Below are 557403 nucleotides of genomic sequence, written 5' to 3'. Positions count from 1 at the left end.
TTAACTCTGGGGCGCCTGGCTGGATCATTCAGTGGAGTGTGTGACTTTTGATCTCAGGATCATGAGTTCAAGCCCCATGTTGGGTGGAGAACTTGCTTCAAAAAAATAATAAAATACAATTTCTAAAAAAAAAAAAAAAGAAAGAGAAGAAAAAACTTAACACTGGCTTTGTCTAGTACAGGCCCTCTTAGCCCACACAGTTTCTACTTTAATTGGGACAGAAAGAGGAGGCACTTGAAATGGAGCAGGAGACACATTCTTTCATTGATCTAGGGGAGAGGAAAGCATGTCTCTTGACCATTGGTCTTTCTCCACCTAGGCCTGACCCAGACTTTCATGGCCTGGATAAATGCTGTTTCTCTTTTGTCCTTTGTCCAAATCTTGTTCTTGATCCTGAAGGCCCTAGGTTTGAAGTAGGAAGGCATGGTTTTGAATCCTCCTTTCTGCCACTTGTAATATACATCTGTGGCCTTGGCTGCGACAGGGAACCCCTCAGACCCTCATTTTATAAATCCGTAAAATGAGGATAATGATATTACCTCCCTCCTTGGGTTATTATTCATTGAGATAGCCTCCAAACCATGGGCACAGGGAAAGTATTCCAAAAATGAGAGAGTGCAGGATTCCCTCCCCATTGTACCTGACAGATTCTGTAATCCAAAATTCACGCCTCCTCCATCCCTTCACCAAATCCTTGATGCTGATCTCATGCCTGGAGCCCAGGCTCTTTTTCTTTTAACTGGTCCAACCTGCTGCTTCTATATCCATCCTTCTTGAACCTGTGACTTGGGTCACATTGAGGAGGTTGGCACTGCCATTTTTCCCTCCCAAACTCATCCCGCACTGCCTGGTCCCTTCCTCCCCACGAAGAATTTCCATCCATTTCTTCAACTCACCACGTCTCCCTGAATATGAAGACAGGACAACCTCCCAGGCTTTATTCACTAAGTCACCTTTCTTCATTCAAATCCCACTCACTTCAAAAGGCTTGCTTAAAACACAGACAAAACTAGTAATCAAACTCCAGGGGGATAAAGATGTTCCTCTCGCTGTAAATCATGCTGTCATGGTTACCCTGGAAGGAAAAAAATCAACCAACATTTTTACAGAGGTGAGAGCCCGCGCCAGGACCCCAGGGGCTGAGAGGATGCTCACCCACCATTAGGTAAGAGCCTACATTGGTTCAACCCCTAGGAATGCATCCAGGCAAGAGTGATGGAACCATGAACACATTCATACTCATTAACCTTATATTTCAATTTCTATGAGGTGACTTTAAGGAAATGTTAAGACATTTGGGTGAAGGGACGCCTGGGTGGCCCAGTGGGTTCAGTGTCTGCCTTCAGCTCAGGTCATGATGGGGGGGTGGTCCTAGGATCCAGTCCTGCATCCAGCTTCTTGCTCAGCAGGGTGCCTGCTTCTCCCTCTCCTTTTGCCACTCCTCCTACTCCTGCTCTCTCTGACAAATAAATAAGTAATATCTTTTTTTTTTATTTTATTTTTTATAAACATATAATATATTTTTATCCCCAGGGGTACAGAAATAAATAAAATCTTAACCAAAAAAAAAAAAAGAAAAAGAAAAGAAAAGAAAAGAAATTTGGGTGAAAAGACAAGATGTTATGTATGCTAATACGCATTCCTGGTTGTGTTAGTTACAATAGAAGAACGTCAGCGACCACCCAAAGGGCCAACAACAACAAAACTGTAACATACATACATCCTACTGAATCCCTTAGGTGTAGTCTGCAGTTACTAAAATAATAAGGACCATGATGCATCTAGGTAGAAAAGTTTACAGTGTGAAAAACAAGGCGCATAAAGTATGTGTGTGTGTGTGTGTGTGTGTGTGTGTGTGTGTGTGTGTGTGTGTATGTGAGAATATAGAGCTAAGAAAATGAAAGCTTTGAGAAAGGACTCAAAGAACAAAACAGAACTAACACACAGTAAAATACTACCAGCCTCTGCATTTGGGAGTTGTAATTATAAATGGGGAAGGGTTTTTCTTTTTCTCTGCTTTTCAAAGTTTCTCTAATGTGGTTACAATCCTGTTATAAATATATGTAAATTATATATGTTACTTTTATAAATATGTATCTGAAGCCTCCCTGGAATTAAGGAATTCCGAGCAAGGAGTTCCCGTCCCAAAGAAGGACCACCAGGCAGCAGCCCTCTCCCCGGGCCACGTCAGTCAAACCGCCAACAGACCAACCCCCAAGGGACCCTATTTTGGGATTTGCTAATCCCAAGGCCTGTGCCCGGAAGATGGGCCGGGTCTGCGCCCTCCGGACGTGGGAAACACTCGCCCCATCCCGAGCCGGCCCCGAAACACCTGGAGGGGCGGAAATGGGTGGCCGAACTCGGTCCCCGGCCCTGTCCCAGGCGCCCTCCGCCGCGCTCCGCCACTGCCTGGGGGAAGAGAAGTGAAAGCGGAGTCCGGGAAGCAAGAAAGTGTGGCGACGCACTTCAGGGGATGCCCAGTTGGGGCAAATACTTCGCGGGAAGCAAGTTTTAGTGGCAATTTGGAAAACTGAAAGCAGCAGTTCAGGTGCGTGTGCCCCTGCAGTGATTGCGAATGAGGGCTGTTGCTAAGCCACGGACCGGAGTTTGGAGACAGTGGAACTGGATGGGGGCCCGCGGTGTTTGAGCGCTGGAAGGGAATTCTAGAGGAAGCCAGAGTGCTGCCTACTGTGGGCCAGACGCTTTGAAAACATTATCCCGTTAATACCCAGCGTACCTCAGTCAGGAAAGTTTATTGTCCTTGATTTTACAGGGACGAGGGGGGAACTGAGGCTCAGAGACGTCTGTCTGTCCAGGGTTCCACACTGGCCAGTGGCAGAACCAGGGGGCGGCCTCCAGCTGTGCTGGGCTGGGGTGTGGGGGGGGGGCTTTCCTCTAGGTCCAGGCCAACCCCTTCCTTTTGGAGATGAGAAAACTGAAAGCCATCGAGGGTAAGTGATTATACACGTTGTTGCAGAGCTCATCAGAAAGAGGCCAGCACCTGGAAGTCCCGTCCTGTGATCCGGGCCCAGCTCTCTTTCCGCCCCGCCCCGCCCCCCAAGGCCTCTGACCTACCTGCTTCTAGCAGGTTCCCCTGATAGGGAAGCCCCGGTCTGGGTGCCTCTCTGGGTTCTTTGCGATTTGGGACTCACTGTTATTAACGGCACGGTTATTTTTATTTCATTGGATTGTTCACTTCTGTATCTCCTCCCAGGCCGGGAGTATTTGTGGAAAAACATTATCGGTAAAGTAAAGAACATGTAACTGAATACGTAAAAGCTGTTTGCCCTGGGGGCTTTATGTTTGAAACTGAAGTCTGCACGACCATTGAGCGTATTATCTGGATGATATCTAATACCACCACTTTAGAGTGTGAGAATGAACTCTTCTTAAAAGAAAAAAAATCCGAAAAGAATATTGACCTTCCTAATGTTTCCCAGCACAAAGAAATCCATCTACTGTAGATTCCAAGACAGACCAGACCAATATGTTGACATGCTGGGCTCAGATTTCATTCCTGAAAATCTGGAACCTTATGCTGTATAAATAACATGATCTTTTCCTTCATTCAAATCAAGAGAGAAAACAATTGCTGGCAGATCTCAGAGTTTGCCCTCCCCCTAACTGTCCCCACAAGTCCTAGCTTGCTACCCACAAGTCATGACTCGCATATTTTCATTTGAAGAGTTTTGAAATGTTCTGGAAATCATAGGGGGAAAGAGAACCAAATCCTCCTGAGAAATAGAGTAAGGGGAATTTTTTGGTTAAAGAAAAAACAGAAAGGCGAAATGTTTTGCGTATATGAGTGTATATGGAAATAGTTAATGGGACTCGATAGTAAACTTTCTAGCATAGCCTTGTCAGATATAGAAGTGCTATTAGATCTGTCCTCATTTCTCAGAGGAAGGAATACGTCCAAGACCAGAGAAGGAACTGGCTAGCTTGGATTTCTGGTTATGGGCTCACTTCTCCGGGCAAATCAGAAAATATAAATACCTAAAGGTGTTTGTATTACCAAAGTTATTGTTAGAAGTCATTATAATTCTGAACATGTTTAGAGGTCTTAGAGCAGTGTCACACTCACTGCTGTTGAAATTACAGTCAAACCCTCTGATATATTTCTCCATTATTTAAGTCATGTTTTTGGGGTTTTGTTTGTTTGTTTAGAGAAAGAGTGTGCGATGTGCATGTGGAGAGGGGATGGGGCGGAGGGGGAAAGAGAAAGAATCTAAAGCAGGCTCCATGCCCAATGCCCACTCCATCTCACAGGCCAGAGATCATGACCAGAGCTGAAATCAAGAGGTGCTTAAGCAGCTGAGCCACCCAGGTGCCCCTCTGGGTTTTGTTTTCGTTTTTGCTTTTAAATTTAAAAAGCAGGAGAGTTAAAGGCAGTGGCCATGCCTTATTCTTCTATAGTTCTGTGCCTGGCACCTTGTGCCAATTGTATAAACCAGTTAAATAAATGGAAATGAGCCTATTGGCTAATTCCTAGGCTATTTCCTGCCGTACATGCTCAGAGACAAGGGAATGGGCTATAGAGACAGATAGAACTGGGTTGGAAGCTGAGAGACCTTGAGTGAGTGATTCCAGTAAGTATCTTGGGAGGAGAAGCAGAGCCTGACACTCCACTAGCATTTTCTGTCCAGACTTACTCCCCTCTGGTCCATTCTGGTCAGTATGACTTTCAGTACATTCTTGTTCTCATCAGGATCAAGTCCAAAGTCCACATAGGGTCCTCTGTGGCCTGTCATGCCTACCCCATCACCCAAGTGTCCCCCCACTCCTACCCACCTCTGCCCTGTGCTGAAGCCATGGGCTTTCCATCTTTGCTCCCCTCTCCCCAAGGTCAAAAGTTAGATGGCTCCGGGCCTCTCCCTTGAATACCCACCTCTAACCCTTTCTTGGCTAGTTAACTTCTACTCATCTGTTTTTTTTTTTTTTTAAAGATTTTATTTATTTATTTGACAGAGAGATCACAAGTAGGCAGAGAGGCAGGCAGAGAGAGAGTGGGGAGCAGGTTCCCTGCTGACCAGAGAGCCTGATGTGGGGCTCAATCCCAGGACCCTGAGATCGTGACCTGAGCCAAATGCAGAGGCTTTAACCCACTGAGCCACCCAGGCGCCCCTACTCATCTGGTTTTTTAAGGATTTATTTATCTATTTTAGAGGGAGAGGGAGAGAAAGTGAGAGCGAGTGAGCACACACACATATGGGAGGGGGGCAGATAGAGAGGGAGAGAGGGTCCCAAGCAGACTCTGCACTGAGCTTGGAGCCTGATGCAGCGCTCTGTCCCATGACCCAAAGATCACGACCAGAGCTGAAAACCCAGAGTCTGACGCTTAACCAACTGCGCCACCCAGGTGCCCCCTTCTACTCATCTTTTATGTAGTTCTCAAGGCATCTCCTCTAGGAACCTTTTCTCATTTTGGCATGCCGAGTGCGGCATTCCCTCCTCTCTGCTCCCCTGCACTCTGTCGGTGTCTATATGTAGCACCTAGCATACTGGATGCAGTAGGAGAAGTCTGTGCCCCCTGCTCAAGAGGGATCTCCTTGGGGGTGACGACTGAGTTTTGATCATTTCTGAGTCCTGGTGCCTGGCACAGCGCCTGGCCACAGTAGCCTAGTCCAGCTACTGACATTTAACCTACTCCGAGGAGGAGTTTTTAATGGGTGAGACCCCAGCATCTTATTTGCAGGAGGAGCCAGAGGGAAAGACTAGGATCTCTAGGGACTCCAGATCTCCATAGAAGGAAGATTTTTTTTTTTTCATTTTCTAGAAACATTCGGCTAATAGTCAAAATGTCAAATAGTCAATAGTCAAAATAGGCAAAATGTGTTGCCTGGGCTTCTCCCCCTACCCATCCCATCCCTCCTGTCTACCTCCATTCTGCCCCCCACCTCCACCCCCACGGTAAGGCCTAGTTTTCTGTGAGTAAGTTGTGGAGGCAACAGTTTGCTTTGGAATCCTATCAGGCATTACAGGATCTCTCAGGAGATCTCACCCATCCTGCAAAAGAGCAGCTTCTGGAACGGACTGATTGTCTTCTAGAATGAGAGCAAAAGCTGGGAATCCAGAAGGATGTGCCAAGGCTAGCTACTATCTGAAAAGCAGTAAGAGCATGCTTTCAGCAATGAATGTTTTACCACTTCCGATCATACAGTGACAACAAACAAAGTGTTGCCCAAAGAGGTTGAGTTCCCCTCTTTGAATAAATACGAGAAAATAAAGTGGAACAATCCATTACTATAAGCAAAGCATTCCAAGTGCTTTATTTTGTTCAGAGTTTATTTTATTTTGTTTTGTTTTTTAAAGATTTTATTTCTTTGACAGAGAGAGATACAGCAAGAGGGAATACAAGCAGGGGGAGTGGCAGAGAGAGAAGGAGAGGGAGAAGCAGGCTCCCAGGACCCTGGAATCATGACCTCAGCCGCAGGCAGACACTTCACGGACTGAGCCACACAGGCGCCCCTTACGATTTTATTTTTAAGTAACCTCCACACCTAACATGGGGCTCAAACTCACCACCCCAAGATCTAGGAACACCTGCTCCAATGGCTGATCCAGCCAGGCTCCCCTAAAGTAGACGCTTTAAAGACATATGGTCTCTGGAGGTGCCTGGGGGCTCAGTGGGTTAAGCCTCTGCCTTTGACTCAGTCATGATCTCAGGGTCCTGGGATCGAGCCCTGCATTGGGCTTTCTGCTCAGCAGGGAGCCTGCTTCTCCCTCTCTGCCTGCCTCTCTGCCTACTTGTGATCTCTCTCTCTCTGTCAAGTAAATAAAATCTTAAAAATTTTTTTTTTTCTGTCTCTGTAGTAACGTCAGACCCATTCCATTCAAACCCATTTCCATAGATGATCCAAGGCAACACTATCCAGTGGAACTTTCTCAGATGCTGGAAATATTTTATATTTGTGCTATCCAGTACAGGAGCCACTAGCACAGCTGGCTCCTAGGCCCCCACAGTGTGGCTAGTACAACAGAGCAGCTGAATTTTAAATTTTGCTGCACTTCAATTAATTTACATTTAACTAGATATGCGCAGCTAGTGATTACTACAATTCCAAATTAAAGGTCAGCCTGTCAAGGCCCCGGTCACCTTGCCACATAGATCATGGCCTCTGGCCAGCTTTCTTTGAGCAAAGCAGTTTTTGAGAAAAACTGACATGGGCACTTTCCTGAAAAAGCTGGAAAGGTAAGGAAAAATGGAAAACTTCTTTATCCCCCATCCCAAGATTGTTATGACCACTGATGCATTTTGGTGCATTTTTTCCCCACTCTGCCCAGCTTGCTCATGAAGATCTCGACCTGCCCCCTTTTTAGAAGTAATCTCTACACCCAACATGGGGCTCAAACCCATAACCCCAAGACCAAGAGTCCAACGCTCTACGGACTAAGCCAGCCAGGCACCCCCAGAGTTAAGATTTCAAAGGCACTTGTCTCTTGTTAATCAGAAGGTCCTTACAGGGCAACAATAGGCTTGTGTTCTTCAGCGGCCCCCAGGGACCCTCAGGAGCAGCCTGGGCTGGTCCTCTATGACCGGACACAAGTGTGTCCGTGGGGGTGAGGCTGCTCACCACCTCAAGCCCAACCATCATGGCGCTCCTAGTTTTGAGGTGAGGCGGGGAGGATGGGGGTGGGGAGAGTCCTCTGTGTGCTCTAGTTTCATGTCCTGTCCTGTTTTTTAACTTCTAAAGACTCTCCTCAAGAGGTAAACTCTGGAATAGTGGAGCTGCGAAGTTCCCTAGCAGAGGGCCAGGGACTGAAAGAGATGGGATCCCTGCCTTTTGACTCCCAGGCCAGGGCTCCTTCCCCTCAATCACTGGTCCTTTCAGAAGCTTTCCAGGCCCAGTGAAGAGGGCCACTGCCTCCTTCCCCACTCCCCGACCCGCTGAGGGGGGTGGGGGGCGAATGCCATGTACTTATCCTCTCCCAGATAGTCTCCTCTGTTTTGTTTGTTGAGCAAAGTAGGAGCAAGTGCCCATTGCCCGTCACTGTACCTGGCCTGTGTCACTTGGAAGCCCCAGCCAGCGAGTAAGGGAAGTCACCGTCACCATCACTCCGAAAAGCCTGCTTGCCTGTTCCCACCATTCCCTTCTTTCTGAGCCTTCTTTCTCCCAGGCCTTCTCAGAATGGCCTGCTTGAAACCCGAGCCCAGTTCTTTCCCACAGAGGCAGGAAAGGTTCCCACAATGCAGGCAACCTTTTTACAGGCTCCCATGGCACTCCAGACGGAGGACCACAGTCCTCCGGGAGGCCAGCTGTGGCCCCAGCTAGGCAGTAGGGTAATTTGCCCAAGCTCCCCTGCCCCTTCAGGGGATCTTGCTGGCGAGGCCACACAGTCACGACTCTCCTGTGTCCCCTTAGTTTCCCTGACCGCTCTGGCCATCTCTTGGTCTCCAGTAACTTGGAAGTCAGGACCCTGTTGCTACCTTCCAAATCCCCTAGCCCTGTTTGCTCCCAGTAAATTTAAACAACTGCATGAGTGGGTCTAAACTCCCCTTTGTGCTATAATTAGGCTGGAACAAGGCTCACCCCAGGACAGAAATACTGTATGGGGCGGGTTATACACCACTGCTGGTCCCCACAGTAGGGAAGTAGCGACCTTTTGAATAGGAGGATTAACACATTAGCACATAGATTCCTGCTTCCGGGGAGGGTTGAATTCTAGGATAAGAGCTCCAGCTTGTCCCAGATGGGGGAGGGGGAGGAGGGAGCCATGCAAACTAAAGACTGGTGTTCCTGGGGTACCTGGGGGGCAGTCAATGCAGGAAGAGGCGACGGGTATGAGGCGGGGGTGGGGGGTGCAGAGCCGCTGCAGACAGTCCCTGGCTCAGTGTCGTGCATGGGAACCGCAGACGATCCGGAAGGGAAAGCATCTCTTGTCATCTGTCTCCTCCTTCTTCCCTGTCAGGTGGTGCTGGGACAGCTGGCGAGCCGCAGCAAAGCCCCAGGAACAGAAAGGTCTGGAGAGCAAGGGGCTGTGTGACCCCTGGCAGGTGCCTGTGCCTCTCAGGGCCTGTTTCTTATCTGTCCGTGTACTAGGGATAGTAACATCAACCTCACGGGGCTGGCGGGAGGATGAAAGGGGATAACTTCCTCAGTAGATTCTCCCTGATTCTCGTCTTTGAGTCTGTTTCCAGTTACGCCCCAAGACAGTTGTCCCACTTCTGTCCCCTCCCCTTGCCCATTAGCATCTGGGGCCCGAGTCGAGGTGAGTGGGGTCCCTCTCAGCTCCCCTCGCAAAGGGCTCAGTCCTGAATGGCCACCTTAGCCCTGATACTCTCAGACAATCTCATGGAAAGGGCACTCTTGATGTTCTCAATGACCAAACGGGAGATGGGTGGTGGCCGGGAGGGGACCCACAGGGTCTTTGTACCCATTCATGGAAGTGCATTGAAATGGGTCCTGAGCCAGCAAGAGAGGATATAAACAATCAAGGGACCTCAGTGAGTTATCGGTTGTGATCTTCAGATTCATGGAGCACGTATGTTCCAGTGGTGGCCTGAGTCTTTGCTCCTTTCATTAATAAGTCCAGGTTCTTGAAAATTCTTTGTAAATTGTCAATGGAGTTGGATACTCCCTCCCAAGTGTAAAGCATTATTATTGAAAGTAGCACCCAAAAATCTTTAATGTTTTCTTTAAAATAAATAGTCATTTAGGGGCTGAATGCATTTACAACTTGATGGCACTCCAGATAGAGCTCCAAATCTGCCTTTCAAAGCCCACATCTCCAGATGGAGTCTATCTGGCCCGAGTGGCTGAATTCCGCTTTGTGAATAGCCACTCTTTTAGGGAATGATGATTTGTGTAGGGTCAAAGGTCAAGAATGCTAATTTCACATCCTTTAGGGGACCGGTGAGCTAGTGAAAAATGGTAGGGAGTTTATAAATGTCTTGTACGTACTTGTCAAGCTTGCTCGGTGGCAGCTCTTCCTTGGGGCCGAAGAATGCAAGTCCAAACCACTCTCCACGAGCATGCCCACCTGGCACCCAGAAAGTCCAACATCAGAAGGAAGGCCCCGCACCTGGAGTGCCCAGCTCCCCCAGGGTCAAAGCAGGACCATCCTAACTCACCCCAGGACATGATCGGTCTGAGCCTCGCCTCCTCCAGGATCCCTGCTTAGGAGACCCAGCCTCGGTTTCTAGGGGGGAGAAATCCCCACCCTCTGGGCCAGGACTTGCAGCGGACCCGTGGGCCACCGAGGTGAGGATGCCACGGTCTCATGCTTAGTCCCTTTGAATCGTGGGCGGTTAGGGCCTCGGTTTTGCAAATTTGGGCAAAGCAGCAGGATATGTGGTTACGAAGACAAAATCAGAAACTTAAACACTCACCCACATGGAGAACTCATTACCTTAGCAGGCAACCCATTTAGGTTTGAACAGCTCTCGTGGGTTAGAAAGCTCTTCCTTATATAGAGTGGAAATCTGCCTCCTTGTAGCTTCCACCGTCCCTCCTTCAGGAACCACGGGGATGAAATTTGTGTTCTGCCCCCACCCCCAACAGGACTGAGGAGCATTGTTCCCTGGCCCCGGAGAGAAGACGCGACAGTCCCTAAATCATATGCCATCTCAGGGGTTCCACTGGGAGTCCTTTCTGACCCCGGGTGAGCTCTCCTTCACCCCAAGACGAAAAGGCGGCCCTGAATTTGCAGTGTCAACCAAATATTGTGCTTTGGCTCGTATGGTTGATGACTCTTCAGCCACCAGAAGCAGATGTTACACCAAGTCCCAGAGAGTGAGTGCCTTTACTGCGTTGGTGGTAGGAGCACACAGAAGATACCAGCTGGTTACAGTCTTAAGCACACCTGAAAAGGTCAGGCTTTGAAAGGCTCCACGTGTGCTGGCGTGTGAACAGACCCCTCCCCCCTCCTCCTGCCCCCTCCCTTCGGCTTCTATCACTTTTAACAGGCATTTTGCTGTCAAAGACTCAATGCCACAGAAGGTAATCTGGGCACGTGTTGTAGAGGTAATTATCTCCCATCTACTCCCGGAGATGACTGAGCCTTCCCCCCCACCCCCGGACCCCCTCCCCCACCCCCATCTGCTCCAGCCTGGCTAGCCAGCCCCAGTCACCAGTGAATGCCACTTAACACAACTTAAGCTGAGGCTTCTAACTAGCCTGCTGACCAGGTCCCCAAGGTCAGACAGTCCGCTGCTTCAATGGAGGCTATGCCCTGTGTTGAGGACTGTTCTAGCTGCTGTGAGAGCCACAGGGAACAAAAGAAGTAAAAGCCAGGGGCCCTTGTCCCCGCCCGGTTTACAGGCCTAATTAGGGATCTCCAAGTGACTCTCTTGAGAAAAGATTTAAGGACACTTACAAAACAACATACAAGTGGGTATAATAGGGAGAGAAGTGAGCCAAGGGGAGAGTCTAAGTTCCTTGAGGGGAGGGCCTTGCCTTTGTGTCCCTCCCGGAAGGGCCTCCCCACTTCCTTATTAACCTTTTGTCTGGAGCCTTTAAAAGGAACTTTAGGCTGGCCAGCCTCCTCTTTCTCTCTGGCTCCGGGATCAAGTTGACAACTGTGCGGACTTCATTGACTTTAGATGGGGATATCTCAATATCTTGCTGAGATGACTGAATAGGCCTTTGAGGTCCACCCATCTGGAGCCCAGCATTCCGGAGGGGACAGGAATGATAAAGCTTTCCTCTTAAGGGTCTTCCCCTATCCTTTCCTGCTTTATAATAATAATAATAATAATAAAAGTAATAATAATCATAACCGCAGCTGCTCACTATCAAAGCCCTGGTCTATGCTGGGCGATTTACATATGTTATTTCGTACTCTCTCTCTCTCTCTTTTTTTTTTTAAAGATTTTGTTTATTTATTTGACAGAGAGAGATCACAAGTAGGCAGAGAGGCAGGCAGAGAGAGAGAAGGGGGGAAGCAGGCTCCCTGCTGAGCAGAGAGCCCGATATGGGACTCGATCCCAGGACCCTGAGATCATGACCTGAGCCGAAGGCAGAGGCTTAATGCACTGAGCCACCCAGGGGCCCTCGTACTCTCTTTTATTCGTCCAGAAACATCTGTCTGCTGAAACAAGTAAGCATTCATCCGCTCTGCTTAGCAGTGATGAAAACTTACCCAGAGGCCTGGGTCCAGCCTGGGGTTCTGTAGGAAGGTGAAAAACAAATCTGAAGAGGACACAGGAAAAAAAAAAAAAAAGCCCACCAAAGGAATAAAAGGTTTTGAATGGATAGGTGAGAGCCTATTATATAAATCATGACATCACAGCCACATGGCCCTATAGCAAAATACTGGCAAAAACGCTGGGCGGTGGGACATTTACTGAAAGCTGTGTTTAGAGCAATTGAGAAAATGAGATCCACCCTTCATATGTTTTGACATGGATTTTTGAAAGTCGGTATGGCTCATCAAGGTAAAGAAGAAAGGGAGTTGGGACACCTGGCTGGCTCAGTCGCTGGAACATGGGACTCTTTGACCTCAGGGGTTGTGAGTTTGAGCCCCATGTTGGGAGTAGAGTTTACTTAAAAAAATAAACCTCCCCCAAATTGAAGGGTGCTAATATTTGTCATCTGTATGTTGTGTTCAAGATACTTTTAATCTTGGGGCACCTGGGTGGTACAGGCAGTAGAGCATCCGACTCTTGGTTTTGGCTCAGATCATGATCTCAGGGGCGTGAGATCTAGCCCTGCATCGGGCTCTGCGCTCAGTATGGAGTCTGCTTGAGTTTCTCTCTCTCCCTCTGCCTCTGCCTCTCCTGCTCCTGCTCTCTCTAAAATAAATAAATTTTTTAAAAAAATTATTTTTTTTAAAGATTTTATTTATTTATTTGACAGAGAGATCACAAGTAAGCAGAGAGGCAGGCAGAGAGAGAGGGGAAAGCAGGCTCCCCACTGAGCAGAGAGCCCAATGCGGAGCTCCATTTCAGGACCCGGAGATCATGACCTGAGCTGAAGGCAGAGGCTTAACCCACTGAGCCACCCAGGCGCCCCCCCCAAATTTTTTTAAAAGATATTTTTAATCTTTACAACCACCCTTTGAGGAAGACACTATTTTTATTCCCATTTTCCAGATTAGGAAACAAGCCTGGAAAAATCAAATAACTTTCCCGAGATCACATATGAACCAAGTGGCAGAAGATGCAAACACAAGTTTCTTTCTACTATATCATATTGCCCTCTAGCAATGAATGAGTTAAGCTAGACCATGGGACAGCGGAGGACAAACCCCAGTTGTGTCTGTCCAGCCCCAGGCGGAGTGCTGAGCTGCTCTTCATCTCCCCACGGGCCAGAGGAAGAGCCCCCAACCCTGAGCAGCAGAGGGAGGGGCCTCCCTTCTCTGAGCCTCATCTCAGTGAAAGGGCAAGGGGTTGTCCAGGCTCGAGTTGGGGCTGGAAAGGCAGCCCTGTCCCAGCAGAGACGCCCAGGCTCCCCTTGGCCCACACGTGGACCAGACCGGCGTCTCCAGCCCCTCCGCAGCATGCTGCCATGGCCACCAGGCCACACACAAGGGTAAAGGAGGCCGCCTCCTCCCTGGGGCCCTCCCTGGTGCATCTGGGGCGGCACCTGTTGGGCCGCTTCAGCTCTGTGCCCGGTGCCTGGCGGGGCAGCTGGCCTCTGCCTTGACATCTTCAGCCCCCGCCTGGGTGGGTGGTCGGGTCCCGGACCCGCCTGACCGCAGGGCACAGGCCCTGGCCACTCTCTGAGGCCCCTTCTCGCACCGTGACCCAATTTTCCCGAGGGTCCACCGAGCCCTGGGCGACAGGCAGGCGGCCTTGCTGGGACCCCAGGGGAAGCCGATGCTGGAGGGCCACGGGCCCAGGAGGCGGCTAGACAAGAGGGTGCCGCCAGAAGAGAGGGGCACCGTCTAGCTTGCTTCTCCTGATGCAGAACCGATCGTAATTATAATACTTGGAAAGGGTGGGAGGCCTGCCTTCCAGAAGCTCCAAGGCCAATAGAATATTGAGTACTCTTTCCGCTAGTTTGACAGTCATCCATGACATTGTTTCTATGGGAAATGTTTTCTAGTTCCCAGACTGCCCAATTGCATGCTGGGAACTGGCTGCACAGACAGAAGAGAGGGAGCAAAAGGTAGACGCCACTAAGAGTCAGAGGACCTGTTCAGAGAATGTGTTTTAGAAGTTCAGAGGAAGGAGGGAGGACACTGGCCTGAGCATTGCAAGACCTCCTGGAGCAGGGGAGCGTGAGCTGTGCTTTCAGGAGGAGTAGGATTTTGGTGTGTGGGGGGTGGGTGGAAAGAGGGTGCCTTCTCCCAAGACAAGAACAGGGTGCTCACTCCACAAGCCGGGAGAAATGGTTCATGCATTCTGGCTGGGGTTAAGGATGTCAGAGCAGATGGGATTGCCTATGGAGCTCACAAAGGAGAGAAGGAGGGGTTGGGGGGAGAAGAGGCACAATTTATCATTAGTACTGTAGGCCAGGCACGTGACCTACATGATGTCTCTTCCTCATAGGGCCCCTCATTGCTTAGATGAAGAAATAGCCTTATGGAGGTTGAGTGAGGCTCTTACGCTCTCCACGACCTCCCTGCCAGGAGAGTTAGAGTAAGTGCTAGAGTCAGGATTTGAATCCAGGTCTGTGTGGGTGTTTCCATGATGTTGTGCCTTCTTACTCTTGCACATGTCCCTGACTCCTGTGTTGGACATAAAAATGCCCATGGAAGGAGGCCCTGGGTTGCTCAGTTGGTTAAGTGTCTGACTTCAGCTCTGGTCATGATCTCAGGGCCCTGGGATCGAGCCCCCACATGGGGCTCCCTGCTCAGCTGGGAGCCTACTTCTTCCTCTCCCTGTGTCCCTCCCCCCTGCTCGTGTGCTCACTTTCTCTACTAAATAAAATCTTAAAAGAAAAATTAAAATACCCATGGAAGTCCTTGTTTCTGAACATGGTCCAAAGGCCACTTGGCCCAGATCCTTGAAAAGTCAGAGGCCATGGGGACTCTCTGAGATTCTTAGGGCTACCATAAGAAACCACCACCGAGTGGAAGGCTCAAGACAATGTGAGTGCATTCTCTCAGTTCCAGAAGCCAGGAGTCTGAAATCAAGGTGTCAGCCAAGGTATCCCCCTCTGGAGCCTTTAGAGGACTATCCTTGTGTGTTAGTCAGGCTTCTCCAGAGAAACAGAACTGATAGGATACGTATATTCAATGGAGCGCGAGAGAGATTTATCATAAGGAACATGAGGGCTCAAAAGTCCAAAACCTGCAGGGTGGGCTGGCAGGCTGGAGACCCAGGAGAGCCAGTGTTCCAGTTGGAGGCTGGAGGCCTGAGCTAATATCTCCGATCAAGTTGAAAGTCAGTTTGCTGGGGGTGAGAGTCGGGTCATCTTTTTGTTTTACTCTGGCTTGGCTTTCAACTGCTTGGATGAAGCCTGTCTCCCTTATGGAGGGCAATCTGCTTTCCCCAAAGCCCTCTGATTTGATATTAATGTCATCAGAAACACACCCTCACAGAAAAGCTCAGAGTAATCATGTTTGAGCAAGCATCTGGGTATCCTGTGGTCCGGCCAAGTTGACACTTAGAACTAACCATCATAGCTTCCTTGCCTCTTCCAGGTCCTGGGGGCTCTAGGCATTCCTCATCTTCCCGCTACATGATTCCATCTTCACACAGCTTTCTTTCTATGTGTCCTGGCCCAGTTCTTCCTCTGTCTCTTAGACCCATCCTAAATCTCGGATGATCTCATTTCAAGATCGTTAGCTTAATTACATTATCCAAGACCCTTTTTCCAAGTCAGGTCATAATCACAGTTTCTGGAGGTTAGGACACGGATGCATCTTTTTGTGGGGCAAACGTTCAACCCACGAAACTGGTATTGCCCCCTGGAAATCTGAGGGGTTCTGCTGGAATGGCTACTTCCTAGCTTCAGGTACAAAACAAAATAAGACCCTCCGAACTGAAGACGCCGGACTATTAATAATCCTAGTGATGGAGGTAAGTTGGCCACCATTTGGGGTAGACGTTGTGTTAGCGTCATGTGCAAGGGGCCAGGAAATGTCGTTGCCCCCTCTGGAGAGCTGCCTGGCCCATCGTGGTGTGAAGTGAGGAGGAGAAAGATGCCCAGAGAATCCTCACATTTTCTTTCAAAATGTATTTTCTTTATTTTTACAATATATTTGTGCATTATTTTGCACACAGCTTTTCCACAGTGGCCAGATATAAAAGGTTTTATTTTTACAGCTTCCAGGTTTTTTTTTTTATTATGAACACATCTAATATTATAAAGAATTTGAGAGTGGAAAAGTAAATGACTCCTAACCATTCCATCCCGATACAGGCGATCTCTGTTCTTTATATTCCATTTCATTCTTGTCCATCTGTGTCTTAGCTCCTTTGTGAAGACTTCCCTTATTTTTCAGCAGGCTTTGATGTTCCTTCTGCCATACAAAAGCAGTTTGTGGATTATAACACTTTTCACTTTTTTTTAAAGGTTTTATTTGTGAGGAATCTCTACACTCAATGTGGGGCTCGAACCCACATCCCCGAGATAGAGTCGCATGCTCTGCTGACTGAGCCAGCCACGTGCCCCACACTTTGCTTTGACTGTATGACTTGCACTCAGACCACATCTCCTGCAGAGCAGGGACCATATTTTTTCACCTTTGTGTCTCCTACACACAGTACAATACCTGGTACAAAGTAAATGGTCAATAAAGTTTTTCAAATGAATTCATATGTCTATGTGTACTGTCATGATCGTGATAAGCATGTGCTTTTGTTAGTGAGTATCAGAGTGCACACATTTTTATATGCTATTATTTGTTTTTCACATAATGTATTTCAAGAGTTTCCTAATATGGTTTTTAAGGGGGCGGGGAAGGGGAAGAACAGAGGGAGAGAGAGAGAGAAAGAATCTTAAGCAGGCTCCATGCCCAGTACAGAGCCTGATGCAGGGCTTGATCCCACAATGCTGAGATCATGACCTGAGCCCAGATCAAGAGTGCGACACTTAACTGACTGAGCCACCCAGGTGCCCCAATTTTCCCCAATATTCTATCCTATTAATGGACAGTTGTTTGCTGAGTCATCTTCCTCCTCTTGGGAATGGTTGTTTTCAGCCTCACACTATTTGCCATTAAATTCAATTGAACACTTTCATCGGCAGAGCTGCTCCTGCTGCTTCTCCTTTTTTCAAAGTAGGCTCCTTGTCCAGTGTGGAGCCCACCACAGGGCCTGAACCCATGACCCTGAGATCAAGATCTGAGCTGAGCTCAAGGGTCAGACACTTAACCAACTGAGCCAGCCAGGTATCCGTTTCTTGTTTTTTTTAGTGAATGAAATTTCCAAAAGTGGGATGAACATTTTTAAGAGTTCTTGTTAACATTTTGCTTCTCAAGAAGATCATGCTAGTTTGCATTAACAGTGTATAGAAGTAACATTATAACCACAATTCTTTGAATATTGTGTTCAAAAATTATTTTTTTCTTTTTCAAAAGTGTTCATGTAAAACCTCAATTTTATTGTGTCATTATATGTTTTCCAAGTTATCCATTGTGCATTTTATGAAATACCATTGAAAACACTGGTTACTCTTTCTCTAGATCTGTTTCCTCCCTAGCCAACAATAAAAGAAGTGATACGAATTTTTGGCTTTTGGTTTAGACAGCCCCTCACTTTCAGTATCAGTTTCACTATTTGTCAAGTGAGCTAAAATTACAAGAGGGACTTACTACATTAAATACTTATTTCTTGTTCATATTGTGTAAGAGTTGGTAATTAGCTGAAGCTCTATATCAGCTATGGTTCCATTTCATGCATTGTTCATTTGATCAAAACTAAAGAAGTAGTCCTAATATGGCACGTACTCATTTCAGTATCTTGTACTCTCCATCTTTGTTAAGAACAGTTTCCAAAATCTCCTTACTTTTAGAGCTCTATGTTAGAGTTGGCCAGAAGAAGAGTTTGCTTGATATCTGCACCACCGCTCATCCAAGGTAGCACAGCCAAGTGCCAAAAAAGACCTTAGCCCATGATTTCCCAACTCTGCCCCGAAGCTCAGAGTCCTGGTGTAAAGACTCAAAGCCCCACATTTGGGCACCAAATGATGAAGTTTTAGAATATAAGTGAGGTTCAGTGGGGTGAGGTCGGGAGCTGATGACCCAAGAAAGAATTCTTGAGACATCTTTGGTGCAAAATGGTGGCTTATTAAAGCATGGGGACAGGACCTGTGGGCAGCTGAAAATAATTTGTGTAATTGTTTTCAAACACTATTTCATCATAATTTTTAGTTTTGAATCCAATAAAACTTAACAAACACGTTTCGTTGCAGTTGTATATGTAAATCACACTTCTAGATAAAACTGGAAGTTTCCAGGTATCCAGCAGTGCACGTGTATCCCCTGTGGACAAGTAGAAAAGCAATGCATTTTGTTAAAAATGGCGGAGAGAGAAGAGAAAAGTCACTACTCCAGTCCAGACCAGCCATTGGGAAACAAAGACCTCCTTGAGAAGCATACGAAGTGATCCATTTTTGATCAGCTCTGAGACACTTCCTTCAGCCACACTGGTTAAAGCCTTCACATATTTATAGCGAAGACGGGAGACTACCGAGGTCTTTAATAGTAGGAAGCTGCGTATGGCTTTACTGATACTATGTGAATCCTGTCTTTTCAGTAAATTTTTTGGATATCTTTTGTAAGTCCTTAAGCCCCCTGCAGTATTTTATACCTAGACATTTAGCTAAATAAATACTTTGATTACTGAGTTTATATTTGGTCACTATTGCTTTTGTTCTCCATTCTTTCCTGAGTTTCTGAGTTTCCCTCTGGTATGATTTCCCATTTGTCTGAAGAACTTATTTCCTATAGCACAGGCCTCCTGACAATTAGTTCTCCTAGTTTTCTTTCATTTGAAATGTCTTTGTTTCATCTTTACTTTGTTTTTTATTTTTATTTTTATTTTATTTTATTTTTTAAAGATTTTATTTATTTGTCAGAGAGAGAGGGAGAGCGAGCGAGCACAGGCAGACAGAATGGCAGGCAGAGGCAGAGGGAGAAGCAGGCTCCCTGCCAAGCAAGGAGCTCGATGTGGGACTCGATCTCAGGACGCTGGGATCATGACCTGAGCCGAAGGCAGCTGCTTAACCAACTGAGCCACCCAGGCGTCCCTTTACTTTGTTTTTTAAAAGATTTTTTATTTGAAGTCCTCTCCGCACCCATGGTGGGACTCGAACCCCTGACCTTGAGATCAAGTGTCACACACTGTAGTGACTGAGCCAGCCAGATGCCCTTCATCTGTATTCTTGAAGGATTCTTCCACTGGTTGTAGAGTTCCTGGGTTGACAGCTTTTCTTTTAGCACTTTAAAGATGTTCCAACTATATTCGTCCTTCATGGTTTCTGGAAAGCAGATTACAGTCATTTGAATGTTCATTCCTCTCTATATACAATATTTTGTTTCTCTCTGGCTACATGCAAGATTTACCTTTTTTCAGGGTGCCTGGGTGGCTCAGTGGGTTAAAGCCTCTGCCTTCGGCTCAGGTCGTGATCTCAGGGTCCTGGGATGGAGCCCTGCATCGGGCTGTCTGCTCAGCGGGGAGCCTGCTTCCTCCTCTCTCTCTGCCTGCTTCTCTGCCTACTTGTGATCTCTGTCAAATAAATAAATAAAATCTTTAAAAAAAAAAGATTTACCTTTTATCCTTGACTTTCATCTACTTGATCATGATGCATTAGGTATGGTTTTCTTCGTATTTATCCGGTCTGGTGTTCACCAAATTTTGGGATGTTTTTGCCATTATTAATTTTTTTTTCTTCCTTCTTGGACAATTCCCTTATGTTGGGTCTTTTGACACTGTCTCACAGATGCCTGTGGCTCTGGTCATTTTATTTTCTGATCTTCGTTCTCTCTCCTTTAGACCGGAATATTTCTAGTGATCTCTTCGTGTTTGCTCACTTTTTCTCTGTCTTTTCCCACTCTGCTCTTGAGTCCATTCAGGGTTTTTTTCCCCCAAATACTATGCTTTTTGGTTTTAAAAATTCATTCATTTTTATAGTTTCTAGTCCCCCCCCCTTTTTTTGAGATTTCCTTCTTTTTTTTTTTTAAGATTTTATTTATTTATTTGACAGACAGAGATCACAAGTAGGCAGAGAGGCAGCCAGAGAGAGAGGAGGAAGCAGGCTCCCCGCTGAGCAGAGAGCCCGATGGATGCGGGGCTCAATCCCAGGACCCTGAGACCATGACCTGAGCCGAAGGCAGAGGTTTAACCCACTGAGCCACCCAGGCGCCCCAAGATTTCCTTCTTCTTTACATTCATTACAAGCATATTTTTCTTCTACTCATTGACCATCATTAGAATACCTCCTTCAAAATCTTTGCTTGATCATTCCAACTTCAGGTCATCTCTGTGTTGAGCTCAACTGATTGTCTTTTGCCTTAGAATGGGTGGGTCACATTTTCCTATTTTTTGTTTTGTTTTTGGAATTTTATTTGACACAGAGAGAGAGAGCACAAGCAGGGGGAGTGGGAGAGGGAGAAGCAGGCTCCCCACTGAGCAGGTAATCCAATGCCTGGCTCTATCCCACAACCCTGTGATCACAACCTGAGCCGAAGGCAGGCATGCAACCAACTGAGCCATCCAGGTGCCCCGTTTTTGTTTTTTGTTTGTTTATTTTTGTTTTGTATATTTGGTAATTCTGATCACATACAGGACATTGTAATTGTCAGGTTGTATAGAGTCTCTGGATTTTCATATAGTCCTCCAAAAGTGTTCATGTTTTTTGTTTTAGTGAGGAATTAACTTGGTTAGGCTCAGACTGCAAACTCTATCTGACCAGCTCAGCTCAGTTATCAGTTCAGATCTTTTAGCCCTAGCCGTAATGTGATTTGAGTCTGCCCTAGGCATGTGTGGTTCAAGGGTCCTGGGGTCAGCCAGAGACCTTGGCTACGTATAAGTTTATGCACAGAATATGGAGCTTTTCTGTTCTGCTTCCCTCCTTTGAATTCTCCTGGCATTTTCAAGTGGCTGTAGTTACCCTGAGTTCTGACATCTGGTTCTTCAGGCCAGAAAAGTTTTTTTTCCCCCCCAAAGATTTTATTTATTTATTTGACAGAGAGACACAGCGAGAGAGGGAACACAAGCAGAGGGAGTGGGAGAGGGAGAGGCAGGCTTCCCACCGAGCAGGGAGCCTGACATGGGGCTCGATCCCAAGACCTTGGGATCATGACCTGAGCCAAAGGCAGACGCTGAACAACTGAGCCACCCAGACACCCCCAGAAAGGTTTTCTATTGGAGTTTTAGCTGTAACAGTAGTGTGGGCTCTGGCTATAAGCTAGAAAAATGGAAACTTACCCCATACCAGTCTTTTCTTCCCCATTTCAGTTCCCATCCAAAATCTTCCTGTTTTTTTTTTTAAAAATATTTTATTTAGTTATTTTTTGAGTAATCTCTATACGTAACATGGGTCTCACACTCACAACCCTGAGACCAAGAGTCACATGCTCTATTAACTGAGCCAGCCAGGCGCCCCTTGTTTTGTTTTTTACTTGGCAGAATCTCTAGGTTTCTTTCTTTTCTCTTTGAGTAATTTGTAATTGTTATTTTCAGGGAGGTTGTGCTGTTAACAGCTTTTTCCGCCATCCTGGAAGTGGAAATGCTTTTTAATTTTTTAAAAAGATTTTTATTTATTTATTTGACAGAGATCACAAGTAAGCATAGAGGCAGGCAGAGAGAAAGGGGGGAAGCAGGGTCCCCGTTTAAGCAGAGAGCCCGATGCGGGGCTTGATCCCAGGACCCCAAGATCATGACCTGAGTTGAAGGCAGATGCTTAACCCACTGAGCCACCCAGGTGACCCCTTTAATTTTTGAGTAAAAGAAGATGTTGGGGGATTTTCCCCTTGTTAAAAAAATAATGTATGTGCATTTAAAAATGATAGGACATAGAGAAACACAAAGAAGAAAATAAAACTACCCATAATTTCATTTCTAAAAGACCCTTACAATTAACATTTTGGTATATTTCCTTCCATTTTTCATATTTTATATATATTAAAAAATATATATGTGTGTATGTATATATACACACATATATATATATTTTTTTTTTTTTTTTAATAAGGGGGACCTGGGTGACTCAGTTAAGCATCTGCCTTCAGCTCGGGTCTTGATCTCAGGGTCCTGGGATTGAGCCCCATGTCAGGAATCCCTGCTCAGCGGGGGACCTGCCTCTCCCTCTGCCTGCTGCTCTGGCTGCTTCTGCTCTCTCTCTGTCTCTCTGACAAATAAATACATACATACATACATACATAAAATCTTGAAAAAAATATATATGTTAAGTAGACTCCACATCCAATGTGGGGTTTGAACTCACAACTCAGATCAAGAGTTTCATGCTCAGGGCGCCTGGGTGGCTCAGTGGGTTAAAGCCTCTGCCTTCAGCTCAGGTCACGATCCCAGGGTCGTGGGATCAAGCCCCACATCGGGCTCTCTGCTCAGCAGGGAGCCTGCTTCCTCCTCTCTCTCTGCCTGCCTCTCTGCCTACTAGTAATCTCTGTCTGTCAAATAAATAAATAAAATCTTAAAAAAAAAAAAGAGTTTCATGCTCTACAAGCTGAGCTAGCCAGGTGCCCCATATTTTTCATATATATACATATATATATATTTGAATTACATTGGATTATATATATACATTGGATTATATATATATATATATAATATATATGTATACACATACATACTTTCATGTGTATATATCCAAATGTGTTTATATAACCACTGAAATACATATATATGTATATATACATATATATGTATATGTATATATCATATAAAACAGGAGCATTCTATGGGTGTATGATCACCTGCTTCTCCACCGAACTCATCTGGGCAATGTATAGTAAACACCAAGAAACAGTTGTTGTGGGCTCAAGAGTAAAGGGTTGGTGAACTTACTAAAGACAGATTGAAAAATGAGAGTTTTGCTCGAAAAGGGGTCGGCAGGAGGCGGTACCTCTTCTGGGTTAAGGTCCATAGAAGGGCGTCAGCCCCACGCCTTTGCTGCCACAACGGAGTAGAGGGGACAGTGTCTCTGTCTCAGCCCTATGCACTTGGGGAGGAGCTGAGATCTGGGGTAGGGCTGTGGTTTCTTCTGCGGGCTCCTGGCTCTCAGCGGCTCTGATGGAAGGAAGTCCCAGCCCTGGAGTGTGCGGGGGGGGGGGGGTGGGGCGGGCCGCACAGAGAGCTCTGCGGGACACCGGGAGTCCCTGCAGCTTTTGGGTGGCCCTCGCAGCCGTGCGTCCTGACCAGAGCTAAACGCCCGTGGAGCGGGTGAGCAGTGAGCACCGAGTTAGTGGGGCGCGGCCACGGTTCGCTGCACAGACTGGAGTCTTCCGGTGTGATCGACTCCAGCGGAGAACGTCCTCCGGGGCCGGATCGCCCGGTGGGAAGTCACCCGTTGTTCTTTCAAACCTGTCTCTGTTCTTGTAGGTCTGACCTGAGCTGTCGATTCCCTGCTCTTCCCTCCTTACCCCACTTGTCTTTCTCTTAGACATCTGTCTTCCCGTCCGTGGCTATGTTTCCGGGCCTTTTGTTCCACGAAGAGGCTCCCCTAAAGGATTTCGAGTAGAGGAGGAGGGTGTGAGCAGATGTGGTGGGTGTTAGTGGAGAGGACGAAGCGGGGTGGAGAGGAGGAGAGATGACCAGCGCAGAGCCGCATCTGGAGAACAGCAACAGACCATGCGAGAGATGAAAGCCGTCCTCGAAACGGAGGAGAGGATTTCAAGAGATGACTCGGATGTGAAATACCTTAAAAATTTCGAAGCCCAAGAATGCTTGAAAAGTTTCAAAGATGAGGCTACTATGGTTCAAGACACGCGTTTTTTTAAAGTGAACTTTTCAACGAAGTATAACAGATGCATAAAAAAGCACACATGACTCCTAAGTGGCAGCTTGATGAATTTTCATAGTCGGAATGTAGCGACGTGGCCGTTACCCAGTTCAGAACCAGAGCATTACCAGCTTCATAGAAGCCCCTTGGGTCCCCGCCCAGTCATGCAGTCCCCTCCAGGGGTGGTCACTAACTGGACAACTGATGTCATAGAGGAATTGTGCCCACCTTCTAACTCTGTGGATGGAACTCCGCAGTGTGCATTCCTTGGTTTGGCTTCTTTCGCACAACATTGTGCAATTTCTCCAAGCACTTTTTAAAATGATTTTATTTATTTATTTGACAGAGAGAGACACACACAGCAAGAGAGGGAGCACAAGCAAGCAGAGCAGGAGAGGAAGAAGCAAGCTTCCCGCCGAGCAAGGAGCCTGACGTGGGGCTTGATCCCAGGACCCTGGGATCATGACCTGAGCTAAAAGCAGACGCTTAACGACTGAGCCACCCAGCTGCTCCTTCTCCATGTTTTTAATAGAAATCATTCCTTCCTTCTCAATGCCATATTGTATTTTTTTGTTAACAGACATTTGTGTTGTGTCCATCTGGGAACTACTATGAATAGTGCTGTGTGAATGCCCTTGTTTACGTCTTTTGAGTACACATATGTAGACATTTATGTTGGGAATATACCTAAAAGTGAATCTGGCTTATTCATAGACTATCTCTCTCTCCCCATCTACCTACCTAGCTGTCTTAGGGCCACATCGGTTTTCCAATGTGTTTGTACTGATTTATACTCAGCCTGGCAATGTAAGCAAGTTCAAGTTGTTCCAACACTTGGTATTATCTGCCTTTTTAAAAACAAGCCATTCTGGTAGGTATGGCGACAATGTCTTTTATTGGATGCAGCTAAACAGAATCACATTTACTTACTCTGAATTAAAGGTGGGTCAGAGTAAAGAGTGTGCCCGCCCTCAAGCAGCTCTAGATCCAGTGGGAGGCTCACTGACAGGTGAACAGATGATCACAGCATGTAATATGTGCTATTCTGAGGACTGACTTAGAGTAGAGGGAAGATAACGTGCCGGGTTTGTTCAGAGGAAGGGCTGGTCTTCTCTTTCTACATTAGGGGGGACAGATTGGAGACCAGTCACATGACTGCAGAAATAGCGCAGGGACACCTCTCAGGCTCAGTCAGGAGAGCCTGTGACTCTTGATCTCAGGGTCATGAGTGAGTCCCGTGTTGGGTGTAGAGCCTACTTAAAAAATAAATAAATAAAAATCAGTAATTTGGGAGGCGAATAAAGAACAAAGCCACTGGAATTGTTAAGCATGTAGAATTGACATGACATGACTACCTGACTACTACAATATGGACAGAGGGAATGGAATTCCCAGACAGCGATATTAAGGAAGTAGAATGGACATGTAAATATTCGATGTAATGTACAAAATCAGGGAGCCATCGCTGGTGACTTCCATGTTTTGGACCCAGGTGTCTGGTGACTGTTATCAACCGAGAGAGGGGAAACAGGTAAAGGACCCAGTTGAGAGTGGGAGGCAGGGAAGGTGTTTTCACTTTGGACAGGTGTTGAAAGGCCTATGGGCCTTCTCAGAACCTTTCTAGGTGGAGCTCTCTGTCATCGGAAGGCATTTGGAAACACGGGCCTGGAGCTCATAAGAAAATGAAGGGAGAGAGCTGTGAGTCTTATTGGAAGGAAATGTGGTGTTTTGGAGGTGTTTGAACAATGGGAGTACATCAGATCAGCAGGGAGACTGTGAGCCAGCTGAGGACAGAGCTCTGCGGAACCTAATCTTTTAAGGGCAAGCGAAAGAAGATGACTCCTCCAAATTGAGACTTAAGCACAATTATGGATTGGGGGCAGGAAGTGAGCAGAGAGGGAAAGTTTGAAGACATAGAAATTGGACATCATGAGCCACGTATCAAGGACTCCAAGCCAGGAGGGATTGACATCAAGACACTGGAGATGAGGTAGGACACCCTCATCTTGGGAAGCACATACCTATATTTAAATCGGAAGACAGGGGAGGGAAGAAGAAAGTTCCTATTCCGAAGCGTGTATGTCTGTTAGGGCATCTGCAAGGCATGCTGTTAAGAGTGGGGGAAGCAGAGGGGGGCCAGAGATTTGAAGAGTGACAAGTCTTAGATTCGTCATCGTCATCATCATCTTAGATCACTAAGGACCAAAATACGATTGCAGTGTAGCATTGAAGACTCTACCAAGGTCAGTTGCCAAGTAAGTCAAGCTTCCCCCAAGGGACAGGGAGCCATGGTAAAAACAAACCAGCAAGTGAATCACTCCCCTGGGGCCAACACCCTAGAAATCCACTTCATGTTGAACTTCCTGAGCCTGGCCTTCCTATAAAAGCGTGTCAGGGAACTTTAGGTGGACCAGAAGATGTCTTCATGTATCATAAATTGAATGAGGAAATGAGCCCGCCCCTTCCTGTGGTCACATCGTCCTTCTCTCTTTTTCTAAATTAAGTCACCTCTACTCCCAACATGGGGCTTAAACTCATGACCTCGAGATCAAGAGATGCACTGATTGAGCCGGCCGGGAAGATCCACAGCTTCCTTCTTACACCGAGTAGCTGGATTCCCGTACCAGCCACATCCCTTTTTTTCCCAGGCCAGTGATGGCGGTGGTAGAGTAGAACTCCCACGTCTCTTAGTTATAAGTTCTGGAGAATTTTTAGCAGTCAAGTCAGAATGAATTCGGCCAGCCTTTGCCTCCACTTCCCATTTGCTTTTTGCTCTGGCTAGGATCTTCACCCAACCATCGGCACATCCTGTTCTTGCATTTCAAGCCAGCCCCTGCAAAAGCGAAGGTACCTTATAGCCCATGGGTTACATTTGAGAAACACAGGCCTGGAAGCATCACCTTTCCAATTAGATGGGGGGCGGGGGGGGGGGCGGGCGGCGCCGAGGGAGATCTTGATCCAATGGGACCTCCAATGAAGATCTCATTACGGCGTTAGCAACTTTTTGGATGTTAACCAAAAACGGTCTGTCAACTTGCAACTCTAGCAATTATAGATTCCACATGGGGATTTTATTCTAGATAGGACTACATTTCATCCAGGGAGAACTAGCTGGATGGCCCAGATTCAAGATGCAGGTGTCGGGGGAGATTTAAGTAGTTAACATTCGTGAAACACGCTGTGCTCTTTCAATGAAAGGTGTTTTGAGAAGAGTCTACTATTGTTAACTCATCTTCCTTTTGAGACACTCCAGGAGTCAAAGTGCTTGTTTTCACACTAGTTTCAGGAAACAAAGGTGTTGGACTACACAGAGTTAATCCATTTCTGCAAAATGCCTAAGGAACCAGCGTGAATTGGAAAGCGAGTGAGGAAAGGGACCATCTGAAGATTCAAAGACCTCTCAGCACCCATTATGCCAAGAAACGCTAAGCAAATTAGCACTTTGGCTAATTAAAAAATAAATACTCAGTGAAAATGGCCCATCATCCTGATAAACAGTCAATCTGTTTGAGTAGCATTTCCAGTGTTAATTGAGGTCTGGGTGACTCAGTGTCCTGGTGGCCAAAAATCAATCCCCAAAAAATAAAATAAAAATAAAATAAAATAAATAACATAAAATAAAGAGAAGGTACTCAGAGGCCAGGCCCCAGAGCCTGTGGCTTCTCACATCTGTACGCAGCCCCCAGGCCAGCCTTCTAGAACATGAGATGTTTATGCTTCACTTCCTGACCTCCCTTCCAAATAGCAGCCCTTGGAGTCCCACTGAAGGGCTTTGCAGGCTGTTTGTTATTTGTGTAGAGTGCCATGGATTTGATTTTTGCCTGAAATGACTTCCTGACAGACTCATTTCCCAAAATGACGATATTTCACTAGGAAATGGTTTTGAAAACAAGGACCCAGACGTGGACATGGACTGCATCATTCTCTGCAGGCCTGAGAACCCAGATGGCATCGTGGGCAGGTGGGTGGGGGTAGGGACAGAGATGCCTATGAACCAAGGAAGAGCTGGAGTTTAAGGCAAGGTATTTTTTGGAGTCCCTAGGGAGTTGCGAGCCTGGGAGAATTCTGCCTTCCCGAGCGCGGAAACCACGCCAAGGGTAACAAGAGCAGTAAACGAAAATGTTGAGCCCGCAGTGTGAGAGATTGAGTAAACCCATAATTCAGGCATTGCAAAGTAGCTGGAGAACTCATCTTCTCGCTGGCGGAGCCGTCCCCTGTAGGCGATGACATGTTGGTACTAAAGTGCCTGTCATTCCTACTTGTGCCAGCAGGCCTTTGGTTCTGGATGCCACAAGGAAGAAAGGCACTGCTTGACTTCAGGACGCGAACAGACCAGTCACTTGGTGGAAAGGCCTGACCCAGTGCTTTTCAGCTCCCTGGACAGCCGGCTCGGGTGTGGAGACGGCTGCAGGGCTGTGAACTAAGTGGTGGCTTCCTGAAGGGTTCCTTCGCTCCTCTGCGGCACTCTGCTTTGGGGAAACCCCAGTAGTCCAGGACTCAGTAGCATCACGTCAAACCAGCCTGAAACCATGGGGCACCTGCTCTGTGCCCGGATATGGTGCCCAGACCATACACCAGAGGAGGAGTAGGTCAGCGTGTTGTGGGCAGAAGAGAGTCACATGAGAAAATTTGAAGCTGAAATGGAGGGTAGACTCAAGAAGTGGACCTGACCGTGAGAGAGGGCTCGCCTCTTCGCAGAGTCCTTGGTGAAGGCTTGGGCAGGAGCTGAAGCCAGGGTTGGGGGGGTTGGGGAGAAGGCAATTGCGGTGGAGGGTGACAGCATCAGTAGAGACACTGAAGCTGGAATGACCAGGGTCTGCAAGGGTGTCCGCGATGGGGAGGCGAGGGAGGGTAACTGGTGGAGAGAAGCTGGAGAGAAAGGGGTGCTCAGGGAGGGTGTTCGGGGCCAGGATGAGGATTCTGGAATAAGATTCCCAGGGAATCCACAGGACCCTAGGAAAGCGCGGAGGTAGAGAAAGAAGAATCTGTGGCCTGGGCTGTGCCTCCGTGTCCTGGTGTCGGGGCGGCTGGGTAGGGGGCGATGGCAGCGAGGTGGCCCTGGGGTGGGAAGCACCTCGCCCAGCCTGGCAGCCAGTACGCTGGAGCCACAGCACGGCCTAGGGCGTGGGCAAGGGCTTCAGAGCCAGACATACCTGGGTTCAAATCCTCCATCCACCACTAATAAGCCCCCTAACCTGGAGTGGGAAACCTTTGTCTCCTTCTCTGTAAACTGGGCCGATCCCCGTGCTTGGCTCATGGGGAAGTGGAGTAGATGAAAGGTGATGTGTCCACAGCACATAGGCGGCCCCATGAAGCAGTAGCCCCTTGTTTGTTCCCAGCAGAAGAGGCTTCTCAGGAAAGAACCAGCAGGACCTGGTACCAGGTAGGACTAGAGAGGGAAGGTGGGGGAGTCACTGGTGTTTCCCACCGTTCCAGAGGGGCTGCGCCCCAGCCCAAAGGCCTGAGGATTCAGCTGGAGTGGGGCCTGGGTGGGGGCGGGTCCAAGCCAAGTTCTAGGGCGGCCACACAGCCCCGGGGGTTCCTGAGGGCCAGGGGAGGTAGTCATTTGTTTCCCGTGTATATTCATCTTCGCCTGTGTTCAGGCTCCAAGAGGGCCTTGTTTAGAGATTGGCTGCTGCAAAGCAGGAGAAGGTATATTTTAAAGTGACGGGTCTAAAAATACGGCTCTCCCCCTGCCCTGTCACAGCTGCAGCCTCTCAATCCCCATCCTCACTGGGAGAAATAATAAAATGCATATGTTTATAATAAAAATCATATTTCCCCCTTCCTGTGATATCTCCCAGTTGTAGGTTCCCATCCGTTTGCTGTTTTACCTATCATTTAACAAATGTATTTTAAGAAAAGTAATCTTTTCCACTGACAGGTCCTATAAACGTCACATCTTCGGCTTTGGTTCTCATTGAGGAACAGAGATGCATGTTTTGAATATTTCCAAAAATGCTTTTCACTCCATTCCCAGGCACAGATTTTTAAATCTTTGGTTAGAGACAAAACATACAGAGAATGCACTCCACAGTGATGTGGGTCCCTTGGGCTGGATTGTCAGAGGACAAGATGGGAACGGGGACTCTGGGAGAATTCGCTACAACTGGCAGCTGAAATCCAGGCCTCAGTCCTCCTGGGGGTCATCCCCGAGGTGGGCTCGGGGTAAGGTGTCCTGAAGAGTCAGAACTTGGGCCTTACAATGAATGGGGTGAGTTAGACTCTGGGAGATTTCTCTTGAAGGCACTTGGATGGGATCGTGGGAAGCAAAGCCAAGTAAGGATAGTTGGGCGGGTCACCAGTCAGGGTGCCAAGGGCAGAAAAAGCACCCCTTTCCCTTGGTCGGAGGGAGGAGGCCTGATCTGAGGGCACGTGGAGGGTAGCTGGCTTTGGTTGGAGATGTCATCCACATATCGTTCTTGGGCTCAAACAGAATGTGCTCGATGCCCTGAGTATGACACGTGTCCTGCAGTAGGCGCTCCAGTGAACAGGACAGGATGGCCATTGTTGAGGTCCCCACCAACCACACTGGTGGTCCAGGCAGTGCTTGGGCTGTGGACTGGGAACGGGGAGGAGATGTGGAAAAGTTATAGTAAGAGGTGGAACACAGAAAGAATTGAGGAAGTCAAGCCAGGGAGAGCCAACAGGTTGGGAGAGAAGAATGCAGAAAGAGCTGTGATGCAGATACAGGCAGGAGGCAAGGTCTCTCTGGTACTGGCTCATATCATGGAGTCATTCGTTCATTATCCTACAAAGACTTACTGAGCATCTACTCTGTCCTAAGCGCTGATAGAAGTGTTAGGAAAACAGCAGTGAACCAAACAGAGGAGGACCCTAATCCAGCAGCATTTACAGACTCATGGTGATAGGCAACAGAGGAGACTGGGGGTGAGCCAGTGGTATTGGAGCCCAGAGCCGGCCCACCTGAACTGCAGAACCCACTGAATGGGGGCCCAGCAGCTGTTCAGCTCAGTTGCCTCAGTTGTGATCTGTCTCAAGTCATAGGGCCAACCCCTATGCCACTCTAAGCTTCTCGATGGTTCTGGCTTTGCAAGGAGGAACAGGAGACATTGGACACCGAGGAATATTTCTGGAGAAAAGTGTAGGTTTCCCTGCCCCTACCTCCTGCAGAGAAGAAAGTCTAACTTTTCCCATCTCAAGACCCAAATATACTAGAGGGATCAAAGCTAAACTAGCTACGTGGTAAGTGGTAATTGCAGGTAAAGGGAAAAGGAGCCTGAAGAAAAGAGTTGTGAATTTCCAGAGGGGGGCTGGGGAGTCATTTAAATAAAGTACCATTTGAGAGGAGAACTGAAGCAGGAAAAGGATCTGGGATGGAGGAGAGAATTCCAGAAAGGGGGAAGAGTCTGAACAAAGACTCTAAAGTAAGAGTGTGCTTGGCATTTTCAAGGAACAATGTGAAAGTTGTGGCTGGGATGGAATGCATGAGGGGAAGCAGTAGAAGAAGGTGCAATGGAAGGGCAGATCAAGTATAGTCTCATGGACCATAATTAGAACTTCGGCTTTGACTGTGAATGGAATGGGGAGCCATGACAGGGTGCTGAGCAGGAGTGACATGGTCTGAGTACAGTTAAAGTGAATGAGTCTGGCCGCCATGTTTAGAACAGGGTATAGGAGAACAAAAGTAGAAACATGGAGGGGGGCATCGCCGTCATCCAGGGCAGAGACAATGGTGGCCCCACCATGGAGGTGGTGGAGATGAGAAGTGATCAGATTCCAGATACAGTTTGAAGATGGAGCCAACAGTATTTGCTAATAGATTGGATGTAGGGTTTGAGAGAAAATGAGGAGTCAAGAAGGGGGCCCAGGTCTTCAATCCAAGTAACTGGAAGCACAGAGTTGCATTCAGAGAGGTTGAGAGCACTGTGGGTGGGTTTGAAGAAGGCAGACAAAGACCTGGAATCTGGGGTTTGGCGCGGTCAGTTGGAGAAACTTATCCAACATCTACGTGGAAGAGCTGAGCAGACAGTTGGATATAGGAACTTGGACTCTATGTGAGAGGCCTGAGTGGACCTTTGATTGGCCGAGGGAAGGCACTCAGATAGCTATGTGGAGGCAGGGCCCTACCTAGCTTGGTTCTCTCCTCCTTCATCTCTGTTCTCAGGGCCGGAGCTGGACCTGGAGAATAGGATCCATCCTTCCTGAGTGAAATGGTGCTTCTTCCTCCTGCTACTGTCCCCTCGGCCTGTCTTGGTCTGTCTGTTTTCCTCAGGTCCTGATCTCCCTGCGCTGCTCTGGCTCCTCGGAGTTAGGGAGGCCCTTTTCCTTTTCCTTGAGGAGGCCCTTGGAGACGAGGAGCTGGCTAAGCTCCAAAGCTGGGTGGAGGGTGGCTGAAGTCAGCCGAGAGCTTCCTAGGGGTCACCGGCCATTGGCATCACCTTCAGAAACAATTTGTAAGAATAAGACGCTGGAGATATTGCAATGCATGTGTTCTTTGAACCTTTATGTGCAACTGACATCTTCTTTGGAGGTAACCTTTCTCATGTTTGCAGAAAGGATTTTTTTTTTCCCTGTGATGCTGTGGTAACATGTAGAAGTCAAGTAAGCTAGTGGGTAAATATTAGAGTCTTTCTTGGACATTTGCCTGAGTCTTCTTTTCTGATCTTGTATTTTCTATCTCAGTGCTGGGAGGTCCCAGGGGGCTCTCCCTGTTCTCAGCTATTCCTGGTGTAGGGGGTCACTGGCTTTTCCACACCTGGGAACCCCCCACATGGCTTACCTCCATAATTTCTTAGCAGCCCAACTTAGGACCTACCTAGGGGTTGGAGAATGAGCTGCTGTTTCTCACAAATGCTCTTGCCATGTGGCAAAGTCAAATCTGGCCGCCCTGGTGCACGTGAAGATGCTCTCGTTACTAACCAGAGGGGGTCCCCTTCTTTCCTTGACAAGTAACACCGTTTCCTTAACCCTGCTCTCATGAAGTGCATACCGTATTCACAGACACACTCATAGGAAGCATGGGATTATTGATTTTCTCAGCAAGTCATTCTGACATAATTGCATAGAAGCCTTATGGAGCTTTGGAGATCTTCTGTTTATGAGTCACAGAAATTAACTTTCTTTTCATAAGAGCTCTTTATAAAAAGAAAAAAAAATAGAGCCAAATGCCTGTTCTTTGAACTTCAGTTGCCTTTCTGTGACTCGCTGAAACCTGAACCTGGACGTCTGTTAGTCTTAGCCTTGCTTTAGCTTTGAATTTCAATTATTCAGCTTCTGCACCCAAGAGATGGCCTGAAGCAAATGTGCCAACCTAGACCTCACCCATTTTGGAACTTGATCACTTTTATCCCTTGAGATTATGGGGAATCCACATATCTCTGTCACAAGGTGGCCATCCGGGGTTTTATAAAAAACCTTTAGAGACCCTAGGTGTGGAGAAATTCTGATGCCTGCTGATATATGTAAATCAACTAAAAACAATATTCAGCAAAAAATAAGTATAAGGAAACCCAACAAATTCTGGGTTTTCCACAATGACTCCTTCAATTCTATTTGTGAAATACCAAATCTCAAATGATTTCAACTATTTTGGGTGGGGGGTGCCTTACTTCATAGGAGCACTAAGCACAGGTTGAATTTGTCTATTGGGTAAGCTGTTGTTGTTGCCAGCGCATGTTTAGTGACCGTATTTAGCTCCAAAAGTAACTGGGAGTAAAATGTGTTCTTGGGATGTTCGTCATCACTTTATAATTTTAGGCTTCTTGGAACAACATTTAAGAGATCTATATTCTATTTAAAAGGGCTGGGCTTACACCTTGGTTTCATTGCCACCAGGAGCAAGAAGGGTATTATCCATCAGAGCTAAGACTCTAGGCAAAGGTAATCACAGAGTGGGTTGGGAGAGAGGAAACTTGCAGTCAGATTAGAGCTGGTGTTCTGAAGCAGGTGGACAGACCCGGAGTAAAGACCCCCGGGGCGACATGCCTACATAAAGCAGGGGGGCAAAGCCCAGGGAGCCCAGATCAGGAACCACAGCAGCCTGGTGGTGAAGGTAAGTGGTGAGACTAAGAGCAGGTGGGAAGACCGTTCCCAAAACTGAAAAGAAGGAAATGGGGGTGGGACCCTAGGGTGGTACAGGGAAGAAGGTAAGAAGCTGGTAAGCATTTGGCTCCACAAACACAAGACTCAAACCAGAAGACCTAGAGAATATAGACCAGTTTTGTGAGAAAGTGTGTTCCATTCCCTGGCATTGCAAGACCTGGTCCTGGGATGTGGGCCACCCCAAACAGGCAGGTGCGAGTAGTTAAGTGGCAGCGTCACCAGTAGGGAAACTGAGGGGCTGGGAAACGAGAAGATAAGGACACGGACTCCCTTGGTCTCATGAACCACACGGAAACAGACGCGTTTCATCCGAAATACAGATGAGAATGAATACTGTAGCTCTCGGTTGTCCAAGCCACCTGAGACCATGGGACAGTCGAGGGCCGGAGGGGTAACCCGGTGCTGGACACGGTCATGAGAACCCCACTGCCAGTGGCGCTGGCTCATCTGGTACACAGACTCGGTTCATGGCCTTTGACTGGTCTGGCCTCCCACATCTCTTTGGGGCTGAATGGTAGCTGTGACTTGTAAGCTTTGCAGCACCCCTCTGTCAAAAGATTGGAGGATGGGTGTTCCCTAGACAGTGGACCAGAAGCAGTTGAGGAACCTGTGCTGTGTTTGGTGGACCTGAACTACTTCCTCCAGACTGATGGTCAGCAGGGGTCCCAGACTCGCCAGGAGTCTTCTGTTCTCTGCTTCTGGCCAGGATGCTTGTTTACCTGATGTATACACCTCATTGTGAGGGTTACCTTCCTTTTTGTTTGTTTGGACATTCTTTTTTTTTTTTTTAAGATTTTATTTATTTATTTGACAGACAGAGATCACAAGTAGGCAGAGAGGCAGGCAGAGAGAAGAGGAAGCAGGCTCCCCGCTGAGCAGACAGCCCGATGCTGGGCTCCATCCCAGGAACCTGGGATCATGACCTGAGCCGAAGGCAGAGGCTTTAACCCACTGAGCCACCCAGGCGCCCCTGTTTGGACATTCTTAATCCAATTTAACCCAGGGACTTGCTCATTAACCCCTCAGACCCTCTTCACCATTACAACTCACTATGTGGGGGCTAAAAAGAATGCCTCTTTTTACTGTTTTTTTTTTAATTGGTAAGAAAAAACAACCATTTTAGCCATTTTAAGTATATAATTCGGTAGCATGAATTAATTCCACAGTGTAAAACTAACACCACTATTATTTCCAAAATATTTTATCACCCCAGACAAAAGCTTTGTACCCATGAAGCAATAACTCCCTGTTCCCCTGCTCCTGCCAGACCCTGGTCATCCTAATCTCTTCTCTGTCTTTACGAATTTGCCCATCCTGGATATTTAGTATGAGTGGAATCCTCCAAGCCTTTTCTGTCTGCCTTATATCATTTAGCATAATGTTTTTTCCCCTTAAGATTATATTTATTTATTTGAGAGAGGGAAAGAGCCAACACAAGTGGGGGGGCGGGTAGGCCAGAGGGAGAAGGAGAAGCAGACTCCCCACTGAGCAGGGAGCCCTACTCGGGGCTCGATCCCGGGACTCCAGGATCGTGACCTGAGCCAAAGGCAGACGCTTGACCGACTGAGCCACCAAGGCACCCTATAGTACAATGATTTCAGAGTCCATCCAAGGTTGTGGCGTATGTAGGGACTTCATTTCTTTTTAAGGCTGAACAATGTCCCATTGTATGGGTTCCATTTATGCACTCCCTGTTGATGGACACTTGGCTTGTTTCCACCTTTGTAAATAAGGATGCCATGGGTATGGGGGTACAGATAGCTGTTTGAATCCCTGTTTCCAGTTCCTTGGGGGCGTATACCTAGCCGTGGTGTCGCTGGATCCAATGGTCATGCAAGGTTTCACATTTGAGGAGCCACCAAATTATTTTCCGCCGAGGCTGTACCATTTCACCTTCCCACAAGAGATATATGAGGATTCCAATTTCTCCACATCTGTGCCAACACTTATTACCCCCCTTTTTATTGTCGTCACTCTGATGGGTATGATTTGGTATCTCCTGGGGTTCTGAATCCCATTTCCCTGATGACTCATGATGTTGAGCATCATTTCATGTACTCATAAGCCATTCGTGTATCTTCTTTGGAGGAATGTCTCTTCATGTCCTTTGCCCATTTTAACTGGGAGGTTTGCCTTTTTGTTTTGGGGTTTTTTTTTTAAGATTTTATTTATTTATTAGACAGACAGAGATCACAAGTAGGCAGAGGGGCAGGCAAAGAGGGAGAGAGGAGGAAGCAGGCTCCCCGCAGAGCAGAGAGCCTGATGCAGGGCTCGATCCTGGGACCCTGAGATTATGACCTGAGCCGAAGGCAGAGCCTTAAACCACTGAGCCACCCAGGCGCCCCTGCCGTTTTGTTTTTGAGTTATAGGAATTCTTAGATCCTCCTGGAGGTTTATAATCATCAGCTGTAGGATTTACAAATCTCTTCTCCCATGTCTGGGTTGTTTTTCGCTCTCTTGAAAGTGTTGTTTGATGCACAAAAGTTTTCCATTTTGATGAAGTTCAATTTATTTATTTTTTTCTTTTGCTGCCTGTGATTTTGGTGTCATTTCAAAGAACCCTCTGGGATTTCTTCAGAGAGTTTTGTAGTTTAAGCTCTTAAATTTGGGTCTCTGATCTATTTACTTATTTATTTGTTTTTGTATGTGATGGAAGGTAAGGGTACAACTTTATTCTTTTGGACGCACATGTGCAAAATGTTAAGTGTCTGCCTTCAGCTTGGGTCATCATCCCAGGGTCCTGGGATTGAGTCCCACGTCCGACTCCTTGCTCAGCAAATGGTTTGCTTCTCTCTCTACCCCTCCCCTCTGCTCCTGATCTCTTATTCTCTCATGCTCTCTCTCTCTCTCAAATAAATAAAATATTTAAAAAAAATCAATTGGCTATATGGGGTGCGTAGGTGGCTCAGTAGGTTAAGCATCTGGGTCTTGATTTTGGCTCAAGTCATGATCTCGGGGTCATGGAATTGAGCCCCATGTCAGGATCCCCACTTGGTAAGGAGTCTGCTTGTCCCTCTCCCATCGCTCCTTGCTCTGAATGCACACACACACACTCTCAAGTAAATAAATAAATCTTTAAAAAGATGAATTGATGGGCGCCTGGGTGGCTCAGTGGGTTAAGCCGCTGCCTTCGGCTCAGGTCATGATCTCAGGGTCCTGGGATCGAGTCCCGCATCGGGTTCTCTGCTCGGCGGAGATCCTGCTTCCCTCTCTCTCTCTGCCTGCCTCTCCATCTACTTGTGATCTCTCTCTGTCAAATAAATAAATAAAATCTTAAAAAAAAAAGATGAATTGACTATAGATGTGAGGGTTTATTTCTGGGCAAACATGATACTTCTATGGAATGGTCAGTAGAGAGAAAGAAAACTCAAGGTATAGCATGGAGGGTTTTTTCACCATTAACAAGGACTATTTCGGATAGCTTACCTTTTCCTTTATTCTGCTCTAAAGAAAAATCCTTGGGGCACCTGGATAGCTCAGTCAGTCAAGCCTCTGCCTTCAGCTCAGGTCATGATCCCAGGGTCCTGGGATCGAGCCCCGCATCAGGCTCCCTGCTCAGTAGGGAGTCTGCTTCTCCCTCTGCCTACTGTTCCCCTGCTCATGCTTTCTCTCTCAAATGAATAAAAATCTTTAAAGAAAGAAAAAAAGGAAAAATATTTAGCTCGTACTCTTATTTACTAATTTTTTTTTTTTTTTAAGTAGGCTCCATGCCCAGTGTGGGGCCTGAACTCATGACCCTGAGATCAAGAATCGCATGCTTCACAGACTGAACCAACCAGGTGCCTTGAGTAGTTTTTACGTTTATTTACTTATTTTTAAAGAGGTATTTATTTATTTCAGAGAGAGAGAATGCAGGAGTGTGTGGCGGGGAGGGACAGAGGGAGAGAGAAATTCCAGCAGACTCTGTGCTGAGCACGGATCCCCATGTGGGGCTTGATCCCACAACCCTGAGATCACAACCTGAGCAGAAACCAAGAGTTGGACATTCAACCGACTGTGCCACCCAGGCGCCCCGGTTTTTACATTAAAAAATTTTTTTAAACCCAAAGAATGGTATAAAATATTTGCAAATAATGTTTGAGAAGGGATTTGTATCTAGAATATGTATGAACCTACTTACAACTCAACAATAAAAATACAAGTAACCCAGTTTAAAAATGGACAAAGGGTATGAACAGACATTTCTCCAGAGAAGATCTACAAATGGCCAATAAGCATGTGGAAAGGCACTCAGCATCATGAGTCTTTAGGGAAATGCAAATCAAAACCATAGCGAGATACTACTTTACACTCGGGATGGTTACAATCGGAAAGACAAATAATTAAGTGTCAGTGAGAATTTGGAGACATTGGAACTCTCGTAGGTTGCCTGTGGGATGGGTGAATGGTGCTGGCAATTTGTAATACGGTCTGGCCATTCCTCAAAAGATTAAACATACAGTTACCATATGGGCCAGCAATTCTTCTCCTAGGGTATATCCTCAAGGGAACTGAGCACACAGGTCTGCACAAACCTTGTGCGTGGAGGTTCACAGCAGCATTATTCAGAATAGTGCAAAGGTGCAAACAACCCATACGTCCATCAGTGGATGGAAGGATCACGAAGTATGGTCCATCCATACAATAGAGTATCATGTGGTCATTAAATGGAATTAAGTACTGATACAGCCTGCCCCAACGATGAATTGGGATACACTATGCTAAGTAAAAGAAGCCATTTACCAAACACCACATATTTTGTGATTCCATTTATAATCAGGCAAACATACAGGGATGGAAAGTAGATTAGTGGTTGCCTAGAGCTGGGGGTGATGGGGGAAATGGGAGTGGCTACTAATGTGTACAGGTTTGTTATGTTTTGTAGTGATAAAACTTTAAGAGAGAGAGAGAGGCAAACCAAGAAACAGACTCTTAACCATAGAGAACACGCTGCTGGTTACCATGGGGACGGTGGGTTGGGGGATAGGCGGAATAGGGGATAGAGGTTAAGGAAGGCACTTGTCATGAGGAGCAATATATGGAAATGTTGCATCGCTCTATTGTACACTGGAAACTAATTCAATACTGTATATTAACAATACTGGAATTAAAATAAAATAAAACTTGATAACAATTGATTAGGGTGCTGGTTGTACCACAGTGAATGCCCAGAAAAGCCACTAAATTATATACTTAAGTGAAGAAACCATATGATCTCCGTGCATATTTGATCTCAATAAATTTGTTATAAAAGGACAAGAAAGAATATGCTAGAGACCGTAGTTCCTAAATAATTTACTAGTGGGTCCTTCCCAGAAAACGTACACTGGCTCCTGCTTTAGTCCTACCCTCTGCGCTCGTACTGAAGGTGGCTGTGACCCAGAAAGGGCAGAGTGTGATGACCGGCCCACGCTCCCCCAAGTTCAGGAGTCCACCTCTCATCCTCTAGCTCACCCCTGGTTGACACAAAAGAACTCCAAAGTGGATGGTCTGTTCCCTTGAGTATTTTGAGTTGAAACCCCAAAGCCCCATTGCTAAGAGTTTCCCAATCTGAATTCACAGTCTTGGTTAGCCTTGAGGAAGTGAGAAATTTTCTCTTCCCATCACATGTTTTCAGCGGTACTAGTTGTGTGCTACTTGGGGTTTAACAGCACAATTGATGGGGCGCCTGCGTGGCTCAGTCCATTGGGGGTCTGCCTTCCGCTTGGGTTGTGATCTTGGGGACCTGGGATCCAGCCCTGCATCAGGCTCTCTGCTCAGTGGGGAGCCTCTCTCTCTCTGTCAAATAAATGAATAAAATCTTTTGGGGAAAAAAACCCAGCATAATTGTTTTGCTTTGCTAAAGCCTAGACATCTAACATTTACAAATTGCTTCAGTAGAAGAAATCCTTGGAAACTGCCCTAAATAAGACTGTAGCCTTTATCATAAAACATTTAAAGTAAATTTTAAGCTCAGATTTGGAGGAGAGATCGAAGGATATTTCATCTTGCTCCTTCAGGATTAAAGGTGCACAAGAGCCTCTTTCCATGAAAATAGCCCCATGGTGATGCTTCACTTTGGTCTTGGGAATGCTGGCAAGCAGACCATGTGTGCCCACACCTCCGTTTCTAGTCTTCCATTAGCTGCTTCAGGGGTTGTGCTCCCCGACAAGAAACTGTGATCTCTTTCTGGGGGGCAGGAGTACATACTTCAGCCTATACCACATGTAATAATATGCCTGTGATGTTATTGTCCTAACCAAGACTGTATCCTTCAGGGCACAATTTTATCTACAGATTGGAGGATGACCCCATGAGTGGGGCCATGCCTGGAGGCACCAGTATCTTCGGGGTCTCTTACACTTTTTTCTCGTACACCTTCTAGCCTCTATGCTGGCTCACGGCGGGGGTCCAGACCTGTCCTTGTTCCTGGACCCACTTCTTTGTCCGCCTCTTTGTGCCAATCCCGGGCTATTCCCTGTGCTCTTCTCAGCCCTTGGCTCACAGCTCCTTGGTCCCTGAATTCTGGAAGGACACTTCAATAGCCATGGGGTGACCCCAGGGCAAACTAGAAAGTGTGATCTGGACACTTTTTCTAGCTTTGGTGTAAATTCAGTCTAACTGAACGTTGACTATGCTGGTCCCTCTCCCCCTTTCGTCACGAGGTTTCTGTTGGAAAATTGGTCAAATGCCACTTGGGTTCATTTCGGTAGGTTTTTGTTTTTTGTTTTTTGTTTTTGAGGCAAAGGAGATCCCTGACTCAAACCCACTCCCTCACCACGACAGAAGCTGGGACAGAAGGTAGGTCCAGGTGGGGCTGGTGAAAACCACTTGTGGGATGTCACCGGGCAAACGGGGTCAGAAGTGCCCCAAACCATAGTAGAAAGCCCCAGACACCAGACTTGAAATAGTCATTCCACAACCTTCAGTCCCGTTTTCCAGCCCATTTCTGGAGACAGTTGAGCTATTTGTTTGGAGATTCTTCCGTGAAGTTGATGAGCCACTCTCTTTCCAGGAGTGCTGGAAAATGCCAAGAAACTTCATGGATCATTTCACTGCTCCCCATTCTCTCTCGGGTCATTGTTGGCCTTCGTCCCAGGCCTCCTCTGGTAGCCAACTCCCTCATTCCAGCAATCATTTCTTTGCAGGAGTTTGCTTCTAACCTTTCAGCGTGTGTCCCAAATATTTAGTGATGGACTCAATCCAGTAGGATGATTTTTTTTCTCTTTAACTCATTTAGATTACTTAGGAAAAATGAACGCTGCATGTTGAATAAACAGTGTCGTTGTCTCCCTTAGTCCCTCCTGGCTGGGAAGCTCCCTGATCTAGCCCTTCCCAGGGCCCCTTCCGTTCCCCCTCTCACCTTCCTCGCTGATCCAAGGACACTTGCGATTTAACCATCCGGTCCCCCAGGCAGGGCTTCTTCGTAGCGTGCCAGCCAACGCTGCCCCTTGAGCAATCGAACCTTGAGGGTTGTGTATGCTCCTCTTTGTTTCCTACAGGTTTATTCTGGGGTGTGACACCTGCCATTGATTATCTGACCCTGTCTCCTGGCTTAGCTGTACGGGGCTGGAAAGAGCTGTCTTCCCTCTGGAGAGGAGCAGGGCTGAGGGCTGGCACCGGGCAAAGCTGTATCCGGCTCCCTGACGCTGTTTACTACTTGCTATTTTGAGACCTTCCTCCCATGGAAATGTCGCATGTCTCCAGTGCTAGAAAGAAGTGTGAGAGGAGAGCCATGCGAGGGAAACATTTTGAATGTGTTGACATGTTATGTTTATCTTCCAAGTCTCTCTTGCTGGTGTCTGCCTATGCAAACAGGGGGGGGAATGGAGGTCTGCAGGGGTGACATTACCTGACTCCTTCAAGGCCACAGACAAAGATAGAAGGAAAAAGAACAGAAGGAGGGAGGGAAGGAAAGAAGGATGAGAAAAACGAATACCACTTGGTACTCCTCCTCTTTTTCTAAGATTTTAGTTTATTTAAAGATTTATTTATTTGAGAGAGAGAGCACTCACACACGCAGAGGGAGAGGGAGAAGCCAACTCCCTGCCAGGACCCTGGGATCATGACCTGAGCCAAAGGTAGACGGGTAACCGACTGAGCCAGCCAGGTGCCCCGAAGATTTTATTTTTTTTAGGCAACCTCCACACCCAGTGTGGGGCTTGAACCCACAACCCTGACATCAAGAGTTGCACGCTCTACTGAACGAGCCAGGCACTCCGTGGTCCCCTTTTTCTCCACAGTCCAAGGGAACCTGTGTATTTCACCTAAATTAGACCGGGAGTCGACTCTGGGATCACATTCAGGTTTCTGAGACATACACGATTTGTTCACACGACCCCGACTGCTGTCAAAGGGGAAACCAACATCCAGGATTTGCTGACGAAAGACCCACTCCGGCGGGGGCTGGAGGCCGGATGGGGTGCCACGGGCGGTGAGCAAGTCACCCCGCGTGCCCACACGACCTCCAGGAAAAACCAGAAAGTGCATTAAGAGCAGGAAGAAGACGGTTAGTCTAACTCTCCCATCTTTGGGGGATTTACTCCAACCACGTCTCCTTTGGCGCTTTCGGATTCCCAAGGCTTCCTGGCTTCTCTCTGAGCAGATATAGGTGTCTCCCTGGAGCCTTGGCTGTTCCCACGCGGGCTCGGCTGCCCTCCCTCCCCTAAGCTATTCCATATGCTGTGCCCTTTGTTCTCACGGTGCTGGGTTTTACAACTTCCCATTGACTCGGAATGTTTCTTTCTTTCTTTCTTTCTTTTTTTTTTTCTTTCCCATTGGGCTCTCTGGGGATTTGCACCTCCTACTAATATACAAATTATTTTCTTAGTTGCATCATGTCTATTCCTAATTCTGAAAACCCTTGATCAGGAGCTCTCCCCTGGAAGGACCAGCCCGAGGAAGACCGGAAGGATGACACACAGAGTCTCCGTCCCCGCAAGCCGACCTCCCAGAGGGAACCCAAACCCCGGGACGTTGGTTCTGATCTGTCAAAGAAACAACGCCCCCACCGCAGCAAAGAATGTGGAGGACCCACCTGCAGGCTGGTCACGCAGAAGATGGGCCAGGCCTGTCTTCTGGAGCTGACGACAGTCAGGAGAAGGCAGCTCAGAGGAATGAACCGCAGAAGCTTCGAGAGGTCCAGGTTAGACTGGAGTTTCCGAGGCAGCCCTCATCTCCTCCATCAGCACAGGAAGCCCCAGGCTTAGGCCCTCCGCAGCCCTGTGAAGATGCTATCACCTTCCACGACTTCATCCTTGTTCCTCGAAACAGCCAATGCTAAAAATGCGGAGAGCTTCACCAGTGCACTCCAGGCCACGCCAGACCAATGTACGGTGGTGGAAAATGCGCTGTTATGGCTCCATTGGAATCACCTGGGGAGGCTTTACAACCCATTCAGGCCCAGACCCCGCCTCTGCCTCCGCCTCCGGGGACTCGGCTTTAATTGGCCTGGGGTGGGGCCTGGGTGTTGGGAGGCGTCAGAGTTCCCCAGGTGATTTCAATGTACGGCCAAGGTTAAGAACCCCTAGTGTAAATGAAAAAAACATGGCCTTTGAAGTTCATCAGGACTAGGCTCTAATCCTAGCTCTTCCCCTTGATGACAGTCGACTCTCCTGAGCCTCATTTTCCTTTTCTGTAAACCAGAGAGAACAATCCCACCTCTATCAGAACAAATGCAGTAGTATCCATAAAGCACTTAACAGTGCCTGGCACAGAGTAGTCACTTAATAAATGCCAATCTTCCCAAAAAGGTTTAACACTCACTGCTAAACCATTAAGTGCCAGCGGTTTGCAGAAATTAGCCCGATTTTCTGAAAGATCAAAATATAGTTGGTAGGAAAAAAGCCAATATGGAAGATCACTGAGCTCAAGGATCCACACTGAGCCCTAAGCCTTCCAGCCCAGAGGAATTTAATGGCATCTTCCTTTGGCGATCGCAACTTGGATAGTGGGCCACACACACGAAGTGCTGGGCCGAGTTTACAAAGATTCAGTTGTACAAAGAAGATGAGGGAGACACGGTTTGACAACAGTTCTATGAAAAAGACCTTCGGGGGAAGTGGTTGAGGTGACCACACGTTAAGTAAGGGCGGACGGTGCCACGTGACCGCTGGAACAGCCAACACTGTCTGATAATGTCCGAAGGACTTTGATGAACCAGAGGAGGGTTATGGGGATGGTGAGAGTGGAGAACGCTTGAAGGATCCGCGGCTTGGGAGAGGCTGTGTTGACCCGCATCGAATCTTTCTCAACTTAGGAGCACGTGGCTTCATCCGGGTTGAGCCAGGGGGCGGGACTAACACTAGTGGGCGGTAATCGCGAGCACTTTCAGCCTATCACTGGGGGCCAGATCCAAGGAGATGGCTCTGGCAATCCTAGGAGATCGTGATTCTAGAAGCATCCTTATTTTTGAAAAATTCCCCTTTCGTACGGACGACGCATGACCTAGTGGAAGCCGTGCCACCAATCAGCTGATTGATCCTGGACCAGTCACTGCATCTCTCTGTGCTGTAACAAAATGAGGTTGGGTTGACTGATAGCAACATTTGTTATGTGCTAGTCACTCTACTCAGCTTTTCCGGCCACCTAGGACATTTCAGCCCTTACTCGCAGCACTGACTCTTTGTCATGTCCCCCACGCCCTCCCCGGATCATATGACTCGAAGCCTGGGAGTGATCTGAAGGAAGACTCCGTAGGGTTTTGAGAGCAGAATAGGCGGGTGAGGATCTTTGCCTGTATGCTTGGATGAGGCTGAGCGGGAATTAAATCCAGATTTACTCCTGAAAAAGATAAGTGCCTCTTAGATGAGGGCTTTTTAAGCAACTTCACTATAAGCAGCTTTTCTATATAAGATTTGGGGATCAAAAGCATTTTCTGCACATGCGTGTGGGTATATATGTAGGCATATGGCAGGCTTCAGGAATCTCTGGTTCTGTGCCTAATTATATCCAGCCCTGGGAAAGTTCAGTAAAAAGTTTGCGAAGCTGCGGGAGGGAGACAGGTTAGACTGGGCTTCCTCGTGAATTGCCAGGTACTTCGGGGCCACTACGGAGTACTTGCTGGGGTACTGGGGTACTTGCTTGAGGGGCCCTGACGGAAAGACAAATCCGGGGTTGGCCTGGATCTCTCTCTTGCCCTGGATCAACAGAGCCAAGAGGCCAACCCAGAGAGAGCCCAGGGGCAGCTTGCTGTTGGTGAGGCTTCACCCCTTCTGTGTCTGATGTCCCGGGAGCCCCCGCTGCTGTCCTGTCTCCACCTCTGCACCGGGAGCTGGCAGTGGGCGAGCAGCTGAGCTCCCAGCAGGAACTGCTCAATGGCCCTGGGCTCCAGCTCTCTCCTCCCAGCAAAGGGAATCCATCCACGGGCCCCTGTTGGCCCTGGGACCCCAGCAAGCCCTTGCTGGGCACCCCCTCGCTCAGCAGTGCCCGTGGGCCAGAGGCTTCCGGCTCTGACCACACCGTGGCTCTCAGTTGCCTGGACTTGGTCAGGTGGGATCTGGGGCTTCTGCTCTCCTCCTTGAATTCAGATTCAGCATGTAACTTCTTGCCCGAATAAATGATGTCAGGGCTCTCCAAGAAAGACTGTAACGTAGGCTGCCTATGCTGGGACAGACAAGCTCCTGACCCAGGAGTCAGCTCAAGCATTAACCATCGTGGGGCTCGAACTCATGACCCCATGATCAAGAGTCGCACGGTCCACTGACTGAGCCAGCCAGTTGCCCCTCCAACTTTATCTTTTTCAATAATTTTTTTAAAAGATTTTCATTTATTTATTTTATTGGAGAGAGAGATCAAGAGCAGGGGGAGGGACAGAGGAAGAGAGAGCATCTCAGACAGACTCTGCGCCTAGTGTGGAAGCTGGTGAGGGGCTCTATCTCACCACCCTGAAATCATGTCCTGAACCAACACTAAGAGTCAGACACCTAACCAACTGAGCCACCCAGGTGCCCCATGTTTCTAACCATTTTCTTCCTTCCTTTCTTTCTTTTCTTTCTTTCTTTCTTTCTAAGATTTTATTTATTTTGACACAGAGAGAGAGAGTGAGCACAAGCAGGACAGAGGCAGAGGGGGAGGGGGAAGCAGGCTTCCTGCTGAGCAGGGAGCCCGATGGGGGGCTTGATCCCAGGACCCTGGGATCATGACCTGAGCTGAAGGCAGAGGCTTAACCAACTGAGCCACCCAGGTGCCCCTCCAATTATTTTCTATCTTCCTTTCCCTCCCAACCATTTTCCTTTTGGCACTCTCTTCCGTACCCTTCCTCGTTCGAGCCACCAGAAGGAAGGAAGCCTATCCGTAAAATAGAACACGTGTGGAATCAAGTGTTAGGTCCACTTTCTTAATTACCTGATGTGGGTGGCTTGACGGTAAAAACAGGGCCCCAACACCTTCTCCTTCCCCTTAAGAAGCAGTCACTGGCAACAGAAGTCTCTTTTGATAATTGTGTGTGACCTACAATCGACACTTGTTTTGTGGGTCAGTAGTCACCACGGTGGAGAGGCTCCTTGCCCTTGGCTGTGGCATCTGACCCACTTGGTTAGCTCAGGCCGTCAGCAGGGCACGGCTAAAGATAGCCGGCCCAGGTGGGGGCATCTTATGTGTAGCTTGAGATTTGAGTCTGTGAGGAGAGAAGGAAGTGCCTTGCCAGCTATATAAAGCCTTGACCTTAACCACATTTCAGCCTTCAGTTTTCTCCAGGACAGAATTCCTTCTGTAATGAACAAGACATCAGACTGCCCTGAATCACCAAAACTAGGAAGGAAGGGTACTCGGACTTGGCGAAAAATTCAACTTTCAAATACTTTTTAAAAGATCTTTATCAGGGACGCCTGGGTGGCTCAGTTGATTGGGCGTCTGCCTTTGGCTTGGGTCATGATCCCAGGGTCCTGGGATCAAGTCCCACATTGAGCTCCTTGCTCGGGGAGCCTGCTTCTCCCTCTCCCTCTGCCTGTGCTCTCCCTCCTTGTGCTCTCTTGTGTGGTCTCTCTCTGGCATATAAATAAATAAAATCTTTTTTTTTTAAGATTTTATTTATTTGACAGACCGAGATCACAAGTAGGCAGAGAGAGAGAGAGAGGAGGAAGCAGGCTCCCCGCTAAGCAGAGAGCCCAATGTGGGGCTCAATCCCAGGACCGTGGGATCATGACCTGAGCTGAAGGCAGAGGCTTTAACCCACTGAGCCACCCAGGCGCCCCTAAATAAAATCTTTTAAAAAAATAAAAGATCTTCATCAGCCTGAGCATGACAGGAGTGGTTGTCCTGAGAGCCGGGAGCACATCCTGGCTAAACACCAAGTCCTGGGTGTCTCCAGGCTGGAGACCTGCCTTCTGAGACCCCTCCAGATGTCTAGACATTGCCTTGCTGGTCCATCCCTGCTTTTTCCGCAGAGAGTTTAAAGGTCAATCTTCACCGGTCTGGTTGAAGCTACTGCTGACTCCAGATTTAGTGAGGTGGGAGGGAAAAAATCTCAACTCTTTACACTTGAATTTCAACCTGATGACTTCCTCACCGTTTTCTCTCCTCCCATTCCCCACTCTGAGGTTTGCCGCCGAGGGCCAGCAAGGGGAGGGGCATAGGGAGAAGCAGACTCCCCGCTGAGCAGGGAGCCTGCCAGACGCTGGGCTGGATCTCAGGACCCGGAGATCATGACCTGAGCCAAAATCAAGAGTTGTTTGTTTGAAACTGAGCCATCCAGGCGCCCGAGAATTGTGCCCTCTCTAGCATTTGTTGTACTCAGTAAAGCTCACCAGCTCTTTCCACACTAGTGTCCACTTCACCTACAAGGATCACCGTAGCTTCTGCTGCAAAAGCATTAGCTCCTCGGTCAGATGACCTCAGAACGCAGTCGACAATGGGGTCTGCCACGGGCTGCATGGGTAACTCAGGTTTCACGTTCCGATAGGACCCTGGGAGATACAGGTGTATAATCATCAAAATAAAATTTGTCACAGGTATACGGAAGCTTTGTGCAATTCTTGTGTGTAAATTTTCCCTCAAAGGAAGAAGACCAAATGCTAGTTAATTGTGTGAATGCAAGCGTTCGGGAGGAGGTGTACTCATGTCCGCAGCTTATGTGGAAGTAAACCCCCAAAATATGATGGACTGATGGCTGGATTGAGGGATGGGTTAGTGGATATGATGCGATATAAAGCAAATAGAGGAAAACGTTGACTGAAAATCAAACTGTTACTCGGGCGGGTTGATGCTTAAGCCCACGGCACTTGGCATCACCAGTCCGATCCGGTCCTGAGTGATGAGTTCCCCAAACCAAGTGAGAAGACATTTGGTCCTCGTTAACCTTTCTCAGCCAGCTGGCAGAGGACCTCTTTGCTTCCTGGTGTCCGTATTTGTCAAAGCCCATGGTCCAGTGCACTGGACACAAGTTGAGAGGCTCTGGGGCAAAGTGGGGTTCTCTTTCTCCCTATATATTTCTCGTGACCCAGTAGCCAAAAGTGCAATGGAGGCCTGGCTCCCCTGGAGCTCATTCCCTATTGCCTGCCTCACCTCAGCACACTTGGGGCTAGGAGCAAAACAAACCTGCGATTTCCTGAATCTGATTTTGTCCTGCTTTTCCAGAAACACGCTACCTTTAGCCTTGATCTGTTTGTGCCACAGCTGATCCCAACACGAGGTGGTTTTGACCTTGTTCATTTGAAAGCTTTTTGAGGAGGACATCCACTTGTTTCTTGATGCCCTCTTCTCTCAGTTGAGCCCTTTCCCTAACCTCTTCTGGATCCCATCCCAAAGGCTCTGAGATCCTTGATAGCATCCCTCAACACAACCACGAACGTTACGGTCCCTCACAGCTACAGTCCCTCGACATCCACCCCTCATCTCAGTGACTGCTGTTCGAGCAGTTATGGGGCACCTACTGTATGCCAGGCAGTAGAGAACGCGCTGGGGGAGAAGCAGAAATGCTGACATGGGCAAGCCTCAACCTCTACCCTTGAGTTGCGCTCAAACTCGTAGTTGTGCTACGCAGAGCGCATGTGAGATGCAACCCCTGTGGAAAAGGGGTTATGTGTGCAGTAGCCTCCCTCCCAGTCTGACCTCCCATCCCTGCCCCCGCCCCAGGGCTCCCACTACCACCAACGCTGCCATCTCTTGAATCTGCATCAGCTGCTCACAAGTGTCTCCTGAGCTCCAGACCCCTAGTGTTTCCACCTGCCTTCTCAGTGTCTTTGGGAGGTTCCACAGGTACCCCAGACTCAACCAAACTCAGCATTTTCTTTCTCAAGCTCACTCCTTCTTCTGCATCCTCTAGCTCACCTCACAACCTCGTTTGAGACACAGCTCACGATTCACATCTTCACGATACCTTTCCCTGCCTCATAGGTGTTTCCATTGCTTTTGTAGAACCCTCTCTCCACAGCACTGCCCACGCTGTCTGGTCATTTTTTCTTAACATGCCCTCCCCACCCCACAGTACTATGAGTTCCTTCATGGCCAGACCTGGACATGTCATTATTATTGTACCCTTGTGCCTAATATCGCATGACGTGTAATAGGGGCTGAGCGTGTGCTAGCTGAACTAAGTGGAACTGAGTGACTAACTCTGTCAGGGAAAGTTCAGTAAAGCTTCACAGAGGAGATTATATTTATACTGGATCTTGGAGAATAAAAGTTTGTCAGTTGTTGTGGGAATGGGACAGGAAGGGTACAAAGGAGACAGAACAAGAACATGACCAAAGGGGCAGAGGGCAATGAAGAAGAGTGTGTTCTTGACGTGCCCCTGAAGGAACAATAAATGAGTCTGGAAGAATCAGTATGGGCCAAATCACAAAGGATCTTCAACACTTGCCTATGAGTTTACTTATTCATTTTTTAAAACAGTTTATTTTTAAGTCATCTCTACACCCAACGTGGGGCTCGACCTCAAAGCCCTGAGATCAAGAGTCACATGCTCTGCTGACTGAGCCCACCAGGCACTCTAATACTTGCCCACGAGTTTAGATTTTTAGCTTATATGTGTAATTAAAGGAGAACCACTGAAGAGTTTTTTTTTTTGTTTTGTTTTTTTAATAGGTGCAACATAATCAGAGCTGTGCTTCTGGAAGTTTACCCCGCTGTCAGTGTAGAGAATAGATTTCAGAACTAGGGGAGACTGGAGGCAGGGAGACCCACTAGGAGACTCTCGTCATGGTCTAGGTGAGAGATAACAAGGTCATGGGCAAGGGAAGAGGTAGTAGGCATGGAAAGAAGTGAATGGATCCCAGAAATAGGGCTCTACCTCTCATACTTAACCTAGGAAGTATATTTCAGACAGGTCAAGTACTCAGGCGAGTTGAAAAAAATTTTTTTAAGATTTTATTTATTTATTTGGCAGAGAGATAGAGATCACAAGCAGGCAGAGAGGCAGGCCGAGGGAGAAGGAGAAGCAGGTTCCCCGCTGATCAGGGAGCCTGATGCGGGGCTCGATCCAGGACCCTGAGATCATGACCTGAGCCAAAGGCAGAGGCTTAACCCACTGAGCCACCCAGGTGCCCCCAAGTTGAAAATATTTTATGAGCATGCTCTATTTGAGCAGTTTATTACCTAGAGTGCTTGGCCAGAAAGTAATTCAGGTTCAAAGTCTTTGTTGGGCATATGGTCTATTTGGAGACATCCACAAAGTAGGATATGTAGGCTGTTGTTACCGATTAGAAATTTGGAACGAGGAGCCCAAGAAGACTCCAGGGATTTGGGCTCGTGTGACCGAGCAGAGGAGGAGTAGTTCTGGAATGATGGGAGAAGGGTGAGTGCTGTCTCGGCATGTTGAGTGTGTGAGGTCCACACCCAAGTGGAACCACAGGGGAGGCAGGTGGATATATGGGTTGGGAACCCAGGAAAGAGATCTGGGAGACAGAGGTGAAACCATGGGGGCAGATGAGATCACCCAAAGACAGTGTGTGGAGTGAGAACAAAGCCCTTTGGATAGAACCCTAGGGAAGAGGCAATCTGAGGGGTGGGCAGACAGAACAGAAGGAGCTAACGAAGGAGTCTAAGAAGATGAGGACTGAGAAGCAGGCGGGGAGGATGTGCAAGAGATCCAAAGGAGCAACACCGCAAAACAAGGGAGGAGACTCACAAAGACATTTTATCTCCAAAAAAGATACAAATGGCGAACATGCACATGTAAAGAAGCTTGACATCATGAGTCATTAGGGAAAAGCAAATCCAAACCACAATGAGGTACCCCTTCATACCCACTAGGACAGCTACAATTTTATAAAAAACCAAACTAAAGGGGCACCTGGGTGGCTCAGTCGTTAAGCGTCTGCCTCCGGCTCAGGTCATGATCCCGGGGTTCTGGGATCGAGCCCCGCATCGGGCTCCTGGCTTGGTGGGAAGCCTGCTTCTCCCTCTCTCACTCCCCCTGCTTGTGTTCCCTCTCTCGCTGTGTCTCTCTGTCAAATAAATAAATATTAAAAAAAAAAAAAAAACCAAACTAAAGGGGCACCTGGCAGGCTCAGTTGGTAGAGCACGTGACTCTTGATCTTGGGGTTGTGAGTTCGAGCCCTGTGTTGGGAGGTTGATGATACCTAAAATTTGAAAAAAAAAAAAAAAACTTTATAAAAAAGGAAAATAACAACTATTGACAAGGATGTGGAGAAATTGGAACCCTCACATGTTGCTGGTAGGATGCAAAATGGCACAGCCACTATAGAAAACAGTTTGGTGGTTTCCCAATAAGTTAAACATAGAATTAACCATGTAACCTACAATGTAACCTACAATTCCTCTCCTAGACGTATACCCAAGAGAATTGAAAATAGGTATTCGAAGAAACACTTGCATTCAAATGTTTATCTCAGTAGCATTCACAATCACCAAAAGATGAAAACAAGTCAAATGCTCATCAACTGATGAATGGTTAAGCAAAATTTTATACCTATATGATGGACTATTATTCAGTCATAAATACGGATCCATTCTACCCCATGGGTTAACTTTGAAAACATTATGGCTAAGTTAAAGAGGCCACACCCCAAAGGCCACATGTAATGACTGCCTGTACAAGGAATTCCCAGAATAGGCAAAATTATGGAGACAGGAAGCAGACTCCTGTGTCGGCCAAGTGAGGGTGGTGGGGCCCGATGAAGAGTGACCACTGATAGGTATGTGGCTTCTTTTCAGGTCAATGAAAGTGTTCTGGAATTAGATCATGCTGATTGTTGGGCAACACGGTTAATATGCTAAAACCACTGAACTATATGCTTGAAAAGTTTAAATTTTATGACTTATGGATGATGCCTGTTATAAATAAAGCTGTTAACTGAAAAAAGAATGGTGCCTTGGTTGGATTATGTGAGTGGGGGGATGGTGGTCTTATTTACTGGGATGGAACAGACGGTGGGGCCGGTGGAAGTAAATGTATCCATTCAACAGGTTAATTTTGAGGGGCCTCTAAGACCGAAGTGAAGGAAAAAAGAAATACGTCTAAGATCTTTCTTCTGAGGTGCTAGGGAGAAGCGGGTGGGGACCCTGACTGCTTAGCATCGAACAGGGAGATGAATGGGATCAGCTAGTGTTTGTCCAGAGTGCCTGGAGTCCGAAGTGGTTAGGCGGGGGGTGAGGTTATGAAGTAGGGGGCCTTGGCATGAGTCCTCTTGGACCCAAGACCATTTCCACAGGTCTACATACACACTTGGTCCTCTGGTCATTCTAGGGGCATTCAAAACAGTCTCTGGCTTTTGGCAGGGCTCAGGACAGGTCAGATGGGGAGGGCTGGGACTAGATGTGGTTTTCTTGCTGCCCACCACCCATAGGTGATGGCATTACTCAGTCATGGATGCAGAATTTTCCTTAACACAAGCACGCTTATGCTTCTTGAATGATCGACCTTCCCCAGCACTGCAGACGTCACTCTGCCCTCTGCGTAACCGAGACTAAAGTCTCCATCTGTAACGGCCAGGTGCATAGCTCTAAGACATAGTCAAGGTGTTGACTAGTGTCCCTCATACCTCTTCTGGAAGGCCGGTGGTGGTGGCCCATCTCAGCAGGGCCTGCGACCTCGGCAAGAGTGCCTCTCTCCCAATCACGGAGCCGGGGCAAAAGGGAAAAGAACACCGTGCCTATCTGCGGGTGTCAGGCACCTGGGTTGGTTCGGACCCATGAGGCACCTGGTATAACGGGGCTCATTCAAGGCAATGCGGGGGCTGCCAGGACAGCAGTGTCCTTGGGAGAGTGAGGTCTGAATCAGGGTGAGAGACAGGAATTCGGGAAGGTGGGGACATTTTGGAACCAGAGTGGTGACAGGATAAAGTGGCAGGAGAAACCAGATCGGGGTTGAAGACAGTGGCAGGAGGCTCCGGGCTCACTTGGGTGGAGCAAGAGTCACGGCCAAGGACAGAGTTTACTTAGAAAACTAAATAGTTAATTAAATAAATAAAGGGGCACCTGGCTGGCTCTATCGGTAGAGCGTGTGACTTGATCTTGGGATCATGGCTCCAAGCCCCTTGTTGGGAGTAGAGATGACTTAAAACCAAAGTTCACGTCCAGGTGCTGGCCAGGGGTGCCTTACATGGGAGACGGAGAAGAACAAGGGCGTATGAAGCCTGGGTGCCTTTGTATATCCAGGAGGGGATGACCAGGCGAGGTGCTCAGAAGGAGTCTGAGGCCTGAGGAAGGGACCAGAACTGGAGGTAGAGTGCCGGCAAGCCCTGGTGTGGAGCCGGTCACGGGAGCCTTGGGAGGGGTTTAGCTCCCAGGTCCCACCATGGGCGCCATGGATGTTTCAGAGACGACGGAGCAAGAGAAGCAGTGGCTGGAATGGCCGGAGGAGGGAGGGGGATAGTCAGCGGTGACAAAGTGGTCTAGGATGAGGGGGAAAAGGTTTTTTCATGGGTAAAATGGGAAGTCGGCTGTGCTCTTGAGTCAGAGGCTGGCAGGAGCCACAGAGGGAAGGCCTGCCTGCCCGCCTGCCTGCCTTCGTTTCTTTCTCTTTTTCTTTTTCTTTCCTTCCTTTCAAGACAAATATTTGTTGCCCTTTATCTATAGTCATCTTTTTATTGGGAACTAAAACTCAGATACAGAACGACACATAGAACGAACCCACGGCTCAGCGATTTGCTGCAATGTATTAGTGCCCTCGTGATCGCCACCCTGGTCACAGTGTGGGACTCTGCCAGTCCCCCGAGAAGTCCTTCCACATGCCCCATCACAGCTCCTCCCGTCCCCTACGTGCAACCCCTGGAATCTTCCCTTGTCCACAGAGCTAGAGTGGCCCCCGTGCCGAGTACTCACGTCCTGCCAGGACTGTGCTAACTAACCTCACTTCGTGCCGATCCTCTCACGGAACCCTCAGGACAAGACTTTGTCTTACGCACCATTACCCCCTTGTAGAGAGGCACATATTGAACTTCGGACAAGAGTGGGTGCGCGTCCAAGGTCACATGGTGACCGAAGCCGGGACCGTAACGCTAGTGCCTATGATTTCTAATCCTGTGCTTACTTCCTCCACCCCACCGGGTGCTGCACCCCACCCCCCCGCCCCCCAGCTGAGGGCCCAGGAATGCCCTGTGTTGCCGGCTTTGTCGGGTGAGCGCTCCTCCCAGCATTAAAGCCAGTGGCTGCACATCGGGAAGCAGGAAAGCTGGAGCAGCCCATCCTCCCTGGCCAAGAGGCTCTCTGATATTGATTCTTGCCCTGGGGTCTGCAGCAAGCCTTTCCCGGACCCCTTAGAGAGAGGGAAAGCAACTTGTCATACACGTGCGCGCGCACACACACACACATACACACACCCACACCCCCCCCCCAAGGCCTGGGGAGCGGATCGTCCCCACATTTGCAACTGTCTTTATTCTCTCCTCATCACCTGATGCTAACATCCTTCCATTACCCAATGGGAAAATAAACAGTGAATGGCCACACCAGTTAAACTGTTTAATTACGTAGGTTGGGAAGAATGACATTTGTGTACATTCCCCAAAGACATGGATTAAAGAAATGACCTTTCCCTTGGTGCAAAACTAATTTGTTGTGTATTGGATGTCTGATTGGGTCAGGCGGCTTGTAGCCCCCACTGTTTATGTCTAAGACTGCCAATGAGGCTCAGCGAAGCTCTATCCTAGGCTGGGCTGATTTGTATATTAGTGTTTTCTAAAACAACCCCATCTGAAATATATTTCCCAAGACGTGTGTCTTTCTGTAGCCGGTCCTGGTACTTTGTGGATTTGTGTGAATGTAAATGCATCTGCGAACATCAAAGGAATACGAAAAATGACCTTTCCTGTGAGTCACTGAGAGAAAAAAATGTCCACGGATCAACAGAGGCTATTGGAAAGATGGAAGAGCATCATTTTATGGGGCTGGTGCTCTTTTTATAATTAAAAAACATCTGGAACCAGAAAAAGAAATGTTGGAACTAAATGTCAGGTGTCACATTGGGAGAGCTTTATTAATTACTAATTAGTAAACTTCATTAATTCTTAATTAACTTCATTAGAATGTTTCTCTCGGGTAGTGTTAGGACTCTGTTAGTTAAAACATGAGCAGGCTGAGATTGTACTCTTCTCCTTCAGTGGTATTTTGAAATGGATTGTGGATATTTCCATAGGAGCTGAAATGCTTGAAACGTTTTAAAAAAAAATGCATGTAGCAGCTCAACTTCTATTTATTTCGACTCTGGGGAACTTTGGGCTGATGGCGCTTCCTTGAGTACAGAAAAATCTCTTTAAATTGGTGATGTCCACGAATAAAACATTATTGCCAGTGCGCATCCCCCTTGAATTTCAAAGGTGTTATAGGCTCTCCGACCCTCAAGTTGCAGGAGGAGAGAGCTAAGGGTCATCCAAAGTAACATGTCTCTGAAGCCCCACCAGCTGCCACCACCAGAGCAGACACGAAGGCCACAATTTTCAGTGGTCTCGTGCGGGGGCCGCCGTTTGGATTTTTTGTGGGTGGTGAACCACCAACATACAATTTATTTCCTGTGTCATTTAAAGAGTGAACAGCTCTGATAGCTTCGAAGTAGGCTCCAGCAGTGGGTTTCTAGTGAAATCAAATCAGATGTTTATTTTCAAAAGGATCTGACTCTGAACAAAATATGCTCCGTTTGATTAACGGCAACTTTCTTAGACAACAAAATCACTAGCTGTGTAAACATGCCAGGAGCCGTTCATCCGCTTCTAACGGGAACCCCCTTACCTCAGCTGAGGGGAATGCCATTAAGTTGTTACCGAAAGATTCCAACTGGTTCTTCGGCCCCACCCCTCCCCCTCTCACCCCTACAGGAGCCCTTCTCCTCACCCATCTCCCCCCAGGATGCGGCAACGGCCGGTGGCTGCACTTGCCCTGTCTAGTCAGGAGCTGGACGGAGCCAGGCCTCATCCCATTTCTTCCCTCCGTCTTCAAAGCTCTGACGTTCCCTCTTGGACAGTGTCTTCAGAGCAAATCTGTGGGCCTGCCATGAGTTCCTTGGGAGAGTCTCGGAACTCGACCTTCTTGACACTCTTTCTTCTCCCATGCCGAGCTGAGGCGGCCCAGAGTGGTTTTGTTTTCCCACACATTCCTGGCCGAGCCCTTTCCCTCTCTGAGGGCTGCTTCAGCTTCATTATTTTTGGCCGGCTGCAGCAAACACAAATCCACCTTTTCGTTATATTGGTTCCCAGCTGCTTTGCTGCATTTGTAATTTCCACGAGAACCCAGCACCCTGGGGACCATGAATTTGGTAGCTATAAAAACATGCAAGGAAGGTGCAAATTTGGTCCCGTTTTAGTCCAACAGTCCTGCTCTGAGGGCCCCCCTTTCTCATCTCTGAGGCCCAGTTGGCATTTTTCAAAGTTACAAGTTTCTCAGACACAGAACTCTGCTTTGTGTGTTGGTGGCTTAACAGACGGCATCCCCTACTCAAGAGTGCCAAGAACCGGGAAGAAATGTTCCCTCTAATATCGGAGGATGCGGGACTTCTGACAGCACTGTGAGAGTGAGTAGCGATTGAAGGATGCTAAACAGAGTTTCATGTTGAAATTAAGGCTCACACACAGTTCATTAGACTCGCATGACGGTTTTTCCACTTGGTTCTACGGGCCATGATAACCAAACATAAATGATCCATAGTTCATGGAAATGACAGTGACTAGTCAGATTTCTATACAGACATCCTAATTATTCCGGGAAGAAAACTCTGGAAGGGGAGGAGAAAGGAGAGTTGGTTGTCTTTTGTCCTTTCCTGCTGGAGGAGGAGGTCAGTCACTGCTCTGATGATATCCCACACGAGTTTTCTCTCAGGGAACTGGAATCCAGGGATGCCCCTGTCAGCTCGAGGACTTTTGCCATTTTAAACCAAGTAATCCCAGGACCCCAGGGTCATTTCCGATCCAAGGGGACCAGGAGCCTGTCAATACATGATTCTTGGGGCTGTTGTGACAAATGACTATAAACTTGGTGCCTTAAAAACCACAGAAATTTCTCCTTTCACAGTTGTGGAGGCCGGAAGTCCAAAATCAGGGCTACTTGTCCTAAATCACAGTGTTGTCAGGGCGGCACTACCCCTCGAGGCTCTCGGGAAGAGTCACTTCTTAGCCTTGCGGCATCTAGTGGGGGCCAGCATTCCTTGGCTTGTGGCCCCAACCCTCCACTCTCTGCCCCCGTGGCAGGTCTCATTGCCTCCTCCTCTTCTGCCTGTTGAATCTCAGTGAGCTCCCTCTTTTAGGGACACTCATCATTGCATTTAGAGCCCACCCAGATAATCTGGGGTAACCTCCCTATGTTAAGATCCTTCACTTCCGTATGAGACCCTGGCTTCATATGAGGAATATCTATAGGCTCTGGCAATTAGGATGGCATCGATTTCAAGAGGCCTTATTTCATTCAGCCCACCATACCTCCGAAGAGCAAGAATGGGCACCACTGAGAGCCCGAGCTGGTCCTGCCAGAGGAGCAAATCCCGAAGAGTTTGTTAAAGCCTGGGTAAGGAACGAGGGTACCCAGCTAGAGGGAGGTGTGAGGGCCGGAGTCTGGAGTGAAGACCGACAAGGGTTTTGTCTGGACGATTCTGCAGAGTTGGGAGATGGGGAGACAGGGGTCGTGGGGGCCAAGCAATGCCTACAACTGGGTTGGTGCCTATTTCTGGCAGGAGGGCCCTGAGCAGAAGCAGCCTCTCAGGAGCAGATCTGGTACCCGCAGCCCCTGTCCCTGAGCACGCCCAGGCCTCTAGTGCAGCCTTTCCAAGGTCAGTCAATGGCAGGGAGGAAGGAAAGACTTTGGCTATGACAACTAAGAGCTGTCTTGGACCCCGACCCTTTAGTTTTTACTGAAAGGTTTCTCTCTTCGTAGCAAAGAAGATGGACTCAATATCAAGCATTCTGGGGAAGGGGGGGCGCCTGGGTGGCTCAGTCAGTTAGGCATCTGCCTTAGGCTCAAGTCATGTCTCAGGGTCCTGGGATTGAGGCCCTTATCAGGCACTGTGTTTGGTCGGGAGCCTGCTTCTCCCTTTCCCTCTGCCCCGCTCCCCACTTGTACTCTCTCAAATAAATAAAACCTTAAAAAACAACATTCTGTGAAAACATTTTACATGTTTGGACTTTATCATGCTTCCAGTGACCCCTCTAATGCCCTGGGGAATTGTTGGCCAAAATGAACTTTTCTTTCATTTTACCTTTCCGTTAGCCATTGAATGTATGTTTCTAAAAGCCAAATATTAATATCACATTTAATTCATCATCCCTTCCAAACCACCAGAAGGATAAGGTAGTCACAAAATTCACGACAGCATCCACCACGAAAACTTAACAATCCAAAGAGAGCTCCTTGTCCACAGCCCTAGCTCTGGCCTAGTCTCTGGAGAAAGCGAAGAGTGGGTGCTTCAAAAAGCCGCCTTCTTAACGCAATGGGTGCGACTCCGTAGGAGACATTCAACCGGGCCCTCTTATTTTGAAAACTTGGAGTCCCAGACACCACTTGCCATCCACGCAGCTCACAGCTCGCCCACGTGTTTACCCACCAGCCCACTTTGCCCGGGGAAGAGTGCGAGGACAAGTCACGCCCACGTCGGGAAGGAAAAGTGTCTTCCATATTCGGCTGTTGTTCCCGCAGGGGAACAGGAGCCAGGGCCCATAGAGGCTGCTCTCTGTGGTCTGATTTCCCACAGGGATAATGCCACGGGGCCTCCAGAAAACCAGTGTTTGAACCCTGCCTTGACCGGAGCTCGCAGGATCAAGTCTGCGGCCAAGAGACTGAAACGATGCAAAAGCCAGAACGAGCAGAGATGATCTAGTTCAGACCTGCCAACTGGTGGGCCTTTGGATGATTGCTTTGCCCCAGAGACGGTTTTAAAAACTCTGGATCGGTTGCCAGCATTTAGCATCCATAGGTTTGGTTTCTTGTGAAAAATCAGGATCTGGCCATCGCCGGTCCTGGGGACCCTTTGGCAACAGCGAGCTGGGGCCGGCACCCACCTTTCTCCGGAGAGGAGCGGCGTCGTCTCCAATTCCCCACAGCCGTTCCTGAGCCCGGCCTCCATCGTGACCGGCCAAGCCCCAGGGGGTGTTTGAGTTTTCAACCACTGCCAAGGTTCAAACCGCCCACCCGTGAGTCCCACCCGCCATGGAGCTGAGACTCACGCGGCACCAGCAATACTGACTAAGGCAACCTGTCCTTAGGGGCAATGCTTGTTTCCCAACGGGGCATGGGAGAGCAGAAAGAACGTGAACTTGGAGATGGAGGGCTTCTGTTTCGATCCTGGCTCCACCCCTTACCTCGTGGTATGGCTTTGACCCAACCGATTCCCCCGTGTGTAAAATGAGCAAAACCAGAGCACAGATTACAGGAGATGAGGTATGTGACGGCACGCGGACAGGCGTTTAGCAGGGGCTCATAACTCTGTTTTCACCCCTCCCTCTCTCCACTGCACTGTGCAGCCTCTCCAGATGGCCCTGAAAAAGAATGGAGGCAATGCAGTGTCACCAAGGACACTTGGCACAGCCACTAGAGCTTTGTTTATAGCTTTATTGAGATACACTTGACATTTGGTAAATTTTACCCATTTCAGTAAAGTAACTTAGCATGTAAAGTAACTTAGCATGTTCAGTGGTGTGCAACCATCGCCTCTGTCTAATTTTATAACATTTGGGGGGCGCCTGGGTGGCTCAGTCAGCTGAGCATCTGACTCTTGGTTTCAGCTCAGGTCATGATCTCGGGGTCCTGGGATCGAGCCCTGCATCAGGCTTTGCACTCAGCATGGAGTCTGCTTGGGGATTCTCTCTCCCTCACCCTCTCCCTCTGTCCCTCCCTCTGCTCTCTCTGTCTCTAAAATAAAGTCAATAAATCTTTAAATATTTTCAACATCCCCCAAAGAAACCTGTACCCATCAGCCATCAATCCCCACTCTCCCCACTGCCCCGCAGTCCAAGGTAAACACTGATTTGCTTTCAGTCTCTACTGATGTCCCTCGTTCTGGGCATTTCATTAAAATGGAATCACATAATACAATGGCCTTTTGTGAGTGGTTTCCTTCGCACAGCATCATGTTTTCAAGGTTCATCCAAGTTAGAGTATGTGTTACCATGTCTCCATTTTCATGGCTGCATACTATTCCATCACATGGCCAGAACACTTTGGTTAGCCATTTATCCATTGTCATTTATCCACTGATGGGCCTTTGGGCTGTTTCCACCTTTTGGTTATGGTGAACAATGCTGCAGTGACCATGGGTGTACAAGTATCTGTTTGAGTCCCTACTTCTAATTATTCTTTATATATACACAGGTGTGGAATGGTTGGATTATAGATTAACATCTTAAGGAACTGCCAGACTGTTTTCAAAAATAGGTGCACAACTTCCCACTCGCATCAGCAACGTAGAGGAGTTTTCATTTCTTTACAACCTTTCTGCCACTTGCTGTTTTCCTTTCTTAAAAAATTATATTCATCCCAGTGGGTGTGAAGTGGTATCTCAGTGTGGTTTTGGGGTATATTTCCCTAATGGCTCATGGTCATGTTAAGCATCTTTTTAAGCACTTAGTGGCTATTTGTCCACCTTTGGAGAAATGTCTGTTAGATCCTTTGCCCAATTTTTAAACTGGGTTGCCTTTTTATTGAGTTTTAAGAATTTTTAAAAAAAGATTTTATTTATTTATTTATTTATTTGAGAAAGAGAGAAAAAACATGAGAGAGAGAGAGAATGACAGGAAAGGGAGAGGGAGAAGCAGACTCCCTGCTCAATCCCGGGACCCCTGGGTCATGACTTGAGCCCAAGGCAGACGTTTAACCAACTGAGCCACCCAGGCACCCCTAAGAATTCTTTATATATTTCAGATACATGACCCTTATCAGACTTATGGATTGAAAATATATTTTCTCATTCTGTGGGTTGTCTTTTCATTCTCTTGATAGTGTCCTTTGAAACACAAACTTGTAAATTTTTATGATATCCAATCTTTCTTTCTTTCTTTTTTCTTTCTTTCTTCCTTCCTTCCTTCCTTCCTTCCTTCCTTTCTTTCTTTCGTGTACTTTTGGTGCTGTATCTAAGTAAGCATTGTCAAATTTGATATCACAAAGATTTACCCTTTTTTTTTTCTAGGAACTTTAGAGTTCTAGCACTCACATTTAAGTTCTTGATCCATTTTGAGTCAATTTTTGTATATAGTGTGAGGTAGGGGGTCAACTTCACCCTTTTGCCTGTGCACATCCAGTTGTCCCAGCACCATTTGTTGACGAGACTGTTCTTTCCCCATGGAATGGTCTTGACACCCTGGGGTTCCTGGGTAGCTCAGTTCCTACTGAGTTGCTTAAGCATTTGACTCTTAGTCTTGCACCTGATTTCAGAGTTGTGGGATCAAGCCCCACATTGGGCTCTGGGCTCAGCCAGGAGTCTGCTTGAGATTCTCTCTCTTCCTCTCCCTCTGCCCTTCCACCTGCTCATGCTCTCTTTCCCTCTCTCTCTCTTTCAAATAAATAAATAAAATCTTTTAAAAAAATCAACTGACCATAGATGTATAGGTTCATTTTGGACTCTCAGTTTTGTCCCATTGATCTATATGTCAATCCAGTTCTGGTACCACATTCTCTCTCCCTCTCTCTCTTTTTTTTTTTAAGATTTTATTTATTCACCTGACAGAGAGGGATCACAAGCAGGCAGAGAGGCAGGCAGAGGGGGAGGGGGAAGCAGGATCCCAGGCCCCTGAGATCACAACCCCAGCTGAAGGCAGACTCTCAACCCACCGAGCTACCCAAGTGCCCCAGTACCACACTCTCTTAAATACCATTGCTTTGTAGTAAGTTTTGAAATGGGATGTGTCATTCATCCAACTTTGTTCTTCTTTTTCAATATTGTTTTAGTAATTATGTGTCCTTTGCATTTCCATATGAATTTTAAGATCAGCTTGTCAATTTCTGCCAAAAAAAAAAAAAAACCCTACTTAGGATTTTGATAGGAATTGTGTTGGATCTGTAGATCAGTGTGGTGAGTATTACCATCTTTACCCCCTCGTGTTTTTTCAATAGCAATGGTCCCTGCTTGCCTACCTATCAGGTAGCAGGTACTATGGTAGCTGGAGTGTGTTGAAGTCAAAGTTTGTTCGTTACTTGAATATCATATTAGTCCCGGGCTGCATTGTCCACTACAGAGGCCACTGGCCACCTGTGGCCATTGAGCACTTGAAATACTGCTAGTCTAAATGAGATGTGCTGTAAATTGAAAGATATGACTGATTTCAAAGATTTATAACAAAAATGGACTGATTTCAAAGATTTATAACAAAAATGGGAAATAGTTCATAAATAATACTAATATTGATTACACATTGAAATGATATTTTAGGTCTGTTAGCTTAAATAAAATATCATTAGCTTAAATAAGATATCAAAATTATTTTTACCTGTTTCTTTCTACTTCTTTAATGTGGCTACTAGAAATTTTAAAATATCTGTGTGGTTTGTATTATATTTCTATTGGCCATCACTGGTCTAGGGATTTATTTATTTATTTAAAAGATTTAATTAATTTATTTGTCAGAGAGAACATAAGCAGGGGATGCGGCAGGCAGAGGGAGAAGCAGGCAGAAGAAGAAGCAGGCTTCCCGCTGAGCAGGGAGCCTGATGCGGGACTCGATCCCAGGACCCTGGGATCGTGACCTGAGCCAAAGGCAGACACTTAACCAACTGAGCCATCCAGATGCCCCAAGGGATTTTTTAAAAAGTTTTTATTTATTTAAGTAGTCTTTATTTATTAAGTGAGTCTCTCGAACTCACAACCCTGAGATCAAGAGTCACACACTCTTCTGACTGCGCCAGCCAGGTGCCCCAGTCTAGGGATTTTTAACATGGAGTTAATGTGGCAGGGCCACGGAGTGAGATTTAGGATCTCCTGGAATCCCCGGAACCTCTGTGCAAAATCTTGTATGCATGGATGTGCATGAGTTAGTTATTGCTGTGTAACAAATGATCCCCAAATGTGACAGCTTTAAAAACCAGATGTTAGGGCGCCTGGGTGGCTCAGGGGGTTAAAGCCTCTGCCTTCGGCTCAGGTCATGATCCCAGGGTCCTGGGATCGAGCCCCACATCAGGATCTCTGCTCAGCAGGGAGCCTGCTTCCCCCTCTCTCTCTGCCTGCCTCTCTGCCTACTTGTGATCTCTGTCAAATAAATAAATAAAATCTTAAAAAAAAAAAAACAGATGTTATCACAAGGTTTGTGTGTCAGGAATCCAGGTGTGGCTTAGCTGGGGCTGCATTCATCCAAGAAGTTTTTGAACATGCATCTCTTCCTACTCACATGGCTGTTAGCAGGTCTCAGTGCCTTGCTAGTGATTGCCCAGAGACATTAGATTTTGCTTCCACAGTGCAGCTTACAAGATGGCAGCTGGCTTCCTCAGAGTGAGTGAGCAAGAGAGCAAAAGACCCAACAAGCAAGATGGAGGCCACAGTCTTTTATTATCATTATTATTATTATTATTATTATGGGGAAATATACATAAGGAAGACCCTCAATGTCTCTTTCCAAAACGGTTCAAGAACTAGTTTGGAAAGAACTAAAATGGAGGTTTTGACTAAGGAAGAGATTTTCTTCCAAAATTTCAGTGCTAAATACAAGATATAAACACTTTGTCATGTTAGGTTCTATAGTGTCTTGAGCCTTCTCTAGGGGAGCTCAGTTCCTCCCCACAATCTCACAGGCAGTGTTCCTTATACTCAAAGAGACACCAGGGCCTCTAGAATGGCTCACTGAGGCCCGGGCTGAGCCAAGTCCTTGTGGCCCCATCACTTAGCATTGTTGGGCTTATGGTTCCAATCTTTTTTTTTTTTAAGATTTTATTTATTTATTTGTCAGAGAGAGAGAGCGAGCGAGCGCACAGGCAGAGTGGCAGGCAGAGGCAGAGGGAGAAGCAGGTTCCCTGCCGAGCAAGGAGCCCGATGTGGGACTCGATCTCAGGACGCTGGGATCACGACCTGAGCCGAAAGCAGCTGCTTAACCAACTGAGCCACCCAGGCGTCCCTATGGTTCTAATCTTATTAGCTCCTACTGTAGGGAGGGTATTAGTTTCTCTTCACTTATACCTACTTGCCTTTGTCAACATCTCACTTGGCTTTAAAAACCAAGTGTGTGAACCTCTTCTTGAGCTGAGGTTTCCAGAGAAGGGTCTTAGCCAAACCTCAGTGATGGGGGTGGATAAAAGGGAATGCCCAGCCTCTTTATTTTGCCAGCAAGTGGAAGTGAAAGCATTAAATTGGGCCAGATATGTTGTTATTCTTGGAAAATGGTTTCTGGAAGCAGCAATTGAATTCTCCCTCCCTGTAATGAAGGACTGAGCAGACATGTGAGAAGCAGGTCTCCAGATAGGTGCATTACTAAGCTCCCAGGGGCAAAGGCAAGAGCCTGTCCCTGAGTCACTGAAGAAGAAAGAGACCATATGCCATTTAAGTAAATGTGCTTTTTTCTTCTCCTTGGCCCTTGAAATGAATCTCCATCTGTTTCTCTAAGGAAAATTCAAGCCCTGAAAGCAGGACTCATAGGAAAGGCCTATTCTAATAGGTTCCCTGTAGACTGCTCTAGTACTTGTCTTCCAGTCTTCAGGCAATTTAAAGGTTCTGCAGTTATTTATTGGTCTGATTTTTGTCACAAGCCCTGGTGACAGGAGGGGTTAGAGATAAGAAACCAGGGACTCTGATATGGAGTAAGTTCCAAATTCTGGCCTGCCAGATGCTGTCTTGTTTCTGATCCTGCTCATGGGCTAGGACCAGATGAGTCTTGGACTGAAAGCCAGGAGGCCCTAGGCTCTAGAACCATCCCATTGTCCCTCCTTTACCCGGGGGCCTTACTTTCTCCATCTGTTGGCTGAGGGGATTGGGCTAGTTGACCTCGAGGGCCTGTTTGCTCTGCCCCTGGATGATTTCCATCTCTTTCTGGATGCAGCACGCAGAACAACCCGTGCCAAGAGTGAGGAAACCCACCCTCTGGGCCTTGGGCTAGCAGCAGCAGCAAGTTCTGCCAGTGCCCTTGTGCGAGAGGTTTAAGCTCAGCTACCCCCAGACCCTGGCCAGCCTTGCCAGATCCCAGCGCCCCTCCCCCCACCCACAACCCCAAATCCTACACCTCCACCATCTAAAGCAGCCACCCTGATTAACAAGAGAAAAGCTGTGTGGGGGCTCAGGCAGGAAATCAACCCCCCTGAGAGCTCAAATCCATTTCCCTTTGAAAATCAGCACCTAGGAGTAAGTGTGCCCTTAATCATCTAACTGATTCTTTTTTTCCACCCTCTCTCCCCAATCTCAGTTGTTATAAGAATGTTCGGTGGGTTTGGAATTATTACAAATAAAAAATGCCAGAAGATTTTTGGATAAGAAACACTAAGCTCTGCAGCTTCCGGAGAACTCAGAGAGGAAGAATGTGGACGGCAGTGGAAACCAGTCCTGGCCGACTGCCTGCTCGGAAGCTCCCGGTTGCTTCTGGACTCCCAGGGAACATTACGGATGGCCCTTCTGGGGCCATCCTCAGCAGTGGGGGAGGTTGGGCCCAGCCGCTCTGCGTGCCCTCGAGAGCCCAAGGCCAAAAAGGAAGGCGGGATCCTCAGAGGACCTCCAGGCTGAAACGCATCTGCTTGCTGGCTCCCTCCCGCTTGGGAATCCAGACTTCTGGAAGGGCTGGGGCCAGATCGTGTGAGAAGGCCTGTGACTCACTGAGCTTCAGAGCACAGACCAGGCTGAAAGGTGTTTTCTCAAGCAACAAGAGCAAGGCCTGTGGCTTAGAGATGAGGAGGGGGAGCCGGCTGCACAGCCAAGCCCAAACACACGTGGGCAGGAATCACTGGGAAGCTTCCCCCCTGCAAGAAGCTTCCCCCCTGCAAGCCGTAGGCTCCTGCTGGGAAGGGGGTGTCAGATGTGGGTACATGAGCGGGTGGACTTCCTGCCTCACTGCTGGGAAAAGTCACCCTGTAACTCAAGCTCTCGTTAGGATTAATTGGGTGGACAGGCCTGGCAGGGCCTTGGAGAACATGAGTACCTTTTTCCTTAGGTCTGTGGCCGGCTCAAAGCACAGCCTTCAGCTGTTCTGGTCAACTCTTGGGAAGCCTGAGCTCCCCTCACGGTTTGGCTATATATAACCTGATCTTTAGACAATCCGCGTTCCGCTCCCCGGTCCCTGCTGGGCTGTAAGTGATACTCATCTTTGTACTGAGCACAGGCCCTCTCAGAAACCTCGGTTGTGACTAACAGTTGATTGGTGACTTCAGCTGGATTTCGATATCTCCTGGGGGTGACTGTCATGGGTGGGATCCCACTGGGCCTCACGTCCCGCCCTAACAAAGGGATGAAACATGAACGACCAGCAAGAGAGGTGTTGGAAGACAACCGAAAACGAATCATGAGTGTCTAGATACAAAAGACAGGGGGACTGGATTCCTACCGCCTTGACAAGGCTGTAAAAGGGCTATTTCAGAAGAAATAAGGGACGAGATAAGACAGATTAACAACCGTTTTTTCGCAGTGGTCATGTGGGCTGTTGGCCCCGGCCGACCATTTTCAGTGACACTCCCTTCCAAGGAACATTGATTCTTGGCTTCCAGGGAAGCCAGTGTTCAACTCTTAGTATCCACCTTCAACTCTTTCTTCAAGGTGACGTTCCAGGTTTAAGCATGAAATGCTTGGAAGAGGGTGACCAGGGAGGGGGTTTGGAAGTCATAAGCCTTTTCTTGTGATGTCTCAGAGAGATTCTTTTGATGCGAGGACCACTGCCCATTTGAGGCTGAGGAGACACCTCACCCAGACAGGAGGGTCTTTTATGAGGTCAGGGGGTCCTGGGCAGGTGCAAAGGCCCCACACAGCTGAGGCTTCCTACTCTGCGGACCTAGCGTTCATCACATCGAAAATCTGATACTTGTTCTTTTGAATCCTCTAGTGGATAGATCCAAACATTCCAAATGCTGTCCTGTCCATCCCTTCACGTAAGCCTCAGGACAAGCCTTGACTAGGCAGTACAGGACTTAAGAACATAATACATAATGGTTTCTCCCAGTTTTATGGAGATGCAATTGACCTCTAACACTGCATAAGTTTAAGGTGCACAACATGATGGTTTGATTTATGTGAAGCCCATGAAATGATTATCATGAGAAATTTAGTTAACATCCATCATCTCATATAGTTAAGAACATTTTTTTCCCTGTGATGAGAATGTACTATAATGCTCTTTTTCTTAAAGATTTATTTATTTATTTTAGAAAGAGAGAAAGTGCAAATGGGGGGACGGACAGAGAGAGAGAGGGACTCCTTAAGCAGGCGCCAGCCTGGAGCCCCATGTGGGCTGTATCCTAGGACCCTGGGATCATGACTTGAGCCAAAATCAGGAGTGGGATGCATGACCGACGGAGCCACGCAGGCGCCCTTATAATGTTCTTATTGATATGTTGGCTGACCCGATGATGGGCAATGACAGGATACTGACTAAAACTTCTACACTTTTCTAAGGTTTTCTCAGAGCTCACATGAGGGGTCCATGCCAGGGAACCATGGATTTTCTGTGGTTAGGGGTCACAGGACTAAATGGTTGTCTGAAATCACAGGAACTGAGACCACTGACATTAGAAAGAACCATTTTGATGAGAGAGAAACTACCAAAGTTTATCAGCACTTCAAGAGCTGAGGGAAGGCAAACCTACCCTTGGAAAGGAGACTTTGGGTTGATCAATTTGGACAGATTCTAATTTGTTAGGGCCCCAAAACTGAGTTATAAATATTCATGATAATAGAAGGACAGCCTTTAAAGAGGAGCTTCCAGGCTGAAAATGTAATGTGGCAAACTCTTTATAGTCCAACAAATTTGGAAAAAAAAAATGCCCTTGGCTTTCTGTATGAAGACATATACAGTTTACTAATATTCCCAGAATTCAAATCCAGCCAGATACACTCAACAAAACATATTGGAAAAGCACCAAATCTTTTCTTGGACAGTTTGGGACTCTGATTGTTCTAAATAAGGGGTTAGAAAGGACATTCACTTGGAAGTTTAGACAGTCCGTGGCTGCTTGCAAAGAACCCTGTTTTTGCTGTTGTTCCTAGATAACATTTTTGCCCTGTTGCATTTTTGCAACCGTAGCCGTATACAAGTTCTAGAAATTGTGAGAGACTAAACTTTCTTGTTGGTAAAAAATGGCAGGAAACACTATGATACCAGTCCAAATGAAACAAGCCAAAGTAAGGTTACTAATGGGCACTCTATTGGCAGTCGGTCCTCAGGTCAGACCTGAGGATTATGGTCAGATTTCCCATTTGGCTGGTGCTTGGTGGCCACTGACATTTCATTCCACGAGCTTCGGCGGCACTGCCTTGTGTAAGACGTGGAGCTCGGGGCCATGCGAGATCCTGGGCTGAATGGTTTCACTGACGGCAAGCTAAAGACGCATTCTTCTTTTAGAATTTAAAAAAAAATTTTTTTAAAGACAACGTGGGGCTTGAACTCATGACCCTGAGATCAAGACCTGAGCTGAGATCAAGAATTGGATGCTTCACGGAATGAGCCACCCAGGTCCCCCATGAAGAGGCATTCTTATTCGAAATTGCCTGTGTTCCAGAAGCTTCTCCTGTCACAGAGATGGTGTCAGGGAGGCTCTGAGGGAAGGATGAACGTTTTTAGATTTTCCAGAAGGGTGAAACAGCATTACTATCCATTGACAATGAAGTAAATGTAATCAGCCCTGTGAACTGTGAAACATAAGTCAGGCCTCTATTTGTTCTGCGACAAGAAAAAAAATTAAAAAACAATTTGCATAAAGAGGGCAGGGGAAACCCACTTCTGTTAAATCAAGGTAACCTGTGCTCTATTGCCCTCCTGGTTTGTTGTCTTGGTATATGTACCTTTGCTTACTCAGGGTAAAGTCAAGTCTACAAATCCTCAGTCGCGGAAGCTCGCAAGTAAGCAGTCGCTCTGACCCCCGCAGAGAGAGACTTTTCATTTGCACCGAGACACCATGTAGACAACCAAGTGGGCAGCCGACTCATCTCAGGTACAGAATGAAGATTACCGTGGGACTGGGAGTATGTTCAGAGACCGAACACGTCCTCCCAGCTTCATTAGCGAATTCAGTGCATTCCCTAGTCGTTTTCCTGAACATTCTGGCTTGGGGGCTGGCTGAGGGGAGCTGCTGCTCTGCCCTCCCCCGAGAAAACAGCACGAAGGGGGTTACCTCATCCCACTGTGGGAGTTTTATCTGCCTCCTGGATGGGTCGGTGTAGGCCCATGTCTAGACTGATTACAAAAGCCCCAGCAAAACAAAATAAATACCTAACATCTTACAGAAAAGGCACGAAACCAAACGGCATGAGGAAGGAGAACAATGCCTCTGTTGTGACACGGAGCCTTCAGGAGGGTGATGGAATTCCTGCACCCCGGGTTCCAATTTGTAAGGGCAACGTTCAACGTCTCGAAGCAGGCCCTGGCTTGAACGCATTCATTTGGAAAGGCAATGTGTTTTGTTAGATAAGAGATTTTTTTTTTTTTAACTGCCACGAGAATCAAAATGTAGATCAGTACAACTAAGTCTGTTCGTATGCACGCAGATTTCCGAAGACGGTCTTGACTCTGGCTCCCCAGTGTCACCGTTTCTGAATTCCGCTCTCAAGGGGATGCCGTTGTATATAATGTGACGGCCAAGGCTCTGAGTCCGTCCTGACTTGGCACCCACCTTGCTTTGTGACTTTAGTTGGATCTCTCAGCCTCTCTGGGCCTCAGTTTCTCTCTGTAAAATGAAGGTGTTGGCGTATCATGGTGAGTTTAGGACTCCAACGAAGCAGAAGAAGTGTAACAATTTCATTGTCTAATGGTGCTGGGAATTGGGGGTTTTCACCCCAAAAGAAAGCCATCTAATTATCATCTGCCCCAAAGAGCTCTTAAACACGTTGTCTCTTCCTTCAACTTTGGTCGCTATTCCTTTTTATGCCCAAAACCCACTCACGCCAAGGCAACCAGTTTAATGTGGCCCATGTATATCCCTCGGCGTGCGTGTATTTTTGGGAAATGTGTGCTGTCCTCTGTGACTATATCTTAATTCGTTTCTATGGTGAGATGCTATATAGTCCATTCTGTTTCTTGCCTTTTTTTTTTACTCATACTATATATGACTTTAAGAAATAGCCACACTGCTGGGTGTACATATTGTCATTGCTTCAAGGTACTAGGTAAAACCCCATGCACCCCGCACAGTCTCCCTCTCCCCTCTCTGAGGACAGGCACCCTGGTGTATTGCATGGCTCACCAAGGAAGGGCCTTGGGTGTGGTCCACTATGGAACCCAGGTCCTGCTGCTCTGCCTGAGACACTCTGCCCCTTTGGTAATCTTGACAACTTTGACACTTTCTTCAAGTTATCTTCTATGCTTTCTGCAAACACTGGACATAAAAGATTGTATTTTATTTTTTTTAAGATTTTATTTATTTATTTGACACACAGAGCACAAGCAGGGGGAGTAGCAGGCAGAGAGAGAGGGAGAAGCAGACTCCCTGCTGAGCAGGGAGCCCAATGCATGATTTGATCCCAGGACTCTGAGATCATGACCTGAGCCGAAGGCAGTCACTTAACTAACTGAGCCACCCCGATGCCCCTAAGATTTTATTTTTAAGTCATCTCTACACCTAGAGTGGGGCTCAAACTCACAACCCCCAGATCAAGAGTCTCACACTCCACCAACAGAGCCAGCCGGGCGCCCCCTGTACCATGATTTCTTGCCTGTCTCCTTCAATAGATGTGAATGAAACCCACATGACACGGGGTCTGGCACAAAGCTTTGCTAAATAAATGCTTATATAATGAATACTGTGTTCATCAAACACTAAACACCAACGGCATGCCAGCCTTGTATTCGAATTTTTAAAAAAAGATTTTATTTATTTGACAGAGAGAGACACACACACAGTGAGAGGGAACACAGGCGGAGTGGGGAAGGGAGAAGCAGGTTTCCCACTGAGCAGGGAGCCCAATGTGGGGCTCGATCCCAGGACCCTGGGATCACGACCTGAGCCGAAGCCAGCCGCTTAATGACTGAGCCACCCAAGGGCCCCTTGTATTCTATTTTTACCGTGAATCAAAGTCAATATATTCATTTCTAAATATAGAAAAGTGAATGACAAGTATTGAGCATATTTTGTTGGTTCCTTAGCAGACCTGTATCCAGACCAGTGAGACATTGTCTTCAAATTCTCTAGAACTTTTCTTTGGGAAAAAAACCCTCCATAGCCCATAGCACATTCTTTGGAATCTTCTCAGGAAGGCCTTTGTTTCCTGGAGGCAGATTTGATTTTTGGAAACAGCTAAAAGCCACTTGGCAGCAAATCTCGTGAATGAGGTGGGTGACGAAGCTGAAGAACATTATTTTTGGTTCCAAACAAGGTGTGACTATAAAGAAACGAGGCTAATTTTTGTATATGGTACATAAACTGGCTCGAAAGCAACTTCAAAAGAGGACTTTCAAACATGTGGCCTTGGCAAGAAGAAGGTGTCTCCACCCTAGTACGCACGCACACTTACACTGCACACACATACTCTCTCTCTCTCTCACACACACATACACACACTCTCTCTCGCGCTCTCTTTCTCTCTCACAAACACACACACACACACACACGGTGTATAGTGTCTGCCCCAATACACAGACAAGTAAAATCAAAAGTTAAAAAATCAGTGACACAGGGGCACCTGGGTGGCTCAGTGGGTTAAGCCGCTGCCTTCGGCTCAGGTCATGATCCCAGGTCCTGGGTTCAGGCCCCGCGTCGGGCTCTCTGCTCAGCAGGGAGCCTGCTTCCTCCTCTCTCTCTGCCTGCCTCTCTGCCTGCTTGTGATCTCTCTCTGTCAAATAAATAAATAAAATCTTTAAAAAAAAAATCAGTGACACAAGTAGGGGATAGAAGAGACTCACAAACCTCTGGGGGGGTCCAGGTGGCCCCCAGTTCACCCTCCAGACAGTGTGTACCGCGGCTTCCAAGCAAGTGTCCGAGTTCTAGGACTGCTCTGGGGGAGGACTTGGGCTTCTGTGGAAACATAAACCCCCAGGCTCCACTGTGCTCGGGCTCCAGCGGCCCCGTGGGCTCAGCGACCAGCAGGACAGCACAGGAGCACCACACCCGCCGGAGCGCAGAGCAGGCCTGACTGGGCCGAAGGAGCTGTTTGGAACGACACCAAGAAAATCCAGAAAGGGGCAAGAGTCAGTGATTGAAAACTAGCGTTGAAGATCAGCTTCCTCTCCTGCTGGCCTTCCTGGGGAAGCCAGGAATTGTGGGTGAGAATTCAAGGAAGGCAGATTTAGGCTTAACCTAATGAGGCCAAATTCACGTTACAAAATTGTATGTTTGGTATAAGCTCATGGGTGTGAATATACGTACGCAGAGAAAGAAAGCCTAGAAGGATATAGATGAAATCTTTAATAATACATATCTATGGGGGTTGGAATTATGGAATATATGTGGTTTTTTAAGACGTTATATAATGCTTTATTATTTGAATTCTTATTGTCTATATGTATTCCTTTTGAAAAAAATAAATCTGCTAAAAATTGGAGGTGTCCAGCAACAGGGGCTGGACAATGGGCTGGACAATGTTGCTGGACAGCAACGATGGCCTGCTCGGTGAGCCTGTGAGAGCCCTGCCTCAGGCAGTCATCAAACCAAGATGGCGGGACGAGCCAGCAGGAGCCTCCCTTCTCCAGGCTAGGGAGTCCAAGGGTTATGCCCTGATTTAATCTTGTTCAAGTGCCATAGTTGAGCTGCTGGAGGTTCACACGTGCATTCAGATGAGAAGGAAGCCTGGAAACTTCCAACACGATGGGACAACTTTCCAGCTGCCAGGGCTATTCTAAGGACAAAATAGTCGTCTTCCCCAAATTCACACGTAGGAAGTTGAAATCAGGGGGTAGAATAAACAGTTCAAAAATGAAAAGCCACTAACTGGCTGTGAAACTGGATTCTGAACTAGAGGAAGAAAAAATATGGAAGGGCAGGGAACGGCATGCATGGAAAGTGAAACAAGACCGGCTATTGGGTAAAATGAAATGTTGGTAAAAGATAGCGGAGTGGTCCATGGTTTGTAATGGGGTATGGTTATCCATTTTCATCCCAACCATTTAGCTGTACCAACACTGGCTGGCTCGGGCCATGTTCTGGGCACTGAAGTATGTCAAATATGACCGCAGGCCAGAGAGGTCCTGAGAAGCCTATGGGAACAGCACGTACGTGTTACCAGTGCTGGGCGAGACAATGATGCTACAGAATTGGAACAATAAAGAGCTTCGCTTCTGGTCCTGACTTTCTGATTTACCAGGGGGAGCCTGCTCAGGAGTCTTTCTCTCCCTCCACTTCTGCCCCTCCCCTTCCCTCTTGAAAAAGAAAATAATAAAAGAAAATAAAATCTCAAAAATAAACATATTAAAAAAATGAAAGCTTATAATCCCTCTTGCCTCCAGAGAGGAAGAATGGACATTATAACAGTCCTCTCCTCCCTGCAGGCCTAAAACCTGGTCTCAGAAACATTAATTATTTTTGCCATATTAAATAAAAACCTTCCTGCAGAATGACAGGGACGATTATTAGGGGAGAAATCAGCTCTAGCTCTTTCTTCGGGCCCCCATGCTGTTGTAATACCAGACTCTGGGGCCCAAGAGCAAACCTGGCCCATATTTAGGTCTCCTGATTCCGAGAACCAAGATTCGCACAAATCCCACTGAAACATAGAAGCGATGACGGTTTGAAAAACAAAGATAATTCCTTTTCCAGTCTTACCAAGCGCTACAAGTCACTGAAATCACATTAACAGATACAACTGATTGTAGTTGTCAATGAAAGCGATGGAAGGAAACACTAAACCAAATGTTTCCAATTTGTGTTTGTGAGAATTTCTGCAGAGGATGAAAATAAATATCGAAGCCCTGTGGTCTGCATGGGACCGTGCCAGAAGTGTCTTGGTGACAGCAGGAGGGGGGATCGATAAGTTATAAGTAATGACACCTCCCGCATCTGGCATGGTGACCTCTGGCCATCGGACGGAAATTGGAGATCCTGGCTGGGACCACCTTCTAGAATCAAAGGAGACTCTCCGGTCCCTTCCTTGACCTTTGTTCACACTCCTTCACTGTGGCTCACCCTCTCTTTCTCATACTCATTCAGCTTCTCCCATCCTTGTCCTCAGGTAGGAGTTGAGTTCCTGCTCATTGGGAAGAATCAATAACATTTCTGTTGGAAAACAACAACAACAAAAACCAAAAAACAACGTTTCTGTTGACCTGACCTGGCAAATGAGCCATATGCTAGCCATTGTAACAGTAGCAAGTTGGTTATTCCTCAGGTTCTTTGGCAGCAGCATGTCCAGAGATCAACATCAGCGCCACTATGGTTTGTAATGTTGGGTGTATAAACCCTGATTTCAATGGGAATACCAGCCTCCAATTGGCAAAGAGCTGGTATGGCGTGTTGGTGCCAGACTGTCCGCTCCAGGAGAACGGGGATCAAATCTTTGTTTTCTCCTGCTTCCAGCATCTGGTACAGTACCAAATGGGCAACAGTACACAAAACCTCGTTGTTGAGGATACACGTGTCGAAGAAACCCACCTGTAGCTAAGAGTGGATGCGGTTGCTTCCTCTAAATCATGGCTTTCCCGATGCCCACCTTTGCAATCTGACCCAGGGCGACTGCTGGTCCTGCCATGGCCTTGTCCCTGGAGAAGGGTGACAGACGACAAGCCACATGGAGGGTTTCTCTTTGGGGGAAGTATTTTCAGCCCAATAAAGAGGAGGCAACGGAACTTTTCGAGATACCTTTTGTTCATTGGCAAGAACACACTAACTCAAGATTTCCACATGAAGATTAGGCATTGGGAGTGTGTTGTGGGGGGGTTTGTCTGGGGCTCCAGTGAGGATTGATCCCCCACTGACAGGCAGGCCGGGAAGTAGGATTGAAGGACCTTATCGACGCCCGATGGGATTTTTCCCATACTGAACAGAAAGCTAGGCAAGAGGAGGGAAAAGCACTGCATGGTCACCATACACGAGGGCTTACAAAAAAAGACCCAATGCGTTTTATTTGAACATTTATTTATTTTTTTTTCCAAAGAAATCCATGCAAAGGGAAAGAGAGAAAGAGAAAGGGAGACATGGTAACCATGGTCTAGCAACCAAACATAGGAAAATAATTTGGCACAACTTGAGTTTTTTTCTTTGCAAAAAGACGATCTATGCTACCACTAAAATTTACCTCCCTCAAAGACACCACTGATTTTCGAAAACACAACACACAGCTGGTCTTCTACTTGATGGCTGGAGGTATACAAGATAAAAAAAAAAAAGAAAAAAATAAGAAGGTGGCTCCCTTTACAGAGGAAGGCCACGGGGTGCCGCCGGGCAACACGGGTGCCGACAGGCAGAACGGGCGCCGTGCACTAGGAAGTCAGTGCACCAGCAGAAAGAAGCCCACCACGTAGATGGCCAAGCTGGTGAGAACCTTCAGCGGGGAGTGGCCGTTCCCCAGGTTGTGAGAGGCTGCTATCTCGTTGTCCTTCTGATTCACATGCTGCTTGCTTCCAGGCGCCTCGTCCACATCCAGATCATAAGCCAGTTCTGCCAAAAAGAAAAGAAGCAATTGAAATTCGGGATGCCCCACAGCCTCGGGGGTCCGCTAGTCATAGCTTAAGTGGTCTGGACCGCTGGGGTGCCCCAGCTTTCATGGAAAGGAAGGGCTCTGGCTGAGAAGGAGCTAGGGCTGGGTGTGTGGGGTGTCCGTTAGAGGAAGGAGATGGCTAGAGGGGCTCCTTCCAGAGGAGGCACCAATGGCAAGAGGCTGGCTGCTCCCCTCTGTCCTTCAGCTCTGCCCACCCACACCCCACGGTGCAGGTCAGGAGTTCTCTGCAGTCTCCCCCCAGGCAAGGCTGTGCCTGAAGGTCACTTTCACCAAATCTCACTGGTATGGAAATGTAAGGTGTTGGGTGGATGCACTCTGTGTGTGCCTTTGTGTGTCTGTGTGTCAGTGGGGATGTGGCGGTGGGGGGGGGGGGATGGTGTAGACTCCCAGTGTGCCTCTCCTGGGCCCTGTGCCCCCAGATTTTCTCCTTGAAACCTCGCTTGAATTAGAATCGAGGATAGGGTAGTTTGCCATTGAAAGTGGTTTCATTTTTCCCAAATATTTCTTTTTTGATTTATGTTGTCTTTTCGTCCCCCCTTCTTCAACACACACATGTACACACACACACACACACAGCAAAACTGACCTAATGCATAGGATTTAAACTGATATCAAGCAAAGACCAAGGAGAGGCCAATGGGTAAGGGCTTTCCTTCTTTGACCACCTTCCATTTATGAAATATGTTCAAGATTCTGAAAAGAAATTCGGATGTTGGTGCTGGCCTAAGGCAAATGTCTCTCAGAAGGCACATCTGAGTAGATGGTGGTTTCTCAGGAAATCCAAGATGGCCAGCCCTGGCCCAGAGGTCAGCTTCCTTCAGCTTTGTTTGTCCAGATTTAGAACTCAGATCAACTCCCTTGGCTTTTCTAGACTCAGTTGCCAGTGTTTCTATTTCAATAGCTTGGGAAGGGGGTGTGATGTGAGTGCCCTCACCAGCCAACTGTCCTGTGGCCAGCGGAGCCGGAAGGATCCCTCGGGGACACTGAGATACAGAGCAACAGGCCCAGAGGAATGACTGGGATGCTGCAGAGGGAAGGAAGGAAGGGGAAGGAAGGGCTCCTCTTACAAGGGATGAAACACGCAGTAAGTCACAGGAAGAAAGTGTGAGGACTCAGCTGGGCCAGGACGCACACAGAGCAGGGCCTGGGACCAGGGCTGTTGGGAGGCTGGCAACGGTTAGAGCAGGCTGCAAGGTCCAAAAAGGGCTACCATAGTTTTGGCGGCCCCCAGCAATGATGAGGGAAAGAAATTTCCGGCCTCAACTGGAACAAGATTTTACGGTCAGCCTAAGATAATATATCAAGGTTTCTTTAATTGCACGTGTTTGATACCTATCAAAAGATCAACTTTTTCTCTTAGTTTACTAACTATATTTCTTAATGCATGACAGTTCATAGCTGATGGGTATTTTTTTTTAAAAGATTTTATTTATTTATTTGACAGAGATCGCAAGTAGGCAGAGAGGCAGGCAGAGAGAGAGAGAGAGGAGGAAGCAGGCTCCCTGGACCCTGGGATCATGACCTGAGCTGAAGGGAGAAGCTTTAACCCACTGAGCCACCCAGGAGCCCCTGTAGCTGATGGGTATTAAGGTTTTCCCTCTTTTGTCATATTTAGTACAAATTAGGTTTCTATTTTGTGGTTAACTCTAGTTTTCATTGCTGTACAAAGAAACCGTGTCCTACCTTTTAATATATACGAATCTGACTACATTTTGCTTTTCTACAGCTGAGAAAGTTGTTCTCCCGGAGTGCCAAGAAGAATTCAAATCAGATTTTCCAGAGAACGCTCTTACTCAGGGAAAAGCGACTCGGCTGACTCTAATCTGGGTTTCCTCTCCCCACAAAATAAATACACAAGAAGAAAAGAAAAAGAAGAGGAGAACAAAGAGCTGCTCTCTATTTGGAAGTCAGACCTCGCTCTCGGAAAGGTGAACTGCGCGCAGCGCACAAGTGAAGGCCAAGGTCAGCACAGGCTCAGGTCACGATCGGGTTTCACCCAAGTTGAGAACACATATGGCGCTAGCTGTTGAAAGCCCAGCCTTGAGTCTCGAGGCGACTTCTCAACTTCAATGCAGAGTATTTTTAGGGTTGACCTGAATGAGCGAACTCTTAGCCTTGCTTTCAGATTCCTTTTCTGGATATGCCCCTTGTCCAACGTCAAGATGAAACAACATCTATTCACGTGACCACTCAGCCCTTGTGCTATTTATCTTGCTCCTCAAATAATCCGTGGACACTGGACAGCTTCACATCCTAGAGCAGTTATGGTAAACCTAGCAGAAGCTAAGCCCAGAAGTTTCGAATCTTCTTTGCCACCAAAGACCTTGCTTTCTATTTCTGTCTCTTGGACCCTATGTTTTGGAGTTATAAAAATGACGACCAGGGGCGCCTGGGTGGCTCGGTGGGTTAAGGCCTCTGCCTTCGGCTCGGGTCGTGATCCCAGGGTCCTGGGATCGAGCCCCACATCGGGCTCTCTGCTCTGCAGAGGGCCTGCTTCCTCCTCTCTCTCTGCCTGCCTCCCTGCCTGCTTGTGATCTCTCTGTCAAATGAATAAATAAAATCTTTAAAAAAAAATGACGACCAGAAAAAAAAAAAAATATATATATATATATAAATAAATAATGACCAGAAAAAGAAAAATGGCGACCAGTTACTGAGTCCTCATCGTGGGCCGGGCACTGTGCTAAGCTATTTATATACATTATCTCATTTAATTCAACCTTCTCAGCAATGTTGCGAGGTAGGCATTATAATTCCCATTTTACCGACGAGGAAGCTCCAGCTCAGGTTCCTTTTTTGGCCCATATTTACACAGCTGGTAAGTGACAGAGGGGCTGTTTGAATGCGGGTCAGACTCGGAAGCTCACATGAAGCTATACTGTCTTTTGAACAATTTTGCATATCAAATAAACTGTAATGATTAAGTAGTAATGGATACTTTTCTTGAAAAAAAAAGTCACCTGGATTAGTAAAATATATATTGCCAAAGAGAACTCAAGAGCATGAGAAAAGTCAGTGTTTCCACATAAAAGTGATCACGTACTTGACTGAGTATCCTTATTCAGCTTTGTGCAATCCCGAAAAGAGCTCTGGGTTTGGGGACTGAGAAGGAAAATTATGTCCCTTCAATTTCCCTGAAGAAATCAGCAGTGGGCCACCATCATGGAGATTCGAGACGAAGGGGACAGCCTAGCATGACAATGAAGCATTATGACAGACAGAGGAAATAGGGTTTGGGTCAAAAATAAATGTGGATATATTCCTGGACAAGGAAAATATGACCCAATTTAATTCAACAAACTTAATGGTAGCCTACAGTGTACCAAGTGTGGAGCCGGAAGGCTAGAGAAAGACTCAGGGCCTGCCTTCAGGAACCCCACATTCTGACAAGGAAAATGGACCGATAGACAAACCAACTAGATACTTGGCAGAAGGTAGTAAGGGCTCAGACAAAGGCACAAGCAAAACACCGTGGGGAGAGAAAAATTCCAACTAACAGGATCTGGGAAGACTTCTCAGAACAACTGGGATACAGTCAACACCACGAAGGTTGGGTGGGACCATGGCGGAACCCAATGAGCTGAGGGTTGAGCTGGGCAAAACCATTAATATCAGAGAGTGGAGGCAGGGCCTGGTCAGTAAAAGAAAGTAGCTTCTAGATGGGGGGAACATTGGGTGTATGCTGTTGTGTGTGTGTGTGTGTGTGTGTGTGTGTGTATTGCATGGTGGGTGATAAGAGGTAAGGCAGGAAGGACAAGTAAGGGCTAAATGATGGTAGATTGGGAATGCCAAGACTTTACTCTGTGGGCAACAGGGATCCATTGAAGGTTTTTAAGCACGAAATCTACTGATTGGTGTTTTTTAGAAAGATCGTTGTTAACAGTTTGGAGGACAGCCCTAGGTGGGAGAGACTTGTCAGACATCTTGTCTTGGAAAAAAACAAGCCTGTGGGAACAGTATCTGGGGATCAGCCAGTAGCAAATATGAATTTAAAAAAAAAAACCTACAAAGGAGCTAAATCTACACCAAATCAAAACTTTCTCATTTTGCTACAAACAAGATCTATTATGGGAATCATCTTAAACCATTCTAAGTCATTCATATTTTTATGTTTATCAGTGATATTCCAGAACCTATCTTTGCTGTATTATGTACATACTGTAAAAGGCACATAAATTGTTTCTACCTTACAGCTGATTGTCTGTGAAAGCTTTTGGGGCCAGCAAGGAGATTTTCACACAAAATCCGAAAATTGGTTTCTATTTGTTATCAGTTTGCCTATACCCAGGCACCATGGATAGCTGCAGTTAAGGCAGGTATCTTGGAAGGACAGATGTCAAGGAGGGTCACATAATCCACTTCATAAAGCCCATTTCCTTAGCGTACCGATGGACACACTGTTGGACGTACTGACAGACACAGTGATGGCGCATAGGGAGGCCATACTTCTGGATCAGATGGTACCGGTTCAAGGAGACATGGCAAGAACAAGAACCCTGGGGCGCTGGGTGGCTCAGCAGGTTAAGCCTCTGCCTTCGGTTCAGGTCATGATCCCAGGGTCCTGAGATCGAGTACCTCATTGGGCTTTCTGCTTAGCAGGGAGCCTGCTTTCCACTCTCTCTCTATCTGCCTCTCTGCCTACTTGTGATCTCTCTTTCTCTGTGTCAAATAAATAAATAAATAAACCTTTAAAAAAAAAACTGTTTTAAAAAAAAAAAAAAAGAACAAGAACCCTGGCCGAATTTCCCTAGGGCGGAGTCCAGCAGAGCTGCTGGTGACCCGTGTTGCTCACACAGAGACGCAGAGGCAAAAAAGGCTATTTTTAAAAAATATATGCATTTTTAAGTAAACTCTATACCTGAGGTGGGGCTTGAACTCACAGCATCAAGATCAGGAGTTGCACACTCCACAGACTAAGTCAGCCAGGTGCTCCTAGATAATCCCTTTAAAATAATCATCAGTCGTCAAGGTCCACACTTTGTGTTGAAAAGTTTTTTTGAGGGATGCCTGGGAGGCTCTGTCGGTGAAGCATCTGCTTTCAGCTCAGGTCATGATCCCAAGGTCCTGGGATCATGCCCTGTGTCTGGCTCCCTGCTCAGTGGGGAGTCTGCTTTTCCCTCTCCCTCTCCCTCTGTGTGTGTTCTCTCTCTCTCTAGCTCTCACTCTCTCTCAAATAAATAAAATCTTCGTAAAAATTTTAAAAAAAAGAAAAGTTTTTCTGAGCTGGGCAAAGCACTCTGTGGGGAACCCTCCAACCTTAGTGGAGTTCCCAGGGCAGGCTGTCCCATCCGGAGAGTCTGGAGCCCTGGACTCCAGGCCTGGCTCAGCCACTGTCTGACTAATTCACCCTGGGCAAGTCATTTCCCTCTACTCTGGCTGCCGGTCATCCCATCTGCCCCCATTAGGGACTACATGTCCTTCTAGTGTGAGTTCTCTCAGATTCCCAGGCTCTCGGGGCCCAGGGAGGGACGCGGTCTGCGGCAGGCTGCAATCTTCCCTTCGCCCACAGTAGCGCAGGGACTGTCCCCAGTAAAACCTCCCGAAGCAAGTAGGGGCAATGAGTTGCTTCCCTTGGGCTGTTCCTCAGCTACCGAATTCTTGAACCCTCTTTCTTCTTGCGCTGCACTAGGCTCAGATAAAAGACACTGGCGATCAATAAATCTGCCCTGGACTGTCTGGCTTTTCTTTAAACCTTGGCAGAAAAAGTTGCACCGAGGCCCGCGCCAGCAGAGCTTTGGGGAGAAGTTACTGGACCCAGTGCACATCAAGCCGGCAGGCACAGGCAGCCAGCGAGAAGAGCCCGCGGGCCCTCCGAAGCCACTGGGGTCTTGGGCGCGTAACAGGATGCACGTGCTTGTCCTCTGACGGCGGGGGCATCAAGGAGAGCGGGGCATGGCCATGGGGGCCTCGCCCACAGCGGCAGGCAGACCTGGAGGGCGAGCCTGCAAGGAGAGCTGGTATCACGGTACCAGGGGAGAGAAGGCTGCTGCAGAGCCAAGCATGGGGGTTTCTACCTGCTAAGCCTGCGCCGGCGGCTGGCTTCAGTCGGCCCCCAATACAGCAACAGGGCAACACCGCTCGCCCTGTGTTTCCCGCTTGCTGGGCACACAGTTGGCTCCCAGGACGAGGATGTGTGAAACCTTCAGTACATGGCTTGGTAGGCCCCAGGGGCCAAAAGCGGGCAAGCCTCTGGAAGAATCACGTGCCTTGATCTCCACGGCTCACTCTGCCGCCCTCAGGCGCTGCCATTCACTTCGGAGTCCCATGCAGATGGCGGTTTCCGGGCCAGCCGTGTCCACACCACCGTCAGCCTGCCCCGTCAACCCTGCTCCTCTGTGAACTTTCAGGTGTGAAATGACTCCTTGGACTTGAAAGCAGAAGAGGGTGACTTTGCTAATGACCCTGGGGTCTCTGGGAGTCTCGATTTTCTTCTTCATCAATCAGATGAGGGGAGGCTGGCTGCCGGGGTAGGGTGGGGGGGCGCTCTGAGTTTTAATTGGTCTAATGGGACTCCTCTCCAAATGGACCCATTGCACAATGTACCTTCTTTGTCTTTCTTTCTTTTTTTGTTTATTTATTTGATTTTGTTTTATTTATTTTTTAAGATTTTGTTTATTTATTTGACAGAGAGACACAGTGAGAAAGGGAACACAAACGGGGAGGGGGAGAGGGAGAAGCAGGCTTCCCACTGAGCAGGGAGCCCGAACTGGGGCTCCAGCCCAGGACCCGGAGATCATGACCTGAGCCGAAGGCAGACGCTTAATGACTGAGCCACCCAGGCGCCCCAACAATGTGCCTTCTTGACAAACAAGGGGAGCTGCCGATCTTGCAGACTGTAGATTCGGGGAAGAATCCGCCAGCCTCTTCCGGAAGAGGGCCAGGCAATGAGATGTCCACTTCACCGCCTACAGCTGGTTCCAGCCTATAAAACACCCTCTGGGCTGTAGAGCAATCACGGTGGGTTTCCCCTGGAGTATAGACATGGCCTCTCCCCCTACAGGCGTCTGTCGCCCAGGCCGGGCCGTGTGTGTCAGCAGGGTACACCGCAGCAGGCTAGGGCTGCCTAAAGCCATGGTATGCTTTTTCCTAAAGACAAAGAGGGGAGAGCCCCCCTCCCCGCCCCCATCTTATACTAAAACATGCAAGGCTGTGTGATGGAGGACAAATGCACTCTTGGCGAACTCATGGTATATACACCGCATAATGTCTCACTTTTACGAGGACCATCGGGTTCTGGCCCAGATTCTGAGAAACAGGGGCTCACTCTCACCCCTCACCGATGTCCAGGGTCCTTGGGGAGGAAGGTCTTAAAAGCACTGGAAGCATCCTTGGGTCATCTACGCTTTGTACGCTACTCAACACTGGAAACCGTGACTCACGTGTTCCTCGTGAATGACTTAAGGTAGGCTTTTCTATGACAACTGCCTTGCTGAGAGGGGAGACCACCACAGTAACTGCCCTTACGTGGTGTTCCAATCGCTCAGTTTACGGATACAAAATGGTGGGGTGCCTGGGTGGCTCCAGAGGTTAAATGTCTGACTTCAGCTCTGGTCACAAGCTTGGGGTCCTGGGGTTAAGCCCCGCCTGGGGCTCTGTGCTCAGCGGGGAGTCTGCTTCTCCCTCTCCCTCTGCCCCTCCCCCCTCCCCTGCTTGTGCTCTCCCTCTCTCTCTCTCTCCCTCCCTCTGACATAAATAAATCTTTTTTTTTTTTACATAAATAAATCTTAAAAGAAAAAAGAAAAAGAAAATGAATACAAAATGGTTTCCAGGGATCTGACTACGACTAATGCTTCATTATTGCATTTAGCCATTAAGAAAGGAACAAGCAAAAATATCACCTAATCCCTTTAGAAATTAAACCATTTTACTATAGAATCTTATTATAACGTGGGCCACTACTATACTTATTTAGATACATCATGAGTCAAGCCATATTCCCAGAAACAGAACAACTGTGTCCTAGAAACCCTGACAGGGGGAGTGGGTGGTGTGGGTGTCGGCCCTCCTCCACCGGCCCCAGAATTATCGCCACCTTCCACAGGAGTGTCCTGACTCCTCTCATGTTGGCAGATCCTTCTCACTCAGGGCTGCCTGGTGGCTCCACGGGAATCACACCTCACCACAGCCTTCACTTCCCACGGGAGAAATGACTTCACCCCGTGGGATGGAGACACTGTGCTCCAAGCCCCAGGGGAGAAGATTCGAGAACAGGCTTAGAGAAGGCGAGGGAAGAGAACATTGTCAAGAGGGGAGGGCTCGCGTGGTCCGACGTTTATGGAGAGGTAGAGCAATGTAAGGAACCAAGAAGCTGCTACTGAAAGTGTCAACTAGATCATTACAGGAGACTCTGTAGAGAAGCTCAGTCGGGCTGCTGGGTGAGAGAACAGAGCGTCTGGAGTTGAGGACAGAGCGGGAGCTCATATGGGTTCACGGAGTCCTGATCAGCCTTTGGAGAAACTTGAATGAGTGAAACAAAGCACTGTCACCTGGACTGTGCCCCAGAGACCACGTCACGTTACGTCACTAGTCTGTACAACCACACCTGGTTAGAAGGTGCTTCCAGAGTGCCGACTCAAGACAGCCTTTGGAAATGCTGAATTCTTGTGATCCTTGATACACTGACAACCTCAACTAGACTCTCAGAGACTTGTGTACCCATGTCCACAGCCAATTACTCACCATGGCCAAACGGTGGAAGCAACCCAAGTGTTCATCAATGTAAGAACGGATAAACAGAATGTGGTACATCTGTACAATGGAGTATCATTCAGCCACAGAAAGGAACACAGGACTGACACATGCCACAGCATGTGTAAAACTTGAGAACATGAGGCTCGGGGGCACCCGGGTGGCTCAGTCAGTTAAGCGTCTGCCTTCAGCTCGGATCGTGATCCCGGGGTCCTGGGATTGAGCCCTGCATCGGGCTCTCTGCTCAGTGGGGAATCTGTTTCTCCCTCTACCCTTCCTCCCTGCTTCTGATTTCTCTCTCTCTCTCTCAAATAAATAAATAAAATCTTTAAAAACAAACAAATAAACAAACGTGATGTTCAGCGAAAGAAACCAGTCACAAAATACCACATGGCATATGACTCCATTATATGAAATGTGCAGAAAAGGTAACTTTTGGAAAGAGGGGTAATGGTTGGGTAACATTCTGAAACATAATTGATGTCCCCAAATTGTATACTTAGTGGTTTAAATGGCAGGTTTTATGTTATATACGTTTTACCGTGATTAAAAAAAAAAACCTATAGAAACCAAACATAATGTCCTCTGGGGCAAATCCCAGTTCCTAAAAAAAAATATTCCAGTATTTTACTTTGCAGAGAGCTGTGTGAACGTACCCCAGACCAAAGCATCCACCCCCATGTGGCACTCCTTCGGCGCTTTGAAAGTCAAGTTGTCCAAAAGAATTAAAATGGATGGATACTTAGACACTAGCCCAGAACTGCAAATGTGACTTCTCAGTTGGGAATGGTGGAAAGAGGGCAGTTTAGGTCAAGGATTTTAATCAGAGGCTATTTTAAGAGAAATTTTTATACAAGCTCGGGAAACGTCCGTGTATTTCTGGGGCTCACACAGATGATGCTAAGCTGAAACCATATTTAAAAAACATCAGCGAACGGATACACTCTGTCTTCATTTCTTTAACAAAAACTTAATGGTTTAGATTCACGGAGCTCTGTTTACGATATAAATTTCAGGCATGACACCACTACAGAGCTATGCATCCCTGGGCTTTGAGGATATAGAAGGAAAACACAACATGTCACTCATTGTAGTCAAATCTGATTGCTGGTGAGATGTCAGGAGAGCGAGGGAGGGCCTATGGTCCTTCAGAGCCCAGCCTCCAAGATCCTCAATGAAAAGCACCGTGAGAGCATGTGGGGCAAGGTTTTAGATCCCCTTGGATGGGAAGCCCCAGAGTGTGGTAATCTTCCATTTTTAATAAGCCATGGTGGATCTTACCAAAAAATACACATAAGAATCAACATGTTTGCAATGTCCTGGCAATGCCCAACAGCAGAGAAAATTGTAATTAGAATAATGAATGGGTCCAAATGGCTCGAGTCCCTGAAAAACACTCGGCCCGGCTGTGGGAACACTGCAGGCCAGAAATTGACAGCAGGCAGGTGTCCTCATAAATGAAAGAGGAAAAAAAGCCTCCTTAAGTTGTTCCATCTGAATTTCTTCCTCAAAAACTCTCCAATGGTGAAACACCTCCATCATCATCGGTGGGATTTGGGGAATTGAGATTACTTTCACCTCAATTTACTTGGAAGAACACATCATCAGGTTGGCTCCGTCTTCCTACCTTCCCATCTTTGGGTCTGGATTGCCAGTACGCCCCCGTTCTCACATTCACCCAGGCGATCCCGACTAGTTCTCGCTTCCCTTCAGCCCCTCTCGCCTCCCAACCCCGCCCTCCCCCATAGTCCTCAGCTTCCCAGCGGAAGAAGATACTCTCTCCTCTCCAATGACCCACCGCTGTCCAGGAAGCAGGACTGTTCTAGACTGTGACAGCAGGAACAAGACAACGCCTCTTCCTAAATCACAGGTTGGATCACATCCGCCTCTTCCTCAGAATCCTTTGATGGCTCCCTACTGGATGTGAGATCAAGTCCTATGTCCTTAGAATGGCTTTCACCAGCTATTCCTCATATTCTCTTGCTTTCTAGTTTCCACTGCCCATATATTTCTCCAGGCACCATATACCAGAGTCATACCATCCCATTCATTGTTTGCTGTAAAAGGCAAGTTCTTGGAAGTTCCCACGTCTTTCTCCATACTGTTCCCTCAGTCTGGGGTGGTCTTATATGATACCTCTTCCAGGAAGCCTTCCCATCTTGCCCCTGCCAAAAAAAATCCCTTCTGTCTCTGGCTCTTAGCTGGATTGTACTTCTTGTATAGCATGTCTCAGTCTGTCTCATAGGAGACTTAGTATTTCTACATTCCTGTCCTCAGCTAGACTGTGAGCCCCATCAAAGTAAGAAATAAGTCTTATTCATCCCTGTGGCTGCCACACAGAACCTGGCAAGCACGGATGCTTACAGACATGTTTGTTGACTGACTGACTGACTGAGCCAACACATTATCTCATTCTCCTGAGAGTACAGGCAGGGGCAGGGCCACTCCCTTAGCAGATACCCTTCCCAAAGGGTCTCTCCTCCCGACCTGATGATTTTGCAAGGGGAAAAGAGTCCTGCGGAGCTATGATGAAGACAAGACAAGGGCAGGGCGGTGGTGGGGAGGGGTGGCCCAGGCAGCAAATGGCAGGGCTCTGATCCTGACCTCTAGATTCCGAAGCCCTGCTGACAACAGCCACTTCTCCTTACCCCCAGCGTCAGTTCCCTGCACTTGGGGTGCATGGGATCTACAAAGATTACTTTCTTATTCCCTTTTGCTGCCTGGAATTTGATGCCTTGCTATGTAACCAGCTGACACAAGCCGGCATTCCGCGGGCCATGCTGGGCAGGAAACAGGTTTTCTGGGGAGCAGGTTCCATTTATTTCTTACTTGGAAACTTCGCGATCGGGTTCCCATACCTTTGACCTCTGCCTTTGCACTGCCATCTACCCGCCCTGACCACGCCCTGCCCTTTTCCTTGCCACTGATTCCTAAGCCTTGGGGACTGCTGGTGATTAGAATTTCAGTGCCCAGCTGTGTGACATCAAAGTAGAGCTTCGTTCGGGAAGTCCTTTGCTTGGCCGTAATAGGACAAAGTAATGAGCCTTGCGTCCCCGCCCCGACGCAGGCTGGGACCCTCACCCCTCGCAGAGCTCTGTGGGATGGCTGCCAGGAAAATACAGTTACATGCTGGCCTGGGGAATAAATACACTGCCTTCACCTAAAAGTTCTGTGTTTTCATTTCCCCCTCTTTCCACTTCTCTATTCACTCCTTTTTCTCTTCCCATTGCTCCTTAAACTCATTTCCTGTGTCCAATTATTCTCTCCTCTTCTGTCTAGTCCGCGCTGCACTAAGCATTCTCTGCTGTCTCCACTGTGATGTTTCCCATACCCCCAGGCAAGGGGCAAGGCTGGAATCTTCTGGTGGATTTTGAATCTTAAAGATGCTTTTCTGTTCCTTCCCACTTTGAACTGAAACCTCTCACCAGGTTTCTGTTTACTTTAAAAGTGGTTCTAGTGTCCTCTTCCTTATTCTTATACTGTTTACCACTCTGTGCCATTTCCCTGGTCCTGCCTGATCCACCCTCCCTCCTCCCCTGCACCCACCCACGGCCCCTCTGTAATCTCCCTTCTTCGCACTCCATACCCATGCGATTTTATTTTTATTTTAAGTCATCTCTATACCCAGTGTGGGGCTCAAACTCCTGACCCGAGGATCAAGAGTCGCTCGCTCCACGGACTGAGCTGGCCAGGCGCCCACCATGCTAGTGTAGTCACTATTTCATGGCTTTGTCTTTTTCTTAAGGAAAAAAATGCCTTGGACTTAAATAAAGAACATTCTAACAATTTGTGCAACCTGAAAATTGCATAGCCTGCCCTGAAACAGTGAGCTCTATCTCTGGAGGTGGTCTCAGAATGTGTGGACAGCCATTTGGTAGTGATATCAGTAAGGGGGTTCAAACATAGAATGACGGTGAGGTAAATAGTATCTGATGATCGTTAGGGGCGCCTGGGTGGCTCAGTGGGTTAAGCCGCTGCCTTCGGCTCAGGTCATGATCTCAGGGTCCTGGGATCGAGTCCCGCATCGGGCTCTCTGCTCAGCAGGGAGCCTGCTTCCCTCTCTCTCTCTCTGCCTGCCTTTCTGTCTACTTGTGATCTCTCTCTGTCAAATAAATAAATAAAATCTTTAAAAAAAATAGTATCTGATGATCGTCCAACCCTGAGATTCTAAGATTTCCGCTCTTTAGAGGTCTTATGGCACGGATAAAGGGGGAAGGGACTGGGTTCAAGTGACCTTTGCATTCCTCCCTTTGACACAGATACTGTGTGCAGAGGAATCTAAAGGGACGACTTTCTCTCAGTGAAAGGGATGCTGTCTTTTGGAGACCACGACTGGCTTAGAGAGGAGGGCTTTAAGTTTTCCAAGGAGCTGATCAACCAAGACATCATTTTAAGGGAGTAACTCTTGACCTGCCTAAAATGGGGAGAGAGAACCACATCAGCATCGTCTGTCCAGCTTACAAATGTAGGGCCTAAGTGTCCGAAATGATGTGAATATTTATCAGGCAATACAGAATGTACAGAATGGGATGGGGTGGTCAATAAAGGACACTGCCTAGGCAGAGATGGAGCGCTGAACTCAGGAACTGTTTCTACTGAATCTTTTCCCTACCACTCTTGAACAGTTAGTGGTAACTTGCAAGTGGTAGACATCTTGCTCAAAGCCGCCATAGGATGGGATCACTCAGGATCCACAGGAAGAAAAGAAGAGGCATCAGATGGAGAAAATTCATTTTGGGAACATGATCAGGACATAAGTTGGAAGAACCCGGCGGGGAGGGAAGGCAACTGAGGACAGAAAGCTGGATAATCATCATACAAATAGCTCTGTGGGCCTTAGAACAAAGAAGGCAAGTCCAGAGGGAGGCCAGGAAAGGTAAAAAGATGCCAAGTGGCCCAAACCCACAGCTATAAAGATGTAAGAAGGAAAAGGGAAAATTCTCCTACAAAGGGTGGCAGCCAGGTCACTAAGCAGGAGTAGAGGAAGAAGCAAGAAGATATTAAGCCAAAATAAAAAGAAGATGCACCGAGCAAGAAATGAGTATTTTTAAAAAAGATATTTATTTATTTGACAGACAGAAATCACAAGTAGGCAGAGAGGCAGGCAGAGAGAGAGGGGAGGAAGCAGGCTCCCTGCCGAGCAGAGAGCCCGATGCGGGGCTCGATCCCAAGATCCTGAGACCATGACCTGAGCCAAAGGCAGAGGCTTTAACCCACTGAGCCATCCAGGTGCCCCAAGAAATGAGTATTTTAATGAAGTAGAGTCAAGGGTGGACCCAGTTCTTTATAACTGAGAAGGGGGCAGGAATTTGGGGTAATGTCTTTACCTACCTACGGGATACACCGAATGTGCTGGTCAACCAAGACAAACGCATCCTGCTGTTGGCCAAGTGGAATGAAGGAGGGAAGCAGGAAAGCATCTGAGAAGAACCAGGTGTCGGCATAATAGAGGCATCCGAAGATGAACAATGGGTGAAAAGAGGAATGGGGATTAAGGAGGGTGCTTGTCATGATGAGCACTGGGAGAGTGTGGAAGCGTGGAATGGCTCTGTGGGACACCCGAAGCTCATATTACCCTGGACATGAACTATACTGGAAGTAAAACCAAGATTAAAAAAGAAAAGAAAAGAAAATGAATGATAGCATGTCAGAGTGAACAGGCCTTGCATGGCCAATAAAGATGCCATGTTTAAACACATCAAAATGCAATCAACAACAACAAAAGGTGGAAACTGGGGCCATAGAGCCTGGTACCCTAAACTTCTGCAAACAGATGCTAAAAAAAAATGATGGAAATAAACACAGCAGGTCCTCTGCAATTATCCAAAGGGAAACAGGGACTAGGGTGGTAATATTCATTGCTCGGTGAAAAGCAAATCAAATGCAAGGTAGTTTCTGGCACTGCGAGAGGGTGGCAGAGAATCAGGATGTGGCATCAGTAGTCTCTTGTGACTCCTGTTATTTTATCTCATGGGGGCTTTCCCAGCCAGTTAGGAAGAGGAGAGTAGACTGGAAAGTTCTCCCTTGGAGTCATAGGCTGCTCCAAACTAAATTCCCATGCACTGTTTTGTGTTCTCTCTCTCTCTCTTTTTTCTTTTTCAACAACTTTATTGAGGTACGGTTTAAATACTATAACATTCACCCATTTCAAATTCATTTCCAGAGAACAATTCAATGATTTTCAGTGAAATTTAGCAAGGTGTGCAACCGACATCCTAATTCCACTTCTGAGCATTTTCATCAGCCCAATAAGATTCCTCATGCCAGGTTATAGCTGAACTTTCCATGGAGTCTTTTTCCTTTGAGCTCTCTTCCAGCATCCAATACTGCTGGCCACTCTCTATTTTGAAGCTTGGCTTCCCCTTAGTTTCGGATTCCCCTCCCTGCAGGCTGTCCTCTGCCTCTCGGGACCATTCTTAAATTCCTCTGAGAATCCCTGAAGCTGTTTTTCTTAAAGATGGGTGTTCTCTCTCATCTCTTCCTTGGCCCTTCGCTCTTCTTGCTTTATGCGTCTTCCCGAATGTTCTCTTCAGTGCCCCTGGCTTTAGGTTTCACTGAGGAGGATTCCCAAATCTCTCTCTTTCTCCGACATCTCTCTGGAGAGCTAACTGCTCCCAGGCCATTTCTACCTAGACGGCTCTCCGGCAACTCAGACCCAACAAGCCACCAATTATGTGGCATTTCTAGTCTCTCAAGTGCCCAACTCCTGTCCTCCCCACCCCACCCTCGCCCCCCTTCCCCTCCTGGTTTGGTGATTTCCTCTTACTGGCCATCCAGTTGCCTAAGCCCAAAACAGGCAAGGCTCCCTAATTCCTCCTCCTTTTTCACCCCCTGGGTCTAATTAATGATGCACCTGTTACGTTCTGTGTCCTCAGGACTTAGTGAATTCTCTCCCTTTCCATTGCCATTGGGACTGCTTAGATTAGGCTTGCGTTATCTCTCACCTGGACCAGCAGCCTCCCTGTTTTGTCCCCATGCAAACCACGCTCTTGCACTGTTGATAGGGTCCTTTTATTTTGTTAATTTTTAAGCTACTCAACACATGAATGCATTCTTGAAGCTAAAGGTTCAAACAACACCTGAGTCTATAGAGCAACAAAGAAAGCCCTCCATCCTTTCCACCTCCCCCCAGGGGCAGTGACTGGTAAATAATGAAATACTGGTACTTTCCATGCATATGCATATGCTTCAATCTCTCGGAAATCTTTGTATATTAATACACATAGAATGGTCCCATTCTTTTAACCACTGCAAGAAATTCCATAGCATGAATTATCACCATTAGCTGTTTCCCCACTGAAAGGCATTCTGTTTGCACCTCACTCCTTTCCGGTCCAAACAGCGCTGCAGTGGGCATCCTCTGACACACACTTGGATACATGGTGTATTTCCAGAAGGTCTATTCCTAGGAGAAAGCTGGCATGTAGGCATGGAGACTGCATGGGAGCGAGCTTGCAGGGCAGTACGACAGAAGGTGGGAAAGACTGGCTGGAGAAGATTTGAGAGAAAGGAGATGAATGAATTTTTCTTAAAAAGATAACGTGGAGGGGTGCCTGGGTGGCTCTGTTCATGATCCCGGGGTCCTGGTATGGAGCCCCATGTCGGGCTCTTTGCTCCACGGGGAGCCTGCTTCCTTCTCTCTGCCTGCCTCTCTGCCTACTTGTGATCTCTGTCTGTCAAATGAATAAATAAAATCTTAAAAAAAAAAAAAGATAACTTAGAGGCTATTGAGATATAGGACGGTATTAGGAAATCTTTGGGGAAAAAAATCATCTTGGAATGTGATCACCCGAATGCAACAGCTATTAAAAAAAAAAAAAAAAAGACCTGATTCATTTAAAACAAACTATGCCTTTCCAAGCTAGGACAAATCTGGCTGGGCACGAGGGCCATAAAGACAAGCTAGAAGTCCAGTGACCCATGGGTGAATGAGAGTTGGCAATGACCGGTTATGACCCTGAACTACAGAAACTGGGTTGTGGAGCACGTCCTCATACACACACTTCCCTACGGTCCTTGGTTGTACCCATCTTCCTGTTGCTTTTCATTTTGCTTTTCCCGATTTTAAGTGGATGTTGAGAAAACGTCTCAGAGAAGGGAATCCAGAGAAAATAGGTCTTTTGATGAATTGCTACAGAAAAGATATTTATCTGTTGGTGATGTGGGAAACAGAGGCAGAAAAAAAGTTATTAAATTTCCTTACTACCTAGAGCCCGCTGACAAGTCCTTGAAACAGGCAGAGTGACATTCCTTGAGGGACTCAACCCCCTCCACCTTAATACTCTGCTAAGGGCAAAAGGCGATCCTAGCCTGACCACCCCCCCCCCCCCCACCAGGATCCTGTAAGTCTGCTTTAACATATAAACATTCCTTTGGAAAGTTCCTTTATCTCTAAACCCTCCAAGATACATGCTGGCAATCGTTCCCCAAGCATACGGCCCACTGATATACATCTGAAGGGTCTCATGACTAAGGTTTTATTCGATGATAATAAATGACCTTTTCCCAACAACAGCTAGCCCCCTCAAGGTGCTGGAAACCTTGCTTCCAAAATTCCTTAGAGACTTAAGCTATCCCTGAACCCTCCCAACTTGGAAGTACATAATGGACCACCCCTCACGACCCCGGGGGAGCAGCAGCAGCAACCCCTGCCCAGGGGTCCTGTCCTCGCTTTAATAAACCACCATTTGCACCAAAGATCTCTCGAGAATTCTTTCTTGGTCATTGGCTCCGGACTCCACCCCACTGAACCTCACTTATATTCTAAAACTTCAGCAGTGACATGTGATTCACTTCCAAAAGTAGTGACATTTCGGTCCCAAGATCCAGTTGGCGGAGAATTTTTAATGACGCAGTAAGTTTATCGCTCAGCCAGGCAAGCCCACAACCACGTAAGCAGCAAAGCAACAACGGAAAGGGAAAATCAAAATGAGCAAACTGTAATTAGGTATGCAATGTCCCCAGAGAAAGCAATTTGCTAAAGGGATTAGCACCATTAAAGATGCATTCTCCTTAAATAGAGCTTGTTTTCTTCAATTGATTTGTCCCAATCAGGTCTCCCCGTGTTCCTGCAGAAATTCTGTTGTCTGCTTCATTTCTCTGCTGAGAGATTAGAGGAAGTAAATTGAGCTTCTCCCGTCACTATGATTTCCTCCCAAATGGAAGAAGTATTAACAGAGGGCCATAGAGACAGATTACAGTTTAGGTCACCCCGGGGAGAGATCCAAAGCCCCCTTTTGACTAACAACAAGGTAAATTAATCCTCAAATCTTTCTCCTTCGCATTAAGCCCAAGACCAAGTTTAGGAGGCCTCCTTTTCAACCTGATTTTTGTTGGTTTCATCTTTCTCATGCCCCAGCTGCCAGGCGGGCGGGCGGGCAGATGGACAAGCAGCACTCAGAGAGTGAGGGGCCTGGACCACAGACTCCAGCAGCGTTCAACACCAGCCAGTCTCCCTCTGCCTCCCTCCTTCACCTCCCTTTGTTCTCTTTTCTCTATAGCTTCCTTCCCTGAGACCTCCTGGAACCTTGCCCTTTCCAGGGTAGCTTTGTGTGTGTGGTGGAGGGAAAGAGCGTTGAAATGGATCTGATTCTGGGTCCTCGTCTTTGCGACCACGACCTGAGTCCTTCTGAGGCTGTTCGGTTTAACTGTGTTCTCACATGTAAGGCCTGGAAGCAGAGGTGGCCGCCACGGGAGTGGGGAATGGGAGGGTCTGGGTTAAGTCTGGTGGGGTCAATGTCATGCATCAGTGAAACACTCGGGCGAGGGCTAGGAACATTTATTGATGTCCTAGGCCCCAGGCAGGCCAGTGGAGACAGGAGAAGACCCCAAGTCTGCCCTCGATGAGCTCTCTGTGCTATTGGGAGGATGAGATGGTTGTACCAAAAAACCAAAAAAACAGAAAAAACTTGTATCCAGGTTGGAACGGGAGGAGCGAGGAGCGCCCCAAGAGAGCCGTGAACCAAGTGCAGGGGCAACTCAGAGCAGGAGGGGAGGGTGTTGAGGGCTGTGAGCAGGGGAATCCGGGGAAGCGGGATCCACAGTCCTTTCCTGCTGGGCCTGTAAGCGGAGAACACTGTTGTCACTGCTTCTCCAGTGCGTTAAGAGGTATGATGTGACTTATAAACCATCATGGGCTCCACAAGCATGGCATTTTTGTTCTTTGGGAAAACCATGACTGCTAGACCTTTCTCAGAAGAAACGTTGCTCAGGAACCCAAGTAAACCTCTCGTGCCTTCACACGGCCCCCCAACTCCCTTTTTACGTCCATGCTCCCATGCTCTGTCTCTCATCTTTATTGTCTGGCGACCCAAAGCTTTCAAGGAAGGATTCTAGTCGGTGACTGACAGGAAATCCAAGTCAGTCACCTGGACCCTCCCGTGCAGAAGGAGTGGGTCGCCGGCCATGTCCCCTTACGTGCGGGTTGGGGTTCCCAGCGCGGCACTGGGGCGACCGCAGCCACGCCTGCCTGGCCCGTGTTCCGTGTATCTGAGCACGGGCCTGGTAGGGTGCAGCTGCTCTTCAAATGAAACCCTAAACCCTTTCAAACCCTCGACAATCTTTCTACTTTCCCAGCTTGCAAGGCTCTGAAGATTTCCCTCTGTACATTTTTTTCAGCATGACGTGAGATGCTGGTTAGTCAAGAGCGATTTAGGAGAATGTCTTTTCAGTGGAGACTCCTTCAAAACAGAGTTCCTTTTCCCCCTAGGGTTTTTGCCATTAACTATCTCTCAGGTTATTTGCACATTTTATGAACTGCAGAGTGACTGTATTCCCACTTAAAAACACACAAACAAACTTGGATAGGTACTTTGCCAGTCCCGATAATTGAAAGGAACACAATTAAAAGCCAGACAGAGATAGGGAAGGAGGTCAGGTGCCACGTGATAAGAAACTAACAAACCTTGTGTCTCACATCCTTATCCCTGCTTAAAGAAAGATAGGAGAATTTACTTTGACAACGCCGTACAGGTCTGACTGAGGAAGTAAATACACTACTTTCCAGAGTTTTTGAGCGAGAGGCCCTACTGAGCTAGCTGTGATTGCCCTTTACCTCCCCCCACCCACCCCCCCAGCGCCTATTCTAAAATATCCACTCACCTTGGGTGAGAAGCACGTCCACTCCCGGTACTGGAGTTATGGGAAGGTTTCTCATCTAGTAGCTTGGTAAGCAGAGGCTATCAGCTTGAATTACTGAAATTAGCAAGGCTAATGCCATGTCACTATTCAAAACTCTGCCAATTTGGAATTTCTTAATGGCCTCAGGAGAGGGAGTCTTTCTACATCCTACAATCTCTCTCCATTCTTACCTAAATTCCTTCTCATAGATGTTATGAATGGCCTGTTTTGTAGCCAACACAAACTTTGTCCAGTAAAATAATGTAAGGAACTCAGAATGAAAAGAGATTAGCTGTTCCTGGCTCCTGTGATTTTAAAGCAGAAATAACTTTGGCTTCTACTGATTCATAGACAAAGCTTGAAATGCAAAGCATGCTCAACTCTAGATTCAGCATGAAAAGGACCTTAAAATATGCCCAAGTGCAAGTAATGGACTTATTAAAGGGAAGAAAAGAGCTACTTTCACACACTCCCAAGCTCTTTAGTTCTGTCATATCAGTAATCTTGCTTAAGAATTTCATTCTATTTACATTTCTTCTCCCTTGAAATATCCTCAGAACTCATATGGCGTCAAATATTGAAGCTTGTAAGACGTTAATTTCTTTATGTTAATTAAGGGGAAGGCATGTAAAGTGGACGAGAGCTGGAACTCTGAGCCCTTGCAACCATTTCAATAGGAATTAAAAATCAGTTCAGGGGTTTTAATTGAACACCTGATCATTTGTCATCAAAGATATTTGGGGAAGCCAAGTTCAAGTGTCTTCTTTGGACTCTTTTTGGCAGTGTTCCAGAGCAAGTGCATTTCCCATTAGGGAATTCAGGGTTTATAGCTGATGACAGGACTCATGTGGCATCAAATACTGAAGTCTGTAAGACCTTAGCCTGGGAGGTTTTCAAGCCTCAGTACATAAAGCACAGAGCTCTAAAATACACACATGCACCCACACAGAGGCTTTCTGTTTCAACTTTCAGAGAACTCAAAAAGAATGAAAATTGTGCCTGAAAAACTTTGGGGCATCTTGGGATATTTGTAGGATATCAAACAGGCACGGGAGTCCCGAGAACCTTCCCCAGCAGCATTCAAGAGAGTAGAGAGTGTCATTCAGTTCCTCGGAGAGATAGGAAATTCTAGTCTCGATTGTCCCAAGATGCAGAATAAATTCACTCATGCCTGTGCCTCAGTGTCCACCTGCGGTGTCGTTAATGTAGTAAAGTAGGACTTAGATGGAATTTGCACAGGCAGATCCATTTTGATTAGACACCAGTCTGTTTCCATAGGCTTAGTTAGAACCCCAGAACCACCATGCGGGTATCAGGATCCCCGAAAAGGCAGAGGGAGTGACTGAGTGTCCTAGGTTTCTAACCCTCTTTCTCTCACCTCCATCGGACCAGCCCCGCATGTGGCCACACTCCTTTAAATCTGAGCTCTTGTTTGCTAATCTGCAAAATGGGCACAGTACCACCACCTTCGCAGGACTGTAGAGGGAATGAAGAGATACTGCATGTGTCCCAGTTTGTGGACCAAAGAGAGGGAAAGGGTTGGGAACGAGAAGGAAGAAAAGGGACAACGGTCTCTGTCTCTGTCTCTGAAAAGGCGTAGGGGAGAATAATGCAAGGCTGAGTTTGGGTGTATTTAAACTTTGTTCAGGAACCATTACATGAAGGTGGGCTACAAGATTCCAAAACCCCTGTAGGGACAAAAAGCAAGGGGACCATCTAATGCTATGGACAGAAGACAAAAGATCTGTTTTTGTTGAACTTAACTTCCTTTTTTAGAAAGTCAGTCCTATTGTTTTGTGTCTAGATAGCCTGAGTTTGAATATGCACAGTTGCTTGTAGTTAACGTGAAAAAGGTTAAAAACATTCTGGCGGTGGCAGCCTGGGAGACCCAGTCGGTTGAGAACCCAACTCTTGGTTTCCGCTCAGGTTGTGATCTCGAGGTTGTGAGACACTGAGCCTCGCGTTGGGCTCCACACTCGGTGAGGAGTCCGCTTGAATTTCTCTCTCCCTCTCCCTCTGTTCCTCCCCCCACCCCCCCCATGCTTGCTCTCTCTTTCTCTGGAATAAATAAATCTTTTTTTTTAAAAAAAGCCATTCTTACAAATTCTGCTCAAATGGGAAAATAAAGAGCCAGTTACAGATCATAGTTAAAACTAAAGATATGAAATTTCTTTAAGTTTATTTATTTAAGTCATCTCTACACCCCAGGTGGGGCTCAAACTCATGACCCCGAGATCAAGAGTCACATACTCTACCTACCAGGCCAGTCAGGTGCCCCAAAACAAAATGTTTCCTTATATAAAGTTCCAGGAAGTATTTTTAAATGCCAGATCCTAGATTTTCAGATCTAAATCAAGTTGCTACTCCTTACAGCTTCATTATTCATAATAAATGACAACTAGACCATTGGTCATATTTGAAATAACAAAGTTTAAATACTTGCATTTTCTTTTTGAGGCAGTTCAGTCTCCTTGGCTCTTCATTCTCTGATAAAGTTTCCCTAAATTTGGTTCCTCCATAGCCAGGACTCCAGGGTCCAGGCATCAGGGAGGATTTCATTCACACTCAACCCAGCTTTCTATTTCCACTGTGTACACCCAGACCATTTCCAGAGATGAGGTGTTCCTCTGCCTTGGCCCTCTATCAAGGGACTGGGAGGGCTCTGGCCAACCATTTCCCACTCCCAGGCTGCTTCTTGGAGAAGAGTGTGCTAGAGAGATTAGGCCAACTCCAGATTATGGATTCTTTTTCTTTAAAAAAAAAAAAAGATTTTATTTATTTATTTGACAGAGAGATAGAGAGAGAGAGAAAGAGAGAGCAAGAGAGGGAACACAAGCAGAGGGAGTAGGAGTGGGAGAGGGAGAAGCAGGCTTCCCGCTGAGCAGGGAGCCTGATGTGGGGCTCCATCCCAGGACACTGGGATTATGACCCAAGCCAAAGGCAGACGCTTAACCACTGAGCCACCCAGGTGCCCCCCAGTTAAGGAGATGAGAGGGATGGTAGGATCAAGTCCGGGATTTGGGCCTACCCTCTGGTGACCTGCCCCTGTTACTTTGGTCTGTTCCCATTTATCAACCTTGAACTCTGCTCTCAGCCCATCAGCTTCTTAGGAGAGATGGGTCCACAGAAATAACTAGGATCTGTACACACCGAGAATTTTGATAGCCGCATTGCTATTAATGCCTCCTTCCACCTGGGGCAAAATTGAGAAGACAAGTGTATCTTTGCTCCCGTCTTTACCTGACTGGCCCTGTGCCCTTCTTCATCCTCTGAAGAGATTGGATGACTTCATGCTATTGCTAGCTGATTGGGGCAACCTTCCTGGTCTGGCGCTGCCTAACCAGTACCCGCTTCTCTCAACATGGCCTTCCCAAAGCCCTGGGTTTTGTTGAAGTGGCAACAGAAAGCCATGGGCAAACCAGAGAATCTCATGCCTTTCCAGGGCTTCATATCATACAGTGCACAGTCCAAGAGTACAAAATAGACCTGAGAAGGAAGTAGAGTGTTTACCAATAAAGATCCCAGCCCAGGAGCTGGATGACATAGCAGCCGATACTGGCTTTACTACATCTCAACTCTGGTTTCTGGCAAGTGACATAACTTCTCTGAGCCCTAGTTACCTCACCTATAAAACAGGGTTGCTCTGAGGAGATGCAAAAGCTTTCAGCATGGTATCTGGCATGCAGTAGGCGTCTAATAAATGTAAGCATTCCATGAAAAGGTGGACAGGGATGGAAGAGTCCCAACCTCCCTAGGCCCTCAAGGTGTAAAAGGCCTTTCAAAATCATAGGTCCTTAACTGTGCATGTCAGTGGGTTCAAGCTCTAGGGACCTTTAATTCTGGTACCGATTTTCATCTTTCTAAGGTAACAATTTACGAACTCTTTTTCCTCTTGGTGCTTCGTTTGGCAGATCCAACACAAATATGCTAATAACACAAACCGCAAGAAGAATGGAAGATGAACAATCAATAGAACCACTATGAAAATATCAGGCAGATGCTCTTCTTTCAACTGGTTCAAAGTTGCTAAGTCTTCATGCTGATGTCTCCTTTTTCAACAAATATGTTGCCGCAGATGGTTTATATCCTTTCCATTAAACTGTGGGATTTCACATGTATGGGAGGTGCTAGGCAAAGATGCAGAAACTGTCCCATCTTTAATACCCCGCTATAGAATAGTCAGGCTTTCCAGCACCCACTGCCCCACGTTCTTCCCAGCTAGACCCCATGTTCCACTCCTGACCCCCCACAGTAGCCTTGTAGGGACAAATAAAAGCAGACCTTGGGAGCTGTCAGATCACTGCTCTGAAGTCCCTAGTGCCTCACTGCTCTTTGTAGGATTAAATCCAAACTCTTAGATTCTTTTGGGCCTTCCTTCCCCCTAAAGAGCAGGCACTGCCATACCTAGCTTCTTTATCCTCACTGTGCTAGTCGCAAAGAAGGTGCTCAGTATAAATCTGAGAGTTGAGCTGAAATGCCAGGCTGAACGGAATTCCCTCCCTCCGAACACCTTCTCTTCATGCCTTGCACCTTCCCAAGTTAATGGTGATGAGGGAAGCCTCCCGCACCATCAGTAGGGCTTTGACACTCACACCCTCCGGATGCAATGAACCAGGGAGGAACTTGGGAAACTTGGAAGGTCACCATGAATGCTGGTTAAATAGCTCATCCCCAAGGGACTTGTAACTCTGGAGCCCTTAACAGATTTATGCTTTTTGGTTGAGCTGAGCCATGAAATGATTTGAGGTAAGAAGGAAAAAGAATTCCTGAGAGTGTAAGGAAGATAGCGATCTCAATGCAAATCCAAGCTCTACCCCTCGCTGACAGTAAGATGCTGGGAAAGTTGCTTTACTTCTGTTAGCCCTGGTTTTGTCATCTCTCAAGTGAGCATGATGACCTGCCCCTCAAGGCTGCTGAGGGCGTTAAATGACAGCACTGATGCTAAGACCCTCACGGAAGACCTGCTATCAGCAGCATCTCAATAAATACTTGTTGATCAAAACTGGAAGTGTTTAATTTTTCCAAACAAAGCAGGCCCAGAACTGGACCAGCCACAAAGCTTCCTTTTTAGTCACAAAAGAGCTTACCAGACTCTGTCAGAACACTCCCAATGTGCAATGCTGGCCCAGTGGATTCTTCTGAAGGCTGCTGACTTTTCGGATAACATTGTGTCTTCTAGTAAGATGGATGGGCCATTTGTCTAGAGTATAGATGCCAGGAGAGGGAGTGATGGATTCAGGTGTATAGTTCTGGAATTGTTACCTACTTCCAGACCCCAGCAGAGTGACCCTTCTACGGAGAGGACACATGAAGCCTGACCTACACGCAGGCACTTCTGTTCACAGCACGTGGCACTGGGGCTTGTTTGGGCTTTCCAATTTTTAATGATAATGATAATAATAATAATTAATAATAATACTCCCAACATGGTGGTGATACAGAAATTATACATGGACTGGTACCACTACTTTCGAAATCCTCAGCTGTGCTGCAACTAACCGAAGAAACCTACCAAGACCACGTGGAGTATCAGATTGAATGTAACATACAATTTAACATACACTGTAACATAGCTACAGGTATCCCGTGCAAGTCAAATATTCATCAGTTGATTTATGCTGGGGAAGGTGAGCTGACTCTAGGCCAAAACATGGTCTCAGATCTCTTCCTCCTACAGAGTGGGCCGCATCTCCTCAACTTCACCTCCCCTCCCACCACCAGACACACAGAGTCCAAGGAAGCAATTCCACTGTACCCTGTGATCTGGCTCAACCCTGGCTTCCAAGCCAGAGAAAAAGATTTGTTCAAGCTAATGAATGATTAACAAACCCCAAAACCTTAAAGTCTGCCCAGATGCCAATTGCTCCCAAGTAGAGACAGGAAAGATAGAATAAAACTAAAAAGGGAATCTTCCCCTTGCCTTCACCTCCTTTACAACCTTAGTGACTCCTAAGGAGGAATTGTCTTGAGTCAGAAAGGCAGAGGAAGGCCAATGAGTATGTCCCCAACACTTCTCCTACACTGATGTCAACAGAAGGATGTAAGGAAAGCTTCCTTGTCTGGCAAGTACTTTCCATTTGGTCAAATACTTTGTGAATGCTTACTGCACACAAGGCCATGGGCAGAACTCTGAGTTTCCCTCTTCTTTCTCTCTTTCTTTCTTTCCTCCTTCCCTCCCTGCTTACTTTCCTCCTTATTTCCTTTCTCTCTTTCTTTCTTAAGATTTTATTTATTTGACAGAGAGAGAGAGAGAGAGAGCGAGAGCTCTGCCCCCACAAACAGGGGGAGCTGCAGGCAGAGGGAGAAGCAGGCTCCCTGCAGAGCAGGGACTCTGACTCGGGACTTGATCCCAGGACCCAGGGATCATGACCTGAGCTGAAGACAGACGCTTAACCGACTGAGCCACCCAGGCACCCCAAAAGGCTGAGTTTCCCAGGTGAACCCTGTTTCTTCCATCTCGGTGTGATCGTGAGCGAGGGGGATGCATATGGCACTGAGACACAGTGTTGCATGCCTAGTCTGTCTCACCCACTAGACCTTTCCCACGGCTCCAAGAAAAGTGAAACAACACAGACTAAATGCCCTGAACACTTAAAAATTACAGCCAAATGTCTGGGTGTGCTCAAATCACACCCTACTGGGACAGCATCCTGCAATTCTGAGGGCACAGTAGAGAGTTGCACATTTTGCCTGGGAAGGACCAGACTCACATTCTCCTTGGTAGTCAGACCAATGGTCTATAGCAGAGACCTTCTAGTTAGTTGAGTTCTCTGACTTATGTTTGAATTAATCCTTGCCTTTATCTCCTGAAAATGTAGTCAAAAGGTATTGACCAGTGTCAATTGCCCTAAAGATTCTTTCTCCTTTCCCCAAGTAGGTACTCTTCTAAAGGAAATATAGAAATGCAGTTTAGTTGAAAGTCCACTTGGAATTCAACCTACTCCATGTATCTGCCAAAAAGGGATTGCAGAGAGGCCCAAATCCAACAAATAAAAACTAGGGCCCATTTATAACACATGTTTTCCTCTTGACTTTACCAGAGGGGCAGTCTGGGAAAAATCAAAGCAGTTCTTATTTATTTACACATAAAACAACTCAGGATCCTTTGAAGGTACCAAAAACTTTATGGAATCTTTCAAAGAGATTGTGAGAGAAAACGAAGTCACATTGGCCAAAGATAAACTACCAATCCAGTTGAAATTGGTGCAAAGTATAACAATGCAAACTCTGAATGAATTCAGGCTTTAGGTAAAGGATGAGCTCCAAGCCCTACACAGAAGAAAGAATGCTCCGACAATAACCAGGAGGCTAAAATGAAGCACTAAGTACCCAGTTTTCGTTGCTCAACCTGAACCCCAATTTAGGAAGAGAGAAAGTTGCTACAATCCACAACGGGCAGCTCCCTTTTATAGGCTAAAAAGGAAGCCACTGGAAGGCAAGTGATAGACATGGCAGATCACCTCCCAGATGGCTGGAAAGCCTGTGCTTCCTCTCCACCACATTACCATTACTAAATGGGTGACTATTCACTGCACAAACATTGACACAGTACCCACTCTGGGCCAGGCACAATGCTCAATGCTGACAGGACATGGTCCCTGCTCTCGAGGACAGCTACACTGATGGACCATCTCCTAAGGGGGTTCTTAGATATACTATCTCCTTGAATCCTTCTAAGAATCCTATGAGGCAGGTATTATTATGTCCATTTTACCAACAGAGAGCCTGAGATTACGAGACTCTTCTTGTTCAAAGCTACAAAATTCGTCAGTGGCTATGCTCTTATCTACTGTCACACTGCCTCAACTAGGTACAGCAAAACAGGAAGTTTTGAGGAGGGAGTGATCACTTTCACACCGGTAGGAGTGTTTTAAGATCATGGAAGACTTCATGGAGCAAGAAGCATTTAAACTGGGGCTGGAAAGCACAGGTAGTTTTGGATATATGGAGGCTAAGGGGAAGGAGTAAGTGGAAGGAAAGAAAAGTATTCCAGCTAGGGAAAAAAATGGCATATATACGAGCATAGGGGCATGGAAAAATGGAAAATACTCAGGAAACAGCTTGGCTGGACTGTGTGAGAAGCGAGAGATGAGACTGAAAAAGTTGAGTGGGTGAAATTGTAGAAGGCACGCAAAAATGAGTAACAGATGAAGAAATGAATGAACAAGCTAGAGCGGTGGTTAGGTACAGATGAGCTTTTAACCTCAGAGTCACAGTCATTTCAAAGCTGCTATGTCTCTGCTCTTTTTCTGTCTCCAGCCAATAAGGAAGATTTCAGAGTCAACAATAGGATGCTGGTGTGTACCTGTGTGTGTGCGTGTGTGTGTGTGCATGCACGCATGTGTGATACTCAGAAACCATGATCACAGTAGTTCCTGGAAGCTGGGGACAAGAGCTCTCTTTTCTTATAGGGCAGTCCATGGCTGTGTACCTTGTTCATCATCATCACTGTTGTTGGGAGCTTTAATTGAACTGAAGATCAATTTTAATTACAATAGCCTTAAAACATCATTTGGTAAATTCTTCTCCAACCAAAAACATCTTATATTTTTCTGATCAAAACTAACATTTGGGAATTAAATGTTGTATTTCAAATCACTCTGTGCCGGATGGATGCTGGTATCCATTTTATGGTTAAATGTGAGACACATGTGGCCATAAACATCTATCCATATAGTGTCCCTATAGATATCGACAATAAGCTCTTAAAAGCCATCTCCATATTGCATAATAAGTATTAGCAGATGGAAGTTATTTCTAGATTATATACATCTCGGTTATGCTAGAAACATCATTTGTACAAAAAAAAGAACACTTTAAAACAGAGGTATTAATGAATATAATATGAAATGGGCACATCTGCAGATGACTCATCCCAGGTTGAACAAAACAATTCCCTCAAAGGCATCCGTTCTCCAAACTCCCAGTGGAATTAGGCCCCATTGAGTTTGGGATTCTATCTTTTCTCAGCATGAGATTTACTGCCTTTACTAGCTTGATTTACTGAAAGATAATTAGATGTACAGTCTAGGTCCGAGAGCCTGGTCTTTGGCACCATGACCAAATGCCTAAAGTGATTCACCATTCCATGTTGGTCCTTGGCCATCTTTATATTGCTGCAGCCAGTGCACCCAATTTTATTACTTAGAGACAGGATATTCCATGGCTGGATTTTAAGAGCGTTCATATAAGAACTCAAAAAATCTCATAAGAAATGGTTCTCCTGTGTTTCAATCTTACACTTACCTACTGTGAAAGTCTGTGATTTTATTATTGTACAGCTTTATAAACTTATACATATGTGTATGGCACAAGTACGAGAATCTAAATCATGAAAATAGATCAAGTCTTTTTTCCCTTTTGTCTTGAAACTCACATCCTAGTGGATCATAATATTTTTATTTCTTTGATGTTTATTTGCAATACCTTATAAATCTACTAGTGAGAATGGTTTCGCTGACAAAAGGCAATATCGAACACCATTTAAGATAGGAAATTAGTTCCAGAACTTATTTTTTGAGGAATAGCCAGCTTTAAAAAAAACTGGCATAAATGATACCAATGGACAATTTAAGCATCACATTTGACTTTATCCAGCCCCTCATACTCAGCCATTGTGCTCTACACATTTAGACTGGCTACTTTTTTTAGGTGTCCTGATAGCCATTTTCTATAGCTGATTTGATTTGGCCATCAAGGAGGCTGAGAACATTGGTTGAATGTAGGTTTCATACTTACTGGAGTCCCTACAGCTTTGGTAACAGGCTAATAAACCACCATGTTCAGATATTCAAAATCCCCTTTCTTCTGTCCTGGCTTACAACAGCAGCCTCAGTCTGGAAGGGATGGCAGAAGGACTGAAAGTTATAGACTACTTTGGATAGACCACAAAATGAAAAATCTCCTTGTGGATAATTAAGTGCTGTCTCTATGCTCCTAAAAAGGCAGAAAAATTGAAGTGGAAAGAAGACTTCCTGGAGGTTTGTTTTCAATCCCGAAATCAAATGGTAATGGTGAATCACATGCCCTCTTTCAGAAGGACATGGAGGAAGGATTAGTGATTGAATGTTGTTTTAAACTAAGAACTTGGAGCTGAGAAAGTACTTTACATCTCCATATCAACCCTGTAGTTAAAATGGACCAGTTCACAGCAGAATATACAATCTTTTTAAGTGTATATGGGACATTCTCCAATATAGACTATATACGAGGCCATAAAATAAGCCTCAATAAATTTAAAAGGATGGACTTCATGCAGAGTATGTTTGCCAATCATAGTGGAGTGAAATTAGAAATCAATAGCAGGAAGTTATTTGGGAAATTCACCAATATATTGAAGATACACAACACAATCCTAATAAACCTAGATCAAAGAAGAAATCACAAGGAAAATTAGAAACTACTTTGAGATAAATGAAAATGAAAATACAGCATACAGAAACTTATGGCATTCAGGGAAAAGTAGTGCTTAGAGGGAAATTAATGGCCATAATCATCTATATTAAACAAGAAGAAAAAAGACTTCAAATCAATAACCCAGTCTTCTACTTCAAGACATGGGAAAAGGAAAAGCAAATTAAACTCAAAGCAACCGGAAGGAAGGAAATAATAAAGGTTAGAAGTAAAATGAATGAAACAGAGAACAAGAAAACAACAGAGAAAATCAACAAAACTGAAAGTTTGTTCTTGGAAAAGATCAACAAAACTGACCAACATTAAGCTAGACTGAACAAGGAAAACATAGGGAAGACCCAAATTACCAAAATCAGGAATGAAACAGAGTAAGACACAGCAAGAGAAGGAACACAAGCAGGGGGAGTGGGAGAGGGAGAAGCAGGCTTCCTGCTGAGCAGGGAGCCTGATACAGGGGCTCAATCCCAGGACTCTGGAATCATGACCTGAGCCAAAGGCAGACATTTAATGACTGAGCCACCCAGGCACCCTGAAAAAAGGACATTACAACTGACCTTACAGAAACAATGCTTTTAAATGATTATAAAGGGAATATTATGAACAGCTGTAAATCAACAAATTAGATGACCTAGATGAAATGAATACATTCACAGAAATACATAAACTACCAAAACTGACTTAAGAAGAAATAGAAAATCTGAATAGACCAAGCCAGCTCCAGATGGCTTCATTCTCCCAAGCTTTAAAATAAGAATTAACAGCAATCCTTCATAACTCTTTCAAAAACTAGAAGAGGAGGAAACACTTCCAACTTATTCTTAGAGAGCTGCATTGCTAAGGTACCAAAGCTAGGCAAAGGTCTCACACTAAAAAAAAAAAAAAACAAAAAACAAAAAACTACAGACCAGTATCTCTTATGAGTGTAAAAGTTATCAATAAAATAGAAGCAAAACAAATCCAGCAACATGTATAAAGGACTATATACTATGACTCAGTGGAACTTATCCCAGGAATACAAGGTTGGTTTACCATACAAAATGCAAACAATATAAAATACCACGTTAATAGAATAAAGAAAAAACTCACATGATTATTTCAATACATACAGAAAAAGCATTTGACAAAATTCAACATCATTTCATGATAAAAACACTTAGTGATCTAGAAATAGAGGGGAACTTACTCAAAATGTTAAAAGGCATTCACAACAAACCCAGAGCAAACCTCATACTTAAAGGTGAATGCATGAAAGCTTTTCCTGTAAGATCAGAGAAAAGAAGGATGCCAGTACTTGCCTCTTCCATTCAGCTTTGAGCTAGAAGTTGTAGCTAGTGCAATCAGGTCAGAAAAAATAAAAGGCATCTAGACTGAAAAGGAAGAAGTGAAATTGTTTTTATTTATAGATAACATAATCCAATGTGAATAAACTTATGAGGCAATCATTAAAAAACTACTAGAACTAATAAATGAGTTCAACAAGGAAGCAGAAATATGAAAACCAATTGTATTTCTTTTTTTTTTTTTAAAGATTTTATTTATTTATTTGACAGAGAGAGGGAGAGAGCAGAAGCAGGGTGAGCAGCAGGCAGAGACAGAGGGAGAAGGAGAAGCAGGCTCCCCATTGAGCGGGAAGACTTGGGCTTGATCCCAGGACCCTGGGATCATGACCTGAGCCGAAGGCAGACGCTTAACCAACTGAGCCACCAGGGGCCCATCAACTGTATTTCTATACAAGAACTTATGAAGAACAATCTGAAAATTAAATTAGGAAAATAATTTTTTATAATAATATCAAAAAGATATCAATAATACATGAAAATAAACTTAAGAGAATTACAAAACCTATTCTCTGAATACTATAAAACATTGTGAAAGAAATTAAAGAAGACGTAAATTAATGGAAACCCACCCTATTGGACTGGAAGACTTAATATCGTTAAAATGTCAACACTCCCAAATTGAACTACAATTTACAGGAATTGACAAGCTGGTCTTAAAATTCCTGTGAAAATTCAAAGGACCCATAATAGTCAAAGCAGTCTTGAAGAAGAACAAAGTTGGAGGCCTCACACTTACCCATTTAAAAACTTACCACACACCTACAGTAATCAAGACAGTGTGGAAATGGCATAAGTATATATAAATAGAATAGAATCGTGAGTCTAGAAATAAACTCTCACATTTGCAATCAATTGATTTTTGACAGGGTACAAAGACCATCAAATAGAGAAAAAGAAGTCTTTTTAACAAACGGTGTTGGCATAACAGGGAATGCACAAAAATGAATTTGGACCCTTACCTCACACCATATGCAAAAATTAACTAAAACAGATCAAAGACGTAAATATAAGAACCAAAACTATAGAACTCCTAGAATAAGACATAAATGTAAATCTTCCTGAACCTGGATTAAGCAATGGTTTCCTAGGATGCAAAATGTACAGATAACAAAAGAAAAATAGATAAATTGGACATTATGAAAATTAAAACTTTTTGTGCTTCAAAGGATACCCATCAAGAAAGTGAAAAGACAACTCATGAGTGGGAGAATACATTTGCAAGTCATACATCTGATAAAGGTATTGTATCCAGAATATAACAAAACACTTAAAACTCACAGTGAAAAGGAAAAGAACTCCATTATAAATGGCAAAGGACCCAGACCAGTTCTCCCAAGAAATATACAAATGGCCAACCAGTTCTCCCAAGAAATATACAAATGGCCAATGAACACATGAAAAGATGCTCAACATCATTAGTTATCAGGGAAATGCAAATCCAAACCACAAGGTAGAAACTATGTCATACCCACTAGGTGGGCTGTATTCAAAAAAGGCAGGTAATGACAAATGTTGAAAAGGATCTGGATGTGGAAAAACTGGAACACTCGCTGCTGGTGACAACGTAAAATAGTGTAGCCACTTTGAAAAGAAATCTGGCAGTTCTCAAACTATTAAACACAGTTACCTTGGGACTCAGCCATTCCACTCCTAGTTACGTATCCAAGAGTGATGAAAACATGTCCACACAAAATCATATTCATAGCAGCATTATTTACAATAGTCAAAATGTGGGAATGACCCGAATCTCTATCAACTGATGAATGGTTAAGTAAAATGTGAGCTATTTGTACACCAAAATATTCTTTTTTTTTTAAGATTTTATTTATTTATTTATTTGACAGCCAGAGATCACAAGTAGGCAGAGAGGCAGACAGAGAGATAAAGTGGGGAAGCAGGCCCCCCACTGAGCAGAGAGCCCGATGCGGGACTCGATCCCAGGATCCTGAGATCATGACCTGAGCCGAAGACAGAGGCTTAACCCACTGAGCCACCCAGGCGCCCACACCAAAATATTCTTTGGCAATCAGAAGCAACCATCAGAACCACTGATAATGGGCTTCAACAGGAATGGATCTAGAAAGTGTTATACTGAGTGAAAGAAGCTAGTCACAAAGGACCACATATGATTCAATTTATATGAAATTTCAAGAATAAGCAAATTCACAGAGACAGCAAGTAGATTAGTGTTTACCTAGAGTTAGGGGGTGGTGAGGGGTAGAATAATGGTGAAGGAATATGGGTTGCCTTTTTTTTTTTTAAAGATTTTGTTTATTTATTTGACAGAGAAAGACACAGAGAGAGAGGGAACATGAGCAGGGGGAGCGGGAGAGGGAGAAGCAGGCTTCCCTCTGAGCAGGGAGCCCAATGTGAGCCTCAGTCCCAGGACCCTGGGATCAAGACCTGAGCTTTGCAAAGGTAGATGCTTAACCACTGAGCCACCCAGGTGCCCCTGCGTTGCTTTTTAAAGCACTGAACACAAGTCTGTGAATATACTAAAAGTCTATACTTAAAATGGCTGAAATGTCTATACTTAAGATGGCTGAAATGTAGCATTAGGTGAATTATGTTTTAATAAAGCTGTTACTAGACAAAAGGACCAGTTCATCAGCTCATATTTAAAATGAGATTCTAGGGACGCCTGACCATCTCAGACAGAAGAGTGTGTGACTCTTGATCTCGGGGTCTTGAGTTTGAGACCCATGCTGGGTATGTAGAGATTGCTAAAATAATTTATTAATGAATTAAAATACATGAGATTCCATAGACACCTGTATTAATAAAAGCAACATTCTTTCTGTAGAGGAAATTATCAATTCTCATTGGCCACATTATATGAACCAAAGATAACCGCTGGTTCAAGTTGCTTAGACCTGTTGGTCATTTCTTATGATCAACTTCCAGGTTGGTCTAGGCTTCTCTATGAACAAATTTATACTTTCTATCTAAGGTTGTAGGTTTTTTTTAAAAAAATTGACCTCTTCTTTATGGAGCTTCTCCAATCTTTGGCTTGCCAGCAAAGCTGACTATAAGTTTTGTATGTCTTGGGCCAAGGAAAAGAGGAGTCAATACTAGACCAGATCTGTTTGATGTTTTTACAGAAGTCCAGGATGATCAAATTAATTTAGTCATATCACACCACGCACTCCATTTGCATTCTTATCTCTACCTTCTTTGTGGGGAGAACAGAGAGTAATGAGGCTCAAGGGTTGGCCAATGGAGCACAGCATGATTAGAACAACCAGTTTCAGGCCCTTAGTGCTGAATGTTGGTCATTACCCTTTTGTTGACCTTGGCATTGGCTGAAACAGTGCCTGTATGTCTCTGTGGGCTGCCAGATGGAAGGCTTACATGGCACAGGTAAGAGGAACATGAGGTAGAAAGGGAGACACCATGGCAGAGGCTAGTATTGGTAGTCTCCTGGCTTTTGGAGCCAAAAGGCGTGGGTTTGACTCTTGGCTCAACCATCTATTAGCTATGTGGACTTGACACATTTACTTAATCTCTCTGACCCTCATTTTCCCCATCTGTAAGATGGGAGTTATAACATTACGGCCTTTCCCAGGGTGTTGTAGAGATAAACGTGGTCATACTCACTTAGGCCAATGTCGGCATGGAGAGACTGGTGGTGAGTGTTGTTCTGTTTCTGACTGCTACGATTATCATTGTTGTTACTACTACTGCTGGAATAAGATTCACTCTCACATTCATTAGGAACGTCTGTAACATGCAATTCTCAAACATACCAAAGACCTACAAGAAGCCAGGCTTGCTCACAAGCACACAATTTTAAAAATTTAGAGTTGGTCTGCAGGGATAATGAATAATTATAAATGTATTATTTTAGCTGGGGCACTGGGCCCAAGAACAGTGCATGGGGCCTTTACCCTGGCTGCCTGCTCAGTCTCCCAGAACCAAGATTATGCAGGTTTCCAAAGCTACCTTCAGGATAAGCTGTCCAAACCAACTGCCGCCCTAGCAAATGATAGCCTAGGATGTACTTAGGCCAGATGGTCACGGAGCGCAAGAATGCGCTGTGGATCAGTAATTACAGCTCTCAAGTGCAGCAGGGGAGTGAATTACTTGAACACCATGTGCTCTTCAGTCCCTCCTTTTTCGGCCCAGGCTCAGGCCCCCAGAGGAACTATGATTCATGAGAAAGATACGGGGAATGTATATGTCTATGCAGAGAGGGAGGAGAGGGTCACATGGCTGACTCAGTCGGTAGAGCACGCGACTCTTGATCTTGGGGTCATGAGTTTGAGTTCCATGTTGGGCGGAGAGCTTACATTTAAAATAAAAAAGATCAAAGAAAGAGATGGAAAAAAAAGAGAAAATTCCCCGGGTAGTTCAAAATAGTTCAACTCAGCTGGGCTGAGCACTGTTCCTTCAGCCCCTCCCTATGCCACCTCACCCCCAAAAGGCCAGAGAGGCTCTGAACTACCCTTGTTGAGGTTATTCTGATTCTGAACATCAATTCCATGTGTTATTTTCTTCCATGGTAAAAGTTAATGGTCATCAACAAATGTTTATCACCTATACGCTATGGCCCCTGAACGAGGTGGCTATAAAAGTGGGCTTTGTTATTAGAAAGATCTGGGCTCCCGTTTGAGCTCTGACTATCCCTTGACCTTGGTCAAGTTACCTAATGCTCTGAGTCTCAGTTTTCTTATCTCTAAGAGCTGACATGAAAGCTGACCTTGCAGGGTTGTAAGAAGGATTTAATCAGATGATGAACCTGAAAGTTATTTTTTTGAATCACAATCTGCTGGTTGGTTGGTGTTGTTTTTTTGTTGTTGTTTTATATACAGAAAAGCGGATATAAGGATTCAGGGAAAGAGAGAGAATCATGGAGGGCTGAGGTCATCAAGAGTGATCTTTGGAGAGGAGGTGCGTCTTGAAGAATCAGGAGGCGTTAGGGCAGGAGAACAGAGGGCACTGCCGGCAGACGTAATGGTCTGAGCAAAAGTAAAGAGGTGGTAATGAGACTGGCATGTTCAGGCAAAAGATGCACATTTATAGCTCATTTATAGCTATAAAAAATTCCAGAGGACACTGTGGGATCATTAGCAAGTCCATGGTCTCATGGTCTGAGTTCAGGGTTAATAGGCAGCATGGCCCCAGGGGTCTGAAATCCCCAGCAGCACAGTCCTCACTGCACCTTGACTCCAATGCTGAACCACATGCTCAGGCTGCAGGGCAAGGACATTTGTAACCTCCTGGCTAAGGTGCCTGACCTCTGGGAGTGCTTGTCGCTGTGACGCTGACATGGCCCAGATAGCGAGAGACACCGTAAAACTAATAAGAAAATAAGAACACATCTATCAGCCATTGAAACAGCATGCCCCTTAAAGCAACTAGATTCCTGATTGGAACACTCCAACAGAGGATGAGGAAATGCTTTGGAAAGTACAAGGTTATTACATGAAGCAAATCTATCCATTTATGTGCGCGCGTGCGCGCGCGCGCACACACACACACACATAGCATAGTTGCTAAAATAAGAAAAGGTTTATCACTGGGGAAAAAAACAGCACAATTTAATGTGATGGATTCTCTTAAATTTCAATACTCCTCTAACCTTGCCCTTTTAATTTGACAAACGCTAAATGTGTTTTGTTGGAAAATTCATTCGGAAGCCACTGAGGTCATCATTTGGATAGGCTTGTTTTAATTCATATTCCTAGTGATGTTTGCCCTCGTGAGCAGAACAGACATGGTGAAAGTGGGATGGATGTATACACATTGTGGTGGGCCTCTTCCAACAATAATAAATCCTTTGGTTTCTAAAACATTTAAGATGAACTGATAAATCCTAGCATGGGTCCCTGATGACCTGGTTGGCTCTATCCATATTCATCCAAATGACTCAGTGATATGTTTCCAGCTTTTCTTGCCCTTATGTTGTCCCTCAGTGCCCTTGATTTTGTTAGCTCTTCAGTATTTTACACCTGTCTGTGACAGTTTCTTTATCTGTGAAACAGGAAACAATAATGGTACCCACTCCACAGGGTTGTTGGGAGGGTAGAATCCATTGCTTCATATCAAATGCTTAAAAACAGTGCCTGGCACATAGTAAGCACTCAAAAAGTGAGCTATTATTATCATGCCAAACGCATCATGCTCTCCCTCGCTCTCTGAACGGCATTAGCATCTGCCCATTTGCCCAAGGGGGAAACACTGAACTTTTCCTTGACTACACTTGCTTCCTCATCCTGCCACCTCTGAACACTCAGGTTCTGTTGATTCTTCTTAAAGATTTCTTCTTCATGAAGATTTCCAAAATGCAGCTCTGACCAGGTAATAGTTCTCCCATAACTTGCAGTCTCTCATACTTCCAACTTACACACGCACACACACACACACACACACACACACACACGCACACGCAGCAGCCAACCAGAGTGCCACCTTCCATCCCATGGTGGTGTTCCCTGCAGCGTTATATTGAGAAGGATTATGAGGTCACATCTGGGCCCGTGCGGTGGGGTGCTGTGATTGATTACCAATGTCTGCTGTGGGACGGGTGGTGGTTGGGGAGGCTGAGGAGCTGTATGTTGGGAATTTATAGACCCTACGGGATCAAGGCCAAGCTCCTCAACAGCACATAGAAGGCTCTCATGATCTGACCCCTCACGGATCTTCTAGCCTTACCTCTTGCCTCTTTCTGCTCTAGCCACGCCAACCTGCGTATTGTCCCCAGAACCACCATGTCCATTCTCACTCCCATGTCTTATCTCATATTACCCTCCCAGCATGCAATGCGCTCCCCTCTTCACCTGACTCCGACCCACTGTTTGAGACTCAGCTCAGTTTCTCACCACCCTGGTCTGGGTTTGAAGCTTTTTCCCTGGTGCTTCTGCAACTCCCCGTGCACATTGCAATGAGTGCTTGGAGCACATCACATGATAATGATCTAGTTAGGTGTCTGTGCTCCCCACCTCCCCTCACCACTCCCAACCAGCCGAGGAGCTTATGTGGGCAGGGACAGGGCTTGTATGAGACCAAAACTTACTGAGCACCAATTTTGGGTCAGGCACTGGGAATTGCCTGACTTCACACTGATAAATGCTAGAACGGGTATTAACACAGCACCCTGTCTAGGGCGAGGCTTTAAGGAAGAGGGACATCTGAGCTGAGTTTTAAAGGTAGAGAAAGGGAAACCATTATGGGCTAATGGACCAGCATGTGCAGAGTATTAACAGCCACCATTTATTGGAGCCCACTAAGGTGCAGGCCCTGGGCTGAGTGCTTTATGGATATTACAAAGAAGGGAATTTATAAAGGCCCAGGCAGGCCTTAAAGAGCAGAACCACAAGTTCAGGGAACAGTGAGGATTTCAAGGTTATTGAAAGCCGGGCATGGGGCAGGGGTTAGTGGGAGCCAAGTTGGGAGAAATCAGCCGGGGTCAGATTCAGAAAGGCTGGTTGATGGATTTGGCTTCATTACCCCTCATTCATGCCCACGATCCAGGGACAGCCAGGAGAATTCCCGTCGGACTGCAAGCTGGCGAGGGGTCAGGGGGAAAGGCCATGAGCTCTCTTTGAAGGAAGGCACACTACTTCTCATTCCATAAGCCAAACCTGGTTCTAAACCCCTTCGAGGTGCTAAAAAGACCTGTTTGCTTGTGCATTCAGGTTTAGGGCATCCTGAACTGAAATGCAGGAGATTTCCGTGGACGCTGCCCCAGTCGTTACCTCTGTCCCAAACACATCCATCTTCCCTGCTCTATCATTCCATACGAGGAGGTGTATGGGGAGAAGGAAAGCTAGAACAGGAAAAAAGAAGAAAACTAAACAGAGAGATTGATTCATGGTTCCATGCTCCAAAAAGCCCGAGTCAGAAAGATACTTAGTGCAGAAAGGCGCAGTCTCTGAATGTTGCCTAGAAATGAGGAAGACGTTATGAGCCCATAGAGACCAAGTCCCCAAGTTCCTCACCAGGGCAGACTTAGCCTTCCAGGGCCATGTGTTACAGACAGGTTCAGAAACCCACAGAAGCTGAGCGTGGACACTCCTCCACATGGCCCCACACAGGTATAGAAAGTCTCCAACTCCCCGATTCCACTGCAGCGGAGGAGAATGTCATTCCTGTAGACCTCTAGCAATTGGGGCTGGATGAGAGTATGAGTAATACGTTGCCTCCTGGCACAAACAAGAAAGAAATGTTGAATAGCAGAGTGGGGGTGTATTCCAAATTTAGCTTTCCTTCCAACCTCTGCCCATATGGTCGGTGGTTAAAAAAGTGATTACCAAGCCAACAAAATGCAACCTAATATTAGGAGCTCCACTCTCTCTGCCCCGGCCTCTAAAAGTGGTCCTTGCCTCAGTGCCCCACGAGCTGCCCTACAAGATTCCCATCTCATGGGATGGGACTGATGAGATTTCCAGTGGTTAAGCAGAAAGATTGCAGTGAGAGCCCACCAACCTCAACAGGGAATAAAGGGTTTTGAGGGGGAAAAAAAGTTTATGGCTCTGGTTAACAATTTCCAAGTTAGGAAAGTTTCCAAGTCTCAGATTCCAAAGGAATCCTAGATTTCGGGGTAACTGAACATGAGGGACTCTCGCATTTTCTAGCATAACTGAGGAAGAGAGAAACCTTTCGTCCCTCATGGTGGAGAAAGCTATTGATTTAAGCCTGGAATCCTTAAGGAAGAAGGAAAGAAAACAAATCTTCCGAAGTACCCCCTTTACCCCACACCACACTGGTAACTGTGTAATGAATGGTTCTCAAAAAAACCAGAACAAACAAACAAAAAAAAAAACCCCATGCATGTTAGCTCATTTCAATTGTTGGTGGAATAAAGGAGGTGGAACACACCATTTCCAAATAATAAAAAATATACACTACTCTTTATTAGAAATTCCTTGTAACAGATTGATTCTCACAGAATCCTTTCATTGATTTTTGCCCGGCTCTTAGATCGGTAGCCAAACCAGGGCCGTGATTGACAAGCGAGCGTAGTTCATGCACAAACAGCGGCTGCTACATCAGTTTACATTAAGGAAAACAAGAGAAAATAACGAAGATCTATGTCGGAATCTCATTCCTTCATCCACGATGCCAGCGACTCCTCCGCTAAGTCGGACGACATTTCTGAATACGCAGGAGCGGACCCTCAACGTTCTGTGCTCCTCGCAACATAATGGTGACAGAACCCACACAATTTAAAGTTTAATCCACACTGCTGATGTTTTCCCATCACTTTCTTAAGTCTAGAGTCTAGATGATCAATAATACATCAAGCCCTGCTTTGTCATTTTTGCTGCTTTCTGCGGTGTAAATATTTCCATCCCAGTCAACCTCAAGCTAGTGATGGGATGATGGCGCTTACGGAGGTCTAGAAGCACACCACTGCCCTCACCCCCATTTCAGCTGCTGCTTTGGAGTCTGTTCCACCATTGGCTCCAACGGGAAGGGGGAGCCAAGGCAGAGACACAGACAGCAGGCTACTCCTCCCTACTCAGAGTAGGGTCTGCTGCTCTGCTATTTTTTGCCAATCTGTGAGGAGACAAGCACAGAAATTGGAAGTAAGCACTTGGCAATTTTTATAGCAATTTGACAGAGAGATTTTTTAGGTCTGTTGAGTCTCCTAGTTAAAAACTGTGGCTTATATTTTGTAGGCCTTTTTGTGATTTTCTTTTGGTGGCAATTCATTTTTATTATGTTTTACAAAATCACTGGTCCATGACAGATTTAGGAGGAACAGACCCCCCCCTCCCAGTCCTTTCCCCACAGATAACTTGAGATGCACTGGTCTATTCTGGGAGGCCAGGGTCAGAAGTGAGAGAGTGGTGTGGGAGATGGGTGTGGACTGGACAACCTTGATATTGAAAAGTACAGACATTAGGACTAAATGCTCATGGCTGGAAGAGGGGTTGTAGCCCAGTTTGTTTTTCTCACATAGGGGCAGGGAGGTCACAAGCCTGCAAGTAATTGGGGAGAGATGAGAACTGGAGTTCTACAGGCTATGATTGACAGAGAGGATGTGGAAAGGAACTGCTCCCTGGAAAAATCTCTGTCATTCCTAAGGATCCATTTGCTTAGGAAAAAAGTTGCAGAAAATCATAACTGGTGACACATGCTCAAATACAACTAGAGAGAATAGCTTCTCCATTTCTCTTTCGTCCCCCCAGCCAGAAAAATGGCCTCATTGGTTTGTTCCACCATCTTGGTTCTCCTTCGCTCTCTTTGCGTGGTTGGAATCATCATCAAACCATAACATCTCTGAGTTCTTCAGGACCCTGAGAGTCAAGAGCCCATGACGTAGATATCTGCTCACTTTCTGACGTCCCACCCCACCCTCCCCTAGCCAATCTTTCTGATAGATGGTTATTTAATCTCTAGTCAAATTATCTCCAGAGTCAGGAAGCTGACTGTTCCCTAGAGCAATCCATGCCACTGAGAAACAACTCAAAGGGTTAGAAAGTTCACCCATTTCTCAGTCAAAAAGATCTGCTTGTAAATTCCACATATTGGTTCCAGATCTACCTTCATCTTCCACATGTAAGACCTCAAAATATTAGAAGACAACGTTCACGCTCCCTAATTCTTTTCTTGTATAGACCGAACATTGCTACTTCTTCTCACTCTCTTTCCACTAAGCCTGTTTGCAGATTCTTCACCATCCTGCTCACTCTCCTCAAGAGGTGCGCTAGGCTACAGACAGAGAGCATCTCACACAGCGTGCCCTGCCTGCCTCACAGGAGCTCCTAATCCCGTATGGACCGGAACAGGGACTGCCTATCTCTCTGCTCACAATTTCAGCTGCTAGAAGTCAAAGGGCTACTTTGAGGAAGCTAATTAAAGAAGCAGGGAGGTTAAGACCTGCCAAATAGGAGGCGAAAGGAAGCAAATGCTGAGAAATAAACACAATATATGGATAAATGAAATATTTATTGAACACCTACTAAGTGACAGTTACAAGGCAGGGGAGGGGAGCAGAGGTTGGTGACTGGGAGCTGATAAGTGTAAATATACCATGAAAAGGACTTGGCTTTCTACCCTCTGAGGAGCCCATTGTTAGTCAAGGACACTACTTTGCTCTGAAGTCCATCCTGAAGTCGCTAATGAGATTGCTCCCTGCTCGGGCACCAGAATTTACAGAACAGCCGCTACTGATTTTTATTTATTCGGTAATTATATTACCGATATAATCGGTATACCGATTATAATCGGTATACCGATTATAATCACTGATTACCGATATAATAAACGAGCTATAAATTATAAGATTCTGTCTCCACTGATCTCTCATTCTCACCTTAAAGACATAAGCCTTTACCCTCACCCATACCCATTAGGATTGTTTAAAAAAAAAAAAAAAGATCAAAAGGCAGTTTTTAAAATTCAGCAAGTATATTTAGAAATGTTAAGAACCATAAGTGCCACGGATCATTTTACCGGATCATTAAACATCTCTTAGCCAGGTGTGTACGTAGGCAGGCACTATAACAAACTTTCTTTTCAAAACAACTAACCAAACTGGAAAAACAAACAAACAAAAAGCCAGAAAAAACCAAACAACTAATCAAACAAAAACTTGCCAGTAACTTCATTCCTACCAAAGGAGACTGGACCTGTCCTTGCACCTGCCACAGGCAAATAAGGAGGAGAAAAAGATAACTGGTGACACCTTCTTGCCATAGTAACCAAAGTTAAAGGACGGCATGGTGTGAATTGGGAAGAGCCTTGAGGACATGTGCCTGCATGCAGATGTACGTGCCCGTGTGTGGCATTTCACAGGTTTCGTGGGAGGTCGGCAATCGCGAAGCATCTGGTGGTTCCATGCCAGAGCAGGACCTCAGCCAGGCTTCGGAGCTGATCTCCGTGTGTGGCCCCCGGGACTGATGGTGGCCCCTGACACCTTCACTTGCTGTCTAGCTCTGCAGGCTCAGAATTCCTCATTACACTGGGCTCCTTGGATTTGGCCCATGCAAAAGACCGTCGCTCAGGGCCACTAAGCAGGTTGAACTGGACACTATGTCTTTCTCTCCTTCTGGGATGGTATTTCCTCCTGCAGGGGAGTACTTCCCAGTTGATGGCATATGGCCCTGCTTTCCCAGATCCCCTGTGGACATTATCTTCCAGGGCTGGCTTCAGCTTACCTGGAGCCTTTGGGCTTGCCACCTTTCTGTTCATTCCTCCTGCCATGTTCTACCTGCAAAGTGTTCGCTCTCTCCTTCCCATTTGCTTCTGTCATACTAGATGACCACAACCTAGTTGAGGCCGTCACTAAATTGGCCAACATGGCTTTATCCAGAGAAAATCAGATGTACCATTTAGTCAGATTCATATATTCAACCGTTTCCTTTTCATTTGAAATTGATCATAAAGTGTAATACAATGGCTGCAAATCGTTCACACTCCCCCTGACGACCCCCGCCCACCGATTCTTAGAGTTCCATGTGAAGCCCACCGGCAAGTCTAACTACCATAGTGTTACACTTAATAAAAGCCTGCTAGCCTAATGGCCCAGGCAGGAAAGTCTCCCAGGGCAGTAGGCCTAGAAACATCTCACGAGTAATAAGAAACACAGTCCTTAAAGCATCTCAGGTTATGGTAGCTTCACGGAAAGTTTTTTTTACCTTTCCTTACTCTCATCTACCACCAGCTTAGCTGAACTAATTCACTAGGCGACCCTATAGCACGGAGAAGGGCCTTTTCTGGGTACACGTACTAAACACGTACTGAAACTTTTATCACTCGCTCTTAAAGCTCACATCAAAATCTGTCTCTGGGAGCCATGGCAACTGCCCAAAGCTCTGGGGAGAGATGAGATTGGCTGCCTCGTCAGTCTGTGAGCAAGAACCACCTGGTCTGTATCTGAGTGAAGTGCTATTATAGTAAGCTTTGCTTCCTTAGGCTTCCCTATGGCGTTTGTTCTCGAAAAGATCAAGGCATGAAAGCAATTGCTTAGAGCTAAGAGCCAGAGAGAATGGAAAAAAAAATCACAGGCCCTTCCTTGACCTTCACCAACTTGTGCACCCTTGCCCTCACTGTCCCACTAACACCAAAGAAAACAAAACTTAACTAGCTGTGATTCTTTCAAGATGTAGGTGACTACCACGGTTGTCACTGTGGTTATTTGCACAACTCAGAAGACATATTTGTCATTGTTCAAATACCTCCTCGCTGGGCTAGAAGCAAGTTAATGAGTAACTAAAAAACGCCATCTTGGGGATGGAAAAGGAGCATATTATAGTGAAAGTTGCTGGCCAGAACACTGGGGACTTAATTTTTCTAATTTTAGCTATAGGCTTTTGGCAACTAAAACTTATAACCCAATGGTAGTAAACGATATTAACAATATTACCCCAACTGAGAAACTGCTTTTACAGTTTATAAAGCACTTTCATGTCCTTTATCACCTGGGTTTCATTTGACAACTTTTGGAAGTGGGCAAGTCAGGAAATATTTGTTTTAAGGATGTATTTATTTATTTGAGAGAGAGAGCACGAGAGAGCGCATGAGTGGGGGTGAGTGGAAGAGGGAGAGGGAGAGAGAGAATCTCAAGCAGACTCCCCGCCTAGCGCAGAGCCCAACGTGGGTCTCGAACCCAGGACCCCAAAATCATGACCTGAGCCGAAACCCAGAGTCAGATGCTCAACCGACTGAGCCCCAGGAGGCCCTTCCTGAGAACTCTGGGAGTGAGTTACATAGTGAGAAGCAAAGTGTGCAGAGGAAGGAGGCCTATCAAACTATAAAATATACTTTGGGAAAACTGCCATAATTTATTCCTGGACTTATGACCGATAGGGTCATATAAATATATTACTGTATCCACATGTATTTTGATCTCTGAACAGGACTCAACAACCTTCCCATTAAAAAAAAAAATCTCCCAGGACATTTCATTCCTCTACAAACTTTCTACTTATTTTTCTGCAGGCTACATGATTTGGTCTAAAATGTTATAATCTTGCAGGTGTCACCCCTGAGAAATAGCCTGTTACACAGTTCCTCCATTGGTTTTATCCTTCTCACCAAACCAAGTCGTTAATGAATTTACTCATACAAGGTGACTGCCAGCCAGCATTATGAAGGTCTGACTTGACGACTCAGAAGAGGTAAGGTGGCGAAGGGTCCTTCACCTCCTCTACATGGATAGGCTTGCTACGAGTCAGAATATGAATTGATGAGCTAAGAATATGAATGAAAATCTCGGGCTGAAAAAAATATTTCCTAAATGTTGTTTTTTTGGTTCTGCTTTGTTTTGTCCTGGCTTTTTTTTTTTTTTTTTTTTTTGCCTCCAGATTGTAAAGTAACAGCAAGGAGGAAATGTTGAGTGTAGAGACTCACGGGGCCCACAGCTGTTGAGTCTTAATGGCTTTGCTCCAGCACTGCGGGGAGGAGGTGACTGGTGGGGCAGAGCGGACAGCTGCTTCCCCTCACAACGCCCCGACGCGACAGCACCGAGTGGCAAAAGGGACCTGCCTGGGCCTGGACTTCACCTTCTCCCTGACCCCCAGCCCGGGAACAAGTGCAAGATTTTCTCTCTTTAGTCCTCACACGGACACGGCCAAACTGAAAGTTTCTTGAGGGTGAACCCTTCCACAAGAGACATGTGTTTAAACGCTTAAGAAACATCCATTTGGTTTTAATACTGGCTTGAGATGTGAGCCCGAGATTGTGACTCCTCCTCCTCAGCTCCCCACCAACCGGCTCGAGATACCCTACTCCCGCGCAGCCACTAGGAATGTGTTTATCTTCTCAGGCCTGTTTCCACTTCTCTCATCCCAAGAACGAGGCTTCCACGGCATCTGTGATCACTTCCGCCAGTCTCTGACCCAGCTTGAGTCAAGATCATCTGCTTTCTCTGACTTGCAGTGCAAAAGACATTAGGCTCTCCAGAATGTTCTGGCTGTACCCACGGACTAGTGAAAGCTGGAGCAAGAATAAGCCCAGGGAGGAAGGGGGTGAGGGAGTGGTGACAGGGACCTTTGAGATGGGTCTTTCATGCTGGGTTGCTTTATAAGCATGTTTCGATTGTTTTCAAGAGCAGGTGTGTTTGTTTGTGTGTGTGCGCGCATGCATGTGCACAAATGCATGTGCCTACAAGAGTACATGCACATGTGTGTGTGGTTTTCCGTGTGGGTGAGAGTGGGGACTTGGCGGAGAGGGGCCAGATGCTTAAGATGCTTAGTCATCATGTCTTGGCTAGGGACACCTGGCCAGAGCTTGCAAAGCTTCTCAGGAATCAGCCCCGGCCAAAGTGCTGGGAGCAGCCGGCTTCCCAAGCAGCTTATGATGAATAAGGGCTTTGACAAGGCCAGTAACTGGGAACCAGGCTGATGGCAGCCCAGCAACAAGACCGTCCATTTACTGCACCAGCTCCAGCGCGGATGGTCTGTCTCTGGAAGGGAGTCTGAACATGGTGCTCAGTGCAAAAGCCTTTTCTAACTCATGGGCTCAGTTCTATCTTTGCAGAAAACACATGCCAAGCTAGAGATGCTGAGAAAGCCAGAGAGCTTCCAGAGATCTGGGGATTCATAGTAACAGTCTCCCGGTTGTTATAAATATCTGTAGAGCTCAACAGGTTGCAAAGCACCTCCACACTCATCAGCACCTTTGATTTCCACAACACACTTAGGTTGGCAAGGATGCACAGGCCTATCTTACAGCTGGGCAAACTGAGGCTCAGAGCAATATGTGACCCGCTCAAGGTCCCACTGGGAGGAAACGTGCAAACAGTTGGAATCCCAGTGTCCTAACCTACCACGTGGGTGACTGGGCCTCAGGCCTCTTTCCTACTGCCTGCAACACTTAGCTCCCCGTGGGCCAGCTTAGTGGCTTCTTAGATGCTTCAGGTATGAAACCAAAATGCTGCAAGTGCTCAAAAAGAAGGCGGTAAGGGCTGCCAACAAATCACCCAGGGCTCTTATTAACATGACCTGTGATTGGGTGGGTCTTGAGGTGAGCCCTGAGTGTCTGCGATTCTAACAGGCTCCCAGATGATACAGATGTTCCTGGACCACGGATTCCACCTGGAATAGCAAGGAATATCGGGGATATTGCTGAACATTGGCTACCTGGTTTTAACTGCCTTTTATGGGTCTGAAGCGAACACACTAATAAAACAAGCTAATTCTAAGCTACATCTGCAGGCTCTTTGAGCTCCCAGAGGTCAGCAAAGGCAGCAACAGACCCATCATTTTAAGAGTAGATAGCATTTTTTGAGTGCTTCCTAGATGCCAGGCACTGTGCCAAATGCTTTGCATGGATGAGTTGATGATGACGACGATGACGACGACGACGACGATGATGATATTGAATTGCCACAATCTTACATAACCAAGAAAAGTGAAGTAAGAAAGCAGGGGACCTACAAGGTAAGAAGAAAACTCTAAAGAAGATATCCCTGAGACTACAATAGGCACCCTGCCAGGGACTCAAGCCAAATTGATGAACACGATTGCGGATTGCCCACCCTAGCAGGGCCCACGAGCATGGGGTAGTCTCTGTTTCACAAATGGAGAAACTGACTTTTTTTCTTTCTTTCTTCCTTTTTTTTTAGAAACTGACTTTTAAGAAAAGGAAAGGGGCCTGCCCTAGGACACAGGGAGTTCGAAGCAAAGACGGGAAGAGAGGAGTCCTGCATTTCATCCAGTGCAAAACAAGGGAAGAAGTGAGCCAGGGCAGCCAGCCAGGGTGACTGCTGGCTGGTCATGGTGTACAAGGGTAAAAGGTCTGTTCCGGGACAAAAGGGAGATAAAAAGAGGGTCTGAACCTCCTCTGAGCCTTGTTTTTATTTTTATTTATTTTTTCTAAATTCCCAATTTGTGTTTTGGAGGAAAACTTTGGAAGTTCTGAGTGAGATGGCAGTAAAGGCACAGAGTGTTCCAAGTCTGGTTGACTAAGTGGATGTCGATGAATCACCAGAACCAGATGGCATCCACCCAGATTTGGGGTAAAATTGTGTAAGAGCTGACCAAAGTGTAGAGCTTGTCGTTCCAAATAGCTATTGTGCCATGAGCCTGGCGGATTGCCAGTGAGTCGCCTCTCCACGAGAAGCATTTCAAAGGGGATGGAGGGAGCGCCAGGCTGGAAGGATGGCTGAACATGTTACACGAGTGTAACCTATTGGGAGTAAGGCATCATTTTTCCTGTAAATTAAATTAACCACCATTTGTGTAGTGTTTTACAGTTTACAAAGCACTTAGGCTTAATCATGCCTAACTAATTGACCAGCATTCTTTGAGAGGATAAATGTGCAACGTGGACAAAGGGAAACCAGTGGATGTAATCTATTTAGGTTTTGAAAAGGCCCTTGACAAGGTCCCCTACCAAACACTGTTGAAAAAAGTTAAGTATCCATGGAATTGTGGCGTAGCATTTTCAAATGGATAGGGATGGGCTTATGGGCAGGAAAGTGAGAGGAGGGGTAGGTCGGGACATTTTTGGAGAAGGATGAAAAGCAATGTGTCCCAAGGACCGATGCTGGAGCTACTTAATATTTTGGCAACTCATCTGGGCAACCTTTAGATGACTGAAAGCTGTTCTGGGTGGCAAAATGCAAAGCAGAGTTCAGGCTTTTTAGAATTGTCTAGATGAGCAGAGAAAGAAGAATCAGAGTAGGGTTATTCAGAGAGAGGCCTCTGAAATCTCACTGGCCGGTTCTGAATCTTGACTCTGCCCTTAGTGACCGCACGACCTTAAGCAAATTATTCTACCTCTTCCAGCATTAGTTTTCTCATCTGTAAAGTGGGAATAATAACCACCCCTCGGTCACAGTGGAAACAATACAAGACAATGTCAGCAAAGTTCCGGCACGGCGCGTGGAGTCTGGTTAATGTCCAGAGAACGTTGGGTTCTGTTATTTTTCCTTATTATAAGATGCCAGCCTCTGCGTGATCATCTTATGTCCTAGGAATGGAACTTGGGAGCCACGGCAGACTATTTCTTGAAAAGCAGTGGCAGAGTTTGTTTTAGCAATTCAGAGAGGATGGCGGATGTGTGTAGACTGAGATGGTAGGGAAGATTTTGCTCCAGGAAACTAACAATTATGGACCACCCTGTTTGAGCTAGGTACTAGGCTAGATGCTTACAGACTTTCCCTCTTGATGTAATCCTCCAATAGGCCCATGAGGTTGGGGTACTGATCCCCATTTGACGGACGAGGGAGTGAAGACCTAGGAGGAAAGGAGCCAGAATGCAAATACAGGTTTGCTCTACCCCCAAAGCTAGCTTTTTGTCACTGAAGCATACTGAAAATGCAAATTTTAAGTTTTAATTCCAGTAGAGTTAACATACAGTGGAGGGTTGGGTGTAACTGAAGAAGGGACGAAAGAGGGGTATCTACACGGACATAAACAAGGGCAACGGTATGAAGACAGAAACAAGAGCAGTATGCTTATGTTTCCTTCCGAAGTTACCCCATTGTTGCTGCTCACTGGACCCCCAAGATGGCGTGGCTTTTTATAATTGAGAAGAACCAAGGAATGTCCAACAGGAAACAGGGCCACCTGATTTGATCAGTTCGTTTTAGACAATAAAAAACAAAAACTGGAAGTTACCTTTTTCATCTACCCAGGTCCAGAGATGGGGAAAACAACAACAACAAAAAAGACTACCTGAAAACTCTTCCACCCCCCACCCCAGAGTATAATATTTCCTTGCAGAGTTGATGGCATTGTAGGTAGCGGGGACTTCTGCAAAGTTAGAGTGAACTGGTGTTGAATCGGCTCGGCTGCCAGCCGGCTCGCACACGCACCTGCAAGGAAGCGGAGCTGGTTCCTCACTTTCATCGCCCCGTCCCCAGAGCCCCCGATGCACTCGTCCTCATCGTCGCCGCAGTCGCCGCTTTCCAGCCCTTCCTCGTCAAGGTTTTTATCCAGGACTCTACCTTTGGGCACAGACATGGTTCTCAGGAGCTGAAAGAAATGACCAGAAATGTAGCAGCAATTGAGGGGAGGTCTAAAACAGTGTCAGGAGGCATTATTAAACGTTGAATGAGTTAGCAGAATCTTTAAAAAAAAAAAAATTTTTCCAATGTAGGTAAGTATAAACTGCTTGTATTCTTTTTTTTTTTTAAGATTTATTTATTTATTTGAAAGGGAGAGAGAGCAAGAGCACGAGGGAGGGGCAGAGAGAAGGGGGGAGAGAGTCCCAAGCAGACTGCGCTAAACGTGGAGCCCAGTGGGGCTCGATCTCATGACCCTGAGATCATGACCTGAGCTGAAACCAAGAGTTGGTCACTTAACCGACTGAGCCACCCAGGCGTCCCTAGATTCTTTTTTAAAAGAATATTATTTATTTATGTGGTGGGAGGGCAGAGGGAGAGGGAAAAAAAGAGAAGCTTAAGCAGACTCTGCTGAGCCCAGAGCCCAAGGTGGGGCTCGAGCCCATGACCCTAAGATCACCATGGCCTGAGCTGAAACCAACCAACTGAGCCACCCAGGCATCCCCACTGCTTATGTTCTTGAGAGTTTTATACTTCTGGAACGTTCCATAGCATTTGACATGATTCTCTACTCCTCCCTGCTACATCTACCACCCAGTAGCTAGTGTGTACTGCATCAGACCTTCCATACTGTGGTATTTAAGTCCCCGAAAGCCTCTGTGGTAGGAAACCTCAATGATGAGAAACTTAAGTTGTGACCAACAAAACATATTTATAGGCTGAGGGGACACCAAGGTCAGAAAACATCCCTATGGGAGCCTCCTACAACAGTATTTCCATTGAATTCAAACAACAAATGCTTCCGACCAGATGAAGAGACCAGCAGTGGCATTTTACACACATTTTAAATATGTACTTATGATTAATGGCCAACATGCCATGCCATGACCACTAGGAAAACTTTGAAAATCTCTCCCTCTTTCACAATTTCCATAAGGTGGTTTGAAATTCATGTTGCTTTATTGTATATAATAAGCCTACTAAGAGTCCTGTCCATTTTTTCCCTCAGTGTCTGGCTTTTCAGTTATGTAGTCAATGCCTTTTTTTTTTTTTTTTTTAAGATTTCATTTATTTATTTCAGTGAGACAGCGAGAGAGGGAACATATGCAGGGAGAGCTAGGGAGGGAAGCAGGCTCCTTGCTGAGCAGACCCTGATGCAGGGCTGGATCCCAGGATGCTGGGATCATGACCAAAGCCGAAGGCAGACGCTTAACCCACTGAGCCACCCAGGTGCCCTCCCAATGCCTTTTTAATTGTACGGTGACTCCCACCTCCCTCCCTCAAATCTCTCCACTGACCCAGAAGCCCAGCTCACAGCACAGTCTCTGAGGGCAGTTCTCAGACCCCATGAATTTCCCCTGCCATCTCTCACCACGGCTGCATTCCAGGGTCCTCTATCCCTGCCCTACCACTCATTTACAGCCCAAAAAGTGGGGCTCCCCTCGTACTTCTAAAAAACAGCCAACACGAGATGCTGGATCTACCAAAATGAGATTTCTGTGATTACACAAGAGGTATCCAGGAAAAAAAAATGCGTATATGGACACATCTTGGTTTCTATGGTTTCCATTATCCATGTTCATTGTCACTGCAAAGTATACTTTCATGTTCTCCACCTGTGATTTAGCTCCTACCCCAAGATCTACTTGGAACAGGCTATATACCATAGAGAAATGTGGCCATGGGTTTGTTTCTTTTTTCAAGCAAAGAAAGAAAAGTCCAGCAACCTCTAATGGTGTTGGAGAAGCCAAGCCACCTACAGGATCCCATCTAGTACCATCTCCACCCTGCTGCTCTAATGTATCCCCACCCCCGGCCCTCCCCATCCCAACTCATCATACACATCTAAATGTATAACATAAGGGCACCTGGGTGGCTCAGTCAGGGAAGCGTCTGCCTTCGGTACAGGTCAGGATCTCAGGGTCCTGGGATCAAGCCCGTGTTGGACTCCCTGCTCATTGGGAAACCTGCTTCTCCCTCTCCTTCTGCTCTTCCCCCTTGCTGTTCTCTCTCTCTCTCAAAAAAAAAAAAAGAATAAATAAAATCTTTAAAAAATAAATGTATTAGGTGGCTCAGTTGGTTGTGCCTGCCTTCAGCTCAGGTCATGATCCCAAGGTCCTGGGATCGAGTCCTGCATCAGGCTCCTTGCTTAGCAGGGAGCCTGATGCTCCCCCTTCCCCCCCTGCCCCTCCCCCCTGCCTGTAAGCTCTTGAGCTCTCTCCCTGTGTCAAATAAATACATAAAAGCTAAAAAAAATGTATAATATAGATGCCTAGGCTAGGATCAGCTAGCCTAGTGATTTCTCAACTTTTTGGTCTCAGGGACCCTTTATACTCTTGTTCATAATCCTAGAGAACTTCTGTTTATACAAGTCATATCTATTGACATTTCCCGTCTTAGAAATTATAACTGAGAAATGTAAAAAATATTTAATAACTAGTTTAAACAGTAATAAACCCATGATGTGTTAACATAAATAAAATTTTCTAATGGAAACGAAATATATTTTTCCCCGACATAGAATAGTTAGAAGGAAGGGCGGCATTGTTTTACATTTTTGCAAATCTCTTTAAATTCCATCTTAATATGGTAGCCAGACTATCATATCTGCTTCTCCATCCAATCTGTTGTTACATGTTGTTTTGATTGGAATATTTGTACAAATGCCAGTGTCTCACAGATATGTAGTGGGAAAAAGAGGAAAGTGTTTGAGTAGCCTTTCCAGATAACTGTGGATGTTTTTCAGTGATACTTCATAAAAACAACAAGTGGGAAAAGTTAGTTGCAGCGTGGAATATGAAAACCACATGAATCAATGTTTCGTGTTCTGTTACGTTCAAATCCATTGGTGTGTTCTGAACTTTGGGACTTTTACCCATTTTGTATCATCATATATGGGTCATCCAAAAATTGGTTCATTGAGCTGTGCAGCTCTTCCAAATGTCAATGCCTTTCATTATATGATACATTCAAAAAACCCACATTCATTAATTACTTCACCTCCAACCTCATTAGGAAAAGTCTATTGGGAAGCTCTCAAGCTCATGGTGGCAGATAAAGTTTTCCAAAATTTTTATTTTCTCTTGAAAGTTTAAATTCTATCATTGGCAACAAATCCTATCAGCTTTTCCTTTAACTGATGGGCTCTCTTTGTTCCTTTCAAAGAAAATGTCTAGCAAATGCTCAAGGTTGGGTAGCCGCATTTGTCAGTCATTATTTCAAACAAAAATAGCGTTGCCTGAAAATGAGGCCAGTTTAGCTCATAGCTCAAATAATCGTACAAGTGCTTTTCCTTGACACGCACATTTATATGGTTTGCAGCAGAAACACCTCATGTGTACTTCACAGAATATTGTTTTTAAGATGTATTTATTTATTTTAGAGAGAGAGGAAGAGGAGAGAGCCTGAGCAGGAAGGGCAGAGGGAGAGAGAGAGATTCTCAAGAAGACTCCATGCCCAGCGGGGAGCCCAATGCGGGGCTCGATCCCAGGACCCCGAGATCATGACCTGAGCCGAAACCAAGTCAGACACTTAACTGACTGGCCCACCCAGGGGCCCCATACACACAGAATATATATTTTTTAATATTTTATTTATTTATTTAACAGAGAGAGGGATCACAAGTAGGCAGAGAGGCAGGCAGAGAGAGAGGGAGAAGCAGGCTCCCTGCTGAGCAGAGAGCTCGATGCGGGACTCGATCCCAGGACCCTGGGATCATGACCCGAGCCAAAGGCAAAGGCTCAACCCACTGAGCCACCCAGGCGCCCCCAGAATATTTTTTTAAAGGACACTCAGGACTTACAGTTTAATCAACTAGCTATTTTTACTGTTTCAGCCATAACTCTTTTTTTTTTTTTTAAAGTAATCTCTATGCCCACCACGGAGTTCAAACTCATGATCTCAAGATCAAGGATTGCGTGCTCCACTACCTGAGCTAGCCAGATGCCCCAGCCATGAAAAAAAAAAATTTAATGGCCAGCTGTGATATCCTCAAGTGAAATTGCCTTTTAGTTTCCTGCAGCTGTGTGCCAGTGACGAATATAATGACTGCTGGTACAGTTTGGTGTCATTGCTGGCGCTGCTGACACTTGTACTCACCATTGGTGCCAAAATCCACCCAGTGAAAAAGGCAAAATAACACCTTGGTCCTGTTGTGCAAGTAATTTTGAACGTGTGCCTCCCGAGGCTTCTTGGAGCACCAGGGTTCACAAAACCAATCTAGGCTAAATTCTCACTTAGGTTTGACTGACTACCATTTACCATTATTTTATGTGAGAAAATTGCTTTTGACGTCAGCATTTTTAGGTTAATTTTCAAAAGTACGTCCTTAATGTGTGTCACAGAGTACCTGAGTAAGAACTGTTCCCTTCAGGGGAACTCGCGGTTAGATGGAGATGAGAGAACTTGCCATTCCTCAAGCATGTCTCCTATGTGTGCCTGTCATCAGTCCCATTGGCAAACGTTAATTGAGCACCTAATATGAGCTGTTTTCATTGCCGTCTGTTGAAAGCACGCCATCCTTCCAAGCCAAGTTCAAATGCCACTTCCTTAAGAAAGCCTTCCTGCTATAGACTGTCTTTATGGCCTGCCCTCTCTTTCTTCCATCGCCACTTCCTTTGTCTGTACCTACTAAATAGCGCTCTATGTATGCAACCTGGCACTGTTGAGCGGACGTCTGACTGCGCTCTACCGTTAGACTGTGAGCTGCCCAGGGGCGGAGTCTTCTTTGTCTTTGAACCTCACGGCATTTAAGACAGTGTCTGGCACACAGTAGGCACTCAATAAATGGGCTGTTAAATGGAAGCAAAATAAAGCGGCATGGTATCTTTAATTCTTTCAAAGCTACTGCCATAATGTCATGAAAATGCGAAAGATTAATGACACAAGAACATGTGAATGAGGAGCTAAATGCTTTTGGACAGCCCTGCCGAAGATCGATAGCTAATCTTTGAGAGGCCATTTTCTAACCTTGATTATGATGCCCTGGTATCCTCTGGTAGTTCTTCTTCTTCTTCTTCTTTTTTTTTTTTCAAGTACAATTAAAAAAAAAAAACCCGACTTTAAAACACTGCCAGCAAGATTACTTCTTGAGGCTTAAATGGCTCCCTTTTGGAGACGACTTTGACATCGAAGGATTATCTGCCGATGAGCCTCACTCGCACACATTGACAAAACAAATCCAAACCTAGAAAACCATTGTTAAGGCAAAAGTCCTAAAGAAGGGTCTGAAGCCTCAGAGTGTTGAAAGAAGGGTGATGTGTCAGAGATGGGGAACTGCCAGTGAGAACTGTGGATTTAGTACTGCCCGGAATTTGGCACCAAAATCAAATCAGCTAATTACGGTTCACGTTATTGACCTTTTTGTTCCCTCTCTGGCTCTTTACAATGTCTTCCAGACGGCACACTCACTTTGTAAAAAGAAAGTTATGAGGGCCTTGCCCACAAATCAGCTAACTTTCGGTGTCTAATGCTTTTGATTAACTGTTCACCGTTTTCAAAGGACACTATTCTGTGAGCCTTTTAAAAGCCAAGGGGCAGCATAATGATTATCAGGGTAAACTATCTTATCAAAACACAGGTCTGATTATTTCACTTCTCTCCCCCAGTCATCATTCCATAAGCCTGACATTTCTGCTACGCCTCGTTTGGCAGGCCTTAGCAAGAAGCGTACAGGCCTTTTTTCACAGCCAACTTTTTCTACAGCTCCTAGCCTCCTTGCGACTCGGGTTGAAATGCATGAGACTATCACAATTGCTTAAATATATAATGCATTTTTATTTTATAATCTAATATTTTTAAAAAGACTTTATTTATTTATTGGACAGAGAGACAGAGATCACAAGTAGCAGAGAGGCAGGCAGAGAGAAAGGGAAGCAGGCTCCCTACCGAGCAGAGAGCCCAATGTGGGGCTCGATCCCAGGACCCTGACATCATGACCTGAGCCAAAGACAGAGGCTTAACCCACTGAGTCACCCAGGCACCCCTATAATCTAATATTTTAATTACATAAGTATTACTATAATACAGAAAGGTGAAAGGAAAGAGAAGGGAAAATCCCCAATTCCCAACCTCGAATACACCACCTTTGTGTTTTCAAAGGAAGGCTTCTTCCTAATGCCGGTTTTTATTTTTTGTTTGTTTTGTTTTGTTTTGTTTTTTTTCCCCATTGGTGAATTTGGATTTGAGAATCAGACTGACTTAGGGTTAGAATCCTGATTTCCCCCTTTATTAGCATTTCCCCCACTTATTAACTTTGCTGCTTATTCTCCCGAACCCTCAGTGTCCTCATCTGTGAAATGAGGAAAATAATGCCTGTCTCAGAGAATTATTGTGATGCTTTAAATGTGATAAAACACCTGCACGGTGCTTTTAAGGAATCTACCGAAATTCACTTAATGGTGCTCTAGCTCTGAGTACTGGCATCACTTCCAGTACTTTCATTCTTATAAATAATGATGAAGCATCAGGAGCATTCACATAACTTTTTCCATATTCTGGGTTATTTCCTTAGTTTCTCATCAATAGGATTCTTGGGCCAAAAGGCATATACTTTTTTTTTTCAAAGATTTTTTTTTTTTTTGACAGAGATCACAAGTAGCCAGAGAGGCAGGCAGAGAGAGAGAGGGAAGCAGGCTCCCTGCTGAGCAGAGAGCCCGATGTGATGAGGGGGCTCAATCCCAGGACCCTGAGATCATGACCTGAGGCGAAGGCAGACGCTTAACCCACTGAGCCACCCAGGCGCCCCAGGCATATGCATTCTTTTAGGGGTGCCTGGCTGGCTTCGTCAGTAGAGTGTGTGACTCCTGATCTTGGGGTCATGAGTTTAAGGCCCATGTCGTGCTAGAGATTACTTTAAAAAAAAATAAGGAAAAGGATGTGTACTTTTTTATACACCATGGGAATGAGTCTTTAATGTCCGTAAGAATCCCCCTGGATGCTTGTTAAAAACTCAGACTCCCAGGCCCCATCCACAGAGCTCCTAATTTAGTAGGCCTGAGGTGGGGCACAGACCTTCAGTTTTGACTAGACTGGTCTCCTGCCATCTTGCCACAAGGGAACCCCAGTTCCCACTTAAAGAAAGGCTGCTCCAGTGTCACTCTACTTCCCAGAAATCGTCTGAGATCATGTTTGGTAAAGAGTCCCCTCAGCCTCGTGTGTGCTTGAATTCCTCGATACGTGCTCTTCAAACCATTATTTCTTTAAAGTAAATTCAATCCAATGATTTCCTTTTCGCTTAAGTATGGACATCATGACCTTTCTGTCTTTGTCGTTAATGAACATACCCCTTGTGTAAAGGTGAGTGACTTTGTTTGATTAGAAAGTGAAATATTTAAAGTTAGCTTTGGAACAGGTACCCGGGACTGTGTGATAAAAGGAACTAAAAAGCCTGGAATAATTAGTTAAGAAAATTAGAACCACAGTGTAAGGGGGAGAAAAAAGAGGGGGCTTCCTAGAATATAGCAATTTCATGTTCTTAAAACCATAACCAGGATACCAAAAGAACACCATGGCATGGGTCGATGTGATTTGGCCAAAGCTCTTTTCATGCCTGGTTGGCGGGAGAACTAAGATCAAAGAACATACTTGTTGTTCTTAGGGGATCAAATATGCTGAAATTAGGCCAGCGAGAGCAGCAACTCTTGATCTGTCTACACGGTATAAATAACATGCCTCTTGAAATTATCTTGATTGCAAAGAGATGAACCTGAGCAGCCACACACTGTGTTAGGGCTCAACATATGTTCTCTAAAGGAATCCTCAACTCCTCACTACCGGTTTGTGTAACAAGGAAGACTGCCATCCCTCTCTCCCCCATCAAGGGAGGACACTGAGCCTCAGAGAGAGGGCATAACTTGACCAAGTCCCAGAGTAAGAGTTGGAGGCCTCATTAAAAATAAGGGCTTCTGTTTCTAAGCCCAGAGCTCCTAAAACAACAACAACATGCGGTGTTAAGTAAAGACATCAACTAATGGGACCTTCATTTCACATTCTTGCCATCCGAACTGGCTTTACCTGAGATGATAGTTTCTAATTCATTCCCACCTTCACAGATGCTGGCTGTGAACAACAGCTTGGTGGGTGAGCTTTTTGTTATTGGGTGGGAGACCCAGGGAGGGGAGAGATAATGGCACTGGATGCCTCCCACTTGCTTTTCCCAGCCTTGCCATCTACTGTGCCTTAAATAACCAAACCATCTCATCACAAACAGGTTTGTTTTGAAAAGCTTCAGACAGCTGGTTAGAATAGAATGAAAAATTCCATGACTGCTGCTACATGGCTAAGAGTTTTCTTGACTTTAAGCTCTTGAGCTTTTTAAAAATGAAAGATCAGAAACAAAATAGAGAACTGCAAATATGGGGCTTGGTACATAGTTGGAGGCTTTAGCTGGTCTTGTCTCCTTGGGCCACTCACATACCTCTCTCTGGGCCGTTTTTCAATATCTGGAATCCAGGTTACATTTTAAAGCTATAAAGCTGGGCTTACAAAACTTATTTTGAACGATTTGGATGCTCGGCTTTATACAACCTGCAAGGAATGCTTTGGGGGGCCCAGATTTCCATGTCCACAGCAATGTAAACACATGCTTTACTGTTTGCATTCGAGTAGCATAAGCTAATGGGAAACAAATGCCATGATTCCAACGTTTATACGTCGTGCACATCCACAAAACTGAGGGCACGTGACCTCTGTTTTGTGTGCATGCTTTCTTTGAACAAATGCACCAAGCCACAGCCACAACTAATTGGAAACAATTGCAAGTCCACACATTTGAGATGAAGCCAGAACCCCAACGCGTAGGGCTAGAATTAATGGCTGTATCTGCACTTCACACATTGGAGAGGCAATAAAGTCACGCAGTTAAGAGCGTGAGCTTTGGAATCTGACCAGCATGGATTTGAATTGCCACTCGGCCTACTTAGGAGCTGTGTTACTTCGGGCAAGTTATGTAGTCTCTCGGAACTTCAGTTTTCTTACTTGTAAAATGGAGGAGAATGCTAGTCACTCACCTTTCAGAGTCCCGTGGGGGCATCCTGTCACAGAACTTTCCACGGTTTCTAAGGAGAAATTCCCCTGTTGCATCTCCTCTAGACTAACAGAAGGGATAATGGTCTGCTTTGATGACCAGTGTGTATACAACGCAGTGTTTGGTACAAAGTAAATACTCGAAAAATATTCCGTAAATGGAAAAGTGAACAAATAAAGAGATGATGGTGTAGAAGGTGTTTAGCACGTTGCTTGGCGAGATAGCAAGTTCTCGAACATGTTAACTCTGTGGCTGAGGCTAAGAACAATCTTGAAGAGGAAGGCGAGGAGAAGGAGCAGCAGTAGCAGTCCCAGAAGCAGACCCGAAAAGCTTATTCCAAAAGCCTCGTAAGGCAGAACAAGTAACACTCCATGGCCAGACACGGAGGTACCGGAAAGAAGGCTAGGTGGAAGTTTGTTTTGTTTTGTTTTAAAGATTTATTTATTTATTTATTTGACAGAAAGCTCACAAGTAGGCAGAGAGGCAGGCAGAGAGAGAGCGGGGGGAAGCAGGCTCCCCGCTGAGCAGAGAGCCCGATGCGGGACTCGATTCCAGAACCCTGGGATCATGACCCAAGCCGAAGGCAGAAGCTTTAACCCACTGAGCCACCCAGGCGCCCTGGGTGGAAGTTTTTTAAGAGTCTGAGGAAACCCTTGTATATGAGCACCGCATGCTAACCGATTGCACCACCAGAGCTCCCTGAGGAAACCCATCTGGATGCTCCCAGGAATATAAGGGTCTGTGCACTAAGGGGGCACACAGAGACGTTAGCGACAAAGTGTGAACGGCCCCGCTAGAGGCTGGGCTTCCTAACAGAATCAGTGAGAAGGCCACCCACACCCAGAGCTGCTCTTGTCTGGGCACTGCTTCCACGTCTGCCTCTTATTCACAGCACACGCTTTCTCTACCACTCCAGCTCCCCTGATTTTTACTTTATGTTTGTTAACGCCACGCCGCAAGTAGTGCAAGTAAGTCCTCCCAGTGGAATAAATGTCTACCCAGTGAAACAAGCCAGGAAGTGAAAGAAGCACTGGAGACACAATGAAAACTATTTTGGCTGGAGCAGCACCTGGGTGGCTCAGTTGGTGAAGTGTCTGCCTTCGGCTCAGCTCATGATCTCAGGGTCCTGGGATCAAGTCCCGCGTCGGGTTCCCTGCTCAGCGGGGAGTCTGCTTCTCCCCCACCCTTCCTCCCTGCCCCTGTGCTCTTTCTCTCTCTTGCTCAAACAATTAACATCTTTAAAAAAAAAAACCCAAACCAAAAATTATATCACTGGAGCTCCCTGTCTGTGGTAGAAATGGTTCTCTGCAGTTTTAGGAAGATGTCCACCGCTTTAAAATAAAAACATTTATGATACTATTACCAATAGCTTAGACCCATACAGAGTTGTTGTTGTTTTTTTTTTCTTTTTTAAGAGGAAGTATAACCCAGTGGTTAAAAGCTCATACTGGAGAGTCGGGAAACTTGATTTCAAATCCAGACTCTCTCATTTACTAGCTTTGTCGCTATAAACCAGTTGTTCTTTAACCCCTCAGGGCCTCATGCTTCCCTTCTGTAAAGTGGGTGTGATAATACCCATGCCCACCTCCCGAGGGGCATTGCTGTGGGGATTAAATGAGGTAATTCACGTAAGGTGCTGAGTTTAGTACCTGGCACAGAGAAAGTGTTCGCACAATGGTATACATTAAAACCTACACATTTCTCAAATCTGAATCTCTAAAGGGGACGAATTTGGAATTGTTGGTATTAGTTGACAGTTACAGCTGGGTAGGGCTCATTCTGGGGAACACTAGAGGCCCTCAAAGAATCTTAATATGTCACTACAATCAGCATTTTATTATTTTTATAATTAAAAGTACTTTCCTATCTGTTTTCTCAGGTGATCCATCCAGGACCCCTGTGAGGCACCCGGGCAAGAATTATTGGCTTCATTTTACAAATCTGGGAATTGTTGCAGAGAGAGAGGTGAGAAGATGTACCCACTTTTACCACAACAACTATTTAAGAGTAGCTACTGTAGGGGCGCCTGGGTGGCTCAGTGGGTTAAGCCTCTGCCTTCGGCTCAGGTCATGATTTCGGGGTCTTGGGATTGAGCCCCACATCGAGTTCTCTGCTCAGTGGGGAGCCTGCTTCTCCCTCTGCCTGCCTCTCTGTCTACTTGTGATCTCTCCCTCTCTGTCAAATAAATAAAATCTTTAACAACAAACAAAAAGGGTAGCTACTGTAAGGCTGGTAGGATTTGGAGAGGGGTCAGAGATGAGAGCGTCTGTATGCCATTATTAACAGGGAAAGGACATGGTCCTGGGCCACAAACCGTGCCTGAGACATTGTAGGTACTCAGGAAATGCTCAATAACCGAAAGAATGAATGAACCAATGGGTTAACAAAATAAACAAACAATTGCTTCACCAACTTATGATTTCTCCCAGTACTCCATCTCTGCAGCCCCGATCTGATCTGCCATCGCTATTGCTCTGTTCTGGAAATGCCTGTTTCCTGCCAGGGAGCCCTTGGGATACACTGAGGCTAGACAGACGTACAGATAGTCTAAGTGGCCGACTACTAGCCTTTACTTCATTAGAATAACCCGGAGAGGCAGGTCCCACATTCTGCCCCCGTGGAGGAAGCCTCCTCCGCTGAAAAAGTGAGCTGAAGTCAGGGCACCTGGCCGGCTTAGTCATGGTGCGGGTGACTCTTAATCTCAGGCTCATGAGTTTGAGCCCCACATTGTGCGTGGAGCCTACTTAAAAAAAAAGTGGGGTGAAGTCAAAGAGGAGGGCAGAAAATTGATCTTATAAGCAAATGAACCAACTAACCCAAAGGGATGTGGCCAACCGTGCCCTAAGTGACTGGATGGGGTTCCCAAGGCCACCCAGCGAGCCTCTTCCAATCCTCGGTAGATCTTCTGTTTGCTAGATTAGTGAGCCCGTATGTGTTCTTTCTGGGCCCTGTAATGCTTTCCTTTAAGGTCTCCAACTGTAGCAAACTAAATCTCAGGTTAAAGGGCCAAAAGTCCCACGAAGTAGGATTCCAGTGATAAGGCTGGCGTCAAGGCGGGCCTAGACCAGAGAAGGGGGCCAGCTCAGGCCTACGTGGCAGGTGTGGTCGCAGCAAAACACAGATGTAATAGGGTGTCCCTATAGGCCACCAAGTCCAATTTCCCTCCCAAAGCATCTGACTTTGGCTACCACCACTGTTAAAGATTAGTGACTTGTCGTCCCTATGAGTTTTAAGTCACCATGAAAAGCCACAAGGACAAAATAGAACTGTTTCTATAAGGAAACCATACTGACAAGACATCTGTGAAACCCCCCCTTTCCCCAGCCCTGCTTGGTTTCCAAAGGAATTGCCTCAGCCAGCCAGAGGGCAAGGGTCCCAGGATGAGGGTGTACTGAGATACTACGTTTTTCCTCAGGGAGCTGAGGTTACACGGGCATGGTCTGAGCTTTTCCTATTGTCCTAATGTATAAATCTGATTCATTCCAAATAGACATCTTGTGGTTATACTTTTGGGAAATGAAAATTCTTGCCTCTAAAAATAACCTCTGTGTATGAACCACACAGTTAGCCATGGCATCAAGCACAGGGCTTGAAGAATCAACCTCAATGACTGGAGAACGATGGTTCATTCTACTTCTGGAAGGCCTCTGGCCCACTGAGGATCACTGTGATACCTCTAATTTTCCTGTCAAAAGTTTCTTCTTTAAGGGACGCCTGGGTGGCTCAGTTGGTTGGGCAGCTGCCTTCGGCTCAGGTCATGATCCCGGCGTCCTGGGATCAAGTCCCGCATTTGGCTCCTTGCTCGGCGGGGAGCCTGCTTCTCCCTCTGCCTCTGCCTGCCATTCTGTCTGCCTGTGCTCGCTCTCTCTCCATCTCTCTCTGACAAATAAATAAAATCTTAAAAAAAAATGTTTCTTCCTTTAAAGACTAGGTCTAGGTAAGGATTTAAAAATAGGTTTACAGTGGAAACAGTTTTCCTACTCTGGTATACTATTTGAAAAATCCAAGCTTTGAAATAGGTTGCAGATAATTATGGCAAAATTGTATTATTCTGAAGTATAATAAATGAACTGGTATGTCTGATATAAATAAATTAGCTGGGACTGGATAAAAAACTATATTTTCAGTTTCTAGTTATTATTTCCTTGGAGGTCGAAAGCTTCAAACCTTCCCTTTTCTAAGTATTAGGCTACAGCATTTTAAGAGGGAAATGGGCTCCCATAGAAAACATGAATAAAATTATAATAATATTTTTACTTAATCACATACTTTGAAAGGTTGAAATAAAAGAAGCAAAAGAATGGTGCTCTTACATACTTTTTAGCCTTATTCCTCAAGCAAAGATGAACTTAAAAAATGCTTGTGGGGAGGGGGCACCTGGGTGGCGGTTGGTCATGTTTCTGATCTCAGGGTCTTTCTCCCTCTCCCTCTGCCTCTTCCCCTCTGCTCATGCTCTGTCTCTGTCTCTCCCTCACTCTCAAATAAATAAATCAATAAATAACATCTTTTAAAAAAGAGAAATGCTTGGGTAATTCTTTCAAATATGAAAAGTTGGGATGTGTTCTAAAACAGTGCTTCATTGGGTAAACACAGCTGCTAGAAGATGCTAGAACAATTGGCTCTTTCTGGATCCACCATGTATAGATTTTGTAACACTTTGGTCACAGAAGGTGAGTAGGGCTTTGGAATTTTATGAGGGCCTTAGACAACCCTTGTTACACGCTGCAGCTACCAAATGATTAAGTACTTCCTTATCGGGGTGTAGTTTGCCTTTCTGTACTGCGAGTAGTTTGAACATACTGGTCAAGCAGGGAACAATGGAATGTGAAATGGCAATAGCAAAAGAACTTGAGCCCTACTTTTTGGTAATTGCTTAGGATAGGGTTTATTTATTTATTTATTTATTATTTTAGTGAGAGAGAGCGAGTCTGTGCAAACAGGGGGAGGGGCAGACAGAATCTTAAGCAGGCTCCATGCCCAACACAGAGCCCACCATGGGCCTCAGTTTTACAAGGCTGAGCCCACAGCCTGAGCCAATATCAAGAGTTCAAAGCCCAACTGACTGAGACAGCCAGGCACCCTTAGGATACGGTTTTAAAGGAAATCACCGAATGTTGTAGTTCAACTCAAACTTGGCCATTAACACTTTGAATCTATTCACTACCTTGTTACACTCCTGTATTTGGTGAGATGGTCTTTTAACAAAAAAATCACATTTTATATTTACTTATTATTGATACTAGTGATCCCAACATCAGTAATTGAGAGATCATTCTTCCAATGTGAGCTATATAAGGCAATTCTATATTCAGAAATTCTAGTTGCAGAATTTTCTGCTGGGTTGATTGTATGGGCTTACAAAATAATTTCTACTTAGCATTTGGCTAAACTATCCTTCTAACTCACACTTTATCCCTTAAGTAAAGCACTCACTAAATTCAGTGTATCTGCATACTTGCCATTTTGTAGCATATCTTAATTTCACTTCTCTGAAAAAAGCAGAGTTGGACTCTAGTAAAAGACACAATCACTTCCATTCCCATCTGGGTCTCTCTCATCATTGCTTCTCATTCTTGAGTTCCAAACCCTATCAAGCATTTCTCCTGCTGGCTCTGTCTAGGAATCCATTCCTCAGACAGGCCCCTTGTTTTTCCTAAGAAGCTTACTAGAATTTAACCACAAAGTCTGGAAAGAGCATCATGGAACCAAGTCCAGCTAATTTGTACTCAGTGCCAGGCAGAGCTTGATCCTGTGCTATTTTGGCGAGATTATGATGAATTTTTTTCTCTGTTAGTTCTCTTTGGTGGATGGGGTACATATTTTGCTTACTCCGGGGACTGAAGTGCTTGGCTGGCTGTCTTACCTGGACTCCTTCCCTATTCTACAAAACTATTGGGTGATGATAGTAGTGATAGAGTTGCAGAAATAAGAGAGCATAAGTTTGGGAGAGAAAACAGACAGTTTATAACAGACTGTGGCCAACACACATTTATGGTCCCATCTTTCTTTGTTTCTCTTCACTGAGCTTAGTAGGTAAGAATGTCTTGACCAGTTCTAACATGGGCTTCTCCACCATCCTCTGGGATTCCTTTTAGTCACAGCTAACATTTTGTTAATCGTTTCTCTCTTCCACAATGTTTAACCTCTTTTGATATACTGGGTAATATGCATACATTTTGAATGTCATGTTGTATCAGCATACCTCTGGACACAGTCATGGTTGATTTTCATCTTTGGAGAAATCAGCTTGTGTGTCCTAGTTGGATACAACCGGGAAGGAGATGGTTGGGAAGCAGAGAACTCACCTCCCACAGAATGGTGTCCAGTATGAGAAATGGAGGTTTTAGATGTCTTGAGGACCCAGAAGTACTCAGCATTATATTCAACATGTTATTAAGTGATTTAAGTCACAGACTTGGAATGGTGAGTGAGTTAGAAAGGGCCTACAAGGTGATATGCTCCAATGGCTCCATTTTACAAACGAGCACAGCAACCCCACAAAGGCAAGAGTTGGTAGAACTCTTCACCCCTCTCAGTGCCCCAAGTAACACTGGCTTTCTGCCTAACCCTTGGTGATATCATAGAAGAATCAGCTGAGGGCAGGTAAGAAAAGAAAGAGACAAAGGGACTTGAGAGTCACAAATAAGCCTTTAGGTCCAGAAGGTGGGCAGTGAGGTTCTTCTTCCTAGGTCCTCAGCCGAACCTGGTCAAATCACAGGCTAGGAAGAGGACAACATGGCCCCTGGGAGATGTGGCAGTCAACTTCCAGGTTGACATGGGTAAGTGGCAGTGAAAAAACATGGAGCTTGTCCTTAAGAAATGTATAATTCATAAGGAGTTCCTCTCTAGAAGGTGTGGGAAAGTAAGGGAATAATATCTCCCAAAGTCCTCATCTCATCCACTTGTTTAAGTAATTAATTTTTTTAAATTTTTTATTCATTTATTTGATAGAGAGAGACAGCTAGAGAGGGAACACAAGTAGGGGAAATGGGAGGGGGAGAAGCAGGCTCCCCGCTGAGCAGGGAGCCAGATGTGGGGCTCGATCCCAAGACCCTGGGATCATGACCTGAGCCAAAGGCAGATGCTTAACCCATTGAGCCACCCTGGCACCCCTTAAGTAATTAATTTTAGAGAGAGCACGTGTGTGTGAACAGAGGTGTGGGAAGGGGCCCAGGGAGAGAGATTGAGAATCTTAGGCAGGCCCCATGCCCAGCGGGGAACCTGACATGGCGCTTGATCTCATGACCCTGAGATCATGACCTGAGCTAAAATCAAGAGTCAGACGCTTAACTGACTGAACCACATAGGCACCCCAATCTCATCTATTCTTAAGTGGGTAAGTCAACCCACCAAAATATACTTCCTTTTCTCCCATTCATCTCTTCCTGTCTATTCCCAAGTAATTCCAGTTGAAACATCTCAGAGAAACATAATCATACTGAAATCCTTACATTTGCATTCAATTATACATAATTTCATTTTGTTTCCTACTCTCTTGTACACATTTAAACATTTGATCAATTTGGTTAAACTCAATGGTGGATTCCTAAGTCATGGTGGCTTTCAACAAAATTAAAACTTCAAATATGTTGCTGTCCCAAAGATTAAATTTGGTGGGCTGGTTGTAATTTATACATCTTTAAATAGCAACCATATTTAAGGACTACCCTGACATTTCAGATGGTGGACATCTTGTGTTTTCATGTTTCCAGAAAGAGTCAGGAACATATACAGTGTAACCATTGGTAAAGTTGTATGTAATGATTCCACAAGCTTGAACTAAATTCCAACATTACCATCTGTGAGTTGACAGTGCAGAGACCTTCTGCTATAAATGTGCCACCCACAACACCAGGGACTAAGTGCCCAACAAATTCACACACTTAGGTACTTATACTTACGCAGATACCTTTATTAATGGAAATCAAATATATAACTCTCCTAATAAGTAATATAAAAGCTGGAGGGTCACAGGGGTTTGTAGGGGGCTGTTGTTAATGTTAACCAGTTCGCCTTTTCAAAACATGTCCTGTTCTATCCTACTCCAGCTTGACTTCTGTTTCTTATTCTAGGTATACCAGCCAGAAATGAGAGCTATTTTCCATCAACTCAACTGGTAAAATAGTTCCTTCACTTTTGTCATTAAGATCATATCTCCTTTATACAGGCCAAACCTGTACACTTAGAATCATTACCTTGCTTTTAGAGAAGCATACTCTTTCATTGTATTGCTTTGTGAAATTTCACTTTCTAGCTCTATGTTAAATAATCATCCAAGCCTATTGTTTCTCACACTTCTGTGTTGAAAGTCAAAGACAATGAGAGAACCATGAAAGCAGTGAGAAATGTAACTCATTGTATACAAGTAGTTCTCCAGAAGATTAATAGCCAATTTCTCAACAGAAACCAAGAACCCGAGAAGGCAGTGGGATAACATACTCAAAACACTGAAAAGAAAAAAAAAACCTGTCAATGAAGAATTCTATATCTGGCAAAAGTGTCCTTCCAAAAATGAAGGCGAAATTAATACATTCCCAGACAAACAAAAGCTGGAGGATCTTGTCACTATTAGACATGCCCTTCAAGAAATGCTAAAGGGCGTCCTTTAGGCTGCAATGAAGTGACACTAGACAATAACCCAAAGCCATAGGAAAAAATGGAGAACATCAGTAAAGGTAATTCCATAAATAATATACTATGTTTTATTCAGCAAATACTTTCTCCTATTGGTTTTAAAAGACAATTGCATAAAGCAATAATTATAAATATGTATGGATGTACTTGTAATGTATAAGATGTAAATTGTATAATGATATCAGCACACAGAGGGGAGAGAAAACAAAGTAATGTAGTAGTGATGTTTTATATACTAATGAAATTAAATTGTTATCAATCCAGACTAGATTGCTGTAAATTATGATGTTTATTATAACCCAAAGGGCAACTACTAAGAAAATTACTTTGAAAACATAATGAAATAAATGACAAGGGAATTAAATGATAAACTAGAAGTTACCTATTTAATACCGGAATAGGTAGTAATGGAAGAATAGAGGCAAAAAGAGACAGACATATGGAAAACAAGCAAAATGACAGCTGTAAGTCTTATATCAGTAATGACATCAAGTATAAATGGATGAAATTCTCCAGTCTAAGGGCAGAGTTCTAATTATATGCTGCCTATAAGAGCTGCACTTCACAAAGACAAAATTAAGTTCAACATAAAAAGATGGAAAAAATATACTAAATCGAAAACTTCCGTCCTATCTCCAGCTTCATTGTCCACAAGAAATATTACTAGCCAAGGCATTTGGAACATAGCTATGCTCTTTCCTTGCAATGAACGATGCTGGTTTCTGTCTGTAAGTACAAATTGAACATGGGCCTACTTGGAGACGTGGCAAGGTGATTCACAGGTTTATCTGCTCCAATACACAGGTGTCTGAGGACACCACATGCAATATTTTGGAGCTTGTTTTTACAAAAACATTCAAAAGGCAAATTCCAAACACAGCCCAAATCTATAAGGAAGACAAACGCTTCTGTGGGCCGCCTCCGGGAAAATGCAGATGGCCTCGGTGGGTCCCGGGGAAACATAATACCCTGGAGTACCAGGCTGACTACAAATACTGCAGTTAGCACGCCAGTAATTTTCCTTCTGCAAGGGCCACCTCTATTAGGCGTCCTCTTTCTTCCATTGCACCTTTTGACACCATTACTCGATCCAAGCAGAAGCCTGGAGTCTAGGACAGAAGGAATATATGGCTTAACCAGCTTGACTTTCCATGTTCATGGTGCATGGAGCTGACAGCTTCTCCTGAGCAACTGGTGAAAAGAGCCTTTTCCTATTCTAGCTATTCTGATGTACTGAGAAGCCCCAGAGAGAACTAGGAGATAAACCATCGGGTTGAGATCAGAACTGTCACCCTAATTGGCTGATTGGTGGTGGCTTTAAAACTGGTTCATGGCACACGGCCTTAAGTACAAGCACACCAATATGCTAATGGGCAAGCGAACGTGAACATCTCAAAAAGCCCCTTTGTTCTTTAAGCAACGTACCTTTTTACCTCTGTTACATTCTAGGCAACCTTTCCCATCAAGTCAACTATTTCCTGCTTTTCATTTAGCTACAGGGTCCGTGTATCGCTTACAAATAGGGCATAACATAGAGAGTTCCTATAAAGCCTGATAATTCACAATAACAATTCCCTTCAGAACTGGAATAAATCTGCTATGGGCATCCACACGAATCAAAGCCACCAAGTAATTCCAGTGGATATATGTGACCTAATTGCCACATGTTTACACATAAAACAAAATGTCACATTATAGTTGACTGTACATTCTTACATGCTGTGAACACTGATTTATTTCAGAGCTTAAGTTTCATGCTTAGCCTACAAATTGTATTAACCAAGAGAAACTGCATTCTGGCATTCAAAATAAAACCCCTGTTATTCATTCATTTAATAAATTATAAACAAATTTGACCTGGAGTCAAGCGATATTGGGCCCCCACAGATCTGTGTATTGGAAAGAGCATTAGAGAAGTCAAGTGTTCCCAGCTCTGCCACTCTCTGGGTCTTGGGGGATATCTCATCCCCTCTCTGGGCCTTGGTTTCCCCACATATACAAGCAGGGAATTGGATTGCATGAGTTTGAAGTCTTTCCCAGCTCTGACAGTCCGTGATTTTTTGAAATTGCTAAGGAAAGGAAAATGGGAAATTGTTTTGGAATGATTCTTTGTGCAAACTGAGTTATTTGGACTTTTTTTTTTTTGACGGTAATGTAAGGAAACCTGATCCTAATTTCAGCTTCAACACAGTAAGGAATAATTGCTAATCAAATGTTAATAAAATGCTTACAGGCTTTAGGTCTGGAAAAGTCATTTTAAACACTTAGAAAAACAATTGGGAATGTCAGCTGTTTTTTCACCTGCTCCTAGAGGAAATTCTTGGCTTTTAACCATGACATCCTCCTTCAGCTCCACTACAGTACATTTAAACCTACTGGCAACCTCACGTTTTGAATTACACAGGAAGATATTCAACCCAGAGAATTATCTTTCCCTTGACTTGAATTCTGTCCATCCAAAGTTTCTGGCTCAGCATTCAAGTTCCTGCTTGGAAATGCCTGCTATCTGTACTGGAATGACTAGATGCCTTCATGAAATCATGAAACTTTATCATCAGATACTGAAGATCATTCCTCCTAAGAAGTTTCTAAGTTTGAGGGCCTGTTCTTGTGGCTGCCAAAAACGTGGGGCTGACCTTGTAAGTAGGCAGAACAGTTGGCTGTTGACAAGCAGAGATCTGAGGTGCTGGGTGGCTCTGTGCCCCTGACTCTTTTTCTTCTTAGGTACTTGCAGGTCTTGTCATTCTGTACCTAGTAACACATTCCTTTGGGATAAACACTGATCACCCCAGGTATGTGCTTGCAATGGAATCTCTATTGGAGGGGGCAGATGTTAAATCACCAAGGCTTTATGGTAATATTTCCTAAGGTATATTCCTTAATATACTTCCCCAGTACCATAAAACTTTGGAAAAAGGGATCCCTGGTCACATAAGTTGGGAAAACACGTTTTGCTACATCTCTTCTTGGAGAAACATAATATACATTTAACGTATTAAAGGTTCTGAGAAGTCCTGCTGTAAACAAACAAATTTTGTTTAATCCACGCTTTCCTTACTTGAGCATCTGGAATGCTTTTGAAAGAAATTTTAAAACTGTGGTTAACTACACATAACATAAAATTTACCATCTTAACCATTTTTAAATGAGTAGGTCAGTAGTGTTTTACATGTACACACTGTTCTGCCACCAATTTCCAGAACATTCTCCTCTTGCAGAGCTGAAACTCTGTACCCATTAAAACATAACTTCCCTAATCCTGCTCCTCTCAGCCCTGGCAACCACTATTCTACTCTCTCCTCCATGCAATTTGACAATTCTAGGTACCTCACACAAGTAGAATGACACGGTATTTGTTCTTTTGTGACTGGCTTATTTCACTTAGTGTCATGTCTGCGAGTTTCAGCCATGTTGTAGCAAACGACAGGATTTCATTTTCGGCTGAATAACATTCCTTTGCATGTACATCCCACATTTTGCTTATCCATTCATCCATTGAACACTTGGGTTGCTTCTACCTCTTGGCTATTATAAATAGTACTGCCGTGGGCACGAACGTACAAATGTCACTCTGAGATTCTGCTTTCAATTCTTTTGGCTGTGTACCCAGAAATGGCATTGCTGTATCATATGGTAATTTCATTTTTAATTTTTTGGAAAACCACCACACTGTTTTCCACCGTGGTTGCGCCATTTTACAACCCTGCCAACAGCACACAAGGGTTCCAATTTCTCCACATTCGTGCCAATGTTTGTTATTTTCTGTGATTTTTTTCTTCTTTTTTTTTGATGGTAGCCATCCAAAGAGGTGGTAACTCATTATGGTTTTGATTTGCATTTTCCTGAGGATCAGTGATTTTGAGCGTCTTTCCATATACTTGGTGGAGGATTTTTTTTTAAAATCACACCAATAATCCAAAACTAACAATGTACTATATGTTGGCTAATTGAATTTAAATTTAAAAAAAAATCACATCAAGGGATGCCTGGGTGGTTTAGTCTGTTAAGTGGATGCCTTCAGCTCAGGTCATGATCCTGGGGTCCTGGGATCAAGCCCAGCATCAGGCTCCTTGCTTGATGGGGAGCCTGCTTTCCTCTCTCCCTCTGTCTGCCCCTCTGCCTGCTTGTGATCTCTGTCAAATAAATAAAATCTTTAAAAAAAACAATAAAAATTCTGAGGAACACACTAGGGGATATAGTACTAGGGCAAATGAGCAATAGTGATTGCTGTTTGGGATAGAGGGGTTTTCATCTTTTTTTTTTTTTTAAAGAACAGTTAACATTTATTATTTTAAAAAGTAACACAATATAGAGTAAGCATGTGTCCAAGCAATGGTTATTTCTGGGTAGTAAGATTAGGAGTGGCTTAATTTATTTTTGTTTATCTGTAATTTCTAAATGTCTATAATGACCTAGTAGCATGTAATTTTCAAAGCTGAACACAGGTGATGCTGAACAGATAGGGCAACACCACTGTGCTGCTCGATTTGACCACAGCGCTCGGCTTCCCATGATCATTTCCTTCTTCCAACTGTGATTGTTCTTGTGTTCAATTCAGCAGTTTCTCGGGTTCTGCCTTGTATTATTTTCTAATTGTTCTCTATGTGTGACTGTTAATTGCTTTGTTACTTGTGAGCTCTTCGGGGGAAGAGACGGTGTTTTCTATTTCTCCTGCAGGTCTCGGTAATAATAACCATATTTTCTAACCCCAACCAAGGCATATCGTCTAACAAAGGATGTGTGTGTGTGTGTGTGTGTGTGTGCGCACGCACACGCGTGCTGCCTCTGATTACGTGAGGCAGTTTGGGAGTTTTCATATGGACATTACAATATTGAAATTCAGGTGTGTTTTCAGTGTTTTCTGAGTTCTAACAGACAAAATGTTTAAAAACCTGCTCTTGACTGACACAGAACTATTACTCACCACTCCCTGCAATGAAACATTCTTAAAACCTTAGGGGGTCACTAAATATAATAAATTAAAAAATAATTTCCCCAGTAATAAATACATTAGTATTCTCATTTCCCCATTCCATATTGTTTTACAATATTTTGATCCCACAAGTCAGCTTTTTGTCAATTGAACATTGTTTGGTTGGTTCCATGTAAACTGATTTGCTCCTAAAATAATCTCCAATCAGACTATGCCATCTCATCTATTAGATTTCCTTATCTCAACAGATGTTCTGAGTCCTCATTGTTTCCAGATTATAATCAGGTTGTCCATAACACAGAGACCCAGACATCTGGGCCAAGGGTAAATGGGCAAAACCATTCAATCAGGTAATGGAGGAAACGTTTCCGGAAAGTTTGTCTGGCAGCCATTCCCACATGTGATATCCTAAAGGTGCTGGTCTGGGCTTTGCAGGAGTTCTGACACATGGAACCAAAGTGGACCTTGAAGTGTGCCTGCCTGTTACAGTGGAAAGGGTAGAGGATTGGGAGCCAGAGCTGGGGCCACAACTCAGCTCTACTGATTGACCAACTGATTACACTTATACAAGTCACTTGCTCAATCAGAGTCTGCCCTGTGAAAAGATGATTAAAAGAAGTGACCTCCTAGAGCCACTGTGAAGAGTTAATGAGATGAGAGACACAGGATAGCCCTTTGTAACATCCCACCTAAAGCAGTTTCAGGTAACTTGTGCCACTAAGAAGATTATCCATGTCCTCAGAAATTCTGTGGAGGCCAGTGAATGACTCTAGATCACTTCAGTCCTTTAGTTGTTCAAAACAAAGCAAAGAAACAAACCCCACAAACAACTATAAAAAGAAACAAAGGCTAATTGACGTGTAGAAGGGAGGAGTGTGACCATCTCTTAGCAGAGTCACATTCTTCCTACTTCCCTCCCATTATTTACGCTATAAAATATCCATGTAAACAGATTTGAACAGGCACTTCATCAAAGAAGATGTACAAGTGGTTGAGAAGCAAGGAACAAATGCTTACCCTCATGACTCACCAGGGAGATGGAAATTGCGAGATACCACTACATACCCACTAAAAAGTCTATTCTCAAAGAACCACACCCAGTGTTGAATAGGATGTGGATACACTAGGACCCTCAAATATTGCTTACGTGAATGTCAAAATGGTACAACCACTTTGGAAAATAGTTAAGCAGTTTCTCAAAAAGTTAGCTATACATTTGTCATATGACTCAAGCTGTTACACTCCTAGGTATCTATCCAAAAGAAATGAAAACAGAGGTCTACACAAGGACTTGTATGTGAATGTGCATAGCAGTATTGTTCACAGGAGTCCAAATCTAGAAATAATCCAAACGTCCATCACCTGGTAAATGGATACACAAAGTGTGGTCTATCCAGACACTGACACATTACTTGGCAATGAAGAGCAACAAAGTCCTGCTCCATGCCACAACACAGATGGACCTCAACAACATGTTAAATGAAAGAAGACAGACACAAAAGACCACAACATGCATAGTTCCACTGGTATGAAATATTCAGAAAAAGGAAAATCCATAGAGACATAGAGCAGTTGAGTGGTTGCCTGGGGCTGGGAATGGAAGTGGCTGCCAATAGGCATGGTGGAGATTGTTGGGTTGATGGACATGTTCCCAGCTGGATTGAGGTACTGATTGTACAACTGTCTGAATGGACTAAAACTCTTTGGGTGGTAGGTAAGTTTATAATGGGTGAATCTTAGGACTTGTAAATTATATCTCAATAAAATGGTTACAAATATCTTTGCAAAAAGGGAGAAATTATGTTAGTCAATGTGACAAGGGAGGAACTCAAGCTTGGATGAAAATGCCAGCCCCGAGGTCAAAACCCAAGAGGAAGCTAGTTATCTTTAAGCCAGTAACGTCTTGCCAGATTCCTTCCTTACCCTACCTAGCTTTCAGCCACCATAATCATGCCACCAGCCAGGAGACACATTAACTCCATAAGGCTCAAGGTGACACTTTTTTTTTTTTTAAGATTTTACTTATTTATTTGACAGACAGAGATCACAAGTAGGCAGAGAGGCAGGCAGGGTGGGGTGGGGTGGGGGGAAGCAGGCTCCCTACTTAGCAGAGAGCCCAATGCCAGGCTCCATCCCAGGACTCTGAGATCATGACCTGAGCCGAAGGCAGAGGCTTAACCCACTGAGCCACCCAGGTGCCCAAGGTGACACTTTTTAAAACTCAAACTCTACTTTTGTGCAAGCTCTCCTTTCTATCCCCATGTCTCTCAGTATTCTCCGTATTTGCTTTATTTTGCCTTGTCCCCTAGGAAATGTTTCTTCGTTCAGTGCATTCTCCTTCTTCTATAGTACGCATGAGCTCTTTTCTCTACCTCTCACCTCATTCCATACTTACGGCTCCCACAGCCAATATTTAATGGCAATACATTTATATTGGAACAGGCAGATCTCATCAGATGAGTAAACTGCTTTGTAGAACTAGTCATTTCCAATGTATACTCATTCTTTAAAAAAAAAAGATTTTAGGGGCGCCTGGGTGGCTCAGTGGGTTAAGCCACTGCCTTCGGCTCAGGTCATGATCCCAGGTCCTGGGTTCGAGCCCCACATCGGGCTTTCTGCTCAGCAGGGAGCCTGCTTCCTCCTCTCTCTCTGCCTGGCTCTCTGCCTACTTGTGATTTCTCTCTGTCAAATAAATAAATAAAATCTTTAAAAAAAAAAAGATTTTATTTATTTGTCGAAGAGAAAAAGAACAAAAGCAAGGGGAGAAGGAGGCAGAGGGAGAAGCAGGCTTCTTGCTGAGCAAGGAGCCCAATGCGGGACTGAGCCAAAGGCAGCCGGTTAACTGACTGAGCTACCCAGGTGTCCCTACACTGACTCTTTTATGAATGCAAAATACCATTGTTTATCCAATACAGGAGTGAACAGAAAATGAAAATGCCCCAGCGAAGCAATACTTAACTTGAGCTATTCTCTGAGGCCGGGTGGCCTCTGGGACGGAGCCAAAGGCCCAAGTAACCAAAAAGAATCTTTGACACATTGGGGTGACTGGATGGCTCAGTGGGTTAAGCCTCTGCCTTCAGCTCAGGTCATGATCTCAGGGTCCTGGGATCGAGCCCCACACCGGGCTCTCTGCTCAGTGGGGAGCCTGCTTCCTCCTCTCTCTCTTTCTGCCTGCCTCTCTACTTGTGATCTCTGTCAAATAAATAAATAAAATCTTTTTTAAAAAAAAAAGAACCTTTGACACTGCAGTGAAAACTTAGAGCATGTCTATTTCAGAAAGGTTTCTATTTTTTTAAAACGGTTAGCATTTTGAAATTTTGGTCCTAACCTTCAGGGGTCAAAAAAAAAAAAAAAAAAAAAAAACCCAAAAAACAAAAAACAAACAAAAAAACCTGGGCTTTCCAGAATCCCCTAAATTCTAGTAACTCAATGTTTAAAATGTACCTAGAAAGCATGCCAGATCCATGCTTTGACCATCAAACCATACCCAACACATTCACTGAGCTATGGTATGCTGCAAAGGGTAAAGAATTTGGAGTCAGAAGACCTGGATCCGTATCTCTTTTGTTTCCTCGACTTGCTGGAAGTGAGACCTTAGATCTCTGAACATCACTAACCCCTAGTTCCCCGTGTTGTAAAATGGGAATAACAGTCATACCAGACTCACGGGACTATGGGAATTCAATGTGTCTGTGTCCATAAAGAGTACTTTGTAAACTGCAGAGACCCCAACAAATAGAAGCTATCAACTTTCTGGAAAATTCCGAAATTCCTTAGATGTTCTTCTGAACTCACAGGGCATCCCCAAAAGGACTTTCAAAAACACATTCTGCTTTCATTTCCCAACGATAAGGGGTCTTGTTGACCCCTGGCCTATCTGGCCTTGCGTCTGGTCATTGCCGACTCTGCCGTCCACATTAACGTTTACACTGAGCAGTGTTTGGATCTGTTTCTTACACTTCCACTTCCTGGCTCACAAAAGAAACACGGCTGTTGAGCTGACATTTCTATAGCTCCACTCTTCCCAAAGGGTTTCCACACGCATTCCCCGCTGGGTGAAATGCAAGGGCTGTTTAACAGCACATAGCGACGCTATCCAACAGGCTAAGACAGGATGCAAGAGGCAATATTGTACGCAGCTGAGAGGACAAGGGAAGCCAGTGTCAACAGATGCAATTACCAGATGTGAGCTTGGGCCAAGGAGGTCAGGGCAAACATTCCTTTAAGAAATGCTACAGGATCTTCAGTGCCTGAAAGTCACTGTACCCTTGGCATCGCATCTTATTCAAAATGGAGGCTTCTGAAGCCCTGACTCATTGCTGTAGCCTCAATCCCATTTTGAAGAGGGGGAGGTGGCTTGCGTGCTCTCACCAGTAGACCCTTCCCCCCCGACTATTCAGAAGGTAGGCTCTCTGGAAAATCCACTTCAGAATCAGAACTTGGCATACTTTGGGGTGATTTAAAGGGACGATAGCTGGGTAACTATACTTGTTGTGGCAAGAGCACTAAATTAACGTATGGACTTGTCAAGTCGCCACGTTGTACACCTGAAATGGACATAATACTGTGTAGGTCAGCTCTGCTTCAGTAATGAAAATTGCAAAAAATAAATAAACACACAGATCGTAGCTGGAGTGGATGGGGACAAAAGCCCCGATTTCACCCCCTTTCCACATGTGGTTCCTTCCCCCCCCGCCCCCCCCCCCCCCTTACCACAGTGGGAAGACCGATTGTGCTGCACTCCCACACGAACTTGGAATGAGCCAATTGTCCTTATTTTGTTCTCACTTTCCTTTCTAATACAAGACAGGTGTACTGGTCCTTGTGATACAGGGAAATGGAAAGGAACTGGGAAGAATGCTTTAAAAGGCAGCAGATGCATTAGCCAACCAGATCCAAGGGGAGAGCAAGGAAGTTTACTCTTTGTAAACCACACTCTCCCCAGGGCTTCTCCTCAATGCCGTCCACAGGGACTTACATAATGGTGTCCAGAAAGGAACTCTACTGGTGGCAGCATTAATTCACCCAAGGATTATCTTCCAAACCTATGGAATTCTTAGAGGCAAAATAATAAAGATGTGTAGGCACCTGGCACTCAAAATGAGTCGTTACTCAATTATTTTAATTGAACCTATTTTTAGTGCAGCAGGAAGTGTCAAATACCTATACGTTCATACATGATGAGAAGGGTTTTTTCCCCTAGGGAGTCTATATGTGGGTCAGACAAACTTCCTGTTCTCACACCTTTATAAAAATAAAGGGAGAACTTGCCCTGCTTGCTTATTCCATTCTGTACTCTGAGGTGTTACTTTTAAAATGTGAACAGGTCCTTTATTCATGATAAAGCAGGAGAAAAACCAATCACCTGGAATTTACGATCAGTTAATTTTCTCGTTCTCCAACCTAAAAATGAATTGCTTGTTCCTTCACTTGCAAACCTTTTCTCCCCTGTCCCCTGCCTTCCCAACCACTGGTGTTGATGAATAAAGTCTGTTCGTGGTTTGTGGTAGTGTTTGTCTAGGAAGGTTCTGACATTTGAATGGAGGGAGCATACCAAGGCTCCAGATTGGCCACAAAAACAATAAATCACCAATAATATATCGTGTGCTTTCCTGCATCCACTCTTCAGCTGGTGCCCGTGTGTACTGTATCCTATGATATATAGGTTGTTCTGTTTCCCACCAGAGATATGTTTATTTATTTATATTATTATTTTTAAAGATTTTATTAGAGAGAGAGAGAGAAAACACAAGCATGCAAATGAAGGTCAGGGAGAAACGGAAGGAGAGGCAGAGGGAAAGGGAGAAAGAGAATCTCAAGCAGGCTCCACACCCAGGGCAGAGCCCAATGCGGGGCTTGATTTCATGACTCTGAGATCATGACTTGAACTGAAATCAAAAGTCGGATGGTTAACCGACTGAGCCACCCAGGTGCCCCTTCCAGGGTAGATATAATTGAATGCCTTGCCTCTTAATTTAATTGTGGACCCCCAAAGAGCAGAGGCTGGGTTCTAATATTGTTCCCAAAAGACCTGGTTCCGAGGGAACGATGCTGTTCTGAATTTTGGACTAATTCTGTTGTCTAGACTTTTCTCTTGGGCTCCTAATGATAGGGAAAAACTGCACTCTAAGATGGCTGACCAAACCAGCAAGGGAATTCCAGTCCCTGTCCCAAAGCCCTTCCAGGTTCTTCTTTTCCTACCCCGTTTCCTGCAGGGGCACCCAAAGTACCAAGTATGCGAAGTAGAGAAGGGTATAAATCCCCCTCCCTGCTTGTGCTCAGGGCTCAGACCTTGGGAGAGCAACCTCACCTGAGCCCACCCATGTTAAATCAACCTCTGATCCTCCAAGTCTCCAAGTGCCGCTTGGTTCTTCCACCAGGATCCAGTCCAGGTTCCGCAACACTAACTCAAATTCATAACTGCCCATCGTCTACCACCCTGACTCCCATAATTCTCTCCACACACCTTCACTACTCCCCATGCGCCAAATCTACCCCACAGTTTCACTCCGCCATGCCTTGCCCACGCTGTTCTCTTCACCTTGAGTGATCTCTTCTGTTGAAATTCTATTTATCCTCCAGGAGTCCTATGTCATTTCCTCCACAAATTCTTCCCCAGTCCCTTCGGCCAAATCTAATTGTTTCATCTGTGTGCTCACAACACTTTGTTTGGGCCTGTCTTAAAATCTCAATCACATTCTGCCTTGTATTGTAATTCTTTGAGACTACGTCTCTCTCCTCTATGAGGCCAAAGGCTTTTTGAGGGTAGAAGTGCATGGGATTCATTTCTGGGCCTCTCCAGATTCCCAGGGCCTAGCCGAGAGCCTGGCACTCAGGAGCCAAATAAACAATAAACGTATTTAGAATAGAAGCTCAAGAACTACACGTTGATTTATTGAACCGTCTGTGTGTCTTCTAGCTGTTAATCAAGGAGCCGGCATAACCCATAAACCCAACACAGAACACAGAACATCTGTGTCCAAATAACTCCCCAAATTTTCAAATGTCAAATTTTTGGAAATTTGCTTAAATTCCTTTGCTTGCACAGAACCTTTGTAGGCCTGCCAGTTCATAGAAAAAGGAAAACCAAATCACTGTAGGCCTGCCAGTTCATAGAAAAAGGAAAACCAAATAACCTCCAAGAGTTTTAGCCACAGAACATAGAAACTTATTTCTGGTCATAGTGTTAGTGCATGGATTATTTTTTGTTTTGTTTGTTTTTCTCAACACTGGCACACCCCGAACAAACCACTCCTTTTCCGATAGTCTGCACTTTCCCAGCATCAGGCCCCATAAGTCGATGGGATGTGAGGTGTTGATTTGTGCTGTTTTTCTTTTCTTTCTGAGTTCTAGACATCTTGGAATCTACACCCTTGATATTCCAACATGCAAGCTATTATCGTGACTAACACAGACAGAGTTACCTGCTGTTACATTCCAGGTACGTTTATGCATTTCCCTGTCTAACCTGCTTCCTCCCTCCAGCTGCCTCAGTGTGAGGGAAATGGGGATCTCTCCACCCCTCCCCCCTCCCGAATTTTCTCTAACAACTGTGATGTCAAAAGCAATTATTTGTGGAGGAATCTGCTGTGTGCCTGGATGAAAGGGACACATGCAAATCCTCAACAAGAAAGGGAAATAACAGCTATGGGGAAATATGTCCCGAAAGCATGCAGCTAGGGGCCGACTCTGCCCAAGGCCCCCTGTGCAGATATTAACAAGCTGAACACAATATGACTTTAGGAATGCAAAGAAAAAACTGTTTAACAGTTGAAAAATCTCCTCCTCAATCTGAGGTCAACCCAGCTAATAAAAAAGCTTCAAAAAACTTCTGAAAAACCATGAATAAGCCCCAGATGTTCCTGTTCTCAGCTGAACTTTCCACCAAGTGATTTTATACTCTCAATTTTTCACAAGTAGAACTATTGCCATCCCTTGTGCCTCCCTATCTCTTTCCAAAGAAAATTGCCTCTAGTCAAATTCCTTCTCCCACCCACAGTAACTAATTGTCCATACTGTTATTCATCCCCTTTTCTGAAGAAGAATGAAATTGGCAAGACCCCTTGGTGCAAGGGTGGGGACCTCTTTTCTATCGAGGGCGGGTGACCCACAGGGGGAAAAAAAATCCACTGGGGCCACACGCAAATAAGAAGCCATTTGATTTAGTTTGGTTTTTGTTTGCGCGTGTGGGGAAGAGATAGAATATCTTCACGTCACCTCCTTTTGAAAAAAAATAAGAACAGGGACAGGAAAATGCTCTTCAGTAGAAATAATGAAGAATTCAAACTACTCCAGGTCTAGGCTACAGTGAGTCTGGGGAATGAAATGATTAAAAAAAAATGTTGGGGAGGAGGAGGAGATGGGGGGGGTGTGGGAAGAAAGGTAAGAAACTGGAAAGAGGCCAGGGGACCCTGAAAGAGGGAAGGAGGAAGGGGGCAAACATCGTGGAAGGTCTGGCGAGTTCCTCACTTGTAACAGCTCATCCCAGCCCTGGTGTTGCCTGCACTGTGGCCATCAGGGGAAGCCGTCACTGCCCTTTGAAAGCCTTATTCGCTTTCTAGCAGTTTAGGAAAAGTCCTTTCTATGCTGAGAAACAGCTGGTCTGCTTTGATTTTCAAACTTCAAAGCTATTTTCTGAAATAAAGGTTCTTTTCTCCAGAAAGTCTGAAGGTTTTACATGTGTGTAAAAGAATGACTGGAAGCCTCTGACGTGGCAAGGCTGTCAGATGGCCTCTGCGTCGGTCTCTGAGAGATGATGGCTGTCTTATTTCACAGAATCTGAAGATTACATTTGGAGGCACCATTTATCACGTTGATTTGAGGGTTCCCCCCCAAATCCAAGTCAACTTAGGGTCTGGTGGGGTCCTGGTGCAGCCGACAATAGAAAGTGGAGACGTTGGACGCATCTCTCAGCGAGAATGAAACAGACTAGAATCCAAGGATGAAACTAGAATCTGCAGCTCTTTAATGATGAGTCTCCTCCCATGAAAAGTTGAACTTCTGTTCGCCTTGAGCAACCGAGAGAAGGTGATTTTAAGCCCCAGTGCTGACGGTAGAGCCACTGCACCTTATTGTCAGAATATCTGGGACTACATTCTGCTGATGGCGTATTCAAGAAGACAAAATGGAAAAGGAAGCTGTCCAGAGAAGGGTAAATAAAATAATGAAGGGCAGAGAACAAGACAAAGCCATACGACAGACTGAAATCACCAGCCTCTTGAGTCTGGAAAGATGAAGGCTAACGGGGAAAATCAGAGAAGTGCACGCAATTGATGGCTACGGTAACCACAAACTTATGTCCTAGAACACTGGAATTAGGGGGCTACCCCCTTGAACTTGAAAGAGATGATTTGAGGTTGGATGAAGGGAGGCCCTACTTTGAATATCAAACACTAAACTTAAGGAATTCATTTCCCTCGGGGGTAGGGCAGGCAAAAAGGAGAAATAGATTCCAAAATATTTGGGCCAGTTTCTGAATGACGGACTAATGTTGGGTTATTTGGGGAAGCTTAAAAGCTTGGGGGCCACTTCTGACTGTGCACACGTGTCTCGGTGGGCCTGTTAGCAAGAGGCCCTGGGTGAAGTGGGTCGGGTCATGGGGCTACATGCCTCCAGGGCCACTTCTCTGAAGGTCTTTGGTGCTGCCCGCTGAGGCTGAAACACTGGGGCCGTCTGCATTGGTCAGGAGGCCACAGTCTTGATGGTTCTCATGTCGCCTCTTCTCTGGCCTCTGTCACTTCCAGGAAAGGTGGCAATGGGGAAGGTGTGAGAACTTGGTATTTGGTCCATGGTGGCTTCAGTCTTAGTTTGTCCTCATACGATTCAAAATGTTTGTTTGAAATCATAGTAGATGGATTGCTTTTTCTGATTTAAAAATAATTGATTTTATTTTATTTCTTAAAAATATCTCTTTTTAAAGATTTTATTTATTTATTTGACACAGAGAGAGAGACAGAGAGGGAACACAAGCAGGGGAAAGTAGGGGAGGGAGAAGCAGGCCTCCCGCCAGGCAGGGAGCCCAATGGAGGGCTCAATCCTAGGACTCTGGGACCATGACCTGAGCCAAAGGCAAATGCTTAACAACCGAGCCACCCAGGTGCCCCACTAATTTTTATTTTTTTTTAAAAAAGTTTTTTTTTTTAAATTTATTTGAAAGAGGGCATGAGAGGGAGGAGGGGAGAGGTCAGAGGGAGAAGCAGGCTCCCCGCTGAGCAGGGAGCCCAATTCAGTACTCAGTCCAGGGACTCCAGGATCATGACCTGAGCTGAAGAAGTTACTTAACTGACTAAGCCACCCAGGCACCCCTAAAAATAATTCTTTAAAGATTATTTGGGAGAGAGTGAGTACACATGTGCAAGCTTGAGTGGGGGGAGGGGCAGAGAAAGAGAATCTTCAGCAGACTCCCTGCTGGGGGCAGAGACTAGATTGGCTCTGATATCAGCACCTGAGCCCAAATCAGCAGTTAGACACTTAACCAACTGAGCTGCCCAGGTGCCCCTAAAAATAATTTTTTAAAGCATAGGGGCAAAGGGCAGAGAGGTAAAAGAAAAAAAAAAAAGAAAATTACTATAATGTTGCTAATGTTTTGACACATAGTCCTACAGAGTTTTCCCCCCATGTAATTGTATACATGTGTGCCCGGTTTGGTAAAAATTGGACGGTAATTGGATTGTACTTTAATACTGTCTCATAAGCTGCTTTTCCACTTAACAGTATATCATAGATATCTTTCCGTGCCCAACAGTATTTAAAAATATTTTGAGGGGTGCCTGACTGACTCAGTCAGTACAGCATCTGACTCTTGAGCTCAGGGTTGTGAGTTCAAGCCCCATGCTGGGTGTAGGGATGACTTAAAAATAAAATCTTAAAAAAATATTTTTAAATGGGGACGCTTGGGTGGCTCAGTTGGTTAAGTGGCTGCCTTCGGCTCAGGTCATGATCCTGGTGTCCTGGGATCGAGTCCCACATCGGGCTCCTTGCTCAGCAGGCAGCCTGCTTCTCCCTCTGCCTCTGCCTGCCATTCTGTCTGACTGTGCTCACTCTCTCTCTCTCTGACAAATAAATAACATCTTTAAAAAAATATTTTTAAATGGCTGTAGATTATTCCATTGTATGGAAGTGACATCGATCACATAATAAATTTACTGGTGGATATTTGGGTTGCTTTTAATTCTTTGCTCTGGCCAATAACGCCAGTGAAATATCCTTATTCATCTTGAAGGATTGTCCTACTCTTTCCTTAGAAGAAATTGCTGGAGGTAGAGAGCTAGGTCTAGGCGGTTTCAAGTGACCTCCTAAATAATAAGACTGTCTTAATGGTTCTTCGTCCCTCAACAGAGGAGAATAAAGATCATGGAATTTAGAGTAAGGTCAACCTTTTTGTTACAATCTGAGTGTCACTTTATTCACCTAGAAAAGAGAATATTCACGATAGCTAGCTCGCAGGATGGTAGGAAGAAATAAATGTGCCAATGTAAATAAAAGGGCCTCATAAACGTTAAAACACTTAAATGCAGAGATTCTCATTTTCTTATTAACATCTTTATGTTAAGAATTCAGAGGCAGCTGTAGTGGGTCCAGTCTCCTAGATGTCCCCCAGATAGAGGGGGCCCCCCAATCCCTGAGGGCTTGCCATCATCCAGAATAACACTTTGGAGTCCCCAGACCTGAATTGGATGCCTACAGGGGTGTGGGGGTCCTCCCCACTAACAGGTGCCAGGCCACCCCACACCGCGATGGCATTTGGCTCCCCAATTTTTGTGCTATGTGGCATTCACCTGGTGATTGTTTGCCACTGTCTGCTGTACTAGGGAGGAAAGTTTATCATGTTCTCTTCCTCGTTTGGCCCTCTATAAATACACCCAGTTTGTGTGGGCCTGAATTGAACGGTCTGGCAAGAGACCAACTTTCTCAGGAAGAAAGAGATCAGTTGCATTACAACACAACTTGCGAATTCCTTTCCAAACTTCTGGTGTTTTTGCTTTGGAAAAAAAAAAAAGTGCTGCTGTTCATCATCACTAGCCAAGAGCATTTATAGATTATGGATTTTTTTTTTAATCTAGAAGGGAGCATATAACAAGCACAGTGTTCTTTATTTGATATTTCAAAACACCCAGTGGAGTATCAGCACTCAGCAAGTCCTTGATAAATGCCACTTGGCCTTGATCACTGTCTTTCTCCAGGTCATTTTTTTTTTTAAACCACTTTCCATTAAAGACAGAATCACTGAGGCCATAGAGGGAAAAAAAAAATTAACGTATAAGGAAAATTCCTAAATTAGGTGGAAGATAAGAGTGGGTGGATAGGAAGAAAGGGGGGTGAAGAGTTGTGGGGAAGAGGTGCCTCTCCCTCGGAGTGTGGGAGGCAAGTAAGGCGGGGACTTAAAAAGGGAGGCAAGTAAGTATTTTTGTGGTAGAGACAGAAGTTATACAAATAGATCAACAAAAAGCAAAATATAAAGCAAAATGTAAGTGCTGTCGGAGACCAGAGTGCTCTAAGAAGAGAGACATAAGAAGCCCAGGGCGGTAAGTGTCTCACTGATTTTTCTAGTCTCCACGCCCAAAGAGGGAGTGGATGGTGAAGTCAGACATGTCCGTACTAGGTTCGCAGCGTAGGGGTGGCAAAGGGTCTCGGACAAGTAATGTTACGAAGAAGGAGCATTTGCTGACTGGCTGTAGGAAAGGGAGGTCAGGGCTAGGGCTGTCCAGAGAGGTGAGAGCTCAGAGGAAGTAGTACCCAATAGGTTCAAAGGAATGCACTGAAGGTAGAGGAGATCACCGACCCATCTGTCCTTCCTCAGAGAGACTATTTCCTGGCGAAAAGCATGAGAAATCTGTGTCAACGGGGGAGGTGGTGCTGAAGATTTTGGTCACTTTATTCACAGTTATAACCCGCATATCAGAAAAGTTTCCCAGCATCTAGCTACCTAACACTGAGACATGAGTCACCGCAGGACTTCGGGACCCAGGAAGACTGGAGTCTAGAAATAAAATAGGCACACAGATCACTGTTTCATCTCAGCTCTTCCAACTTCAACAAACTGAGCTTTGACAGATAAAATTGGTTTTCCATCTTCACTTATTTTACAGGACAGAACAGGCATAGTAAGGGAGAATAGGCCATAGCCTGGGGTTTCCGTCCACAATCATTTCACTAAATGGGAGCTACAGCATACCCACCGACTGAAGGTCAGACCAGGGAGTCAGAACAGGTAGAGGGAGGAGCACCTGGGTGGCTAAGTCGGTTAAGCATCAGCCTTGGGCTCAGGTCATGATCCCAGGGTCCCCGGATCGAGTCCTGGGTCAGACTCCCTGACCAGTGGGGGGTCTGCTTCTCCCTCCCCCTTTGCCCCTCCCCCTCTTCATGCTCTCTCCCTCTTTCTCTAATAAATAAATAAAATCTTTAAAAAGGAATAAGTTTAAAAAAAAAAGAAGAACAAGTAGAGAGGTCATGGATTTTCCAGGTTCTATCAAGGTGAGCACCTGCTACATAATGGAATGAGGACTCATGGGGAAGACATGGTATCATTCCACCATATAGGCCAAGAAGGTGAAGGAAGAGAGGAGATCTTAAATGTTCTTACCACAGAAAAGAAATGGTGATTATGTGAGATGATGGAGGTGTTAGCTAAGGCTACGATGGTATCATATTGCAATGCTTAAGCATATCGCATCAGCTTTCACAATGTTATGTATTAATTGTATCTCAATAAGCCTGGAAAAAAGAAATAAAGTCTTTTTTTAAGTCAAGGCAGAAAGAAGTATTCTGGATGACTCTTGGCAGACTTGAAATATTCTGTATATACTTTGAAGATGAAACCCCAATGTAGCATTCTATAATTGTTTTAATGGCGGAAAGGATCCCCCCCCAACTCTCTTGCTTTTGCTCTATACACACACACATACATTTTCTCCCCAGTTCATCTCTATCCCACATGCAAAATATATTTATGTTATCACAACATGCCTCAAAATCTCAGCACATTACAGCGACAACTCTCAGTCCAAAATCTCATTAGCTGAAAAGTCCCAAATCTTATCATCCAAATCAAATGCTGCTGAGATGCTGAGGGTCCATTCTGGAGCAGAATTTCCCTCCACCTGTGTACCCATGAAACTAGGAAGCAAGATATCTGCTTGCCAAACACAACAGTGGCACAGGCATAGCGTCACGGTTGGAGGGCGAATGTCTCCCTAAACTGGAGGAAAACAGCCAAGTCACAAATTGGAACAGATTCCCTCCCAGATTCATGCAAGAGTTACCGGTCATGTGCTATGTGCCAGCCACTGTTCTAGAAGAAGAGATGGCGAGGAGCGGGACACACAAGACGCTACCCTTGGTGGAAGTGCTCTAAACGAGCCTCTAAGCCCTCTGAACGAGACACCTTCTCGGGGCGCCTGGGTGGCTCAGTGGATTAAGCCACTGCCTTCGGCTCAGGTCATGATCTCGGGGTTCTGGGATCGAGCCCCGCATCGGGCTCTCTGCTTAGCAGGGAGCCTGCTTCCCCCTGACTCTCTGCCTACTTGTGATCTCTCTCTGTCAAATAAATAAATAAAATCTTAATAAAAAAGACACCTTCTCTGCCTTCTTAGCACCTGCTCTGAGCAGCGAGGCCACAGGACTGGTGCGGTGGGGAAAAACAGCAGGGCCGGCTGCCAGCCTCACTGGTCCTGGTGAAAGGTCAGGTCAGCTCATTGTCAGCAGATGCTTCGGGAAAATTCACAAGCAGGGTCCTAGAGAGAAAGGCTCTAAAGTTCTTGGAGACTGTTCTAGGGAAACAGCACCAACTATAAGTAGCTGCCTTAATTAGAAAAACACAGGAGTTGATAACAAATGGGAAAATGTGTTTTAAGAAGGTTGGAGAAGGCGAACAGTCACTGCTTCCCTTGAGTTCCCCCACTCCTCTTTGTGAGGCTGTCACGAAACACAGTCGTCTCTCCAGCACATCTAAGCACCCACAGTGGCAGCTGAAGAAAAACACTATAATCTCTCTCAATCTTCCTCACAGTTTTGGTAATTTCTGAGGCTTCAGTGAACGGATAGATGGCACTCAACATTCAACAGCCAAGGAGCCACTTTTGATTGGAATCCTGACTAAAAAAAGTGTGTAACAAATTGATTAAAAAATAATAGTTGACACATTCATCGGGGAATCTAAATACTTCATTGTGAGAACTTCTGTTTAGGCTTCAGTGAGGGACAGATCTCTGGAGGTACTAGAATTTTCTTTTAATTTTCTGCTGTGGGACCCAGATATGGTGCTGGTCTGCTTTGAGAAGGTAATTCCATCTACCTTCTCATCTGAGACCCAACCCACTGCAAGCTACAGCCCTTCCTATGTCCCAGTTAATGACCAAAAGATGACTGGCCTGACTTTGAGGACAGAGCAGTTCTCATCCCCTAACCTGCTCCACCAGGCATGGAAATGGAAGGTTAATGAATTTTCATAAAGAGCCTGACTTCTCTGCTCCGCAAACTCTACAAGCTTAAATGGACTCCTTTTCTCCAATTTCTCATCTCCAGACCTCCCTCCACATTCCTGCTGGAGTTAAGATCCTAGAACACTGGTTTAACCATGCCACTCTCTTCCACCAATCCCTCTACCGGGTCTCAACCACTAACAGAGACAAGTTCAGATTCTTCTAGACTAAGGCTACTTACTGATATAGTTTCATGTCTTTGTGCCACTGCTCACTCCACATTCCTCTGCCAGGAAGATCCTTTCTTCCTACCGCTATCTGTCAAAATTCTCCTCATCTTTCAAAGCCTGGCTTAAAGGCTACCTATTTTTGAAGCCTCGTCTAATTCCCTTGGTAGGAACTAATCCTTCTCTTCTTGGGGCTAGCACAGTCCTTGGTTTCTATTTCTCTTGTGAGAAACTTAGACTAGGCCTTGGATTATAGATATATTGGTATGTTTTCTTTTTCTTAAGTTTTTAAATTTATTTTTAGTATTTTATTTATTTGACAGACGGAGATCACAAGTAGGCAGAGAGGCAGAGAGAGAGGGGGAAGCAGGCTCCCTGCTGAGCAAAGAGCGCAATGTGGGACTCGATCCCAGGACCTTGAGATCATGACCTGGGCCAAAGGCAGAGGCTTATCCCACTGAGCCACCCAGGCACCCCTGTTGGTATGTTTTTTTTTTTTTTTTAAAGATTTTATTTATTTATTTGACAGAGAGAGATCACAAGTAGACGGAGAGGAAGGCAGAGAGAGAGAGAGAGGAAAGCAGGCTTCTTGCTGAGCAGAGAGCCCGATGTGGGACTCGATCCCAGGACCCTGAGATCATGACCCGAGCCGAAGGCAGCGGCTTAACCCACTGAGCCACCCAGGCGCCCCCCCCTGTTGGTATGTTTTCATCCTCCTTCTTAAAAGCAAGGATTCGACTGAAGTTGTCTGGACCATTGTCCACAGCTCCTACCCCTAGTGCTCAGCACACAGAGCTGCTTGGTATTGAACAAATGAATGCGAATGGTAATGATATATGTGTATGTGATGATAAGTGTGTTCACTTATCATCAGAGCCCACTAAACTCAGCACTATATGCAACATGGACCTCCAATAACCAACTGTCTAAAAATGGTGAGGAGATTTTATATATATATGTAAACTATACATCATATGTGTATACATATATGTGCATTATATTTTACTTCATTTCTCACCTGACGGGTATCAGTTTGAAAGGAATCATAGAAATAGTCAATGTTTAGGGGCACCTGGCTGGCTCAGTCGGTGGAGCATGCGACTCTTGATCCCAGGGTCATGAGTTCAAGACCCACATTGGGTGTAGAGATGACTTAAAGAAGTAAAACTTAAAAAAAAAAAAAAAGGAAGCAGTAGTCATGATTTAAGTGACTTCCAGGAATAACAGGCAAGAACAAAAGCCATTCAACCGAGTAGAAGCTCAGAGCTGAGCTCCAACTCAGCATCTTATAATGAAACCGGTAGCTTGAACAATAATTAGTACCATGGGTTATCAGATAGTGTTTATTGATCAACCAATTTGCCACATAATAGCTTGAGGAATGGCATTCCCTAAACAAGGAAATCGGCAACATGGAAATTGTTCCCCACGGGGATGCTCTTATCCTCTCCTTGGGTCTGGCAAACAAGAGGCTGCTATGCCCCTGGGTCCTGAGCTGGAGATCCTTCAAACTGTCTTCAAGAATCCATACGCAGCTATAATGAACTGCCTCTAGCTTGGCTTCATCTTTTGTATTAGCTCATTAATGAGTCTGGATTCCTTCCCCATTTTCCATGGTATCCCAGGCAGGGACAAAGGCTCAGGCAGCAGGGGGCAGCTTTCCTTTTGCCCAGACAACAAGTGGTTGCTGGTCCCAGCCTGTGGCTAACAAATTCCAAAGTTCTTTGATGGTGGAGCCCATGGACTGGGTCTTGTCTGCCCTTAGGCTCTGTGACATAAAATAGAGCTTTGGGAATTGGGGCCTAGGCAGTTCTCCTGGCATCTGTGACATCGTCCCAGCAGCTGAGAGAGCCGGTGTCTCCAGAAAGCCCAGCAGTCCCAAGCCCTGTGAATTCTTTCTGCTCTGTCGGCATGTGAAATACACACACACTCACGAACATGTTATATGCCGCTCAGAATCATTCTAAATACCTCCTGTGAGACATCTGCCAATAAGGATATCATGTCAGCCGGGTTTTAAATATAGGAACCTCTCACCATCTTCAACCAGGGAGCACAATGCAAAAGGAATGCAGATTAACTTGCTCCGACTTTATAGCTCTGAAGTATCTTCACTTGATACCATCCTTCCATGAAAGGTCCTGCTGGGGCTGAAGATAAAATGGGACTCTGGGATCATGTGGTAAGATCTCGAAGGGCAGACTGCCTATTTATAGAACCACCACTTCAGGTCAGAGTTCAAACTTGGGAAAATCCGAAGACCTTGATTTAAACATACACACACACACACACACACACACATAAATATATAAAATTTTTAAAAAATTTGTCGTCTTCATTTTCCATTCAGTTACTTTGAGCCAAACTAAACTTTAAATAGTTCAAAAATCTGTCGAAGGTTGGCTAGCTATATTTTTCCAAGAATCTTTAGGATTTAGATTATTATATTTAGAATTTTAAATCATTTAAGTAACAATCTAAACTAGAAAAGTTGTGGTCTTTCCATTCCAGAAACTGATAAACTGAGGCGCAGAGAATCAAGCCACTCAAAAGGTCACTCCCTTAATGGATTTTCCTTTATGCTAACTGTCCGTACTATCATGATACAAGAAAAAGAGTAGCTACAACGTATTGAGTGTTATTCTCTGTAACACTTGTACTAACCCTTCAAGATAGAGCCTACTATACCTATTTCACAGATTAGGAAAGTTGAGTGCCAGGAAGTTAAATAAGTTGGCCTAAATCTAGTCAACCACAGAGTGACATACATGAGATTTGAACCGAGATCTATCTTTGGTTCTAAGATCTTTGTATTTTCCCCAAACTAGATTACACAGTCCTGTGGCTCCCAAATTTTTCACCCTGACCCTAAAATCACACACCAATAAGACTTAACAACGAAAGCAGGTAGTACTGGTTTAATAAAAACTCAGGTGGAGCAGTGAACATTATAATCCCAAAACAGTCCTTTTGAACCTTTAAACAGAATAGAGAATATTTTCCCAGCCACTTACTTCCATGCCCCTCCCACTCCCACCCAACACACACACACACACACACACACACACACACACACAGGTTCCCCTTCACACCGCCAATAATGGCCACAGCATCCAAAAAGCTGCTAAGTTATCACGCTGTTTGAGAGATATATTCTCATGGGTCAGTGAAGATTTCATTGCTCCTTATTACTGTTTCCATCATAATTAAAAACCAAGATGTCTACTAAGCCGGGTTTCCTGCGTTGTGCTTTTGTAGTCAAGTTCGGGAATCTACACATAATGCTTTGCATTTATCCTTGAAACATTTCACTTTGCTAATTTTCTCTGCCATTCCAGCCCACTGAGATGTTTTTGGATCCTGATTGTGTTATCTGTGTATTAGCTAACCCCACGTAGCTTCATACCATCATTACATATTAAAATAACTCCTTCTCTGTCTTCAGTTAAGTCACTGGTAAAAACTTTAGGCAATAAAGGTCACGTACAAAGCAAATAACAAAAATCCACTCTCCAGGCTGACACTGATAGGTTAAGAAAATATTCTTCAGATATGATGTTTAATTAGCCAACATTACTTGTCACCTGTTTAAAAAGGATTATAGGAATCTCTGTCAAACACCTTGATGACATGTGGGTATGCCGTGTCTGTGCCATTCCGCTGATCTAGTAAAATCAGACACACATACACACACATAAAGGGAAATGGCTTGATTTGTTCTGAGTGAGCCCACTGTTGCTCCTAGGAATCATCACGGTGCTTCTAATAGCTCATGCTCTCCAAGAATCCAGTCTAGAATTTTACTAAGATGTGATACCAGGCTCCCTGGTTTGTGGTTTCCATAACTGAATATCTACCCCTTATTTTTTTTAAGACAAAGAGAGGGAGAGAGAGAGAGAGTAAGCAAGTGCAGAGGAAGGGCAGAGGGAGAGGGACACAGAGAAAATCTTAAGTAGGCTCCATGCTCAGCAGTGTGGAGCTCAACACGGGGGCTCGATCTCATGACCCTAGATCATGACCTGAGCTGAACTCAAGCGCAGATGCCTTACAGACTGAACCACCCAGATGCCCCTCTACCCCTTAATAAAGGTAAGGTTAAAAAATCAGGTTTCTCTCCAGTCTTTTGGCTCTTCCTCTGTTTGTTGTGATGGCTCAAAATTTGCTAACAGTGATACCATGATAATAACTAGGAGACTCTTCAGTGCCCTGGGATATAACTGATGTGAACTTGGGCCACATTATTTATGGCAGATCACGATAGTAATTCTCTTAGCTTTTTTTGGTCCTGTCAACTGCTCGCCCATAATACAGAATACATCTTCCTCTGAAAAGGGACATCCTAGCAGAATATGGGCTAGGAAGAAAATAATATTCGGATCAACTCCTTAAACACGGAAGATCATACTTTAACCCCATTAGAAAACTATCCGATATATTCCAGCACGTGTTAATAACAATGCAGTTTTCACTTTGACTTTAATCAGAAATCTGCTGGAAGTATTCTACTTAACAGTTGCCATGCAAAATCACTTGAGAGGCTATCTAAGACAAGCGTATAGCTCGGGATACAGACTTGATTCCACCGATTGTTACTCTACATTTTACTACGTACTGACACAGAGCCCACACAGAACCTGGAAACACTCCTGGTCACGTGTCAAATAAGTTTACAGCACAGGGTTAGGTCTCACATAGCCCCAGGCACACACAGGATGGAGGCCAAACGGTTGGTTGAGCCCATGAACGAAGGACTGCCATCCCGGGGCAAAGGTGTCAGCTCTACATAGACAAGCTAGTTTATTCCCATTGGATTTTGTCAGAAGTCTAATGGCGTCGGCAAGGAAAACCGAGATGCGTTGGTCTTGAACTTCAAGGGAAGTTTTAGCTCACTTTTAGCTCCCTAGTACAAGAATGTGGGTCTTCCGACAGAACAGCACTTCCAATAGGAACAGTATCTCCACCAAGCCATTCGCACCCACCCATTCGGTCCCCCTTTTAACCAACAGTTCATTTTAGGAGGTGGCCTTGAGGGTTGTAGATATTTAGGAGATCCAACGCCTGGATGGATGCTCGAATGAAAAAATGGTTTGTATGGGCTTAATCCTTTAATGTCAGTTTCAAGGGCACCCTGAGATTTTTATTGTGTTCGCAGTCAGAACACTCTGTGTAACGGAACTCTTACTCAGAAGATGGATATGTAAAGCAGATTTTAAAACTGTAACAGCTCTGGTTAAAATAGGAATGGGGGACTCGGAACAACCCCCCCCCACAGCATGTCTCCCACATCTCTGCTCCCTACGCTGCCTGAAAAACTGAGCTAATTGGCAGAGGAGCCCACTGACTAACAGGACGCTAATGTTGCCATTCTACAAGCAGGGAGGAGGCACTAAGAGAAACTGTTACAGGGGGCTGAGATCCAGAGCAGGAGAGTGAAAAGATGACCAGCCCCTGAACGCCGGCTGATGGGAGCCCAAGGCAGATCCTGGTTGGGGGTGGTGAAGGGGGGAGGTAGAAGGCCGTGAGGCACAGGTCCTGCTGACTCTGCTGGCTCTGGGTTCAGTGATCCCAGCATCCACGCCCATTCCCCTCGGGGCACAAGGGCCAGTGCCCCATGGGTTGGGGAGGGGATGCCCCCCCCCCCCCAGAGGTACTTCTCGTGACTGAACACTGGTTAGTATCCATAATAAGAGATAAATAATTAGCAAGTCCCTGCCTCCTGCTGTTCTGCTTTGGGTTCCAAGGATGAACTGCTGAAGTATGGGCTTCTGCCACGGTCAGTAGTCCCATGGAGGAAAATGTGCCTGCGTGTTTGCAAGCACGTCTTGCCTGACACGGGAGCCTTTGGAAGCGAAGCGACAGCACAGCAAATACTGATGTGCTCATTTCCCAGGCTTGGCGTTGCCGTTTTCTGGTGGTAAAACTCTGGCCACGTCATTTCTCTCCCTTGCCTTTAATTCCTTCATTGGTAAAACCAGAGGGTTGGACCCTGGGACCTAAAGGCTCCTACTAGCTCTAACCCTGCACTTAGGTAACCCTGCCCTTTAGCACAAAAACTGGTTTAATGTCGAATGTGAGGAGTGCCTTAAATTGAATCTAAGTTCAGAAATAAATTGAGCAGCCAAGGTTGAGTCCTTTGGGTAAACTGATCACCAAAAAGCATCGTCTATGTTCCAAGTCTACTCTGTGCGTGATACTCTGTTAGGTGCTACAGGAAACGGAGAATTATATGCATGATTTCAGACTTAAGGAGCTGACGGTCCAGAGGCAAGATACATACTCATAAATATATCTGGGTAAAAAGTCACCTCTGAATTTCTCTGATAGCATTTGAATGATAGTATTTGAAGATAGTATTTGAACCTACGTTTACTGATACACTGCTTATAGTGAGGGTATATGGGGTAGAGAGCAACCATTTGTAACTATTTATCTAAAAAAAATGTGTTACAGGGGAGCCTAAGTGGCTCAATTGGTTAAGTGTCTTATCTTGGGCTCAGGCTCAGATCATGATCTCAGGGATCAGCCAGAGATCTCCCCGCTCAGCGGGGAGTCTGCTTCTTCTACTCCCTCTGCCTCTCCCCCGCCCCATCTTGGTGTGTTTGCACACGTGCTCTCTCTCAAATAAATAAATAAAATCTTTACAAAATGTGTTGCATTTGGCCAGGAGGTAAATATGAATAGAATATGAGACCTTGTGAATTTCATAGATATTTTGGAAATCATCTCTAACTTTGTAAATCTGGTCACCTTTGTAGTTTGATAGAACTCTTCTGGTGTATGTAGAGCTTGTCTTTCCTTAGCTGATGCATCCAATACTTCCTTTCTCTAAAGATTTTATGTATTTATTTATTTAGGAGAGAGAGCCTGAGTTGGGGGAGGAACAGAGGGACAAGCAGACTCCCTGTTGGGCACAGAGCCCGCTGTAGGGCTCCATCCCAGGACCCTGAGATCATGACTTCAGCTGGAGTCAGATACTTAAACCAACTGAGCCATCCAGGGGCCCCCCTCCCCCTTTTTAAGATTTTATTTATTTGAGAGAGTAAGAATGAGGGGAGAGGGAGAGGGAGAAGCAGACTCTGTGCTGAGCACGGAGCCCGACATGGGGCTCAATCCCAGGACCCTGAGATCGTGACTCAAGCTGAAACCAAGAGTCAGACACTCAACCAACCCAGCCACCTAGGCACCCCTGATAGGTCCAATACTTCTAACTAAAACAAAACACTCCAGAGAGTATAGTACTGCAGTGAAAAAAGATAGCATATTTCCCTTCATTGCTAAGTTAAGATTACCCCAACACGGTTACCAACAGCATTCTGGCCTGCCACTTCCAACTCATCTTGCGTTTTTGAGTAATTTCATTTCATACGCAAGGACTAAAATACATGACCCAATTCAAGTACCTTTAATCCTGTATTTTCTAAATATAGCAAATAGTTCACTTTCAATAAATTTAATATGAAATACTTGGGAATTCTTCTTGGTGCAGTGTTATTAAACTGTACATACTAATTAAGATATTAAAAACACATGCTCCCCAAAGCCACCAGACATTGTAATTATTTTTCAGGCTATTAAGCAAAATGACAGAAGATTTTTTAATGATAAATGTGTTTTGGAATGCATCGGCTAATTCCTTTTTACTTCATGAAATAATGTTTAGCTCCACAGAGTCTAGGTCTGGTATTTAAAGACCAACTCACGTTGTCCTTTTGTAACTCAGAAGTCATTCATTGGCTCTTGTTAACATGCCATTGCAGATACTCTGCCTTTCACACACACACACACACACTGGCTCCATATGGAAATGGCCATTCCTTAAGTTCTGCCATGTTATTTGTATGTGAAGAAGTGTGACAGACACTGGGACATAATTCCATTTGCAAAGTCCTTTTATTTAAATTTGCCTCTCAAAAGGTCTCTTCTTTTATTTCGAAATTTTAGACCAATGTTGGCTTTTCTAGCAACCATCGGACTAGGCCAGTGTTTTATGACTCTCGCTGGTTTTATTGTGGGAAGTCTCTGAAAAAATTTCCCTCAGAGTGTTTTCTATCATGCCTGAGACTCGTTTCCAGATTTTGTTTTTAAATCACATGCTAAGGAATGTCCTGGGAACTTCTCTGACACTTAACAACTTTACTAATTAACTTATTAAAAATTTTAACTTTCTATTGCAAAAGCCAGCGCCCTTTCTTGATACCAGAGTCCTCTGTCAGGCATCTTAAAAATACTTTTCAGGTGTTTACAGAGGGGGATGGAAACGGCGCTGTCCCGCTGTCTGCTTTACGGGTTAAGTTTTTCTTCGGCCATCTGCCATCCTTTTATAAATTTGAGATAGCCAATAGAAAGTTTTTCTGCTGGGCCTAACTCAGAGCCATGTCACCAAGGGTCTCCGTTTCCACACCAGATAGCATGATCACCAGAGAGCATGATCTTGCTAATCATCGCAAGGTGGGCGTGGCTTCAAAGAAGCAGAAGTGACCCTGGATCCTAGGTCTAGGCCTCCCACTTACAATCTGTAGCTCACCTGGTCTTCCCGTGGCCCTGTTTCTTCATCTGCTAAATGGAGGTAATGATGCCCCCTTCTCAGAGTCACTGTGAAGATCAGTTTCATCGAATGTTCGTGAAAGAGCTTTATAAATGGAGGAATTATTATCATTCCAGTGGAGTCACATGGCTAACCTGACCCAGAGACCAGTCGCCTATCTGACCCGAGGAGGGAAACTTTAGGGGTAATAAATGCAAAAGTGGTTTTCTAATTTAATGTTTTCATAGCCTAGTGGGAACAAGGCGGTAGGACAGAAGAATTGGGTGGGGTGGGGGGCAGGGGAAGGGCAAGTTGAAGTTCCATCTGCCCAGGATGGAAAACTGGTGGGAAGAGAACAATCTCTGAAAAGAGTAGAAAGGGGTGACCTGGGAACAGGGTGTTTTAAAAAGAGTGGCAGAGCAGAGAATAAAGTCACAAGACTTGTTCACAAGAGGGTGCTGGGTTAAAGGCTGACCTTGAGCCACAAATCACGGAATCACACGGCTGGACGGAATCTTAACAGGCCACCTCGTCCACTCCCCTGCCATTCAGCCGGACATTTCAACCAGCCCAAACAGATGAGACTTTATCCAGCTTTGAATGAAAAGCTCGGACACCAAATGGGCAGGTATCGACTGGCTTCAGCTGTTTACAACAGGCAGGGAAACAATTTCTGGAATTTCATTTGAACCGGAACTGAAACTGGGGGACAACAATAAACAGTGAGGTTTTCCTGGGGAAGAATAAGGGAGAACAGTTCAGGGACCGCTAAAATTCACACTAACTCCACGGCTACTCTCAGAGAGAGAGAAAATGTCACCGACAGAGCTGGGTTAGAGGGCAAACGGCCCGCAGGATCATCTGGGTAAGAATGTATTGTGATCATTCTTGGTGTTTGGGGGGTCTTCCCTGCACACAGGAGCCTCGGAGCAGAACACTAACAAAAACAAAACTTGTGTGTGTGTGTGCGTGTGTGTGTGTGTTTAAAGCAATATGGCCCAGCAAATTTCAGAATGGACACTGGGGGCTTAAAGGAGTTCAACAGCTCTGCTAACACAAGACAATAAATCCTCACACAAATTAGAAACTGAAAAGGAAATAAAAACGTCCTCATTTCCAATCGTGGGAATGTTACACATGAACTCTGGCTTGGAAGGAGGCGGGGAGGCCATTCCACACCTGCAGGCCTTCCCAGGAAAGGGGCCCGGGGCCTGACCCTGAACCCATCCCCTCAAGGTTACACCACGGGACCGTCAATATGGAAATAATGTTACTTTATTCCCTTAGAGAGTATAGTATTTCCAGCGCTATCGACGGCAACTGTAACCTGAAAGGAGGCAGCTGAGAATTTCCACGGAAGAAAGTGAAGAGTTACTTTGGGAAGTACTCCTAAGTGGCCCAGCCACGGTCCATCTGGATGGATGCACGTGAGCCTACAAGCACAGACAGAGAGAAGGAAGTAGTCGACGTTTGCAGATGTGTACGCAGGAGCAATCCCACTGGAGCTGTATGCCTGCAGCCCCAAGCGAGGTGCCTAGGAAAACAGTATTGCGCTCCGGGACTCACCATTCACTTCTACGGGAACTTGGGCGCGTTAACTTGGTTCTCTCCACCTCCCCGCACCCAGTCCCCGCAACACGCGGTGCACTGAGTCAGGCATTCAGTGCATCCAAATGTTTGGCTGTGTATTGGAAACAACACCTGGATGATTGATCAAATCTTCAACTGAACGTGCTGGTTGTTTGGGCAGCATGCCCACCCAGCCTTTGATGGCTTTCTGCCTCAGTTTCCCTAGTTATAAAAAAAAAAAAGGGACAACGAATATATATCACTTACCCCCAAAGGGGTCAGTAAGGATGAATTAACGTCCAAAGGTAACAATGAATTCTTGAAAAGGACAACTCTGTGGCGGGTTGACTTTTCTCCCCCCAGTACGGCCAGTTAGACTTTCAGCACATGAAATCCCTTCGAAATATGCTTATGTGCTCAACAAACACAACAGGTCATCACCTTCTTTGCCATCATTAGCGTCATGGTAACATCCTTCTCTGATTTTCTTAAAATGTCTCACTTTCAGACTGAATCACGGCCCAAATCGGAATTTTATTGAAGGCCTGAAAACAAATGTGTTCGGGCCATGTAAAGCAAGACAGATGAGAAAAAGAAGTCCCTGTGGGTGTTTGAAGCCCAGGCAATGTTAACAGCTCTACTTAAACAGGTAAAACTGGTCTATCAATGAGAATTCATTGGTTGCTCAATAATATTTGTAAGGGAACCAAAAATGTTCACACACACATTCACGGCAGAGGTGGGAGAAAGAAATTGTAATAATGCCTTTTCCCACTCTCACACGCTTCCCTACCCATGAGGTGGTTTCAGCTTCTGTGGCTGGAAGACAGAGGAAGGGGACAGAAGGAAACAATATGGGAGAGCAGAGAAGAGAGACACACCAAAGGAATCTACAACCACACAAAACTGGGGAAGCAGATTAGATAGACAGGCAAAAAACAAAATAAAACAAAACAAAACAAAAACCTGGAATCATGCCCCCCTTTCAAACTCAAGTCCTGCCTACGGATGAAATCCTGAATTATAATCATTTCAACTGCCATTTATTATCTACTGGGCATAGGCAATTACATAGATTTGTATATATGGGTAAAAACATATAATACATAAAATACATTATATCTGTAATTAGATTCAAGCTTTCTATAATGGAGGTATATATAAAATTTCTAATCCTCACAAGAACCTTATAAAAGAGGTTTTGATATCTGTCTGTACTACAGATGAGAAAACTATAGCGCAGGTCCGATGACTTGCCCAAAGTTCTATACCTGGTGAGATCCACGGCCAAATTCAGGTCCATCTGGATCCAAAGCCCACGCTCTTCCCACTATGCCACATGGTCTCCCACAGTATGAATACTGAACACTCAATATCTTTGTTACAAGGCTGGATTTTCTAGGGACCGTCAGGTCAGATGGAAGCCCAAGTCCGACATGACGCGGCATTCCTTTTTTCCACTGAGGGGGTCCATCCACAGGCCTTTGATCTTCTAACCAGTCGAGTGTTGCCACCCAGCTAGAGCTGGTTAGAGATGATCTGGAAAGGATTCAGAGGAAAAATGGCCACTGGTGTCCCCAGGTGAAGCTGTACCGTGCCCTCACGTGAGTGGTTTACGCTGTGCTCTGAACCCTTCAGAGATGTGTTCTGGAGAAATCCTATCACATATCGCCAGGCTCTGTAGAACTTCATGAGGTTGTGAATTCACAGAAAGAAGGCTCTTTCCCAACACCGCTGCCGTTACCATGTGCCACACTCACAACTATTCATTCAATGCTCACTGAGTGCAGGGCACTTTCTTAGCACGGGAGGGGTCACACCCGAGTGTGCTGTAAATACTTCTGCAAAGCCATTTGCAGTGAAATACACCACTATTAGAGAGCCCTTCCAGACATTTTCTAAGAACCACAAAAATGTCATTGCTAACCTTTGTATTAAAAAATAAAGCCATGCCAACGTCTTCACGCACAAACCTCTGACCCTGCATAAGGATTTGAGTTGCATTAAGTTCTTTCGAAGCTACAAATAGAAGTCTGTGGTGTAGGGCCCTCCCACTCATGGATCACGGGGCAGGAATGCTGTCATTCTGGTATACGGTGGCACTTTTGGTGGCCTTTTTTTTTTTTTTTTTATTGTGGCCACAAAGCAATCACAAGCAGATGGTACAACTAACTTCTATTTGTGTCTTAGTTACTAAACTCCTCATGAGAGGAAAACTGTGTACAGGTCAAGGGAATCTGTGGGTGTCTCTGTGCAGGGCAGTGAGTCAGAAGGAGGCAAGGGTGCAGTGAAGCTCGTCTTCTAGTATCTTCCTACTGGCAGTGAGAGCTGATACATGCCCCCATTGGAAAGCAATTTGGAAACATGCATTAAAATGCTCACATCCTTTAACCTGATAACACCGGTATTTTAAGAAAATGATTGAAGATCAGGAGAAAGCTCCACGCATGAAGACGTAGCTTTCTTTATGAGGATAAAAAATTTGAAACAATGTCAATATCCAGCAAAAGCAAGCTGATTAATTATCATGAATACTTAAAGAAATCTTAGGCGGCCACAAAAAATGATTAATATGAAGATTTGTGACAACATGAAAGAGTGTTTCCAATATAATGTTAATTTTAAGAAATATAAATCACTTGTGTAGTTCCAATTACGTAACAAGTCCGTGTGAGTGTGGTTTTCTGGACAAACGTTAGAAAAGAACAACTAAAAATGAAAACAGGATAGGGTAGTGGGATTGTGAGAAATATTTTTCCCTCTATTTTCCAAGTTTCTCTAATATTACAATATTATCTTTATAATTTTAAAGTGGGGTGAAGGGGTCCCTGGCTGGCTTAGTCGGAAGTGTATGTGACTCTTGATCTCAGGATCATGGGTTCGAGCTCCACGCTGGGTGTCGTGATTACCAAAAAAATAGAATTAAGTAAAAATGGAGTGAAAATCAAGGGTCAGACGTCCTTTTCAACAAAGCAAATCTTTTTTTTTTTTTTAAGATGTATTTATTTATTTGAGACAGATGCATGAGTGTGGGGAGAGGGAGAGAGAGAATCTCTAGAAGGCTCCTGCCAAACATGGAGCCCAAATCGCGGCTTGGTCTCACAACCGTGTGATCATGACCTGAGCTAAAATCACAAGCTGGCTCAGTTGGTTAAGTGTCCAGTTTGTGATTTCAGCCCCAGCTGGAATGGCGGACCCTGACCATCCCTCATTTTTTCCCCCATTTCCATTTTTGTTCGATGTACCGCTTACCTGGTTAATGTGCTTCAGCTTGTCAATAATTTGACTGACCACTGGCTCAGGGCCCTTCATTTTCAGCTCATGGAGGTTGAACTGATTTTTCATGCCATTCCTTGCTGCCTTCTGGCTGTATCTGGAAAGGGGAAGGTAAAGAGAAGGTTTGTCACAGGAGGGTCCCATGCAAAATAAAAGCTGACTATACTTGACGCCAGTGGTCAAGCTGACCATAAGCTCTCTTCAGCCTTCTAAACCACGGGATGCAAAAGTAAACCACTCCAGATAAAGTCTATTTGCAATGGAGAGCATTTCACAGTCAACAAACATTAATACATTAATTCAACATCATTCCCCCGCCCCAGGAGTTGGGGACACAACAATGCAGACCAAGTCCCCTCCCTTACTCTGTTCTGGATCCAGCATGGCATCCAGAAGAGTAAGGGCCCATGGCAATTCAGAGCGACGAGAGCTATGTTAAGGGAGGTCCTGCGTCTTAGGGGAGCACTCAGAAGGGACCTTAGCTGTGAGTGTGCTTTCTACTCCCTGGAAAAAGAAAGACGCCTGCATGTTCTTTACTTCTTCCTTCTCCTCCCCTTCCTCCTCCCACCATTTCCTGTAGGCCCTGGAGTTGGGTTTGTTTTGGGAGGCATTCCCAAGCCATGGGCAGTATAAATTTGCCCTTGCCTTACACCCCCCCCCCCCCGCCCCCGCATTACGATAGTCGGGTTAAGGGCAAATTCATGTTCTTTCATTTGTATTTTTAATTACAAATATAATAATGTTCATGGTAAACAACTTAAACAGTACAGAAGCAAACAAAGCATAAAGTAAAAGTTCCCGCATCATCCTATCCTTCCAAGAGAGAAGCATGGCTAGCTGTCTGATGTATATTCTTCTAGGGGTTTCCACACACTTTTACTAACATATAATTCTAACCCAAATTGGAAGCATACTAGTCGTGCTGATTTACAACTTTTTATCACTTAACAGCTGTCTTGTCCTTATTCTTCTGTATGGCTGTACCATAATTTACTTATCAAATCCCTGATGAACAATGGAATTATTTCTAAGAATTTGTTAATATAAACAATGCTACAAAGAATATCCTTGTATACTAATCTTCACACATTTGCATGAATAGCTATAAAGGATGATTGCCTAGAATTTAGTCACTTCGTATTCTTCTTCCTTAAGATTTTATTTATTTGTTTATTTGAGAGAGAGCATGAGCAGGGGGGAAGGGGAGAGGGGCAGAGGGAGAAGCAGACTCCCTGTTGAGCAGGAAGCCTGACGTGGGGCTCCATCCAAGGACACTGGATCATGACCTGAGCCCAGGGGTGACACTTAACTAACTGAGCCACGCAGGCGCCCCTCACTTCGTAATCCCAAATTACGACATGCAATGAATAATTAATACTACTACATTTTTGCATAGCACTGAACAAAGCAGTTTCTTATCATTCAGCTTACTTGAGCTTCTCAACCACACTCTGATGTGGGTAGGGCAGACATCTTTATTATTTATTACCAAAAATTCCACAACTTCAGAAGATACTGATCTGGTTTTGTTAGGTGTTTCCTTCCACGATATGATGTACCTGCCAATATTCAGGACATGCTTTGAAAAAGACATGCAGTAGCAGAGGAGGTCAGGAAATCTAGTTCTGACCCTCATAATTAAAAAGACATCCAATGAAAAGGAAAATATTCTTTTAAAATAATCCCTACACCCAACATGGGGCTCGAACTCATGACCTTGAGATTGAGAGTTGGGAGCTGCCCTGACTGAGCCAGCCAGGTGCCCCATGGAAGGGAAAACATTTTGTAGTAAAGTTGAAGAGAATATTTGATTGCATTTCTTCTGAAATGCTAGCCTCTTACTTAACTTTGAAGATCAGCGAATACACAGATCACCAACCATCAAACACCAATTGCCTTTGGGGCTATATTAAAGAAACGCAAAGCAGCATTCTTTTTTTTTTTTTTTTTAAGATTTTATTTATTTATTTGATAGACAGAGATCACAAGTATGCAGAGAGGCAGACAGAGAGAGAGAAGGGGAAGCAGGCTCCCCGCTGAGCAGAGAGTCCGATGTGGGGCTCGATCCCAGGACCCCGGGATCATGACCCAAGCCGAAGGCAGAGGCTTAACCCACTGAGCCACCCAGGCGCCCCAAAGCAGCATTCTTTATTTATGTATCTTGTGGCAATCAGCTTACTAGCCTCCTCTTTTATGTTCATATCAGGTTGCTTAAATGCCATCTCCCTCCAGATACCAGCAACTTCATTGTGTCTCTCTTTGCACCTACTGATGCCTGAAGCAGAGACCCTGTTCACAGACAAAGGGGTAAGGCTTGTGATAAATCTTGTGAAATGAGCTTCAGGAATGTGTCCCCAGAGACATTTCTGTGGGCTTATGCATATCGAAGCTTGCCGACCACTTTTATCCCTGCTCCTACAAAAGAAACGTCTTCCTGAAGTTTATGATCCTCATTGGAATAGTGTAAAGACATCTGCCAACGTCCCGATTCTGCCCTATGCTCCCTCTTCCAAATCACCTATAAATATTAAATCAAATTAGTCCCCCAGCTGATCCCTGTGGACCACTGTATTCTTTCCCGCCATCCGGAAAAGTGTCCCTGTTGCTTGCTCTGTTTTTTGGTTTCTTAACTCCAAGCTATGGATCAGGAACCAGGACAAAACACTGCTCTCCAATCCCACGGTGACTCAATTTTTTAAAAACAGCTTTGGGTTGGAAAACTTGCCAAACGTTTTGAAAGTTGAAATAGCAGCCACTGTTCCGCTCGCCCCATGTTCTATTTAAATCCTCAAAGGACTTCGGTAAATTAAGCATGGTTTCTGGTTACAGAAGTGTTAGGAAGAGCTGGCTTGCGGCTTTGACCTAAAACTTGCCTTAATTTTCTGTTTTCCGCAAAGCAGTAACCCAAAGTACTGATCCAACTGATTCCCATAGCTGCTAAGACTTTATGGCACTGTTTTAAAACTTGGCATTCTTGCACTCTTCCTTGAGGTGTCTCAATACTTCCCCCATGCCCCAATCATTTCTGTTTCCCACGTGTCTACTCTGTTTTCCTTAACTGGACAAAATACGGAATGGAATCTTAAAAGCCAGGAGTGCTAACTGGAATATTATGCAATTGCGAAAAGGATGAAGTCAATCTATTTGTGTTGCCATGAAGCCAAATCCAAGACATGTTGTTGCATGTGATTCCATGTGGCATAAAAATGGGTCTGCAGATGTATGACTCCCCTGTCCTTTATATGTGTCCCAATAGACACAGACAATTTTTAAGAAACGGTGATAGCAGTTTGCAAGCAAAGATATGGGGGAACTCTTAATACTATTTTATCTTCTTCCATATCTTTACATTTTTAAATCTTTTAATAATTTAAAGTTTAATGCGGGAAGTTTTAGATAGTGGTTAATTTTCTTAAAGGCAGAAGAGAAAGCAAAAGGAAAGAAAAGGTAAATTAAAAGCAGGGCCCACGGGAAGCCCTTCTTCTTGGAAAGCTTCTAGTGGCCATCACTAGCAGCCCAGCTCAAAGGTGACTTCTTAGGACAGAATGCACATGTACAGAATGCAATATACACGATGTCACCCTGGACCCCCTCGCACATCAGGGCTTATGGTCAGGTCGCCAGCTCTGCTTCGGCAGGTGAAACATACATACATACATTTCATACTCTTCGATGAAGTAACTCCAATTTGCCTATCTCAAAAGGACAGTAGATCAGTGAGGCTGTGAATATGAACAGACGTTATTACCAGTACCTTCTCTCAAAAAGAGGCAAATAAGTCATTCAAGGCTCGATCACCTTCCCTGGGGCTGCCTAAAGCCCCTTCCTGTAAGTGACTGAGGGCCTCCCTAAGCCACTCTGATCCATCCCGACCTGCAGACCTTGCATGTAACTGTATCTTGGGGAACGACTTGAGTTGCTTGCTCTCCTCTTATGCACGTTCCAATTGCCAGCCCATGAAACCTGTGAGGTTTCTGAAGGCAGAGGCTTGGTTAAGTTCTCTTTTGTACTATGCAGAACACCTCTGGTACTGACAGTAACAAGAGTACCAAGAGCTGTCAGCATCTAGTGCTTTCTCCAGGCCAGACAATGAAGCACTGAGAAACACCATGTGGCATCTCACGGACTCCTCCGACAATCCAAGGGGATAGACACTACGATTATCAGCCTGATTTTACAGATGAGGAAGCAGAGGCCCAGAGAAGTGAAGTCACTTGCCCGAGGTCACACAGTGAGTGGGTAGAAAGTTGGAGTTCGAAATCTTGTGAGTCCATCTCTAACTGCCTGTGTTTTTCTTTCTTCAAGGTTTCCTTTTTTTAAAAGACATCCCTACACCCTACATGGGGCTCAAACTCACAACCCTGAGATCAGGCGTCGCAAGCTCCCCCCTCTGAGTCGGCCCGACGTCCCTACCTGCCTCTGTTCTTAACCGCTACACTGCTACTGCTTCCTTAGGAATCGTCCATGCCGACAAGGTATTTGCCATTTCCTCACCGCACTGCTCCCCCATATGAGACAATTCACAAGCTCCCTATAAGGGTCACCAAGGCTCGGCACAGGGCGCGAAACAGCGGTTCTCCTCGCCTACTCAGCAGATTCCTGGGCTCGCCCTCTAAAAGCCTGGGGGAGGGCCCCGTGGATGGAGTTTCTTCTCCCAAATACAGATCTAACAGTATTGTTCTTCAGTGAACTATCTGTGTTCTTGGGAGATACGGTATTGAGGTCAGAGAAATAAATAATCCACCGTGACGACCACCACCACCACCACCGCTGCCACCACGCCACTGGGCGAGCACCAAAGGTGATCTGAAAATCCTTAAGGACAACAGGAAAACGAATGCAGGAAAATGTTGTGTTTACTGCCTCTCTGCCTTCATCCCCTCGGCTCTAGCAATGTGGCAGATGTGACGTGCCCCCGGGGAATTTTGTGGAACATGCATGCTCCGCTTCCAGCCTGGAGGGACTTAGTTAGGGGTGTCTCCATAGTTTGGGCATAAATTAATTCAGCATTTCATTTCCAATGGCTCCCTCTGTGCTACTGGTGTGTGGAGGTTCACGAGAGGCTCTGAACGAGGACGAGCCATTGCAGCACGACCCTCACCCGCAGGCTGCCCAGAGCACCAGGAAAGGGGGCTCCGTTGGCCACAGAGGACTTTAATGATGAGTTATTTACTTAATGACACTCACCTCTAATTACATCCATTGTCCTCTCTCAGGAATACTGCTTCTTTCCTAACGCTTTGACGTGGTTCTGGCAATGAATGCCAGCCAGTGGAGAAAGAAAAATGAATAGAGAGAAGTTCCTATCTCCAGAATCTCTAATTTTCTTAACTGGACACGTTACATGTGATCTAAGAAGCATCAGCTTTTAGGTATGATATGCGGTAATACTTATATACTACTTATGTACTTAAATACTACCATCCACTTTGGTATCTGCTTAGCACAAAAGTGACTGCCCTAATGCCAAGAAATCCCTATTTGTGAAGTGAAAAGGGGACATGCTTCTGTTCAGGCAGATTGGTCAAGGATGGGGGAGGAGGAGGAGGGGGTTACCGGTGCAAAAGCCATAAAGAGAAAAGGAACCTAATTAAAACAGGACATCTGGGCATGCTTGTCTTGGGACAGTTGAAGCAAAGAGAGCACTTGTAGAAGAGGAATAGAGTCAAACAAGCGGAAAATGGGCGATCTTTTCTTCCCACTTCTGTGCTGGCTGAGGCAGCAAGGGTGTAGTGGAAAGAAATCAACGAATTCAAACGTAGAAATCACTGGAAACGGAAGCACCCTTAAGAGATCACCTTGTCCAATCCACTCTTCGGTAGGTGAAGAAACTGAGACCCAGAGAGGGGCTTTTCTACCAGCACAAGATGTTAGTGTCACAACCCCCGGCTTTAGAAGAAAGTCGGCTCTTTAAAAGGTCCCTTAAATGCACACTGCGAATTTCAAACATTGCTAGCCGGGCTGGCTGTAAGGCGGGGAGGCCGCTAGAAAACTCACTTTCCTTCTTCCCCTAGGCATTTGAATGGTGGTAAGTGTTTGAGAGCAAGTCTTAGAAGAATTAACTACTCCTCCCCCCCCCCGCACCCCACCAAAATATGTGATTTTACAAAAGTTTAATTTGCTGCGGGGTTAGACGGAGGCTGCGAGTGAGTTACAGAGCTCACATTCTCAGAGCGCCATCTTATGGAGAGACTGAGGTATTGCATGCAGCCCCTGATTTATCAGCTCCTTTCTTTGGAAAGTGCTCCAGCCACAATAATTGCTGTGGAAAAAGGGGATAATTAAAGAGTATAAATAGCTTTAAAAACAAGCCAGAACACAGGGTGGAAAAACCATCTTGTTAAGAGGCCTAGAAAAATGTTCTTTCTATCCAAGATACAGTCTTAATTTACATAAATGAACAGAAAAATAAAGCAAAAGGTGGAAAGAGCTGAGTTTTTGTAAATGCATTTCATAAAGATAGCAACAATTTGCTTCTTACTTATTTATGCACATATTTAAAGGAAAATGTTTCCCATATTTGTCAGCACAGCAGTTCCACTCGAGAGCAAATGTCTAACCCTATATATCCACCACACTCTGAGAAGCCTCTCTGTTCTTTCAGAAATTAATTACAAATACATTTCAACAGACAGGAAGTAAAAGCTAGAGAAGAAACCGGAGAGATGTAGATCCATTTATATCTCATTTAGCGGGCATGAGCTATATAAGGGACTATGTGTATTAGAATCTGGTTTTCACCTAGTTTCAAAGCAAAGAATATCTTCCAGATGGTGAGGAAAGCGTGAGAAGTTGAACATCACCCACCATGGGGAAGAGAGCCTGGCCTTGGGGAACGTGGAGAGAAAAAGGCCAATGATGAGGGGATCACCTGGACATTGGTCCAAGGAAGCAGCCTCTGCAGAGGAACCTCAAGGTAAAGAGAGAAAAGAGTAAATAAGGAAGCTAAATTGAGACTGTGGGCTAGGCAGAACCCAGGGTGTGGGAAGGACGGTGAGCCCTGCCTTCTGGGCTTGGAGCCCGACAACCAGCAGTCCGGATGCCAGGTGGAGGGTTCTCTGCGGGGGGAGGGATGGCACCCCTGAGGAAGGACATATCAAGGAGGAAAGGACTTCCACCCAGTTTCACTCTTACAAAACCCGAAAGAAGTATGGAATTCAGGAGCTGGGGAGCTAGGGGTGGGGCTGTCACGGCACGAAGCGCACAGTGTGGATTTATTATTCAATCACCCCAAACTCATTTATCAAGTCCTTCTAGACCAGAGAACTAGCCCAGAAAACCAGATGTTTTCCCATCCCACTGGAGTCAAGCCAAAAGGAAATGATCTTTACCTGCTTTTAAGTTAGTTTTTTTTTTTTTTAAGTTAGATTTTTAGCTCATGGGAATGAAGATCAGGTTTGGAAAGAACCCTCAAAATCCTTTAGTCCAATGCCCTCCACTTACAGATGGGCAGACTGGGGCCCAAAGAGGCCAAGCGTCCCTGCAGATGTGCTTTGCACGGAGTTGTCACGCTCCCCCAATAAAAGAGCCAAGAAAGGAGTGAGAGAACAGGCCACCTACTTCAACGGACTGTGACAGCATTGGAGCATGGCAAGGGATGGTCAAAATTGTGGTCAGTAATTAGTTTTAGGAGGCGAAAGCCGATTTAGTGTACACAGTTTACCAAGGCCACGAGTACATCATATACTCGAGAAAGACCAAATCACGTGGCAGAAGGCACTCCAGCCTTGTTGTCAAGACCTAGTTTCACAGGGGCAGGGGATGGGAGATTGGGGGAACAAGGTGGTGGGTGTTAGGGATGGCACGTATTGCATGGAGCACTGGGTGTGGTGCAAAAACAATGAATTCTGCTACACTGGGAAAAAAAAAGACCTACTTTCACAAGCTGGTTTCCACCACTTACTGTGTGCCTTTTTTTTTCTTCTTTAAAAAAATATTTATTTATTTTAGAGAAAGAAAGAGAGTGCGAGGGGGGAGTGTTATAGCACCAAGAGCCATAAGATACCTGGGAATAAATCTAACCAAAGGATCTGTACTTGAGGAACTACAGAACCTCATGAAAGAAACGGAAGAAGATACTGTGTGCCTTTTTTTTAAAAAAATATTTATTTATTTGACAGATCACAAGTAGGCAGAGAGGCAGGCAGAGAGAGAGAGAGAAGGAAGCAGGTTCCCTGCTGAGCAGAGAGCCTGATGTGGGGCTCGATCCCAGGACCCTGGGATCATGACCTGAGCCAAAGGCAGAGGCTTTAACCCAGTGAGCCACCCAGGTGCCCCTACTGTGTGCCTTTTGACAAAGAATGAAACCCCGCCGGGCTGGAGCTTCCTCCTCTCTAAAGTGGGGATGATGCCGCTTGCCTTGTCTGGAGGACGAATTGATAGCCCGAAGCCTAGTTAGTTGGGACAGCAGAGGCCACGTGCTTCAAACAGTGCCCAGACCCCCACGTGAGGGCCACTGCTGTTACAACGTGAACGCACCAAACACCGAGCGGACGTGCAGCAGGAGTGCAATAAACGGTATTCGAAGAGGATTCCCAGAGAGAGGATGAAGGCGCCTTGCAATGAACAGTCAGGGGAGGCTTCAAATCTACCCATCGCCGTGCTGAGGAGACCGAAAGAAATGGAAGCGTCTTGGTTGGGCAAGGATGCCCAGCTGAAGCCCAAGTCCAAGTTTGAGCAGGGGCACCGATGGTGTAGGGTTCAGGGAGGACTGAGCACAGCCAAAAGCACCCAAGGCTTTCTTTCAGGTTGTGATTGAGCAGTGACTTGTGGCTCCCTTTAGCAGAGATGTCCTTGCACGGAGCCTCCAGGGGACAGGGCCTCTGGGGGGAGGCAGGAGGTGGGGGAGGGGGGATACTCACCAGGCAGGGCTTCAAATGGTCCAAAGTTAACCATCACCTGCTGAAGAACACTTCATTTCCTGAGGCCCAGGGCAGTGACCAACCAGCTTGGGGTATCAGAAACCCGCCCTGCTCACTTGTCCCCCTGCATTTCACTTTCCTCCTCTCTGGGGCCCCAAACTCCCACTTTGCAGAAGTGCCCCAAGTCATGAATCCGATGGCTCCTGAAAACACCCACATGTTTTTTCACATCCCTTTCTTGAGGACACTGCACTGTCTGTCTCAGGTTCCTGTGGGGTCCACAACAGCCATTCTTCAATGCCATGATCTGCCCAGCGGAGGCCGAGACCCTCAAAGTCGACCTACAATCACACTTCGCTGACCGGTTTGAGAGGCAGGCACGTCGGAGTTAGGGGAAAGGGAGACTTCTTCTCTTCCCTCGCGTGTGCTGTGTTTCAAGCATACACAGTAACAAAGAAAAACGTCCTTGGTGTGGCTCCAGGCATCCCCTGGAACCTTATTTAATGACCCCCCAAAGCTCACGAGGGGAGGACGCACGCGTTCCCATGAATAGGTACCACTGACATTCTTGAAAGGAAAACTCGCTATTCCTGTCACTGTCTGGCTGTCAATTCCTCTTGTCTTAGCCACACTCATGTGCAGGCCTCAAAGCCTTCACTGAGCAGGATTAGGCCTACCCAGACCCTGAGCCAGTGGTGGCAAAGGCAGGAAGGCGATCACGTCACTGACTGGCCTGTCAGGCCCCAGCCTCTGGAATTAGTCTTGTACCTCAAACCCAGTCTTTCTTGTTTGGGGAGTGAACCCCAGAGGTTCAGGCATGACTTCCTCTTGCCAGCTAGATTTCCCTGGGCTGTGCTACCCTGAGCTCTGTCCTGGTTTTCTTGTTTGTATTCATCTCTGGGTCTGTCCTCTGCTTTACCCCGTGAACTCATCCTGCCGGGCATACAGTAGGCAGTCCATAAGTGTCTGTTGAACTGAACGGAGACTGAATGCCTCACCCAAAGCTCAGCTTGTGTGGTCGAGACTCTAACCTACTTTGTCCAACTCTTGTCAGTGGTCTCCCTCTGGGCCCTCCCCCACAACCCCCAATCTGCAGCCACTGACTGAGAACCTGCCTTATGCTGGACTTTTGTCTGGGCCTTACCAGGAAAATCGGCCACTGTGTCCCGCCCCCTAGATGGCAACACTTTGGAAACCAATGCCTGCCTGGAGAAAGGCAGGGTTCCTTCCCTCGGCCCCAGTGAATATCATTATTCAGGTGGTGGGTCACTTCCCCCCCAGGCCAGCCAGGCAAGTGAGTTCCCACGGCCCAAGCGCCACTCCTTCCAGCCTCTGTCCCATCCCCACAGAGCAGTCAGTGCACGCCCATGCCAAGCCCACCCATCATACACACCTGCTAGCAATATCACTTCTCTGAGTGTAAACTTCAGCCCACTTCTGAGTGGTTCTACCGCTGTGAATATACGTCTTCTGATACACCTGTTACATTTCCTATAGTCAAGACAGTAACTTTGAAAGAGGGTCAGGGTGGGGGGCACCCGGGTGGCTCAGGGGGTTAGGCCTCTGCCTTCGGCTCAGGTCATGATCCCAGGGTCTTGGGATCGAGCCCCGCATCGGGCTCTCTGCCGGCAGGGAGCCTGCTTCCTCCTTCTCTCTCCGCCTGCCTCTCTGCCTACTTGTGATCTGTCAGATGAATAAATAAAATCTTTAAAAAAAAAAAAAAAAGAAAGAGTGGCTGGCTCAGTGAGGAGAGCATGAGACTCTTGATCTCAGGGTCATGAGTCTGAGCCAGACATTGGATATAGAGATGATTAAAAAAAAAAAAAAAAGAGTTTCAAATCTCATGGTGAAGTTTCTAGGTTCTCAGTTCTGGGCATCAGAGAAAGGATTTGCTGTCTTCCATCGGTAAGAGAATGCAAGTGCTGTCTACTCACCACTTCCCTGCTAAGCACCTACATAGCCCCGAGCTCAGCCACAGACACCCTCTGCCCCCCGCCCGCCCCCCCCCGCCACACTGGAGCTGGAGGTCCCGAAGTTTCCGATTTTCTGGCCCCACTGTCTCTAATCTGGACTTCCCATGAAGCCCAGATCCTGCTTTTGGCTTGGGCAAACCTGGTCCTCAGAACATGAAACCTTCGACTAGTGACTCTGTTGGACTCCCCAGCAAATCTGTGACCCAGCGTGTGAAGCTCTTCTTCCCGCTCACCTGCACACATGCCAGCCTCCATCTCAACACCCAGAGCGCTTGGCAGACTGTGCCACAGGGGCTGAAGGGAAGACGAAAGAACCGCCCCCCCCCCTCAAGAATACAGGGACTTGGTGTTAGACTTGGCCAAGGACACTGAAAAGTCTGATCTGCAGGGAGCATGGACTGGCTCCTTCTGTTGTTTTCTTCCCTTAAAAGTGTTCCGGAGGAGCGCCTGGGTGGCTCAGTGGGTTAAAGCCTCTGCCTTCGGCTCAGGTCATGATCCCAGGGTCCTGGGATCGAGCCCCACGTCGGGCTCTCTGCTCAGCAGGGAGCCTGCTTCCCCCTCTCTCTGCCTGCCTCTCTGCCTACTTGTAATCTCTGTCTGTCAAATAAATAAATAAAATCCAGAAAAAAAAAAAAAAAGTGTTCCGAGCCCCCGAGTCCGGGCTGCAGTCAGAGCCCGGGGATGGCAGGGGGTAAGAGTCCACATGTCTGCTTGGTGGAAGACGGTGGCGATGGTGGACCTGGGCGGGGGAACCAGAACAGAGCCCCTGAGCACAGGGGAAACAGCTTACCATTTGCCAGCATCCGCCGATCAGAATAGCTGTGCCCTGGGCTGAGCCAAGCCGGGCACTGCCGTTCGCGGCTTGCCAGTAATAAAATAAAACCAAGCATTCACAGAGGAGAGGAAAGGTGAACTGGAGTGTAAGCCACCCCCACTCCGACCGCCCCAGTGGCTGCAGGTGCCGTCAGGCCCCACGACGCTTTGCACCTGCTCACCTGCCGGAACAAGCGGGCCCATTGTGTGAGGCTGGACACACGGAGGTGCCAAGCCAACGAGGGGGGACTCTCCTGACCATAAAGTAGATGGCATTCCAGGAAAACTTTACTAAGCCAAATAAAACTGACTGTAAAGCACTTGGTAAAATATAAAATGGCTACATAAATACTTTATAAAAGCTCACAGCAATGCACACAAGGACGACTAGGTCAAAACTCAGCCTCGCTCTCCAGCCCGGAGGGTCTCAGAGAGAGTGAAAACTGTCTCCCTCAGGCTGGTTTGCTCAGCCACTCTGTATGCCTCTGCTCTCACCAGCCCTTCGGCCCTGGGCCCTTCTCTCCACGGAGCTCTCCCCTCACTGATAGATCTCTGTGCTTAGAGGGCTTCTCATTTCAATTCTGGGTGGTTGTGTCCGAGAGTACTTGGAGCAACAGACACTGAATTCTTCCATTTCTCTTGCTCAGAAGCCCCTTTGGGGTTATGTGGTGCCGGGAGGGACACATTTGCTTTAAAGTTTAATTATATGAATTTCACCCTGAACTCTCCAGCATCAGAAGCTGAGAACAACCCTGACAACATCTCAACCATCCAGCCCACCTGCTCCCTGAAGCCCCAGAGACACCTGGAGGAGTCAAACGAAGAGTTCATTGCCATTTTAAGGACAGTGATTACACCCTGGGGCTCCTTTCAAAATTCCCAGTCATCAAGGCTGCTTTAAGGCCTTCCTCCTTGTTTCCAACTCCCTCTCCCAAAATACCCTTGTCATAGGAGCTCAGAACCTGTTAGAACTGGAAAGAGCTTTCAAGGTCACTTCGTCCAGCTCCTTCATTTTATAAATCAGAGAAAAAGCTGAAGGGCAGTGACTTGTCCAAGGTCACACAACAGTTCAGGGTAGACCTAGGACCCAGGCTGGATGGACTTCCGGCCTCAGGCTAAGAGGCTCTCTTCTTACAAGGGCTCCAGAGCGTCACAGGGGACACACAGGTGATGGCTTTATTATAGGAGCCTCGTGTGTAGAGGTGAAGTGGAGGGCTAGCCTCGGAGGCAGATGGGCATTTGAGAAGCAGGGCAGTGTTGTGGGTAGAGGGGCACAGACTACTTGAGCTCGGATCCCATCTCCCTAGTGCTGGGGGTCTGGAGTAGTTACTCAGCCTCATCGGTAAAAGTAGGGTAATGAGAACATCCAGCTCGGAAGGCTACTGCAACCATGACTTCAGCACATCTACACGAGGTGCCCAGCATGGTGCCTGGTACATGGGAAGCACCATAGACATGCCAGCTACGATAAACACTAACCATCTTTGCTGCCTCCATCCTACTTTCTCACATTTTGCTACACCCTTAGATAGGATTTGGGGGGCACAGGGAAGACAGATGGGATCAACATGTTTCAGGGAAGAAACTGTAAGAGAAGTTCCAAAGTGAAGGCAGAAAGACCAACAGAAAGAGTGAGCTGCCGTTCCCCCCACCTGCCTTCATCCCTCCAGGAAACCCCGTACCACTGCACATTCTGTCCATACTTAGTGGGTGACCAGTTGTGTCGCTTTGCCAGTGAATGAGCACTCAGAATCCTCTGTGCCCCAAAAGGAGAAGTCATGGACAGCCTAGGACAAGCGGGTCCCTGTAGAGGCCACGGGGTGTTTGCTGTTTGGGGCTACTATTTCTTAGGGCCACAGTGCAGAGGGCTGCTGCTAGATGCCATCCACTGGCATTTGCAAAAGCTGGTTTTGTTTTGTTTTTTTAAAGACTTTATTTATCTACTTATTTTGGAGAGAGGGAGAGAGAAAGAGAGAGGGTGAGAGAGTGAGTGGGGGGGGGGCAGAGGGAGAGAGTGAACTTCAAGCAGATTCTGTGCTGAGCATGGAGTCCAACGCAAGACTCAATCCCACGACTCTGAGATCAGGACCTGAGCCGAAATCTGGAATCGGATGCTTCACCGACAGAGCCACCCAGGCGGCCCAAGTGTAGCGCTTTTTAATGGGGCTTTCCTCATATCTATGAAGGGAGAGGGGTAAAAGCATTTCTTAAATGAATGAATTTCCCCAGGAGAACGTGAGCCAATTTGAAGATGCTGGTCTTCAGCAGGACATTCTCCCAGTAATAGGCTCATTATCACGGGGACTCGTATTTGTTTGCTTTGATTCTCTGACGCAGGCTATCTTTCTCTAGGTTGTAGTCCCAGGGCTGTTATTACATGTGTTTGAAAGTAATAAAACTACATTTATTTTAAAACGGCTTGTCACCCAGACTTTTCATTAATTTAAACTGACACTAGCAATCTCTCCAAGTATTTCCTTACCCAGGGCCGACCGGTTTCTTCAGCACCATGGACTGGCTTGTTTTAAGAATAGAATCTGTGGGGATAGGTGGCTTTGCTTCAAGAAAAAAAAAATTATAAAGTAATATGTCTGGAAAGATGCAGAGAGGTTGGGGGGAGAGATTCAGGAAGCTGTTAAAGCCTTTGTGAAGGGAGCCCAGTAATGCTGCATTAATTAAGCCAACACAGTTCCATTCATTCAGGGCAGAACTTCCTGCCATATCTGGTCTACTTTTTCCTACATTAATACCTAGTAAATGCAGGGTGCTTCATAATTTTCAAAGCTATTTCAAATGCATTTTCTTGTTGGAGCCTCGCAGCAACCCTACGGAGGGAGTGAGGAGGAGGCATTCATTTCACAGTCTCACAGAAGAAGACAAAACCGAGAGAACTGTAGTAGTCCACCCAAAGGCGCACAGCGACCGGGCGGGGAAGCCAGACCTGGTACTCAGGTTTGCGGGGCCTCAATTCTGTTCGTTGGTTCATCCACTGAGTTCAATAAACACATTTGGAGAGGTTACTCTGTGGCGGGGGCACCTAAGCAATGAGGATATGTAGGGAGAAGGAGCTAGTAGAAAATGACAAACATGGGTAAAAGCTCCCCATACAGGGTAACTGGGGCCAGCCTTGAGGGACACCCAGGGGCTGAGGGGGCCTAAACCCAGACGAGGGCATGGGGCAGGAGGATTCTGGCTCCTTAGCAGAGATGCCGCGGAGTTAAGGATAGGTAGGTGTAAGAGCTCTTTTTCTGTTCCCTTCTAGAATAGTCTTTGGCTTTGTCCTCTCTAGGATTATTTGGAGATTAGGTTTTCAGCCCGAGTTCTTGTGGAGCACAACCCTCCTACCTGTCTCTCCCATCCGAATCCGAGAGCCCAACTCTGCCTGAAGCTGTGCAAATGAGAGGCCCAAACCAGGCAAGGGCTCACGGTCTGGGTGGTTTTAGAGATCACCCGATATGGGGGTCACTAAAATATGAGAGGGCAAAGGAAGCCTGTGACACTGAAGCCACCAATTAAAATGTTTTCCTTCACGGGAAATGCAAGTTCATTATAAAGGCGACAAAGCCAAGGATCAGAGCCATGCTCCCATAAAAGAATAAAATTCATCAGCTCAAGAAATTGGGAGATCAGAACTGATTTTAATGCTCTCTCTCCTTTTCCACAAAGGTGAAGCCAGGGGTAACAGAAGGGACATTAGAGCCTTGGGCAACTCAACCTGACCTGTAACTAGACCCGTCCTGGTTTCTGATGTAAGTACTCGAGGAAGATTCCCTGTGTCGATCGTTAAGTAGGAAACCCTAGGAAGAGCCCTTTAGGCCACATTTGCTATAAAACGCGCACTGTGTAGGGAGGAAGGTCAGCCCGGTATGTAGCCCCAGATGCAAACAATTCTCACGTGATCTCCTGGGGACTCGAATGCCCACCACTCAGGACCAAGGTGCACCAACCAAGTGTGCACCAACTGGGACCAAAGATGGAGTTTGTTTTGTTTTCGAAGAAAGGAGAGGAAATAAGGTAAAAAGGAGAGGGAGTGTGTGAAGCTATCTTCCTGAAGAATTAAAATGGGTCTTTCAGTGGAACTAAAGTCAGGCCTAGCTCCATCTATCTTCCGGGGAAGAATTGCAAGGGGCTTTTTATAGGCTTCTTTGAACAGAAATAGAAGCTACCATTTCTTGAGGGCCTACTGTGTTCCAGGCACTATATTCTGCATTTCACCATTCCTTTGAACCCTCTCAACAATCTGTTAAGGTAGAAATGATCAACCCCATTGTACAGATGGGGAAATAGGGACTCAGGGAAGAGAAAGAGCTGGTGCATACTAGAGCAGAATTCCAAACCCAGGCCGGCTGATGCCAAAGTTATATGCTTAACCACGGCTACGCTGGGTCTTATGATCACCATGTAATGTTGAAAGTTGCTTCTGAGTGCTTTTTGCTAACCCCCAACTGTTTGGCTGTATGTCTATCAGTAAAAGTCATCAGAAACTCAAACGATATTGTGCCCTTGCTTAAGTATAGGAGGAAAGGACAAAACATGGAGAGCTGAGCTTCTTTCAAAGAAGCTGCCAAGAGCTTGTACATTGGGGGAAGAACTGTGGCCAGGGACAGTAGGGAAGTGGCACCTGCTGTTCACTTCCTGTGGCCTGCAGGGGAGAAGAATCATGGCCACCATGACAGTCACATCATCAAAGAAGCCTGAGGGGTCTGAGGGCAAGGCCCATTGATGGGAAGCTCCAAAGTGAGGCTTCCCTGACAGACTTTTCCCTGTCTTTCACACAACCAAGTCTCAAAAGTCTATTTTCTTTGATACTGAGTGTCTAACTACCAGAAGTACCAACATGTTTGATCGCTATCCCATTCAAGAGTCGGCTTCCAAACTATGGAAAGAACTTAGATGTCCATCAACAGATGAATGGATAAAGAAGATGTGGTATATATACACAATGGAATACTATGCAGCCATCAAAAGAAATGAAATCATGCCATTTGCGATGACGTGGATGGAACTAGAGGGTATCATGCTTAGCGAAATAAGTCAATCAGAGAAAGACAACTATCATATGATCTCCCTGATATGAGGGAGAGGAGATGCAACATGGGGGGTTAAGGGGGTAGGAGAAGAATAAGTGAAACAAGATGGAATTGGGAGGGAGACAAACCATAAGTGACTCTTTTTTTTTTTAATTTTTTTTTAAGATTTATTTATTTATTTGACAGACAGAAATCACAAGGAGGCAGAGAGGCAGGCAGAGAGAGAGGAGGAAGCAGGCTCCCCACGGAGCAGAGAGCCCGATGTGGGGCTCGATCCCAGGACCCTGAGATCATGACCTGAGCCGAAGGCAGAGGCTTTAACCCACTGAGCCACCCAGGCGCCCCCATAAGTGACTCTTAATCTCACAAAACAAACTGAGGGTTGCTGGGGGGGAGGGGTTGGGAGAAGGGGGTGGGGTTATGGACATTGGGGAGGGTATGTGTTATGGTGAGTGCTGTGAAGTATGTAAACCTGGTGATTCACAGACCTGTACCCCTGGGGATAAAAATATATGTTTATAAAAAATAAAAAAAATAAATTAAATTAACAAAAAAAAGTAATATTAAAAAAAAGAGTCAGCTTCCAAAAGACTTATAGATATTTCTCCCAGATCCAGTTTACTTTTATAGAAAGAATGGCCTACACTTCTTTACCCTTGCTCTTGACATTTACCTGACTTGCTCAACCAAACGATAATGATGCAAGGCTATCATTTATTCAGTGCCTACATGCTGGAACACATCTTTACTGTAGAGTATCATCCTCATCTTACAAATCTGGTAACAGAATTTCTTTTAAAGATTTTTTGAATTTATTTGTCAGAGAGAGGCAGAGAGCACAAGCAGAGGAAGAAGCAGGCTCCTGCTGATCAAGGAACCTGATGTAGGACTCGATCCCAGCACCCTGGGATCATGACCTGAGCTGAAGGCAGATGCCTAACCGACTGAGCCACCCAGGCACCCCTGGTAACAGAACCTGATGTCCAATAACCTGCCCGAAGCACACAGTGTCCAAACCAAAATTAAAATCTCCCTCTGATGGAACTAGAGGATGTTAGGCTGAGCAAAGTAAGTCAGTCAGAGAAAGACAATTATCCTATGATCTCACTTATGTGGAATTTAAGAAACAAAACAGAGGATCATAGGGGAAGGGAGGGAACAATGAAACAGGACAAAATCAGAGAGGGAGACAAACCATAAGAGACTCTTCACTCTAGGAAACAAACGGGGTTGCTGGGGGGGCCGTCGGGGGCATGGGATTACTGGCTGATGGGCATGAAGGAGGGCACGGGGTATGATGAGCACTGGGTGTTCTATGCAACTGATGAATTACTGAACTCTGCCTCTGAAACTAATCATGCACTGCATATTAGCTAATCGAATTTAAATAAAAAAATAAATGAAATCTCCACCTGTATCATTCTAAAGACTATATTCTTCCCAAGATGCACCAGTCATCTGGGTCACGTTTACTGACCCCTCAGGGTCTTCTTACTATGATCCTCTCCACTGAAGACCATAGGCCCCCAAGGCTTTTCCCAAAGAAGAGGTAGGAAAGGTTTTGAGGATAGGCGTCATCTACATAATCAGTCTCTGACCCATCAACGCACTTGCTCTGGAGGAGGTAATAAGATTGAAAGAGCAGACAGACTCTAGTATGTTAATAATTTCTTAAAAGCAATGATAGTCCTTCGGGGACACCTCTCTCAAGCCTTCAAGGCTCAAAGAGCTCTGGTGCATTGAGTCATGATCATAAGAGGAGACAAGCCTTACCTACCATCAGAATCACATTTCGAAGGGAGATTGTGAGGGGGTACTTACTTGTCAAGGAACAGATATTCCAAGACCAGCCTTGAAGGCCCCCTAACATTCTCCATATAATGAAATGGTCCAACTGAGCACAGGAGGGGCCAGCATCAGTACTAGTAGGAAACAATCTGTTCATAGTAATAAGCCCTGAGCCTTCACCAGGTGGTGACAAACATCAATACTGGGCCGTGACAACGTCCCCTGCCACTTCAGATGTGATGGTAGTAAAGGACAGCCCATCCCAAACACAGCACGCCATGTGAAGCTGTCAGTCAGTAGGATGAGCTGGGTTTTTCCTCACTCAATTCTGAAGGTAGAGCTACTGTATGCGACACCATAATCTTAAGGGATAAATGTCACATATTGCCGTGGAGTAGGTCCTGAAAAATACCTGTCACCAAACACTACTTTTGACATAAAGCTCTGATGAAAAATATGCCAATCTAATCTCCTAGAGGGATTATTAGGTGGGGGTACACTCCAAACGTATCTGTCTCGAACCTTACCAGGGTTTTAAAAAAAAGATTTTATTTATCTGAGAGAGAGAAAGAGCGAGAATGTGTGTGCAAAAGCATGGCAGGGAAGGGCAGAGGGAGAGGGAGAAGCAGATTCCCCTGCTGAGCAGGGAGCCCAACATGAGGCTCAAACCCAGGACCCTGAGACCATGACCTGAGCCAAAGGCAGATGCTTTACTGACTGAGCCACCCAGGCGCCCCTCACCTTACCAGGATTAAAAAAAAAAACCTTGAGCTGCCATCAACATTTCATGCTATACCAAATGAAGTCATTTCTATAGGACTCATTTGTCCTTGCAAGCCTCTCTGTGAACAGTTGTGACTTCCGTGAAGCAAGGTGGGAGATGCGAGCTACCATCCCAGCAAGCAAGTATGATGCTCCAGGACCTTCATTCCAGGGCGTGCACTCAGGCCAACATGACAATTCCCCACGTCAGAAAGCCTCAAGTGTCATGTCCCTGCTTCCAGGCCTTTGTCAGCAGAGCTCCCCCTTGGGTTAATGGCCAAGGGGAGAAGAAGCCACGAAAAGAAAAGCCTTGGATGCTGAAAGAATGTACCTCAGGGTCTAACTCTCAAACCCTCACCACAGGGGCTGCTAGGAAGAGCCACTGTGCCTTGGCCCCAGCAAGATTTTAGTCTGGCTTGTGTCGACACAGACTTGGAATCCAATGACTTTAGGACCTGACTCAAGGCTTTGAATATTGTGTGCGTTATCCATTGTTTACTTTCTTTCCTGTGTCCCCGTCCTCCTGGCTCTGTATTCTGCCTCATATATTAACTTCCCCATTGGTGCTTCTGTGGGATATCCCATATTTGAGGTTGTATGGGGGCGCCTGGCTGTCTCAGTCATTGGGGCGTGCAGCTTTTGATTTCCGGGTTGTGAGTTCACCCCCCACGTCGGGTGTAGAGATGACTTAAAAATAAAACCTTGTTCAAAAAATAAAGGTCTAGGTACACGGCCTTGAGCCATTTGGAGAAAAGCCACCACATAAAGCCAAAAACAGACAAGTAAAACCCAAATAACAAATAACCTGTTCTAGCTAGAGAGCCTGGGAGGTACGGATAGTGCCTGCTCTGTATCACTAGCCACCTGTTCGGATGTGATCGTGGTAAGCTGTGGGTGTGCATCTGTGTGTCTGTCTGTGCATGTGTACACTGTGGCATATAAGTCTTATCTTCACCTCGTTCCTTTGCCATCGGCGTGAAGGCTCTGAAATTCTTCCCATTTTGTTCTGTACACCAGGGAACAACTTGTTGGTGCTAGGAATTGGTCCCTCTCCACCAAAGTCCTCAAAACACAGCATTCTTAAAATAAGTACATCATGAAAACAACCTCACCTTTTCTAGATTATAGGGGCAGAATAAACCATTCTGTTACTCTCATTTTTAAGATTACTCATGTATTTGTTTTGCAAAGTTATCTCTACACCCAATGTGGGGCTCGAACCCACAACCCTGAGACCAGGAGTTCCATGCTCCACTGACTGAGCCAGCCGGGTGCCCCTTATTGCTCTCATCTTTAGAATTATTTTTTTTTAAAGATTTTATTTATTTGACAGACAGAGATCACAAATAGGCAGAGAAAGAGAGAGAGAGGAGGAAGCAGGCTCCCTGCAGAGCAGAAAACCCGATGTGGGGCTCGATCCCAGGACCCTGGGATCATGACCTGAGCCGAAGGCAGAGGCTTAACCCACTGAGCCACCCAGGCGCCCCTCATCTTTAGAATTATATTGCTTACAGCAGATTTTGGGTATTCGGGGATCGTGCATTCATTACCACTGGTTGATACGCCACGGTCTACGCCCCCAACCCAGCAGAAGACAGAGAGAAACAGTCTCCTTACCCTCCTTTTCTGCAACATTCAACAGGTCTTGAGACAAGAGCAAAACCCCTTGAGAACTAAGATAATTGCTTTGTGTATTCCTGCTTCTGCCTTTCCAACTAAGCAGAGGAATTCTGAAGAGGCATTATGAACACTGGAAGACTTGTTTGATCAGAGGAAATAAAGGAGAATTCATGGTGGGTGGGCATGTGCATATATAATCTCTCAGGTGAAATGGGAGGTGAGACCACAGAGGAGGGAGGGGAGTCACCTGCAGTGAAATTTTCCCTGCCAATCTCAGGGAGTTTATTTCTCTAATGCCAGGTGCCTCACGTACACCACCGAGAGTCCCAGAGTCATCCTGAGAAAACACGAGATGGATCTACTGAGTCATAACGGGCAGAAGTGGCTTTGTAGGACTGTCAAGAAGATACCAGCAGTATTCTGGAGCAGCCAGGACTGAATCACAAAGGGGACGAAGACGTCATGCCACAAAGTATAAGCGCTTGTATATATAGAACTAAGGAGCCGCAAAGTCACTAGGGAAGCATCAAACTGTACGGGAGGTGTGCTGATTGAAGGAGAGGCTGGTTGACCGCACACACAGGGCTGAGAAAAAAGACTGAGAAAATGAATTGCAAAGGGATATAAAAAAACAGGAGAGGTGAGGGAGAGGCTAGCCTTTAGGTGATGGTCAAAGATGTCGGGGCTGGGAGGCCTGAAGGTTTGGCTGCCCTGTCGTCCTCACCCTTAAGGGTGAGCCACAGTGAATCCAGAGGTGGTGGGCAGAGCCTGATAGAGCAGTGGTTGCTCGGGGGTCACATAAATGCGGGGATAAAATTGACAAGTAGATACACAACATGTGCTACATCTGGACAATGAAATGAAATACTATTTGGCCACAAAAAGGAACAGAGTACCGATCCATGCTACAACTCGGATGAACCTTAAAAACATTATGCTAAGTCAATGATTCTATTTGTACGGGACATCCAGCATAGGTAAATCCATAGAGACGGAAAGCGGACTGTTGGGTGCCAGGGGCTAAGGGAGGCAGGGAGTGGGGAGTGACTGCTAATGAGTACAAGCTCTCTTTCTGGAGCGATGGAAAAGTCTTAAAACCAGACCGAGGTGGTGATTATACAACATCACAAATGTACAGAATGTCACCACCAAATTGTATACCTCAGAACGGTTCCTCTTATGTGAATTTCACGTCAATAACACACACACAGATGGGTAGAGCCTCTGCTCTGATGCCTCTGAAGGGAACTCTCCCTGGACTCCCGGGGAAAGAGACCGGATGATTATTTTTCCTTTCTTCTCATTAAGTTGTAAGCTCCTCAGCAGAAGCAGGCACTGGATTCTACTTCTTACTACGTCCCCACATATATAAGACATGCTCCATCTTGGTTGGATGAACTTGAATTATTAGATGCTCCATGTCCAGACGAGATAGCACTCTTTTCTCTCTGACTAGCAGTTTTTGCACAGGTATAAATTAAAGTAGTTTCTGTTACACTAACTTAAAGATCAACTTGATTCAATGGTAAAATGGGGCTTACCTTCCAGATGGTATCAAACCATCCAGAAGAAGAATAAAAATTTTAGTCCGTGATCTAGAAGTTGGGCCTAACAGTCCCGAAAGGGGGTATGAGGAGGGAGTATGGGGATGTATTTACTAAAAGCTGCTCACTCTTCCTATAGGTATTTTCAATGCCAATGCAGGCAAAGCCCACGGTTACCTGTTGTTAAGCCCAGTGTTAACTTCCTCCCATGGGATCCTTTATGTTTCTCTCGCTTTCAGAAATGCTCTGAAATTCTCTGTAGTTCCACAAAGGCAAAAGATGGAGAATCTTCCGCCTTTGGCAACTGCAGGAAATCTTTGCCTGTAGGATCCATGGTAGCTCAGAAGAGTGTACATCGCACAAGCCAAGTTTGCTAATTCCAAGATTTCTCAGCTAAATCCCGGAGCCAATCTTTATCTCAAACCAAGATGGGGAGATGGGGAGGGTTGTGGTGGGGAGGATAAATGACAGGCTTCCATGGTACTCCCTCGGACTAGATCTGTGAAAACATTCTCTTCTTTCATATTTCAATTGGTTGGTTTCATAAGAGCTAACAATTGAATGGATGTGAAACATAGCCCTATTTAGAGAGATAGTGACTTGTCGAGTTCCTGGAAAGTTGAGTGTCTGTATGGACATTCATAGAAGGAGGGTACAAATGGTTCTGACGCCCCAGCTGTCATGGATATTGATCCATATTTTCCTTAGCATCGATATTTTCCTTTTAATCGAGTGTCTCCACTGATAAGTTTCGTTTCCTCTCAGGATCCTTGATTTTCATAAGTTTTCTTGACTAAAAGTAAAATACTTTGAAAAGAATACAAACCCAATCTGTAAAGATAACAAGGTTACAACTGATTGGACAGTGTGAAGTGGCAACTGTTATTTAAGACTGAATGAAATGAGAAATTCAATGGAAAGCTCTGGAAAGAGGTTTCACTATAGATTAGACGTGCAGTGTGAAGCTAATCTTTATTAATGTCCATGGGCTACAGAACATCCTACGATTAAATGTATATTCCTGAGTAATTTAAAAAAAAATCTAGTTTGACACTATTCCCCAGTCTCATCATCGCATTACGTCAGTAATTTAAGTGTAGGTTAATTATAACCTGAGGTTACTACCCAAGGAAGAGTCACTTCCTGGCTTATAGTACCTTTACACTGTCTACAGATATGTTTGATTTCCTTCCTCTCTTCCATCCCTCTCTCCGTCCCTCCCTTCCATCTCACTCCCTCCCTGGATAACACATGTCAACAATAAAAATTGTTTTAAAACAATAGATTGTTCAGAAATCTAAATAATGGATTTGAAATAACCTCTTTTCTCTATACTATACCATTTGTTTTATTATTTTGTTTGATACCCTGAAATATTTAAAACCAGCAAATTAAACAAAAAAACTTCAGTTAACAAAATTATTTTAATGGTGCAAAAGTGCATTTGGCTAATTTCTAGACTCATTCAAATTTAGCAGGCTTGGGATTCCACCATTTGATAGGGGAGGACTTTCTTGGTTCTCGAGCAACATCCTTCAAGAAAGCATACCAGGCATGAAGTAGTTTATATTTGCCAAATTTGATTTTAAAAATCCCGCTAATTCGAAAAATAGGCCTGGGAAGAAATTTCTTTGAATAAATTAAAATTGGATCATCTGATTATATCCAACAGGATTCCAACATTTGCCTTAAATAATCACAACAATAAAGAAACCCATATTGACACTTGAAATATAGTAGGTGCTCAAATACTTATTAAGTGAATAAAGAAATGAATGAATACATTAGCAAATAAGTATATCACTAACTAACATTTCCTTTTTAAGAACAGACCACGGTTAGGAGATATGCTGCTTAAAACAAATTAGTTTTCAGGAATTGTTCATTTTTTACAATATTAACATCCCAGTGGGTAAGTTACTGCAATGGTTTCTCTTGAAGCTTATGTAAGAACTACGTATTTGACCTGTGGGCATTTTCTTTTTCAAGGATTATATTGTTTATACCTGTTTTACGGCATCTGCTTTTGATAAAGCCAAACACTGACTGTTTTTTTCTGACAATTTAAAAAATATATGTCATAATAGTTAAGTACATTTTCATGATTCTACTTAGATCCTGATGAGTTTTGAGGATAATAAATATATACTATTTCTCCAGAGTAGAGTAGATGCATGGGGGCCATTAATCTCCGTAGCCTGATTCACATTTGCTGGAGGGAAGTCTAGCTCCATGCAAGTTCAATGTCTCATCCCATTAGCACCTCATTCTCACTGTCCCAGGTCAGTAAAACAGTTTAGTTGAGAAACAAGCTGTTTTCAGGCATGTGTTTTGCCTTGTGCAGGGAAGAGGAGGGATTGAGGGGGAAGGGAGAAAGGGAGAAGGAAGAGGAGGAACGTGAACTGAGCTTCTGGCATAGGCCAGTCTGCTACGGACTTGACACTTATGACCTCATCTAACGGTGACAACAACCCTGTGAGATGCCTTTCCTTACGGAAGAGGGCCTTGGGACTTTCTAGGTTGAATGACCCACTCAACAATGCCCCACACCGTAAGTAGCAAGACTGAGAAGCAAACCCAGGTTCATTTGGCTCCAAAGCTTTCCTCTAGCCCATTATATTAATTGCTAATTCATTCCATTTAGCATCATGACTAATTATCCCATGCCCTGATGCTGGTTCCCACTAGATTGTAAACTCCTCCAAGCAGGTAACTTCCTGTCTTCAGCCTCATATCCTTGGTACCTAACCAGGGTTAGGATAACTCCGATCCCTTGGTGCCTAACCCACAGTATCTCAAAACATAAATGTATGAATGAATGAATGTATGAATGAATGAACTGGTAAGTGAAAAACCCCCACAGCCTGCCAGAGCTAGAAGGTTCTAATCCAACCATCTCACTTTTTAGATGGGGAAACCATGGCCCAGAGAGATTAAGTCACTTGTCCCAGGTTAAGCGACTCATTAGTAAAAGATTCAGACCTCGAGTTCAAGCATCTTCTATATTCTCCTCGACAAGATGCTACCACTTGGACAAATAGTTTCAGAAGCCTGTTCATCAGTGACCCGTGGTTTTCTAAGCATTCTACCCTCCTGATTTCATCCCTTAATCCCAAACTATTCCTTACACATGGGAAGCAATGGAGGTCAGGAGTGGCATTAGCCCACTAGAATGAGAGCTCTGGGAGGACAGGAAAATTTCCTATTTTGTGTACTTCAACATGACTGGTGCTTAGAAGGTGCTCAGTAAATATTTACTGAATAAATGAATATATATTATTTCCTTTCCAGTGGTGAGCAAATTCTTCACAGATGACAAATGTTGGCACAGATTATACTAACACTCAGTGATCAACCATTTCAGCAACATCGCTCAGTGAAATGGTACTCCTTCTCCCCTCCCCATCCTTCTCTCCTCCATCTTCATCTATAAAATGGGGAAAATAGTGGCATTTACTTCCGAGGATTGGTGTAAGGATAAAGAGAGTTAATATAGACAAGCACTCGGCACGGTGCTTCATACATAGTTAACTCTCACTAAACGATAACGATTAGTGTGTATATGATTTCTTCAAACCAATAAATAAATAAGGGTCCACATAAAGGGGAAATGGAAGAAGCCAAAGACAAAAAAAAGGGGGGGCTGCTGTTTGATGCTGTACACCTGGTAAAATGTCCCTGAATACACAGTACTTTACGTGTTTCAAAGTCTGTAAATTCTCTAAGGGTGTGTCACAAATGCTCACATGTATGCTTTTTCTAGAATGTTTCTTGTGAAGTTAATGAAGGCAGAGAGAAGACATAACCAATCTCAAGATGGACATACGATGAATATTTCGCAAACAGTTATATTTAACATTCAAAAAAAAATATTACCTCTCCACGAGTTCTTGTCCGTTCCAGCAAAGAGTGTCATTTTCAGCCACGGGGCTGTGGCTGCAGACGTAGCCAGGCAAAGCATTATAGAAGCTGATGAAAGACTTCAACTTCTGAATTAGTTCCCTGAAAGAAAAGAGAAAGCATCTGCGCATAAGAGGCAAGTAAACCCAGTATGAGGAAAGTTTAATTTCCTTATCAGCATGACAGAAAGGCTCTGCCAGGCTGATTAGAGCCATAAATGATTTTAAGACATTCTTGGTTACAAGGCCACAATTTAGGTTTTTTTTTTTAATCAATAAAATGGTATTAGGAAAAAAAACATTGCTTGCCATATAAGGTACTGCTCCTATCAGAAGGATGATTTAATTCCAACATTCATTTTCTTACGTGTTCGGCTTCCATTTTTTGTTCAGAATGCGGTTACCTCCATTCTCAAAGGTGCTGATTACAAGGCATGCTGGAGCACTACATATCTTTTGGTTTCTGGGTGTAATTGAGTGCATTGATTGTAATTTACAATGCTATTACCCTAGAGATGGCCCCTTTCCATATAGGCTCGGGCTAATAGTTGCAGATCAGAATTACAGGGTGCTCAGAGCAGTATACACTCTATGAAATTCTCCTGACAATAGAGTCAGAGAAACTCATATCTGCCAGAGGAGGAAGGTTTCTTTGTTCTTTGTCTATATATTGTGATAACTATGGAGGGGGTGGGTGGGAGACAAGAGGGAGTGGATCCTAGTATATTTTACTATTTATTTGCTTTGGCTTTTATGCTACCTATAAGACAAATATGTGGGGTGGGGAGAGAGCCAGAGCAAGAGAGAGAGAGAGAGAGAGAGAGAGAAGAAGAGAGCAAGTATATTATATATGCAAATAGGTATAAACACACACACATAAATACCCAGCGAAATTTCTAACCTATTATCTTTTTACAGCTGCATATGGACACACAAAATAAGACCCTATAGACTGGAGAGGACTGGATATGCTTATAAAGAAATATTAAATTATCTATACAACAGATGTCCAATGGTAAACAAACAAATAAAATACTCTTTATTTTTCTCAAGCAATGTTCTTGGTAGAAACAAGTTAAAGTGTTCTTCATAACCAGGTCTTTCTTAAGTCTCTACTAAGTTTTTGGAGACTTCGGCCAGGGAATTTGCTGGCAGTGGAGTAATTATTCAATACTGTCTCCAGGCTAAGAATGGACTAGCCTGATATACAGGCCTCTGGGGGTTGTTTTCAGATCTGGCCAAAAAAGAAAGCCTGGTGGAAATTATTTTCTTGCATTTTTCCACTTTATTACCATCAAACAATTCATTTCAACTGATGATTTAGAAGAGGGAGAGCACTTATAATACTCAGCACATTTTCACAAAGACTCAGGTCACAGCAAAGCCAGGGTGATGGACAGAACAACTCAAGACAGGTTATTGGGCTATATATAACCCCCAATACCCCAGCAATTGCTTCCTGCTATGCTCAAACCCCCTCACAGCCTACTGCTGGTGGCTGAGCTCTGTCAACCTCAAAAGTGAAGAGGTTCCATCCAGGGCTCTGAAAATAAAAGTCAACATTATAGTTTCTAACAGGAAAAAGATGGGTTCAATTAATGCTAATAGGAGAGATGTTCTGTTTTACAAGGTAATAATACAGTTCCCCAGAGTGGAAACCAAAAGAGTAAAGGCTGAGGCTGAGTAATTCCACCCACTCCATGAGGAAATGGAATATGGCCATTAGTCTATGGGAGGCGATGGCCTGCTCTTTAATGAAAGAGCTTCCCTTAGGCCTCCTCCTACCTCTGAACTCTCTCTAAGATAAGCACATGGCAAGAAAAATTGAACTCATGGCAAAGCTTTCCAATTTGACTTCCCTAGAAGTTAAAAGAAACAAAAACCAAAACCAAAACCAAAAAACAAAAAAAAACACTCTGAACTTCTCCCAGCCCCTGAACCCTTGCAGCTTTCTGAGCTGATCATAAAGATCACTGGCAAGCTGGAGAAGATTCAGAGAGGGTCCGTCTAAACATCTGGGGGATGAGGGGCTGCCGTAAACACAAGCCCTCCCACTTTAGCATGGAAGGATATTACTTGGCGGGGTCAAGTTAAATGTCTAAGAAAACCGCAAAGAATGTGAATAATGTGAACACAATCTGGGTCATCAAATTCTAGAACTCAGGGGAATCTCTTTGAAATTTGAGCAAGGTAACTTGGGGACACAAAAGACCATCCCATGTCACAGAGTACTCATTACTGCCAGAGGACATACAGGATGGACCTAGGAAGAGATTGTGTTTGAAAAACTTGCTGCTGGATGAATTGTTTTGAATTCAGAACACAGTTTCATTTACCAAGCATGCTATAATGATGGTTGGAGTCTCAGAACAGCCCCTGAAAAACTGTTAGGAGTAGTAGGTAAGAGCACTGATTTTGGAGTCTGACCCACATAAGTGTCAAATGCCAGCTACTTCCTCACTTACTTGGTGGTGAAGCCTTAAGTTTCCCTGACTTTAAAATGAAGCTAATGATAGGTTGCTGTGATGATTGAGACAATGCCTGTAAAGTGTTGAGCATAGTCCCTGGCACAAAGTAATCTCCCCATAACATTAATCATGGTCAATATTACCATTATTATAAGCCAGTAGAATATGAACATTTAATGAAAAATACAGAATATTTCAGATAGTATGCAAGAAAATTAAGATTTTTTTCAAATTCTAGGTAACTATTTTCTACATGCAAGATGCATAAATCCTGCGTTGTTTGAGGTGGGTATTAATAAGCATAACCATGTTCTTTCCCTACATATTTACCCTGGCATTTTTTTTTCAAAGACTAGCTAGCTAGTGGGTTGGGTAACCCCCTGGGCTAATCTGGTAAGCAGTCTGAATGGTCTTTGCCTGGTGGGACAGTGGTGGCCTTCAAAGGGATTCATGTGTAAGAACCAGATGTGGAGATCCAAGATGAAGTCCAGTTAAATGTCAATTAGTCATCAGGGAAATGCAGATCAAAACCACAATGAGATACCATTTCACACCCATGAGGATGGCTGTAATAAAATAAAAGTCCATAAAATAAAATAGACAAGTGTTGCTGAAGATGTGGAGAAAGTGGAGCCTTCACATTGTTGGTGGGAACACAAAATGGTGCAGCTGCTGTGGAAAACAGTTTGGTGGCTCCTTACAAAGTCAAGTATAGATGTTACCATGTGGTGCAGCAATTCTGTTCCTAGGCGCATACCCCAAAGAATCACAAATGAGTACTCAAAGAAGTACATGTATATGCATGCTCTTGGCAGTGCTATTAACAACAGCCAAAAGGTGGGACCAGACAGGTGTCCATCAACTGATGAAGGGATAAACAAATATACAGTCCATATAATGGAGTATTATTTGGCCTTACATAGGAATATTCACACACGTTGCATCATGGGTGAACCTTGAAAACATTATGCTAAGTGAAAGAAGCCCATCATGGAAGAACACAGATTGTATGATTCCATTTATGTGAAATGTCCAGAATAGGAAAATCTATAGGGACAGAAAGCAGATTAGTGGTTGCTTAGGGCTTGGGGGGTGGAGAGGAGGGCTGCGGAATGATAGCTAAAGGGCATGGGACATCTTTTGAGGTGATGAAAATGTTCTAAAATTGATGTTGGCGATGGTTGCCCAATTCCATGACTATATTAAGAACACTTGAATTATATACTTCAAATGGATGAAAGGTATGTTAGACCAGCTTTATTGAGATATAACCCCAAAAAAGGGTAGACAAGGGCTGAGAGGAAGAGAGGCTTGTCTACTAGGAGGAGGGGTGTCCCTTGGAGCAATGGACAGAGACAGTCAAGAGGGCCAGAGATGTGGCTTGGCGTGAACTAAAAGCATGGGCGAGGAGGGAGTCAAGAAATTTCCAAGAGCTGCAAACAATGATTAAAATCTATTTCTTCCTGGGGCACCTGGGTGGCTCAGTGGGTTAAGCCTCTGCCTTTGGCTCAGGTCATGATCTCAGGGTCCTGGGATCGAGCCCTGCATCGGGCTCTCTGATTGGCAGGGAGCCTACTTCCCCCCCTCTCTCTGCCTACTTGTGATCTCTCTCTCTCTCAGCCAAATAAATAAATAAAAATATTTTAAAAAAATCTATTTCTTCCTTCATCCTTTATAATAAGGCCTGTTGGTTTTCTTTCTCATTGTAAAAGAAACATATGCTCACTGTGGAGAATTTAGAAAATACAGAAAGGTAGAAGGGGGAAAAGAAACCCTATTCATAGTCCTACTGGCCAGATGATCACTGTGAATATTTGGACATATTTCCTTCTAGACTTGTCTCTCCAGTAGGCTTTTTATGTCTATTCCTCTAAAACTTATCCTTGACAGGCAAGTTCACGGAGTTCTTTTTGGTTCTCAGTGTACATTATTCATGTTAGAATCCATGGTGCATTTGATTAGAAAATCACCTGAGAATAATGAAGTGAATGCAGGTTCTCAAAGAACTCTTGGGGCCTCCAGGGGTGAGACCATCCACAAACTGGCACTACAGGACCAGCCATTCCTTCCCTTGGAACCTTCCGTACACGGTGGGAGGGAAACTAGCCCTTGGTCTCCCAAGAGAAAGTTGGATTTTTTGAAAATAAATCCAGACACACTATTCTGCAGGCTAGAAGAAAGCCTTTCAAAACTGTTGGAGAGCTAATGAGCTTTTCAAAAGAGAGCTACAACAGGTGATAGTGTCCTCTGACACCACAGGCGGAGAGCAACAGAGTGTGACAGGAGCAGTTTACCTCCTACCGAGTTTAGTGGGCCTCTCTCATTTCCCCTCTTCTTTGTCCCTCCTCCTAAACTCCTTCTAGGAAAGGAGGGTCTTTCGCTTTTATTATCTTTCCTTAAATAAGGCCTCCTATCCCTCTGTTTATAATCTCAAAAGGAGGCAAGGTGAATATTTCCATTTCTCTCTTTAAAGAAAGATACCTGAAACGAAATTAGGTGACATATTAATTACCCACATAGGACTCAGGCCAGATTTCTTCTCTTTGTGCTAGTAGCCCATGACAGACAACAAAAGGACCTCCACCCATGCACTAAGGCAGTCTGGTCAACGGAATTGTCACTGGGCAAAAAAAAAAAAAAGAAAAGAAAAGAAATCGAACTTTCGGACAATTAGTTGCCTGGGATGGGAAAAACAATTTGATTGAAGGGAATGTTCTTTGATTCCAATTCCACTTTATTCTAATATGTGCATGCCAAACATACCACTTGGCATGTAAGTAGTGGTGCCTAGGGCTCTCACTTAGGGCAAACCCAATGCTTGCTCAGGAAAAAAAAAAAGTCTCTTCATAGAGCTTTCTATTCAATGTGTTAAATGTGGAACTAAAGGACAGGGCCCCTTTGCATGCACGAGCCATTTTGAAATATTGAGGCTGGGTGCACGTGATCTCCCCTGGAGGGCTCCCACCGTCCTCAAGAGGAGCATCCCCTTCCCCGGTGGTGGGGGAGGGGATTCCCTTGGGCAAGTGATTTGCTTGGGCAAGCATCAAAGCGGCACTAATTGGAAAGCACCACAAGTAAAAACAGCCTTTCATCCCCAACTGCAGATCCTGAACTTTTTTCCTTTATCATTAAGGTTCTTTTTTTTTTCTTAATATAAAGTAACAAGAGCTCATTACTTAAAAAAAAAAAAATAATCGAAAACCCAGAAAAGCGAATAAGCTAAATAATTATAATGGGAACGATGCAGGAGGAGGTTTAATTCAGCAGTAGAGAAATTTGCACCATCTGACCCCAAACTCAAATTTTCTGCCATTCCAGAGATTAGCCTGTACTTTTTTTCTCATGCAGTTCCCTTTGCCTGGAACACCCTCTCTTCCCTCGACCATCTGTTGAGTTTCTCATCTTCCACCAAGGCCAGGCTCCAGAGTTTACCTTCTCCAAGAAGCCTTTCTTGACTTTTGCATGAGAACGGCTACCTTCCCCAGCCCATGGAGCCGCCACTGTTTCAGACACAGCTCTGCGAGGACACTTGCCCTTGGCATTTGAAAATTATTTATTTGTGTGTGTCTCCCCCTAACCAGGCTTGGAGGCCCTCCTATTCATCACAGCCTAATCCGTACACAATGCTTAGCATATAGATGGTGTTGACAAATGGTGAAAGTAGAGTCCTATTTAGGGCAGAATGACTTGTACCAGACCCGAAACTCGTTGATTCACTCGGGACATACTTTGTTGTTTTGTTCAGAGGGTGGAAAGCACCACTGAGCTTACAAAGCTGCCTAGCCAGACCAGAGCAGCGGCCTGACAGGGAGTGGGAGTGAGCATTGATTTTGGACCAGGGAGCTGAGATTGGCTTTTGTTCTTTTCTTTCTAGGTCATTTACTAGTGCCACCCAATCCATTGCCCCTTTAGACCAAGTCAGAGGGGGAGAGGAGGAGAAGCAGTGCAGGAAGGGGAAGGGTGGGTTACACAGATGTAGTTTCACCGGGCTGGAGGGACTGTGCCCCTTTCTCACAACACTAGCTGGTGGGCCAGGATGGACTATTCCACTGAGATGGGGCGCTTGGAGAAAGGACAGACAGTGCTCACGCACTCCACCAAACTTCAGGGGGATGTGTGAATGACAAGGTGAACGGCATCATATGGGAAGGGGTGGAGGAGACATTCAGGAGGCCACAGGAGGGAGAGGGAGAAGACCTGAAGATACCAGGGCTGGCAAGGGTTACGGAAATCACATTGCTTCTATCCTAGCTGCTTACTTGTGCATCTTGTCCTACCCTGTTTTAAATCCGATGACAGATATTTTCAATATTTCTACCTTTACAGAACACTGAATCCCATAGGCAGGCCACCGGTTGAGTATTAAATCGCCTTTAAATTGAACTAAGCTATTTCTAAGATTAGTTGTGTGTTGCAAACTACCCAGTTGGGGGCAGACAAAACAAACAGATGACTTCTGAATGCTACCAAAGGAATCCTGCATTTCTTTGTGTGTTGTTATTTTAATAAGGAAAGGGCTTTTCAACTCATAATCAGATTCAGACAGCTTGCTCCTAACCTCCAGGGAGGGAAAGCTACAATAGGGTTCCTTTGCAATTATCATATTTTTACCCGAGGAGGATGGAGCTTGGGCATGGGTGTGAGGGGTGTCGGAGGCACATAGATTTTTCTGGACAATGTGAAAGGCTGTGCAGAACATATCGAGAAATTTATAGAGGTACTAACCGTCCATCAAACCAAACCTTCCTAATAACATCAGATTGCGGGGGCCAGGGCATGGGCAAGAGATGATCTTAATCCCTGAGTCTCCCCTCTCCCTAAGAGGGTTTATACAATGCCTACTGGAGGGAGTTAAAGGAAATCAGACACTCTCCTGTTGTTTTGACTCAGACTCTAAGGCTCTAGTTTGCAAGAGATGAGAAGCACCATGGGACAGGCTGTGTTTCCAACACTCAAACGAGCCTTGCCCGGCCACCACTTAATCAAGCCTGCAAGCTATGTAGTTTTTCTTACTATCTTTTCTTTTCTTTTGGGCTTAGCAACAAGTTCAGAAAGTGATCCAAACAAAGTGCCAAATCTGGGTGCCCGGCCAAGAACCCCTTCATCAATTTCATTTTTCTGTGGAGGAATCGACCCCATAGAGCCCTCCCCAGTAGGACAGTAGGGAATGGGTCCCACGAGAGCCCCAGACAGAAGCCATGGCAGCAGGCCCTTGATCAAGTAGCGCCTCCTACTTACTCATAAATGTGTGTAGGTTGGCAGGGTCTCAATATGGGACTGGGCTGGTGTGTTTCATTTGAACAAGCTTTACATGTGATGCTGTGACTAATTCATATACCGCTTCTTCCAGGGAGGCCCACTATATCTCCCTGGGCAGAGGCTCTCACTTTTCCTGTAGGCTGCCTCTAGGGATAGACTCTGGACACTCCTTTGCACTTATAAAACTATTTTGAAAGTATTTGCATTTAAGTCTATTTCCACGTTAGACTGCTTGGAGAGCTGAGCCTCTGTCTTGAGTTTTGATGCCCAGTACACATTCTGGCCCATGACAGGTATTTCCTAAATGCCTGCTGAGTTGAATAAAGCAATATATATAAAAATACATATTACTGTATAATGTTATACAAATATATTACATTTATAACATATAAATGTAATTTATAATTTAAACATTCCATTTGTTAATTTTATTTAAAAATATTTTTTAAGATTTTATTTTTAAGTAATCTCTATACCCAATGTGGGGTTCAAACTTACAATCCCAAGATCAAGAATTACATGCTCCGCTGACTGAGCCAGCCAGATGCCCTCTTATTAATTTTAAATGAATAATTATGTAGTATAATATCATATGATACATTTATATTATATTTTATTTTGTAGGTTATTTATAAATAATATAATTATAAATTATATAATTATATAAAATAATCATAAATTAATAACAATTGTATAAGATATTGATTCTTCATTAATTATTGTGATATTGATATGTAATATGATATATTATATACTGTAATAATACAATATAAATATAATTTATTCACTTCAGTACAATACGCAAGGGGTTTCCCCTAGTTAAAGATCAATGACTGAGGTTAATTTCTCAGGTGGTCTGGGCAAAGTGTGAAAGCAACTGAGAACAACAGAAAAGGCTGTCAAAGGAAAGTCAAAGGTTAAAGAAGGTTTAGAGAAATGTTTAGAAAGGTTTAAAGAAATTTTGTCTTCCCAGAATGACAAAAACTTCCTAAAATTCCCCTATGCTATAGGGAAATGGTTCTCAAATATTTCGGTGCCAGGACCCCTGTGGTGGTTTATAAATTTGTCCACAAATTCTTTGATACTCCTTCCTTCAAGAGGTGGAGTTTAATCTCCCTCCCCTTGAGTGTGGACTAGAACTGGGAACTCACTTCTAACAAACAGATACTAGAATTGACAGTACATCACTTCCCAGACTAGGTCGGAAAAGACATCACAACTTGCTCCTTGCTCTTCCATGGATCTTTATTCTGGGGAAGCCAGCAGCCATGTTGTGGGGACACTCACGAGGTTCATGCGGTGAGGGACTGAGGCCTCCTTTCAACAACCAGCACTAGCTTGCTAAGTGAGCCACTTGGAAAGTAGATCTGCACTTCCTATGACTACAGCCCCAGAGACTGACCAAACTGACAACCACCCAGTCAAGCTGTGCTCGAATTCCTGACAGAAACTGTGACAATAAATGTTAGTTGCTCTAAATCACTACGTTTTGGGGAAATTTGTTATGTAGCACTGGATAACGAATACAACCCCTCTATACTCCTGAAAATGATGGAGGGCCCCAAAGAGCTTTTGTTGGTACGATATATATTTTTAGATACTTACTGCTTTAGAAAGTGAAACTCGGTGGGGGGGGGATATTTATTTATTTATTTATTTTAAACTAATAATGAGCCATTATGTGTTAACATAAGTACTATTTTTATGAAAAAAAATAGCGAGAAACGGATATTGGTTTTGTCTTTTTACAAAATATGTTTAACCTGGCTTAATAGGAGGCATCTGAATTCTCCCATTGGCTTCTGCATTCAATCTGCTGCAATGTGTTGTTTTGGTTAAAGTATATAAACAAAACCCAGGTTCACATGGATAAGTAGTTAGCAAAAGGAGCATCTCAGACTCCCTGGAAAGAGTTTCTGTGACTTCCTGGGTCTCTGAGTCACACTTTAAAACTGTTGCTACAGGGAAATTAGACATCCATGTGGTTGGAAGTCAACAAAAGAGAACATGGGACTTCCTGAAATGCTTCCTTGGAGGACTATCTCTCATGCAGCCTTACTGCCTTCTCTCACTCCAAGCTGGCTCATATATGACTAAGAGTTATCACTTTAAAACCTCCTGTAGTAAATGGATATGAATGGCTTCATTTAGCCTACATTTGAGATGTTGCTGATTTCATCTCTTTATTTTCCATCTGAAGGCCAGTCTCTCCCAAGTCCCTCAAAGTCAGCAGGAAGCAGAGCTCATGTCTGGCTATTCTTTGAGCCAGTGGCAGGCTTGGGGACATGTGCAGTCCTTTTGGGAAGGCACCTCTCCTAGACTTGTGTTGGGATTCCCATCCAATGTCCACCCCTTATTTGTAACCATGAAGCTAGAACAGGGAAAGAGGTCATCTGGATGAGGGGAGGAGGAAAGAAGAGAATCAGAAACAAACTTTGATTTAGTCCCTTGACTGCTGTCTTAAGAAACAGAAACGGAATCCTTCATTTTGTATACTGACAAGAGTGTATAGAATGTGCGGTATGTTTATGCACATGAGTGTGTCTTGCCAGTTTCTCTCTGGTAAACTTGACCTTGACTCACTGGTAATAATGAGAAAACCAAAAGCAAAGCCATAAAATTGTGAGGCCAGATTATAAGCAGAAAACGTTCTGTTTAATCAACAAATATCTTGGGGGCACCTGGGTGGCTCAGTCGTTAAGCGGCTGCCTTTGGCTCAGGTCATGATCCCAGGGACCTGGGATCAAGCCCCACATCGGATTCCCTGTTCAGGGAGTGCTGTGCTGGATATTTACATAGGGTAACTTTACATTTAAATATGGCTTAGATATAATGTGATATCTTTTTTTCTTAGCATTTACAAATGGTGGAATTAATTAATCAAACTCTACTCAAAAGAAAAAAGAACAAAATAATGTGTATTTAAGAAGCTTCACTCCAAAAGTTTTTCACCTTACAACACAAGTGTTAATTGTATGCTGAAACAGAGGGGGAAAAAAAAAAAGAACCCTCTTACCTCCTTCGGCTGGATAAGGTTTCTTCATGTTCTACATGAGCAACTTTTAATACCTTCTTGTCAATAAACAGATCTTCAGGATAATAAGCAGATCTATACTGGCGTTGTTGAGAATGGGCGCATAACTTGCCAATCTGAAAAAGAAATGCAATATAATTATATGATACTTTCACAGATATGATAGTAGAAACAAATTCTGAAATGCACTTCAATTTCTTCCCCAATTTCTTTTTAAAGAGCAGAACGAAGCTATTACTGGAGTCCAAAAAAGGTGCTACGCTTTTCAGGCAAAGAGCCATCTGTGGAAAAGCAGGCTGAAGACTATGGCAGTGGAGACTTTGAGCCCAGCCTATTCAAAGGTTTCCTAAGATGAAAAATGCTTTTTCTTTATAGTGAACTGCACATTTGAGAGGACTTTCTATACAAGACTTAGGCTACTGATACCTGTCCACGGCCCTTAGTATTTATAAGAATGTAGAAGTTCACAAATAGGAATTACAAAGTTGAAAGTACCAGAGCGGGAGATGAAGAGGGGTGAGAGATGTGTAGAGTAGCCTGTTAACAGAGCAGCCTCCCATGCAGGGAGCTTGGTTCAAAGACCCAGGGTTGCATATTCTGAAAAATGTCAGTGTAATGGCTCATCTGACTTTCGTAAAAACGTCCAAGGGAAGGAAGAAGGCAAGCCAACTACTCCATAGCCAGTGTCATCAGCTGTGAATCCCGTATCATTGAACGAGACCAGGACCGAGAGTACTAAAGAACACAGGTGCTCAAAAAAGCCTACCTTCTCTCCTCCCTCGCTCTTCCCTTCCCTCCGCCCATCCTTCCTCTTTTGTTCCTTCCTTTCTCTCTCTCTTTTTTTTTTTTGGACAGGAAGTTGGATTTATTGGTGGGCATGAATATGATGGGAAGGGGTAGTGCCAAGGTTCTCATGAGTGTAGAGGTCTCCATTTGTCCAAGGGACCACAGTTAGGGATGTATTTGACCCCACAGCCATCTGGGATAAGCTGCTTTTCAGCCACCATGTCTTCACATTCATCCCCATTGAACTTAGTAAAGCCCCACTTCTTGGAGGTGTGGATCTTCTGGGCCAGAGAACTTGAACTTGGCCCTGCGTAGGGCCTCAACCACATGCTCCTTGTTCTACAGCTTGGTACGGATGAACATGATGACTTGGCCAATGTGGACCCTGGCTACTGTGCCCCGGGACCTTCCAAAGGCACCCCGCATACCTGTCTGTAGCCTAAATTGGAGATAGCCATGAGGTCAGACCCCAGCATCCACCAAAAGGGCTGTCTCCAAGGTCCCTTAGGGCAACCCATATAATCAACAGGCTGCATCCACTACCGAGGAGGCTACTGTTCGCAGCCATGGCACACTGGGCCCCCCCTTCCTTCCTTTCTCTATCCACTCACTTGCTCTTTCGAAAGTAGTTGCTGGATGCCTCCCTCTAAAGCTTAGTTCACTTAACACTCATATGGCAATGATTAAAAGATGGCATCAGCTTTCTTATTTCAATTCTAAGTGATTTGGTTTGATTATTTGTAGATTTCTATTTTTGAGCTTTCAGACACAAGCCTAAAATGAACTTCTACATAAAGATGTATTAACACGTCTCCCTTATGCCAGACACTAAGCTAAATGTTATCATCCCCATTTTAGAGGTGAAGAAACTGAGGTTAGAGGAGGTTAAGGGTTGCCTGTGGCAAATACACTGTTGATTCACTGTCTGACTTCAAAGCTTACACAATATCACCTCCCTAGAAGACAATGCTTAATCACCAGTTGCTTATACTCTCTTTTTTAAAGGAACTCCCAGTCCTCAAAAACACAGCCAACATAGCCAAGGTGAATATATAGATTGTATACATTAAGATACATTAAGAAAAATATTAGAGGGCGCCTGGGTGGCTCAGTGGGTTAAAACCTCTGCCTTCGGCTCAGGTCATGATCTCAGGGTCCTGGGATCGAGCCCTGAGTCAGGCTCTCTGCTTGGCAGGGAGCCTGCTTCCCCCCCCCCCCCCTCTGCCTCTCTGCCTACTTGTGATCTCTGTCTGTCAAATAAATAAATAAAATCTTTTAAAAAATATAGAAAAAGAAAAATATTAGAAATACCCAGTGAAGACAGGTTATATCTTTGGTACCTTTGGTTATATCTTCTGTACCTCCATGGAAATCAGACTGAATTTTGCATGTTGTTAGGGACTCAGTAAAGGCAAATTAATCAAAATGAATTGAAGGGAACTCCTAGTATCAGGTCTGGCATGCCTGCGGTCCCGGGCTGCGTGTGGTCATCTGTTTCCGGGATTTCTCAAGATGGCCCAGATGACATTTATGAAGCTACCTATGTCTTTCTAAAAGCAAAAGTGGCATTTGGTTTGTATAACTTTGGAAAGTTTTCTATATAAATCAATTCTTGAATTAGAAAAGAAGAATCTAAAGTCAGTAGAGGCCTCACCTCCACTGGGGAAAAGCAAACAAACAAACAAACAAACAAGATTTTTCTTTCCTAATACAAGAATTGATTTATATAGAAATCTGTATTCTCTGACTTTACCTGGATTGATGGTGCTTTAGGTAAGGGGGCTGCCTGGCTGGACTGGGGAGCTCGGTTCCAGTCACTTCCAAAGTTTTGCAAGGCAGGTACGAATAACTGAGGGCAGACTGTGCATCCTAAAATTATGTTCATAGACACACACATGTTTACTTGTCACATGGCCGGCAAACACTCATAGAACCACCCACTGGAAAGGGGGTGCAGCTGCGGCAAAAGCAGGAAGGTTAAGAACAAACGAGAATGTAGCCAGTGTGACCTTTCTTCCCAAGCCACCCAATGTGGCACTATCAGGCAGACTCCCCAAGGCTCCGGGTGGGGTCAGGGGCAAACAATGGTGTCCTGCCAATGCCCCCCCCCCAACCTGAAGTCTGCCACATCTAAACAGACGGGCTGTATTTTCTTCCACAAATCTACCACAAAGCAAATTCTTCTCATATACAAAGCATTTGTCAATTGTAGACAACCCCCCCCCCCCGCCCCGCGCCTTTGGGCTCTTTTGTCCACATCTTCCACCTCCGCACTGTGTGAGCTGTAGGTGAATATTACAAGCTCATTTTGAGGGGTGGCCACAAAAAGAAAACAGAATTTACAAAGAGACACAATATTCACATGAAAGAGGGCCTTGGATCAAAATTTCTTTGTAAATTTCACACTCGGGTGACATGAGGCGCTGCCTGGAGACCCGGGTCTCCGTCTATGGCTGCACTTGCTAAAGAACCATCAGTATTTTGAGCAGCATTTTAGAACTCCGTGTCCTGCCCAGGAGTCTGGGGCTCTTAAATAACAAGTGCAATCCAATTTCCTTCCACAGATTAATGCACCTGGTTAAGGGTGCCGCTATCCTGAACTTTAGTTAGTGAGACTGGATTAATTAGGTGGGCGAATGTCTCTACTGATAGACCCGGAATAGAAAATCCTTTCGTTTTCCAAGAACGGTGATTCCTAAGGGTGCCCTTTATTCATGCGCCAGAATCTATGGTAGGAGAGTAACGGTCCCCTGAGGTGTTACAAGACTTGAAATAGGGACTTGGGGCACCCGGGGGGTCAGGGGGAGGGAGGATGTGGTCGGCTGGGCACCTGACTTTTGGTTTCAGCTCAGGTCACAATCTCAGGGTCATGGGATCGAGCCCCACATCAGGCTCTATGCTCAGCAGTGGAGTTTGCTTGACATTCTCTCTCTCTCTCCTTCTGCACCTCCCTACTGTGTGCTTTCTCTCTCTCAAATAAATAAATAAATCTTGAAAGAAAAAAAAAAGAAGGCAGGGCTCCTGACCATATTTATGGCCAGAAGGTCATCCTAGCAACACTAGGACCATTCTTTTCTAAGCAAGGTCCAGAGCACTGGCTTTGTACATGCATGAGGAGAATAATAAGACTTCCTTTTCACCTGGTCCCACAGCTACCTTCTACCTGTCACTCGGGTCTCATGCAAAAAAGGAAGATATGATAAAAAAGTGTCATATTTGATTCTGAACTCCTCTGGAAAAAAAAGGTGAAAATGACTTTCTTTTTTTTTTTTTAAGATTTTATTTATTTATTTGACAGAGAGAGATCACAAGCAGGCAGAGAGGCAGGCAGAGAGAGAGGAGGAAGCAGGCTCCCCGCAGAGCAGAGAGCCCGATGCGGGGCTCGATCCCAGGACCCCGAGATCACGACCCGAGCCGAAGGCAGCGGCTTAACCCACTGAGCCACCCAGGCGCCCCTCTTTTTTTTTTTTTTTTTTTAATAAAGATTTTATTTATTTACTTGACAGAGATCGCAAGTAGGCAGAGAGGCAGGCAGAGAGAGAGGGGGAAGCAGGCTCCCTGTTGAGCAGAGAACCTGATGTGGGGCTCGATCCCAGGACCCCAGGATCATGACCTGAGCCGAAGGCAGAGGCATTAATCCACTGAGCCACCCAGGCGCCTGAAAATGACTTTCTTTAAATAAAGGTTTTATTTATTTGAGAGAGAGAAAGCGGGGAGAGGAGCATAGGGAAGGGGACAAGCAGACTCTGAGCTGACCGTGGAGCCCAACTCCGGGCTTGATCCTATGACCCTGAGATCATGATCTGAGCTAAAATCAAGGGCTGGATGCTTGATCGACTGAGCCACCCAGGTGCCTCTGAAAATTCTTTTTTAGGTAGAATATGTTACCAAAGAGTTTGAAACCCTGCAAAGCATTTGGTTTGATGCAATGCACACAGGGACCGTGTAACTGATGTGTCGAGAAATGCAGATACCCCACTGGTTAAAATGTAACTATACTGATGCTCAGGGCCCATTTGCTGTTGGTTCTGGAAACCCTCTGGTGACAAAAAAATACCCCCTCTGACTGACTCAGCAGAGAAAGTCTACATTGTGAGTTTCTCAACAATACCAATACTTCCCATTTGTAACATAATACCTGACTCCAGCCTCCTGCCTTACTAATAATTCCTCCATCCATTCTGTTCTTTTTAAAAGATTTTATCTATTTATTTGACAGAGAGAGAGAGAGACAGCGAGAGAGGGAACACTAGCAGGGGGAGTGGGTGAGGGAGAAGCAGGCTTCCTGCTGAGCAGGGAGCCTGATGTGGGGCTCCATCCCAAGACCCTGGGATCACGACTGAAGCTGAAGGCAGACACCCAGCCATCTGAGCCACACAGGTGCCCCTATTCTCTGTTCTTTTTTTTTTTTTTAAGATTTTATTTATTTATTTGACAGAGAGATAGATCACAAGTAGGCAGAGAGGCAGGCAGAGAGAGAGGAGGAAGCAGGCTCCCCGCTGAGCAGAGAGCCCGATGCGGGCCTCGATCCCAGGACTCTGGGACCATGACCTGAGCCGAAGGCAGAGGCTTCAACCCACTGAGCCACCCAGGCGCCCTGTTCTTGATGGTGAATTCTACAACTCTCTGAGGCATACGGACCTTGTATTTTTGACCCCATTTTAGAGATAAGGAAACTGAGGCTCACAATGTTTAAGGAACTGAAGCAAACCATAATTGTAGTAAATGGCAGAGTTAGGACTTGAACCTAGATCTGCCTACCAAAACTTAAGTTTATTTTTCTAAGATTTTATTTTTAAATAATCTCTGCATATAATATGGGGCCCTAACTCACAACCCTGAGATCAAAAATCACCCGCTTCACTGAATGAGCCAGCGAGGGGCCCCAAGCTTTTGTTTTTGGTTTTTCCTCCCTATGCCATAGATTTCTGTCAAGAGGATAGACTCTGGAGGCCTCCCAGGACCCGGTTTTGCAGTCCTGTGGCCATCCCATCCATAACTGGAGAAGAGTAATGATTACGAAGGATTAAAAAAATCCTTTAAAGAAGGACTAGTTATTAAAGATAAGCCAAAAACGGACATCCAATTTTAACCACAGTATTTCTAGTGGAGTGATTTAAACTCTTTGGCCTGCCAGGTAAGAGAGGATTAGTAATCACCCTAAAGCCCCGGATGTGTGGGTCTGTGGGAGAGGTGGTTCCCAGGTGCGTCCCCCATGCAGCTTGCTTCCTGTGGGCTGTCCCGGGACTCTGACTGACGGCTTGAGTCAGATTCTTGGACTGGCTACAAAATCTGTAATTCTTACGATTTAACCCAGGTCTAGTCTGATGTCTGGACCAACTATATTCTTTATAGTTTCCCCTCAATGGAGATTCCTGGTTGATCCTAGGGCTACAGAAATACAACAGGTTCAGGCCTTTAGCTCTCATAGCCAAAAGGACGAGAAAATGGGGAAGGGCTGCAAATACATTAAATAGCGTCTCTGACTCTCCTGCTCTTAACTAAGCCTACAGGTTGATTCTGTGTTCAATGTTTAAGAACCTGATTAAAAAAAAAAAAACAGATGAAGGAAAGACTTTACATCTTTTTTCTTTTATTTTAAGGATGTAAACTCCATGCCCAATACAGGGCTTGAACTCACAACCCTAAGATCAAGGGTTGCATGTTCTACTGACTGAGCCAAACAGGCACACCTACATTTTCCTTCTCTGGGTGTGTGTGTCTGTCTTACATGGCCCATAATAGGAGGAAGAAGGGGAGGGAGAAACAGAAACAGAAAGAGAGAAGTTCCCGTTAGTGAGTCTGTGGGGGAGCCACAGACATACTCTACTGCCCTGGGAAAGTCTGACAGCCTTTGAGGAAGGTGGTGGCTGTCTCACTCCTTCCCTCTCAGGAGCTGTTCTTCAGGTCGCCCGGGACCTCAGGGGCTCTAGAAGATCTCCGCAGTTTTATTTAATTATGGAATAACCTTTCTGCTGGAATCCAGATGATTACTAAATAACTGTTGCTAAATAACTGGTGTAAATTTAGTTTTGGGTTGTCAGTGGATTCTTCAGAACTCCCAGAATTAAACATAAAAACTCCCTCTATGGTTATGCCGTTTAAATACCAACTCTGATCCTGTGGTCCACTCTGGAAGAGTATGACCTGTGGCATTTGTTTTAGGATGCCTTGGGGGGCTTGGGGATAGGGTGGGATGGGAATTCTGTAGGTTTCCAGCTGAAATAAAAAAATGAACTTCAGTTCATTCTGTTGAATTGTCTATTACGCTGTTGTTCAATTTCATTTAATTAAATCTTAAAAGTTTTAAAACAAAATATACATTGAAATTATGTGATATACAACATAAACTTTTTAATAGTAGTAACCATGCCCATTTAACAATTCTACAGGTATAATAAAAATGCTAATATATGTTAATGTTTAGTCTGTGGTTAATGTTTTGTCTTGTTAATTTCCCCAGGGCTTTTATTACTGATTTAAATCTGCCACACTACTCAACTGATTGCACTGCTTCCACAAACTGCATGAAAGTAGCTCAAATGAATACTGATTAACAGAAATGAACAAACATTTGGCTGGGCAAACCATTCTTATTATATGCTTGTAATCATTACATACACTTTCTTACAATAAGATGGGCATGGCAGGCATTTTCCACTCATTTTTCCTACAAAAAATATGTATACGAGCATTACATTAATTTATAACCTTGTTCTTCAGGAAGCACATCATTATTAATTAACTATTGATTGATCTGGATATAGAGCACGGAGGATAATGAACAGACCTGGTGACAATGTAAATGTTTTTTTTCTTTTTTCTGCCACAGACGTTTTGCTGTGACTCATAATTAATTGCTTGACCATTAAAATGAAAGTCGCTAATAAACTGTAATGCATTATGAATCGCACTATTTTAGGAAGTCAGGTGTCACTGTGTGAACCTTCTACGTGAGTTGTGTCTTTATTTTTTTTTTTAAGATTTTATTTATTTACTTATTGGTCAGAGAGAGAGAGAGAGCATAAGCAGGGGGAGCAGCAGGTAGAAGGAGAAGCAGGCTCCCTGCTGAGCAAGGAGCCCAATGCAGGGCTCGATCCCAGGACCCTGGGATCATGACCTGAGTCGAAGGCGGATGCCTAACCGACTGAGCCACCCGGGTATTCCTCAAGTCATCTTTTTAAATAAACTGGAATCCAAAAAAGGGTAACTCGTCCTGCAGCTCACTCTGCTGTTCAGTGGAACTTAGCATTCTAGTCTGGTGAAAAGAGCACATGATTTGGAGTCAGAAGACCCTGGGGTCTAGTCCCCCTCCCTTCCTGTTTCAGTGACTCTGCACAAGTCCTTTAATTTCCTTCAAACTCAGCTCTGCAAAATGGAATACAAACACTGCCTGCCATGCCTCGCAGCTGTGTGAGGATCAGATAGAGCCGGGGATGGAAGTGCAAAGTCTGTCCCATCCAGACAGAAATCCGACTCACTCCTTCTGTCGGTGGGGACTGCTCACTTTCTGCAGCCGACCTTGTGTGTTAGAATCCCGGCTCAGCGGGTCAAGTATATCGCTAGCTCTAAGCAACACTTGGAGGTGTTCTTTAACTGAGGACTTCTGGAAGGCAGCGAAAGGGTTTGATGAGATTGATCCCCACTCTGAACGGGAACCACATTGAGTTTGCCGGCATTGTTTGCACATTCCACAGTCTCTCGTCTTTGTTCTGGGTTACCTGGAATATCCCCTTCTATTCTTCAGGGCCCCGATTCCTGATTGGTGGGTGGCAAATAATCTTTGCCATTACCCAGTGTCTCTAACCTGCATGGCGATGGGTGCTATGGGGGTGGGAGACAGGTTTTCAATATCCTTTTGTGGAAGGGACTTGCATTTTACTAATTTATATTTGCCACAAGTGGATTCATAGTTGAAAATAGAATCCTGCACGCGTGCCTAACACTTCTCATGTAATACCAATCCCTTCCCAGGAACAGGAGCCCCGGCCAGTGTTGCTTAATCACATATGGCCAATAGGACTAATATAGCAGCAGTTAAAAGAGAGCTTCAGGTAGTCCAAACATTCAATACCGAACTCAAATACCACTTGTCCAAATGCACTCTTCTGCTTGTGTCCCCTGTCCCAGTGGAAAGGAATAATCAGCTACCTACTCAGTTGAAACCAAAGCATACCTGATTTCTCCCTTTCTCTCACTTCCCTATGTCCAGCCATTTAGGTTTATGCTTCTTTCTGTTCTTATAAATAACTTTTAACCCTGGGCGCTTTTCTTCATCCTCAGGTCTAGGATACCATTACTTGTCTCTTAGAATAGTGCTGCTCAAACTTCAATATGTGTACAGATCATCTGGGAGTCTTAGTCATGTAGATGCACATACAGTCAGTCTAGGATTGAGTTCTGAAACAAGCAGTAAGACCCCAGCGCAGTGGTTCTCAAAGTGTGGCCCCCAAAGGAGCAGTGTCAGTATCCTACCTGGGAACTTGTTACGAATGCAGATTTCGCGGCCCACCCTTCAACCTACTGAAGCAGGAAAGTGGGGAGTGGGGTCCAGCCATCTGGCTCAGCAAGCTCTCCAGGGGATTCTCAGGCACATGCAGGTTGGAGAGCCAATGCCAACAGAGATCATCCCACCATCTTCTTTTTTTTTTTTTTTTTTTTTTATTTGACAGACAGATCATGAGTAGGCAGAGAGGCAGGCAGAGAGAGAGAGGAGGAGGAGGCAGGCCCCCCGCTGTGAGCAGAGAGCCCGATGTGGGGCTCGATCCCAGGACCCTGAGATCATGACCTGAGCCGAAGGCAGAGGCTTTAACCACTGAGCCACCCAGGTGCCCCCATCCCACCATCTTCTTAATTGGTCTCCCAAGCTCCAGTTTTGACCTCCCCCGGATTCAGCCCCTCTAACTGTAGTTCTCTGAGACTCTCTCAGGAAGTTCTACAGGTCAAACCTATATCCACAATAATACTAAGACTTTGTTTGTCTTTTCCACTCTTATTCCCTTAAAAATATAAGGAATTTTCTAGAGGCTACCTAAAGTGTAATGAAATCGTTGCTCTGCGATATGTGTTTGTGCATTCTAAAAGTTCCTAAAATAGCTGGTTTAGGGTACAAATACATTTCTTTTTTCTTCTTAGGGTACAAATACATACTTTTCAGAGGTTAATTTGTTCTCAGTACTTAGTGCTCTTACTGACTACTTTGGAGATGCCTACTATAATCTTTATAATCTCATTCTAATTTAATAAATTGTTACTTTGAAATCTAGAAGCTTTGTGTCTACGTGAAAACGTAAGAAGTAAATGTACTTTGGGGCGTGTGGATGGTGCAGTCAGTTAAGCATCAGATTCTCGGTTTCTGCTCAGGTCATGAACTCAGGGTCGTGAGATGGAGCCCCACCTTGAGGTCCATTCTCATAGCAGAGTCTGTTTGAGATTCTCTCCATCTCCCTGCCCTTCCCACTTGTGCTCTCTCCCTCAAAAAATAAATCTTTAAAAAAAAGAAGTAAATGCACCCTGTAGCCTTATTTGTAATATTTAGAAATACTTTTTGAAAAATCACCTAAGTTTTAAAGTTAACTATGCCTGTTATTATGGAAGATCTTATAGGTCATCATATAACATAATAAAATTTATTTACAACATAATTTTCTGATATTTAAAAATAGATGCTTGGCTTCAAGAAGGAGAGTGGAAGACTAGGCACTTACTTAATCCCTGGTTGCAATGCCTAGGTATAAGCATGTTAAAAACCCATCAAGAGTTCTCTGAATCACAGAAAGGTGGAACCTCCACAGTAGATTGCAACCATAATTAAGAAACAAGAACGTGCCAAAAAGTTAGCATTCCTTTGGCAGTATAGATACTAATAACTTATCTTACTGTGTCTGATGCAACAGAACATTTCAGAATAGTATTATCATGTGACCTAAGCTGTAGAGTCATCTTGAAATCAATTATTCAGAATTTAAAGGAAAAGGAATTAAATATTTAAAAGTAGATGTAAAAAGACAAAAATTGTTTGTTACAGTTTTTTTTTCTTTAGAATAGAAATGGAAAAGCCATTAAAGCATCGTGCGGGGCACTGTATTATAGTAGCTAAGGAAGCACACACAAGAGTGGAGAAATTAATGAACATTGCAGAGTCGGAAAGGATATCCAATGGGGATATTGTTGAAGACAGTCCCTTCAACAAATGGTATTGGGAAAACTGGACAGCTACATACAGAAAATGAAACTGGACCACTTTCCTAGACCATACACAAAGATAAACTCAAAATGGATTAAAGACCTAAATATAAGACCTGAAACCATAAAAATCCTAGAGGAGAACATAGGCAGTAACCTCTTTGACACTGGCAGTAGAAACTTCTTTCTAGATATGTCTCCTGAGGCAAGGGAAACAAAAGCAGAAATAAACTATTGGGGCTACACCAAAATAAAAAGCTTTTGAATGGTGAAGGAAACAATCAAGGCACGGGAAAAGAAAATTGCAAATGACATATCTGATAAAGGGTTAGTATCCAAAATATATAAAGAACTTATCAAACTCAACACCCAAAAAACAAATAATCCAATTTAAAAATGGGCAGAAGACACGTGTAGGCATTTTTCCAAAGAAGACATATAAATGGTAACAGACACGTGAAAAGATGCTCAGTATCACTCTTCATCAAGAAAATAAAAACCAAAGAATGCCATCACCTCACACCTGCCACAATGGCTAAAATCAACAACACAAGAAAGAACAAGTGTTGGTGAGGATGTACGGAGAGCAGAACACTCTCGCACTATTGCTGGGAATGTGAACTGGTACAGCCATTCTGGAAAACAGTATGGAGGTTCCCCAATAACTTAAAAATAGAACTACCCCATGATCCTTCTAGGTATTTACCCAAAGAATACAAAAATACTAATTCAAAGAGATCCATGCACCCCGATGTTTATAGTAGCATTATCTACAATAGCCAAATTACAGAAACAGCCCAGGTGTCCAACAACTGATGAATGGACAAATAAGATGTGGTGTATATATACAATGGAATATTACCCAGCCATCAAAAAGAACAAAATCTTGCCATTTGCAATGATGTAGATGGAGCTAGAGAACATTATGCTAGTGAAATAAGTCAGAGAAAGACAAATACCATATGATTTCACTCATGTGGAATTTAAGAAACAAAACAAATGAACAAAGGGGAAAAAAGAGAGAGAGAGAGACAAACCAAGAAACAGACTCTTAACTATAGAGAACAAACTGATGGTTATCAGAGGGCAGGCAGGGGGATAGGGGAGATAGGTGATGGGCTTGTCATGATGAGCACTGGGTGTTGTATGGAAGTGTTGAATCACTATATTGTACACCTGAGGCTAACATAACACTATATGCTAACTAACTGGAATTTAAATAAAAACTTCCAGAAAAGGAACTGGTGGTATTTCTGAAAGAACAACAACAAGAACGACAACAACAACAATACTGTAGAGTTGACATTGTCGAGTGTCTACTAGATAAACAGTCAGTAGAGGAAATCATGCCGCCTTGCGATGAAAGAAACTAACTCATTAAACTCAAGATTTAGCTGCAAACATAAAGATGGGGGCTTAATATCACCTCAGTGGAATTGTTTTTGCCTTTCAAACAGACAAATCTACAGACATGAGCTGGATTTGCTGTTTTATTTATGTTTATCCACTATCGGCACCAACTAATCATTGGAGAAGATCCGAGGTGAGAGCATTGGGAGAGAGACAGGAGGAGTGCTAAAGTATTCCCAGCGTTGAATGACATTGTTGAAATTCATGGTTTATCTTCATGCAAACGTGAGGATGTTTACATTGCAAAAGCAATGGCAGGAGTCAGGGGAGTGGCACCAAACTCAGATGGTAATCATTTTATTTTTCACTGTTAAGTACTCTCACTTTTTTAAAAGCCCAATTTCAGGGGCTCCTGCGTGGCCCAGTCATTTGGGAGTCCAACTCTTGGTTTCAGCTCAGGTCATGATCTCGGAGTGGTGGGATCGAGCCCCACGTGGGGCTCCATCTGCACTCAGTGCAGAATCTGCTTGTCCCTCTCCCTCTGCTCCCCTCCACTCTCTCTAAAAAATAAATAAATACAATCTTTAAAAAAATAAATAATCAAGTTTCATTTAAGAAGGTACTTGAAGAAGCAGTACGAAATAATTTTAGTCAATCTTGACCCTTGATGACATGTCTTGTTTAACATTATGTGTGATGCATAAAGTACTTCTGTTACATGCTGAAGTGTGATGATCATCTAGAGGAAAAGCCCATGGGTAATTGAGTTGAGATGAACTAGGCACTTTTTTCATAAAACATTATTTTTATATAAAAGAGCGACAAACTAATGTTATTCACACTTGAGTATTTGGCAGGCGTTTTCTTAAAAAGGAACAAAGTGAGTCTATTACTTCAAGAAAAAAAAAAGTGACACTGTTTATACCCAACGATAAAATTTGCACTATCAGCATTTCCAGTGTCACATATAAAGAACTCAGAAGTTTCCACTCCATCCTAACAACAAGAAGCTAAACAGACTGAAAATGCAACTCTTGGGGCGCCTGGGTGGCTAGTGGGTTAAGCCTCTGCCTTCTGCTCAGGTCATGATCCCAGAGTCCTGGGATCAAGCCATGCATCGGGCTCTCTGCTCAGCAGGGAGCCTGTTTCTTCTTCTTTCTCTCTGCCTGCCTCTCTGCCTACTTGTGATCTCTCCCTCTCTGTCAAGTAAATAAATAAAATCTTAAAAAAAATGCAACTCTTCTTGGAACCACAGGAGACGGAAGGACAGAGGGACAGAGGGTAAATCCCTGTCACCAAGACTGGAGAGATAGGCAAATATAGGGAGTCAGAGCTCAGTAGAGCAGAGAATGAGAAGCAGAAACCACCTTGGGACACAGTGCTGGGGTAGAAAAACTGGAATTGTAATTGACAAAGTGCTGGAAGCTTCGTGCAGAAAATTCTGAGAGTTAAAATCTCCAGGGAAACCCCCTCATAAGGGGGCCTCCACAATATTATGAAATTTACCTGCAGGAGCCTGACCAGATTCCCACAGTAAATATCAGAGAAAAACTCCCTCAGGCTTCCAGCAAGAAGAGGAGAAAAGGAACCACATTGAAATACACCAGGTCACTCCATTCTTCTCAACAAGTCCTGCTCTAAGAAGAAACTAGTTAACAAAAGCCTAATCTGCTGGGGTATTATCAGAGCCTAACTCACCTGGGGAAGGAAAATATCCAACTCTAGCCCATTCTAGCCATCCCGTACCACTTAATGGGGAATTAAAAAAAAACAAAAACAAAAACAAGACAGAAACACCTGTGAAGTTCATGGTCCAGAGGCATAGACTCATTAAAAGACTGAGACTTAATCATAGAATTATAGAATGCCTCTCCTCACCCTACACCTTAGAACCACATTACTAAAAGCCTATTCACAATAATTCTTTCTAACAAGTACATCATGTCCAGCTATCAAAAAAATTATAAGGCAGGCCAAAAGGCAAAAAACACAATTTGAAGAGAGAGCAAACATCAAAACCAAACATGGCAAGGATGTTGCAATTATCCGACTGGAAATTTAAAACAACTATGATTTATTAATAATGGTTAAAGAAAACAGCATGCAAGGAAAGACTGGCAATGTAAGCAGAGAGATGGAAATCTTAACAAGGGACCAAAAAGAATGCTAAAGAGAAAAAACAGTAACAGAAATGAAGAATGGTTTTGACAGGATGATGAGCAGACTGGACACAGCTAATGAAAGAATCTCTAAGCTAGAGGATATAGAAATAGAAATCCTCAAAGACCAAAAAGCAGGGGCTCCTGGGAGGCTCAGTCAGTCAAGCGTCAGACTCTTGGTTTTGGCTTAGGTTGTGATCTCAGGGTTGTGAGATCGAGCCCCATGTTGGGCTCCACACTGAGCACGGAGTCTGATCAAGATTCTTTTCCCCTCCCTCGCCCTCACTCACTACTTCTTCCCCTTCGTGCACACATGTGCACATGCTCTCTCTCTAAAATAAAATCTTTTTTAAAAAACCTCCAAAACAAAGAGAATAAAGACAGAACAAAACAGAATAGAATAGCCAAGGACTGTGGGACAACCACAAAATAGGTAACATATGTATAATGGCAATACCGGAAGGAGAATAAAGAAAGGAATAGAGATATTTGAAAAAATAATGACTGAGAATTTCCCCAAAATAATGTCAGACACTAAACCACAGATTAAAGAAGTTCAGAAAACACCAAGCAGGATAAATGTGAAACAAAGGAACAGGAGGGGTACCTGGGTGGCTCTGTCTGCTAAGCTGCTGCCTTCAGCTCAGGTCATGATCTCAGCGTACTGGGGTCAAACCCCACATTGGGCTCCTTGCTCAGTGGGGAGTTTGCTTCTCCCTCTCCTCCCTGCTCATGCTCTCTCTCACTATCTCTGTTGCCTTCTCTCTCTCTCTCTCTCTCAAATAAATAAAATCTTCAAAAAACAAAACAAAAACAAAGGAACAGAAAACAAACAAAAAGAAACCAAAATACACCTAGGCATACCACCTTCAAATTATAGAAAATCAAAGATAAAGAAAAAATTGCGAAAGAATTCAGAGGAAATTAAAAAAAAAAAACCTTACTTATAAGGTAACAAAGAATTACATCTAGCTTTTTTTCAGAAACCATGCGGGCAAGAACAGAGTATAGTAAAATATTTAAAGTGTTGAGAGAAAAAAGCCACCAAGCTAGAATTCTGTACCCTGAAAAATTAACCTTTAAAAGTGAAGGGGAGAAATGCAAATCAAAACCACAGCGAGGTATCACCTCACACCCATCAGAATGGCTAGTATCAAAAGACAAGAAATAACAAGTGTTGGTGAGGATGTGGAGAAAAGGGAACCCTTGTGCACTGTTGGTAGGAATGCAAACTGGTGCAGCCACTATGAAAAACAGTATGGAGTTTCCTCCAAAAACAAAATAGAGGACTGCCATATGATCCAGCAATTCCATTTCTGAGGATTTAGCTGAAGAAAATGAAACACCAGTTCAAAGAAATATACATATCTCTATGTTCACTGCAGCATTATTTACAACAGCCAAGACATGGAAGCAGCCCAAGTGGCTATCAACTGCTGAACAGATGAAGAAGATGTGATTTTATATATGTATATATTTTATATTATATATATATATATGAAAGGATATTCATATGTCCATTATATAACATTCAAATATAATAGAATATTACTCAGCCATAAAAAGAATGAAATCTTGCCATTTGCAACAACAGGGATTACCATAGTGAAATAAGTTAAAGACAAATACCATATGATTTCACTTATATGTGGAATCTGAAAAACAAAATAAACAAACAAAATAGCAACAGACTCATTGACACAGAGAACAAACTGGTGGTTGCCAGAAGGGTGGGGAGTGGAGAGATGGGCAAAATAAGGGATGGGAATCAAGAGGCACTAACTTCCAGTTGTAAAATAAATAAGACACAGGGATACAATGTATTAGGGAACAAAGTTAATGATTTTATATAGGGAATATAGTTAATAATATTGTAATAATTTTGCATAGTGACAGATAGTAGCTAGATTTATCGTGATCACTTTCTAGTGTATATAAATGAATAATGATGTTGTACACTTGAAACTGTTATAATACTGTATTCTTCTACACTTCAATTAAAAATATGAAAGGAAAATACTTTCTCAGACAAACAAAAACTAAGGGAATTTGTGGCTAGTAGATCTGCCTTGTATGAAATATTAAAAGAAGTTCTATAAAGAGATGGCAAATAATATAGGTCAGAAACTCAGATCTCCATAAGGAAAGGAAGAGCACTGGAGAAGGGATAAGTGAAGGTAAAACAAAAATAAAGACTTTTTCTTATCTTAGCTGATCTAATGATAAAAGTTTGTACAAAATACTAATAGCAACAATGTGTTTGATTATGTATGCTAATGTATCTTATGCATATATCATTATATATGTTTATATAAATGAAATGAATGTTAATAAAACAAAAGATAGGAGGAAGGAATTGGGATTATTTTGCGATTATAAAGAATTTACAAGACTCATGAAGTGGTATAGTGTTATTTGAAAGTGGACCTGGATTATTTGTAGATTTATATTGCAAACTCTAGGGCAACCACTAAAAAACATTTTAAAAAGAACTAAAACTGATATACTAAGAAAGGAAAAAATGGAATCACATAAAAAGCTAAATTAAAACCACAGAAGGCAGAAAAATAGTGAAAGACAAAAACAAGAACAAAGAACAAAGGCAACAAATAGAAGACATGGTAAAAAAAATTTGGTAGATATTAATCCAAGTATATAAATAATCCTTTGAATATCCGTAGTCTAAATGCATCAATTAAAAGACAGAGACTATCAAAGTATATCAAAACACATGACCTGACAGTATATGTTTTCTATAAGAAACACACTTTAAATATAGGGAACTTTCCAGAACGCTCAGTGAGACGCAGAGGAGCGGCGGCTACCTGAGCTGCACCCAGCAACGCGCTCCTTCCCGCTCCCCCACATCGGCCTCAGCCCTCTCACCGGCTGTAGAAAATGGTGAAGGAAACCACTTACTATGATGTTTTGGGGGTCAAACCCAATGCCACCCAAGAAGAACTGAAAAAGGTCTACAGGAAACTGGCCTTGAAGTACCACCCTGATAAGAATCCAAATGAAGGAGAGAAGTTTAAACAGATTTCTCAAGAGTATGAAGTACTCTCTGATGCAAAGAAAGGGGAATTATATGACAAAGGAGGTAAACAGGCAATTAAAGAAGGTGGAGCTGGTGGTGGTTTTGGTTCCCCCATGGACATCTTTGATATGTTTTTTGGAGGAGGAGGAAGAATGCAGAGAGAAAGGAGAGGTAAAAATGTTGCACATCAGCTCTCAGTAACCTTAGAAGATTTATATAATGGTGCAACAAGAAAACTAGCTCTGCAAAAAGAATGTGATTTGTGATAAATGTGAAGGCCAAGGTGGTAAGAAAGGAGCAGTTGAGTTTTGTCACAATTGCCGAGGTACTGGAATGCAAATAAGAATTCATCAGATAGGACCTGGAATGGTTCAGCAAATTCAGTCTGTGTGCATGGAGCGTCAAGGCCATGGGGAACAGATCGGTCCTAAAGATAGATGTAAAAGCTGCAATGGAAGGAAGATAGTTCGAGAGAAGAAGATTCTAGAAGTTCATATTGACAAAGGCATGAAAGATGGCCAGAAGATAACATTCCATGGTGAAGGAGACCAAGAACCAGGACTGGAACCAGGAGATATTATCATTGTTTTAGATCAGAAGGACCATGCTGTTTTTACTCCGTGAGGAGAAGACCTTTTCATGTGTAGGGACATACAGCTGGCTGAAGCACTGTGCGGTTTTCAAAAGCCAATATCTACTCTTGACAACCAAACCATTGTCATCACCTCTCATCCAGGTCAAATTGTCAAGCATGGAGATATCAAGTGTGTGCTAAATGAAGGCATGCCAATTTATCGTAGACCATATGAGAAGGGTCACCTCATCATTGAATTTAAGGTAAACTTTCCTGAGAATGGCTTTCTGTCTCCTGATAAACTCTCTTTGCTGGAAAAACTCCTACCTGAGAGGAAGGAAGTAGAAGAGACTGATGAAATGGACCAGGTAGAACTGGCGCACTTTGATCCAAATCAGGAAAGATGGCGCCATTACAGTGGGGAAGCATATGAGGATGATGAACATCATCCCAGGGGTGGTGTTCAGTGTCAGACCTCTTAATGGGGCCAGTGAATAACACTGCTGGCATTTTATGTGCAGTAGTGAATGAGTGAAGGACTATAATAATAGCTCACTATTTGCTATAGTTTTTGTTTTAATATTCAACCATAGTAGTGTTTTAAAAGTTAAATGAAGAATAAACTCAAATATAAAAAAATAAATATAAAGTCACATAAAGATTAAAAGTAAATGGATGGAGAAAAATATATCATGCTAACACCAATCAAAAGACAGCAGGATTGACTATATTAATTTCAGACAGAGCAGACTTCAAAGTAAAAAAAGTTATCAGGGATAAGGGAGGACATTACATAATGAAAAAGAAGACATAACAGTTCTTAACATGTATGTGCCTAACAACAGGGCATCAAATTATATGAAGCAAAACTTGATGGATCTTCCAGGAGAAATGGATGAATCTACTATCACACTTAAAGACGTCATCACTCCTCTTTCAGAAATGGACACATCCAGCAGGCAGAAAATCAGTAAGGACACATTAGAACTTAACAACATCATCAATCAGCTGGATATAATTGACATAGGCAGATTCCTTCATCCAACAACAGACAACACATTCTTCTCAAGCTTACATGGAACATTCACCAAGATAGATCATATTCTGGGCCATAAACACAACTTAACAAATTTAAAAGAAAAGAAATCATACCATGCCTGTTCTCATGCCACAGTGAAATGCAACTAGAGATCAATAACAGAAAGATAACTGGAAAATCCCCAAATACTTGGAGATTAGACCACACACTCTAACTCACACATGAGTCAAAGAAAATTAAATGAAAATAAAAATATAACTTATTAAAATCTGTGGGATGCAGTGAAAATAGTGCTTAGTGGGAAATTTATAGCATTGAATGCATATATTAAAAAAGAAGAAAGTTCTAAGGTCAATAATCTAAGTTTTTGCCTTAGGGAACTAGAAAACAAAGAGCAAATTAAATCCCAAGTAAGCAGAAGAAAAGAAATAATACAAGTTAGAGCAGAAATCAATGAAATTGAAAACAAGAAATCAATAGAGAAAATCAACAAAACCAAAAGCTAGTTGTTTGGAAGAAGGATCAAAAACCTCTATAAACCTCTAGCCAGGTTAAGAAAAAAAGAGACAGGACACGAATTATTAACATCAGAAATGAAAGGGGATATCACTACAGATCCCATGGAAATTGAAAGGAAACCCACTTAGCAATGTCCATAGGAATACTACAGACAGCTCTATGCCCACAGATATGATAACCTAAGTAAATTGGCCATTTCTGTGGAAAAAATAATCTGCCATAATTCACACAAGAAGAAAAAAAACAGATGATCTGAATAGGCCTTGTATCTATTAAAGAAATCGAGTCAATGATTAACATCCTTCCAAAACAGAAAGAACCAGGCCCAGATGGGTTCACTGGTAAATTCTATCAAACATTCAAGGAAGAAGTCATACAAATTCTCTACAGTCCCTTTAAAAAACCTTGGAGTGTCCGGGTAGCTCAGTGGATCGAGTGTCCAACTCTTGATTTAGGCTCAGGTTATGATCTCAGAGTCTGGAGATTGAGCCCTGTGTCAGACTCTGCACTGAGCAGGGAGTCTGCTTGAGATGCTCTCCTTCTCACTCTCCCTCTGCCTGCCCTCTTTCCTCTTCCCTCTCCCTCTCTCTCTCAATAAATAAATAAATCTTTATACAGATGTAGTGAAAAGAAGGGCCATCTGTACCCCAAAGTTCATAGAAGCAATGGCCACAGTTGCCAAACTGTGGAAAGAGCCAAGATGCCCTTAGACGGACGAATGGATACAGAAGATGTGGTCCATATACACTATGGAGTATTATGCCTTCATCAGAAAGGATGAATACCCAAATTTGCATCAACTTAGACAGGACTGGAGGAGATTATGCTGAGTGAAATAAGTCAAGCAGAGAGAGTCAATTAGCATATGGTATCGCTTATTTGTGGAGCATAAGGAATAGCACAGAGGACATGGGGAGATGGAGAGGAGAAGTGAGTTGGGGGATATTGGAGGGGGAGATGAACCATGAGAAACTGTGGACTCTGAGAAACAAACTGAGGGTTTTAGAGGGGAGGGGGGTGTGGGATTGGGTGAGCCTGGTGGTGGGTATTAAGGAGGGCACGTACTACAGGGAGCACTGGGTGTGGTGCATAAATAATGAATTCTGGAACACTGAAAAGAAATTTTAAAAAAGAAATAAAAATTAAAATAAATAAATCTTTAAAAAACGAATTTAAAACTTTTTGCCATCAAACAAAAGTTCTAACTTGGGAAAACTTTTATCTTTTACTACAAACTTGACAACCCCCCCATACTTAAAGGCTTTTCTGATGAGAATGTAGTGACATTAATATATATGATATTTTGATGTTGAACAATGAAGTGTTGAACTTTGCAGATGCGCTTAACTCGGTGAGCCAGTATTTTTCAAATGACCCATGTAGTATGATGCAAAATCACACAATGGTTAAAGATCCACTTAAATTACAGGAAAGATTTTATTATAACAGAAAGTAAAAAGCTAATTTATATGGTTTCAGATTCCATATTACGGCTAACCTTTAAGAAACTATCACTTGGGGCGCCTGGGTGGCTCAGTGGGTTAAGCCGCTGCCTTCGGCTCGGGTCATGATCCCGGAGTCCTGGGATCGAGTCCCGCGTTGGGCTTGCTGCTCGGCAGGAAGCCTGCTTCCCTTCCTCTCTCTCTGCCTACTTGTGATCTCTCTCTGTCAAATAAATAATAAATAAAATCTTTAAAAAAAAAAAAAAAGAAACTATCACTTGTCAAATTTTTGTGTAGTATGAGAGAAAAATAGCCTTAATTATGTGAAAAGCATATTAAAACACCTTATTTTCCAATTGTATATCTGTGTGAGGCCAAATTTTCATCAATCTAACCAGATTGATGCAGAAGCCTATATGAGAATCCAGCTGTCTGCTATTAAGTCAGAAATTAAGGAGATTTGCAAAATGTAAAACAATGTCACTCATCCCACTAAAATATTTCGTTTTGAAAAACACAGCTCTTTTCTTAGGAAAAAAATACATGTGAACACTTGATGACTTTATTAGTAATATTTTTTTATTTTTTAAAAGATTTTATTTATTTATTTGATGGAGAGACAGAGATCACAAGTAGGCAGAGAGGCAGGCAGAGAGAGAAGAGGAAGCAGGCTCCCTGCTGAGCAGAGAGTCCGATGCGGAGCTCGATCCCAGGACCCTGAGATCATGACCTGAGCCAAAGGCAGAAGCTTAACCCCCTGAGCCACCCAGATGCCACTATTAGTAGTATTTTAAATGAAATATTATTACAAATTACAAATTATTACAAATATTATTTAAAATCCTCAGTTTTAACTTCTGATATGATTAACAATAGATAAAATTCACATAAACAAGTCTCTTTGGGGCTTCAGTAATTTTAAATTTTTATAAATTTAAAAGAGTCCTGACACCAAAACATCTGTTCTATACCAACACCCAGAATAATCTGAAAATAATACCTTGGAAGTAAGTTATAAACAAATTAAGTTAGTTACAATTAAAAATAATATTTATTGGGACGCCTGGGTGGCTCAGTTGGTTAAGCGGCTGCCTTCGGCTCAGGTCATGATCCCAGCGTCCTGGGATCGAGTCCCACATCGGGCTCCTTGCTCGGCAGGGAGCCTGCTTCTCCCTCTGCCTCTGCCTGCCTCTCTGTCTGCCTGTGCTCGCTCAACTCTCTCTCCCTCTGTCTCTGACAAATAAATAAATAAAAAAAAAATCTTTTAAAAAAAATAAATAAATAAAAAAAATAATATTTATTAATAATAATTTATTAATTTGCCAGGTACCATGTGTTCTATATGCCAGAGTCATAGCAAAGATAATTTATTGCTTAGCTTACAACTCCTTAGTGGCTTCCCATAGCCCTGAGGATCAAGTATATATCTTAACTTCACTTGCAAGATCCTTGATGATCTTGTTCCTGTGAACAAAGAACAAATCTTGTTCCTTGTACCCTCCTTCCATAACATTTTATGTTCTGTTCCTTCATAGCATCATGAGCCTTTACACATGTTCTGCTTTCTGCCTGGAAATCATACCCTTGCTTTAACTTCCTTCCAGAAGCCTTTAACTTCTTCCCCAAGTCTGAAATGGATCCCATTCTAGAATCTCTTAGAGCCCTCTGCACGTCTGTCACCATGGCGCTTATCACACTGAATTGTAATTGCATCTTTTAACCTCTTGTCTTCCTCCACAGAGTGTAAGGTTCGTGAGGGCACAGACAAAAGTAGTCTTTTTTTTTTTTAAGATTTTATTTATTTATTTTTAGAGAGAGAGAGGGAGAGAGAGAGAGCATGCGTGCATGTGAGCAGGGGTGGGGGGGCAGGTGCAGAGGGAGAGAGAGAATCTCAAGCAGACTCCCTGCTGAGTGCAGAGCCCAACACAGGGCTCGATCTCATGACCCTGAGTTTGTGACCTGAGCCAAAAATCGAGAGATGCTTAACCGACTGAGCCTCCCAGGAGCCCCCCAGACAAAAGCAGTCTTGTTCATCATTGTATTTCCAGTCTTTAGCAAAGCACTCCACTTGTTAGGTGATTAATAAATGATTATTTGTTGAATGAATGATAAGAAATAAAATGCTACACAGCTTATGTATTAATATGTTAGTAATAGGACATTAGCAAAAAATTTCAGAATAAGAACTTGGGAAAATTCTCTGTTCCACAAAAGCAGTGAGAAAAACTGGTAAAAGTGGTCAGAATCAACTTTTCATAGCTCTGGAAATCAACAAAAGGATTGTAGCAATCCAAGGGGGCATTTATTCAAGAAAATGATGGCATCTTGGTAAGAAAAGTGAGCATCCCATGAGGCTGGTATGAGCCTGGTACAAAAATTAGACAAAGACATCATAAGGAAAGAAAATTACGTGCAGACAAATATGACTTATGAAGAGAGACCCAAAAATCCTCAATAGTATATCCCTGAATAATGTATCCCTGAATTTGAACCCCCACTTCACACCACATACAAAAATTCACTCAAAATAGATCAAGACCTGAACTCAAGTGTCAAAGCTATAAAACTCCTAGGAAAAAAAAAACAGGCATAAAGTTTTGTGATCTTGGATTTATTTGGCAATGACAATGAAAACACAAGCAATAAGATAAAAGAGGGGAATCTGACTTCATAAAAATTAAAGCACTTCCATGCTTCGAAGGACATTATTCAGAAAGTGGAAAGACAACCTCCTATGGGAGATAATATTTTCAAATCGTACATCTGATGAGGATGTAGTATTGTAAATATCTAAAAGAACTCTTACAACTTAATAAAATAATGGTGGTAGTGATCAGAATCAGAATCAGAATCATATATACACAGGTGTAGTCTGACGAGCCCCTTTACAGCTTGTCACTTACCCGATACTGACCAGTCTGAACCTGGGCTTCATTTCTCATAGCTTGTTGCTACATATGCATCTGCTTCCTATTCATTCTATATACAATGAAGACTCGGATCTGATTTAAGGTATAGTTTCTGGGAATGCGTGGTGCACCATTACATGCCAGCCTATCACAGAATCCCAAATCACATACAACGATGTCCCTGGGGTCCCAATTTACAAGAAGACCCAGCGTGCGAGCTACCATCACACAGCACAGTATGTCAGGAGAGCCCAATTTCAGGGCTTATTTTACTCACTACTATTATTGCGGTTGTTCTGACAGGCTGAAGGAGTACTAGATGAGTTAAAAGGGAAAAAATATTAGAGAGCAACATACATCATTTTCGGCCTCCATTTCTCAGGCAAACATGAAAAAACACTGTGTTTAACCATGCACCATTCCTGTACTTGTAGAGGAAGTTGTGGACCCGCTAGGCAGCAGCGCTGTTTGAAACCATTCCGAATGGAACTTTAGTCAAACCCATTAGACTCAGTCTGTCTAAATAAAGACATAGGCTCTGACTGGTACTTTGAGTCTCTGCTGATTGCCCTGCACTGTAGACAGACCGCTGCTGATTGGTTTTAGCAAAAGTGATAATCAGAATGGCTCAGGAACACTTTTGAGACGCATTTTGAAAAGGATGTGATTGAAAGGAGAGAACGAATCAGGTGAATGGAGAAGAGCCTCGACCCTGGGCAGAAATAGTCCAGAGGCATGTCTTCCGCCTTCCCTCGATGACTACAGCCCCGGACATGGCTTTCATTGCGACGCTGTGTGCCTCTCTATGTCATTTTCACCTTCTTCTCCAATCTCATCCTTTGCCCAGTTCCTCAAGCATGAGCCATGCTTTTGTCCATCCTGGACTCTTCACCGTTCTGTCAATGAGTTCGTAACATCTGGGCAGCTTGGTCCCCTTCCCTGGGATTCACACAGCTCCAGCCACAAAACCTCTGGCATCATCTAAAACTGGCCTTACGCTGTCACCGTGTGTTTAGAGTCACAGACACACAGATATTAATTAGAGCTGGCAGAGACTGTGAGGGCACTTAAGGTAGGTAGGGTGCGGAAGCCCATGGAAGGGCAGGGACTCGTCCATGGCCTGCTTCTGGGAGTGCTGGGCATGCTCAGGTAATGCCACCTCGGCTGACTTTTGCTCTCAGGCAAGCAGAGTTCAGAAGCTTCCCCAAACACCATACATTCTTAACTCAAACAGAAATGGCATCTGGAGGACTCGACATTTTGTTTTATCTATATGCGCCTCTGTTCTACCATTAGTGCGGATAATTGAGAGATGGCTGTTCTAATGCTTACGTAGATCATCCAGATTAGCTTCGTGAAATATGTATGGTGGGCACCCCCATAACCAACACTTGGGTTGGGTGTAGCCCTCTTACTCTTTACAAGGTACTTGTCCATGTTACATTAGCACACAGAAGCTTTGGAAACCAGTCCCGCGAAGGGAGGTACTATGCCTATTTTTAGGAGGTGAGGTCACAAGAGGTGAGAGGGCTGCCTAAGGCCACATGGTTAGTAAAAGACAAAAGAGGGTCTTGAAGTCAGGGCCTACAACTCCAAACCCTAATGTGTTTGTTTGTAGTCAGGAAGGCCCTTATGGAGTACCTGAAGAAACTGTGGTCTTTAAGATGATGGAAAATGCAACGAATGTTAAGAGAAAGAGCCCTGGCCAACTGTTTTCTCGATGTCTCCCTTCCCAAGAAATGGCCTCAAGTAACACCCAGATTGCATGAATCTCCTGTTGCACTTGGGGCTTAAAAAGTGTGAGTTGTTTTTATTTATGCTAAAGTAGAAGGAGAACTTTACTTGAAGCCCCAGATTTGAACTTTAAAAGCCATCTCTTACGCTTTCTGAGTCACTGAATTGGAGTTGTAAACACCCAGTGCTACGGTCCTAGCCTGGCTCCTGGGGTTTCATGTCCTTGGTGAGTTCCCTTCTCTCCTCTGGGCCTCCATTTCCTCACCATGAAACAAACAGGGAAAGGGGAACTGGATTAAATCATCACTCCCAAATCTGGCATCTTAAAGGCCCAGGAGAAGAGCAGGCCTGGAGAAGTCGTTTCCCTTTGAGAGTAGAGGATGTTTCCTTCTTTCCCGATCATTCTGCCATTTTGTCCCTGGAGTTTTCGCAGCAGCCGTAAGAAAGATCTGAGGGTCAGGGCACAGAGAGTTTCCTACCATTTTCAGATGCCGTTTGCTGGTGCCCAAAACGTCATACCAGAAGTAATCCCAGCTCTGCTACAGACTCACCTTGGACAAATCATTTAACCTCTGCATAACCCAAGGAGCAAAAATCCCCATCATCACTTCGCATCCTTCCCACGTGGGGACCGACTGCACAAACTCCTGGTCGGGGCAGGAATGCACGGCAGCTGCACAAACTGTTTGGATGGGGGACACCCGAAACATACTGTTTCCACTTGAAGAAAAATCAAATTACTTCATTTTGGAGTCACTTTCCAGGAAGTGAGAGCGGGGCCTCAAAGACAGAAGGTCAGAGGAGGGCAGGTGTGATAAAGAAATGAATTACTGTGAATATGACCGAAGCAGAGAGGGAGGAAAAGCAACACTTGGCTACACATAGCTGGTGATAATAATTCTCCCAGCTCTTCCAAGGAGTCAGCCCCCAGCTTTCTATCAAGAAGGAGAGAAACAAAATGAGATTCTCACCCTTTAGAACAAGGGCACAGGTTCTACCCCGAGTAACACCGCCACAGAGAACAGGCAGCCGGGAGCCTGGAAGTCCCATTGAGTCACTGGAAAACGACAGGGTGATCATCAGCATCTTCTGTATTGACTTTCCTTTGGCAACTTTTGATTAACTGACAAATCAGCGGACCTCTCGCTCGTGTCAAGAAATCATACCTATCAGGAGCCAGAGATGGGGAGCAAGGCCGGACAGAGGGGTACTCTACCTGCTCAGTTTTATTAAAAACTCATTGCTTTGCGCTAAGATCTATCACAAAAGATTGCTTTTCTAATAAAGGCAACCTCTTCCTTCTCTGTTCGCTTATCTAGTTTTCTCTAATATACAAAACACTATCGGACTCATGTTTTGCCATCCTGCCAGACCTAATAATGCACATGAATCTGAAATGGATTGCTTTGATCCAGACGTGGGCAGCTTGGCAACGGAAGGACACCCTAACTTTGGGGTTCCGACTCTTCTGCAAAGGAGCTCTGGGCAGGCTTCCCTTAGGACACTGCTTCAGGTGGCAACTCCAGGACAGGTGCCCCAGATTAGTGAGTCAATGAAGGCTTTTAAAAAGCTAATAATCAAATCATTATAATCAAAATGCAGGAAGTAGAATGACACTATGGAGTTAGCATTTGTCCGGATGACTGCCTATAAACGTTCCTTACACTAATGGCCGAAGAGCAAGCCAAGCTCTTGAGGTCTTTCCTGGAGCCTTTGGCTGTCACCTACTCATTTGCTTTCTCAGTCACCCGTCTGTCTGATGTGTCAACTCTCCCATTTCCCTTTGTGTGGGGTCGCCTCCCAGCGAGTGGTCACTCTCCTCTCTCTATGGTCCTAACTCTTGATCCTGAGTACTGGAACATTCCTTCTCCCCACCCACCTCCATGCTCACAAATCTGTTTACTCTGTCATGAGGACTTGGCTTGAAATGCTTCCTGCACGGGAGTCACTTCCTATCTGGGTGGCCTTGTATGCTGTCCACTGAAAGAGCAAGGGCACCCGTGTGCTCTTCCTACCAAGAACTCCATTTGCTCCTCTCAGTGTGCTGCCCCCTGTGACTGGCCCGCCAGTCTTTGTATTTGCTCTCAGGTTACAGACCTGGCAACTCCAGCCAGGAAGCAATGTCCCAGGTCTCCTGCTGCTGCTTCTCAGAGGGAAAGAAAATGCATGTGATGAAACTTCTCTAAGCCCCAGCCTACTTGTCTGTAGAATGGGGACAATAAGTCCCACTTTCTTTGCTTCTGGTGAGGGCTAAATGAATGAAGCTACATGAAGTGCCTTGCACAGAGCTTGGTACTTAAAAGGAGTTCAATACACAGCGGTTTCCTTGCCCCCATCTCTACTGCACCCCAGCTCTCTCACCCTACCCCCTAAAAATCTAAAAAGGTGATACAGGGTGCTACTTTAAAAAACAATTATTAATTTATTTGAGAGAGAGAGAGAGCACAAGAGAAGGAGCACGAGCAGGCAGGAGGGGCAGAGGGAGGGAGAGAGAAGCAGGCTCCCCGCCCACCATGGGGCTCCATCCCAGGACCTTGGGATCATGACCTGAGCCGAAGGCAGATGCTTAACCGACTGAGCCACCCAGGCGTCCCACGTTCTTCTTCTTGACTCTTTCCTACCACACTTATCTCTGTTTTCCTCTATACGCATCCCCTGCCCCCCAGTCCAGTTCTCTGCTTCGTCACTGGCCCAAGAATGCAACCCGACTAAACAAACTCTAAGAGTCTCGTACGCAGCACCCCTCCTGCCACAGCCTGGGGTCCGATGTTTCTCGGGTAACCAAACACTGTAACTTCTCCCTCGTAAACAGGGTAGATCATGAGAGCTCATCATACAGGAGGTTATCTTACAGAAGCTTCTTCAGGGCATTTTACTTTGTACTGGATTTTTCTCTGATTGGGGGGGATGCATGAGAAATAGTGAAAGGAAAGACATTTGTCATTTCAATGAAAATCTCTGGAAAGCAAACACTTATTACTACAACCTAGATGAAGCCTTGGCCTTTTGATTAAAAACATGAAACTCACATATGGTGCTTCCCCATCTCCAGGGAAACAAGCCTTCTAGGTTCTATTTATCTGCTTCTGAAAGTTTTATTGAGTTTCCACTTTGAGTCCTGCAACCTTTCCTGAAGGCAAGGCAAGGGCAAGGCGCAAGCCTTCCTCCAACCAACCCCCCAACCCAGCCCCCCACCCCACCCTGCATACAGATGGCCACACTCCCAGGCTAGTGGCCCCTGCTCAAGGCAGACTCCTTTGGCTTGGCTTCTTCCGTGAGCAATACGCCTCCGGAGATAAAACACCCCGTGCTGGGATTTCCCTCAAAAGGAAACGGCAATCTGTTCTCACCAGCATATTTTTCTTGAAGAAGAAGAATGAGAAAGAGGGTGAGAGAGGAGAAGGGAAGGAGTGAGAGGAGGAAGAAAAGGAGGAGGAGGAGAGGAAAGAACAGGAGAATGCAAACAGGGAACACAGTTCCCTTCGAGGCTATGTTCGTTTGAAAAGAGAGCCAGAAGTCATTACGTGACTGTCCACTGTAGCAGAGAGTGCACCGTTCCCGCTCGCTCGACATCCACCTGACCAGCCCAGTGGCCTCGGCAGCGTGCCTGCCCAGGCCACCTGCTGGAGTACCTAGTGCCTTTAACAATGTCCTCTAAAAACTCAGACTGCCTATTGCTTGACTTTGTAAGCTGTGTATCCAATTTAAGACAGTGAGAACATTTTACTCTGTGCGTTAGCTTTTCTACTAGTGACTTCAACGAAGCCTTTTTTTCTTTTTAATGACTACTTATGAAACTCAAGTAAAAAAAATGATTAATGATGTTCAGGTCTCTTAATTAGTTCTACATTCCCCTAATAGGAGTCTAAAAGTAAGGATACGATTTTATAGAAAGCAGTTTCTTTAGAAACAGGATCAATTCCCCTCCCCACCAAACCTTTCTGTTTTTTTTTTTTTTTCTTTTCTGGAAAGAATCCAGGTGCTCCCAGACTTACAAGCTCCTGTTTTCAAATCTCTGGTGTATGCAGGTGGCTGGTCCAGTGTGGGAGGCCTGACCTCTCCAGCAACCATGTTCCCTTCTTGCTGCTGGAGGCAGCTGTAGGGTGGGGAGCAGGGGTGCTCAGGAAAGGCAGGGGAACAGGGTCCTTTCTGCCAGGGTTAATGCAAGGTCTTGGGATCCGGGTGGCCTAATATTGCCAAAGACGGGGGTCTGGGCCATAGGATGAATTCTGGAAGTAAGACAGACCCTCTTGCCTCCATTATTCCTTAGTCTCCACCTAAACCCCAAGCTTGTGTGTTTCCCTGCTACTAGTCATGTGTTTCCCACAAACTCTGACCTTGCCTCTTCAGCGGCTGGAAGAGCCTTGGTTCAGGCAGAAGTCCTTTAGGACACCTTACCTGATCACCCCAGGCTAAGCTAGATACCCCCTTCATCTGTCTCCTCCAAATGTCTACACGTAGGTCGTCTCTCTTTCTGTAACTCTAGCCTTCACTAGACCATGAACTCTTTTGAAGGCAGGTACTAGCTTTTTTACATCTTTTTTTTTTTTTAAAGATTTTATTTATTTACTTGAGAGAGAGGGAGAGTATGCACGAGAGAGCACAAGGGGGGATGGGGAAGGGCAGAGGAAGAGGGAGAATTAGACTCTCCACTGAGCAGGAGCCCAATGTGGGGCTCGATCCCAGGACCCCAAAATCATGAACTGAGCCGAAGGCAGACGCTTAACCCACTGAGCCACCCGGGCACCCCCTTTTTACATCTTCTTACTCATATCACATGATCCAGTGCAGAACATATCTAAAGTACTCAACAAATACTCATTGACTATATGGAGGTGACTGTGACCTTGGTAATATTGGCCATTGCTACTGAATCAGGCAAACATTTTGCTCCTGGAAAGGAACTTTATCAAATGAATTCAGGTCTCTGAAATTAACCAGGTAACAAAAGAAGCTTCATACACATTGTCAAACATTTAAGATATAATATTCAAATGTTCTTTTCTACCCATATTTTAAAGCATTAGTTTAATTAACACTGACACTTTGAAAGTCCTAGAAATAATCAGGATCATTAGTGTCAGCCTGACAAAGGTATGAAGAAAGTTTCTGTAATTTGGCCCAAACTGCTTTCACAAGATTGTCTGGAAATAAATAGCTCACTGTGAAATTTATGACTCGCTTTATATATTAATCAACAGTACAGTGGTGCTCTAACAAGGTTAAAAGTGTTCTCTGATTTCCATTATAAAGATAATTTCAATCAAGCAGCCTAACAGTCTCACGGTGTAGGTCATTCTATAATTCAATTGTACTAATGACTATGGCATGCATGCAAACAAGAGAATAAAACAGGCTGAGGCCACGCGGGGGAGGGGGGGGGGGACAGACGCTTTATAGAAAGAAAAAACAATGATTTGCATCTTGCATTTTCAATGACCTCTGTAGGACTCATCTGCGAATGAAATAGAATCATTCCTCAGGGCCCAACAGATACCTTTTGTTCCTGCCCGTCCATTTTATGTAAATTACATACACTGACCTTTAATTGGCTATAACGGGGGCACATTCTGAGCAACACTTTCATATTGATTTGCTTGGACTTGTGCAAGAGCCTGAGCAGGGCGAGACAAAACTGGGGTTCTAGTCACTATTTCTACTGAGAGCCCTACTTCAAAGATTTTCCTGGCCTCGATTACATATTTATATTTGATTCTTTCCTCATAAAGAATTTCTCAGGTAACTTGTGAAAACACAGATTCTAAGATATCTTGGCAAAAAAGTTCATCTTCTGCCTATTTTATTTCTCTTCTTCATATGAAAATGCTCATAAAACTATTCTGATTTCTAGGGATCCGACAATCAAAAGGCAAAGAAAATCAAGGAGCATCTTCGATGCCAGTTTGAATCTTTTTAGGTAGAAGAAGATAGACTAATTCTAAAGATTTTTTTTTTAATTTATTTGTCAGAGAGAGAGGGAGAAAGAGCAAGCACAGGCAGACAGAATGGCAGGCAGAGGCAGAGGGAGAAGCAGGCTCCCCGCCAAGCAAGGAGCCCGATGTGGGACTCGATCCCAGGACGCTGGGATCACGACCTGAGCCGAAGGCAGCTGCTTAACCAACTGAGCCACCCAGGCGTCCCTAGACTAATTCTAAAAGTAAACCTCAGAAGCATCGTCACCATGTCACATCAAAGAAATGAATGGTACCGCAGAAAGAATACTGGCCTGTTTGTCAGAAGGCAGAGTTTTACCCTGGTTTGACGTTAACTGGTTCGTCTTCAGCAAATCCTTTGCCTCAAATCATATGCCTGAGTACTCTCAGCTTCAAAGTCAGGAGACTAGACTAGGAATTTGAGGGTCATTCCAAATGTAGCATTCACTAAGCCTAAAGCAAAAAGTTGAAAGAACAACTTTCTGTTACCTACATGACAAGGGTTAGGAGAAGGAGAGGGCAAGAAAAGGGAGCACATTCTCCAGAATCTGAGATGGAGAGGTATTGGTAACAGAAACAAAGTTCTACCCCAAGGTCAGTGTTTCCATAGGATGCTTTTCAGAAGAGACCATTAAGGGGACCTTGCGATTTGGGAGGCTGCTGCCCAAGGCGGTGCTGCCGGGAAACCCTACTTGATGCAAATGCCATGAGGCCCATCCCAAGAATGAAGTTCCAGGCTCTTCTGGTTTTCCTTTATGGGCACGCAGGCGTGCCCTGGGCCAGACTATTTGTCCACATTTTGACACTGAAGTGTTTCACTTTCCCCTATGAGTTGATGTTTCTTTTGACCAATTAGCTAAACAGTACAGAGCAAACATCTTGAAGTATTTATGGATTTTTCCTTTGATTCCAGAACTCGCAGGTGTTACGACAGCCATAGCGCCTTGGCTTTGTTTGCTAGGCTTCCAACCCTCCCTTTTCTCCCTCGCTGGCTTGTCTGTCACATTCTACCACCTAAATCTCCCCATTCTGGCTTGAAACGTTAAAAATAAGGAAATGTGTGCCCTGTCTAGGTTAAGGCTTCCTAGCTGTCGGGCTGATAGTTTTTGTTTCCTCTTTCATCCAGTAGCCTCTTGCACCCTGCACAGGAAGGCTTCTCAAATAGCACTTGCAGCTTCTTGGACGTTGGACATGGCCTTGAAAGTGACATTCAATGAGTGCTTTGTTCTTCCTATTCTACTGTCACTTTGAAATCCAGGGCCAGGGCCCAGGAGAGTTGGCTGGGATGGGTGTGGGGTAGGGCTTCTGGCTAATACTCTCACCGGGGAAATCTAGATGCATTATTAAGAGAAGGGAATGAAGGAAGGGAAGGGGAAACAGGTGGGTAACTTAGATCCACCCACAGAATCAGGCCACAAGTTTTAGGGACACAGAGAAGGGTCTACAAACTGTGAGCTCAGGGACCTGATCCCAGAATCTGGGCAAGAAGAAAGGAGCATCCAGGCAAAGGGTTGGAATGACAGGCTGTGGAATTTGCAAAAAGAGAACTTAAAGCCTAAGCCACTTACTGTCAAAGCCAGAGAGTAACAGGTGGAAAGCAACGTGGAAGAAATGGATGAGAGCAGAGAGCACGTGTAACTTTATAAGAAGTCAGAGGCTTCGATTAGTATGGCTCGACTGTCCCCAGTCTTAAGCAAACAGGGTAGGCATGGACTTGAGAGGCTAAGAAAATGTAAGAATTGGACAAGCAAGTGGTAACTCCTCCTTAAAGAGCAAAGGTAAGGTGAGAATAAGCAATTTGCAAGTAACAAGAAACCTTTAATCATCCTTACGATGAGTCTAATTGAACAAAATGATACAGGAAGAGACTGCGGCAAACATACAGATGGCTCCACTCATCTTACCACCTCCTAATCTCTAGCCCGAAAAAGAAAAAAATACACTGGGAGAGAGAGATCTCTGGAGGGCTGAAATTTCTCTAGTCTCTGTAGCTTTCCCCTTCCTTGGGTCTCTGGTTCAGTCCTCTGGAGGTGATCCAACCCAGCCTGTTGGTATCAAGAGTTCCCATGGCAAATGTGAAAGAGCTTCTACATTTCTACCCTATATTCCCCACAGATATGAACAACTACTACCATTAACTGAAATAGTAACCAGTTCCCACAAATTAATTGTTGATTGCCTGAACATGTGCTCTGGACGGCAGTTACATTGTTGTTTTGAGTTCTTTCCCTTTGCTTGTGGGCATGCCTCAGAAGGCCAGATAGAAGGGCACTTAGGTATATTCGTAGAGAGTGGCTTTTCTGGAGAGGGACTGGCACTGTCAGTACTGCAAGGAAATTCAGATACACTTTACAGCACTGCCCTATGGATTCCTTCGCAAAGGGGAGCTTGGAACTGCAGAGTCCAGTCTGTATCACGTGACCACTGAGCACGTGAAATGGGACTGGCTCAAGCTGTGAGGAAAAAAAGAACATAAAATATCCCCTTAACAATTTTAAAAAATATTGATCATGTGCCAAAATCCTACTTTCTGAACATACCGAATGAAATACACAATATTAATTTCACCTATTCCTACTTTTCAAATGTGGGTTTTAAAAAAGATTTATTTATTTTTAAAAAGATTTTATTTATTTATTCATGAGAGACAGAGAGAGAGACACACATGGAGGCAAAGGGAAAAGCAGGCTCTCTAAGGAGCAAGGAACCTGATGTGGGGCTCGATCCCACGATCCTGGCATCATAACCTGAGCCAAAGGTAGATGCTTAACCATCTGAACCACCCAGATGCCCCATTTATTTATTTTAGAGAGAGAAGGAGTGCGGGGAGGGGGCAGAGGGAGCGAATCTTCAAGCAGACCAGCAAACTCCCCACTGAGCACGGAGCCCAACAAGGGGCTCGATCTCACGACCCTGAGATCAGGCTCTGAGCTGAAACCAAGAGTTTGGATGCTTCACCAACTGGGCCACCCAGGCACCACGAAATGTGGTTTTAAAAAATTTAAAATTACATATGTGGCTTGAATCATATTTCTATTGAACAGTATTAACCTGGATGTCACAGTGACATATAATGTGGCCAAAAGAAAGCATAAAGTATGTTGGATTGTAGGGAGAGAGGCAAATTAGAATTCCATGAAGACTGAGCAAAAGAAAAGTGGATGGCTATGAAATGAGAGTCGGAATCGGTTGGCAGAACTGATGGTAAAGAACCACTGTGGGGCCCTTTGCAACATGACAGATCATCTTCAAACTCTAGAAAATTAAGTAGATGGTTATTTGGCCACTAGAGTGGAAATCAAAGGACCATTATATCTGTGCCTCACGAAATTAAATTAGTATCAATCTGAAGTAGATTCTAGGTCATGCTGTGTCCTGTAACCCCTAGAATGACTACTAATAACCAAAACATAGTGGGAAAAGAATCTTTAAAGGAATTAAAATGATACACCAGAAAATAATCACTTAAGGGAAAAGAAAGCAGCAAAGGAGAAATAGAGGCATGAAAAGATATGACCTCTATAGAGAACAAAGCATAAAATGGCAGGCGTGTAAATTTAACAGTATCAGAACTGATCTTCCTCCACTTGTGATAGGGTTACATCCTGATAAACCTATCATAAGTTGGGCACCTGGGTGGCTCAGTGGGTTAAACCTCTGCCTTCGGCTCAGGTCATGATCTCAGGGTCCTGGGATCAAGCCCCACATCGGGCTCTCTGCTCCGTGGAGAGACTGCTTCCCCCTCTCTCTCTCTGCCTGCCTCTCTGCCTACTTGTGATTTCTCTCTCTGTGTATCAAATAAATAAAATCTTAAAAAAAACTATCATAAGTTGAAAATATATTAAGTCAAAAATGCACAGAATACACCAAACCTACCCAACATAAGAGCTTAGCCGAGCCTACCGAAAAGTGCTCAGAACATTTACATGAGCCTACAGTTAGGCAAAATCATCTAACACAAAGCCTATTTTATAATGAAGTGTTGAATATCTCATGTAGTTTATTGAATACAGCACTTAAAGTGGAAAAACAGAATGGTTGTATGGGGACAGAATGGATGTCAGTGTTTTGGTTATTTGCCCTCATGATCGTGTGGCTGACTTGGGAGCTCACTGCTGTGGCCCAGCATCACAAGAGAATATCACATATTGCTAGCCAAGGAAAAGAGCAAAAACCGAAATCTGAAGTCAGGTTTCTACTGATTGCGTGTCACTGTTGCACCATCATAAAGTTGAAAAATTGTAAGTCAAACCGTCCTAAGTCAGACACCATCTGTCATTAAACATAAATGTATTAGACACTCCAGTCAAAAGAGAAATTGTCAGCTTGGATTAAAAAATATATGCAACTATATGCTATGCACAAGAGATATATTTTAGATCAAAAGATACAAGTGAATTGAAAGTAAAATAATTGAAAAAGATATACTATGCAAATAGTAAACATAGGAAAGCTGAAGTGGCTATACTAATATCAGAAAAAAATAAACATTTGATCAAAAGTATTATGAGAGAAAGAGGACCATTTTATACTGATAAAAGGGTCAATTCATTAGGAAGATAGAACATTTCTAAACATATGCGTCTAACAATAGAGATGCATGAAGCAACATACATGAAGCAGAAACTGACAAAACTGGAGGAAGAAATAATTCAGCAGTAATTGTTGGGGATTTTAATATCTCAATTTTAATAGTGGATAAAAAAAACTAGACAGAACATCAACAAGGAAACCAAAGACTTGAACAACACTGTAAACCAAAAAGACCTAACAGACATCTATAGAATACTGCACCCTACGACAGCAAAATATACATTCTTCTCAACAGCACATGGAACATTCTCTAGGACAGATCATATGCTAGGCTGTAAAACAAGCCTCAATAAGTGAATAAGCACTGAAATCATACCTAGTATATTTTCCAAACACTATGGGATGAAATAAGAAACCAGTAACAGAAAGAAATTTAGGAAATCTACATATATATGGAAATTAAACCACACACTCCTATGTAACCACATATGTGGAAATTAAACAATACATTGTTAAATATGTAGTCTCTAAGACCCTAAATATGAAAAGGTCAAATAAGAAATCCCAAGGCATATGATAATATACTTTGATCTTAATGAAAATATACCAGCACATATGGGATACAGCTAAAGCAACACATAGAGGGAAATTTATAGCTGTAGACAACTATTTTGAAAAAAGAAAGATCTCAAATCTATAGCCTAAAATGTCACCTTATAATACTGGAAAAGGAAGAACACATTAAAAATAAACCAAGAAGAAGGCAGGAAATAGTATCTTATGACAGAAATTGCTGGACTGAAGAATAAAGAAAATCAACCAAATCAAAAATCGGTTCCATGGAAAGATCTACAAGACTGATAAACTTTTAGTTAGACTGAGTAAAAAAAAAAAAAAGACTCAAGTAACTCTAATTAGGAATGAAAGAAGGGATATTACTACCAGTCTTATATAAATCAAAAGAGTTTTAAGAGAACACTAAAAAAACTAAATCCCCCAAAATTATATAACATAGATGAAATGGACAAATTCCTAAAATGGCAAAACTACCTTAACTGACTCAAAAAGAAATAGAACATGTGAATGAACTTAAAACAAAGTGACTGAATTAGCAATTTAAATCTTCCCACAAAGAAAAACCCAGGACTAGATGGCCATACTGGCAAATTCTACTGAACACTTAACGAAGAATTAATGCCAATCTTTATCTAACTCTTCCAAAAAATAAAAGAGGAAGAAGTGCATCTCAACTCATTCTAAGAGGCTAGTATTAACCCTGATACTAAAACCAGACAAAGGCTACAAGAAAACTATAGACCAGTATCTCTTATGAAGATCAATACAAAAATCCTCAACAAAATACTAGCAAACTAAATCCAGCAACATCTAAAAATGATCATACACCATGACCAAGTGAGCTTTATCCAAGGAATACAAGGCTAGTTTAACATCTGGTAATCAATACAATTATATTAATAAACTAAAGAACACATGCAAAATTGGAAGGAGAAAGAAACTAGATGCAGGAGAGGAATTTGATAAAATCCAGCATATATATATATTTTTAAAGATTTTATTTATTTGACAGAGATCACACGTAGGCAGAGAGGCAGGCAGAGAGAGAGAGAGGAGGAAGCAGGCTCCCCGCTGAGAAGAGAGCCCAATGCGGGGCTCGATCCCAGGACCCCGGGATCACAGCATATTTTGATAATAAAAATATTCAACAAGCCAGGAATACAAGGGAAGTTCCTCAACTTAATAAAGGGCATTTATGGGAAACCCACAGCTAACACTATATTTAATGCGGAAAGAGAAGAATTTTCCTCTAATATTAGGAAAAGGACAGAGATGTCCATTCTTGCCATTTCTGTTCAGCACTACTGGAGGCTCAAGCCAGGGTAATGAGGCAAGAAAGAATAGCAAGAGGAAGAAAGATGAAAGGATGAAAGAAAGAAAGAGGAAAGGAAAAGAAATAATAGGCATCCAGATTGGGAAAGAAGAAATAAAACCATCTGTATTTATAGATAACATGATCTTGTATACAGAAAACATCAAGGACTAAACAAAACAAAATAAAACAAAACTATTAAAATCATTAAATGACTTCAGCAGTGCTACTAGGTAAAACATCAATATACAAAAACCAGTTGTATTTCTATACTCAAATAAGGAAGTATGCAGAAATTAAATTAAGAAAACAATTCCAGGGGCACCTGGATGGTTCAGTTGGTTAACCATATGCCGTCAGCTTGAGTCATGATCTCAGGGTCCTGGGATTGAGCCCTGTGTTAGGCTCCCTGCTAGGGAGCAGGGAGCCTGCTTTTACCTCTCCCTCTCTCTCTTCCCCTACTTGTCCTCTCTCGCTCCCTCTCTCTCTCAAAGAAATAAAACCTTTTTAAAAAGAAAACAATTCCATTTATAATAACAAAACTATGATATTAGGAATAAATTTAACAAAAGAAGTGTAAAACTTATATACTGAAAACTGAAAAACAACAACGAAAAAAATTAAAGACCTAAATAAATGTAAAGACATTTCATGTTCATAGATCAGAAGACTTAATATTAAGATGGCAATATTCCCCCAAATGATCTATAGATTTAATGAAATCCTTATCAAAATCCCAGTTAAGTTCTTTGTAGAAATTGACAAGCTGCTTGTGAAATTGAAATGGAATTGCAAGGGACTTCAAATAGCCAAAATAATCTGGAAGACAACAAAGTAGGAAGACTCACACTTCACAGTTTTGTAATTTATTACAAAGCAAGAGGAATCAAACCAGCATGGTCCTGGCATAATGATAAACATATAGATCGATGGAATAGATTTGAGAGTCTAGAAATAAACCCATAAATTTACAGTCCATTCACTTTGACAAAGGTGTCAAGACCATTCAATGGGGGGAAAGAACGCTACTGTTTTCAACAAGTGGGGCTGGGACAACTGGGTATCCACAAGCAAAAGAATAAAGTTGCGCCTCAACCTCACATTAACTGTATAAAGTTAACTCAAAATTGATTATAGACCTATGTGTAAGAGCTAAATCTATAAAAATTCATAGAAGAAACCATAGGTGTAATATCTTTATGAGTTTGAATTAGACAATGGTTTCTTAGATATGCCATATACACAAAAATAGATAAATTGAACTTCATCAAAAGCATAAACACTTATGTCTTAAAGAACATTGTTAGGAAAGTGAAAACCCCACCATACAGAAGAAAATCTTTGCGAATCACGTATCTCATAAAGGCCCAGTATTCAATATATATAAGTAATGCTTACAATTCAACAATGAAATGACAAATAACCTGATTAAAAATTTAGGAAAAGATCTCAATAAGCCTTTCACCAAAGAAGATACACATCTCTAACTAACAAGCACATGAAAATTACTCAACAGCATTTGTCATTAGAGAAACACAAATTGAAACTGCAATGAGATACCACTTCAAACCTACTAGGATGGCTATAATTTTAAAAAGACAGATAATAGCAATTGCTGATGAGTATGTGTGGAAATTGGAACTCTCATATATTGCTGGTGGGAAAGGAAAATGGTTCAGCTGCTTTGGGAAACAGTTTGGCAATTCCTTAAAAGCTTAAACCTGGAGTTCCCATATGACCTCCAATTCTATTCCTAGGTAATATTTCCAAGAGAAAGGAAAACATATATCCACACCAAGAGTTTCATGTGAATGATTTTAGCAGCACTATGGATAACAACCAAGAAATGGAAACAAATGTCCATCAGCTGATAGAGTGACCTATCCACACAATGGAATATTATTCAGCCACGAAAAGGAAAGAAGTACTCACACATGCTACAACACAGATGGCCTTTGAAAACGTTATGTTAAGTGCAAGAGGTCAGACACAAGAAGACAGAGATGTAGGATTTCATTTATATGAAATGTTCAGAAGAGACAAATCCATAGAGAGAGAAAGTAAATTAGTAGTTGCCAGGGGCAAGAGAATGGTGGAATGGTAAGTGACAGCTAATGGGTATAGAGTTTCTTCTGGAATGCTAAAACTGTTCTAGTATTGATTTCGGTGATGGACGTCAACTCCGTGAATACACCAGGAACCACTGAACAGTACACTTTAAATGGGTAAATTGATGAATGTATTCTATGCGAATTCTAGCTCAACAAAGCTGTTTTTTTAAAAAGGTAATGAGGCAGAATTTACCACTAACACAATGGGAACAAAGATTTAGAGTTGAAATTAAACTGATTTAAATATAAAAGATGCTCCAGACAATGAGATACTATGCAGCATTAGGAAAAAATGAGTTATGAAGCCATGAAAGGGCATGGAGGAACCTTGAAATGTATGGTACCCAGTGGAAGAAGCCAGTGTAGAAAGGCTGCTACCGGGGCGCCTGGGTGGCTCAGTGGGATAAAGCCTCTGCCTTTGGCTCGGGTCGTGATCCCGAGGTCCTGGAATCGAGTCCCACATCGGGCTCTCTGCTCGGCGGGGAGCCTGCTTCCTCCTCTCTCTCTGACTGCCTCTCTGTCTACTTGTGATCTCTGTCAAATAAATAAATAAAATCTTAAAAAAAAAAAGGATACTACCATATGATTCCAACTATATGACTTTCTGGAAAAGGCAAAACCATAAAGACAGCAAAAAGGACAGTGGTTGCCAAAGGTTAGAGGTAAAAGAGGGATAAATAGGCAGAATGCTGGCTTTGGGGGAGCAGTGAAACTCCTCTGTATTTTATAATGCCTCACTCTACATTTGTCAGACTGCTAGAATTTACAGCACCAAGAGCGATCACTAATGTAAACCACAGACTTTGGGGGATAATGATGTGATAATGATGTGTCCATGTAGGTTCATTATTATTAAAAAATGCATCCCTCTGGTACTGGATGCTGAAACTAGGGGAGGTGGGGGCGGGGGAGTGGGAGCAGGAGGTCCATGGGAACTCTGTACTTTCTGCTCAGTTTTGCTGTGACCCTAAAAGGGCTCTAAAAAGAGTCCATCATTTAAAAAGCAAAAGAAAATAATAATAAATGTACTTCTTCTTATACTTCTGATTTTGTGGGTGGAGATTCATGTTCCCTGTACTCTTAATGGCTCCTCATTATCTCAAGCAGAAACTCCTTTCCCCTTCAGCTTGATTGAAGAGAAAGACGCAAACACCTACTCCATGTAAGAAACTGATTACATGGATGAGGGGAGAATGCTAGCCTTACACACTAACATGGATGCTTGGTTTAGGAGAATGGCAAGTAAATCATAATTGAGATATATTGTATTTTTCTGTATTTTTTAAAATTTCCTTAAGTCGTCTCTACCCTCAACATGGGGCTTGAACGCACAGCCCCGAAGTCAAGAGTCACATGCTCTACCAACTGAGCCAGCCAGATGCTCCTGTATTTTTCCGTATTTTTTTAAAATCTGAAATACGTGACTTATCTGTATTGTGCTACATTGACTGGGACAATGATTATATTAAGAAAAAAACAGCAAAGAACACATACCTAGAAAAAAAAAAACATTTCCAGATGGTCTGATTATTTCCCATCTTTCTTTTACGTTCCCAAACTCCCTTGGCTTCCTCCTTTTTCCCTCCGTCAAAAGAAATAGAGTGATAGCCCAATCCCAGGGATCAGAGCGGTGACTGCCAATCATAATAAAGGGGAAAGAGACTCTGAGTGGGCAAGATGGATAAAAACAGACAAGGAAATTTAGGGATTTAATAAAAGAATATCTGAAACAAGGGGATATCATTAAATTATCCCAAAGATATATAATAGATATCTGTTCATTTTTATATCAACCTAAATTTAATCATCATTTAACAGTGGTACCCAGTAAAAGCAATTTAGCATTCTACTGTACCACACACACTCAAAAACAAAGGAGCTATAAACACGGCTTGAGTCCTCCCTCCCCTCCCAAGAATTTCAGCACTAAACCCGAGGCAAAGAAGATAAATGCTTAAAATGCCCATCGGGAATCTAGATCTATCATGTTGCCCTTCATTCATGAGTCTTCTCTGAAGCCCACTGCAAGCAGCTAGGAAACTTGTGTGTTCAACTTGTCCTGCCTGGCTGGGAACTGAGTCACCTGGACATCTGGCGGAACATGATTTTCATTGAGAGTTGGGCCAATGGAAGCAGATGTCTACAACCACTCAGGCCAATCAACCCTGAGCTCATAACCTGAGCCAAAATCAAGAGTCGGAGGCTTAACCCACTGAGCCATCCAGACCCCTGCCCCACCCCCAGAGCTTGCATTTGTACCCCCATTCCACAGATAAAGTACAAACATTCAGAGAGATGATGCACTATGCCCAGGGTCTCTAAGACAAGGGATGGCTGAGCAGAGAGTTACATCTTAACCCCTGAAGCCTGAGTTCTTTCTAGGACACGACCTTTTCTCACTCTGCTCCCTGCAACACCAAGCTGACCCATTCCTGTACCGGATATTCACTCAGCTTTCCATCTCCAGAGCTTCGCTCTTAAAAATCTTGGATGGTGCTCTTAAAAATGGGTGTTTGTTATAATTTATTATTCCTGGTATCTCGAAGACTCATTGGTCAATGATAACCAGAGCCAAGACCATTCTGAATGGGGCTTTTCACAGCAGAGCAGTTTGAGTTATGCATCAATTTCGTTCCAATCAATGGATTACAGATTCAGAAGAAATGGTCGGGGAGGAAACAGACTTTAAAACTTGATAAACATAGATGTGTGAGAGAAATGTTTCCACCCATGTGTCTTTTTCCACCCTCTGTGATCTGGAGCTTGTTAACATGCTTTTCATACTGGAAGGAGATGGAACAGTCATCTATACCTTCTTTCTGTCAAGTTCAAGGGTGCCAATTTATCACAATTGTTTTATTTTTAATTGGAGTAAGGGCACTAAATGAGAGTTTTCTTTTGTCTAGAGAAATTTATGTCTAGGAAACTTGTGAAGAGACCGTTCAAATGTGATCTAAATTGTTCATAATTGTAAAAAAAAAATCTACTAGAAGGTTGCTACAATGAAGAAGCCCATTCATTTTACATGAAGAATTAAAGGCAAATGGGACAATGTAGTAAATCAGAAACAGTTGCCCAGAACTCCTTCCATGTTTGGAAAGAGATCATTGCAGGCTTTTAATCCAGAGTAAGAAAACCACAGTCCGGGGCATTTTTCACTATTCTTTGAATTTTTGATCTGAAAGGGGGAAAATGGAGGCGCCATATATTTTGAAAGTATATTTTCAACCCAAGATCATCAAGAATGGATTTTCTTTTTAAGGAAAGGTGAAAAATGGAATAGCCCTTGATCCTGGGGGAAGTCTGAGCTCTGAGCAGATTTAGAAAAATCTAATTAAATTAACACAAGTATGAGGAAGAGCAGAGAAGAAAAAGCTCAGCCCATTGGAAGTTTCCATGCTATTCTTGAAGCCATGCAGCAGGGAGTGGGGTGGGGGGTGGGGAATAGGAAGAGTTAGAACTGAGCGAGCAGGCTGAGATGCAAGCCCCTTAGCGACTTCCTGGCTCTCCTTCCTGCCACACTTCCACCAAGTCGGCTGATGCCCACTTGCAGTGGGAGCCACGCTCCGTCTCCCCGGTCTGAGATTGGATCTGGTCCCCGGGGCAAGAGAGGAGCCTCAGGAGCCCCGGCAGTGGAGAAAGCTGCTGAAACAGCCCCGGGGCTGGCACTGCATGCAAGTCTCCCTGCCTCTGTTCTGGAACCTGGAAAATGGCCCTCACTGAGAATTCCTTCATAATTGGGACTGTCGCATGCATTTAGTGTGTCAGTTTGTGTAAAGGGCCCAGAACTGTGTGTGGCATATGGCAAGTGCTCTGGGATCACCCTCACGGTCATGGTCTTCCCTGTACAGGTTAACGCACTTCTCCCAGGCCCCTTCCTGCGGCCGTGCAGGGTGGAGACCCTGCATCCCTGTTCTGATTCCTGGGCTGATGTTATTTCCACCGTACCTGCACAGCAGGCAATTGCAGAAGCACAAAAAGGTCCCACGTACACGTAAGTGTTTCCCCCCCTCTACCTGCACCACAGGGACTAAGAGCTCTGCCCTTGATAACCTTTTTTTTTTTTTAAAGATTTTATTTATTTATTTGACAGACAGAGATCACAAGTAGGCAGAGAGGCAGACAGAGAGAGAGAAGGGGAAGCAGGCTCCCCGCTGCCCAGAGAGCCCGACGCGGGGCTCGATCCCAGGACCCTGGGATCATGACCTGAGTTGAAGGCAGAGGCTTTAACCCACTGAGCCACCCAGGCGCCCCCTTTGATAACCTTTTTGAAGTGTTTTCTGGTGATATATAATTTTGCTAAGTGGAATGAGTTTGCTTCTCGGGAGAAGGAACGTATTAGAGAATCAGCAGAAGCAGAATGGGCTTCCCAGGATGATGGAACCACGATTAAACACATTTTCACCCGACTACAGGGCCTAAATGAACCAGACACCAAGCAAGGTACAACTGTGAAGGAGAGGGACAAGGGACAGGCGTAGAACAGAGGCTGCTGGTCGGTCAGAACAAAAGTACAAAAAGTCTTTCCGAAGAGTTTAGAGGGTTAACAACCATGCACTTGGGTTTCATCCCATGAACCTGAACCTCCAACTTCGATCTGATTATTCATAATTTTCTAGAAGCAAAAGAGCAACCCACACCCAGAACTCAGAAATATGTGTACGTTGATGAGTTGATTTCCACGCCAAATCAAACAAAGTCCCCTTGAGCTCGAGTTTATGAGATTTCACGATAAAAATAATTCAGAGTGTGGGCCTGAGTTACAAAAAGAGGAGTTCAGCTATTAACTACATAAGAATACCAAGAACGACTTTCAAAAATCATACATATGATTTTTTTTTCTTTAAAAAAAAAAAAGCACATTAACTGCAAGCAGCGCTTGGGCTGAATATTTTATGAGGTTTATTTGTACTGCATATCTTTGATGGGCTCTATTTGTGGCTGCAAGTACAAACATACTGATTACAATCACTCTTTCCTACATTTAGGAACAAAATTAATTATCTGCCAAAAGCAGCAAGGCTTAGATAGATTCTCAGTCAGTAAATGATAATAGACAGCGCCCAAATATAATGACTCCGTTTCCTACTTTATCTGTTTCAGGCATTCTGAGTGCAACGAAAAAAGGAAAAATTAATTCGCTTTCTGAATATTCTTCCGAAAGGATTTGAATTGGGTAATAAGAAGGCTGCATCAGCCCTCCCGCTACCTCCATCCCCCTATGAAATATGAAAGCACCCTTGCTGGGTTATATACTTCCCAAAGAGACTTTTTTTTTATTTTTGGGTCTTCTAGCCTCCAGGATTTGCCTTTATTTGTTTCTGTTTTACTTTATATAGTAATTTATTTGAATGATATGGTTAATATTTATACAAGTATTGTTTTACTAGCTGTTTTATAATGTGCTTATACGTTGCTGTATTTGAAATGCTTTATATATTAATTCCACAGTTTTTTATTTTACGAAATCTTTTTTTTTTACAATGTTATGGAGGCGTATTTTTGGATTTGTACAATTTTCCCATGTCAAGTGTACGATTTAATGATTTTTATTAAATTGACTTAAGTTGTGCCACCATTGCCACAAACCAGTTTTAGAACATTCCATCACCCCAATAAGATCCTTCATGCCCATTCCAGCATCGCTTTGGAGATGTCTAATGAATTCCGAACCCCAGTCCCCAAAGGGACTTTCACCATAACCCCAGTCCCCAAAGGGACTTTCACCATAACAGAGATTATTTGTCTTACCCTATTAGCATTCCCCCCTACAAGGAAAGGAGTGGTAAACTGCGAGCCTGAGTCCATGCCCAGTATTGGCACTCAGAAAACTGTGCCAGCAGCTAATCATGAAGTTTTGCATTTTATCTTACAAAAGCTTCAATATACTAGAAGAAATCTGTCCCAAAGTCCCTTGTCTTTGCATTTTTGTGAAGCCCTTGATTACAATAAATTATAACCAACCCCTCCCGAGGAAATTGCTGTACCGCAATGTAACTTCATGTCCACACGCTTCGTGGTGTTCAAAATATGTTTTCAATTTTCCAGGCGGAGGCGGCGAGACTGCCTGTTCTGAAACAGTCCCAGTAGAAAACTTCTGTTGCCAGAGACCTAAGCAAGGTAGCACAATGCACAGATGTGGCGGGGTGGGGGGGTGTGGGTGGGTGGGTGGGAGGGAAGCCAAGGTTACCAGTGGATGATGTCTTGCTACAGTTGCCAAGAGTTACCTTATTCCAGGTGGTGGGAAGAGGAATCACGCCGTGCACAGGGCTCCATGCTTTCTGGGGATGCTTCAGCATCGCGATGGAGAGAGAACAAGCATCGGGGAGCTTGTCTGCCCTCCCAGGGACGAGGCTGCCCTCACTGTGCTCCCATTCCCTGGCCACTCAACACAAAAAAGGCATCTGGACTCTCCTCCCGGCCAAAGCTGGGAGCAGAAAGATTCTCAGAAGATCAGGTCATGGGGTGTGATCTTTGTGGACTTTTGCCCAGTTCGATGAATATGCCTGACTGTCTAACCTTTTCAAATAGACTCAGGGGACCAATCAGTGCTCCATGTAAGTCCTAGGATGGGATGACCCCCTTAGAAGTGTGGTGAGAGAGAAAATGTCACTCGGCTGAGCTGCTTAGCAATACAAATCTCCCCACTCCAGAGCCTAAACAGGCAAGAAAAGAAATGACCGCGTGGAGAGCAAGGGAGAGAGAGCAGGGGAGAAGGGGCTTTGAAGACCCCCAAGCAGCAGAGCTTACCCCCAACATGAGGCAGCCGTCAGGTGCCCCTTGCATACCTTCCTTCTGAAGTGCTCTCTGAGGAGCTGGGAAAACTGACCCCTGTTTTGTCTTCGGTTGTGCCTTCTGCTCCCCTCCAACAGGCGGCACGCAGCCCTGCCTTTGGGCCAACCAGTCAGGGCGTCTTCCACAACCTCTAACTGCCTTGCTGGATCCTTCCAAAGCTCTGTGAGCTCGAGAGGTTCTTGGAGCCACCCGAGTTTTGGGGGGAATCCTGTGTTGCTAGCCAACTTTCCTTGGGTCTCCTTGGTTTTTTTTTTTTTTTTTTTTTTCCTATACACATAGGCTCCCATCTCTGAGCCAAGGAGTCTCCTGTCTTTAACCAGCAACCATGAAACTGTGTGGCCAACAGACCTGTTAGCTTGCAATTAGGGTACAAATCTCTGTGACCCTCCACAGTTCCCGGGGACACGGTCTAGCGACATCAGCCCACAGACCACAGAAAGAAAAAACTTCTTTCTACAGGCTCAGAATGTAGAGAACAACTGGTAATCACGGGGCCACTTCTTGCCAAGGTAAAGGTGAGTAATTCGAGATTCGTGATGGGCCTGCCTAATTTCTTACTACGAGCTATAATATACAATTTCAAGATGAAGCACATACAAAAGCTTCCCCCGTGTGACCACGGTTTGAAACGTACCCAAAATTAACATTTAATGCCTAAAAGCGTTACCAATTTTTTCCCATTGTGTGCTTCCCTTCGATAAGTAGGTAATCTGTGTTTAAAAACTATATATTTCTCCCCACGGGAACCACTAAAGCTATTTTTATTGTACGTGAAGAAAGAATGGTAGCCTGTAAACATTTTTGTCTTTCCCGAAATGGACCTCATGCAAATAAAGTCGCTTAACCACAGTTCTAGAGGCTGACCTGCAGACACTAATTAGGTCGTGAGGCCTTTACTTGTTTTTTTTTTTTTTATCACTTTGAAACCACTTTGTGCTGAAAACAGCTTGTATGAATTCAGACAAGGTATCTCTATCGGGGACTAAAAAATGAAAGTCCAAAGTGATAGCACGAGGGGAGAAACACTGACATTCTGACACCTCAGAAATAACCCCAGCCTTCAAACTTGGAAATTCTGATGAGTTACAGTCACTCACACAGACAGCAGAATGTAAGAATTTGATAGAGTGAATTATTGCCAAGGATCAACAGAGAATCTAGCACACATAAATACTGACTTCGCCGCAGGTATCTTCAGAAATTCTGGCAAAAGAAATGGATGTACTTGGATACCGGAGTAGGTTAGGTTCTCAGTACACAATGTCCCTGGCTGAGGAAACGCCATCATGGAGACCCGGATGTACCATGAAGGGGCAGAATCAAAGGCAAATGCATTAAAATCCATCTGTGGGTCTAACAGGCAGATTCCAAACATCACCACGGGAAGATAAGCGATTCCTCGTCACTGGCACCGCTCACAGAGATTCTAGGCAAAGTCATTCAGCTGTGTTGCTGGCCCTTTCCTCACCTGCACAGACAGTCCTTCTTCTAGAAACTACTCCACACCTTTAAGTGCTATGAAGACTAAAAGTCTCGTGCCTTTTGGTCCTTCACTGGGAAAAACTACAGCAAGAGTCTCCAAGGAGGGAGAATGAATTCTAAAACCTGATTGTGCAGCTGGAAAAACAGTGGAGAGTAAGACAGGATATTAAATAAGATGGTAAAAACCCAGTTAGCCTGTGTTCAGGGAATGGAGATTCTGGTGAAGACAGAGGGGAGGTATTTGAGACAGCCACAGAGTGACAGTTAAAAGCATGAACTTTGAAGTGTGACAGTTCTGGCTTTAGGTGTTAGCTTGGTTACCTGCTCGCCAAGTGACCCCTGAGTGAGGTAACAGAGTCAAGGTCATCTTTCTGCCACTCCTTGTGGCTCCCAGTGTCTATCGCAGTGCCTCGGCCATTGGGTGCTCATTAATGTTTCCTGAAATTTCAGATCATGCTAAAATAATTATCACAGTGAGGAAAGACTGGGAGAAGGAGTGGTGGTAGGAAAGGTTGCAATTTTGCCCAGCGTTCAGTGAAGCGTATAACAAGCCATGGTAATGAACTCGTGGGAGAGGAGGCCGAGAAATTCTGAGATGAATCATTAAAGAAAGAACATGAGTACAAATGGAAAACTGACAGTGCAAACAGCCACATGAGGGTATGTACGGTACAGAAAGTAAATGAAACCACAGAGACTTTTGGGAAACTTTCTGGGAGAGCAGTAAACACCCAAAAAGCTGATTATTAATCATTTAATCAATGGATAGGAAATACACAATGGTCATGCCTCTAATCTGCATACTGGTATGTGGTAACGACAATCAAAATGATTTCTGAATAAAAACAATTGCATTTTTAAAAGAAGGCTGTCGCATTTGACAACATGGTTGTGGTGCGACAACAATGTTGAAAATGTACATACTGATGACTGTACATATTTGTGTTTGCTTCAAGGTCTAAGATGTGAAATTCAATAATGTGCTGATACATTTAAGAGTGATGCTCTCACCCAAATACTATTTAAAAAACCTGCTCAGTATTCACTTGGGGCCATGATATTTAACCTAGTTCACAAATGCAGATGAAGGGTCAAGACGGATCTATTTACAGTCCCATCATTTAAGCCTTCTTGGACATTTCAGTACAAATTTTCTGTCTCCTTCCTTTTCATTCCTCCCTTTTCTTTCTCGGTCTCTCTTGGTCTCTCTGTTCCTCTGCCTCTCTCTCTCTCTCTCTCTCACATACACACACATTCTCACACAATATTTTAGTCACCTCTTTAGACAAAAATGACATGAAATGTCCTGGCCCTTCAAAATAAGTTTAAGAAGAACTCATTGTCCGCTTGGCATTTAGAAAAATGTAGTAGAATGTGTACGGGACCGGGATTAAGCAAGCACCTGCCATGTGCCTTGAACTCTGCCAGGTACTTTGCACCTGTCATTTCAATTCATCTCCATATAGCAACCCCATTTCACAGATGGGAAATCAGAGATCCTAGCGTTGCCAGTAACTGTCATTCACTCCCAATCTCTGGGCCTTACTTTACCTTCTGAACAAGGTGGTTGGATTTGCTCCCAAAGGAGTATCAGAATCAATTGGGGGTACTTTTAAAATGATAAGTTCTATTACTAATTCTCCAGCTTCTTCACAGACCTGTGGAATCAGAATCCCCAGGTATAGACTCCAGGGGTCTGTATAGCATGTTCCACAGGTAATAGCGATGATGAGCCAAGTTTGGGAACAGGCTGCTTACCACCTCTGGGAGGTGGAAGAAATGAAAACTATCTTAGGGAAAACGAAAGCACTAACAGGCCATACTTACAAAAATTTAATACTGCCCCCTTCATTTAGAAGACCAAAACGTCCTTCATAATCTGGGGTAGATGGGAGCCACCAATACAAGGAGCAAAGTCCCAGTATGGCAGGCCTCAACGGCATGGCCCATAGTTGGCTAAAAAGCCTGTCTCATCAGAACTCAGAAAGAGCATATTTTCAAAGAGGTCTCTCACCACAACTTAACCTCAAACAGGACGGACTGGCAAGATTTTGCATTTTATCACAACAGGCAGGTGAGTGTGCTACAGCAGAACCTCATTAATGCTTTAGTTTTAAATCAGCTTTTGCTCTGGGGCATTCTGCAGGGTTGTTAACATGAATAGACTTCTGCAGTCTACCCAACCCTCACTTCCCCTCACCCCCCCCATAAATGGCCCAGCCCCTTTCTGGCCTGTATGGAGTTTGGGCTGGATCACACCTGGCCAATGATTCCCCCACCCCCACCATTTGGGATATATTACTTAGAGCTGGTGGTCATAAACCAGTAACAAGGCAGAGTTTACATATGCTTTCTGTTCTAGTTCAGGCATTCCCTGGGGAAGGCAGACTTCACGCTCTCATAACCAGCTGGGAGCTGGGAGCAATCAGGCCCTTAATGGCCAAAACAGAAAGGGACTGCATCACTGAGCACCTCTTGACAGCCGAGGCCTTTCTTCCTGAATGATAATGACATGAAATGTACTCCCCCTGCACGTGTGTGCGTGTGTGCATGCAGACGCGCACGCGCACAGGCAGGCGCACGTAGGCACCTAAAATTCAGCAGGTCCAGCACCCTGAAATAGCTATGCAATTTAAGTTCATGATGTCTTCACAAAATCCTAATGGAGCTTTTAGAATGAAAAGTCTGGACAGTCTAATGGGAGACAGACCGGCATGGTAGAAAGAGGAGCATTAGATTGAAGCCGCAGAAGACCCTGCATTCTAGTCCTTTGGCCTCTTCCATGAAATATATAACTTGGGGCAAGCCTCTCTGAACTGTGTTTCTTCATTTGTAGCTCAATGGAATTGGACTAGCTAATCTCTCATGGCCAACATTCAAATCATGGAGAAATGTCCACTACGGTGAAATTTATTCAGCTACACATCTGTCTGTGAACTAGACCGACATTTTTAAAACTTGAGGATTATGTCTAGGGTAACTATGAATACCCAGCACCTGGCAGAGTGTCATGAACAAAGCAGCTGCTTAATAAAATGTTTACTAAATAAACCTTCATGCCTAGAGCCCCATCAAAATGGTGCCTTTAACCTGTTACCCGTTCCCCACCTTATTTTTTGTATTTAGAAGGAGTACAGAACATGTTTTGAAGATTCATTATGCTGCCATCAAGTGACCAATATCAGAGGGAACTTTTAAACATTTCCATACCCTGTCTTTAATGTTGTCTCCTCATTTTTCCTCTTATTAAAAACATCTCCACACGCCTGGCACCCCTGCGTTGTGTGTGACACATAGTGGGCCCTCAATCACTATCAGATGGGGGAACTTACAAACACATCAACTTTTCATTTTTCTGCTTCTGTGAGATTTACTTTTGTAGAAGGCCCCAGAATCTGGCCTCAAATTATAAAGCAGTCAAGGGAATAATTAGACACTGAAGAACACTATCGTTAGATAAGACATTTCTGTTCATTTTACTATAAAATATTTTCTCAGTAAATGTGTTTTAAATGGCTAACATTGTGAATGGGGCAATTAGAGCAGCTCCGTGGATAACCATGCCACGGCTTGCACCATCTCTGTCCTCCTTCCTAGTTTAATTCACCAAAGAAACCAATTACCCCTATCGCTTTGTATTTCCTGAGTTTAAAGCCAGACTAAATGGCCTGATCTGCCCTCCACATTTTGGGTAAGCAATGGCTCTGAGTACACAGCGGTTGCACTGTGTAGAAGCTGAGAGCCTGTGTCAACCAAGCCAGCCCAGCCCGGGTCTGAGTCCCAGTTCCCCTACCTTCTTTAACAGCTTTGAAATCCCTCACAAGGGATTGAACCTCTTTAAGCTGCATTTCTCCCTTTGGACCTATCTCGTGGACTGCTGTGAAATAATATTAGGTGAACTGGCCAGCAGAGCCCCTGGAATGTGGCTGGAGTTCAACAACAGTAGTGTAATATATGGTTTTGCTGCCTCCGTCCGTCCACCCAGCTGGCAGCATTTGAGGTCAGTCACAATGACCTTCATGGGATGTGCTGGTAGCTCTTGGCCATGTGTTCTGCTCTACGCTGGAAACTGGGTGCCCCCCTGCAGTTCTGAATGTGCGCACTCTAGCTTGGCAGGGGCAATGTGACTGAAACCAAGACAACTGCTGCTCCTGTCACAGAACCCATCACGGGGAGACTGGTATAAGCAAGGCTGAGGAAACAACCGCTGGACCGCATGGAAGCTTCGCCTCACTTGAGTTCTTGTGTACGCTGAGTTAGTGACTTCTGGCTGGGCCTCCTGCTTAAAGTCACCACCCAAAAGGGTGACAGGATACACACAATTAAGACCACGAGAGGGAGATCAGAATCAGAAAAATTGGCGATAATGTAATTAAGGGGAAACCTGATCCATTTCTGGATCGTGGCTCTACTGCGAACTAGAGCTGGGTGCCCTGGGGTGAGTTACAGTTTCAGGGAGCTTCTGTTGCCTCACTTATGAAATGGAGGTAATTACACCCACCTCACATGATTGTCATGAGGATTACAATGACTAACAGCAATGGAAAGGACTTACCATGGACCACATGTATGCTAAACGCTTTAACACGTGCTATTCTCTATAAAGAAGATATTGGCTTTAGCCTTATTTTATGAATCAGCCGTATGACAGATCAAGATAAGATGATTCACCCAAGGTCTCACAGTAGGTAAGTAGGTGGAACTAAAATTCAGGCCAGGCATTATGACTCCATAGCCTGTGGTCTTTTTCTTTTTTTCTTTGAAGACTTATTTATTTATCTTGAAGGGGGGCAGGAGAGAGATATATAGAGAGAGAGCTCGCACAAGCAGAGCGAGGGGCAGAGGGAGAGAATCTCAAGCAGACTCCCTGTGGAGCTCAGAACCTGATGCAGGACTCGATCCCATGACCCATGAAACCATGACCCGAGCCGAAATCAGGAGTCGGACACCTAACTGACTGAGCTACCCAGGCGCCCCCTGCATAGTCTGTCATCTTAATGTGCCCGTAGCTCTGTGAGATCACTCAGTCCCTCTACCATCTCTGCCTACCCCCTGATCTTCCCCTCACTCCTCTCCTTCGGCACCGGATGTTGGCCAGGCTGCCCCGCCCCAATAGGACCCAATTCCTCAGAAGACGGCAGACTGGTACTCACGGTGGTGGTCAGCTTTCCTCCATTCTTCTGGACATATTGGATGGAATCATGGATCGTTGAAAAGAGACCAAGCAGGACATTCTCCATGTCGTAGATCCTGTACATGCCGTTCACCAGATCCTCCAGAGACAGGATGTATTCTCGCCAGTACTTGTCGATCTCCACCACCCCGGCCATACAGCCTTGCATGACCACGTTGCAGTAGCCACCACAAGGCTTGACCATCATCAGTCCCTGGCAATACGAGCAGTACCACATTCTAGTGAGCATTCGGCCACAGTCTTTACTGAACTTCAGGTGGTCGGTGGTGTTGATCACCTCAATTCCGAGATTCAGGGCCTGGAGGAAGATCCGGGTAACTTGCAGTGACTTGGAAACCTGGGTCATGATAAGCTTGGGGAAATTCCCAAACACTTTCAGGTCACGCCTTGCCCCTCGGAGGCACTCATTGATGTCTAAGGCTGACTCAGGCAGGCCGGGGTTCATAAGCTGGGTGTAAATGACCGGGAACAGGCTGTCGAACAACTCATTGACCATGTCATCCACGTTGATATCAGAACCCAGGATGTACAGAGACACGTCGGTGAAAAATTCACCCACAAACTCGAAAGCTTGTGGGGTCAGGCTCGGGTAGTTGTTCTTGAACATGGCGTTGGTGTAGTTCTTGGCGTGGCGGACGACAATTTCAAAGGCCTCTGCAAAATAAGAGATACAGAAATGCCCCGAGATTAAAGCTTGAGAACCCAGGGTGCAATTGAATTTGAGATTTCTCTATTGCTGTGGTGATTAAAGTCCCATTTGCCTTAAATAATTGACTCATATTCATTTCTGCCTCTACTCCTGCAGCTGTTTGTTCCTATAAATCAATTTTCCTTTCTGAACATGAAGTCCAAACCCTGATGTGCGCATAAATTCTTAAACACACAAATTGTATTTCAAATGACAAAAGCCAGGATTCGGTTAACATTTTGGCCTCTCATGAAAATATTGATTAAAAATTGGCCAAATGAGAAGTTATTTCTCTTTCTCTCCTTGATTTATTCAGTTAAAAAGAAAAAGTATTTGGAGACGTTTCATTTTCAGACAGAGATAAATATTTGACAACAAACCGTATACCACCATATAAACTCACATAACAATTTAAGCCCGTTCAGCCCTGGAGGAGAGGCGAGTTCTTAGCCGGGAATAAAACCTATCACGATTTAATCATTTTTGGTAGATTTTCTCAAGATAACTTTAAAGGAAGCAATCTGACAGATTGCCAGAACTGGAAATGGAATGTATCCCCCAAATGGGTATCTGGATGGAAAAAAAATAATAATCCATGCACTTATCTATACATTTGATACTGCAAATAACACCTCTGGTATTTGCAAGCTGAACATCTGGAAGGATGACTGCTAAGCTTCCTTGGTGAAGTTTGGCTTCCACATGCTTATCTACTCTACAGAGACTATAAGTTCAAAATTACATCTGCTGCCCCTACCCCCTGGCACAAGGCCCAATTAGTGTCATTGGTTTGAGAAAGAAAGTAGTAATGTCATCATCTCATTTTCTCCAAGCTGAAACACTCCAGATGCAAATTATCCCAAATAATCAGAGTTCCACATTTATATGAGGGAAGGGAAAACAACCATAATGATAGGGTTTTCAAGAAATAAGACAGCTTAAAAACAAACAAAAATAACCAAGTTTCCTGGGACATTTAAAATGAACTTAGTACTTTCTTTCGTTTCCTTCCAAAGTGCAAAGGTCCATGACAGATGTAGTCTAAATGATGCCAGTTCATGAGCCTTGAAAAATCAAATTATTACTACTTTCAGACTTCTATAGAGACTACACTCTACCAGCTCCTTGGGATCACTTAGTCCAACATCACAGTCATCTGCGGCAGAAGTGAGTCTAGGCTGTGCCACCACCATCTGCTCCAGATCCCTCACAAGGTAGAACATGCTTGCTAGATTCTTCCCTGGGGCTTATGACATGCCTAGCAATGGCAAACAGATGCCAGTGTAATTCTACTGGGCTTCCAAGCCCACTGGAGAAAGTTAATCTTCATTTCCATCAACTGCTTTGTGCTCATTTGTTTGTTTTGTTCTATTTTGTTTAGAACATAAGGCAATTCCTGGAAAAGTCATCTATTTTATGGCAATTTCTTCCTAACCCCACATGCTACTCTAGTCTCAATCCTTGTATCTCGAGGCTGAATGAGGCCATGAAGACAAGAGATCATCCAGTCCAATACAAAGGACCGGTCAATGAATTCTTTTATGTCATCAGAAATTTGGAGATTTAAAACTATTCATTCATTCTAATTTCAGCGACCCATCATGTATTATATATTAGGCTGTGTGGTAGGTGCTGGGGGTGTAGAAGTCCTGAGTCAATGGAGATAAATGGTAGATCATCCCGTCCTAAAAGTACTCATGAGCTATATGCTTTGGTGTTTACAAAGCGTTTCCAAGAATATTATGATATCTGCATTTTACAACAATCTTCTGAATTTGATATTGTGATCCTCATTTTATGGTTGATGGGACTGATGCTCAGCAGAGTTTAAGCACATTCCCGGGGTCACATAAGTGCAAAGCAGAAGTAGCAAGCTTAGACTAGTGTCTCCCAGCCACGGTTACACTCTAGCTGCCCTCGGCCCTAGAGCCAGCACACATATCCTCAAAAATCTTTGTAGAAAGTTAACTTCTTTTAAAGCTCATTATTTTCTCATTGGCTTCGCCTCTCCAGGTGGAAATGTATTAGAAGAAATTGCAGCCCAAAGACTGACAAAACAGAAGCCCACTTTCACCTTTGCCTTAGGGCAGCATGAGGTAAAGGAAGGAGGACTGCTACCTTAAAATGAATTCTCTACAAGGCAAATTTCATCTCTATCCCACAGTGCATGTGTTCTCTAACGTGCAAGATATATGACAGTGAAATTCCGTAGACCGTACTGCCATAACCCCTTTTTTTTTTTTAAGCTTCTGCTACCAGCACTGCTGGATCAATAGAAAAAGAAAATTACAAAAGATCATGAACTCTTCTACAGAAAGAATAACAACAATGCATATCGCAGGGGGAAAGGGCTCCAGGTTCACATCTAACCTCAAGCTCACATGTGCTCCCTGCTCTAACTCTGGCAACTCGGAATCCACTTAGCACATCCCTGGGTTTTTCCCAACCCCCTTACTTCTACATCACAGGACAACAGACCAAACCATAACTGCTCAAGCAAAAGCTCCTTGGGGACTTCGAGGAGCCCATGCGAGGTGAAAAGTGTTGCTCAGCTAGAGGTTGGCAACTGGAGATTTCAAGAAATGAAGCCAAGGGCTAGAATTACTGCAAGGAAGTTCAACCCATTGATTTTTTTGGTGTGTGTGTGGGGGGCGGGGAGTCAGGTAATAATGTACACTTAAGCTAGAGGAGGATTTCCTCTGTCTCTTTCCTGGAAAGGAGTCGAGAGTTATGTCCAGGAAAAATCAGAACAATATAAAAATCAGAGCTATAAAGAAAAATTTGGCACTGAACCCTAAAAAATATGTTTTACAATATATAAAAAGCTAAATGATACAGATAAATAGCGCTAATGAACTGAGTTAATATACATCCCAATATGGCATGTTTTCTAGATTTGTAGATGCCCCCATCACTATCCTGGGCCCCACTACTTGGACACACTCTGGTGTTGTCAACATCGTCCTTAAACTATGGTGTGCAAAAGGGGACACAATTCTCCAGATGTGATTTCATAGTGAATTTTGCAATCAGGCTATTTATTACCTGGCTATTTATTAAGTGGTCCAACAACTCCTCCTGCTAACCACCCTCCCTACCTCTGGACATATAGACTACCACTGTAGCAAAATGACCATCTTTAGTATTTGGTAATGATGTTTCTGGATTCAGACCCAGACAGAAAGAAATGTATTCTCATGGGCCTTTCCAGTAGAAGGCTGCATACTTTCAAAAAGGAGATTACAGGGGCGCCTGGGTGGCTCAGTGGGTTAAGCCGCTGCCTTCGGCTCAGGTCATGATCTCAGGGTCCTGGGATCGAGTCCCGCGTCGGGCTCTCTGCTCGGCGGGGAGCCTGCTTCCCTCTCTCTCTCTCTGCCTGCCTCTCTGTCTACTTGTGATCTCTCTCTGTCAAATAAATAAATAAAATCTTTAAAAAAAAAAAAGGAGATTACACTTATGGTTGGAAGAGAGCTGCTGAATTCCTTCAAGCCCTTAAGAATAGGGCAGTCCTTAAAGAAGCAGGTTCTTTTTTCAAAGCATTTTCCCCCACATTGTAAGAATGGCAAAAAAAACGTTCTAAAAACGTTCTAAATTTCTAGAATACACGCTAAGTAATAAGTTGGACTCAAAATGGTCCTTGGCTTCAAGCACAGCTACTTTAATGGAAGAAAGTAACATTTATGTGGGACCTGTAGCATACGTGCCAGGATCTGTGACAAACTTGCTCACATATGTCCTCTCATTTAACTTTAACATAGCCATATGTATTTGGAGTTATTTTTATTTGACTGGTGAGGAAACTGAGGCTCAGACAGGTTAAATGACTCTACAAGGTACTACCTACAATTAAAGACCATGGTCTGAATTTGAATGTAGGGCAGTCTAGCACCAAGCCCCTTATTAATCTTACAATATGCATCACCCTTGAAAACTGGATATTTGAAGACTTCTGGTCTTGGTGCCAACATGCAAAGAGCTTAGAATTCATTGTTCCCAGGCTCCACAACAACACAATAGCTGAGCAAACTGAAAATCAACAATTCTTCTTAGACCCTTCAAGGAACTGAGGTCACAGGGCAAACCATCTCCCTGAAATGTGGGAAGATAGGCAAACACAGAGAATCACGGGTGCGATCACATCTTACCTGGAGCAGAAGCCACTAGAGCCATCAACTAGGAGGAACATTTATAGGACAATTTTGAAAAAATGACAGACAAAATGTGGACTAGCTTGAGACCTAAAAGCTCCTGGGCCCCCAATATTATAGGGCCCCCACACTTCCATGGGATTTACCTTCAGGAAACATACAGAGCTCCCATGGTGAAGATCTAAGAAAAGTCTCCTTGTTTTCAGGCAGCGGGAGGAGAAAAATAATAATTTAGGAATATACCATGAGCATTCTCCATAATAAATATCTGCTCTCCAAAGGACACCACTTTACCAAAGGCTAATATATGTGGTAGGAGGGCAATTAGACAAGTCTAGGCCCCTCTAGTTCTCCTGTTCTATCTTAAGGGAGAAGACAAAAGCTGAGAAAACCTTATGAAGGTCACGGCCCAAGACCTAGACTCACGGAAAGCCTAAGATTAGTTATAAGATTGCAGTCCACCTCTACTTCTCCTATAATTTGGCATCAGAAAGACAAAGACCCTATTTAAGAAAGAGTTATTAGGGAAACCCAAAAACAATTGGTGAGGGGAAAAAATAAAACAAGGGAACTACAGAAAACTAAAGCTGCTGGCATTTATAGTTACAGCAAATATCAAATAGCCCAGTTCCATAAAAATTCACACTAAAAGGGGAGCCTGGGTGGCTCAGTGGGTTAAAGCCTCTGCCTTCCGCTCAGGTCATGATCCCAGGGTCCTGGGATCAAGCCCCGCATTGAGCCCTGCACTGGGTTCTCTGCTCAGTGGGGAACCTGCTTCCTCTTCTCTTTCTGCCTGCCTCTCTGCCTACTTGTGATCTTTGTCAAATAAATAAATAAAATCTTAAAAAAAATTCACACTAAAAGTATAAATACCTTAGTTCCTATCACCCTGTATCATGCCTTACTTTCAACAGTCATAAGCCATGCTAAAAGGTAAGAAAAACAGTTTGAAGAGACAAAGCAATAATCAGAATCATAATCAGATATGGCACAGATTTTAGAAATATCAGGCAGGGAATTTAAAATAACTATTATCAACATGTTAAGGGCTATAAGGAAATAAGTGAACAACATACAAGAACAGATTGGGTAATGTAAATACAAAGATGGAAAATGTCAGAAATATCAAAAGGAAATGTTAGAAATCAAAAACACAAACAAATGAATCAGTGAGCTTAAAGAAATATCCATGGAAAGTTCCTAAACCAAAATGCGGCAAGGAAAAAAAAAACACAACAACAGAAAAGAACATCTAAGAACCATGAGACAAATTCAAAAGGTGTAGAATATGTGTTATTGCAATTCCAGAAAGAGAAGGTAGAGAGAACAGTGCAGAAGAAATATTTGAGGTAATAATGGCCAAAATTTTCACAAAATTCATGATAGACACCATCCGAAGGCCCAGGAGGCTCAGTGAATAACAAGCAGGTTGAGTATCAAAATATCTACTCCTAGGTATATCATAGTTAAACTGCAGAAAACCAAAGAGAAAGAGAAAAATCTTCTAAGAAGCCAGAGGAAGAAAAAGTCATCTTATTGAGGAACAAAAAGAAGAATTGTATTGAACATCTCACCAGAAACCATGCAAGCAAAAAGAGAGGGAAGTGGGATGCCTCGGTGGCTCAGTTGGTCAAGCATCTGACTCTTGATTTCAGCTCAGATCATGATCTCAGAGTCATAAGATCGAGCCCCACGTCAGGCACTGGGCCTGAAACCTGCTTAAGATTCTCTCTCTCTCTCTCTCTCTCTCTCTCCCTCTGCCCCTTCCCCACCCTGCTTTCTCTCTCACTCTTTCAAAAAAGAGAGGGAAGTGAAATATTTAATGTTGAAAGAAAAAGACCTCACAATGTAGAATTCTGTTTCCAGCAAAAATTTTTTTTGAAAAGGGAAGGAAAAATAAAGACCTTCTCAAACAAAAATAGAAACAATTTGACATAGTAGACCTGCCTTGCATAAAATGTTAAAAGCAATTTTTCAGGGAAATTGTATAGGTCAGAAAATTGTGTCTAAAGAAAGGAAGAGCATCAGAGAAGGAATAAATAAAGGTAAAATAAAATATTCTATATTTCTTTTTTTAAAAACTGATCTAATAAATAACTGTTCAAAACAATAATAGCAACAATGTATTTGGTGATTATAGGATGTGGATAGAACAGGAGAGAGAAATATGGAATAACCTGTTATAAGGTAGCTGCACCACCAGTGAAGCAATACAGTGTTATTTGAAAGTGGATTTAAAATAGTTTTAGATTGTATGTTGCAAACTTTCTGGAAACCACTAAAATTTTTCAAAAAGATGTATAATTGATATGCTAAGAGAAGAGAAAAAATGGAATCATAAAGAATGTTCACTTGGGGCGCCTGGGTGCCTCAGTGGGTTGAAGCCTCTGCTTTCGGCTCAGGTCATGATCCCGGTGTTGTGGGATCAAGCCCTGTATTGGGCTCTCTGCTCAGCGGGGAGCCTTTATATCACTAATCACTTTAAATGTCCATGGTTTAAATACACCAAGCAGGGGCACCTGGCTGGCTCAGTTCATAGAGCATGCAACTCTCTATCTCAGGGTTGTAAGTTCGAGCCCCACGTTGGGTGTAGAGATTACTTAAACATACAATCTTTAAATACACAAGGTAAAAAATAGAGACTAGCAGAGTAAATATAAAAACAAGACCCAACCATAGATTATCTAAAGAAAACACAATATATATATATATATATATAATATAAATATAAAATGTTTATATATAAATATAAAAATTAAATATAAAGATATAGATAAAGAGAGAAAGACATACCATGCTAATGCTAAGAAAAGACTAGAAGAGCTAAATTAATTTCAGACTTTGGAAGAAGGGAAACTATTAGGGATAAAGGGGTCAATTCTCCAAGAAGACGTAATCCTTAATGTGTATGCGACTATCAACAGAACATCAAAATATGTGAAGCAAAAACTGATAGAATTATAAAGAGAAATATATAAATCCACAATTATAGTTGGAGACATCAGCATCCCTCTGTCAGTAACTAACAAATACATCAGGCAGATAATTAGTAAGGATAGAGCTGAACTGAATAGCACCATCAATCAAATAGATCTCATTGGCATTTATAGGATACTTTATCCAACTACAGCAGGATATACATTCTTCTCAAGCTCACATGGAACATTCACCAAGACAGACCACATTCTGGGCCATAAAGTACATCTAAACCCATTTAAAAGCCTAGAAATCATGCCAAGCATATTTTTAGACCACATGGATTTAAATTACAAATCAATACCAAAAAGATAACAATATCCAATCATTTGCAAATTAAACAACACAATTCTATATAATACATGGGAAAAAGAAGTCTTAAGAAAGTTTAAAATATTTTTAATTAAATTAAAATGACAATACAACTTACTGAAATTGGGATGCAATAAAAAAGAATGAAATCTCACCATTTGTAAGAACATGGATAGAGCTAGAGAGGCTAATGTTAAGTGAAATAAGTCAGAGAAAAACAAATATCATATAATTCCATTCATATGTGGAATTAAAGACACAAAACAAATGAGCAAAGGGAAAAGAGAAAGACAGAGAGAGAGAGAGAAAAACCCCCAAAACAGACTTTTAACTATAGAAAAAAAATACTGATGGTTACCAGAGGGAAGTTAGGGTGGGGAGATGGATGAAATAGGGAAGCGAATTAAGAGTGCACTTATGATGAACAGAGTAATGTATAGAATTGTTGAATTAGTATATTGCACACCTGAAACTAATATAACACTGTATGTTAACTGTACTGGAATTAAATGAAAAAACTTAGTAAAAAAAGAAAGAAAGATATTGGTGGGATGCAGAAAAAGAAGTACTTAGAAATTTATAGCATTGAATGCACATATTAGGAAAGAAAAGTGATCTCAACTCAGTAAGATTTCAGCAAAGGAAACCAGAGAAAGAAGAGTAATATAAACCTAAAGCAAGCAGAAGAAAAGAAATAATAAAAATTAGAGCAGAAATCGATGAAATTGAAAACAGAAAATCAATAGAGAAATAGGGCACCTGGGTGGTTTAGTCAGTTAAGTCCAACTCTTTTTTTTTTTTTTAAGATTTTATTTATTTGACACAGGGAGAGAGAGCACAAGCAGGGGGAGGGTCAGAAGCAGAGGGAGAAGCAGGTTCCCTACTGAGCAGGGAACCCAGTCTGGGGCTCCATCCCAGGACCCTGAGACCATGACCTGAGCCAAAGGCAGATGCTTAATGACTGAGCCACCCAGGTACCCCAAGCGTCCCACTCTTCATTTCAGTTCAGGTCATGATCTCAGGGTCATAAGATCAAGCCCTGAGTCAGGCTCCAAGCTCAGCAGGAAGTATATTTGAGATTCTCTCCCTCTCCCTCTGCCCCTCCCCAAGCCTGTGCACGTGCGTGCACACGTGAGCGCACACTCTCTCTCAAATAAATATATCTTTTTAGAAAAGAAAATCAATAGAGAAATCCAATGAAACCAAAAGCTAGTTCTTTGAAAAGATCAATGAAATTTAAAAATATCTTGTCAGGCTAATCCAAAAAGAGAGATAAAAAACACAATTTACTAATATGAGAAATGAAAGAGGAGTCAGTACTATTGATTCCATGGGTATTAAAAGAATAATACATGAATATTATGAACAACACTATGGCTGTAATCTTGATAAAACTGATGAATTGCCCCAATTCCTTGAAAGACAAAACTATCAAAACTTAAACAAAGAGAAATTGATAATCTAAATTGGCCTATATCTATTAAAGAAATTGAGTAATTAAGTAACGACCTTCCAAAAGGAAAGCACCAGGTCCAGGTGGTTTCACAGGTGAATTCTACAAAACATATAAGGAGGAAAGAATACCAATTCTCTATAATGCCTTCCAGAAAACAGAAGCAGAGAGAATACTTCCTAACTCATTTCTATGAGGCCATCATTACCCTAATACCAAAACCAGATAAAGACATTTCAGGAAAGAAAAGCTATAGACCAATATCATTCATGAATATAAAAGCAAAAGTCTACAACAAAATATTAGCAAATCAAATCCAGCAATGTATAAAAAGAGTCATACATCCAAAAAACCAATTAATGGAATCCATCAATTAACAGGCTAAAAAAGAAAAATCACATGATCATAGCAATAGGTGCAGAAAAAAAAAAACCATTTGCCAAAAGCCAACACAATTTATGATAAAAGCCATCAGCAAATGAGAAAGAGAGGGGGACTTTCTCCACCTGATAAAATATACCCACAAAAAATTACAGCTAACATCATACTTAATGGTGAGAAACTAGAGGTTTTGCCCGTAAGATCAGGAACAAGGCAAGGATGTCCCTCTCAGCAGTCTTATTCAACATCGTACTTAAAGTCCTAGCTAATGCAACAAGACAAGGAAATACAAGGCATACAGATTGGAAAGGAAGAAATAAACTGTTTTGTTCACAAATGACAGGACTGTCTCTGTAGAAAAATCCCAAAGAACTGACAAAAAATTCTCTGTGAACTAATAAGTGATTAAAGTAAGGTTGCAAGATACGAAGTTAATACACAAAAGTCCATTTTTTCTATATACCGACAATAATTAACTGGTATTTTAAAATTGAAAACACTATACCATTTATATAAGCACCCCAAAAAATGTAACTCTGCTTAGGTATAATTCTAACAAAATATGTATAAGAACAAACAGAGAGATCCTCCATGTTTATAGACAGAAAGACTCAATATTATGAAGGAGTCAATCCTTCCCAACATAATCTACAGGTTCAATGGAATCCCAATCAAAATCTCTGCAAGTTATATTGTGGATATCAATACTAAAGTTTATATGGAAAGGCAAAAGACCCAGAATAGCCATCATGACACTAAAGAATAACAAAATCGAAGGACTGGCACTATTCGACTTCAAGAACTCTACTATAAAGTTACAGTAATAAAGACAGCATGGTATTGGCAAAAGAATAAAGAAACAGACCAGTGGAACAGAATACAGAGCCTGGAAAAAGACTCATAGAAAGGACACAGGCAATTCAATGGAGAAAGGACAGTCTTTTCAGCTAATGGTTCTGAAACAATTGGATACCCATATGCAAAGAAATAAGTCAAGATAAAGACATTCTATCTTTCATAAAAATTAATTCAAAATGGATTGTAGACCTAAATGTAAAACGGAAAACTATGAGACTTCTAGAAAATAACATGCGAGAGGATTTTGATCGCTTCGGGTTTAGCAATAAGGTTTTAGATACAACATCAAAAGTTCAATCCGTGAAATAAAAAATTGGTAAGTTAGACTTTTTTTTAGAAGTCAAAACATGTGTTCTGTGATGTTAAGAGAATGAAGAGAAAAACATCTGTTAGGAGAAAGAGAAAACAAGCCTCAGACTGAGAAAAAATATGGCAAAATATATCTGATAAAGGACTTGTACCCAAAATATACAAAGAACCCTTAAAATTCAACAAGGAAACAAAAAACCCTATTAAAAATGGACCAAAGATCGGAGTAGATCGATATCTCACCAAAGAAAACCTGCAGGTGGCAAATAAGCCTGAGAAAATATGCTCAATGTCATGTGTCATTAGGGAATTACAAATGAAGACAGCAATGAGATACCACTAGACAACCATTAGAATGGCTAAAATTCATCACACCAAGGATACCAAATGCCGACAACCACGCAGAACAACACTGCTGTTGCCAAATAGTTCAGCCACTTTGGAAGATAGTTTGGAAGCTTCTTAGACAACTAAGCATACTGTTACCACAGGATCCAGCATATGAGTTCCTAGATATTTACCTAGTTGAATGGTTGAAAACTCACATTCACACAAAAACCTGCACATGAAAGTTTATATCCACTTTATTTATAATTGCCCCAAACTGGAAGCAAGCAAGATGTCCTTCAACACGGTAGACGGAAAGTGGTCCATTCATCCAATGGAAGACTATCTACTGATAAAAAGAAATGAGCAATCAAGCCATGAAGAGATAGGAAGGAGCCTCAGATGTCTGTTTCTAAGTGAAAGAAGCCAGTCTAAAAAGGGTATATATATTCCAACTATTTGCCATTCTGGAAAAGGTGAATCTATGGAGACCCTCCCAAAAAAATCAGTGGTTGCCAGGGCTTTGGGGGTAGAGAAGGAGAGGGGTGAATAGGTGAAGCATGGGAATTTTTTTTTTTAACAAACAACTTGATTTAATTTTTTTAGAAGATTTTACTCATTTATTTGACAGAGAGAGAGATCACAAGGAGGCAGAGAGGCAGGCAGAGAGAGAGGAGGAAGCAGGCCCCCTGCTGAGCAGAGAGCCCGATGCGGGGCTCGATCCCAGGACCCTGAGATCATGACCTGAGCTGAAGGCAGAGGCTTTAACCCACTGAGCCACGCAGGTGCCCCAAAGCATGGGAATTTTTAAGGGGGTGAAATAGTTCTGTATGATATTCTAGTGGAGGATACAAGACATAACACATTTGTTAAAACCCACAGAACTGTGCAATGCAAAGAGTGAATCTTGCTGTAAATTACGGACTTCGGCTAATAATAATGTGCTGATATTGGTTCATTCATTATAACAAATGTACTCCACTAATGCTAATAATGGTAATAACAAAAGAGATTGTGTGCAGGGGAGAGGGATCAAAGAGAAACTTCGTACTATTGGCTGATCTTTGTTTAAATCTAAAACTGCTCTAAAATTTAAATATTATCTTTTAATGAGAAAAACTGGACCTTGGAAATTAGTCCTTGATGTAGCCAGTGACTAGAACCCCTGGAAAGTGTTACCTCGCTTTGCCTTCTTCCTCGATCTGCTTTGACACTTCCTTCATGAGTTAGGAAGTTCTAGCATACAGTAGATGCCATACGGCATCAATGTAATTTTAATTGCGAAAACCACCAGAAAAAGTCAATGGACCAAAACATCCACATAGGCAACACGTTTTAGTGTTATTTTTGAGTACTGAGCAATTTCTTTACAAATCAGCCACATAAAAATGGCAAGTTTAGGCTATAAGAAAAGCCCCCATGTTTTCTAGAATAGTTCACAGAGAAGATACTCAAAGGGTTGTTCCAACTTCTGTTGGGATTTTTATTAATTCTTCCAGTGAATCATTTTAATGTTCTTCCTAGGTCTGTGATAGCCCTTGGGGGAAAGTCTATATGTATATACATATGTATGTATGTATGTATGTTTCAATCTGTGAAGTGATATCTATAATAGCCCTTGAAAAATACATTCCTTTCATTGTTTTCCCACTCATTTCTTTACTTCTAATTGATATACCTGAGTATTTAGAAGCCTCACATGTGAAAGTTAAAAAGAAAGGTTGCATCCACTTACAGTCTGCTCATGGGCCTCCTCAAATACAACAACGTATTCTCCCGAGTTTGAGTAGCAACTATAGAAGTGTTTGTATTCACGTGTGGCCAGACCCTTGCCAGGGATTCATGAGTAGCCCAACACTGTCTTCCTCACAATTGTCAGGGCCCGAGGTTGGACATGCATGCAGGGTCCTTCCAAAATCTTTTCTCTTTTAACCCTTCAGCCATATCTTAAAAAATTTTGCTCAAATGCATATAACAACTTTAATAGGTAAGAACTAACAACGCTGGCTTCATCACAGCTCAGAAGACGTAGGTCTGTCTTCTCACTGGATTTAGGGACAAGCCACTCTTGGGAAATCAGGGAGGTGGTGAAATAGAAGACTGTATGGGAACTCCAGACAGTGAGTCTTCTAGAAGTTACTGGGGATCAGGAATTCATTTTACTGGTAACATGCCATGAATAACTCTGGTCCTCTTAAGAGAATATTGTGGGCCAGCATTTTTCATGCTGGACTATACCTTGCCCTATCACCTTGATGAGGTAGTTCTGTTATATGACATGATCCTTAGTCTTTTCATTCTTCACTGTCTCCCAGGCTTCCACTTGAATGAGCCAACTTTTGGTTGATGAGGAAATATTCTTACCTCTCCAAGATTCCCATCGTGAAGAAATAACACCTACCAAAGGAGGCACTGGGGTCACATTCTCAAGGTTTTGCAGTTCACTCTTTACAAAAGAAAGCCCAATAGTATCCAAGGAAGTGAAGTTCAGCTGTCACTCTGAGATGTCACGATGAACAGTGAAAAAGCCCCCAGGGTTCACCAAATCACTCCACTAATTGAAATCTTCTCTTTTCCTTTTTTTTTTTTTTTTTAAGCTCCTTCTCCGATGAGTTTATGGGGACTGGACATGGGTAACTCCAGACAATCATGAGAAGAATGGCTTATGTCCTAGCTAAACCCAAAAATCACAGCAACATTTTAGGTCTGCCTACTGTCTTTTTGACCTGCAAAATTTCCTTTTTATCGTGTGTGACCATAATTCCATATATCAAGGCTAAGGGGTTTCTTCTCTGAACCACCTACTGTTCGTAGCCATAGCTTGGGAAAATAAAAGCCGGCTTTTGAAGACATGTTGAATGCAAGATTCTGCTCCAGAAAGAGGGAAGGGCTTCATATAAAGGTTCCAATGCAAACATTCTGTTAGTGCTTTTATCTAATAAAGGCCTGTATTTCCTTTCGATACAACTTTAGATATGAAAAAGAAAGAGTGCAACAACTAGGAGGTCTTTTGTGTTTCAGGACAACTGAGCACTCTTTATAACAATTTTCTTTTCACTTTTTACCCCCAGAGAGCCATGCCACAACTGTCTGCTCTCTTGTGAAAAATAAGGTGAATTTTGGCTAAGAGATCCCAAGCCCCAAAGAGCTGAGGTTTCGCCTCTCCCACTGAACCATAACACAGTCACTTAAGAAGTGTGTCCAAACCAAATTTCAATTTGTTTGGGACCTAAATTATTACAGGCCCCTGACATTATGGGAAGTCAATAATATTAACCACTTGCTAGAAACCTATTTAAAGACCATTTCTGAGGCATCTGAGCTGTTTCATTAGATTGATTTCACCTGTATAAAGTGGAATCTTTTTCCATTTAATGTGTACCGAAGCCACACTATCTGCCAGACTGCGAATAAAACATGCAAACAAAATGATTCTTAGGCCCTAGAGGCTTACAATAACCAGCTATGATAAAGTATGGGGTGGCCTATTTCCTTTGAAAAGCATAAAACACCTTGTTCTGAAAATCTGTTACAGCCTAAGTACACCCAGTATCATAGCTGAAGTGTTTCAGGTCATTTCAGAGTTTAAACTGTTGTATTCTCATTTAATTCTCTTCCTTATCGCTCACCAGAAGTCAATGTGAGTGTATGTGGCGGGGGGAGGGGAGAGCGGTACACACGCATGCACGCATGCAAGTGGTAGCTCGGGGAATTATTATTACACCAACTTCACAGATAAAGTGGCTGAAGCTAAGATCAGCTCTAAGGCATACAGGTACGGGGTAGTTGGTGACAGCAACACAGGGCTCCTATCTGTGCAATGTTTTCCCCCATTATATCCATTTCCTTCCAGGGAAAACACTGCCTGACACTTAAAGATTGGCTTTAATACCTACCCATGGTATTATAATAATAAGAACTAACATCCATGGAGCATTTACCTGTGCCAGGCAGGATTTTGAGTGTTTTGTGTGAATTAATTCACGTACGATCAGAACCATCCTATGGCAAGGAGGGGGTACAGTATTTTCCCCATTTTACAGATATGAAAACTGAGGCACAGAGAGGTCAAGCAACTTGCCAAAGGTGATACCATGGGTAGGTAGAAAAGCCAAGATTTGCATGCAAACAGTTTGACCCCAGAGCTTACCCATTAAAACACTATGCAATAATGACTCAAGGTATGGGTAGCTCTTCCTCCCCCCCACCCCACCTCTTTTCTTTTTGGCTCAACTCTAAAAACAACAACAACAACAACAAAAACAAAACAAAACGGGAAAAAAAAACCCTTAATATTTCAGCTGTTGGGCTGCCCTGGCTTCACTGGACATTTTAGGAAAATAACTCCATAACCCAGTGAAGATGCAAGGAAGATGGCAAAAGCCTAAACGATTCCAACTACTTACAAAGAATGGTAATTCCCTAGAAACACACTGCCTGCAGTGCCGTATAGCCATGGTGAAATGGAAATTATAAGAAAAGAAGTGAAAAAGGTCAATACTGTGCATTTCCTAGGGATTATTGATATGGGTATCAAATCTCAGAGCTCTCAGCTCTAATCATAAAACTATGATATTTAATTGAAAAGCTAGCCTTTGCGAAAAGGCCAGGCCCTCCCTTGAGCCACAGTTCCTTCAAAGTGCTACTGGCAGACCAGACTCAGGGGCCAGGATCTTGGCCGTTTGTGGGGACTTAGTCTCCTGCAGGGGACATCAGCACATGAAACCCAGGGAAGGCAAAGGCTAGGGGATTTGTGAAGGCTGCCCTGATGAACTTAGGGGGAAACACCAGGTGTGGCAGCAGTGACAGCGGCCAAGGTCAGGGGCTTGTGGGAAGGGGCAGAACACCAGCACAGGTCAACTGTGTGGCTTTCCCATGAGCTTGCCAAAGGAAGGAATGCCTTATTTTTGGCATGTTGCTCTTATATTCTAAAAACTTTGTAAAATGACTTTTGCCTCCTCCTTAGGATGGAGTCATGTGTGTTTGTGTCTGGTATGAGACTCGGGGAGAGAACGGGGCAGAAGCAGGGGCAAATCTCATGTTTTGAGATTCAGGAAACAAGTCAGCTGGTCAGAAGATGACCGTGTTACTGGGAAGATGTCCCCGGTGAGGTTGGGCGTGGTGGCCTCCGTTCCCCTCACTGTCATCACAGGGCCATCAAAGCCGTGAAGCAGCCACTAGGACCTGAAATTTTGACTTGACAGCTGGAAAGTTTGAAAAAGGCTGGCTGCTTCTCAACAAGTCAAAAATGGTTACATGCAGAAGAGGAAGTGTTTCACGACTTCCTGAACACCTAAAATAAAGAATTCTTTCTTCAGTAAAGGTGACTCCATGGAGTGTTTCAGGAAGCAAGCTTTTCTTCCTCCTTCCAGCAGGGGTTTGACAATCTCTTTCCGACATTGGCTTTCTTTTGTTTAAAAAGAAAATTATTAGCATGTATCCAAAAATACAGCGTGGACATACTTGAGTACTGTCTGTGATCTCTCTCCTCCTTCATACCCCACATCACCTCCTTCTCCACCCTGGTTTTTAAGATCTTATTTATTTATTTTAGGAAAAGAGCACATGGGCGGAAGTCCGAGCGAGGGAAGGGTTAGAGCAGAACCCAAGTGGAAACCAAGAGTCAGACACTCAACTGACTGAGCCACCCAGGTGCCCCACTTTCCCCTTGGTTTTTGATGAGCCAATTCCACTGACATCTAGAATGGCGAGATACAACAGAAAAGGTACCACGGTACCAGTATAATCTACTTGGTAAGCCATCTCATCTCTCGAGGCCTGGATGGATTATTAATCAGTACCCATTTGCACTAAACCAGCTACATTTTGAGGCTCGGCCGCTGCCTGAATTCAGGTCTGCAGCAATGACGGGGGTCTTCAGCGGCTATCTGAGGAGCCTAAAACCCCAGTGCGAACTCCGACAAGTGGGTTAGAGAAACATTTGTTTTACCGAAAACTCATTGATTGGCTTTTTACATGGACATTTCTTAAGAAGTCAGTACATAAAGCACATGCAACAGTTCCTTGTAGCAAATGCCTAACGCCACTCATTCTGGAGTGACAAGGGAGTGACACGGTGGGCACAAGGGTGGTCTGTACTGTATTATAAAGCAATCACATGTGATCCTAATGACTAAGGGCGAGGTGGCCTGATGGAATTTGACCTTCGGAACAGTCATGAATGGATGATTATTTTAACAAAATGTGGACATGGGCTTCACAGGAAGTGATCGAAACGGAGAGCCGGTGATTGACATCATCCTAAAATTACAACCCGGAAGAAAAGAGGGTGTGGGCTGAAAGAGAAGCCAGCATTCCCACAGGTATCAGTGCCTGATTCAGCTTCCCATTCTGCGTTGGCTGAGTACCCCGGCAGCCATCCTATTGCGATGTAGGAGAGAGCCCCGTGTCCTGAGCTAAAAACGGGAGGCCCATCCCTCTGTGCTAGCACAGTTACTCGCAGCATCAGAGACACGGACTCATTCTGCCGCCACTTGTCCCCAGGCTTCTAAGGAACTACAAGCCTTTTTTGCAGCAGTCCCAAGCCCGTGATCGCAGAGCTCTCTTTGGCGAACCTCCAACCGACTGCCCTTGCTGCTCCGCTCCACTGCTACTCCGGACAAGTGGAGGAAACAGAGCAAGAATCCTTCTCACCTTCCTCATCTTCTTCCTCACAGCTTCCAGCAGTTTTCCCTTCAGTAGGTCAGGGTGGATTTCCTTCTTTTACACTGCCCCAACCCTCAATCCCACAAACTTAATATTTAAATCTGGGAGGGAATGCGGAGCGGGGACCTGTGGGTGAATCAACAGAAGATAGGACGCAGGACCCAGTTTAATGAACAAGGGACCTTGTAAACTCTCCAGGTTCAATCCATGTAAAGGGAACATCTGTGGGAAAGGAAAACCAGCTGTTGGTCAGGCCAGCCCCATTTCTGTCCGCTTTGGGTACACTGACATTTTCTGTGTTCAAAGAAAATAGCACCTAAATAACTAAAAGGCCTGGGCATTATTTTAAAATAATGCTGGGAGTAATGTGATGTCTAGAGTGGCTTTCTGCCAGGTAGACCTCTGCCACAGTGTTCCATTCAAGAGAGCTTATTTTAAATGGGCATTTTTAAAACAGGCCATTGCTGTAATTTGGCAAATCGCCTGGAAAAAGCTGATTTTGAGATTGGGCATTTCAAAGAAAATCTCTAAAATATAAGTTACAGTCATTTTCCCTAATGAGGCCTTTTTACCCTGCTGGCTAGCACTTTCTTTAAACATGCCTGGGGGTCCTGCATGCAGGCCTGGGGGGCAGCCCTCATTTCTGCACTGTGTCCTCCTCCACTGACCTAACTGGCCTCAGCCAAGCTAAAAATTCCAACTCATGGGGTCTAGAACGGTGGAGTTGGCATCACTGAAAATTCTGTCCATTTAAAGAAAGAGAGACAAGAGGAAGCCCCTCAGAATGTTATTGTTCTAGTTTGAGACATGTGTCACCAAGAAAAAAAAAAAAGATGAATCAAAATTCAATTTTGTCATTTTCCAAAATCTTCCCATGGATGTTAGTCACTAAAGGCAATACTGCAATACCCAAATTAGAGAAGTGGACCCTTTTCTATTCTTCCTTTGGTTCTAAATTCTTTGGGCAGGGAGTGGGGAAGGAACTATGGATATCTTCTTGTCCAGGCACACTGTGATGTCAACAGTTCATTGGAATACTGATATAAACGATGCTCAAATCGTCCCTGTGATCAGCTCATAATTAGCCTGCCCCATATCTGTGCTAGGTCTTTAAGCTTTTCAGAACCGTCAGGATCATCTTTACTATAGAACAAGCTATGAATACACATATGCTGACCAATTGTAGCCTCTTTTCCCCGTGTCTCCCTCCTCTTCCTCTGTTCAAGTTTCAGTCTCCTTTCCATGTGCCTCTCTGAGAACACCAAGCGAGCTCAGTGAACGTTGCCGTCAAAAGAAAAAAAATAAAGGAAACATTTGCCAATACGGCCCGTTGTTTTTAGCCAAAGGGACTACAGGGGTCAGCTCACACCCCAGCTTGCCAACTTGTTTCCACAGAATGAGGTGGGCTGGATGAGAATGTTAATTTAACTCAGCAGACCCATGTCAGTACTGATCATAAAGATAGGTGCTGGCGTGTCCTGCCAGCGCATACCTACACGAAGAAAGGTCCGCTGCTGACAAGCAACCTGGTGAAAACACACTGTGATTGGTCCCAACCTAGCTGGAACCATATCTCTGTCATCGGCCCAGTTTGGCTGATCTGATGATCATAGCCCATCCCCCCCATAAATGCTATGTGACCCCCCTTTTTTTCAATAAAGTTTAAGAATGCCACAGCATCCTGGGAGCGAGTGTTGATATTGACAACCCAGGTGGATTACCATCGGCTAACGTGATGTTCAGCAGCCCAGTTCTATAATGACTTGGTTACAACTAATATCCCAACACACCGCACACTCATTTGGACCAGGCACTACCCTGCCCCCCTTATATTTATTACTTCATTTAATCCCCTCCACCATCTCATGAGATAGGGTATTCTTCTTCTTCCCATTTCATAGATGAGAAAACTGAGGCCCAGAGAGCAGAAATAACTTGCCCTCAGCCACACAGCTAGAATTCAAAGTCTGAGCTCTTCAGCACCTCTCTCCAATGCCCAGTGTGGGAGCCTAGCGTGTTTCCTTGGAGGAGAAGGTACAATAGTTTGAAATGGCATATTCACCATTACCGATATTTCAAACAACATCAAAAGAGAGCATGAAATTTTTATTTTTATTCTGTGAAATTTCTGATCAAAACAGAGGGAGCTAGTTGGCTAGAGGATGCTGGAAGACTGGCTTCAAAGAAACCTCATGAGGTTCGGAGTCAAGTGTATATTTCACTCAGGGGTGGATTTACATCCTCCGAGATGGTAGAGGGCAGTCTCCAAAATAAATAACAAAACAAAGCAAAATGCCCAGGGTTTGGGGAAATCCAAACTCCATTTTGACAATGTCCCAGATTGATTGAGTCCATACTTTCAAGCCCTCCAAAGATTGCAGAATCGAAGCTGAATGCCAGTGTACCACTTTACAATGACGAACATAATTTACGAAAGCACAGATCCTCACATAATCTCCCTACCGGTAGACAACCTGGGCAGACACATTATAATCCAAAACTTGCTTAATAAACATGGACTTGATATTGACTCAAGTTATAAGATTTGAACATTGAATCATGTTAAACTCTATCTCTATAAATAGGATGCTACAATACCATATTAAGATAATAGCTAACCCTCAGGGAGGCATTACTATGTGCCAGGCACTGTACTAAATACATAAATTATCTCCTTGTATTCTCACAAAAGTCCTATGGGGTAAGCACCATTATGAAAATCCCTGCGTTACAGAGACTCAAGTTTTGAAAGGTGTGGCTGCTTGCCCAAGGTCATAAAACTGGGGAGTGATCTACTCAGTCCAGGTTTGGGAACCCACTCATTCACTGCTTTGCTACCTTGCCTCTGTGCCCAGTCCAGAGCTGCACAAGACAGTCTCTCTCCCTGGGCAGGAGGGGGCTGATCAGTGCTACAATCTTTGTGACTGTCTCCTTTTCATCCCCTTTCTCCAACCCCACCCCCATTCTCTGATTGACACGTTCTTTCTTCAAGTGTGTTAACGCTGTCAATCAGGCTACTGTCTGGTCTTTTTTCCCTAGGAGCCCTTCAATCTGTCTGTATCTGTCTCGGTCCTACTCTTTCTCTTTGTGAAACTTAAAACATAAAGTTTGAAGAAGTACAATAATAATCGCCCATACTACCGCCAATTATTACCAATAATAACCAGCCTTCAGCAATTTGCTTCCTGTCTTTTTTCCTACATTCATGCTTTATAAAATTTTCCAAAGAAATATGTAACCACGTTCTTTTGTAATGGGAATTTGTGTAGCTCTGTACTCAGTCATGACTAGTTGATTTTTTTTAGCCTAACTCTTAGGGAGCGATTTCCAATATTTTCAGGTTCTTGGGGAGGCCCTGCTCAGTAACTGCCATGCCCCAACTACACATTTTCAGACATGGTGAGATTGGCATAAACAAACAGACCGATAAGACTGACCATCTTGCTAGCATTGGAATTCAAGAGAATGCACTTCGTCTAGCCTGCCTAGCTCTTAATTGTCAAAAGGAATCCATTTCTGCACAAAAGACTGTAAAAATTGTTTTGTGCGGGGCTCAATGACTATACAATCTTTCCCCAACAAAGCAAAAGGATTTGTATATTGACAAGAAAATTACAGGAGCATACATAAACAATTAACTACATGGGTGAACTTTGGCAAAATTGGGAGCACCGCTTTGAAAAAGAGATACCTTGACAACAGAAAAAGTAAGCTATTAGGTAGCTACCTCTGAAAATTCCTAAAAATTGTAGACACTAATTCATGAGAGCTGATAACTATGACATTTAGTATATATTTATTTCAAAACAACAAAAAAATTAAAAAGGGTGTTGGCTTATGGGCTTCAAGAGAGACCCGCGTCCAGAACTATTTTTTAAAGGTTATCTGTGGAAAGGATAAAACCCAGAATTAATGGAAAATAAAAAGCCTCCCAGAAGGGAAAAAATGTGGTGTGCATGGCAAATATCAACAAGTGAGCCCAGTGAACAATGGTCAAAGGCATCTTTTCTGTCAAATCAAAGAAGCCCTTTCAGTCCGTGATACATTCAACTTCCAGGGCTGTAATTATGGAGTTATTTTTATCATTCATCTACTCTAAATATAGCTTTCTAATAATATATATGGCAGAACACTGAGGAGGTATTATCAACGAAATCCATTGCCATTTCTGATCAAAACGCTGTCTCAAGCCATCTCATGACAGAGTATAGGGCATCAACCAAATGACTGGCTCCCCCTCCTGGTCATCCCAGGCATGGCAGAAAACAGTCCTCAAGCCTCAGCCCTTCACCCACCAGTTCTCAGGCACGGTTCGGTCCACCTAGACCACAGGGTCCTACTCCTAGCCTTGAAGACGGTCAACCATGATGCCTATATTCTTCTAGGTTTTCCACTGAAGGAGCAAAATGTACCTCTACAGGTCATTATCTGTGTGGAAAACTATCAGGCAAAGAGCGGCTCCTTTATGTTTAGCTATAGATACCAAAAGCCCTTCCCTGCTGTTCATTATTACACATTATCAGATCTCTCTGGGTCATTTGAGCCAGGTGTCCTGGGCTCCTTCAGATCTAATCCCATCTTCTGCTCACACTGTCTGGCTACAGTCCCTTTCCAGCTAGAATCATTCCCCTTAGCCCTTGCACTGATGGTCCAAAGGTCAGGAGAATACCAGGCCAGGTGCATCTCCAATACCTTCTGACCCAAGAGTCATTTCTATTCCGATCACAGCCCGTTCACCTGCTGTCTTCCTTTTTTTTAAAAAAAAAGATTTTATTTATTTGTTTATTTATTTATTTGACAGACAGAGATCACAAGTAGGCAGAGAGGCAGGCAGAGAGAGAGGAAGGGAAGCAGGCTCCCTGCTGAGCAGAGAGCCCGATGCGGGGCTTGATCCCAGGACCCTGAGATCATGACCTGAGCTGAAGGCAGAGGCTTAACCCACTGAGCCACCCAGGAGCCCCTGCTGTCTTCCTTTTATACCAAGGAATGTCTTCAAAAATCGGTGTAGAAACTTGCCAGTCACAGTCTTTCTTTACTAATGCACAGACCATCAGTTCATTCCAAGATCTTATTTTTATTCTCAACTCACACTTCTCCAGTCCTCTGTGGGTCTCTACGCCTCCTTAGCCTCTTCTTACTTGAATTGCAAATCTTAGTCAATTCCTCTAAGGTAGCCTTCTGCTCCTGTCTGTGACTGCCTGCCTGCCCCAGACCTTTGGACCCTAATTCTGGCCCCCCAAACGGTGACCTCACAGTGCTCACCTTCCCTTCCCAGGGTAGGATTCTGAACCCTGACTCCAGCACATTTGCTGGACCCACAACTTTGCCAGCACATTTGCTGGACTCACAACCACAGACAGAAGTCTGAGTTCCGAACACAAAAGCCTGGCGTGAAAATATGAATGTAAGCTTCCTCTTATCGATTCCGCTTATTTTCATCTATTGCCTAGATTAGAGATCTTTAATATTAGAATTACACATGTTTAAACCTGAAAGAGAGCTTAGAAATCTTGAATCTTGGTGACTTCTAGGCATTGCCTGATAGCAAGATCTCCTGGGACGCCTGTTAAACATAGAGATACCTAGGTCATACCACACACCTATAAATTCAGAGTTTCTAGGCACCGGTCCCAAGAATCTATATTTTAACCAGCTCCCCAGGCACGTCGGATTCAGAGTCAGACCTAGACACGTTGATTATCAAAGCGTGTCATTTTACGGATGAGGAAACTGGGAGAACAAGAGCAACAAGGAGGTCCCATGGGTCCCAGGTTTTTGTTCGTTCATCATAGCACTTTCCAGTACTTTCTCTCCTGCTGGGAGAAGGACTTTGTAACTACCTTGTGTAAGAGCTAGTTATAAAGTCCATTTGCAGTAGAAAGCTTGTTTTGTGAAGAACACAGTGGACTATCTATTAAACTCTCTCAACAACCCTCCTTTGAAAAGGTCTGCACACTCCTAAAGGCCGCCATCTTGGGCTGACACATATTAACGGTTGCAGATTTATGATTTCTCGCCCCCCCCCCCCACCCCAGACTCACATGGGTCCAAAGCAGGAGGGCCTGCTGAGCTTCAGCAACGAGCTGGAGCATGAGAGAATTTTACCGGGACAATCACTTGAGCTATCTGAACTACCTGGTGCCCTTTCTTTATGAAGACTACACAAGGCAGGGCAGAGCCAAAAGCAAAATGGAAAAGACGCTGGCTTTCCAAAGAAAGAACTAATAGGTCCCAGCCCCTCAGACAGCCCCCCTCTTTAGTTGCTTATTGTCAAGCTATCAGTGATACGCAACTACCGGCACAAATTCAGACAAATACTGCTTTCCATTAGGGATACATATCCTGGAAACCAAATGAGTAACGGATCCTTAGTGATTGATAGTAATTGCAATAGCAGCATGATTTTTAGATAATATACATGACGGAGAATTTAAGATAACCATCGAGTCCTTTTCGGCCAGAGCAAGATGAATATAAAACCTATGACAGCATTCTCATGATCTCTCACTTGGTGAAAGTGTGAAAGGTCACTTCAAACGTGGTTCAATATAGCAGCCAAAGACATGAACAACAAGGTCGCCTGGAAATACTAGGTTGTCTTCTCGATGTGGGGCGGCTGGGCCACCTCTGAGAGCTTGGTGTGAATACAATGACCAAATAGGGCCTGGGGATGATTCGAGAAATAGCAGGTGGGGCTCTGAAGAGTTATAATAACAATGTTTTCAAAGGCACTGGACTTACATACGTGACCCAAGGGAACATGAAGACTATTTGGATAGGAGTTTCGCTAGCTCTCAGTGTAATGTGGGCTGGGAAACACTGGTGTGGCAAGTGTTGTCTACGAAACCACAGGGTCTTGATGCCTGGAAGACTGTGTATGCTGTGTAGGTAGTTGCTAGGGTTAAGAAATTTCAGTTGTCATCTCTGCTTTTCAACCCATTTGTATTTTGTTCACCTGTAAAGAGAGAACAAGGACACAAACTTCCAGGTCAATGACAAGGAATCAAGAGCCTTCCTCCCTTGGTCTCTCTCCTGGGCATTCCCATGGTACACTATGTACACGGCCCACACGAATTGTATGCGCTGTGGCGTAATGACAGCCTAAGCTTACAAATTCACCTCCCGGGCAGGAATGCTCCGAGGCAAGCCCACATGTCTCATTCATCTTGGCTCTAATATCTAGATAGGCTCTGGGTACACAGGAGAGACTCTCCGTGTACATTTGTTAAATGAATAGGTGTGGGTGAACGAATGAAAGAGAAATCAAAAGGCGCTGACTGGCCATCGTGGATGCTGAAAAATGGAAACACTGGTCAATCCGTCAGTTGGTTTGTCTACATGGCACCAAGCAAGCAGCCTGCTTGCTTTTTTCTTCAAATACCCAGACATTTCAGCTTATGCTGCCACTCAACTAGAATTGAAAGACATAAACCATCTTAGCCAGCTGCCCAAGACTTGGAAAATTCACATATATTCTGCCTTTAGTTTTACCCATTAGGAAATAGTCTGCAACTGTGCGTGGTATTTTGAAAAAAGTCTCTATTAGGGAAGGAAACCACAAGGACTTTATTAACCTTATCTCATTAATCTTCAAAAGAGAGCTGTAAGGCAATGGCGAATTTTACTGACGAGGAAACAATTACAAAGGAGGCTGAATGACTTGCTTCAAGTTATTAAGTTAATTACTCACTCAGTTGACATTTGACACTGTTGATATCCTCTTTCCTAAATTGCTTTCCCTTGACCTCCAGGACATTAAGCTTCAGTCTTTCCTTTCTCTTAGGCATTTAAGCTTCTTTACGGAAGAATGAACTTAACGTTGAATCCATTCATTTGTATCACGCCAAATTGTCCTTATTAATGTACCTATAAGTACATAGCTAGGTTTACACACTTTCTGATGTTCTTTCTCATGTGCTGAGTATAGTAGTTGAAGGCGTGAACTCTGGAGCCAGAATCCATCCTTTCAAATCCTGGCTCTGCCACACACTAGATGTGTGATCTTGAGCCAGACACTTAATCTTTCTGTACTTTGGCTTCTCTGCTTATAAAATCAGGATGATGATAGTACCTCACCTCAGAAGGTTGTTCTGAGGGTTACACAATAAATAAATTAATTAATAAAATTAATTTATTTTTAATTTAATTTTTTATTTTTTATTTTATAATTTTACATTATATATTTTTTAATGCTTAGAACAATGCCTGGCATATAATAAGTAATCAACATTAGCTATTACTAATAACACTACTTCACAGACACATTTCCATCTAGCTAAGCAATGTTCCATGGTATTACCACATCATGGCTTGCTTAGCCAATTTCATCTTGCATGATTTTAGGGGAGTTCACAGGAATTTGGAACATCTTTGAAAATCAAAAACAGGAGGTGGATCACATCCATCATTTTTGTTATGCACTGGGGTTTCTTCAAATTCCTTCACTCGTTCATCTTCCTCCTTCTCCCACTCCATCCTAGCCCCCCTCTTTATCCCCAGGCCATTGCTACAACCCCAGCCCAAACACTCAGCACCTCATAATTTTGTTGAATGGGGCCCACGTAGGATGCATGGTGAACTAATAAAGCCCCCTCCCTGCCAAAGTGAAGTAATGTGGTATAAGATCACAACGCACCTAGCAACATCTTGTGCATGGCACCTTTCCATAAACGCCATGTGGATAGAGGCAACACGATGGTTACAGGGACCATATGAAAGAGGAGGGCTGGAAGCAGACTGGGGCCAGGCTGGGAAGGGACCTAGATGCCATGCCACAGAGTTGAGGTTTGATCTTCTAAGCTATGGAGAGGCACTACATTGTTGAGTTAGGAAAGTGGGAAAAGAAGAGAAGAGAACGCTACTTGGAGGCCGGGAAAGCAGTTTATAGCTTCCTAAATATTCAATAGTAAGGTTCATTTCTCTTTAGCCTTAAGAAAGAGTTTTAAGTATATTAAACTTTGAAACTGCCCAACTATTTCAGAGCAACCCTCTGCTTGCTTGTCTCTCCCCAAGGAGGCTTTTTTTTTTTTTTAATGGTCTAATATTTGCATTTGTTATTTGTTTTAATAACAGATTCTGCTTTTCTAGGAGAGAGTTCAGCCATCCCTCAATTTAAATGCCTTTTTGTCTTCTAACATTTAAGAGAAATAATTTGTGTCCAAGATTACCCTGCCTGAAAGACAGGTAGCTGCTGGTGGCCTGGGAAGCCTGGACCTGAGCTAATTGTGAGTTTCAGCTAGTCAGTTTCACAATAATTACCCAGGTCTGAAAGCAATCTCTATGGGAACGTATAATTACCTACCAACTTGCTTTGACAACATTGGAACCGCAGTCTCAGTGACAGCCTGCCTCCAGAAATGTGGTCCTCAGCCTCAAAATGAAGCGGTTCTACTGCCAACGGTCTAGAAGGAGATCAATGGGTAGCATCACCACCTCGATCAAACCCCTCACAGTCTACTTGGGCCATTGGCACTTCAGAGGAAAGTAAAACTTCCTCCAAAGGCTCCAAAGGATTGCTGTTTTAGTAGCATTATAGAACAGCCATACTGAATAGCAACTCATCAGGGACCTTTCTCCACAATGGCTTATTCCAAATATTTATTTTTCTCATATCTCAAGCCCTGTGAAATTACAATGCTCCCCCTGACTTACTGAAAATTATTGCAGAAATGATGTTCTTGGTATGAAAGATACTGTATTTCCTCCCCCGATTACAGCCTTACATTTTGTTCCTTTTTAATTCTGTATCTTTTTATTATTTTTCTCTCTGAATCAATCCTTGGCATGAATAAAGGTAGCTCCCTATTCTTTTCCAACTGTCTCACTAATGGAAAGTTCTATGGCAATATGGGCTAGAAGGAAATCTCTCTCCGTCTCATTTCCGTCCCTTCAAAAGTAAACCCAGTGGCCTGCCTTGTCCACGAAAATGTAATGGCAGCGTTTCCCTGCCACATTAGTCAGTCCTGATGCAGGAAGAGCAAAAGGCCAGGCCAGATGGTGACTGTCACAGCTGGCTGGTTGCCCTGCCAGGATCACAGAGGCCAGAGCTGTGCCAGGTGTCACAGCTCAGGATGAGGCAACGGGGGACCCCATGAAATGACTTTAAGGCCAGGCTGACAGGAGACCAATAAAGCACTTTTCTGACAAACTGAGAAAATGACCTGTACCACCATCTTTACTAGCTGACTTCTTCTGTTTGCAAAGGGGAGCTCCAGATCTTGGGCCATGGTGATACATGGAAGTAGACTCATCTTCTGAAACCCTCGGACAAGGCAGATGAAGTAGCAACTGAGTGGAAACATGCCCCGGGTGGGTGCAGAGGAGGCAAGGAGGAAGTAAGGGAACTGGCCAAGGTTAAGAACATGCAAGAGCGAAAAGCTTCCCTTACCTGTTTAGCCTCCATCCCTGAGCGTGGGGAACACATGCTCTGTGCCAGGCACCTGGACTAGTGGTTCTGAGAGCCCAAAAGAATATCAGGGATGATTCTCACCCTAAAGCCATTTCCTGCCTGGTGTGAAATCCAACTTCTCCTATGCTTATTTAGGGGTCCTGGGGGCTTTCATCTTCCCAGTACTTCTGAGAACAGAAAGTTATAATTCCTTTTGGGTCAGAAACCCTGTCATTTGCAAAGACCTCCGTGAATTATGCAAACCAGTGATTCATCGGTGAGCCCATTCCCAAAAGAGTAATTGCTCTGGGAAGAGACAGCCCTACATGCTACCAGAGGGAACCCTACTTATGGACGACCCCAGATATTCCCTTCCATCTTCTCTGTGGGAGACAGAGTATGAGCCCCAAGCCCCGTGGCCCGGCACCAGTGCAGCATCACGGCTAATCAGGTGCCGCATGAGCTCACATTCTCTGCGAGAGGCTGGGACCTTCACCGTAATTACTACCGCTTGCTAAATTTCATCTCTATGGAAAGTATAATAAAAAGGTGGCTATCTATCTGAGGAGCACTTGTTAGAGTAATCAAGCTTGAAATGGTGATAGAAATGCAAATCTGACTTTCCATCTCGTGAAGAGAAGGTAAAGGAGGCCCCAGCAGAGCAGGCCAGCTACCGGCGGAAGCGCTCGGTGCTAGCCTTTTTTTAATTCACAGAAACGCCGCACCTCTCAGCATGTCCCTTTACATGTCCCATTCCATCCGCCCCCACTAGCCCCTCTCTCCCTACTATTCTTCTCCTTCTCCTCTTTTCCTCTTCTTGGTCCTCCCTTTCCCCTCACGGTACAACAGAAGTCCTGACCAGACTTCACGGCCATCTCTGTGGGTCAGTGGCATCTGGAGGGACGGCGTGTGCCCATTCTGACATTGAACACAACCGAATTTGGGACCCTCGACTCCCTTGGGTTACCTATGCTTCCCATTAGCACTGACAACCGAGAAATGACCAGAAAGATTTACACTGGATGCTGAGCATATAGTCTGTCTGTGCCTCGCTGCCATGGTAACAGAGGTCTGTCACAAGAAGGGGTGCCCCATCTCTGCAAACAGGCTACTGAAGCTTTCAACCCGATAGCAAGGACGCAGGTTAGCAGAGGCTAGCCCTGAGAGCTTGGGAGGCCAGCAGAGGCTGGCAGACGCCCAAGGGTCAGGTGCACAGAAGGCGGACAGTGAGTCCTGGGCCACCACAGTGGACATCTGGCCAAAAAAAGTGCTTGTGGGACAGGTGTCCGAGAACCCAGTGTGGTCAGGAGAGCCCTAGCAGATAGAGGCCCTAACCAGGGGTCACTGGCCCAGAGGCGCTTGAGACCACAGGAGGCCAACTGCAACCTCTCCTCCCTGACCTGAACTTCCGGACTGCGATTTTAGGAGCGGTGTGATAGCCAGCACCGTTCCCGGGAACACAGGCTGCATTTTAGGTGGTGTGAAGCAATTTCTAGGCCATAGCATAGATTTGCGAAGCTTTCTGGGGTCCCTCGAGAGGAGCTGGAAAGCTGGGCTTTACAACGCCTGGGGCAATGGGCCAGCGAGGCACAAGCATCCTGGGGTGGGTTACCTTGTGTTCAAGTTCTTGTTAACAAAGTGGAGCTTTCTTTTCACTTCTCCCTGCTGGTCTGCGACTGAGCAAGGGGCCTTTTCAACACGGAAACACTTCATTATTTCACCTAGCTGCCAGAAGGCCTCTTTGGGCTCAGAGGTGATGCTACTGTTCTCCAGCACAGTCTAGAGAGGGATGGGTATCTGGAGAGGGCTTTAAGGAGATGCTGACCATTTTCTCCTTCCTTCGTTCTGACAACATCGTCCAGAGTCAAGTGAGTACCAAGACATACCCCAAAGGCAAAGAGAGGTTATTTTCAGAAGAGCCATACCTCTGTGTGCTTCCATTAACGTGGCCGACCGAGAGCTGACTGTAAGCGTTTGGATCCTTGGAGAACAAAACTAAGTTTTAGAAACACCTGGGCCTTGTTTTAAGGGTTTTCAGGACACATTAAACAGTATTGCAGGTCAGAGCAGATTGGATTCATTAATGGAACTGGACTGCCTTTCTAAACATCAGAGCAATGTTTTAGTAACAAGAAACCTTACTTCCTCCACTTAGTTGCGCTGGAAAATTAATGTAGTGTGCTTCTGAGGAAACACATAATGAACATGATGAATTTTCATCATTTTGCTGGAAAGTGATTCTTTATGTTCTTATTCCAAATTTACAGCAAGTAAATTTAACGTTCCAAAGCTGCTGAGCCTTTTTAAGACTTCACTATCAATTTGTGGGGCACTTTAACGGATTCTGACCTGGAATTGATTAGTGCTTTCTGAAAAACGCACGTGTAGCAAATTGCTGCACTTCAAGATAAATCAAGTTATTTGGGGGGGGGGGGAGTTACGCTTTATTCACATTTCTTCTAGGGGGAAAAAAACAGCCCTTACCTGAGTATCCTGCAGAGAGGCACGGACCCAAGCTAGTTCTGTGACTTTTCGTAGGAAATTTGTAATCAGGGAGTTAAAAATCTCCATTGGTAACTAGGAGCCCATGCTGACCAGCTCCCGGGCAAAGCTGATCTCAAAAACACCCATTGTTGTTTGGCCAAAAGTCATAGGCCACAAATGACATCCCAGAGCCCTGCGAACCCCTAAGGACACGGACCCTCTAGGCAGATATTACATTTCTGTTAAAAAAAAATGAGATATAATTCACATACCATAAAATTCACCCCCTTTAAAGTGTACAAATTAGTGGTTTCTGGTGTATGCATGAAGATGCCCGACCATCAGCACTGTCTGGTTCCAGAACATTCTGATCACCCCATAAAAGAAAAGCTATCCACATGAGCAGTCACTCCCCATTCTCCACTCCCCTCTCCCACCCCGGGCAGCCGCTCCTCTACTTTCTGTCCCTATGGGTTTGCCTATTCTGGGCAATCACTCCTCGTTGCATAAAGACTTTGGTCTTTATTCTGCTTTTAAAGTAGACTGGGTTTTTCCCTTTTGGAAATAGTAAATCTGTAGGAAATATTGAGGTAGTGCCAGCTGAAATCCAGGTTCCCATACCAGAATGCAACTTCCTTGAGAGAAACTTCCCTTAGGGACCTTTACTCGTAGATGAAGACAGTTGCTCCCAGCCCTGCCTAAGCACAGATCTTCCCATAGGGGTGAGTCTCCCTCCCTTGGCTGGGAGAGTGGAGCAGGGGCATGGTCTTTGCTGTTTGTCAGATACAGGGTAGATTCAAATACCTCAAAGCCAGTTCCAGGCTGTTGGCCAGACACAGGACAACTAGGTAGACTTCAGAGTCGGGTAAATTAAGCCCAAACCACAGCTCTACCACTTTTTATGGGTTACAGACTGTGTGACAATGGGCAAGTTACATGACCTCTCTGAGCCTCGGTTTCTCACCTACAGAAGGGAAATGGTAGTACCAACCTCATGGGATTGATTTATTTTGAGGACTAAATGAGATATAGATAGATAGATAGATAGATAGATGGATGGATGGATAGCTTGGTACATCAGGCATTAGTAAGATTTCAATAAATGATATCTAAAATGAAAATGCCTATTGTGGGCCAGGTCCTGGTTTCTGCATTTGCTGGTTGCCTCCTTATTGCTAAACACACACCATTGAAAGGAGAGATGAGATTCTGAATGTAAGAACTGGCAATGCCTCAGAAAGATATTGATGTAATAAGATGACATGATGCCTGATCAAGTATGTGCGACTGATATCACATCCGTAAACACTAGCCTCAGATTAATTTCTTGACAGGCAAGGCGAGTTGACATTCTCAGGAAATTAAAATTCAACATGTTCTTTCTGCAAATACTATAGTCTATGAAAATCAATGTTTTACCCTGACTATATATGGCAGTCAGTTTCTCCAGTAATATAGCAACAGCTATTAATGCACAGTATAATATAAAATCTATAGATCAATAAGCCTTTTGATTTATAAAAAGTTACAGCAAGTTGTCAGGGAGAAAAGATCTAGAAAAGATAAATGTTTCTCATCAAAAGTCTACCTTAAACATAATCCTGTCAAAATAAAGAATACATATCTTATACAGTATATATGAAAGCCCAACCAGATTTTTAAATAAGATCCGGCATCTATCTTCACTAATAAAAAGTTCAAAGTCAAATATTTTATAACTGCACACACAGGCTATCTGGCAGGTGGACAAAAACAAAGGGACTACCATAGGATTCTACCTGAAGTGGTTATTTAACTCCTTTCTCAGGCTGAATGGATAATAACTTGGTGTTTAATACTGTTTATAACAATAGAAAATAATCACAAAGCACTGAGATCCCAGCAGAATTCCATTTCTAGAGGATTTCCTGTAGTCTTAAAGAATTAGGGCCATTTAAATCCCTGGTCCATGACACTATCCGAGCCTCATAAAATTACATCCAGAAGAACAGATGGGAGCCTCTAACATTGACCAGAGGAATCAGGAATCTGGTACAATCCTGTGTCATTAACCTGATATCGAGAATGGATACAGTTTTCTCTCTCCTTCATTAGCAACGGTCATGGAAAGGCAACACTCCTGGACTTCCCAAAGATCCCATGGCAAAGTCCATGAGTGTAAGAAACAACGATTCACTTTTGGATTTCTTTCCACCATGTTGTGGATGCTTTTTACTCCTTCCTGCAGTCAGGCAGGATGGTTCTAGACAGGACAAACATTGGAGTGTTTAAAGAATCTCTAGGAATCCAATTAACCATTTCCATTCCAGCACAAAGGAAATTTGAATGGGGTGGAGTGAACAGAGAATAGTGGTAGCTGCCGAAATGCCCCCACACTGTTGCCAAGGAGGGGTGAGGTTGGTCCTCTGCTCAACAGCTCCTATCCTATCCTACCCTACCTTACCGTACCCTACCCTACCCTATCTTATCCTATCCTATCCTATCCTATCGTATGGTATCCTACCCTACCCTACCCTACCCTATCCTATCTTATCCTATCCTAGTCAGCTGATCTGGCTTCTGGTCCCACCTCTGTCACTAACTAAGTGTATGATCTCTGGAAGTGGCTTTAATCATATTTTTCCAGGTATTGTGTTTGCCCCTGGGAGTTAAAGAGCAGCTAAAGGGAGGGCATGACAAAAATTTAAGGCTAAAACTCTGCTCCTGGGCTCTGGGTCAAGACCTAGAAGGTGGGCCGAAGTAAAACTTGAATTTAGGGGTCTGCTCAGATCCTTGGAGAGGGCACCAAGGGACTCAGTTGCGTGGTTAGGCATTTCTCACTATTACCAATTATCCACTGCTCCATGACAAATTCCTTTTTCTCAGATAGGACTCAGCCTGCTCAAGAGCTTTCTGCATTTTCATCTTCCTGCCCCCAGCTCACGTCACAGCCCTTTCTTTCCCTGTGCACATCCGCTGATAGAGAAGAACACGGTAAGTGTCAAATGCTACCTGGGCCGCCATCAGCTAGGAATATGATTCAGACAAATTAGTTTTGATGCCAAACCTCAACCTGTTTTTTTTTCTTCCTCCCCCTCCTAACACAACTACCTGATATTTGCACAGATTTCAGAGCACTCTAAAGAGGCAGACACTGAGGCTAAGAGGAGAAATGACTTGTCCAAGGCTACACAGCCTACACGTACAGAAGTCCTTCGATATTCCAAAGAATATGTGCATGACAGTAAGGAAGGTTGTCACCAGGGAAGGCCAAGGGACCAGGCAGCTACCATGAGGACTCCCACTAGAGGCTTCACTTTAACAAATGTACGATGGTCTGAAATTTGGTCATCTACTCTGCCCATCCAGAAATCTTGATTTTTCCCAGCGTCCTAGTCCTAGGTCCTCATCCAACTCATGATTTAAAAAAAAAAAAAAAAAAAAAAAAAAGGTTCCCAAGACATGCACCTGGCCAACTCTTGACAGTTATGAGTTCGAGCCCTGCATTGGGTGTAGAACTTAACTCCCCCCCCCCCGCAAAAAAATTGTCTAAAGCTCCCAAAGAAAGCGGCATAAATCATTAGAATGCCTGTGTACTGACTTGCAATGTGAATTATTACTACTAGGGGGACCAGATTCTCACATTCTCTGGCCACGCTCTCCACAGACAAACTACATGAGAAGGATGAATTATAATTAGAAGGTTGATGGGTGAGCCTGGAATCATCACCAGGTGAGTTAGTGAAATCATGCAAAATTTCAGTGGCATCAGGTGTCCACAATGAAGATAAAGCTGCCTTAGGAAGTGGCCCTTTGACACCCACTGCCTTAGACAGGGCAGGATAGGCTCTGCTGTAGCTACTTTCCCCAGCTTCTGTTCTCACTGACATATGACTTCTTTAACGATGTTAATACCTCCCAGTGACATCTCTCCGGTTGATCTACTGCATCTTGCTTCAAGTTTAATGATCAGAGAACAACCTACTTCCAGAGTCTTCAGGGGACCTCTCTTACCTCCATGGACTACCAGCCAAGACCAGGTTTTCTGATTCTGAGTCTCCAATGGTGTCCGCTGTCTTGCTGCCTCATCATCAAATGGGGGGTGACCCCAAAACCTTCATGGGAGAAGAACGAGACAACCGCAAAAAGTACCGATAGAAGCTATTATCATTTTAAAATCGGCACATGTGGATCCTTCTGCCATCCTTTAACTTTACCAAAAACAGTGGTCAATGAGAGCAGAGAGCGCTTAGTGAAGACTCTCCAGGAGGGGAAATTTCTAGGTCAGCTGAAAACTTGGGGGAACTCCTGGTAAACTACGGTTTTTATGTACGTACCCGCAGGCTATCGCTTCTTTCCCAAACAGAGCTGATGCAAGATATACAATGAAATGAGGTCAAGGAGTACGGGGTCCCCCCTCACCCCAGCCAGGGCCGAGAGCAGGCTAGGGTTATCAGTGCTTAATTAGTTGCTAACTGATAAATGAGGACTCCATTGGCTGAAAGACGTGAAAGAAGTCAAGAACCACCAAAAAAAAAAAAAAATGACATACCAGCTGATTTATGAGGGAGACAGAGGAAGAGGAAGAGGGGGAGAGAGGATGGTAATGAATCTGAAAGCCCCGAGAAAGAAATACATGTAGCAAAGAGGTCCTGGATAGCAGCAAGCCCCAGAGGCAAAGAATTTCTTCCCCTCCCACCAGCCACATGGAACATTTTTCTCCCTGGGAAGAGGAGGCGATCATTTCCTCAGGAGATTGATTACACTCACACAGGCCGTACTAAAAGTTGACCTCAGATTATACTCATCATATTTCACTTCAAACTCTCATTTTTTGATTGTCACATGTGTCATTCTCTGAGTCAGCGGTGGGGAGAGAAAAGGGTACGTTACTTTAGAAGATGAAATACACTTATCTTTCAAAAGGACAGGTTTTCTGCTAGAAATTTCTGTACTCCAAAAATGCTCATTAAGAAAAACAAAACAAAAAAAATCCCCTCATTTTCCTTGGGTAGTAGAAAAACCTGAGGTAAATAAAAGCCAAAACAGTCACCTACTACACCCTTACCACGCACCTACTGATGGTGTTCGCACTTCTGCATTACTATGCTGTCAGATCTGACACCATATCTACACATGAGGCTAGATTTGAGAGAGATGAACATCGGGCCTTAAAGGTCAACTAGAAAAATCCTCCCACCCAATCTCGGAACCATTATGCGAAAAGAAATGAGAAAGAGAGACTAATTCTTCTGAAGACAGATCCTAGGCCAAACCACGAGGTACAGACAGCTCCATGAAAGGAACAGGAGTTGGGAGGTAAGGGCAGGAAGGGCAGAGGGCATGCTGGAAAGTGCGTGGGGGGCGGGCTCGCCACAAAGGCAACCACCTCCTCTGTTTCTCCTCAGGGACTGCACTGCCATGTGGATGAGGGTTCCAGTTCATTAGTGCTTTGACCCTGTCTCTGAATCTGATGACCTCTGAACATCACCCCACCACTCTGTGAATAATAGAGACCTTCCCTCCACAGAGTCCCCCGGACTTGGCTCCTTTCAAAGCCAGCCAACGCAGCCCTCCCTACCAACATGGAATCCAGGAGACTACAAGGAGCAGCCATTGTGTCGGACAGGGCTGGGGAGGTAGGGGGGACAAAGAGCAAGTGACCTGACGCTGCAGCTACCCTGGAAACCCATCCTCTGAGGTACAAAGGCCACCCAACACTCAGCTGGCTAGTCCCAGCCACCGCAGGATGGCAGCGCCATATTGGAGCAATCGGCACAACATTCATGTGGGGGACCGCCAACTCTTCCATGCAGGAGATACACACTGGGCCTCTTCACGGCAGGACAGTCACCTTAATTCAACTTTGTGTGTCTTTTCCTGACCCAGGGTCTAGCCATTTACCTGGTAGAAGAAGCTCAATAACCATTTTTTTTCTCTTATTTTACATAGCTGGAGCGCAAAGAGAAGAACACTGGCTTTGGAATCAGGGAGCTTGTGTTCTAAGTGGTACCTCCACACTGAAGAGGTGTGAGCATTTAGGACGGTCTCTCTCCCTCTCACATCTCAGGTCTCTCAGCGCACTGCAGAGGACCCGTTCCCTTGTTTCATACGGCTCTCCTTCCAAACACTCCCTTCTTGGCCAGGCTTTCCTCACCACCCTCTCTCTCACCACCACCCACACCCCTCTTTGGCTCTGCCCTGCTTTACTTTTTCTCCATAGCATCTACCATAAAATTGAAATTGCCTTATTCATTCTTTCCTTCATCCCCCCGTCTGTCTGTTTGTCCATTTGTTATTTCTTTGCTAGCTGTTTCCTTGCCTTCAGTCCCTGGCCCCACCAATAGAATTTCAATTCTCTTAAGGCAGGGATTTTTTTTTTTTCCCTTGTTACTGCGTCTTTTTTTTTTTTTTAAAGATCTTATTTCTTTGAGAGAGAGAGTGAGCAAGAGAGAGAGCACATGAGCAAGGGGAATGGCAGGCAAAGGGAGAAGCAGACACCCCGCTGAGCAGGGAGCCCGACGTGGGTCTCGATCCGGGGACCCTGGGATCACGGCCAGAGCCGAAGGCAAATGCTTAACTGACTGACCCACCCAGGCGCTCGCTCCCTAGGCACAGAGCACAGGGCCTGGCCCTTAGTAGGTGCTAATAAAAATCTGTCAAATTAAAAACTAAAGGCATAGTAGATGCTCAATAAACGTGTCAAATGAGACGATAAAGGTGGTGAGACGGAGGAGCTCCAAGTCCTTCCCAGAGCTGAAAGCCTACGGACTGTGGCGGCACTCAAGGGCACTCAGCACTGGCATGTTCTGATAAGGACCTGGCGTTCCAGCAGGCGCCTCCCCAGCTGCCCCCAAGGGCTAAGTGACAGCTAGTGATTGTCTCCCCCCTGGTTCCTAGAGTTGGGCTCTGCGGCACCTCCGCACCTCTCTGAGCCGGACACCGGAGGGCAGTATACCCACGCTTACTGCTTCCATCCAGCAGAGGGCCCGAGGTAGGGGGATTCCAAGATCCAGATAAATGGCAGGACTCGGGTGTCAAATTGGCATGTCAGGACGGCGCCTAGCTGCCCCCTGCCGTGAGGAGCGGCAGACTGCAGGACAAAGGGTTCAGTAAGGACTTCATTCAAAATTTGTAACATGGAAATCAAATGTGAACAACAGACCCCAAAACCATCTGTTCTTGCCAAAGCCAGGACAGACTCCATGGCCAGCTGCCAGAAAGGTCCTGGGTTGTTCTCTACATACTAGGGGAGGGAGCCACGTCTCACTGTAACAAAAGGCCCTTATGCAGAGGGCTGCCAAATGCGATCTTCCTTTTGATGGGTTCTGTTTAACTAGAGTAATATAATAAAATGATAATGATAGTCTTTTGGTTTATGATTATCCTGAGTTATGACCCCCCCCCCCGAAAAAAAGCCAACTTCTGGCATCAAAGGAAGCTGACCTTCCAAGCTGATTATTTGCCTCTCCCAGACATTTATCATTGTAACTTGGTGAAAACACATTTTAATTAAAACACGGTATCCATTATAATAAGTTGGGGAGTTTTCAAAAGGGGTATAATTAAATCCAAAAATTGAACACCCTGCTACAATATTAAATGTGTGCATGAAAATAGATATAAAGAAAAAACTTATTACACTTAACAAGTTGGGCATATGCACATAATTTCTATTAAGAACTGTAAGGGCTTAATGAGAACCCCAAACCCTTCAAAATGTGAATTTCTATTGTGATCGCATATTCCTTTGCTTTTGAATTCTTAGCTGCTATGATATATATGCATTGAATTTTAACCATACCTTCTTGTGAAATAAAAAGTTTGATGCCCTTAATAAATACACTTCAAGCCTTATATCCGAGCAGACTTTCCTCTGATTTTTTCCTGAGTTGCCAAGCTTGGAATATCTTCTCCGCACCCTGGGTATATCCTTTTATGGACTCCAGGTTTGCACACAACCCCTCAGGTGGCAGCTGCCCGCGGGCCCACAATACTATTGGCCCATATATTTCTGTGGAAACCAACAATCTCTAGCTTCAGAGCTCAATCATTGCCTTGGACCTCTGAGAAGCTTTTGTACGGTAGTTCTTCTATAAACCTGCGTCGCCTCCCTGTAAGCTTTCGATGAATTAAAGTGTTCATTTGGAACTAGAGTATTTCAGCCCTCAGGAGGTGAAAAGAAAGAGCGGGTCCATCTTGTGCTGTCGGAGGCCATCATTTTCAGTCAGCCCCCCGATAAGTGCCAGCAAATGTATCCCTTTTAGCATCATTTAAACCAAGCCAGTATGGGAGGCTTCTCCGCTATCTGCACACGAGACAGCAGAAGGAAAGGACAAAATATAAATAAATAAACAGCACCAGACTGATTTAAATAACCCCACCGAAAAGGCAGAAAGGCAAAGCCTTGAAAGCGACGTGTGCAGAAAGCTCGTTCCACTTGGGGCTTTGATTCCCAAGGGCCCTGCATTCACTTCACCTTGATGGGATGTGGACCCCGGGAAGCAGCGCCTGGTGTCCGCCCCACTGTTAACTTCTTACCATTTCTACAGAGGCTTTAGTTTTTAATCTAGAGAACAGGAAGTAAGCTGAAAGCCATAAAACACAGAACAGAGCAGGGCCCATGAATTCCAGGATAAAAACGTAAGTGCTTGAGAATGTCCCTAAGCACAAAGGAGGCCTCATCGTTTGGGCAAAATTTGCTAAGAAGGAATGGAAGGCTTAGATGGCTAAATATAGCTTATTGAAAATACATGAAGCCTCCCCTGGGGTCAGTCACCTTTTTAGCCTTGAAGGCTCATAGGTGGGTGGGTGTGGGGGAGAGTGGACCATATGCACCTCTTCATTTTCTCCACTCCTTCCTCCCAGTGCCTCTCTGGCTTTCTCCCATTCCCTTGCTCCTCCTGCTTCCACTCATTATCTGTTCCCACTCCACCCTGTGGAAGAGAAAGACCACAAACCTGAACCAGGGCTGTAAACCTGCCTCCACAGAGGCCTCAGGCATCCCGGAGCCTAAATGTACCCATCTCCACAGCGTCTCCACTGTCAATATTCTTCCCAATGACAAAACATTGCCTACTGAGTGGCTGGAGATGCTCATGGCTTCACAGTCTAGTTTAAGGAAGATTTAAAAATCTATCTGGTGACGAGTAAGTAGAAGAACAGATTCCAAGAGGCAGAAATGAGGACGCCATATTGGCTCCAATGGCACCCGTTGCATCCCTCCACAAGAGTCTGTCATGTTATATTGAAAATACCTTTTCATCCATTTGTCTTCCTCACTGGGCTGTGAACACCTAGAGGCTAGGAATTGTATCCCTCGTCTTTATGACTCAGTATTTACCTCAGAGTCTGACACAGAAAGGGGCCATTAAACAATAAGTGTTTGTTTAACCGAACCAAGCCCTGTATCCTCAGTCAACAAAATGGTGGCTTCAGCCTAAAATATGCCAACTGAGAAGGATCTCGTGCGTGGATCACAGAACATTCCCAAACCTTAGTGGTTAAGACACATTTGGCTACTCCAACCAGAAAGCAACTGATATAATCAAAAGAAACAAGGAACATTTAAAAAGCTGTTACATTCCTCAGGAACAATGTCCTTTGGAAAGATTATCCTTTATCTGCCTGTCAGGGACCATGTCCTTCTCTTGCAGTAATTCACATAAAGCGGTCATAGCCATGAAAAACTACAAAGGCAAAGAGTCTGCCTATGCTTTGCTAGGATTAGATATTAAATAAATGGATAAGGGTCACACATGGTCCCAATTCCAAATTCATGTTGCAATGCCTGGTCAAGGTGGGGTGAGGCAAGAGAAAATTTCCAGCTTCTATTCTGAACAACCTGGCTTAGGTCCGATAAGATAGACTGTCATGAAAACTATCCAGGGAAGTGTAATTTTTCACTCAAATCTTCAAAAAGAAGGGAAAAAAACAGTGAAACAAGTTTACTATCTTATGTATCTAAATACTTATGGACTGAAAATCCGTTTTTAAAAGTAATCATCATCTATATAGTACATTCCATGAAGCAAGAGTCCTTTGGGCAGCGACTAGAGCCATTTTTCATAGTTTAATATTTCAGTAATTTAGATTTTTCTCTTTTAAGCTCAGAAGGCAATAAGAGCCATTTCCAACACACACCAGCAAAATTTCATTTCTGCATGCTGAAGTGTAAGTACAAAATCAACCCTAAGCTGATACAGGTTTTAAAGGACCCCAGTTTAAAAGTATGACTCTCTGTCACATTATGACAAATCCTTCAATGTTCCCGAAGACAAATGTACTGACAATTTAGACCTCAGCCATAGTCATATGGAGAAATGCGTGAACTGGGACAAGACAAATGGTTTTAAGTTAAAGCAAGGTAATTAGGAATTGGGTACACCTTATCTGAGACTGAAAACAGAAACTACTTAAAAAGGCAGCCTCCTCAAAGTCTAGAACATTCTCTCTTCCCACAGATCAGTCCAGTGCTTATTTAGATGAGGGTTCTCTAACATCCCCCCGGGCTCAGTGACTTCGGGGGAGTCATCACCGCCCAAACCAGGATTTCTGTGAACACATTTCTCCAAACTAAGCAACAGCTTAAGTGGTGTAATTTATAAACTGTCAGTGATCACGTCCTCTTTTTCCAGTCTTCTAGGAATCATGAACATTTTTTAGCTTTGCCTCCACAGTTAAACTCACTCGATTTCATCACTGCTGTTTTCTGAGTGATGGCAGACAACCCCTCCTTAGAACTCGTCCTGCTAGGCCAGTCCTGCCTGGCTTCAGGATAATCTTCAAAGCTAGGGAGGCTCCTAGGAGGCCCAGGGCTCAGAGTCAAGTCTCCCTGGGCCTCTGGTCCTACTCTGAATTTTTACCCTAGTTGCAATAACTGGGCTTTTGGTAACTTCTTGTAATTCATATACCTGGGTCACTTCCAGCAATCCTGGCCCATCTTGACACTTTGTCTTGCCTGTGTTCCTGTCTTGGCTTCCCGGCCAGAATTATAGTTCTTCTGGATTGCCTTGCTGCTGCTCCTCGGGGTCCTGCCCCTGTGTCTTGGATTAGAAATCCAAGTTCTTAACTAGAGTCAGATGGGCTCGGCTGCAATTAGATGTCCCAACTGGGCACATGTTGATCTCCTCGCCCAGACTTTGCACTCAAGGGCCACGATCTAGACCTTATTATATTCACCTGTATTCTATAGACCAGCGCACAATGCCCAGCCCATAGAAAGCCTAGAGGGGACAGAATGAGCAGATTTCTGTGATACTTAACACTTGCTGCCAGGTTTACTTGAACCTGGAGTTGTGCCCACAAAAACATTCCTATTACTGGCCGCTGGAATTTTTTCTGATCACCAGCCTCACTTCCCCACATCTCCTTGAAGGTGAGGGGACAAGTGCCGTAGTTTTTGTTCTGTTTTTGTGCTTAAAGGGCATAAATGAATATTAAATCTAATTTCCCCCATTCATCTCAAGCCTCCCGAATCTATTAAGAAGCAATTCCCTTTTGCTGAAGAAGTTTCCTGAGGTCTCAAGGAGACAAAACTTTTCTCTGGGTAAAACGTCAAGAAATACCCGCCCCCCTTTTTTTATAATGCTTATTTAGCACGAGTGAAGAAAGGTCAATTTTAAATTCAGCGGGAGCTCAGACACACATTAAGACTTCTCATTTTAGGTGCATCTGGCTAAAATAATAGAGCAAACCAGCTTTCCTCTGTGAAAGAGGCACCGGTCAGACAGCTGGTACAATGATGGTGTTCGTGAGGGGGAGTCCGGTCCATACGTCTTTAGGCGAGTTGGCTTAGAAGCCCACAACATGAGTGCGGCCCTTCAGTCTAACGCTACCTCCTCCTTTTGTATGCCTCGATACTCAAATTTTCCACCTTCATATGCTGTTATAAACCAATTTTACCTCAATTAAAGAAAATATTTCCACCTTAATTCGATGCTGGCAAGAGAGGAAGGAGCAGGGCTGAGGCCTCCCACGGCCACCACCTAAATTGCTGGATGCTGAGCCCAGGTATGCGACCCCCCCCCCCACCATGGGACAAAGGATGGGCAGGCTTGTTTTAGGGAGCTTAGCAGATCCATCTTGCTTGTTTATTTATGTTTGATGAACAGAACACAGAAATCATCATGCTTATGCCTCATGCAGGGAATAATATGCAAGAACAAGTTCTGCAAACAGCACGGTTCAAACGTTGCTTTTGTTGTTACTGTTGCTACGATAAACACCTTGCTTTAGAGAAAGAACCCCCGAAAAATAAAACCCAAAAATCCACCTTAAAAAGACATTCCTTTGAATACTGCCCTTTGCCTGCTATCTTTTATCTTTTTTTAAAAGATTTTATTGATTTATTTGACAGAGAGAGATCACAAGTAGGCAGAGAGGCAGACAGAGAGAGAGGAGGAAGCAGGCTCCCCGCTGAGCAGAGAACCCGATGCGGGACTCGATCCCAGGACCCTGAGAGCATGACCTGAGCCGAAGGCAGAGGCTTTAGCCCACTGAGCCACTCAGGTGCCCCTGCCTGCTATCTTTTAAAAGCCACATAGTTCTTGCATCTTCTAAGCCCCTAAACTTGGGGAGGAATGAGTTTAGCCAAAGCTTCCCATACTGGGGCAGAGCTGGGGGTAGGGGAGCATGGTGAAGACAGAAGGACACAAAAAGGGGCACTGGATATTTTTGCTTTGCTTCGGGCTGAGACTTGTGAATGTCCTATGGGATACAAGCAGGACTGTCCTCGTAACCTCTTGGGCCCGGCACAAAATGAAAACACGGGATCCCTTGTTTAAAAATTACTAAGATTCTCAAGCTGGCGTTAAAACAAGGGCTGGCCCTCCTCAGTGCGTGTTCCTGAAGCTGGCCCGGGGCCCAAGGCTTGAAGGTGAGTACATCACGACAAAGTCACCTTCATTAGGGGGAAAGCAATTCGGAAGACGTGTTCTGCTGACTGTGAGCTTGGCAAGGTCTGGGCTTGGATCATGGGCATCGTGGTCAGCCAGCTCTATCCCGCCATCTGGGTTGTCACGTGCGCTGCTTATCTGCACCCCTGAAATGCCTTTCTTTGAATTCCCCATCTGTTCTTTACACCCCAAAACCTTATTGACCCTTAAAGCTTCAGCTGAAGCATTCCCTCTCCCCGAAGCTCTCCTAGATGACTCTTCCCTCATCCCATTCAAGGCCAGCATGGTCCTCTATGAGACAACTGTGACTCCCATCCTTCTTGTTTGGAAATGTATGTTACATCCACAAGGGGCTTCAGATAGCCACAACCTCTCTGGAGCCTCAAAGGGCAAAAGTCGGAGACTGAGAAGGAAAGGCAGAGTCCTCTGGTAGCACTTTATCTAGACCCCTGTCTGGAAGGATGAGCTCCAGTGCTTTCGAGGTGTCCCAGTGGGTCCCTGTGTCAACACAAAGGCATATGAATGACTTTGGAGAGAAGCCTCTGCTTGCTGACCAGAGTGGTGGGAGCCATCTAGATGGCAGCAGCCCCCTTTTTTCTTTGACCTGTGCCATCTCCAATCCTTTCATTCTTTGGACTCCCAAAGATCGACTGTCTTAGAGAAAGTGAAGTGGTAAAGAAAAAAAAAAAAAAAAACAAATTCAGTATTTGGAATGGACAAAAAATACCAATGCTGCCATAGGACTAGAAGGTTTTTGGGCTTCATCGGACCTCCTCCACCATCTGAGCGCTCCTCAGAGCCAAAGGACTTTGCTGAATGGAGTGCAGAAATGTACATTCTCTTGATGCAGAGCACAGCGAACACTGTTAAAACATCAGACCAAGCCAGATATAAGGAATGACAAATCAGGTCACTCAGAATACTGTGAACTTGAGCAAAGAATTCCAAGTCCCACTCTTGGTCTGACTTCATGCCCTGTATCATAACAACCAAGCAAGCACAACTCTTGAAATATGGTTCTGATGGTATCTGGGGACAGGCAGTAAGTTGATGAGTATTATCAATCTAGCCTTTGGGAGTTCATTTTGTTCTGAAAACTGGTGGTCATTTATTTTTTAAAAAAGAAATGAAAGAAAAATCACATGCTAATGGCTTTGCAAATAATAGAGTGGGCTGCAGATTCAGAAAGCAAAAGTAGAAAATGTCCTAAGTGCATTCCGCATAGACTGTAGAGAGAGCTCTCTAATGAGAGCCACACACAGTGGGAAAGTCTGGTGTGATAACCAAACAGGGACAGCAGTCTGCTTGGAATTTAATGGAATTAAAAAGCACCATAAAAAAAAAGCACCTCTCATGTCTGAGAGGAGAGTTCCAGAGTCAGGCTGAAGGCCACCTCTTTTCCTAGGGAAGTACCCCATGGCCACTTCATGGGAGAGGTAAGCCTTTTGTTTAAGCATATCCATGTGTCCATTTCCAGGAAGCATCACAGCTTTCATCTGAAATGTACCCATGTAGGACATCTTCCCTTACCAGCAACAAGCTGAATAAACTAGTGTCTCCCCGGTAAATGAACTAGGAGATCTGAGCATTACTGATCAAGGTTAGTAGGAGAGGCAGAATGGATCGATGAATCCTGAAACTTTCTTGTAAGGAACACCTCACAAGAAAACACGGGGGCAACAGAGTTCACCAAGGGGGTTTCTTTTTTATTCAAAGAGAAATGTCTACCACCAAGAGCTTTTCATCTTAAGCAAACACAGAGATGATATAGATAGGTGCTCCCAGTCTTTGGCCCATGCAGAGATGCCCTTTGAAATACATTCTTTGCTTTTTGTCAGGTTCCACCAAGAGGTTTCTAAGCAATGGAGCAATGCCACTGCTGTATCCTTTCCCACTTCGGTCAATGGAGGTTTGTTGGCCTAAAGTTGCATCAGGATATGCTTGTTAACATGTGTTTTTACACGCATCTTTCTGCTTGTGAATCCAGCAAATCCATACAAAGTCTAGTGCAACAGTATAAAATCTTGCAGGAAAAACAAAACAAAACATTTCTTTCCCTCCCTCTAGGGAAAGAAATAGCAAGTGTGGTGGTCAAAAACAGCAAAACTGGCATTATCTTAACAAACAGTCATCTTTGCTAACTTCAACTACATCTAAGTCATCTCCTGAAGCTTTCATTTCAAGGGATTTTAATTAAAAGGTCAAGAACACTAAAATACAATATAGCATGTATTAGCACATCTCGGTTAAACAAAGAACACTTAGAAATACATTTTGTCAAGGCTGTAAAGATTCTTTATACCTCAGGCAGTCTGATGAACTTCACTAATAGGTCTCTTAAGCTTTTGTTTTTTATGTGTTGTCTCCATGAAGTCTGCATTCTAAGTTTAATTGCACATGAATGAATTAACCATCTAGGGTTGTGTGTGTGTGTGTGTGTGTACGCATGCGTGTGCGCACACACATGCTTCAAGACAGAATGCAACAAAGAAACAGAAAATGGGCCCTAGAGGGAAAAAAAACAGCACCTACTGACATCTCCATCTCTGTTGGTCATTCCCAACACACTTAATTATGAATTCTAACACTGTTACTCATAAATCCCAAGCCCTATAACTCATGCATTCTATATCTTAAATATTATATATATTTAATAAATATGAGCACATTGCTAAGAGCAAATGTCCTCTGTCATTGATAGGAAAGTCAAGAAACTCTAGTTTGTACACACACACACACACACACACACACACACACTCCCCCTTTCATTAGTTCATGAAAAGTTAATAGCATTTTGCAAGGAGGCATTATACTCAAAACAACATACTGTGTTAAGAGCCAGCTGTGAGATGTGGTCCAGTCTCAACAGTCTTGTATGAGTTGTGTGGTTCCTAACACTGTGCTTCCTAATTTCCCCCCATGGACAAACTAAGAATGATGATGATCCCATGCCTGCAGTTTGCAAAACTGGTTTCAAAGCCCACGCACATATATTCTCTTATCCACCACTCGTCTTGACTCTATGGCAAGGCTAGATAGCAAGGACCCTTGGCTGAGGTCATTCCAAAGCCTTTGTTTCTGGTTATTAGTGGTGATGCTGAACATATAGAAGACTTCTGAAAACTCACTCCCATATAATCAAGAATAACACCTTATTGAAATAAACAGTGCACACCTTTCACACTAGTGACTGATCAATCATTCAGAAATCTTTCCAAGTTTCCCATCTTATGAGAATTCCTGCCAGGGAACATGTAATGTGTCTAGCTCCATGGGGAAACATCTGTCTAGACCAGCAGAGGGAGAGAATGAGCAGAGTTGGAGAGACACAGAAGAAATTCACAAAATAGGACTCCAGCAGGGCTTGGCCACGACAAAATGCTGGACTAAGTTAATAACCAAAGTAGATATTTGTTTTAATTCCACGACCAAGAATTTAGAACAATTTCCAGGTACCATGTTTCAAAATGGTCTCCTTCTAGGCTTCTAGGTTGAGAAGACAAGTCTAGCCTGTGGATTCTTTCCAACCCTTTGGGGCTTATAATAACCACTACCTCCTGCAGCCTTCAACTTGATTAGACTGGCCATAAGTGTAAGTGTACCCAAAAGGAATGGTACTCTCTTCTCCTATGATATAGTCAAATGGGAAAATCCCTGATGGTTCCATATGTCTCAAATGAGAAACATCTGATTTAGAAAGCCTGAAGTGCCCTGGGATTACACTTTGAGCTGGAGATAACCCTTAGAGGAAAATATCCAAAAGTCAACCTCAAATATGGCCCACCATCTGTGCCTGTCCAAAGACAATTTTTTCTTGAAGTCCAGATATGACTTTCATATCTAGAGGGCTCTATTTTTTAAAAAAATAAAACAGTATTTTTAGTGTGGAAGCCATGAATAATTGCTAAGTATACTGTATTTATTTAACATAATAAAATTAGCCCACGATTCTAGTTTTGTTCTAAATTATTACTCTTTATGAGACTTTGGAAAATATGCAAAAATTATCCATTCAAACTCTGGGTTAAGTTAAAAAAATGATTTCCTTTCCTTTAAAAAGATAAACAAATGAAACCCAGGATTGCAAAGGAAATGGCCCCACTGTCTCTGGAGTTTTCATAAATATTTCCTTAAAATATATTTCTAAAACTTGCTTTGCTTTGGAAACTACCCTCTTTTGAAAGGACAGGAGAAGAATCTTTCACATTTTATGATCCCCTTTGGAGCCAACAAAGACACAGCCAAGTCCTGAGTTGATGGATGAGCCAATGAACTAACCTGGCTACAAATCAGAATGGCCTGGGGAGCTTATTAAATAAAAGGGAAAAACAAAAAACCAAACCAAAACAACAACACAGAAGAACAGGCCCTGTCCGAGAACCTTCCAGGGCAGCACCAAGAAATCTGCATTTTTAACCAGTTCCAAAGCACCTGTAGCAGACCACTCCGTCCTCAGTTACCGCTGCTCTCTTTCTTCTCTCCAGCCTTGACCTTTCTCGTGAGCTCCAGACAAGCCCTCTGGGTGTCTCAGGGGCACCCCAGATGCATCGAGGCCAAAACACTGAATCCATCTCTTTTCTGCTCCAACTTGTTCCTTCTTCAAGTCTGACTTCAGGTTGTTTTTCTTTAAAAATTTTTTTTTGATTGAGGTAAAATTGGTATATAATATTATATTAGTTTCAGGAATGCAACCTAATAATCTGACATTTGTAAACACTATAAAGTGATCGCCACAATAAGCCTAGTTACCATCTGTCACCATACAATTGACCCCCTTAACCCTTTTCACCCACCTCTCAGCCCCCCTTCCCCTCTGATAACCACCAATTTGTTCTCTGTGTCTATGTATTTTGTTTTGTTTGTTCATTTGTGTTTTAGATTCTACATATGAGTGAAATCATTCAGTATTTGCCTTTCTCTGACTTATTTCACTTAGCATAAAACCCTCTAGGTCCATCCATGTTGTCACAAATGGCAAGATTTCCTCCTATTTTATGGCTAAGTAGTATTCTATTGTGTGTATGTGCGTGTGTGTCTGTGTGTGTGTGTGTACCACATATAATTTATCCGTTCATCCACAGATGAACACAGGTTGCTCCCTACCCTGGCCATTGTAAAAAATGCTGCAATGAACATAAGGGTGCACATACCTTTTTGAATTTGTATTTTCATTTTCTTTGGATAAATACCCACTAGTGGAATGGCTGTATCCTATGATAAGTCTACTTTTAATTTTTTGAGGCACTTCCATACTGTTTTCTGGAGGGGCTACACCAATTTCCATTCCACCAGCAGTGTACAAGGGCTCCCTTTTCTCCACAGCCTCACCAACACTTGCTGTTTCATGTCTTTTGATTTTGGCTGTTCTAGCAGGTGTGAGGTGATCTCTCATGACGGTTTTGATTACATTTCCCTGGTGATGAGTGATGTTGAACATCTTTTCATGTGTCTGTTGGCCATCTGGATGTCTTCTTTGAAAAAAATGTCTATTTAGATCCTCTGCCCATTTTTAAAATCAGATGGTTTTGCTTTTTGCTATTGAGTTCTTTACATATTTTGGATATTAACCCCTTATGAAATATATGATTTCTATGTATTTTCTTCCATTTAGTAGGTTGCCTTTTCATTTTGTTGATGGTTTCCTTTGCTGTGCAGAAGCTTTTTAGTTTGATGTAACCAACTAACAAATTTGCTTTTGGTGTCAGATCCAAAAATTCAACAACATAACTGATATCAAGGGGGCTTATTGTCTATATTTTCTTCTAGGAGTTTTATGATTTCATTCTAGTCCATTTTAAGTTAATTTTTGTGGGGCCCCTGGGTGGCTCAGTGGGTTAAAGCCTCTGCCTTCGGCTCAGGTCATGATCCCAGGGTCCTGGGATCGAGCCCCGCATTGGGCTCTCTGCTCAGCGGGGAACCTCCTTCCTCCTCTCTCTCTGCCTGCTTCTCTGCCTACTTGTGATCTCTGTGAAATAAATAAATAAAATCTTTAAAAAAATAAAAATAATAAGTTAATTTTTGTGTAATGCAAGATAGTGTCCTAGTTTCATGCTTTTGCATGTGGTTACCCAGCTTTCCCAAAACAATTTATTGATGAGATTGTCCTTTCCCCATTGTATATTCTTGGCAGCTTTGTTGCAAATTAACTGACCATATATGCATAAATTTTTTTAGGTGGGGACTCTTTGTTCCATTGATCTACATGTCTGTTTTTATGACAATACTATACTGTTTGAATACTATAGCTTTGTAATATAGTTTTCGGTCAGGGAGTGTGACACCTCCAGCTTTGTTCTTCTTTCTCAAGATTGCTTTGACTATTTGGAGTCTTTGAGGGTTCTGTACACATTTTAGAAAAGTTTGTCCTAGTGCCGTGAAAAATAGAATTTTGGAATTCTGATAGGGATTGAATTGAATCTGTAGACTGCTTTGGGTGTTGTGGACATTTAACAATATTAATTCTTCCAACCAACAAGCATGGAATATCTTTCCATTTATTTGTGTCTTCTTCAATTTCTTTCATTAATAATGTCTTATAGTTTTCAGCGTATGTCTTTTACCTCCTTGGTTAAGTTTATCACTAGATATTCTCTTTCTCTCTTTCCTTCTCTCTCTCTCTCTCTCTCTCTCTCTTTGGAACCCAATGCAGGACTTGAATTCATGACTCTGAGTCAAGACCTGAACTGAAATCAAGAGTCAGACCTTAACTGACTGAGCCACTCGGGCACCCCATCTCTTTTAGATACAATTGTAAATAGGACTGTTTTCTTAACTTCTTTTTTTCTGATAGTTTGTTATTAGGGTGTAGAAATTCAACAGATTTCTATATATTGATTTTGAATCCTACAACCTTAATGAATTCATTTATTAGTTCTAACAGGTTTTTTTGGTGGAGTCTTTAGAGTTTTTTACGTATGGTATCATGTCATCTGCAAATAGTGACAATTTTATTTCTTCCTTTCCAATTTGGAGGCCTTTTATTTCTTATTATTGCCTAATTGCCATGGCCAGGATTTCCAATACTGTATTGACTAAAAGTGGCCACAATGGATGGACATCCTTATCTTACTGCTGAATTTAGAGGAAAAGCTTTCACTTTTTCACCATTGAGTATGATGTTAGCTATGGGGTGTGTTATATATGGCCTTTATTACAATGAGGTACGTTCCCTCTACACACACTTCATTGAGTATTTTTATGATAAAAGGATGTTGAATTTTGCCAAATGCTCTTTCTGCATCTATTGAGATGATTTTTATCTTTTGCTTTCATTTTGTTAATGTGGGGTATCACACTGATTGAAACATCTTTGCATCTCCCTGGAATAAATCCCAGTCAATCACGGTGTATGATCCTTTTAGTGTACTGTTGAGTTTGGTTTGCTAATATTTTGTTAAGGATGTTTGCACTGGTATTCATTAGGGATATTGGCCTATAATTTTCTTTTTTTGTGATGTCCTTGCCTAGTTTTGAAATTAGGGTAATGCTGGCCTCATAAATTGAGGTTGAAAGCATTCTTTCCTCTTCGATTTTTTGGAGGAGTTTGAGAAGGATAGGTAGTAAATCTTATTTGAATATTTGGTAGAATTCACAACTATAGATGTCTGAGCCTAGGTTTTTGTTTGTTGGGAGTTTTTTGATTACTAATTCAATCTCCTTGTTAGTAACCAGTCTATTCACGTTTTCTATTTCTTCATAATTCAGGCTTGTAAGATTATATGTTTCTAGAAATTTATCTATGTCTTCCAGGTTGTCCAATTTTTTGGTATGTAATTGTTAATAGTAGTCTTGTTTTATGGCCTACATGTGATCTATCCTAGAGAATATACCATGTGCTCTTGAGAAGAATGTGTATTCTTTTGCTCTTGGATGGAATGTTCTGCATATATCTATTAAGTCCACCTGGTCTAATATGTCCTTTAAGGCCAATCTTTATTCATTTCCTGTCTGGATGATCTACCCACTGATGTAAGTGGGGTGTTAAAATCTCTAATATTATTGTATTGTTGTCAATTTCTTCCTTTAGCTCTGTTAATATTTGCTTTATATATTTAGGCATTCCTATGTTAGGTGTGTAAATATTTATAAATGTTATATTCTCTTGTTGGATTGATACCTTTAACATCATGTGATGCCCTTTGTTTCTTGTTACAGTCTCTGTTTTAAAGTCCATTTGTCTGATACAAGTATAGCTACACCAGCTTTCTTTTCATTTCCAGTTGTATGAAACATCTTTCTCCATCCCTTCACTTTTAGTCTGTGTGTGTCCTTAGATCTGAAGTGATTCTCTTATAGGTAATGTATACATGAGTCTCATTTTTAATCCATTCAGTCACTCCATGTCTTTTGATGGAGAATTTAGTCCATTTACATTTCAAATAATTATTGATAAGTAGGTATTTATTGCCATTTGTTCACTGTTTTCCGGCTCTTTTTTTTTTTTAAGATTTATTTATTTATTTATTTATTTATTTATTTATTTGACAGAGAGAGAGATCACAAGTAGACGGAGAGGCAGGCAGAGAGAGAGAGAGAGGGAAGCAGGCTTCTTGCTGAGCAGAGAGCCCGATGTGGGACTCGATCCCAGGACCCTGAGATCATGACCTGAGCCGAAGGCAGCGGCTTAACCCACTGAGCCACCCAGGCGCCCTTCCGGCTCTTTTTGTAATTTCTTTTTGTTCCTTTCTTCTCGTGCTCTCTTCCCTTGTGGTTTGATGACTTTCTTTAGCACTATGCTTAGATTCCTTTCTCATTGTCTTTTGTGTTTCTACATTTGACCCTTGAAAAATGCAGGGGTTAGGGGTACTAACCCTCTACATAGTTGAAAGTTCACATATAACTTTAGACTCCCCCCAAATTTAACTACTGATACCCTTCTGATGACCAGAAACCTTATTGATAACATAAACTGTCAATTAACACATAATTTGTATGTTATATGTACTACATACTGTGCTCTTACAGTAACCTAGAGGAAAAAAAATGTTTTCTTGTTATGAATTAATGCTATTACTTTTCAGCTTAAATGCGTCCCTTGAACATTTCTTATAAGGCCAGTTTAGTAGTGATGAATTTCTTTAGCTTTTGCTTGTCTGGAAAACTCTCTCTCCTTCAATTCTGAATGGTAGCCTTGCTGAGCAGAGAATTCTTAGTTGGAAGTTTTTTCTTTTCAGCATTCTGAATATACTATGCCACTCTCTTCCGGTCTGCAAAATTTCTGCTAAAAAATAAGACGATAGTCTTGTGGTAGTTTTCTTATACATAACAAGTTGTTTTTTCTCTTGTTCCTTGTAAGATTTTTAAACTTTTGATATTTTAACGATAATGTGTCTTGGTGTGAATCACTTTGGGTTCATTTTATTTGGAGCTCTCTCCACTTCCTGGACCTGGATGTTTGTTTCCTTCCCCAGGTTAGGAAAGTTTTCAGCCATTATTTCTTCAAATAAATGTTTGGTCCTCCTTTTCTCCCTCTCTCTTTTCCTTCTGGGACCTTTTTAATGTAAATATTATTCTGCTTGATGCTATCCCATAGGTGTCTTAAGTTCTCTTCACTTTTAAAAATTCCTTTTTTCTCTTTGCTGCTCTGTTTGGGTAGCTTCCACTCCTCTCTTTTCCAGGTCACTGATCCTTTCTCCTGCTTCATTTGGTCTGTTGTTGGACCCCTCTAGTGTATTTTTCAGTTCAATTATTGTATTCTTCAGCTCCATGACTTTATGGTTTATACTTTCTTATATTTTCTCTTTGTTGATGTTTTCCCTGTGTTCATCCATTCTTCTCCTGAGTTCAGTGAGCATTTTAGGACTGTTGTTTTGAGCTATCAGGTAGATTACCTATTTCCATTAAGATCTTTTTCTGAGCTTTTGTCTTATTCTTTCTTTTAGAACTCATTCCTCTATTTCTTCATTTGGCTTGACTCTCTGTGATTGTCTCTATGTATTATGTGAAACAGCCACCTCTCCCAGTCTTGAAGGAGTAGCCTTGAGTAGGAGATGAACCGTATCATTCAACACTGTCCTGGCTTTCAGATGTCTCTTGAATCTTTGTGGTTGTCTAAGTAGCCCGATTTATTCTTTTTTTTTAAGAGTTATTATTTAAATTCCAGTTAGTTAACATACAGTGTAATATTAGGTCTGGTGTACAATATAGTGATTGAACACTTCCATACAACACCCAGTACTCATCACAAAAGTGCACTCCTTAATCCCCACCACATATTTAGCCCATCTCCTCCACCCACCTCACTTCTGATAACCATCAGTTTGGCCTCTATAGTAAACAGTCTGTTTCTTGGGTTGTCTCTCTCTCTTTTATTCCCTCTTTGCTCATTTGTTTTGTTTCTTGATTTCCACGTTTGAGTGAAATCCAATGGTATTTATCTTTCTCTAACTGACTTATTTTGCTTAGCTTTATACACTCTAGCTCCATCCATGTCACTACAAATTGCAAGACTTCATTCTTTTTTATGGCTGAGTAATACTCCATCAAATATATATAATATGTCTTTTTTATCCATTCATTAATCCATGGACACTTGGGCTGTTTCCATAATTTGGCTACTACAGCTAATGCTGCTGTAAATACTGGGGTGCATGTGTCCCTTTGAATTAGTATTTTTGTATTCTTTGGGCAAATACCTAGAAGTGCAATTGCTGGATCATAGGGTAGTTCTATTTTAAACTTTTTGAGGACCCTCCATACTGTTTTCCAGAGTGGCTGTACCAGTTTGTATTCCCACCAACAGTGTAAGAGGGTTTCCCTTTCTCCACATCCTCGCCAATACCTGCTGTTTCTTGTGTTCTGGATTTCAGCCATTCTGACAGGTGTGAGGTGCTATCTCATTGTAGTTTTGATTTGCATTTCTCTGATGATCAGTGATGTTGAGCATCTTTTCATGTGTCTGTTGGCCATCTGTATGTCTTTTTTGGAAAAATGTCTATTCGTGTCTTCTGCCCATTTTTTAATTGGATTATATGGGTTTTAGGTGTTGAGTTTTCTAAGTTCCTTATAGATTTTGGATACTAACCCTTTAACAGAGATTTCATTTGCACATATCTTCTCCCATTCCATAGGTTGCCTTTTAGCTTTGTTGATTATGTCCTTCACTGTATAGAAACTTATTTTGGTATAGTCCCAATAGTTTATTTTTGTTTTTGTTTCCCTTGCCTCAGGAGACATATCTAGAAAGAAGTTGCTATGGCCAATGTCAAAGAGATTACTGCCTGTGTTCTCTTCTAGAATTTTTGTGGTTTCAGGCCTCACATTTAGGTCTTTCATCCATTTTGAATTTTTTGTGTGTGTATTGTTTAAGAAAATGGTCTGGTCTCATTCTTTTGCATGTTGCTCTCCAGTTTTCCCAACACCACTTGTTGAAAAGACTATCTTTTTCCTATTGGATATTCTTTCCTGCTCTGTCAAAGATTAATTGGCCATATAATTATGAATTCATTTCTGGGTTTTCTGTTCTGTTCCATTGATCTATGTGTCTCTTTCTGTGCCACTACCATACTGCTTAGATTACTGCAGCTTTGTAATATAACTTGAAGTCTGGATTTGTGATGCCTCCAGCTTTGCTTTTCTTTTTCAAGATTGCTCTGGCTACTTGGGGTCTTTTGTGGTGCCATACAAATTTTAGGATTGTTTATTCTAGCTCTGTGAAAAATGCTATTGATGTTTTGATAGGGACTGCATTGAATATGTAAGCCTGATTTATTCTTGATTGGTCCCAGTTGTTGAGGATGTGCCAAGACCAGTCAGTGTTCCAAAGGGAGTGATCTCAGTCAGCACCTGTTCAGGCTGATTGAAAGCCAGATCCTCAGGCAGCTGATTTAACATACATAAATATATACTGCCCTGTGGGACCATAACTGTAGATCCTGCCAACCACCAGACCAGATCTGGAGGTGTCCCCTGGGCTGACAGCTGCAAGAACTCAGGCTTCAGACAAATGTATAATCTTTCTGGGCCTGTGAGCTTATGGTGAGGGCAAGGAAAGGTACAAAGACAGTGTCTCCCTGCCTACAATCTCTGAGAACGCCTCTGTAACCTTCAGATGTGTAATAAACCTAAAACCTACCTCTCAGGTTGAAGCTCCAGGACAAGTAATTGGGCCTTTCTCATAGGCAGACTTGGGTGTGCTTTAGTCAGCTGTCTGTACAGTGCCCTGGGTGTGGTAGCCTGCTCTGAACTGTCTTTCTTCCTGTCACCGTCCTGTGGGGCCCAAGAACACAAGACCCTCTGGCTACCAGCGCTAGACAATCAAGAGTCATCCCCTGGGTGGACTGTGCTCACCTGCCAGCTTCAGCAAGGCTGTGGTAGAGTACTGATGGGGCACAGATGTGGTTTAAATGATGCAGGGAAAGAGTGCCAGGGTACAGCAGGCCCTGGGCTTTAGGGGGGCCTGGGATGATCACTGGGCATGGCGCATACCTATGGTGTGAGTGTTTCAGGAGAAGAGCAGTGGAGGCAGGCCATGCCCGTGGCTTTACTGAGGCTGTGTCCACATGCACACACCTGCCTTAGCAAGGTAGAGGGAGAAGGCAAAAATGATACACCCAGTGCCTTCATCCACAAAGGAAATCACAAGTGGTCTCTGAGCCCCTGGCAGACAGTTGAAGTTTAGCAAAATGAATCTTCTTCACCTATAATCCTGTCACCTCTCAAACTGCTGCCTTTGCACTGGGTCCCTGGATGGGTGAATGTATGCATGAGCCCCTCATAAGAAGTCTGTCAGATTCCCACAGCCCCTCAGGTCCCCTAGATACAAGCTTTGTTGGTTTCCAAAAAGAGACATTTTTGAGTCTCCACCTCTGCAGTGCACATTTCGAGTCTGGGGCACACAACGTGGGACATGAACCTCTCACTCCTTAGGGAGAAGCTCTGGACCTGTGAAGAAGCTCCCTATTGTGTGTCACCAAACTAGGGAGGGGTCTCTGCTTCTCCTATCTATCTTAATGTAGTCCTTTTATCCCATGTTGTGGAGGGAGCTTTTCAGCTAGGTTTTAGTCCTTTTTCAGTGAGAATTATTCCATATGTTGCTGTACATCTGGTGTGTCCATGGAAGGAGGTCAGTTGAGGGTCTTCCTCTGTCACCATCTTGGATGACCCCCACACACAAAAGGTTGTTTTTCTTCATGTGAAAAACAGACCTGGGCCAAGATCCCTTGCCTTTCTATGAACTAGAATTCCAACTTGTTCCCAACCTTATACCTTAATCTCCCTTTAAAAAAATAATTTTTAAAGGCTAACAATTAGAATAACCTGAGCTAGTGAAAAGGGAGCAGATGCAGTCGAGGACCTGGGGGCAGTAAAATATAAGGTCAAGTTCTTGGTTAAAGTTGGAGCCAGATGGAAGACAGCTTAACTTTGAATGTGGTCACCAGTGAACTCTGCTTCCTCTGCCTGATCAGGCACAATTCCCTATATGCAAAGACAACATGAGAATGATGGCACAGGGGCACCTGGTGGCTCAGTGGGTTAAAGCCTCTGCCTTTGGCTCAGGTCATGATTCCAGGGTTCAGGGATCGAGCCCCACATAGGGCTCTCTGCTCAGCAGGGAGCCTGCTCCCCCCTCTCTCTGCCTGCCTCCTCTGCCTACTTGTGATCTCTGTCTGTCAAATAAATAAATAAAATCTTTTCAAAAAAAAAAAAAGAGAGAGAAGGATGGCACAGTTGGAAGAAACCCAACCTTTGGAATCATATGGAATCACCTTATATTCCTATTTATAAATATTAGGTCAAACCACACCAAATGGCCATTTTTTTATATTTAAAGAAAAGCAAAATAGTAGCAATTTCATACAGTGCAACCTAAAATTTTAAGAAGTTATATCCTAAGAAAAGGGTACACTATGTTTAATACCTGGATATATATGACAAAGGCACAACCTGCTCCTTTGGAATTAAAAGGAAAATCAATAATTATACAGCTGAAGGATGAACATCTGGTGCTTAGTGCAGAACAGATAGAAAGAAACTCATTAACAATATTGGCCAAATGCTGAAGGCCAAGGCACTACAATGCCATTGGCATGACTTGGCTATACTACTACGAAGCAATCATGAAAGAACCCTGAGAACAGGGAGGAGACCATGTCCGCAAAAAGCAAAATTAAGCATAATCCTGGGCCACAGGGTTGCTCCCTACAAAAAAGGGAGAGAGCTTAATGAAAACCATGCCCACAAGAAAAGGAGAAATTTAACACACTCTGCCTTTCCTTCTTAGTCTCAAATGACAGTTTGATTTTTCAAAGTAATCCATATGTGTTGGGGAAAGAAAATGGGGAAAGGGTCATCCAATCCCAAAATAGAAATCAAAGCCGAGAATGCTTTGAAAATAGAAAAATTACTCTCCAGACTCCGGGATATAAAGAAATTGAACACAAGAACACTGAGGCCAATGGGGAAATATGCCTAGTCTTCATATGCTATAATTTCAGAAAGTAGTAAAACCCAGAATCATTTATGTTTGGAAGAAATAGTATAATGGAAAGAGACTGGGGCTTTGGAGCCAGACGAATCTACATTCCAATTCCAGTCCCACCACTTACTGGCTGTGAGACCACGGGCAAGACTCCACACCTTCCCAGGACTGTCGTGAGAATTCAACGGGAAAGTATTTAAAGTGCCCAGCACAGAATAAGTATTCTAAAACCAGAAAACAACCAAATATCTGTTCTAGCTTTGCAAATTTATAACACCACCACCTCCAGTTTTGTCTGTATATCTACACATCCTGCCACACACAAAGAGGCATAACAAACATACAAAATGATACTTCATACACAGTAAAAAAGATGGGTCTTGGCTTCAGGTATTCCCAAATACAAACACATGTATTTACATGAAGGTATGTTCTGAATGTACTAGAAAAGTTGGGTGTTAATTCTATCTTTCAGGTTATTCTCTTTTTCCGGTTCACATCTTTGTTCCCTTAATTGAAACAAGCTCATTGATGTGGAGAAGAGACAGAAGATGGAGAAAAACCACAAGCATGTAAGGGAAAGGCTAGAAAGTGAACCCCAAAGGAGGGTAAGGAAGAGAGACATCAACTATACAGAGTGCAAGAAGAATATAAAGCAAGACAAGGTGACAGGAAGGACCAACCAGTACACAAACCAATGATTTGAGGAAATAATTGACTGACCGATAGCAACACTTACACAATTTTATATACCTCCATCAACAAACTTTCTAACTTCTAATGGAGTTATTAGTTTTGTTGAAGCTATTTTTGGTCATTTGTTAAACTTTGCAATTTGGAAAGCCAAATGGTTAGCTTTCCTGGATATCTAGAGACTTTTCTGCAGGGGAGAGGATAAAGTTCCAGGATAATCAATTCGCTACATAGGAAGTACCAACCAGGAAGGAAGAAAGGAGGGAGAAGAGGGAAAAGGCACTAGAGTATCCTCATATTCCATCCCTGGCCAGTCTAGGTGTGCTGGGTTGCAGCTGCCCAAATTCCTAGCCTTAGTTGATCCCCTGTGGTTGAGATGTACAGTCCTCGGGAAAACAAATGCCAGTGTTGTTACTGCTGGCCACAAAACCTCCTCCTGTGCAGAGTCATTAGACAAATGAAAGGAAAAACTCATTGGCGTGGCGAATCAATGATGGCATCCACCACTGCCAGTCAACAAACGATTATTGAGCTATACATAAAAGGGGATTGAGACATTGATGTCAATGCTGAGGGCCTTGTATCAGTCACATCCATATTTCCATTAGGATCTGACAATATTTTTATTCTGTAAGTCTTTGTCTTCGTGTATTCTTAGACCCAGCTGTGTGTTTGCTCTGTCATTTCTACCAGTAGTAATGAAGTTGCTGACAACAAAGTGTATTGTGGGAGCCCATCCTCTCCATTAATGAGGTCATCGCCATACTGCCTATCCCCAGGGCAAATGAATCTACTGTGTGAACAGAGATGAGAGAATATACACAGAATAATGGCAAGAGGAGATAGTGAGCATTACATATATAACCTTAATCCCAGTTTCTGGCCCAGTTTCCTTCAGCTGTGTTCTGTTCCTTTTCTAACATGTCAGTTGCAGCTGAAAGTATTACTCATTGTCACCTCTCCCCCAGATGCACAAGCTCAAGTTCATTATTTGGAGAAAAACTCACCCTGCAGTCCTACCTTGTTGATTAGCAAATGATCACTCAAATGTGGCTTGGCTGGAAGGTGTGCCTCAAAATCAGTTAAAGATCCATTTGATTCCATTTTTTTCAAAGAATGGTATTTTTTAATTCAAACTATCTGAATGTTTCTATAGTATCTCACTGGCTTAGGTTTTGTAAACTTCCTATCCTAACTCAACTACAAAAAGGTATGGCAAAGACCACAATTAGTCTGCAGTGGAGATTCAAACAGAATCAGTGCACTAATTTAGTTGTGACGCACTGTTCTGGAGAGAAGGGAAGCTGGAGATTCTCATCTCTCCAAAGCTTCACATTGAAAAGCTATTTGGTGGCCAGAAAAAAAAAAAAAAGCTACAAGAACAAGGTGGCTCTGCTCTGTATGTCCTTCTAGCCTGCTGCAGTGGTAAGGGAGGAGGGGTAGTTGAAAGAAGCCTGGACTGGGAGTTAGAAGACCTGGATTAAAGCCAGTCATTGTGGGTAGAGGCTGTTTCCTTTTCTAAAGGGGGTAGACCAGATGCCTACTGAAGCCTCTGGCACCTCACCAGCCTAGTCATCTCTGTGAATAGTCATCTCTGTGCCCATACATCATGACTCACCTGCTAACAGTCTCAGCTGATACCTTGTACATCAACTAAACCACTGATTATTTTTAGTACTTCCTTCCACTCTCAAAAGTATCCCTTTTTGGACAATAATTTATATCATTGCGCTATCTGTGAGTCATTTAAAAATATAAGCTTTGTACTTTGGTACACAGCTCTAGCTAATTACATATCTCTAGCTACTGTACTTCAAATTACAGAGCTTTGTTCCTAAAGGAAGGAAGTAAGAGAAAGATAGAGAGTGGAAGGGGGGGTAGGAGGGGGGAATAAAACCAGTGAGATAAAAAGCAACAAGTCTGAGTAAGGGAAGCATAAAGTTGAGTTTCACTGATTTGGCTAAAGAGTATGAGAACTCCCCTAGCTGAAATCAGTGAGGGTTTTTTGTTTTTTTGTTTTGGAATAATTACACAGGAAATTCTCCTATATAATTTAGCTCCCATGGGGCCATTTTAGATCTCTGTTGCATATCGAGAGACAGTTATTTATATTCTGCTTAACGGGCACCGATGCTGCTGCTGAAGTGTGACTCACTCCCTTTTATCATCAGACATCATTTACATACAGTGTAGGTCAAGGCACAAAAGTTAAATTGAGAGAAAAAGGTCTATTCTTGAAAGCTGGCCATGTTGAAGTCACAAAAATCAACAGATCTGCTCACATAGGCCAAAATCTGCCCTCAGGTGTCCACAAACAATTCCCATCTGACTAATCACAGACTTTGAGGTGCTAGCTTAAACTTGTCCTGAAAATTTCAGGCTTAAATAACTTCGTTAACATTAAGGCTACTCAAAAGAAATCCTTCAACAAGTACCTAATCTTGGTTAAAATGTGTCTTTCATAGAAGTTTTAGTTAAAAACCAAATAAGGAAAAGAGATTTTGTTGGAAATAGCAATGAAAGTACCTCCTTTTCTGGGATTAAAAAAAGTTGAGAGCAAGCGATTGTAAAGACCCAAAGCCATATCTGAACTGAGGAAATAATCCCAAATTTCAACAAACATTCATGTCGTTTGGATAAAATCCTATTGAACTTTCATTGGAATCTAAATATTTCAATTGAGTTTTTTTTCAAGCTGGAAACAGATACTAAGTGGATCTGATGGACTTTGCCACATAAAAATATTTAGATACTTCTGGTGAAGAGGTACTTTGCAGACAGGTCTTGTCTCAAAACTATTTACCATTCTAGCCGGATGAATATACTTTTTTTTTTTTTTAATTCTAAAGCCATCTGAGAAACAACATGCTGTTAATATATAAACAGAAATGAATTTGGATCTCAATCTGGTTGACTCAGGCTATGTATACAGATATACCGATGTGTCTGGAAAGCTGTGGCCATGATTTACATAAGCCCTATAGGAAATTGGGGAAGGGTGATGGGCATGCAGGTCAAGGAGATAAAAGAAGACCTCAGAGCAGAACTTTCCTAGCTTGACTCTGAATTGGTCTTGCTGCTTGGGGCCCAGGTCTGGTTTTAGTAGACCATTTCCCTTGTAACTGGACTCTTGGCTACTTGGTATGTGCCTGCCTGACAGTTTAGCCCTCATCATCCTCCTCCAGCTCCTGCCAGCCAAGTAACTGAACCTATCGTCTCTGAATATTTGAGCTTCTGCTTTCTTAAAACAATCCATCTATGGGACACCAAAGAGAAAATAGCTCAGGGTGGCTAATATATGCAATAAACACAGGGTGTTCTGGCTCCCTATGAGCCTCTCTCTAGCACAGCAGGCTCATGTTATTTGACTCTAGGAATTACGTGCCAGACAAGCCAGGGAACCATCCTGCCCAGTGCCCAGACTCTCTGGGTCTCTGGGTAGATGTTTATCTACCTCTATAAGTTCCGATACCATTGTCAAAGCCACTTGCTTAAGACTTATCTCTAGGTAAAAGCTAAGATATTATCAGTCCCCACTCTGAGGCTCTGTGAAGGGAAGGAAGAGCCTCCTGAGAAGGGTTCTAAGCTGAATATTTTACCTGAGAAACTCTCCTTCAGAGAATTCACTTGTCAACTTAAATGGCAGGGTAAGAGCTCCTTGACAGAGTTTTTGACTTTATGAAACTTGCCCCATGGGCTAAATCTGTTTAAATTCAAGATTTCCTCATTCTTGGCACAGCCAGCACCTACTCCTTCTGGCGCCTAATACCAGTCCTGTAAAAGAGAGATTTTAGCTCTGCAGGATCTCCCGGTAGCTGCTTAGCAATGCCTCTGTAAGAGCAAAGAATGTTCAAGAAACAAGAGCTGTCGTAGCTCCTTAGCCAAAATGAATATCCACATCTTACTTATAAAGTTGATCACCATTCCGATAACACTGGCTGTAGCAAAGATCAATAGACCTAATTACCCTGTCCTGTCTACTCTGAGGACTAATCTCTGGGGAAAGTATTATTGGTGGAAACGCTATATGTGGCATTAAGTATTAATGACATTCTCAGGTTTTCTGAAAGGATAGGTGAAGTCAGGAAATTAAAAAAAAAAAGAAAGAAAATAAAAAGAAAGAAAAACTTTGATTCTCTGGCTGGCATTAGGAAACCAGCCTGCCTGTGAATGTCAATATCACGTCAATAACTCTGATGTGGAATGAAAGAAGTGTGGTGCACAACCACCCATTAAATGGAAGAACACCAGGTAATGTTCCTGATGAGTCTGCATAATTAGGGAAGTTTCGGAGCTAGCGGTGCACAGAGTCCCCATCAGCAGACAGCCCACTGGTTAGTTAAAATTCTGGAGGACATGCCAATGTTTTGGTTTTTTTTTTCCCTTCCCACTCTGCTCACTAGAATAGCCAGGGATGGAAACTTGCAAACCCATGTCAATCCAGATCTAGGCACTTAGTAGAAACAGTGGATAGGCAGCATTAGGATGTCGCTCCATGATGCCCAGGCTTCTGGAGCACGGATGGCCCATGCCAGAAAAAAGTGACTCCCGAGCTCTGGGAGAGGATGCAATCCCCCAAATGTCAGAAACGTCATGGAGCCTAATGTGCCCTTGTGTCGAGGGATGCTGAAGAAACATCTGCAGAATGGCAACTTGCAGGCTGTTAGGGCACACAGTGAGGCTTGGAGCATGGAGAACAGACAGCTGTGCTTCTAGGGAACGTGTTCAGATGCAGAGGTCACTGGAGAAATATGTCAGTTGGCGCGGTGAGTTACCCCATGCTAAGAGAAACCAGATCCAATTTTTGGCTGGTTACCCAGGACACTCCGGGATACCTCCTTCAGCAGAGGGAGTATTTGTTTACTCAGTTTTCCCTTTTCTCTGAAGCACACATACTTTGTGGGGCTCCTTGTCAGAAACATCTCCCCACCCTGGAATGAAATCTGCTGGTGTGTGGTTTCGTAAACTGAGGCTTGTCTGCTCACTGGGAGAGACTAACAGTTTCAATTAAGGACAGCACGTAAGCCTTGTTTGAGATGCTGCATTCTGTCAAAGGCCAAGCAAGCTGGGGGCAAAGGCAGAGGGGGAAGCTGGGGAAGATCTTTGGGGCAGATTCTTGGTTTTCCCAGAGTCCCAGGGTCCTGGGAGATTGGGGGACTTACAGAGCACACCTAGCCTAGCGCACTTATCCCACCATGTAGTTCTGGGAATGAGGCACCCAAGGAGGGAGGTGGCTCTCCCCGAGCCACCCAGCTTGGCATTGGAGTCCAAGTCTCCAATACCTGAGTTCACAAAAAATGAGTCCGGGCAGCAAATATTTAATAACTTCTGCCTGCAGATTTGAAGAGCTCGATAACACAACCAAACGAACCAACAAACATCCCAAGTAAGTACATGGTAATGAGAACCTGTTATAGGCCGTGGAACAGAGAGTAATGGCCAGAGCTGATCCCAGGCCACAAGGTACCTGGATTGGATTTAAAAAGAAACAAACACAAAAACATGAAATGAACAGTGAATAAGAAGAAGCCCAAGAGTAAGGCACAAACCATGCAGATCCCTGTATTATAGAAGGTACTAATTGGACAGTGTGGACAATTCAAAAGTATGAGAGAAATGAGAAAATGGTGAGAACCGTGGGGACCGCCACCACGGTCAGGGAAAGTACGGGAGCTAAGGCTGGAAAGAAGGCTGAAGGAATAGGGTCAGATGCTCTAGGAGAAGGTAGGAGTGAGGTATGCATTGTAAGAGCACATTTAGGAAGTAGCCTTGAGGGGGGTAAGGTTGGAGAAGTGACAGTCGAAACCAGTTTCTGATGGGGCTGAAAAATCAGATCGAAGATGTTATATGCTGTGAGGTAAGCACTAGAGAGACATTTTATGCTCTTCAGTGAGAAAGAGTAACTCTCTTCTGAAAGTTTACAATGTGCTAGTCCTAGGTCAAGTTCCTTCCATGCATTATCTTCTTGAGTCTTTGCAACAAGCCTAGCAGGTAGCGCTAGCTAGCATCACCTTATTTTCAGATGGGCAAAATTAGGATCAGAAATTATTGGGGCGCCTGGCTGACTCAGTCAGTAGATCATGTAACGCTTGATCTCCAGGTGGTGAGTTCAAGTCCCACACTGGGTGTAGAGCTTACTCTCTATATATAGCAACTTGACTAAGGTTACATAGCAAATGAAAGGAGAAACTGGGATTGTACCCCAGATAGGTCTGATTCCACTGCTCATAGACACTGTGTTCTTAAATATTTTGTTGTACCTGATGAGGGTTATTTTCAAAAAAATAAGTCTGGCATCATTGTAAAACAGAGAGGGTTAGGAAGCAAGGATCCTCATTAAGAATAACCTCAGTAATCCAGACAGTATGAGCAAAGGTCCCAAGAGAAGATGGTGAAGTAAGAACAGAGAAAGAGGAAATCCTAGAAACATGGTGATGTACTAGATGTATGGAGGAAAGCAAAAGACAACTTCTAGAAGAATAATGGTACTACCAAAGGGCGAGAAGAATAACTAGTTTGCAGGGAGGTGGCAAAGGTTAAATGAAGTTCTAGATATGTTGACTTTGAGGGGACAATAGCAAATAACCAATGGAAAGTTCATGGTTATGGACCTAAAGACATACTTCTGTTTTGTTTATGGGCCCAAAATGAAATCTGCAAACCCATTCCCAGAAAGTATACATGTGCATGTGTGAAATTTCGTATCACATTTCAGAGGGTCAGTGAGTCCCCCCAAAACCACCCATGGGAACTTTGGTACAAAGCATGAGCAATAAAGTCAGGTTGGGGATGTACAGGTTGGGAAGTCATATTCATAGTGGGTATCACATGAACTTCTCTTGGCTTCCAGGATCCTGCCCTTCCTGATGCCCACCTCCTTTTCTGATCACTAATTCTCCATTTCTTTGTTTGGCTACTACTCTGCCCTGGCCAGGAAAACTGGGTGTTAACCAAGAATCTAAAAGATTCTCAGTCCTCCTATTTCCTCTCTACAGGCTCAGATGGTTGACTTTTACAGAGATTTTGTGAGTATTAAATGAAATAATACAATTAATTTGAACAGCACAGTCAGTCCCTGGCTTGTAAAAACTCTTAGCATATGGTAGCCATGATAATGACCTGAGAGCAGCAGATTGAACTTTATGAGAACTCCACTGCCAGGACAAGAGAGAAAAGAAGTTGGCTGAATGAAACAAAAAAGAAGCTACCTAAGTGGTTTTGAGAAACTTAAAAAAAAAAAGAGCAATACTAGAGAAGAGCATATGACAGAAAGAGGGAGAGGATGGTGACTGGTATTGTGTGCCTCAACGAGGATGAGAGAATAACGTTCAATGTTACTTGGGTTGTCCCAAGTTAAAATCAGAAAATAAGACTAGTCTTATCCTAGATGCATGGTGGTGATTCATCTCCTTTCCAATTAGGTGCCCCGCGTGGACACGAGAATGCCAGTCTAGGGCGTTGGTACTGCCATTTGCTGTGGTTTATAAGATCATGTTAACCCTGTTGTCATTAGAAAATCTGGAAAGTAAGCCCTCCAAAAGACCTTCCCAAGAGCTCACAAAATCATTTCCAAGCTGATAATGCAGAAGCTAGATGTCTCTCTGAAGCCAGTGCATTCAGAACAACCACTGAGGTAAGCATATCATGCAATGAAACAGCACCCACTTATCAGTTCCAGCCTGGTCTCTCCCAGTGGGACTGCCTATGCCTTTCAACACACAAATAAGTTCTAGGCTCTTACATCTGCAAAGAGATTAGTCAGGTCTCTTGAAAAAACAAATGGCAGGACTTCTTCCAGTTTCAGGAGGTAAGATACTCATTTCCGAAGCTAAGTTTGATGGGCCACGCACCACGAGAGGTATATCTCTCTAAGAAAATTCCATGGCTACTTCTTTAGAGCCTTTACTTTTAAAAAAACAAATCTGACTCCTTCTAGGGATCAATGAAGTGAAACCAGAGCTCTATTGGTTGACTTCCGAGAATGCAGGATCAAGTTCTACCAGATCCACTTCTGAATCACTTACGAGAAGTTAGCAGGATGCCTGTGGATGGAGATGCTTGTTTCTTTTCCCCAGTGACTGGGTATTCTCCCTAAAAAATATGTGCATGGAGAAGGGAGGAGGTGGAGAATTTCTGAACCATTTCTGTAAATAAACAACTCAGTTGAGTACAGATGCATAATTTCTAAAATTTGCATCTGCAAATTTGCATTTCAGATTTCTCAAAAATTATAATGCAAGTTAGCTGGCTTTTCATTCCTGCTTCCCCCCTCCTGTGATCATCCCCAATTTCAGCCGTGATTCACTAAATATTTTTTTCCCCATTGGAAATTACAAAATGATATCCTAGCTCATTGTTTCATTTTATATTGAGCTTCATTGGGTTTTCAGACATTTACACTGTCAGCTCTCCTTCCCTTACTGTAAAATCTTTTTTATTGACAATTCAATCATGTCAAGTTTGGAACAGGAGAGGCACTGATTTGATCAGCTATCATTGGATTTACAATATATAAATGACAGCACCATATCTGGCCCTCGTCTAAAGCAGCTGCCTTTTTATCGATTTATATTCCACTAGCAAAGAAGAAAAATTGCGGCACAATGTAGTGGTATGGTCCAAGATCAATACCAATTTTTTTCTTAATGACACAAAGGCCAAGATAAGGACAGCATAAGTCAAAGCTAGACAGATCAAATTTGTCCAATATCCCTTTCAATTACTAAAGAACATGCACAAGGATGTATAACATTAAAGCAAAGGAGAATATTATTCCAAGTGGTTTAAAATTATGACATTAAACAAGACTGAGGAGCATCCTCCCCGAGATATGGAATTGAAATGAGCTGAGACCGGAGGACCATCTCCCCCCACACACCCCCTCCTCCCGCCACCTTGGTCTACAAGTAGCTGGGCGTCTCCGGAGTTAATCTAACTACTAAAACTCTGAGCACTGATTGAGCTGTGTTACGGAACGACGAGGGCTTAACCCAGGGCTCCAGCACCAAACACCCTGAATTCCTTAGATGTTTATTGAACAACGGGTAACGAAGAGTGAAATAGACCACTTGCCCCCCACCCCGCCAGAATATAATGTGTGTTACAGGAAGCTAAAAAGCAAATTACCCAAACAATTTAACAAGCTCAATAGAGTAGATAGGCTACATAAACTCTGGGCAAATTGCAAAGTTCTAGCTATCTCCACTATGGCAATAAATGACTGCCCAATCCTTGTGGGAATCTGGCAAGATTCTTCATGCCAACAAAATGGAGCTGAGTCTAGATCAAAATGGTCCTTTCTAAACCTGGTATGCCACAACTCCTGGCCCATGTCATGGCACATTATAATAAAATCAGTTCATAGGAATGCTGGGCTGGAGACTGCCTAGGTGATTTTCTCTACCGATGCATTTTTTTTAACCTGCTACCAATACTGAAGGAGACAGGGGCTTCTCCTCATGAAACCACGTCCCTGTCCTTGCATCTCACTCTCGTTCCCCCTTCCCTTCTGCTGTGCCCTCTGCAACATAACACAATCACGGTTGGGCACTTTGAATTATACCAGCTTGGAGGGGGGCTTTATTTGTTTTTGTTTTTGTCGACAGACTATAAATTCAGCACAGGTTAAGTAAATTACAGACAAACTAGAGGTGCTCAAGAAAAGCATGATGAAATCTTGAGAGGGCTTCTGTGAAACGTGTCGTGAAGGGAATTCAAATATCTGATCAGTGCCATAATAGACACTGAATTCTTCCAGTCCCAGGCTTCTGTGTTTCTAAGTACTAACAACTCAAATGCCTCTACTGCTAGTTATTAAAAAAAGATTAGAGCAGAAAGAGCAGGAGTCTTTGGAATCAAACTGTTTCAGTTCCAGACTGGGCTCTACAACTTAACAGCAGCGAGATCATGGGCAAGTTATGTAGCCTCCACGCACATCGGTGGCAGGCACAGTTGCAAGTGTGCTCTATGTAATATCTCATCTCATCCTCATGTCAATCCCATCAGGATGTCACCTCCATTTTGTTAGACTTATTTATTTATTTATTTTAAGAGAGAGTCTCAAGCAGACTCATGCTGAGCACGGAGCCAGCTGTGGGGCTCAATCCCACAACCCAGAGATCGTGACCCGAGTCGTTACAAGAGTCCCATTCTAACCAACTGCTCTACCCAAGTGCCCCTGTTCTCTCCATTTTAAAGATGAAAAACCTGGTTCAGTGAGCTTAAGGAAACTTGCTCAAGGTCATCTGCAGAGAGATGTACAGTCTGGATTCAAACCATGATCTCTATGGTTCCAAAATCTACTCTTGCCTCTACTCCCATTACATGGCAGTCCTTCCAGTCTAGCCTAAGCTTGGGCTGTTTTCCCTACCATGTCTCTGGTCGCTGAGTAATCAAGGCTGGGCCATACTAACCACAACAGAACTATAATCTCATCTATAATGCGAGCAGCCGGTGACAACTTAGATGCCTGCTCAGGAAATGCTTAGAAATAAAACGTGGAAACCTCACTTCTTTGAGCCATGTTTGCTACCAGTGTCATCACGATACTGTATGTAACTAAAGAAAAGTAAGTGTCCCAGTTTTAAGGATAAAAGGTGACGTGGTAACAAAATTGTTAAGGGCAGGATAAGACATAGATTTTCTACATTCAGTTTTGACTTGATTTTCCAGTAGTGCTGCTTATGCATTTTTTCTTGCAAATTAGTGCAATATTTACCGATCATGACATCAGACAATGCGGTTGAGCTGTGGGTAACAGAAGCAGACAGTTCAACCTGGCATGAAGGAACCAGAAAGAGGATGCCTTGTTTTCCATAAAACATCATTTGAGTGACAGTAAACCTGGGGTCACAGATGGGTTGTGGGACCAGCAGTTCTGCAAAGACCATACAATTCAGTAGCACTATTAGGAAGTCAGGGAGCCAAAGAGGCAAGACAGAGATAAAGAAATATACAGACAGGGGCGCCTGGGTGGCTCAGTGGGTTAAAGCCTCTGCCTTTGGCTCAGGTCATGGTCTCAGGGTCCTGGGATCGAGCCCCATGTCGGGCTCTCTGCTCAGCAGGGAGCCTGCTTCCCCCTCTCTCTCTCTGCCTGCCTCTCTGCCTACTTATGATCTGTCAAATAAATAAGTAAATAAATAAACAGACATTGGAAGTCAGAGCAGGCATTGAGGTCATGTGTGTGGGTGGAGTGAGTGGGGAGAAGTCCATACAAGAATTCATTAATTAGGGCACCTAGCTTGAACCTGATACTCTCAGCTGTCCTCACCTAGCAGTAAAGAGCGTAATGATATCTGGCTGGCAAGGGCTTTTGAAGGTACCGGGCCACCCGCAGACAGCTGAGCACAAAAGACAGAGGAGTCTCAAACGGACTGCTCAAAGTTATGACTGAGAAAACATAGGCCAGGAAGCCCAATAGCCAACACATAGTAAGACCTCAACACATTTTGTCAAGTCCTGCAAAAGGGGTCGTGCCTGCCAACCAAAGGATGAAAGTTTTCGAATGCCCACAAAGTGATTTCCCTGGCCACCCGCCTCTATAGCAATATTTTTGACAAAATCATTTTTTTTAATAAATAATAATTGAAAAATGAGGATGAGTTAATGACCAAGGATAACCTCCAAACAGCTTACTTTGGAAATATAAACATACACTAATTATCACCAGCTAGCAACGGGTGTGCTCCGTTGACTAATAAGCTTTGTGACTTCCTAAGAAAGACAAAAGAATTCTGGTAAAGGCTGTAGCCAATTATTCGTTTTTTTCAATGCCCATATAATCCCGGCACATTCTTAAGAGGCCCAAATAAGTGAAGAGCAACAACATTACAATCTTTATGCAGTCAATTTTATCTATCATTTGGGGATATTAGCATATGGAGGATAGTTCTGTTCAAACCATGGCAGAATGGACAGTTATCTCTTGATTATGAACTTGATAAAGGCAATGTGGGCCTACTGAGATACACATACTTTAGAGTCAGAAGACCTAAGACCAAGGCCTACTTTTACCACTTGCTGGCTGAGCAAACTCTCTGTGCCTCAGATCCACCACGTATGTAACAAAAGTAATAATATCTACCCCTGCCTGTAGAGGTATTATTCATCATTATACCCACTGTGGACCTAAATATTGTGCCAGACCAATAATGAGCACATGCCCAGAGATATTTACTGCTTGGGGATGGGTATTTCAAGAACACATGGTGTTTTTGACCCTAGAATTTTGTGTTTGCCAAAAAGATGCTCATATTAAAAAACAAATACTATAATAATTCTATTATTGTGAATCACACTCAAAATCATTCTAGACTGCTTGGCCTGAGTTAAGCTTCGTCTTTGGATTGGCATCACTTGACCCAGTAAACACATAACACGTAATTGCTTAACAGCTGGAGTTTCCTTTCTAGGTGATGAAAATATTTAAGAAGTAGACTGCAGCGTGGTGGGTGTACAACATTGTAAATGTCCTAATTGTCACTGAATTATTCAATTTAAAATGGTTAATTTTATGGTATTTGAATTTCACCTCAATTTAAAAAATGAAGGAGAAATTAAAGACGTTCCCAGATAAACAAAAAGAAGGAATTCATCACTAGCAGAAGAGCGCTACAAGAAATACTAAAGGAAATCCCTCAGGGCAAAATGAAAGGACACTACACAGTGACTCCGGTCTAATAAAGAAATAAAGAACACCATTAGAGGTAACTACATGGGCAAATATAAACAAAACAGTACCGATGTATTTTTTTGTTTGTAATTCTTCTTTTCTCCTACCTAACAAAAGACAATTACAGAAAGCAAAATTATAGATCTGTGTTTATGGAAACACAATGGATAAATATATAACTTGTAACAATAACAACATAAAGGAGAGAGAAAAACAGATCAAAGTTTTTATACATTATTTTTAATTGGAACTAGATTGTCATAAATTAAGAAGTTAACAGCAGTCCCAAGGACAAACACTAAGACAATAACTAAAAAATATATAGCAAAAAAAATGACAAGGAAATTAAAATGGCACAGTAAAATATATCTATTTAAAACAAATGAAGACAGAAATGAAAAATAGTGGAACAAGAGAAAACATAAGTCATAAAAACAAATAGTAAAATGACCGGTGTAAATCCTACCTTATAGGTAATCACATCAATGTGAATTTATTAAGCCTTCTAATTAAAAGGCAGACACTGATGGACTAGATATAAAAACATGATCCAACTATATGTTGTCTACACGAGATACACTTTAGATTCAATTTTCAACAAATATGTTGTAAGTAAAAGGATGGGAAAAGATGTAGATATAACATGTACACAGTAACCAAAAAGTACATTTTATAATGGTGAAGGGTTAATCAATCAAGAAGATACAATTAGGGGTGCCTGGGTGGCTCAGTGGGTTAAGCCACTGCCTTCGGCTCAGGTCATGATCTCAGGGTCCTGGGATCGAGTCCCGCATCGGGCTCTCTGATCAGCGGGGAGCCTGCTTCCCTCTCTCTCTCTCTCTCTCTGCCTGCCTCTCTGTCTACTTGTGATCTCTCTCTGTCAAATAAATAAATAAAATCTTTAAAAAAAAAAAGAAGATACAATTATAAACATATCTCAATCTAAAAACAGAGCCCCAAAATACATGGAGGAAAAAGTGGCAGAATTAAAGAAAGAAATAGACAATTCAACAACAATAGTTAGAGACTTCAATACCTCACTTTTTATAAGTATATAATACAACTAGATAGCAATTCAGCAAGGAAAAAGAAGACATGGACAGCACTATAAACCAACTAGACCTAACAAACACCTATAGAATGCTCCTTCCAGAACCAATACATTCTCCTCAAATATTCATGGAACATTCTCTAGGATGGATAAAAAAATTATATCATAAAACAGTTATAAATAAATTTTAAAAGAACTGAAGTAACATAAAGGATATTCTGACCATAATGGAGTGAAATTAGAAATCAGTAACAGAAGGAAGTTGGGGTAATCTACAAATATGTAAAAATTAAAAGTAAAAGGATAGAAAATAACATACCATCCAAACACTAATCAAAAGAAAACTGGAAGGTTCCCTGGCAGGCTCGGTCAGAAGAGCATGTGACTCTTAATCTGGTGGTCATGAGTTTAGGCCCCACATTGGATATAGAGATTACTAAAAAAAATAAAATTTAAAAAGAAAACTGTGGAGCATCTGGGTAGAGCAGTTGCTTAAGCATCTGACTCTTGATTTTGGCTCGGTTTGTGATCTCAGGGTCTTGGGATCAAACCCCATGTAGGGCTCCATGCTCAGCATGGAGTCTGCTTAAGATTCTCTCTCTCTCTCTCTCTCTCTCTCCCCCTCTGCCCCTTTCCCTTCAAATAAATAAACTTAAAAGATTTTAAGAAAACTGGAGTGACTATAATAAAATTAGAAAAAGTAGAGTATGAAGCAAAAAGAATGATCAGGGATAAAGAGAGATATTAGAACATAATGATAAAAGGGTCAATACAACAATAAAGAAAACTATTCCTAAATGTGCATATATCCAATAACAGACCTTTAAAATACATGAAAATTTAACATAGTAAAAATGTCAATTGCCCCAAACTGATCTAAAGATTTACCATGATTCCATCCAAAATCCATGCAACATCTTCTTTATATACACAGACAAGCTAATCCTAAAATTCCTACCAAAATCCAAGACTCAGAAAAACCAAAAAAATTTCAAAGAAGAATAAAATAAGAGGAATCACAGCACCCAAATTTTTTAAGATTTTAATTTTTTAAGTAATCTCTACACCCAACATGAGGCTTGACCCACAACCCCAAGATCAAGGATCACATGCTCTACTGACTGAGCCAGGCAGGTGCCCCACAGCACCCAATATTAAGTCTTACTATAAAACCTCCGGTTTTCTCAACAGAAGACAGTGTAGTATTGGTATAGATCTATGGAATAAAATGAAAGTCCAGAAATAGATCCACACAGGAGCACCTGAGTGGTCCACACTGGGCATGGAGCCTGTTTGAGATTCCCGCTTGCTCTCTCTGCTTTGCCCTCCCCCTGCATGCTTGCTCTCTCCCTTAAAAAAAAAAAAAAGAAAGAAAGAAAGAAATAGATTCACACAAATAAGACCAACTGAGTTTTGACAAATGTTCAAAGGCAATTCAATGGAGCCAAAATAGTCTTTTCAACAATGGTGTTGGAATAATTAGAAACATGTACAGAAAAATAATGAACATCTCAGGGCCCCTGGGTGGCTCGGATGGTTAAGCATCTGCCTTCAGCCCAGGATGGGATGGAGCCCCACATCAGGCTCCTTGCTCAGTAGGGGCCTGCTTCTCCCTCTCCCTCCATGTGCTGCTCCCCCTGCTTATTTTCTCTGTCAAATAAATGAATAAAATCTTTACAAAAGAAAAATAAATAATAAAATAATGAACTTTCCCCAAAACCATGCCTTATACAGAAATTAACTCAAAATTGATTATGGATCTAAATATAAATTATTAAACCATAAAATTTTTGGAAGGAAATAGAAATTTTTTTGACCTGGCTTAGGGAAAGAGTTCCTTTACATGACACCCAATGCACAATCTGTCCCAGAGAAAAAGATAATTTTGAGTAATCCATCACAGTTAAAGCTTTTGCTCTGAAAAAGACACCTTGAAAGAGAACAAAAAGACATGCTCCTGACTCAAAGAAAACATGCAAATCACATATTCTACAAGGACTTGTATCCATAATACATAAAGAGCTCTCAAGTAAGAGATCTCCAAGAGCACTATGCTGAGAGAAAAAAGCCAATCTCCAAAGGTTATTGTATGATTCCATGTATGATATTCTCAAAGTTTTGAAATTATAGCCATAGAAAACGGATCAGTAGTTATTACAGGTTAGAGTTGAGGGAGGAGTGTGACTGCTGAAGGGTAGCACAAGGTAGTTTATTTGTGGTGATGAAACAGTTCTGCATCCTGATTTTCATGATGTATATTCAAATCCATGGATGCAATAAAATTTTATAGAACAACACATGGAAAAAGTGCATGTAAAGATTAGTAAAATCCTAATTTAGTGTATGCCTGAGTTGCTAGTATTATGTCAATGTCAATTTCCTGGTTTTAACAATGTACTATGGTTATGTATGATATTGTCATCAGGGGAATCTAAGTGAAGGGTATTCGGGAATTCTCTGTACTATTTTTAAAATGTCTTGTGATTCTTAAACTATTTCTAAATAAAATGTTATGTTAAAGAAACTTAACAGTTTGAAAACAAGCAATCCAATTTAAAAATGGGCAAAACACTTGAACAGACACTTTGCTCAAGAGGACACATAAATGGCCCATAAATACATGGAAAAAAATGTTCAACATCATTAGCCACTGGAAGAATGCAAATTAAAGCTACTGCTGAGATACCATTACACATCTACTAAATAGCCACACTGGAAAACCTTTTGGCAGTTCTGATAAAGTTCAACCTATACTTATCATATGACCCAGAAATCCTACCTCCAGGCATTTATCCATGAGAAATGAAAACTTATGGAACTTACATTAACACAAAAGCCTATATACAGTTGTGTATAGCATCCTTCTTCGTAATTTTCCCCAAACCAGAAACAACCCAAATATCCTTCAACTTGAGAATGAAACAACAACTTGTAGTACATCTAAACTATGGAACACTACTCAGCAATAAAAAGGAACACACAGTATTCACACATACAACAACCTGGGTGAATCTCAAAGGCATTATGCTGAGTGACAGAAGTCAGTCTCGGATGATTGCTACACTGTAAGAACTCATTTAAGTGACATTCTAGAAAAGGCAAAACTATAGTGATAGCAGATCAGCACTGCCAGTAGTTAGTGCTAGGATGTTACAAAGGGGTAGCATGAGGGAGTTTTTTGGAATGATGGGTCTCTTCTGTATCCTCATTTTGATGGTAGTCACATGTATTTATGCATGTGCTAATAATCAAAAAACTATACCAGAAGAATCAATTTTACTATAGGTTAATTTACAGGATATTTTATAAAATTAACCTAATTATGACAGTAATAACATCATTTGACAATCTAGAGATTTAAAAATAAGAGCACATATGTACTTAGCACTTACAAACTATGGGCATGTTCTTTTTTTTTTTTAAAGATCTTATTTATTTGACAGAGAGAGATCAGAAGTAGGCAGAGCAGCAGGCAGAGAGAGAAGGGGAAGCAGGCTCCCCGCTGAGCAGAGAGCCCAACGCAGGGCTCGATCCCAGGCCCCTGAGATCATGACCTGAGCCGAAGGCAGAGGCCCAACCCACTGAGCCACCCAGGTGACCCTGGGCATGTTCTTTTTTAAAAAAAAATATTTTAAGAGAGAGAGAGCAAGCAGGGGGAGGGGCAGAGAGAGAGGAGAGTGAGAATTTCCAGCAGACTCCCCACTGAGAATGGAGCATTACACAGGGCTTGATCCCAGGACCCTGAGATCATGACCTGACCTGAAATCAAGAGTCAGCCACTTAACCGACTGAACTACCCAGATGCCCCAGTGTGAGCATGTTCTAAGTGTTTTACAAACATTAACTCACTTAACTTTCACAATAATCCTATGAGGCAAGAACTAGAATTTTCACCATTTTACACACAGAGGTGCAACAATGTGTCTAAAGTGGCACAGCTGAGAAGTGGGGAGGCTGGGATTTAACCCAAGCTTCAGCTGAGGTCCAGAGTCTCTACTGTGAACCATGAAGCTTTACTGTGCTCTTTGCTCTCTGCTCCAAGCTCTGTAGAAGACACTCTCTCCTCATTAATAGACCTATTTGAGGTGCTCGTTGACTAGTATTTTCTGAAGAAAGGCCTTAAAATTTAGCAAGATAAATTCATACACCCAATTAGTCAGAAAGGGACAGAACAAGAAAACCGAAGATCTACCTGTCATAGTTTACACTTTACTTCCCCACATACTCTACTGATTAACACAGGCGGCTGCTTTCCTGCTGTGAATTTTCATTCTCCTTATATAGATCCATATGGTACTTACTACTTAAATATAGACAGAAACGATCCTGTATCATTCATAAAATTGCCAAAGGAAGTTTTTGTTTCTTCCAATAGCTGGAGACGTAGAGCTTTTGAATGGGTTTTCTGGTATGAAAATTAATTTCTAAAGGGACAGAGGACAATGGTACTAAAAAGATTATTAATTTATGTGGTCTTGATTTGTGTTTGTTCCCGCCACATTGCTTTTGCCCACATTCAGAATGGTTAATGAAAATTCACACGTGCCCAAGTGCTGAGCAAAGACAAAACGGAAGTAATACAAAACCCCTCCATGGGGAAAAGTAAGCATAGATGCTACAGAGGGCCATGCTTAATTACTGTTTTTGAAACAAAATTGGCCAGAAAAAAATTAATTGGGTGGTGTTGTTCTAATCATACTGTCTTGGAGAAGGTCTGATTTTACTTTTAGGGGAAAACAGAGCCAGATATGTTGTTTCAGGAGGGAAATAGATCCTATAGGTTTTAATAGTTAGGATGCCTTTGGAGCATTCCCTTCCTGTATGTGTTCAAAGCAAGTCCTAAAACGAAGGGATGATTTCACAAAATGAGCTTGTTTAGGGGCTAAATAATGTGTAAGGGCAAGACCATCTGTAAGGGCTGTTGTCAAATAACCTTGGACACGTTCAGTGACTATCCACATTAACACATCACAATCAACTATATACCGTGAAATTTTACCACTTGAGAATCAGACTGCCCATCTGTATTTCAAATACACAACTCGGCCAGAGATTGGAAAGTGCGAGGGCAGAAGTGCACCAGTGGCCATGAAGGGGGAGTGATGGTCTGATGAAAATTGAGAAATGGACAGGATACTTTGGCTATTCATTCAACAAACAGGCACCCAGGCCCTGTTAAGCGCTGAGCACCACACTAAGAGCAGGATATAGGGATGTGGGGCTAAGACTCGGCCAGCACTGGCAGCCACGAACTAGCAGTCTGGTTGGGGAGATCCCAGAGCATTTTGAAAAATCAAGAGGGGTCATGTGGTTGGAGTTTACCAGACATAGAGGATGGGAGATCATCAAGACAGGAGCTGAAGGAACACGCAGAGAACACGTACCAAAGCGTTCTGTATTCTCTGCTAAGAAGTTTTACATTTTATGTATTTTGTTTAAGCACAGACAATCCATGTTTGCTATGCAATATTTTTCAAATACAGAAAAGCACATGTAAAAAGAAAACAAAATCACCTGTAATTCCACCACCCAAAGCTGCCCATTCTATGTGTCTTTCCCTCTTTGTAGATCTATCAAGAGACATACATGTGGGCACCTGGGTGGCTCAGGAGGTTAAAGCCTCTGCCTTTGGCTCAGGTCATGATCCCAGAGTCCTGGGATCAAGCCCCGCATTGGGCTCCCTGCTGAGCAGGGAGCCTGTTTTCCCCATTCTCTTTGCCTGCCTCTCTGCCTACTTGTGATCTCTCTCTGTCAAATAAATAAATAAAATCTTTTTAAAAAGAGAGAGAAATACATGGATATGCACATACACACGTTTTTCCTTACTTAAAAACCTATCATGAATATATATGTCATTAAATCCTCCTCAATGACATCTTTTTAACAGCTGCATAGGATTTCACCATATTGCTATTTCATAATTTACCCAATCCTTTATTGCTGGCTGTTTTGTTTTTGCAATTACAGGAAGAGTTAGTTCTGAAATACATTTGTGTTTGCATTCCGTGACAGCTGTTGTCCAGAAACATGGCAGTTGTGATCTGCTCAAAGTTAGAACCAGTAAAAAGAAAAGGAAGAGAAGATCGTCATCAAGAAATAAATAAGGCGGGGCACCTAGGTGGCTCAGTGGGTTAAGCCTCTGCCTTCGGCTCAGGTCATGATCTCAGGGTCCTGGGATCGAGCCCTGCATCAGGCTCTCTGCTCAGCAGGGAGCCTGCTTCCCCTCTCTCTCTGTCTGCCTCTCTGCTTACTTGTGATTTCTCTCTCAAATAAATAAAATCTTAAAAAATAATAAAAAAATAAAATTAAAAAAGAGAAATAAATAAGGGGGCGCCTGGCTGGCTCAGTTGGTAGATTGTGTGACTCTTGATCTTGGGGTCATAAGTTTGAGTCCCATGTTGGGTGTAGAGATTATTTTTAAAATAATATATTTTTTAAAAAGATAAATAAGGAAAGAAGTCAAGTAGTACACGGAAAAACAGATTCATGTAGGGTAGTTCCTAGTAGAGAGAGAATACTGAGAGGGAAGAAAGACTGTGTTGTGGACCCTGGTAAGTTATTCACTCAACAAAACTTTATTGAACACCTGCTCAAAACACATGAATCAACCTAGACCCTGAGTCCTAGAGTTACCTGCCTGAGGCTTCCTATGCCAGGTATCATCAGTGGATGGTTCACTTGAGGTATCTGACTCTTGAGAAAGTATCGACTAGGTATGGTAGCTAGAAGATCATCTGTGTTTCCTCAGTTCTATTTCTGTATGAAATTAAATCATCAGAAAGCCAAGCACTTGGTCTGTATTATCTCAGCTTCCAAAGCAATGTCTATGCTGAATTACGATTTAATAGGACACTCTCACCCTCAGGTAGAAGGTCGATACAGAAACCATCCATTTCAAGAGGGCTGTTGCTCATTCGCAAAACTGTAGTTGAAGGTGTCTACTGTAACCTATTCTCTCTCACACGAGGGTCCACAGAATAAGTTTCAGGATAAAATTTGTCAGGAGAAAGAAGTATAAATATTTTTTTGCAGCAACAATAAAAACTATACAAGCCAATGTATTTTCCTGTTTCCTTTTTGCTGCTAGGAAACAGACTGTTGGACTGGCTTGTCCAGAGAGCTCATGGTATCCACCCCTTCTGGTTCCTCGGTCTCCTTGCTTTTAAAATTTTAAAGGTCCTACATTTATATAGGATCAGATCTTTTTGAAGGTACATGGAATGAAAGAATCTCAAATAAATTTGACCACTGGAAGCTTTTTGGTAACTGTTGCCTCACATGTTAGGAAAAATTGGCTCAGTGGTTACTGATATCTGGTTTGGGAGCTGTGAGGCTTGATATTTGTAATTGATACTTCTGAGAGTGGTGTAATTAAATAGTCTCTATGTGATTAATATCTTCAAATGTGCCATTCTAGTTTGTTTTCATAACAGATAAATGTACACATACAAGTGCTAATAATAGAGCATCTCAAGACAACTGAACTAGAAAAATCTATAACTTCTATCTTTAATGAAGACAATTACGAGCTATTCTTTTTCTGTGCAGAAAGCAATAAAGAACGGAAGGAATCAAGTTCAAAATTGTATAAGAATGCTCTTCTCTCTTTTCTAGCTCTGATCTGGACAGGGATGATATATAGGAAAATCTACTTACAGCTCTTCAGTGGCTATCTATTGCCTTCAGGATAAAGTCCACTATGGTAAGATATTCATGCTATCCGAAGTAAAAAAGGCAAATTACAGAACTCAGTGATCTCAACTTTATCTCTCTCTCTCTCTTTCTCTCTCTCTCTCACACACACACACACACACACACACACACAAATAAAATAGACTAAAACTGTGCAATGAAATTGGTAACAGGGTCAAAAATGATTCTTTTATTAATATATATATTCCTTGTTTTGTAAAATAAGCATGTGTTACCTCTGTCATTGGAAAAAGAGAATCATCCTTTTAAAAATTTTAAATATTCACATGTTCCAGAAATTAAAGACCCACTAGAGGCATGCTAGAGATCATCTGGCCTCTCTCTTTAGATTAAGTACACCTGGGCTTTGAGAAGACATGCAGTATCCACCAAGGGTCCTAGCTAATCAATGGCAGAGTCCAGAATAGATCCAGGGCTTCACCAAGGGGCTCTGATGGCCCAGTCTCTTCTCTGAGCAGAAGGCACATGACCCTCTGGCAAGGGGCTGCAGCAAGGCTTAGGCTGCCCTAGGGACCAGGCTAGGCTCGAGGACTCAAAGATGCCTTCCAACTTTAAGAGTCTATGAAATATAATCTAGCAATCCAGTTTTCTCTCAGGTTAGAAGTCCTAGAATCAGACAAGGGAGAGACAAGTATTTTTAAGGCAAAATAATTTTTAAAGACACAGAATCATTTCTGGATCTCTGTGACCAACACAGCTCTATAATTCAATATAATTTTTTGTTAATTTCAGATTGTAGAGCTTGCTCATTTAAAAACACTTCTACCTAAGTGAAGAAAATATGGCAGATAAACAGAGATCTTTTGGCTGGCCTCCTGACCCCTTGGTCCAGAGGCTTAGTAAAGGCTACGTCAGGAGATTGATTTTTCTTCAGGGACTGGGAGTTGGTCTGGGCCTCCAAATTCCAACTCTTTCCTTCCAATAGAATGGTTTTTCTCTTTAAAAACTTCGAGCCTCTGAGCTGGGGCCACATAAAGCCTCGGTCAGTTCCCTTTGTTGTTTGTTTGTTTGTTTTAAGTGAGAGGATGGTACTAAATCAAAGTCACATGGTGACTTTTAGACCATTGGCTCCAATCTCCAGGCTAAACATGGAGTCGGGCATGGAGTACAGACTTTTTGGTTTGGGGTGATGAAGTAGCTTCAGAATGATACTCTTCCAGACAGCAAAAACAGTAATGATGGTGACAACTGGAGTGCTTTGTGCTGTCACCAGCAACACCCAAAGGCACACCAAGCAACAGTTCTTCAGAGGCCATCTTGGCCTTAGTCTGTGTTGGGAGACAATTCTCCATGCATCTCTTGTGTTTCCAAAAAATCCTGTGAATAGAAGCACAGAGTGCCTTTGTTCTGAGATATCTTTTCAAGAATGCTTGTATAGCCAACAGCCTTGAAATCCAGAGATAGTGTCTTGCTCTGAGAGAAAGAGTAGGTTTGCTTATAGCTTTAGAAGACAGAGATGACTATGATCCAGTTGTAATAAAGATAATGTCTCTCCGGGGACATCTGCCTGGCTCAGAAGTAGAACATACAACTCTTGATCTTGGGGTCATGAGTTTGAGCCCCACATTGGTGGCAGAGTTTACTCAAAGAAAAAAAAAAGGATAATGTCTTTCTCTTTCTAGACCAAAGGACCAGCGTGCTAGCTGCCCATCATAGAATACTCGAGCTCCCTAAGCTGAGGGGCCCGCTGCTTCAGTGCAACCCACTGAGTGTGCTGACACCAACTGGCCATCTGTACCTCATTGTGTGGGTCCTGGGACTCAGAGGACCAGGGCAAAAATGCTGATCCGCTGGCTACTGCTACTGCTGTGAATAAGAAACTGTTCCTCTCCAGCCCAAGAGTCTTGTGCCTACTGCCTGCATCCATGAACCTGTTTCAGGCTAACACGATGGCTTGAGAATTGGGTGAAAATCCCAGACCCTTCGTAGTTTTTAACAATCTGTACTCTTGGACTGGACTCCTACAAGATCCATGGAAGGAATGAGGAGGAAAGTAAGGAACTTACAGCCTAAAGGTTAAAGGATTGCTCATGGCTCGAGATAACCACTGTCCTGCAACAACGCATATTTCTGACAATTGTTATTAACTACTTTAGTGGCATCTGGGGCCACAGGATCCTAAAACCTCATCAATGCCTGACTTGGGGCCATAGTGATAGAATAAGGGGCTCAAGCCTAACTCAACACGTCTGTAAGGGAGGTGTAGAGAGAAACTCAATTGTCTTTGAGGGCAGGTTTAGACAGAAGCTCAATGGCCCTGCGAAGGGCCTCCTTGGTAGAATCAAGAAGTCTAGTCACCAATCAGTTCTGTAGAAGTCTAGTCACCTATCAGAGCTTCAGCTGAAGACTCGCACTAAATACCAACAAGTTGTTTGTTTGTTTGTTTTTTGACATTTTGTTCAATTTATATAGTATCATGGCTTGAAAAATAAAACATCCAGAATAACTAATTCATTTTTGAGGATTTGTGGCTTTTTTTCCATTTTTATTTCCAGCTCATTAGAAACCATACAATATGCCAATGTATTTTTTCGGTGCAATTATACAGAAGAAAAATAATGCACGACTGGAACCCTTCATTCAGCAGTGGCCATGCTCCAAAAACTGACTGAGAAAGATGTTACTTCCATGCCAAAAAACAATAATTCTTAAATGCCTATAGAAAGCTGAATGGATTTTTAGAATTACTAGATTATTGCTTTACTATTTTAAAAATTCAGTAATTACATCTTAGCTAGGGGGTTACATTATTCAAAATATGTCATTGGAATAGCCTGCTTCTCTACATCCTCAAAAATAACCCCATTTTTCATTTATAAATATTGTTATCTACCCAACTCAAATGATTCGTAATTTGGTTTTTTTCCCTGAAATAATCGGTTATACTTAGAAATCCTCATCTCCATTTTTACAAATGAAGGAAATGGGAGGGATGTTCCTATCTTTACCTCCACGTCTAGCAAATAAGTCAAGGCTCCCTACTGTCTTTGCCTCAAAGGATCCCAAAAGTACTCGTGGAAGCAGATGTTATGTGAAACTCATACTGAGTACTTGAGTCTTTTTGCTCCCTGAACACATTAACTTGACATTTGGAAATATTGTATTTGAAAGTTATTATCACATGTAAGTTTCTTAAATATTTCTGATTGAAAAGAGATCTGTGAGGGTGTCAATAAAAACAATAGTTTAATTAATTTTTTTAAAGATTTTATTTACTTATTTGACAGAGATCACAAGTAGGCAGAGAGGCAGGCAGAGAGAGAGAGAGAGAGGAGAGCAGGCTCCCCGCTGAGCAGAGAGCCTGATGCGGGGCTCGATCCCAGGACCCTGAGATCATGACCCGAGCTGAAGGCAGCGGCTTAACCCACTGAGCCACCCAGGCGCCCCAGTTTAATTAATTTTTAATCCAAAGGTTTCATTCCCCCCCCCATATGTACTTCTGATTCTCAGCCATATTTATTCTTCAGACACAGATTTGAACTTGGCTATAGCTGTCCAGGGGATTTGCCACCATTCTTGCTCCTGGCCTCACTGAAACACAGGTTTAATAGACTAAAGTCAAAGCAGTGTTAAAAGGCATAGTCCTATGGAGTCCCCATCCATCCAACTTCTGCAAAGAGAGCAGCAGAAGCCTTCTTGCCTAATCCTGTTTAACTGCCTTAGTGGGAGGGGACAGAAGCCGCCCAGTGGGTTGATGGGGCGAAACAATGGTGTGAGTGCTAAGGGAGCCAGCTTCAGCCAGCAGTCATCTCATTCCCACATATAGTGGTGAAGGGGCGTCTCTGCAAGACAAAGTTCCAGTGGGAGAAACAGGTACAGAGAACAGAGTGTTGGCTCAGATGGTTTCATCTGTCAGAGCCAAGTTTCCACAGACAAAAGTCCCCACCGCCATCCCACGTCCAAATACAAACACACCACCATCAGCATCAGCACCATCTGCTTCTCCTTTCTGGAAACTGTGTGCTTGGAGGGTCTTCGTGTGAAAACAAACAAGAGAGGAAGCGGGACCTGGGATTTGAGCGGTTTCATCTCTCAGCCCCCTGAGCATTTCTGGCTCCCCCTTTGTGGGGAAAAGCTGTATTAAAGCACCCCTTGCAGGAGGACCTCAGGAGGGTCTGGGAATCCTAGGACAACAGACATGTTTTAATTAAGTGAAAGGAGTCAAGTGGGCTCTTGGGTGACGGCAAAGGAGTCATCAACACTTTTGGGGTGATTCTCAAGTTCAAAACTGATATTGGGGCCTTTATCCCCCAATTTAAAAAGTATCCATCTTTTGAGGGGTCTCAACACAAAGCCTCCATGTGTATCTACAGGCTAATGATGATTGGAAAGGTGGCACCAAACAGTAAAATCAAAGAAAAAAGAATGAACTAAGTTTGAGAGGCCGAGATTCTAGTTCCAGCTCTGTCACAAGCTTACTGGATGACTTCTGGCCAATCACTTAGCTGCTTCAGGCCCTATTTTCCCATAAATAGTGACAAGAGCTTTCATGGCCAGTTCACTGAGCTGTTGAGAGTTCCAGATTGGAGAGAAAATTAAACTATTAGAAGAGGCTGTTGGGTCTTGTACCTGGCATATACAGCCTGTCTAGATTTATAGGCAACATATATGACCTATAGTGTTCTCCCTAACTTGACAGTTCCAGGCAAAATTAGAACACTTTGCAGCTGGCAGCCATCAAGGTGAAGCTGAGTAATGAGGAAGGAGCCACAGAGAGGTCTTGAATCAGAGAGACTTCAATCTCCGCCTGAACCCATCTCTCATTCACTGTGTGATCTTGGGAGCCTCACTTTCCTCATCTCTAAAATGGGGTGAAAAAGAGTAGCACCTTTCCCGTGGAGTGTTTTGAGGGTTAAATGGGATCATGCAGGTAGACCACTGAGCCCAGTACCTAGAACATTAGAAAACAACTGGTAGATGTTAACTGCCATGGTCATCAGTCATCATCGTCATCATCATGGTCATCATCAATGTCATCATCATTGTCATTATGACTGTCATCATTGTCACCATTATGTCACCATTGTCCTCCTCCTCCTCACCCCTGTCACCATTCTCTCTTGTCTTCTCCTTTGACAGAGGTTTCAGTCCAAGCTTCTCAGAACCAGTGCATTCTATGGACAGTAGTAGGTCAAAGGAGAAAGCTCGAGTTCTGCTAGGGTTGGAGCAAGGAGTGGTTGCAAAGGGCCACATTGTAAAATATCCAACAGAGATTTTTTTGAAAGGCGGAGCTCTGCCCTCATCCTGAAAAAGCCTACAATTGTGGGCCCCTTTTGACAGAATTGGACTTTGAGACCTCAGGGAATAGTTAGCAATGACTCTCAGACATCTCTTCTGGTTAATAAGTAAGCACTCAAAACAGCCCCCAAATATTACATCTGTGTATATATTTATTTTTGCCCATTTTACTCAAATGCATTATCTATCTCTTAAAACATTATTTTATCAAAGTTTTCTTATAATTTATTTTTACCAGCTTGGCATTCCACTACTCTTATAAGTATAAAGATGCCTACAAATAGAGAATTCACAATGCATGTGTTCATTCAGCAAACACTCCAATGTCTCCTTCGTGCCCGAGAGCAGCTTAGGTGAAGGGGTTAAAAAAGTAGTAAAAAGCGGACCCTACTCTCAAAGAGTTCACAGTCCAGAGATGAGGCAGGGCATCCATCCAGAAATGTGGTAGAGGAAGGGTAAGCTCAGAGAAAGAGGTGGTCAGTTTTGTCTTGAACACAGTCGGTATGCAATGCTTTCATAGACAGATGCCTGAAATGACAGCGTTTAGGCTGAAGATACGTGGTTGGGTCCTTGGCAGGAGGTAAAGTGTAAACAGCGAGAACAGATAAAAAAAACAAAGATAAGCCCTAGAGGAGACACACTGAAAGGGCAGACCAAAAAAAGAAATGCATGAAGGAAACAAAGTAGGGGCAAAGGGGTAAGAAGACAATCAGGAGAGAAGGCCAGTCCAGAAACTACATAAGGAGTGTCTATATAGAAATCAGTAAGACAGAGAAGAATTAGTTCTTGTTATGATTGGTTCTATTTTTAGTCCTCAGAAGGGTTTTCCTCATTCACGTGGATGACGTGGTGGCCAGGCCCCACGGTGGCCTCCCCCACCCCCCATGATACATGCCCCTTACTAGCCAGGGCCTGGTCTAGTCCCTTTCCACAGCGAATCAGGCCTGGCCTGTGTGACCAACAGAATGCAGCAGAAGTGATGATGTGTGAATTCCAAGTCTAGGTTAAAAAAAAAAAAAAACCAACACGGAGGTTAAAATCCTAACACAACGTCAACTACACGGCCATTGCCAGAAATCGTTCTTTGGTTTATACATCCTTTTAGCAAGTGATAAAGTCCTAGATGATAGATCTCACAGAAGACAATCATCGTAAGAAAGCTAAAAGAGTATTCCAGATGTTTTTCCAAAAGAGGGACTATGACTGGCAAAATATACGTCTGAAGAAAGGCAAGCTAACCGTGACACTCAAGGCCAGGAGAACTTCAAAACCCTGACTGGACACTCACTCCCTGCTGAGGTAGACCGTACTTGTTCTCCAAAAGAAAGAGCATGAGGAGGCCACACTGGACACGCAGAATCGGGGATGTTTGTACAGGGGTCCTAGATCAATGGGAGACTGAGCATACACGTTTATGAAACTTTACTAGGCAAATCCATTTCGCTTCTAAAAAAAGGAAAACAAACAAGAGCGTACTCTTCATATCCAAAGACTTGTTTCTCAAAGCCCCCCTCCTTCTCCCCGCCTTCCCTTACCCTGATGCCTATGGAAGGAAGAGGGATAATATGGCTGGGTTACAGTTCTGACTTTAAATATTTGGTCCCCTTTTAGACCACATGCCCCAACCCCCACCATGTTCAATTCAGAAGATACGGTCACTGTAGGTAAAGGGTAAGTAAGCTAGTGAGTTTGCTGAGGGAAGAAGCTTAGATAAAAAAGGACCAATCCCTGGCCCAACCCTGAGGGGGCTGGCTTAGAAAGTAGGGAGGGTGTAGGCAACAGTGAAAGGGGCAAGAATACAAAATCACTTTCCTCCTTCTGGTCTCACATTCTTCCTGGGAGGGAGTGGAACGCAACCTTCCAATGACTCTGCCTGTAGATGCTAATTTGGAATGGATCAGGGGCTGGTCAGGAAAAATGCAAGCTGAGACTTAATAATGGATCACAGGAGGTGAAAGGGGAAGTCTGGCCTGGAAGAAGCTGAAAATTGGGAGAAAAAAAAAGGACAAGAGGCCAAAATAAAGAATGGGGAATGTGTAGCTACAAACTAGTTGAGTCCTGCTGACTTAAAATAATGAGAATTAGGCCTGGGGTGCCAGTGGGCCTGGCTGAGGACAGAAGGTGGGGGTTTAGGGGCACCCAGCTGGCTCAATCAGTAGAGCCAGGGTTTTACATGGGTTCAAGCCCCATGTTGGGCATAGAGGAAGAAAAGGAGGAGGAGAAGAAGAAAGGAAGAAGAAGAGGAAGAAAGAGAAGAGGAAGAGGAGGGCGTTCAGATGGAAGCCTGTCTTTCTTCAAAGATGAAGGGAGCTTGGGAAAAGTTCAGCCTTGAACAAGAATGATGGAACAGAACTAAAAAGAGAAAGCCCACTTCTTGGATTTCTTGTTATCTCTTGGATAACAAGAGATATCTCTTGGTATCTCTTGGATACCCAGGTCCAAGTATCAGATCAGAGCAGGTCCCAGGACCTTGGGCTGCCACGGCATTCTCTTTTTAGTTGAATGCCACACTCCCTGGAGTTCAGAAGTCTGGTTAGAAGTGACTCTCGTAGAACTCTTATAAATATTTGTTGCTGTTCATCAAAATAAAACAATAAAAAAAAAACAGAACATTCAGTAAACCAAGTATTGATGGTATCTGGTAAAGGAGCACTAAAGGATGCTATACAATTAACTTTCATTTACCATTGTCTGCTGACTGCAACTTTCCAGGATATTGATTTTAGTGAGATCCTTGTAAATTCACTGTTCTATGGTGCATGTAAAATATGAAGAGACGTTTTGTTCCTTTAGCCAGACCTCCATCCAAGTGTTCTGACTTTGAACACTATATAACACTTTGAACCAATATAACATTCCCTAATTTACAACTGGGAGTTAGGGGAGATTTCTATGATCTTGATCCGAAATTCTTGAGACAGCGGGGAAAGCACCTGGGTGCAAGCCGGCATAGGCTCTCATTTTGATTAAGGGAATTCAGACTTCTGGCAGGATGGCTGTATAGAACACAGCCAGAGTGCAGTGAGGAAAAGGTTGCCTGGCAAGGATTTCTGCCTCTCATGCAAATAAGTATTTGAAATTAGTATCCCAGGAGCTACTTCTAAAGTATTTGAAAAGTTTACTGTCCTAAGCAGTTTAAAAGCTCCTTCAGGCGATCTTGTTTACAAATTAACAGAATTCTGAATTAATGAGGTCCAACTGCTTTCTTTTTAAATAACTTCAAATACAGGCGAACGCTCACACATACGGAAGTAATTCTCCTCTCGCCCCAGTGATACAGTGGACCTCAATGACATAACTTAGCTCCTGGAAAGCTACTGCAGAATTCTTGCCAGAGAGTCACTTTCTAATGGCACCATTCTCAAGTGAATGACGAATACTCCAGTATTTACCTCCTTTATACACGACATGGCTAATGAAAACACATATTTGTTTCCTCCACTACTCTTTCCATATTTCTCTCCAAAGACCTGAGGGGATGCCTTGGTTTTGCAGTCATCATAAATTTATTATACTGAACTTGTGACCCAGTCTGGATGAGAACCAGAACGATATCCAACATGAAAAGGCGGAATTCGCTCCGTTCTGCAAAGCTGCCTTTTTTCAGAAATCCTGAAAAATGGCTCCTTTTATTTTCTTTACGTTGTTCTCCTAAGTGCCACCCGAATGTTTTCTTTTTCTAGTTCAGCCAACCCTAATAAATACATACTATATTGTTTTCTGTGCCTGTGAGTTACCGATGAATAATTCTAAGATTTGCTATCCTAAGAGTCAATATCATTTTGTCAAACAAAACTTCATCACCTAAACTAGCTTTGCTCATAAAACCCATTCTGAAACTTCCATTACCTGAGCTGCTCCTTATGAGAACTAATAGGTAACAGATTTTTTTTTTTTTGAGACTGATACCTTAAATGCACTTTATTTGGAAATTGCTGGTATGTGACCCTTCCCATTATAGAGTAAGGAAAAAGCCTAGATTACCTAATTGAGGTGGATTTATAGAATCAAATTACATGTTTACATACATATACACTGAGTGTATGCATATGAGACAAGATAAAGACAAGAGACATCCAGCAAGGCAAAACCCATAAAATGTTTCAAGATGAAATGATGTAATTACACATGATACCACACACAGAGCAGTTCTCTACAGTTTGCCATCTGCAGCAAGGAATATTTTTATTTCTCTCACCAAAGGGGATATTTTATCCTCTCTTACGCCAGAGTGGGCATAGATAGACACCTTTAAAAACAACTCTTGAAAGGCAGATCTCCCGCTTGATGATTTATTTCTCTACCGCAATTTTCATTATTCAGGAAGGATATCTTATCATATGAATTGTGGATTTCATATGCTCTCAGATTTCGGCTACCACCATGCACACACTCACTGAAAGTAGAAATCTGACTGTCTATATAACAGTTTTATAAATGGAACAAGTTGGCTTAAATGGAAACAATTTTCGGAGGCTTTTCCATTGCCTATTTTCCATGACAGTTCTCCAGCTCAAGGCTTTCAAATCTGAAAGAACGATCTTTTACAACCACAGTTAGCACAGGCACGTGTCTGCAAATGGGAAATTTTTCTTCAGTCATGCTCAAACATAAGAATGAACTGCTTTCCAAACTGCAATGAGTTAATCCTCGGGGTTTAGCGCACTTACAGAGAAAAACGCAATGCAAAGTACCTGACTTGTTGCCCACAAGTCACAATCGGGACGAATATTTTGTGCTTATTTCTCTGCTGCCGGCTTCTATTAATGTACAAAAGAAGTTGACCATACGAAAGGAAATTTGTATTAAAACTAGCAGTCGGAAGAGATGAAAGGAACACCTTTTTGCAGGCACGTGGGTCTGATTGTTTTTTCTGAAAACAGAAGCACAGATTAACAAAAGAAAATCAATGTTGCCACTTCCATGAAGGAAGAGAGGGGTGTCATTTCAAATGCATGAACTGATGGGAAAAGGGAAGGGAGATAGTTTCTGTATTTCTCACACAAGGTCGGTCTGTATGGATAAAAACAAAGGTGGAAGAGATGTAGTCAATGATTAGTACAGCAACATTTGTGGCAGCTAAGAATTCAAAATTAATTCAGACTTGAACCTAAATCTGAGCCGACTGACATTTCATGGCCACAGATTCTATCCTTGCTTGGGGGTGGGGGCGTAAGAGAAGGGGTTGGAGGCAAGGGGGGGGGTCAAGGAACAAACAGAAGGAAGGATTTGTTACCTTAAAAAAAATCCATCATAACCCTGTTTCCTAAAAGATTCTACGGCATTCCTCCCATAGAGCTCACAGATGGAGAAGGGTAATGGACTGGAAGATGAACCAGGAGATACACAATCTTCACATAAACCAACTGAAGTGGCCATACCAAACAAAAAGCAGCATTGAAGCATGCACACTGATAGAATATCCATGCTGATCACATTCCCAGAGGAAGCTGAAATCAATTGGAAACAGACAAGAAATCCAGCATTTCCAGTGACACTGATGAATTTGCTCATGAAAGTCATTAAAATTGTAAGATTCAAAGACACACCCTTCCTTTACAGCATATAGTCCCTAGGAGGGCTATGTAGTCCCATTACCAGCAAAATACATATCAGTGTTGTAGGGCAGGGAGGACTGATAGTTGGCCACGCTTAGCATAGCGACTGATATGCTTTCTAAATGTCTTTGGGAGGGAGGGGAGTAGGAGAGAGGAAGGAAAGACGTATAGAATATAGAGGTTTCGAGAAAAAGATCATCAAAAGTTTGGGGAGTGAAGTTTGTGAGTAAAAGTAATGACAGTGGAAGTACCTAAGCTTAGATAAAATGGGGAAAACATTTAATAAGTCTTCCAGGATATTATACACATGGCTGATCTCCATCTCCACTGAAGACAGAATAAGATGAAATACGGTTTAAGTGAGTTAAGTGAAATATAAAGAAGACTTCTTGTTAAATACTTGAACAGATCGCTGAAGGAACGTGAAGATATTTTTAAATGTATTCTCACCTAACCAAGATAAACTAGGCTGGACAACAGACTAATGAGTTCACTGCAGTTTGGCATGGCTCTGAGAACTTTCTGAGCAATTCTAGAAAGAACTCTGAGATTCAAAGACAGATTTTATGGAGACCACAGAGGCACGTGTTTTGCCCAATCACTGTACTTAACATCCGTCCTTATCTGTCAACACATAATAATAACATGTCCATAATTCACCATAACTTTCTAATAAAGTTTAATACCAACATTTAGCTCAAGAGGCAACCACTTCTATTTCACTGGTCTCTTGTTTTTCCTTTCTCTCTCTCTCTCTCTGGGGTGGGGGGTAAGCTCCCCTCAACCACTTTCAAATCTTTTCCATCTGGCAAAAAAGTAAGAGAAAAATCTCATTTCCTGTGCCCAGTCTGCCTGATCCTTGCTGGAGACAGGGCCCACTTAACTGTCACCTGATCCTCTGGTCCAGTCTTCACCTGATCTCCCTACCCCACTCAACTCTAGTCTCTCCCACTCCCAAGCGTCTATGGCTTTGCCTTTACCTCTTTTACCACATTCGACATATTCCACCTTGGATTTCTCCTCTTTCCTACCAGAGTAGAAGTCCCTTGAGGGCAGAGAGCCTGGCTGATCCCTCCGTAGAACTCAATGACTCTGGGGAAACTGCCTGGTTGGTCATATTTAATCAGCCATCTCTTGGGTTTAAATATATTATTACTTAATCAATAGTTCAGGGATCAGAATTTCCCTAATTCTCTATTTCTCTCATTTCAAGTCTGGCTTATTATGCAAAATATTACAATGGATGAAATAAAAAACCTTCACTTGAAGCCCTGAGATTACAAAAATTTAAACTCTAAGATATTAAAAAGTCTTCTTCATCCTATGTTCATGTTCAGGGTTTGACTCATGCGGTTTGTCGTGGTTGTTGTTTTAAATAGAGCCTAGCTGGGCTCTTCCTTACAGCTTAAGACCAAAAAAAGTTCAAATTTTACTGTTCCAACCCGGCAAATTCACAGGATTCTCATTAGCTTCTCCACAGTGGCTTGCAAAATGGTTTGAAGAGTGAAGGTTCGGAACTTCACACAATTATCAGAACCTCCCAAGCCTGGGAAGGATCCCGAAGAACAAGAAGAGATGGCTACTGTCCAATTTCTGAGGGGGCTGGAGATCAATAGCTAATAATTCTCCACAGAACAGAGATGTGGTATTTACTCAGCAAGCCTTACCACGACAGCCGCTGGCCTCAATCAAAAACTTCCAACATTAGTACAAAGAAATGTCACCTCAGAATCAAGCAAGTTCCAATTAATAAATAGCCCAATGATCATGTATGAGCTTGGTGAGTTCACCCTTCTTCACCCATGGCAGCTCCTCAGCTCAGGGTCCAAAAATGAACCTCAGGTGAGAACAGTCTTCACCTAATCCACCTTCTTTCCTTTGGCAGAATCTCCGATTAGGCATGAAACAGTGATGACATTCAGGAGTATACATGAACTTGTCATTTGTCGAAACGAGCTATTCCAGAAGTCCACTCTGGAAGATTCTACCCCTCGTTTGTATTCAGCTGTCCTCAAGAAAGACCTATACTCTGGCCCACGTGAATACCTGTTCAAAAGAGATACTTCTCAAATGTGACTTCTAATTTTGCCAGTGCCTTACAAAGTTCCTTGCTAAATAAAATCCCCTAATGCACAGCACTCTGATTACAGTATTAAGGAGTATGTCTTCATTTGTGCCTCAAAATCAGAGGATTACTGAGCTTTTGAGATAACGCACCACTCCCCCACCCTCCTGGCATACCAGTTAATATCCTCGTCTATCTACCTCCCTTCCCGGCTTCCAAGAGCACTAGTTATAGGGGTGATTGTGTGGGTTTTGTACAATCAATCTTGCTCTCTCAATTGAAAATCTATGTCCTTAAATCTTGCCACTCTCTCTGAAGTGAGCCTTATCTCTTCCAATTATTTCACACTATTACCCTAAAATCTTTCTCCTCTGCTGATTCATTTCCAATGACATTAATCCAAATTCCCCTTTCCCTTCCTGTTGTTTTCCTCCTCCCATGCCCTGCTTCATCCTTATTTACATGCAAATCTATGATGAGATCAACTATACTGTTTCCTTTTCTGCTTACATCCCTGCAGATTGGCGTGATTCTTCATTGTTTCTACTGTAATCCAACTCCAAGCACTTTTCAGCGAATTTCAGTGTCATGTATGTCCCTAAGATTTCTAAATTGCTCATATCAATTGGCCCTAAAAGCATAGCTAGAAGAAAATTCAAACATTAGGGATAACTTCTTGACCATGAGAGAGAACTTAGACTGAAACACTGGAACAGACTGCTGGAGAAAGAAAAAAAAGATGCAAAAAACCTATCTTTAGAAATCTTTTCAAATGGGATGAAAAACCATCACTCACATTTGATGTAGGTGTTGAGATACCCAAGCAGCGGGATGAGCTAAATGGCTTATTTACGTCCCTTCCAGGTTGAAGACCTCACGATACAGTCATCTAATGATACTTCTTCAGTTTTGCTAAGAAAGTTTTAGATTCTTGCAGAATGATGATAAAAATTCATTAAGGCAAAACCAAGTCAAGATATGAAACCAAAACGACCCAATATTTTATTCAGTTTGAGTTCTTCTTGGGAACAGATGGAATTTGTAATTTAATAAGGCCTTTGAGGGGTGGAGGGGTGAGACAGACCCGTCTGCCTGCCTTCCCTTAAAGCTGGTGCCAGGCTGCCTCCAGAAAGGAGGACGGGAATAATTAGAAAATTTATTGAGTCTGGAGCACTGTTTAACCAGCTAGGTACAATCAGCTGCTATGGATATTAACTTTTCGTTTGAGAACACACAGCTAAAATGAAATTCTTTGAAGATCCAGGCAAGATTTCCTTGTTGTTGAGGCAATAAATACAACTTAAACTTTTCAAAATCCTCGCAAGCAACTGATCACTTCGAATTAAGCGCCGATCGGTTGTGAGAGTCTAAAATAATGGGAATTTTGTCAGTCAAGAGATGAGCGGCATGCTGAGATGGGGATCGTGGAGCTGGTGGGAAGTTAGGCAAGCCAAGGGAGGAGCAACAAGTGTGGGAGGTGGTTAGATTTCCAGTAACGGCACAGAGACTGGCATTTTGTCCCTTCGACCAGCAGGTAAGATAATGTATGTATAGTTTTGGTGCTTTCCAATACTGCTAATGTCTTTCATTAATAAAATGTATGTTACATAGATAAGCAAATCCAAAGGGCTAAAATGATCATGGAAATTTAGGGGAAAGGCTCAAAAGAAGAAGGTACTTGGCATATCACTAACATTGGGGGAAAGTGACATGTAATCTTTTAAATTCTAAAAAGAAAAGCACTCTTCTATTTTATTCTCTTCAATGCCAGTGACCTCCGACTGCTGGCCAGTGACAGGCAGCATAGAGCACATGGAAAACCCATGGAAAAGGCGAGGTTTTGAAATCAGACCAAAATTTGGATCCCAGCTCTACCGCCTCAGCACTGTGTGACTCTGGGCAAGTCAGGTAACATCTCGTGTTTCTCTCATCGGCGAAATGGGTGTGATACTCTACTGAGAATCATTTCCTTCTACCCAGTATCGCCTTCCTCTCTCGCCTCCTTTGTTTCCCCTCATCTCCTCTGTTTCCTTTATAGTGCCCTTGCCCAGCCTGTTGTCACTTCTCTACAATAATCATTCTTCCCCTTTCCAAATGCAGACTTACTTATAGCAAAAGCCTAGCAACTAGCAGAAATTACCAGGAGTGATTCGGTGCCTGAAAAATGCACAGGACCAGAAAGATTTCTAGATGTATAGGGTCTGAATGCCAAAACCTAACAGCACAGCTTTGGTAATCAACATGATAGCCTTCATGAACCAACACTGAGCATCTAGATGCATCAAGTATCATGCTAGATACTGGACTTGCAGAGGGGAGGACTCGGTCCCTGTCCTCGAAGAGCTCACACTCTGCTGGAGACTGAAAAACACGATTGTAGCATCGTGTAAGATGTGCAGGACAAGAGATACGTCTAAAGTACAAAGTTGCTTGTCAGGCAAGCAGGCTGGGGAGGCCCACGCTGCTCGAGTGGACTGATATGGGGCCTGGGGTTGGCAGTAGAATGGTAGTCAAGGAGGGTCTCATAGAAAAAGACCCTCATTCCAGACCTAGCTCTGCTCTTATGTAAGATGTATCATGTTGGCCAAGTCAGCCCCCATCTTTGAGCCCCATTTTCCTTTGCAGAAAAATGAACAATCACCACACATCTTTGTGGCCTTGATGCCCCATAACATTCCACCAAGCAGGGAAGAGCAGGAAAATCGCTCCAGACTCCACATTTCTTCTTTCTATCCGTCCTCTTTCTTCTTATATTCATTTTCTCTTGCAGCCAGTTGGCCCTTTCTCCTTGCCTTGCTTTTTTTTTTTTTCTTAAAGATTTTATTTTTTTCCAAGTCATCTCTATGCCCAACACGGGGCTCGAACTCACAACCCTGAGATCAAAAGTCACACACTCTACTGAACGAACCAGCCAGGTACCTCTCTACTTGCCTTCCTTCAGGCTCTCCTCTATCCTGGTGCTGCTGTGCAAACCGATGTGATATCATGACTGCAAAAAAGCTCCTTTCGGCGGGGGGGATAAAAACAAGTTCCCTTGTATGAAGGGATCAGTTTCTTCATTCTTCCTCATAATGAGATGATCGGTTGAGTCCTAAACAATGGTTTCTGAATTTTAACTCCGGGGATTCTTTTTTCCCGTGTCAAGATCCAGAAACTATTTTAGTAACTTTATATTGACCCTCACAAAATCTCCACCTCCATAGCCATTTAACAAACATTTATTAAGGCTTCCTCTGTGTCAGGCATTCGGCTGGGGGCTATGGGAGAGGCAGAACTGATTAAGACATGGGCCCGGTTGTCAGGGAGTTTATGATTTATTTAGTGGCTGTGGCACTGAGCCCAGCGCTATATAAAACATATTAGCAAGGCAATCTTTGTTCTGTCACAACTGGAGCCATGAGCCCTCAACGTGTATATGTGGTTTTGACTAGAAGTTGTGCGTTCAGTAGGCGTTGAAAGCCACATGTCAAAAACCGAGCCGCTTTTCGAAAAGTTCAACCCCATTAGTAATCAAAGAAATGAAAAGTTAAAACAAATGAGATTCCATCATTCTCCTAGAAAACTGGCAAAGATGCAAAGAGATTAAATGCAGTGACAAGGAGTAGGGTGAGCTGGATAGTCTCAGACGTTGTCAGTGGAAATGGTAAATAAACTTTAGTGCATCCATAATAAATTACGGTACAGCCACACAAGTGAATTCTAGGCAACCATTAGAAATAATGTTTTCAAGACCACTTGAAAACATGGTAGACTATTCATAATGGAACAGGAAGTGAAAATAGCGAGTATCACACTGTATATGTGGCATAATCACATTCGGGTAAAACGGTGTATGTTTCTTTGGGAGTGCATGGGGGGGCGGGGAAATGGGGTAAAAGGAAATATACCAGAATGCTAATAGTAATTATCACTGGGTCTTGTGCTAAGAGGTGATTTTACTGCTCTTTTTAACATTTCTGTGAATTTTCCACACTTCCTGCAACAATACGGCTGTTTTCTAGCGCTGGAAAGCTATTACAATGCATTAAAACAGAAGAACACACACTAAAATGTTAATAGCGATCTTCCTCGGATAACAGGATGGTGGTATGAGTTTTAGGTTCTTCTTTTGCGTTTTCCATATGGTTAAAAATTTTCTATTGGGGCATCTGGGTGGCTCACTTGGTTAAGTGGTTGCCTTTAGCTCGGGTCGTGATTCCAGGGTCCTGGGATCCAGCCATACATCGGGCTCTCTGCTCAGCGGAGAGCCTGCTTCTCTCTCCCTTTGCCTGCTACTCTGCTTACTTGTGCTCTCTATCTGTCAAATAAATAAATAAAATCTTTAAAAATTTTTTTCTATTAATGTGCTAACTTCATAGGGCACAAAACGAAAACTCAAGAATGATGGGACTGTCAGACGAGTTAGTGAAGACTAACACGAACAAGCACACATTATTTAAATGAGTGAGTTCTACTGCCTCACAGCTTGGCAATACTTTTAGGCTCAATTGCTTTGGGCCAGGTCACCTAACTCATGTGTGCTTTAGGGAATCCATAATTACCACGTGCTTCAAAGGAATACTGTGATGGTGAGTGTGATAACATTGGTGAAATCCTTTGAACTCAGGAAAGAAAGATATACAGCAATATACAGCATGGAGTAATAGGTAATTTAATTATCTATTAATTATGCTTATTATGTTTATGTCATGTTTATGTTTAGATTGCCCTCAGCCATCCTTATCTACCCCTCTCCACTATGCACGTAACACTTCCTTCCCTAAATCCCCTTCTTCTGTCCCACTCTTCTGGTTCTCTGGTTCCTTTTTCCTCCCATCTCTTGCTTGTACCACAAATATTTTCATATCGCATTAAATTGATTATGAATGAATCATGAACTTGATTAACCAGTTTCTCTTAGATCAATAAAAGTTTGTTTAGTTAACTTAGATATGAAGTTTACAGAACTATTTTTAAATGATCATTCTTTGGCTCCTGCTAGGCAGGGCTATCTACATAAATTTTACATGTCAGAAAACACTCAAATATGAATGCAATCTCTCCTTTCACCCTAGGAATTCAGCCTCCAAAGCTATGAGTTCAAGAGTCCTGGCCATGGGGTGAGGGGAAATCAGGTTCTATTTTGTCTTCACCACCAACCCACAGTGTGATCTCGGGTAAATCCTGTCTTCCTTCTGGGCCAGTTTCCTCATCTTTAAGATGAGAGGAGCAGCCTGGATTACATAGAAGGCCCAGATGATAGCCACCAAAGCATCATGACAAATGGGGAAAAAACCACCACTGTAGGAATGAGCCACCTCCATGTTCCCTGTGTCCCCACCTAGAACAGCACCAGGAACACACCAGAGACTCAAAACACAACAGCATAATTGGAATGACACACTACAGCAAAGGAACCCATATCCCAAGTCAGCAAATAACCTTTTACTGGCAAGTACAGTCCACTAAGCCTTTTGGCAATCATTCCTGAACAATAAAGCTGTCAGCCCTTGTTTTAAAAAGTACTTATAGATAAAGGGATAAAAAGGGGGAAGGGGAGCTAGTCTTGTTATAAGAATGGGTTAGCAGAGCTGGGGAGATATTTTAGTCTGCCAAACGGTATTCTTAGATGGTATCGTAGATGGAAGATCATATCATTATTGAGATGAATAGATATCTGGGTACAGAAAGCAGGGCGTATGTATAGAGGCTAATAAGTGGAACAATGGACAATTTAGGAAAGCGGACTGCTGACAGAGCGCGCTGCCGTTATCCAGAGAAAATTCCCAACAATCACTAATGGCTTCCGGCGGCCGTCCCATCAAACACCAGATAGATACCCTTGCTTTCACACCACCTCTTATAATTACCCTTAGGACCACTGCGTAGCACATAGTGTGCCTCTGTGCAAAGTAGGGAAAGGGTCCCTTCTGGCACACAAAAAAAGCACCCCCTCTGGGCCATCCAGCTGGAAAAAGGATGGAGGGATTGCAAAACGAACCCTTTCTGAGTGGACCAATTAGGAAAAACGTACCAGTTGGCAAGTAGTATCCTGCATTACAGCCCCCACGTGCACCCAGTCAGCCTGGCATCTACCATACTCGGAGCAGCTGATGGAGCATGCTTTCTCGCCCTCGCACACACCCCTCCCACCCCCTGCTCCTGCGTTAGTCCAGGGCCAGGTTCATTCCCGATGAATCGCCGCACTCCTGCATTCAGCCACTCCAGTTCTACTGTGCGCTACTGCCATTTTTCATCCTGCTTTTCGGTTGGGACCAGGTTCATCTCTGAGGGATGGAAAACTAAAGGTTTCAGTCGGTATCCTAATGAACAGGAAGTCATTCTGGACTATGGAAACCAAAATGAATCTCATTAGGGAAGGGGGTATTTCCAAAAGCAAATGCCATGTAATATTTTGTCCTATTTAACTACCCCCTGGCAAATAAGTCTTTTGGTCTAGTAACGTTAGGAAACCCTATGTACTATATCTCTTGGAGATCAGAATCATACCTTAGTGAATTACAGCTCTGTTTCACCCACCATTTCCCAAATGTATTAACCATGGCACCGTGCTCAGAAGCCCTCATCTTCCTTCCATTCAAGGCTTCATTCCCGGGACGCTCTGAGACAATGCAGGCCTTCTGCTCTCCCTGGCCAGCCTTCCTGGAGAGGATTTCTGAAGGCAGAGCTCGTGGGGCCTGAGGGGGGCGTTCCTGGAGCGGCAATTCCAGACCGAAATTCCCTGGCTCGGAGTCTCCCTGGGAAGCCCCTGGGGAGGCCCAGGTGTGCACCGAGGTGAAAGAAACCTATTGTGGAGGAACTGTGCTCTGCCAGGGACCTCAGGGCCCGGTCGGGGGCAGTGAGGGAGGAGAGGAAGGGGAAAGCTTCTCCGGCTGCTTCGGGTGGCCGTGAATGACGTTGGCAAACAAGGTCTGGGGCTGCGGAAGGAGACAGCGCATGTCTGTGAAGGTTTCAGGGTCCTGACAAAGTGAAAATTTCAAGAGAGATTTACAGACACGCTCCCCGCCCACCATAGATGTCTCTGTCACGACTGTGAGTTTGCAAAGCACTACTGGCATTACATCATTGGACCTTATGAGGGTAAGTGCCATTATTAGCTCCCTTTCTTCCAGATTTTGAAACTGAGGCTCAGAGCTCTTACTTTGTAACAGTCACTAGGCTACGTGTTGGGAATACAAAGGAGAGTCAGGCAGACGTGGTCCTCTCTCGAAAGTATTCACAGCCTAATGAGCGAGGCCAGCAAATAAGCAGCACTTAGAGAGCTGTGAGAAACTACCATGACAGTGCTAACAGCTAGTACTTAATGAGTGCTTACTACGTGCCAGGCTTTGCACACATTATCTTCCTTCATCTGGACAACATTCCTACAAGGAAGGTTGTGTCACTATCCCCATTCTCAAAATGAAGAAACCAGGCCCGAGAAAGATGGACTAGTCTAGGGTTCATTAGCTAGAAAAGGCTAGAACCAGGATTCTAACTCAAGTCGGTCTGACAATAGATTTGCTGTTAACTACGAAGTTAATTATAGACAGTCCTATGGAATTGACATTGACAGCATCTTCAGCTTCGTATTCCAGCACACATGGCGTGTCTTCTTTTTAAAAAGTTGATTGGAATATTCATTGTAACCCAGTTGGGAGGAGGCTTTATTTGTATAGGCCCAAAACTGCAGAGGCTTAAAATTTTAGTTCTAGATAATCTCATCCCAGTAAATGACTAATCTGCATCCAGTCTGGTTACTTGGGGTAACACGGGGCCACTGGGCTCTCAAAAACAAAGGAACTGTGACCGTGGTTGTTTAAAGGACAAGAATGAAACCAACCTACTTGGTTAGGCATATCTGAAATTTGGCCCGTAAGAGCTCAAACTGGACTGGTGACCATGTAGTTTCAACTCTGAGTTCTCGGTTCTGCCAGATTTGCAACCCCAAGTTTCAACTGGCTGAAGTTTGGTTATGTCTTCTGTACCAGTTTAAGAGGCCACTGGGTCACAGATGATACTAAATACATTTGGAGAGGCTTAAAGAAACTGAAGAGGAAGAGCCCCAATTCATGCAAAAACAGTTTTCAGTTCCTTAAACCAAAGCCATAAATTATATTTGAATGTAAATAGAAGCTTGCATTTCCTCTTTATTGGCTACAATCTTGGTCTTTTAGCAAAGGAGGATTTTGGGGGGCTACTCTGTAACCGAGGGGTTTTACTTTCCACCCTACACTTGAAGGGGTGATTTAATAAGTCACTGATTTAATAAGTCATACATGTGTCTTCCTGTCTCATCAGCAATTGCCAAATGTCATCTACCGGGCTCCTCCCATGGTAGAAATACAGTCATTCCTAGATGACAGCACAAAGACTCATCAACGTGTAATGTCCAACCAACAGACCATATGACAAAGGTAAAACAGACAACCCTCGCCTTTATAAAGTGCCAAGTCATAAATCATACCTGTCTCACTTCCTTCTTTTCTTTAAAAATAACCCCCGATTATATTAATCACAGAAGAGACAGAAGCAATCCTGCCGCCTCCTTGGCTTTCACATATGGTCGGGGCTTTGTACAACTCTAGAAGGTGCATACCACAGCCTACTACCTCTCCCCATCCCCCCCTCAACCCCCCAAAACATGGCTTTGGTGGATCTGCTTTTTCCATACTGGAGATGCTTTTGTTCACACAGCTCTTGGCACCAAACATGGGCTCTGCTTAGCAACACTAGGAAAGCACAAGAGATACCCACTCACTTCTTAGCTCTGCTTTTCTCATGTCAATTTGAAGAACATTCTGTAACATTTTCATTTTTTATTAGACACTAATGAAAACAATAAGCAAAGCTGGGTCAATAGTAATTGGTCTCATGTAGAAAATGACAGCTAGTCAATTATTTTTGATAAGCCCCTAGAAACAGCAAATAAAACATCTGTGCAATAACCCCTTGTCAATAGAATAGTCATAAATCTGGGTCTCAGTACTCTGACCAATGCTTTAAGGAAAAAAATACATTTTTTCTTTAAGCATAGTAAGAGAAGGATTTTGAAGAAGGATGCCATCTCTCTCTAGATCAGAATGAATATTTTGCTAATCTTGAAAGGTTCTTCTTGGCTCCACTGGGCAACAGGAACAACCTTAAAATTGTATTTCTGGCAAGCAGGGAATAAATGGATGCAAGCATCTCCTATTCAGACAGTGAAGGGGGTCACCCAAGTGACGGGGTTTGAGGAGTGCTGAGGAGGTCCCCCAATGAATAAACGCCATCATGTATGTTCCATCCCTTTGTATTAAGGGAACTGCGCAAACACCACTAGCCTCACCATGCACACACACGCGCGCGCGCGCACACATGTGCGCACGTGCACACGCACCCATAGTTAACGTGGAAACATTCCTAAGAAGGAGAACAGATTAAGCCTCTCTGATCACTGACACATTTCCCTTCACACAACAGCATCTGGAAGAACAGGAATACCCAGCTAACTTTACCCAGAGGGAGAGGAGGGGAGGGGAGGGCAATAGATCCAAACCCTCAATCACAGGGTATTCTATCCAAAGGGTGTGGCAGGGTAGTAGTGTTGGGGGTGGGGAGGCGTAAGGACAGTTGGGGTAGCACTTTCACAGCATCAGCACCTTGGGAGGGGGAAGGAGATCGGAAGAAAGATGAAGAAAAGGTTAAAGGGCATGAAACCCGAATTGCACTCACTTCACGGTTTGGGCCAATGCCATTCCTGATCCCGTTTCACAGGGATTGACTCTGAAGAAATTTCCCATAATAGAATTAGGGAAGTAGGCTATTATTTGGTATGTGTTCCTGGAAGGCTCACATTAACTGACAGTAGCTCCTGGGAATTTATACCAAATTTGTTCTCCAGCTGTTGGCATCTCATGCCAGTGGGTAGGTACAGACAGCTGCAACCGCATCGCCTCCCAGGGCCACCTGGTCCCGATCGCTCCTCAGCCCCGTCCCTAATCTCTGTGAACAGGCACTACTCACATCTCTGGCAGCCTTGTCTACCCTAAACCCAAGTCTAACTGACAGATTGGCTACCTTGCCCAATTTGAAAATATTCTTTTCTTGGGAGTGCGCTTCCGAAGTTTCAGTGAAAATTTCTGGGGGAAATGTGTTACAATTTACCAACATGTGATCTGACTTTTTGTCGTCGTTGAAAATTTGTATTCATGGAGCAAGAAAATATCTTATTCAAAGAGTGTGAAACACAACTCTCAAACTGTGAATGAAACGGAAATAACTAGTGTTAATTTTGGATCTTCTTTCATTCTCCAAGTCCCTTGCATTTCAATGGCTTAGGGAAACATACCTGGTGCTTTATACAGATTTGTTTGCGCGTGGGAAAAAGCATGTCCCCGTTCTTCTTGAATTTCAAGTGTGATGTGTGCACAATAAACTTCCTCTTAAACACTGGTACATTAAATGGGATATTGCTTTCTGTTGTTTGTTTTTTTTTTAAATTTAATATGTCCAGCTATTGCCGTATTTACAAGTTCTCTTCCTTCAATAAAATTCAATTACAGTTACCTGTGGGATATCTTTTCATTTATATCGTATACCCCCCCCCAAAGAATATATTCTAAAATTAATGTTTTTCTCCCCTCTGTAAGTTAAAAATTCAAACCTATCATGGGAAGTGTAACTTCTAAAACAGGGACCAGGGACCCCTGGATGACTCTGTTGGTGATGCTTCCATCCAACTTTTGGTTTCAGCTCAGGTCATGATCTCAGGGTCGTGAGAATGAACCCTGTGTGGAGCCTGCTTAAGATTCTCTCTTTCCCTGGCCCTCTCACCCTCTCCCATATCCCATCCCTTTCTCTCTCTCTCTCTCTACCCCTAAGAAAAAATAAATACATAAAAAATAACAATAAAAATAAAACGGATAACATTACACTGCGTGATCTGGGTATTGAGAAGCAGTAAGAGTCATTCTTTTTTTTTTTTTTTTTTTTTTTTTTTACATATAAGCCGACAAAACAATGTAATTAAGGTTACACTGCTGCAGATGGTATTTTGCAAAATAAATTACTTTTGCAACTTTTCACCAAAAAAGATGGGTATAAATATTGTCATTTCATATTGGAAAGTCACAAGCAATCCTCTCCATGGGGTCCCTACTCTGTAATGAGCTGTGTATGCTCTTATTGAGCCAAATAGGAGGGGGAAATAAAGGCACGAAGCCTTTCACACAGGAAAATGCACTCATAGAAGGCTAAATCCATTCAGATTTCAGTTGCTGCGACAGCAGTCTATGTAAAGTTTGCTTGCAGGTGTAAATCAGTTGATTCTGTTGTCTCAACAACATGGAGTGCCTTTTTCGTCTTTTCTTCTGTGTGGTAATTGGTAAGTAACCAGGATAATAGTTAAAAATTCTGAAGCCCACATCTAATTAAGCCCTGGTGCCATTTTGGCAGTAAATCTTCAGCATAATTAGGAGGGCCAAGCAATTCACTGATTGTATCCCAACAAGCTCAACCAAGCCACTTCACATGGGCCGGGGCCTCGGGGCCTCCCTGGGTTTCTTTCTGTAGACAATGCTGCGGGGAATGTCAGAGGGTAATTCAGTGCCACTTACAGAGCTCCCTGACGTAACTGTTACTGGTGCAACAGATTTTGAGGTTTAAACTGCAGCCAGCTGCTGAGATTACTAAGGTGTATAGACAATTTAAATAGGAAAAAGGGAAAGAAAAATAGACCTATGGATGTAGCATTTCCAGACACAATCATCTGAGGTGATTTTCCTGCCTTCCTCTATGTGAGCAATACGGAAAGAAAATGATACTTAAATTGAGGGAAACTACAGAGAAATGACCTCATGTTCCATTAACCACAATCGATACCTTAGATATGTATGCAAATGCAAGTTTCAACAGGGTACCCATATGCAAAGTGTAAATACCAAGCAGTATCCCTTTTAGTGCCCAATTGAGCATGAGGTCGCTATTTATTTGGACTTTCGGTAAATTGCATGCTTTAATCTCTGTGTTATGCCCACAAGCAATGCGGTGACCCTGGCAGTGTGTAATTCCACAGTGCATATTTAATTTTGAAGGTGAAAAATGAGACACGCTCCCCTTATAACACTTATTTTTATGACTCTCCTAATTCTTTGAAATTTATTATTTTCACTAAAAGCACCCAGAAGGTAATTGAAATAGATTTTCCAGATACATTTCTAGATTATCTTAACCTACAGTAACATGGTAACTCATTCATAATGTTCTTAGCAAATACAGGAAATAGAATTTCCCTGGTCAAAAAAAAAAAAAAAATCCCAGCTAACCTGTGATTAAAACAAACAACAACAACAACAACAAAAAACTAAGGTCATTTTCAAAGACCTTCTGTTGTTCTTTGGAGATCAAGCTACGGCCCCCAACCAGTCCAGTCACCCACCGGAACCGGAAAAGGAAAGGGGGAGATAAGAGATGGATGTGGCCCTCTGGGAAAGAACCAATCGCTCATGCTCTCGCTCTCTCTCTTTCTCTCTCTCAGGCTCTCAGGCTAGGCATTTAGTGCCTGAATAAGAGCACTGACTCTAAGATCCTCTTATAGCTTGAAATGCCTGAGTAGCTCCCACGAAGGAGTGTGTCACTGTCACTGGCAGATCTGGCCATGAGTCTTCGCTGAATCAGATATTAAATTATTGGCTTATTGGGCCCAGAAAATAAATGGCCAGGGGAGAATGGATCATGGTTTTCAGAGCAAAGAGAATATTAGCTACAATTGCAACTGGGAAATGAGAAAGACACACCAACAAGTTGCCACTAACGTAGAATCAAACGGGGCCCATGGTGTCTGGTCTTCCTACATAGGCAGCTCCTGGAGGGCAGGCCACCTTCTCAAAACTCCCCTCTATTCCTATAATCGTAGTGCTCAAAAAGCACTTGTGGAAGCAGCGGGAGAAAGGGCAGACCATAACCTACGTACTTGTTCATTCAGTCAAAATTTCATGCATCGTCACTATGGACAAGGTAATAGAACAGATGCTGTGGGAGAGAGGAAGAGCAAGTCACCGTACCTGCCCCCAAGGAGCTTGGACTCTAAACAGAAAGGTCAGGCAAGTTTACAAGTGGTTTCTAAATTACAAGATAACAATGGAACAACGTATACAAGATGCTAAAACACAGGCCCCTTTATAGAGACACAAGTCAAGTCTAAAGCAAGGGAAGATGACTTCCAGCCATTCAAACAGGGCACCCTCTCCTGGGCCCTTTCTGGCCCCAAATCGACCTTTGCTTTCTTTTCAGGGGGGCCTAGGTGCTGACCTCCTCCCTCTTCTCCTCTGCTGCCAATACTGATTCTTTCACTCAGGTTTTCTCTCGGGCCTGCTGCTAAGCAGAACACAGCTATATGCCCTCCCCACCCCCCAACTCCCCATCTGTATCTACTTAAGCCCAGAAACTCTTTTGAGGTTTTGTAAAGGGTTTTACAGCTAATAACTATAAGGGAACAGACAAGGTTTAATAACACACACGGAGAAGTTCTAAGAAACCCAAAAAGCTGGGCGCCTGGGTGGCTCAGTGGGTTAAGCCGCTGCCTTCGGCTCAGGTCATGATCTCGGAGTCATGGGATCGAGTCCCGCATCGGGCTCTCTGCTCAGCGGGGAGCCTGCTTCCTCCTGTCTCTCTGCCTGCCTCTCTGCCTGCTTGTGATCTCTCTCTGTCAAATAACTAAATAAAATCTTTAAAAAAAAAAAAGAAAGAAAGAAACCCAAAAAGCCTCCAGAAACAGCTATCACGGATCCCGAGGGAAACGGAGATGAGATTAGGCCTGATTTCCCTAGGTACTTTCACTGAGCTCAAGCTCTTTCCCGTATTCAGCACCACCCACATTTCTTCGTCCCTGTCCCCGTCCTTTTCTTCCGCACGCTGGAAGAAATGTAACAGTAGGAAACTGGGTTTCTCTGGAGGCAAACATGACAGTACTCTCCGTCTCAGAAAACAGAAACTTTTTGTGTCGCTCTCAAGAATAATCATCTGAGATCAGATGCATGGTGCCTAGCAAGAACTAATGAGTTCTGGAAGGAATGCCTCACAAAATCAACCCTGGTACGTAACAGGAAATGTCACAATTATAACTTCATTCAAAGTGCACAAAGAATCCAAGGCTAGCAGATGTTTCCCCGCATCTTTCTTTAGGTTCTACATTAAAGTCACACCTGTTGGGGTTCAGTGAACACAGGCAACTGTAAGCATGATGGGAAAGAATATTGACACGAACCATGGCAACACAAATACATTTCAAGCTTGAATGGCACAGCCTGTTTTAATCACGAACACAGAATAGTAACATGAACTTTCCAAAGGGCAGGGAAGGAGAGTGACTTTTTGCAGGGGTTCTAGGAGTCCCGAGCAACTACAGAAATCACTACTTTATGTCGCATATGGCTTCAATGAGTTCTCACACATGGACATTCGACTCTGATTTTTTAGTGATGATGTACCAGTCATCACTCTAACAGCAGTAAGTTAAGGGTGGTGGAGGGAATCCCTCTTTTTTTTTATCCCCCCAAGCCACATTTGGAAGGACAATTGAGTTCATTTGTTTCAAAGGAAATGAATGGTAGAAAAATGTATGATTTAAGTCATCACTTTTCTTCTTCCAGATATCCTGTGCTCTTGGTAACCCCTAAGAGTCCTCGCCATGTGACTCTTTCTCCTCAATTTGCCAAGCCCTGAATCATTTACTATTTCTCTGCTCCCATCCCCAATTTCAGGAATTTCTCCAGTAACACTTGAAATTTCGCCACTTTGATGGTATAAACTCACAATATAGCTGAGCCCTGGTTGGTGTTTAACAACATCATGGACGTTTATTCATATCTTGCTGAGTACCTGCCATTTCTGAGGATGGCCAATCCCAACCTTTCCCATTTTTCATGCTTCCTCAATTTTTCACCTCCTAAACCCACTCCTGCCCTCTTCACTCTTAGCAAATCGCATTTCTCCTTACTCAATAAAACTGAAGATATCCGCATGATTTGTTGCCTCACCTGATCTTCTCTCCTTCCCTCCGGTCTCAAGCTACCAGACCTCCCTCCCCAGCCCACCCCTCCCCTCCTAAATATATTAAAAGAGGAATCAACACTGACTTCCTCAACTCCTATTAGTGTAGCCTTCATACCTATCATGCTAATGAAATTTGGTCCTCGAATGTCACCAATGACCTCAGAGTTGCTGAACATGACGGCCACTCTGTCCTTTCCTACCTCTCTGTAGTATTTTACACTGTTCCTTCTTCAAGCTCTGCCTTCCATGCTAACATCCTCTGGTACTCAAGCATACTCGGATTCTCTGAGTGTTCCTCTGCTGCACCTTTAACTCAGAACTCTTCGACAAATCTTCCGACTTCATGACTTCGATTGTGGTGATTTATGTAGGTAACTTCTGGAGTTCTCTGTAAGTCTCCACATGTCTCCGAAGCTCTAGGTCTGTATTTCCGACTCCTCTTGGACATCTCCCCATAGGTGGGTGACCCCTATCACAAACCCAAGATGACCGAAGTCATTGTTTTCCTTCCTGTAGTGACTGACTCACAGCCCTTACCACATCAACTGACTTCTCTTCTACTCATGGCAGGACCATGCTTGTTCCCAGTTATTAATAGCTCTGACAGTCAAAAATGTTTCAACCCCTCCTCTTGTTTGCCCTCTTCCATCCAGTCACCAAGCCGTCATCAGGTCTCATGTCCTCAACGTTTCTCACACCCACCTCCGGCTTTTCTCTACCTCCACAGCTACTGCCCGAGTTAAGATCACCATCTCACACCTGCTATGTGAGAGGCACTGTGGTCAGTGGTTTACATATCTCACAGAGCAAGCACACAATAAATCTATGTCCAGCATGCCATCCTTTTCCTACAGGCGATGCTAAATATTGGCAACAAATGCTCTAAATTGGCACTCCCCAAAGAATTTCCCTTTAAAACTACAAAAGCCTTGAATAAAAAATACAAGGTAAGAGATCATCTACTTTTAACCACATACAAAGTCAGACGAAAGAAGCAATTAGGTGAAACAAAGAAGCAGTTCCCCATTCTCCAGTGGTACAACTGTATGGTGTACGATACCATATTACCTCACAGCAACTATGAAAATCCTACAATAGCAAAAATGGTGCTAAGGTGCTTAGTCCCTTCCAAAGGGATCTAGACAATGCCTGACAGGACAGAAGTATGGTCCTTAAACTGGTTTCCATCCTGTTTAATTCCCAAGGAACTTAAAGATACCAGGTGACCTCTTACATTAAATGTCTCTCAGCACACCAAGCAATGTTTTCCTCAAAGACTTAAGGAATGTGACAGAGAAAAAGTGCCATTTTTTTGTTTCAATTGCCCATAAATCCCATGTATTTTTTTTTCATCTGAGTTTCAGACAATTCTCCCTTTGTATATAAATGTCAAGGGGATGTTAATGGATATAAATGTAGCTTCTTGTAGGACAAAGCCAGTTGTATATGGCTACTGAAATGCCTCTCTGGGCATCTGGATGTCACTAAAACATTTGCTATTAAACACACATTCTTGTTTTTGTTAGCATCATTCGTGGTCCTTTGAAGCTCAAACGATTCATGCAGCAAACAGAGCAGAGGTGGGAAAGAAAGTGATGAAAATACTAGAATGATTTCTCCTGCTGTCCAACTCTCTTGTCTTCATTTGTGATATTGCCTTGGGAGCTTTTGATGGGACCTTGAGAGGGATAAGGATGGAGGGAAACAGACATGAGAAGAAGGAAGGGAGAAAAGAAGATACAGATGCTGTTTTTTAAGTTTTCACAACTTAAGGGAACCTGGCTCCTTCAACCCGTCATTTGTCTCCTGGCTTCAAAGTCAGCCTCTTTTTCCTTTCAGCCCCAGTTTTGCTGTATGGGCTTAACTCCTGTTGCTTTAAGAGGCTCCTGGTGCCACTGATTCCTGCTGTCCCTGGTAGGAACGGCATCGATGCTGGAAGAAACCTGCCTGACCTAAAAGCCCTGGGGCCAGGGCATTGACTACTCCAGCTCCCGTTGTGTCTCCAAATCACAGATGCCAAAAACATCCTTCCTGAATGAAAAGTGTCTCTCTCACTTAGTGCCAGCTACCAAGATGGCTAACATGCTTAAAAGGCACCCACTGAGGGAACAGAAAAGTCCTTCCTTTCCCTTATATTTCCTGGTTATAGACTGTCTTCCTGAAATAGGGACTGTGTGGTGCCTAATAAAAAACTGAATTTGCTAAGGAGTTTTTATACCCTCATAAAGTAGCCCTAGTGAAAGTCATCTAACCAGCAGGAACTGCGCAGGTAACAGACGGCTGGGACTTCAACCACATCGTCTTCTAACTTTGGTTAATGGGCCCTGGCAGGCTGCCATCCCAGTTTACTACAAAAGTAAAATGCAAGGCTAATGACTTTAAAAATGATGCCAGGCATTAACACGACCCTTTGGTATTCTTTGTCAATGAACAAATATCGCAGCCAACTCTGTAGGCTGGCAGGCGGGGTGGGGGGCAGCCAACAAAAAGGGCAGGTGGTCCTATACCAGTTCTGATGTAGCTATCTCCCCCCAGATCCAAAGAATGTTGCTGAAATATAAATCATCATCCATGAAACATTCCAGTGAACAAAATGATGCATTCCAGTGCCTTCCAATGAACAAAACAATGTCCACCCGGGTTGCAACATACTCTTCCGGGTTCCATGGGTGACAAGACAGGAGAAAGCTTGAGAAAGTTAGCGGAGATCTTCGGTGGGGTGGAGGAGGTGCTATATGAACAGAGATTACAGACCACAGGCACTCCAGTCGGAATAGATGAAGGGGGAGAAGGGATATAATCAGCCTGTCAAATAATAATGGATGTTGACGAGGTGAAGTGAACTCATTCGCCAAATCCTAATACAGCAGAGATACGAGAGACTTTTGAAACTAAACAAAGACAAGCTTAAAACAGAGTCAAATGGGCGGTAGAGTGGGAAGCGGCTGGTTTAAATATATGGAACTCATTACATTATTCAAACCAAGAGGTGCTAATGGCTTCCCAAAAATGGAGTTTACATACATTCATAATATTTAAATCCACAATGGCTTATTGAATGAGCATAATTTCAAAATAGACCCTGGTCTTCAGGAGCAGACGCGTGGAAAGCATAAAAATGATCCTGTTCTAATTATGATACTTAAGAAGAGCTCCCAAGGTTTCCCTGGTATCCAATTTGTATCCCCAAAAAAACCACTAAATCACAACCATGTATTTATGGACATGTCCTTTTTGTTGAAAAACAAGGTTCTCACTGCTTTTTCAAAAATAATTTTACAATCCTCCCTTTCCATGTTCTATACCCATCTGCCCTCCCCCACCCCCACCACCACAGCCACCCTGCCAATCTTTTGCGATTGCATTTGGGGAGCGCGTAAACCATCCAATTTCTTCATCTCAGAGAAACCTTTCCCCTTCCTCCCTGCCCCCCGATCTGTGTGAGCTTTTTGGTTTGGTTTGACCAATAACTTCTTGAGCATTAAATGTCATGTTATCTTGGTTTTGCTTCAACTCCTTTATTTTATGCAATCTTTTAAAGATTTGTTGGGACCATGGAACCCCAATCCTTCCATTTTCTGCGTCTATTTCTTTCCCTACAGTTCCTTATACACAACTATCCTACTTTTCCTTTGTAAGTCCTCTGATTGTGGTCCCTTCCATATTTCTTGAGGACAAGCTAAGAAGAAATAGTCATGAGCTGCAGAATAAAATATTTCAGTTACCCTTGTCGGTGAGACTTAGAACAATGCTATGTAAGTAATATGTTGGGCAACAGGCGATGTTCTTATTCTCTACCCAGCATGGAACAGGTTGCAGGAAATTAGGCCAGCCTCTCAGCAGCTCAAGTCAGACCTTTACAGTAAGACTGCGTTATTTAGTTTGCAAGTGAATTTTAGAAACAGACTCACCCGTAGTCAAGTCTAAGTATAAACAGACTTTCCAAGTCACATATAAATGAGTTATTCATCATCTGCCATTTGCAATCGCCCATACCCCTGGTTCCCTGCCATTAATTCAAAACATCACAAAATTTGCCTCAGAATACTGATTTGAAAGCAAGGTTCTAGGACCTTGCTTTTAAAAGAACATGACGGATGAAGGCAGTGGCCAAGAGAGAACAAGAAAAAAAGATAATGTGTCAAGGACAGATTCTGGCTAGTGGTCTATCTCATATGAAAGGTTCATAGGTGAGATCACGTGATCAGTGAGTGTTCCTTCCAAACATCCAGAAATCCATGCTACATCATTTCACAAGAAGGTAGTGAGTTTGAAATCACACAGCTGCCCAGCTTGATCCAATGAGATGTTAACCGCTCTGGCAAAATTTTCTAATCCACAGCTCTTGTTTCCAACTGGTCTCATTGGGTGGCCCACATGATATATGCAGAGACTAAAAAGGGGGCTGTTTAAAGTAGGACACCCTGAAGGGTTATTTTACAATGCCACATGTTGTACAGATTAACTCAAGATACTGTTCTTTGGGTGTTACTTTAAATTAGACATGTGTTTTTAAAAATTTATTCATATTTATTGAGTTCCAGGCATACAGCCCTAGAAAACAGCTGGGAGATGGAAATGAGGGTATTCTGTCCCATGCCTCGCCTGCCTTTTCAACTTTCTCTTCTGCTATGCTATTCCCTTTAAAGAACTATTCCTGGGGCACCTGGATGGCTCAGTCGCTTGAGCATCCGATTCTTGGTTTCGGCTCAGGTCATGATCTCAGGGTCATGATCTCGAGCCCTGTGTTGGCCTCCATGTTCAGCAGGGAGTCCGCTCAGGATTCTCTCTCTCTCTCCCTCTTCCCCTCCCCCTGCTCACTCACTCACTCACTCACTCTCTTTCTCTCTTTCAAGTAAATAAATAAATCTTTAAAAAAGAAAGAAGCTTTTATTCCAGCCCAAATAGTTTCTTTGGCACCCACCAAGCTCATGTTTCCTGCCTCAAAGATTTTGTTCAGGCCATTATATTTACTTGCAGTGGATATCCCGGTTGCTTATATCCTTTCATCAATAGCCTCTCCATCAATGGAACTTAGCTCAAAAAGGGATGATATGTGCATGGCTTCTTTGTCAACTAGACCATAAACCCCCTTGAGAGGAGAAATTGCCTCTTACATATCACCCCCATAAAACCTAGCATAGCGCTTGGCACTTTGTACATGAAATACTTGTGGACTGAATGAACTCATCAATCAGTATCGGCTTCAAGATGCTTAACATGACATGAACATTCCTGAGGATCTAACTTTAGCAGATGCATATATTCAAAATGCAGCTCTCACTGTCTGAAAAAGGCTAAACAACGGGGACCTGCACTGTTACTACTCTCTGATTTCAGTATAAATACCTGGATAAGAAATTGTCATTTCCTGGAGTAAAGGTGGTCAGAGGGTACCAACTTCCAATCATTAGACGACGAGAATTCTCTGGGTGTAATGTACAATCTGGTAATGACAGTTAAGAATACCGTATTGCACATTTGAAAGTTGCTAAGAGAATAGATCTTAAAACTTCTCACCATACACACACACACGCACACACACACTCCTATGTGAGGTGATGGATGTGTTACCTAACCTTATTGTGGTAATCATTTTACAATATGTACATATATCAAATCATTACATCGTACGCCTTAAACTCACACAATGTTATATGTCAATTATATCTCAATTATATCTCAATAAAGCTGGGGATAATAGTTATTTCCTGAAACACAGAAGAACTACTACACTCAGATATATAATAAGGCTATTTTTTAAGATTTTATTTATTTATTTGAGAGAGAGAAAGAGAGCAGGAGCAGGGGGAGGGGCAGAGGGAGAGGAAGAAGCAGACTCCCTGCTGAGCCAGGAACCCGATGTGGGGCTCGATCCCAGGACCCTGAGATCATGACCTGAGCTAAAGGCAGCTGCTTAATCGAATGAGCCACCCAGGTGCCCCTATTAGTCTATTTAGATTTTTATTACTAGAGCCATTGAGATGTACCATCTACCCCAAAGGTTGTTCAGTCAACACAAAAGAACTGAAGAACATTAACCATATTTTTAGCAATTAAGATAACATGATCACAATTCACAGCCCTCTTTGTTGTCAAATACAACAAAATTCATATTATATAAACTCCTGTTTCATTAAGATAATGTGATTGGAAAAAGTAATGACAAGGGCCTAAAACAGAATACAGACCCTGCTAACACCTGAAAAGCACTTTTTCAACCAAAGACATTCTCAAGAAGATTTCTACCAACAGGCTCCTAACTCCAGAAAAGCAATGGTACCTATTAAATACTTGGGGTGTGGGGGAAGGGCTAACTCCCAGGGTAAGGTGATATGAAAGAAAACACAGTCTCAAATAAAATAAAGCATAATCCAGGCTTTTAGAATCTGAATGTTTTACTTCCAGTTTATGTGCTATCTACCCAAGAATCCAGAGTCAAAACAAGGTTATCACACTGATTCTCTAAAGCAAAGAGCAAGAAGTCTTCGGCACAGACCTGGTATGGCTCCCTGATGACCTAGAAGTTGTGAATGCACCATCCTCACACAAAGATCATGGTGCCTAGCTAGTCTAAGAATTGAGGCCATGCTACGGGAAAGAAATGAAGACTACTGAATGTGGTTTGTCCTTTGGTACTATTATTTTGTTTTGTTTTGTCTTGTTTTGGGGGAGGGCGGGTGGATGTTTGTTTTACTTCCCACATCTGGTTTGGTTATGTTCCAATTAAGGAGACCATCTTTAGTTGCTATATCCCATCTCATTTTGAAGTCTTGACATAAAAATTATGGGTTTTTTTTCCCCTTCTTCCAAAAATGAGTGTCAACAAAAGTTTCAATTCATTTTGTAGATGTTAAGGGTTACTTATTATGGTTTGAGAGCAGATTTAATTCTGACAGAAGTAATCTTTTCAGGGTCCTGACGCTGGGCTGGAAAGACTATTACTTAACAAAGAATAATACTATAAACCAGCTTTTGGTGACCAAAACAGAACAACAAAATCACTTTAGGCTATTATTTCTCGGTTGGATATTTTAGGTGCAAGTCAGAAAACATATTGAAAATATAAAAGAATGCCTTTGGGAGGTGAGCCATGCATTTATGTGTAGTCCTCACTATATATCAAACTCCAAACACATTAGAGTTTGTAAATAATAATAGAAGTAAATTTATTTTAAGGCCATGGCTACATTAAGTTTCCTTTGACGAATCGCACAGGTAAATCACTACAGATCTGTCAGTGAGATTACTACAACAGCGGCACAGTGGAAAGAATATAGAACTGTCAGAAAACCAAAGGACAAGTGATATTAGTCATGTGACCTTGGACAAGCCTGGAATCTCTCTAGATCTGAGCTTTTGCATCTATAAAATAGGGATAGTACCTTCTATTCTCTACTCCCACACTGCTGGTGGAACTAAACAAACAGAAACTTCTCAAAGCGTAACTGTGAGGCCATATTGAAGAATTTTTACATCTTTATTTGTGTTTTTTGACTGAGTAATCCTGAAATTTTGAGAATTCACCCTGATGAAAGAATCCGAAATGTACCCAAATATTTATGTACCAGAATGTTAATCACAGCATGAGCTCTAACTGGAAAAGTCAGCAACAATCTAAACAGATGATCGAGTCCAAACAAATTACTCTATATCCATATAATGGAAACTATGCAGCCATAAAATTGAGGTTTTAGAAAAATACTTAATGAACTAGAATGTTCATAATAAGTGAATAGTGGGAAAAGTGGGTTTCAAAGGAGTACATAATGTAATGCAAACTGTAATACAGACACACATCCAAAGAAAAAAGACTAGAGGGAAGCACACCAAGATACTAACCACTGAACCCTTGTTACTGTTGGATGAAATTACAGATGACTTTCATGGTCTTTATATAGTCTCTGCATTTTGAAGTTTTCTTCAAAAAATGCATTGCATTCATAATCAGAAAAAAAGAATTTTAAGTAATATTTCCTCTCTACCTCCATTTTGGAAAGGATATGCTTGTGAATGCAGATTTGCAAACTCTAAAATAATATTATAAGAGTAAGATCATATGATCATTGTTTGAGAGGTCCAAGTCCTCACCGCTATAGACAAAAATGAAATAATTCAGGTTTGGAGGAGAGACCCTCAAAAAAGACATTTCTGGAAAGAACTTAGCTGAGACAGATCAATTCTGTTGGCCTTGACTGACTTGGCCACACTCAGAATGTGCTTCTTATGTTTTCTTCTCTTTTTAAACACAGTACCTGATAAAATGCATCAGAAGCTGTTGAATAGTCCTTGAAGTTATTTTAGCTGGATAACATCCTGGTATTGCAAGGTGAGAAAAGCTGTACCACTGCATTGCCCAGTTACACAGCTAGAATGTCCACACGCCCGTAGGAGTCCAGTCAAAGAGTATGACAACTCTCTGTCATACAACTAAGTATGACAAATGAGGACACAGTGCATTTATCTGTCTCTCATCACGGACAAGTCTCCCAGTCCGTAAGACAAAATTGGAATTTATAAACTGCTAAAGAAGAGAACATTGGAGGGGTGGCTGGCCGGCTCAGTCAGTCATAGGACTCTCGATCTCAGGGTCATGAGTTTGGGCCCTACGTTGGGCATACAGCTTATTAAGATGAAATAAAATAAATGTGTTCACTGGATTACTGTGGCTTAGTTGCAATGGGTAAGCCCCAGAGAGAAAGTGCCAGAATACATCCAGGGAGACATACATCCAGGGAGACATTCTAAATCTGAGACATCAGTAAAATTTTTGTATATGGTTAAGTGCTTCGCCTCTCCATTCCCTCCCCCATCCTGGGTGATAAGAAAATTGACCCAAATTTCCATCCATGGCTCTTTTTATTTTTTTATTTTATGCATAAAATCCAAGTTTCTTCAGAGCACAGTTAGGGTGCTTAACCATGCCTAACACGCCCTAAATGCAAAAACCCAACAACTCCGTGATCAGCTCTGTAACATCTAAATGAAAATTCCAAAAATCAGTGATATTGAGAGGTCAGTCAATCCAATGATCAACCGAGAAAGTTGGTGAGTGAAAACAATAAGGGCAACCCAACGAATAGATCTTTATTAAAAAAAAAAAAAAAAAAAAAAAAAAAAAAAAAAAAAAAAAAAAAAAAAAAAACAAGGGGCGCCTGGGTGGCTCAGTGGGTTAAAGCCTCTGCCTTCGGCTCAGGTCATGATCCCAGGGTCCTGAGATCGAGCCCCGCATTGGGCTCTCTGCTCGGCAGGGAGCCTGCTTCCTCCCCTCTCTCTGCCTGCCTCTCTGCTACTTGTGATCTCTCTCTGTCAAATAAATAAATAAAATCTTTAAAAAAAAAAGAAAAATGCAATCCTTATTAGAACCGTCATTATTTTCTAAATCATCTATCACCACCTTGCTTCATTTAAAGACTCTTCATTTTTTCGTAGTTTAAACTGTTTAAAAAGATTGGCGTCATCACTGCTTTTTAGGAGGATTTTTCTATACAATCCCCTAACACTGAATATAAAGGTAGGGAGAAAACAGGACAACTCCACTAAGAGAAAGTGGTGTAAAAGGAGAACAAAAGTCCCATGATGCTTCTCCGCCAGTGTTTATGGCCACATAGCTGAGAGAGAGAAAATAAACACAACTTTTACGAGCACAGTAGCTGACTTTGAGGTACGTGGTAATCTGACCCTCGTATGATAGAAAATCAGGTCAGGTCCTGGAGGAGAAATCAGATATCCTGATGGCAGCTAGCAGTGAATGATCTCCTCTTCTAGTTAACAGATGCTATTAAATAATTTTTCACTCACTCAAGCTCAACAACGTTCACTTGAACTTTCAACAACCCATTAATATGAGTTGAAAGCAAAATACTGATGTTAACTGTGCAACCACAGCCAGATTCTGAGAAATGTGAAACTACCCTGGCAAGTGACCAACCACACGGGGCCACAGAGTCTCTCCCATCTTCCACAGGAAAGATCGAGGCCTACGGGCAACATCTTATTGCTTTCAGCCCCACACACTGAATAGATTACAACAATAACAACCTTCCCCGTTTGAATACTGCCTTTTAAACCTGAAAAGACCAATCCGGGTGGATGTTTGCCTTGCCACCCTGTTAAGCTTTGCTGATTCAATCTTCCATTTGATAACAAGGAAAAATTACATAATGTGATTCCCCTGTGGGAAAAGATTGGTTGTTTTTCCAGGAAATTGTGAATGAGATCTGTCCAAAGATCAGAAAAACAGTCAGAGAGACCATGAAAACAACCCAAAGTGTTGGAGCGGGAATGTGTTGCAACTTCTATCATCACAGACGGTCAATGCTGAAATGAAGTTATTTCCAACAATGCAAGGTCCTGGCCATCATGTCATCACCCTGAACTGTAGCATGGATTCCGAAATTTATCCCAAAGAAAGAATTTCAGCTTTCCAGCTTTGTGCATCTCGACTTGATCTAAATCGCTGGGCTTCTAAACAGCCCCAACTGTTTAGGAAAACTCGGCAAAGTTACTTGTTTTTTAAAGTCATTAACCAATTTGCAATCACTTGAGAACCTCTCTGCCCTGAGACATTTCAAGAAAGACAAGTTTGTTAATCATTTGGTCATGCTGCAATTCAATATCAGCAACGGAATCAACCCTTAAGCCCCTTCAAATTCTAAAATACCTTCCTGAATCCCTCACTGTATTGCAAAGGGCTTTTCCTGTTCTCACTGTGCACCAACAATCCCCATCAGTATTAGGAGCACAAGCACCATTTGTCGCTGACACTCATCTAGAGACACAGACAGACATGCTCCACTGGAGGACCGATTTCCAGAGACAAGAGATGCTTTAAATGAGAAAAACAGCCTACCCTGCGAGCTCTAATTGCCTGTGTGCTGTGCACGATCTGAAAGGGGGAGAGAGAGAGGAAGGGGCTGGGGGGAGGCAGGAAAAGGATTTTAATCTATAGAGTTAAAATTAATATGTGTGGCATTTATTTTCAAACCTAAATCCTTTCCATTAAATTTAATTTATCTCATTGTTAATGAATTAGCAGATGCATTTAACAAGCAAATCATCTACTAATTGGATACTAAGGAAAACTCCTTAGCTGCTTGTTTTCATGTGGATCAGCAGGTAGGATTCACTGGAGGCCAACTGTACCACCCAAAGCCTCAGGGCAGTGAAACTGTACTTCCTATGGGGGTCACTTGGCTGCTTGGATCCTCAGAGAGTAAAGTAAAGAACTAAATTCTTTTTTTCCTCCCTCAAGGGGCAGGGACAGTGTTTGCTGCAAACCACAAAGCAGCACAAAACCTTTACATCAAAGGGCAAGGAGATCAACCAGCACCAAAAAGAAAAAACAAAAAACAAAAAAACAAAAAAAAAACACAACCCCCCCAAAAAAAACCCACAAAAAAACCAAAAAGCAAAACAAAACAAAAAACCCAAAAAACAAAACCAAACCAAAACAAACAAACAAAAAAAACCCACTCCAAAAACCAAACAAACAAAAAACCCGGACTGTAGAAACTGTTTGCCACTGCTTAAGTCCTTAGCTGAGGCTTCTAGAGATCAGCCACTTTTCAATGTAAAGTCTGAAACTAGGCTGGAAAGTCTGGCGATGCTTTAGAACCTTCTTCACAAGAGGCCAGAGGCCCTCTCCGCACTACCCCCCTCCTGCCCAGACCCCTCCTCCTTTATCCCTTTCTCCCAGGCAGAGGGATGTAGCCAGAGGCAGACCTTCCTGTGGAATGTATGGCCAATTATGTGTGAGTCCTTAAAGCACTCTGGGCTCCTTTCCTCTGGGGGCCAAGGCTTCAAATGAGGGCCCCTTCCCCTACCAAGAGTCCAGCGATAACAATCTTACAATCCATTCTCTTTCCTCTATAAACACAACCCAATGACCCGCTTCCTTTTGTAACTGGTGCCAGACTCCAAGTTGATTTCATCTGCTACCTTTCCTAATCCCTAGCTTGACCTGGGTAACAACCATTTAAATCGGGACCCGGACTGAAATTGTTTCTAGGTGCTACTGCGCCAAACAGCCCTTACATCCTGCTTGGATTTGCCTACTTTTGCTCCGGAAGGGCCCCGGACCCTGGGTGTGCTCTTTAGAAACAACTGGTCAGATGCGCCATCTCCCACCCGCCCCCCCCAAATATGAAAGACAAGTAATTTTGCTTGATTTCCATTTAAAATGGCCACCAGATATTTTAAACAGCTCTTCGTGGCTTGGCTGCTGTTGGAATTAAGAAGCTGTTGCCCCTGGGGTACTCAGCCAGCAACCTATGTGTGCCCTCCAACTCTGCTACCAAGGTAAGCAAAGGTACAGACCAAGTCTTTGCCTATGGAGATTCTAAACTCTGGCTCTGCCACTAACTTACCATGTGACCTTGGGCAAGTAGTGTAGACAGGAAGGGAGTGATGTAGAGGACAGGGCTGACATGGGAAGACGCCCTCCTCAGAGGCAGAAAAGCATGGCAGAGGAGGGCCTCTCCAACCCCTTGAGAGTCTAATTTCTAATATGACTCCTAGTAGCTCACAGAACTCCAAATAGATTTGCCCACAGCTACTCCCACTTGCCCGGCTCCCCACAGACTAAGATCATATCCTTCTGCTAAAACAGATCCCTACGTCAGGCAAAGTGTCTCAAATTGAACCATCATTAACTTAAAGATAGGTTCTGGGGCACCCGGGTGGCTCAGTCGATGAAGCCTCCGACTCTTGATTTCGGCTCGGTTCATGATCTCAGGGTCATGAGATCGAGCCTCGAGTCAGGCTCTGCACTCAATGCGGGGTATGCTTGAGTGTCTTTGCCCCTCCCCCTCCCTCCCCCCTCTGCCCTTCACTCTTTCCCCCCAACACCAAAATAAATAAGATCTTAAACAAAAAAAGAGAGATTCTGAACTTTACCCCAAATGCCTTCACAATCTGTTTCACATAAGTTCAGAAATATATGTGTATATCTACAAACATACATATGTGTATGTGTATCTATATGTGGTTTGTATGCACACACACACATCTGTGAATATGTGTATTATAGCCCTTCCCTAAGCACCTTTTAAACAAATTTCAAAACCTGCAAAAGGTTAAGAATACCATCATTCTGCCTGTGCCTTTACTCTAGGACTTTCTATACTTACGGATCCTGCTTATATTGCCTTCCAATACGATTACAGCAGAAGACTATGGAGGTATTTACTTAGAAATACCACCATTCTGGAATCAGCAAAGTAGCTCCTTTTGTACAATCTTCCCTACCTTCCATATCTGTGAGGATGTATGGAGCCCAACTAGCATGGTCAAATCAGAACACGAGGTTCTGCAGTCGGCATTTATTTAAATGAGGTTCTAGGGGGTGCCTGGGTGGCTCAGTGGGTTAAAGCCTCTGCCTTCGGCTCAGGTCATGATCCCAGGGTCCTGGGATGGAACCCCGCATCGGGCTTTCTGCTCAGCAGGGAGCCTGCTTCCCCTCTCTCTCTGCCTGCCTCTCTGCCTAATTGTGATCTCTGTCTGTCAAATAAATAAATAAAATCCTTAAAAAAAATAAATGAGGTTCTAATACCAGGTGGTCATAACCGCCGTGCTGCCGTTAGATGCAATGGTACAAGGGCACCTGGGTGGTGCAGTCAGTTAAGCGTCTGCCTTTAGCTCAGGTCATGATCCCAGAGTCCTGGGATCCAGCCTCACATTGGGCTACCAGCCCAGCGGGGAGTCTGCTTCTCCCTCTCCCTCTGCCTCTGTGTGTGCTCTCTCTCTCTAGCTCCCACTGTCCCTCAAATAAATAAAATTTTAAAAATAAATAAATGAATAAATAACTAGACTCGGACATGTGCTACATATAGGATACATATGTGCTGAAAGGACACGGAATGGGGCACAGAAACTTAAAGCCGGGTTTTGTAAAATAGAAGGAATTTAACTTGAAGGCCAAGAGTATGAAAGAGAGGGCAATTAAACTGAAGAAACCTTTTAAGCAACTATACTGGGATTGAAATTAAAAGCAGATTGGGTATGTTCTGGAATCTAGACACTCAAATTCTGAACCCTATCAAGTCCACTTGTAAGGTACTGATGACCTATATTCTTCTGACAGTACTCCACTCCTCTCTTATTTGTATTCAATTTTAGCTTTCCTTACTGAATTCCATTTGTCTCAAGGAAATGTTGTTCCAACACTGCAACCATAATACACTAACGGCTTCAGATACAGGCTGCCTGAGTTGTTAAATCCCTGTTAAATGATTAACGGGAGGATGTCTTCTACTTTCTGGCACTCTCTCAAAGATATATTAAATGGTCTTTTAAATTTTTAAATTATTTAGTTCCTGAGATTACATTATACAACCCTTATGTAATAATTAACCTGTGGCTTTCACCAGTGATTAGTGAGCCTTTATTATGGTAATGATGGCTCAATCGCAGATGAAGTTTATTTAGCCTCTAGAGCAGAGCTAGCTGAGATCCCGGTCAAGAAAAGTTTCCACGGGGGCGCCTGGGTGGCTCAGTGGGTTAAAGCCTCTGCCTTCAGCTCTGGTCATGATCTCAGGGTCCTGAGATCGAGCCCCACATCAGGCTCTCGGCTCAGCGGGGCGCCTGCTTCCCCCCTCTCTCTGTCTGCTTCTCTGCCTACTTGTGATCTCTCTGTCAAATAAATAAATCTTAAAAAAAAAAAGCCTCTGCCTTTGGCTAAAAAAAAAAAGTTTCCACGGTGCTCATCTAAAGGACTAGAGAGAGAGAAAGAGAGAGACGCGAAACAGAAGTATCACTTTCACTAACGAAGAAAGTACCCAGCCTCTAACTTCATTTACCGACTGCCGCTAGAAGTTTTCATTTTGGTGCATTAAGAATACTCCGTTATGATTGCCTGGCAGTTCTCTATAGCAAGTTGTCTTCACTTCCCAGAGTCACATTCCTCTAGACTGCAACAAGTCCCAGGGCCTTGGAAAGATTAAAACTCTGGCAAGAAAAAGGCACAGCTAGCTCACTTGTCAGAAGTCTCCTTAGCCAGGCATCAAAGCCAAGGCCAGCTTTGGGTGGTGATGGGAACGGGTGGATTCCCCTGCAGGCACAAGCGTGGTCCTCGTGCTTCCCATACATTCTCTTATCTAATCCTCGTGGCCACCCTTTAAGGTTGTGACTCCTTCCACTATACAAATTAGGAAACTGGGACACTGAGAAGAAGCAACAAGACCCTAACTATAATGTTGTCATTGTGTATCTGTGGAGAAAAGCCCAGGCATCTTCCTGAATGAAAATTATAAGTTATTTGTATGGAAACCCATCAATGTCAAAGCTAGCATCTGTCAGTCACTTGGAAGCCCGGCCAACATTCAACATAAACTACAATCCAAGAAAATTCCCTTGAAAGTATGGCAGGGATGCCCTGTTCACAGCGCACGTCAAATGAGGGAAGGCACAGATCAAAGTCAAAACTTCCTTCCCCCCTAAATGGGGCGCTCTCTGGTATTTTTAGTTTTATTCTCAAGACATCGGCCTGCCACTCTACTGTACATTAGTCTTCCGTCAAAAAGGAACCAGACATTTTAGTTAGAAATATTTCCCCTTTGTCTACCAAGATGACATTATTACAGCACTAAATATTTTACCCTTGCGAACATGTCATGTGACATCATTTCAAAGCTTCCCCTTCCCCGAGCCGTTCGCCTCCACATCACCTATCACTTTGGAAAGCTTGTTTCTGGGGATTCTAGAAGTACCTACCCCAATGTAACAATTCACTGTGCGCTGGGTTATTTGTCAGAGACTCATTACGTGTCGTTCCCTGAATAGTCCCTCTTTGTGAGCGAAAGAACATTCCTCTCTTACATTAACGAGCTCACAAATTCTACAGAGAAACATTATTTGGGTTTCCCTTAGAGACAACCAAGGGTTCAGAAGGTAGACAACAGCCGGAATATGATCAAAGAAAAGTTGTCTCTAGCAGCAAAAATGTAGATTCCTCTCCCTCCAACCCAAACCTTCAGTCTGAGCTGAACACAGTGCTTTACCCAGAGTCCTGACAAGTTCTATCACCTAGTTCTTGAGCCCCCAAGAGGTTAAAGCAGCAAGTCAGAGAGGGAGTGGTGTGCTCTGAGAGATTGGTATAGTCTGTCAAGAATTATAGAAAATCCCACAATCACCTTATTTGAAAAAGCAAATCTGTTAAGGTCAAGATACGTGTTCGTCGTTATGAAAGGCCAAAGGCTGAGAAGGAAAAGTAAGAACTTGGAGGACTCTACACAGATAAGATCTCACAACTGCTGGTCACAGGCTTTGTTGGGTATGAATGCTATATGTCTCTGCGTGCTTTGTTTTGTTACATGCTAACACCAGTATTCCATCACTGCGCTAGAAAATACCCTTAAGGCCCATATTTAGGGGCACCTGGCTGGCCCAGTTGGTGGAAGGTGCGACTCTTGATCTTGGGGTCGTGAATTCAAGCCCCACATTGGGTGTAGAGATGACTTAAAAATAAAATCTGTTAAAATTAAAAAAGCCTGGGGCGCCTGGGTGGCTCAGTGGGTTAAAGCCTCTGCCTTCGGCTCAGGCCATGACCCCAGGGTCCTGGGATCAAGCCGCACATCAGGCTCTCTGCTCTGCGGAGAGCCTGCTTCCTCCTCTCTCTCTCTGTTTCTGCCTGCCTCTCTGCCTACTTGTGATCTCTGTCAAATAAATAAATAAGATCTTTAAAAAAAAAAGCCTATATTTAAAAACTGAGGTTCTGGCCCTTTTAACAATCCATTTTAGACAAAAAAAAAAATAAGGAACGGGGAGTAAAAAAAGAAAAATAACAGGAATTCTCTCCCTTTTCCTCTTTAAATACCTTTGCATACTCATTAAAACTCTAAAAGTTTACTGGGCTTTTACACTGTAAATATGGTGAACGTATTGCAAGGATTAGATTACTCATTGAATCTGTGCCATCAACCCTAAGAGATACAGCTTTCCATCCCCATTCTATGGATGAGAAAATGGAGGGCACAGAACCTTGATCTCATCAGAGATTAGAACTCAGGTTGGTCTGACCTCAGACTCGGAAATCTTAACCTCCACCCTACACCAGAGCCTGCCCTGAAAAGTAACTCAAGTATGTCCCAGAGAAACTACACATATTCCAGTTGGCCCAAACAGACTTCATCCCCAAACAGAAATGGTTGTATGCCAACCTACAAGTGAATGTGGCTCTTTGTGACTGAATTTTCATGCCAGGCTTGATGCGACAAGCCAGGCAGAGCAACCAAACACGTGTGTGTGTACTGATGCAGCCTGAGGCAAGACTGGCCTATTATTAGAAGACACAAATCTCATTTATGATATAAATGGAACACAGATTTAAGTTTCCTCCACCCCACAATGGCATGGAATGTAGTAACACTTTCGGAAAGAGTTTACACCATGCTGATAATCTATGTTTAATGAGCTGCTTTTCTCCAGACTTGAGACCTTTATGTTACTCTCATCCTGTTAACCATCTCATTTCCCTACTTGAAGGGCTCTGTCCTCTTACAAAGACCCATCCTTAAGTAGAAGTGGCAGCATCATTAATTTTTTCAGTAAAAGCCAAGTTGCTTGCTCTCAAACATCCTGCAGTTCAGGAAATGTCAAAATGTCAGACCACGGAGGCGGAAATAAACTCTACATTCCACTTCCGATCACTTCCTGTAGGGAAAGAAGAGCTAGACGTTTTAGTGAGGAAGCAGACATGTGCAGGACCGATCCAAAACAGTGCCTTAATGTCTTTCTTATCTGATAAATTTGTCATTATCAGTGCATTGTAATCTATTTGGAATTAAAACATAACATCTTAGTGCTCCCTGTAAGATCCTGTCACATCTGGCCTCTATGCATGTGTGGGGACACAGTATATCACTCCCACGTTCCCTTTGGATTGTTTTTAATAATAACATTTTAAATTTCCTCATTACAAAATACATGCACACTCCACAATGTCTAGCACATACTATGTACTCAGTAAACAAGTATGGGATAATTCTAGAAAAATCAGAAAATTGAGATAAAAAAGAAAAAAAATACCCCCTTCCTAATCTTACCTTCTAGAGAGAACCATGGTTTTCTGTTACCTGTGATTCTATCCTTATTTCTATGCATCTCAAACACATTTTTTAATAAAAGTGGGATCACACTTTATGTACTATTTTATCACTTAACAAGAAATGGTCAGCCTTCTACATCATCACTATAAATTCTTCTACACCATTTTAAGAGCTGTACAGTATTCCATCGTATAGCTGTCTCATCACCGAACCAATCCCTTAATGTTAGCGATTCAGAGTATTTCCAGTTTTTCACTTTTATAATGTCACAACAAATACCCTAATTCTTTATGCACCTAGTTGGTTATTTCTTCAGAATATATTCCTGGATGTGCAAAAAAATGGAAACAACTCAAATGGGCATCAACTGATGAGTGGATAAATACGATGCAGTCTATCTATCCAATGGAATACGATTCAACCATGTAAAGGAACGGAGTTCTAATCCATGCTACAGCATGGATGAACGCAGTCTATCCATCCAATGGAATACAATTCAACCATGAACAGGAACAGAGATCTGACCCATGCTACAACATGGATGAATCTTGAAAACATTATGCTAAGTGAAAGAAGCCAGACATGAAAGGACAAATACTGTATGATTCTGTTTACACAAAATGTCCAAAATAAGCAAATCCATAAAGATGGAAAGTAGAATGGTGGCTGCGAGGGGCTGAGGAGGCTAGGACTTGGGGAGTGACTACGAATGGGTATAGCATGTCTTTCAAGGGTAATGAAAAGATTCTGGAATTAGACAATGGTGATGACTGCTCAACTATGTGAATATACTAAAAAGCACTGAATTGTACACTTCAAAGAATGACTTTAAATTTCAACAAAGCTACTGTTAAAAAAATTCTGAGGCATGTTGTCATTTGGCCAAAAGGTCTGCAAAAATCTTCAGCCTTGGATGTAAAATGATTTCCTAAAATGAACTAAAAATCATTTTGCTTCAAGAATGTTCTGAATGTTATGCAACACCCAGTGAAAGCACCCAGATAGTTTAGCTGGGAATCACCTAGACTGAGACTTCTTAACCTTGGCATAAACATGGTAATATCATGAACACCTGTGGCTTTATTATTTATATATTACAAAATCCAGAAAAAAAGAATGCCTTTTTGTAGAACACACACACACACACACACACACACACACTTTTTTAATGTGAAAGTACACAACAGTTTTCAATAGTCGATAAGGTACCTACAATGTCATCATTCAAAACGTCAGACTTGGGGTCATGACAAAAATGGCAAAGGGACATCAGTCCTTGCTCAGAGGGTCCTCTCATCTAAGACAAATTATATTCTTTTTCAGCTTCCCTCTACTGCCCCTGAACTAAACACCACAAAATACCATTTTACTCCCATTTTACTTTACTTCAGCAGAATTTCAAAAACAAACAAACAAAAAACCCATAGGCAAAGCCTTCAGTGTATATCCTATTTTCCTCTTGATGCTCCCTTCATTTCAAATGCTGTCATGAACTCACTTCTGCTCCTTCACTTCTCTTCCCATTGGTGCCTCCTAAGTGGTTCAAGCAAAAAGACCCATCATTGCTCAGCACTGAGGGCAAGTCTGAGCCACAAGTCAAATACTTTCCTGAGACCTTTAACCCTGCTGAATGGGGTGGGAGAGTGATGAAAGCCATTCTGCATAGCAGGAAGGTCTAATGTCACAGCTTACAATCTGTCCAAACAGGATGTTGGGATTTTTTTTCTTTCCACTAAATGGTGATCGGGGTAGCTCAAAAGCAGTATTCCTCTGGTGACCCCCTCAAGCCACCCCACACCAAGAAAGAGAGAAGGTCAGGCTGGAAAGAGGCAGATACTTGGTCTGACAAACGACCTTCAAAGGCTGCCTGTAGGAATCTGTGGGGGGGAAATTTACAGACCTCAGAGAGGAACAAATGAAGGTAAACAGTCAGTGTCCACACGAGTGGCGAGTCAGTGAAACCTTTGCCAGCAGGGTGCGGGTTAGGTTAAGCAAAAGCCACAGTCAGACGCCAGCCAAAAGCAACCAAAGACTTACATGTGCTTTTAATCACATTATTAGTTGCCAGCCCAAATATTTCTCAGGGCTCGGTGTTTCAGAAAGCCATCAGTATCTTCTTTAGCTTCCGATCAGATTATAGTTCGGAGGTGTCTCTCACCTCTCAATGGTTTCTAAAGCCATAACGTGGGGAAAGAGGTTGCATTTGCCCATGAGGTTTAGCTGTTTAGCCCTTTAATAGGACCTTCGCCCTATTTGTAGAGAGGGTCATCCAAAGAGCTTTATTTAAAACAAACAAACAAAAACATGGGAATCATAGACTGAGCCAACAAGGTGATGAGAGGCAGGCTTCCAGCTCCTAGTCGCAGTGGCATCTGGTTGGAAAGACATTTTACCCCACAAATGAGTTCACCCTCAGGAAGCTTGAGAAGACCATGAGAAACACCCACTATCTCACCATGTCCTGTGATGTCATGATGAAATTTTTGTTGAGGAGGGAAGCCCCTACCTACCCATTGTCCTTTCCTCAAGGTCTCTCCTTTTTTTTTTTTAAAGATTTTATTTATTTAATTGACAGAGAGAGAGAGATCACAATTAGGCAGAGAGGCAGGCAGAGAGAGGGTTGGGGGGGTGGGAAGCAGGCTTCCTGCTGAACAGAGAGCCCGATGCGGGGCTCAATCCCAGGACCCTGGGATCATGACCTGAGCCAAAGGCAGAGGCTTTAACCCACTGAGCTACCCAGGAGCCCCCTCAAGCTATCTCCTTGAGAGCATACTAGGTCTGGTTAAAAAAATAAAGTCTCAACCTTTTGTTTTACAACACATGTTCTGGGACCCCCAACACTCAGAACTGCAGATGTTTACCTCTAGAATGGGCTGAGATGCCTTTCACAAGGTGCCTTCTCTTGTCTCACAAGGAAATAAGAGGAGTTATAAATTGCCCTCTCATTCACTTTTCTGTATCAATATTTCTTCCATCAAAATGCGTGAAGGTCTCACCAGATGTCATGGTCACATCTGTGCTGCCTTACATGCGCATCACTCTGCTGATGACTACTTCACATTAAAGTTGTGGGATTTCTCTCATCTATCTTGCTATGGAAGGGCCTTCGGTCAACAGAAGTGTTTTAGTGCTCTGACAATGACAAGTGTTGTTAGTGGGGGAGTTGCTGTGAGTGAGTGGCATAGGAACATCTGAAGAAAAGGGGGACACCATAGACATGGGAACCAATTTAATACACTTGACCGAGGGACCAAAAGTGTCTATTGGTTACTTATATCATCACTCCATCAGCTGACCGACAAACATTTTCTGAGCTCCTTCTGTGATCAGGCCTGACGTTAGGTGCAGAGAATACAAGTGAGATAGGGTGTGGGCCCAGGAAGATTTCCCCAGACCACTGGATCCCTACAAGTCGATTCCAGAAAACAGAGTCCAGCTTCCACTCAAAGAAACCAACTTTTAACCCCAACTCTGTGATGGGGCCTTGTAGTAGGGATTTTGCTACCTCCTTGAGGTAACCCATTCTCCCCGCTTTGAACAGCTTAGATTGCTGGAAAGTTATTGCTTGGCTTGAGAAAACTATGTCTGTCTAGACTCTCCTCCATTAATCCCAGTTTGCCTCCTCCCACACCGAAACCACCACACACACACACACACACACAGAGTTTAATTCTACTTTGACTCGAGAAACCTTCACCTTCCTCTCCCATAATGTGATTCTGAGTCTCCCTGACATTCCTTATTAAAGAAATCTCAGGTGGCAGCAGATAGAGGTGTTAATGGGGAGGGCTGGGATCTAAGACCTGATGACAATTTACAAATCCATTTTTTTTGGAGAAAAAGGGATGCATGGGTTAGACCCTCAGATGATAGTATAAGCAGAATTCATAATTCATATCCTGTTAATGCACAGCCAATCATGTAAGAGCTTCAGCTCTAGAAGCATCTTGAAACCAAACGCACACTCACTTGTAACCCAAAAGCATGAAAAAAGCAATCTGCATATTCACCCCCAATCAATCAGGCTTCCTGATTACTGAAGAATTCCTCACTTGCAAGAGAAGTTTCTGTCCTTGCTAAGCTTCTGCACCCTGGGACTCAGCAGTCTCTCCCAAAACTTTTCACTCTATAAGAAAACTTCCAGTTCTAATTCATAAAGACTCAAAAGCCAACTGTCCTATGAATTTAGGGTGTGGACAAAGAATCACTAGTGCTTCTCTAGGCCAACATGTTCACAGATGGAGGAAACAGAGCCCTAGGAAATGGAAACAGATTTGTAAGTGACAGAGGCCTAGCTAGAAGTCAAGTTTCATGACCATTCTCTCTTTTCCATCAAAATGCCTCTAAGTTAAAAAGAAAAAGAGTCTGCAAGAAACATAATTCACTAATAGCAGTATCTCAGAAAAGGTTCCTGGTGACCAGTTAGGTTCAGTGAGTTTGTGTCTCCCTCACCCTCCATCACCCCCACAGCTTTCCTCTTTCCAGCTTTTTTTTAAGATTTATTTATTTGAGAGAGAGAGAGAGAGAGAGAGAATAAGCAGGGAGAGGAGCAGCAGGAGAGGGAGAGAGAGAATCCTCAGGCAGACTCCCACTGAGTGAGTGGGAAGCCAAATGCGGGGCTTGATCCCAGGACCCCGAGAGATCATGACCTGATACTGATGGTCTACTCTGTCCAAGTTTTTGCTTGCTTTACTGACTGATTTTCTTTTTTAATTTTTATCAACTTAAGATTCTAGAAGATTCAACTTCTAGCACTCTCTTAGCCTCTCAGTCTCTTGAGCTATCCTGTTCATAGCAGCAGTCAGGGCAAGAAGGCTTGCCATCAGGTTTTGGCACATGAGAGGAAAAGCCATAGCCTGAACAAGGCAGAGACGAGGTAGCCGGACTAAATACGCTCTTTCCGGATGGTGCCGGAAACCCCAAGGCAAGGCAAATGACTGGATTTCTGTTTGGAAGCCTCACATCACTTTGCCCTCGAATAAACCTTGACACCCAAGTAGGGGTATCAGGCAACCACACTGGCCATTTCTATCTCCGGATGGCTGTGCGATGGAACAAGAGAGTTTCCTAATCCGGACAGCGACGCGCTAAGTTGTAGCCTCCCGTTTGTAACCAGTGAGTATTCACAAGGACAGGTGGGTAATGGAGGATGAACATTCCCTCCCAGCATTTTTAATTAACTGGTTGTTGGATTTATTGGTCAGCTCAGTGGGAAATCAGAACCTACTACTTGGGGGCTATTTTTATAGCCTTCTGGAGTTGGGTTGCCTTCATATAGACACCTGGCATCATTCCTAGAAGTGGTTAGATCTGTATTTTTCCCTTTTAAATAGCAGCCAGTGAGTAGATGTGAGCATTCCAGGCATCTGGCTAGTAATCTGATACAATAAAGCTGCCCCTTTGCCTTCCTCCTTTCCTAATAGAGCACATACGCCACCAGTTTTCCCCTTCACTTCCAGCAGCAGGTCAGAGGTGAAGGGAGTGTGGTTAAAACACAAAATAAGCTCTGTAAACCCTTGGAAGCAAGGGGCTGTATCCATCATCGATACGTTTATAAGCTATAAAACCTGAATAAGTTGTCTCTGAATAAACAACAGCTCATCTTATCAACTCTAAATTCCCCGAATCAGGGCTGCAGCTCATTTCCTCTTGGTCTGCCTTCAGATCAAGCACTGTTTAGGATAAAAGAGAGGCTTCTGCCATTGGAGATCTTTTTACAGCACACATTAACGATTTCTGCGCAGATATTTGGGTGGCAAATTGTAACCCAATACCTATTTTGCAATAAAACTACCACAGCATTAAATTGACATAATAGAGACAGAAATTCTATTCAGTGGAGTTTGGGTCATGCCGGCACTCACTTTAATGTGGGAGATGAATTAAGCTCATCCTTGGGAAATCCAAGGGTAATGACCGAAACACAATGTGATTGAGCTAATTATCAACCAGGTGTGCTTTAAGGAGTTGATGGTTCAATTTATTACTGCTAAGTGCACAAGCCTGTTTTGGGGAGGAGTTTATGAGAGCAGGTCAGACGCTGCAACTTCTCAGAGGGCAAAAGACTACGTTTCTGCAGATCTGGCATATGTTGGGCCAGCCTAAATCCTGCCCAGCCCCCAAGGCCAGCTCAAGAACCTGGAAACTTTTCCCAACTGCCCAAAGCCCCAGGGGAGCTCACCATCCCTTGTACTCCGCTGGCTGTTACTGTCTCTCGGCAATTGGCCCGCACTGCCTTAAAGCAAGAGTAAACTTTCCACTTGTATATGTCTGGTCTTCTCAGCTAAGTAAACTGCTCAGAGACACACACATGGCTTTCTGGTATCCCCCATGACGTCTGACCTTGTTAAGTATTTGCAGATTGAGGTCTTCTTGGATAAAAAGTAACTTTTTAAACGCTTGTGTGTTGCTGTATGGATCTTTCCTATATTTGTTTGTAAGTGGAGTTCTGTACGTGAAACATAAGCCATTCGATGGCTCTGGTTATTATAAAGAACATCAGTCTCATACAGTGTGGGACATGGAGGTGGGCGTGCCTTGGCCCCATGGTAGCCCCAGCCAACATCAGCATGGTACTGAACGGAGTCCTACTTCCCTGAGGCCACATCAACCTTCTGATGACCCTCCCTTGTTCCTTCTTCTACTGTCTCTCATGTATTTCCTCCTTCTCCTCCTTGTTCCAGCACCTTGGGTGGCCAACATTCGCAGCCACTACCGACCAAATGCGGTGCACGGTTCTTGGTTGTGAAACCGTGTCTTCCTCAGAATGCTTACCATCAGTCTTCTTCAGTGACCCCCCATTCCACTAGATTGTAAGATCCCAGAGAACGGGGACTGAGTCTGAACCATTCTCTACACAAAGGCTACTCCCCACCCCCACCCCAACACCACCACCCAACCCAGAAGCCTATTTCAAGGGATGTTCAGTTAATAGTTTAACTGAATTCCAGGACTCCAGGTTTCCCACCAGCCATTGGAGGGTCCCAATTTTCTAGGTGGCTGTTAAGTGATTTGACTGGTAGTCTAGTGGTTATGAAGTTCCACTCACACTAACGCACAGAAGCTGAACGCCTACAGGCCAAATGACCTATAGTAGCTGGTTCCAAGTAGTCGAGCAGGCATTCTCCCAGCAGAGACTTTGTTTCTTGGCACAGGAAAACCTCAATATTTGTTTTTTTTTTATTTTTAATTTTTTTATTTTTTTCAGCATAACAGTATTCATTATTTTTGCACCACACCCAGTGCTCCATGCAATCCGTGCCCTCTACAATACCCACCACCTGGTGCCCCCAACCTCCCACCCCCCACCCCTTCAAAATTCTCAGATCGTTTTTCAGAGTCCATAGAAACCTCAATATTTGAATGTTAAATGTTGACTTTGCATTGAGAAGATAACAAATCAATCAAATATTTCTCGATTTCCTGGCACATACAGGGCCCTGTGCATAAAGTCTGTGAAGAAAAAACAATGGATGTGTTTTCAATAAAGAAGTGCAACCAAGCAGTGGTAGCAATTAGGAGCAACTGGACACACGCTTTCTGGAGAGTCAGAGGCCATCCACACAGACTTGCTGTGGTGCATGAGGGAACTCCAGTGGTGCCTACCTCACTCCAGGCCTGAGGTCTGGGGATGCAGCAAAACTAAGGTACGAGGCTTCATCTTCTCTGAAACTTTTTACCAACCTACGTCTTCCTGGTTAATTGAAGGTGACCACGGAAAAAAAAAAGGAACAACAGTAGCTCCACAAAAGGCCGCTGCCACCAGGGACATTCCCAAAGCGAGTATCTTCAATGTCTCTGTGTGTCCCAAGCTGTCCAAGACTATATTACTGGGCAAGCTGCTCCATTCCCAGCAAGTCAGTCTAGAATCGTTTCCCCAAAGCGTGGAAGGCCAACATCCCTACCCCCACCCCGATTTAGACCCATGGGTGCTACCCCCCACCCCCACCGAAGCTCATGGAAGAAGCTAAGTCCTTAAACACTGAAGAGAAACTGTTCTCTGGAAAAAAATAAAATGGAGATCATACTTCAAAAAAAAGATTTATAAATCTGCATTGTGGAAATTTTAGAATATACAATACAAAGGAACTACCCATGATTCCATCATCCAAAAAATCATCTCCATTAATATTCTAGTCATTTCCTTTCAGTATTTTCTCTATGTGTATTATAGACAGTCAACTGGGATCAGATGTGTTGCTTTTTTACATATATATTATCTCGTGAGCAATTTTCGCCATCATTAAAAATCTCTGAAAACACCATTTTTATGGTTTTATCTTCTTGTGCTCTACGCCACCATTTGTGATTGTTCACTATTCTAAACAACGTTGCAATGGACTTCCCTTTTGTTTTCACCTCTGTTCCTGAACTTGGCATCTCTTTGCCAGCAAGTCATTGGCAGAGAAGGAAAGGGCAACACTGTGGGGAGCCAACAGGGGGCTGACTCTCATCATTCCCACTCCTCTCCTCCCCTCTTTACTTGCCTTTCTGGCGCTCAGGGGTTTCTCCTTCACTGTCCTAATTCTGGCTCTCAGTTTTCTGATTTGCTCTGACCCTGACACGCGGCACGAGTGTCTGAGGAGAGAAGCCAGCAACTGGAACAGCAGGAAAGGCACCGATGGCCTGGCCCACAGGCTCCCTGCTCTCTGGCTGGCCATCAGGGTGGGACCAGAAGATCTCCACCACCATAACCACTGAGAACTTTCGCAACAGCTGTACCAGTACCGAGGAACAGATCCCCAATGTAATCTAAAGGGCAGAAGTACAGCTGAAATGTTTTGCTCCCAGGGCTATAACCTTAAAATAAACATTAACATTCTCATCTATATCCAGCTTATGTTTTCTGATACATATATCTGACTTTATTTTAACTGGTATTTAAGGAGAGCTTAGTACCAATCCTTCCTGTCTCCAAAGTTGTTGTTTTTTTTTTTCTTTGACATTCCAGAGCCCTCTGTGTCTTATATCATTTCATCCTCTGGTCTCCAACTGTGTGACAATAAAGTGTGTCACTGGAACACATACATCTTGTGAATAAAAGAATTATTCTAAAAAAATAATAATTATTCTCTAAAACATGGTCTCCCCTTCCAGAGCACTGCAAACTAACTGGGAAACAAAAAAGGAAAATACACGAAAGCCTAGAGAATGATAAACCTAAGTGGTGAGACCACTGTCAGGCCGGCTTGAGAAGGAGAGGAGGAGGCAAGACTTAGCTGTGAAAACAGAGTCTTTGGCTACCCAGAGAAAGACAGGGAAGATGTTCCCAAGACCGAGAAAGCCATCGAGAAGGAAATGTGCCACCACCAATAATCTTTCTAGTGTATCTACCCCCCAGACTCCAGTGTTGCTGAGAAGGCAAGAGGCAGTTAAGGCAAAATATGCTGGCTAGGTTACTGGCTCCAGGCTAGTTAATCACTAGAGGCTTTGAGGACTGCATTATAGACGTAGGACTCAGATACTTCAAAGAGAAACCTAAGCCCTTGATGAAACAGCCCTAAATAAACAGCCATAAAAGAGAGAAACTAACAAATGACATTGGGGCCCAGATTTGTATAAAAAGAAAAATAAAGCAAAACAGCCTTTCCTGAAAGAAAGTTGGCATCTAAGTGCAAATGGCCTTAGGGGTAACTCTCATTTGCTTTCTGGCCATTTGTACATGACCTTACGCACACGGTAAAGAAAGCAAATTTCCCACATCATCTTTAACCTCTGGGGTACCATCTGTGCCTTTCAAAATAAATCTTTCCCCTGTCCTCACCAAGCACCAATATTTTACATGTTTAATGATCAGTAGACACTTATTCTTAAAACCATTTTATTTTTTTAAAAAGGGGGGGAGTTTGAAAAATCATGTCACCAAGAACCCCATTTCATAGAAAATGGGAACGATGGAAAGAGTACATCTCCTACTGAGATCTGCCAACATGTTTTGGACATACTGGGATGGACATACTGGGGTGTGCGGAAACATTCATAAAATTGTGCCATCTCTGCCATAAATCACGCCAATAGAATTCTTTCTGAATTATTCTATCTCTATCTAAGTGGAGATCAAAGAGCCACTGGCTATCCCCCACTGAAATAATCCACAGGTTCCAATGGCGTTATCTGCAGGCAAATGATCAAGCTATTACCACTTGCCAGACCAGTGAGACTATAAAGTTAACTGTGATTGAGGCAAAAGGAGCTTTGAAGTACACAGCTTGCTTTCAAGTTATCCAGATCGTCACGTAAGAATACTCATCCCAGGGAGATCACACCTTTGGGTTATCAGACGGAAAGTCTATTGTCAGCATCAACCAGCCTAGGACATCTTAAAAGAAAATGCATATCGAATCCATTCTCAAAAACTCTCCATTCTTTGGCTTTGTACAAATGCCAATCCAATGCTGTATGAAATTCTTCATTTAGCAGAGATTTGGAGTAAAACAAAATAAAACAAATAAACAAAAAACAACAAGGGATTTGAACAATTCTGAAGAACAGTTTTCTTCCCATTGGGACAGAAATAAGGTGATAGAAGAAAAGATGAAGAAAATATTTAAAATAGGAGAGAGGAAGACATAGGAGAGGGGAGACCAAAAGGACAAAAAAATAAGTAAATAATATAAATCATTGTTACTAAATTCACCTTGGTAACAGTATTGTCCTTAACATGAAATATACATGAAAACAGGAGGAAGCTAATTCCACAGAAATAGATATGCACCTTAAGAAGAGCTGAAGTTACAAAAAGCAAGATCACTAAATGTTAACATATGTAAAAATTCCACTTTCTTCAAACCTAGATGGTCTTCAAACATTCTGAACAGTCTCAGTGAAACCAGATCTGTTATTTACCCCTGGTAGAGTGCTGATCTCCCCCAATACCACAAACAGAACATAACCATTCAGTTTTCTGAGGTATGCAGTTTCCTTTTCTTTTTTTTAAGTGGAATTAGGAAAACAATAAGGACTCAAGGACCAAGAATCCCTGCTGTCATGTGAAATCAAACAATGGATATTGGGGAAACTACTAGTAATTTTGATAGAAGAAGAAAACTGAACTGGACTGAGTATCTAGAGTCAAGGGTTAGTGCAAATTACTTGTAATGGATGCATTTTTGCAATATACAGAGGAGTGACAGCTTGAACTTTGATACATCTGAGCAATATCTAAATACCCCTTCGAACAGATTGTGATTTAACAAGATAATACCTGATATCCAGGTTCTTCTGGTATCCATCAAGACGTTCAAGCTCACCCATTAGCAATCCATCTCTCATTTGTCCCTCCTCACCTCCAGGAGCCAGTCACTCAAGACTTTATTAAGTGCCTGCTACCTATAAGGCACTTTATCATCTCCCTTTGCAAAAGGCTCCTGGCTCTCGAGAATCTGGGATGCTGACCTTTTTTCTTTTGAGGAGTTGCATCATCTTTCATTTGAGAAGTTCATTAACATACCCTTGATCTAGAGTTGTTCATGATGTACAGTTACATGTGTTTTGAATTAAAGTGGATTAAAATTAAATAAATTGAATTTAGAATGAAAATCAATTTTACTCTGAAGTCGTTTGGGTTTGTCTTTTCCACACAATTTCTCAACGCCCTCAATAAAACTGGCCATTCACAGCAGGGCTGATGGCCTAGACTCCACATACAATGTAAATAATGCCTTTTAAAGAAAAATTCAGAGAATGCAAAAAAAAGGACACCAAATGTGAAAATAATTGATCTTTTCACACTGAAGAACAGCCAATGTTGACATTTGGGTGTGAGACTTGCCAGGATTTTTCTACACACAGGTTTAGATTTATTTATTTTTGCTCGGTTATATCATACTGTATATACACAGCTGCATATCCTGTGAAAGCTATAAACTCTAATGGCTTTATAACATTCTATCGAATGGACCTATCACAGTTAACATAACCATTCGCTCCTCTATTATTGAATATTTTGTTGTTTCCAATTTTTTTTGTTATCAGAAAACACCTCTCTTCATAAGGCTTTCTTTTTTCTGTATTCAGGGTAGCTTTCATAGAACAAAGTCCCAGAAGTAGAACTATTGGATTTAACCATGAATATTTTATATTTTTTAGATACTCTTTTCTTAATCTGCATGTTTAAAAAAAAATGTTATCTCATTGTTTTCATTTGCATGTCCTTGATAACTGGTGCCTGAACTTGAATTCATTTTCTTACATGCTCCTTCTGGAGAGAATGCTTTTTAAGATTTATGTTAAAGCAGACACATAAATCCAGTATCAGGTCCTGGCAAAGGCCAAAAGGACATGAGAAAAAAGACCCATTCTAAAGCTTTTAGAAACTTGTTAAGTTCCTTTTCTGTCCTTTTATTTAATGACTACAGATGCCAGGCACTGCAGTTTTCCATCAGCTTTCCCCAAGGCCCTCACATGTGGAAATTCTACTCACTCATTCTCTAAACACTGCTGAGGACTCACCCGTCTCAAGCTCAGTTGGTAGAGCGGGCGACTCTTAACCTCTGGGTCACAAGTTCAAGCCCCACATTGGGCAGGGAGCCTACTTAAAAAAAAAATAAAATTAAATCAAATAAACGGAGGCCTGAAGCAAAACCTAAATGTCCTTGGTTCTTTCTTTTAACCATTTCTCATGTGACACCATTTCAGATCCTTGCTGGTCACTATCTTCTGGATATACTCAACTTTGTCAATGTTCATAAAATGCGGTGACTCTACTTGAACATAATACTCCAGATGTGGTCTGATCGGCACACATGCTTCTAATACAGCCTAAAATTGTTTTGCTTCAAAAAAAATAAGCTACACCACATTGTTGGCTCATATTAAACTTGTGATCAACTAAATCCCCAAGAACTTTTTACATGAACTGCCGCCAAGTCACATCTCTCATATCCTGTACATATGCAATTTTTTAAACCTAAATTCAAGATTTTACATCGATCACTGTTAAATTTCAGCTTGTAGGTTTTGACCTAGAGTTCCTACAAGTTGAGGTCATTTTAAATCTGGATTCTGTCATCCTGTATATGAAGCTACGCCACCCAGCTCTATATTATCTGCAAAGCGGAAAGCCTGTCTTTGTGATCAGTTATGATCAGGAATCTGCTGTTTTCAGGCAGGGGCCGTGATCTGGACTCTGTTTCCTTCACTCTGCTAAGTAGGGTGCCTTTTACATCGTAGCTGCTCGGTACTTGTTCCATGAATGAATGTCCAGGTCGAACCGAAAAGCTATTCCCTGGCCCTTAACTAAAAATATCTTCCTCCAGGAGGATACCGATTCGGTTGCTCAACCAGCTGGGAATCTGCCTAATGACTAGTTATGCAGTCAAATTTCACAATCTTATGTACAAGGATCTTACAGCAGGACTCTCAACTGTTTTGCTAAAAACCAGACACCCCATATTTATATTTGACATTCTGGCACGGTTGCTCTGATGCAGACACTGTGATCATGGCCATGAGAAACACATTTACTGGAGGCCGTCGGTCCCTTACATCCCTGACACTTTTTCCTCAACCCTTATCCAGATTACCGCAGATGGCCACTTGCCGTTGTCTTCGCTATGCCCATCTGAATGTGTGTTCCTTTATTGCATTATCATCTTCATCATTCAGAGGTAAATTTTTAAAAATAATTTTACACTAAATACTGCATCGAGAAAGTGGAGATTTCATCCATTTACAATCAGGAAAGAAAAAAAGAGTCTTCAATTCATTAGATTTTGAAAGAGGACAAACCTTGAAGGAACCTAACAGTCCTCTTCCCTCAAAATGTGAGCTTTTGAAAATAGAGCAAACCTATTATTTTTCCATAGCATATTACTTGGAGTATTAAGGAGACTACAGAGTCACGGACTCAAGGGTTCCCATTGGAGCCTGCATCTGGGATGATGGGACCAGACTGTGATCCAAACATCCCTACCTACTCCCATTCCTGCCCCTTGAAAGTTTGGAATCAGAGATGTTAAGAAACAAACTCGTCAAGAAATAAAAGAATTCTCAGAGAATGAATAGATAACGTGCCCGAATGACTAATGGCCTTTCAAAGATGAGCAAGTGTGGAGAACACATGGCTCCCGGCGATGTGGGCTTTGCCTGCCCAATGGTGCCTGACCACCCCCCCATCCCATGCCTCATCCCTTCTCTGAGCTTCACCCCACCCATGCCGCCCTTTCCGTCCTTGACCCCCCACTCCCACTTCATCCCCAGTCTCCACCCTGATTTTGCTCATTACTTGGTAATAAAAAACCAAAAAAGTAGCTCAATGTTTTATTAGTCAGTTTTGCGGGGTGTTGCTGAAGTCCCCTCCCCCCATGTCGACATGGCCTCTTATAACAAAGTTCCCAGCATCAAAATAGCTGATCAACGCAAGCATGTCGAAATGCCACATAACCACCTATGACAGAATGAAAACAGTATCTACGAGTTAGAAGACTTGAGTAGTACCTCCAACTTCTACCGATCATCTGGCAAACCTTGGGAAATTCTATTTCTAATCTGACCCCATCTTCCTTGCTACTGGAAAGCTTATATACTACCTGATCTTCACAACTGCTTCTCCAACTATGCCTCTCTGACTGCTACTGTTGTCTATTTCATCGGTAACTGCCTTGCCTTTCAGCATCTCTGGGTTAAGGACCACGTTTCACACTTCCACAGAAGACATCACACAATCCGAGCACATAGAAGGTACTTAGGACCATCTCTCGACTGAATTGATTCCCCATGTGCTAGACTGGCTGTAATTAGGCTTCTATTCAGTGACTTTACTCAGAGGAGCATTAAGACGTCACAGGTCACCTTGGCTGCTTGCTTGTAGGGCATAAGAGTCGCAGGGATAGCCCAAGAACATACCGAGCCTCCCAGGGAATCTGAGGCAGGTCTTCCATGACCCACTGTGACCAGATGGGAGTGATGTTTCCCAGTGACCTTTTCAACTTCACCTCCTCCCCACTGCCTACAACCTATTTGGTGTGTGCTAATAAGTTAAATGTGAAAAATGCTCTTTATAGCATAGTCCAAGAAGAAGAAGGAAAAAAAAGCAGCCTGGTGAGATACTGTTAATATTTTACCTTTAGGAATAAATTTTTTTCTTAAAACATAAACATTTCAGTGATTTTTTTAATTTCAAATTAGATTCTATCCCCATCAAATATTTCTTTATGCTAACCACCATGTCTTAAAAACTCAGAACTATTTAACATTCATTTTGCCAAAGGAACAAATTCATTCTACAAATTTTAATGGAACCCCATCTCCATGCTAGGCACTGTGTTAGCTGTGAACAAAGCATATACGTACACAGTGCAGTGCATGTAGGATAATATTTACACATTTGTTCAACTGGATATAGGTTAAAATCCTGGAAAACGCATCAGCCTTCTATCTTCTTCTTCTTCTTTTTTAGCCTTCTATCTTCTTTTTATGCCAGTGATTAAATACCCAGCTCTTCCAATTTAAAAAAAATGGTATGTTCTAATTTCTTTATTTAAAAAAAAAATATTTTTTTTTTAAAGATTTTACTTATTTATTTGACACAGAGAAAGATCACAAGTAGGCAGAAAGGCAGGCAGAGAGCGAGGGGGAAGCAGGCTCTCTGCCGAGCAGAGAGCCCAATGCAGGGCTCGATCCCAGAACCCCGAGATCATGACCTGAGCCGAAGGCAGAGGCTTAACCCACTGAGCCACCCAGGCACCCCTCTCATTTCCTTATTAAGAAGATAATTCACAGATGCCTGGGTGGCTTAGGCAGTTAAGCGTCTGCCTTCAATTCAGGTCATGATCCCAGGGTCCTGGGATCGAGCCCTACATAGGGCTCCTTTCTCCTGCTTCTCCCTCTGCCTACCTCTGCTTCCCTTGCTTGTGCGCGCGCTCTCTCTCTCTATCTCTGACAAATAAAATCTTAAAAAAAAAAAAGATAATTCACCAAAGGTTAATCTGAGTATGTTTATCCATCGACACCATGCTGCCATCCTAGTCAAGTCTGATTGAAGAACGGTGTCACCACAGCTCTGGGCTCCTGTGCCTTACTAATAGAAGAAAGTGAAGTCCTGAACAGTTAACTGAAACTTCTCAGTGGGTCTATACTTTGTTTTAGTCTCACTTCACAAGAACGGCATATACCTGAACTTCTGACCTTTTGTACTGCTCCCATTGAAAATTATGGCAGCCATGGCAGATCCCCGCCTTTAAAAAGTGAAATGGTCACAAAGATGCCAGCAGAGTAAAAACAGCCCAAGGAAAGCATCTGGTTTGGCATGCGGAGAATCCTCAATGAGATGTTAGTGGCTGGTGGTCCCGTTACCCGCCTTCAAAAAGAGGCAGAGTTCCTCGAGTCTCTGATTCTGAGTATCAGGTTTAAATTTTTTTGCATTAAGCAAACACGCCACCCAGAGAAGAAATCTGTGCAAGTGGTTTCAGACTCATGGTCTCAACACATTGGCATGTCCAGATCAGCTGTGAGTATGCGCTTTGCGTCAGCTGTTACTAATACTGAACTACCAACATTTGTAAGTAATTTTCTTTAAAAAATAGTGAATTGAGAGTTGTACTGATACTATAGAAATACCATGGCCAAATCACTCACATTCCAATAGGTTTTCTAGTCCAAGAGACAAGAAAGGGGTGGGATTACCGTTGGTGAACTGGGAACTGTCCAGAAGCTCCGCCAGCCCTGCCTATGGGAGGGACGAGCTTAGGAAGAGTGTTTCCGAGGACTGGCCAACGGCACCAACAGAGCTTCCAATCAAGCTTAACTCTGGGCAACCCAGAGCAGGCACTGTGAGAAAGTTGTCAGACTTAGTTCTCATCATGTTGGGGAATTGCTGGTCCACAAGATAGCTTGAACTTCAGTTTTCAAGACATGAGTTCGTAATGAGCTGGGCTTGGGGGATTTTGAAAGGGCTGGTTTTATTGGGGAGGAAGGGCATTATTCCAAAGCAATTACCTGTCTGATTTTCAACTCTCTCAGGCTGCAGGTGATACAGCAGAAAGTGGGAGAGTGACATCACCTTAAAGTGAGAAGGAGTTTGGTTGTTTGGAGCCAGAGAAGAAGGTGTTCTCTGCTGAGTTTCGGTTGATGGTTAGAGATCTGAATGGAAAAATACAAGTGTACGTAACTTACCTGAGCTGGTTTCATCTTAGGTAAAATGGGTTTAAGACTCTCTGCCTTGATGAGTGTTGTAAGAATTGGAGAAGATATGTATTAAGTACATGATGCCGGACTCCACAAGACTGTTTTAATTATCATCAGTCCGTAAGAAACACGGGAGTGGGGCATGGGTAAGGAGACAGAACTGCAGACCTTTGGCTGAAAGATGAAGATCGGCCATTAAAAAAGGAGAGAAGGAATGCCCAGACAGGTAGGAGGGGACAGATACATGTAGTGTCACAAGCCAAGCGAAGAGAGACGTTCAAGGGTGAGAAAGAAAAATAAGCCCCAATGAAATCAGCGAAAAGTCCGTTGCTGGTAATCTGCAGGGGGGACAATTTGAGCAAAGAGGCAGTGGCAGAAGCCAGATTACAAGGTGTTTCGGAATGAGTAGTAAAGAAATGGAGGCAGCAGATGTAAACCATTCGCTTGAGAAGAGAAAGTCAGTAACCTCCCAGTCTGACAGCTGGACTCGGTCCAGACACGCAAGAACAGACTTTCGCCGTAAAGACTTAAATGTGGGATTTTAATATGGAATTTCTGATGGTTGCAGGTACAGAGGGGCCTCCCAAGGGAAAAACACATTCCTCCTAAAACTAAATATGGCTTTCATAAACTCAACAAAGAGAGGCCAACCTTCCTTGTTTCTTAAATCTCCATGGCTTCAAGATAATGCCACTCAATTCAAGGGACTGAAGGGGGGGGGACAGAAAGAAAAATTTAAGAATGTACAAAGATTGGTGAAGAGCCCTCTCCGTTTGGTGGCCTCCCTACAGAGCTTTTGTTCTCAAAATTCCCAGACTCTCCAAGAGTCTTAAAGGAGCGTAACCCAATCAAGCTTCCTCAGGTTAAAAGGGGGAGGAAAAAAAAAAAAGGAAAGCTTGCCTATTAACTTCAAACCAATCACCTCCTGCTTCCCTTGTATTACACAAAGTCCCTATCTTCAGCGAGTAAATAAATAACCCCCCCAAAAAACAGAATAGCTTTCTGGAAAAGCTGGTGGGGTCCACAAAGCTGATTAGCGCTTGTTTATTTGAAAGTTTCAAATAAAAGGCATTTCAGCTGGTCAGGAATGTTTGAGGACTATTAAGACATGACAGGATTCACTAGGGTAAACATGTCCTGCCTCAGGCTTCTTGGAACCTCTAATCCCTATAACAAGCAAGGTCCTAAATGAGAGAAATAATAATACTAGCTACATTGTTGAGCAAGCATGTACCATGTGCCCTTTATGTGCATTGTCTCATTGAATCCTCACAAAAGCCCTGGGAGGTTAGATATTATTAGCCCCAGGGAGGCAGAGCCCCTGGGCTAACCCCCTGGCGCCAAAGGACCTCCCAGGTTTTGTTAGCATAAATGCCCTGTACCCATATCCAGCCCATCAACTTGTATTTTCTTGTCCCAGAACTGCTTTGCTTGGTTTTCAACCAGTTAAAAATAAATAAACTTCCCTAGATTTTGTCCCCACTCTATCTCATGTCACGCAGGCTTTGGAAATAAATAGACACAACAAGTTCAAATGCTGGCTCTGGCCTTTCCCAGCTGGGCGGTCTGAGGCAAAATGGCTTCCTCAAAAGGGCAAATAATGGTAGCTTCCAGGGTCGCTGTAAAGACTGAGATACTAGCACAGAGCCTAGCACATAGTAAATCATCAAAAGTGTTACTTTTTTAAAAATGTGAGCACTGAGTAATGATTTGAGGTTTCCCTCAACATCAAGTAAATGATGATCAAGTTCTTTCCCTTGAGTAAAATTATTTTTTATAGTAAATGTATATATTGCTGTAAAATCTTAGAAAAATGTGAAGAGATATAAAAATGAGCTGTTATCCTACCATCCCCCCCCCAAAAAAAATCCCCAGATATTGTAACATAGATGTATATGTGGTGGGTTTTTTTTTTTAATCAAACTGGGGAAATATATAGTTTCATATCCTATTACTTATAAAATTTTAACATATCATTTTTCATAACATGAAATATTCTTTGAAAACATCCTTTGTTTCATCCTTGTTTTGTGGCTTTATAATATTCTTTCTATTTCCCTTAAATTACACCTTGTGTTTGGCCATCATTCTTCTAGCTGCCTCTGTGTGTGGGGGGGTGGTTATTGGCTTTAGTGTTGCCTGTCGATGTCTAAGCAGAAACTGTGAAAGCTAGACTTTTGGGCCGACGTCCTAAGAAACCACCAGCTTAAAAGAAGTATGGAACATTATGTACATTCAGCCATAGCTACCTAATAATGAAACGCATAGCTGCGTATTTTGACAAGCCTCATTACCATGCATTTTATGACATCAGTGGCACATTCCTGAACCAGAGGACTGGTTCTCATTAAGATATCCAAGACAGATTGGTTAAATACATTATGCTACACCCAGACAACAGAATATTGCAAAACCACTCAACATGTTGACCTCTATGTAATAACATGGGAAAATGTTTACCAAATATTGCTAGGTTGTTTAAAAAGCAGGTTATAAAATGGTGTGTATCTTATAAGTCTTGTTTAAAATTGTGTGTGTGTATCTGTAGTCTATTAAATAGTCTATTAACCAAGCCATTAAGAGTGGTTATCTCTGGGTCCTAGCATCGTGAATGAATTATTTTCTTCTCTATCTTCTCTGTATTTTTGAACTCTCTAAAGTTAATAGGTATGATGCCAATGAATGATTCTTAATTTTTTTTAAAAAAGCCAAAATTGTTCATTCACCTACCTTCTAAAACCCCTCTTTTAAAAAAAAAAAAAAGGGATTTTATTTACTTGTCAGAGAGAGAGAGCGCAAGCAGGCAGAGTGGCAGGCAGAGGCAGAGAGAGAAGCAGGCTCTCTGCTGAGCAAGGAGCCCAATGCAGGACTCGAACCCAGGACCCTGGGATCATGACCCAAGTTGAAAGCAGCTGCTTAGCCAACTGAGCTACCCAAGTGTCCCAAAGATTTTATTTATTTGATAGAGCACATAAGCACGAGCGGGGTCGGGGGAGGGAGGGGCAGGCAGAGGGAGAAGCAGACTCCCTACTGAGCAGGGAGCCTGACTTGGGACTCGATCCCAGGACCCTGGGATCATGACCTGAGCCAAAGGCAGACGCTTAACCGACTGAGCCACCCAGGAGCCCCTTCTCAAACCCCTCTTACGGTGTGTGCTACCATCCCCTATGTATTCCGGCTTCTCGAGACTTCATTGTATCACAGTAACACCCTGTTTGAGCCACAGAACACCGGAATTCGAGTCAAAGTTCGGAATTGGAAACTAAACTCTACCGTGTCCTAGCATTGTGCTCCTGGCCAATGACTTCATCTCCCTGAGCCATAGTCCTCAGCTCTAAAATAGGGAATAATACTGCCTACCCCACAAGGCGGCCATGAGTTTTAATGAGACAGTGCAGGTGCAGGCGACTGTTCCCATGCCTGGTGCACAGAAAGCCAGTTACACCTCACTCTAATACCTTTCTCAGCAAGACAGAAAATGCAAAGTGCCTCTTGTTTTAATTATTCAATTCCTCCTCTGTATTTCTCTCTTTTCATTTGGTGTGCGCTCATGTGTTCAGACTGTAGTCTGAGAGAGAAGACACAAATAGGAGGAACACCAGTGAGTGAAAATACCTGGGACAGTGGGGGCCAGCAAGAATCTCGGGAGCACGGTTTTCGCATCATGTACAAACTAGAGATGCTGGGTCATGAGCTGAATCTAAATGAATACCGGGGAACAGCCCTGCCTGCCTGCAACTTAAACCCAAAAAGGAAGAAAAAAGCTCAAATTCAAGTCTCCCATTTAAAGGGTCCCATGTTGAGGCACCTGGGTGGCTCAGTCAGCTGAGCGTCTGCCTTTGGCTTGGGTCATGATCCCGGGGTCCTCGGATCGAGCCCCGCATTGGGCTCCCCGCTCAGCGAAGAGCCTGCTTCTCCCTCTCCCTCTGCTGCTCCCCATGCTTGTGCGGTCTCTCTCTCTCTCTTTCTCTCAGATAAATAAATAAAATCCTAAAAGAATAATAATAAAGGGCCCAGCCTTACTGCAGCCATAATGGCCAGAGTCACATGCGTGACTGAAGCTTGGGGGTGGCGGTCGGGAGATGGGTTTACAAGTGTGATGAACAGTCCTGAGGAAGGGTTCAAAGAAATCCTTGTTGAGTTCACCACAGAAGAAAAGGGCTATACGGTCAATGTTAATTATGTTCTTGTGTGCTATATGATCTTACGAAAGCAGATCTGTCCTCGACTGTGCTAATGGGCACCTAGAACTAAGGTTCTGTCATGTGCATTTTATTCCTCCCATTGGTTTTTCCAAAAGCAGTGTCGTATTCGTCCTGGAGAGGAAAAGGGAAGGTATTTCCAAGTGCAAGTGTAACAACAGTAATAATTAATAATAATAATAATAAAGCCTCTAACCCTTCCTCTTCCTTTCCTCCAAACCTCTCTCACATACAGCTGGTTTATCATTCTGTAACTCCCAATTTCCAGAAAATAAACTGAAAAATGTGATGGTATTAAATATGAATAACCATCTGCTCCAGCTCTTTGAGAAGAGCTGGAGCTCCAAACTCCAAATATAGCACACCAAAAAAGCCCGCCCTCCAGCATACTTAAGCCAAGGGATTTTTTCAGCCTACACACTCAAAACTTTAAAAAGGTAGGTGAAAAAGTGAGCTCGTCATTCAAAATTCTCACTTTCTAACATCCACAATTTTATCGAACATTCAGAATCGCATCTGGGGTTAGAAATTGTACGCTTGGTATGTCTTTTTTTTTTTTAAATCATAGAAATCAGAAAAACTGCTTGAAGTCTCAAAACATCAGATACCATGATTGGCTTTATTCCTTTATGACTCTACCTGAACAGGAGAAATCAGGAGAATAATATACTTTCATAATGAAATGTAAGATTATAAATTGCCAAATTGATTTTGCATCACTGGTAAAAAGTCATAAGTGACTAAGTGTCCTAAGGTGACCTAGTATGTTATAGAAAATGTGAAACCGTAGTATACTGACAGTTTCATTGGTTTAGCAAGAGTTCATGTCACTTGGCTGAAATGCATCATTGGTCTTTTGCTCATTACATCTTATTGCGGCTTTAAAAAAATAAAGTAGATGACAATCTTGTGAAATGTTTCCTTTACGGAATCAGGTTCCTGTCCTTGACTTTATCGTGATGCCTACCTTTCCAAAGCAATGTTTACAAACCGCTCCTGCCTTTTAATATATTTTGAATAGTGAAATTTATCTCTCAACTTGATCCTTTCGAGCCAAGAGATGGGAAAACACGAGTGTCCCGTCTGGGTGAGGAACACCAAAACGGATGGCATTAAGGAGTTAAGTAGCAGAGTGGATGACGCCTTGACATTTATTGCCGTCTAGTGCAAACCAGAATACATAATTTGCCTCTTTTATAGCATTAGGAGGGCAATTTAAATGTGTTAGGACTTGAACTATCAAAAGATACTGTCTCCTGTCTCCAGATGTAATTACAAGACAAGACTATTAAAGCAGTCTTATAAATACGAGAGGATCTGAGACTGTGAAAGGCAACAGAAGCAGAAAGAACCACATACCCAGCCATGGCAGCTTGTTTTCTGATAGAGCAGTCCCTATGCAGAACGGGACACCGGCAGCTTGTTTTCTGATAGAGCAGTCCCTATGCAGAACGGGACAACGGCTCGCTGGCCAGGATGCTCTCCTCCAGAACCCACTGGCATCGAGTAAGGTCCCTGAGTTCAGCTGCCACCCAACAGAGGGAGCTAGGAGCAAAAATGGCATTTCCACCGCCAAGAACATTCTAGACCCTTTTGCTTCCACTGCACTACTGCAAGTTTTCAGATTTCAGCCATTAGTCCTGTTTATTGAGAAGCTACTTACTATGCAGGAGAACGCACAATGCTATGCGACGGTACATTCTAGTCAACCCGGCCCATGCTGGGTTGGTGCTCTCCAAACCCCAGTGGGTAGGCTCCCTAAATGGTAGCTTTCACTTGTTTTCCCAACACCATTCTTTCAATGATGCTGTGTATGTGTGTGTCTGTGTCTGTGTGTGTGTAAACAGCAAAAGGAATAAAAATTTTGTATGTTAAATTCACAATATTCCTGGAAATGAAAGAGAATCTCCAGTTACCTGTGAATATAGTATGTTCCCTGAAAAAATCATGGCCCAGGTAGCTGCCAGGTTAAGGAATTATATACAAAAATGGTAAAAGAATGAGGGAAGAGGGGACTAAGCCCAGCCATTACAAACCACAGGTTGAAGCAGAGCGTCTCATCAGGGGACAGGTGAAAACGAGTACCCAGGGACGGACTCAGTGCTGATCAGGACGCGGGGAGATGGGCACTCATTTGTTGCTCCTGGGCATATAAAGTGGTAAAACCTACTGGAGTGTCCTTGGCACTAAGTATATCAACATCTTCTTAAAAGTATATATTCTCTGATGTGGTCATTTTACTTTCAGGTCCCCACTCCCAAGGAAACGGCAGAAATGAGCACAAAGATATATCTACACATGTGTTCACTGCCACATTATTTACACCAGCATGAAGTTGGAATGCACATCCGTGAGAAGCTGGTGCTATACACTCTGCGTATTAGCACTTATACTCACATACTTTAATGGCCAGTGAAAGGGTCTGTATACATTGGTAAGAAAAAAGGGCAGAATTCAAAACTGTGTATGTGAAGGGTGCCTGGGTGGCTCAGCCGGTTAAGTAGACTGCTCTTGGTTTGGTTTCGGCTTGGGTCATGACCTCAAGGTCTTGGGATCAAGACCCATGTCGGGCTCCATGCTCAGTGCAGAGTCTGCATCTACCTCTCCCTCCCCTTCTGCTCCTTCCCTCGGCCGCGCTCGCTCTTGCTCTTGCTCTCTCTCTCTCTCTCTCTCAAAAAAAAAAAAAAAAAAACCGCAAATGTGATAGAAAGTATCGTAATCTGCCCTCCCTTCCCAATCCTGTGTATTTTCGAAACACCTTCAAACACACTGCCGTGAAATAAAAAATAAATCACAGCTCATCACTGTTGAAAGTAAGAGTTTGGCCACTTAAAATAAACCCTTTTCATTTTGAAATCATTTTAGAGTTACAGAAGAGTTACAAAGCTTAGGGAGCCTGGCTGGCTCAGTTGGTAGAACATGCAACTTTTGATCTTCGGAGCTTAAGTTCAAGTCCCATTTTGGTACAGAGATTGCTTAAAAATAAATCTTTAAAAAAAAAAAAAAAGGCTAGTTTCACCAAGCTTCCCGTCATATTAACATCTTACCTAACCATGGACCACTTGTCAAAATTAAAATATTAACATTGGTATAATACAATTAGCTAAACTACAGCCTTTATTTGGATTTCTCCAGGATTTCCACTGATGTCTTTTTTCTGTTGTAGGCTCTAATTCAGGATACCGCATTGCATTTCCTTGGTCACTTAGTCTGACAAGATATTGCACACTTTTGCCTTGCCCGTGACTCATAAAATGTCTCTTCATTCCACCAAGCTTTCTTTTAGTTTCAGCTATTTCTGTAAGAAGAGCCATGAAAATATAGAGAAGATGTCCTTTAAGGATAAAGTCAAAATAATCTCTTTTCCTGATTTTCACATTAATTTCCTTATCTCAGAGTTCTTCTTACAGACCTGGACATTTCCCTCTCCCACGGTTCCTGGGTCCTGGTCAGCGGGATTCACGTTCTCCTAACAATCAGGGCCTCACTGGCTGGGCAGCACCATCTCAGACCAGGGACAAGAACTAGTACTAAACAGAATGGAATAGAATATTGAGGTGGGGATCTGTTATCAATAACTCCAGTCTTGCTGGAACGACCCTGGATAAAGACAATTCACTCAACAAACATTTAATTAGCATAGACACATAAAAACCTCTTTAGCCTCATGTGCGTGATCTCCTTGTGGTGCAGAGAGGCTGAGTAACAACAAAAAGTCACTTAGCTAATACGTGGCAGGGCAGTGATTCAAACCCCAGTTCCTGTGTGACTCTAAAGTCCATGATCTTAATGGTTCTCTCATTGGGCCTTCTTGAGAGATCTTTAGTGAATGGTTGAGCCAAATCATTCCAGTTCTAGTTCTCCAACCGTGATTACTCCAACCTCTAGTTGAGATCTGACCCAGCCCTGGCTCTAACTTGATCCTTACGGCTGTAGGCCTTCCCTCCCCTTTTATTAAAACTTGGCCTTACCTACCATGTTGTGCTGGATATATAGCAACCCAGCTGACCCCTCTGTAAGGGGTCATAGTCACATTCTGTTAAAACTTCTCGGATATGTGTGCCTCCCCTGCTTGGCGACCACACTGCCTCTTCCCTGACAATGGGAGCCTCTGGGGTCCATTGCTCCGTCAGCCAGTCTGGTGACCATCTGGCCGTTAAGCGGTTCTAGACCTGCTCCTGGCCCTCTGCTGCCCTCTAGCAGTCACTGGCCCCCCTGCCCCATCAGAAACACAGGACTACCGGCCTTACCTTTGGGCCCCCTGTACACTACTAGTTGGCTTGGTGACCTTAGAGCAAGGCAAAGGGCTCCGGATCCCCTGGGAGAGACACTTGGCAGCGAGTAACTCAAGGGAAATAACTTTCTCGTCTTCCTTAAAAATAAAATAAAATAAAATAAAAGTCTAGAGTGACATGAGGAAGACAGCCTCGTCCTACTCCCTTTCTTTATACTGAGAATCTCTCAAGAGAGGCTGTTCCCAAAATGGCACCGTGGAAGACATGGGAGAACCCTAGACTAGTGTCTCCCAGCTTACAAAGGAGCTTCCCAGCTCAGAGTGAAGGACGGAGGAAGTGACAAGCCTTAGGGGAATGACTGTGTCGGTGACTTGGCCCAGTGCAGACTTTCTAAACTCCTCTAGTCACTACAGGAGTGACCTCAGGAACTACCAGCTGCGCACAGGTGGCAGAAGCCTTTGATGACTGGTTTCCTCTTCCCTAGAGTCATTTAGCAGCAGGAGGGGGTGCGGGGTGGAGGGGGTGCGGGGTAGAGGGAGCAGCTGTTTATTCTTGTGACACTTCCCACTGCCGAAGACAGCTCTTTGATTGATCCCCGCTCAGAAGATCTAGCTTGTTCTCTGGGGACAAAAACTGGGGATAGATGGGTTGTGCAATTTCCTCCAGGTCACACACTGGACCCTCAGGAGAAAAAAAACAACTTTCCCCACTGCTGTCTGTCCCTCCGGGTGAAAGAGGGGTGACCCCAGAAGTGTGACTACCACCAACCCGTCCATCTCCGCCCCCTAAAAACTGTGACTAGAAGCTCACGTATTCATTTATGTGCTTGGCCCTTTACTACAACACTGTGAGCTGCTTCTCTCATTTGTCTGAAAGACCAGGAAAGTAGAGGTCTAAGAGCAGAAGTCTCTAGCCCAAGGTCACAGAGAGGCAGAACCAGGATTTGAATTCAAAGACCCATTAGGATTAAAAACAGACTTCAGAAAAGAAGCCTTAAAATCCCTGGCCAAGAATCCCTTGCCAACACACACACACACACACACACACACCCCATGCCAGTGATTGTTTATCTTTTCCAGCAAAGAGCAATTTAATCTCCTTTTAGGAAACACAATCTGACCCATTTAGTCAGGGAGAGGAGACAGGCTGAGAATAGACAAGCAAGTGAAAGTAAAAATCAGACTTGCAGGAAACAGGAAGTAGAGAGAGCAGGCTGGGACCTCTGATCACAGAGATACAGGACAAGGACCATCTCAGGCACTGCTCTTCCATCTGTGAGACATTTCGAAGCAAGAGTTTAAGAAAGAATGATCTAAATCATGTCATCTCTAGAACCCCAGCCCATCCTGAAATAGGGGCTAGGGCTTATCTGATGACCAGGAGGACAGAGAAAAGGAATTATTGCCTCTTCCCTTCTAGCCTTCCCTGAATTCCAGCATTAGTCAAGGCTGGGAATCTAACACAGGAGGGGGAAAATTAGAAGAATCTCAAAGAGGGGGGCTGTATACCAGCCAGCAGGTCAAAGGCCTGGGGGACCACCCTGAACAGCATGGGAACAACTGGAACTCAACAGCTGGTTGGGCCAAGGCTTCCCAGGCCTGGGCTGGGCAGTGGCCCAAGCCTGCTGTTTATTTGCATTGCAAGAGCATATCACCCTCAAGCTGGATCTCCCAAAGATGATAATATCAGCTCCTACTGAATTATGAAAAAGGAAGAATCCAAGTAAGTAGATGACCGTAGGCCTTCCTTGACTACACAGGTAGAATTTCAGTGCTGACGGACACTGACAAATGCCACGTTTGGGCGGGGGGACAGGGTCCCGAGATGCTCTGCTTGGTCACCCTGTGTCCTTTGAACCACCCAGGAACATTATCTTTTTAAAAGAGAGAAATTGCCTGGAAGTTGTGATGATTCTAAATTTGGGGATCACTGTCAGATACCAGTGGGTTTTACACAGCATTTACATATGAAGGCATTCTTAATGAAAAATGTATTCTATACTTTTTAGCATAACACTGGCTGAAAAATATTCCACTCTGTGTGCTGGTACAGGGCTGCAATTGAAATTCCAATCGCTTCTAGAAAATGCTCAACATTTTTGAAGCTATTTCCTTCCAATGAGTTTATCTCACAATATATAGAACCCAACTGGCCACTTTAAATGAATCTCGAAGGCAATTGTATATCAAACTCCTCCATAACGGATTTTTAAAAATTGTTAAAGAAACTCATCAATCCTAAGGAATCATTTTAAAGTAAAAATGATTCACTCGTAACTATAAGCTGGTGCAGCCCCTGCTCCCACTCCAGAAGCCATGACCGTGTATAACTTCAATTCACCCCCAATTCTGGAAGTGCTAATTACCTCCAGGGGTGCTACATGGGCAGCTGAAAAGCCGGATGACCACAAGCAATTAGCCAATCAATTTGGCTTGAAATCGCCCCCAACACAATTGGCAGAAAGCCATATGCGGGGTGTAAATGGTAGTCACCTATTTGAGAGGAAACAAACGCTTTAGCATCCCACGCTGCATTAATAACCTGCCATGGTGCCCCAAATTACCACCATTCTAATCACATGTTGGGATTTAGGCCCTGCTCAAAAAGCAAATAGATGACTCATTGTCAAAAACACGTTAGCCCATTAGCACCCATTACCACACTCGGTAGCTCTCACCTAGGCAAACTGAGGGCAAGGGTCCATGGGAATGGGAAGGAGGAGAAAGTCAGGGCAGTGTGGGGAAAGGTGACAAAGAGAAGGGTATCTGTGGAAACAGAGGTAGCGGGGAGGTAGGGAGGGTGAGCAGAACCGAAGCCCTTCTGATTCCCATATTTCTGAGAGGGGAAGAGAAAGGGGGCTGTCACAAATTATAGTCTCGCCAGTCTCCTGTCAATCCCCAAGCAAGAGTTCAGGACGCATCATCAAGCCCAAGATCTGTGAGCATTTCAGAAACGCAGAAGAAGCACAAGAAGCTGGCACGGTTTTCTAAGAACGAGTCATGCCGGACCACCCTCATTTCCTTTTATGATGGGAGTCTTGGGCTGAAAACCAGAGGAATACAGTGGACACACTACTTCCGGGTTCTGAGAGGGCCTAGGACAGAGTGAGCAGTCATGTCCGAGATAGGCTGCCCTGAACTGTGACAAATGCCACCGGCTGGTTCCTTTACTGCAGTGACAGCTATCTCCAATAGATGAATGGCAATCTGAAAGGAAGTCTCCGAGGGGGAACCTACGCGATCTGCCCTGCTCGGCATTTTTATCAATTATTGGAATAATGGCATAGGTGGGACACCGATCGAGTTTACAAATTGCGTGAAGCTGCAAGGAACACGTAACCCATTTTGAAACCCCAGTGATCTCAAGAGGCTAGCGTCTTGGCTTGAATTGAATAAGATGTCCTATTCATAGGAGACCGACACCTCCAAATGGGATGAAGGCTGGTGACAACGGTTTGGAGAATTCTGCCCGACTTTTTAAGTTCAACACGCACCGACTCAACAGAGAGGGCGCTGGGTGGGCGGCCTCACTGAAGGTATGACTATAGGCCAAGATCACTCCCCGGTGCTCCGGGGTGGGCAACTCTGGGGGCCAAAATTTAGGGAGACAATCACCATGTCGAAGCTCAGCCGCGTGAAGAAAGAGTGACACAGAGGTTGAGTCAAGTCCAACAAACGCAAGAACTGGCACTGAAAGCTGACCCAAACGACTGGTACAGCTCCCTGACAGCTCTGAGACACTGTGGCATTAGGGAACCACCTGCCTAATTCATAGAACTGAAAAAGGACACAGAACTAAAGCTAAGCCTCTGGGCAGTGAATGACCACATGAAAAGAAATATTCGGCACCAGGCAGAGTGACAAGGGAAGTAGGAGACAATCCCACTCCTTTCTTTCTCCAGACTCCTAAGCTGTAGGGGTCTTGTTTGCATGGACGGCTCGGGAGTTTACATAAACTTCACTTGGGTGGCTGAGATGTTTGTGATGAAGACGGGGGTGTAGGGAGTCAAATGGTGATATGTAAACAACTTATTTCCCTTCCTTCTGTGAAAACAGAATTTCATGTGTTCCTATAGAGAGAGTGATTTATATGGACAGGGCCGAAAAAACAAACAACGACCTAACCCACTTTAAAGGGACAATTTGTGAAATAATGATTGAAACTCAATCTACAGCCAAGCATTTCTTCTGTGTGCCTTTAATTAAGACGTAAAAATAACACAGAGCGTGTCCATAGACAGACTGACCTACATTTTTGAGGACTACATCTGAAGACTACTATGTGCGTCTCTGAAAAGGCCCAGCAGTGCCCGGCACACAGCAGTCTCCCATTAAATCGCTGTTGGCTGGCACACGGCAACAGAAAAATCAAGTTTTGGAGGCATCTGACCCAAAATGCCCTCCAGATTTGAGCCTGCAGTTTGACGGCAAGGTGTAAGTCTTCTGCCAAGACAGCAGAGCAGGGCAGAGCCGAGAGCTCGGCATTCCTTGGCTTCTGGGGCGCTGGAAAGGAGAGTAGCAGAGAGCATGATACTGGTCTATGGCCCCTGGAAGCCTTGCCCTGGACCCAGCGTTCCAACTTCTAGGAGGTTCTGCTCCAGACATATGAAAAGGTGTGAGTAAAGATAGTCCCTTCGGCATCGTGTGGTAAGAGAGAAGGAAAAAATTAAAAAGCACACACATAACTGGTGTGTAGAGAGGGGAGTGGATGGGTGGGAATATTATGCAGCTGTTTTCAAAAAGGAAAATGCCTTCAAGTACATGCTTTGAAAGACGCCAAAGATATATGAAGAGGAATGGAATGTTGGTCAAACGGTATGAGTCCATTTACGTAGAGGGGAACGCTGCGTGTATGAGCGCACAGTGACTGTGTGTTCACTGTGTACACAGGGAAGGTCTGCAAGGAGACACCCATCAAAGTACAGTGTTTGTGGTTGGCAAAGTTCATCAGACTGAGGGGGAGGGATATAAATATATATATATGATTTCTTTTTTTTTACATTAAGCATGTCTAACACTGTATGCGTTTTCCCAAATCAGCAAAATTACCTTTGTAGTTTGGTAAAATATTGAAAATTTTCTGAAAAAGGAAGAAATCCCCACTCTCTCCCCCGACCTCCCAGCTTCCCCGGGGAGGGCCGGGCTGAAGGAGTCTAGCCAGGCCTGCGTAGCTTCCCCACCCTACCCAAGCAAAGCATTCCCAGTCTCTCTCTTGGGGTGGGGGGGGGTAGGGAGGAGACTGGTTCTCAGGGTCATCTATAGACTCACACAGAAGGATGGTTTATAAAGAAGTGATTTTCACAGAAGGTCAAAACCCTGGGAGAAGCAACCACCCTCGCAAAGGCTTCTCACGAGAACCAGCACAGGGCTCCCTCATGAATTCCCATAACACATCCACTGAAATGCTTGACACTGTCAAGGTAGTATTTCCGATGGAGAAAACCCAGCACTCGAGGCAAATGGGAACTCAGTAAAATGAAGGGACTGATTCACATAAGCCTCCAGGAAACAAAGCCTTCATACACACGTCCTTTTCTATCAAACCCTCCCAGACAACATGCATACACATGTACATGTATGTACACACACACACACACACACACACTGTTTAGGAGAAGAAAATCAGGTGACCTCGAATAACAGGATTCAAGCACCAGAGCACCCCGGGAAATCACTGTGATCAACTCTTTGGTTCGTCACCAAACCATTTCTGTGGTATGAACACTTTATGAAAGAAAGGCAAATGTGCAAAAGCACCTCACGGACCACAGTCTTCCTCATCAGCACGAGGATGGGAGCCAGCTCACAGAACAAGAAGAGAACTGGATTGCCAGTTCAAAGGCCAGCTTTCCAACTGCCACTCGCCAGCAGGGGACTCCAGACCGGAGGTGAATTTGCCTTCCAGGGGACATGGGACAATGTCTGATGATATTTTTGGTTATCACGACGAGGGACAGGGGGAGGTAAGGCCAGAGGCACCGCTGAACATTCTATGATACACAGGACAGACAGTCCTCCACCACCACCCCGGGGGGGGTGGGTTTGGAATAAGACCTATCCAGCCCCAAACATCATATTTGTCGAGGTTGAGAAACTCTGCTTTTCAGCAAGTCACTTCACATCACTCTGTCCTCAGTTTTCTGACCTGGAAAATAGCCACCCTGTGTCTCATGGAAGTCAAAATGTTTTAAAGTGTACATGTAGGATTATCTGATCCTGGGATCATTTTATTACCTCAAGCTTATCATGCCTGAGAACTGCTCATTTTCAGCTTCAAACTCAGCTAAATATACTAAATTTCAACTTATTTATATAAATCCAAATTATGTTTTAAAGTAATTTAGGGGTTGTCTGGGTGGCTCAGTCATTAGGCATCTGCCTTCGGCTCGGGTCATGATCCCAGGGTCCCAGGATCAAGCCCCACATTGGGCTCCCTGCTCAGTGAGGAGTCTGCTTCTCCCTCTGACCCTCTCCCTCTCATGCTCGTGCTCCCTCTCTCTCTCTGAAATAAATAAAATCTTTTTTAATAAAAAGAAAGTAAAATAAAATAATTTAGGAAAGAGCCATGGGTGGGGGGCTTCCTGGTGAAGGTGGTCCCTGAGGCAAAAGACACCATGGAACCAGAGGCTGAGACCAGGCTCTCAAGTAAGTGTATCTGGGGTTTGAATCCCAGCTCGGGCATGTCATAGCTTTGTGTTCAATGTGGTATCTGTAAACATGAACTGAACCGAACATCTGTAGAACTTGCTAGTAATGGTGCCTACACTTCATATGGTTGCTGTGAGGATTCAAAGAGTTAATGCATATAATGAGCTGAGAGCAGTGCTTGGTGGATGGTAAATGCTTACTAAATATTGGCTAGTGTTCTATTTTTAATGAAGCAGACCCGAGGTATGCAGACGAGGGGAACCTAGTCCAGTGGAGAGGGTGATGAGGGAAAGTTTCCTGAAAAAGTGGTACCTGAGGTACTTTGTAAAAACTAGAAAGACAAGGGTACCTGGGTGGCTCATTTAGTTAAGCATCCAACTCTTGATTTTGGCTCAGATCATGATCTCGGGGTCGTGGGATCAAGCACTATGTCAGACGGAGCCTGCTTGAGATTCTCTCTCTCTGTCTCCCTCCGCTTGTCCCTGCTCGCTCACTTGCTCTCTCCCTATCTCTCTCTCTCTAAAAAAACAAAAACAAAACAAAACAAAAAACTGATGGGCCCTACAGGTAGGGCATAAAACTGCAGGTAGAGAGACAGTAGAAAGCAGGTTAAAAAGGTCAGGCTAGAGTTGAGGGTTGAAACCAGGGCAGTGGTTTTAAGGAGGGAAAAGAGGTATAACCAGTAGGACTTGGCCGTGACTGGTGTGGGAGAAGAGAAATCAGGAAAGGGTGGGCAGACGGTAGTACTTGAACAAACTGGTTACCCTCTCTGAGCTTCAGTTTTCCCCATTCATAAAATGGAGTAATACCCTCTACTTAACAGGATTACTAGAAGGATTAGATCAATTTTATTCTAAAACCCCTGGCATAATGGCACATAGTAGACAATAAATGGAAATTCTATTTTTGTAATTCTTTTTTTTTAAGATTTTATTTATTTGACAGTGAGAGACTGCAAGAGCAGGAACACGAGCAGGGGGAGTGGGAGAGGGAAAGCAGGCTTCCCACTGAGCAGCGAGCCCAATGCGGGGCTCGATCCCAGGACCCTGAGATCATGACCTGAACCAAAGCCAGACGCTTAACGACTGAGCCACCCAGGCGTCACTATCACCATAACTCTTATTAACAATAATTACAACAACCCTGAAAGGGGCCCTTAGATAAGAGATAGCCCGGGAGGCCCTCAGTTAGGACGCGACTTACCCAATGCTACGCTATTTGCTTAGTGTGGGAGCCATGAATAAAAACTGTATCTTCTGCCTCCTGTTTTTTTCCCATTGTACTCTCCTAGTGATTGGTTGGAGGATGCTCCCCTCCCAGAGATGAAGGTGAGACGCCCACGTCGCCCCAGTCTTCTCCCACGGTCAGCAGTGGATTCTAAAACAGTCTGGTGGATCACTTCCTTCTATGCACCATACTTAATCTGATAGGTTGACTTCCGCCTCTCTTTATTAAAACGGAAAGCTCAATATACATAACCAAGTGAATCAACCTTGCAATTTCTGCAGATGTTGGGATTTTTTTTTTATTTATTTGTCAGAGAGAGAGAGGGAGAGAGAGCGAGCCCAGGCAGACAGAATGGCAGGCAGATGCAGAGGGAGAAGCAGGCTCCCCGACGAGCAAGGAGCCCGATGTGGGACTCGATCCCAGGACACCAGGATCATGACCTGAGCCAAAGGCAGCTGCTTAACCAACTGAGCCACCCAGGTGTCCCAGATGTTGGGATTTTTAACTGTATCACTTCCCGAGAGAAGGAAAATAGTATCCAGTATCATCAGAACAAACACAGCTGGGCTCCGGCATGGTGCCCCTCCCAGTGTGGCGGGTCTATGGCTCCACTCTTGCTATTCCATTCTTTAAAGCATATTTATCGCACTTGGTGGGCAAACATACGAGTGAAACTTCTAATTCTGCAGACCAAGCCCCAGGTCCACTTAAAAGCAACACCACGTTTGGGAAAGGAGGTGGAAAACCATACCCCAAATGGTAGCTCTTGGGCACTTGGGTGGCTCAGTCAGTTAAGCCTCTGCCTTCGCTCAGGTGGTGATCCCAGGATCCTGGAATCGAGCCCCGCATCAGCTCCCTGCTCGGCAGGAGGCTTGCTTCTCCCTCTCCCACTCCCCTTGCTTCTGTTCCCTCTCTCTCTGTGTCAGATAAATAAATAAATAAACTCTTAAAAAAAAAAAAAAACAGTCGTTCTTCCCTCAAGCCAAGTAGGCATCTGGCTGGTAGCAGGGTATACCCGTGGTCAGTACCCAGATGGATATTATTACCTCTGGGAATCCTGACGTTAGCATGGTTAAAATAACTGAGGCTACTTCTTTGAGTCCCTTAAATAATCATAAATTAAAATCTACTTGTTCAGACTAGGATTCTTCATAGAAGCAGATTAAAGCTGAAGAGATTAGCTACCTTCGTGGTTCTTAAGCGTTTGGGAAGTTGGGGGGCATAGACCCCTTTACGAATCTGATTTGAGCTATGTGCTCTCTTTAGGAAAGAAGGCACAAATACCAAAAGTTTTACAAACAATGACAGGGGCTTCGAGGACCCACTGCAACCCATCCATGGTCCCCAGATGAAGCTGTTGTGCTAGTCTACTCACCTCTTCCGACAAAGAAACTGTGCTTCCAAAAGGTCAATTTTCCCAAACTCCATTAAGAAGTTAGCCCTATATTTTAAGATGTGAATTACACATAACGACCCTAATTGCTAATACCCCTTCATAAGTGTGCGTATAGTGCTGTTTAGTGTAATATGCATTTTTTAATTTTTTTAAGATTTTATTTTTAAGTCATCTCTGCACCCAACTTGGGGCTCGAACTCACCACCCCAAGATCAAGAGTCACACGCTCTACCAACTGAGCCAGCCAGGCACCCCAATATGTAATTTTGTGTACACATGTTCATATTCTCACAACTAACAGAGACTGGACATGGAGTAGCTCCATTTTATAGATGAGAAACCTAAGGGTTAGAGGAATCGCATCAAGTCTCACAAACATCCACTGAGAGTCAACTGTGTGTATCCACCTTCCAACGCTGACACTGGCTAGGGACAGAGAAGAGCTCAAACCAGACCCTGGAGGGATTCCAGTCCAGTGAAGGGGACAGACATCCCCCTTGCCCCTCCTGCCTCAACCAAAGCACATTATTTCTAGTGTGGTGGGTTCTAGGGCAGAGGGATGCAGCATGGGGCTGGAGGCAGGTGGCATGGAGCAGCATGGTAGGCAAACCTAGCCTCACTGGCAGGCTTGGGAAGAGATCCTGAGGGACTCAGAGGGCTGGTTGCAGGTCCCAGGGCTAGAGAATAACCACGCTGGAACTGGGATCTATGTGTTCTGATTCCAAGGCCAGAGCTTCTCCATGACTTGAGCTTCCCAAGGGCCTTGCAGTTAGAAGAGGCTGGAAAAATCCCTCCTGGGTGCTCGGCTGCTGTCTCATCAGGAATAAAGCCACCTAGCTCTTCAATTTTCCATAAATGTCACTCTCAGTTAGCATATACTCAATACATGCAAATTTGCTTGAGCACATGAAAGTTAATTAGCCATGACTCAACTTAAACATGACATCATGCGCTAGATGAACGGGCAGCCTTTCCCACTGGTGGCCACGTTACCCCACTCGGATGTTCTCTCTCCACACTTCCCAATTTTCTAATCTTGCTTCCTTTGTGTTCTGCTTTGGCCCTAGGTATTTATCTTTTTTCTTTCCTGCTATGCTGGTAAGCAGGGCCTCTGAATGGCTTGGTAGGAAAAAAAGGAAAAAGGAAACAAAAGTGATTCTCAGAGAGAGCATACAACTTATTTTAAGGACAAAGGCACACATCTACAGTTTCACCGTCCGTACTAAAGACGTGTGGAAAACGAGTAAGAAGTGTGCAGTGGGGGTTGGTAAGAGCTACGTGGACTGACACAGAGAGGACTGCTCGGGAGAGCTAGATTTTACGTGTTTTTCTTCCTGTCCTTTCCTCTCGCTGACCTCCCCAATGCCAGCAGCCCGCTCCCCGATGCCATCCCATCCCCAGATAGGTCCTGAGCATCTTTTTTTTTTTTTAAAGATTTTATTTGTTTATTTGACAGAGAGAGATCACAAGTAGACAGAGAGGCAGGCAGAGAGAGAGAGAGAGAGAGAGAGGGAAGCAGGCTCCCTGCTGAGCAGAGAGCCCGATGCGGGACTCGATCCCAGGACCCTGAGATCATGACCTGAGCCGAAGGCAGCGGCTTAACCCACTGAGCCACCCAGGCGCCCGGTCCTGAGCATCTTTAAAGCGAGATGAAATCTTTCCCTTTTCAAAGTCTCTGGAGTTACATTATTAGCATTGTATTTGACATGATTTGCGGTGCTCATGTTTTACTTGAATATGAGCTCTTTTTCAGTTGAAAATGATCTTAAGTTTGTGAAATCCTTTAATTTTTTTTTAAAAAGATTTTATTTTTAAGTAATCTCGAAACCCAATGTGGGGCTCGAATCCATGACCCCGAAACTGAAAGTCGAATGCTCTACCAACTGAGCCAGCCAGGCGCCCCGAATCCTTTAATTTTTGAATGACCTCTGGAGGACAAAATTTTCTGGGTAATATATCAGGGTATAATGTAAGGTGGAGGAGAGTTTTGATTCCTGAAATTGACTTCCATGTAATTTTTCAGGATCCTATCTGTCCTATCAAGTCAGACCTACCTATTAAGGGCCTAAGTAATAGCACTACACTCAATGATAATAATAAAATCCCTTACCTCTGTGTGATGACTAAATCATCATCTGATTGGGTTCCGTAACAATCTGAGATACAGGCAAGATTAAGATTATCCCCATTCTACAGATGAAGCAAGTGAGGCTCAGACAGGTTAAGTGGTTAGTTCAAGGTCACATAGCTTCCAAACGACAGAAACAGGACAAGAAATCAAAGGTAAAAGTTTTTCACACATGCTTAAACCCCTAGGATAAAAAATATCACAGCTCTCTCACCTTGACTTAAAAGTGCTAACAACGGCTTGTGAAAAATGAAAAGCCTTGAAGGAAGGCAGAATAAAAATCTGAGAGACAATCTCAGATCTTTTATCTTCCAGACTTCAAGCCAAATCAAGTTCTTCAAAGAAAACCCAATAAAGCCTAGACATTTTCATCATAACAAAATAAATAATTCAGTCAGGCTGTAGAGGACTCCTGCATTGTGATTGGCTATTTGATGTATTTGTGACTTAGCCGCCACTAAACTGATTAAAGCTAACCTCGTTGACACAGTTATGTCGACAGAGACTTTGACACTGACAGTTATGGATGGAAAGTGTAAATAACGATAAATAACCTGGAGCTTCCACATTTATTCCTAATGGAGGATTTAGCACTTCCAAAAGTCAAACTCCTGATAGGCTAAAAATTACAGCCTTTGGTCTATCTGGCGCCAAAGAAACTGTTGAGATTCATCACTCTCCTCTCTTTAGGAAGATATCCACAGAGCTTGGGTTCTTCCAGGCAGACAGGCAAGTATGATTTAAAAACAAAAAAAAACCCAACTCAGACTCTTTGAGCTGCAAGCAGCTGTAAAAATTATCTGGCTTAACCTCCCATTTTATATACGAGAAAACTAAAGTCCAGAAAAACTAAATTAATTGCATAAGGTCGTCCAATGAGTCATGCTGGAGTCAGAGCTACAAGCCATATCTTCTCACTCCTAGTCCAATGTTCTTGTCACTAGACCACACAACAGGGAAAACCTCCACCCAGCAGATGCAGGCGTCCTCTCTCTGTGTGCATCTGTCTCTCTGTCTCTGTCTGTCCCCTCCCCCATCTCACTCTCTCACGCACACACACACAACGTCAATTCTGAATTAGAATGGACCTAGAAAGATAAATGAAGCCATATTCTCTGTGCTGTATTACTATTGGTCTCAACAGAAACAGATCTGAGGAGGACTCTCAGATGTAAAATTATATGCAATTTTTCAAGATCAAGTCCATCTCGTGATCACAAAGCCATGCCTTATTCGAAGGCACACCTGAAAATAACTAACGGAAACATGACTATGGTCATCTCTGAATGTTAAGATTCAGGGTGATGTTTATATTCTGTTTTATTTACCAGTATATACTTATTTCTCTTCCAAAATTAACACCTACTATTTGTGTAGTGAAGTGTCATCAGGATAACAGAAAAGGAATAATACTTGAAATGTTATAGTAAAATATTCAGACATATTAAAATCTTGCATTTTTCAAGCTCCAAAATAACTTCACAACACGAACTCATGATAACTAAGCTTATAACATAAAACCTATTCAAACAGAATTTCCCTCCTGGGAAACTAAAAGGACATTGAACCTGAAAATCATCCCCTTTCCATGTGTCTATGTGGCCTATAGATTACATAGGCCAATTTATTAAGTTACTTTCCCCAGATGAACTCTCATTCCAACTCCAGAACAGCTAACTCAACAAATAGGATATTTTCCTGGAACATCCTCACTAATCTGAATCGATGAAGGAAAAGATACTATAAGTTAGTGAAGTGTGATTTACAACTACTTTTCAAAAACAACAAACACTGGCTCACATTTATTGAACACTTGTTATGTACCAGGCATTCTAAGTTAAGTTGCACATGGGTCATATCATTTCTTTCTCATAACTGTGAATGGTAAGGTAGGTCCTATTATTTATTGTCCCTGTTTTATTATTTTTTTTAAGATTTATTTATCTGAGAGAGAGAGTGAGAACGTGTTGGGGACTGCAGAGGAAGGAGAGAGAAACTCAAGCAGACTCTGTGCTGAGCATGGAGCCCAACTCGGGGCTCAATCCCATGACCCTGAGGATCACAAGCAGAGCCAAAATTAAGAGCCGGAGTCTTAATGGACTGTACCACCCAGGCACTCCTATTGTCCCTGCTTTAGAGATGAGGAAACTGAAGCTTAGATAGGTTAAGTGGACCTCCTCTGGTTACAAGATTCAAGCTCAAGTCAATTTATTCTGGAATCTATTCTCTTAAACATGACACTACCTTTTATTATTTTTCCATACCTGGAGTAATTCAAACTCACTAATAAAGTGTTTCCAAGTAGAGGTTCCATTAGGTTTGCTTTAATAAGCAAAGCTCGTTATAATTAGCTAATTAATGGGCTTGTTCAAGTCTTTCAAGCAAGTTAAACATGGCTTCCTGCAAATCTTATATACACTATTAATTTGTTGATCAGATTCTTTCTTCACAAATGGGATGAAAGTAAACTTCAGTCCAAGTCAAATTATCACAATATTCAAATTAACAGAGCCAGAGTTAATGAGAGTTCAGTCTAGATCATTAATTTTTACAAAATATTTACCTCCTGCCTTGAGTTTACTTCTGCCATTTCAGCATTTATGGCCTGTATGTGTGTTTGTGCTATTATGGTTTTCCCATAAAGGGCTTCAAAATAAGAAGAAAAAGGCCAACTATGGTCCAGCTTAGTTGTGAGACATTTCTAATATAGTCTCTAAGGAACTGGGCTTTCATAATTTGTTAAAAGCCAAGTCTGATGCCAAGTAAATATATGATAGAAGAAAACACTCATGTTGACATATATAATGAACACTTCCTTTCGGTGTTCTTAAACAGTCATTGCTCTCTCTTTTTCTAAAGTAAGCTTTATAAGCCCAAAGTGGGGCTTGAATTCATGACCCGAGATGAAGAGTCGTGTGCTCTCTTAGCTGACCTAGCCGAGCTCCCCAGTCATCTCTCTCTTAAGCAAAGTTTGATATTCTAAAATTTTGGTGCTTAAATTAGTGCCACTCCACCACACTCCCCAAAACAAATAAGCCGTCTAGTTAGCCTCAATGTCCTATGTACACCACACAGCTCAAGTTCCTGACCAGTTACTGGCTCCGAATCTTGAGTCCTTCAGGTCCCTAGCCCAAACCCTCCCCTGCCTCCATTCCTACACTAGAAAAAGTAAGAATCGGGCCACCAACTTCCAACTTGGAAAATGCATGAAAATATAATCATTGCAGGCAAAGCACAGTGAAATCTCTTGAGGAAAATGGCAGTGTATACAAACCAGAACCTACTATGTCTTGTAAATACTGAATATGTCTATTACTATCTTCATATGCCTAGTAGAGCATGGGTATACGCCAGGAATTAACGTTTAAGGGGTCTGGTTCAGTGTTACCCTAAATGGATTTCATCAGCAAGGAAGTGACAGACCCAGATGTTCCTCTAATATTGTGGTGCCCGCATTTTAACTAGGCCAAGAAAGAGAGGCCCTGTGTGGTATGGCTAACTACTTATGGGAATAATTTCGCTATACTACTATAGCAAATTTATTTCAGTTCCAGATATCACTTTCCCCATTAACTCGGGAGACCAAAGGAGCATAACCACTTTCCTTTCATCCCTGTCAAACTCAGCAAGTTTCTCAGGAAGCAAATACTATTTAAATCATTTTCATAATTCCAAAATGCCTGTAACACAAGTCCAGGGTCTAATTATGCCACTTAAATTTGTTGAAGATGTTTGGGTTTTTCTTTTTTTAATTTCAATAACGAAAGAGCCCAAGGGTTTAAAGCCCTAATAATCTAATAAACTTTGCTAAGTGAACATTGTAACAGATACGCCTGGATGGGATTTTGTAAATACCAGACAATTTCCCCTGATCTTTATCAGGGAAAAGAAGTCTAAATCTTTGGCAGGAAGAAATTAAATGTAGTGCAAAATAATAACATCTGGCCAGATCGTGTTTGTCAGAGTAGCAGCCCCTTTCCATGTCAGGCTGAAAAGTACTAAAATGAACTCTGAAGGGTGTGTGTGTGATTCCGTATGAGGCAATAGGAAAGGTTGCCACATGCCACAGAACATCAGGGTACAGTTAACCCACCCTAGTATGTCCCTACAGAGAACTGCTTCACAGCAGTGGAATTTGCAGCCTTCTGCCAAATAAAATTGGGGGGCCATTCTTGGGGTATTTTGTTTATTTCTCCATTACTGTACAGATTCCAACAACACTTTCTATTTTTCAAACTATGATCATGATCATTTTTTAAGGTGGGGGGGTCGGCACTGGGAGAGGGAGATAGAGAATCCCAACCAGGCTCCACTCCCAGCGCGGAGTTCAACGCAGGGCTCAACATGGGGCTCCATCTCACAACCCTGAGATCACAACCCAAGCTAAAATCAAGAGTCGGGTGCTTAACCGACTGAGCCACCCAGGCGCCCTGATCATGATCATTTTTATGAGTTGCTAAGGCTTATTTTTGTCTTCTAAGGCCAAGGAAGATAGCGTGGTTCAATGACTTTGAAGTTAGAAACTTAATGCTGCCACTTACTGATTATGTGGCCTAAGGTGGATTGCTTAATAGCTCTTAACTCCAGTTTCCATTTCTTGTGAAATTGCAATAGTCATACCTAACAGTATCATTACTGTTATCAAGATTAATCAAACCTAACACACAGTAGACATTCAGTAAGCTAACCTCACTTCTCCTGCATGGAAATGACTCAGATGAGTTCAAGTATCTAACTTCACCAACTTTCCAGAGTCCTCTGACCTTCAAGAAGGCTTGAGTTATGAAAGTATACACTATCTTCCCCTCCCATCAAAACAAAAATAAAACTCCTCAAGGTTATATTTGAAATAATACATGTATCACTTAAGCATCTTCTCCTACTATAAGCCATCTCAACCATCTGGCAGAGCTTGCCAGAAAGAACATACTTTGCTTTTCTACTAATGATTACTTTGATGCATGAGATACTTTAATTATTTTTCTTGCCTCTCTGATTTTTTTAATCTGGCATTTAGAGAGGGGGAATTATGGTCATCTCGTGGTTTAAAAAAAAAAAGTTGTCCCAATAAACAACTCTTACCAGAATGTGTACCACAAAACTGTGCTAAACCACTGATTTATCTGATAGGCCAGTGTATCTGTTTCAAATATTAATTGCTAGAAAGAGTACTGTTTTTCTAGTCCCCAAGGAATAGGAGTGTGAACAGAAGGCTTTTGGGTTTTCCCCCACTTACTACTCTATTGGACAGGAACAGACACTTTGGCCTCACTGAATGGGTTTCGTTAGCTATCCTTCAAGGGCGGGGGCATGTGGAAGTAAACACACATACTACATCAAAGAGTAGTTCCAGAGCCCATTTCCCCAGCTGGGAAGGTGGGATGGATGCCCAGAATCCGTGCTCCAGGCAGAGACTGATGGCAGGCAACATTTCACCACCCTCTGAGCACCTCTCCAACTACCAGAGCACAGACTCCAATGTACTTCTAGACCAAGACTACTTCCTACTAAGTGGCCAGAAAGGTCTCAGATCCAGGGGAAGGAAAGGCAATACTGTTTTCAGTACAGTAAATATTAACTTATCCAGATTAATAGTCAGCGTCAGGGGATAGCTGAATAACAACAAAAATAATCCTTTAAATGTTGATGGCACTTTCATATACCTTACCTCTTCTGATCCATAAAAGCTCTGGCAGGTTGGCAGGTCAGGTGTTATCTTGCGCATACAAAAACAAACTGAGACACTAAATTACTTACCAATTTTCACATAGCTAGTGTCAGAACAGGAAATAGAGCACATCTTTGATTCATGCCAAAGCTGTTACCAATTGATAAATAATCAAAGAATATATTGGAAACCAAAGGAAGACATTGGTACATTGACTGAAGGTGTTTTTAAACCCCCATAAAAAATGAAAAATCTAATAAAAAATCAGTAAATGCAATTAATAACACATAAAATGGGTTAGCATCCTGAATATATAAAGAGCTCTTACAAATCAACAAGAACGAGGCATCTCAATAAGAAATAATGAATAGCTAATTTTTTAATGATAAAAGAATATTAACAACAAAACTCACAAAATAAAAAGTACATACAACCATCAAATCTCGCTAGTAACCAAAGAGTACTATTTTTCACCCAAAGTAGGATTACCGTAAAATGGCAAATGGTCAGGCAAAAAGAGGAAATAAATGTGAGAAACCTTAAAAACTATATTGCCTCTGACCCAGCAATCCTAGTTCCAGGAAATTATCCTGAGTAAATAATTAAGGATGTGCATAAATATTCAGTTATATGAACATTATTTATCTCACTACAGTTTACTGAAAGTACCCTAAATTTCTAGCAGTTAAAGAAGGTTGGACTAATAACATGTGAGACAGCCATGGGACTAAGTACTATGTGGTCTCTAAATACTATGTTTGTACAATACTACATTATAGTATAGAAAAACATTATTGACATGGAATGAAGGCTATATCACATGAGAAAGCTATATAATCCATTTTTTAAAAATATATACATACACCCATATATGTATAACACTGAACCAAAGTATGCAAGATTATATACCAAAATGGTAGTAGTACTTATCCTCTGGGAGCTAAAATGTAAGTCATTTTATTTTCCACTTTTTTGTTTGTGTTTTTTCATTTTCCCAATAAACATGTACAGTAGTTCCCCTCCTTATCCACGGGAATATATTCCAAGATGCTCTGTGGGTGCCTGAAACATGGATAGGGCTGAACCCTAGATAGACTGTTTTTCCCTCTACATTTCCCTATATGTACATATATATGATAGGGTTTCATTTATAAATTAGGCACAGTAAGAGATTAACAACAATAACTAATAATAAAATAGAATAACAACTATAAACTGTAATAAAATTTATATGAATGTGGGCTCTCTCTCAAAGCATTTGATGGTCCTGTACTCACCCTTCTTCTTCCTGTGGCGATGTGAGATGATAAGATGCCCACGCAACGAGATCAAGTGAGGTGGGTGACATAGGCATGGTGCTATGGTGTTAGGCTACTACTGTCCTTTTGACAATTTGTCAGAATGAGAATCATCTGATCCTAGACTAGGGTTTACCTTGGGCAACTGACCCCATGGAAAGTAAAACCACAAACTGGGGAGGGCAGACTCCTGTGGTACTTATTTGTGTAGTCAAAACTTATTTTTTTTTAAGATTTTATTTATTTATTTGACAGACAGAGATCACAACTAGGCAGAGAGGCAGGCAGAGAGAGAGGAGGAAGCAGGCTCCCTGCTGAGCAGAGAGCCCAATGCGGGGCTCAATCCCAAGACTCTGGGATCATGACCTGAGCTGAAGGCAAAGGCTTTAACCCACTGAGCTACCCAGGCACCCAAAACTTATTTTTTTTAAAAAAGAATATCCTGAACAAAAGTTTGCTCTATTACTTTTAAGTGACATTATAATCAGGAATGACACATAAGAGCATATTTGGAAAAGCTGACAGGCGTCGCAAGTCTCATGATTCTTGGTCACAAAGTGTAAATCCGTGGCGCTGAGCCTTCTTCACAGTGCTCTGTGAAGAGCCTAGATCAGGCTGGAAGAACAGACAGCCAGCAAGCCGGGAAGTGGGGAGGCCATAAGCAGAGGCTGAAGCTCAGGTATAGCATAGGACATTTCATCTCAAAACAGGAAAGCTTCAACCTATTAGCTACACTCTTAAGATCTTCTATCTGAGTAGAGTTTAAAACCTAAAAACAGGGGCGCCTGGGTGGCTCAGTAGGTTAAGCATCCGACTTCTGATTTTGGCTTAGGTCATGATCTCAGGATCACGAGATTGAACCACACATCAGGCTTCGTGCTGGGCATGGAGCCTGCTTGAGATTCTTTCTCCTTCTCCCTCTGCCCCTCCCCACCATGCCTGGCTTACTCTCTGTCTCCCTAAAAAAATATAAATAAATAAATAAATAAAACCTGAAAATAAGTGCTGCAGGCAACAGGTTGTATTTTTTTTTTTCTATTTGGTCCTAGTGGTACTTGCTGCAAAGGATGCAGAAGAGTTGGAAATCTGTTTCTATTGATACTATTTCTTTTAATTCTGTATATGCGTAGATGCACATGTGCACGTGCACACTCCCCTGGGGTGAGTATTTTCTAATATCTCACCTGGGGCTATAGCAGTGAGATAGACTACACATAGGCCCTACCCTCAGAGAGATCATTCTCCAGTAAAGGAGACTCGTGTTAACAAAATATCCATACATGGATCACTACGAACTTGGTGTTAGAAAGGAAAAACACAGGATCCCAGGAGAGGGAGTACCGTGGAACCTGGTCTAGTCCAATGATTACATTTCAGTTAATCAGGTCCAGTACTAATGCTAAAAAACTTCCACCAAAAGAGGAAGCATCATAAATATTCTGGTTCATTTTACCATTTTTGTTTTCCTTCCTCTCCTAATGCAACCCAATGGAATCAGAGTCTGCCATTGCTAGTTAGATCTTGAGGTTATGTTAACTCATTCAGACCACTAGGGGACTATTTAGAGAGTGCATACGATCTAGTCTTAAGTACATACACACACACACACACACACACATGTACATGCATACACACACAGAGAGAGAAAAGAAGAAAACACATACAAAGGTTACAAGCAGTTTTTTCTGAGTGATACGATTAGGAGTCAATATACTGGAACCTTTTTTATATGAATCATAATTACATGAAAGCACAGAAAAGCATTTTTTAATAAAGTACATGTGCCAGATATGTCACTGTCAATGCCGCAGAGCAAAGAAAGATATTCCACCTCATCTACAATGATGCTGACAAACATACAACCGAGAATAACAGAAACAATGGCTGCTCTGCATTTGATTCCTACAGACCCATACAGAGTTGAGCTCTTCACAGCCCTCTTCTGAATTAACCCTGCTGAATTAATGGCTCAGAGAGAATTGACTTGCTCTGTGGTCACAAAGAGAGAACTTAGCAGATCTGGGACTTTGACTCCAGTCCCCCCGAAGCCCAAGCACACGTCTGTCACACTACACCCCTCTCTACATGTCTCCTAGGCATCTTGCTCTTTCGAGAGAGTAAGGCTGAGATGCTACGAGGCTAGCCAGGGAGGCCAGCAAGACTGGCATCTGGTAGGCAATTATTAATGTTCAAATTTTAATTTAATTTAGAAAAAGATGTGCACTGATTTACCTGACTCCCTCACCTGCCCTTCTCTTTGATCAAGAGCCATGTCTGCTGGGGAATTCATACAGGCAGTCTCCTCCAAGAACCTCTACCCTCTAGTCGGAATTAATCTTCTCCAACCTCACACTCCCATACAGAGGCAGGTTTCGTGGGAAGCTATTGAAACCTAAGCTTCAGGGACCCACACCTGTGATCCTCCGTCTGGAAGAGCCAGGGGCATTTTGTAGCTTTTATTTTGTCTTCTTTTTCTTAAAGAGGGCCCCCAGATTGTATAAGCTTTGGGCCTCACAAAACCTAAATCTACCCTTACTCCCCATGGAAGACTGGGGAGTGCTAAATGTTTCTCACAACATTTCTCTTAGGATGCCTTGTACCTGAGTTATTCGTGTATAAAAGTCTTGGTTTCTAGAAGTTGAAGGTAAGCAGGAAGTGTTTTTTATCTTTGAATCCCCCACAACACCTGCCTCCAGACATGCTAGGTCCTTGCTCAGCAAATGTTTTCTAATTAAATACAACAGAATTCCCTTGTACGAAAGCAAGCTAGAATTGGGGAGGTTGCCCATGACCATGAAACAAAATACACAGAGGCAATATATAATATATAATATATGGTGGTTAAGGGCCCAGGCTCTGGAGCTGGCCTTCCCAGGTTCCCAATTGCCACCTCTGCCATTTGTTGGCTGACCTTAGACAAGTCACTTTGTCTCTCGAAAGCCCCACTTCCTCCAGGTGAAATGAGGCTAATAATAGTATCAACCTCAGATGGTTGCCATGAGGTTTCAATGAGATGATGCCAATAGAACACTTTCAAAGAGGAGACTTTCCATTTGATTCCCACCAACTCAGCACATGTTGGGAGAGGAGCCTTGATTCTACACCCAAGCCCTCAACTTCCTTCTCTCCACAGTCACCCCACTTGTCCTACCTATCCCCACCCAGACTCACTCAAACCCAGCCCAAATGACCCCAGAGCCTGCCTTCTTAATCATCACACTCTGGAGCTGGACGGGGAACCAAAGGAAGAGTCCAAAGGCCTGGCACTTCGTTCCACCTTTGCTGGTAGTCTATGTGTGAGCTGATGGAGCCTGGAACTCAAATCAGAGACAAGGTCAGCGGGCATCAGTATGCACTCAGTGAAACCGCTGAGACCCAGAGAGGGCAGAGGGGAATGGGGTGGAGGGAGAAGATTCGAGGAAATGTGAAGGGAGAAACAAGACCTGGTGCCTGACTGGAAACCAGGATGAGGAAGAAGGAGGGGTATGGGGGCACAACTCAGCCCCTGGAGGCCTCTCACAGTCAACAGAGGGAAAGGTGTTTTTAATTTCTACATTACTGCTTCCAGCTTAAAGGAAAATCGTTTCTACCTCCACTCTACTGACAGGAGAATTCAAATCTCTCAAACATATGCTTCATTATACCGATATCAGGTACTGTAACTCAGTGAGACAGAAAGAGGAGGAGGAACATATGTTTTCAGAAAGTAAACAAATCCCAGTGGTGGGGGGGAAGGGTGGGGAGTAATCACGGGAGGCAAAAGTGTTATTTTTCCTGGAAGCTTCTAGAGGACAGGGACAATGTCCTTTAATTTGCTTTGTTGGGCCCACTAGTGAGAAAGTGGGCAGGAGCATGGCCGCCATGGGGAGTGTGTCCAGAGCCCTGTTGAATCAAGGGGCATGAGCTGCGGTAAAGAGTTAATCTGTATAATCTCCTCACCTCATGTTGGCCGCAGAACAGTCTCCACCCGCACACTGAGTCATTTTTCTAAGCTCTTTTTATTAAAAAGAGTTTTCAGCCTAATGACTGACTTTTCTAAATCAATAAGAGGGCACAGTAAAGGTTTATAACTCCCCCAGCCTCTGACTCTGCGAGAGCCACAGAATTTTGAAACCCACTTGAATCGGAAAGTTCTAAGTAGGAAATGAAAATGACTTTAAACACCCAGTTTCCAATTGTTTGTCCCATAGGACTAATAATTAAATAATCGCATTTTTAAAAAACTTTGTAACCAAACTATCTCTTTGAGTCAGCGCCATGAAAGTACACTAATTAAAGCCAGCATCTTCTGAGCTCTGATGAGAAATTCACCCTTTTATAATGGGATTACTAGAGCTTTGCGGTACAGATGAGTGGTTTGATTAATAATTTACATTTTTGAGGCTATATAACCTGACTCATGGTCATGGTTTGCGTTCCTAAAGTTCTTCTATCCAGTTTAATGTTATTACATTTTGCTCTGGCAAATGAATTAAGTTCTGATTAGACATCAACGTAATTATTCTCTCCCCTACATCATTTTCTAGGAAGCAAGGGCTGTGACAGGATGGCCAATGGTCAGAGTCAGGGACTCGCTGGGGCTCGGCCTGCACACAGCTGGAGCATGCGCAGGAGAGCTGTCAGACTAGTCAAGGGGAAAAATTGTGAAATGGAGAAAAATTGCTCAGTGCTAACTTAAAAACCCCCCGCAACATTATAAAAACTAAATGAACAAATGATTGAATCTCAAAAACATGTTTATCAACATTCGAGCAATTATTTAGTCACATATTAACTGCGAAGGAAAAAAAGCTTTGCCTGAACAGTTATTTCAAGCAGAAATGACTGGAGAAATTGCTCTGAGCTGATGGAAAAGGGTGTTCTACCCAAGGTCAATTTTATTTAGGGGGAGCGGGAGAGACAGGAATCTGACAGAAAAAAAAAAAAAGAACTGCCAAGAGCAGATGGAAATGGGAAACAAGGGAGTGAAGAAACAGCAGCACAGAAACACTGTCCCCCTGTCACCACAGCCCCCCGCCATGTGGAAATGTGTCGTCTCTGCCGTAGAAAACAAGTAGGAGAAAACCATCCAGCACCGCCATGATTCCACAGGCCAGACAATGCAATTAAAATATGGCCTGAAAAAACTACGTATGGCCTGAATGTGACAAACCCCTCCCACTCTAGCTGCTTGTTTGTGTGTAAAATATATCAGATAGGGGCCAGAAGAGAAGCTTAGGGAGGCTGGGGAAGAAAGGCTAGCTCCTGGCAGTATTGACATTTTGAACAGCACAGCAGTTTCACATCTACGAAGGTACAAAACAAACCCCTCTTCCAAAGGCTACTTTACCTAAGTGCTCTCTCACCTGTGCACGGGATATCCTCTGTAGGGGGCAAACGTGGGTGAATTGCATCATGGCCTCCAGCTTTACTGGGGCTCATGTCTGTAATGGAAATGCGCCATTTATCTGGCATCCCCGGGGCTTTCGAGGTAATAGCTTTAGAGATAATAACGCTGGGACATGGGGCTTTACAGTTTTCAAGACACTTTCATATAACTACCTCTCCCCTAGGAGGTAAGCAGGACTGTAATTATCACCCCCATTTTGCAGATCACAAAACTGAGGCTAATGGAGTCTAAGTAAGCCCCTGTAGTCATAAAGCTTACCAAGACAGAACTAGAATTAGAACTGAGATGTTCTGACTCCAAGCCCAGTGTTTCTTCCATTGCCTTTCAGACACACACTCCCCCAAATATATTTTAGCTCCTTCAAATGAAAATGTGAAGGAAAAGAAAAATGGTGCAAGTAACTTGATCTTTATTGATTCGCAGCCGTCACTACAGACATGGGCTATTGCCCCTCCTATAATACAGGGGCTACTGAGGCACGTGGGTTATACCCCTCTACTGAATGTCCTCCGGACTGCCCCACTCAGTGAGCCTCCAAGTCTACTTTCATGTTTTCCACCCTTCCTGGCACTCATAACTTCTTGCTGTTCATAGATACCTCCCTCTGGCATTCTTCCATAATCCTTCCACCTAACTCCTTAACCTACCGCCTGCTAGAAAACTAGAAAATCCAGCCTGTAAAAAGACCACGCATAAATGTGGGACAGTAGTGGGTACTGAACGAGGGCCTGAGAATTCCTCAATGACCTCAGCAGGAACTCCACAGCATTCCAGGAGCACAGGGATGTCTTCTGCTTAACCACTCTAGTTCTCCCCTCTGAAGAAGCTGAACTGGCTTCTTGCGGGTTAGGCAACTTCCAGAAAAGCTGAAGCGTGTTCTCCCTCAAAGTCAGGGGTACCTTGGGGAAGACTGGAATCATCCAAAATACAGAAAAAATTCCTAGGCCTATCCCCCCAAATACTCCCTGATGGGACACGTTTGACAGTTAGAATGCCATCCTGCAAGGAAAAAGGAGCTCCAGGATTGAACGTGCAGAGGTGGCAGAGAGAGGATAAAACATTAATTAGGAAGACCATGTCAGATGACGACCCGAAAGAAGCCAAGGCATCAGTGAGTTTCCTCATCTGTAAAATGGAGATAATTACAGTAGGAACCTCAGAGAGCTGCTGGGAAAATCCAACGAGAGAATTATGTAAAAGTAAGCATCATATAGCAGGCATTTAATAAATTGCCATTAGTAGTATTATCATAGTAATTATTATGAGGTAGGGGAGAAGAAAAAGAGACAAAAATCTTTTAGTGGAGTTTTTCAAAAAGAATTAATTAAGCAGAAACAAAAAACGATTGTGCTGCCCCATTTTACTAAGCACATCCGAGTAAATTAAATTTCGGAAACGAGGCAATGCAAAGATTGAAAATAAAGAACAACTTTTTTTAATGCTTCAATCATTATCAAAACAACATTAGCAAGAGAGCACTCCAACCGCTGTAGCGAAGGGCCCCAGGCTCATTTATGAGGGCAAAGGCTTCTTGCAAACGAAGACATAAAATCCAAATTGAGGCAGTAAGGATTGCTTGTGGAACTGTGCACATATTTGCAGAAAGCATTCGCTGCTTAAATACCCCCAGTGTGGACGAGTGAGGGAATCCTAAAGAGATTGTGGATCTAGGCCAATATCAAGATGAGCTTTCTTCAACTTCATGTGGTGGGGGAAATAGCTTGCATCAAATTTCATAGGACTGAATTATTGGAGCAAGGATTTGGTCTACCGGAATCTTGGGGAGGGAGCGTATTTTATGGAAGAAACAACTGTGCCCTCCCAATTTCAGCTCGTCAAAATAGTAAGTAATTATAAGGGGGACAAAAGTGGCTCCTCTCTTTTTCTTAGCAATCAATAATACATCAGCTTGCCTCAGTCCCTGATTTTCATCTTGTCCCTCCCAATGTTCGTTACATTAAGAATTGGGGGGCGATGTTTCTACAAACATGGCATAATTGCCTTGAGGTCTGGGACCATGTTTTCTTTTTTCTTATGGGGTTTATTTGCTCTAAGTGGGAAGCAGGGAAAGAATAAGGGAATGAAACAAGAGAAAGAATTGAGTCCATATGGTGATGAGGTGGAAGGCCCCAGCCACGAGTTCAGACATCACTGAGTTGTCTCCATGTTCCTTTGCCAGACTTGTCCTCCTATGTTCACAACTGGAGAAATAATACATATTTGTGTGTGTACATGTGTGTGTGAGAAAAAGAGAGAAAAGATACAAGTAGTAGGTGCTACCCTCTCCCCTTTCCAGCCTCTGTTCACATGACTAGTGTCCAACCTCCACGCTAAGCCAATCAAAATCTGGTCAGAACTTCCTTTCTCTCCTCATCTTGTGCTGCTCCAGGCCTAGAAAACACAATATGCAAAATGGAAGACTGGAAAAAAAGATGGAGGACTGGGTAGAGACAGAAGAGCTGACACCCAAGGCCCTCAGATGGCAGGTATTACCGCTGCTCCACATAGTGGACTACCAGCGTGCTCACTCTCCCACCCACCTCCAGCAGGCCCACAGCTGTCAGATAACACCAGTGGGCCTGGTTATTCTGCGAATGAAACCACTCACAAACACTCCATTTTGAAAAGTCCCTGAACACCCCCAAAGAGTCAGATTCAGCTCTTGGCTTCAACAAAATTCTCATGTCCCATAACTTCTTACCACCCCACTTTCAGTCATCAGCTCAGCTCCAAAACCAATCTAAGAAGTACATGAATGGCACATGTATTTTTAAAGCCAGCTTAAATTATTCATTTGATCGCCAAATTGTTAGTCTCCACAAACTCTTCACAAGAGTCTGACCGCATACATAAGTGAACAAATACCTCAGGCTTCTATACTGTACTTCATATAATCAACCCAACATCCCCTGAGGCTTTGACCCAGGGAACTATCATGAATGTAGGCTTTATTAGCTAATTGGAATAATTTTCTTAGCTAATTCTAAGATTTTCCTTGCAATACACAAAATAAGCTATGATCAACCTACCTTATAATTCAAAGAGGTTAATCCTTAACAAGGTGCCAGAAACCTACAAATTTGGAACGTCAGGTCATCAGAAGAGATTTTTCTATCTAAACTCCAATTCTCTGTAGAGCAAGAAAAAGGGAGCTGGTGTCCTGTGCTTCAGGGAAGGCAGAAGCAAGCCCCAATATCTGTAATTAATTTCCCCTCCCAGGAGGCAGCATACCGAGGTAGTTAAAAATATAGGCTCTAAGAGCAAGGCCGCCTGGATTCAAATCCTACTTTCCCCCATCAATTAGTTGTGTGGCCTCAGGCAAAGTACTTAACCATTCCGTGCCTTGGCTTTTCATCCCTTACAAGGGGATGCTGATAATAAGACCGACTTCCTAGGGTTATTGCGAAGACTAAAGGAACAAATACACAGAGAGCACGTCATCATCATTCCTAGCGGGGTCTTTGAATCGAAGGAGGTACTCTCCATCCTGCTGGATTGGTCCTACTGGTCAGTGAGGAGAAATGGAATTTCTGACCCATCCTGGCAACACCACCACAGGTCCTTTTATAGTCACACACAGGTGTAGTAAGGACGGAGACTCACAAAGAAAGAAGAGGTGGTCCACTCACACAAATGAGAAAACATAGCGCCTTTGAGCCAAGCTCCCGATCTCTCTGGAAATGATCCCCGTGGTCAGAAGGAGTTCAGGCGTATTCCACAACCATCCAACCCACGCCTGGAGAAAACTGGTATTTAAGTAACCTCTTTTGTTGTTGTTGTTTTTTTTTTAACTGGTCTTCAGGGCTTGTTGAGAGAAGATATCATTTACCCTTTCTGTAGGGATTTGCAGCCATCGCACACAGGTAAACAGAATGTCCTTGGACAATGACTTTGGACAATGCCTGCCTCTCCAAAGAGTGAAACGCAGTGTCTCTAAAAACTGTGTTTTTCCTGAAACAGAATCTCTCACTGGGAGGTTTCTCTGTCAAGTATTAACGCTGTCATGGTCATTTATAAATTAGACTTAGCATCTGAAAGCCCAGCGCCCAGAGAATGATACCAAAGGGCGCACGTCTAAAATGATCCCCAGCACTCACCTTGGAAAACTGCGGCGTTCTGGATGATCAAGAACTTGAGCTCCATACTTGCAGACTGAAGCAGCTGTTCCATGTTCAAGCGCGCAGTCAGTTGGTACTTTTCTTCCATCTTTCTGGAGCAGCACGTTGGACCCTTGGGGAGACATACTTGCAGATCTGATCCTGAAACAAACATGTGTTTCACGTTTCAGTAAGCAGAATGTCACACACACACACACACACACACACACGCGAAGTGAACAAGGCAAGACAATGCATTTTTTTTAAATACAGTAAAATCTTGATTATTCAAAATTAGTGTTTATCTTAACGAATCCCTGCTTTCTCCCAATTATCTTTATGACTGATTCTTTTTGAATAACCATTAGAATTAATTGCCTAGGTTTGACTCATAAATTCTGCACAAACCAATTTATAGCACCAAGTAGACGTCATTGAACACCGATATTTAATTTGTCTGTTAAAAGATTAATCTTCACTCCTACAATTTATTTTTCTTGATTATAATTTATGAATGAGAGCACAACCAAGAGGCAATTTTCAAAATTCCAGTTATGATTTGCTAATGAAATGTATGTCTGCCACCCCAGTGTGGCTTTTTGGGATAAATGATTAAAACATCAATATCTTATCAAAGCTTTGCTGTTGTTGTTAACTAAAGGTCTGGGGTAAGATTCACAGAGGAAATACCCAGAGGACAACATCAACATTCTGACAATCACCAAAATCCCTTACAACTACAACATTCTAGCGCTATTCAAATGTCGACCTCTGAACTCCTGAGTCACTTCCTTGCACCTCGCTTATGATGCATGGTACCTTTTTATTTCTGCAACTCCGTAAAAAGTTGTCGAATTAAGAATCTCCTCACTTATTCCAAAATTAGGGAATCAGAACCTCTACTCAGTCCTCATCCAATGGGAATCAGAACCTCTCAGTCCTCATCCAATGTGACCTTTGGCAGCAACCCTCCCAGTCAACCAGTCTCTTCTTAAAAGGCTCTCCTCCTCCCTTGTTATAATGAACCTACCCCTGCCACACACACACACACACACACACACACACACCCCTACAGCTATGGCTACTCTTCTCTGCTTTTCCATTCTTCCTCCTCTTTTGCCTGTCACTTTAACGTTATTGACCCTCCCTGCGTTCTACATCTCCCCCCACCCATGATCTCATCTCATCTATGGGACTGCTGAACTCCCTAACCCAGGCCTAACCTCTCTTCTGAGCTCGAAAACTTCCTATCTGCAACCCCTCCATGGGCATCTCAAATTCAGCCTACTCCAAACTGATCTCTATGTATCACACACACACAGAGAGAGAGAGTTCCATCTCTTGTGTTCTATATCTCAGTTAATAAAGATCATCTGCCAAGTTTCCAAATGACTGAAACCTTTGTCATTCTCAGCTCTCCCCTGGGGATGCAAGGCATTTCTGCACCGGCGGAGGTCTTCACAGCATATGAATGAAAATTCAAGCCAGGGGCGTAGATGAGAGTCATTCAACAAATATTTTATTGGGCATCTACCACACGCCAAGCACCCTGGATATAACAGATATATACAGACACGCATATATAGTTTGTATATACGTTGTGTATATGTATAGTTTGTGTATATACTGACACACACAGTCAAGTAGTGATGAGTACTACAGAGAAAATAGAACTAAGGAAGGACAGCAAAACAAACTGTGGTATATACATACAGTGGATTATGGCTCAGCCATACAAAGGAATAAACTATCGATCCATGCTACCACGGCAACGGGCCCCAAAAACATTATGCGAAGCCATAGAAGCCACATCAAAAAACCCTACATACTCTACGGTTCCATTTATGAAAAAAGTCTCCCAAATGAGAATTAACCTGTAGTGAGGGAAAGCAGTTCAGTGGTTGTTGGGGAGGGGACACAGGGCAGGGACGGGGCCAGAGTCAGGAAGTTTGGCAGAGCGATAGATAGATTCATAATTTTGGTTGCAGTGACTGTATCCTGGCTATACACATGTGTCAAAATTATCAAATTATACCCTTAAAATATGTACTTTATTGTATGTTAATTGTACCTCAATAAAACTGTTTTTTTTTATGTTTAAAAACCAAAGTCAGGGAGGTAGGGTAGATGGTGGTGACAGCAAGAATTCTATTTAATAGGATCGTCAGGAAAGGCTTCTTTCATAAGGTATCATCTAAGGAGAAACAAAGGAAATGATGAGGCATTCCCTGATTTTATATCTTCTGCCAATACTAGCAAATATTAAGTCCAATCTCCCTCCTCTTCTGCAACTCCCACTGTACTCAGACTCTCCCTCCAACCAGCATTTGTCGAGATCCTTCTGTGGTGAGCATGCACATCTCAGACCTCCTACTGTGCTGCATGTAACTAACTGACGGATGGTCCCAGCTGCTGCGCTCTGAACTCACCGCCATGTTGTATCTGGGCCACCATCCCCAGGGCCTGCCCCAGCCGATGTCGGAGCATAGCAAAGATGCTAAGTTCTGTGAGCATGGGACTCGGCTGACAGGGATTTTGGCTCAAGGACTCCCCATTGACCTTGACAAAACTTTCTGAAAACAGTACTGCAGTCAAAGATTCTTCCTACTCTACCTTCCTTCTTTCGCTCCCTCCTCCACAGGGTCAGACCTACGCCACAGTGTGAGGTTCCTTCCGGCATCCTTGAGCTCCTTGCTCCTTTTCCTTCACAAATGTTTTCCCTCAGAAACCCCTTATACATGTAGGGCCCTACTGGCGTCAGCTTCTCAGAGGACTCAGTCGGACTCAACTTCTGGGTGCCAAGCACTGTGCTACATGGTGAAGGTCCCACGTTGAACAAGAGAGACATGGTCCTGACCCCAAAGAGCTCACTGTCTAAAGGGGTTGACAGAGATAAATACCGAAGACATAGGAAATGAGTGCAATAAAGCAGCACAGTTAGTCAAGATGACAAAACATGTATATGAGGTAGAGGGGAAACTCCCCCAAAGTCCTGTGAGGTCTTTGGCAAAGCAAGATCCTGTAATAAACATGAAATCTTCCTGAAGGAAAACATATGCAGACATTTTAGACAGCTTTGTAACAACTGAGATTTTAAAAAATGGGGGGTGGGGTGGGAGTGCGTACGGGAAGAGACTAGTTAGTCCTAAGTGACCAGAAAATTTCTTTCTATTCCAACTTATTTCCCTAGGAATTCCAGTTAATCACGACCTTAATGTATGTGTCCAAGTTCTATTTTCTTAATTTAGGAATGAAATTCATCAAGTGTTGCCTCACATGACATCACCGATGGGAGTCCAGGATACGGACTGCGAGCACTCCCCTTCCGCTTCCTCAAGGGAGCTGACAAAAGTAATCAATGGAGAGCACAGATAATACATACCACCAAACCAAATCCAGCACTGCAATTTATAGCGCTGGATGGAAAGGTGATATTTAATGTGTCAAAATACAATTTGGGGTCTGGAGACACAGGGTTCAGATTTAACTCCTATAAATGTCAATCTCAGAGACAAGCCTTAAACTGATATTAAATACGGTCTAAGCTTAAAGGCTTTATGATTATCTTCTGAAAAAGAAAACAGAGCTAGTTCTAGCTCACTGTGTTCTTTCTATAGGAGGTTACAATATATAATGCTATTCTAGGAATAGAAAGTGATGCGGTTTACTGGACCACGAAGGGAAAGAGTCCCCTTCGGGAAGAGTGGCTAATCTAGATTGAAACAAGGTTGGTTGGGACACACGTGTAGATAGGAAATTCCTATAGAGAAGATACTTGCCATGTACCAAGTTCCTGTCCATTTGACAATGTTTTATCTACTTCCTTGATAAACTGATGCCTAAGTCATATGTGTTTAAAATAGCTGTATTTGAATACATTCATAAAATTCAATGTTATAAAAAAAAATCCTTTGTGTTTCTCAGTTTCTGCTGGTGAGGACTTCCCGTTTTCAGGAACGGTAGGGTTTATTCGGCAGCATGGCTGCTGATAGTGTTCCAGCTCTAGCCAGCGGGAATCATAAAATGATGGGGCTCAAATCTTTCCTCTGTGAAGTGCTAGGAGTTTGTTAGGTCTCAGAAATAACAAATCACCACTCAGTGTACCCGCAGAAACCCAGGACCGCCTCTTTGAATCACCATGACACCAGTTTGGTTTGCCTTTGATGGATAACTCATAGAGTAACTTAGAGATTGCATAGTGTGGCCCTTTCCCTGGGTTGGGCAGGTCTTATCATTGCAAAAATTCCCACTCCCTCAAGAATTCATTGAGCCAAACATCTTGAGAGGAACAAAATATCAAGTGAGAATTTGGGGGAAAAGATCTCAGACATCATGAAGAAAGATGTAGCTTGTACCCAGATATAAGAAATGTACATATAGTAACATCTACCTTCCCTCCCAGTTAACACTACCTGATCAATCAATAAACCAGTACAACTGATCTGGGAGCTAAGAGTTAGCTAGAGTATTTGAGGAAATAAAAACATCTATAAGCTGATAAAAATTCAGAATTTCCAAGCCAGGAATAGGGAAATATACGCCAAAGGGAAAAACATTTTAATTACATTTCATATAACTCACAGGCCAGCACAAGAGAACATAAGGAACAAAGTGGGCCAGGAGAGCTAGACATGCCTAAATGAAATGACAATAATGAAAAATGAACCATTTCAATGCAGGAACAGAGGCATAAAAGAAACAAAGCAGAACCAAAAGAAATAAAGAAAGAATTTAGAGAGGAATCCTCATCAATGAAACAAAAAATTACTCTGGAAACCAAATCTCAAGTGGGATGAGTAAAAAGTAACCAAGGGCAAATGACTAAGGAGGTACACCAAGACCTGGTACATACTTGTATGAATGAAAGCAGAAAGGCCAATTCAAGAACTCAGATGCAACCTACAAAAGACACAATAAATAGCAAAGCATTCTGTAGGAATGTCAGGAACAAAAGAAGGTTAAGGGGAAATAACTCCTTTATTAGACAGAAAGGAAAAGTAATCGTTGACCACACTCATCAGAGAGGTACTCATATTTTTTTATGTCAAAATGGAATTCAGCTAGGAAATGGGAATAGAGACAAGCAATATAGCCTGGGATGGAGATGACGAGAAGGCTCAGCAATTGACTATTCAAATGAGCCATAAAGGTTCAAGTCTTTGGAGCTTAATAACTTTGGATTCCCAGATGCTTAAAAAAAAAAAATTTAACTGAAGTCATTACAGGGCTGCTAGTTCCCATTTATTTTGGAGGATTAAAAAGTACCTTCATACTATAATCTCCTCTCCCAGATTTTCCATTCCTGAAGAACAGAGAATGACACCCATCTCCTTGGGATGCCCTGTCTATCCCATTCAGCCCTATGCATATAGTGTTGAATTAATGAGGGCCTCAGATTGAGAACACTGGTAAAAACAAACAAACAAACAAACAAAACAACCTTTGTGTCTCTCTGATCTAAAACAAGGGAGAGGAGACAGATGACCCTGAAAATTTTACATCTGTGCGCTTAACTTTGATCTTGGAAAAAATATCTTTAAATACCACAAAAATCAATTTCCAAACATCTTGAAGATACACAAATAGAGGTTTCACTTGAAGGAACTATAAAGTAATTTATTTCGAATTATTTTGAGGCAAGGTCTTCCTGGCACACTGGGTCCGAGTCTGGGTCTGACAACTGAAAAGGGATATTTGGGTCATGACAGCTTTCCTCTAAGGATTCTTGCCACATGGGCCCATACTGGGCACCCTTACCAGTTGCTTCCCCTCCCAGAGGCTAGGCCACCGGGAGACCACAGCAGGCTCTTCCCTGATGTATACTCTTGTTTCAGGGATGTCTTAGCCTTGGCTACCCGTGGCCTTGCTTTCCTGACCTCCATCCATCCTTTGGGCCCAGTTCTTGTTCTTTTTTGGCTCCATTCAAGAACTTGCAGCCATAGGCTCACACACTCACCCAGAGACCCCATTCCAAGCCTGAGCCTTGCCCCTAATTGGAAGAGGAGAGCGAACAATGTGCTATGGGTCTGTCTAAATACATCTGTTCTATTGGATTTTATTCCAAGTCAGCAAGTAGTAAATGGCCTGAAGGTCAGCATCGTGGCAGGCACCATGGGCGGGAAAAGATCAATCGCAGTGTGCCCCCCCCCCTTTGTCAAGTTGCTTATAAATGTAGTCCTACCCCACCACTGGCTAACTATGCTAGCAAGGGTAGTCACTGAAATTCCACATGTCTTTCTGTCCTTAGCTCTAAAAGGGGATAATCAATAACCCTTACCTTACAGAGTCATTGCAAGGGTTGAATGAGATGATGCGGGTAAAGCTCTCACCTTCTTGGCACAACACGGGTTAAGTAACATTAAAATAAACAAACACAAAACTCACACGAAGAGACCAGACTTTCACACAAGAATAGCTAGAGAAGAGAAAAGGTTGGTATATGGTCAGGTGACAAAATACGCAATATCTTTTCTGAGGTGATGGAAAGAGTCTCTATTTTCTTTGGGGATAGGGGTTACACGGGTGTGTACATTTGTAAAAACTCATTAAATTCTTCACTCAATCCGGGTGTATTTTATTGTTTGTAAATTATCTCAGTCAAGGTGATTTTAAAAATATGTCCTATGGACAACATTTGCTAGGTAAATGAATGCTCACCAGAGACTCTAGGGGCCAAACGGGACTTCTAGGGGAGGTAGGGCTTGAGCCAGATGGGAAGGATTTGGGAAAGCCAAGGGGTACAATGGGTTTGGCGGCAGCAGCGTACTAGGGCAAGACTAACCTGCCTGGAGAGAAGCTGGAATCTGGGGCACAGCTAGCTTCTCAGGGCAGAATGTGAGTTTGGACAGAAACCTGTGGGTTTGGCCCCATAGGCAGTAAAGGCCCACTGCTGGTTTTCAAACAAAAGCATAATGCGTGGAGGAGAGCTGCGTAGGCAGATGAGTCTTCAGCCTGAAATTGGGAATGGACTAAATAACCCCTCAAGGTCACTTCAAGCCTGCCAGTTCTCTAATTACCTTTATTGTGTTCTATACATTGGTTATTTTACTCAACTGCAATTTTACTAATGACTATAAATTGTCAAAAATCCCATTAAAAAACACAATAAAGAACAGAAGAAATATTAATGTAGACCTCGCTCCTTATACTTTCCTAAGAGCAAGATAAAGCATATTCGAATAGCAACAGAAGAGGAGAAATTGTCAGGGCTCAGTAACAATGAAAATTGAAATCTTTTCCATATATATATATGTATATACACGAATATGATGATTTGACACATTTCATTGCCAAGGTCCGCTTTGTGGCAGATTACTTTTTTTGCTAACAAAGGTACATTGTGCTAAAAAAAATGATGTAATATCATCATTAAAGTAATATTAAGCAAAAGAATGAGTGATATCCCAAACTGGTTGCTTCGTGACTTGTAGGGAAAGTAATAGATGCCTATTAAAATTATCCAAAGGATTAAGTGCAGGTTGCTCTACTAATGAACCAAAAAAACATACCAGGCACTTTTAAAAGATTTTTTTTTTAAACAGAGGACAAGTCAATTAGCCATCCAAAAATATTAACTAATTTCCTTAGCATATAATAGTGACTTGCTATTAGAATGGTGCCTTTTCCCCTAATTAATCATTATCTAAATCAAATCTTACACGCTCATTAATTTCTCACTAATCAAGATAGGAATACAGATGAAAGAAATGACTGCATTCAAAACCAGTGTGGAAAGTGATGATTGCTGGTAGAAGAAATCATCTTTGGGAACCCAGCTGAAGGTTACCCTTCTGTTATTTAGCCTGAAAGAACATGACCTTGCAGAGGGCACACCTGGGTATCACGAGCTCTGACTTTAAATCAGAGATCATGCCTGGGGCCACCACAGACTGCCTCTGTAAAAGGCAGGCCAAAGTGTCGCTACCACACTAGAGTACTGGGAGTTTAAAACAACCCTGGAGATAAGCCATTCTCTAAGCCTGAGAATTAAAGAATGAATTACCTTTATCTCCACTACCAACTGTCGATTAAGTGCGTATCATTCCATGCCCGGTGAAGGTTGAATTCCTAGACCACTACACTCCCCTACAAACGGGTTCTTTCGGGACCCCAATCCCAACCAGCAGTCAACATGTGCTCTGGGAACACAAATTCACTGATTATACTCGGCCTGCCAAAGTGGCGAATGATTCATTCATCCAACATTTACTGAGTGCCTACTTTGGACCAGGGCCTATGCCCAACCCGAGGAGTACAATAAAGAACAGGACACAGTCCCCGTCAAGGAGAGGGACTTCCAAACTAACTAGAAACCTCTAGGTCATTCTAGACACCTTACTCGCCCTCATTCCCTGTAGCCAAATGCCACTAAATCCCACTGGTTCTACTTTGCAAATGTCCCTCATCACCCTGCCTCTTTTCCCTTGGACAGCTATAAGAGCCTCCACATGGGTCTTCCAGCCCTCCTGGTGGGAGGTGGGACTCTCCTCCACCTGAGCCCCAGAGAGATATGCTAAAGGACATATCTGATCCCATCATTCTCCTTCTTAAAAACCCTTCAAGAAAACGGAGCAAGGGGGCGCCTGGGTGGCTCAGTCCATTAAGCGTCTGACTCTTGATTTTGGCTCAGGTCACTACCTCAGGGTCATGAGATCAAGCATCAGGCTCCACATTTACCAGGGAGTCTGCTCAGGATTCTCTCTCCCTCTGCCCCTCCACACACACTTCCCCCCACCTCACATACTCTCAGAAAGAAGGAGAGGAGAGGAGCAAGAGAAGAGAGCAGGGGCATAGGAGTGTGTAAATGCATGGCACAGCCGGGAACAGCCAAGAAACCTGGTAAGGCTACAGGGACAAGAGAGCTGTGCAGAGTGGCCGGAGCACAGAGGAGCTCTGAGAGTCCTGCTACAAGAGGATGTCCACCTATCTTCGGTTCTTTTTTGTTTTTTATCTTTACAATTTTTTTCCCCAGTTTTACTGAGGTATAATGGACTCCTGCTTATCTTTGGACTGGATTCTCACATGAAGGAGGGTTTATGGGAGCAGAAAGAGTTGTACCCCACAAGCTTTCCGTCCTCTGAATTCCCACAGTATCCTGCATCCTTTATGAAGACACTTCTCACTCTAACTTGCATCACAGTTAAATCTGCATGGCTTATCGCCACCAGATTTAAGTTCCTTGACGCAAAGACCCCTGACTGACTCATCTTCATATCTCAAGGGGCCCGCTGAGGTTTGGGCTTGATGCCCTCCCCTTTGACTTGGAACCAATGCCAGAACTTCGGGAGAGTTCAGTTTTAAAGGAACTAGATCAGATTAACTGATGCTACTACGGCAAATTCTAGAAGAATGGTATTCCAGGGAAAATGAAGGAAGAGTCCTCAGAGCCCAAGAGAAAGCTCTCTCTCTTACTCTCTTTCTCTCTCTCTCATACACACACACACACACACACACACACACACACACACACACATTCTTTAAACACGAGGAAAAGTCCTAATAAAAACAAAATTGGGTTGGAGAACAATGCCAGTTGGGATAAAAATCTTTTAGTTTAGAATTTTGCCAGAGGGACTCAACTAAGGCAATTTCCCTGTCTCCCTGAGTCACTCTTTCACTAATTGTTATTCTATTCAGATAAGTAGCTGAGATCCTATCTTTCAGGAGATGTATAATTTTTATTTTTCAGATACAATCTTCAAATATGCAGACCTGAACTATAGCTGAGAATTTCAACACCCTAGGCTCGATCTGAGCACTAGACCCTTCCCCCTGTGTATGAAATCACACCGGGGACAGGGGAAGACCCCTTCCCTACCCAGACTAAGGTGTTCTTACCTGCTCTGCTACCAAATCAGCTGTGTGATTTACCCAAAGACCTTCTCAAATCCAGGCCCGGCTAAGGTCACTTCAGAGCTGAGGGTCTACGTTTCCCAACTGTAGATCGATCGCTAGTCACTGAGCCCATTCTAGACTGGGCATTGGGAGGACACCAAAAAAAAAAAAAAAAAAAAAAAAAAAAAAGGTTTGCTTCTGCCTTTCTAGGAAGCCTTTGTCAATAGCACTTGGCTATACATGAACATGGATAGGGGGTCAAGGCCAATGACTCAGGCTTACAAAAGTTTTACTCCATGTAATAACCACATTCCCCTCTACATGGCCCTTTGTCTCCAGAGGCTAACTAATGGCAGAAGCTTCCTCATGGGATGGTACATGGTGGCAAAGGGAGGACCTGCGAAATCAGACCAGTGGGGTGTGAACCCCATTTAACACCGGTGTGATCATAGGCAAGTTACTTCCTCTCTGAGATTCCATTTCCATATCTGTAAAATGGGGACAAGATCACTTACCTCTTGACATGGTTCTGGGGATTAAATTAAACTTATTTCATGTGTCCCAAACACATGGCTCCATTTCTGGCCTCCCCATTTTGCTCATGCTATTCCTGTCCCTGGAGCGCCCTTCCCCGAGTTTCAGCTCCTCAAACCTTCTCACCCATAAAAGTGTCTCTTTCATCATGTTTGCCTGCCCGACCCCAGCTACCCTCCCCACCAAATAATCCCCAAGAGCTCACACTTTGGACCTCTAACACTGCATTTTGCAATCTAGATGTTATAGCTATCAGTATACTCTTCGTATTCAACTATAAAGTGCACGTTTCTGGTGACAGGAACTGTATCTTGGCCATCCTTGTGTTCCCGGACATGGCACAGTCCCAGGTATATGGTACGTACTCCACAAAGGCTTGTTGGATGAACGAACGAGGACTCATCCTGGATTAATCAGGTGGGCCCTAAATTTGATGACTAGTGTCCTTACGAGAGACACACAGACAGGAGACATAGAGAAGTGAAGGCCGAGTGAAGGCAGAGGCAGACGCTGGAGGGACACAGCCCCCAGGACAAGACAGGCCCGAAGCCTCCAGAAGCCGGAAGAGGCAAGGAAGGATATCCTCCCCTAGAGCCTGTATGGAGGGAGTGTGGCCCTGCTGACACCTTGATTTTGAACTTTTGGCCTCCAGAACTGAAATGTCTGAAGGCACCAAATCTGACGCAATTTGGTACGGCAGCCCTGGGAAGCTAACAGACCCACTCTCTCCCTCTACACCACCTACGAGTATCTGCCTAGCAGTATCGAAATGTTTCCTCACGGCAGAGTTAGTGCTCTGGTTAGCCAGTTTCCTCAGGTTTTTGTCTGAAAGTGCAACACCCCTCAAGGCTGAAGAGTTTACTTGGGATTTCCATCCACCATCTTCTTTCCATCCAGAAAGAAGAGAGTGGGCAGGCAACCCAAAACACTGGATGGGGGTGAGGGGGAAATATCAAAAAGGAAAGATTTTAAAAAGATAAAAGAGACTCAAGCCAAATTTTATCTAGGGTCAGCCCTAAGAAAGTCCTACTGACAGAGCCTAAATGTAACTTGAACAACAACAGTCCCATGCTAGAAGGAGGAGGAAATGTTATAGAAGCAAAAATCCTAATATTGCCTCCGTCCTTGGCCATATTTCAGAAAGTCTGGTAAGGGGGTGCTCACACTGTGGCTCAGTTGGTGAAGCGCCTGACTCTTGATTTTGGCTCAGATCGTGATCTCAGGGTTGTGAAATCAAGCCCCGCATTGGGCTCTGAGCTGGGGTGTGGAGCCTGCTTGGGATTCTCTCTCTCCTTCTCCTTTTGCCCCTCTCCACCCTGTGTGCTCGCTCACTCTCTCTGAAATAAATAAAATCCTTAAAAAAAAAAAAAAAGTTGGGGGGGTTCCTCAGACCAATCCAAACGCCTCATTCTCAGTGCTCGGCCGCCTCTGTTTTCTTTGGCTTCCCCAAACAGGCATATTTCAGATACACGAAGAATCGTTTTCAAGCTCCTAGCAAGTAGTCACGAACAGAGCCAGGCAACAAGGGAAGATGCCGACCCAGCTGGGAGCCCAACCGGGAATGTGGCTGGCATCTCCCTCCCAGTCTCGGGCCCTCGGGAAGATGCTGCTTAACCAGCTCCCAAGCCAATCTCTCCAACGCCCAATTGCCCTTCCTGTTAAGATGCCTCTCCTGGCTCTAATGGTTAACCTAAATTCAGTTTCAAGCCACTGCACTTGTAATTACATTCTCAGCCCTTTAAATAACTGTGCCCCCTATTTTATCTTTCTTCTTTCCCGACGCAAGGAACCTGTGGAAGAGGGAGGGGGTCGCCTTGTTAGTGCGACACACGCACGACACCGGAGGAACAAGGCAAACCACAAGGAAACCGAACACTCTTGATCCCTGAGAAGCCGCGCTGTCGCTCTTGTCCCCTTTCCTACCCTTCAGCGGATCCAAGCGTCTACACTGACGTGCTCTAGTGCTGTGGCATTTATGCCATCTTGGGGAATAGCTGTGTAAATGCTTTGGAGCATTAGTGTTAGAACTGGAGACTCTGAAGGACTGGGAAGGACAGATTTTCCTCCTCCTCCCCCCACCCCACCCCTCATGTAATAGGAATCAAAATCCCCACTAATTGGCCCTCCTCCTGCATGTCACTGCAGTCTAGACTTGGTGGCAACCCCTTTCCGTGGAAGAGATTTAATGAAGGAGAAAGTGCACGGGAGGGATGTTGGCAAGCAAACCATTGCAGAGCAGCTACAGGAAGCTTGGAGACACGAGGAGTTCTCGGTAAGCTGAGACTGAAAGCTAAAGAATATTGTCTCTCTCTCTCTCTCCCTCTCACATATGCACATGTTGGTGCATCCACTCTACCCTGAACCAAACGTCTCCCCAAATCAAGGAAAATCTCAGTTATTCAAGCAACACATAAAAGACTTTTCAGTGATGGCTCACTGGTGACTGTTTTCCTCCTTGCCTTCTTCGGGAGATACAAAAAAACAATGGATTACCCAAACGAGTGATCTGAGGATTGCTCTTCCATCCCCATGATTTCACTGAAAAACTCAAAAATTGTGAAGAGTCTCTCCATTCTTCCATCAAGCCCGGGTGATGCAGATACAGAGCTCCCCAGAGCCCAGTGTGGGCTCCAAGACCCAATGCCAGGAGGGCTCCACACCAAGCTACATAAAGCAGACCTGGGTCTGGGGGCTCCCTGTGGGTGGCCAGTCCTACACCACCTGCCTTCAGACCTTCAGAAAACCACCCGCTCTCAAGACCACAGCAGTTTTGTTCAGGAATAGCCTCATTTAATTTACTCTTTTTTTTTTTTTAAAGGGACAAGCGCAATCAATCAGAGAGAAATTGTGACACAGGATCTATGGAGCCACTTAGGTCCCAAACTGTGCTGACCACGTGTGTCTAAGCAGTGCTGGGTTCAAGGCACCCAATGCTACAGTCAGCTGGGGCCGTGATGGAAACAGGTTGATGAAATCACTGAGGCAGCTCAACTCCTAGATGATGACCTTCACTGAACAGGAAAATCAAATGCCCATGACCCCCACGCTGCCTGCCGAACTCACTCAGGACAGAGCATTCCCACAGATCCAAGCCACGGCTCCCGGCCATGTCCTCCTTCTGCCTCTCCACAGATCTGGAGACACCCCATTCCCAACACCCCCCACCACCCACACCCCGCCCCTGCCCCCCGCCCATGCCGGGTCCTCAGCCATCTACCTGTCCACCTCCCCCACCGAGAGCAGAGACAGTGGAGTGTTGGACTTTGAATCCCCAGCATCTCATGCAGGCTGGGTTCTCAGAACAGGATTCAGGAGTAATTCCGGGAAAACGCTGAGCCCTTCCCAAGGGTAGCGATTAGGAGCAGGGCTCTGGAACCAGACTAAGTGTGATTCACTTCAGAAAAAATATCTGTCCTTGGCCAAGCCACTAAACCTCTCTAAGCCTCAGTTTCCTCATCTGCAAAATGGGGGAAGTAATGCTGCCCACCTGGTAGTGCTGTGGTGAGGATTAAATGGGATATCGCCCATAAAGGGCTTAGCACAGCGCCTGGCTCAATAAATGTTAACGATTATTAGCACCGCCCCCACCACAGGTGCTCAATAAAAACTCGCTGAATTGAAGTCACACCAGTGGGAATGACTAGCAGATGTGAAAGGCGGCCTGGGCTTTTTTTTTTTTTTTTTTTTTTTAAGGTTTTTCCCACCTCACTCTGCCCCAGATGACCTCTGAGATTTTCTTTCTTTCTTCTTTTTTTTTTTTTTTTTGCTTTTTCCTTTCTTTATTTTTTTAAATTTTTATTTATTTATTTATTTACTTACTTACTTATTTAATTTACTTTAAAGGACCGAATAGGAGGATAATCAGGCTCCGGTCTTGCTGATCTTAGTTTTTCATTCAGGGCAGAAAACCTAGCCTGGCAAAGTCAGGCAGATGATTTTCAGAGACCTAGGACAAGGCTTTTAAAACTCTAAATGGAAGTTGTGTAATGAGCATGAATGTGAATACATTTAAATTTCCTTGAGATCCGTAATTCCAGCAACACCGTGACATATATTCTAAGTGTGCTCTTGAGGACGTGAGGAGACCAAGGCCCTAAAAGTTAGCAGGATTTCTTTCAGGCTGGGGGTGGGGAGGGGACGCACAATTGTCATGAAAATTAACCTCTGAAAATGCACAGGATTTTATTACCAAACGGATGCCTGAGGAGATTACTAGATTTTTAGGGTCTTTACTATCAAGAGAGCAACCGGCATGCCTGAAATAATTAAGAAGAGACTCAATTATCTAGTAAACTGAAATTTCAAACCACCCTGCTTACCTAAATGAGAAAAGCTGCTTACACTAAAGCATCATTACTTCTATTTAGACAAGCCTTAGCAAAGATATACAAGGAGCTAAAGAATGGGACCCCACATTCTTCCCTAAGCCACAACAATGCCTGTTTATGTAAATAGGATTTTCAGTAACAGGACGGAATCTGAAAAAAAAATGTTTTCATTATTGTCTCTGAAAAAAAATGCAAATGCAGAAGATGAAAGTCAAGGGGTTTTCACTCTAATGGGCCCTGAGTACCCTAAAATATTTATTCTGTGCCAGCCTGAGCCTGGATTCCACGTGGTTCCAACAAACAGGCAAGGACTCTTTCTCGGCAGAAATGTCCGAGGACGGTACAAGGAGGCACAAGGCTTTCCCCGGCTCCGCGGCAAGTTGGAGTGCATACGGATTCCAAAACTCAGTTTAAAAAGAAATAAAAAAATAAAAGTAGTAGTATCTATTTGTGGTTTTTTGGCAGCAGCTTCCAAAGTCCGGGCCCAAACATAAATATCCTTGCCTCCATCCTCACCATCTGACCATCAACCGCTCCCCAACGTGACCATAACAACCTCCAGGCTCAAACTACAAGCTCATATATGGAGGAACTAAACAAAGAAGGAACGGACTATTAGCAAAACTAACCAGACTGTTCATACTTTTGGCGACTCTTGCGATCTGTTGGAACTGGAGCGTCCCACTTCTTCACGGGTAGGTACTGATAACGACACAGATATTGCACAGCCAGAGTCTGAAGCTGTGCCTGTAGTTTTTTGGTTCAAGAACTCGGGTTTTGACCCGTACTCTGTACATCAGCCTTCCTGTGGCTGTTCAGGCAGCTGATAAGAGGCAGAAATCCTTCTTGCTCATTAGGCCATTAGCTGCTGTTAAGCAAAGCGCTGGGGCTGCGGGAGGGGGGGGGGGGTTGTTCAGTGGCCCAGAGGAATGTGCTGGACTCCACATATAAAGCCAGCCCCGATTTGGGGTTAAGAATTTAACCTTAAAAGGCTGACAAGTCATAAATTTGCCTGAGGTTCATATATATGTGTGACTTTCACAGTTTATATTTCCTAGCCCGGACTTAAAGTCAAAACATGCTCCTGATTAATGAATGGTACTAATTGTTATTCCTGACTTGAGAACATTAGTCTTCATCCAAAATATTTTCTTTAAAAACACACAATCTCATACCTAAAACTCTCTGGCTTTGGGGAGTTTGGATAACCAGTTGGAAAAAAAAAATAGGAAGAGGAGCCTAATGTTATCTGTTCCTTGGTGCTACCATTTTGGTAGTCGAGATTGACTCAGATGCTTCCATTTCATTGTGTCCATCAAGCAAAGTGCAAAGGAATGTCTTCCAAATCTAAACATCTGAGATAAAGCAACCATCTGTGACTCGACACAAAAAACGGAGCGGGGGTGGGGGACAGTGGGGGGGTGGCGGAGGCAGGGGTGGTGGAGGCAGGGCTGAAGGATCTCTCAGCCCGTTTTGTCTGACTTATCTTGTTAAACATTTATACGTAGGTGCATAACCTAACAGCCTTGGCCAAGCTTGGAAGAGATAATAGACACAGGACAAACAAAAGATCCCCGTAAGTATAAAGACGAAGAAAAAAAAATACCATGGAATAGTCCAACTGGAAGACACTCTTTAACCTGAAGTCAAATTTGAAACTAGGACAATAAAATCCTGCAAGTGACACAATGTCCCGAAATGTGGTTCACTTCATCAGGGAAAAGCAAGCTACATTTGGTTAGCCTGCGAGCTAGGTGTCAATTTCACCCCACATGAGCAGGGTTTCAAAGGGGCTCCCTGATCTTCAGAAAAAGGAAAGGAAGTTTGGTGGAAGACAAGAGATTTCGAAGAACAAAGATGCAATTTGCATTCATTGAGAATTATGACAAAGTGAGAGAGAATGTAAACTACATAGCAATGATCTGAGATACTCCAGTCAGATATATTTAGCCTGGTGCTATCTGTACAGAAACCCTTTTAAATGCTCAGAGTTCTTAGAAAGTGGAATGTAAATTCATCGGTGCATATTTTAGAGCTCTGCATTTCCAAACGAACTAAGGAATCAAATTTCGAAATATCCCCGGAGAAGTAACCAGGTACCCAAACCAAATATGCGGGCAGAAATGGGAAGGCTGTTTTCTCTCCAGAATCACTGAGGGCAAGCGGATGTGGAGGAGGCAGAGGAAGATGGGGGGAGAGAGAGGAGAAAAGGAAATCAGGAGCTATAGGAAAAGGAAACACAACTTAAAAACTCAAATACGGAGGAAAATATAAAACATTTCACTCCTCCAATTTTTTTGGAGAACAAGAAACACAAAACCATTCAATAAATATAACAAACCATAAAACACCTTCTGTTCTAAATTATAACCAGTTGAGAGAGAGCGTGAGGGTAGGAAGGAGGAAGGCGAAAAGGGAAGATGTGGGGAACAGTCCAGCAGACGATGAACCGGGGTGGGGGGGGCTTGGTAGCTTTGGAGCTTTTCTGAGCCCCAGAAGGGCAGTGATGGTGTGCTCAGAGCCCCCCGCTGCTCCCCTTAGCTAGGGGTGTCCTAGTAAATCGGGCTACTTCTTGTCACTCTACTCTATGAAATAAATGGTGATGAGCTTTTGGAGAATCCCAAGAACTGTGAGTCAGCAATACATCTCTTTGCCACTAGGACGGAGATTGAGAATAAAACTGGATATTGCTGAGGGGTGGAGAAAGGCTGAATGATTGACTAAATGCTGGTTCCAACTCCTTCAAGCTTTGTGAATGAGGCAACCTTACTCCCTCAAAGAACAAAGAAAAGGCAATCTGACAGCTTTGGAGGGCCAAAAGAACCTTCAGGCAACATTATTAAAGTGACCCACAGCCCTGAAGTTTCAACGGCAAGAAATGACTTAGGTTTTAGAAATTAACACTTGTATAAAAACTTCGAATTCCATGGGGGAAAATAAACCTTTATTTCAGAAATAAACTTTGAAGTTTCAGAAGAAAGCAGAAAACCAGTTTCTGAAAACAGAAGGGACTATTGGAAACACTGAGCACAGTTCCTCCATGGCCCTCAGAATTGCTTCAAAAGTCCCACTCTGACTTCTGGAGATGGCCAGAGAAGGTACACCCCAGAAGGCCAGTTTAAAAAAGAAAAAAGTGGGAAATGATTAGGTTCCTAGGTAAAATGTTTGAGGGGGACAGGTTTGTGCAGGCGGGAGGAGAAAACGATGGACTGATTTCTGGCTCTGTGGAAAGGGAAGCCCTGGCAGGACTTCTGGACGGAGACGTTTGGCAGAGCGACTGGCAGATCCTGAACCAGACAGCAGTGAAGAGGTCAGGCTGGAGAGGGAGACAGGACTGATTCGGACAGCGAAGATAATGAAGTCATGGGAATGGGTGTGGGAATGAGCAAAGAGACAACAGAAGGGGCAAAGGACAAGCAGGACTGGAGCACTTGCATCTAAGAGAGGGAGGGAGGGAGAAGGCAAACAAGCAGAGAGAGAATCAGCCTGAGGAGGAGAGAAGCCCAGAGCGAAACGTCATCCAGTCAAAGGAGTGTGGGAATTTAAGTCAAATGCTTTGAATCCAGCCCATCTTCCAAAGGGCATACCAGCAGGAGCAGGAGCCGTCGAGTGAGACACATCTGGATGCAAATTCTGGCTCCCCATACCACACAAGCTCGGGGAATGTTAGCCTTCTGGGCCTCATCTCTTCATCTGTAAAATGGACATGATACCACCTCCCTTTCCCCTTTGCTGTGTGGACTAAATGGGATTAAATGCAAAGCAACTGGCACATAGTGGGGACTCAGTAAGTGGTAGTTTCTGTGCTCCTCCCTCAGGGCCCTTCCAGACTATTCCATTCATCTGAAAGCGGTCTTAAGAAAATCTTCTGGAGAACAGGAGGTTTCAAGTTTACGTTGAATGGAAGTAGAAGCCCGGACGAAGGCAACCTCTAGAACAATAGGGAAATGAAAGAAACTCTTCATGCCAGAGTAACGGAAAATTCTACCACCCTCTACCCCCACTCCCGCAACAACAACAACAAAAAAACCACACTACATCTCCATAGACACTTAAGAAAAGATCAGCCCAATGACACAAGTATGCCTAATATTTGCTTGGAACCACATGTTTCAGAGACCAGCTAGTGGAAGAGAGACCAGAGCTCCCAAAAGCTACAGCTTTCATTCTCCAGAGTGGGAGGCTGCTCCCCAGCGGGGGCTGGGGGCACCAGAGGGGCCTCTGTGTTGGAACCAGGCAGGTCAGCTGAACTCAGAAGCTAGGGACACTCCATGAGTGGTTGCATTGCCTGTACGTAAGATATATGAAAGCGAGGCTTTCATGACACAGATGTAAGGTAGGATTGGGGAAGACCACCCACTGCTAAAATGAACAATTAACAACTTTCAAACAGTTTAAATAACATGAAAAATTATGAATTACTGCTATCAAAAGTAATAGAAATCCAATCCCTTGCTTCAAATGTACTTCTCTACATTCCCCACCACCCGTGTGTGTGTGTGTGTGTGTGTGTGTGTGTGTGTGTGTTTCGTCGTGCATTATCTTATTTGCAAAATCTTGGACCATGACAACATCCACTCATACTTTCTCTTAATCAAGAGAATTCTTGAAGTCTTTGGCAGTTCTTTTCTTAATCACCAGATGTTGGCAAAATGCATTTTAAGATGTGTCACATGCAAAAGCCTGGAAAATATCATCCACACCCATGACTTCCAACTTGAGCCTATATGCTGATGAGTCCCAACTATGCGTTTTCTGAACTCCAGAAGAGTGTATGCACTATTTCCTGGTGATCTCATCAATTCCCAGAGTTTCCGTTACCATCTATATGTTGTTCTATACCCGAGTATGTATCCGAGTATGTAGCCCTGATCTCTCTCTTCTACTGTCCAAGACACAACCTCAACCACCTAGCGGACATTTCCGCCTCAATGATCAAAGGACCCCTCAAACTCAACCCCTTCAAAATCAAACTCATTATTTCACTCCTTAAAAATATGTTCTTCTTGGGGCACCTGGCTGGTTCAATGGATAGAGTGTGCAACTCTTGACCTTGGGGTCATGAGCTTGAGCCCCCACATTGGAGATAGAGTTTACTGTATTTCACTCATTTAGTCAACAAATATTTACTGAGCACTTACAATGTGCCATAGGTCCACCACCCAGAAAAACTAGAAGTTCTAGACTCTCCCTCCTATCCTCATAACCAGTCAGCAAGTCATACCTGATCCATTTCCTCTAGCTTCTCAACTTGGTATTTTACTCCCCTATTTTCTGCCCTGCTTTTTTCCAACCTACATTACTAAGACTCCCTGCCAGTCATTCTCCATACTAAATACCATTTTCTCTTCTTCAAATGTTTTCATGGCTCTTAATCATCCTTGGATATAGCCCAATGAAACTCCTCAGCATTTCCTGCCTACTTTTCTAGTTCGTCTTTCCTCTACTCCCCACACCCCCCAACAGCTGTTCTCCAACCATTCCAAACCAGTCCTGTCCAAAAAATGAGTCATTCTGTCTCTACGTGTCTTTGCATATACCTTATGTGGCAGCCCACTTAAGGCAGCAAGGCATCCCTCCTCCACAGCTCAACAACCCCCAGATCCCTATATGGCTCCCTTCCTAGGCAGTGATTGTATCTTACGCATCAGCTCCCAGCTCAGTACCTGGCATAGCATCAGGGCCCAGTGAATGCTGGCTGAAGCAGAGAATGAATGAAAAACTTTACAGTATTTATGCAGCGATGGCACATAGAGTTCATTAGTAGTAGTAGGTTCCTTTCCTGAGAATTTCCATCTGTTTTCCAAAACAACTAAATGTGGTCCCCAATACAATCACTCCATGAAAGCTAACTTGGAAACTGCCTCTTGGGTCACATTCTCATTGCTGTGGAGCTCAACGTGCAATGTGGCTGGTGCTAGAAGTCATTCTCCAAAATGAGCCAAATTCACAGTATGAGTTGACCATCACTGCTTTAAATGAAGATCACATCTCTGTACTTAGGAAAATGATGGAACTTAATAAATGAGCTCTGTGATATCAGTGACAATTCACTCTGCAACAATTTGGGGCCAATCCAACTGAAAATGGTTTACTTGAGCTCCAAGAAGCAGTACCCCCTAGGTTTTCCCAGGGTAAATTAAGCTTTTTCTCTACGTTATTAAGGATGTACTGATGTAGGGATATTATGTGTGTGTGTGAGTGTACAGATGTGTGTGTGTGTGTGTGTGTGTGTGTGTACAGAACTCAACCTGCAGACACTCCATGAGTGGTTGTATTCTCCGTACATAAGCAAGGCTTTCTCGACACAAGGTAGGATTGGGAAAGACCACTCCTTACTAGGAGTAATAATTAACAACTTTAGAACAGTTTAAACAACACATAATTATAAATTGTTCCTATCAAAATAACAGAAATGTAGAATATTTATTCATATATAAACTAAAACGTGTGTGTATATAGATATAAGTACATATAAAACATATCTAAACACCACATTTTTTTTTAAGTAGGCTCTATGCCCAACTTGGGGCTTGGACTTATGACCCCAAGACCAAGAGTCACATGCTCTACCAACTGAGCCAGCCAGGCACCCCTCAAGCACCATATTTAGAGAAGTTTGTAGCCGGGGCAGGGGAGGGGGGGCGGCAGCGCCTGGGTGGTACAGTCAAGTAAGCACCCAACTCTTGGTTTTGGCTCAGGTCCTGATCTCAGGGTTGTAGGTCCGAGCCCTGCATCATGCCCCATATGGGGCTCCGCACTCAGCATGGAATCTGCTTCAGATTCTCTCTCCCTCTACCAACCCCCAAATAATTAAATAAATCTTAGAGGAAACCTGTACATAAAAATTTCTCTCTACTAGTCACTTCCTCCCCAGACTTCAGTTCTGAAACAGGGGGCAACAAGGCCCCCAGGTCTACAAAAAACAAATACATGGGCTTCACGTCCGCTACCCCACCCTCAGTCCCAATTGCAGATCAACGTAGACAACGATGCACCCAGAGACTTGGTCCTTCGCTAGGTGTATGCCATCCTGGGATCTCATTCAACAGCAGTCAAGTCCTTGTAGACTGTTTCTTTAGGTATTAATTCTTACCTTCGCTCCAACCTTTATTAATAACTTTACACAAGGCACTCTACTCACCACTCTAGAGGATATCATGCTGAATCAAATATGGCTTCTGCTGTCAGCCGTTGTAGGGTCTGGCAGAGGCTATGAATAAGCTATGTACTTCACAGAAACACGGATACTAAGCAAGAAGAGCAATAGAGTATTTCTGGGACCCAAACGCACTGGGGGCTTAACTCCAAATTTTCTATGTACACCCAAGCTTCCAAACTCGAATGTCTTCCAATCCTTTCAGGCTGTTATGTGTCAGCGAACTTTCTGATACATCCCAGGGTAAGGGCTTTGAATGTCCTCCCTGTATCTGTCGTTCTGACCCTTCTTCTCTTCCCCACATTTCCCTCAGTGCCAATCATCTGAGCCAAAATTGGACAAAGAGCAATGGAGTACCCCAGGATGCTGACACACACCATGAGAACCAGGATGCAGAGTTTGGGAGAGAGGGAGCAAAACCATAATGAAGGAGGAAAGTATCCAAACACAATTCCAATATTATTTTGAAATGAGCATCATCCCTTTCTTTTTTACCCTCTTTCCTAGTTGGGCCTCTAGCTGAAAGAACCCTAGCCAACCAGTTGAGTTTTCTCAGCTGACTTTAAAAGCTTGCCCCAGTGCATACAGAAATTAAGAGACCTCTCAGGAGGCCCTTTATCCTACTCCAATAAAATTTCCATGGCTGAATATACACCTCAGACGATGTCCTTTAAAATGTACATTTATGACGTTTCATGTTATTGGTAAAAAACGCCAAACACCAAAGAAAAACTTACATACTTTCCATGTATGTTTCTGTAACTGATACCAAGTTGCATTATTTTTGAAACCTAAATGCCACTGGTCTGTAAAGTAAATAAATGCATTTATCTATATGTGGATATATTTAATTTATCTATGAACTTCTTAGACTAGCCTTGTAACCAAGCAAAGAATACTTACCTCTTGGAAAGATTTGCCTAAGTCTACTTCTTTTGGGGAATCTCAGTACAGTCACATGAATTCAACCAGTCCTTTGCCACTTACCTATAGACAACAGATGGAGTTTTGACCTGAAAAAGGAGTTGCTTTTTTAGAAACCTTAATATATTAGTAAAAGTGAATCGACTACTTAAATATTGGCTTTATGGAAATTTTATGTTTATAATACATTTCTACTTCCAATCATTCATTTAGGAGACAAATATTTATCAAGCACTTATGATCTGTACTACGAGATGGGAAATACAAAGATGAAAATCACAGTCTGGCAGGGCAGATGCAGATGATTATGAACACATACCTTAAAGATACCATACTCAGGACTTCTAATTTTCCAGTCATAAACTTATTTCCAAAAGGCAGACTCGAAAAGGCCAGCTAAAATTGTAGTCTAGAATTCTGCCTTATTCTGGATTTATACAAGAAATAAATGCATGCCACATTGTAAAAATTCTGAAAAACACAGGATATTCTCAAAATCCTCACTTCTGAGAAATGTACATCATTCAACTTTCAGGTGGATGGATAGAATACAGTGAATGGAGGTTTTTTGTTTTGTTTTGTTTTGTTTTTATAAAGGCTTTAACTTCCCTGTCCTTTCTTATTGCCACCTTCACTTGTATTTTATCTCCCTTCCTATCAATTATTTATCAATATAAGCCTATTAAGTATACTTCAGAGAGCTTAGTAGATTTACTAATCTAGCATATAAATACAATTTCGGCTACTGGAAGTAATTAACTATTTGGAACACTAGCAGTGCATTTCGGTCCTAACACTGACTCTCTTTTACTCATGAGGAAAAATACAAACTCTCAAATCAGGCTTTGTCCAGCTACACACAAAGAGAGGGAAAAGTGAACAGGCCTTTCTCGGTAATCAGTCTGAATTCATTTTTGTTGAGAAATGGTGGACAAGTATTTCTAATAATTAGCACTCAGACAATTGAGGTTTAATTGGCCTGATTTGAAGTACAGAACTAAATCTTCTTTACTTTGTACATTCAATGAGGTCTTCAAGTGAGACTACCGCGCTCCAATGAGGGTTTTCTCCACACACGTAGCATTTCAAAATGCACATTTTTTCTGCCAGTATGCCCACCTTCACTTTGCTTTCTGACTCGTGTTCTCCCTGTCATTCTATCTCAGAAGGTAAATTCCCATTACCTTATGCTGTCTCTAAAGCCAGTCTGGGGCCCATGGTTTGGATTCTATTCTCTGATGCTCATTTCTTAATGGAGCGCTGGGGATCCTGTTTCAAGTCAGACAATTTGCTAAATATGGGCAGATGAGTGTGTGGGGTGGGGGTTCTGCACACACTTTCATTAGACCCTAGCTTACCCAAAACTTCAAACCCCTTTGCAAGCTTGGCTAGGGCCGAGTAGATGTTGGCTCCTGGTATGGGCTCTTGGATTAAGCCTCTGCACAAATTCTGATCCCAGGCTACAGAAACACACGCATGTGTTACAGCTCGACCCCCAAGTACGGTAATGTCAACGCTAGCAAGAAAGGTCCAGCTGACATTAAATCAAAGAGAGTTCGATTTAAGAGATGGCTTACATATTTGTGTGCCATAATAATTGTTGCTCTGTAATGATACTATGCCAGTCATAACAATGTTGCTAATTTCAATCTGTTCTTTGAGTCCTTGACATTAATAAGCCCTTAACCAATGGTATAGTTGCCAGCTAACTGAGGAAAGACTGAATCTGGCTCCAGGCCAGATATATGTAGCCTGAAAAGTTTGTCCACATACCCCAACAGTGTCCCCGAACAAACTGGATTTAGGTTTTTAAAATAAGTAAGATGACGTAGAGCTTAGGAAAGTATCTGAGAGTTCATAGGGAATACATCATGATCGCGGAAATTCTATCATCGTCGATGATACACTAAATGTGCTGTGGGGCTCTTGGTATTGTGCTCAACACTGCACCAAATGCAGTGCTTTCCCTTTAAGAAGCTTCTAATCTAAAACATACAAATAACCATATGCAGAAAAAAGCGAGAGATCAGAGTAAAGGAAGCATTCACAAAAATGTACAAATTCAGCATGCCAGAACTTTTCAGTTGAGCAATATGATCCCTAGTGAAATTCTTTCCAAATGATGTATCGTGTGCACAAGTTATAAGTGATTATCTTCAATTTTCTTAGAAATGAGTAATAAGATACCTCTTAAGACCCATGCTTTTGTATATGCATCAAACACTAAAGTTGGCGTGGTCATTGATAGCTGCCATTTAAGGAGAAAACATATTTGCTGTCTTGTCTCACAGCAGACAAACCCAGGCCTCTTTCTTCCCAGGTTGCTAATAAGCAGCCTTTTTCTAGGCTACGGCAAACAGCAAACATTGCAACTCTCAAGATGAAAGTAGCAGAACGCTCAAAAATATTGCATCAAAAGATTGAAAGCAATCTCCCAGCCCACAAGAAAAAAAAATTGCAAAACTGACACCATCTGTGTCATCTAGCATCCACCGGAATCATCTCTTGCATGCATCTCCTAATGCTTGTGTGGAATTTGCTCCAAGAATTAAGAAAACTCTCTTTAAGATGGCGGCCCTATTAAGAGCATCTGCCCTATCTCCCACTTCATCTCTTCAGTTCTTTTCCCTTGGCCAGGCTGGCTATTGTGACCATTTCAGCCAATTTCCTGGAGGTATTTTCTAGCCCTTTTCACCCTATTTAATCCTACAAGTGTCCTGAGAAGTCTGTTTACTCGTAGGCTCCCCCACTAGACTGTGAGCGCCTTGACAAAAGGGGCTGTGTCTTACTCCTCTCGGCACCTCCAACACCTCACGGGGGCCCGGCCAAGGAGCACCAGGCTCAGGCTTCTCGAAGGCCCAGGCGCTCCACTGACCACCAGCCACCTCCTGACCCAGCCCCACCCTGCCCTCCAAGCCCAGCCCGGTCCCACCCATCAGGGCTCACCTCAGAAATCGATTCTGACCCTCTAAAGGGTCCTCCCAACTGTTCCCAGTTAGGGGGGCAATAATGTGACTTGGTCAAAGGGTGAATCAATCACCTGCTCACCTCCCCCTCCAGGGCGGCCTCGGGACAAGGAAAGTCCTCCCACACCCACAGCCCGGGCCTTGTTCTCTCTCCCGACCTTAGGACCGCGAGCTGCTTCGAACTAATTGGGGGACCGCAGCTGGCCACCCAGACCACCCAGACCTGGTGGCTAGTTCTCACACTTTAAAACAACGACTACAACCAAGAGCAAACTCTGTCTTTGTTTCAAGAATGCTGATTTTTATTTTTAGGGTGTTTCGTCTATTTTGAGAAACTCTCAAGTCGGGCTTGCCTCTTCCGGGTTGCCTTTGACCCACACGGGAGTCTGGCCTTCCTAGGATTGGTCCCTCCACTTTCCAGGGCCCTCTAAGGCAAGATCCCTCAATCTTCGGGGAGTTGCAACACTACCACAGTTTGATTGATTTTCTCCTTCCCGTCGGTCCCCTTCACCACCACACCCCCCACCAAAAGCGGTGTATGGCATTCATAAAGTGAATTACACTTGATTTTTGTTTAGAGGAATTTTTTTTTCAGACTTCTGTAACATTCCCTTGAGACAATTGGAAACATCATTGTCTGATTACTAGCTCACTTTCCTTGCCTAAAATTGTATCCATTCTTGATTGCGCCTGTGGGTAGGTTAAGCAAAACAAAATAAACATCCAGACTTATGAGCTCATTGGCTTTTTTCTGAATTTTTCTAAATTAAATAAGGGCAAAAGAGCTACAATGAAAGTCAGTTATATGGATTTTTCTGCCAAATGCTAACTCTGTGTGCCTGGTTTCCATCTGTGGTGCTTTCCAAGCTACAAATCCTTAAAAAGGGGGGGGGGGTATGAAAAGATCTATGGATTTGAGGGACATGTTATTTAGAATTGTTATCCCGTGCCTTTGAACGCTCTAAAAGAAATGGGAACACGAGATTGCAAGGCTTTAGATGAACTTTGTGGAAGGCTGGTGTAGCCCTTTAGCACCAGTCATTTATTTTTTTAGGCTGGCAGATTTCAAATGCCATTTAGTGGCATCCATATTAGCATAAGAAATGTACCTTAACTAACTCTAACCCAATTCTGCTAATGGCCGAAGTTAGCAGTCAATCCCAAATGCTCCCCTTAAGTGAGACAGGACATTCTTGAGGATTTCTCCTTACTGTGACCAAATCTCATTTTATCTGGGACAAAGAGAGCTTTAATTAGCAGTTAATACAGTGATGCGGGCAAACTGCACATGGCTTAAAATACAGAGGAGGGTGAAAGTCAAGCGGTCATCTTGGTGGTTCATAACTACCAAATAATTTGCAGCTCTCTTTCAATTTCCAACCACTGAACGACAGCAGCAAATGACACATTTATTCGCTTTGAAATGATGTGCTTGCCATTGTATTTAGTCGGCCATTATCGTCTCTTCTCTGAAATACTGATGAGTTCTTCCCACTCCTAGACATTAGGATTTTCACCATGTTTCTCATTCTACAGTGCCCAGAGTCGCCAAAGGGAAATTTGGGACACATGGTTTTCACGGCAAGTCAAGAGTCCCGGAAATCTGCGCAGACCCTGGAAAATCCAGGATATATGGTCGCTGCCTGGGTGTCACCACATTTGAAGTTTGGCTTTACTCCAGCACGAGTCAGAACAGTGCCTGCCCACCATGTAGAAGGTGCTGGCCTCTGCACCCAGCTGTTAAACAGAAGTGAAGTAGGGCAGTTGGGTTTTTATGAAGACCATTGGAAAGTGATTTTGCCTACAGAGTTTGGGAAATGCTGGAAGAAAGGGGTGGGGGAGTCCCCCTTAGGAATTCCTGTTCTCTACAGTATGGCCATCCTTAGGCGTGGAGTGAGGGAGCTCGCAGGGAGAGAGCCCGGGCCAAATCTCTTACACACAGTGTGTGGGCCCTCCCAGTACTTGTATACAGAGGCCGCCGCAAAGAGGCAGGCAGCCGGAGAGCTGGGGAGGAGGGAGGGCCCGCGCCAGCAGGAGTGAGTGTAGAGGGAGGGGGTTGCTAAATGAGTATCAGTGTGTTCCTTCTGGTCTTTTTCTTCTTTTAAGCACAACCTTTCCTCCCTGGCTTCGAATCAGCCGAATGTGGCCCCAACCCCAACCCCGGAACCATTCATCTGGCGGGGACTCACCCTGTGAGGACCAATTTTTACATTATCAACAAAAGCGTGTTCTCTGGCCTTCGCAATCTAATTACCACGGCACTTCCAGGGCACAGAGATTTCGCCTGTTGTTCCAGCTCTGTGCAACTGATTCATAGGTTGCCCCTTACAGCTCTTGCACACGCCCACGTGGTACGTTATTAACACTTAAGAGTGGAAGAGGTAGTTCTCCCCCTCCCATAGAGCGAAATCCTGCAACGCAATATTTAACATATGCGCAAACGCATTTCGGTTGCCAAAAGGGGTGACCAATTACCTTTGCAACCGAACAGCAGGCTCCCTCGGCTCTTTTCATCCACCTAAAGAAAAGGCTGAGGGCTGAGGGCGCGCTGGCTGCCTAGGTAACCTCCCGCTAGTGAACTGCTCGCTGGCAGCGCCCACAGGGCGCGCATCGCCTTCCCAACTTGGTCCAACCATCAGGCCCGCCTCTCTGACTTGTTGAGAGCCACGAGCCAAGTTTCTGACGAAGGCTGCTCCCCATCCCTCCGAAGCGCGGGACGCGCGCCTCGCTGGAGGCACGGGCTGGGAAGAGACCCCCGAAGGCCACGGACATCTCAGGGTTTGCGAACACCACCGGCCGCTTCTGCAGAGCGCGCCTCCGATAAATTAACCTGTTTCATACCAACTCTTCTTGCCTGCATTGTCAGTGTAGCAACTTGTACTAATTGGATTCTAAGGCAGGCTTTTAGGAGTCCAACCGCGGGACAGTCAATCACACAGGGCCATTAATACTCATCTGTTGACAGCGGCAGCCCTCGGCTAAGGTTAAAATATGCCCTTAACAACACGATCTGATTGTGCAGAACAAAGGCAGGCGTTCGGAAACTTTCCTCCGCCTAAAATCATCTCCCCTCCAGGGTCCAGCCTGTCAAGAAGGCAGATTGAATTTGAGAAGGGGAGGAGTTAAATCATCTTTGGACTCCTGCTCCCCGGCCTGCAGCACCGTTTTCGAAGCGATTTTGCCAACCTAGATAAGGGACGCTGTTTTGAAGGGAAAGGTCCGGTCCTTCTCCTCTTGGGGACCCTCCTGCTCAAAAGTTTCCCCCAGCGTGCACTCTACCTGCCACTGCGGATTCGGAGATCTGTCCCCAACTTTGTCTACACTTGGGCCCGCGAACCCCGGAACCCAGGCTACCAAAAGGAGGGCGTAGGGGGCAGGTTGGGGAGAGAATGGCCGGCCGTAGCCACGGTCCAGCTCCGGCTGAAACGGTGGCACGTTCGTGCAAGCGAGGGTGGCAAATGCTCGAGACACCGGCTCGGCTGTGGGGCGCCAGTTCGCCGAGGCCCGGGGAAGCAGCTCCCACCTTCCTGGCCTCCCCCAAAAATGGGCGCTTGCGAGGAGGCCCTCCCCTCCGTGCCTCCCACCCGTACCTTCCCTGACAGCAGAGCGAGCCCGGGAGAGGAGGACATGGTCCACGCTCAACCCTCCGCCCTCCCCTGGTAGACCTGGCCGGGCGCAGCGACCACTCCCAGGTGCCCAGCGGCGGGGCGCACGAACGCGGCTCCACGAGGCCAGCGCTCCCGGGGTACGGTGGCCACACGCCCCGTGCTCCCCGCCGGGCGCGGGGGGACGCGCGCGGGGACGCCTCCTCACCTGGTACCGGGGTTTCGGGCACCCACTTGAGTCCGGGCTGCAGTCTCTGGAAGAAGGAGCGGACCTGGTGACAGGTGGCGTCCGGCGGCGGCGGCGGGGGCTGCGCCTGTCCCGGGCAGTCCAAGCTGAGCAGCATCGCCACCACCAAGCACGCGGTGCGCACGGTCCCCGCCATCCTGCTTCGCGGGCAGCGAGGAGAGCGCGGGAGAGTGGCAGCGGGGGCAAGAGCGGTTCCGAGACACGGCAAGGCTAGCAGCGGCCCTGAGGAGCGGGAGACGTGCCGCTACCCAGCCGCAGCAAAAGTTTCCTCGCAGCTACCTGGGCGCGGGGCGAGGGCGGGAACGGCTCGGCGGCTGGGGGGGGGCGGGGCCGGCGGGAGGGGCGGGGCGACGAGGGACCGGGAGGGGCGGGGCGAGGCCAAGCGCGCGGCCAGGGGGCGGTGGCTGCCGAGCGGCGGCGAGCCTGCGGGTGCGGGGCGCCGGGCTGCGGGGTGGACTGGGGCTCGGCGGCGCGGGGACCGGGCGGGGGCGGCGGGGAGGAGGGCGCCGAGCGCGTGCAGTGGCTCCTGGCGGCCCAGCCCAGCTGCCCGCTCGCCGCCGCTCTACCCAGGGCGCTCTGGCATAACTACTGCAGAGGGGCTGCGGGCTCCGGCGCGCTGATTGGCTTCCCAGCAGCCATCCCCTCTGACTGGCTCTGGGAGAAGTTCCCCAGCCTCACTCCTCCTTCCCGCCGCTCATTGGCCTACAGCCGGCAGGGCTTTTCCCTTCAGGATTTTTGCAACCTCTCCATCCTTCCTCGGGGTGCGCGGAGGCTCACTGGCCTCGGGGGGGTGGGGTGAGGGGGGCCTCTCCGCTTTGCCATAGGCCTCCTGCCAGTCCGGTCCAGCTCGCCCCTGGCCACCGGAGCCACCCGAGGTCTTCCTCCTCCGCACAAAATCCTCCTACCTCCTCTTCCTGCTCTCTTCCAAGGGCTTCCCTCAAAGGGTCTTCCCAACGCAGCAGCCCCGGCCGGGTTCTCAAACCCAACCCACGAATAGTCACATTCAGGGGCAGCTGGCGACCACCGAGGGGTTCACAGTCTGCCTCATCTTTGACTCCTGTATCTAAAAAGTCTACAAGCCTGGGGGATTTGCTGCGTTTGATTCCAAAGAGCCACACAAAGTCAGAGAAAGCACCTAATCCCAGGATGTTAAAAGAATCTGTCTCCTGCAAGATAGCCCCAGGTGACCCTTCACGAAGCAAAGCATAACTGGTAACAACAAAATAACCTGGGGCTTAACGCCAGCCTAACTCATTAGAAAATCATTGGACACAGCAGATTCATCGAGCCAGAGCTTGCCTGTTTCGTAGATGGAGTAGAAAAGGCTGTTTGAACTGTCTCCTAGACCCAAATCCCCACCTCTCCTGCTTAAATTTCTCCATTAGAAATCCAGTTCTTTGAAATACCTCTCAAAGGAGGAATGCATTTAGTCATTACCCATGTGCTCGTAGGTAGTAGGGATCTTTAACACTCCTATTCTCCTCTGTGAACCGCCCCCCCCCCCTTACCACAACATGCGTCTTAGCACGGTGCCTTGTACGGGGTAGGAACTCAAAAAGTTTTCATACAATGACATGATTTAACATGTGGATTAGTTTATCAGTGTGGATTCGTTTATCCTCTGATCATGTTGTTTCTGATCTAGGTAAAAGTAGGTTTTGATAAGGAAAGAAAAGGGAGAGCCTCCACGCCATGAATTTTCCCGGAGTGCCAGGCCAGGGGAGAGAAGGCCATGTGCCAGAAATTGGGGGCTGAGGAAAGAGGTAAAGACAGGTCAGGTTGCTGAGGAGCTCACTCATTCATTCATTCCTTTATTCAGTAACAAATATTTGAACTCCTACTATGCACCCGACACGTGCGATGGAAACAGACACCCAGGATCCAAAGATTAACCCTTGGTACTTAACTTCAAAGAGCTACAAGTCGAATGGGGAAAACAACCAAATAGAAAATGTTAACACAGCCCATGGTCAGTGATAAGACAGAAGCAAGGGCAGGGTTCTAAGGGGTGAGAGGGTAGGTCAGAGACAGTCTCCCAGAAGAAATGGTGCCCTAAACTCAGGCTTACAAGGCCAAAAGGAGCTGAGGGAAAAGAAGCAGCAGGAACAGAGACGGAGGAGGGAGAGCCTGTAGGGCCCCACTGGAGGGTGGGAAGTACAAGTAACCTGGGAATGGGGGACAGGTCAGAAGAGCTCACCAAGCCCGAGGAGAGCGAGCAAGGGCCAGGTGGTGAAGCCTGGAAGCCAGGCCAAGGAGCCGGGGGAACCCCTTAAGGGAATGTTAAGCAGAAGGATGCCATGATCATATTTGCCTGAGGAAAAGATCTCTGCAGCAACTTTGTGGATTGTGGAGAATGGCTTGGAGAAGAAAGAGGCCTGGAAGCCAGTTAAAATGCTGTGAAAATCATCCAGACCAGAAGCGCTAAAGGCCCAGGGCAGAGGCGATGTGGAAGCGGGGGGGTGGGGGGGGGTGGAACAAAACCTAACAGCGGTATTTGGGAGGAGAATGAAAAAGGCTTAGTGACCTGGTGGATGTGGGGGCTGGGAGAGGAGTCAAGGACGGAGGGCTCATTCATTCTTTTTTCAACAAACATTTGAGTGCCGCCTATGTATCTGGCATTCTTCTCCTACTTCATAATTTTGCCTGGGGTTAGGCCTGCGCCTGCATTGAACATTTGACAAATGACATATCCACTTTAAAAGAAACACCAATTAAGAGTCATAATTTGGCTGGTGAGTTTGATATGTTCCACCTGTGGAGCCCTGTGACCAAAGGGCAGATTGGAAGGCAAGCATTGATTGAATTTCATGACCTCGCAGAGGAAGACATGACCTCCCATAAATTCATGATCTTCCAGAGCTCATGCAACTAACTACAAAGGCAACAGTTGTTTTCAACTACTGGGTATTGAGTACCTTGAAATGAGGGACACAGACCTATTTTTAATATAAACTTCTTTATGTGCCAGAGCAGTGCTTCCCAAAGTAAAGTGTGTGAATCCCTGGTGATGGGGGTGGCCAGCGAAGGTTTTGGGTTTTATTTTCATCGATATTTATTTTAATGTGGGTTAGAAAAATATATACATGAGCAGTGCCCCTAACCCATGACTGCGTTAGGACAAAGCGAAGTAGACAGAGCTGGCACAAATTGCCTTCCATAAAAACGTGAGCTGGCTCGAAGAAAAACATGAAAGTGTATTGCGAACGTGACGATATGGCAAAACTTGTGGGATGCTATGTGAATGACCAGGATTTGGACTAGCTCGTAGGCAAACCGGCCCCGAGGTTTGGAGGACTATATCTTTGGCGTCAAAACGTCTGCCCCTCCTCCAAGCAGCTTCTTCCAGGCTCTGACCCAACCTAAGCGCGGAGTGAATAAAATGTGCAGCGCTTAAGAAGTGGTTCCATTTTTGTAAGGGCCCCTAAAAGACTTTCTGGCCTTCCGGCCCCCAAGCGATGACTCCGGCAGTAGAATTTCAGGCACTCGAACAGACCCCAAGGGAGATCAGACTTTGGGGCAGGAACAGCTATTGACCCAGGACGGACAAACATCCAGTTCCTTTCCCGAAGTCTCAAATTCGTCCCATTCCATACTCTCCACTGCCCAGATGAGTGACTGTGAATTAAGATTGGGTTTTCTTTTTTCTCTTTTACATAAACAACCATCTTACCCCCTTCAAGGCTCCCTTCCTCGCCTTAGGAGTCAGGCCAGTGACTCATTCTTACTCCAGCTGGAAGAGACAAAGAGAAACAATCAGTCGAGAAACACAAAAGGGTGTGCGGACCGAGAGAGTGTTCGCTTTCTACAACTCATGGTTCTGTGCTTTTGGGCCCCACTGGAAGCATTTAGATGACACCGTTGGGCCCCATTTTCCTCTTTGGACCTCAGAAGAACTTTTCTTCACCTTTCGTTCAAACTAGTCTCCAGTTTGAAAGAATTCGAGAATTCCCAGCTGTAGCCGGCAGCTATTATCTCGCTGTAGCTGGGAGGAGGGTCTAGTTCCATGGCTCCAAAAGCAGCATAAATCAAGGTTTCTGGGAAGGAGTTAAGAAAGGGTCCTCAGCAGCTGCCGCCATGGGAGGGGTTCTTCCACAGCCGTGCACACGGCCACACACGCACACATGGTTTGTCTTGGGCCCGGTTCCCTTTGCCTGCCCCCCCCCCCCAGCCCCCAGAGGATGCCCTCCGCTCCCCACCCCCCTCAGGTGCACAGGGCCTTCTCCTCCTCGCCGCTACCCTCAAGACCGGCTTTCAGAAAAGAAACTTTCGGACTCATCTGCCTATGGTCTATCCGCCTGATAGGATACAATGGGGCTGCCCACCCAGGGGTACGGGTATTTTAACAGGGATCAAAGCTTTAAGCCAAAGGAACAGAGCTCTCCAAACTGTGGAATTCCAGGCATTCGCCAGTGGGAAGGGAGTGTTTAAACTGAGGGGCAATGAGGCCTTTTTTGGTGCACCTGAAATCACATCATGTAGACAGTTGCTTATACGTTGGACCGCTGCTGCCCCAGTCGACACCTCCCTAGCTGCACCTCTGCACTCCGTGGCACACAGCCACTTTGTCTCCCCTTCCCTTGCAGTGTATGACTCCTTTGTGGGGCGGAGAGGAGGGGAGGCGCCAGGCACACTGATCCCAATTCTCCCAAATGTATAAGCTATGATCAGAGAATGAATTATGGTCCTTTGGGAAAGAGTGTTCATTCATTCATCCCAGCCAGCAGGCCAGTGCAATGTAAATGGTAACTTTGTAAGTTGAAAGACTTAAAGCCATTTTGAAAATTGCATAATAATCCCAGGCAGAGTTTGGCTCCGTGTGTATGGAAAATTAATAGGGCCAGCTGAGATGCTTGCATTATGAGTTGTGGATGGATAGCCTCTCCTCAGACTGGGGACTATGCTCAGCCCTCAGTAAATCCACAAAATATACTGAGGTTCTTGTAAAGCTAGATCTGAGACTTGGGGGGGGAACTATTGAAATTTTTATTTGTGGCATCATGTTGATTACTATAAATAAAAAATTATTCTGTTCTGTCTCTGTATGAGGGATATTGATCTAGATTCCTAACATATTTCTTCATACCCCTAGTCCATTGATTTTTTTTTTTTGATTGGGCAGATATAGTGTATCTCTCTATAGCTAATATTTTGTCTTTCGCATAAGATATTTGGTTTTCTAAACAATTTAAGGGGTTTATAGTTGGGTAGTTGAGACTATGGTAGCATTAAATCGAAAGTCTGGTGATGTCTGAAGCCTGGCTTTATGTGCCACATGGCAATTCACACATCCTTTGTTTTGGTTTGAATTACCGTGGCCCAAAAAACACAGTGCTTTACGTAATGTAATATATTTATTTTGTCGTATGGTGTGTAGAACCTATAAGTAATTTTACTGTGTTGTTTCCCCCCCCCCCCCCGGGTCTTTATGCTCTGGAGCCTAGGTCTCCAGGAGGTCTACAGAGGACCTCCAACCTGTTGACCTCTCACGTTGTTTCCTTCCATCAGGGTCCTTTCTCATCCTCAGAGCTCCCTGAATTCCCAGCAATTTGGGGGAGGAAAATTGACAGCCACCACCACAGGGAGCAACTCGTGCTTTCTCAACCACCTCTCCCATCCCACTTCCCAAACCCCATCCACAGTTCTAAGTCTCGGGGAATTTCCAAAGTGGCAACTCTCAAGAAAGGGCCATCCCCACCACAGCCCTAACTCTATAGTCATCATAAAGACTATCTATCCATGAGGAACTGTGTTCCTGAGCAACAGTGTGGTGGGAGCCTGCTGCTGAAGGAAGGGGAGAGCATACCAAAACATTCTACCCTACCAGCTAAGCCCAGCGTCTGCCAAATTTGCGATACCAACACCTGGAGGGACCATTGTCTCCCATCATGACTTGTAAGCTTTAGATGAGCGTGGGTTTTCATTACACTTCTCTATTTCCTCTAGTACAGCGCTACTCAAAGTGTGGTCTGTGTGCTTGTGCTGGTCCCTGCACTGCCGGCTTGTGCCAAATTTAAGTACAAAAAGGGAGAGTAAGCCTTTAGAAAATTTTATAGCGTTTTGATACCGCAGCCACATGGAAGCCCATGATGAATTGGTCCCGCTGTTGAATCTTATAATTGTTTCAAAATGGTCCTGTATCTTGGTTTTACTTCTCAGTTTTTCTAGTCATTCATTTTTATTGTAGTTTCCCCAAGTATTTGTACACGTCAGATAGAGAATAAAAATAATATAAAATAAAGGAATCCTAGGATGTGCCCAGTGCCATGGTAGTCACTTCATAAATAGTTTTCAAATAAAGCCCTGTGATGCTTTTCTTTACAAAAATAAATCCCCACCTTCCCTACTTATAGAGAGTTCCTATTAAAATCACAACACATAAACACATTCTGGTAATGCGTAGTCCATCTGAAGATAAATTTTGAACTAAAAGGTTTATCCTGCAAAAATTTCCCCATAGAAACATTCTTCTTCTCTGGCTCACTTTTACTCAGCAATGCTCAGAAGAGAGTAAATATAGTTTTCGTGAAATTTTGCATCTTGGTAGATGTTGGTGTAAATTGCAAAACAGAAGTTGGACTCCACAGCTTTCATATTTTATTTTACTGATTATCCCCCCACCGCCAATTTTATATCATGTTTTCTGTTGTAAATAAAGGAGATGCAAGCCTGTGTACCAAAACATATCTTCTTAGAGCAAGATGATAAGATCCAGAGGGAAGTACTGCTTCCTTGGAATGCCTTCATCTCATTCATCCTTACAACATGTCAGAAACATAGCAAGTCTCCCCTGCCATAAATAAATTGCATGTCATTACTCAGAAGATTTAAGCTCTGTTGGATGTCTCCAGTCCTCCTCTAACTCCTGTTAAACTCATGGTTTATACCATATGGTTTGTTAGCAGCTTTTTGTCTGCTATTGTTCTGAAGCTGTTTTACGTGGGAGTATCCAGTCTTCCCAAATCGACTGGAATAATGGAAGGAACATGGGACTAGCAGTCCAAAGAGCTGGTTTCTAATTCTCATTCTGCCACTCTGAGCATTGTGACCTTGGACCAGTAACTTAACATCTCTGAACCCACAGCTTCCTTAACTTCCAACTGAGGAAGGTGGTCTATATTCTCTCTAAGATTCCTTCCAGCTCTGAGTCTGTTTCTGTGACTTTGAACTCCTTAAAGGAAGGAATCTGACACTTCTATATGTCGCTTTGAGGACAGTACCTAGAGCATCGCGGACCCCCACATATGTGTAGAATGGATGCCTGAACGCAGCCCTCACAACACACACCCCAGCATTGGGGGTGTAATCTCCACAGGAGAGTCCTGAGAAATATTTGTTGGTCCGTCCGTGCTCTTCTTCATCCAAGTAGTGTGTGCAACCTTTAGAATCGAATTTTTCTCCTAACGAGCAGCCCAGGCATGCTTGTTGTAAGCAATATTGCAAGATTGACATACTTCTATTGACACAAACAGACATACTTCTATTGTATGTTCTTTATCTCCGGAAATCTCAGTCAGAGATGTTTAGAATTACGTCATTAAAATTTTTAAGTGACTGGAGCTTTGATGTTGACTCCTGAAGATTGTAAAGTACTAAAGGTAAGAGACTATGTTTATCTAAATCTTGCTGCTTGGGGGGTCTAACAGGTTACTATATTGCCTGGAAATGCTGGTAGTAAACTTTTAGGAGGGTTTATTATTAATTTTTCCCTGTCAAGAGACCTGTGTCAATCCTTTCTATGAAATCTTTCTGAAATGTCTTGCCTATTTCCCTGATTTATTAAGCAAAGTATAGGAAATCTAACCTATTCTTGCTGCTTTGTTTGCTCATATTTAACTTGTGTACGAGGTTGTGAATATACAGAAATGGTGTTTCACTGGAGTCCACTCTGTGCTGGACCCATGACACATCATGAAACTTGCTTTCTTAAAAACAAGCACAACAAAAATCCCCTGTGATGATTTGTCCCTTCCTCTTTAATGTATGCTACCGAACATGTAGAGCTCCAAACTGTCCTGCATGAGTCTGCTTTTTACAAATTATAATTCTGGAATGAAAGGCCCTTCCTGGGCTGTTCCTTTGCTGTCAATACTCGTCACTAGTAACTTCAACCACAGGTCAGTTTCATCCCGCTCTTTAGTTTACTTGCCTTAACTGATGTTGCAACACGCGGATCACAAGAGTCCCCACAGCGTGGGGGAGTGAGTGTGGGTTCTGGAGGCAGAGAGTCCTGAGTCCAAATTCCAGCTCTGTTACTTACTAGCTAGGTGACCTTAGGCCAGTTGCCCTCCCGGTTGAGCCTTCACTTACAAAACAAGGATTAAAGGGGCGCCTGCGTGACTCAGTTGGTTGGGCGTGTGACTTCAGCTGGGGCTGTGATCTCGGGGTTCTGGGGTTGAGCGCCCCACGTCAGGCTCCCTGCTCAGTGGGGAGCCTGCTTCTCCCTCTGCCTGCCGCTCCCCCCGCTTGTGCTCTCTGTGTGTCAAATAAATCAATAAATTCTTTTAAAAAACAAGAATTAAAAGCTTAACCTTGGTTGATGAATTGATGGGTAGATAAATTCATGTGATAATACAAATATAGTGTTAATATAGTGTTAATTGTAGAATACTGGTGTCCACTGCAATATTCCTTTGGCTTCTCCATATGCTAGGAGAAACATAACCTTGCAAGGTCTTTGCGAGGACTACAGATAATATAGGTAAATTGTCTGGTACATTGTAGATATTCACATTATCTTATGAACTTGAAGAGTATTTCTTTTAAGGGCCATGGAAGCCAGGTTTTCTGTTTGCTTTTTGTTTTTAATATAGATTGCCTTATTTTTTTTTTTTTTTTACAAACAACATTTATTGAACTGTCACTAGGTTCCAAGCACTGTTGATACAACGATTGGGGCAAAATTCTTACCCTCATGGTCCTTACCCAGTTTTGTTTTTAGCCACCAGAGTGATCAGGCCTAACTGAGATCTTGCATTTTTCCTTGCGAGTTCACTGCTGGGTTTGCCACAGTGCCAGCTTTGGGGTGTGCCAGATTATCAAGATTTTATAGGATTCAGAAGTTTGAGGGGGGCATGTGCTCTCAGAGGCTCTCCTTTAAGTACACGCTCTTGGCTCCAGCTCAACCCTCCAGCAGCCTCCCTTAAAGCAGGTCCAGTGTGGAGGGTACCATGGCCAGGCTACAGCCAGAGACCTGCCACAGGCCCAGGAATTCTCAGACACCGATTTGCCTTTCCATTTCCCAGGGCTTAACCTCTGTCATTTGGCCTCCCCAATTACAATTACATTTCCAGACCCTTTTTTTGGCCTTACCCTCAATTCCCAGCCTTCGTAATGGCTCGTATTTCCTGGATGTAACTACAGGAGCTCAAATTCACTTCTGAAAAAAAAAAAAAAAAAGCTTTCAAACTTGAGCTTGCAGCCAAATCTACCCCAGTTTTAAACTCCACAGTTGTATTCACATACACTCATACCGTTTCTAATTTACTGCTGTACAGAAATATCATGCTGTATTTACTTTTCTTTTTTTCTGCTCGATACTAGGCAACGAATTGACTCTTCTTTAGAGGAAAAAGGCCAATGATTTCTTGACAACTGGAAACAATGCCAGGCTTTCGGCGGATGGCTATCTGTGCAGGGAAAACATTTCTCCCACATGTGGAAGGGAAAGTTCATCTTCCTCAGTGTAACTGCTCCTATGGCAAAAAGGTCATTTAATCACATGCCGGCAGCTAGACAAGATGATAATATAAAGCAGGATTCTGTGTGTTTTTTAACCATCTGGGGTTTATCAGATGCCCCTACAATACTCAAGAATGGGAAACCCTGAGACGGTTAAAGAGAAAAATCAAAGAATGAAGGATGGATTTGCCTATCATCCCTTTGTCTCTTCTCACAGGCACTGTTTAATTCTTGACTCTGCGATGAGCAGATCAACAGAGCTCTTTCTCTGAGCCGTTGTGTTTGCACCTGAACCAGTCATGATTCTGAAATCCAGGGGGAATATCTGTCTCACTTGAGTTTGGCTGCGAACAGGGCTTGCACTATTAACGATGTACCTTTAACACACTCACAGCGTCGCTGATATTAACAGAACGTTAAGCCTGCCAAGTTTCCTTACCCCTGTACTAATCTTATTATGGGTTCTTCAAACTGAGGCAATATATCTATTCAGACCATCTTTTTTTTCTTAGAATTTGATCTTTTGGGGTGTTTACATCCAAGAAACAGGGATTAAAGTGATGGTGCCACGCAGGGTAATTTGGGGCCCTGACAACATGCCTCTGGATGTGAGAAGGAGGGGCCCGGTTTCCAGGACTGCCTAATCACCCCAGTTAACTTGTCTCCTTTCCAACTCTCTTACATTTGTTTTAAGCCTTCATGCTTCTCACAAAGGGCTTCCCCGTACCTTATCCGGATTGTTCTTCCCAACAGCCCCACGAGACAGACCAGACATGCAAGTATTATTACCTCCATAACATTGATGAGAAAACCCCCGAGATTCGAAGACATAGCGTGATGATCCCAAGATCACATAGCAGGTCAGCCCCAGAGACGGGACCATAACCCAAGTCATTCCCCGTCCATTTCTAAAAGATAAAACAATTTAAAAACTCCCAACGAGCCATGTGGCAGTGGTTTAAAACCTAAATGTCATAGGCAAAAACTTTTGAATGTTATCCAGATGTCTTTGAAAGGCTCAGGGGAATCAATATTCACCTTCAAGAGCCAGGCCTGAAAAATGCCATGTTATGAGACACAATGCCAATTTAGGATTTACTAGATGAGAGAGAAAAGTCGGAGACCATATAGACTGGGCCAGGTTTCAGAACTGTTTTGTGTTGCTCTTCCCTTTACTGCAAACAATGACCTTTGCACAAGATAGAAAAGCTACAGTGCTGGTGATGGAAAAGCGAGTTCGTTGGTAACGATTCACTTGGAATTTGGGGGCAGAGGGGCGGGGTGGGGGGGCGCTGAAACTGGGAGATGTTTTGGAAATCACCCTGCAGTTGGATTTTAAATGTTTGGAGAACATTTTCCTCCTTGTACATGCAAAGCCTCAAGTGGTTCAGGGAAAGTCTGGCTCTGTTTTGCTTTCATCCTGTTATCAGAAAGGTAAATGAAATCAAAAGGAGAAGTCCAAATGAAGAAGCCTTTGAAAGCCTCTGAAATCGCACTTCCTCGGGCCAGTGGAATTTGATAGCTAATTACGGAGACTATCCATGATACAAAACTCAGAATTTCTCCGACTGTAGTAGTGATGCCTGGGTAAGGAGGGCCGCTTACATTCATTACAGGAAATCCACAGCTTTCCTGAGGAAAAGTGGTTCCACGGGTCAGAGTCAGGCCTCATGCTTGGAATTAGGGGGTACTGGTCTGGCCGAAGCCCTCTTTTTTCTACCTCGCCTTCACAGGCTGAGAGGAGCACAGAGTCCCTCCAAGGAGAGCTCCCCACAGGAAGGAAAAGTTAGCCTACGAGGGGGCTAACCCTATGAAGCTGACTTGCCAGGCCACCCAAGCAGTGAAGAAATTCGTGGAGAGAAAGAAAGAAAAGACCCACAGCCGTGAGCCGAGCCAGCTGGGAGGGATGTTATTACTTTATTTCTGTTTTCTTAACTATGTGTGTGTGTGTGTGTGTGTGTGTGCGCGCGTGCACGTGTGTGTGTGTGTGCACGTGCATGTGCGTGTGTGTGTGTTGAGGATTGATTGCAGAAAAATGTCCGAATCCACGGCCCTCAAGATGGAAACTTTTGTTGATATAATTTCTCCTAACTTTGCTACACCTTTCTTCCCGTCCACTCCATTTCCCCAGTGGCTATCAAGAGCTGTATATGTCTGACCACAAAACATCCAGTCAGTTCAAGTCAAAAATGCAGCCAGCCATCTGGATTGACTCAAGCTCTGTCTACACACACCAATTGGCTTGGGGGTAAAAAAATGTAATTCAGTGGAACAACTGGTTATTTTTAAAACAACGAGTTGAATTCAGACAACCATCCAATTAGTTGATTTCAAAATGCCCGTTTGGCGACATGAAAAGGTTTTTTTTTTTTTTTTTTCCAAAGGGCCTTGTGTGTGCATAAACAACCTGAACGCTATTCAATTGACGAGCTATTTTAGAATCAAGTAGATAACGCCAAAGCAGCCGGCCTCTGTTTATAAAGGGAAAACCTGTTAGAGTAGCAGTCCAGCAAGCACTCCAGAGGGTGACACCTTCTGTGGCAAGGATGAAGTCTGTCCGTCAACAGCGGGGTGGACATAGCCCTCTTTGTTGCGCGAGCACCTCTTTCCTTTTTTACAGAAACCTCCCGTGTGCCTTCTTCCTGGCCGTGCCGCAGATTCAAACAAACTCAGAGGCAAAGGGGCTTGTGTTCGCTCTCGCCACAGAACATTCCCGAACGCACTCCAAGACGTGAGCTCGATTCTCTCTCGCCTTTCCCGGGGTTCGGCCTCTCCCCAGGCCCCCCACGGAAGGCTCCTGGGGGCCCTTCACCCCACTCCAGAGTGAGCTGGGTCAGTGGAAACTACAGAGCTCTGTCTCTTGAGTTCCCCCACCGCCCCCCGAAATGTGAAAGTTCTTTTTCCTGTGTCACATGGCTAAGAAATGATTTAAGCAAAAAAGGGGGGCCGAAGAAGGTCTCCTCCTGAAGAGAATTTTATTTGCACTCCCCATGCTTTGTCATAAAGGGCATTGAACCGTGTTAATCATATAAGAAGTTTTAAAGAAGCTCTCTTTTTCACATTAGGCTTAAAACATCACCCCTGACATGGTGCTGATGGCTGCCTTAGAAAAGATTTCTTTGACATCCAAGACACAAAGGACTTCAGCAAATGCTTGGAGTTAAAGGAGTAGTGTTAAGTGCTGACTCCCCGTCCCCAGTGACAAGCATTTACTAAGTGAGACTTTTGTTACAGCAAATGTCTTACTTGGGTGTGTCTTAATCCCGAATGTTGTGGAGGTTTTATTTTAGCCTGTGTGTGTGTGTGTGTGTGTGTGTGTGTGTGTGTTTAAACATTTATTTTATCAGAAAGGATCCTCACAATGGAAGCATTCATGGCCATCTCTGTGGCTGAGTCTTTAGGTTTAAGACTGGCTAAGCAGCCCCAGGTAGAAGTGTTTGCACAGCCACAGAAGGATAGAATCCCAGCCCCCAAGTTGGAAGGGGCCCCATTAAGCCAGTCCTTGCCTTCAGGCATCCAAGCCAGGGGAATAGCCACCCTTTTCTTTAAGATCTCCAAGGACAAAAACTCCACACGGAGCTCTTTTGTTACCAAAAAATGTGAACTGTAAAACATATTTACAAGGGAAGAATATTATAATCCATATTTAAATGATTTCTCTTCTTCAATATTTGTCTTCCCAAGTTTAAAAAAAAAAAATGAAGTAACTACAAAATGTCCTTTTCCCTTGGTGGGGAGGGAATCCTTTCAATAGAAGCACTGCTCCTCCTTTCAGGGATCCACATGAGACATGTCTCTCAGGAAATTCTATCAGAAGCTGTGATGTCGCTCCTGAAAAAGCAGGTCTGCTTTTTATCTTATGGATGCTCTGAATCAAGACACGTTTCTTTTTTTTTTCTTTTGGCTGTTAGAAAGCGCACAGCCACATTTGTAATCAATGAACAGGACCCAATCAGTGTTACTGAGCTTTCTTTCCCTTATCTTCTCTTCATCCAAACCTCTTCCCTTGGTTGTATCTTCTGTTGTGGTTTCTGGGCTTTGGGGTTGGCTTGTTTTGATGTCTGTAAGTAGTTTAGTGACACGATTAAGAGGAGCAGAGGCCTCTGCTTGGATCCCAGCTATGCCTTTTCCTAGCTTCCCTTCCCCAAGTCTCAGTTTCCCAATCTGTAAAGTGGACAGAGCAGCAGCTCTCACGTCATGGGGGTTGTTGTCAGCGTTAAATGAGAGAACACAGGTGTCGTACCAAGCGACAGTAAGCAATTCAGTTATTTCATAGTATAATTTTGCTACTGGCTTAAATAATTTCAGGAGCAAGCAGGGCAAAAAGTGATTGTTTATTTCCCCAATCAAATTTCCCATCCTGTCTCCCTTTTTCCCTTCTTTCTTTTGTATGACTTCTCTTCCAAGTGAAATCATTTGTTGCTGTTTTAACACCTTGCCAGAACTCCTTCTACTACAAGACAGCGCTTCCAACACTTGCTTGATCTTAAGAATCAACAGAAGCACTTCTTACAAATATAGATTCCTGTTCTTTAGACACCTAAAATTATATTTCAAACAAGCAAGTCCAAGATCAGATGTTTCTAGGACTGGAGATACTGGATGTGATCTTCGGCTTTTTCAACAACAACAACAAATGCCACGTTGTCTGTACTTTCCGCCAAGAATCTAATCACAAACTTCCAAATTGCTTTCTCAGTAGTGAGCGTCCCTCTAACATTTTCATTTTGTTCTCTTGTTTTCCTTGAGTGACAACTTCTTAGTCTCCGACTTCCCGTCCGGCCCCTTGTGCGAGGCTGTGTCTGTACAGCCCTGATGCCCCCCTTCTTTGTAAGAGTATGTACTTCAGCACGCCCCAGCCCCTACACTCCTTTGGGTAAGGTATATCAGAGCTAAAGTTGTCAGCCTCTCCGTATCTTTTCGTGACTGAAAGTATATCGCCATTAACCAACAGTTCCTCAGGAACCGTTCCAATCCCTTCTCCAGGAGAAAAACATCTGCAGCCTTTTTTTATTTTATTGGCCTTCTTGATGGTTCTACAACACAGTCAAGAAGGAGCCCCACCCTCCACAAGGCTCTTCATCCTGCTGGGGAAGCCATACAGAGTTGAGAGACCAAAAAAATCCCCCCCCCAAAAAAAGATTTTATCCGCCTTCCTCTGTTTTCCATGGATGCATGCCAAATCCCTCATACTTAAACTTTTCCCCCCTTCCTTTATTTTGCCTGCCAGTTTTCCTTTGAATGAATGAATAAATTGTCCACCCCTCCAAATTTTCTCAATAATCTACCTCTGTAGCTCATTGCAGTGTTTAATCACCTTGGTAATGAAAGAAAGAGAGAAAGAAAGAAAAGGAAGGAAGAAAGAGGAAGGGAGGGAAATTCTTGCCGACTAAAAGGCTAAAATCTCTCCTGCTTTATCTTCAGACTGGTTCGGCTGTTTCCCCTTGTTACGTGTTAAGTTGCTAGGATAGTACGAGTATTTTCGAGATGAATTCTCTGCCAAAAGATCTTGCCACTGAGTCATCACCATCCCCATCTTTTCTCAAAACGTGAGCAAGTCTCAGCAGCGCTTCATTCATGTTAGTAAACACCACCTAAGGAAAGAAGGCATCGGCTCCGAGAGCCTGCGTCGTCACTGAAATGAAAAGTTTACGGAGTGCCCTGCTCGGGCCACGGCACTGTGTCAGCCCCAGAGACAGACAGAAGCGCTTGCCTCCACATGCGCACACACATGTACTCCCGTGGGTCACATCCGGGGAAGGGGCAGACGAGAAGGATTACTGGAATTCCAGGGAGGAGGCCATTCTCCCCCAAGGACCCCTGGTCGTCACAAAAGGTAAGACTCCAAGCCCTGAAGAAAGGGTAGCAGAGAGCCTGACAGAATTAATGTGGACAAAGACCAGGAAACAGGAATGAAAATAGTTTCAGCTATTTGAGGGGGAAACAATTAGGAGACCATTTGCGGAGGGCAGACAGTTTGTGTGGACTAGAGGACGAGTGGTGGGTAATAATGGGACGGTGGGCCCGAGTGGCTTGGAGAGGGCCTCAAATGCTCTGCTAATTAGTGCAGCCTTAGCCTATAAGAAATAAGCAACGCCGCCCTCACAAATAAAAGAAAACAGGAGACCCCTGGGGCTTCTGGGTACCTTCAAGGAAAGCAGCAGGGACATTGATTACAAGAACTTTGTGAAACGTCTTGCGTTTTTATCACCGTTTTCCATACTAGTGACTTTGTTCTTCCCTCGCGGTATCAGCACCATTGGGGGTGACGGCAAGAAGGGGAGAGCTAGAGAGCTTAATCCTAACCCCAAAGGCCAGACGGAGGTGAAAAGGACCCTCAGAAATGGACTAAGTGGCGGTGGTTTCAGAAGTAGGGAGACAGACCAGGAAAATCACTGGGGCTCACGGAAGAAGGGAGGAGAAGCGGCCTATTTGGAGTCAGCGTGGAATTGCAAAATGCCTGTGAGGGCTTAACTGCGAGGAACCTTAGCCATTTCTCTCCCGGCTCCACTGTTCCAGCAGCGTCTCTCATGCTACGTTAGAGGAGGGGAACCGAAGGGTTTTGTGAACCCCAGAGAGCCCCGACACGATTCTGTACCTACAACTGACCCTTGAACTGCACGGGGTTAGGGGTGATGACCCACCATGCAGTAGAAAATCCACATATAACCTTTGACTTCCCCAAAACTTAACAACTGTTGACCAGAAGCCTTACTAATAACATAAACCGTCAATTAACACATAATTAAGTAATTAATACATACAGTTGTATGTGTTCTATACTGTATTCTCACAATAAAGTAAGCTAGGAAAAAAATGTTATGGAGGGATCACTCTCAAAAATCGTATGGAAGAGAAAATATGTTTACAGTACTGTGTTGTATTTATTGCAAAAAGAAGAAGAAGAAGAAGAAAAACCATATATGAGCAGAACTGGGCTTTTCAAACCTGTGCTGTTCAAGGGTTAACCTGGTTGAACTAACTAGGGTTGACTGAGTACCAGGTAACCTGTAGGTTGATTTCTTGAGCCTCCTAATTCAAAGGCGCTGCTTGGGCCACAGGGGCCCCCCATCTCCTCCCTCAGATTTGAGGCAAAAATGAAATAACAACAACAAAATTCTTTTTCAGCCAGGAGCTGATCGTGTCCTGCTAAGGGAAGAGTTGATCTGCTCTCCTCTTCATTCAGTATGGATTCAGTATTGTGAATGGGCGGCTGTCTGTCCGGGACCACTTGGAAAAGGTTTCTGTCTCTAATGATGGTCGTTTCTAGCTGAGCTGCTCTCTCTGAGTCCTAAATTCACCCCAGTCTCCCTTTGCAAGCAGGGGATTGCCAGTATTAGCTGATAGGGCACAAAGTGATTGAGAAAGACCCTGTTGCCTCCTTTGATCCACTCTGTCCCTTGGCCAAGCAGACAGGGAACGCTGCCTTCTTCAGCGGCTCATGATCACTCTCATGAGCATTTCGCCCAGCCACATACTAGATCCTCAGCAGTTTTTGCTGAACGGGTGAACAAATGAAAGCCAGGCACTATCCTAGGCTCTGGGCCTCTGCCAGTCAAGAGGAGAGATGGAAATGCCCGCTTTTATGGAGATTACACCATAGGGACAGACCGTTGTTTCAGACGCAGCACTGAGCACATGAGAACTACTCAATAGACGACGTGGTGAAAAGAGAGACTCTAATATAATGATGCATCTTAGTTTATGTTTCTCCTCTTCAGTCTCGTTAAACAATGCTGATTATCCTCAAAAAGTTCAAAAGAGAATTACCGTATGATACAGCAATTCCATTCCTAGGCATATGCTCGAGAGAACTGAAAGCAGAAGCTTGAATGGATATGCGTATGACAATACAGCTTTTTTTTTTTTTTTGCGGCTGCCAAAAGGTGGAAACAACCCTAGTGTCCAGCAAGAGATGAATAGACAAAATGTGGTCTGTGCATGCAAATGGAATGTTGTTCAGCCTTTAAAAGGACAGAAATTCTGACATATGCCACAGCGTGTATAAAGCTTGAAGACATTATGCTAAGTGAAATAAAAAGACTGATATGGTATGATTGCACTTAAATGAGGTGTCTAGAGTAGGGAAATTCATAGAGACTGAAAGTGGAATGGTTGGTTGCCAGGGGCTGGGGGGTTGGGGGAGGGAGGAATGGAGAGTTACTATATAATGTCTTAACACCACTGATCTATACACTTAAAAATGGTTACGATGGTGAATTTCAGGATAGGTGTATTTAAAATGTTGATGTGTGTAATTAAAAAATATTGAACACTCTTTTGTGAGAATTGTACGAAGATTAACAAACACGAGTTCTTTGCTGGAGTTTACATTGTAATACAGACCCTTCGTGATGTGGCCAGGCGTGTCAAGGCCACACAGACAAGAGAACACAAACATTCAACCCAGATATGGAGAGGCAGCTGTATATTTACATTACCTAACAGAGCAAAGGTGAGTGCATTTGGGGACGGAGGGAGGGCAGGCTGTCCACACGGTATGATTTGCCCGGATGCGGCTCCTGATCCGTTTCTCCAAACTATATCAACAAACGCCATTGCCCGTCATGCACTGCAAAATTACAGTTCTTCCTTTAAAATCTGGAAGGATTAGGATCTTCCACAATTCCTTATAAGTAGGCAAATACTTACCTGGGAAGGGACAAGAATGGGTTTGAGCTAACAGTTTGCTCCCTGTTTTATATGACAGGGTTCTGGGACGAGAGGGGAAGCAGTGGGGGAGGAAAGGAGATGGGTGGGCAACCAAAGTCAACTTCCCACTTTCACGCCCAAGTGAAGGAGACTGGGGACACAACGTTGATGTGGCAAGTTCACACGCAGATGGGTTTAAGGGGGCTGTCCTCCCCACAAGTAACCGAGAACAAAGGAAAACCCATTTCCAGACATGTGCACTGCCCGGCCTCCAGAGGTAGTGATCTCCTTGATGCCGGAAGTATTCCAGAGGAGGCTGAGGTGGGAATGGGGATATTTCTCCCAACTCCGTATTCTGTGTATCTCTTGACAGAGACCACTGGGTCTCTTTTCCCCACCAGGCCAGCCACGCCTCAGTCCCTCAGGTGCCACCAACTGTGTGGGGAAGATTCTAGGGCGAGATCTCTTCGCACTTTCCATGAAGGAAGAGTCTGCTGGGCAGGGTTCTTTAAGCTACATCACACATGCATTTTCATCTCCTTTAGGAACAAATTGTTTTTAAGGACTTCAGCACACTGTTTATGAGTCGATGGGAACTGCTAAGAACAAATGGGTCTTATCTAGTCACAAAAGCAAGTCTCTGAGGGTCTCTCTTGGGAACCACAGCGAGCAGTTAGTTTGAGTTATTGTCCACATAGACTTCAGCTAATAAAAGGGCATGTTTTAAAACATTCCAGAATTCCAACCTGTCACTAATTCAGACTGGTCTGCCTGCCCCCACCCCCATTAGTCCAAATAGATGAGATTTTGCTGAGGCAGATTTTCGAGTCGTTTGTAAGTGGTGAAACAAAAGAGGGGATTTCTCCCCCTCTCCCTCTCTTAATTTGAGACACATTGTTTGACATCTCACTATCAGGATCCATAGGTGACAATTTCTCCCCACTTGTTATTTACCTTGGTTTCCATTCGCGAGTTGCATTACAACAAGAATGGGCCCTGACTTTCCTGCCTAGTGCCGAACAGCTTTGTTTTCTCCATGGACTGACTCTTTTGTTGTTCCATAAAGGTCATTATTAAGCTAATACCAACTTATGTTTTTCAAGATTTTATTTATTTATTTGACAGAGAGAGACAGAGACAGAGAAAGAGAGGGAACACAAGCAGCGGGAGTGGGAGAGGGAGAAGCAGGCTTCCGGCTGAACAGGGAGCCTGATGTGGGGCTTGATCCCAGGACCCTGGGATCATGACCTGAGCCAGGCAGCCGCTCAACCGACTGAGCCAGCCAGGCGCCCCTAGCTAATGCCAAATTAAATTACTTTTCACTCATTTGTAAATGGAAAGCACAAATGCTCTTCAAGGGCATAATTTAGAAGCATCATAGAAGAATCACTCTCTTCAGAACAGCTGTGAATTACAGTACTTGTGATGTGCTATTTTTTTTTTTAACAGATTGGTTTTTTTTAAGGTTTTATTTATTTATTTGACAGACAGAGATCTCAAGTAGTCAGAGAGGCAGGCAGGTAGAGAGAGAAGGAAGCAGGCTCTCCGCGGAGCAGAGAGTCCGAAGTGGGGCTCAATCCCAGGGCCCTGGGACCATGACCCGAGCCGACGGCAGAGGCTTTAACCCCTGAGCCACCCAGGCGCCCCAACGTGCTGTTTTTGAAGAATGTTTTCCAAGATCCACAAGCTATAAACCAGGTGGTCAAAAAAAGAGAAAAAGTTAGCCAAAAGCTATTCAATATTTAAGGGACCTGCGGGTAAACATTATTTCGATGTATATTTTTTGGAGTTTCCCAGGAAGACATGAACCAGGTGCAGAAACTTCAAATACGTGCTTGGTTTCCTATATACATGTTGGGTGATTGTTGTGTTGGCCTCCTGTATCACAGAAATTGTGACTTGCTGATGGGAAAGCATTTTGAGAGCCACAGGAATGAAAAAGGACCAGAGATGTTCCTCCGGTTCTGGTTCTAGGCAACAGAAAGGGAGTGTGGAGACTGTGGAGATGTGAGCTCCACTGGCCGGCCTCTGGTCAGAGATATGACGGACTGGTGGTCAGAGGGGAAGGCCTTCTGGACGGGGCTTTGTAGCCCAGATACTTCATCCTTGCTCACCTCCCAGCATGCACCTCGAGAAATAAGCTTTAAAAGCTTACGAGGCAGGCAGCTTCTAACAAAGGGATTCCCCTTCCAAGAAGTTTCCGTCCTCAGATGACACGTGTAGTACAGAAACGCTCCATTGTTAAGCAACCAAATAGATGCATTAACGGAGGGACAGAAAAGCATACGCATGTTGGCTTCAAAAGCAAAGTCAATGAATTTGAGATGCACAATCTTACAAATAACACTTCAAAACCAATTTTCAGAGCACGAGTAGCTACAAGCCCATAGAAGAGGGTCCATGATACTGTGGCCACAGCGGCAGAATCTGAGGGAGGCACCGTTCTTATTTAAGAGGATTCTTTTCCTTCGGGCAACTGAAATCCATCACCTCCTCTGTGAAGTGCTTCCTGTCCCTGGCCCTTTCCCTGGCCGCAAGATGGGCCACTCTCGGCCTGCGGCCCCACTCTGCCCTGACCCTCTGACACTGTGATGCTCCACATGGAGCCGCCCCTAACAACGGACCGCATTTCCCTTTGCATGCCTCAAGTACTTAGAGGACAACGTCTTGGTCTTTTGTGTGTCTCCATCATCCGAGCTCAGTACCTGGCACATAGTAGGTGCTCAGTGCGGTGTTTTTTGTTTGTTTGTTTGTTTTTTTTTGAACGGACACTATCCCATAATGCCCTGTGGTGAAGACAGCGCCCGCCGTACGAATGTTCCTGTTAGAGTTATGTCAAGACAATTTAGGGCCCTGCAGAAGAAAGAGAACTGTAAATTCCCAGCTCCTAAATCAAAGGTTGAAAGCTTGCTCCTCCCTAGCCATAGCTCCTTGATATGGCTCCTGATTAATAATCTGTTACATCCTCAAAAGGGGTCATTTTAAGGTAACCCGGCAGAACTCCCATGACCTACTGACCTTGTTATATCACCAAAAAGGAGCTAACTTTGGGTCAAAGGATGGCAGAATGCTTTGCCACGATTCACATATTGCCCAGAAAACTTTGGCTTCCTGGAATTCATAATAAAAATTCCAAATCCCCAGCTATAACTTCCCAACCCCACATTTCTTGCTATCACAGCAGAGTAACGCTTGGATTCTATGCCAGGCCTCCTGACCTTTTGTTAATTGCAAAATAAACAGATCTCCAGTTTAGAGGGGCCTTCTCCTTTATGGGCTCCCTGCAGTGTAGGCACTGCTTGAATGGTATTTATTTCTGCCATATTTGCTTTCCAACACTTGTTCAGAGCAGGAGGCAGGTGTCTGGGAATGGAAGGAATAGGGATTGGAACAAGAGGAAGGAAGCAGGTGCCCTGCCGTCCTAAAAGAAGTGCCCAGTTTATTCTTCAGAAGAGGCTAAGGTCCTAGGAGGATATATGCAAATGACATTTTATTTTAAAAAATTTCCACGAGTATCTCTGAGCCCCTACTCTTGTGCCTAGCCCTGCCATAACTCACTGTCAGGTAGGGGAAACAGACACGTTAGAATGTGATAAGCACCATTACGGAAGCATGGACCCCAAACTGGGAAAGCCCAGATGATAGGTAAGTGTCCTCCACCAGCCAGTGCTAGTGATTGGCATAGAAATATGATAAGGAAGGATGGCAGTAGCATCTCGAAGACATGGCCTCCTCTGTTTTGCGGGTTCTGAAACTTAATTTATGTGTTAGTTGCTCTAGCGCTAATCAGACTCCAAGAGACTGACCCATGAAAAAACAGAAAGAGAAATACTAACACAGATGTAAGCTCAAGTTCATTCACTATGTATTTACTGCATGCCAAGAAATGTTGTAAGTGCTTGGCGTAAATTATCTCATTTAACACTCACCACAACACAAGGAGAAAAGCACTATCACCACCTTCATTTTGAAAATACATAAACAGAGACTCAGAAAAGTTCTGACTTGCCCACGATGTTCAAGTGAAGATTCTTTTTTTTTTTTTTAAGATTTTATTTATTTATTTGACAGACAGAGATCACAAGTAGGCAGAGAGGCAGGCAGAGAGAGGAAGGGAAGCAGGCTCCCTGCCGAGCAGAGAGCCCGATGCGGGACTCGATCCCAGGACCCTGAGATCATGACCTGAGCCGAAGGCAGTGGCTTAACCCACTGAGCCACCCAGGCGCCCCTCAAGTGAAGATTCTTATAAAAGTCTGTCTGATTCTAATGCCCTCGTTCTCAACCCCTACCCATGTAGCCACTCATTATTTTATAGTGAAAAAGTTAACTGTTGGCTACTGTGTGAGTTCCCTCCCCCAAAAAGAAAATGATAGAAGCCGAGTTAAGTCCTAAAGATCACTTGCTGATTGCCAAAAGCAGAACAAGGAGCTCAAGACATATCCTATCTGAAAGAATATTTAGGAGTCCTCAAGCTATCCCGGTCTAGTGAATCAGACTCCTTTACCCTGCTCAATAGCTCCCAGACTTTCAGTGATCAGCCAGCACGCTCTCCCCTGCCAAAATCCCAGTGATTAAGTAAAACTGAGCACTGCTGCTTTTTCGGTCCCTCTGCACGCACATCTGGACCCTGCCCTGAACCCCAGTCGGTGACTAGGGTCTTAGATACTATCCTTGCTCAATTTCTTTCTCAATCCTACTCCCTACCCTAGTGTTGTTCGGCTCGCCAGATTTATCCTCCTCAAACTCCCGATGATCAGAATTTGGACTACCCAGCTGTCCTCACCAAAGTTCATTAATTTATTCATTGAACTGGTGCTTACTGGGTGCCTACCAGGTGCCAAGCACCATGCTAGGGGCTTGAGGGACAAAATGGAGGGACGTCCTATGCTACCGTGATGCCGATGTCACTCAGGGCTTAGGAGATAGTACAAAAATGACCAAGGCTTATCAGTGAAGGTCTGGGCAGGAAACAGCACCCTCAAACTGAGTAATGTGGGGGAGAATTTCCTAGAGGGGTTATTTACAAAGGTGTGGGTAGAGAGTGTGACGCTCACAAGAGATGGGGTCATACCTGGGAGATAGTAACAGCAGGGCGCTGTCACCCACCTAGGGCAAGGATAGAGAACTGAGTGCAGAGGATGCTTTATAAGGCACCGTGGCCTTCAGTAGAGAGAGGGAATAAACGTTCCAGCTTCCCTCTCCTCCCGCCCACCAACCCCCAACCGGTGCCAAACCCAACCAGAAGCCAGGAGGCGAGGGAGTCCGTGAGCGCAGTCCATATGGGTCAGCCTTCCGCCACATGGAGCAGGGGGAAGAGCAGATCTGGACTGCCAGTAACACTGTGCGACTGGATTATTTCCTTCCTAGCCCCAATCTGCTCCGCTTATGATTCCTTCCACTCCCCCTCCCTTATTCCACATTGCTGAAGATCCCACTTCTTGTATGGGCACACCAGCCATCCCTAGTCTTTGTATTAAGCGAGTTTCCCGAAGACCCCATGACGATTTAATGACAAAACCAAACCACAGACCTGAAACCCTGTTTCTTTCTACCTCATTCTCCACAAGACAGTGAAGGGCTAAGGTGATGATGGTAGCTGTCATTTTTTTTTTAATTCTTGTGACGGGCCGGGAACTGTGGTGTCTAATCTCAGGCAGGAAAAAAAACCCTGACTTCCAGTAGACAAGTGAGAATAAAGACCAACTTCTTACCTTTATAGATAGCAGAACATTTTTATGGGTCCCATTTCCATTCTGCCTCTGTCACCCTTGAATTGCTGTGTACCAGATGCAAAGAGGATGTAGTTAACACATTCTAATTATGGGCTCTAGGAAGAGAGCTGCTTTTATGGAATGCACTCCCGCTGCCACTTTGGCTTCTGTTGCAAGAGGCTGCTGAGTGTGCTAAATGCTCTCCAAATGCCCAAGGGGCACCCTCAAGATTTGAACATGCAAACAGAGGAGCTTAATTATGGATCCTGAGAACCAGAATGATTCCATTTACAGCCTTAAAGTCCTGAAAGGCAATGTAAGTGTTTCGGGGAAAACTCAAACTGCGCCTAAGGGTCAAGAAAGTTTCATCAATGATTTAACATATCCATCCAGTACAGTTCCCCCAAAAGTTATGGAATCTGTGAAGGAAGCCAACATCTCTACTTGCCAGACTTGGAAGGGGAGGGGTGTAGGGTGAAGGGAGGCTAAATAGAAGCCCAGCAGGCATACACACACACACACACACACACATGCGCACACACGCGCACGCACGCATTGCAGCTTACCTTTGTTTGCCAAATATTTACCCAATAGTATGTAATCTACATCAGGTCAGGGATTTTTGTCCACGCTTCCACCCACCCACTGCAGTATCTCTAGCACCTAGCATGGTGCCTGATGTGTAGTACGTGCTCAATAAATATTTGTTAAATGAATAAATGAATAGGGGCACCTGGCTGGCTTAGTGGGAAGCACACACAACTCTTGATCTCAGGGTCGAGAGATCAAGCCCCACATTGGGTGCAGAGATTACTTAAATAAATAAAACTTAAAAAAACGAATAGGGGCACCTGGGTGGCTCAGTGGGTTAAGCCACTGCCTTCGGCTCAGGTCATGATCTCAGGGTCCTGGGATCGAGTCCCCCGTCCGGCTCTCTGCTCAGCAGGGAGCCTGCTTCCCTCTCTCTCTCTCTCTGCCTGCCTCTCCGTCTACTTGTGATCTCTCTCTGTCAAATAAATAAATAAAATCTTAAAAAAAAAAACGAATAAATGGGGGCACCTGGGTGGCTCAGTGGTTTAAGCCTCTGCCTTCGGCTCAGGTCATAATCTCAGGATTCTGGGATCGAGCCCCGCATCGGGCTCTCTGCTCGGCAGGGAGCCTGCTTCCCTCTCTCTCTCTGCCTGCCTCTCTGCCTACTTGTGATCTCTCTCTGTCAAATAAATAAATTCTTAAAAAAAAAAAAAAAACAAAACGATGGGACGCCTGGGTGGCTCAGTTGGTTAAGCAGCTGCCTTCAGCTCAGGTCATGATCCCAGCGTCCTGGGATCGAGTCCCACATCGGGCTCCTTGCTCATCCGGGAGTCTGCTTCTCCCTCTGCCTCTGCCTGCCATTCTGTCTGCCTGTGCTTGCTCTCTGTCTCTCTCTCTGGCAAATAAATAAATAAAATCTTTAAAAAAAAATTAAAAAAAAAAACGAATAAATGAATGAAATGGAGGGAAGTTTCCTCTGGTGCCCAAAGACTCCTTAATAACCTTCCAGATAACCCCTGAGGTTATCTCAGTTGGAAATTTCTCTGGGCATCTGGAAGATATATCTCTCCCATTCTCTCATATACCAGAGTATAACACTTCACCTTTTCCATAGGGTTTTCCCAATCATGGTCAAGTAAGTCTTTTCCTACCATTAGTTCAGCACAAAGCTACTCAAATAAGTCGAATGAGTACCGTTAGATCCACTTAAAAAATGTAAAAATTTACTTTGGGGCATTTGGATATCTTAGTGTTGTAGCCGAATCTAAGAGACTCTTCAGAAAGAGGTAACAACCCCAAAGCTCACTTGACACACGGTGCCAAAGTTAATGTTAACTGTTTCTGCACTAGTGAGCTTTTCACTATTCAGCTGCTGCTGCCCCAGCTCCCGAGATGTGGGGCAACTGACAAGACGGGTAATGAGCTTTCATTTTCTTTATACAAAGTCAATTAAGGAAGTGGGTGGTCTCCACTTACTTTGTAGCTTATTCAGATCAGTAACCTTCTTTCTTCCTTGCAGATAGGGCCTTTCCTATGGCTGGAGAGTTAGGGCCAGAAATAGTTTGGCTGCATTTATGCTCTGTGCATTGCTCAGGGGAAGGACATGCCTGTTACACCAAGGATTTGCAAGGTGGTCAATTTGCTGCAAGCAAATCAAATCAGACTGGGAAGCACTCTAACTTTCTAATACATTTTATTTCCAGACCCTTAACTGAGATTCCCCAAGGTGGTCTACTTAGACTAACTAGATTTCAGTCAAATGTGTATAACCTGCTCGATTTGTAAGTTCCTCGAGGCAACTTACAAATGTCTGTCTTATTCACTGCCAGGTCCTGAGTGTCTAGCTCAGGGTCTGGTACATAGTAGGTGACCACTAAAATATTGATGGATAAATGAAAGAGTCTTTTTCTAGTTCAATTTCTTATCAACTGACTGGCCCAACATCACAGTAAATATTTTAGGCCTCTCCCTAAGGAAGGACCAGTGGTGAGGCTGATGACAAGCAACAACTTCTCTTCTTTTTTTTTTTTGGATCTGAGCCATCGTTTGTTCGGATCATGTGGTCATTCATTCATGTATTCAAATGTTCATTGGAACACGTACCATGTGCCAAGTATAGGGGATGCACATGTGAACCAACTGTGTTCCCAGCTGTCAAGAAGTTCAGTCCTCCCAGGGAACAGATAATGAAATAACGGCAGAGCTATCTAATAAATACCATGAGAGGCAGTGGGGAGGGGGTGGCTGAGGGCCACAGGAGCACAAAGGAGGGACATCTGATTCAGACTGGGAGGTCAGGAAAGGTTTCCCAGAAAAGGCAAGGATTAAACTGAGTTTTGTAGGGCAAGTGGGAGTTAGCCAGATGAAAAAGGGAGAGAAAGGCATTCCAGGCACGTTTTAGGCACAGACCAGTGAAACGGGCGTGAGGCTTCCAGGGAACTATAGGCAGCTGATACACCTCCCATGGACGGTTTGCACACTGGCTTATTTTTGTTGTGAGAGGCTGTCCTGTGCATTGCAGATTGTTTAGCAAATAATATCCCTGGGTTGCATCCACTCCCACTCAATGCCATCAGCGCCTCACGCCCCTGAGCTGTGACAATGAAAAATGTCTGCAGACATTGTCAGATGTTCTCTGGGGTGCAAAGTCACCCCCGGCTGAGAAACAGTTAGTGCCAAAGGTATGTGTGAGGAAGTGATAGGAGATGAGGTTGGAAAGCCCGGCAGAGGTCCAGGTCATGAAAGTCATGGGCGCTGTGATAAGAAGTTTGGACTTTATCCTGAAGATCACAAGAAGCCCTTGAAAGATTCTGAGCAAGAGGATAATATGCTTAAATGCGTGTTAAGTCTCACTCCGGCAGCAGTGTCGAGTGTAAATTTGAAGGGGATGTGTGGCAGGGTGATGAGTTAGGAGACTTGCAATCATCCAGAACAGAAGTGATGAGAGCCAGTGTTGCAGTGATGGTGGTGAGAATGGAGGCAGGAAGGAAGATCTGAGAGATATTATGGGTCAAATTCTTAGTACTTAGTGATTTAGGGGATAGTAGGGGAATGAGGGAAAAGATGAGACTCCCAGGTTTCTAGTTTTAATAACAGGATAAATTGTGGGGCCATTCACAGACAAAGGGAACCCAGAAAGAAAATCAGGTTTGGGGAGGAGGGTAACTCTCGCATGTTGACTTGGAGTTAATACAGGACATTCAAGGGATAATGTTCAAGGGGGGGATTTCTTATACTGGTGGGCATTAAGCAGGGAGTCACGGGATCTACAAGGGTAGATGGGTCCTGAAAAGTTGCTATGGGACAACCTGTCACCGATAGAACATTTGCTACTAAAGGGCTTCAGAGCCTTCTCTTACCTTCATTCATTTAATAAATGTTCACTAAGTGCCAGACCCTAGCCTGGGTGCGAGGGACACAAAGCAAAGTAAGATGGGGTCCTGCCCTCCACACCTTCATGGTCCATCCAGGGAGACAGATGAGGCCACGAGCACTGGGAAGTGCTGGGAAGGAGGCATGCTGAGCGCTGTGAGTGCAAGAGAGGAGTGTGTCTACCAGAGTGAGAGGAGGGGGAAAGGCAGAGAGGGCATATTAGCAGACGAGACAAGACGGAGAGGTGGAGAACTGCCATGGGCCTAAGAATGCCCCTCGCTGGCCTCCCACCACATGAGTGTTTCTCAACCTCAGCATCATCAGAATTGGAGACTGGATCATTCTTTGTTGGGAGGGCTAGCCTGTGCACTGTGGGATGCTGAACGGCAGCCCTGGCCTGTACTTGCTAGATACCAGGAGAAACCGCCCTTCACTGGTGACAATCAAAGCTATCTCTAGATGTTGCCTCCTGTCCCCTGCTGGAACCAAATCTGCCCAGTCGAGAACCCATGAACTTCATGGAACATAATCTGATCAAGGGCCCGAGGTGCTGTGTTCATCATGGAGTGCGCACGAGGCAGCACCCGCCCCCCTCAGCTGCTGCTAGCCTGGGGACTCCACACGACAGGGCCCAGAATGCAGATGTGCAGTGGGGACACGTAGGACTCCACTGACAGCGGACTTCAGCTCAAGGACTCTGCAAAGGGCTTCCTGAACGTTTTCTTGACTGCATGGCTGTCTAGGATGTTCGGACCCAGCTTTTTTCCCTCTCTCTTGGCATCTCAGTCTGATGGCTCTGTCATCCTCCTCCAGCAACCTCCCCAATTTCTCTCATACTAATATCACCCCTAGTAAAAACTTTGCATGTTTAATTCCATCTCAGCTTCTGCTTCTCAGAGGACCCAGACTAACAAAGGTAGTCAGACTCTGATATCAGAAACATCTGGGTTCAGGGCACCTGGGCAGCTCAGTCAGTTAAATATCTGCCTTTGGCTCAGGTCGTGATCTCGGGCTCCTGGGATCAAGCCCCGAGTCAGGCTCCCTGCTCAGTGGGGAGTCTGTTTCTCCCCTCCCTTGGCCCCCCAACTGCTTGTGCATACTTTCTGTCTCTCAAATGAGTAAAACATAAATCTCAAAAAAAAAAAAAAAAAAACCACATACCACAACCAGAAAACAAATGATTGAGGGAACCAATCACAGGGGAAAAATGATGGAGGAAAATACTAAAACATAAAGTATGTTTAGCATACATAAAAAAGCACCACTCAGTTATTGTGTAGTTGCTACAAATGGGCTACAAACTTGGTTCTAAATTTCCTAATGAGGGGTGCCTGAGTGGCTCAGTCAGTTAGGTATCCGCCTTCAGCTCAGGTCGTGATCCCAGCTCAGCGGGGAGTCTGCTTCTCCCTCTCCTGTGGCCCCTCCCCCTCCCCCTGCTCCTCCTCTCTCTCTTTCTCAAATGGACAAATAAAATCTTGGGGAAAAAAAGAGAGAGAAAGAAATATCTGGGTTCGAATTCTGGCTCCTCTTACAAGCTGTGTGGCCTTGAGCAAATTACCATACTTCTTTGAATCTCATTGACTTGACTGTAAGTAGAGGTAACGGTAACCACCTCCGAAGGCTTCTGTGAAAATGAAATGAACTACTGCCTTAACACATTCAGCATGGTGCTGCATGCCAAAAGAGCTCAGTAAGCACTACCTCTGAGCAAAGGATGGCTATGCAGAGAAAGGGGCGCTCTGGGCACTGCGAGCATGCACAGGCAAGATGGCGGCAAGGGGCACAGAAAGACAGGGAGTGATGGGAAATGTAGTGGGCATTTCAGTATGGCTGCCGCACAAAGTGTAAAGCAGGAAATGACCAGAGGTGATGGGAGAGGGAAGCAGGTCTCCACAGAACCATCCCAATCCCTTCCACCTTTGTGATTCAAGTTAAATTTTCCAAGACTTTCACCACCTCCTCTGAGCCTTCTTCAAGTTCACTACATCTGCCTTTAAGCTAAAAACCCAAACCTTCACACAAACTCCACCAAAATCCCTCATTCAAAGGGTCTGACTAGTTGGAAGAGGCTAAAGGGTTTGCTGCCTCCCAGTCCTTCTGCTCGGGATTCCAATTTACTGCAGCCCTGAATGGGGATTACTTGGAGGGAAAAAGATCTAATCACTACTTGGCCCTTGCCCTGAAAACTCTTTCATTCAACCCAAAAACAATAACAGGGACAATTTTTCCCCTAAGGAGAGTTAATCATTATCCCAACCTCCTCTCTACTCTCCCCTCCCCCACATGCAGACTCACAGGATCTCTCTCTCTCTCTCTCTCTCTCTCTGTCACACACACACACACACACACACACACACACAGTCCAGACATATCCATGAGCGTAAGGACTGAAAAACCAGCAATAATGTGGCCAATCTGTGAATGTTCTGCCATCTAAAGACTTGAATTCAAATCCCAGCCCTGACACTGAGCAGCTGTATGATCTACGTGAGTCAGTCTTGAGCCTCAGTTTTCAATAAATCATAACATGGATGAAAAAGCACTTTGAAAAATACGAAGTACAGGACAAGTCATTATTATTCAACCTGTATCAGGTTAGGGGTCCAAAACTATCTCTTCAGTATGTTCAGTGCTTTTCCAGACATCCTTACCCAGGTAACAGACATGAAGCAATCCAGCTGGTCTTATGAGTAGGCAGAGAAACAGCTGCCCAAAGCCTCTCTGAGTGTGAAAAGTGTAAGCAAAATAGCACCGGTAATGCCAAGCTCTGGAGAGGGTTCCTCATTCATTTGTCTTTGCGAAACTGAAATTTCTCTCCTTCCCTAAACCCACTCCTGAGACTAAGCTCATCCATTCTTACTGTCTCTACCTTACTTGACTTAGGCTTTTATCCCTTAAATCACTCTCTATAATTTTGTCTACTTGTCTACTGCTATGAAAGTAAGCTCGATGAGAACAATTTTTTGTTTTGGGGTTGGGGTCTGGGTTTTTTGCTATCAGCTTCATCGACAGATCCCCAGGACTGTGCCCCACGTCTGGTACATAGCCCACACTCAGTAAATCTCTGGACGAATGGATGGATGAATAAAGAGTGAAGCCAAGGCTTCCTAGCGGGGCCCCCAGCCTGCCATCTCTCCAGTCCTGTATGCACCTCCCTGTCAGGCTTGACCTGACACTTGGGAGAGGAGGTAAAGGAGCATGAGCTCCACCCTCAGGAGGGGAAGAGTACTAGTGAGGGGGCTTTTAACCCTCTACAGCTATCTGAAAAGGGTATTTGGGATTATAAACCCAGGTAAGACTTTCCCAAAGTGTCTTCTGTGGAAAATGAATCCTACAAATGCTTCGCAACACGAAGGTTCCGTGATTAAGAAAGTTTGAGAAACACTGCCTGATTAATTCTCCGCTCAGGGCACTGACAGATTCAAGGTGTGAATTAGCATATTAAAGGCTTTCAGATGTCAGATAGCAAAGAAACAAGCTTGATTATAGAACCCTTTTATCATATAATACCTGCAGAAAGTATTGTAGGAAATAATCATAAGAAAGTTATGTGCATTCGGAAAGCCTTCAGTCACTTTTCCAGATTTGTTTTTTGTCTTCTACCTGTTTCCATTTCGTTATCACCAGGAAAACCCTTCAAGCAAACAAAAACAAGAACAAAACACTTAAAGCAAAATGGAGCTTTCTTTTCAAAGTAATCTCTACACCCAACATGGGGCTTGAACTCACAACCCCCCCAACCCCCCACCCCCTCCCCGAGATCAAGAGTCACAGGCTCTACTGACTGAGCCAGCCAAGCACCTCCAAAATGCAGCTTTAAAGGGAAAGAATCCTGAATGTCCAAAAGAAGCTACCAAAATTAGGGTGGGGAGAAGGGCTGAAGAAAATGGCCTAGACAGAGAGAAACTCAAGTAGAAAAATCAGCTGGTAGGATCTGTGAAAAAAGGAAAAAGCAAGCTTTTTATGAATCACTCTCTCAATGACCATAATCAGTCCTTCTCTTCCCACACTCCACTGAAATTGCACTTACCAGTGGAGTCCTTACTGCAAAACCCAATGGGCACTTTGCTGTCATTAGCTCTCAGATGCATGTGACACAGCCAGCCTTCCCTTGTTCTTGCAACATTCTGTGCGTTTGGCTTCTACAATGCCATGTCCTCCTGGTTTGGGCTCTACTCTCTGGCTCCTCATATCTGTCAGTCCTTAAACAGGGGGGTACCCAGCTATGGCTTAGGCCTCCTTCTCCTCTCGCTTGGCACATTACCCTGAGCACACCCACATACCCCCATAGCTTCAAACATCATGTATATGCTGATAACTCCCCAAATGTCTATTTTTTTTTTTTTTAAAGTAAACTCTGTGCCCAACATGGGGCTTAAACTCACAACCCTGAGATTAAGAGTTACATGCTCGGGGCACCTGGGTGGCTCAGTGGGTTAAAGCCTCTGCCTTCGGCTCAGGTCATGATCCCGGGGTCCTGGGATGGAGCCCCGCATCGGGCTCTCTGCTCAGCGGGAAGCCTGCTTCCTCCTCTCTCTCTGCCTGCCTCTCTGTCTACTTGTGATCTCCGCCTGTCAAATAAATAAATAAAATCTTTAAAAAAAAAAAAAAGAGTTACATGCTCTACTGACTGAGCGAGCCTGGGCGCCCCGAATTTGTATTTCTAGTGTGGTCTGTCCTCTTGGTTTTCGGACCATAATATCCAGCTTCTTCCTCAACATTTAAACTTGAACTTATACTCAACATGCCCGAATCTGAATTTGTCCTCTTGCCACGATTTCAGAGAAAGCATCACCCAGTTGCCGGAGGGAGACCCTGAGAGTCAGTCTCAACTCCTTCCGACATTCAGTCAACCAGCAAGTCCTGTCAGTGGATTCTCCTAAACATTTCTGAAATCCCTCTGCTTATTTTCATCCCCATCGTTACTGCCATTCTCACTCCAGGCCCCCAGGTTCAGACCAACTCCTTACAGAACTCACTGACTCTGATGGTGTCACTCCCCCCAGTCCATTTGGTCACATGGCAACAAGAATGCAATCAATGCCCTCTAACACAGATCTGATCTTATCACCTCTGCTGAAAACACTTCAAAGGAACCCGAATCAAAAAATTAAAATGCTTTCGCGTGGTTTCCAAGGCCCTTAGCGATCAGATCTTGCTTTCACATACACTGTAAGGGTTAGACAGAGAAGCAAGACTGGCCGGGTTCAAATCCCAGCTTCACTACTTTTGGCAGCTAGGTAACTGAGCATGTCTTAGTTTTCCGCATCTGTAAAATGGGGTAATTACGGTTCCATCCCTTCTAGGGTTGTTTTGAACATTTTGTCAATACGTGCCTCGTGCTGAAATCATGTCCTCTAAATGTCAGCTTTGAGTAGTAATACATCTCTCTAACCTTATCTCTTGCTAGGCCTTTCCCCTCTCTCCATGCTCTGGCCACAGCATGTTTTTTGGTTTCTACAGTGTGACATATTCCGTTTTCTTTTTTTAAGTGTACATTTCAATGGCCTCTTTTATATTCAGAGAATTATGCATTTATCGCCACACTCGATTTCAGAACATTTTCATTTCTCCAAAGAGAAACTCTACGCCCCTTATTCATCGCCCTCCCAAGCCCCTCCCCAGCTGTCCTGGCTCCAGGCAACCACAAATCAATCTACTTTCTGTCTCCATGGATTTCCCTATTCTGGACTTCTCCTAGACGTGGAATCATGCACTGTTCGTTCTTTCGTGACAGGCCTGCTTCACGCAGCATCCTGTCTTCAAGCTCCCTCCATGTGGTAGCAGGAATCAGTCCTTCGTTCCTTGTTCGGGCCGCACCATGTCCTCTCCTATTGCCTGACCTTTGTCCGTGGTAAGCCTCTGTCGGGAACACGTGGCTTCTCGCCTGGGTGACTCCCACTCAAACCTCGGCTCTCTGGTCTAGATGGAATGACAAGATTTCCACCCGGAAGCCTTTGAGGACAGCCTCCTCCCATCTGCCCTCCCTCTCCAGTCTAGAACAGGTAAGCCTCCTAGATGCTTCCCTGGTTGTTGGTCTTTTTGTCTGCCTCTCTCCCAGCCCTCTCCCAACGAGGGTTATGTGTGCGGACCACTCATCCCCCGCACCTAGCAGAGTAGGTGGTACACAGTAGGCCCTCGATTGCTTTGTTGAATGAATGAAATGGGAACGCGAGCGGGGAGCAGAGGGAGCGGCCCCGAACAGAAAGGTGGAGGCTCCGCTGGTAGCAGAGCAAGGGGAGGCTTGCGAATGGGCCACCAGCCTAAACTTCCTAACACTGCTTTCTTCAAGCCTGATGTCCTCGAGCAACATGCTGGGCCTCAGTTTTTCCTCTGCGAACTGAAGCGCTTGTCTCAGTAATCCTTGCAATCCCTCTTAGCTCTGACACTGATTGCTTACAAGTATATGTTTAATTAGTCCTATAATTATTAAGGAGAGCCAGAAGGATGCCAAATGCATTAAAAATACATTTCTCTCAAATGAATGCAAAATGGCACTGTACAAATTGTACTCTTTTTCTCTTATAGCATTAATAATGTAGCATTTGCTGAGGTCAAATAAACAAAAAATTAAAATGATGTCTTACATTAGAATGGTTGAGGGATGGAGCCTCCATCAACTGGAAGCTTCTGAACCCTCTTTTAATCAGTTCTATTTGACACTTGATTGAAATATTAGCAGTAAGTGCCTCTGCATTTATCAGCATTTAAAGACCTGAATTAATTTCCCAACCCTGGCCCGGCTTTGTAAGATGGAACGGAAAGTAGGAGGCACTCCTCTGTCTCAGAGAAGCACCTCCCAGTTCCATGAGCCCGGCCCAGGCTATTTTGAGTGGGCTCGCCACTACTGAATACTGCTGAGGCTCCTTCCGGATCGGAACTACCCTCCATTAGAAACAACAAAAACGATTTAGAATCATGGCATAATCTCTACATACACCACTCTAAGTGTGTATGGTACTCGATAACGGAAATTCCCATGTATCAAACACGGCATTGACCCTTTATCTAGGTCATCTCATATCATGTTCATAACAATCCTATGGGATCAGTATTATTGTTTCATTATTATTATTATTTATCATCATCATCATCCTCATTTTACAAATGAGGAAACTGAGCCAGACAGGTTGGACAACCACCCAAAGTCATGCATCTAGTAAGTGGTAGAGCCAGGGTTTATTTATTTTTTTTTTAAGATTTTCCTTATTTATATGACAGAGAGAGTGCACGAGTGCACAAGCAGGGAGAGCATCAGCAGAGGGAGAAGCAGGTTCCCCATTGAGCAAGGAGCCCAATGTGGGACTCTGGGATCATGACCCGAGCCAAAGCCAGACACTTAACCGACTGAGCCACCCAGGTGTCCCCAGAACCAGGGTTTAAAACCAGGCCTCTCTGAACACAGAGGCACAGCCTATGATGTTACAGGACATATGCCTCCCATCATTTAGTAATTATTCATTTGCAAATCCTTCTCTCCCACTATGCTACGAGCTCCCTCTGGGTTTGTACCATCAGGGCCTAGTGTAAAGCTTGGCACACGGGTTCATTCATTCCTTCAGGACAGAGCTACTGAGCGTGGACTCTAAGCTAAACACTGGCTCAGGGCACGTGGACACCCGGCGGTGAACAAGGCGGGAAGATCTCTGGCCTGGTGGTTCTTCCATTCAGGTGGAGACAGACCAGGAAACAAATAAGATTTTCTACGACGGAAACTTGATTAAGCGTAGCTTGGCGTGGGGGTGGGTAGTGTTTCGGGAGGCCGAGGTGCTCAAGGAAGGCCTCTCTAAGCAGGGGACAGTTCACTGGAGCTGAGACCGAACTTGCGAGAAAGGACCGGCCATGAGGAGAGCCAGAAGAAGCGCGCTCCCAGCAGAGGGCCAAGAATGTACAAAAGCCAGGAGTTGGGAAAGAGTTTGGCACATTTGAGGAGGGAAAGAGGGCTAGTGAGGGTGAGGCGCAGGGGAGCAGAGGGTGGGTGGGGGAGAGATGGCAGCTCCGACCAGATCACGGATCCCTGTAGGCCTTGGGCACTTCCTATTGTCCCTACACTTAGGATTGGGACTGCTGCCCCCTACTGATTACTCCCAGGAGCCAGGGTGGAAGAAACAAGGTTTTGAAAGGGGATATTCAGAGGCAGTATCTCTGCACTGGGGAGGGAAAGTACGGGCCTTCCCCACCCTGGCTGGCTCTTTTCCCTGAGGACACCTTTCTTTGCTCCCTGCTCCCATTTTGTACCCGTCCTCCTCCTCTTCCTCCACACTCATCTCTAAAACCATTAAAGCGCGCAAGCCATCTCCTCCAACTCCTTCTGGGACCGTGAGACCGCCGGTCCCTACCTTGAACCTCTCACGTGAAAACCTTTAAGTCAGATAAGAGGAGGGAGTGACGGCGACCGTGGCAGAGCTTGAGGTCAAAGCTCAAAGACTCCTTCTGCAGGAGCCCCCGGAGGGAGGCAGGCAATTTTTGCGTGACGAAAACCGCTGAACTTCCTCACCGCTGTGGTGAGCAGGAAAGAAGGCGAGACCCAGAAGAGGCAAACCCCAGGGAACAAGAATCCAAAGCCCGGCCCCCGCGGCGACAGCAGGCGGCCGGCGGCGGGCTCGCACCCCAGTCTGCTCGGCTTCCCCAGCGCGGCGGAATCCCTGGGCTCCTGCAAGCCCGCTCCCCACACCTTACTCCCTACTGCCCCGCTGTGGAGAAACGCTTTGGGGAAAGTGTTGAAGTGCCGAGAGAAAAACATTCTTTGCCATCCTCTGCCTTCTTGGCTTTGGGGTCCTGGCAGTCCCCACCTTCCGTTGCCTCCCTGTCTCTAGCCCAGAGAAAGGGGCTTTTGACAGACGTCCAAGAGCATCGCCTCTACCTCTCACCGTTAGCATTTAAGGCCAATAAACTAAACTAGGCATTGAGCTTAACAGCTCAGAAACAGAGCAAAAAAAATTGCACAGGAAAAGAGGAAGAAGGAAATAATAAAGATAAAAATGTAAAAACAGTGGAATTAATAAATACATTCCAGAGCTGGTAGCTTGAGAGGGCTAATAAAGTAGCTAAACCCCTGGCAAACCTATGTGAGAAAAACACACATAAAATTAGAAATGAGAAAGGGAGGTATAACAACCAGTATAAACAATATTTTTAATTGTAAGGAAATGCTATGCACAATTGTATGCTAATGCGTTTTTAAAATATAATGCAACGGATGCCTTTTTTCCAGCAAACAGATATAAAATATTAAAATTCATACTCCAAGTAGAAAATCTGAATAAATTAATAACTGAGGAGTAAATTGAGAAACTGTCACACCAGGTCCCTGAACCTAATGATAAGTAGTTTCAATCTTCAAGGGAGAAAACAGAAAAAGTTAGGACGTACCTAATTCATTCCACAAAACAAATATGGTCCTGATTCCCAAACCTGACAAAGATAAAATAAAACTCAAAAATCAGGGACCAATATAAACTCCAAATAAAAATACAAAAACTTTAGGTAAGATGCTAGGAAACATAATTTAACAAAGCCTGAAAGGAACAAAGCAACAATAGTTCAAGCCTAAGGCCGTCTATTAGTATAAACTATCTATAGGTTAAATTAGTGCCACCCAACGTTTCATGGCATACATAGAAAATGAAAATATTTGCATGGGCCACTGGAGAAGGGTAGAAGGCATGTTAGGTTATCCCAAGCCCTCTGGCTATCCTGAGAGTTGAAAGGATGGATATATTGGCTATCACCAAGGGTGCTATTCACAGTATTTACCAAGTGCAAAGGTACAGGAATTGACCAATCAGAATGTACAAGCCATGCTGGGAAGTAGCATGAGATGGGGGTCCCGGCGGCCATGTGCTATGCATACCAGATATTACTCCTTTAGTGGGTGGGTTCGCAGGAGGAGCTGGGTCAGGGAGGGAGCACTTAGGGTGCTCAGGGGAGTAGTGATTTACTATGGAAATGTTTTAATATTTTAAATGGTCTAACCATTGTGGTGTATACCAGCTGAATATCAGCTCTAGCTGTGACCCAGAACAAATCATCAGGTGCATTATTTGGGAAACTCTGGGTTAGACCACGCTTTAAGACTGTTTTAGTATTTATCACACCATATTGTAATGGTTGGCATCTTGCCCTTCTTTTATTTTCTTACTGAGGTATAGTTGACCCATGGTGTTACAGTAGTTTCAGGTATGCAACATAATGATTCGGCAAGTCTCTATGTTAATCTGTGCTCCCCACAAGTGTCACTGTCATCTGTCCCTGTGCAATGCTATTACACCGTCATAGATTATCTTGTCCTTCTGACTAGTCTGAGGAGCTATCCATCTTTGTCTTCCCAGCATCCCTGCAAAGTATCTGACGCATAGTAGAAACTTAATAAATGTCTGCCAGATGGATCAAGAATCATTTCGAAGAGATATCCAAAAAAGCAAATCATAACATTTAATACCTATCATGTCAAATTGGGACTGTAAGCTTAAAGGATGAGGATATACATGAAAACGATAAGGAAAACATTATAAAGAACATCTCTGTCAAACATGAGGCAAAATAATACTTACCAAAGAATATTACCAGCATTTCTTTTTCATTTATTTATTGTTGGTTTTGTTTTTTAAGGAAACTCTATGCACAATGTGGGGCTTAAACTCATGACCTCAAGGTCAAGAGTCACATGCTCCACCGACTGAGCCAGCCAGGATCCCCCTACATCATTTATTTTTTATTATCATTTTTTTAAAGATTTTTATTTTTAAGTCGTCTTTATACCCAATACAGGACTCGAACCTACAACTCCAAGACCAAGCGTTACATGCTGCACTGAGTCAGGCGCCCCACCATTTCTTTTTTGAAAAAAAACAAGCAAAATAAAGATATAGTCTATCACTTTTTTAAAAAATTTTATTTATTTGACAGAGAGAGACACAGTGAGAGAGGGAAGACAAGCAGGGGGAGTGGAAGAGGGAGAGGTGGGCTTCCTGCTGAGCAGAGAGCCCAATACAGGGCTCGATCCCAGGACCCCGGGATCATGACTTGAGCTGAAGGCAGACACCTAATGACTGAGCCACCCAGGTGCCCCTTTTCTATCATTTTAAATATTGTTTTAGAATTTCTGATCAATAAGACACAAAAAAGAAATAAGGTATAGATACTAGATGAATTATGATAGAAAATGCAAAAGATGAGGAACTTAAGTATAAACATAAGTGATATTACTCATATAAAAAAAACTATAATACTACTGGGAAGATACAACAAAAAGCCCCCTCCATCAACCATGTATGTTTTGTGTATGAATGTCAATATGTACTATTATGTTATATTCTAGTATTGTTGTCAAGTTATGGCTATAGGGAAAGGCCACACTCCTGTGGGCAAATGATGGCTGGAATCCCCCTGGAAAACTGTGGTTATTCCAAATTAGCAATCATCTGAGCAAAAAGACAAGAATGTAAAACTAAGAAGGCAGGTCTTGGGTATGCCAGGAAATGAACCATTTGTCTTCCTCCAGTCCTAGTGCTCTTGGGTTCAGATGTAAGAGGATTCAGAAGTTCTCAGCTATGCTCCTGGGTGGTGGGTTGCTAAGATGGTACCCACCTTGTGGAAATAGATGAGGACCAAGAATAAGATGGCACTCTGAAAAGCAAGCCTTATAGTGTAAAGTACAATGATGTGCTTCATATTATTTTCTATGTTCATTTATCTGTTGTTATTCCCTAGTCTTTAGATAGTCTTGTTCAATATTCCTCAACTATGCTAGAAGGTACTCAGGAAAGGTGAATGCATCTACATTTAGGCCAAAGGCTTAATGGAAGAGTGGGGCCTCTTTTTTCGGAGGCAGATAGAAGTGAGGTTGCCAGTAATTATGAATAATTGAGTGCTTGAGTTAGGCAGTGCTTTACATACATTATCTCGTTCAACTCTCTCAACAAACTGATGAGGTAGGCACTTTTATTAACCCCAATTTACAGGTGAGAACACTGAAACTCAGAGAGTTTCAAAACTATACAGCAAGGAAAACAGCCGAGGTAGAACAGAAACACAGCTCTGTCCGACTTCCAGCTCTGTGTTCTCAGCTGCTACCTGCTCCAAGAGATCCCTAAGAAAAGACAATTGGCAAGAACAAAAGTTAAGGGTTCTAGGCTTAATTTAATTAACAAAGGTAGAAGTTTTTTTAGGAGACATAAAGGATGAATTCAATAAATAGAATACATGTCCTGTTCATAGATGGACAATACTGTAAGCATATAAATTCTCCTTGAATCAATTTGTTATTTGTTAGCACCATATTCCAGTGGAAAAGTAACATCAAAGATACACGGGATATAGATTACTTATGAAAGGAAAATCTTTGAGTATTTGTTATAATAAGTTTTACTTGATCTCCTTAAGAGAGGTGTCTCAAAGTACACTAGGGATGTCTTCTCCAAACACTGTCCAAAGTATAAAGAGTTCTATAGCTCTGGTTTCTCCCCTGGTAACTTTGTACCAGGGCTCATCAGAACACATGAAGGCCCTGGTACTTGGCTCTGTTAGTGGTCTCACCCACACTCGGCTCCCTTTACTCTAACAGTGAGGAATGTAGTCCAAAAGCCCTTGTGTGTTTTGATTCTGTTTTCTCCATCTTTTCTCAAGACCTCCTTTTCTCAATACTCATTTCTCCCTTTTTCTAAAAATTTCTAAGAGTCCCACTTTTTTTTTTTTTGCTTGATAAGCCTGTTGCTTTTATACTGAAGGATGTCATAGAAGCTCATAAAATCACCCTGAGATTCTTGTCACCCTATGCACCCTGGGCTCCTGCAAGGAGGGGAGGAGTTCACAAATAAAACACACAGAGCACTGAAGGCATGGGCCCACCCAGTGATCATGGCTTTAGTCCTAAAACTGGCTCAGAAATATAGAGGTCCAACCATTTCCCATGGGGTAATCTGGAAACAAACAAAAGTAGACCTCATTTAAGAAGGAACCCTGAGGGACCCAGAGTACCCCATGTCATACAATAAATCCTCATGCACTAAACACAGAATAATAATAACTACAATGAAAGAAAAAATTTGACCTTGGGATGATGTCAAAATCCTGCTCTAGTTCTTGTCACACAGCTTGAAAAAGTCTGGACTCAACACCAGACTGTGTAGACTAGAACCCAGGCTCTGCCACTTACTACCTGGATAAGTTTGGATAAGTTACTTCACCTCTCTGGACCTTGGTGTTCTTATCTGTAAGCTGGGGTAATAATTCTAACTACCCCATAGAATTGCTGTGCGGATTAAATGAGATAATATATGTAAGGTGGCTGATACACTGCTTATAATTATTATATGTTCATAAACTCAGCCTCCTCTGCCAGAACCCTGGTTACTTCTTTCCATGTTTTTCTGCACTCATCCTCTTGCTTATCCTTTTGCCACAGGCTGTTTCACTGCTGATTCCCTCCTCCCGTTTCTTCTTTGACTTTTCTCATTGCCTCTTCAAACATCCCCTCCCTGCAAAACGCCCTTTTGCAAGCTGCTGTTAAGGCACCAGAGCAGCAAGGCTCAGTACTCTTTCTAATCCCAAGACCCAAGACTGCTTTCTCTTGCAGAAGCTCTGGCTCGATTAATGACAAATAGTCAAATCCAGGGCATAAGGTTTGTCCTGTGGAGAGTTTCTGCTGTAAGACAACAGCTGTTCCACCACAACTGGTGTTTTTGAGAGATCCAAACTGCTCCAAATAGACCCAAGGCAAAAGGACTTCTTTCGGGTCACTGAGGAGGCCCTAGTTAATTTCCCAATTACGTCTACCTTCATCAACGACTGGGGCACATCTGCATATCTTCATTTACCTTCCTTTGTCCTTCTTTGCCATCTTCTCATAGCCTTCCCATGCCCTCACGCCAACCACCACTATGTACTGATGCCATCTGTTCTCCAAGCCCCTTCCATAAAGGCTTCTAATATTTGCCTTTGCATTTTGTCCTTTGTTTTCAACTCTACGCTGGTAAAAATTGCCAGTCGAGAATATCAGCCTAGGGATGCCTGGCTGACTCGGGCGGTAGAGCATGGGACCCTTGATCTCGGCGTCGTGAGTTTGAGCCCCTAGTTGGGCATGGAGATTACTTTGAGAAAAGAAATAAAAAAGTTAAGTATTGAAAATCGACTTAATTAGAAACAAACAGGAATTAGAAAAGAACCTGTATTATATCATTGGAAGAAATATTTTAGGCAAAGAAATTTAAAAGGAAATGATAAACTTTCATGACTGTACTGTTGAAACAGCTTCTGTACAATGACATTGAAAATCCTTCTGAGAATCTACAAAGATCTATATAATCTGGACTGCTGATTCCTCTCTGACTTCATCTCCTCCTCTGCTCACTCTGCTCCAACCACACCGGCCTCCTTGAACACATCATGCACAGGCCTTCTGGGCCTTTGCACCTGCTCTGTACTTCTGTCTGGAATGCCTGGGCATTCTAGCTCCGTTTCATTGTAATCTCTTCCCCTCTGCTCGCCTCTTTGCACTGGCTTCATCCTCAGGCAGCTGTCCCTCATTGCAAAATGCTGCCAAAGCAACAAGACTAGATGCTTCTTCTTGAATATATTAGGAAAGAGAGTCCACTGCCTTATATAAACATAGAAAGAAGCCCTGAGCTTCATAATGACTGGGCCACCGACAAACCAATTTCTCTGGCCAGAAGAATACCATATGCTGAATAGGTTAGGCCGGTGTTACCTCGACCAAATATTATGGCAAAGGGGATGGATCACTCAGATTAGCTAAGACGAATGACGGAGGTGGTGGTGAGGTTAATTCCACACAAATCAAATGGTTGCTAGGAAGAGAACTACAATGTCCAACACAGAAAGGAATTTAGATAATATACCTATCAGGAACCTTTAACCTAGTAATGATATTCCTTCCTGGGAATTTATTCTAAGGAATAAATTCAAATGAAGAAAAGCTATGTGTATCAATATTTACTTTATCTCTGCATTATATGAATAGTGAATAATGAATTAATGAATAACCTTTAGAAGCAAACATTGTAAGAACTTAAATGCCCAACTACTGAGAAATGTTTAAAGAAACTATGTTATATAAACCAATATTCAATAAAATATTATGTAACTATTAAGAGTAAAAATTATAAAGATTATGTGATAACATGAGGAGATATATATAAACATTCTTGCATTATATAAATATATAACACAATATAAAACTCTCAATACAGACTTCTGTGCATACCGGAATGGTGAAAATAGTCATGCTTAGGCAGGAGAATTAGGATGATTTTCTTTCCCTTCTAAGACTACCTTTAATTTTATCTTTCCAATAAATTCTAAAATCAAAGAGAGGCAATCTGATGACAGTCAAGAAATTCCTGAGAAGTATGCGTGCTCTAATGATACAATCGGACTCTAGCTTAAGCCAAAGGCTCCATCAAACCATGGGCAAAGCTGGTCGTCAACAAGCTGGGGTCGCCTCATCATCAGAGCCTCCCCTTCCTTTTTGGTTTCCTTTTCCCACTTTTACATCTCTTCCTCCCCTGATCCACTGATCATTATGTTTCCTAGACTCTCCAGTCATTGTCAGAAAGATCTTAGAAATTCTTTTACACTGAGGTTCCCTGGTGGGAGGACTTACAGAGTGGGGGTGACAATGTTTAACCCAAAGAAATATGTAAATGAAAACAGACCATTCATTAGATCCAGCTCAATTTTGGAGTAGAAAATGGGTCCATTTTGGACATGGACGAGAAGAGGTCTTCTAGTACCTGTCATGTGTCCCCTATTTGAATATCGATGTATTATCCAAATATTGTTACTATTTTCCAAATATTTAATTACTAAATCCAAGACATAATGGGAGAGATATATATGTGAATAAAAATTACAGACTAGGAAAAGAGATGAGGCCTATATACAAACAACAATAATAAAATAATGAAAATAAGAACCATAAATGGGATTAAATGATATGGGAATTCAAAAGCAGAAGATTATTTCTAGCTGGTGATATTAGGAGAGGCTTGACAGAGGAGGTGATGGAGTTTCTAGGGCCTGAAAGATAGAAAAGTTTTAGTATGCACAGAAGGGGAAGAAGGCAAGAGTAACAAAAGCAAAAATAAACTATTAGGACTACATCAAACTAAAAAGCTTTTGCATAGTGAAGGAAACCAATGAAACAAAAAGGCAACCTACTGAATGGGAGAAGATATTTTCAAATAATATGCTTGATAAAGGGTTAATATGCAAAATATACAAAGAACTCATACAATCCAACATCGACAACACAAACAGTCTGGCTAGAAAATGGGCAGATCTGAATAAACGTTTTTCCAAAGAAGACATCCAGATGGCCAACAGACACATGAAAAGATGCTCAACATCACTCATCATCACAGAAATGCAAATCAAAAGTGCAATGACCTATCACCTCCAACGTGTCAGAATGGCTGGTATTAAAAAGACAATACCAAGTGCTGGCGAAGATGTGCAGAAAAAAGAACCTTCATGCACTGTTGGGATAAATTAGTGCAGCCATTTTGGAAACTAGTATGGAGTTTCCTCAGAAAATTAGAAATAGTGGGTGCCTGGGTGGCTCAGTTGGTTAGGCAACTGCCTTCAGCTCAGGTCATGATCCCAGAGTCCCAGGATCGAGTCCCACATTGGGCTCCCAGCTCCATGGGGAGTCTGCTTCTCCCTCTGACCCTCTCCCCTCTCATGCTCTCTCTCACTCTCTCTCAAATAAATAAATAAAATCTTTAAAAAAAAAGAAAATTAGAAATACCATATGATCCAGTAATTCCACTTCAGAGTATTTACCCCCCCCTAAAAATACTAATTCAAAAAGATCTATACACCCCCATGTTTATTGCAGCATTATTTACAAAAGCTGAGATACAGAAGCAGTCTATGCGTCCATTGATAAGATGAATGGATAAAGAAGATGTGGTATAGATACACAATGGAATATTACTCAGCCATAGAAAACAATGAGAACTTGCCATTTACAACAACATGGATGGACCTAGAATGTATGATGCTAAGGGATACAAATCAGACAGAGATAGACAAATGCCATATGATTTCACTTATATATGGAATCTAAAAAACAAAACAAACTGGGGCTCAGTCGTTTAAGTGTCTGACTCTGGTTTTGGCTCAGGTCATGAGCTCAGGGTCTAGAGATCAAGCCCTGCATCCAGCTCTGTGCTCAGCACGGAGTCTGCTTGAGATTCTCTCCCTCTCCCTCTGTCCCTCCCCCTACTTACACACTCTCTCTATCTCAAATAGATAAAACCTTTAAATAAATAAATTAAATAAATAAGATAAAAAAACAAACAAAAAACAGAAACAGACTCATAAATTCAGAGAACAAACTGGCAGTTGCTGGTTGGGGCTGAAGGGATGGGCCAAATAGGTGATGGAGATCAAGAGGTACAAACTTCCCATTATAAAATAAGTAAGTCACGGGGATGTAAAGTACAGCATAGGGAATAGAGTCAATAATGCTGTAATAATTTTGTATGGTTACAGGTGGTAACTACACTTCTTGTGGTGAGCATTTCATGATGTATATGAATGTTTAATCACTATGCTGTATACCTGAAACTAGTATAATATCCTATGTCAACTACACTTCCATTAAAAATAAATTAATTAACTTAAAACGAAGAAAGGGAAAGGAGATGCCAGGCAGGGGTAACTTCATAGGAAAATGCATTGAGATGTACATATGAATAGCATCCATAGTCTTTCAAAGAATCTTAATCCACCAGATTGTAAAATACATTGTCATTTTGTTTTTGTATTTTTTTTAAGATTTTATTTATTTTAGAGAGAGGGAGAGAGAAAGAGTGCACAAGCAGGGGTAGTAGCAGGCAGAGGGAGAAGCAGGCTCTCTGCTGAGCAAGGAGCCCGACATGGGGCTCCATCCCAGGACCCTGGGATCAGGACCTGAGCTGAAGGCAGATGCTTAATGACTGAGCCACCCAGGTGCCCCAAATTTTTTAAAAGATTTTTTATTTTGGGGGCTCCTGGGTGGCTCAGTTGGTCAAGTGACCGTCTTCAGCTCGTGTTGTGATCCTAGTGTCCTGGGATCAAGACCCGAGTGAGGCTCCCTGCTCAGCACGGAACCTGCTTCTCCCTCTCCCTCTGCCTGCCATTCCCCCTGCTTGTGCTCTCTCTCACTCTCTCTCTCTCTCTCAAACAAATAAAATATTTTTTAAAAATAAAATTTTAAAAAACTTATTTTTTTAATTTTTAAATAATCTCTACACCCAATGTGGGGCTTGAACTCAAAACCCCAAGATTAAGAGTCTCACACTATAGTGACTAAGCCAGCCAGGCACCCCTTTTTTCTTTTTTTTTTTTTTTTAATTTTTGCATTGGTATCTTATGCAAGACTAAGAAAAGATAAACACTGCTGATCAAACAATAACTCAATAGTTTCGTTTCATATGGAATTTTTATTCTATATTTACTGAAGGAGCTCTTTCAGACTTTAGACATAGACGAAGCAAAATAAGATAGTTATAATATTCCTAAATCTTCTTCACAGTGAGTGAGGAAGACCATGTTGTAGACCATGTAGAGAATTTGGGCCTTTCATGGGCAGTTCATACTGAGAAATGTTTTCACCTATAAAACACTGGTGGACAACTCTACTCTCACCTCTGCCGGGATGAACATTCTCTGCCACCCCTGGACCCTTCCTTCAACAGTCTCCATGGATTACCCCCAACAGAGGAAGTCCTTTTTTTTTTTTTAAGATTTTATTTATTTATTTGACCAGAGAGAGAGACAGTGAGAGAGAGAACACAAAACAAGCAGGGGGAGTGGGAGAGGGAGAAGCAGGCTTCCTGCTGAGCAGGGAGCCTGATGCGGGACTCGATCCCAGGACCCCAGGATCATGACCTGAGCATCAGCAGATGCTTAACGACACCCCTCAGACACCCCTAAACAGAGTAATTCTTGAAGAGTAACTTGTCTCTTTTCCTCTGAAAAGTGATGGGCCGAAAGAAAGCAAAGGCAAGAAGCAGAAATGTGTCCATATATATTATCAAACCATATTAATGAAGGATACCTAAAATAAACCACAAATAAACTATATGCTTTTTATGCCACAATAACTTAGAGAAAAAAATGAACACAGATTCTGGCCTACTCTGTGATTATTAATAGCCAGATGCTCATACTTGAGAGCTCCTGCAGGTGAATTGTAAAATAAAACCTCTAGCAATATAAGAAGATCAAGAAAACCATTTTATCATCCAAATGGATATTCAAAAGGCATAATATTACTATAGGAAGGCAAGAAGAGAATTATTTGAATTTCACAAGATGCATACATATGATTGATACATCAGAAATGCTTTCAAAGTTTATTATGTGTCCCTTCTCCAAAATATATGAAATATACTGTTACGAAATATTGCTCAAATTAATGTACCTAATAGTTTTATTTTACAAAACCAGTCTGTCATTTTATCTTAGTTTTTACATAGATGAAGGAGCAGTCCCATAATGTTGAAAATGTAATTTAGCAATTTAACAAGGACACAACAGTCCTTTGAAAATGAACAGCTTTTAACTGAGTAATATAACTTACCTACTTATCATACTAAACAACACACTAAAAACCAAAGAGTTTTTCTTACTACTGAGTTTAACCTTAAAACCACAAATTATCTTTGTACCCATACTTTAAATTTAAAATTCCAAGATTTTTTTTTTGCAGTCCACTAAGTGGGTGGGTCTTCTTGAAATAGGCAAATATTAATCAATGTCATGACAAATTACCACGAAAATATTATCACTGCAAAGAAATATATTAGAGGATTTTACAAAGCGCTATGGAAAGTAATAGATTAAAAGGACAGAAATTATACTCAAATGGACTCACCTTCACTTTTTAGGATTATGATTACATCTATGATTAATCTATATAGAGAATATTCAACATAATATAATATTAAATATGCTGTCACCATCTCACTTATTGACTGATTGCAAGGCAAATTAAAGTGTCATGAAGTCATCCTGCTAACCTTCAGGCTAGTGCTTCTCAGACTCTAATGTGCATGCCAAACACCTGCGGATCTTGTTAAAATGCAGATTCTGATTCGGGACCCGCGATTCTGCATTTCTAACAAGCTCCCAGGTGGTACTCATGCTACTGACCACAATTTGAGTAGCAAGGCTTTAGGCTACAAAAAAAAAAAAAACACTTTATATTCTGCAGGAAACTTTATGACAAATATGTTTTCAGTTTCCACTTCTTTCATTCACACTTCCAACATGTTCAACAAACTCTAAAAATATTTCCTCTGGATAAAAATGCTCCCTGTTCACATTGCTCCATAGTAGATGGTAGCATTAGGGACATTAGCTTCCTATGAAGCACAAAGAAAATAATTAATAAATGCTTATTGGCTGAGTGACTTTTTAAAATAACAGCTTTATTGAGACATAATTCACAGAGCATAAAATCACCCTTTTGTCGTGTATAATCCGGTGGTTTTCAGTATATTCACAGAATTGTGCAGCCATCACCACGCTCTAATTTTAGAACATATTCATCACTCCAAAAAGAAATCCAGTACCCATTACTGATCACTCCATCTCGCCCTAACCCCTCCAGCGCTAGGCAACTACCAATCTGCTTTCTGTCTCTATGGATTTGCCTATTCTGGATACATGATCTTTTGTGACTGGCTTCTTTCATAAAGCTTTCAAGGTTTGCCGATGTTATAGCATATATTTCAGTCCCTTTCATGCCAGTTATAGCCCATTGCATGCATATGCAACCTTTTGTTTATCCATTCATCAGTTGATGGACATTTGAGTTGTTTCCATTTTTTGGCTATTTCGAATAATCCTACTGTGAACATTTGTGTATGAGTTTTTGGGCGCGTGTATGTTTTCAGTTCTCATGGGTATATTCCTTCGAGGCGGTCACATGTTAACTCTATGTTTAAATGTTGGAGGAGACCTAATCTGTTTTCCAGAGTGCCTGCACCATTGCACATTTCCATCAGCAATATACAAGGGGTCCAATTTCTCCACATCCTGGACAACACTTGTTGTTATTACTATTCCAGTGGCTGTAAAGTGGAATCTCACTGTGGTTTTCATGTGCTTTTCCCAGAGAGCTCATGCTGTCGAGCATCTTGTCATGTGTTCATTGACCATTTGTATATCTGATTTTTTAAAGTTATGATTTATGAAGCATTCACCATGTGTCAGGCCATTTTCTCTCATTGCCTCATTTCAACCTTGTACCAGCCATATGAAAAAAGCACCATTTTGTAAAACAGCTTTTCAAAGGTATAATTGACATACAGTAAACTGCACATATTTAAAGTGTAAATTTGATGAGCTTAGACATATGTATACACCCTATGAAACCATCACCGTAATCAAGATAATTAGCATTTCCATCATCTCTAAAAGTTTCCTTGCTCTGCTTTGTGATCCCTCCTTCCTGACCCTTCCCATCCCCCCTGCCAAGCAACCACTGATCTGCTTTCTGTCCTTATAGATTAGTATGCATTTTTCTAGAGTCTTATATAAATAGAATTATATGGCATATATTCTGTTTTGTCTGGCTTCTTTCACTCAGCGTAATGACTTTGGGATTTATCCAACTGCTTCAAGGTATGAACAGCCCGTTCTTTTTTTTTTTTTAAACAACTTCATTGAGATATAACTCACATACCATGTAATTCACCCATTTCAAGGGTACAACTCAATGATTTTGGTATATTACATTATTAACTTTTTTTTAAGATTGTATTTATTTATTTGACAGACAGAGATCACATGTAGGCAGAGAGGCAGGCAGAGAGAGAGAGAGAGGAGGAAACAGGCTCTCCGCTGAGCAGAGAGCCCGATGCGGGGCTCAATCCCAGGACCCTGGGATCATGACCTGAGCCGAAGGCAGAGACTTAACCCACTGAGCCACCCAGGTGCCCCTACATTATTAATTTTTAAATTGTGGCGTAATACATATAACATAAAATTTGTCATTTTAGGACATTTTTTATGTTGCTGAATAGTGTTCTAATGTATGGATCTACCATAATTTGCTTATCCATTCAGACAGGTAATATTATATTCACACCCACTTTACAAATAAAGCAAAGTGAGGCATGGAGAGAAGTTAGCTGTGATTGTCCTAAATCACAGGCAAGTAAGTAGTAGTGCTGGCATTCAAACCCAGGTCTGTCCAACACCGGAGTTTATATTCTTTTTTTTTTTTTTTTTTTAAGATTTTTATTTATTTATTTATTTATTTATTTGACAGAGAGAGATCACAAGTAGACGGAGAGGCAGGCAGAGAGAGAGAGAGAGGGAAGCAGGCTCCCTGCTGAGCAGAGAGCCCGATGCGGGACTCGATCCCAGGACCCTGAGATCATGACCTGAGCCGAAGACAGCGGCTTAACCCACTGAGCCACCCAGGCGCCCCCGGAGTTTATATTCTTAACCATTATGTTACACCATCTTTCCAAACTGAGAAAACCTATCTGCATCTACATCAAATATGTGTGGTCCCCATGGCCAGCGCCGTACCAGTTCTTGTCATAGTCTGGCCCCAGATCGTGCCCCCTCTCCCCTAATAATCTATAATAATCTAAAAGATCTTTCACACACACAAAAGGTAAAGTAAAGCTCCTGTCAGTATAAGCCACAAACACTGAGGTGCCCATACTGAAAAGAGCAGGCAGGTTTCCAGAATCATGGATCAGACATGAGTCCACGGAGCTAGACAGTAAGTAGGACCAGACAGGTGAGTGTCAGAGCATTGAGCTTTGCCCAGTCAGCAAGAAAATAAACCGCCCTTCTCCGGCTTGTGCAAAAGGGTTTAACTGAATGCAAACTTGGAGAAGGCTTAGTGTGGTAACAGTCCAGTTGGGACAAGTAACCAAAAGAGTCACTTCAGCTCTCAAGGGAGTTATTCAGTCACCTTTAGTAATACCTCGGACCGGGAGGACACTAAGATGTAGTCTCTGTCCTTCCTAGAAAGAAGTGTGAAGCCTAATGCCCCAAACTGCCTGCAGAGGCTCAGCAGACAGAAGGGCTGCCATGGGAGAAGGCAAGGGCTGCCTCATCTCTATTTCCACTGATTCAGGAAAAGAGGAAATGAGGTGTAGTAGAAATAGAAAGGCACTGCTTGACAATATTATAAAGCTCTGGTGTATAAGCTGTCAAAGGAGGCTGTGGAACCTTCTTCCCTGGAGCTCGTTAAGAAAAGAGAGGTGCTCACTTGGACCCCAGCCAGGAGGAGAGTCAGAGGAATGAGACGCGGAGAGAGGGGCTGAGCGTGGCCTGCAGCAAGGGCCAGCTGCAGTCAACCAGCTGGAGTGTGGCCAGCGGCACAGGCCAGCCAGCAGCCCGAGAGTCTGCAAGGACCGCTTTACTGCGGCGTGGCCCGAGAGCCCCACAAAGTAACTACCAGAGAACCGGACGCTATGCTTCCACTTAATTTCACCTGCTGCTTTCTTCTGTGAGACTGTGGCCGCACCAGTGCCACTACTGTGACGTTTGGAAACCAGAATATGATTTAGTTTAAGCCTCTAGGACCTTTGGTTGGAAAATACGTATCAGGGGTGCCTGGGTGGCTCAGTGGGTTAAAGCACCTGCCTTCGGCTCAGGTCATGATCCCAGAGTCCTGGGATCGAGCCCCACATCTGGCTCTCTGCTCAGTGGGGAGCCTGCTTCCCTTCCTCTCTCTCTCTCTCTCTGGCTACTTGTGATCTCTGTCTGTCAAATAAATACATAAATAATCTTAAAAAAAAAAAAAGAAAATACATATCAGACACAGAAATAGTAAGTGATGTTTCAAAAGAAAAGAAGCCCTGAAACACATGGACCCCGGTCAGTACAGGCAGTATCCGTAAAACGTGGGTGCAGGGTGTGGGGGTGCTGATGGTATAGGCACAGCTCAGGACAAATGCATATTAATTCCTGACCACAGCTCTAAGGTCATCTACAAAGGTCCAATTCCAGTCTCTCTAGGCTTCCTCTACTCTGAGCGGGAACATCAGTCTGATTCCAGCTAGAGGCTTGGCGCTGTCTCCAGACACAGCTTCATCAGCAGAGTGGTAACAAGCTCCCCCCAACACCCTCGGGCTCAACATCAACTTGCTGCAAGTCCCGCGCTTGTGGCCCAGTTTTTAAAAGTGGAATTCCTTCCCTGCTCTTTCTCTTCTGCCTTTACTTCCTCCCTCTCTCCCTCCCTCCTTCGTCCCCATCATCCAGCAATTCCACTCTTGGGATTTTGCCCACATGAAATGGAATCATACGTCTACAAAAACAATTTGATCTCAAATTTCATAGCCACTCTATTTTTATTTTTTTAAAGATTTTCTATTTCTGTGGGGGTTTTGATCAAATTTTATTCATTTATTTTTTTAAGTAAACTCTACACCTAATGTGGGGCTTGAACTCACAACTCTGGCACCAAGAGTCCCATGCTCTACTGACTGAGCCAGGCAGGTGTCCCTGCAACTTTATCTTTAATTGCTAAAAAACTAAAAATAGCCCAAGTGTCCATCAGTGGAAGAACTGATAGACTGTGGTGCATCCATATAATGGAATGCTACTCAGCAATTAACAGGAAATAAGAAATGACATGGATGAATTACAAAAACATGCTGAATGAGAGAAGCTACACACAAAACAATATATACTACCTTATTCCATTTATATGAAGTTCTACAACAGGCAAAATCAATGATGGAAAAAAATCAAAATAGCAGCAGCCATCTAGGGGCGTGTTATGGGTTGAATTATGTCTCCCCAAAAGATAAGATGAATTTCTAATCCTCAGTACCTGTGAATGTGACCTTATCTGGAAATGGGGTCTTTGCAAATAAAATGAAGTTTAAATAATGTCATTAGAATGGGCCCTAATCCAAAAGGACTGGGGTCCTTATAAGAAGAGAGGCAGAAACAGACACCCACAAGCAGAATATCATGTGATGAAAGAAACTGATATTGGAGTGCTGTGTCTCTAAGTCAAGGCACACCAAGATTGCCAGTAACTCCTGAAGCTAAAACAAACAAATGGAACAGCTTCTTCTCCTAGAGCCTTCAGAGAGACCAGGAGCCTACTAACGCCTTGATTTTGGACTTTCAGCCCCCAGAACTGTGACAGAATAAGTTTCTGTTGTATCAAGCAATCCAGTTTGCAATAATTTGTAACAGTAGCCCTAGGAGATTAATAAGGAGGTGGTGGGAGAAGAACAGGGATTGGCTAGAAAGAAACATTAGGGATCTCCTCAAGGGTGAAGGAAATGTTCTGTATTTTGCTAGAGGTTCGGGTTACATGAATGTATACATTTGCCACAACTCATCGAATAGTATACTCGAATTTGTGCATGTTATTCTATGTAAAGTTTACCTCAAAGACAAAAAGTAATAATAAATAAATAAACACTGAATTCTAGTTAATGATATGCATGCAGAAGCATTTAGGGGTGAAGTGCACGGATGTCTGCAACTTTAATTGGTGGGTGCAAGGATGGACAGACAGATGCTAAAGCAAATATAGCAAAATGGTCACCACTATAGAACCCTGGCAGTGGGCATTTGGTGTTTGCTCTGCCCTTCTTTTAACTTTCTTATGTGTTTGAAAGTTTTCACTATATAACAGTGGAGAGAAAACAACCTCTGCTTGCTGTGTGAAAGCATCTTCCGAACCAGCCCCTTCACCGACCACACATCTGCTCCTTCCGACCAGATTGGAAATTCACCAGAGCTGCCGCAGACTCGGAAACATTTTACAGTCAAGAAAACTGAATCACAAGGTGATTCTGTGACTTGCCCAAGGTCACACAGCTAATAGTAGAGCTGAGGCCGTTTGGATTCCCCAACTCTCCAAAGCCAGGACCATCCCGTCCCCGTCGTCATTGGGTACTCGGCATCTAGCTCATCACCTGCATCTAGTATGTGGGAATCTAGAGATGAATGAAAGGCAGCACAGCAGAGGTTTTACGGCTCTGCACACACCCTGTCCTGAGCTCCAGGCCCTCCTTGTGTCCCAGTTCTGGTCCCCGGAACTGTACCTCTTCCCTGAGCTTGAGCCCTCACTCTAGTGTCCTACCTAGTACCCTGATCCCATGATGCCAGCTTTGCTGGCTCCCCTGCTGGGGAACCAAACTCTTAATCACCTCCAGACTATGGGACCTGTTAACAGTGTCCTACTTTCCAAGGCCAATAGTCAGCCTACCTTGACTTCTCACATTATCTACCGTATTCCTCCCTGCAACAGTCACCCAGGCTTCCGCTGGCACCTGCCACTTCTTCTGGCACAGATACTGACCACTCCTTCACCCAACACTGATCACCTATTGTGGTCACGCTTTGCCTGTTGGTCTGGCCTTTGCAATGGAAAGAATAACAGAATGGGGAGAAAAGAAAAAGCCTTTACATCAAATACGTCCAAATGGGACCCGCTTCCTGGTTGTCTCTGGACCTATCTGATTCCAGTGTGAGCAGAGCCTCACATCCGTGACAAAGTGCCAGACTGCCAAAATCTGAGCCACAGCCTGTTGTCCGAGGGACTGAGCCAACCTCATGAGCCTGAAGAGGAGGGGAGGAACGCGGAGCAGGAAGGAAAGGCAAGAACACAATAGAAATTTCTCCTTCCTCTTCAAACCATAGGGTAGTATGGAGTACTGTGGGCTTGGGGTAGAAAATGCTTTTTTTTTTTTTTTTTTAAGAGGGAACAAAACACCAAAATCACTCACCCAGCGTTTGGGAGAGGGGGCGGAGGCAAGTAAAAAGCAAAATGGAGCACACAATGGGAAGCGATCAGCAAAGGTTGTCAGCACAACGCTGCTGAGGCCCGTGAAGCAGCTACAGAGAAAACGTGCAGACTCCTACTTTTCATCAGCTCACTGTGTCCTTCTAAGCTGTACTGAGCCTCTGTGTGTACCTCATACAGACACTTTCTCTGAAAAGCCTTTAGTGCCCAGTCTCCTTCAAATGAATGCCTACATTCATAGACATGCTATAAACTATATATATATTACTATAACTATATTATTATATTATTATGATATTACAGATTTTACAGCAAGTATATCATTACATATAATATAAACATATATTTATATTATATATTTGTTTATAGTATATGTATTGTATATATTTAGTATATATTATGTATAGTATATTATATAATAACATATATTAATATAATAAATATTTATATAAATGAATTAAATATAAATAAATAAATAAAATATATTTTTTCATTCACAGACATGCTGTAAACTTATATATCGTTCATATATATATATATATATATATATATATGCGTGTGTGTGTGTGTGTGTTATTGATGCAGTCTAGGTACGGCCTGCGTGTGACCGGCCTGAGTGAGGCGGAGAGAGGGGCCCAGGAAGGCCACCCCTCCAGTCGGAACTGCCTCACCCGTGAAAGATAATTCCACCAAAGAATTCTTTTCACTTCAATTCGTTTCAGATGAAATTAGCCAATGACTAATACAAGATTGAGCATAATGAGTCCCTTTACCTTAGATGTGCCTACAGCAGAATGCACAATGTCTCCCGCCCTCCACACCCCCAGCTCGGTGAAAGTTCTCACTTAGCAGCAGCGCTGGAGGGAAAACATGGGGGAGCTAAGGGAGAGAGCAAACCATGCTACAGGCAGAGAGAAGATGTAAGGAAAGTAACCTATCACTGTCTGGTTGGCATAATGACACAGACTTATTTTCTTGGCAGTTGCTCTGGTGATTCCAATTAGCATCTTAATTTATAACAATCTAGTCTGTATTAATATCAACTTAATTGTAATATTTTACAAAAACTTTCCTCTCATAAAACTGCATTGGCTCTCCCTTCCTTTCTACTTTACGTCTTTATACAGTAAGAGACCATGAACACAGATTCATAATTACCACTTTATGCAGCTGTCTTTTAAATCAGATAGGAGAAAAACAAGTTCCAAAGATACACAGATACTGTCTTTGATGTTTATCTACGGGGCGAACTTGACTGATGCTCTTTATTTCTTCATGTGGATTCAAGTTACGGTCCAGTGTCCTTCCATGCCAACCTGAAAAATGCCCTTTGGTATTATTTCTTGGAAGGCAGGCCAGCCAGTGAAGAATTCTTTGTTTCTATTCATTTCGGAATGTCTTAATTGCTTCTTTTTTTATGAAGTATAGTTTTGATGCATTTAGAATTCTTGGTTGACGGACTCTTCTAGCACTTCGAATAGGTCATGCCGCTGCCTTCATACAGGTAATAGGGTTTCCATGGTCTCTGATAGCAAGTCATTGCTAATCGTATCGGGAATTGCATGTTACAGTTTGGATCACTTTTTCTCTTGCTGTCTGCAGGATTCTCACTTTGTCTTTATCTTTCAACGGTTTGCTTCTGATGTGTCTAGGTGTGGATCTCTTTGAGTTTAATCAGATTAGGGTTCGTTGAGCTTGTTGGGTGTGCAAGTTAATGTTTTTCATCAAATTTTGCAAGGTTTTTGGCCATTACTTCCTCCAATATTCTTCCCGCTTTTTGCTCTCTTCTCTTCTTCTGGGACTCTCGGCATATGTTGGTACACTGGTGGTGCCCCATGGGTCTCTGAGGCTCTGTTATTTTTCATTCTTTTTTTCTTTCTGTTCTTCAGACTAGATCATTTCATTGGACCTATCTCCAAGTTCTCTGATCAAACACACTGTTGAGCCCCTCTAGTGGATTTTTCATTTCAGTTATTGTCTTTTTCAACTTCAGAATTTCCATTTGGTTTTTTTTTTTTTTACTTTACTTTTTTTTTTAAGTAATCTCTACACCCAACATGGGGCTTGAACTCATGACCCTGAGACCGAGAGCTACATGCTCTACAGACTGAGCCAGTCAGGTGCCCCCATTGGGTTCTTTTTTTTATGGAGCAAAGTATAGTTGACACACACTACTTTCAGGTGTACAACATAGTGATTCAACAACTCTGTTATCCTGTGCTCACAAGTGTAGCTACCATCTGTCACCATACAGCGCTATTACAACACCATACAGTATATTCCCTATGCTGTAGCTTTCTTTCCCATGACTTATTCGTTCTGTAAATAGAATAAATATCTCCCATTCCCCTTCGCCCGTTTTGCCCATCCCCCCTCCACTCCCCTCCATCTGGCAACAGTCTGTTTTCTATATTTATGGACCTGTTTCTGCTATTTATTTGTTCGTTTGTTTTTTAGATTTTTCACATAAGTGAAATCATTTGGTATTTGTCTCTGTCTGACTTATTTCACTTAAAATAATATCCTCTAGGTCCATCCAGGTTGTCACAAATGTCAAGATCTCATTCTCTTTTTCCATTTGGTTCCTTTCATCACTTCTATCTCTTAATTAATGTGCTCTATTTAATGAGACATCATTATTATACTCTCTTTTAGACAGTCTGACATATTTTACTCCAGTTCTTTGAACATACTGTGACTGAATTAAACTCTTTGTCTAGTAAATCTAATGTCTGGGCTTCCTCAGTGACAGTTTCTGTTTATTGCTTTTTATACTGTGTATGGACCATGGTTTTTCATTTCTTTGCTTATCTTGTAATATTTTGCTGAAAACTGGGCATTTTAAGTAATATAAAAACTTTGGAAATCAAATTCTCTCCCCTCCCCAGAGGAAGATGTTGTTGCTGTCTTTGGTGATTGCTGTTGCTTATTCAGTGATTTTCCTGAAGTGATTAAGTCTGTATTCTTTGTCTTGTATGACCATTAAAAATCTCTGCTCAGTTGGCTTGGTGGTCAGTTAACCCCCTGAACAGGAATTTCTTTAAACTATGGAAACCAACAAGTCTACCAGTCTTGGCTAAGGGACTATGTGTGCCATAGGCCCACATCCTATGCTCCAGCAAGCAATTCCACTTTCTGCTTTCAGCCCCCTTGTAGCCTCAAGTCAAACACAGGTGAGAGCTTAGGGCCTCCTCCCTGAGCATGCACATGGCCTTCTAGATTCCCAGGAATATCTTCAGAGAGCTTTTCAAAACCTCATTCCCTAGCTTGATTTTTTAAAGTTTTTGGTTAGCTTGTTGTGTTCTACAACTGTTATCACCTTCCCAGACAGCCAGGAAGTTAAACAATTGCCTCACAAATTGCTTTTGACAAATGCCTCATGGGGAAAAGTTTTTCACACGAAATAAGCTCTGAGTCAGGTCAAATACAGACACGCTTGCAAGTGGGGTCTTCCAGGGAGCCACCAGATAGACCGTTTGTGGGGAATGAGTCTTTGAAAGAGCTCCATACTGGTTTTGCTCCCTCTGTTGGCTGCCAAGGTGAGGTCAGCTGTTGTTTTTCAAGGCTACTAGGGAGCTGGAGAGTCTGGGACGGGACTAAAGGAAGTTACGAGGCCACAAAGCTCACTGTTCTCACCTAGCCAGACATTTTTTTCTTATAGAACACACTCCCTGATTGCTGCAAGTATTTGGTTAATTTCCAAAGTATTTGGTTAATTTCCAAAGTTCTGAAAAAATTAATTCTGACATTTTTTCCCAGCACTTTCATTTTATTATGTGTACGAGTCTCTCCCATACTCCTTTTCTTTTTCTATACAGATTTTTAAAATTTCCTTAATAATCTCCCTCTTCCCCCATCCCCCCACCCACCTCCCCTTTGGTAACCATCAGTTTGCTCTCCGTAGTTAAGAGTCTGTTTCTTGGTTTGCCTCTCTCTTTTTTTTCCTTTGCTCATTTGTTTTGTTTCTTCAATTCCACATATGAGTGGGAAATCAAATGGTATTAGTTATTCTCTGACTTCTTCCACTTAGCATTATACTCTCTAGCTCCATCCATGTCGCTGTAAATGACAAGATTTCATTCTTTTTATGGCTGAATAATATTCCTGTGTGTGTGTGGTACCACATCCAACATCTTTTGACAGTTTTCTTATTCCTTGATGCAGGAGGGACATTTCTGAGGTCCTCACTCTGCCATTTTCACTGGTATCACTCTCTCAAGGATCACTTTGGGATCTTTTCTCCCCTACACATTTTCTTGGGGCTAAACTGGGTGACAGAAATGATTACAGCCTTTATGAACATGAGGCATCGAGTTTAAACAAGAGCTACCAGCAGTGTTCTCAAAACTGACAGGACCAGAGGCAGAGAGCAACAAAGCCCAGCGAAGAAAGATCTACTGAGAACAGGGCAGGTTCATTTTCACCAGTGTTTCTCATACATTGCAGACTGATAAGCAGAGGGGCTCACCTGAGTCTCACCTCTAAATTTATATCTAAGCAGCCTTCCATTTCCAAAAAGGACAGGATCTGTCATGATCCATTTACCTTAAAAGGACCACCCCATTTTTTTTTCCTTTTTAATATGGACAAACTTCCAGGAAAATGGAAATACTGATAGTAGTTCCTCCCCAACCTCTGTAAAGACAGAAACACAGTTGCTCAGCCTCAATCTAGCAAAAAGAGAGGAGAAGTGGTGTTGTGAACTGAATTAGGTGACCTCCAAATTCATATGTTGAATCAGTAATCCCCCAATGTGACTTCTTTGGCTAGAAGGCCTTTAAAGAAGTTATTAGGGTTAAAGGAGGTCGTGAGTGTGGCGCCCCAATCCAATAGGATTGGTGTCCTTATAAGAAGAGGAGGAGACGGGGCGTCTGGGTGGCTCAGAAGGTTAAGCCGCTGCCTTCGGCTCAGGTCATGGTCTCAGGGTCCTGGGATCGAGCCCCTCATCGGGCTCTCTGCTCGGCAGGGAGCCTGCTTCCCTCTCTCTCTCTCTGCCTGCCTCTCTGCCTACTTGAGATCTCTGTCAAATAAATAAACAAAGTCTTTTAAAAAAAGAAGAAGAAGAGGAGGAGACACCAGGAGTACATGCCCACAAAGAAAAGGTCATGTCGAGGACACAGAGAGAAGATGGTCCATCTGCAGGCCAAGGAGAGAGGCCTCAGGAGAAACCAGCCCTGCAGTATTGTGAGCAAATACATTTCTGGTTTTTTTGTGTGTGTGATTTAAATAGGTTTATTCCTTCATTTACAAGAGGAACATATTTGGCTTCTCTACATTTCTGTTTTGTGAGCCAGCCCGTCCATGGCATTTTGTTATGGCAGCCCTAGTACCAGTGGTAGCCTTAATGGGATCCTGAAACAGGAAGCGGATATTAGGGGGAAATCAATGAAATCCAAATCAAGTGTGGAGTTCAGCTAATAGTAACGTATCAGTTTTGATTCCTTATGACAAATGGACCAGAGCAATGTCGGATGTTGACAACAGTGGAAACTGGGTGTGAGCAACAAAGGAGTTCCCTGTACTTTCTTTGTAACTTCTCCGTGCAACTGGAACAATTTTTAAAGTTTATTTTAACAAAAACAGAAAAAGGAGAGCTCTCCAAAGCCCCCAGGTGCAGGGCAGCAGAGGGTCTAGACTTCCCAGGGCAGCGACATTTCCTCCACCACGACTTCTTCTCCATAGACATACACCAGAGCTCCCCCTAATTCTCCTCTGGGGCTGCCTTCCAGCAGGAGAAGCGAGGTGTGGATCACTCCTGATTCAGCCCCCTTGCAGCCACCACATGGTTGTTTCTATCAGAAATGGATTATGCTGTAGGAGGATGGAAAATCTGATGGTGTTTCCAGTCCCCAAGCTCTGTGAAAGCATTAAGGCAGCTGCTCTGTTTCAGGCTCGCACAAGGAGAGGAAGCAAGGTTGCCAAAACTCACAGGCCCAGGGCAGTAGAGGCTTATGAAGGAGATGCTGGTGTTAACAGGGAAAATGTTACAGACTAGCTTCTCTTGCCCCAAAACAACATAGATAGCATCAGTCTTTGGGTACCTGTCCTCCCAAATATCTCCTTCTGTGAACCTTTCATTCTACCAGTTGAGGCAAGATTCAGTCATGACCAATTCACCTCTCCATAGATGTTCCTTGCATGTGACCAGAGAACAGCAAGAGAAAGGGAGGCCATCAGGAACTCCAGACCCCTGGTACTATAATCAAGCAATAGGATGGGATCCACAGCACAAGAAGGCCACAAAGGGGCTGGTGGGAATAGAGCAGCTTAGCTTTCACCACTGGGGACTAATGCCAGAGGCCCCCACCAGGGCCTCCCACTTTTTTTCCCTTTGGACTAACTCCCGTCCCATTGAGCAAGTCTGGGACCTCTGTCAATGTATTCCTTTAAGAGCCACTCCCTACTCTCCTCTTGAAGAGCATCTTGCTCACCGTGAACTCCTTGCCTGTACAGAGGCACTAACACAGCAGTACTGGTAAGATGAGAAAGGAAATCAACAGGAGCCTGAGGCACAGAGCCACAGTGGCCTGTGAAGCCAGAGCTGCTGTGAACTGGTCAGCAAAGTCACCTGTTCCTTTGTCTCTGCGGCTGGCTTTTACCGTGGAGACACCTGTTAACTTTTGTCTCAATTAGGTGCTACTAGATAGCCCCCCTCTGGGCCGCTTCCATTCCTGCAAGGGAAGCAGAGGTCATTCCTTTTTTTTTTTTTTAAGATTTTATTTATTTATTGGACAGACAGAGATCACAAGTAGGCAAAGAGGCAGGCAGAGAGAGAGGAAGGGAAGCAGGCTCCCCGCGGAGCAGAGAGCCCGACGCGGGGCTCGATCCCAGGACCCCGGGACCACGACCCGAGCTGAGGGCAGAGGCTTTAACCCACGGAGCCACCCCGGCGCCCCGGCAGCAGTTATTCTTGGCGTGTTCCTCATATAGTCTCTCCCTTGGGGGTAGATAAAGCTGGAAGAGGAAAGACATTAAGGAACTGTGGTCCTTTATAAAGCTCCATTACTCCAACAGCATAGAACAAACAAGATTTTAGGCATGGCAGGAGAGAAGCACATGAAACTTCTAGCCTTTACAGGTTGTTTTCTAAATGGCTGTAAAGAAAAGACCAGTAGCAGTGAGACTCAGATTGTCATCAAAGTCCACGCCACCATCCCGCTAAGCAGCCTGGAACACAGAACTGCCTCTCTAGGCTCACGCCACTTCCAGAAGCAGGCAGGGTCAACCCGAATCCGTTAACCAGGAAGGAAGAATGAACACTTGGGTTTGCCTAACAAACCGCGGTGGGAAGCCATCTCCTGGACAAGGTGGGCTTTGGCACAGGAAAGGCCAGTTGAGAAGTGACACCCCCCGCCAGCCGAAGCCCAGCCCTTCCTAACTGCCTCCTGCCGCTGCTGCTGGGGGGCCGTGGGCTCTCCCCCGGGGAGGGAGAGGGGCCGGGACACCTTGCTTTTACACACCCGAGGTGGTACAGAGAGCCATTTACCACAGCATCCTGCAGGAAAGAAAGCAGATTGTGTGAAATCTGAAGGAATAACATCTCATAACTAACAAAGGAAAGAAAATGTGAATTGAAGCATAATTACCAATGCACAATGCCGACGCAGTTTCTAGATGCTATACTTAGCAGAAGCCCATAGTCTGCTCTTGTAATTATTTGTACGCATCACCCAGACCTTCAAACTATCTGCATTATCCACAATTATTATCTCGGCTCATCTACACATCCAGTTTCCCAGGAGGTGAAAAAAACCTCTCCTGATACTTAGTTTATGAATTCTGGGGAACCTGACTGGGGGAGATGTGGAAAAGCAAACAATTGGTAAGGCATATAATTATCTCTTTCAAAGGCAACATTCACCTCCAGCTGGCCTACTTGTGTAGGTTCTAATGCCTGAAAAGAGAATTAATTAGCCCAAGCAGGTCTCCAGTGCCTGCATGTCCTCCTTCAAGCCTATTTACAAACCTGCTTAGAAATGCTGGGCTTTTGCAAACAGAGAGTTCACTTAGAAATACAGCTGCACATGGAATTCTTTGAAAATGGAAATGGAAAATTCTGAACAGGAATAACTTGACATTTGATTCTGGAACAATGGTAAAATGTCAACATCTGCCATGAAAATATAGAACCATAAAATAATGAAAAGGGTCCTTTCAGTTTTTTTAAATCTGTAGCACTGCTTGGGTTTGCTTGTTTTACAGAGCTCTGTGGGTTATCACTTGGTTTCAACCAACTTATATTAAAGTAATATTATTTAAGCAATTGATTAATTAAACTGGCACACTGCAGACTTTTGAGTTTATTGGAACATAGTAGTAGCCTCAATCTGTCAGAGCTGTGGTCCATCCAGGCAAGAAGTCTCTTTTTCCCATCCACCAAAAGTTTAGGTTGTTTGAAAGACTATCATCCTCTATTTAGTGATCTTTTTAAAGATCTGGAATGTCAAACACCCCAAATTCTGTTAAAAATCCACTTCACTGTTCTCAGTTATAATTATACTTAAACCTTTTTAAAACTTATCTACAATAGGAACCTGTACCAGCTCTTGAGTGACTAATCCTTGAGTTTGCTGCCTGTTGCGTAAAGTAGCACCTCCAGCATTTCTTCCTTTTTTAAACTTTTTAATTGTGGTTTAAAAAACACACACATGACAGGGGCACCTGGGTGGCTCAGTTGGTTGAGCGCCTGACTCTTGATTTCGATTCAGGTCATGATCTCAGGGTCCTAGGATGGAGCCCTGCCCCTGCTAGGCTTCCCACTCAGCAGGGAGTCTGCTTGTCTCCCTCTCCCTAAGCCCCTCCCCTCACCCTTTCCTCTCCCTCTGCTCCCCCAACCACGCATGCACATGCACTCTCTCTCTAAAATAAATAAACCTTAAAAAAAAAACCACACACACAACATAAAATTCACTATCTCGACCCTTTCTAAGCGCACTGTTCAGCTGCATTAAGTATATTCACATAGTTGTGCAATCAATCTCTAGAACTTTTTCATCTTGCAAAACTGAAATTCTATTCCCCATTTCCCCACTTACCTCCGCCCCTGGCAACCACCCTCTACTTTGTTTCTATGAATTTGACCACTTTAGATACCTCATATAGACGGAATCACACTGCATATGTTTGTCTTCTTGTGACTCGCTTATTTTCACTTGGCATACCGACCTTGAAGTTCACTCATGTGCAACATGTGACAGGAGTTCCTTCCTTTTTAAAAAATCAAGTTTATTATTTTAATTCCAGCAGAGTTCTCATACAGTGTTATATTAGTTTCAGGTGTACAAGAGAGTGATTCAAGGATTTCCGTCCTTTTTAAGGCTGAATTATAGCTCGTTGTATGTATAGACCATATTTTTTTTAGTGATGGACATTGGTGTGGCTTCTGCCTCTTGGCTATTGTGGATAATGCTGCTATGACCATGAGCATGCAAATATTTCCGCAAGATCCTGCTTTCAGTTTTTCTGGGTCTATACCCAGGCATGGGATTGCTGGGTCATACAGTAATCTATTTTAATTTTTTGAGGAACCACCATATCATTTTCAACAGCAACCATACCCTTTTGTGCTCCTACCAACAGTGAACAAAGGTCCCGATTTGTCTAGATCTTTGTCAATGCATGTTAGTGTCTGTTTTTTTGATAGTGGCCATCCTAATAGATGTGAGGTCATGTCTCATTGCAGTTTTTACAGGTCCCTAACGACATATGATGTTGAACATCTTTTCATATGCTTTTTGGCCATTTGTATGTCATCTTTGAGACATGTTTATTCAAAATCTTTGTCCCTTTTTCAACTGAGTTGCTCTTCTGCTGTCCAGTTGTAGGAGTTCTTTACATACTCTGGGTAGGAGCCCCTTATGAGATTAATGATTTGTGAATGTTTTCTACCATCCTGTAGGTTAATTTTTCACTCTGTTGATTGTGTCCTCTGGTACACAGTAGTTTTTAATTTTGACAGAGTTAAGAGCTCTTTATTTTTACGTTCCCTTTTGTCCACCTTGCCAACACTTATCTTTTCTTTTAATAATAGCCATCCTAACAGGTATGAGATGATATGTCATTGTGGTTTTTATTTGCATTTCCCTGATGATGAGTGATGTTGAGCACTTTTTTAAAAAGATTTCATTCATTCATTCATTCATTCATTATTTATTTATTTATTTGAAAGAGAGACAGAGATAGTGAGAGGGAGCATGAGTGAGGAGGAGAGGGAGAAGCAGGCTTCCTGCTGAGCAAGGAGCCCGACTTGGGGCTTGATCCCAGGACCTTGATCACGACCTGAGCTGAACGCACAGGCTTAACCGACTAAGCCACCCAGGAGCCCTGAGCATCTTTTTATATCCCTGTTGGACATTTGTATGTTTTCTTTGGAAAACCGTCTCTTCGGGTCCTTTCTCCATTTTTTAACCAGATTATTTGGGGGGTTTTTTGTTATTGAGTTATAGGAGTTCCTTATACATTTTGGATCTTAATCCTTTATCACATGCATAGCCTCCAAATATTTTTCTCCTGGTCCACAGGTTGTCTTTTATTTTGTTGATTGTTTCATTTGCTCTACAGAGCTTTTTAGTTTTACATAGTCCCACTTGCCTAGTTATGCTTTTGTTGGCTGTGCGTTTGGTGTCATATCCAAAGAAATTATTGCTAAGACCAATGTCAAGAAGGTTTCCCCCTATTTTTTCTTCAAAGAGTTCTACAATTTCAGGTCTTATTTAAGTCTTTGACCTATTTTTAGTTGGGAGTTGTATATTGTGTAAGACAAGGGTCCAATTTCATTCTTTTGCATGTGGATATCCAGTTTTCCCAGCACTGTTTATTGAAGAGACTGTCCTTTCCTAATTGAATGGTCTTGGCTGACTTGCTATTTACGCATGGGTTCCTGGGCTCTCTATTCTCTTCCATTGTTCTACATGTCTGGTTGTTTTTACATGTCTGTTTTTATGCCAGTACCATACTGTTTTGATTACTATCACTTCATAATTTATTTTGAAGTCAGGAAGTATGATGTCTTCTGCTTTGTTCTTCTTGCTGAATATTGCTTTGGTTATTTAGAGTCCTTTGTGGATTTTAGGATTGTTTTTCTATTTTTGTAAAGAATGATAGTGGCGGGGGTACCTGGGTGGCTCAGTCAGTTAAGCATCTGACTTCGGCTCAGGTCATGATCTCAGGGTCCTGGGATCAAGGTCTGCATCAGACTCCATGCTCAGTGGAGAGTCTGCTTGTCTCTCTCCCTTGGCCTCTCCCCCTGCTCGTGCGCTCTCTTTCTGTCTCTTCTAATAAATAAGTAAATTCTTTTTTAAAAAATGGGATTAGATGCATTGAATCTATAGATCACTTTGGGTAGTATGGATATTTTAACAACTAATACTTCTGATCCATGGACACGGGATAACTTTTCATTTATTTGTGTCTGCCTTGGTTTCTTTATTTGAAACATTTACTTATTTATTTTGAGAGAGAGAGTGAGAGCACACAAGCAGGGGGGAGGGGCAGAGGGAGAGGGAGAAAGGATCTCCATCAGACTCCTCACTGATAACAAAGCCCAACATGGGCCTCGATCTCATGTACAACCCTGAGATGATGACCTGAGCTGAATCTAAGAGTCACTCAAATGACTGAGTCACCCAGGGGCTGCTACTTTAATTTCTTTTATCAGTGTTTATTTTTATTAATAAGTAATATTCCACTGCATGGATATACTACATTTTGTTTATTCACTCATCAGGTGGTGGACATTTGAGTTGGTTCCACTGTTTGGCTATTATAAATAATGCTCCTATGAAAATCCATGTACAACCTTTTGTTTAGATGTATGCTCACAATTCAATATTTTTAAGTATATTATGAGGTTGAACAACCATCACCACTTCCTAATCCCAGAACATTTTTACTCCCCAAAAGGAAATCATACACCCATGCAGTCACTTCCCAATCTTTACTTCTTCTTCCAGCCTCTGGCAACCACTATTCTATTTTCTGTCTCCATAGATTTGCCTATTCTGGACATTACATATAAGTGGAATCATACAATATTTTTCCCTTTGTGTCTAGCTTCTTTTAATTAGCATAATGTTTTCAAGATTCCTCCATGTTGCAGAAGGTATAAGAACTTCATTCATTTTTATAGCTGAATAATATTCTGTTGTATAAATATATAACATTTTGCTTACCCATTCATCAGTTGATGGACACTTGGGTTAGTTCCACTTTTTAGCCTTTATGAATAATGCTGCTATGAACATGTGTATGCACTACTTTGTGTGGACATATGTTTTTGATTCACTTGGGCATTTTCAATATATCTAAGAGTGGTATTATTGGATCACATGATCACTTTATGTTTAACTCCCTGAGAAATGTCCAAATAGTTTTCCAATGAAGTTAAACTTTTTATATTCCAACTAGCAATGAATAAGCATTTCAATTTCTTCATGAGCATTTCAATTTCTTCATGTCCTTGCCAATACTGGTCACTGTCTTTTTTTATTATAACCATACCAGTGCACTGAAGTGATATTTCATTGTGATTCTGATTTGAATTTCCCTACTAATGACACATGTTTTCATGTGCTTAATGACTATTTGTATGTCTTTTTTTAAAGAAATATCTATTCAAATCCTTTTCCCATTATGTCATTGGGTCATATATCTTTTTATTGTTGAGTTGTCAGTTTTCTTTAATCTTTAAAGATTTTATTTATTTGAGAGAAAGAATGCACAAACAGGGGGAGGGGCAGAGGGACAGGGAGAAGCAGACTTCCTGCTGAGCAGGGAGCCCAACACAGGGCTCGATCCTAGGACCCTGGGATCATGACCTGATCCAAAGGCAGACACTTTACCGACTAAGCCACCCAGGTGTCCCAAGTTGTCATTATTCTTTATATATTTTGGATACCGTGCCTTATAAGATATATTTGCAAACATTTTCCCATTCTGTAGGTTGTCTTTTCATTTTCTTGATGATATTGTCAATAGCACAAAAATTTTAAAAATTTTATATAGTCCAATTTATCTTTTTCTCTAAAGTCTAATTCTGTTAAAATTATGAAATTGGACCAAAAGTAAAGCAAGAGATGAGGGACACAAACTTGTTATGTTTATACTCTAAGTGAACATAGTAGTAGCAAAGAGACAACAGGGGAAAAGAGGAAGCTGTGAACAGTGGGGGTTTGGGTTAGGGAAATGAAATCAACTGTTGGATTCCCTCTTGTAGGTGACAGCCAACAATTTCAATCATTGGCCAAAAGATCTGGTAGACTGGATCTTAAATTATTCTAGCATCAGTGCCTAACAGAGCCAGTCTAGAGAGTGAGGTTATGGCAGCAAGGGTCTCCAAAGTGGAGTAAATAAACCCGTGAATGAAGTGATTTGGAGTAGCAACGTGGTTTGGAGTAGTCCATCTAGTTTAGAGTAGAACTACCATCAGCCACTCAGAATACAGAGAGTGGGGGAAAGAATTGGTAAAAGGAACAGGAGAGAAACTCCAGGAAATCAAGGCAGAATTCTGGAAGTGCAGACTAGCAAAAATGGTACAGGAAAGAGAAAAACATGAGGAATCAAGAGAATAAGTATTTAGGGTTCATTTCCTGTTTACCACTAGTGATGGTTAATTTTATGTATCAATTTGGTTGAGCCATCAAGCGGCCAGCTACTTGGTCAAACATTATTCTGGGTGTTTCTATGAGGGTGTTTTTGGCTGAGATTAATATTTAAATTAGTAGACTGAATAAAGCAGATGGCCCTCCATAATGTGAGTGGACTTCATCCAATCAGCTGAAAACCTGAATAGAATTAAAATGTTGACCCTCTGGGATGCATGGGTAGCTCAGTGGGTTAAGCATCTGCCTTGGGCTCAGATCATGATCCCAGGGTCCTGGGGTCCAGTCCCACATTGGCTCCTTGCTCAGCCCAGAGCCTGGTTCTTCTTCTGCCCTCAGCCTGTGCACACTCTCTCTGACAAATAAATAAAATATTTAAAAAAATAAAAATAAAAGGTTGACTCTCCACTAAGTAAAAGAGAGTTCGTTCTGACTGCCTTTGAGCTGAGACATCAGCTTTTTCCTGGCTTTACTCTCAAACAGAAACATTAGCTCCTTCTGCATCTCAAGCCAATCTTCAGAGTAGAATATCATCGGCTTTCTCGAGTAGTCTTCAGCTTGCCAACTTACCCTGCAGATCTTGGGACTTGTAAGCCTCCATAATCATATGAACCAATTCCTTATAATACATCTCTTTATATATATTATATTTCTAATATTTGTTACACAATCAATATATATATTTATTAGCCTGAGTTTCAAAAACACTCTTCTCTGGACTTTCTGTAGCTCTATCCAGTCCTTTTTAAAGTGAAGAAAGCAGAATTTACAATGGTGTTCTAGGTTCACAAAGATCTGGGTTTTGTCAAAGAAGAGGAAACTATTTGGGTTTTCTTAACCAGTCGCCTTCTCTGTTTCTCAGCACTTTGTTGGCCTTCCCACACCACGGTTGTCTCCGACAGGGCTGTGAGCAAAGCCTTCCTACCACACCTCTGTAATGGGGTTAACTCAAACAACAGATAAGAACAGAGGAACTGATTAAGGTGTTTGATTTTTGTTTCCTGCTTTCTTTTTTTTTTTAAGATTTTATTTATTTATTTGACAGAGATCACAGTAAGCAGAGAGGCAGGCAATGAGAGGAGAGGAAGCAGGCTCCCCGCTGAGCAGAGAGCCCAATGCGGGGCTCAATCCCAGGACCCCGGGATCATGACCTGAGCCGAAGGCAGAGGCTTTAACCCACTGAGCCACCCAGGTGCCCCTTTTCTGCTTTCTTTATAATGACTCATCATTCAGATGCTCCCAAGGGAGAGGTCTCCCAGAATCCTTTCATTACACCCTACTTTAAAGGTGATAGCACACTTCTCACCAGAGGGATGCCCATACTTCTTCATAACTTAAATATGCCCTCTACTTACTGCTTTGTCTACACTAATCAAAAATTGAAGGGCGAAAGATGGATGATGTACCATGCTGCCCTTCTTTTATGCTAACAGCCTAAGATCCTGTAATGACTTTTGTGAAATCCAAATATGGTACCTAGGAAATCACGACTCTACCAGAAAGCTCCTGCTCTCTTTCTTTCCTATATATTCAGTCTTCTGTTTCCACTTCTTTTGGATGAATCAATCTTTAACACGCAATGTAAATTCTCAAATATGTAGATGCTGACAGTTTTTAAGCAATTACAGCTCTATGTAAAGAGGCTTTTCCATTTTTAAGAGTTGGTATTTTTAAATACATCTTAAACACAAAATCGTTTTAAAGAGAGTTACACAGTTTTCTCACAGGAGGAGGGGAATGACAAATTTGTAAACAATGTTTAAGCATCGTCTTAAAAACATCATCTACTATCCCCTTTGAATTTCGTTTATAAACAAGAATATACTTTTAGGAGACACCAAGGCACACAGTCTTTCTGCCTCCTGCTGGAAATCTGAAGAAGTGAGTTGCATTTATATCTCAGCCTTAAGTTGGTAAGTAGAACTCTAGAGTTATACCATCTGTTTATATCTGTTTAAGAGGAAGTAGTAAGCAATTTTTCAGTGATTTTTAGTATATTTACAAGGTTGTACAACCATCACCACTCCCAAATTCTAGAAAATTTTCATTACCCCAAAAGAAACCCCATACACACTATCAGTCATTCCCCATTCTTCCTTTCTACCAGCCACCGGCAACCACTAATGCATTTTGTGCCTCTATGGACTTTCCCATACTGGACTTCATACAAAAGGACATATACAATATGTGGTCTTTCTCACTGGTGCTTTTCATGCAGCATAATGTTTTCCAGGTATATCAATGTTGTAGAAGGTATCAGTACTTCATGAATTTTTATTGCCCAATACTATTCCACTGTATGACTATACCACATTTTATTTGCCCATTTATCAGTTGATGGACATTTGAGTTGTTTCCACCTTTTTTTTTAAGATTTTTATTTATTTGACAGAGAGAGAGAGAGATCACAAGTAGGCAGAGAGACAGGCAGAGAGAGAGGGGAAGCAGGCTCTCCGCCAAGCAGACAGCCTGATGTGGGACTCGATCCCAGGACCCTGAGATCATGACCTGAGCTGAAGGCAGAGGCTTAACCCACTGAGCCACTCAGGTGCCCCAAGACAGGACTTGTTTCCACCTTTTGGTTATTGTGAACAATGTTGCTATGAACTTTTGTAAAGGCATCTGTGTGGATATTAGTTTTCATTTCTCTTGGGTATATAGACTAGAGTGGAATTACGAGATCTTGTGATAACTCTATGTTTAACCATTTCAGGAATTGCCAGACCGTATTCCAGAGTAGGTATACCATATTACATTACCACTAACATGGGTAAGTGTTCCTATTTCACCAACACTTGTTATTGTCTCTGTCTGCCTGGTTGTCTATCTATCTAATATATATCTCCTAGCCATTATAGCCAGACTAGTGGGTATCATTCTATTTTGATTTGCATTTCCTAAATGATTAATGATGCCGAACATCTTTTCATGTGTTTATTAGCCATTCACGTATCATCTTGTGGGAAGTTTTTTACATCCAAATTTATAACCCATTTTCTAATTGGGGTATCCTTTTATTGTTGAGTTGTATGAGTTCCTGATATAATCTGTATGGAAGACACTTATATATGTGATTTGCAAATATTTTCTTCTAATCTATGGGTTGTCTTGTCACTTTCTTGATGATATCCTCTGAAGTATAATTTTTTTTTATTTTAGAAAGAAAGAGCATGCAAACAGGGGAGAAACAGAGTGAGAGGGGAAAAGGAATCCAAAGCAGCCTCCACACTGACAATGGAGACCAATGCGGGATTTGACCCCATGACTATGAGATCTTGACCTGAGCTGAAACCAAGAGTCAGATGCTTACCAACTGAGCCAACCAGGCACCCCATAAATTTTTTATCTTTAATGAAATCTAAATTATCTATTTTTTCTTTTGTTGTTCATGCTTTAGGTGTCATATCTAAGAAGTACCTAAATTGGGGCACCTGGCTGGCTCAGTCAATGGAGCATGCGACTCTTGATTTCAGGGTTGTGAATTCGAGCCCCATTTTGGGTATAGAGATTACTTAAAAATAAAATATTTTTAAGTGCCTAAATTGCCTAATCTAGGTCATGAAGATTTATGCCTATTTTCACTCTAAGAGTTTTATAGTTTCAGGTCTTTGAACCATTTTGAATTCATTTTTTTATATGGTGTAAAGTAAGGGCTTAACTTCATTCTCTTGCATGAAGATATCCAATTGTCCCAGCACTTTTTTTTTGATAAGACCACTCTTTCCCTTGAATGGTTATGGCACTCTTGTTGAAAATCAATTGACCATAGATGTGAAGGTTTATTTATGGACTTTCTATCATACTCCAATGATCTATATAGGCCAGCATTATGCTGTCTTGATTATTGTGGTTTAGCAGAAAGTTTTTAAATCAGGAAGTATAAAGTCTATGTTCTCTATCATTCTGATCCCTCCCAAGGCTGCTAAGTTGCTGGTTTTCACTGTGACTGTGGGCTGTTGATTTTCAAATCTACCACAGAGCTGGAGAGAGAATATGGGAATAGGGGAAGTTCTAATGGCACAAAGCTTAGTGTTCTTACCAAAATTAAACCATTTTTCTTGAGGAAATGCTCTCTTGATTTTTGCAAACTTTATAGTTAATTTCTAAAGTTCTGGAAAACTTGCTTTTACATTTTTTGGCTAGTATTCATTGCCTTTTCTTTTTTAGAGAGAGAGAAAGAGGGAGCAAGATTGAGTGGGGAGGAGAGGGAGAGAGAGACTCTCAAGCAGACTCCATGCCCAGCACGGAGCCTGACACGGGCCTTGATCTCATGACCCTGAGATCATGAACTAAGCCAAAATCAAGTCAGACACCCAACCAACTAAGCCACTTGGGCACCCCCTCATCACTTTTAATGCGAAGTTTCTCAGAGTTTCTTACTTCACCATTCTTGATATCATCTAGATCTGAGCTTTTAACCTCCACTACCCTCTCCTCCTTTGCACCAAATGTTGTTGAACCAACTTGTGCTGTTTCCTAGGAATTAAGTAGATAACGATGTCACAAATTATCATGTGCACTAAAAGCCAGCATAAAACTGTTGGGATTTCTAGAAGATTAGGCTATGTGAGTCAGGATCCTTGTCTTTTTATGTTTTAATGTCTCTCTTACCCATGAAGCACAGTGTTAAAATGAGAATATTTGTCTCCAAATTGCTGCTGGAAAATATATGTGACAAATACCTATCCTTTCTGTTATGATCTAAATGTTTCTATTTCCTGAAAATGCATATGCTGAAACCCTAATCCCAATGTGATTGTAGTTGGAGATGGAGACTTTGAGAAGTAATTAGGTCATGAAGGTGGAGCCCTGATGAATGGGACTAACATTCTTATTATAAGAGGAGACCAGAGAGCTAGATAGTTCTTTCTCTAACAAGTGAGGATACAGCAAGAAGTTGGCCATCTACAACCAAGAAGAGGTCTCTCACCAGCTCCTGACCATGCTGGTGTCATGATTTCCAATTTCCAGCCTTTAGAACTATGAGAAAGAAATGTATGTTGTTTAAGTTACCTTGCCTAGGATAATTTGCTATAGCCAACTAAAGCAATTCTAAAAAGAAATGCCAACTTATCCAATGAAGGACATAGTACATTGTAAAACAGCCCACTACTAACTTCTGGTCTATTCAAGAGAAGAAGAGAGTGATCAGGAAGGGTAACCAATGAGTGAGGATTACTTAGAAGATTGTCATAATGTTGTGCATTTCTCTCCCCACTCTCACAATCTTCAAACTAAATTAAAGGGGCTACAAGGGAACTACTGTGGGTTGATATGTGTTCTCTAGAGTTTGAACAACAGTTGATATGTGTCCTTTGAGGTTCAGAAGGCCCAAGGAGTGGTGATTGAGGTTTACCTAAAATAATAAATTTAAAGACTGGTTGGAGTTGTCTGTAACTGTTGAGCAAAGACAGTGGGTTGCAGTGGGTATAGCCTGAACTTCAAGTATCTGGTGGGACAAAAGTACGGAATATTCACCATGGGACAGAAGGGGTCTTAAAGAAGATATCCTGGCTTGAATTTTCTAGAAAGGCACCTGCTGAAGAGGTATACATACTAGGACAAGGTGATTCTAACCATCACAATTTAGGTGGGGTGTGCAGCCAGCCAGAGTTGGAAGCTGAGGGGAAGAAGAGCAAGCAAAGAATAATGGTATCTGGGCGGAAACTGAGACAATGAAAGAGAAAGCTGGTAGGGAAGAGAGAAGTTTTGAGTTTGAGTTGAGACATCATTTTTGATATTTAGTATCCTAATGATTATTTCATTTGGTTAAAAGATATCTCTGCAAAATTCTTTGTATATATTTAGTATTTCCAAAATATTTTAGAGGACTTGGCAGTATTTTCATTGAGCCTGGGATGCTTCACTAAAATGAAGAACAGAAAGCCTAAATTCTTTTTTTTTTTTTTTTAAGATTTTACTTTTAGGGCGCCTGGATGGCTCAGTCGGTTAAGTGTCTGCCCTCAGCCCAGGTCATGACCCCAGGGTACTGGAATTGAGCCCCAAATTGGGACCCCACTCAGCAGAGAGCCTGTTTCTCCCTCTTCCTCTGCCTGGTGCTCCCCATGCTTGTTCATTCTCTCTGTCTCTGTCTGTCTCTGTCTGTCTCTGTCTGTCTCTCTCCCTCTTAGCCAAATAAATAAATACAATCTTAGAAAAAAGATTTTATTTTTATGTAATCTCTATACCCAACATGGGGCTCAAACTTACAACCCCAAGATCAAGAGTCGCATGCTTTACTGACTGAGCCAGCTGGCACCCCCCAGAAAGCCTAAATTCTAATACCAATTCCATCGTTATGTTGTATGGGACCTTAGCTACTTTGTGCCTCAGTTTCCTCACTATAAAATGCAGATAATAGCTTCTCTCCTCATCTCACATGGTTTTGTGATGATGAAAGAGAATACCAGACAATTTATGTTAAATTTCTTTGACAAGAGTAAGTTTAAGATTTATTCCAAATCTATTTCTCAGTTAGTACATACCACTAATCTAGCAGAGATAGGGCAGGAGTGAATGAAGCTCCAGTTAGTAATCCAAGACAGAAATCTAGCAATGCCCAATAACTATAAGAAAATGACCAATGTAAGTTATGACCAGGGCTCACCTGGAACAGAGTGCTCGTGGGGGTGGGAGGACGCATCTGGAACTTTTGCTCTGGAACATTAAGAAATGACAGGACCTAAGGGGTAGAGATGTTGCATTTTAGAACATTGGATAAGTTAAAACCAAAATGTAACAACGTCCCTCATTTCTCACTTCAAAGTATAGACTGAAACTCGTGGGTTTATTTGACTCTGCTAAAAGAATCTCATCTCCAGTCAGAGGAAGCAGCTCCCAACCTCCCACCACTGCTCACCCGAAATGCAAAGTCACTGTAGAAGATCCCAAAAGACTTGCAGGAATTTGTTAGTTTATATGTTACTAGAAACTTGGGATGCTGTAGTAAGGATGATAGAGTTTGCCCATATGTCTGGTAGCTAGAGCATTAGGATATACTTCTATTATCTTACTGATCTGATTAGCACAAATCTAGACTAAATCCTGAAACCCTAGAAATCCCTCAGCATGATGCAAAGGAAAGAATTCAAGGACTTAGCCAGGGAAATATACTAGTGTAAATTTATCGGGAGAGACTTGCCTGCTCACTCTCTAATTATATCCTCTGAAAGGCCAGATGACTATATCTTCACTAAAAACTTGAGACAAATTACTGAGTTAAGCCCAAATATCTTTTTGTTTTGTTGAAAAGAATGTGAAACTTTCAGAAGGGTTATAATAACACAAAAAATACTCATATACCCTTTAACCAAATACATCTATTGTTAACATTTTACCTTATTTGAGGGACGCCTGGGTGGCTCAGTGGGTTAAGCCTCTGCCTTCTGCTCAGGTCATGATCTCAGGGGTCCTGGGATCCAGCCCCGCATCGGGCTCTCTGCTCAGCAGGGAGCCTGCTTTCCCTTCTCTCTCTGCCGCCTCTCTGTCTACTTGTGATCTCTCTCTCTGTCAAATAAATAAATAAATCTTAAAAATTTAAAAAAAAAAGAAAACTCACTTTAAAAAAAAACCATTTTGCCTTATTTGCTTTAGCATTTGTGTGGGGCTCTTTATATACGTGTGTCTATATCTAATATACACAGAATACTTTCTGAACTTTTTCAAAACAAGTTGCCTATATCGTGGTCCTTTACCCCTAAATATTTCAAGGTGTATTTTCTCAGAACAGGAATATTCTCTTAGGCAACCCCAGTAAAGGTATGAACTTCACTGAGTTTAACATGAATACAGGGGCTCCGGCGGTTACCCATACTGAGGTGAGTGTGCAGGAATCGCCCCGTGTGGCCCACGGTGGCCCAGGATTCTGTTAGTGGGCAAGGGCCTGGAGAACATGCCAAAGGTGTCATGCCTGCCACTCGGCTCCATTACCGATGCACTGCACGAGTTCATCTACTACAGGAAGCAATATGACCCACACAGGCACCCTTACTGCCCAGTCCCATCCTGAAAACCACCGGCTTCTGTCTACCGGTCCAATGCCCACCCTCAGGGCGTCCGCGGAGCCTGACCCCTCTCCACCCAGCTGCGGAGGCACGGCGACCACAGCTCTCAACGCGCAGGCGCACGCATCGATGTGGACGTGCGGAGCTGAGCCGCGGCTGCGTGCTTCCGGCTGCGGCGCTTCTCTGAGCAGTACCAGAAGTCCTTGCGGCAGGCGGCCGGCGCCAGGCTCCCGGTCCTGCCGTTGGCCATGGCCTTTGTGTCCCAGGACGTCATCCGGCAATTCGTGGAGATGGGGCCCAAGGTGCTGGCCGTGCAGACCATTGCCCCCATGTTCCTTGCTGCGCACAATGAGGTCCTGCTCTCCATTTACACGCAGGCGCAGGCCAGCTCCGCTTCCCAGGGCTCTGCCTCTGTTGCCAAATTACCGCTCCACCCAACCATGGCCAACAGCTTCCGGATGGTCGTGAGCGGAGTCCACAGCAAGGCTGCGAGAGACTGGTGGCTGTTGTGGCTGGGTGGAGAGGACCTTACCACCATCATCGTCATGGCTCACTACGATGCCTTCAGAGTGGCCTCTTGGCTGTCGCATGGCATGGACTCAAACGAGAGCGGCATCTCTGTATTGCTAGGGCTCACCCATCACTTCTCCAAGCTCTACACCAACAAGCGCACCCACGCAGTGTACAATCTTCTGTTCTTTGCTTGTGGAGGGACAAGTTCGACTACCAGGGAACCAAACACTGATTGGAAGACAACCTGGACCACACAGATTCCAGCATACGCCAGTACACCGTGGCCTTTGTCCTCTGCCTTCGTCCTCTGACACCGTGGGCCAAGCGGACAGCCTTTATCTTCATACGTCCCAGCCACCTTGCAAGGAGATGCTGCAACTTGCCTTCCTGCAGAGCTGGAGACAGTGGCGGCCAGTTCCTGGAGCTGCTGTTCTCCGTGGTGAACAAGATCAGCCTCACTGAGAACATCCTGGCCTGGGAGCATGAGTGCTTCACCATACTCTGGCTGTCTGCCTTCACCCTGGCCCACATGGGGAGCCCTCCCCCCCACCCCACCCCACCCCACCCCACCCCAACCCCGTTAACCCGTGACAGCCAGGGCAGTAGCAGCATGGACATGAGATCTCAGGTCTGTTCTAAAACTCTGACCAACAACTTGAGGCTCAATGCAGAAGCCCTGGCCCGAGTCATTTATAACCAGCCGGTGCAGGGAACCCCTGAGACATGCTGGTCTTCCTAGAGCAGATGACCCAGCAGAAACAGCTGGACTTGGCAATGGGATGGCTCACCAGCCAGCCCCAAGCCACCCAGCTGGTGGACAAATACTGCACGTTCCTCGGCATGCAAGAACACTACCTGAGTCACTACCAGAAGGAGGGGAAGCAGCACCACATCACAGCTGATAAACGAGACCCTGAGTTTGTCTTCCATGACCACCTGAAGCAGGTTATAAGAGCCTACACGGTCAAGCCAGCCGTTTTCTCCTTGCTCCTGGCCATCTGCATTGGTGCCTACTTCGGGGCGACCTACACAGCAGTCCAGGTGAGCAAGCAGGAGCTTAGGTGGGAGGCAAGGCCTCTGTGGGAGGGCCACCCTGGCCAGGTGAGTCCTCGGCATCCCCCTTCTCCCATCCTGCCTAGAAGCAGGGGACCCTGCAGGTGGCCCTCAGGCCTTCCTTGAGGCAGGGTTTGCACCTGACCTCACTCAAACCCTCCTACTGCCTCTGGCACTTCAGCATCCTGTACAAAACAGTTCAGGGACTGCTCCCGAATGCCGTGCTGTGGCCACCCACCAGCGCAGGGAGCTTTGCACCTGCCACCCCTCCCTGCTCCACAACCGGCAAGAAGGCAGGGCTTCACCCCTTGCTGAGAGGCCCCAACCTGGAACACAGAGCTTTTGTGTGTTGCTCCTGAGGACTTGGGGAGTCTTTCTCCTTTTTGTCCTTTGCACTCCCTTGGAGGAGCATTTAGGTGGAAGTCCCAGGGCCAGGCCATGGTCTTGGGAACGAGCCTGCCATTGAGCCCCGAGCCCTGGAGGTGACCCCATGGTCCTCGGGGCTTGTGAGCAGAGATGACAGAGGAAATGTGCAGCCTCAGCGTCCCAACTCCTACCCTCAACACTGACCAGGGACTCCCAGCTCTGTGTCTGTCCTCCACCCTGCCCCAGTCACCCTATGGTGACTGAGATACTCTCTCCTCTTGTCTGAAGGACGGCAAGGCCAGCCTCCGGGTCCCTGGTTCTGGCCCCTTCCTCAGAAGACTTGTGTCTCCCCCGCCTTGGCCAGGGCTGAGGGGACCAGCTCAGGGTGTAGCCTTGGATGCATGTCCCCCAAGTCCCCATGGACAGCTGGTGCCCTGAACACTCAGTGGCCTCCCTGTCGGGCTCCTTGCACCAGTTGCCCTCCCCTGTGCTTCTCACTGCCTTTGCCCTCCTGCCGTACCCCAGGGAGCTTGGGCCTGTCCCCCTAGGGTCCCAGTGCCTTCAGAGTCCCTGGGGCAAGAGGCAGCCCTAAAGTAGGCCCCCTGGCTCCTCTGCCTCTTACCTCAGTCTCTCTGGGCCTCAGTTTCCTCACCTGTAGAAAAGAGTATGTGTTCTGGGGCAGCTTCTGCTTCAGGGTCCTAGGAGGGCGTCCAAACTGGGGGTGGAGCGAGAGTGTTTTCTGGGGGAGATGCAACTGACCGTGGGGCTGGCAGGGCTGCCCTTCCCAGAACCTGGAGAGGAGAATCAGGGCCTGAACCCCACAGATCAGGTGCCTCGTAAGGGAGGGGCGTGAGGAGGACACCTCGAACCCCGCTGAAATTGACCTCAGGGAGGCCCAGGTGTTTCTTCCCAGTGTACCGATTCATTAGCAGTATAATCCATTAGGTGTTTTGTGCAGGGAGGAAAGTCAAGATGAGGGATGAGGTGCTCAGGCACCGGCCTCCTTTGCCCCCAAGAAGGTCTTGCCATCTTCTGGTCTGCCACCCAGCCACTCCTTACCCAGAAGCCAACTCTCCACTTGCTGGAAGGGACAGGCTCCTGGAGGACGGCATCTCTGCCTCCACCTGGGACCTCCTACCTTTTTCCAGCCAGACTTCCTGACAGGGCTGCCA

General features: G+C 43.8%; 1 protein-coding gene and 3 pseudogenes across 1 annotated transcript; 2 read left to right on the top strand and 2 right to left on the bottom strand.

Moving 5' to 3' along the window:
- Positions 1 to 75279: 75279 nt before the first annotated feature.
- On the bottom strand, positions 75280 to 478326 carry GPC3 (glypican 3). Its single transcript, XM_047716543.1, has 8 exons — positions 477964 to 478326; positions 448406 to 448567; positions 268627 to 269321; positions 214980 to 215113; positions 204214 to 204339; positions 177923 to 178043; positions 126151 to 126310; positions 75280 to 75818 (listed from the first exon to the last, which is right to left on the bottom strand). Exons 1-8 carry the CDS (start codon positions 478136 to 478138, stop codon positions 75649 to 75651), a joined length of 1743 nt encoding a protein of 580 aa, XP_047572499.1. The 5' UTR covers positions 478139 to 478326; the 3' UTR covers positions 75280 to 75648.
- On the bottom strand, positions 216270 to 216418 carry LOC125092540 (uncharacterized; annotated as a pseudogene).
- Positions 232338 to 233634, top strand: LOC125092185 (dnaJ homolog subfamily A member 1-like; annotated as a pseudogene).
- A 75751-nt stretch (positions 478327 to 554077) lies between the features above and the next one.
- LOC125091425 (nicalin-like) lies at positions 554078 to 556224 on the top strand (annotated as a pseudogene).
- The last annotated feature ends 1179 nt before the right edge of the window (positions 556225 to 557403 follow it).

The sequence above is a fragment of the Lutra lutra genome, chromosome X (assembly GCF_902655055.1).
Source record: "Lutra lutra chromosome X, mLutLut1.2, whole genome shotgun sequence".
Taxonomy (NCBI): Eukaryota; Metazoa; Chordata; class Mammalia; order Carnivora; family Mustelidae; genus Lutra; species Lutra lutra.
Note: the sequence above shows the minus strand (reverse complement) of the source record. Positions and strands in the feature narration are given on the sequence as shown.

Coding starts and splice junctions, on each gene's coding strand:
- GPC3 (XM_047716543.1), bottom strand. CDS start 478,138: ATGGCGGGGACCGTGCGCACCGCGTGCTTGGTGGTGGCGATGCTGCTC. Junction 269,322..448,405: donor GAACGCCGCAGTTTTCCAAG/GTGAGTGCTGGG, acceptor CTTATTTTGCAG/AGGCCTTTGAAATTGTCGTC. Junction 204,340..214,979: donor ACCTTATCCAGCCGAAGGAG/GTAAGAGGGTTC, acceptor CTTTTCTTTCAG/GGAACTAATTCAGAAGTTGA.